Genomic DNA, 576,716 nt, shown 5'->3' with positions numbered 1-576,716 from the left:
GTGGACACAGGAAATGTCGCGTTTTGCATCGACATTGTCCGATCAGCTCGAAACTTCACATGTGTGATGAGGTCACGACCCCGTACGCAACGGCCCACATCCCGTTACCGCCCCCTGGTGGACGAACCGTAAACCTGCCGTAACTCCATCGTACGTTGTCCGTTTTGCTCGAAACGTCACGTGTTCGACGAGGGGACCGCCCTCGACGCAGCCGCCCACGTCCGGTTGTGCGCGGGGGTTTTCGAAGAGCGGCCCGGGAGTAGCGGGGACGCCGAGTGGCGTGGAGCGAGGGCCCGTCATAGCCGCTTGCGGCTTTAATTATTAGGCCCGAGCGGCGAGTAGCACTCGCCCGGCGAAGGCCTATTGAAATCGCGCTGTTTTTTATTCTTATTATTCCGTCACCTAAATGCCCCAATTTGGCCCCTTTCCCGACTTCGAAAATGCGTGAACTTTTGCCCGGACGTCCGGCCTGATCCGAAATTCGATATATGTGGTGGTCGCACATGTCCGACGCGACATGGCGAAATAGCGCCCCCTACAAATTTTGAAAAGTCCCATAGACAATTTTGCTTACTTTGGCGTAGACCTACAAAATTCGGTACACATATGTACCATACCCAGATATACAAAAAAGCCTCTTAATGTCATGGTGAAATGTCAACAGGAAGTCGGCCATTTTGAATTGGTCGTTTTTGGCGCCAAATTAACTCGTCCGAAACGGTTCGCACGACACGCTCCAAATTTGATAGACAACATCTTCAGACCTAGCTGAGTACAGCTTGTGCTCCGTAGGTCAATACGTCAAAGGGCGTGGCTTCCAATGGGCGCCAAACATAGGCTCGATCGCCACCAACATTCGGTTGGCTGTCACGCCCACATGCTTTATCCTATCAACTTCAAACTTGAAGGAAATTATGGGGGTGAGTCACTGATTCGCCCGATATATCAATATCTCACTTTACTCAAAGCGCCCCCCGGTGGTAACAGGAAGTGACCATTTTTTACATTAAAATCTTTAACTCCTCCCACTAATTTCGCCCGATCTACTTCAAATTGCCTACAGGTTATCGAGATGCCATGCTGATCCAACCTTGTGCTCCATAGGTCTCTACGTCAAAGGGCGTGGCTTCTGCGGCCTTGGCAATTTTTGGCGACTTCATGTTTCCTCGCCATTTCACCTTCTAACAGCTCTAACGCCCACATACTTCATCCTATCAGCTTCAAACTTGCTGAAGATGATGATGGCTCCACCCTGAACGTTCCGCTGAATGGCACGCCCACTTTACTCAATGCGCCCCCCGGTGGTAACAGGAAGTGACCTGGTTTACACTTAACTTGTCCGATCGACTTCAAATTTTACATATTTGATGAGCCACTGCCCCTAAACACACCTACCCACATCTGGGTTCATACAAATGCGCCCCCTGGTGGTAACAGGAAGTGACCTGTTTTACATTTACATTGTCTGATTAACTTCAAACCTGACATGTGTGATCCTGGTCAGCCCCTGATCACACCTACCCACATCTGGATTCATACAAATGCGCCCCCTGGTGGTAACAGGAAGTGACCTGTTTTACATTTACATTGTCCGATTCACATCAAACGTCAGGGGCTTGATCCCGGTCAGCTCCTAAACGCACGTTGCGTTTTTCCGCTCCCGCAGCGCTTTTTCGCCATTCTCGCTTCGCGCCACGGCCCCCGCACGCCTCAGGCCCCCGCGGTCGCATGAGTCGAGCGAGGGCCGATCATCGCCGCTTGCGGCTTTAATTATTATTATTATTATTATTATTATGCCACTTCGAACGCCATTTCGACCCCTTTCCCAAGCCGGGAAACGGACGAAATTTTGCACGCACGTGGGGCCTGTGGCAACTTAGCGTTGAGTGGTGGTCTCGCATGTGGGCGTGGCCAAATGGCAAAATAGCGCCCCCTACAAACTTTTCAAAAACCCATAGGGAAAAAAATGACGTTAACGAAAGCGGACCAAAGTCGGCAGACATATTTATCAATGCGAGATGAACAAAAAATCCTCTTATGGCGAAGCCCAAAACCCAACAGGAAGTCGGCCATTTTGGTTCAAATTTCGTTTACGCAAAACGAACTCCTCCGAGGGGTTACGCCCGATCAACTCCAAATTGGGTCCAGAACATCGTCAGACCTAGCTGAGCTTATCTTGTGCTCCGCAGGTCTGTAGCTCAAAGGGGTTGGCCTCTGGCGTGCCCCGAAGTTTGGCGACTGTTTCGGTGCTCGCCATGTAAATACGAACGGCTCTCATGCCCACATACTTGATCGTAGACGCTTCAAACTTGGTGCAAAAATCTATGGCGAGACCCTGAACGATCCGACATATTATTTGCCTACGTCGCTCATAGCGCCCCCCGGTGGTAACAGGAAACGTACAAAAATTCGTTAAAAATACGTAGTTGACCAAATCGACTTCGTTACACTTCTAGTACATGCAGACCCGGATGGTGAAGCTACATCATGAACGCTTTGACCCTACGAGCAACGGCGTCTGTGTGCCGCCGCGGCGACTGGCGATTTTTTGTCGTAAAATTACGTTTGCCAATTACACGCACATACTTCGTCGTAGCCACTTGAAATTCAAAGGACATGACGTTGGCTCCACCCTGAACGTTTTGATGTATCGACTTCCTGCCTGGCTCATAGCGCCCCCCGGTGGTAACAGGAAGTACGCAAAAATTCATTAAAAATCCATACTTCACCCGATCAACTTCATTCCACTTCTAATACATGCAGAACCAGTTGCTGAAGCTACATTATGAACGCTGTGAAGATACGACGAACAGCGTCCGTGTGCCGCCGCGGCGACTGACGATTTTTTATCGTACAATTACGTTTGCCTTTTTCGCGGCTTTAACGAAGTCGTGTCCTCACGAAATTTCATCCACGGGTCAAGAATGGCGAGCTCTTTCAGCGGATAGAGTCGTTTCCCATGGGCGTGGCTAAATGCCTCAATAGCGCCCCCTAGAAGTTTTTCCGAATTTCTCCATAGACAAATTTCGCTTACTTTGTCGTACACATACGAAACTCGACACACACGTGTATCATACCCAAACATACCAAAAATTGAATTGGAGCCACGCCCTAAACCCAACAGGAAGTCGGCCATTTTGGTTAGCATTTCTTTGACGCAAAACGAACTCCTCCGAGGGAGTTCGCCCGATTGACTTCAAATTGGGCACGGAACATCTCCAGACTGAGCTGATTACGGCTTGTGCTCCGCAGGTGTGTAGGTCAAAGGGCGTGGCTACTAGGGCACGGCCAATTTCCCGAATTCAGCTAAGAAGGTTTAAATGCTATCACGCCCACGGATTTGATCGCAGCGGCTTCAAACTTGGTGCACATGATGAGGGCCTGACCCTGAACGATCCGACATATTATTTTCCAACGTCACTCATAGCGCCCCCCGGTGGTAACAGGAAGTGCGCTAAAATTCATTAAAAATACATAGTTGCCCCCATCAACTTCATTCCACTTCTAAAACATGCCGAACAAGTTGGTGAAGGTATTTCGTGAACGCTATGACGCTACGGCTAATGGCCCCCTTGTGGCGGCGACAGGAATAGCGCTCCATCGTGATCTGCCACCTCCCACGGATTTTGCCCGATTGACGTCATATTCGCTACAGATCATCAGGAGACCGAGCTGGTCAAACACTATTAAAAGCTTTTCTCTACGTGAAACGGCGTGGCCGCTAGGGGGCGACAAAGTTGGTCAACTGCTCGTTTAGTCGCCATGCTATTACGTTTGCCTTCCACGCCCACATACTTGATCGTAGTCACTTCAAAATTTCAGTACATGATCAGAGGCCGGCCCTCTACGCCTCCATTTGATCGTACGCTAGCTCGCTCAAGACGCCCCCTTGTGGACACAGGAAATGTCGCGTTTTGCATCGACATTGTCCGATCGGCTCGAAACTTCACATGTGTGATGAGGTCACGACCCCGAACGCAACGGCCCACATCCCGTTACCGCCCCCTGGTGGACGAACCGTAAACCTGCCGCAACTCCATCGTACGTCGTCCGATTTGCTCGAAACTTCACGTGTTCGACGAGGGGACCGCCCTCGACGCAGCCGCCCGCGTCCGGTTGCGCGCGGGGGTTTTCGAAGAGCGGCCCGGGGGTAGCGGGGACGCCGAGTGGCGTGGAGCGAGGGCCCGTCATAGCCGCTTGCGGCTTTAATTAGGCCCGAGCGGCGAGTAGCACTCGCCCAGCGAAGGCCTATTGAAATCGCGCTGTTTATTATTATTATTATTCTTCCGCGACAACATGCCCCAATTTCGCCCCTTTCCCCAACTCGAAAATGCGTGGACTTTTGCCCGGACATTCGTCCGGATCCGACATTCGATATTTTGTGCTGCTCGCCCATGTCCGACACGAAATGGCGAAATAGCGCCCCCTACAAAGTTCAAAAAAGCCCATAGGGAATTTGGGTCACTTTGGCGTAGACGGACGAAATTCGGTACACTTATCTACCATACCCAGATATACAAAAAAGCCTCTTAACGTCTTTGTGAAATGTCAACAGGAAGTCGGCCATTTTGAATTGATCGTTTTTGGCGCCAAATTAACTCGTCCATAACGATTCGCCCGACCGGCTCCAAATTGGGTAGAGAACATCGTCAGACCTAGCTGAGCTTATCTTGTGCTCCGCAGGTCTGTAGCTCAAAGGGCTTGGCCTCTGGCGTGCCCCGAAGTTTGGCGACTGTTTCGGTGCTCGCCATGAAAATACGAACGGCTCTCATGCCCACATACTTGATCGTAGACGCGTCAAACTTGGTGCAAAAATCTATGGTGAGACCCTGAACGATCCGACATATTATTTGCCTACGTCGCTCATAGCGCCCCCCGGTGGTAACAGGAAACGTACAAAAATTCGTTAAAAATACGTAGTTGACCAAATCCACTTCGTTCCACGTCTAGTACATGCTGAACCAGTTGCTGAAGCTACATTATGAACTCTGTGAAGATACGACGAACGGCGTCCGTGTGCCGCCGCGGCGACTGACGATTTTTTGTCGTAAAATTACGTTTGCCAATTACGCGCACATACTTCGCCGTAGCCACTTGAAATTCAAAGGACATGACGTTGGCTCCGCCCTGAACGTTTTGATGTATCGACTTCCTGCCTGGCTCATAGCGCCCCCCGGTGGTAACAGGAAGTACGCAAAAATTCATTAAAAATCTATACTTCACCCGATCAACTTCATTCCACTTCTAATACATGCAGAACCAGTTGCTGAAGCTACATTATGAACGCTGTGAAGATACGACGAACGGCGTCCGTGTGCCGCCGCGGCGACTGACGATTTTTTATCGTACAATTACGTTTGCCTTTTTCGTGGCTTTAACGAAGTCGTGTCCTCACGAAATTTCATACACGGGTCAAGAATGGCGAGCTCTTTCAGCGGATAGAGTCGTTTCCCATGGGCGTGGCTAAATGCCTCAATAGCGCCCCCTTGACGTTTTTCCAAAAATTCTCCATAGACAAATTTCGCTTACTTTGTCGTACACATACAAAACTCGACACACACGTGTATCATACCCAAACATACAAAAAATTGAATTGGAGCCACGCCCTAAACTCAACAGGAAGTCGGCCATTTTGGTGTAGATTTTTCCCGCCTAAAATTAACTCCTCCCAGAGCGTTCGCCCGATCAAGTTCAAATTAGGTATACCACATCTCCAGACCTAGCTGAGCTTATCTTGTGCTCCGTGAGTCCGTAGGTCAAAGGGCGTGGCTGCCAGCGCTCATCAGTCTTCGGCGTTCTCGCCATGTCCATACGTGTGGCTCTCACGCCCACATACTTCATCCAATCAACTTCAAACTTGCTGGACATGACGATGGCTCCGCCCTGAACGTCCCGATATATTAACTTCCCACGTAACTCATAGCGCCCCCCGGTGGTAACAGGAAGTGTACTAAAATTTGGAAAATGTACATACTTTGCCCCATCAACTTCATTCCACTTCTACAACATGCAGAACCAGTTGGTGAAGTTACATTATGAACGCTGTGAAGCTACGCGTAATGGCGTCCCTGTGGGGGCGTGGCTAACATTCCTCGCCATGACAATACGTTTGCCCTTTGGATGGCTTTATTGAACTCCTATCAACATGAAAATTGGTACACAGGTCCAGGGTCACGACCTCAACGTTTCTATGTACTCATAGGCGATCTAACTCATTCGCCCCCTAGTGGAAACAGGAAGTACCATATTTTACATCAACATTGTCCGATTTCCACGAAACTTCACATGTGTGATGAGGGACTGACTCTGAACACGGCTGCACGCATCCCATTACTGCCCCCTGGTGGACGAACCATTAACTGCTCATAACTCCCTCATGCTTTGTCCGATTCACTCCAAACTTCACACGAGTGATGAGGGGCCGCCCCTGAACGCACCACACCACATGCGGTGACTGCCCCCTGGTGGATGAACGAAACATTGCAATTTTGGCCTCCTTCCGGGTTTTTTCTCCATTTCTGCTCCGCGCCACAGCCCCGGCGTGCCTCAGGCCCCGCGGTGGCATGGGCGAGCGAGGGCCGATCATCGCCGCTTGCGGCTTTAATTAGGGCCCGAGCCTGTGTCAACGACCCAGGGAGGTCCCTATTGTTATTCGACATCCACATTAGTCGACGTGCCAGCCGACGAGTAACAACAAGTAAGCAAGCAAGTAATCAAGTACTCCACTGACCTGGCGCAAAATTCCCCGAAATGCAAATGTTTATTCTTATTATTATTATTATTATTATTCCCCGAGTTCGAACGCGATTTCGACCCCTTTCCCAAGCCGGGAAACGGATGAAATTTTACACGCAGGGGGGGAAGCCCAAAAATTGCGATTCTGTGGTGGTCTCGCATGTGGGCGTGGCCAAATGGCACCACAGCGCCCCCTAGACCGCGCATAGGAAATGGCAGTCTGCGACACCGATTTGTCCGAAACTTGGTAAACATATTCATCAACCCAAGATCTTCAAAAAATCTCATTACGGACATACCCGACAACCAACAGGAAGTCGGCCATTTTGCTTCAAAGTTGGTTTATGCAAAACGAACTCCTCCGAGGGGTTACGCCCGATCGGCTCCAAATTGGGTCCAGAACATCGCCAGACCTAGCTGAGCTTATCTTGTGCTCCGCAGGTCTGTAGCTCAAAGCGCTTGGCCTCTGGCGTGCCCCGAAGTTTGGCGACTGTTTCGGTGCTCGCCATGTAAATACGAACGGCTCTCATGCCCTCATACTTGATCGTAGACGCTTCAAACTTGGTGCAAAAATCTATGGAGAGACCCTGAACGATCCGACATATTATTTGCGTACGTCGCTCATAGCGCCCCCCGGTGGTAACAGGAAACGTACAAAAATTCGTTAAAAATACGTAGTTGACCAAATCGACTTCGTTACACTTCTAGTACATGCAGACCCGGATGGTGAAGCTACATCATGAACGCTTTGACCCTACGAGCAACGGCGTCCGTGTGCCGCCGCGGCGACTGACGATTTTTTGTCGTAAAATTACGTTTCCCAATTACGCGCACATACTTCGTCGTAGCCACTTGAAATTCAAAGGACATGACGTTGGCTCCTCCCTGAACGTTTTGATGTATCGACTTCCTGCCTGGCTCATAGCGCCCCCCGGTGGTAACAGGAAGTACGCAAAAATTCATTAAAAATCCATACTTCACCCGATCAACTTCATTCCACTTCTAATACATGCAGAACCAGTTGCTGAAGCTACATTATGAACGCTGTGAAGATACGACGAACGGCGTCCGTGTGCCGCCGCGGCGACTGACGATTTTTTATCGTACAATTACGTTTGCCTTTTTCGTGGCTTTAACGAAGTCGTGTCCTCACGAAATTTCATACACGGGTCAAGAATGGCGAGCTCTTTCAGGGGATAGAGTCGTTTCCCATGGGCGTGGCTAAATGCCTCAATAGCGCCCCCTAGAAGTTTTTCCGAATTTCTCCATAGACAAATTTCGCTTACTTTGTCGTACACATACGAAACTCGACACACACGTGTATCATACCCAAACATACAAAAAATTGAATTGGAGCCACGCCCTAAACCTAACAGGAAGTCGGCCATTTTGGTTAGCATTTCTTTGACGCAAAACGAACTCCTCCGAGGGAGTTCGCCCGATTGACTTCAAATTGGGTACAGAACATCTCCAGACCAAGCTGATTACGGCTTGTGCTCCGCAGGTGTGTAGGTCAAAAGGGCGTGGCTGCTAGGGCACGGCCAAGTTGCCGAATTCAGCTAAGAAGTTTGCAATGCTATCACACCCACAGATTTGATCGCAGCGGCTTCAAACTTGGTGCACATGATGAGGGCTTGACCCTGAACGATCCGACATATTATTTTCATACGTCACTCATTGCGCCCCCCGGTGGTAACAGGAAGTGCGCTAAAATTCATTAAAAAATACATCGTTGACCCCATCAACTTCATTCCACTTCTAAAACATGCCGAACAAGTTGGTGAAGGTATTTCATGAACGCTATGACGCTACGGCTAATGGCCCCCTTGTGGCGGCGACAGGAATAGCGCTCCACCGCGAACTGCCACCTCCCACGGATTTTGCCCGATTGACTTCATATTCGCTACACATCATCAGGAGACCGAGCTGGTCAAACACTATTAAAAGCTTTTCTCTACGTGAAACGGCGTGGCTGCTAGGGGGCGACAAAGTTGGTCAACTGCTCGTTTAGTCGCCATGCTATTACGTTTGCCTTCCACGCCCACATACTTGGTCGTAGTCACTTCAAAATTTCAGTACATGATCAGGGGCCCACCCTCTACGCCTCCATTTGATCGTACGCTAGCTCGCTCAATACGCCCCCTTGTGGACACAGGAAATGTCGCGTTTTGCATCGACATTGTCCGATCGGCTCGAAACTTCACATGTGTGATGAGGTCACGACCCTGTACGCAACGGCCCACATCCCGTTACCGCCCCCTGGTGGACGAACCGTAAACCTGCCGTAACTCCATCGTACGTTGTCCGTTTTGCTCGAAACGTCACGTGTTCGACGAGGGGACCGCCCTGGACGCAGCCGCCCACGTCCGGTTGCGCGCGGGGGTTTTCGAAGAGCGGCCCGGGGGTAGCGGGGACGCCGAGTGGCGTGGAGCGAGGGCCCGTCATAGCCGCTTGCGGCTTTAATTAGGGCCCGAGCCTGTGTCAACGACCCAGGGAGGTCCCTATTGTTATTCGACATCCACATTAGTCGACGTGCCAGCCGACGAGTAACAACAAGTAAGCAAGCAAGTAATCAAGTACTCCACTGACCTGGCGCAAAATTCCCCGAAATGCAAGTGTTTATTTTTATTATTATTATTATTATTATTTTTCCGCGACTTTGAACCTCGATTTGACCCCTTTGCCAAGCCGAGAAACGGACGAAATTTGGGACACACGTCGGGACCTGAAAAAATTTCGATCTGATACTATCGCCGTTTGTGGGCGGGGCAAATTGGCACAACAGCGCCCCCTGAACTTTTGACCCCCGGCCATAGGGACCAAAATTTTTTTTCTCGCAGGCTGCCCAAACTTGGTACACATATGTATCATACCCAGACATGAAAAAAATTTGTTTCGTGCGAAGCCCAAAAACCAACAGGAAGTCGGCCATTTTGGTTAGCATTTATTTTACGCAAAACGAACTCCTCCGAGGGGTTACGCCCGATCGGCTCCAAATTGGGTCCAGAACATCGTCAGACCTAGCTGAGCTTATCTTGTGCTCCGCAGGTCTGTAGCTCAAAGGGGTTGGCCTCTGGCGTGCCCCGAAGTTTGGCGACTGTTTCGGTGCTCGCCATGTAAATACGAATGGCTCTCATGCCCACATACTTGATCGTAGACGCTTCAAACTTGGTGCAAAAATCTATGGCGAGACCCTGAACGATCCGACATATTATTTGCCGACGTCGCTCATAGCGCCCCCCGGTGGTAACAGGAAACGTACAAAAATTCGTTAAAAATACGTAGTTGACCAAATCGACTTCGTTACACTTCTAGTACATGCAGACCCGGATGGTGAAGCTACATCATGAACGCTTTGACCCTACGAGCAACGGCGTCCGTGTGCCGCCGCGGCGAATGTGTATCATCCCAATTTAAATTTCGTTTGCCTTTCACGCGCACATACTTCGTCGTAGCCACTTGAAATTCAAAGGACATGACGATGGCTCCTCCCTGAACGTTTTGATGTATCGACTTCCTGCCTGGCTCATAGCGCCCCCCGGTGGTAACAGGAAGTACGCAAAAATTCATTAAAAATCCATACTTCACCCAATCAACTTCATTCCACTTCTAATACATGCAGAACCAGTTGCTGAAGCTACATTATGAACGCTGTGAAGATACGACGAACGGCGTCCGTGTGCCGCCGCGGCGACTGACGATTTTTTATCGTCCAATTACGTTTGCCTTTTTCGTGGCTTTAACGAAGTCGTGTCCTCACGAAATTTCATACACAGGTCAAGAATGGCGAGCTCTTTCAGCGGATAGAGTCGTTTCCCATGGGCGTGGCTAAATGCCTCAATAGCGCCCCCTTGAAGTTTTTCCGAAATTCTCCATAGACAAATTTCGCTTACTTTGTCGTACACATACGAAACTCGACACACACGTGTATCATACCCAAACATACAAAAAATTGAATTGGAGCCACGCCCTAAACCCAACAGGAAGTCGGCCATTTTGGTTAGCATTTCTTTGACGCAAAACGAACTCCTCCGAGGGAGTTCGCCCGATTGACTTCAAATTGGGCACGGAACATCTCCAGACTGAGCTGATTACGGCTTGTGCTCCGCAGGTGTGTAGGTCAAAGGGCGTGGCTACTAGGGCACGGCCAAGTTCCCGAATTCAGCTAAAAAGGTTTAAATGCTATCACGCCCACAGATTTGATCGCAGCAGCTTCAAACTTGGTGCACATGATGATGGCGTGACCCTGAACGATCCGACATATTATTTTCCTACGTCACTCATAGCGCCCCCCGGTGGTAACAGGAAGTGCGCTAAAATTCATTAAAAATACATAGTTGCCCCCATCAACTTCATTCCACTTCTAAAACATGCCGAACAAGTTGGTGAAGGTATTTCGTGAACGCTATGACGCTACGGCTAATGGCCCCCTTGTGGCGGCGACAGGAATAGCGCTCCATCGTGAACTGCCACCTCCCACGGATTTTGCCCGATTGACTTCATATTCGCTACAGATCATCAGGAGACCGAGCTGGTCAAACACTATTAAAAGCTTTTCTCTACGTGAAACGGCGTGGCTGCTAGGGGGCGACAAAGTTGGTCAACTGCTCGTTTAGTCGCCATGCTATTACGTTTGCCTTCCACGCCCACATACTTGGTCGTAGTCACTTCAAAATTTCAGTACATGATCAGGGGCCCGCCCTCTACGCCTCCATTTGATCGTACGCTAGCTCGCTCAAGACGCCCCCTTGTGGACACAGGAAATGTCGCGTTTTGCATCGACATTGTCCGATCGGCTCGAAACTTCACATGTGAGATGAGGTCACCACCCCGTACGCAACGGCCCACATCCCGTTACCGCCCCCTGGTGGACGAACCGTAAACCTGCCGTAACTCCATCGTACGTTGTCCGATTTGCTCGAAACGTCACGTGTTCGACGAGGGGACCGCCCTCGACGCAGCCGCCCACGTCCGGTTGCGCGCGGGGGTTTTCGAAGAGCGGCCCGGGGGTAGCGGGGACGCCGAGTGGCGTGGAGCGAGGGCCCGTCATAGCCGCTTGCGGCTTTAATTAGGGCCCGAGCCTGTGTCAACGACCCAGGGAGGTCCCTATTGTTATTCGACATGCACATTAGTCAACGTGCCAGCCGACGAGTAACAACAAGTAACCAAGCTAGTACTCAAGTACTGCATAGACCTGGCAGCAAAAACTCCAGATATTGTAATGTTTATTATTATTATTATTATTCTTTTTTGCCCTCTTCGAACGCAATTTCGACCCCTTTGCCAAGCCGAGAAACGGATGAAAATTTACACGCACGTGGGGACTGTGGCAACTCGGCGTACTGTGGTGGTCTCGCATGTGGGCGTGGCCAAATGGCACCACAGCGCCCCCTAGACCGCGCATAGGGAACGAGGGTCTGCGACACCGATTTGTCCGAAACTTGGTAAACATATTCATCAACCCGAGATCTTCAAAAAATCTCAGTACGGACATACCCTGAAACTAACAGGAAGTCGGCCATTTTGCTTCAAAGTTGGTTTACGCAAAACGAACTCCTCCTAGGGGTTACGCCCGATCGGCTCCAAATTGGGTCCAGAACATCGCCAGACCTAGCTGAGCTTATCTTGTGCTCCGCAGGTCTGTAGCTCAAAGCGCTTGGCCTGTGGCGCGCCCCGAAGTTTGGCGACTGTTTCGGTGCTCGCCATGTAAATACGAACGGCTCTCATGCCCTCATACTTGATCGTAGACGCTTCAAACTTGGTGCAAAAATCTATGGAGAGACCCTGAACGATCCGACATATTATTTGCGTACGTCGCTCATAGCGCCCCCCGGTGGTAACAGGAAACGTACAAAAATTCGTTAAAAATACGTAGTTGACCAAATCGACTTCGTTACACTTCTAGTACATGCAGACCCGGATGGTGAAGCTACATCATGAACGCTTTGACCCTACGAGCAACGGCGTCCGTGTGCCGCCGCGGCGAAAGTGTATCATCCCAATTTAAATTTCGTTTGCCTTTCTCGCGCACATACTTCGTCGTAGCCACTTGAAATTCAAAGGACATGACGTTGGCTCCTCCCTGAACGTTTTGATGTATCGACTTCCTGCCTGGCTCATAGCGCCCCCCGGTGGTAACAGGAAGTACGCAAAAATTCATTAAAAATCCATACTTCACCCGATCAACTTCATTCCACTTCTAATACATGCAGAACCAGTTGCTGAAGCTACATTATGAACGCTGTGAAGATACGACGAACGGCGTCCGTGTGCCGCCGCGGCGACTGACGATTTTTTATCGTACAATTACGTTTGCCTTTTTCGTGGCTTTAACGAAGTCGTGTCCTCACGAAATTTCATCCACGGGTCAAGAATGCCGAGCTCTTTCAGGGGATAGAGTCGTTTCCCATGGGCGTGGCTAAATGCCTCAATAGCGCCCCCTAGAAGTTTTTCCGAATTTCTCCATAGACAAATTTCGCTTACTTTGTCGTACACATACGAAACTCGACACACACGTGTATCATACCCAAACATACAAAAAATTGAATTGGAGCCACGCCCTAAACCTAACAGGAAGTCGGCCATTTTGGTTAGCATTTCTTTGACGCAAAACGAACTCCTCCGAGGGAGTTCGCCCGATTGACTTCAAATTGGGCACGGAACATCTCCAGACTGAGCTGATTACGGCTTGTGCTCCGCAGGTGTGTAGGTCAAAGGGCGTGGCTGCTAGGGCATGGCCAATTTCCCGAATTCAGCAAAAAATGTTTAAATGCTATCACGCCCACAGATTTGATCGCAGCGACTCCAAACTTGGTGCACATGATGAGGGCGTGACCCTGAACGATCCGACATATTATTTTCCTACGTCACTCATTGCGCCCCCCGGTGGTAACAGGAAGTGCGCTAAAATTCATTAAAAAATACATCGTTGACCCCATCAACTTCATTCCACTTCTAAAACATGCCGAACAAGTTGGTGAAGGTATTTCATGAACGCTATGACGCTACGGCTAATGGCCCCCTTGTGGCGGCGACAGGAATAGCGCTCCACCGCGAACTGCCACCTCCCACGGATTTTGCCCGATTGACTTCATATTCGCTACAAGTCATCAGGAGACCGAGCTGGTCAAACACTATTAAAAGCTTTTCTCTACGTCAAACGGCGTGGCCGCTAGGGGGCGACAAAATTGGTCAACTGCTCGTTTAGTCGCCATGCTATTACGTTTGCCTTCCACGCCCACATACTTGATCGTAGTCACTTCAAAATTTCAGGACATGATCAGAGGCCGGCCCTCTACGCCTCCATTTGATCGTACGCTAGCTCGCTCAAGACGCCCCCTTGTGGACACAGGAAATGTCGCGTTTTGCATCGACATTGTCCGATCGGCTCGAAACTTCACATGTGTGATGAGGTCACGACCCCGAACGCAACGGCCCACATCCCGTTACCGCCCCCTGGTGGACGAACCGTAAACCTGCCGTAACTCCATCGTACGTCGTCCGATTTGCTCGAAACTTCACGTGTTCGACGAGGGGACCGCCCTCGACGCGGCTGCCCACGTCCGGTTGCGCGCGGGGGTTTCGAAGAGCGGCCCGGGGGTAGCGGGGACTCCGAGTGGCGTGGAGCGAGGGCCCGTCATAGCCGCTTGCGGCTTTAATTATTATTATTATTCTCCCACTTCGAACGCCGTTTCGACCCCTTTCCCATGCACGAAAACTCACCAAATTTTAGACGCACGTGGGACCTGTGGCAACTTAGCGTTGAGTGGTGGTCTCGCATGTGGGCGTGGCCAAATGGCAAAATAGCGCCCCCTACAAACTTTTCAAAAACCCATAGGGAAAAAAATGACGTTAACGAAAGCGGACCAAATTCGGCAGACATATTTATCAATGCGAGATGAACAAAAAATCCTCTTATGGCGAAGCCCAAAACCCAACAGGAAGTCGGCCATTTTGGTTCAAATTTCGTTTACGCAAAACGAACTCCTCCGAGGGATTACGCCCGATCGGCTCCAAATTGGGTTCAGAACATCGTCAGACCTAGCTGAGCTTATCTTGTGCTCCGCAGGTCTGTAGCTCAAAGGGGTTGGCCTCTGGCGTGCCCCGAAGTTTGGCGACTGTTTCGGTGCTCGCCATGTAAATACGAATGGCTCTCATGCCCACATACTTGATCGTAGACGCTTCAAACTTGGTGCAAAAATCTATGGCGAGACCCTGAACGATCCGACATATTATTTGCCGACGTCGCTCATAGCGCCCCCCGGTGGTAACAGGAAACGTACAAAAATTCGTTAAAAATACGTAGTTGACCAAATCGACTTCGTTACACTTCTAGTACATGCAGACCCGGATGGTGAAGCTACATCATGAAGGCTTTGACCCTACGAGCAACGGCGTCCGTGTGCCGCCGCGGCGAATGTGTATCATCCCAATTTAAATTACGTTTGCCTTTCACGCGCACATACTTCGTCGTAGCCACTTGAAATTCAAAGGACATGACGATGGCTCCTCCCTGAACGTTTTGATGTATCGACTTCCTGCCTGGCTCATAGCGCCCCCCGGTGGTAACAGGAAGTACGCAAAAATTCATTAAAAATCCATACTTCACCCGATCAACTTCATTCCACTTCTAATACATGCAGAACCAGTTGCTGAAGCTACATTATGAACGCTGTGAAGATACAACGAACGGCGTCCGTGTGCCGCCGCGGCGACTGACGATTTTTTATCGTACAATTACGTTTGCCTTTTTCGTGGCTTTAACGAAGTCGTGTCCTCACGAAATTTCATACACGGGTCAAGAATGGCGAGCTCTTTCAGGGGATAGAGTCGTTTCCCATGGGCGTGGCTAAATGCCTCAATAGCGCCCCCTAGAAGTTTTTCCGAATTTCTCCATAGACAAATTTCGCTTACTTTGTCGTACACATACGAAACTCGACACACACGTGTATCATACCCAAACATACAAAAAATTGAATTGGAGACACGCCCTAAACCTAACAGGAAGTCGGCCATTTTGGTTAGCATTTCTTTGACGCAAAACGAACTCCTCCGAGGGAGTTCGCCCGATTGACTTCAAATTGGGTACAGAACATCTCCAGACCAAGCTGATTACGGCTTGTGCTCCGCAGGTGTGTAGGTCAAAAGGGCGTGGCTACTAGGGCACGGCCAAGTTGCCGAATTCAGCTAAGAAGTTTGGAATGCTATCACACCCACAGATTTGATCGCAGCGGCTTCAAACTTGGTGCACATGATGAGGGCGTGACCCTGAACGATCCGACATATTATTTTCCTACGTCACTCATTGCGCCCCCCGGTGGTAACAGGAAGTGCGCTAAAATTCATTAAAAAATACATCGTTGACCCCATCAACTTCATTCCACTTCTAAAACATGCCGAACAAGTTGGTGAAGGTATTTCATGAACGCTATGACGCTACGGCTAATGGCCCCCTTGTGGCGGCGACAGGAATAGCGCTCCACCGCGAACTGCCACCTCCCACGGATTTTGCCCGATTGACTTCATATTCGCTACAAGTCATCAGGAGACCGAGCTGGTCAAACACTATTAAAAGCTTTTCTCTACGTGAAACGGCGTGGCCGCTAGGGGGCGACAAAGTTGGCCAACTGCTCGTTTAGTCGCCATGCTATTACGTTTGCCTTCCACGCCCACATACTTGGTCGTAGTCACTTCAAAATTTCAGTACATGATCAGGGGCCCGCCCTCTACGCCTCCATTTGATCATACGCTAGCTCGCTCAATACGCCCCCTTGTGGACACAGGAAATGTCGCGTTTTGCATCGACATTGTCCGATCAGCTCGAAACTTCACATGTGTGATGAGGTCACGACCCCGTACGCAACGGCCCACATCCCGTTACCGCCCCCTGGTGGACGGACCGTAAACCTGCCGTAACTCCATCGTACGTTGTCCGTTTTGCTCGAAACGTCACGTGTTCGACGAGGGGACCGCCCTCGACGCAGCCGCCCACGTCCGGTTGCGCGCGGGGGTTTTCGAAGAGCGGCCCGGGGGTAGCGGGGACGGCGAGTGGCGTGGAGCGAGGGCCCGTCATAGCCGCTTGCGGCTTTAATTATTATTATTATTATTATTATCCGACTTCGAACGCCATTTCGACCCCTTTCCCAAGCCGAGAAACGGACGAGATTTTGCACGCACGTGGGACCTGTGGCAACTCGGCGTCCTGTGGTGGTCTCGCATGTGGGCGTGGCCAAATGGCACCACAGCGCCCCCTAGACCGCGCATAGGGAATTACATTTTTCGTCTCGGATTTGGACGAAACTTGGTATACTTAACTATCAACCCGAGATCTTCAAAAAATTTCATAAAATGACATACTCTAAAACCAACAGGAAGTCCGCCATTTTGCTTCAAAGTTTGTAAACGCAAAACGAACTCCTCCGAGGGATTACGCCCGATCGGCTCCAAATTGGGTTCAGAACATCGTCAGACCTAGCTGAGCTTATCTTGTGCTCCGCAGGTCTGTAGCTCAAAGGGGTTGGCCTCTGGCGTGCCCCGAAGTTTGGCGACTGTTTCGGTGCTCGCCATGTAAATACGAACGGCTCTCATGCCCACATACTTGATCGTAGACGCTTCAAACTTGGTGCAAAAATCTATGGCGAGACCCTGAACGATCCGACATATTATTTGCCGACGTCGCTCATAGCGCCCCCCGGTGGTAACACGAAACGTACAAAAATTCGTTAAAAATACGTAGTTGACCAAATCGACTTCGTTACACTTCTAGTACATGCAGACCCGGATGGTGAAGCTACATCATGAACGCTTTGACCCTACGAGCAACGGCGTCCGTGTGCCGCCGTGGCGAAAGTGTATCATCCCAATTTAAATTTCGTTTGCCTTTCACGCGCACATACTTCGTCGTAGCCACTTGAAATTCAAAGGACATGACGTTGGCTCCTCCCTGAACGTTTTGATGTATCGACTTCCTGCCTGGCTCATAGCGCCCCCCGGTGGTAACAGGAAGTACGCAAAAATTCATTAAAAATCCATACTTCACCCGATCAACTTCATTCCACTTCTAATACATGCAGAACCAGTTGCTGAAGCTACATTATGAACGCTGTGAAGATACGACGAACGGCGTCCGTGTGCCGCCGCGGCGACTGACGATTTTTTATCGTACAATTACGTTTGCCTTTTTCGTGGCTTTAACGAAGTCGTGTCCTCACGAAATTTCATCCACGGGTCAAGAATGGCGAGCTCTTTCAGGGGATAGAGTCGTTTCCCATGGGCGTGGCTAAATGCCTCAATAGCGCCCCCTAGAAGTTTTTCCGAAATTCTCCATAGACAAATTTCGCTTACTTTGTCGTACACATACGAAACTCTACACACACGTGTATCATACCCAAACATACAAAAAATTGAATTGGAGCCACGCCCTAAACCTAACAGGAAGTCGGCCATTTTGGTTAGCATTTCTTTGACGCAAAACGAACTCCTCCGAGGGAGTTCGCCCGATTGACTTCAAATTGGGTACAGAACATCTCCAGACTGAGCTGATTACGGCTTGTGCTCCGCAGGTGTGTAGGTCAAAAGGGCGTGGCTACTAGGGCACGGCCAAGTTGCCGAATTCAGCTAAGAAGTTTGGAATGCTATCACACCCACATATTTGATCGCAGCGGCTTCAAACTTGGTGCACATGATGAGGGCGTGACCCTGAACGATCCGACATATTATTTTCCTACGTCACTCATAGCGCCCCCCGGTGGTAACAGGAAGTGCGCTAAAATTCATTAAAAAATACATCGTTGACCCCATCAACTTCATTCCACTTCTAAAACATGCCGAACAAGTTGGTGAAGGTATTTCATGAACGCTATGACGCTACGGCTAATGGCCCCCTTGTGGCGGCGACAGGAATAGCGCTCCACCGCGAACTGCCACCTCCCACGGATTTTGCCCGATTGACTTCATATTCGCTACAAGTCATCAGGAGACCGAGCTGGTCAAACACTATTAAAAGCTTTTCTCTACGTGAAACGGCGTGGCTGCTAGGGGGCGACAAAGTTGGTCAACTGCTCGTTTAGTCGCCATGCTATTACGTTTGCCTTCCACGCCCACATACTTGGTCGTAGTCACTTCAAAATTTCAGTACATGATCAGGGGCCCGCCCTCTACGCCTCCATTTGATCGTACGCTAGCTCGCTCAATACGCCCCCTTGTGGACACAGGAAATGTCGCGTTTTGCATCGACATTGTCCGATCAGCTCGAAACTTCACATGTGTGATGAGGTCACGACCCCGTACGCAACGGCCCACATCCCGTTACCGCCCCCTGGTGGACGGACCGTAAACCTGCCGTAACTCCATCGTACGTTGTCCGTTTTGCTCGAAACGTCACGTGTTCGACGAGGGGACCGCCCTCGACGCAGCCGCCCACGTCCGGTTGCGCGCGGGGGTTTTCGAAGAGCGGCCCGGGGGTAGCGGGGACGCCGAGTGGCGTGGAGCGAGGGCCCGTCATAGCCGCTTGCGGCTTTAATTATTATTATTATTATTATTGTCATCATTATCACTGGAATTGTTCTGCTGTGATTGGCTGCAGTGCTTCTGACGTGACCTGGGACCTAAAGTCTGAGTTTTCTGTTGGAGTGAGTTTAATATTTTTATCTGTGTGTGTGTTTGACTGAACTTTTCCGAACCAACCAAAACTTTATGTGAAACTTCCTGCTCAGCCTGTGGCCGGTTCAGCTGCTCACGACTTAATGGGGCTCAGTGGGTTTTCATATAAATATGAGATCAATTCACGGCGTCGGCTCTGAACCGACCGGAGAGTTAATAAATATTAGAAAACTCTATATCTTCCTGAAAGCAGCTGTGGAGGCTCCGTCTCCGTCTGAAACCTCAGTGAACGGACTCTAACGGCATCAAGTATTGACTCGTCTATTTTCCAGTCCAGGCTCAGTAAACAGCTGCCATCACCTTCATCACTTTTTCACATGTATAAAAGTCAAACCTCATGGTGGTAGTTTGGATTTTTAGGTAACCTTTTAATTTATAGGCCGCTAAGTATGTGATAATTACATGATAATGTCAAGAAATAGCCTAGAAATAACAGTCAATTTCATAGTAATGTCATGTTTTCCATGAAGGCAAAAGATTACACATGATTTTAATGCTTTGAATTTTTTGGGGAATGGCCAGAACTTTTCTCCACCAAGTCCTTGCAATTGACTGTTATTTCTGGGCTATTTCCAGGCAATCAATCGTATTTCTTGGCTATTTCTAGACATTATCGTGTAATTAGCGGCCTGTAAATTAAAGGGTTACTGATGTTTTCCGTCTGTAAGGAAAAAAAGGAATGAAGTCTGCTACGATGTTTTTCGAAGAAGTGAAGCTCCACCTGTGGAGCAGCGACTGGTCTTCACAGAGGCAGCAGCCCCGTCTGCAGAGCTGCTCGGCCGGCCAACCTGCGTCATCATCCCGGGGGAGAAGATGATCGCTACTTAAAGCAGAAGTAAGCGGAATATTTGTGTTAATATAAGTCTTAAATAGTTGTATCTTCCGACAGCAATCACTTCTATAGAGTGTTTGGTCTGAAACACGGGTCTGTCAGTCACTCTGCTCTGCTCTGAGCCCAGGAGAAAACTTTCCTTGTATCCTACAACCTTTATCCAATGAGGAGAGAGAACGGCATAAAGGGGCGGTCCTCTCTGTGTGTGCAGCCAAGGGATGCGCGTGAATGTGGTGACGTAGGGACGAGGGCGGGGACTGCTAACTTACTTCTGCTTTAACTTACACGCAGATCTTCTCCCAATAATGGCAAAACAATAACGAATGGAAATGGGCATCAATTCGCATTTTCTTTTTGCGCATTTTCACAAAATTTGCTAAAAAATTTCGATACATTTGGATGGAAACCTGACTCACTGTTGGAGACTCACTCTAGTGGTCAGGAGTGGAACTGCAGCTGCTGCTTCCTCTCTGTTTTAAACTGATACTGTTGAAGTCTCCTCCTCCTCACGGCAAAAACTCAACATCTCACCAAGAATATTTGTCTTATTTCTAGTCAAAACAACTCTCATTCTACTTCTAATTCTAAAATAAGACTCATCACATATAAGTAACTTGTTTTTAGACACTGTTTTACTTCTTTCAAGCAGATTTTCACTTGAAATAATCTGATAGTGGAACAAGTTTTTCTTTCTTGTTACAAGCACAACAAATTTCCTTTCACTGGCAGATTTTTCTACTTATTTCAAGTGAAAATTTGTTTGAAACAAGTGAAAATGATCTAAAAACAAGTTGATTTTTAGGGGATGAATCTTATTTAAAGTGGAAAGAGATTAGTTTTGACTAGAAATGAGACATTTTGACAAGAAATAAGACAAATATTCTTGGAAAGATTTTGAGTTTTTGCAGTGCTCTTCCTCCTCCTCCTCCTCCTCAGTGTTGTGGCGTCTGATAAACCTTCACACTCCCGTCCCTGATAGTGTTTCATCGTCTCGGTGAGATACGATCACACCCGGGGGTCGTCGGTCTCTGATAACCTGCTGCTGCTGCTTTAACGCCGTCTAATCTGCAGGAAACGCTGCCTCTGCTCTGCTCTGCACAGGAACAAAACCATCATCAATATTCATGAAGGATTCTCTCACAGACCAGTTGTGGTTAATTGTGGTTTTCGTTTGGGTTCGGAGCCAAACTGACATTTCCAGCCTGATTGTGATTCATAAACAGGCGGCGGCGGAGCGGAAAGAGAGATGGGTCATTCTACGAAACCGGTGCCATTTCAACCTTCAAATTTTCAAAGATTTCATGGCGAGATTTTATTTTTTTTTTTAAGCCATAACATGAAATATATGTTAATCCTCCCAAAAAAGATGTTTTCCCACCTCAGGCATAAAATCCTTATTAATATTATCATTTTTTTCAAGACGTGGGAGATATTCATTTACCACCCCGTCACGGACAATGTGTACACCATTTGAGTAAAAATGCATGAAATAAATTATAAAAGAAATATGTTTTCTAAACAGTTAAATGTCCTTAATCAGGAATCCATCTATGTAAAGTATGTTATTTAATCAGATTTTTTCATTTTTAGATGTTTGATATTGAATTCTGAATTTAACATGTCATCGATCACATTGTTTGTACAAAAAGTACTACTTCACTTGATTTAAAAAAAAAAAAGTTACATTAATTTCATTTGTCCACAAAATAAGAACATTAATAAACATTAATTTATGGAGAATTTCACTCCCTTCCCATATTTTTTTTGACAAAATGACTATGTGACGGGGTGGTAAGTGATGTGACGGGGTGGTGTACTGTGACGGGGTGGTAAAAACCTATATGATCTGTGGTATTTTAGCCTTCATGTTACATGAGAAACTTTTGTTGATTCTAGATATCACTTGGAAACACTTTTAAACACTTAAAATACTTGAACACATTGAAAACTGCACCTTGCTTCAATGACTTGAAAATCTGGATACTTGCACATTCATTAATTGGATATACAGTACTATGCCAGTACTATGCCTACCACCCATTACCACCCCGTCACACTAAAACGTGACGGGGTGGTATGTGACAGGGTGGTAAATTTCATGCCAAAATGATTGCAGTTCTCCATATGGTCAAGTTACAAGAACAAAAATACATGCATTCAATTTGAAATATCATTTTCTTTCTAATAATATTGAAAAAAACAGAATAAAAAACGGTTTTCCCTGTCTAATTTGCGTGACGGGGTGGTAGGGTCATGCTTGACCAACCCCATCTAACATGAAAAAACAACAAATAAACAATATAAAAGAATAGCAGAATTTGCTGGTTTTTAGTCCTGGCTGCTCCAAAGACCCAAATGATGTCACTTCCTTTTTGTGATGTAATTTAAAACAAAAGTACAGTATGGTAAGGTCCAAAACAAGTTAGTGTGACGGGGTGGTAGGTCAAACTGAGGGACGCACACAAATCATAACATTTTAACAAAAAATAATGTTATTATTTTGAATAAATATATGTGATGTAAACAGGGATACACATATAATCCTGAAGATAATAAAGTTTTGAGAAAAAATTCAATATTTTTGGGTGAAATTTTACATGCAAATGTCATGTTGGACAATACGGACACATGAAAATGGCCATGTACAAATGAAAAATGATTATAAATAGTATGTTTATGTTTAAAGAATAGTATTTTCTGATATATCATGTTAATGATAACACTTGATTTAATAGCTGTAAGCTTTGAAAACACAATTAGACAATTTTTTTTTGCTTTGTGCATCTCATCAAACATTGCGGACACAAATGGCACCCGTTTCGTAGAATGACCCAGATGGAGACTTGTCTCATCGTCCCAACACACGGTCCAACTGGTGGAGACAAATGAAGCAGCAGCTGGAATCACAGCTGGACGACGATCGCAGTCTGAACAATCACAGTCACATTGTCTTGTGTAGTTAAAACTTCTCTAATAAAGGGTTTTTTCTCTGTTTTCTGAACTTTTCTACGGGGGCTCAACTCACTGCAGCTTCAGAAAAAGTTAGAAGTTCAGAAACAACTTCATCAGTTTGACAAAAAGTCACAAAACAACAGATAGCTAGATTTCTGGAGGACACAACAGAGTGAGGGACAAGGCTAATGACTAATGCTAAGCTAACAGTCCATGTGATCGCTGTGGTCGCTTTAACGTGTCCCCGGACCGGTCCCTCACTTTATTGTGTCCCCATTGTGTAATTTATGTTTTTATTTTCAATTAATCATGTCAATCACAACTATATAGATATATATTTTTATAATTCAACGAACCATGTCAGCCACATCTGTATAGATATATATATATTTATATTTCAATGAATCATGTCAATCGCAACTGTATAGTTTTTATATTTCAATGAATCATGTTAATCGCAGCTATATAGATTATATATTTTTTTTACGATTCAAAGAATCATGTCCAACCCTGTAACTATGTAAATGTACTTTTTCTGTACATGTATCTACTGGTCCTCCGTCTTTATAGACTTTTTATGTTAATTGTTGTATTGTTTTGGGGACTACGGATGTAATTTAGCAGACCGGTCCCTCGCTTTAAAGGTGTTCAGAAATGGCCTTTTGTCCTATTTGTCGTGCCAAGTTTCCACAAGTTCCCGCACGAGTTTACCTGAGTAAGAAAAACGAATTTGATTGGTCGTTATCGAGCAGGCGGGATATTCAATGTTTGGGGCGAGACCAAGCTCGATATGTGTGTGTGTGTGTGTCTCAGACGTTTGAATGACGGATGACGGATGAATCGTTGCATGTTGTTGTCTAAGTGTTGTCCATTGTCAATCTGTATCTGTTTATGCCTCATCTTTGTATAATAGCTTGTATTCGGTGTATTTTACTACTTTTATGTTATGTGTAGGGACTACAGATGGAAATTAGCTGGGAGCTAAATCTGGTAATTGCACACTGTCCCTTATTAAACTAATACACTAAACTAAACTAAGCAGCGTGACGCATAATTTGTGCACCTGCATTATCCAATGAAAAAAAAAATACCACACTTTCATCCTGGATTTACTTGAAAATAGAATTCTGCACAAAGTTTGGTTTCTACATCGTCTGATAGATGAGTTATTACACTAATGTTAGGACCCACAGTGGGCTCAAATTCAATTTTATTTTCTGTGCAGCTTTAATGTGTCTTCCGACCGGTCCCTCGCTTTATTGTGTCCTCAGAAACACATTTGGATGTTGAATTTTTTAATGAATATAAAACATCCAAACTGCTACAGCAGAAACTAGTCGGGGTGCGCGCGCACACACACACACACACACACACACACACACACACACACATACAGTCAAAGAGCTCGTTGCCCTCAGGGACAAAAGGAAAAAAAAACTGCTGAGACAGCTATGAATTGTGGGTAATGTGGGTAAAAAGCCACTGTCTGTTAATCAGTGGGTCGTTAATTCGTTTTTCTAAGTGTGGATAATTGAATCTGTCGTGATGCTGGCTTTTATTTATTTATTTATTTATTTTAAGGCGGAATCTTTAATTAAAGCTGCTGCTGCTGCTGCTCTCGTTCTCCTACACATGTTATACACGACATACATTATTCATATACAAGATTAAACATAGTACATGAAAGACCCAAACCATGTCAGCGTTCATGTTTATCATAAAAGAATAGAATATTGAAATATATTTACATGTTTCTGCTGCTGCTCTCTCTTTTATGGACTCACCTGTGTGTGTTAACTCTTATCTCTGACCCGATAGCAGCTTTTTTTTTTTCCGACGGCAGCTGTTGACTCGCCGCTCTCCTTATCTGTGTTTGTTAATTAACCTGGCGAGAGGCACTAAGGTGGAATAACATGAAATTAAATAAAATAAATGATGGGGTGGTGGTGGGGGGGGGACTGGAGGAGTTCTCTAAATGACTTTTTTATCGCAGCGTGTTTGCGTTGTGGTTTTCCCGCCGTTGAAGCGACTCCGCGGCTCAGCACAGGAAGTTATCAGCTCTGAGCGCGACACATTATTATTTCCCCCCCTCTTCCCTCCTCCCTCCTCTCTCCTCTCGTCCACCTGCGTTCCTCCTCCTTCTTCACCGCACAGAAAATTAATTACAGCCCCCACCGACCCCCACTCACACACTAAAAAATGTTGGGTTATCTCTGTAACCCAATTTCTGAGTTATTGGTGTTGAGTTAAATTTTTGGGTTGTTTTTCCAGAGTTGAACCCATTTTCAGGGTTATAGGGCTATGAATTTAACCCAATTCCTAGGTTGTGCAAGTAATTGGGTTATTTTTCAGTGAGTAACCCATTTGTTGGGTTGGGTTGGGTAATTCTGTGACTTAACCGGCCGGTTCATTTGAAAAATGCTGTCCGCGCACTACAATATTGGGTTGTTTTTAACCCAACTATTGGGTCGAGCAAGTGCTTTATACACGACCCAATAGTTGGGTTAAAAATAACCCAACGTTGTAGTTAGCATAACCCAAGTCTTGGGTTGAATATTCAACCCAAAAGTTGGGTCAAAAAGATTAACCCAACCCGTTGGGTTAAAATAACCCAAAAAAGGGGTTCGTCCTTATTTGAACCAGCAGTTGGATTAAAATTGGGTTAATTTTTAACCCAACTGTTTTTAGTGTGCAGTTTTATGAAGAGTTCAGTTTGAGCTCAGTGAATCTTCTCCTTCCTCCTGTTTGTTTTGTCAAAATTACTTGTTTTATTTATACAATTTATTGCGGTATTAAACGCCACAATTAATAGATCGTAAAGTTTTCTAAGTACCGTCACTTTCCAAAAAAAAAGATTAGGCTATGTCTGAACTGTATCGCCAAAGTGAAGGTAAATGCACAGACACTGGTCCATTTATCTAACGTAACATTGAATTGGTAGGAATTTAAATGTTAGTGTCATTTGTAATTAAAAAAAAGAATATTAAAATTACCGTAACTTAAACATTTGGTATCGATGACAATTAATGATTTCAAACACTTCTCCTGGGTATAATTGGTCATATTTTAATAGATACTTAACATATTTTGTGTAAATAATTAGTAATTTATATTTTATCTATATATTTGATTTTACACATAATTAATAGTATTGTGAAATTAATTAATGCATAATAATCATGATAATCGTAATATCCTGATTATTTCTCTGACAATAATCGTACCAAGATAATCTATAATGGTGACATCCCAGCTGTTTGATCATCAGTGTAGTTTCTAGTTTGTCGGTGGGTGGGAGCAGCTCAGGTGGCTCCTCTTATCTTCTTATCGTCTCCTGTTCCTTATCATGTTTTATTTTTAGAAGCCTGGAGTTTCTTCACACAGCAGCAACAGGTGGAACAGGAACAAACTGATGAAACTCAGAGCTGCAGGTCGGAGCTGCTCTTATTTTTTTGTTTAAATATAAAAAATCTTAAAAAAAAAAAAATGAAACAAAACATTGTAATGGAAAATGTTTGATGTTAACCCATATTATGTTCTACAAGTGTTGTATAATCATGATTGTGATGTGTGGTACTTAGTTAATCCCTTTGAAGACAGACAGCAGAGAGTTTCACACAGTGCTGTTCAGTTGTACGTGTGTGACTCCATTCATGAATGTTTATTCAAACTCAAGAAAGACAGCCGACGTGTGAAGCTTTTCTTTTTTTTTTTTTTGTGATCAAATTTTTACTATTGAGATTTCGAGCACAACAATCATCATTCAACAGCACATAAAAAGTAATGTAATAAAGTAATTACCGTATAAACAAGTGCATACCCATGTACACTAACACACACACACACACACACACACACACACACACAGATACACACAAATATGCAGAGTAAAAATGATAATAAAATGAAAACATAAAAATAAAATGAAGATATAACTGAAAATAATTAAATAATAGAAATACAAAAGGCAAGTAAGTAAAATACATAAAATGTCACAAATGCAAAAGGAAAAAAGTGCCATTGAAGCATAACTTAGTTAGATCTATCAAATGGTTATATGCCATCCACAGTTTGCAGTAGATAGTAAAAACCCAAACAGGGAACATTGAAGCTTTTCTTTTTAATTCTTCATTGAACAAAGAGAACTAATTTTTGCCACCACAACATAAAAACATTGCTGGATCCTCTTGGCTTTTACCAATACGTCTTCTTCCTGGTGGCTCCCTTGTGGCTCAGCAGGAGGTTGCACCCCCACAGCTTGGGAATAACTTGTCCAGATTTTCAAAATAAAAGTCTCTAAAGCTGAACTCTCCAGGTGTGGTGTCTCTCCTCTGTTTCTCTAACCCTCCTCTCCTCCATGTGCATTAATTTCCAACAACGAAGAGAAATGAATCCATGGAGCGGTGGATAAGGTTATTTATCATCTACCATGTTACCATGGTGATATCTGTGTAGTCTTATCTGTCATCAACAAGAGGTTACGGGTTGGGGGGCGCTAGGTGGAAGGCAGTGAACCTCCATTCTCCCTCGAGTTACAAGTCATTGATTTAACCAGGAGCTGGAGCTAAGGGACACACGAAGCTGAGTTAAAGGGCAACTTCGGTTTTTTTCAACCTGGGCCCTGTTTTCATATGTTTTTCTGTATATGTGAGTGATGGATAATACTTTTATTGAGGTGGCTGCAGTATTGAGCCGGGCAGGCAGCCTGCAGCCCAGCTAACGCTCTTCCATGGGGCAAGTGGCTCCCGTCAAAGTTCGCCCTATAAACGGGCATTTTTTTCAAACTGAAAGGCTCAGATAATTACAATGAGTGTCTGACAACAAACTAGAAAGGAGAAATGAACGTATGTCTCTACCTTTAGCACGTCTCTTCTTCTTCTGACTGGCAGTAGTCATCCCCGGTCAAAGTGGTCACAGCAGACCCTGTGGTCGGCACGGCGACGGTGCAGTGCATTGACACGAGTGTTAGCATCCATTTGTAGCACAGCTAGCTGTTAGCCCTAACTTGTGAAAGCTCTGTGAAGGCTGCGCGAAGAAGAGCAGCCCAACATTTTGTTGTTACAATTTGTAAATTCTCCGGTCGTCTCTCTTCACCTCAGTCAGGTAACAGTATTCCCCACCGTTGTTTTGCCGCGAGTTATTGCGAGATTTCAGAACGAGATTTCAGAACGAGATTTCTGGCGTGGTGAGATTTGGACACAGATCACAGCAAACAGCGACCTCCAGCTAAAGGTAGAGACTATTACGTTCATTTCTCCTTTCTAGTATGTTGTTGGACACTATCTGAGCCTGTCAGTGTGAAAAAAATGCCCGTTTATAGGGCGAACTTTGACGGGAGCCACTTGCCCCGTGGAAGAGCGTTAGCTGGGCTGCAGTTGCCTTTTAAGGTTGAAATCCTAAAGAGCTCCATTTTAATGTAGTTAAGTTTAGCTCTTAATGATGAAGAAGGAAAATGAAGCGAAGGAGATTCTTTGCTGCTGCTGTTCGTCTCTTCCTCCTCTTCCTTAGAATAACTGAAGACACTGGGATTTCCAGTGGGAAAAAGGAGCCAGACTTCCTGTTCAGTTGCTTAGCAGCTAGCTTTCGCCAAGTATTTACACCATGCATGCGCTTTGCTCTGTGCCCGACCCCTCGGTGGTTGGGAACCCGATGAGAAAGCAGCTTAACTGTGGATTTAAGACTCTGGAATCGAACACCAACACCTTTCTGAACATTAATCAGATTTTACAGCTTCAGAATAAAAGAGAAACAAAGACAGAGACTTGAAGCTCCAGGACGTGTGACGTTCACTTCACTGGTTCTGTTTGATGATGTGAAGCTTCGATTCGCTTCGTAATGAGATAAACACGGAGCTGCGTTCAAGATTAACAATATTCAACATTCACGTAAACAGTATCTCTCCTCAGCTGAAAAATCTGGTTTTAAAGACCAGTATTTTCTTCTTCTTCTTCTTCTGTTTTATTTTGGAGTTTCAATCAATGTGAAGATCTAAAAACCATCTAGTTTTAGCCTTAGTTTTAGCTTTTCATGTGACCAATAAACTTATCTAACTTATCCTTTTTCCAAGTAATCCAATAAAAACAGAGCAGATTTCAGAATAAAACACTCAGAGAAACCAAATCCTGCAAGTTGTTGTTGGATGGTGGGTCCAGGTGGTGAGGGGGCGGGGCTTAGTTGTGACATCACAAAGTGACAGGAAGTCCTGACGGCTGGTTTTAAGGCTCAGTTTCTGAATACAGGCTGTGTGCATTTCTCTGTGGACTGAGGCTTTGATACTTTCACAGTATTAATATAGAACCTAGAGCTGCTTTATAATCACACTACACATGGACATCTACCTTTATACTGTATGGAGCTTTAATACAAACATCTACCTTTATACTGTATGGAGCTTTAACACAAACATCTACCTTTATACTGTATGGAGCTTTAACACAAACATCTACCTTTATACTGTATGGAGCTTTAACACAAACATCTACCTTTATACTGTATGGAGCTTTAACACAAACATCTACCTTTGGAGCTCTGATACTCTCTCAGGGTTTGCAGGTTAAGGATCAGACTTCCTGTTGAGTGACAGAGAGGGGGCTGCTGGGTAAATAATTAACACCTTTTAACAGGTTTGTGTGAAGTTTGACATTAATATGTAACTGAGCCGTTGGTACGACGTGTTCTCGTCTCCACTGCAGCTGCTGACCTGATGATAATTAGTCTGAATGATCGCTATTGGATTGATTACTGATCAATCAGACACCTGACGTCCTGGTCACCAGAGGATGAAGCATCAATGACGGACGTGAGGAGGAAAGTTCAGACAGCACTTCAAAACATTAATGAGTCTGTTAAACTCAGCTCTGATACAGACTGATGCTAATTAATGAGCTTCAGTCACATTCATCCAGAGCCACAGAAACACTGCTGTCGTTTTATTATCACAACATCCAGTGTCCTGCAAAGGTTTGTCCCTGCTGCTTTGTTTCCCTTGTTCACTCCAAAACTGTAGAAAACTAAAATAATACACGAGATTGATTAAAATATTGAAAAGTGTGAAGAGTGTTTAATGTTTAACTTTATGTCTTTTGGAGATCAGGGCATCTTCCACTTGATAACTGACACTGAAATTAATGAAAAAGAGTAGATAGTAAACTATAAATATGCAGGATTTCTACATTTTCCTCAAACTTTTTTAACATTTCTACTATTACTATGTTCCACTTTTACCCTTCAGATAATATGTAGTTATTTTTTACTTATTCTTCCCTTTAACTGATTGTAACTACTTCTATATTATTTGTCTTTTACTCTTCAGATATTGTTTCATTTCTTCAAGATTGCTTCAGCAGTTTCTTCACTTAATTCAGCATTGTTTTAACAATTTATTCAGCTCATTCAACTTCCAGCTTTCAGCATTCACCCGTATTTCCTTCAGGAAATTTATTCTCTGAACTTTATCAACATGGATTTTTGTGCTTCACATGAAGTAACAGTAAAACACAACAACATTTCTTAAAGTTTTCCAATGAAAGGAACTTTTCAGAAGAGTTTTAAAGATGTGGACAGAAAGATCGGCGCTGTGGTCAGAAATCAAAGAGAAGGAACAAACTTCAACACTTGTGTTTACATCCTCCGCCCTCAGGCTCAGGATCAAAGGCCGGGGGGGTCGAGGTGTTTTCATCATCACCTCGTCGTCGTGTCACCACGTTTTTGTGTGTGTGTGTGTGTGTGTGTGTGTGTGTGTGTCGCCTCCTACGGCTCCGAGGATCTGAGGACGGTGAAGAGCCGGATCAGACACTTTGAAGTCCACGACGTTCGGATCAGAGTCGTCTTCGCTTTGATTCGCTCTGCGACGCCGAGAGACGAGTTTGTGAAGGTCAACGAGACGTTAACGAGGCCGCCGCAGACTGAAGTGATGTAACAGATGGAGAGACGACACGAGGTGACACAGGGAACGAAAAGACCTTCAAATTAAAAGTCTGTCCTATCAGATAAAACTCACACTGAGTTTCAAAGTATTTCAAAGTATCGATCACATGTCAGCAAAAAACAGTAAAGTAAAGTAAAGTAAAGTATGCCTTTATTCATCCCATGACGGGGAAATTCGCAAGTTACAGCAGCAGTACATACAAAAAGGTTTAAAGCCTCTGGAAATATGACTTTAAAATGCAGTTTTGACTCCAAGGACATATAGAACCTTAAGTCATGAACTCTTCAAAGTAAAAACGTTTTTAAAAAGTTTAATTTAATTTAGTTTAGTTTGGTTAAGTTTAGTTTCTCCTGGACCGCGGCGCTGTGAGCGACAGGAAGTGAAGCGAACACGACTCTAATTTTCATCCCTCAGTTCTTTGAGGACAGTTTGTCCGTTTGAGAGACAGTTCCTGCAAATTAAATCTGTGAAGCAGAGAATTGTGGGAACATCGGCTTCCAGCATTTGCATGTCAATCACTCCTTCAAAATAAAGTTCACACTTTACCGATCAGTTTGGCTCTTGCACTTTGATAACTTTGACTTTGACTGAACTCGTACAGCTGAGATCTTTGTTATATAAAGTCCAACAAAATAAAGTGAATCAGTATTTTCAAAATAAAAGACGCTGCGTTGAACTGTTTGTGTCGGGGAACAGAAACCAGAACAGTTCTTCCACGAGAGAGAAGTGACGAGGTGAAATGACACGATGGAGTCGACATTCACTGTGATTCCTCTGAGCTTCATCTTCGTGTTTCCTGTTTCAGGTTTTAGTTTTAATCCCGTCAAATTTTCAGTTTGACGTTTTTACACTCTGAGGTTGTGTCACTTTGATGTGAAACGAATCAAACGACCTCTTCTCCCTTCACTGCATCAAAGGAGCAAAGTTCTTCAAACTCTGCTGCAACGTTAAATGAGTCACAGTGACACACACACAGACACGCACAAACTGTTAAAAGTGTGAAAGTTACTTTTTTAAGGTAAAACTGAAGATACAGTCATAACTAATGCTGTTGTGCAGGTGAGAGCAGCTTATTATATACACACAAAGCTTGAGACATATTTACATTTTAGAAAACATTTTTACATATCTAGTGTCCATTGTAGTCATCATGAACTCGATTGGTGACAGCAACAACAACTTGAACTGGCCGTCCCCGTTATCACTTCTGAGTCTTGTTAATTTATTTTCTGCAATGCAAATGTGTTTCAGGACTTGTAAATGTGTTATGGTGATGTAATTTTGTTTTTACGATTTGTGAAAATGTTTTCCAAAATGTAAATTGGTCTCAACCTTGTAAACGTGTTCCACCATACTTTGGTCCTTGTCGATATTTTAAACAGACAATGAGGAGTTTGTATTTGGTTATAAAAGAGTTTCATATTAATGTGGATGAATCTATGTTACCACTTGTTAACCTCTTCATGCAGAGGCCATTTTTGGCAATTTCCGCCTGTTTTTGTATCACTGCAATTAAAGCTTTATAACCACATAAGTACTAATCCCACAACTATGGTTTATGGGTTAAATGAAAGACAACCTTTGTCCCTTTACATCTATATCTATAAAATATTGAATTGAGTCATTCCATAAAAAAATGGGCTTCTGAAATTACAATTTTTTTTTGAAAAAAAAAAAAACGAGTTTGAAATTTTTGGTGAAAAGGTGATATATCAAAATCCTAATTATAAAACAGGTTGAATTTTACATATATGGTTCACACACTCCCTGTCCACATGTGTACCAAATTTTAGGTTGATATGTAAAACTACTGAGGCACTATAGAGTTTTTCCAAACAGTGTCCCATGGCGATGTACAGTGTGCAAAACCTGTCCAAAATTGTCCAATTTGGCTAAAATGATTTTTTGGTGGTGAAAGAAGAGGTGTACAGATGGTACATATATGTTTAAATCACCTTCGTTGTTGACGTGACGTCGCTTGTGGGCTGCCGTAGTCTGATATTGTTTGAGACATTTTCAGTGACTGTGAAAAAACCGTAGCACCTAGAAACTTCATTTTTTTTTCTACATGTTGCTGAAAGTGTCCTTAAAAGGTCTGTGGTGGAGTTTTCATTACAACATGCATACTTTTCGTTATATTAAGGACGCCGTTCATGTGTTATTGATTTGGGACGCCGGCGTCCCAACCACTAGGGGGCCTGCGTGAACAGGTTAATGGGTCCATTTCCGATAAATACTGTATATCATTTTGTCTTTATAGTTATTTAGTTATTATTATTTAGTGGTCAACTCGCCCAGCATTTCCTAGTTTCGGTTTCTTGGACGCTGCCCGGCGGGTCATGGGAATAATGCCGCCGGATCGCTAGTTGGCATCATTTATCGTCGGAACTACGACGGTATCTGATCGTCTTCCAACCTCCAACTTTCAGTCTTGATCAATGAAAACATTCTTGGCAAATGTTTTTGCTTTTGTCCGTCTTGTGCCGGTCCAAGAATTTCACCGTGCATGCAGAGTCTAATGGGAAATCTAGTGAGAAAACACTTAGCTTTCCAAAACTCCTCGTTGTCCCTTTAAAAAAGGAAATGAAACATGTTAATGACACATCATTGAGCTGTGAAATAGATTTAGTGACTTTTGACTAAACATGTTTCTGTCAGAGGTTCTTTATGGTTTTACTTTGACAGACTGAACACAGTTGTTTTCTGGATCTTCTACTGAAGTTTTCCTCAGAGGTCATGACTGATAGGGAGAAGTTCTGGGGTTGTGCCGAAAAAGGAGAAGTACCAGAGTCCTGGAAGTCTTAAAGGGATATTCTGTCGTAAGGTTAACCCATGGTCCAACACCGAGTTAGACCCCCCCTCGAGAGATGAAGTCTGCTAACCGCTAGCTTCTCTAGTTGTAACTTTAGCAATGACCGCACCATAACAAACAGCGCAGTATACGGATCCACTATCAAATGATCAAAAAGCCACTCATAGCCACAAATAATGCTCAGAACAGCACCAAACTTCATCAACAGTACAAACAGGGTCCCATCATACGCCCATAATACGAGACATCAAACATCTGTTAGCTTTGCCTGGTTTCTATTGAAATGAGACGAAAACAACTCACCCACTCTCCTCCAGTTATACGCTATGCAGCAACTTTCCATGTCCAGCACAGAGTCCAGCACTGACAACACACGTCTGAGTCCGACTGGCAGCACAAACATCTGGTTTCAGTGGCCACCGACAGACAGTGACCACACTGACCACTTGATTCCCCCAGGTCCAGCACATAGACTTCACCGGCTCTCTCCCTCTTTCACTTTTATCCTCCTTTTCCAGCACATAGACTCCACCAGCTCACACCCTCTTTCACTTTTCTCCTCCATTTCCTTCAGCTTGTCTTCAGTAAACTCGGCCTTACCTAACCCTAACCTCCTGTTTGCTGCTCCTCATCTGTTTTATTGACTTCTATTTACTGATGTGGCAAGGTGAAGAGGGCCCGGGCAGGGATTGAACCCACACCTCCCGGTCAAGAGTCATGTGCGCTTGCCAGTCACCCAAAGGGACATCCCCTTGTCCAAGTAGCCAGGCCGCATGATCAATTGGAGGCATAGTGACAGGAACCTCAACCGTCACATCTCTCCCCCTCTTTTCACAAGCACGTCCTCGTGCTTCCGCGCAGGCTGCCACACATTAGGAATCCATGGACCCACCCCTAGTGCTACATGGATCCTGCCAACAACAGGATGTGACAGTTGAGGTTCCTGTCACTATGCCTCCAATTGATCATGTGCCCTGGCTACTTGGCCAAAGCGATGTCCCTTTGGGTGACTGGCAAGCGTGGATGACTCTTACCCGGGAGGTGTGGGTTCAATCCCCGCCCGGGCCCTCTTCATCTTGCCACATTCTGGCGTTGTTGGCAGGATCCATGTAGCACTAGGGGTGGGTCCATGGATTCCTAATGTGTGGCAGCCTGCACGGAAGCACGAGGACGTGCTTGTGAAAAGAGGGGGAGAGATGTGACGGTTGAGGTTCCTGTCACATTGCCTCCAATTGATCATGTGCCCTGGCTACTTGGCCAAGGGGATGTCCCTTTGGGTGACTGGCAAGAGCGCATGACTATTACCCGGGAGGTGTGGGTTCAGTCCCCGCCCGGGCCCTCTTCACCTTGCCACACTGACATCACATGACTAAGCTCAGGCTTCATTAAAGACTTTGATTTTGAACTTTGACTTGGTTTCCTGTCTGATCCCTGAGTTTGAGTCAATCAGCAGCTACTTTATGACAGTTACATAGGCTCCATGTGTAGAGACGATATTCTGACTCGCCGCTCCTCTTTTTACTGTCACTTTATTGTGCTACTTTGACCGGAGTAACACATTATATTGTCTTCATATGAGTCAATAAATGAACCTTGAACCTCATAACTGGAGACAGGTGACGTGTCAGAGCTGGTGTGGCTCAGAGAACAACTTGGTAATCCAGAGTGAAACGTCTTGACTTTGACGACGGTTGTAGAGGAGAAATGGCGCAGCAAACAATTCAGCTGGATCAAGAAAAACTGAGCTGTTCCATCTGTCTGGATCTTCTAAAGGAGCCGGTGACTATTCCCTGTGGACACAGCTACTGTATGAGCTGTATTAAAAACTACTGGGGTGAAGATGATCAGAAGAACACATGCAGCTGCCCTCAGTGCAGACAGAGCTTCACACCGAGGCCAGCCCTGATGAAAATTTAACTCATTATCTACTCACCCTCATGTCAACTAAGGGTTGGGAGAAGTTTCAGAGTCCTCCGTGCCTTCTCTGAGTTACATGGGGGGTCCACGCAGCACCCCATTGCCGAAAAAAATTAAATAAGTCTATATTTTAAGCTTATTTGTAGCAGAAGCTCCCAGTGTCTCAGTTCTCGGTCTCGCGGTTTGCACTGACACCCAGTTCGAACTGGGTGCCAGTGCAAATCGCACAAGATTTGCACTGACACAGGCAGAGCAGTGAAATGAGACACTGGGAGCTTCTGCTACAAACAAGCTTAAATATTGTCAAGATGAGGAAAGCAGGTGGACCCAAACACAGGAACGAACACAGATAAGTACTTGAAAACTGATGTTTAAAGCAGATAACAGCGGCACGGCCGTTTCGGCTAATGCTGTGTTCAAGGCAGGCTTTTGAAACCGTAAGTTACAGCTTCAAGTCACAACTACGACTTGGTAGCGTTCCAGGTAACCCGTAGCTCGTGTTTTTACCGTCCTGTTGTCTGTGAAAGTTCCCTATAACGGCCACTCGTAACTTCCGACCCGTGAACTCGTACCAGATCGAACTGGTATGACTTCACAGGAAGGAAAAACACAAAGTACGAGTTTCCTTGAACGCACCATGAGTTAGCAGCCCCCGCCCTTGTCAGGCATCAATTGGTCCTCGTGCTACGTCACCACATTCACGCGCATCCCTTGGCTGCACACACAGCCCTTCATGCCGTTCTCTCCCCTCATTGGATAACACTTGTATCCCACAAGGAAAATTTTCTCCTTGGGTTACAGCAGAGCAGAGTGACGGAGAGACTCGTGTTTAGGCTGAAATACTTCATGTAAGTGATTGCTGACGGAAAATAGGACTATTTAGGACTTATATTAACAAAAACATTCCACTGATATCTGCTTTAATACTGAACAGGCAGGAACAGAACACCATGACAAACTAACAATAATCCGACAAGGAACTGAAAGACACACAAGACTAAATACAAAAGAACTTGTGACAGCCCAACAGCACCGACCAGGGTGGGCGGAGGGGGTCCGGAGGAGGGAACTAGAGGCAAGGCCAGGGGACATGACAGGTAGAGCAGGGGAACGAGGCTATGGAGGGGGACCCTGGGGGCTGAGCTGAGGGGTGTAGGGATTCTTGAGGGAGGCCCAAAGGCCGGGCAATGTCTAGAGGTCAGCCCGAAGGCCGGGCAGAAGCATTTTTTTTTTTTTTAATAGGCCCTAGCTCCGTGTAATTTATCAAAGCTTGGTCGCCGTGCTTAGACACCGGGTCGGTTCTGAGAGTAACTAGAGAGACACAACCCGAGACCGGACACCAGAGGGAGAAGCAGGTCGGATGTGCATGAAAAAACTAAGTGAAAGAGTAGAAGAGAGAAGAGAAAAGTGCCAGTGAAAGATGACTACAAAAACCCTGACCTTTTGGTTGTTTAACAAGGCTGAAAATCATCATCTATTAATGACTTTCCTGCTCCTGCCCGCTCCTGTTGATTTTTATTCCCGTCCCGTCCCAATCACGGGATCCATAAAATTTTGACTCCCATCCCGCGGGAATCCCGCGGGAATCCCACGGGAATCACGTGACCCGCGGGAATTCCCGACAAATGTCATCCTGTACTGGACACTGGCGACAGGAGTTGAGCATTCCAACAGCTCAACACTGGAGACAGGAGCTAGGCACTCAGCTGTCATGGTCTGTGTCTGGTCTTGGTGTCTGTTTCTTTGTGTTGAGTTGTTTCCTGTTTTATTTTGAAGTTCCTGTCTTGTCTTCCTGTGTTCTCCCTCCTGTTTGATTACCTCATGTGTCTCACCTGTGTCTAATTGCACCACCTGTGTCTCGTTTCCTCGTGTATATATAACCTCTGTGTTTCCCTTTGTCTCTTGTTGGTTCAGTCATCTCGTCTTCGTCACCATGCTGTCCTGTTTCATGTTCCCCATGAGTCATTGGTTTTCTGTTTTTGGGTTGTACTTTTTACCTTTGATACTTTGATACTGTCCAGGACTTAGGCCTGTTGACCTTTTACGTTTTTTCCTTCGTTTGAACTTTGGAGCTCTGTCTTGTTTTACGTTTGATTTTTGAAATAAATAGTTTTTGTTGTTCGCACATCTCTGTGTCTGCATTTGGGTCCTGTTTCCCCACTCACCTGACACACTCGCCCAGCATTTCCTAGTTTCAGTTTCCTGGACGCTGCCTGGCCGGTATCTGATCGTCTCCCAAACTCTGACTTTCAGTCTTGATCAATGAAAACAATCTTGGCAAATGTTTTCTCTTTCGTCCATCTTGCGCCGGTCCAAGAATTTCACCGTGCGCACAGTCTAAAGGGAAATGTAGTATGAAAACACTTTGCTTTCCAAAACTCCTTGTTGTCCCTTTAAAAAGCGAAATGAAACATGTTAATGACACATCATTGAGCTGTGAAATAGATTTAGTGACTTTTGACTAAACAAGTTTCTGTCAGAGGTTCTTTATGGTTTTACTTTGACAGACTGAACACAGTGTTTCTGGATTCTGGTTTTCCTCAGAGGTCATGACTGGAGATTAAGTTCTGGGGTTATGCCGAAAAAGGAGAAGTACCAGAGTCCTGGAAGTGTTAAAGGGATATTCCGTCGTAAGTTTAACCCATGGTCCAACAGCGAGTTAGACCCCCCCTCGAAAGATGAAGTCTGCTAACCGCTAGCTTCTCTAGTTGTAACTTTAGCAATGACCGCACCATAACAAACAGCACAGTCTATTGATCCACTATCAACCGATCAAAAAGCCACTCATAGCCACAAATAATGCTCAGAACAGCACCAAACGTCATCAACAGTACAAACAGGGTCCCAGCCCATAATACGAGGCATCAAACATCTGTTAGCTTTGCCTGGTTTCTATTGAAAAGAGCCGAAAACAACTCACCCAGTCTGCTCCAGTTATACGCTATGCAGCAACTTTCCTCGTCCAGCATAGAGTCCAGGCACTGACAACACACGTCCGAGTCCGACTGGCAGCACAAACATCTGGTTTCAGTGGCCACCGACAGATAGTGACCACCACACTGACCACTTGATTCCCCCAAGTCCAGCACATAGTCTCCACTGGCTCTCTCCCTCTTTCACTTTTATCCCCCTTTTCCAGCACATAGACTCCACCGGCTCTCTCCCTCTTTCACTTTTATCCTCCTTTTCCAGCACATAGACTCCACCGGCTCACTCCCTCTTTCACTTTTATCCTCCATTTCCTTCAGCTTGTCTTCAGTAAACTCGGCCTGATTTCCTGTTTGCTGCTCCCCACCTGTTTTATTCACTTTATTGTGCTACTTTGACCGGAGTAACATATTATATTGTTTTCATGTGAGCCAATAAACGAACCTTGAACCTCATAACTGGAGACAGGTGACGTGTCAGAGCTGGTGTGGCTCAGAGAACAACTTGGTAATCCAGAGTGAAACGTCTTGACTTTGACGACGGTTGTAGAGGAGAAATGGCGCAGCGAAAAATTCAGCTGGATCAAGAAAATCTGAGCTGTTCGATCTGTCTGGATCTTCTAAAGGAGCCGGTGACTATTCCCTGTGGACACAGCTACTGTATGAGCTGTATTAAAAACTACTGGGGTGAAGATGATCAGAAGAACACATGCAGCTGCCCTCAGTGCAGACAGAGCTTCACACCGAGGCCAGCCCTGGTGAAAAGCACCATATTATCAGAGTTAGTGGAGGAAGTGAAGAAGGTAGGACTGAAAGCTGCTTCAGCTGATCACTCCTACGCTGGACCTGGAGACGTGGCCTGTGACTTCTGCACTGGGAGGAAGCTGAAAGCCTTCAAGTCCTGTCTCATGTGTATGGCCTCTTACTGTGAGCAGCACCTTCAGCCTCACTACGACGTAGCTCCACTGAAGAAACACACGCTGGTCCAAGCCTCTTCTAAACTTCTGGAGAACATCTGCCCTCGCCATAATGAGGTGATGAAGATTTTCTGCCGCACTGATCAGCAGTGTATCTGTTCTCTCTGCTCTGTGGAAGTACACAAAGGCCACGACACAGTCTCAGCTGTAGCAGAAAGGGCTGAGAAACAGAAGGAGCTCGGGCTGAGTCGTCAAAAGATCCAACAGAGGATCCAGGACAGAGAGAAAGATGTGAAGGTGCTTCAACAGGAGGCGGAGGCCATCAACCTCTCTGCTGATGAAGCTGTTAGTAACAGTGAGAAGACCTTCACCCACTTGATCCGACTCATTGAGAAGAGAAGGTCTGAGGTGAAGCAGCAGATCAGATCTCAACAGGAAACTGAAGTGAGTCGAGTCAAAGAGCTGGAGGAGAAGCTGCAGCAGGAGATCACTGAGCTGAGGAGGAAAGACTCTGGTCTGGAGCAGCTGTCGATCACAGAGGACCACCTCCATTTTCTAAACAACTACTCCTCTCTGTCACATCTGGGTGAAGAAACAGATTCACTCAGCATCACTCAACAATCTCTGACGTATTTTAAGGAAGTGACAGCAGCAGTGACAGAGGTCAGAGATAAACTGCAGGCTGTTCTCAATGAGGAGGGGTCAAAGGTCTCAGTGAAAATTATAAGAGTGGAAGTTTTACCGCTGCAGAGAGAACCTCAGACCAGAGCTGAGTTCTTGAGATTTTCAAAACAAATCATTTTGGATTCAAACACAGCCCACAGACGTTTGTTATTGAGTGACAGGAACAGAAAAGTAACTTGGATGAGTGTGGACCAGTCATATCCAAGTCATCCAGAGAGATTCACTAGATGTTACCAGGTCCTGAGTACAGAGGGTCTGACAGGACGTTGTTACTGGGAGGTGAAGTGGAGTGGTGGAGTTTCTATAGCAGTTTCCTACAAGAACATCAAGAGAACAGGGTCTGAATGTGTATTTGGATACAATGACAAATCCTGGTCATTACAATGCTCCAGTGGTAGTTATACATTCAGACATAACAGTAAAGGTACCTTCATCTCAGGCCCTGAGTCCTCCAGAGTAGGACTGTACCTGGATCACAGGGCAGGTACTCTGTCTTTCTACAACGTCTCTAAAACCATGACTCTCCTCCACAGGGTCCAGACCACCTTCACTCAGCCTCTACATCCTGGACTCAGGTTATCTTGGTTGCATTCTGGACACACAGCTGAGTTGTGTGAGCTCAAGTAAACGGGATTGTTTAGTGTGATTCATCCATGATGCTGCAGTCGACTGTATGTGTAGGTTTGTCTGCACTGATAGAGACAAACCTACCTCGTTTTGTTTGTTTCAACAACACAATGAACTTGTGAAAAGATTTTTTTTCTTTCTTTCTTTGTTTTAGTTTTCTACTTTTGGATTAAATTATTTTGTTTGATGAAACTAAATCATTTAACATGTGGATCATATTATGGATTACGGAAATACCACCATGTACAAAGATGTCTATCAAAGATTATTGAACATATTCATTATCTGTAGGGTTGCAAAGGGGTGGACAATTTCCAGAAACTTTCCATGGGAAGTTAAGCTGGGGAATTTTGGAAATATTCCAAATGGAAACTTCCCATGGGAATTATTGAGAATTTATGGGAATTAATTGGAAATTGGGGGTAATTTAAACAAACTATATCATATCCAAACATAAATGTAAATATTTTTGTTTTGTCATAAACAGATATCCATGCATCCAAAATAATACAATTAAAAAACATTTCAGCAGATTTATTTGTGAGTAGAACTTTATCAAGTTTTAATTCTTGGATGAAAGTTCCCGGTTAAGGGCCAACCTTCAATTTTTTAAATTTTGGATTTATTCCTGTTTATTCCCATATATTCCCGTTAATTCCCATGGAAAGTTTCCAACATTGAAAATTCCCAGAATTTTGCAACCCTAATTATCTGCCAGATGTTTGTATCATTATGGATATAACTTGCATGATTTAATATCTACTCTGTTGTTTCACAGACTGTGCTGCTGTTGTTGTCATGTTATCAGAATCACTTTACTTTTATTCATGGGGAGAAAAACAACAACAACATAATAATATCATGATTATCCAAGTTGTCAATGAAAAAATATGAAATGTAAGATTTTCACATTTTAATATGTAATCTTTTAAAGTGTGTATTCGAGTGTTGTTACTTGGTCACAGTTTAAGGGACCAAGGTGTGAAAACTTATTGTACAACATTATATCAATAAATAAATCATCTCACAGTCACCATTTGAACAGCAAACGTCTCATTCTTCATAAAAATCACACACAAAAATGATTTGCTAGAAGTTTATGAGGCTCGATCGAAGAGAACAGAAGAGTCGCCAACACAACGTAAGTGCGTGACACCACCTCAATTTTGAGGGCCTCACAGCAAAGTTCAGATTCTTGTACTAGAAAAGTGGACAACGCCTGCAGGAGAGATGTGTTAAAGGGAAGTCTGCTAACGGCTAGCTTCTCAAGTTGTAGCAACTTTAGCAATGACCGCACCATAACAAACAGCGCAGTATACGGATCCACTATCAAATGATCAAAAAGCCACTCATAGCCACAAATAATGCTCAGAACAGCACCAACCATCATCAACAGTATAAACAGGGTCCCAGCCCATAATACAAGGCATCAAACATCTGTTAGCTTTGCCTGGTTTCTATTGAAAAGAGACGAAAACAACTCACCCACTCTCCTCCAGTTATACGTTATGCAGCAACTTTCCGTGTCCAGCATAGAGTCCAGGCACTGACAACACACGTCCAAGTCCGACTGGCAGCACAAACATCTGGTTTCAGCGGCCACCGACAGGCAGTGACCACCACACTGACCACTTGATTCCCCCAGGTCCAGCAAATAGACTCCACCGGCTCTCTCCCTCTTTCACTTTTATCCTCCATTTCCTTCAGCTTGTCTTCAGTAAACTCGGCCTGATTTCCGGTTTGCTGCTCCTCACCCTTCTATTTACTGACGTCACATGACTGAGCTCAGGCTTCATTAAAGACTTTGATTTTGAACTTTGACTTGGTTTCCTGTCTGATCCCTGAGTTTGAGTCAATCACCAGCTGCTTTATGACCGTTCCACAGGCTCCATGTGTAGAGACGATATTCTGACTCACTGCTCCTCTTTTTACTGTCACTTTATTGTGCTACTTTGACCGGAGTAACATATTATATTGTTTTCATGTGAGTCAATAAATGAACCTTGAACCTCATAACTGGAGACAGGTGACGTGTCAGAGCTGGTGTGGCTCAGAGAACAACTTGGTTATCCAGAGTGAAACATATTGACTTTGACGACGGTCGTAGAGGAGAAATGGCACAGCAAACAATTCAGCTGGATCAAGAAAAACTGAGCTGTTCCATCTGTCTGGATCTTCTAAAGGAGCCGGTGACTATTCCCTGTGGACACAGCTACTGTATGAGCTGTATTAAAAACCACTGGGGTGAAGATGATCGGAAGAAGACATGCAGCTGCCCTCAGTGCAGAAAGAGCTTCACACCGAGGCCAGCCCTGGTGAAAAACACCATGTTAGCAGAATTTGTGGAGGAACTGAAGAAGGTAGGACTGAAAGCTGCTTCAGCTGATCACTCCTACGTTGGACCTGGAGACGTGGCCTGTGACTTCTGCACTGGGAGGAAGCTGAAAGCCGTCAAGTCCTGTCTCACGTGTACGGCCTCTTACTGTGAGCAGCACCTTCAGCCTCACTACGACGTAGCTCCACTGAAGAAACACACGCTGGTCCAAGCCTCTTCTAAACTTCTGGAGAACATCTGCTCTCGCCATAATGAGGTGATGAAGATTTTCTGCCGCACCGATCAGCAGTGTATCTGTATTCTCTGCTCCATGGACGGACACAAAGGCCACGACACAGTCTCAGCTGTAGCAGAAAGGGCTGAGAAACAGAAGGAGCTCGGGCTGAGTCGTCAAAAGATCCAACAGAGAATCCAGGACAGAGAGAATGATGTGAAGGTGCTTCAACAGGAGGCGGAGGCCATCAACGTCTCTGCTGATGAAGCTGTTAGTAACAGTGAGAAGACCTTCACCCACTTGATCCAACTCATTGAGAAGAGAAGGTCTGAGGTGAAGCAGCAGATCAGATCTCAACAGGAAACTGAAGTGAGTCGAGTCAAAGAGCTGGAGGAGAAGCTGCAGCAGGAGATCACTGAGCTGAGGAGGAAAGACTCTGGTCTGGAGCAGCTGTCGATCACAGAGGACCACCTCCATTTCCTAAACAACTACCCCTCTCTGTCTCATCTGGGTGAGGAAACAGGTTTACTCAGCATCCCTCAACAATCTCAGACATATTTTAAGGAAGTGACAGCAGCAGTGTCAGAGGCCAGAGATAAACTGCAGGCTGTTCTCAATGAGGAGTGTGTTTACATATTGGAAGTTTTACAGCTGCAGAGAGAACCTCAGACCAGAGCTGAGTTCTTGAGATATTCAAAACAAATCATTTTGGATTCAAACACAGCACACACACGTTTGTTATTGAGTGACAGGAACAGAAAAGTAACTAAGATGAGTGAGGACCAGTCATATCCAAGTCATCCAGACAGATTCACTCAATATGAGCAGGTCCTGAGTCCAGAGGGTCTGACAGGACGTTGTTACTGGGAGGTGAAGTGGAGTGGTAACGTTTCTATAGCAGTTTCCTACAAGAACATCCAGAGAACAGGGTCGGGGTATGAATGTTTATTTGGATACAATGACAAATCCTGGGCATTACGATGCTACAGTGTTGGTTATAGATTCATACATAACAGAAATAAGACCTCCGTCTCAGGCCCTGAGTCCTCCAGAATAGGAGTGTACCTGAATCACAGGGCAGGTACTCTGTCTTTCTACAGCGTCACTGAAACCATGACTCTCCTCCACAGAGTCCAGACCACCTTCACTCAGCCTCTACATCCTGGACTCTGGGTTTGGTCTTCTGGAGCCACAGCTGAGTTGTGTGAGCTCAAGTAAACAGGAGTGTTTAGTGAGATTCATCCATGATGCTGCAGTCGACTGTAGGTTTGTCTGCACTGATACAGACAAACCTACCTCGTTTTCAACACAATGAACTGATTATTTAGTTTGATGAAACTAAATCATTTAACATGTGGATTATATTATGGATGTGGAAAATATCATCATGTACAAGGATGTCTATCAAAGATTATTGATCATATTAATTATCTGTAGGTTTCCAAAGGGGTGGACAATATCCAGTCAATTTCTAGTCAATTTCCAGAAACTTTGCATGGTAAGTTAAGCATCGGGAACTTTGGAAATATTCCAAATGGAAACTTTCCATGGGAATTATGGGAATGTATGGGAATAATGGGAATTATAATATCCATTCAAAAAAGTTGTAATTCTTGTATGAACAATCAATTCTTTTACTGAACAACAGAACATTCATTTTTTTGTTCCCGGTTAAGGGCCAACCTTCAATTTTGTAAATTTTGGATTTATTCCCTTTAATTCCCATATATTCCTGTTAATTCCCATGGAAAGTTTCCAACTTTGAAAATTCCCAAAATTTTGCAACCCTAAGTATCTGCCAGATGTTTGTATCATTATGAATATAACCTGGATGATTTAATATTTACTCTGTTGTTTCACAGACTGTGCTGCTGTTGTAATCATGTTATCAGAATCACTTTACTTTTATTCATGGGGAGAAAAACAACAACAACATAATAATATAATGATTATCCAAGTTGTCAATGAAAAAATATGAAATGTAAGATTTTCAAATTTTAAAATGTGATCTTTTAAAGTGTGTATTCAAGTGTTGTTACTTGGTCACAGTTTTAGGGACCAAGGTGTGAAAACTTATTGTACAACATTATACAAATAAATAAATCATCTCACAGTCACCATTTGAACAGCAAACGTCTCATTCTTCATAAAAATCACTCACAAAAATGATTTGCTAGAAGTTTATTAGGCTCGATCGAAGAGAACAGAAGAGTCGTCAACACAACGTAAGTGTGTGACACCACCTTGATTCTGAGGGCCTCACAGCAAAGTTCAGATTCTTATACTAGAAAGGTGGACAACGCATGCAGGAGAGATGTGTTAAAGGGATAGTTCACCCAAAATTCAAATTTCACTCATTATCTACTCCCCCTCATGTGGACTAAGGGCTGGGAGAAGTTTCAGAGCATCCAAATACCTCCATGCTGCTCGTCTGTAATGTCCCTCTTGTATTGAAGCCCCAACGTGAGAAATTGTTCCCAAAAAAATTAATAAGTCTATATTTTAAGCTTGTTTGTAGCGGAAGCTCCCAGTGTCTCAGTTAACTGCTCTTCCTGTGTCAGTGCAAATCACGACCGGTGGAACAATTTCTCATGTCGGGGCTTCAATACAAGAGGGACATTACAGACGAGCACTATGGAGGTATTTGGATGCTCTGAAACTTCTCCCAGCCCTTAGTCCACATGAGGGGGAGGAGATAATTTGAGAGTGAAATTTGAATTTTGGGTGAACTATCCTTTCAACATCCTATTGGCTATTGTGCATAAACATTTAGATAAAGATTCACACCTCCTGATGGGAGAGCAACAATGGTTTCTCTCCTCAGGCGTCGGTGCTGTTATCATCCAGCTGTGTCTGCAACCGCCAGAGAGTGAGATTTACAGTAAGACGCCAAAGTGAGATTCTTCTCTAAAAGAGATGAGGTGGCAGGAGTGGATATTCTTCCTCCTTCAGAGGTCGAGAGGTCAAACGGCCTCAGGCGGTTCGTTTGTGACGGTCGAAGCGTTCGCTGAGCTTCAGAGGAGGAGGTGACCTTTGACCTCCTGCAAAGATGGAGGGCTCTGCAGAGGATGAAGAGAGGGATTGTGGGATGTGAGGAGAATAGAAGTCGTGAGCGGCATCGAAAACCAACAACGTCAGTTCACTTGTGCCCCTGCCGGCTGTGTCCTGGTGAACAGCATCAGTAGACCAACACCGAATCATCTCCGTCAGCGCTCTGCTCGTCTGCTCTTCGTTAAACTGCAGAAGACTCAGGTTTTATTTTTCCATCAACTCACAACCTTTATTAAATGTTGTGCACCTTTATTAAATCTCTGCATTATATCGAGTGCTCCAGTTGTTTCTTTTGGGTTTAGTCCTCGTTGAAGTGACCCAATTGCACCTTCCTACTTACCGGTCCTCTCTGAGAGAACCGATTTACCGGCTGAAGCGCAAGAGCACCCCTCCTTTTGGTCACAACCAAATGCGTCAAAACGTTTCCCAGAATCCTCCTGGTTTTTAAGTTTCCTTCAGGGTTAAATTGATCCAGATTCCTCTCTACGTCCATGGAGATTCTGTAAACAGGAAGTGGTAACTACGGTGGCCCTGAGGGTTCAACTCAACTTGAGAAAAGACCAAAAATTCAGGAAACAACTTCATCAGTTTGACAAAAAGTTGCAACACAGCAGGAAGTGCAGTATTTCCTCCAGGATTTTTTTAAAGAGTGGCGGCGAGGGTGGTCTGATCGGGGGGGTGGGTGTCACGCCGTAACGCTGGGGCAATACCGGACGCGGAAGCTGCGTCTGGTCTTTTTTGTGCAGGAAGTTACACAAAGAAACACGAGACAATCCGGTCAATTTTCAAAATAAAACACCGGGAATGACAAATACGTGAGGCCAGTGTGTGTACGTTTGTAGCCTATTTGTGTTTATTAATCGAAACAGAGCGCGAGAGATGAACACACACACACAGCTGAGGGGCGAAGCGCTTGTCCCCCGGTCGCCACAGAGTCGTTAATTAATGGTAAAAGCTGGATGCGCTGGTTGATAAGTTTCGTTTTTAATGAGGAGGAAATATGAAGAACTCAGCTGTGATTGAAAAGCACCTAAACCGAGTCGAAAGTTGTAACTGTGTAGTGGGAAGGGGTGCAAAGTACCTAATGGTAACTGGTTGTGGAAATCCTGCTTTACATTGTTTTAACATAAACGAATAAAAAATAAAAAATCATCATTCTGAAGGTGTGGCGGCTTTTATTTTGCCGTGGCGGTGCGCCACAATCAATTACATGTAGAGGAAACCCTGAAGTGTTTCTGGGGACGCAATAAAGCGAGGGACGAGTGTGGAGAGTTCTTCTTCTTCTTGACTTTAGATGTATGTTATGTAGCTAACCCATTTTGGTTTTTTTGTGCTTGCTGTCTCTCGTTTTGTCCACCAGAGGGCAGCTTGTGTTAACATGCACATTGTGAAAAACAAATATTTAATTTAGATGTATTTTGACATGATTTTGGTGTATCAATTTCATGATTTGTGGTTATTCTCTTATAAGAAAATGTAATTTAAGCTACTTTTAGTATATTGCCCGTAATAAATGAGCTAACAGTAAAAAAGTTTAAGTAAACAAAGGAAGAGATCAAAAAAGCAGAAACGGCAACTTAATGATACAACGTTGAAGGCTGAATGTATTATAGCAACCCTCCAAGGAGGCACAAGGTCGGTGTACGTTGTGTTTATGGTCATTACTTAACGTTACCGTAATTGTTTGATGATTTGTGTTGGAAAATCTGCTAACTCTTTAGCTCGCCTGTTTGATTAATTTGCAGTGTATTTCTTATTTTAATTGTTGAGCTGTCTGAGAAAGTAGGAAAGGCAGTGATTATTTACCATTTATTATAGACAGAAGTGGAAACAGAGATGTGATTGCTGTGCTTTATTTTGTCAGTTCCCACGTTGGTTTATGGAGCTGGTTTATGGAACAGCAATAAATGTTAAAACCATCGGTCGAGTCTCTTACCATCTTTCGGAGGGTATGCTACATGTTATGTTTATTATAAAGTGATATTTACTCTATAAATAATAATCAACATATTATTGCTGATATGTACTGTTAGCTTAGCATTAGTCTTTACCATGGAGTCAACATTGGGGGGGACCAAATTTCTCTCTTTCTATATATGAAAACCTGCGGCTTATATTCAAGTGCGGCCTATATATGTATTTTCTTTTCAAATTTAGCTAATGTGGCTTAAATACTCAGGTGCGCTCTATAGTCCGGAAAGTACGGTAAATTCGCTAACACATGGGATACTTCTTTATTTTTTATTTTTGAAATCAGCTAGCTATATATTGGGGGGGACATTTTGAGCATATCTGAATATTGGGGGAAATATGTGGCCCCCCCCAATGTATATAGTAATTACGGCCTTGCCCCAGAAACTCTTCTGTTTTTGTATCGTTAGGTGTTTTCGAGAGTTACAGTGAAGTGAAGTTGAGCCCTCAGGGCCACCGTAGCTGAGACTTAAATTGAGACTAATTGTCAAAATTAAACTTGAAAACAAACACAGGGATCGGAAAGTGTCGTCTAATGCTAATGAAGTGTCTCCACGGTAACGGTGTAGGCTACTTCTTGTTTTCCCCCACAGCATCGGTGTCATTTAGCTCCTTTATCTTGTTAAAGCGTCTTCGACAAACTGTTGTGAGCGTCTGACAGCGGCGGCGGAGGAAACTGAGCCGTGTTATTACTGTAACTGTCCTGCAGACAGAAACCTGCCTTCATGACTCCATTCATCTCCGAGGGTTCGTGGTTATTTAGTTTTTTTTCCCCATCAGGACGATGAAAAGAGTCAAACAGAAAACGCTGTAAACACGGCGGCGCTGCAGCGGCTAAATTAAACTGTCAACTCTGATCACAGTCTTCCAGCTGATGTGTGTGTGTGTGTGTGTGTGTGTGTGTGTGTGTGTGTGTGTGTGTGTGTGTGTGTGTGTGTGTGTGTGTGTGTGTGTGTGTGTGTGTGTGTGTGTTTCACAGTGTTGAGGATCCATCATTTGAAACACACTCAGCCGAGGGTGGGTATTATCGTCAAAGTAACAACGCTTATCTCAGTTTTATGTGTTTCTTCAAAATAAAAGCCAGATAACGGACACTGTTATTTCCTCCTGCAGTGTCTAACAATCTGTGTGGTCCAGCTAAAAAATAAAATAGAACAAAACCAACGAGAAAAAGTTTAAAGGGATAGTTCACCCAAAATTCAAATTTCACTCATTATCTACTCACCCTCATGTGGACTAAGGGCTGGGAGAATTTTCAGAGTCCTTCGTCCCTTCCCTGAGTTACGGGGGGGTCCGTGCATCAGTATTTGTCCATATAATGCCTTGGTTGTCAATGGATACCAACTTTCTTTGTCCAAAAAGACACACCAAAAAAACATCCAAATACCTCCATGCTGCTCGTCTGTAATGTCCCTCTTGTATTGAAGCCCCGACATGAGAAATTGTTCCGAAAAAAATTAAATAAGTCTATATTTTAAGCTTGTTTGTAGCGGAAGCTCCCAGTGTCTCAGTTCACTGCTTTGTACTGACTGGCGGAACAATTTCTCATGTCGGGGCTTCAGTACAAGAGGGACATTACAGACGAGCACTATGGAGGTATTTGGATGTTTTTTGGCACCATCGAGGAAGCTTTAAAAGTATCCTCATGCCATCGTTGTAGTCCACATTTAGTCTCTGCATGTTTTGTTTTTTTTATGTAAAAGCTCCACAAGTGTGCAGTATACAGGGGAGTACAGTATGCTCTATATAACGCTACCTTGACATTCATCATCAGACATATCGTTTACAATATGATGACTTTATAATATATGACAACACAAACAAAAAAAGCACGTGCAATGTGTTAGTGTACTCACGAATCCTCACAGTCAGAGATGAAGATGGGGGGAAAAGGGGCAAAAGGCAAGGTGCAGTTTCAGCGTCAAGGGGACGGAGCGTGCAGCAACACGGTGCGGGGAAACCACGCTCAAGTCCAGCAGCTACAGTCTCTCTCCCGGTCCTCACTCTCTCCCTCTTATGGCAAATGTCTGGTCCTGAATCACACAATTCCTCTTAGTAAATAAGCTACAGGCCTATTCATGGCGAAAAACCCACAGAATGTATCACACAAATTAGCAATTGCTAACGACAATGCAGAATAAACAGTGTGAAGGCCTATGAGGAGGCTAAGCTAAAGGCTAGCGGCGATTAGCAACTCGGCTCGGTTTTCGAAACACATTACAAATAAACACCAGCACAGAGTAGCTACATTAAAACACATGAATTTACCTCTGGCAGCTTCACAGAGTTCACACACATCGACCACAGGACGACTCTCCGCCAGTCTTGGAAGTTAGGAGTGTTTTTACTGAACAGTTTACAGCTATCCAACTCGCTAAGTCCCTCCAACCTGAACAAGGTGAGGACAGGATTGGCTCTACAGACATACAAAGATGGGAGAATAAAAAATAAGATGCTTCACTACCCCACAACAATCGAGGTCTCCTTGTGCTGACATAACCTATGAATGATTTTTAAGATAACACCACTCTTTTATCTTCTCAGCGCATGTTTGAGTGTCCATCTGACGCTGTCTGTGGAATAAAGATTGCGGCTTTGAGGGATGTAAACTAGCCTCGTAAACCAGCCTCTCGTGGAAGTGCATTTCATTTCATTCCGAGGGAGAGTCTGGCCTCATCCCCATTCTAAGCGTTTGGACTGAAACCCTCAGAAGGCCGAGCCAATCAGCGTGATTGGCACAGCACGTTGGCCACTCAGGGACCGACTGGTGCAAAGCCCCGTCACTACACCAACTTGCTGATTGGCTGAATGGGGTTGTCTGTCAACGCTACTACCAAAGATATTAAACCGTCTTTGCTACTACTCTCGCCCAGCTCCCGCCCAGCCCAAACGGTTAGAGGGGGGATGAGGCCAGACTCTCTGAGAAATGAAATGAAATGCACTTCCGCGAGAGGCTGGTTTACGAGGCTAGATGTAAACAGCCTAAGCAGCGGAACTTGCATCCACTCCCATTCATTGCTGCCGTGGCGATGCGGGGACAGACACAACTACCGCAAAACAGAAGCAATTAAACTGAAAATCTTCAGATTCCTTCTTTTAGACCTAAAATGTTAGGAAAATACAGCCCCCAGTTGAATTCGCCTGGAAATGTCCTTTAACTAACCAACATTTATCTCCTAAAAATAATTTAACCAGCCGTTGATAAACCTCTAAAAGCCTGCGGGTAAGTTAAACGGCTCGCTTTCTCCCCCGGGGTGACGACGCAGGTTGACCGCCCCATCACCTCATGTCTGTACAACTCCTGTCGCTCCTGTCGCTGGGTTTTAATAGATGCAGCAGCAGCGGTGAAAAGGTCGTCGGTGTGATCGGAGCTCAGCGGCCTGAGGCCAAAGAGAGAGGGAGATGGATTTCACCTGAGGGGAAAGATTTAGGTGACGGAGCGTTTCCAGAAACAGGAAACAACAGTGGTTTATTGAAGCGCATCACATCCTCAGGACTCCTGGGAAATGTGAGAGGAGACGGAGGCTTATGGCTGCCAGCAATGTGTGTGTGTGTGTGTGTGTGTGTGTGTGTGTGTGCTGTCAGACGATGATTTATTCTCATCATAAATCAAACCCCAGTTTATTTGTGACGGGTATTTTAATAAATAATATTTATTTCTGTTCATGTGTCACGTTCAGTTTCAGTCTCAGCTCAGACGCTGAAACAAATGATTGGAAGCTTTGATCAATATCAACACAGTCCCTGTGATCAGAAACCATCCCATAATGATCAGCTGTCGTCGATCAATCACCACTCACCAGGTCTGATGGACAGCATGCAAGGCGTTCAAGGGACGTCTGTAAATTGCAGCGTGGAAGGAAGGGTTCCTTCAATAGACCGAATCTCCTTGTTGTTTATATTCTACTTCTGGGTAGAAAACCAGCACGTCATTTGAATTAGATCAATAGTAACGAACGAGAGTTTAGCTATATATCATATTTTTCAGGCCCTATCACCGTTTAGACAAATCTGAAATGATTGAAGAAACATTACTATTTCTGTGTGTGTGTGTTTTGTGTTGCTATGTGTTGTATTTATTCAGTTTGGGGGAATCACAGTGTCTAGAAAGCATCAGTGGCTCAGCTGACAGGGACAGCTAACGGTAGCTAAGCTAACGGCGGTAGCTAAGCTAATGGCGGTAGCCAAACTAACATCAGGACGTCAGCTGTTAAAACCCTCCCGTTGTGGGACACGACATGAAACTACTCCAGTTAGCTCAGTCATGTTGGAACTCAGATATCCGCTGGAGAAAATATTTTTTCATGGAGCGTTTATTGAGTCACTGAGTTATTAAAGTTAAACAGGTAGCTAACCGTTAGCCCTGCTAATCTATGATAACCATGACTAATTACAAAAATGTGCACACGTAAATAGTAATGTTTGTCCAATCATTGGTTTTATAGACTTTACAAACATCAGATTAGTCTAAACGGTGATATAGTGACATGAAAAAGTAGATATAGCGAAACTCTCGTCCGTCACTATTGTTCTCATGCTGGTTTTCTACCTGTAAACAACAAGGCGAGTCGGCCTATGATTGTTGATTTAATGAGATTAAAGTGTGTAGTTGGCAGCTGTTTCCAGTTGTTGCTTTAGTCCAGTGAGGATGTTTTTTTTTTTACCCATGATGCACTTGGTTTAGCAACATTTACATGAAGTGCCATGAAGTCGTGAGCGTCTCTGGTGTCACATCTGGAGCCACAGCTGTCGAGGCCTCCGAGGACCAATCACAGCTGAGCTCGGGTCAGGAGGCGTTCAGGTCAACCGGGTCAAACGCCGCTGCAACACAACAAGCACGTGAGGCGTTCAGGGGACGTCAGTTGACTGTAACGATTACTGACAGGCTGCCTGGGAACATCTGGATGATGTAGCCTGGACCGAAGAGGCGTTTAAGGGACATGTGTAAATTGTAGTGTCCCCTGACAGACTGTATGTGAGGCGTTTAAGGGACATCTATCTAACGAACCAAAGTGGAGGAGTAGTGTTGCTTTCGTCAATGAAAATTATGACAAAATATCATTGTTAACGAACATTTATCACGTGATGAAAACAAGCCGAGACGCCACGTAAAGGGTCATGTGACAATAACTGTAATGGAATATATATAACGCAATATTGTTGACAAATAAAAACAGGACTAAATGTGGTTTACAAAATAAAAACTCTGCTCCTTACAAAATAAAAAAAGCTCTTTCAGAATAAAAGTACCTGTTTCTATGATAGCTCCTTCAGAATAAAAACACTTGTTTCTTTAATAGCTCCTTCAGAATAAAAGTACCTGTTTCTATGATCGCTCCTTCAGAATAAAAGTACATGTTTGACCAAAATGAGACGAGAAGAAACGGGACGAAATAACGTTATAATGTTTAATTGCGTTGTTATTGTTATTTTGCAATATTTCTGTTTCCAGCGACGTCACTTCCTCAATCCGCGCTCGCCGCATTATTTAGAAGATCCAGCCGGAGAGACAAACGTGTGTGACTAGTGTGTGTGTAAAGTGGGTTTCTCCAAAGTATCTGCTAAATATCCTGTGAGGGAACTGAAAATAATAACGTTTGAATTATTAAAATCATTGACTAAAACTAGACTAAAATAGTCGTGGGTTATTCTGACTAAAATAAGACAATATGCTCAGAGTTTTAGTCGACTGAAACTTGACGAGACAAAAAAAAGTATATGGATGTGCCTAAAACCAGAGATGTTCTAATATTGAGAGCCTAGAAGGGCTTTGCTAAAACTAACAAAAACTAAAATGATAGTTTGACACAAAGACTAGACTAAAACTAAGCCAAAATAACGTTTGTTCAGTGACTAAAATATCCTTCAAAATAAAATTAAAAAGTAGGTGTTTTATTTTTTTAAACATCTTAACCTAATGATTAACTCACTGCAGCCGTTTGGGGGAACGACAAGTCTGAGCCTGAACTCATCACCTGTAGATGTTTATTAACATACATTCACTGAGGCGACTGCTCGACCTTTGACCTCACAGACTTTTACAGCCCTAAAGACACATTTTTTTCATAACCTGTCAGAGCTTCGTGGTCAGAGATCGTCTCCGTCCCGCTGAGAAAAACTCCCACAATGCATCTCTCTCGGCCTCGATCGGCCCGATGCAGGAACGAGGAGGACGAGACAGCGCTGGGAGTTTGGCTTCACATCGCTGCAAGAGATTAAGACACACACACACACACGCACACACACACACACACACACACACGCACACACACACACACACACACACCAGGCCACAGGAAGCAGAGCTGTGAAACACGTCTTAGTGAAACTCTCAGGTGTGTTGGTTAAATTCACCTCAGAAGACTTTCAAGAGCCCCACTGTCTGTCTCTCTGTGTGAAGGCTGACTATCCCATATTCCTCCAGTGGCAGTTTCCATAGCAACCAAGGTCTCAGGGATACAAGGATGATGATGATGATGATGATAATGGTGATGGACTGAGAGGACAGAGGACGGTGCTCGTGGTGGGAGGTCCGTCAGCTCAGGGACGAACAGACTTCACTTCACTTCAGACTCCTGAGGCGAACGAGTCATTAAGAAGAGATAGAGCTCCTTCAGAATAAAAGTACATGTTTCTATGATAGCTCCTTCAGAATAAAAGTACATGTTTCTATGATAGCTCCTTCAGAATAAAAGTACATGTTTCTATGATAGCTCCTCCAGTATAAAGGTAGATGTTTGTGTTAAAGCTCCATACAGTATAAAGGTAGATGTCCATGTGTAGTGTGATTATAAAGCAGCTCTAGGTTCTATATTAAAGCAGAAGTAAGCGATCCCGTCGTTTTGGCTAATGCTGCATTCGAGGCAGGCTTTTGAAATCGTAAATTACAGCTTCAAGTCACAACTTACGACTTTGTAGCGTTCCAGGCAACCCACTCGTGTTTCTCCGACCTGTTTTACCTGTGAAAGTCACTATAACGGCCACTCGTAACTTCTGACCCGTGAACTCGTACCAGATCGAACTGGTACGACTTCACAGGTCGGAAAAACACGAGTCTACGAGTTTCCTTGAACGCACCATAACAGTCCTCGTCCCTACGTCGCCACATTCACGGCGTCCCTTGGCTGCACACACAGCCCTGCATGCCGTTCTCTCTCCTCATTGGATAAAGGTTGTAGGATACAAGGAAAGTTTTCTCCTGGGCTCAGAGTAGAGCAGAGGGACTGACAGACCCGTGTTTCAGTCCAAACACTCTATAGAAGTGATTGCTGTCGGAAGATATAACTATTTAAGACTTAGATTAACACAAATATATCACTTACTTCTGCTTTAATACTGTGAAAGTATCAAAGCCTCAGTCCACAGAGAAACGCACACAGACTGTAGGACAGGACTTCCTGTCACTTTGTGATGTCACAACAAAGCCCCGCCCCCTCACCACCACCTGGACCCACCATCCAACAACTTTGCAGGATTTTAGTTTCTCTGAGTGTTTTATTATTAAATCTGCTGTCTTTTTATTGGATCACTTTAGAAAACAGTCAGCCAATCAGAAGAGAAGCTCAGAGCCTCCTCCTTTCTTCTGATTGGCTGACACCGACCTGTTATTACTAGAGCTAATAATAATAATAATAATAATAATAATACATTTAATTTGTAAAGCACTTTTCATAAAATAATCTCAAAGTGCAACAACAAAAAAATACTAAATTAACATTAATAAAGCTCTCATTGATTAGCCCTTCAAAATAAAAGACAGAGGGAGAAGAAACAGATCAGATCTTCTGTTCTCCAGCTCTTTATAACGTTATTTTTATGAGGTGAATGATGACATGATGTGAAGCAGAGACCTGAAACCTCCTGAGGGTGAAACAAACTGAGAATTGGGTTCAAGCTGCGCAGAAGAAGAGGAAGGAGAAGAGAGCGGCGCGGCTGGATAAACGACAGGAAGTGGACTTCCTCGTCTCCGGGGAGACCGGAGTGAAAATCAAACCAGACGAGTGTGAAAGTTTTACAGCTTCACACTCTCACTCTGAGTCCAGTGTTTCCTGTGTGACCCAGATTCACCAGCAGCTCCACCGCTGCAGCTTAATCCACTTTTCCACCGTCCGTCTGTGAGCTCATCCTCCTCTTCTCCTCCTCCTCCTTCACTTCCCTCCACTCCACTCCTTTCATCTCTTCCCTCTGCTTCAGAGCATCATTGTTGTTTTTCATTTCATTTTCGATTTATTCCATTCATGGTATGTACATTCTCACATAGTTGCATATACATAGTGTTCACATTTTCACCATGAATGAAAAGGAGCAGGATGAAGAAAACGTATAGTACCTGCCCCTCTCTGTTGTCATAGTTACATTGGCTTACTTCAACACCAATATTATACTGTGTTTCAAATTATTAAAGATGATGAAACAAAATAGCAGTAGACACCACTCGTCTATCTATCTTTTCTTTTTTCCCTTCTTTTTCTCTTTCTCCTTCTTCTTTTTTGTAAATACTTATCTTTTCTTTTTTAAACATTTTCTTAAACTGAGACATACTTGTACAACTTTTCAATTCCTTGCTTTGTGAATGCCATACTTTTACCCCTAACCTTGCAAATGAATGTTTAAAATCAAGCTTCAGTCTGTTTTATCCCCTTCCTCCAGTTTAAACAAGCTTTGTAAATGTTCTGTTAACGATCTGTTCTTTGCTTTAAACATTATTTTTAGGGTCTGTAATTCTATTATATCGGCCATTTTCAACAAACCTGCAGAAATAAAGAATCTATTTGAGGGATCTCTATTATTTCATCTCCAGGGCCTCGTTTTGTTTAGGTTTTATTGATTCTTCTTTTTCCCCCTTTAGCAAATCGTCGTTGTTGTCGTCGTCTCTGTCTGACTCTGAGTCTTTGTGAGTTTGTTTTTTGTTTTTTTTTGATCGAGCTGTGTCATAACTCTCCTGTGGGTAAAAAAAGAAAAAAGAAAAAGAAATCACACATCCGCCTCAACATCAATTTAAAAAAAAAAAAGTGCCGGCTGACGACATGTGATGTCACAGAACCTCTGATGGTTAGATGTTTAAATCCCCAGTCGGGCCGTGGAGAAGAAGAAAAAGAAGATGAAGACGTTTGGTGTTGAAGTTACATCATGATGTGTCACTAACGACGACGCTCTGCAGCGCTAATTGATCCTAACGAGCAGGAGGCGGAGTCACAGACAGGAAGCTGAGAGAGAACCAGCTGAACGACAACAACTGATCAACAACATGTCAATCATGTGATATTCAAATCAAATGAACTTTATTTGTCCCACAAGGGGAAATTTGTCTTGGACAAGGGAGTTGTAACAGCTGCCTAACCCTAACCCTATACATACATACACAGTACATAACATACACTAAAACAGTAACAAAGGCAAACACATCCAAGAGAAGAGAAAGAAAGAAAGTGCGGGGTGCAATAAATAGGTTAAAATACTTATAATACAAGTTCAAATAAAAAACACACTAAAAACTAAAAGAAATTGACGTTCTAACAAGCCAAACCAACTCATCTTATTGTCAACCTAACAGGAATCTGTCTGCACAACTTCTACAGTCAAGAAGAACAATTACTTCCAGGACCAGGACCAGGACCAGGACCAGGACCAAATTAGGGAGCAGAATTAGCCTGACAAGCCAGACTACATCATGAACATGTCTAGTCTGGCAACGACTGGTAGACCTCGGCTCAATCCAGGGGGCGGGATGAAGGCTGTCTTTCAAACTGCCTCTGCACCAATAGGGTAGCGCTACGACCAATCAGAGCAAAGAGCAGGATGACGTTAGCCTGACAAGCCAATTAAAATGTATGTCGTCATGGTGATAAGCCCACCCAACGACTCTCTAAACAGATGGAGCGCTGTGATTGGTCAACACAAACGGTGTTCCAGACTCAATAAGTTCCTATTGATAGCTTTCAGTGACGTGACTTCCCAGGGACCTGGCGGTCAAAAGCAACATTCCAAAATGGCCCCACAATGGACTTTCTATGGACAAACAACCGAGTAATGACTTAAATCATCTGCCAGCGGCCGAGAAAGAAAGATATAAAAACAACTTTGAAGTTTTGGGCACTTGTGGCCCATATTCAACACCAGCTGCTGTATACCAGCTGTTTAAAATGACCAGTTCCCTGCCGAAGCTCGAGTTGGGCGATGTTTACATTTACCTGGTGGAGAATCCATCATCCTCCACCGCTTGTAACCAATATTTCCGGTGTTATGGCTCAACTGGTGTCTGATTAAAAGCCCCATTTTGTAGTTTTTTTATCTTAAAATAATGTTTCTGAACTCGTTGAAGTGGTAGAAATGTACCTGTAACTTTCCTGTGTGTGAACACCGTCCTGGTACCGCAGCTCCACAGTCTGAGCTCCACAGTCTGAGCTCCAGCCCACTGAGCCCAGGCTCCCTGCTCCTCTCACCCACAAACCAGAGCCCTTAGCTGGGCTGCACGGTGACCAGCTGCCCCCCTCCTTCCCCCCGGAGCTTTGCTACGCACCGCTACCGACGGCAACGATGACGGCGGTCCGATAGCAGCGGGACCGGCGGCGGCGGCGGCGGCGGCGATGGTAACCCGGCAGGACCGCCCGCCACCGGACACGGCAACAGCACCGCCCGCGGCGGCAGCGACACGGTAACGGGGGTCGGGACCGACCGCGGCGAGGACGATGTTGTTATTGTATTTTCAGAGTGTTTTCCATTAGTTCGTAACTTTAACATGACAGGCTTTGTCATACTGTGCAGTGTTGTGCAGAGTGAGAGTAGTGTGGCGCTGACTGACTGTAGGTTGCCTGAACAGGTTCACTCACAGAAGCATATGGCTGCAGTAACATGTGAACTGCGGCTTGATTTGTGAATTTGTGACAAATCTGCGGACGGAAGTGCAGCACAGCTGTTGTTCGGTGCGGTAACCAGTTAAATCAGACACCAGTTGGGCCATAACACCGGTATTTTTGAAGCAGCAGGGAGCAGTGTGTGTTTTTCTGCCTTGTCCTAAGCCGCAGACAGCGGGGAAGTAGATTGTTTTGACCGCCAGGGGGGCGTTCCACACGGGCCGTGACGTCACATGAAAGCTATCAATTGCTCGTTTCTAGACCCACCTACGGAGCAAAGAGATTAATGCTGCTGCTAGGGGGCGGATAGATTTATAGGCTAGAGCAGAATCAGAACCGAGATTGAAATTGAAATTGAGATTGAGATCGGTTTCCCAGGGTCCCGGTCCCATCCTGGTTCTGGCTCAGATCCCGGTGGTTCCAGTTCCAGTTTCAGTACCGGCCCCAGTAGGCTACTGGTCCCAATCCCATTCCCGGTTTCGGTTCCGGCCTCAGTTCTGATCCCGTTTCTGGTCCTGTATTCTGTTCTGGACCCGGTCCCGGTCCTGGTCCTGGTCCTGGTACTGGTTCCGGTTCCAGAACTGGTGCTGGAACCGAAACCAGTACCAGGACCGGGACCAGAACCAGGATCGGGATCAGGATCTGGACTGAGAGCCGTAGGGCCACGATACGATCATGATCTCAAATGTCCCTTCAAAATAAAGCTCCGGTCTCAAAGGTCTCAGCTCTCGAGACTCCAAGACCTTCAAAATAAAAGACCCAGTGAGAGTTGATATCAGCTTGTTCCCTCTTATCAACAGTTTTGTGTTTCAGTCCCAGTGTTTTTGTGTTGATGTTGTTCATCTTTATCACAGACTGAACTCTGCTTCCCTCACCTCGCCGGTTTGATCGACTGCCTCCGTCTGAACCTCATCATCACAGACACACGGATCAACTCTAAACCCTCAGACCCGGTCCTGAAGGAGCAGCAGCCGGCGGTCGGACAGACGGACTCAAACTGAGCAGATCAACAGACAGTCAGCAGGAGGAGGAAGAAGCTGCAGAGACGTGTTCACTCTCTGGATCCAACAGGAAGGAGCTCGTTGTTACAGCTTCAAACATTTTGTGATTGGATTCATCTCGACAGTTGATTTCCATTATATTGTAATTGGATTGGAAAAGAAAAAAGAAAAACATCCCCAGGTGGCACCAGGAGCGTCTGCAAACACAGATCCTCACATATTAGTATGACTGAAGGACCATTAAACGCACCATTTTCTACTCTTTGCTGCTGCCTCTAAGAAATGTTCAGCTCTTTTACCAGTTTGCAGATGTTCCTTAAACACATCACAGGCCCAGTGTAGTTGGCACAATTTACAGATGTTCCCTCAACGCCTCACATCCTTAATTATCAGACAGGACAATTAACAGATGTTCCATAAATGCCTCACATATTCAATTATCAGACGGGACAATTTACAGATGTTCCCTGAATGCCTCACATCCTTAATTATCAGACAGGACAATTAACAGATGTTTCATAAATGCCTCACATGCCAAATATGTTAGTTGGAGCAATTTACAGATGTTTCCTAAACACCTCACATATTCAATTATCAGACAGAACAATTTACAAATGTTCCCTAAACGCCTCACATGATTAATTATCACACATGTTGCCTAAATGATTCACATGCTCAATGTCAGACGATGCAATTTACGGATGTTTCCCAAATGTCTCACATGGCTAAATACAGTATATAGCCTAATATATGCAATACAGTACTACAAATCAATGAATATAAATATGTCAGATGGAATCATTTACAGATATTTGCTGCTTGACATGCTCAATATGAAATATGAAATAATCCAGATGTGTTCAATTTCATATAATATAGGGTTAGGGTTATATGATAATAATAATATAATGTTATAATTGATTCATTTCTTTATTTCAGACCCAAAGGGATCCATATCGCCATAAAAGCACAATAAAATAATAAAAGACAGACAGAATAAGAGTAAAAAAAAAAGAAAAAGAAAAGAAAAAAAGAAAAAGAAAAGAAAAAGTGTTATAAATTGTTATAAATGATCAGAGTTTGTGTCTAGTTTGAACATGTGAGAGCTTTAAACTGACAGATCCAGTCTGGATGAACAGTTTCCTCCTCTCTCATCTATAACAACAGATGAAGACGGCGTCTCGGCTGCAGGACCGTTGCCGTCGGCAGCCGAGGGACGGAGACGACGGGTCGGGGCTGCCGGTTAAGAGGCAATTAGAGGAGGGGGCATCTAGTTGACCTCCTCTCTGGTCTGGTTCTGACCCTTTAAGAGGTTTTCCCACTTCCTGTGGATAACGATGCAATAATAACGCTCTGACCTTTAACCACACACACATTTACTCACTTCTGAGGTTTTCCCTCCGCTCACACGCCTCATGGTGCGTTATCACACCACAGACACACACACAACGTCTCTGGAGGGAACACACACACACAGTTCAGACGCCTGTGTTGTGGTTTGAAGTTTCATGTAACCTCTGTTCAGCATCAGTGAGCTGCGATCAAACGTCCGTTAACAGTTTTCATGTGGAGAACATGATGCAACGTCAGACAAACATCCAGGGATCAGAGCAGAGCCAGGAGGATGGAGCAGGTTGTAGTTAGTTTTACATGTGGCTCAGTGTTGCTTGTTGATCAGTGACAGAGTGTGAAGATGAATTTCCCTATGGGACAATAAAGGCATTCTATCTTCTATCTATCATAGCGTTAAGCAGCAGGTGAATGGTTTGCCAAGCTAACCGGCCGGGCCACAATAACAGTTCAAAGTAGGGATGTCCAATATATAAAGCCCGATAATAGCATAAAAATGTAATATCTGTCCATATCGTTATCGGTTTTTCTGCCAATAACCTGAACCTGATTAGATAATGCCTGGATTTCATTGCAAATTAAGTAGCGGTTCGACCATCATAATTAGCTTTTTGTTTATTATTAAACATTAATTGCCAGCTAGCGATGTACCCAAACCCGAACATATTATGCGGAAATACACAAATAATGCTTCGATCCAGAATAATTTTTCTGTCCTATAAGTTTCTCCTCATTACCTTTTTTCTAAAGGAAAAGAAACGTTTGGATGTGTGTTTTGAGCCAACTACAAGATATTAAAACAAAACAGAACAAAAAAACATGTTGGTGCGTGTTTTGAGCCAATCACATCCATGCATGAGACACTGCCACAGTTTAGTTTTGGTGAAGACCCGTACGTTATCGCAGTACTCCAACACAGTAGGTGGCGCTAATGCACCTTAACAGGAAAAGAAGTGGCTATAAAACGGTGGATATATTTTTTTGAGTGTCACAACGACTCGTTTCACTACCAGAATCTGATCCATTCAGTCCGATTATGTTGGGAAAGTCTAGAAGAGCTGCACGATTAAATTATTTTATTCCCGTTCTAGTTAGCCTAGAGCTAAAGCGGAAGTTAGCCGGCTCGCTCGGCGGAAGTCTCTAGTGCGCCCACTTATACGGCTCTGCTCCGCCGTTCTAAAAACAGCTTGCACCAACAATTAAAGGGAACAAACCTACTGCTATGACTATAGGGATTATGACAATGGGCCAATTTGCCAAGTTTTAGTTATAGCATTTGGTTATCACACACATTGAGCTTCCATTAGCTTCATGTTTATTATCTCCAGCTCTCGGTGATGAACCAACAGCTCTGAAACCTCGATCTGGTTTATCAGAGCAGCTCCGATCTGAAGGAGAACAGAGGACGAGTCTGAGAGAGAAATATGCTAATCCATCCCTGAGCTATACAGAACAAACTGGGCTTTAAGTTCACAGTGTCTGAGCAAACTGTTTGTTCAGGACTGTCAGAGGAAGAACTCCTCCAAGCCGCGTGAATATTAATAAAACACTGTTAATCTGAGGAGATGGAGGAGATTCACTGAGCGGGAAATGAGTGGAGAGGAGAGGAGCTCTGTCTGTCTGCGCTCTTGTTCTGAAGGTCAGCTGCCTCTGACAGAATAAAGGAGTTTAAAAAAATAAATAAATAACAGAGCATCCGAGCCGCTGCCTCTCAGTAATATTCATGAAGACAGAACGAGTTGCAGCTGACGGCTTTTACAGATGAATAACGGAGAAAATCACAGAGTTACAACCTCTTCATCAGTTTCTGGTTTTTACTTGGACATCCCTTAGCAAAAAGTAGTTTATACTACAACAAGTACACTCATTTAATACTACAACTGAGGCAGTATACTAGAAAGTGTACTTTTGAAAACGTAAAATGACCTATAAAGTATACTTTAATACCGTAAAACACCAAATAAAGGCCCGGGCGTTTATTTGCTTAAATCGCTCAAATCAAAAGGCGTTTATTTGGGACCTGCGTTTATTAATAGTGTTCAACCTGGACCTCCTTCTGGGGAAAGAGGCTTCACTCCGTGGCGGCAGGCGGCGGTGGAATGATACGTGCGTTTCTCAAGGCATTACTGTAAATACGGCCAGGGCGGACTCGTTCTCTGTCTCTCTGACCTCCGCGGTCCTGGACCGCACAGGTACCAGGAGACCGAGACCCCCCGTCATGTCGGTCCTCCGCCCTCTCTGATCCGCCGCAAGTTGCAAAAACCCCGCGGACGCCCAGTCTCTCCACTCCTCTCCCACACTTCAGCACCTGTGTTGGCTCTAGGGGTGCAACGGTACAATACGTACCTCGATTTTTGGCCACGGTTCTCGGTACGGTATCGGTATGTGTTTTGTGCAGAGAACTTTTTTTTTCTCCCAAAATAATGTTTATAATTTATAATATTTATAATATAGCTCTCCCCTCTATCTCTCTCACTCACACACACACACACACACACTCACACACACACACGCACACACACACACACACACACACACACACACACACACACACACACACACACACACACACCTGAACTGTCTGTGAACAGCCCCTAGCTCCTCCCTCTGCACACTCCTTTAGTCTTTCAGTAGGGGAGCGCCGGGTCGATTGATACACAGGACGATTGATACACAGCGATTTCCTCGAAAACCACACAAGCTTGAGCCGTCAGATTTTGTCACTATGTTCAGCACTCAACACCGACCAATCCTGGGAAAGCTTGTGAAATGACGTCACGCCATTCAAAAGTTATTAGCGCGAACCTGTTTTTGACTACGGAAAGTAAAATCTTACATGCGGTAGTTTTTTTGTGATCAAAAGTTGTATTGTGTGTTTCATGCTATAATAATATGACCTAACAACAGATGAATTCGTACATAAACAGGTCCTAAACTATGAAATGTCATAGTTTTGAAGTTTAGAGGCAAAACAGGTTGAAGTGTCAGTAGTCGCTGCAGGGACGATTGATACAGCTGTTTCAAATGTCCCTCACGCCACCGTGCGTAGTGATTGTGGTCACACTGCGCGATCAATATCTGTATATAAATCACCGTATTAATACCCTATTGTTCTGCAATGAACAACAACCGATTTGAATGAACAACATGTATTTTTAATAAACACCACATATTTTTAATGAACAAAACGTGTTTATGACATGAATCAACAGATATTCAGCAAAGTGAGGGGAAAATGCCGAGGGTAAAATGACAATATGTTCAACTGTGTCTCCATAAACATGACTTAGGACAGGGAAATAAGTAAATAAAATGAAAATGCAGTCGTCCAACAACTCGTACAAAAGAAGAAAGGCGAGTTTAATCGAAATGCGGATCTTGACAATTACGCACGGGACAAAAATATTTGTTTGACCTATTTATATTGTGAGAAATTATGTGACATTTTGGCAATAACGAGTACACTAGTATGTTGTCCGATATGCTGCATAAAAACGAGAGTAATGTCAGTAGTTTCTGTTTAAAACGCTGTTTCAACCGTCCCTCCTCTGTGTCTCAAACCACCCGCATAGGTGGGGCGTTTGAGACAAATGTCAACTTACGTTCAAAGTTAGAAAACAGCGCGATCATCCAACATATGTGTTAAATTACACTTGTAACTAAGAGAATACACATGTGAGTTGTTGATCACATGATAAAAATGTTTGTGTACATAACGTCATCTTTGAAAAAGACGTTTAAATGAAAAGTGTATCAATCGACCCGGCTCTCCCCTAGGTGAACACTCTGAAGCCACTTTCAAACAGAGATGGCGCTATATTGCCGTCACTATGCTGCAGCCACAGTCTCTCACTGGGAAAGAAGGAGTTAGTCTATTGTGTTTTTTTTAAACAGCCTTTCACCACCTCTCATCCCTGTCAGTCAACTCCTGCTCGACCTCGGTCTCTCTATCGCGCGCGGACACGCGGGCACGCGACCACACACATGCGGTGTGCATGGACAGAGTCCTGCTGGAACTCTAATAAAAGCTAAATGTGCTAAATCGCGCTAATAACTAATTAATTTCCCCCGCGATTGCGATCAGCGACCGCTCATGCCACCGCCTGTTTGTTTTTTGTTTTTTTTGTTTTTTTCCCCTCTTCTGTGTGTGAGCTGCACTTTCAGTGTGATGGGGGGGAGTCACTGTGAGTGTGTGGAGGCTCAACAGTGATTGGACATCGACTCGCGGGGGCGGGCTTTCGCCTTAAACGGCCAGGAACACACATACACGGCACAGCTGCCTGTAAAGCAGCAAGAGCTGATGGAAGCTGAATCTGAAATACCGCGGTCCAAGAGCGTATTGCACCGTGCAGGCCGTACCGAACGGTTCGGTATTTTACCGAGAACCGTTGCATCCCTAGTTGGCTCGCTCCACCATCCTTTTTTTTTTTTTGATTGAATGAAGTAGACCTATAACTAATAATAATGCAATGTATAGCCTAACTAAATACGCGTATGAGTAATCAGAGAACAGTAGGCTGTTTACGCTACTTTTAAAATGAGTAAAGTCATTTAAACGAGGAGCGAGCCGAGCCGAGCCGACACGGTGCAGCCCAGGACAGGTGCTGAAGTGCGGATGAGAGGAGGACAGACCGGGCCGGAGCAACCAGCCCAGAGGCGTCTCGTCGGTCCTCGGCCGTCTTTAACGTCTCTAGACCCCTTTCAATCTGTTTAAGGTTATTTGTTTGTATTTAGGGAGGCTATATTTGCATAGAATATTATTTGGCAACCAGAAAAGCAATGTTTGACCCGGCGTTTATTTGGGATGGGCGTTTAATACAAAAATTATTTTGCTACACCTGGCGGTTAATTGGGACTCGGCCATTATTTGAAGTTTTACTTTAGTTTTACTAGTTTTACTATACTTACAAGTATAGTATACTTGCTATACTTATACGTATACTCAAGCATACTTACAGTAATAAAATGAACGTCATGTATACTACTTTTTACTAAGGGATTTCACTGTTTCCAGCTTTGTCTGCTCAAAGCTCAAGTGGCTCATAGTTTCATTTTGCTGTCTGCTGTAGTTAGTTTTGTCTCTTGTCAAAAGAAAATGAGTTTCAGTTGTAACAGCCTCCTGATGATACACACAGCACCACCCACTTATTATTCTCTTCTTTTATTTCTATTATTGAAGACATCTTTCAGTCTTTTTGTGTTCTTTAAATCAGTCCCTGACGTCTGGACAGTGTGTTATGGTCTGCTCTGCTCTTGAGAGTAAAGTGCAGACATAAATGAAAGATTATTTTTCCGTCCACGTACAAACAAACGCATAAACCTCAAGGCAAGATAAATAAATACATTTCAGTCTAGTAGCGTTTGGCCCCATTTGAATTTTAACTGGGAGAAAAACTTTATTGATTCAGTGAAAAACTCAGACACACATTTTGGTCTGAACTACAAAATCTAGTTAAGACCTTCGCCGCCCTCCAAATAAACTCAACACCACAAACCCAATGGTTTCTAAAATCTATATGAAGTCAGAAAATGAAAATGATTTAATTATTAAAACTATCTGAGGGGTTATTTTTGTTTTTCTTTCATAAAACTATTGGCTTTGCATTGGAACTTTTAATTAACTAGGAAGCTTTACAGTTAATTGACTAAATATAGATTTATGTCATAGTTTACCTAATAGACTTAAAGTGAAATTCCGGCGTAAGTGTAAACCATGGTCAAACACACCGTAACACCGAGTTAGACCCCCCCCTCGAGAGATTGGTGAGGAAGCCCTGACGAGTCGATCACCGAGTGCACCGGAGTTCCGCAGCTCAATCAACAATTACCTCATGGAAATACAATCAGAGTTTTTTTTTTTTATATCTTGCATATCACTTTATAACTATTATTATCGAGTGCTGGCCACGATATAGGCGCAAATGAGCATTTTTAAGAGCTGCGGAACTCCGGTGCACTCGGTGATCGACTCGTCAGGGCTTCCTCACCAACGAGCGGCTCCCGGAGGAGAAGTAGGTGAGTTGAGTTGCATCTCCTTGCTAAAGAAAACAGGCAAAGCTAGCAGATGTTTGACAACTCGTACTACGTGCTGGGACCCTGTGTGTACTATTGATGACATTTGGTGCAGTTCTGAGCATTATTTGGGCAAATGGTGGCGTTTTGGTTGCGGTCAGACAGTGGATCCGGAGAGCGCCGTGTGTGGCGATATTGCGGTATTTGCTGAAGTTGGTGGATCTCGTGAATGTAGCGGTCGGGCAAATTGATCTCTCGAGGGGGGGGTCTAACTCGGTGTTACGGTGTGTTTGACCATGGTTTACACTTACGCCGGAATTTCACTTTAAAGGGATAGTTCAACATTTTGGCAAATTGGCCCATCACCATAATCCCTATAGTCATAGCAGTAGGTTTGTTACCTTTAATTGTCGGTGCAAGCTGTTTTTAGAACGGCGGAGCAGAGCCGTGAGCTGCTCAGAGCTACGCTACGGAGGCTCATTATGGGATTTCTTGGTTTCCCTCATTAAACTCATCAAATACACAATCCAACAACTCCACAACGCTCTGGTGGACAAGTTGTGACCTGCACATTCACCACGCTATGAGATAATAACACAACGTTACCACACAGAGTTGTTTTAGAGGGAAATACAGAGACTGTTGATGAAAAACTGTCCCTGAAGGCAACGCGCATCAGAGGTTTTGCATGAATTTCCCTCTAAAACAACTCTGTGTGGTAACGTTGTGTTATTATCTCATAGTGTGGTGAATGTGCAGCTCACAACTTGTCCACCAGAGCGTTGTGGAGTTGTTGGATTGTGTATTTGAAGAGTTTGATGACGAGGGAAACCAAGAAATCCCATAATGAGCCTCCGTAGCGTAGCTCTGAGCAGCTCACGGCTCTGCTCCGCCGTTCTAAAAACAGCTTGCACCGACAATTAAAGGTAACAAACCTACTGCTACGACTATAGGGATTATGGCAATGGGCCAATTTGCCAAAATGTTGAACTATCCCTTTAGCTTTTTAAAATAAGAACCCTGATAATAGTGATAATAATTCACACTAGCTGTTATTTAAATATTAAAGTCTTGATGCCGCTCTACAAATCTGCCATCAGGTTGAATCACAACACGCTTCAATACGTTTCTGAAGCTCTGGACAATTTTCAAATCTAATATTGATAGTGTTAAATATGTGGAGTTTAATTAGGTTTATTTTCCCCTCATTGAAAAACCCATTCATTATAAATCTGCTCTATGAGTTATTCATCTCAAATATGTAGGTGGAGACTCAAAACTTTGTGGACTCATGCATAAACATGTAGAGAGACAATAATAATGATGATGAGACGTGATCTCTCCGATACTGGTGGTGGTGCGTTCACTGACAAAAAGGCAGTGGGAAACAACAGAATCGACACGAGGTGCATTAGAATAGAAGTAGAGTAAAGAGAAGATAAAAGAGTGGGCGACATCACAGTTAATTGGACGGTCGATACGATGACATGAGGTTTAATTAAGCTGCATAATACTGTAAAAAAAATGTGTGTGTGTGTGTGTGTGTAATTTTTTTTATTTTCAGTTTCCAGCTGATCGATAAACCACAACTTCTTTCACACACGTTTTCTAGAAAATAAATGTATTTACAGAATAAAAATGAATTCAGCTTCAACAATAAATAAAAAGTATAGAGCCAGAGATTTAAAAAATAGATAAAAAAAAGAGGAGGAGGAGGAGAAAGAGGAGGCACGGGATGAAGAAGAGGAATAGGGGAAGGAGGAAGAGAAAGAGGAGGAGCGGGATGAAGAGGAGGAAGAGGGGGAGGAGGAGGAGATGGAGGGAAAGCAGGGGGAATGAGAGGAGAAGGAGAAAGAGAGGGAGGAAGAAGAATAGAGGAAGGAACAGGAAGGGGTGGAAGAAGAGGAGGGGAAGGAGAAGGGGGAAAGAAGAGGAGGAGGAGGAGGAGGAGGAGGAGAAAGTGAGGGAGGAAGAGGAGGAGGAGGAAGAAGAAGAGGAATAGGGTAAGGAGGAGGAGAAAGAGGAGGAGCGGGATGTTGAGGAGGAGAGGAAAAAGAAGAGGAGGAAGATGAAGAGGGGGAGAGGAGGAGGAGATGGAGGAAAAGGAGGGGGAAGGAGAGGAGGAGGGGGAGAGGAGGAGAAGAAAGAGGGGGAGGAAGAAGAATTGAGGAAGGAGGAGGAGAAATAGGAAGAGGGGGAGGAGAAGGGGGGAAGAAGAGGAGGAGGAGGAGGAGGAGAAAGTGAGGGAGGAAGAAGAAGAGGAATAGGGTTAGTAGGAGGAGAAAGAGGAGGAGTGGGATGAAGAGGAGGAGAGGAAAAAGAAGAGGAAGAGGAGAAAGAGGGGGAGAAATAGGAGGAGGGGAAGGAGAAAGGGGGAAAGAAGAGGAGGAGGAGAAAGAGGAGGAGGAAGAGGGGGAGAAAGAAGAGGAGGAGAAAGAGGAATAGGGTAAGTAGGAGGAGAAAGAGGAGGAGCGGGATGTAGAGGAGGAGAGGAAAAAGAAGAGGAGGAAGAGGAGGAGGAGGAGAAAGAGGGGGAGGAAGAAGAATAGAGGAAGGAACAGGAGGAGGAGGGGGACCAAAAGGAGGAGGAAAAGGAGGAGGGGAGGGAGAAGGAGGAGGAGAAAGAGGGAGAGGAGGAGAGGAAAAGATAATCTGTGGACTCAGACTGTCCTCGTTTGTCCTCATGTGACCCCCCTCCTCCTCCCTCCTTAACACTCTCACCTGGTGATTTCTCTTGTTCGTGTCTCTGTAAATGAGTTTGTGTCTGAACGTGAAAACAATGACACTGTGAGGAAGAGAGGGAAGAAGGGATGAAGGAGGAAGAGATGGGAGGGAGGGAGAGGAGGAGGAGATGGAGGAAAAGGAGGAGAATGAGGAGGAGAAAGAGGGAGAGGAAGAAGAATAGAGGAGGAGGGGTACCAAAAGGAGGAATGGGGAAAAGAAGAGGAGGAGGAGGAAGAGAAAGAGGAGAAGGAGGAAGAAGAGAAAGAGTAGGAAGAGAAAGAGGAGAAGGAGGAAGAGAAAGAGGAGGAGGAAGAAGAGAAAGAGGAGGAAGAGAAAGAGGAGAAGGAGGAAGAAGAGAAAGAGTAGGAAGAGAAAGAGGAGAAGGAGGAAGAAGAGAAAGAGGAGGAAGAGAAAGAGGAGAAGGGGGGAGGAAGAGGAGGAGGAGGAAGAAGAGAAAGAGGAGGAAGAGAAAGAGGAGAAGGAGGAAGAAGAGAAAGAGGAGGAAGAGAAAGAGGAGAAGGGGGGAGGAAGAGGAGGAGGAGGAAGAAGAGAAAGAGGAGGAAGAGAAAGAGGAGAAGGGGGAGGAAGAGGAGGAGGAGGAAGAAGAGAAAGAGGAGGAAGAGAAAGAGGAGAAGGGGGAGGAAGAGGAGGAGGAGGAAGAAGAGAAAGAGGAGGAAGAGAAAGAGGAGAAGGGGGAGGAAGAGGAGGAGGAGGAAGAAGAGAAAGAGGAGGAAGAGAAAGAGGAGAAGGGGGAGGAAGAGGAGGAGGAGGAAGAAGAGAAAGAGGAGAAGGGGGAGGAAGAGGAGGAGGAGGATAGACGAGGAGCTTAACGCCCCCTAAACTAATCAGTCTGATCGGTGTCAACGTGTTAATCTGTGATGTGATGACATCATCGTTGTTTCCTTCCTTCATCCTCCTCCTCCACTTGTTCTTCTTATCAATCTCCTCCATCTCCTTTCTTTCTTTCTTTCTTTCTTTCTTTCTTTCTTTCTTTCTTTCTTTCTTCCTGTATGCTCCCTCCTATCTCTTCTATTTATATCCTACCTTTTCCTCTTCCTTCCCGTTTGCATTAATTTCCATTAGCTACTTCTGTTTTTTCTTTCTTTCTCTTTTATTTTCTGTTTCCACTTTCCCTCCTTTTCATTTCTCAATCTTTCTCTCTCTGCCACTTTCATCCCTGTTCTCCCCTCCCCCTATTTTTCTCTTTTCCATTTGTCTTTTTGACTTTTGTCCTGCTCTGCATCAGTCTAATTGTCCCTCTTTTTCTTCTTCCTCCCTCCCTCATCCCTTCTTCCCTCTCTCTTCCTCACAGTGTCATTGTTTTCACGTTCAGACACAAACTCATTTACAGAGACACGAACATGAATAATCACCAGGTGAGTGTGTTGGGGGGAGGAGGGGGGGTCACATGAGGACAAACGTCTGAGTCTGAGTCTGAGTCTGGATCCACAGATGAGATTAACGCCTGAATCCACAAACAGGAATCACTTCAGAGCCTCGTTGGATTCTGGGAAAGAAGCCGGAGAAGAAGGAGTTTTAAAATTCACATAATGAGCTCAGAGAGGAAGAAACAAGAGGAGGAGGAGGAGGAGGAGGAGGAGAGGGGGATGAAGAGGAGAAGGGATGAAGAGGAGGGGGAGGAGGAGGAAGAGATTAAATTACTCGGTTAGAAAATTACTTGAAATGCCCATGATTGACATGATCAGGATCCAATCATGGAGAATGTTGCGTTCAAGATGATTGGATGGTGTTTTATCAGGCTGGGTTTTCATTTTTGTGAAAAAGCATTAAATTACTTGTGCCCAGAGATGGACAGAGTACTCGACCCCAGTACTTGAGTAAGAGTACAAATACTACTGGTCAAAATTTACTCAAAATGTCTTATTCTTCACATCAATGAATGACTCTAATAGTTTGTAAATGAATGTAAGGAGCTTTTAACTCTTGTTAGTGAGAATGAACTCTTTGCTGCTCAGCTGCACTGATGTGCTGCTTTTAGGGGTTAGGGTTTCCTTCACAGACAAACACAGCTTGTGTCCAATAGGATTTTAGAAAAAGACCTGAAAGTAACCAGTACTTTTCAGCCTTCCTACTAATTAACTCATATTTGTCTTGGAAATGTATTCAAGTAAGAGTAATAAGTACAAATCCTCTGGATATGTACTAAAGTACAGTACTCAAGTAAATTTGTAAGGGATAATGCCCGACGAGGTGTCCATTATCAGAAATTAATGGACGACGCGGAGGCGTGAACCGTCCGACGCGAAGCAGAGGACGGTTGCTTCCGTGAAGTCCATTAATCTCTGATAATCAGACACCTCGAAGGGCATTATCCCGTTTATACCATGGTCACTTACGAGATAAATACATATTAAATCAATTACTTATAATTTAATGTTGTTTTTACCGTTAAAATGTTGTTTTTACCGTTAAAATCACACGTCTTTAAGCGGCTGAGCCGAGCGGACTATTTAATAACTCTCGTCGGCGATAAAAGAAAAAAAAAGAGGGACCGGCTGTGACGGCAGCGTAACGTTACAGCCAGTGACTCTGCCACAGCCTGGTAGTTGATCAGTGAAGGGAGGTGAGGTGACGGCTCAAATGTTACGTGACACAAAGTATTATTTCAGACGGCCAGTGCACTTCTTACCGCTGGTGTGTTTACAGACTCCAGTGCCGTGATGCGCTGAAAAAAAGTTGTTAAGCGGCGTTCACACCGAACGCGATAGACGCGAATGGAGCGGCAACTCTACATTGAAAGTCAATGTAAATGGCGCGATGACACGCGATTCAGGCGGAGGCGGCGCGAATGGAGCGTCTGGTGCGATGAGACGCGGCGCGAATGAAGCGGCGCGTTTGAAGCGTCTAGAGCGGCGCGAATAAAGTTGAAAATATTGAACTTTTCAGGCGGCATCGCGCCGTGACATCCAATCAGCGACGAGTTCAAGCCGACGACGTCACTTCTCTGTACGGTTGTTTACACTCAGAACAACATGAAGGAGAAGCTGATTGTATTTGAGCTGTGTGTGGGCACCGCTGCCGTCTTCTACACACAGTGAACAAAAAAAAAAAAACACACACACACACACACACACACAGTGAACCCAGACACGACGGTGGGTGGTTTTCTGGTGTTTCTGAGACTTGTACAGCAGTAGTACAGTGCAGCAAAGGTGGTGATATCAGCCACGATTGACGTGGAAAGAGAGCAGGTTGAGATCACCGGTTTTCAAATGAACGGGCGGAGCGTCTAGCGCGAATGACGCGATGGACGCGAATGATCCAAAATGACCAAGCGGTGCGAATGAAGCGTCTGGCGCGATTATATTCGCGTCTATCGCGTCCGGTGTGAACGCCGCTTTATGGTCCGAGTGTCCGTTGCCGTGGTTACCAACAAGCGTTTGAGCCAGCGCAGTAATATTTAGAACGTAATCAGGCTATTTTACCGGAACATCTTTATGGGTGTCCATTATCACTTTTTAATGGACACCCAGCAGCCAATCAGAATCGAGGATTCACCCAGACCATGGTATAAACTCCGTTACTGTCCACCACTGCTTGTGCCAATGCCACAGAATAAGATCCCTAACTTTACCTTGAACATAATAAATTCTTATCACGTTAACTTATTTAAGCCCATAACACATCAATCTATATTGGAAATAATAATGAGCTTCATGCTAAAGGTTACATTGAAAATTCATCAAGGAGCTAGCTGGATTAGCATCAAAATGTTTTCATGTTTTAACTTCACATCTTTAGGGTTCAGTGGAGGAAAACGTCACACACACATTCTCTCTCATTATTTCTAATGTGGAAGTTTCTCCAGTCGTGTTCGTGTTGCTGACACATTTGACAGACTCTCTGACTTGAGGAGTTCCACTGTTGTTAGACGAAGAACAGAGGAACAAACTGAGCAGAGCAGAGATTCAGATTCAAGCTCCTGAACGCAACGTCATGCACGTTTATTTATAGGCTGTTTATATTGTTTTAGAAATGTGGGAAAATGTTGGTGTGTGAAGCTGCTGCTCAATCACACATTTAATCAGCTTCATCTTCTGTTAACAGTTATAATATTTCACCTTGGGTCAGATTTATGAATAAAATATATGAAAAACAATATGAAAATTTAATATCACCAACCAATGTGGCTGGTACGTTTCTGAAGTTACCAGCCATTCAGAATGTCCACTAGCCATTTTTTTTTTCCCATTGAAAAAAAAAGCAATTTTGAATTGAATTCTCATTTTCCCTCTGTCCTCGATATCCTCCTCTCCTGACCCCCTGTCTTTTCTCTTCTCTGGTTTGTCCTAATCATCGCTGCATGTTAAAGGAATAGTTCACCAAAAAATGAAATTCATTCATTATTGACTCACCCTCATGCTGATGAATACTCTACTGATATAATCCAGAGTTTACTGGAAACAACATCATTTAGGACATTTTTACAGCCTAAACAGTCCTGTATTGAATTTGTCTGGGGCGCGTGTGCAATCCAGGACTGTTTAGGCTGTAAAAATGTCCTAAATGAGGTAGTTTCCAGTAAACTCTGGACTATCTCCCTTCAGGACACTTGGATTGCAGTGGACGAGCAGTGTGGAGGAATATTAAATGGTTTTTGTGTAGTTTTATGGACGTTTTTGTGTCAGGCCCTATTACTCTCATATAAAGTTTTCATTAGACTACTATTAGATGCACTGAACTATTCCTTTTCTTTCTTTTCTTTTAAATTTGTTCCACTTGGCTTGTCTCTTCATCACAGTACTCCTCGTCTACCCACGCAAACGACACGCGCCACAGTGTGAAGTCATGCTGCGTTCAAGACGAGTCAGAACTCAGAATCTCCCAGCTGAGTACCTCTAATGTTCGACTTAAAAGCGTTTGAGACTCACCACGCCAGAGTAACCAAAAATATGGCGTGCAGGACAAAGTTCTAACAGGTGTGTTCTGTCCTGACATTTTGAGGACCGTTCTAATGCATTTCCTATGGGACAAAAAAAATCTGAAAAAGTTTAATATTTGAAAAAAAGTATAAAAAGTATTTTAGAAAAATGAATGTCCAGAAGAAGCTGCACAATTTGATCTTTTAATTGTTGAAGTAGCATAAAGTACACAGGACTGGTTGGGCTGCAAAAAATGCCGGAAGATGTGAGAATTCCTACGTAGAAAGAGCATTTCCATAAGGAAAATGCGTGTGAATGCTGAAAGCCATAGCTGAAGCCATGCTGAATTAGCAGAAGAAATTGACAAAGAGAGGAAATGTAGGAATGAGGGTCAGTGTCACAAGCTGTGGAGATGTTGTGGATACTCGTGGATGGAGTGAGTGAGGATCCTTGTAGCTAAGTCATAAAAACATTACAAAGCGCACAAAAAGAATTTTAAAAAGAACATTTTAATGTATTTTGGCATGTAAATGCATTTTAATCAATGTTTTACCGTTGACGGTGACGTGGTTCTGTACGGATGCAGACTGCAACTGATTTTTTTCTACAACTTTGCCGAGTGGGAGCTCCGACTTTAGGTGGCGTTCAATTGCACTTTTCCAAGGTGAAGGTTGGAAAGTTCTGGTTTGTCTCGAACGCAGCATAAGTCCGCAGCCAATGAGCTTGGTTAAAAATAACCCAACGTTGTAGTTAGCATAACCCAACTCTTGGGTTGAATATTCAACCCAAGAGTTGGGTCAAAAAGATTAACCCAACCCGTTGGGTTCAAATAACCCAAAAAAGGGGTTCGTCCTTATTTGAACCAGCAGTTGGGTTAAAATTGGGTTAATTTTTAACCCGACTGTTTTTAGTGTGCAGGCGATACTCATTCATCACCGGTAAAATCTTTATATCGATACCCACCCACGTGAATTTTTACCCGCATTTGATGTTTGTTATTTTAGAGCCCTGGATATAAACGTTTAGGACTGACTCAAACATTAAATGTGAACTATAAAATGATGCCATCACTCTTCAGTTCAACACCACGTCCATGAACTTTTGACCACATTTTATTTTATTTTATTTTGTCACCGCTGATTGGTTTTAAATCTGCTCCGAGGTCTGAGGAGCTGATGAGCTTCTAACGTTCCTCCATCAGTGGTTTTATTAAACCTATTCACAAACCTGCAGCCGTAGAAACTGTGACAGGAACGTTTTAATCTGAATCATCAGTCTGGATCTGGATGCACAGATGTTTTCTGCTCTGAGACACAGTTTCTCTCTCCACCTGCGGAGGTAAAGATGTCAGAATAAAAGCCTGTTATTTCCTGTTAACCGCCTGTCGGTTGTGTTCCTTCACACCTGCTCCTCCTCTCAGCCGTTAACGATGCCACGCTCTCGTTGTGTGTGACTCACCGCTAAATCACACCGACTCGCAATTAACCAGCTAATTGGCTCGGCGCCGCGGGGCGTGAACCCAGACGCCCGGATCGTACCTGTCAGCTTCCGAGACACTTCCTCTCTGTGCGCTCCGGCTCTGGGATGTTAATGAGGTCGATCAGAGACGAAGGAGACGAGGAAACGGAGATGGAGGAGAAGTGAAAGTGACGACTGCAGAGTTTGGTCCTTAATGTGTCCTGACAGCTCAGAGACAGAGTCAAGACTCCTCTGATCTCACTGGAGGGTCGCTGACTGACTCGCTGGTCTGAAACCTGAGGAAACACAAACATAGATCTGCAGACAGTGATGGAAACCACGGCTGTTTTCGAAACCGCATACTACTGTACTGCCTACTACATAGGCCTACTGGGTTAGTATATACTGTATACGATGTAGTATTACTCTCCTCCACCAAACAGCATATGCAAGAAAAATCATCAAGAATGGAAGAAGAAGCCAGGCGGGTTGGACTCAAGATCAACACAGGGAAAACAAAAACCATGAGAATGCATGCAAGAAACCAGGAGAAGATAAAGGTCAATGGAGAGCACATTGAAGATGTAGAAGAGTTCACTTACCTAGGAGCCACAGTAAGTAAGGATGGAGGAGGAATGAAGGACCTGAAAAATAGACTTTCAAAAGCAAGAAGTGCATTCATCAAAATAAAAAAGATCTGGAACTCCAAGAGCATCACAAGAAGAACGAAACTGAGGCTGTACAAAACACTAGTGGTGCCGGTGTTACTATATGGATGCGAAACATGGAAAATTAATAAAGGAGACAACAAAGCAATCGATGTGTTTCACAACAAATGTCTAAGAAGAATCCTCAAAATCCAATGGCAAGATCACATTAGTACAGAAGAACTATTAGAAAGAGCCGACATGAGGCCACTGAGCGAGGAAGTAAAGAGGAGAAGATGGAAGATGATTGGTCATATACTAAGGCAAGACCAAAATAATGACTGCAACATTGCAATGACCTGGGCACCTGAAGGGAAAAGAAGAAGAGGGAGACCAAAGACCACCTGGAGACGTACAGTGGAGAAAGAAAGAGAAGAGGCGGAGTGGAGCTCATGGGCCGAGGCAAGAACTGCTGTCGACCGGGAGAAGTGGAAGCGCTCTGTGGAGGCCCTATGTGCCACCAAGGTACGAAGTGGATAGAGAGAGAGCAGACTGAATGTGGGATTCAGTCTGCTACTTCAGCAGACCGACACCGTTCACACCGCAGTATGCAGTATACGAGTTTCCCAGAATGCATTTCACGGCAACCGGTAGCGGCAGCTGCAAAACAGGCAAAAAGCTGTTTTATTTCCCGCTCTAGCGCTGTAATTATGTAACTTTATTAAGTTTTAATATTTTTTCATGCAAGAAAGTAACTGCTAAGATCCCAAATATACGGCCAGTTTATCCAAACGACGGCTGTTTAGAAGTTTGCTCCGATGTTTTTCAGAGAAGTGAAGCTCTGCAGCGACCGGGACATCACAGAGACAGCAGCCGGTCTGCAGAGCTGCTCGGCCGGCCAACCTCCGTCGTCATCCCAGGGGAGAAAACGACCGCTAATTAACTTACCCGCAGGTTTTTAGAGGTTTACCACCGGCTGGTTAAATTATTCTTAGGAGATAAATGTTGGTCTCATTGATGAAATGTTGTGGCAGTAACATCAGTTTGTTTAAATGAAAAGTGAAGCTTCCTGTGTGTATTGGACAGAAGAGCAGCGCTGCCTCTGTATGTACAGAAATCACCATATTTACAAAAATAAATAAATATTTTACAATGAACGGATCAGTCTGCATTAAGTTTTATTTTATTAAACTATATAACATGGTTACGGTACACGGCAAAGATACTTCACTACTCTTTTTGTATGTCTTCTGTCTCTGTTTATTTGTGAATGAAAACAACTTCCTCTCACTGAGCTGTGATGGACGACTCAGCCTGAACTCAGACATCGATCCAATCAGCAGCAGCGAGTGGTGTCGCTGTTGTCGGATAAAACTGTATCTGATGGTCAGCTGGAGAGAAGAGACGGATCGATAACACAGACGGAGGTGGACAGTGTCATGATTCAATTTGGAATCGATTGGAGTCAAAACTGGTTGTTGATTCGATCAATGAAAAGGTCGCAGTGATTCAACAGGAAGTTCAACCAATGTCATCAATCAGAGGGAGGAAGTCCTTTCTATCGCCACATAGTTACACACATTTACACTCATATGCACTTAGACCTATTCATACATGCATACACTTACCTGCACTTACACACTTATTTGTACATTCGTTAACTTACTTACACTTGTGTAGACTTCTGACTTACACAGTTACACACTTTGTTGCACACTTTTACACTTACTTGCACCCATGTACACTGCAACAGTTAATATACACTTCCATGCTACTTGTGCACTAGTTACACACTACTACACTTACTGCACACTCATACACTGTACACTTAAATACACAACTCAAGTTGCACAATCGTAAACTGACCTTTTACACTCGCAAACACTTTTTTTTACACACTTGCACACTTGCATTCTTACTCAAGTGAATCTTTTCTAGCATACACACTTGTATACTGACTTACTGGCCTACTTGTACACTTACAAACACACTATTGTGTATTTATTGTGTCTTACTCATATAAATACATACTCAGTGTTGGGAAAGTTAACTTTCTACATGAACTAGTACAAAGTTCAGTTCACAAATTTGAAAATGAACAAGTTCATAGTTATTTTTTATTTTCTTTTTTTCTTTCAATATTGCTGCAAGCTATTATTTTTTTCAATTATTGCCTCAGCCCACATCGAACCACAGACAGCAAATATTTTAGCAGTTTTAATCAGTATTAGTTACAGTTACTACTTTACTTTCCCCAACTAAGTTACAACGTTATGAAAGTAATTAATTACCAGGAAAAGTAACTATTGCGTTACTATTTTATAAAATTCTCCAATATGTAAAATGACTTGGACTTCCCTCTCTAACCCCGTTTATCTGGTACTAACCAACTGGGTCAGTATCCCTCCACACAGACGGCTCCTACATATAAACACCTGTTTACCGTACAGTGTGTTTTAGCTAGGTTTTTGCCTGTAAGGCTCTAAAATCTGGTCTTGAACAAAGTCATACTATGAGAGAGCGCTGCTCACAAACACCAGAATGAACGTGTTCGCAATCACATTCATCAAGCGGAAATACAGTACGTTCCGCTCACGTTCGCCGAAAATATAATCGAGTTCATGAATGCGTTCACTCAAAACGCTGTGCATGTTTGTGCACTTACACACTAGTGCACCTTGAAGTGAGTTAGTAACGGTGTGTAAGTGTCATGGTTATAATGGTGAACATGATAAAAAGCTAAGTTTAACCAAGAGCTAGGCTTATGGCTGAGAATAATAATAATAGTTCATGGCAACATGTGGTTAAAAAGACTGTGTCATGGTTATAATACTGAATGATAAAATGTTGTTTAAAATAGGATATAAGCAACGAAAATAATAATAATTCATTCATTTTTCTTTATCAGGTCTGTGGTGAATGTGCTGCACAGTGATGGATTGTTGATGCCTGTTTTACGTGTTGTCAGAGAAGCAGTATGGCTGACTGAAGAGAATACACACTGGCTGCTAACGTGTCGTGCTCGTGTAGTTTTTCCACCTTTTTACTTGATCTTTTTCCCCGGCAACGGGGCGTAACAGAAGCAGCAGGTGCACTCACTCTTCCTCGGTCAGGAAGTGTGTACAGTAAATAAATGAGGAGGTGAGGAAGCAGCTTCACAGATGATGATGCAACATAACAACATAATAACATTATTCAGTCTGTTGCAGGAGTTTGTTTTTCAGAGCAGACGAACATCAACACGACGTCGGCTCAAACAACCAACCTGAGGGTGAAGAGGAGGAGGAGGAGGAGGAGGAAGAGGGGTGTACTTCATCACTCCTCTGTCAGCTCCTATCAGCTGTGTGAGTGTGAAGCAGCAGGTGAACATCGTGTTGTTGCTGCTCTGATCTCAGGTCTGACACGGTCTCTGTGGACAGGAAGTCTTCATTTCCTCTGCAGCTCAAACTCATTACCTGTCTCTGAGTGGCATGATGTCATTTCACTAATGCTGTTTTTTTCTTTCTTTTTTTTCTCAAGCTGATAATATTTTTATCTCACAGGGGGGCGGAGTTGAGGGAGTTCAACAATAGTTCAAAATTTTGTCAAATTGGTCCATTGCCATAATCCCTATAGTCATAGCAGTAGGTTCGTTACCTTTAATTGTCGGTGCAAGATGTTTTTAGAACGGCGGAGCAGAGCCGTGAGCTGATCAGAGCTACGCTACGGAGGCTCATTATGGGATTTCTTGGTTTCCCCCATCAAACTCATCAAATACACAATCCAACAACTCCACAACGCTCTGGTGGACAAGTTGTGAGCTGCACATTCACCACGCTATGAGATAATAACACAACGTTACCAGACAGAGTTGTTTTAGAGGGAAATTCATGCAAAACCACTGATGCACGTTGCCTTCAGGGACAGTTTTTCATCAAACAGTCTCTGTATTTCCCTCTAAAACAACTCTGTGTGGTAACGTTGTGTTATTATCTCATAGCGTGGTGAATGTGCAGGTCACAACTTGTCCACCAGAGCGTTGTGGAGTTGTTGGATTGTGTATTTGATGAGTTTGATGAGGGAAACCAAGAAATCCTCCCCTCGAGCTCCTCAGAGTTCAATCAGTTCCTGTTTCAGTGGAGAGGTGACTCCCCTCTGATTCCTCTGATTCCTCTGATTCCTCACTCTGAATTCCTGTATTTTCTCTTTTCACCTCATCATCTTCATCCTCCTCTTCCTCTTCGACAGAATAACCCCAGAGTGTCGGATCATCAGGTAAAGGCTCAGTTCGTCAAACTGAGTCCAACTAAACGTAATAATGTAGAAATAACAACAACAACAACACATCGGCCTCAACAGCTGCACGACGACAATTAATTAATGAGACGCTTCAGGCGCTAATCGGATATGACAGACATTAGGGGGAGGTGTGTAGCCGTCGCCATGGTTACTGTGTTTTTGTGGACGAGGATGCAATGATGAGACGTTCGGTCTGATGTCGAGGACGAAAACCCCTCAGGAGGAGGGGAAGATCTCATCTGTTTACTCACTCAAACACAACGTCTTCATCTTCATCATCAGTCAGAGTCCTCGGCGCTCGCTTTAAAGGGATAGTTCACCCAAAATTCAAATTTCCTCATATACTCCCCCTCATGTGGACTAAGAGCTGGGAGAAGTTTCAGAGTCCTCCGTGGCTTCTCTGAGTTACAGGGGGTCTCGGCGTAGCAGTGCATGTCCATATAACGGTTGCAAATGGATACCAACTGTCTTCGTAACAAAAAGACACACCAAAAAACATCCAGATACCTCCATGCTGCTCGTATGTAATGTCCGTCTTGTATTGAAGCCCTGACATGACAAATTGTTCCGAAAAAGATTAAATAAGTCTATATTTTAAGCTTGTTTATAGCGGAAGCTCCCAGCACTGCTCTTCCTCCTCCGTCCAAATCTCGCAAGATTTGCACCGGTGTCAATGCAAAATTAGAGGGACATTACAGACGAGCACTATGGAGGTATTTGGATGTTTTTTGGTGTGTCTTTTTGTTACGAAGAAAAGTGAGCTCCGTTCTCAACCATCATATGAACATGCAGTGCTGCACGGAGCCCCGCTGTAACTCAGAGAAGCCATGGAGGACTCTGAAACTTCCCCCAACCCTTAGTCCACATGAGGGGGAGGAGATAATGAGTGAAATTTGAATTTTGGGTGAACTATTCCTTTTAACAACAGCCGCCGTCTCTGGAGGCTGACTGAGGAGCGTTGGAGCATTAAAATCTAATGTTCCTTTTTTGAGACGGAGGTTGTTTTTCTTTAAGTGAACTTGGCTCAGAGATCAGTTTTCTGCTGCAGCTCAGTGAACTGGGTCTGATTCTGTCACTGAGCAGCAGATGAACACACACTCCTTACATCAGCCAGTTGGCTTTGGTTTTTTTGTTTTTTGTTTTTTTTCTCTCGGGCCAAATGAAATCAATGCACTGGACAATTCCCATGGATGCATTATTTCCAGGAGCTGTAGTAAACCAGATGAAGGGATAATGTGTCCTGTTTACATGCAGCTCAGTCGCTATAATGAGAAAGAATCACAGAGCAGCAGCAGCAGCTCTGCAACACGTCGAACTGCAGACACCAGCAATTGATTGATATCTTTATTGATTGATTGATATCTTTATTTCGATCATGTAAACAACAATGTAAAAAAATAAGATAAAATAATAATATAATAAGGAAAAACAGCAAAAATGTATACACAGAAAAAGTAACATCTCATAAGCAACGCAGTTTACATGAGCGAAAAGGAGTAGGAAGAAGTGTAAATTTGTCTAATCCTACCCCTATAATTTTAACTATATGTTCTAATTAAAATCAAAGACATTACATTTATTATTTCATCCCTCCATTACACTATGTACCATTTCCTGCCACATTTTAATCCAAATAGTAAAGCAAGCAAACATCTTGTGTGAATTATTCAATGATGTACCTCTGGAGAATCATTTCTTTATGTCTCTATTTAAACATGATTACACTCGAAATGTTTTTGATTTCAGTACTCCGGTGCATATTCTCATTTGCCCAGGTCATAGTATTTCAAAGGAGGTGCTTTCGATTTAACCTCCTTTGAAAAAGATTTCAGTACTCATATTATTCCACAGTTTTACTCCACAAATGGTGATACAGAAACTTTTCTTTGTTGTGCGAGCTCTGCAAAACTTTAGATTTGATTTCTTTCTTAAATCATAACCTTGCTCTATTGATAACCTTGCTCTCGCGATGAAGCTGCACCGAGCTCTTCATCGCTTCATACCGAACCAATCAGCTCCATTAATGAAAGATAAAGCGATCACATTGAATCATTTGTTATTCCATAGACAGCTCTGATAGAGATGAAATACCTTCAGTGTTTCTGTTGGACTAGTGGTCGCCAGAGGAACTGCAGGCAACGATCTGAACAATCTCACGAAAACATCTGAAAGTTAATTTTAGATGTGAATCAGCTGTGACTGAGTCGTGCATGTCATTTTTGGAGAGCAGACACAGATCTGTGAACATTTGTCCTGTTTATCCAGAGATAAAAGTTCAGTTCAACAATCTGCAAACGTCTTCTGGCGCTGGACGCTGGTTGTCATGACAGTTTATCTCTCAGACGAATCTCTGATCGGCCGTTTGTCTCCACAGTTTGTAACTAGGTCACAGCTGAAACCTCCCAGAGAGTCGATCAAATCACTGTGAAGAGAGAAAACCATCTTGCCTTTAAAGGGATAGTTCAACATTTTGGCAAATTGGCTCATCCCTATAGGTTTGTTACCTTTAATTGTCGGTGCAAGCTATTTTTAGAACGGCGGAGCAGAGCTGTGAGCTGCTCAGAGCTATGCTAGGGAGGCTCATGGGATTTCTTGGTTTCCCTCATCAAACTCACCAAATACACAATCCAACAACTCCACAACGCTCTGGTGGACAAGTTGTGAGCTGCACATTCACCACGCTATGAGATAATAACACAACGTTACCACACAGAGGGAAATTCATGCAAAACCACTGATGCACGTTGCCTTCAGGGACAGTTTTTCATCAACAGTCTCTGTATTTCCCTCTAAAACAACTCTGTGTGGTAACATTGTGTTATTATCTCATAGCGTGGTGAATGTGCAGCTCACAACTTGTCCACCAGAGCGTTGTGGAGTTGTTGGATTGTGTATTTGATGAGTTTGATGAGGGAAACCAAGAAATCCCATGAGCCTCCGTAGCGTAGCTCTGAGCAGCTCACGGCTCTGCTCCGCCGTTCTAAAAACAGCTTGCACCAACAATTTTTTTTTTTGTGATCAAATGTTTTTTATTTATATTTTATATTTTCTTTTTCATTTGCAGTAGTGACATCAACAGTTATGTCAAATAAGCATTTGCACCGACAATTAAAGGTAACGAACCTACTGCTACGACTATAGGGATTATGGCAATGGGCCAATTTGACAAAATGTTCAACTATCCTTAAAGACTTTCCAGCAGATCACCAGTGAAGATAAAGACTGTGTTTATTTTATTGAGTAGTTTAAACGTTTTTATTTTCTTGTGTTTATCTTGGAGCTCCAGACTCAGTCTCGGTCCTCTGAGATGTTTTTCTCTTCATAATTACAGACCTGCAGCTGCTGTTGACCGTTCACAACAATAAAAGGCTGCAGTCCGCCGCCGTGTTCTCTTTACATCACACAAACGCACAGCGAGAGAGATTCACCTGCGATAAAGACGTGTTTTCATTTTCATTTTCAGCTGCAGTCTCAAACTCAGACAGCTCAGAGAATAAACAGAACAAACCACGGATTCTGATCCAGAGCTGAACTCAGAGCCGAGGACAGAGACGGCATCCAACAACTTCAACTCAACTTCAAACTTCGCAGATACACTGGTTCTTTCCATCCATCCTCTTCCTTTAAAGGGACAACGAGGAGTTTTAGAAAAGCAAAGTGTTTCCACACTACATTTATGAGCCTCCACGCGCACGGTGAAATTCTTTGACCGGCGCAAGACAGACTCATGTTTTCATTCATCAAGAATTAAAGTCAGAGGTTGGAAGACGATCACATACCGTCGTAGTTCCCACCATAAACGGAGATTCGGCGGCGTTATTCTCATGACTCGCCACGAAACCGAAAGTAAAGAAACGCTGGTCGGCTCGCCCAGCATTTCCACCACCACTAATAATAACAAAATAACCATAGAGACAAAACCATAGATTTATCTAAAATGGACCATTAACAAGTGGTAACGGAGATTCATCCACATTAATATGAGACTTTTTTATAACCAAATAGAAACTCCTCGTTGCCCCTTTAATTTTCTATCAAATGTCCCGTCATTCCGACAATTTTTGCCTCCTATGGTCGGAATATATAGTATTTTTTTCTTTTTTTTAAACATCCTGTCTTTCCGACAATTCCTTTAGTAGCGTATTTTTTTCCCCAAAAGATTTTGCACTGGTTGGGTTTAGGCGATGAAGAAAGGATTGGTTAAGTTTAGTAAAAAGACCTAGAGGCTAGACAGGCAGACTAGTCCCTGTCTGCGCTCTGCTGAGTAATTACACACAACCATGTGGGTATTCCTCTATCAGCATGTCTTAAAGAAGGGAGTCAACTGTTGAGTAACGCACATTTCCTTATATTGAAAGCCTTGTTGGAATGGTGGGACGTTCGCATGTCGGAATAGCGGTATGTCCAAATGGTGGTATGTCTAAATGGTGGGATGTCGGAATGACAGCATGTAACCGTTCCCTCCATCCTCTTCCTTTTATAGGTCAGAGCAAGTCAAGACTTCTCTCTCCTTTCCAGAATCAGAATCAGAATCAGAAAACCTTTATTGTCCCCTGCACATAGCAGTGGAAATTTTACTTAGACGTGTGCATACATGCGCAAAAGAAACATAAAAACACAGTTTAGCATAACATAAAAACAGGCAACTGACACAAGCAAGGTACAGAATGACACAAGTAAAAACAGAATAAAAACCTTAAAAAGAACATTAAAAGACGTCACAGTGAATTATTGATGATGTTGATGGCGGATGTGATGAATGATTTTTTCCCTAAGCATGTCCTTGCTAAAGGGACCCTGTAGCGACGGCCTGAGGGAAGAAGTTGGAAAGAGTTGTGGTCTGATAGGTCCGTCCCAGTTGGACCAGTCCAGAAGACGTCCACAGGAAGTTGTTGAGGAGGAAACGTCCTGATCAAACTGTGACCTGTGTTTTCAGACAGGAGGATAAATGGAGGTATTTTGTTAACGGGATGTCACACGAGGTCGAGTGTTTGAGACTCATTTAACAAATGAATTTTTCTCATTTCACTGCAGCTTTGTATTTAAATTAATAAGACTGCAGGTGAAACCCAGGGAGAGAGCTGCTGAGTTCATTTGGACTTGAAGGTCTAATCACTACTTCAAATAAATTGTTTTTAATTCCCTGGAGTATAAACACGATCCACCAGCCTGTGACCCAGACAGAAACATTGACGACATGAGGACAGCGTCTCCAGCTGTAAGGTCAAATCACGTTTCTGATGATGATGAACAGTGTTTGGTGATTGTTGCATAGATACGTCCTCTGGGACAGATCGGAGGCCAACCGCGACTCGCTATGGGAAAATGACCGGGTGTGGCTAGCCAGTTAGCATGCTAACTTAATGTGGCAAGGTGAAGAGGGCCCGGGCGGGCTTCGAACCCCAGACTCCCGGGTAAGAGTCATGCGCGCTTTCCAGTCACCCAAAGGGACATCCCCTTGGCCAAGTAGCCAGGGCACATGATCAATTGGAGGCTTAGTGACATGACCCTCAACTGTCACATTAAGTTGCCACAGCGACTCGCTATCGGAAAATGACCGGGTGTGGCTAGTCAGTTAGCATGCTAACTTTAGTAGAAGTATAGGGGAGGTAGAGACGTCTGTGTTTCTACTTCTGGACAAAAGTGCTGATGCTGATAAAAACAAGTTTTAACAATCGCTAACTTTTATTATTGATCGTGTCCTTCGAGCAGCTCTGCAGTAAACTGAATCGAAACAGGTGAAAAACCTCGAATGAATAATTGTCCACTGTGTTTTCCTACGGTGTTGTGTGGATCGTGAATGTAGCCGATGTTAATCTGGCCCTCTGCGTTGTGTTTCGGTATGGACTGCCCCAGGTGGGGTTCAAACTCTAGTGACCCGCACGGCCGGCAACGATGCGAAGAGATTTGCCAAGAGATCAATGATCGCTTGGCAGTCAGGTCTGCACATCCTTTATGGGTGAGTGAGTGCACCCAGACCCTCTGTTACATGAACACAACACTAATACGATTATTTTTTCTCTAGTGGATCAATAACTAATGACAGGACGTCACAGTTTTTAGTTCACCTGCACAAAAATGGGTTTTACCATCGGCTCTTATCACCGAGGAAACTCCTCACCTAACACTCTCTCTCTGTCTCTCTTTTCCTTTGCCCCAAAGAAACTTTAATTCGTTTTCACTTCACCTCCTTCGCTGCTTTTACAAAAGCTCTTTCCTAAATGAATAAATGTAAAAAAGCTTCGGAGCCTTCAGTCATTTTCTTCCACTCAGCAGCAGCTTTATTTTATTTCATCTCAGTCTGGAGCCAAACGCTGCTCTGAGGACGAGGGGGCGTATCCCAGCATGCACTGGGTAATAAGCAGGCTGAACCAAACCGTATAAAAGGACTAACACTCATTTAGCACAAACACACTCAGTATTCAACTTCCATTCATTCATTAGGCACATTTCCACTGCAAGAACTTTAAGGGGTCATTTTACGGTGAAAAATGCTCAGCTATGGCGACTTCACTGCTGAAATGCTTTGTAGCAGAACCCAAACACTACATTAATCATTTAAAAAAAATCAATTTTTGGTTTAGGGGGTCTTTAATGTTAAATGAGAGGCCCCACAGAGCCCAGATTCATACACAAACATTTATTCTACAGCAGACCAAACTCTAATAATTAACTGACACACAGTAATTAGCTAAACGGAGAAGTCGTTAGTGCTCAGAGATTAACACCTGCCAGCATCAGGATTCATTAACAGCTGGTTTGACGTTTCCTTTATCACTCTGTCAGGATTCAGCTTCTCTGTTTGTTGCTGTTTGTCGACGCAAATTAAAAAAGAAAAAAAAACACTGCTGCTGAGGCGTTAATTAAATAAAGCAGGAGGTGATGGACTCAACATTACTACCTGACTTGCTTTAGGTTGCATCATTATCCTGTTAAATGTGTTTATATTTCACACAAGCAGCCGCGGCCGGAGGTCACGACAAACAAAAACCTCATTAAACCGAATATTTAACAGAGTGAGACATCGAGCGCACTCTGCAAGTTAAGTTCATTTAAGTTTTAAATCGTTTTAATAACCGATCAGATCAGTTCAGTTCAGCTGCATCAAAACAAAACAGATGCTGCATTAAATTGTTTTTATTAAGATTAGATCAGAAACCGATGCAACAGAGCAGAAGAAATCCTCTAGATCTTTTATTTATATTACCCACAATGCAACGCTCATTGCAACAGATGGGTGGGGAATTCTAGTTCACTGTTAATGCTATAGCTAATGTGTCTGATATGATAGGATCGTCTTTTTTTGTTTTCAGACTTTTTGTGCTCATTATACTGTACCCACAATGCAACTGGTCACCAACAGTCAGGTCCAGCTCCTCAGGGACTGAACTGATGAAAGCTGGAAGTGACTGAGTGTTAGAGTCTGACAGGGTCGAGATGCTGTGACAGGACCAGGACCGGGATTGGGATTGGGACCAGAACTAGGACCAGTACTGGAACAAGAACTGGAACCAGATCCAGCACCAGGAAATGGGAATAGGACTAGGATCGGACAACCAGAACTGGTACCAGTACCTGAACAGGGACTAGAATCGGGACCGCACTGGGACTGGAACCAGAAGCGGGACTAACAACGGTGCATTCCAGGCAACCCCTAAAGGTGCGTTCACACCGGACCTTTTATTTTTGTCGCTGTCGCTCGTATCGCCCTGAAAAAAACGCTCGTCAGACGTCATGCCCACTGCCATGTGTCTCTGTTTACACCGGCACCACCGGGATTACGGCAGCCAATCAGAGCTGAGCGACGAGCGACTGACGGCCGGAGAGTTGGGATTTCTCATCTCGAGCGACGGAGCGTCTTGAGCGAAAAAACGCTCCGTCGCTGTCGCTCCGAGCCCCAGCGTTTTTTCGCCTGAGTGATTAAACGCTCAAACGCTCGTTTGCATTGACTTAACATGTAAACTCGTTGCCAGCGAGAAAAACAAAAGGTCTGGGGCCTCATTTACAGAGGTGGCAAGTAACGAAGTACTCATTTATCATTGTGGATACACCTTTTTTTACACCCTTTTTCCCCCGTTTTGTGCATACGCACTTTTCTCCGCCAAATTTGGGATCTATCAAGCCAAAACCTGACGGGGAAAAGTGCGGACATTTACACCCATTTTGACCCTGGCGTACCGTGATTTACACCTGTTTTGAGGAACAGGAGGAATTGGCGACACCGTTGCTGAGTCAGAGAACTGCAGTGTGATTTAGAAGAGCACAGTAGGATTTTTTTTTGAAGTAATTGTGGTAGTGGTGGACCGTTGATGCTGGCAATCCAACCCGCTCTATAATAACACTAGGCTTTATGTTAATTAATAAACAGAGCGGATTGAGGATTTTGCTTTTTTGATTAGGCTATGTGACGTCTGACAAGGATCAAACCATCCAAGTTCAAAAACACACCGGCAGCAGCGCACACTGATCTGCAGCCTAGACTGTTATTAATCTGTCACCTGAGTTAACGAGGTGCACGTGTGTTTGTAGCTGACGAGAGGAGAGAATAAAGAGTGAGACAACGCGGCCCTGAGGAGGAACTGTGAATGGAAAATGACCTAAACCGAGTCCAGTAGAGCTGTAACTGTGTAGTGGAAAGGCCTGCAAAGTAATGGTAACTATCGTCCTGCTTCGTACATTGTTTTAACATCTAGGTAAAAAAAAAAAAAAGATTTTCTGGGATAAACGGGCAGATTAGGAAGATTCTTCTTCTTTCTGCTCCCTTTTGTTGAGATTTGGGAGGTTTTTGTTTTTATTGTAGCTTATTAAAATGCAAGATCATTTTTCTGACTGAGTTATTGCCCGTGTATCTGCTTTCGGAGAAGCGGAGAAGTTCCGCTTCTTTCCCCCGTCCTCCGCCCGTTGTCTCCGTTGTCACTTTGTTGTCACAAAAGTTGCTGCGCCACAGAGCCACATGGCTAATTAAATATGCACGTGCTGACCATATATAGTTGTATATAGGCGTTCCGGGGGCGGAGTAAGAGGTGTGTTCACGTGTGCACCATTCTTGGGTCCGGTGTGATTTATTGCGGAGAGTTGTGCGTACGCACAGTTTGATTGATCTGAAAAAGGTGTAAATATTTAGGGTGTACGCCATTTTCGTCTTTTCGCCGTACGCAAATATTTAGTAGCAGTTTTACACCCTCTTTGATAAATGAGGCCCCTGGTGTGAACGCAGCTTAACTCGTGTTTTTCCGACCCGTGAACTCGTTCCAGTTCGATCTGGTACGAGTTCCCAGGTGGAGTCGTACTTCACTTGTCCACAGTGAAGATGAAGATGATGATGAGGTCACAGAGACTCTTGTTCCACAGGAGGAGGAAGAAAACTGTGTCTGGAAACGACCTCCTGTCTCAGTTAAAGAGACTTCCCCTCCTCTGATTGGATGTTCACCTGACAGCTGACAGTCAAGCACTTTAAATGACTTCAGTCAACTATTATTTTTGCTTTTCTTTGTCTTTCTCCGTCTTCTTTCTCCTTCTTCTCCTTTTTTTAGACATCTGGAGGTTTTGCTCCAAAACTTATTCCGTTGTAAACTGCACAATGACGAAGAAATAAACATCTATCTATCTGTCAGGAATCTCCTCTGGGTCTCCCTCCTCCTGAACCTCCACCTGCTCCTTGTTCACCTGCTGCAGCGTCTCCGTCTCGTCCTCTCTCTCTCTCATCAGTCTTGACATCTGCATGCGGCCTCCTGCTGCGCCTTCATCTCCATCATAAATGTTTAATGTGCTCTGATTTTTTTTGTGCACTAAAGTTTCCCAGGATTCATCTTTGATATTTAAATCTCAGTTCATTCCTCTGTCAGCGATTGACTCTGTTGTTTGTCGTCTGTGTTTCTGACGTCGACTCGACTCTTCACCTCAGGAGGAACAAGCTTTACTTTGTTTTTAAAGAACCAGAACTGCTGAGAAGTAAAAAATAAAATAAAATAAAAAGTCGTCTGACCCTGCAGAGCTCAGTGTGAACTCAGATCAGCAGCAGGTGGAGCCGAGTACAACCTGGTCACTCAGGTCCTGAACTAACCAGCAGCAGGAACCTGAGGTCAAGAAAAGCAGAAAGAGTTTGACCAGAGAGAAGGAAACTCAGCAGAACTGATCTCAGAACAGTAACTAACAGGAAGTTACTGGTATTTCTTTCTTTTTTTTAACCTTTCAGGTCCAAGATCTTGTTTTTCAAATAATACAAGACAAGAAACAGACACAACAACAAACAAGTGAGTTAGAAGTAAAGCAACAGGAGGTGCAGATGTTCGGTTAATAATTTAAAATGACAGTGTTGGAGCAGGTGAAACTGAACCAGGAACAGCTTCATAAACAAACCTCGGCAGATGAGTTCACCTGAGTCCACTGCCCAACTCCAAATCTAATTTTCATCCCTACCCCTAGCCCTTAACCCTTGCCCCTTGAAATGGAGCAATTAGTAACTAATTGGTACTGATTGGGACACCCCTTCAACAATCACATACGTCATCAGTCATCTGTGCTGGCTTTCACATAAGCAGACGTCACAAGCTTTTGCCACAAATCCTGTATTCAAAACCATGTTGACTTAATAAAATAAAATAAAATGTAATGCAGACTGATCGCTTCATTGTAAAACATTTATTTATTGATGTAAATGTGGTGGTTTCTGTACGTAGGCTCCAGAGCCCCGAGGCAGCGCTGCTCTTCTGTCCAATACACACATGAACCTTCACTTTTAATTCAAACAAATTAATGCTACTGCCACAATTGTTACATTTCATCAATGAGACCAACATTTATCTCCTAAAAAGAATGTAACTACCCGGTAGTAAACCTTTAAAAACCTGCGGGTAAGTTAAAGCAGAAGTAAGTGATATATTTGTGTTAATATAAGTCTTAAATAGTTGTATCTTCCGACAGCAATCACTTACATAGAGTGTTTGGTCTGAAACACGGGTCTGTCAGTCCCTCTGCTCTGCTCTGAGCCGAAGAGAAAACATTTATCGTATCCTACAGTTTTTATCCAATGAGGAGAGAGAACGGCATGCAGGGCTGTGTGTGCAGCCAAGGAACGCCGTGAATGTGGCGACGTAGGGACGAGGACTGTTATGGTGCGTTCAAGGAAACTCGTATTTTTCCGACCGTGAAGTGGTACCAGTTCGATCTGGTACGAGTTCACGGGTTGGAAGTTACGAGTGGCCGTTATAGTGACTTTCACCGGTAAAACAGGTCGGAGAAACACGAGTGGGTTGCCTGGAACGCTACAAAGTCGTAAGTTGTGACTTGAAGCTGTAATTTACGATTTCAAAAGCCTGCCTGGAACGCAGCATTAGCGAAAACGACCGGACCACTTACTTCTGCTTTAATTAGCAATCGTCTTTTCTCCCGGGATGACGACGGAGGTTGGCCGGCTGACAAGCTCTCCAGACGGGTGGTGTCTCTGAAAACATCGGAGCAAACGTCTAAACAGCCTCATGTGGATAAACCGACCGCACATCGGGGATCTAAACAGTTACAGTCAAAAAATATTAAAACTTAACCACAGTGACGTAACAACAGCACTATAGCGAGAAATAAAACAGCTGCCGGTTGCCGCAAGATGCATTCTGAACCAGAACCGTGTCAGTCTGAAGCCTTCACCGACAGTTTCTCTTCTTCACTTATTCCGGTTTTAATTTTCCTCTTAATCTCGTCCCTGAGCATCTGTGGGTTTGAGAGACGTCTGCATGCTGCTGTCTGTCTCCTTCAGTCTTCAGTCTGTCCTCAGGGAGGAGGAGGAGGACGTCACGTGTCCTCCTCCTCCTCCTCGGCTGCTTCTGTGTTTGTGTGTTTGTGTTGCTACAGGAGAAACACATCAGCAGATGAAGAGATGAAGAGAAAAGCTCAGACGGGTGTTTAGGAAGAGACGAGTCTCTGAGGACGAGCGGAGACGTCCTCCGACTCTCCGACTCTGGACATGAAGGAGAAAACACAGCGTCAGAGTTTGGCAGAGAAAACATTTAGAGAGAAGAAGCAGCTGCAGCTTTGATCGACATGGATGTGTTGGCCCCTTCAAAATAAGAGCACGACTATAAATGACTCATAGATCTGGTTTACACTTTATTATAAACAAGTTATAACAGCTCACGTTCCCTGAGCAGGTGCAGACATTCAGATACAGGTAGGTCGGTAGTTTTTAAATGAAAGCGTCTTCCTTCAGGCTGTGATGAGTTCAGGGCTCCAGATGTTGTAGGAACATCTGTCTCTGTCTGTGTGCAGCAGATAAAACTCATCAGCTGCTGCTTCGCTGCGTCGCCTCCGATGGAGACGTTCAGCTGCACAACGAGTCTGTGATGAGTGTTTCTGTAGGAGACGCTGACACACACACACACACACACACACACAGACAGACGTTTGTTGCTATCTTTGTGAGGACTCATTGACATAATGTATTCCCTTTAGCCCCTTACCCTATAACCTTAACCATCACTCTTAAACCTAATTATAAAAACCTAGTTATTATAAAGTCTTAACCCTCAAACAGACCTGGGAAAGAGTCTGAGAATGTGAGGACCGGCCAAAATATCCTCACTTTCCCAAAACGTCCTCACTCTGATGGTTTAAAACTCAAACTGGTCCTCACATGTACAGCTGTACAAGTACACACACACACACAGCTGCAGGTTTCCACTGAGCTGCAGTGAAGTCGTGTTCATCACCGACTCCTCCGCTGCAGAAACAACACAACACATAAAAACGCGTTATTGGAACTGGTTCTGGTTCGAGTCCCGGTGATGAACCAGTACTGGGACCCAGGACGTTACTGGAACCGGGATCGGGACTGGAACCTGGACCAGAATTGGAACCAGTAGCAGGACTGAGACCGGGATCGGGATCGGGACTGGAACCAGAACCAGCACCGGGAACAGAATCAGAACCGGGATTCGAAATGAAACCTGGATTTGGGACCAGTACCAGACCCAGAACCGGAACCGGAACCAAGACCAGAACCAGAACCAGTACCGGGATCGGAACCAGAAGCGGGACTGGAACCAAGTCCGCTACTAGGACCAGAATCAGAACAAAAACTAAACAAAACCGAACTGGGCCACCACCAGCCGCTAAAGGGAAACACCAAACACATCATTGTTAAACAATAATAATAACAACTTGTATTTATATTTTATTGAATCAGATCCTCAAGCCGTCGTAGTTGGACGGAATGTGAAGTAGAAAAACTTCATGAAAACAAAACTAACGTAGATTGAGCGGCTGAGAAGAGACGCCAGCGTCCTCTCACACCGGAGGGTCAAAGGTTTGTCAGACCGACCCTGAACTCAACATGAAGCAGATGTTCCTGTTCCTCGTTGACCCAGAGACTAGAGCAGAAACTGACCTGTGATCAGCTGATTGACTCTGATTGGAGCTAACGAGGCGTTGGACGATGCTGAGTCGCTCCAACAGCTGCAGCTTCTTTTTCTTTTTCTTGTTTTTATTTCCTGCAGCGTTTTAAAAATTGATTTCCTGCTTCTCCAGACTTCACCGTCGACCTCTGACTCGTCTGTTCATGACAAAGTCCATAGTCTTGTTGTGTAAATCACTTTACCGCACCGCTACAAGTCCTTCACAATAAAAGCCAAGACAAGTTGTGACCTGCACATTCACCACGCTATGAGATAATAACACAACGTTACCACACAGAGTTGTTTTAGAGGGAAATACAGAGACTGTTGATGAAAAACTGTCCCTGAAGGCAACGTGTATCAGCGGTTTTGCATGAATTTCCCTCTAAAACAACTCTGTGTGGTAACGTTGTGTTATTATCTCATAGCGTGGTGAATGTGCAGCTCACAACTTGTCCACCAGAGCGTTGTGGAGTTGTTGGATTGTGTATTTGATGAGTTTGATGAGGGAAACCAAGAAATCCCATAATGAGCCTCCGTAGCGTAGCTCTGAGCAGCTCACGGCTCTGCTCCGCCGTTCTAAAAAATAGCTTGCACCGACAATTAAAGGTAACGAACCTACTGCTATGACTATAGGGATTATGGCAATGGGCCAATTTGCCAAAATGTTGAACTATCCCTTTAACGGTTCAGGTTGTGATTTCCACTGTAACTGTGTTGTGTTCAGGGTCAGTCGGTTCATGTTCTTCACAGAGAGAGAAAGCAGCAGCAGTGTTTTCACAGCAGCTTCTTCATTGTGGTTGAATCAAAGAGCCAGACAGGAAGTGACACGTCAGTCTGGACTTTTTCTCTTCTTCTTGTTCTTCTGTCACGTACATGTCCGTCACCTGTGTTATTAAAGTTTACCTTGCTCTTTTCCAGTTGTTGATTCACTGCAGCTTCTTCTCCATTGTGTCTCCTCAGGGTCAAAAATGACCCGGTCACCAAGTTTAACGGCAGAAATGAAAGAAAAAAAATCTCAAAATGACATTTTTTTTTTAAAAACTTGAACTTGGATTTCAGGTTGAAGCAGGAAGAACTTTGTCTTTCCATGTATCATAGCCTGTGAGCTATGAGTGGGAGAAAAATATGGATTCACATAAATATCGCAATATTTTCTTGACGATGTTTATATCGTTTTTTTTTTTTTATATGTCCATTTGTTCGCCTTTTTTACATACAGAGTCCAGGTTTTGTAAAGGGTTAAAGTTCACTTTATAATGGAGTATGTTAGTTTATAGGCTCGTACAGTATTTGTGTGCAGATAAATGTTAAAACGTAGCAGTTTACCTCAGTCTATATCTCATTTTGTCAGAAAGGTTTCAGAAGCCTGTTTTTTTTCATACTCTTTTATTTTTGCCTCTTTTATGCAGTCCAGACTTTTGAAAAGAGAGTAAACATATACTATATTGCTGCTGAATAAATCTTAAAAACTGACTTACATGTGATGTGTATTTTTTGAGGGGGGAAATATGGTTCTTGGAATAGTCTGTAGACAATCGTGTTACAGGGACAACGAGGAGTTTCTATTTGGTTATAAAAATGTCTCACGTTAATGAGGATGAATCTCCGTTACCACTTGTTAATGGCTCCATTTTAGATAAATCTATGGTTTTGTCTCTATGGTTATTTTGTTATTATTAGTGGTGGTGGAAATGCTGGGCGAGCCGACCAGCGTTTCTTTACTTTCGGTTTCGCGGCGAGTCATGAGAATAACGCCGCCGTATTGCCGTTTATGGTGGGAACTACGACGGTAACTGAACCTCTTTGAACCTCTGACTTTAATTCTTGATGAATGAAAACATGAGTCTGTCTTGCGCCGGTCAAAGAATTTCACGGCGCGGAGGCTCATAAATGTAGTGTGGAAACACTTCGCTTTTCCAAAACTCCTCATTGTCCCTTTAAAAATGCAAACTAAAAATCGAGAAAATCGGCAATAACGTAGAATCGCAATTTAAATCGAATCAGTATCCGAAGAATCGTAGAAGAGTCAAATCGGGAGAAAAGCGTATCGACCCAGCCCTACTGTGAGCTGGTCTTGTGTCTGCAGCAGGAGTGATAGGAGCTCGATTATTGAGCTTCATAAAGTGACAATAAATATGGATATATAATAATTCTCTGTCTCTTCAGCTGAGCCTCCATTAGTGGAGCTAATTGGCAGCTCAGACTTGGCAGCCAGCTCGTTGGATCCAAACAGCTGAACTCCAGCAGCTCCGGCGCTGCCAGAGTTCTTCCTCCTCACGGTAAACGCTGCTTTCAAGTTACTAACACCAGTTTAATATTTCAAAGCAGCGTTTGAAGTTGTAGATATGTGTAAAAAGGAGAGCATGGCGAGCACCACGCTGAGCGTCACGGAGCTCCACCTCCTCCGGAGACGGAGAAGATGCTGCTGAGAGACGACTCCTTCCTGCAGGTGAAATATCAACCCCCCCACAAGGAGCAGGAGGAACTAGAGCTTTAATTAGGGTTTAATTCCTGAAGATAGAAATGTTCAATAGGAGACGCAGGAAATTACAGTTTTTCTTCTTCACCTTCAGATCATCCTGATCTACAAACTCACTTTTTAATCCTAAATCTGGAGAAGAAGTTTCTGTTTTATTTATGAAAGTTTCTCACAGCAGAGTTTAATCCCAGACACAAGGGTCAGGCTCATGTTTACGTCAAAGATAACATATTTTTTAAATATTTTAAGGCCATAAATTGATGGATCAATGGGTCTCTGGATTATAAAACACAAAAAACAATAGAAATCTTAATATAATAAATGATGGGTTGCTATTGAGGAGTAGATGACAACCAATCCCCATTGATCAGAATCACATTTTCATTGCATTCAAAACAAATAAAAATTGCAATTAACCTATTTTTTTGTTGTTAATATAATAATAATTCTGACAATTTTAACCAAACCAATACAAAAATCTGAAAAAACTATGAATTATTTATGAAATAGCAATATTTTTTTAATGTTCAACCCCGTGACAACATAGTTCCACCCCGTAACTTTCAACCCTGTAACAAAGGTTGTTGTTGTTGTTGCTGCTGTTGTCGTCAGAGACTCAGAAGACAGGTGATGGACATGTGGAGCTCTGAGACTCACCTCAGTCAAGTCTCCTCTTGTTTGTGCCTCGTTAAAGCAGAACAGAAGTGATAAGGTGTCCAGCACCAGACTGACCTTTCTGATCGTAGCCTGAGGAGTCAACTAGCTACTGTTAGCCTGTTAGCTTTACCCAGGGAGCATACATCAGTCCGACTCATACCTGTCAAGTTTTGGATTTGAAAATAAGGGAAATTTTCCGGCACCCGCCGCGAACAGTGCTGCCACCCCAACCAAGCTCCAGTATCCCTTACATTTTAAGACAAGAAAGCTAAAATCACTGGCTTTATGCACAGCTGCACTACTCCCTGATCTTCAGCCAGCCCGTCTGCCATTATTGGACAAACTGATTAATCCAGGTGTGCCTGACCTCACTTGTCACAACAATAATAAGGTTTTTGGGTTTTTTTTTTCCTAACACATAAATGAGGCATTCTGGTGTACTCTGAGGAGAAACAGAGGGAAAAGACAACATTGCTTCAGTTTTTTTTTTCTTTTAAAGCAGATTCAGTACTGACTGAGGTTCCTATCATTGTAACTGCAAGAATGGCTTAAGTGTATTAAAGTGAACTCAGAACTGGTTTAGTGTGGAGCTGTGGCTGGTGGGCAAAAACAAAACTCATTTTTTAAAATCTTTTGGCCTGGACCGGCCTTTCAAGGCCCCTTTTACTCTGCTTCACCATGAAGTTCTTTCAGGCCACACTGTCTTCTTCCACAACTTCTGCCCTATTCTCATCTGTATTTTGATAGCTGGAGCTACTGTCAGATATCTATATGACAGAAGGCCCACACATGCTTTAGCTTTATACTGCTGAATAACTGGAGCAGATATGTCCAGGGATTTTCAGCCTTCTATGATTATAGAATTACCCTATCTTTTACAGCAGGTAGGCTACAGACACAGACACACACACCTGTTACTCTGCTGTCCCTCTCTGTTGCTCTCTGGACTGGGCTGCCTAGCTGTTCTTTTGGGTTAAGTGAGCATGGACGACACAACTCGGCCGGTGTGGACGCGCTGGTTCGAGCCGCGCGTGTTCGCGCGGAAAATACGAGTCTTTTTTTTTTTTTTTTTTCAACAACCGCGGGTCGACCCGTTACAAGCTTGATGAGCAGGACCTCAGTCAGTGCCGCGGTGATGTAGGCTTTGGGCTGTGTGCTCGCACATAGTGACGACGAGCACGCTCATCGTCGCTAACCAAGATAGGATTAATAGAGAGTTGGCCACTCCGAGGTAAAAACCAAAACCCAAATGAAATAGCAGCGTCCAGTCCGGGGTGCCGCCGGGACTGGCCCGGGGTATTATTATTTTTTAATAACGCGGGTTAAAATACGGGAGATTTACGGGAAAATACTAATACGGGAGGACGGCGGGAAAGAGGGGTAAAATACGGGACTTTCCCGGCCAAAACGGGATACTTGACAGGTATGGTCCGACTGCCCATAAGTCCGACGGCTCATTTCTCCGACTACCCATTCTACAGTGTTGAGGTTAGGTTTAGGGTAAGGTTAAGGGTTAGGGCTACTTAAGTCGGAGAAATGGGAGGTCGGACTAATGGACGCAAAAATAAAGAAATGTATGGTCGGAGAAATGGGTAGTCGGACAGACGTAATGCGCCCGCTTTACCCGACGTAGCAAATGCCCTAATGTTAGAGTTTAACTAAGTTTCTATTACCATACGTTACAGCTGGGAAACTAGTTACCTTTATAAAGACCTCTGTTTCTATTAGTTACAGCGGGGAAACAAATGCATTGTTAAACTTTAGCCTTTGTTACACTAAAACTTGTGTTATGTAGTTTCTAATGTTACTCGATGTTACACATTGCAAGTTAATGTGAGCGATTCTTTAGCTCTAAGTTATGTAGTTAAGTTGTTAGCACATTTGTGACTGTTAGCTAGTTTCAAACATATAACCAATGTTGGCTAGTTCACTAAAGATTTAGTTTAGCATAGCTAGTTTTTCAAATTGACCTGAAATGTAGTCGTCGTTAGTTAGTTTAGCTACGTAATGTTCACTAGCTGATAGCAACCCCTTAAAATCCATTTGATTTTTGAGGAATTATTTACTCTTCTTTAGTCAACTAAAGGTGCTGTTGTATAATTAGCAGTCAGACACTCACTTTACTTTCAGTGTGTTACTTTCAGAGCTCTAATTTGTGTATTTAGCACCTGTGTTCAGTGTTTCCATCTTTAAACCGTGTCCTCATTGATTTTCCTGCTGCTCTCACTCCGACTGAAGGGAAATGTGGTGATTCAGAGAGATTTTAACATTCAGAGCCATGAGAGAAGATGTTTTCAGTTGCCTTCGATTCAGTTTGTTGCCCAGAGATAACTATGACCTGGATGAATGAGAATATCCATAGACATGTCTCAGAGAGGATGATGAATAATATCAGAGCCTGTTAGTTCAGATGGATAATAACCTCCCATTCATAATGCAGCACTGGCTCTGTGTCTGACCTGCACATCTCTGGATCATGGTATCTTATTATATCTAAATTATGTTTTTAATAGAATTCTTTTTTTCTGCTTTAACTTCACTCATTTTGTCAGCTGTTGTTTTAGGCCGGGACTTTGACTCCATCCTCGGCACACACTCATGGTTTGACCTGACTGGATGGTTGATTTCCTGTTTTATTCTGTCATTCTGTCCTTTAGGCGTCTTGGGGTTATTTTACTTTGCCCAGTTTTCCTCCTTTGTGACCGTCTGTTCCACAAACATCTGTTCAATTACCCCTGCCTCTGTTGTGTCTGGAATCCTTTAAATGTTTTGCCTCCATTTTAGATTTTAACCTTATACACCAACTACGTTTGGTCCAGACCAAAGACCTGAAGTTTGGGTACGGACCAAACTAAACCACGGTTTGGACTTTTGCAGTGTGAAAGCTTTTTTTTGGTCCAGACTTTTGTAACTTAAACAAGAAGTAGCATTGGTTGGTGTAGTGTATTATCCACCTGAACTTTTTTGTTTTAATATCTTGAATTGTCTTATGTTCTTCTTTGTGTGTGTGCTTTCTCTGAACTGAAGGAATGTGTGAACTGATGCTCTGCTTCATGGGTTCCATATCCCTCCTAGAAGCAATTTGGTCTGTTGGAAAGTTGATGATTGTTTTGTTTGGCCTAAAGGCTGAAACCTTAGGTCAAGGGCATCTTCTTCCGTTGACCTATATGGTTATGGTATAGCCTAAAAGCTATCGATTTGGTCAAGAGGTTAAATGCCAGAAAGTAAATGATCCAGATCAAGGGTGTCTTTGTTGTTTAGTTGCATTCCTTAGTTTGAAGAAGGTGAAGTTTTTGGAGTTAGAAACATATATAAGGTCAGAGCTTTGGGCCAGTAGAGAGAGATCTCACATTGGCACCAGAGATGCTCCAGGATTCTGCATTTTTTGAACAAGTGAAGACGTGTCGGCGGTGATCCCTTCTTTTCATCAACACATCGATATACCATATTGGCCTATGCATGTATCACAGGTTTACTTCTTTTTCTCTGGCACACAGATGAACAGACAGAGACAGGTAAGTTCCAGATAAAGGAAGTTTATTTTTAACAGGGAAAATTGTTCAAACTTCCTAAAATAATGGACGCTGGTGGCAAGGGGGATAGGGAGTATAAAGTCTTTAAAAGAGTCTTTAAACGTTTACTTCACCTCAATGATTGATGAAGGGGAGGGGGTGAGAGGACGTGCAGTGAGGAAGGCGGCGTGGTCCTGGTCCCGACACACAGCGTGGCTGCAGTATTTCTCTGGTTCCATGGGAGGCAGCGTGTCCCTGACAATCCTCCTTTACCTCCAACGAGCCGTCGCTTTTTGTCTCTCGTTCACAGTCCTTCCATCAGCTCGATCGACGAAGCTCTCTGCCGTCGATCAGCGTCTGTTTCCTCAGCTCCACTAGCCAGCCAGCTCGCACACAGTTCTGCCTTGAATGCTTTTCAGCCTGCTGCCTGATTCACTGCATGGCACAGTAATTGGCAACTCGCTGCAGGTGTGATGGGGAGGTCCTTCTGAGCAGTGAAGAGAAACTCATAACAAAGTGAAATCACACAAAAAAAGTGCAAAACAACACACTAGTGAATAATACACACACAAAAAGAGTCTCTTCTTGGCTTTGTGACACATGCTCCACCTCCTGAGTCTCTCCAGGACTCTCAGCAAAGCTTCAGTCGTCTTCTCCTTTCCTGCTGGTGACGATAAATCCTCCACATGACGACACAGACGTTCATCTGAATCCCAACTAGGCTCCACATTGGGCCTGATTGTGTTGATGCTGCTGGTAGCGATGACATCACAGGATATTTATCGTTGTTAATTTATTTTTACTAGGTCGCTTCTTTGCTAACGAGCTGATTTGAGGAGAGCTTTGGTGACGCCTGTTTACAAACCAATCAGTCAAGTGTAAGGAGACGCAGTAAACATGATGAGGACAGGACGACAATTTGTCATAAACAGTTCTTTGGTGTGAAACCAGAACCAACCGGATCAAATGTAGACGACGGAGCAGAAACACGGACCTTGATTCAGACTTTGGTTCAGACTCTTTTTGTTATAAAAGCACATTTCTACCAGTTCCCTTGGATTCTCTGCACTTGTGTCCTAAACTTTATAAAAACTTGATGGAATTTGTTGATAACAAAAAACACAAAAGTCTGGTCTGAATGTTGGGCCATCACAACAGTCATCACAACACACTGAAACTCACAAAACACTTTAGTTTGTTAAAGATGAACTTCTTTTACCTCAAAACTTTCAGTCGAGGATGAGTCATCACAAAGTCTGAGCTTCACTTCCTGTCCACGGAGCTCACGGTGTGTGACTGCTGAACATGTTGTTTTGCAACATTTTCTCTTTTCATTCTTCCTCTCCACCGTTCCCCAACTTCTCACCATGACAATCAATTAAGTCTCAGGTGACTTGTTTACAGTGTCGCCGGGGGAGAAGCTGCTGTGTCGCTATTTTTTTTTTTTAACTTGAAATGAATGAGCTGAGTTCTTGTTCGAAACGTGAGGACACAAACACCTGAATGTCACGTTTCCCAAAAATAAATGAAATAATCTAACAAACAAACAAAAGTGAATGAAATGAAGGTATCAAGTTTGGTATTAAACATTAGTTATACTCAATTCATTACTTTTAAATCAGTATTTTGTCAGTCATAAACCAGATGTCAGTGGTTCATTAGATCATTAATGACCTTAATGATGAACGTTGATGCTGCACTGATACACAGTGCATTCACAGATGTTTAATAATAGATTATTGAACATCTATAACTTAAGTAGTTTCAACGTAGTAGCCTATGAAACATTTATAAATGATGAATTCAGTATTTACTAATTCCTAATACTTCATGTTGTTCTGAAGAGGGAAGCTTTGATAGACAATCTAACAGGAAGTGGGCAGAAAATAAACAACAAATAAAATCTATATGGGGTGGCCATCTTGCAAAAAAGTACAACAATCAGATGGACAAAAACTATAGGCTGTAAAAAGAATGGACGTAGCGCCCATGACGTCACCCATTGGTTTGGGGGAGTCTGTTTTGTGCCTCTACTACAGGGATTTGAACTGTGCCATCTTGGATTTTAGGTGGAGTCTACTTGCCATATTTGGAGAGGTGCGGCAGTTTGCCGGCCGAGAACCCGCCCACTGAACTCGATGCAACCAATTAACGGCTGGTAACTGTCTGTGAATCACCCCCCCATTTATGTACGAATTTGAAGTCTAACCAATGTCGCGAAACACTCAGGATCTAGATCCCCCAAATCACACAGACAGTAGGCGAGGTCAGGTACAAAAAAATATAACAACTTTATTAGTATTTCAATGCATTAAAATAGTTACACAATCCCACCTGCCCAGCCACCTCCCCCCCCCCCCCGGCTCTCGACCAATAACACGACAGGTAAGTTACTAAAACCACTCTAACATTGTATCCCCACTCTCCCCTTCCTTCCTGGCTAAGGATGCTAGAGGAGTAGCACCGGAAACTGACACTACAAGAAATGAACCCACACTTTTCCACTACACACACTCATTGAAGAGAGGACATTTCACAGCAAACACTTCGTTGGAATAAATCACTGCACCCGATCGTCAATTTTATAAACCCACACAAGGGGTGGGACACCCCCTTTTTCACAGCACACTATACCCAGTGAAACACCCTTATGGCACCCCCTGGCCACTAGAGGGGAGTATAGACAGTCACAAACGAGGGTGGAATTTAGCAAGCGGTGGCACTAATTACCTATCATATAAACATTGTCATGACGAGGTGCCAGGATAGCGGCCGCTGGCTGCACAGCGGGATAAGAAAAATAAATGTCCGCTCTCGGTCGGGAGCCACGACCGAGAGAATCTAAACAATAGCCTACTGTCTCTCACTTCGCCCCGGGGCACCACCGGCGAGGTCCCGAACAGCAGGGCGACAGCACGGCTGTCCGTGATGGCGCAGCGTCTCCACGCTCCACAAGCAGGCGGTCCAGCGATGCTCTTCCAGGGCGTCCCGAGGCCGACGGCTGCCGGGGACAAACAAAACGGAGAATCAGCAATGATCCCTTTTCTACAGGGCTTCACTCACACACACGCCACGGGGGTTGACGTTTCGACTTCCCTTCACCATGCAATAGCGAGCGTTGTAAAGGGGTCTTTCGGGCCTCGCCGCGAACGCTTCCGGCTGGTTGCAGTCCGCCCTCGGCCCTATTCTCCTCCAAACAGGCAAACAGCGGTCCCTCACCCGCTGCACCGATCCGTCCAGGGCTTCCTTCGGGCTCCCGACTCGTCCCCGTCGTCTCTGCTGGCCTGCACCAAAAGCCGAATCCCCCCGTGTCCCACGCTGTTGCCTTTTCTCCTCAGGTGAGCCCACCGGCACACCCCCCGCTCCGCCAATCACCACGGCCCCCTGGAAGGCTGGTCCTGCGGCCGACCAATCAGCAACCAGTCCTAATCTTTAGGCTCATCCAGATCAGCTGTGAACAAAAAAAAGAGTACACACCACCCCCCCCACAGTCTCAACAGTCCCACTACTTCCTCCATGAATTCAAGTCCCAATCAGCATCTGTCCATGTACCAAGTTATTCCAACGATCAGTCCACAACACATCAGCCCACAAAACAGCCACCTTTTCATTTTAATACAAAACCTCAGTCTACCGGCGACACCAACACTAAAACAGTTGTGGTACAAAAAACAATGGAGAGTTGCTCACTTCTGGTCCCACCCCCAGAGGCCGGACGGGAACTGCAGCTTTTTGAACGCGGAAGTGGTCTTCACTTGGAGAACTCACAACTCCTCCCTTGATGAAAACCAAACATCAACCTCCAGGTCTGAGACCAAACAGCTGCAGTTCCTCTGCTGGACACTAGAGTGAGTCTCCAACAGTGAGTCAGTCTCCATAGACTCAATATGGTTACATCCTGGTCTGTACTTATCACTACCTGTTTACACTTTATTAACCACTAAAGGTGTAGAGGACTGAGGGGGCGGGGCGTAAAGTATTTTTGTTGTCCAGACAACTGTATTGAACTTAGGATTCTGAAAATTGGTCAAATCCTTGCTTTTGCAAGTAGTAGTCTAGCTGTGTAAAATTATTTAACTCAAACTTAATATTTTACCCTTATTTCAGAGTTACCTCTGTCTCCGGGACAGTGTTTAGCTCAGTTGGTAGAGCACCCGCCTCATGTGTTGAGGCACTTCAGGCGCCCCCGGTTCGAATCCCGTGTCCGACGGCCCTATTCTGCGTGTCATTCCCCCTCTCTGCCTCCCATTTCCTGTCACACTCTCAACTGTCCTATCTAATAAAGGCATGAAAAGCCAAAATATATATAAAAAATAAAAAAGAAAGAAAGGGGAACTCCCATTGGTCCATAAAATGGTAGGGCGTGTCGTGCTTTCTATACACAGACAGAATAAGGAAAATCGTGTTATGGTGTTCTCTTGTTGTTTCACTGCAGTTTTTGGAGTTACTGTGAAAACCACCCACAAATATATCCCAAATAAGATAACACTGAGCCAAGATATTTATCCACATGATGTGGCAGACCTTTAATGTCCCAAAAATGACAAAATCTCATTTTTTACAAAAAATGAGTTACCCCCTTCTTGCGGTGTGTCGTGCTTCAGGTGTGATCCAGGATACAGGAGTTTGGAAACAGTGAAGGTCGAGGGGGGCATCTGGAGTCGAGATGCTCTGCAGGGAGGCAGAACGTCCAGCCAAAAGACAATCAGAGACATAATGTAGTTAATTATTAGCTCAGCGTGTCGTAGATGTTAATCACGGCGGACTTCGGCTTCTCGACAAGAGCTCGTTACCCCGAGTTGTTCTGTTGGTGTAATTATGTCTCTGAAGTGTTGGAGGGCTGTGAAATTGGACGAGGCGTCTTTGAATGGGAATCACACAGAGGAACGAGGAGCTCCAGCTGTGAGGAGCTGCAGAAACACATCCGCTCTGAAATAACAGGAAACAACAAACAGCTCTGAGGAAAACCGAGGTCGGAGCCTCAGACGGTTTATGTCGATGTTTGAAGGTGTTGCTGCTGATTCTGGTTCAGGTGAATCTGAATCTCTTGTTTTTACCCGATTTTAAAGTGGTTTCATTTCGTTGGCTGCACATTATTGAAGTTTATTACAAGAACTCCAGTTAAATATGAACATTTATGGAAGAAAGAGAGATGAAAGTAGAGTATGAGAAGGTAGAAAGGTAGATAACACTATAAAAGAGGCAAAAACACTATAAACTATAAGAGGAGGTATTTTTTATTTTATTTTAATGTGTTGTTGTCAAATTAGTGATAATAAAAAGTGGTTTTCCTGGTTAGGGTTAGGGGTGCCTCAGCTCACTTAATTAATTACATACTTCATTAACTCCCTTTGGTCTAATGTTCCTTTGTCATTTGCCTGCATCAATTTTCATCTAGAGACGATAATTAATTGTTGCAGGGAAATGAAAACACAACGCCCACTTCTGGTTTAAATCTGAAAACTGACCCCCATGAATTCTGTGTTTAAGAGAACGAGTCTGCACAACTCTGCTCTCTGAACGGCTCACGGAAGACGAGGAAAACATTATGATGGATGGATGCATGGATGGATGGATGGATGGATGGATGGATGGAAATATGATGGATGGATGGATGGATGGATGGATGGATGGGTGGGTGGGTGGATGGATAAATTGATGGATGGAAAGATGATGGATGGATGGATGGATGGATGGATGGATGGATGGATGGATGGATGGATGGATGGATGGAAATATGATGGATGGATGGATGGATGGATGGATGGATGGATGGATGGGTGGGTGGGTGGATGGATAAATTGATGGATGGAAAGATGATGGATGGATGGATGGATGGATGGATGGATGGATGGATGGATGGATGGATGGATGGTGGATAGATGGATGGATGAATGGATGGATGGAAATATGATGGATGGATGGATGGATGGATGGATGGATGGATGGATGGATGGATGGATGGATGGATGGATGGATGGGTGGGTGGGTGGATGGATAAATTGATGGATGGAAAGATGATGGATGGATGGATGGATGGATGGATGGATGGATGGATGGATGGTGGATAGATGGATGGATGGATGGATGGTGGATAGATGGATGGACGTTTGGATGGATGGATGGATGGCTGGATGGATGGATGGATGGATGGACGGACGGACAGATTGATGAATGGATGGATGAATGATAGATGGATGGATGGATGGATGGATGGACAGATGGATGGATGGATGGATGGATGGATGGACAGATGGATGGATGGATGGATGGATGGACAGATGGACACATGAATGATGGATGGATGGATGGATGATGGATGGATGGATGGATGGACGGATGGAAAGATGATGGATGGATGGATGGATGATGGACGGATGGTGGACAAATGGATGATGGACAGACAGGCAGTAGGGTGGAGGATGGATGGATGGATGGATGGATGGATGGATGGATGGATGGATGGATGATGGATGGATGGATGGATGGATGGATGGATGGATGGATGGATGGATGGATGGATGGATGGACAGATGGACACATGATGGATGGATGGATGATGGATGGATGGACGGACGGATGGAAAGATGATGGATGGATGGATGGATGGATGGATGGATGGATGGAAAGATGATGGATGGATGATGGCTGGACGGACGGACCGATGGATGATGGATGGATGGATGATAGATGGATGATAGATGGATTGATGGATGGATGGATGGATGGATGGATGGTGGATAGATGGATGGACGTTTGGATGGATGGATGGATGGATGGATGGATGGATGGATGGATGGACGGACGGACAGATTGATGAATGGATGGATGAATGATAGATGGATGGATGGATGGATGGATGGACAGATGGATGGATGGATGGATGGATGGATGGACAGATGGATGGATGGATGGATGGATGGACAGATGGACACATGAATGATGGATGGATGGATGGATGATGGATGGATGGATGGATGGACGGATGGAAAGATGATGGATGGATGGATGGATGATGGACGGATGGTGGACAAATGGATGATGGACAGACAGGCAGTAGGGTGGAGGATGGATGGATGGATGGATGGATGGATGGATGATGGATGGATGGATGGATGGATGGATGGATGGACAGATGGACACATGATGGATGGATGGATGATGGATGGATGGACGGACGGATGGAAAGATGATGGATGGATGGATGGACAGATGGACACGTGATGGATGGATGGATGGATGGATGGAAAGATGATGGATGGATGGATGGCTGGACGGACGGACCGATGGATGATGGATGGATGGATGATAGATGGATGATAGATGGATTGATGGATGGATGGATGGATGGATGGACGGATGGAAAGATGATGTATGGATGGATGTTCCTCTTCCTCTTCGCCTCCTGCAGAGAGGAAGTCGGCCATGTTGGGGCTCAGTGATGAGACGCAGTCGCACATCAAAGGCTGAAGTGTAATTACGTTACAACAGAAATATTATCTTTGACACAGAAGAAACACGTTTTAATTACTGTTCAACACTGGAGCACTTTGACGACGACTGATGACACCCCCATCCCAACCCACCCTCCACCCTCCACCCCATCCGACCCTTCACTGAGTCCCCTGCCTCCACTGACACCCCCCATCCCCCAACCCCCCAACCACCCACCAGCTCTTGTAGGAGAATAAAAGTGCAAATCACATCACCTCATGTTTGGTAGGGCGCCATTAGGATTGCGAAACCCAGAACACCTGAGATTTGAGCCAGGTCACCATGACCCGTACAAGTGCAGAATAAGCTGACAAAAACATTAGGAGAGCCAGGAAATATTGGGAAATGTATGCCAAGCCATTTTAACATTTAAAAGCCAGACTGGATATGTGTTGTAGATATCTGTAATTCAGTTTTGCCGAGTCAAAAAGAACAGTTCAGATATCTGCAACTACATTCTTCCTATCCACAATTGTCATTTCAGATATCCACAACTACGTTCTTCCTAGGACAAATGACGTCACTTTAACCATTCATGTGTATGGGGTTTGTCATTACAGATATCTACAATTCAGTTGCAGATATCAGCTATGTGAATTACAGATATCTGTAACTGAATTACTACTGGTACTAATTCCAGTTTGAGATATCTACAATTTGATTCTGACTAGTCATAATTCCAGTTCAAGATGTCTTTAATTCACCTCAATTACAGATATCTACATGTCCCTTTTCAGATATCTGTAATTAAGTTTTGACTATAGGCGAAATGACGTTGTAGATAACTGTAACTGGAATTATGACTAGTCAAAATGACGTTGTAGATATCTCAAACTGGAATTAGTACTAGTCATAACTCAGTTACAGATATCCGTAATTCACATAGCGGATATCTGCAACTGAACTGTAGATATCTGTAATGACAAACCCCATACACATGAATGGTTAAAGTGACCTCATTTGTCCTAGGAAGAACGTAGTTGTGGATATCTGAAATGTTCTTTTTGACGAGACAAAACTGAATTACAGATATCTTGAATAAAAAATCCAACTATTCAAAATGTAGTTACGACAAGTCAGAAAGATATCGTTGATATCTACAATGTTAATTCCGGAAAGTCAAACTTGGCTTTTAAATGTTAAATCCGCTTGCCATAGAAATGCACCACACACACACACACACACACATAGTGATAAGAACCAAAGTCCAAGATAAATGATACTAAGCTGTTCCCCCTCTTTTTTATTTTGGGCTAAGATTGCCACAACTTCTGGTGTACAGGATGAGGTCATATACTCCCAACACACACACATAGTATCTTGGGTTTGGTATAAAAAGTCATGTCACTCTTTGTAATGTTGGAATTTGTCTCAACCCTACGCTGGTTACGGAGCCGTGTTGGAATAAAGAGATCCTCATCTGATGCCTCATGTGTCTCGACCATCTGATTCCTCAGTTGTTTCACCTCTTTCTGCCACAACACTCTTATCTCTTCTCCTCTCATATCCACCCCCCCCTCCCTCCCTCCCTCCCTTCCTCTCTCCCTGCACATTCAGCTCCGTGGGATAAAGAGGAAGAGTCGTGTTGTTCCTGTGACAACCTGAAAAAATATTAAAAATAAAAATCAGACTCAGGGGGTTTGTTGTTTGAGGGGGCGGGAGAGGGAGGAGAGGGGCTGGTGTTTGATTATTACATGAACTGTGAAATGATGAGTCACAATCATTGAGCAGAAGCCTCAAGGGGGCTCATCATCATCATCATCATCATCATCATCATCATCATCATCATCATCCACTGAAAACGAGGTTTCACAGCGAGGAGACAACACAGGAATTAGACTTTTCTGACTGGTATAAAAAAAATTTAATAAAAAATCACTGTCACTGTTCAGCCACTGTAGCAAGAGTCTGTCCACTTCTAATTAAAGCCACTGAACCGAGACGAACCAACCGATGGACGGACGGACGGTCTGTAAACGCACCACGCCGGCCTCGGGCTGTGGAGAGAATAAAGTTCAAGTTCAAGTTCAAGTTTATTTGTCATACACATTAAAAAGTATGATGTACAGTCAATGCATTGAAATGTGGTCTGCCCTGGCTCACTCTCAACCCTTAAAAAGTAAACAAAAAAATAAATAAATAAATAAAAACTAATAATGACAGTAGCATCTGTCGTGGAAATTCTTAGCCGTTTGCTGTTGGTGAATAATGAAATAGAGACCTCGCCGGCGGACATGATTTTATATCCTTGCAAGGAAAGGCCAGTTCCAATCCAAGTGGGTGATGGATAAGAAAAGACCAAGACAATGGGAAAACCTAAACATTTATAGCTGAGGGAAGGTCCACTTCTGGGGTGTGTTTGTGTCCTTTGGTCGGCCCCTTCCCTGATTGAGGTACGGAGTTAAGAGATACAATTTAAAATACAAAGGGGTTTGAGTGTGAATTAGGAAGTGGGGAGTTGGGCAACACAGATGGTTAAGTGTAAAGGAACTTGAATTTACAATTGCAGAAGGAAGTCTGGGAAAGTTTGGGTGTAGGAACGTCTCAAGTGATTAAGACAAAGGAATATTAAGATTTACCATTACACATCATATAAACAATGACAAGTAAAAATCAAGCATGTACCATAAGAAGCATCAATAAATAAGTAAATCAATCAATGATCTACAACCTACACCTTCATTCATTCCTACATTCACAATCATTCACACTCACACTCATATAAACAAACATTATACAATATCAAGCACCAGTAAATACATCAGTCAATCAATCAATCAATCAATCAATCAATCAATCAATCAATCAATCAATCAATCAATCAATCAAAGGAAGAACAAAGTTGGACGAGTCGAGAAGAAACGAGTGTGAGCCTCTGAACCTGGACCTGGACCTGGTTTAAATGAGCGTGTAACCCAGAACTCAGAGTCTGAGAGGAAGTGGTTTTTCATTGAAGCTGGATCAGACTTTGTTACTATGACACCAGGAAACAGAGCGAGAGTCTCAACACATAAGAAGAAGGGATGAAGCTTCTCCACAGGAGGACGAGAGGAGGATAAAAGACAACTAGAGAGGAGGAGGAGAAGGAGTACAGAAGTAGGAGCAAGGTGAAGGGAACATAAGAGGAGGAAGTCGTGAGAAAAACGCCAGAGGTCAGAAGGATGAGAGGAGAGAAAAGAAGAAGCGAAGGACAAGATACAGAGGCTTAGGGAAGGTTTAGAGGAAAAAAAAGAGAAACAGAAAGAGAGGAAACAAGGAACAGTGATGAGGAGAGGATGAAAAGGAAACAAGGAGAGGAGATGACAGAAGAGAAGAGGAGGAGATACTGAAGATGAAAGTTTAGAGGGAAAAGTGATGAGGAGGTGGGAAAAGAGAGGAAAGGATGAAGGAGAGGAGATGACAAGGAAACAAGGGTAGAAGAGGAGGACGAGGAAATGAGGCGGTGAGAGAGGACGAAAAGGAAACGAAGAAAAGGGATGAAAAGGAAACGAGGGTAGAAGACGAAGACGAGGAAATGAGGGGTTGAGAGAAGGAAAGAAAAAGGAGATAAGGAGATAAGAGGACATCAAGGAAACAAGTGGAGGAGAGGAGGACAAGGAAATGAACAGAGGAGATGACAGAAGAGAAGAGGAGATAGTGAAGATTAAAGTTTAAAGGGAAAAGTGATGAGGAGGTGGGAAAAGAGAGGAGAGGATGAAAAGGAAACAAGGCTAAAAGAGGAGGACTAGGAAATAAGGAAGACATCGGGAAAAGGAGGATGAGGAAATGAATAAAGCATGGGTGAAGAAGATAAAAAGGAAACAAGGAGATCAGTTGACAAGGAAATGAGGAGGTGAGAGAGGACGAAAAGGAAACGAGGAGGACGAGGAAATGAACAGAGGAGATGTTTACAGAAGAAGAGACAGACAGACGGAGGAGAGGATGGATGGATGACGATTAGTGTTTCTAATCTTTTCCTACCACTTTCCCTCCGTCTCTGTCGATATGATTCATGACTTTAAAGCTTCGCCGCCGGCTTCACTTCGCTTCGTTTCCTCACGTCGTGAAGTCAAACAGGAAATGAAGCCAATTCCACACAACACTCACTTCCTGTTGGACTGGAGGAATCTGTTTGAGGACTGTGTGAATAAAACAGACTCAGCGTGGAAACAGTGAGAAGGTACGACAGAACAGAGTGCATGCTGCTACTAATCTCTACACACACACACTGAGACAAAGACATTTAAATGGAAATGCTTTTCTAGCGTCATTAATCACACACACTGCACCGACAGAAGCTCCAACGCTCTCCTGATGTGACCGGCTTCATCTTTTAGTTTGAAACCTTTTGGCTTTTCCTTTATTTCATTAAATCGTCTTTTATTCTTTTAGTCTTTCATGACTTTTGCAATTTTTTAAATGATTTTGTTTTGTTTTAGTTTTCTTTTTGTGCCTGTAGTGATTTTTTCCCCTTACATTCAAATAGAGCTTTATAATAAACCACTCGGGTCGTTGGCTGCCTTCAAATGAAACTTGTAAAAAACATTCTTCAATCCACAAAAATCGATAAAATGTCCTTTTGTTTATACCTCAGGGTTCAGTTCAGACAGGTGTCGCTGGATGTTTGGTGGCAAGGTGTGACTATAAATTAAAATAATAAACTTATAGTAAAAAAAAAAAAAAAATCCTCCATCATCATGACGGAGCAGCAGTGCTTGTTCACGTTTGATGACTGGTATTTTATATTAATAATAAAAGATAAGGCGACACTGGAAACAAAAGCACATTTAGATCAAACCTTTAGCTGACTAATGAGCTAAACTTCAGACAATGGTTAGCAAAGATTTGTTGCAAAATAACTGTTGATGTCACTTTATTTTCATCTAAAACAACCAGTAACATTTAAAAACCTCAAAACTTCACTTAAAATTTGACCCCTATGTGTTGTTTTTGCATTTAAATAAAGGTTAAACAATTTACCGCAGCACTTCACCTGTTTATTATGCACATTTTAAATGAGTGCGGGGAACACTTCACTCTGTTCTGAAGTGTTTGTGGATAAAAGCCAGAGTGAAAACAGGCTGAGTGAATAAACGCTGACATGATGCATGAGGGGAAGATGAAGAGTGATGGAGGAGAAGCTGAAGGCTTCGACGTGAAACAAACAGAGTTTCTTTTTGTGTTTTTAGAGGGTTAGAAAAGAAAAATAAAGCACAAGGTTTGATCAGAACTATATCAGAAACGATTTAAGGTAGAATCAAGCTGGATCTCAAAGCTGTTGTGTGTTTGCAGAGCAGGGCCGTTGTATAGGGGAGAAAGGTGATGATAACTCTAGGGGCCCAGCGCCCAGTCGGGCCCATAAAAAACCCCAGTAGTCTAATCTTTGTATGACTGATTTATTCTGTGTAAGACCCTGACTAATACTCATAGTACACTGTAAAAACTCAACATCTTTCCAAGAATATTTGTCTTATTTCTTGTCCAAATGTCTCATTTCTAGTCAAAACTAATCTTTTTCCACTTAAAATAAGACTCATTACCTAAAAAATAACTTGTTTTTAGATAATTTTCACTTAAATTCACAATAAATAGAAAAATCTGCCAGTGAAGTAAGTTTTTTGTGCTTGTAAAAAGGAAGAAAAACTTGCTCCACTATCAGATTTTTTCTACTTATTCCAAGTGAAAATCTGCTTGAAAGAAGTAAAAAGTGTCTAAAAACAAGCTACTTTTGATATGATGAGTCTTATTTTAAGTAGAATGAGATTTGATTTGACTAGAAATAAGACAAATATTCTTGCTAAGATACTTGAGTTTTTGCAGTGTAATGCTGCATTAGCATCAAAACAAAGAAGGCTGAATAATAAATGATAATACATACGTAGTCTAAGAAAAAAAAAGGAAAAAGTTAGGGGGAGGGGCCCACTTTAGTATTCTTTAAAGGGGCCCAGAATTCCTAGCAACGGCCCTGTTGCAGAGAGCCAGAGAGGCTGCAGCTCCACTACATCTTAATCAGTAATGTGTTTACTTCAGTTCCCCTCCACCTACAGCTGCCGTATCTCTACATGCGTGTGCACTTGAGCTTTTAATGAAGTGAGAAACCAGAATGAGCTTATCAGCACCTGCACACTCGGGCTGCGTTCCCTCCACCGCCGCTCCGGCCGAAACACGTGTGTGATCAAGGGAAATTTATTCATAAAGCGCATAATTTCATAAACAGGGGGTAAGAATGTAAGAGCTTTACACAGCCAGGATTTAACAAAGGATGTGTTAATTAGAACCAAAGGTGGTCTCGTCTCGCGCTTGGGCGTGAAAGTAGCCTCCGCTCCAGTCTGAGCTTCTCAAGCAATGGAAATACTAAAACTGAAAATCAAATACTGATGTTAAAGCACTTCTCTACAACGTTTTGGCCAAACGTTGTCAAATAAATTTCTTGCACTTGGCGTTTCTCTTTTCTTTCCTAACTTAATTCATCGCCAGCACCTCTACAAAAACTACGGTGTGCGTTTGTTTCTCATCTCAACAAAGCACTTCTCTACAACAACCAATGCTCCATAAATTAAATCAAAAGAGCGGTGAAGTACCAGATTATTGTATTGTTGTTTCTGTTTGGGACCTAATCTCTTGTTTTATCTATTTTATTGTGTTTTTTCTCTTCAATGTTGTAGTCTATGTGCCTTAGTGTCTCTCTTCCATGTTTTTAGTCCATGTGTTGTGTGTTTGTCTTCCTTGTTTTAAATCCATGTGTACCGTCTACCATCAAATAGGACCACAATGGAAACAAGCCTTTGGGCTTTATTGTGTTTTTAATCCTTTTGAACACTTGTCTAATGTTGTTCAATAAAGTTTTCAATCAATCAATTTTTCCATCAGTTTCATTGCTCATGATTGTGCACCAACAGTAGATCATACGTCTTTTAATATTGGTAATGAAGTAAACAATGCCATGAATGAAAGAGGCTAGACAGGCCAGGGAGTCACCTGTTGAGTAACATACATTTCCTTATATTGAAAGCTTTGTTGGAATGATGGGACGTTGGCATGTAGGAATAGCGGTATTTCGGAAATGGTGGGATGTCAGAATGACAGCATGTAACCTAGACCCTGACCACCAAGACAAGGCATGAAAGAGACAAGCAAGAGGCAACTGCAACATAGTGTATGAGGGCGATTCCACCAAAAGAGTGCCATTTCTGTCCCCAGCATATTAAATGTATAAAAACATGTAATAATATAATATGAATTGCATTTAATTAATAAACAAAGCACCATACACATGAATCACTGTAGAAATTAAAGATATATCATTTTTAATTACTATAAAAAGGCTTTCAAAGCACTGAAACATAGCCTTTGTTGCATGTCCCCAGAGCCAAACGCTATAGTTTACCACAATGCATAATGACTAAAATCCTTCTAAAATCTAATTTTTTTTGCATATTAGTGTGACTTTATATTATATCTACACTTATATAACATTTTTTAAATTAAAACCTAATTATATTTTGGTTAAAATTCACATTTTAGTCCCGTCCCCAGGTTTTCACTCAGTGCTGTTACCCGAACACATTCTACACTCTAAAAGTTTTGGAACATTCCACCAGTGACATGTTCTGCTGGAAGTGACATCATTTAGGTCTTCTGAAAGTCATGGGAAGACCAACATTAAATTCTGTAATTTATTTTTCCTGAAATTGAATGATATTGTAGCTATGTCAGGGTCCGTCACTCTTAAAACTCATTCCTGTTACCTAAATTATCTCTAGACAGTGTTTGTTGATATCAAAAGTAAAATATTCAGTTAAATCCTAAGAATGTGCTCTGTGTGCTCAAGCTATTAGTATAGATGCTATTTTGCTAGATTTCACACAATTGCTGATTTTATGCTAAAAACTCATTGCTGTTACCCTCATTGCTGTTACTTTTTCTTCAAAAATGCAATGATAAAAGCAGCAATAAATTAAATAAAGTAGCCTGAGATTGACCAGTACTCATTTTGAATGAGTAAATGTGTATATTAAAAAATTCTATACTGAAATGGAATGAAAAATGAAGTTTAATTTTTAAGAGTTACAATGAGCAAATGGCACTCTTTTGGCGGAATGACCCATGAAAGAAAACGTCCTTTTCAGGCAAAACCACACAAGTAAAATGTATTAGTGCATTCAACCACCAAACACAAAAGAAAAAAAAAACTTGAGAAAAAACTCTTTCATCCGCCATTTTTCTGTGAAAGTGACATCAACATCAAGCCAAGTCGGGAGTTGCCAAGTTGTTTTTCCAACATGAGGGGTGTTCCTGTGAATTTTCCCAGTTGGAAAGTCATGAATGCAGCATTAACGGAAGCGGGACTCTAAAAACATGTTGAACCGGGACAAACTTTGCATTCAAAGCGCTTCACGTAGCTAAAACATTACAAAGGGCACAGAAACAATTAAAAAGAAGCATTGTAGATTTTTTTCTCCAACTTTCCTGAGTCGGAGCTCCCACATGAGGCGGCGTTCCATTGCACGTTTTCAACTAGGAGGCCGAAAAAACCTGAGTTCCGAGTTGTCTTGAATGTTGCATCAACTTAAAAATTGACTTAAAGTTGGTTAAACTGAAGGCACGATTCAGCTAACTTTCACTTAAAGTTTAAATGAGAAGTCAGCTAATATCAGCTAAGCTACGGTGTCTTTGCTCTGTGTAATCTCACAGGTTGAGGTGGATCGGCTCCAGTGTACGATGTCGGCGCAGGAGGGAGTGGGAGTGTGGATGTGAGCCAATCTCCTTCAACCATGCACGGAAAAGGGGAATGATAGAAAAGGTTTTTGTAATTTATTGAGAAACAATGCCCAGATCAGCAATGCATGACAAAAACATGTGGTTCATTTGTCCCCTCAAGTTACATGAACCAACACAGCGTGGACACACACAACTCCGCTGACGCCGGTGACGTGTAGAAAAGTGAAAAAAGTGTTTTTGCGATACACGTTTGTATCACCCCCATGCGCAAATACATTAAAATAGCCTAATTTTACACATGATCCATTATATTGACAATACAAAAAAACAAAATAAAAAGGAAATATATGGGAAAAGACAGCATTTTGCCAATATTTTAGAGACCCCCCCCCCCCCAAATTTCACAAATCATGTTTTCAGGGGAGCTCATGTCTCATCAAGGGGGGCTGAGACCCCCCTGGCTCCCCCGTAGTTCGCACCCTGATCGGCTCCATGGTGAAGAGTTGGAGAGATGATGAGGAAACTTTACTCATTATTCTTCAATAACAGAATCTGAGTGTGTGTGAGTCCATCACTCTGAGCTCCCATTACTCATCAGTGAGTTTCTCTGGTGATTGATGACACTAATCCAGCAGCTGTGTGGCAGTCGGGGGGGGGGGGGGGGGGGGCTCTGTTTCCTGGACTCGACACCTGGACGTGACGGATGTGTGTGTTTTTCCCGCTGACCGTTGTGATTAATAACCACGGAGCGAACGTAGGGACATGATCGACCGTCGCTCCGTGTCGGCCGCTGCTGCTGCGGCCGCATGGCAGCTGAGTTTCTGCATTTAAACACGACGCCGCGCTGCCAAGAGACAAAACGACGGCATCAGTCATTCCAGCAGGGAGGCCCGGGATGACGGATCGCCACGGTGACCAGCGGACGCCACGGTGATTTTGATGGGAGCAAAGCAGGAAGTCAGGTGACGTTACTACAGGAGAAACAAGTCCAAACCAGGCTGGATGCATGGATGGGATGGGATAGTACTAACTTTAACTTAAAGGGATAGTTCAACATTTTGGCAAATTGGCCCATTGCCATAATCCCTATAGTCATAGCAGTAGGTTCGTTACCTTTAATTGTCGGTGCAAGCTGTTTTTAGAACAGCTCAGAGCTACGCTACGGAGGCTCATTATGGGATTTCTTGGTTTCAAACTCATCAAACTCATCAAATACACAATCCAACAACTCCACAACGCTCTGGTGGACAAGTTGTGAGCTGCACATTCACCACGCTATGAGATAATAACACAACGTTACCACACAGAGTTGTTTTAGAGGGAAATTCATGCAAAACCGCTGATGCACGTTGCCTTCAGGGACAGTTTTTCATCAAGCAGTCTCTGTATTTCCCGCCGTTCTAAAAAACAGCTTGCACCGACAATTAAACGTAACGAACCTACTGCTATGACTATAGGGATTATGGCAATGGGCCAGTTTGCCAAAATGTTGAACTATCCCTTTAAATGACAAAACCTGAAGACTCGAAGATCCTCAAATGGGTTCAAGTACCTTCATCAAGATCAAACAATTGTGCATTAGGTACATCTAGAATCATGAAAGAATTGATATAATGATATATAATTAATAATGATTTATCAATGATTATTAAATGTGGGACACTTAAAAAAACAAACAAATGGCAAATCAATTTAACCTTTTCCCCAAACTTTGACTGTGTTTACTGATCAAAACTTTGATCTCTTATTAACTTCTATAGCAAAGATGATTTCAGGTCAAACTTTGTTCGTAATGATCAAAGAAATCTAGTTCCTTTTCAAACGTCTCATCCATTATTCTTCATTTTGACTCACATGTAGCAGACGTTATTATGTTTTATTAGGTCCATGGTCAGACCACAGTGGATGTAAAATGCGGTTTCATTATTAACAGACATAACATAGACGAAAACAGCTGTTTTATTGTCCTGCATGTTCTTTATGTTTTTTATGTTCGTTATTAGACATGTGGAGAATAAGCCTGGATTAGCTCCAACTGCTGCTGCTGCACTGGTTTAGTGTTTGTGCTCTTTAAGCCATAATTAGCCTCTTTGTTGGGTTTTTAAAGCCCCGACCGCTCTCTGATTATTTTTATCTTCATTCTGTGGGGAAAAAGAAAGAAAGAAAATGAACAGACGCCAGGTCAGGGGCACGTGTGAGGCCGGGGATGATCCATGAGAAGATATAAAACAAAAAACATCTCAGTGGAGTTTTCCATCTCCTCTCTCGGCTTTAACACAAACATCTACCTTTATTTTGAAGGAGCTTTAATACAAACATCTACCTTTATACTGTATGGAGCTTTAATACAAACATCTACCTTTATACTGTATGGAGCTTTAACACAAACATCTACCTTTATTTTGAAGGAGCTTTAATACAAACATCTACCTTTATTTTGAAGGAGCTTTAATACAAACATCTACCTTTATTTTGAAGGAGCTTTAATACAAACATCTACCTTTATTTTGAAGGAGCTTTAACACAAACATCTACCTTTATTTTGAAGGAGCTTTAATACAAACATCTACCTTTATTTTGAAGGAGCCATAATACAAACATCTACCTTTATTTTGAAGGAGCTTTAACACAAACATCTATACTGTATGGAGCTTTAACACAAACATCTACCTTTATACTGTATGGAGCTTTAACACAAACATCTACCTTTATACTGTATGGAGCTTTAATACGATGTATAATAATAATATCCAGTTCTTCAGGTTCTAGTCTGGGACTCTGAGCTGCAGCCTTATTTCAATAATCTCATTAAAAGTTGCAGAAACTCTGAACATGTTTTTTTGTCACATTCTGTGAATTCCACTCTGGACCGTGATTGGCTCCAAACAAGCTGCGATGACGTCATAAACGCTGCGGGTGTTCGACTGAGATTTATGAAGGCAGAGAAACTTTGCTCCTGCAGCAGAGACGATGATGATGATGATGAATGTGCTCATTCATTATTCTGCACAGTGAAGCTCAAACATCAGACTGCACAGGAAGGAGCCTCCTCATTTCTCTGGCCACATTATACAAAAAAAAAACACAACAACAATTATTCATGTCCTGCAGCTGCAGAGACAAACAGCTGCACACCCTCTTTAATCTGCATATGCTCAGGTGTGGTGTCAATCAGGAGGAGCATGTGTCATGGTTATAATAGTGATCATGATAAAAAGCTAAGTTTAACCAAGAGCTAATGGCTGAGAAGAATAATAATAGCTCATGGCAAAATGTGGTTGTGTCATGATTATAATACTGAATGATAAAATGTTGTTTAAAACAGGATATAATGAATGAAAATAATAATAATTCACGGAAAGACCTGATTAATAAGATAGTTCATGATTTTCATATGTTAATATAGCAATTCATTTCAAAGAGTGAGTTAAAAGGGAATAATAATTCATTGTTTTCATGTGTCTTGAGCAAGGGGGCAGTTGTCGGTCTGAGAAGTGAAGTCACTTCCGCGTTCAAAAAACTGCAATCCCCTCGAATTCCTCTGGGGGCTGGTGTCAGAAAGCAGCATTACATCCTCAGTAAACATGTTAAAAGCCTGGTGTCAGAACGTTTTTTCGTCTCAATCGATAGTTTCTACCCCCGCACACACTCTGAGGGGGGTGAATTTTTTTTTAACTCTACCGTTTTACTGTTATTAGGTTAAAACTCTGGCCAATTAGGGCGCGGAAACGTTGAGTGACAGGTCCGAGCAGCTCCGTGGACAGCTGCTTCGAGGCCAGTGGGCGGGTTCTCGGCTGGCCAATCCAACATGGCGCTGTTCAGGCCGCCATATTGGAGTCACAAAAACGACTCCCCAAAACCAACGGGTGACGTCACGGACGCTACGTCCATTCTTTTTACAGTCTATGGACTTGAGTCAAAAAGGTTAAAATGATGATTGATCAACTATTCTGTGTTCAACTGCTTTTGCCTGGCAGGTATAGAAGACGACAACAGAGACAGTAACAGCACTTATAGATAAAAAATAGTTTATTTTATATCACTTTCTGTTTACAACATTTTACTTACCTTTTATCGAAATTCACTTGCATAAGTTATATTTTTGGAACTTCAATTGTTTTTATTTTCTTTATCAAGTCTGTGGCGAGTGTGTGCTGCACAGCGATCGATTGTTGATGCCTGTTTCCGTGTTGAGAAAGAAGCAGTATAGGACGAATCTTCTTGTTGTTTACAACTACTTCCGGGTAGAAAACCAGCATGAGAACAATAGTGACGGACGAGAGTTTCGCTATATCTAATTTTTCATGTCACTATATCACCGTTTAGACTAATCTGATGTTTGTAAAGTCTATAAAACCAATGATTGGACAAACATTACTAATTACGTGTGCATATTTTTGTAATGAGTCATGGTTATCATAGATTAGCCGGGCTAACGGTTAGCTACCTGTTTAACTTTAATAACTCAGTGACATCAATAAACGCTCCATGAAAAAATATTTTCTCCAGCGGATATCTGAGTTCCAACATGACTGAGCTAACTGGAGTAGTTTCATGTCGTGTCCCACAACGGGAGGGTTTTAACAGCTGACGTCCTGCTGTTAGCTTAGCTACCGTTAGCTTAGCTACCGTTAGCTGTCCCTGTCAGCTGCAGCCACTGATGCTTTCTAGACACTGTGATTCCCCCAAACTGAATAAATACAACACATAGCAACACAAAACACACACACAAAAATAGTAATGTTTCTTCAATCATTTCAGATTGCGTGAAAAATATGATATATAGCTAAACTCTCGTTCGTTACTATTGATCTCATTCAAATTACGTGCTGGTTTTCTACCCGGAAGTAGAATGTAAACAACAAGGAGATCTGTCCTATGGCTGACTGATGAGAATACACACTGGCTGCTAACGTGTCGTGCTCGTGTAGTTTTTCCACCTTTTTACTTTATCTTTTTCCCCGGCAACGGGGCGTTAACACATCCACCTGTATTTCCATCTCACTGTGAAGTTAAAGCTATTTCAGAATGAAGGTCAAAGATTTGAGTTGATTGGGTGGTCACGGCACAATAATAATAAAGAGCTGCAGCAGCTAATTAAGTGTCACACTTCACCTTTAATAAGAGTTCATTAGAACAGACTGAAAAAGGAAGGAGCTCTTATTTTGAAGGACTCTGACGTGCTGCTGTTCGTATGGCATTAATTATCCTGTTATTAGCGGTGAACGCACGCCGACGAGTCGCCGACTGTCACGTTCATTAGTCGCCTGAGCTGCCGTTAGATGAAGGAGTCGGATTAATTAGAGGCTGTGATGATGTTTTTATACGTAAACAACAGACTCTGGTGATTAGAGCTGATTGACAGGAGGAGAAGAGATGAAGCCGTGTTTGTAAACATGTCACACACAAAGCTGCTCAAGGTTCAGATAGAAACAGAAAGAAGAAAAGACAAAACGGCAGCAGAGCAAGAAAAGATTTAAATGTCATTAAAAAAAAATCACGAAGGAAAAGAATTAAAAAGATCAAAGACAAAGAAGAAGCTTTATTTAGTCTAAGACCTTCAAAATAAGAGCGGGGGAGGTGTCTTGGTTTGTTTTAGGAAAAGCTTGATGCATAATGTTCAACAGAGAGAGAGGCATGTTGAAACAACAACAATAAACAAACTGTAATTTCCCAGTTTGGGATTAATAAAGTATCGAAGTATATCTATCTAAACTGGCCACAAGAAGACGGGAGCAACAGGAAGTAGAGGAGTCTGTGGGCGGAGCTCCCCTATATAGACTGTGACTCCGCCCACATGTTTCTGAAGCTCAGAGTGGGCTAATTTAACTTAACTTAACTTACTTAACTTAACGTAACTTAACTTAACTTAAGTTATCGTAACGTAATGTGTCTTATTTCATGTCATCTTATTTTATATAATCTTTATCTTGCCTAATATAATCTAAACATTGACGTAACTTATTTTCAGCTCATTTTATCCTAAATTAACATACATATATATAACGATTTAAGGCAGAAGTAAGCGATCCGGTCGTTTTGGCTAATGCTGCGTTCCAGGCAGGCTTTTGAAACCGTAAATTACAGCTTCAAGTCACGACTTACGACTTTGTAGCGTTTCAGGCAACCCACTCGTGTTTTTCCGACCTGTTTTACCGGTGAAAGTCACTATAACGGCCACTCGTAACTTCTGACCTGTGAACTCGTACCAGATCGAACTGGTACCACTTCACAGGTCGGAAAAACAGGAGTTACGAGTTTCCTTGAACGCACCATAACAGTCCGCGTCCCTACGTCGCCACATTCACGGCGTCCCTTGGCTGCACACACAGCCCTGCATGCCGTTCTCTCTCCTCATTGGATAAAAACTGTAGGATACGATAAATGTTTTCTCCTGGGCTCAGAGCAGAGCAGAGGGACTGACAGACCCGTGTTTCAGACCAAACACTCTATAGAAGTGATTGCTGTCGGAAGATATAACTATTTAAGACTTATATTAACACAAATATATCACTTACTTCTGCTTTAATTTAACTTAACTTAACCTCGGTAAAACTAAGTTATCTCAACGTAATGTGTCTTATTTTATGTCATCTCATCTTATCATATTCATCATAATCTAAACTTAAACTGAACTTATTTTCTGCTCATTTTATCCGAAGTTAACTTAGCCTACATGTAATATAATGATTTAACTGAGGGAATCCTGACTTAATTTACCTTCTTTTACCTTAACTTAACTTAACTCACCCAATTATCATCTGATAAGATAAACTGATTTTATCTTCTCTTTATGTGTTTTATCATACTTTTGTTAACTTAACTTAACTTAACTCACCCAATTATCGTCTTAACTGATTTTATCCTCTCTTTATGTGTCTTATCTTACTTTTGTTAACTTAACTTAACTTAACCAATGGATTTTATCTGATCCTAATATGTCTAATCTTACTTTTTATCTTAACTTAAAACTTAACTTCCCCTTGAGACAAACTGTTTGTAAAAATGGGCTATACAAATAAAATGCCTTTACTTTACTTTAATTTAGCAATCGTCATCTTAACTGATTTTATCTTACCTTAATGTTGTCTTAACTTATTTTTGTTAAAACTTAACCTAAATGTTTACAGTCATTTGGGAACTTGGCGACATCACTACGAAGGAAAGTGATGATCCAGTTTTCCCGTCTGACACCAGGTGAGTGAATCTGAACGTGTGAAGACGGTTCCTCTGCTCTGATCTAGTTTCCTTCACACAGAATCAGTTTTTTTCCCTCCCTGAGAGTCCATTTCCTCTCTTCACCGTGTGATCTTCTCTCCTGGTGGTCGGCTCTGATCCTCACGTCGCTCGTGGCAGAATGAGATATGGCTCGTTTAAAGGCTTTTTTACTCTCAGCAGGTCCAAAGAGGTGAGATGCCTCCTGCTGGAGCTGGATATTAAAGGGGTCTTACTGGCTTTTTGCAGGACATTACTGCAGGGCCACATGGGTGCAGGTGTGTGTGTGTGTGTGTGTGTGTGTGCGTGTGTGCGTGCGTGCGTGCGTGCGTGTGTGTGTGTGTGCAGCAGAAACACTGAAATCACATTTGACTCAATCACCGGTTCATTTTTTTTCAGTGACTTGGTTTTGCTGGTGAATAAAAACAGAAACTGCAGCTTTTTTTTTGGTTGTTGAACCTGAACATTGTCGAGCTGCAGCTGAAAACCTGTTTGTTTTACTTCCTGTTATTGTTTCTTATTCATTTAAAGGGATAGTTCAACATTTTGGCAAATTGCCACCATTGCCATAATCCCTATAGTCTTAGCAGTAGGTTCGTTACCTTTAATTGTAATTGGTGCAAGCTGTTTTTAGAACGGCAGAGCAGAGCCGTGAGCTGCTCAGAGCTATACGCTACGGAGGCTCATTATGGGATTTCTTGGTTTCCCTCATCAAACTCATCAAATACACAATCCAACAACTCCACAACGCTCTGGTGGACAAGTTGTGAGCTGCACATTCACCACGCTATGAGATAATAACACAACGTTACCACACAGAGTTGTTTTAGAGGGAAATTCATGCAAAACCGTTGATGCACGTTGCCTTCAGGGACAGTTTTTCATCAAGCAGTCTCTCATAGCGTGGTGAATGTGCAGCTCACAACTTGTCCACCAGAGCGTTGTGGAGTTGTTGGATTGTGTATTTGATGAGTTTGATGAGGTGAAACCAAGAAATCCCATAATGAGCCTCCGTAGCGTAGCTCTGAGCAGCTCACGGCTCTGCTCCGCCGTTCTAAAAATAGCTTGCACCGACAATTAAAGGTAACGAACCTACTGCTATGACTATAGGGATTATGGCAATGGGCCAATTTGACAAAATGTTGAACTATCCCTTTAAAGTTCTGGGTTCAGGTTCTGCTGATCTGCCACTGATCAATTATAGAAATGCAAAAATGTGTTGACATCAAGAAGAGGAGGTGTGTGTGTCCTCTGAGTCATAAACACTGTTTTCATGTGTGATGTGTTTAGGAGCTTCAGGACAGCGGACGCCTGCTGAGTGTGTTTACAGTTTGCTCGATACATTATTGAATATTGATCGATTTGCATTTCATTTGTGTTGTTGTGGATCACAGTTTTCACTCGGAGCTGTTTTTTTGTTTTTTGTTGTTTTTGTTATTTCAGTGAATCTTCCATTTCCAGAGGCGAAATCCAAAAGATCCAACAGTGAGGCTGCAGCCGGAGGAGATCGACCACACAGCGGGGGCGCTGAAGTTTAACGTCCAGCTGGATGGAGACGAGGCCTCAGAGTCTGTGTCCATATCGCTCAGCGAGACACCGGTGTCCTCGGGAAAACGTCGTTATCACCCCCTGATTGAAGCGCACGCCTCCGAGGACAGAGGACATCTGCTGCTGCGACGCAGGCAGAGCCAGACGCAGCGATTTATAAGACGGGAAAGTTTCTCTCCACTTCGTCTGACTTCTCTCTGCACTTTGCAGCACTTCCTCTGAGACGCCGTGGCGAGTAAGAGTAAAAAAGTACTTGCATTAAATTTACTTTGAAGCAGAAATAAGCGATCCGGTGGTTTTGGCTGCACACACAGAGAGGACTGCCCCTTTATGCCGTTCTCTCTCCTCATTGGATAAAGGTTGTAGGATACAAGGAAAGTTTTCTCCTGGGCTCAGAGCAGAGCAGAGTGACTGACAGACCCGTGTTTCAGACCAAACACTCTATAGAAGTGATTGCTGTCGGAAGATAGAACTCGTTCTGCACAACCACACGGGTTCGTTTTGTTCAGCCCGCACCAACCGTTGTCATGGTTACGGCGATAAACAGACGCCGCAGTGTAGTGTCCCCGACCTCGGTGAGGTGAGGTGAGGCTTCAGGAAAAGATGGTGAGCATAGCTACCTCCCCAACGTTGTATCGTCTTTGTACAACATAAACTTCTTAACCCTCCTGTTGTCCTCCTGGGTCAAGGAAGAAAGGAAGGAAGGAAGGAAGGAAGGAAGGACGAAGGGAAAGATTGGAGGAAAGAAGGAAGGGAAAAAGTAAGGAAAGATAGAAGGAGGGAGGGGACAGACTGGGTCAATTGGGTCAAAAAGGAAGGACGAAGGGAAGGAAGGAAGGAAGAGAGGGGAAAAGGATTGTGGAGAGAAGGAAGGGAAAGGGAAAGAAAGATGGAGGGAGGGAACAGATTGGTTCAAGGAAGGAAGAAGAAGGAAGAAAGGAAGGGAGGGAGGGGAAAGGGAAGGAAAGAAAGATGGAGGGATAGGGAACAGATCGGTCAATTGGTTCAAAAGAGGAAGGAAGAAGGAAGGATGAAGGGAAGGAAGGAAGGAAGGAAGGAAGGAAGGATGGAGGAAGGGAACAGATAACAGGAGGGTTAATACATCACTTTGCTCCTGTAATTATCACAATGACCACTAGATGTCGCCTAGCAACAGATGTTAAATAGTGGGCTATAATTGATACGCAGCACCACCATCATGGCCAATGATCATCCTCTCTCTCCCTCTCTCTCCCTCTCTGCTTCACACACTCAGACACACACACTCACCTTCTATTTTTCTCTCTTTGCTCTCTGAAACTCTCTGGGACCATTTTTCTTCATCGACTGTGTGAGATTAAAGTGTCGCCTCCACATCGTCCTCCACCCTCAGCTCATCCATCTGTGACCCGCTGCTCTGTGTGTTGCTAAGCGTTTCTGTAGTGACAGTGATATGGGTCATGGTATTTTCAGTGCAAAAATTAATAAATAAAATAAATCTTCGTCCCGACTGATGTTTATTACAGGAATAGTTCACCCAAAAATGAAATTCGGAGTAGTTTTTTATTCCTCAAAGTGCATCTGGAGACCCGGGAGGCCGGTTCGTAGTCCAACGAAAACTTTATATATGAGAGTAATAATAGGGCCCGACACAAAAACGTCCATAAAACTACAACAAAACCATTTACGTAATATTCCTCCACACTGCTCGTCCACTGCAATCCAAGTGTCCTGAAGGGAGATAGTCCAGAGTTTACTCGAGGCAAGTCCGGTCATATCCGCGTGCATTGTGTGAACGTGAGAGTGCGTGCTAGGCAAATTCAATCCAGGACTGTTCAGGCTGTAAAAATGTCCTAAATGAGGTAGTTTCCAGTAAACTCTGGACTATCTCCCTTCAGGACACTTGGATTGCAGTGGACGAGCAGAGGGTGAGTCAATAATGACTGGATTTAACTTTTTGGTGAACTATTCCTTTAATTATCATCCCAAATACATATTTTTACGACCCCGGGTGGACAGGAAGGTCTTGAGCCCTGCCACGCGCGCTGTCTCCACATCAGCAGAAACCAGAGACTTTTATATCTCTTCTATATCAGTTAAAAGTTTGGTAACACTTTACTTGACGCCTATCTCTCTATATCATATGTTATAATTGTTAGTAACTCGTTAACAATGCCCACATTGATAATGCATTTTAAGTATAGTTATAATGTGTTATAAATTGTCTTATAAACGTGTATAACTATCATTATAAACACTCATAAATTACCATAAGGCTTTATAACAATAAGCATAACACATCATAGAGCATTTTATAATGTCTTATAAGATCAAGTATTATAATAGAGTTATAAGTGCTCTGTGATGCGTTAGGTTTATGTTTATTGTCATAAATCCTTGTATCTTAATTTCTTATCTTAATTTAACTGAGCTAGCTTGATAAATCTGTACAAATGAACCTAAACCCAATTCAGCATTACTATCTGACTTTATTCTATTGTAATCTTAACTTATCCTAACGTAACGTAATATAACGCAACTTCTTCCTTGCATTTTAAACTTTACATCTTTCAAACTATAGTTTGCAAATAGTGTAAATTATAATGATAAATAATAATAATTACATAATTCTACAGGGATACAAATCCTATCTTTAAATGTTTCATCTGTTTACCGTAACTAATCACTAACTAACTAATAAATGAAAGACATATATTTACGTATTTGGAGTTTGTGTACAAATCATTTCTGCTTTAAAATGTTTATCAATGATTATTTCATTGTTTATGGTGAAGAGAACAGTTAATGAGGCTGCTCAAAATTAATTGCCCCATGTGGGATTAATAAAGTTGTTTTGAATTTGAATTTGAGGATCCAAACAGACGATTTCAGCTTCGACTCTGACACGTTATCTGTGAATGTGTGTGTTGTTTGTGTCGGTGCAGAGAGATTATAGCTACCTGACCTTCACACACTGATCACTGTTATTATACAGCTGTGACAGGAGAGTCAAACACAAACAGCAGCAGACGCATCGCATCCATGTTTTCAAAATGTGTGAATGTGTGAAACTGAATCACACACACACACATACACACACACACACACGCACACACGGAGCTGAGGGAAAATACCAGTTTACCTCCTGACAGAACCAAAGCAGCATCTTTACTTTCATTACCAGATTCACAAAATGTTGTTTTGACACCAAATGCAGATGACATCACCTTCATCATCTTCCTCTTTGATCACAGGCTTTCCCACGGGGCTGTAGCCCCTCCCACCCCATCCCCCACCATCCCATAATGCAACAGTGTCAGGGTCACAGGTATAGCTACTTAGTGTTGTTCTGTGTTTGGACTCTGACTTTGATCACAGACGAGTTAAAGCTGAAGCGGCTCTGGATCGTTGTGTAATTCTCCTTAACCACAGAGCTGAGGGGAGTTACATTTAATAAATCCAGATTATAAAACTTTAAACATGCAACGTTTGGGTCTGAGGTATAGAATGAATCGCCTTCTACTACTTCCGGGTAGAAAACCAGCAGGAGAACAATAGTGCTATATATATCGCTATATATATCTAATTTTTCACGTCACTATATCACCGTTTAGACTAATCTGATGTTTGTAAAGTTTATAAAACCAATGATTGGACAAACATTACTATTTTTGTGTGCATGTTTTTGTAATTAGTCATGGTTATCGTACATTGACAGGGCTAACCGTTAGCTGTTTAACTTTAATAACTCAGTGACTCTATAAACGGTCCATGAAAAAATATTTTTTCCAACCGATATCTTAGTTAGCCTACAACATGACTGAGCTATCTGGAGTAGTTTCATGTCGTGTCCCACAACGGGAGGGTTTTAACAGCTGACGTCCTGCTGTTAGCTTAGCTACCGCCGTTAGCTGTCCCTGTCAGCTGTAAATACCACACATATAAACACAAAACACACACAGAAATAGTAATGTTTCTTCAATCATTTCGGGTTTGTCTAAACGGTGATAGTGGCGTGAAAAACATGATATAGGCCTATCCTATAGCTAAACTCTTGTTCATTACTATTGTTCTCATTCAAATTACGTGCACGTTTTCTACCCGAAGTAGTTGTAGCAACAAGGAGATTCGAACTTCCTGTTTCATGGTGAAATGTCAAAGTGTTCTGCAACACTGTTCAACAAAGAGTCCAAGTTTTTACATTCGGGCATTATCGAGATCTTGAAACACATAAAATTAGGAGTTACAACAACAACTTCCTGTTTGATGGTGAAACAGTGAAATTCATGTTCTTTACAGTCTTCACAGTGTGACATCACAAAGGTTCAGGGATCAAACTGACCAATGGGGCGTCAGTCAGATTCATTCTGCAGGAGGAGTTCCTCAAAGTACGACCGTCGTCTATGAAATGGAGGCGCTGAGCTCTGATTGGCTGGTCTGGGGTCAGTTCTGGGTCTTTTCTCTGCATGGTGCCTTTTTTTTATTTATTGAAACAGTGAATTTTGTTTCTCTCTGAAGAATAAAAGCTGGGAGCGATGAGTCATGATCTGCTGCGGCTCATGCATCATGCAGCAGTGACAGAACGCATCATGTCCAATAACAACAGAGAAGTTTCACATTCAGCCGCAGCACAGACGCTCGGCTGGTGTCGAACCGAACTGTACCGTCGAACATCCATCTAGTTGTTGTTTTTTTTTGTGTCAATAAATTTATTTCTGTGAGAACAAAGAAATTAAAGAAAATATAAAAATATGAAATTGAACACGCCAACAAATAAAAAGAGACAAGAGAAGAATGAAATAATTAGTAAGTCATGAATAAATCATGAATGTCACAAAAGACAAAAGAAATGAAGCTGCTCACCTCTGATTCATTTGTTTGTCCTGAATAAAGAGAATATTTTTAGCTGTTTTATAATCAATAGATTCATTTTTTTTTCATTTCAACTCATTCTTCATGTTCGTGCTGCATGTTCACTGTCTAATATGATTTATATCAATTATTATGTATGACTATTTATGCCATTGTAGTACCTAAATATTTGCATTTACATCATTTCACCAGCAAAATGACCCAAGAAAGGTTTTTTTTTTGGCCCCTGTAGCTTTCCAGCAGCTAGTTGACCGGGTTGTCCACCCAGGTTTTAATCCTTGAAGTTCCTAGAGATCATTTCTGGTGTCAAACCTTTTACAACGCTCCGTGTCCGTTTTTCAAAGAACTGGGATTTTGCCCCCTGGGTATACACTGGCTACATAACTGTTATGTTTTAAACTGGTTGTTTTTCTCTTATTGTTTGTACGGTGACCATGTGTGCCTTGAAAGATGTTTACGAATAAAATATATTGTTATTATGATTATTATTATTATGTAGAAATAATTTAGTTAATAACAGTAAAATGTTGAGAACTATATCTGATAAACAGCCTCACATAATAAATCCTCCTCCTCCTCTTGAACAAATGGAACAAAAAACATTAAAATGTCAAATCTGTGGGAATCACAGGCTGTGGTTCAGTTTCCTTAGAGAACATGTTGGTGTGTTTTTCCTCCACATTGATGTCTTTTGGTTGTTTTTTTTGCCTGATGAATAAAAATCAAAATGACTCAGTGACGACGGGTTCAGGAGAGTCTGTAAATCGCAGCGTTCTGTGAAGCTGCTGTGTCCAGAAACTTTACTACGAGTGTTTTATTCTGTCTGTGGCTCTGAAGAAGACGTGGATCAGTCTGACCGGTGTTTGTTCAGCTCCTCCACACACACACACACACACACACACACACACACACACACACACACACACACCACACACACCACAGACAGAGAGACAGACAGACCAACAGCGCCCCCAACAGGTGAACTCCGGTCACTACAACTCTGCTGTAAATCAAGTTTGTCACTGTTGAAACATGTGCAAAACATCATCATCTTCATCTTCAGACTTGTGTCTTGTGTTTTATCTCTGGCTGCTGGACTAATGACATCACTGTCCACACACGCAGCTTCTGTATGTTATGAATCTATTCTTGACCTCTTGCAGGGTTCCTACAGCTTAAGCCAACTTAAATTTAAGACTTTTTAATACGTTTTTAATGCGGCTTGAAATGAAATTTAAGACCGACTTCACAATAAACACAAATGCAAAAAAAACAAAACAAAAAAAAAACATCACCACATCAATTACATAGGGTTAGGGACAATTTTACCCACTTTCCTATGTGGTCCAAGGTAAAGTGACTGCTACATGAATGATTGGGGGGGAAATTTAGCGTTGACAGCCGCCACCAACTTCTCTATGTCGGAATGTTACCAATTATTTTGAGATTTGAGACTAATTATAATCATAAAATACCACTTACCATGTGTTAACATTTTTAAGACTTTTGAAAAATTGATTTAAGACATTTTAATGCCAATTAAGGCCTTGTTTTTAGATTAATGAATTCAATGCCTTTTAAGACTTTTTAAGGATCCGTAAGAACCCTGTCTTGTCTGTCCACTTACTTACTTATTTATTTTTATCTTTTTAATCTTTTACTGGGTGTGTCATCAGTGTGTGTGTACATGTACGTCTCAAACTGTCATATGTACGTATTTTAGGTATATTTATTGTCTAAGGCAGCCTTTACCATGCACTCGAGTCCACAACAAATTTCCCCTGCGGGACAATAAAGTTTATTCTATTCTATTCACACACATGAACAGAAACCAGAGATCAATACGTCCTGAAAGAAGCTTTTAATTCTGCTGCTGCTTTAATATAGAAGGTTTATATATTTTTTTATATATATATATTTGTCTCTTAGTATTACTCTATTCTATTCTATAAGTGTATGTGTGTATAATATAAGTATATACAGGTATAAATAAACCTTTTATCTGTTGCTGTGTATTGTATTCATTATGATCTTTTATACTTATGGTTGGACTTCAGTGGCAGCAAAGTGAAAAGTGTTAATTAATATGAGACATGAATTAATCTGTAATTACAGGTTTGATAATGTTGTTTTTTAATCAATAATGAAAAACTCAGTGTGAAGAGCAACAGGTCGGTGAAACATGGACTGAAACTAAACCGTGAACATTTAGGAAGAGGACATTTAAATATATTAGAATTTAAAGAAAGATCAGATATAGATTTATTACAAAACTCCTTTTAGTTATCAAATATGAAGAATTTATTTGAAACGTTTTCTTTTGGTGACAGTATTTCTGACCATATACATTTTTTTCTTGTTAATATTTGTGATGGTGTTTTACAATGACATGACTTTAATAAAGGATGTGTATTTCTGTGTTTCCTCCAGGTGCGTAAACTTCCATCATCGTTGACAGAAAAAACAACAACTACATTATAAAAACAAAACAAATCCACTGCCGTTCAAAAGAACACTGAGAAACAAACAACATGCATCTTCATCATCAGACTGTGTATGGCAAGCGGATTTAACATTTAAAAGCTAAGTTTGACTATATCCAGATTTAACATTGTAGATATCAACAACGTCTTTCTGACTCGTCGTAATTACATTTTGAATAGTTGGATTTTTCATTCAAGATATCTGTAATTCAGTTTTGCCTCGTCAAAAAGAACATTTCAGATATCCACAACTACGTTCTTCCTAGGACAAATGACGTCACTTTAACCATTCATGTGTATGGGGTTTGTCATTACAGATATCTGCTATGTGAATTACAGATATCTGCAGCTGAATTACGACTATTACGAATTCCAGTTTGAGATATCTACAACGTCATTTTGACTAGTCATAATTCCAGTTACAGATATCTACAACTTCATTTCGCCTATAGTCAAAACTTAATTACAGATATCTGAAAAGGGACATGTAGATATCTTTAATTGAGGTGAATTAAAGATATCTTGAACTGGAATTATGACTAGTCAGAATCAAATTGTAGATATCTCAAACTGGAGTTAGTACTAGTCGTAATTCAGTTACAGATATCTGTAATTCACATTACATTGTATTATATTGTAGATATCTGTAATGACAAACCCCATACACATGAATGGTAAAAGTGACATAATTTGTCCTAGGAAGAACGTAGTTGTGGATCTGAAATGACTATTGTGGATAGGAAGAATGTAGTTGCGGATATCGGAAATATTCTTTTTGACTCGGCAAAACTGAATTACAGATATCTACAACACATATCCAGTCTGGCTTTTAAATGTTAAAATGTCTCGCCATAGACTGTGAAGTCACACAGGCGACTCTCTAACACCTGTCGAGACGTTTTTTTAAAGGCACTTCATGACGTCAAAGAGAAACTCCCGACGTGTCACACACACGTTTTGTTCGTTCATAATTCCCGACGTCTTCGAACATCTTTGTCACATATTTGATCGTTTAAAAAAAAATAAAAAAAATAATCACATCTACAGATTCAAACTTCCAGTTCACCTGAGAACTTTTACACAAAAAGGGACTAGAAAAACCCAAATGTCTCCATCCATGTCTTCCTGTGTGAGAGGGAGGGGAGGGGGGCGTAGCCATGGCAACAGCGTCCAGATAGACTCCGCCCCCTAGAGTCGGTCAGGGTGAGGACGGAGGAGCGAACAGGAAGTGGGACAAGACAACTTCCTGTTTCCTCTGCAGACGGCAACACAGTTCTGCTGCTGCTGCTGCTGAGCAACGTACGCCGTCGTGCAGCAAGGAATGATGGGAAATCTGACGCATACGCTGCAAAAACTCAAAATCTTACCAAGAATATTTGTCTTATTTCTAGTCAAAACAAATCTCATTCTACTTAAAATAAGACTCATCACATTAAAAAGCAGCTTGTTTTTAGACACTTTTTACTTCTTTCAAGCAGATTTTGTATGTTTGTAAATGTTACTTTTTATATGTATACGACTATATAGAGAGATAAAGATTAGTAATAATATATTAGAATAAATCCAGTTTAATAAGTCATAAATTAATGTATTGTATAGACTATAATGACTAGATAACTTGATAGATAATTTATGAATAAGGGGTGGGAGTAAATAAGTTTTACTTCTTCCCACTCCTTTTTGGATATGAAAAAACAAAAAAACAAATTATCTTTATTTTCAATTATTTTATTTTATTTCGTTCATATGTTGTCTTTGCAAAGTTTTTATTTGTTATGTCTGTCCATTTCTGTATTATGTTTTATTTCTTTTAACATGTCCGAAATAAACTAAAACTAACTAACTAAAAATATTTTCACTTGAAATAAGTAGAAAAATCTGACAGTGGAGCAAGATTTTCTCTCTTATTACAAGGCCAAAAAACTGGCAGATTTTTCTATTTATTTCAAGTGAAAATTTGTTTGAAACAAGTGAAAATGATCTAAAAACAAGTAGATTTTTAGGTGATGAGTCTTATTTTAAGTGGAAAGAGATTAGTTTTGACTAGAAATGAGACATTTTGACAAGAAATGAGACAAAAATTCTTGGAAAAGTTTTGTGTTTTTGCAGTGCGTTCACAGTGATCAGACAAACTAAGTCCCAGAGCGACCGCCGCCGTCGTCACAGTCCTATACACACACACACACAGTGACTTTGGGGCATGGCCTAATGGAGATATGGGCATGGCTTCATGGGGACGTGGGCGGGGCTTCCTCCGGCTCAGTCGTCCGGCTCGGTGACGCACTGCTCCACGATCTCTCTCAGGTTGGGGTTCTCCATGGCGGCGGCCACTCGCTCCTTATCGTTGATCTGTTTGTTGACTGGACACACAAACAAACATGTCGTTAGTTACAGTTACTAGTTACTTCAACCAAAAAGTAACTGAATTACAACTTAATTAAAGATGAGTAGAACAAAACTTTTTCTGCTCGTGAGTCATTGAAAAGTTTGTTAATATCTGGATTGAAACAGACATCTGATTTATGATTTGTGTGTATACTCCATTATATTTGTTGCTCTTTTCCTGCCCCTATTTTATTTTACTTTTTTAATATATGATTATTTTAGTTATTTATTGTAGGCTATTAACCTTGCATAAAATTATTTTTCTGTGTCTATTAATTCATCTTTACTTTTTTAAATTTAATTTACTTTTTTAATTGTTTCATTTATTTATTTTATCTTCAATTGATACAGCTCGTGTAGCTAAAGTTCCTAGAGAGAGGTCTGATTGTTTAGTTGGAAAAACTGATGAATTTCTATAAAAATGCAAAGATCAAAGTTTATTTTTCAATGAACGCTCCCACACGTTCACGTTTCTTTCTTCTTCTATTTAAATCATATAACTACAGTATATTGTGTTCAGAATATGGCTAATGCTGATAGTTTATATAAAGAACTGAACGATCTTTGTGCAGCTGTTTGTTTAAAGGGATAGTTCAACATTTTGTCAAACTGGCCCATCACCATAACCCCTATAGTCATAGCAGTAGGTTCGTTACCTTTAGTTGTCGGTGCAAGCTGTTTTTAGAACGGCGGAGCAGAGCCGTGAGCTGCTCAGAGCTACACTACGGAGGCTCATTATGGGATTTCTTGGTTTCCCTCATCAAACTCATCAAATACACAATCCAACAACTCCACAACGCTCTGGTGGACAAGTTGTGAGCTGCACATTCACCACGCTATGAGATAATAACACAACGTTACCACACAGAGTTGTTTTAGAGGGAAATACAGAGACTGTTGATGAAAAGCTGTCCCTGAAGGCAACGTGCAACAGAGGTTTTGCATGAATTTCCCTCTAAAACAACAACGTTGTGGAGTTGTTGGATTGTGTATTTGATGAGGGAAACCAAGAAATCCCATGAGCCTCCGTAGCGTAGCGCTGAGCAGCTCACGGCTCTGCTCCGCCGTTCTAAAAACACCTTGCACCGACAATTAAAGGTAATGAACCTACTGCTGTGACTATAGGGATTATGGCAATGGGCCAATTTGACTAAATGTTGAACTATCCCTTTAAACGTGGACTCGTCTCATGACTCAAGGTGACGACAGAACGTTTATGACTGAGATGAGCAGATACTCACTGTCCTCCTCTGTGGAGTGGGTTCCTTCTGAAATGTAAATGTCCAGCTGAGGAGAGACAAAATAAGAAAAACCAAAGACGTTAAAAAGCAGAAACGACACGAGAGAAGTAGAAACAGGAGAAAGAGAGAGAGAAGAGTGTAAATGTGTGATCTACAAAGTGCAGTGAACTCACCTTGTGTTTAAATGGCAAACACCTTTGCAGCTTCACCTGTAAGCACAGACCTGCACACACACACACACACACACACACAACATAATGTCGTTAAAGGCGTCAAACTGTTCGTTATTAAACCGTCTGGATCAATGCGTCGTTAAGGGGAGACACTGCAGGTGAATAGGGGAAAAAACATTTATAACAGATATCACCATGAAACTTCCCAAGTTTATCACTCACATTAAGACAAATATTTTTTCTATTACAAGTTTTGTCAAATTTTAGGTTTAAATATGTTAATGAGGCCACATCTAATTCAATATGCGCTAATTTGCATATATTTCCAGAACAGAAATCTGAACAATGGATAAAGCTGCTTTGTTTTATGTTGTTGACATATTAGAGTCTTTAGTTTTTCCAGAGGAGGATTGTGGATATCTCTTTTTATCACTCTGTAAATGAGAAAATACTGTCACCAGCCCTGAAACATCTAATGTCTCCATGTTTTTAGTAATAAAATGTTGTATAAATGAGGCTGTGAATGATATATCAACAATCCCCTCTGTAAAAACCTTCAGAATATAGAAAGGGATCAAAGTGGAAGGTTTGGTGTCTGGAAGTGCTGCTGAAGTGGAGATTTCTAGAGAGGAGTCTGAGTCTGAAAAACTCTTTCTGAGAAAACGGCCTTTAAAGACTGTAGAATTACAGAGATTGTTATTGTAAATCCTACTTTTACGATTGGTTACAGGTACAAAGGCAATAACAATTTTTGTAGCCTACATCATTGTTCATGAGAGAAAGAGCTTTACAACGACACCTGACATGACACGGGTCAGACTAACTTCTGGTGAATTTAGTATAAATCTACTGACGAAAGAGACAAAATTAAGTAAAATAAATAAAAACCTTAAAGTGGATTTTCTACCGTTTCTTTCGAATTTTCTGAAAGAATACATGTTAAGGAAGAAAAATAGCCCAAAATCTCTAAATTGATCAGTGCATGAAAAAACAGTGTTTTCGCCTGTTAGTGTCTCGCCTTAATGTGACGTCAACAGTTAAACCACAGAGGAAAATATCACACACACACACAGGCTTTACTTTTAATTCCTCTACTTTAGTTCATTTTCTTTTCTTTGTGTTTGTTTTGTTTCCCAGAGGAAAAACTGTTCTCCTGCCAAAAGTTTCTGCAGTGTAAACACACACACACACACACACACGGCTGCAGACGACAGATTACACCGCTCCCCAACCACCAACAGCAGCTCTGAGGTCGAAGGTCGAACTTTCAGTTATAGTCTGTGGAGATAATGATCAACTCCGGCTCCTTCTTTTTCTACTTTAATCAGGTCACAGAGTTTGTTGGTGTAAAGAAAAGACTCACTAAACTTTTTAATCTCAGCGTCTCTGAAGCTGTCAAACTTTAAAGAGGAACTCAGCTTAACTAGGCTACATTTTTACCTTAATTAAACCGCTTTGCAGTATTAGTGATGGTTTAATGAATGGAGAATGGAGCGTCTCTTGGCTGAAAACCAACCTCAGAGCCTCCGACCCGGTGTCCCAGCTCTCGTCTCCATGGCGACACCCCCACACAAACATAACGCGCTAACCCCATAACCCGTAATCTCTTGTTGATGACAGATAAGACTACACAGATATACACATGGTAACATGGTAGATGATAAATAACCTTATTACACGGCTCTATTGAATGCTGCCCTCTGATTGGCCCATCGCTGCGTTCTGCGGTCTGTTCAGTAAAGTTAATCTCTTGTTTATGACAGAAAAGACTACACAAAATACACACATCCTAACACGTGTATGGCAGAGCGATAGATATAACAGAGTGGCGACTACCGGGTCATGGTTATGGTTATTTTCTCTCTCAGCAAAACAGCGGATGTGACCAGTCATGCAGATTCGCTCCATGATGCAATTTTAAATCAATGAAAGTCGTATTTTGATCAGCATTATGTTTCAAATTAATTATTTCACTCGTAAACTGTGTAATAAGCGGGATAATGCGGGATACTATTACATCCGTATCTGCCATGAATGAACTAATTTTACTGGGTGATTTTAATAGAAATTGGCTAGATAAGTCATCCGACACAATTAAAAGAAAATTCATTGGCATAAATCTTACCCAGCTAATAAATGAACCAACATGGGTCACCGAAAAAAACAAACTCTCTACTGGACTGGATATTGGTCTCACATCCTGACAGGATTATTAAATCTGGAGTTATGTCGGACTGCTTTAGCGATCACTCGATCATTTACTGTATATGGAAAATTAAGCTCCCCAAATCACCACCAAAGCTGATCAAGATCAGGCAACACTGGAAAATGGATCCAGAATTATTGTATTGTCTTGTTTCCTTTCATTGTATTGTGCTGAGTTGTGTTATGTTATGTCTTGATGTTTTTTGTGTAGGACCCCCTCGTAAATGAGTTGTTACAACTCAAGGGGCTTATCCTACTATAAATAAACAACTTCAACAACAATGTATAGTTGGTCGGTTGTTATGGAGAAATAAATGGTTTATTTCTCCATAACAACCTCCTAACTATACATCACCCCTTACTTATCCACCGCTCCATGGATTGATTTCTCACCGGCTTTGTTGGAAACAAATGCACATGGAGAAGAGGAGGGTTAGAGACACAGCGGACAAGCAACCAGATTTGCATAATAATAATAATATTTGCATTTGTCTTTAAATCTATAAAACTTGTGTTTAGTTCAGCAGCAGAGCATCAGTCAGAGCAGGTAAAGGGTTAAATTCACTCTGCTTATCAAGTCGTACTCGAACGTCTCACTGTGACTAAATGAGGTCGGTGGTGGACGACCTCTGAACCCAGATGAACAAACATCTAAACCCTTTTTAATTGGCAAAAAAAACAAAAACAATCAGCTTTAACAATGTTTAAAAATGAGGATTATGGACTTTAAACTGAGCTCAGTGTGTGTGTGTGTGTGTGTGTGTGTGTGTGTGTGTGTATGAGACTGACCGATCAGCGTGGCCAGCGAGCAGTGAGGGACGGTGGGAGAGAACTTGATGATGATGAGGTACTCGTCCTCCCCCAGCTCCTGGACCTCCACACACTTCTCCGTCACCACCTCCAGCTCCTCCAGGGTGTTCGGCTTCTCCGGGTCCCGGATCGACCGGATCACATCTGATGGCGGAGAGGAGAGGAGAGGAGAGGAGAGGTGAGGAGAGGAGAGGAGAGGAGAGGAGAGGAGAGGAGAGGAGAGGAGAGGAGAGGAGAGGAGAGGAGAGGAGGGGAGAGGAGAGGAGAGGAGAGGAGAGAGGAGAGAGAGGGCAGGACGACAAGTTAGACAACACAACACCACTGATGTGTCACATGAGGCGGTCGTCATGATGCCGCTGTCAAACTGTGATCAGTCAGGACTAGGGTTGCAAAATTCTGGGAATTTTCAAAGTTGGAAACTTTCCATGGGAATTAACGGGAATACGTATATGGGAATTAATGGGAATATATGGGAATAAACGGGAATAAATACAAAATTTACAAAATTGAAGGCTGGCCCTTAACAGGGAACCATAGAAAGTTTCCAATTTGGAATATTTCCAAAATTCCCCAGCTTAAAGCAGAAGTAAGTGATCCGGTGGTTTTGGCTAATGCTGCGTTCCAGGCAGGCTTTTGAAATCGTAAATTACAGCTTCAAGTCACAACTTACGACTTTGTAGCGTTCCAGGCAACCCACTCGTGTTTTTCCGACCTGTTTTACCGGTGAAAGTCACTATAACGGCCACTCGTAACTTCCGACCCGTGAACTCGTACCAGATCGAACTGGTATGTTCCTTGAACGCACCATAACAGTCCTCGTCCCTACGTCGCCACATTCACGGCGTCCCTTGGCTGCACACACAGCCCTGCATGCCGTTCTCTCTCCTCATTGGATAAAAACTGTAGGATACGATAAATGTTTTCTCCTCGACTCAGAGCAGAGCAGAGGGACTGACAGACCCGTGTTTCAGACCAAACACTCTATGTAAGTGATTGCTGTCGGAAGATAGAACTATTTAAGACTTATATTAACACAAATATATCACTTACTTCTGCTTTAACTTCCCATGGAAAGTTTCTGGAAAATTACCAGAAATTTTCCGCCCCTTTGCCACCCTAGATATGATACAGTTTGTTTAAATTACCCCCAATTTCCAGTTAATTCCTATAAATTCTCAATAATTCCCATAAATTCCCATAGGAAGTTTCCAATTTGGAATATTTCCAAAATTCCCCAGTTTAACTTCCCATGGAAAGTTTCTGGAAATTTACTGGAATTTTTCCACCCCTTTGCAACCCTAGTCAGGACTAATGCTGCGTTCAAAACAACTTGGAAGTAACCGAGAAGTCGGAACTCCAACTGGGAAATTTCCAACCTTCCAACATCATAGTGTTCAACCTATTAGCTTGGAGGAGAAAAAACATGGATGCCCAAAAGAAGTTCAAAATACTGTGGCTGATTGTTGATGTATAATGAGTGCTTATTTTGGAAGCGGATGAAACTACATGAAAACCATTAACAATGAGTACCGCCATGATTCGTTGCCGTCACCGAATTTCCGACCTGTAATTTCCGACTTTGACGCCGAACTGAACGACCTTTGATTCATTTTTCACAACACAGAACTTGTTATTTTCTGAAGTTGTCGATGTCACTGAAATCAAATCATTTATAATGCTGTGTTTGAAATAAACTTGGAACTCAAGATTTTCCAATCTCCTACCAAGAAAAAGTGCAATGGAACGCCAGAGCTCCCACTCAGTAAAGCCAGAGAAAAAAAATCTACCCTGACTTCTCTGAGAATCGGTTGTCTGGATGTCACGCATCTTGAACTCCACTCATCTCCAAACTCCATCTGTGTTAAATGTATAGTCTGTATGTAAATGTCTGGTCTACTGTTGATGTCTGCTCATGTATGTTAAATGTATAACTGATGTCTGTTGCCACACAGTACTATGTGCTGGCACTATGCTGTGCCGAAAAATCAAGTTTTTCAACTTGGGAAAGTCCGAACTCCGAGTCGTCTTGAACGCAGCATCATGCCACGGGAAGCCAGCCAATCAAATTGCAGCATGTTATCGACGTCACTGAAATCAAACGGTCTGAGCGGGAGATAGATAACAACAACAACAACAACAACAAAAAAGAGATAGATAACATAAACAAAAAGTATGGACGGTAGAGATTTGGAGTTATTAGTAGATGTATTTTACTAAACTCCCGCTACAGCAGCAACTTGGAATTAAACCTGACGGCAGCCGACACCAAAACTACAGCTGAGAAAAAAATAACAAGAAGAGATTCGGACTTTCAACGAGGAGAATTAACGTTATGTCGGAGTGGCTAGCTGCTAGCTGCTAGCTGCTAACTGCTAGCGCTAACCGCCAACGGCTGTTTAACAGACAGGAGACCGACCGTCCTCCTCTTCAAACATGGTGAGTGAGATACACATCTCCTTCTCTCTGTGTTACTTTACTGTTGACTCAACAGCCCAGATAACTAACTATAAGTATATTTTTAATGTGGTTATATTGCTAATGGAGCTCTGCTGCTCTGGATTTAGCCGTTAGTCATAGTGTATTACGTTAACATTCAATCTATTTTACGTTAAACACACACAGAAAGTCAAGCTAAATTAATACAAGACAGTGTACAAAGTTTGTACACTGTCTACATTTGATAAATGTAAGCGACCAATGTGAAACCGTGATGGTGTTTATGAATGAAAGCTTCTTTTATTCATTGTCAAATCACGGTAAATCGGTCGTGCATTTGAGGAGCTGGGCAGCAAACGTTAGTACGGTAAGTTGTTTAGGAGGACCGTGTGTGTATCCGTAAAAAAAAAAAAAAGTTTCACAAACACCTTGATTCAGACGTGGTTTAAATCCCAGTATGATGCGTTCATGTGACTATATGACGAGATGTGACGTTCATGACGACCCCACCAAACTCAATGGAGGAGGTCACGTATGACCTACAGCAATAACTAGCTATAATGTACAACAACAGTTACACCATATTAAAAATAAAAAATAATAATAATAACTGCACGGCCTCTTCAGCCCGTTGAGAACAACATGTATTTAACCTGTGTTCAGTAAGTTTCACTACAGTCAAACCAAACTCCGTTCACTAAATCACATATTTCTGTTTCATTTCACTTGCGCCAACTTGTAGTTTAAACTATATGGACTTGTTAATGTTGTATGACACTATTATTATATGTTTAACACTTCGGCTCTGTATTTATTCACCGACACGGACTTATATTGTTTTATTTGAGGCCGTTTGTGAACAGATATTTAACCGGTCTTCACATAGTTTTAGCTTCACAATAAACACGGAACTTTGCTAACTAAGTGTTTACTGTTATTTGATCCACTATCTCCTATAAACCGGATCGGTGACCCGTTGGTTTGTGTCGGTAATTCTCTCATTAATTAAGTTAACACCGGAGTGGTTCCGTGACTCGGCCGACAGCAGCTCGGCGGCACCGCGGGCCTGTGCTGCGTCCTGCCCGGGACTCACCGTACACTTCCAGCGCTTTCTCCTCCATCTTCCTGCTCCTCAGCTCATTCCTGTTGTTGTTCCCAAGTCCGGACAGCTGTAAGATCTTAGAGATGAGGCTGAACGCTAGCGCCATTTTTGAGAAAACGCCATATTATTATTAGACGGAGCCAACGAGACAAAACGAGTGACTTTGACAGGAAAACAACACGGAACTGTGCGGCTGCCACCGGCGCGGCTTCCGTAGATCTCGATCTGTACGTCAACGACTACCTGACGTCATCACGCAGCCAATCAGCGCCGTCTGGGTTGCTTTTACTTCCTGTTGTAGTTTCAGGGAAAATAAGTCGATGACCTATCTGACACTATATAGTGCAGGGGTGTCAAAGTCATTATAGTTCAGGGGCCGCATTCGGCCTAATTTGATCTCAAGAGGGCCGGAACAGTAAAATGATCGCATTTGCATAACCTGTAAATAACAAGAACTCCACATTTTTCCCTTTGTACTTTGTGCAAAGTAGCCTACATTATTAAGATGTGTACAGTTTATGAGCTATCCTTTTTACAAAAAAATATGAACATTCTGAAATTTAGGGCTGGGCAATATGAACCAAAAGTAATATTGTAATATTTTTTTTAACTGAATGGCAATATAGGATATACATAGGCCTATAGCCTATTTATACTATTTCCATGATGTAATTATGAGTTTCCACCAATTAGCAGCCAGTAGCGGCTTAATATTTTTGTCAGAGGCAAATCCTTAAAAAGGCTGTCAGTTCTAGGTCAAAACCACATGCAAATGACACAGACAATTGTAGGTATTGGGCTGATATTAAATTGTAGCTATAGGAAAAATACATCTCCCTCTCTCTCTCTCGCTCTCTCTCTCTCACACACACACACACACACACGCACGCACACGCACACACACACCTGTAGCTGCGCTGTCCCTCTCTCTCTGTTCCCCTCCTCTGTTGCTTTGAGCTCCCAGCTGTGCGTGGATACGTAACTACAGGTTATATCTGGCTTATCACCGGGCCAGTTCTGCCCCCAGGCCGGTTCTGCCCCACCAACCCGACCGGACACGCCGGTTCGGATCGAGAATTTGCGCTAATGAGTCCGGCCACGTCGCGCCGGGGCTTCATCAGCAGGTCGGACCGTGTTGGGTTTTAACTTTCAGGCCCAGTGAGAACTCGAGCCGAGCTGGACCAAGAGCAGGACTTTAGCGGTGAATGTCGGTGCTGTCCTTACACTACGCAACGAGCCGCTGTTGTTGTGTTGTAGTAGTCAATACGTGAGAGTCGGCGGCTCTGTGTCTCTGTTGTCCGCTGCAACTTGAGGGAGGGAGGGAGGGGCGGGGGGGAGAGGAGAAGTGGCGCTCACTCAATCTGTGAGGGAGGGGCGGGGGAGTGAGCTCAGCAGACTGCTGAGAGAGGGCCGAAAGAAACGGAACTCCAACATTTGTCCCGCGGGCCGGATTGGACCGCCTGGCGGGCCGGTCCCGGCCCGCGGGCCTTGACTTTGACACCTATGATATAGTGCGATCAAGCTGATTTTTTAATTAAAATATATTTTATATTTTTTCACGTTTAAAAAAATAAATGTTATTAATTTTACAGACAAAAAAAAGCACCAATAGACATATATGGTAAGTGCTTATAGACTTATAATAGACTTATCTAATTGCTTAACTAATAGACTTATCTGTCCTGTTCCTGTGTAACACGCACAGTACTTTCTATATTTTATTGCTTATAAGGAGACTCTGCCAAGAAATTACAACTCCATCAGCTAAACCATTTAGGAACTCAAGATTTATAAACATAAAATGAAACTCAGTGTGGACATCATCAGTATACTGTGTCACATACAAAATAAAGGAGTTTCAGTTAAGATTGTACATTTAATTTAGCCTGTTAATCAGGCAGTCTCCAAATTTAAAGATATTTAGGTGAACTGTACTTTCTGTGAGCAGGAAGTGTACAATGTTTGTCACCCTTTTTATGAATTTTGTTATGTTAACTTGTTCTGTGTAGAAGTTGGACTTTTGTTTAAAACTTTAACTGGTATAAAGCTTAAACTTAGAAAAAGAAGACAATTCTCCTTTATGATGAGAAAAGGCTGAAGGGCAAGGACATTTTTTTGTTCAATCTTTTAATTTTGTACGGGAAATACCACATTCACAAATGTAAAATGGTCCGCAAAAAGACCAAGGATTCAGGAATTTAAAATAGAAATCTGCCAACACTACATGGTATGAAAGACAGAAAAGCTTAAATACATTAGACATTTAATAATCACTAAAAACCTCTGTATGATTATTTGAAAACATAACCCCCTATTTTCAATTCAATTGTGAGATCAGCGTGGTTCATCTCAGCCAATCAGCGTCAGAGTTGGAAGTTCCAGCTATCACGTGATCGTGATAACACATCCCCCTTGAAGTCACAGGACAATTAAGATGGTGAGTGTTAAACTTTATTCCCATATTAAATTTAAAGGCTCATTTACATCCCATACAATTTCTGTTGCATTATATTGTTGTTTTTATATTACTTTAGTGGGTTTAGGTGGTAACATTATGTGACATTAGATACTGGTAATTAAAGTTAACTAACTTTAGCAAAGCTGACTCTCTGTAGTAATGGTGATTTATGAGCTAAAGTTGCTGCCGTGATTCCTGTTCATCTCTCATTTACATTTCTCTACAACATCTGTGAGGTTGGTTTGGTGAAGCTTAAAAAATTAGCAATTTTTTCCTAATGCACCACAACCCATGAGGCAGTGGCGCTTTAGCTCAACCCTACTCTCAGACAGCGAGTTTGTCAAATTTATTGAACAAAAAATTAGCTTCTTTTTTGAAACTAACATCACTCCAGAGGTGTCTGCTCTCGTGATCTGGGATACACTTAAGGCTTACTTAAGAGGGGAAATCATAGCATTCACCGCAAATAAGAAAAGACTTTCTCAGAAAGACCAACTAGACTTGATATCCAAAATTAGAGAGATTGATCAACAATATGCGCATACTCAAACCCCCGAACTATACAACAAACGTCTGGAACTAAAAACTAGGTTTGACCTTCTTACCACCTACCAAACACAGAACATTCTGTTAAAAAACAAGAGTAACTACTATGAACACGGCGAGAAATGCGGAAAGCTCTTGGCTAGCCAACTAAAAGGGCAAAGGGCTAAACAACTCATAAAAAATATCAACACTAAAAGTGGAGAGGTCACTGTAGATCACACTAAAATAAATGACACCTTTAAGGATTTCTACTCTGAACTGTACACCTCCCAATGCGATGATGATGCTGCATCAATTAAGGCATTTCTTGACCCACTGTTCATTCCAACAATTTCCCCTGAGGTGGCAGGGGGATTGGAGGCACCTCTTACCCAGACAGAAATAGCCCAAGCAATATCGTCAATGCAATCTGGGAAATCGCCAGGCCCGGACGGCCTTCCGGCCGAATTTTTCAAGAAGTTCTCAACGCTTCTATCTCCATTCTTGACAACGGTCTTAACTGAATCCCTTAAGCAGGGATCACTTCCCCCATCAATGAACGAGGCCCGTATAGTTCTTATAGCAAAGAAAGGAAAAGACCCTGCTCACTGCGCCTCATATAGGCCGATTTCTCTGCTGAACACGGACGCGAAAATCTTCGCTAAGACGTTAGCACATAGACTGGACGATGTGGCCCCTTCAATAATAACACAAGACCAGACGGGTTTTATTAAGAACCGCCACTCATTCTTTAATGTCCGACGTTTATTTAACATTCTGTACCCCACCTCAAACAACACACCCGAGTGTGTTGTATCCTTAGATGCCGAAAAGGCTTTCGATCGGGTGGAGTGGGTGTACCTTTTCAAGGTCTTGGAGAAGTTTGGATTTGGACCATCATTTATAGCTTATATCAAGTTACTTTATACCTCTCCCATTGCAAAAGTTCAAACAAACAGTATAATATCTCAATCTTTCACCCTAAGCCGTGGAACCCGTCAGGGATGCCCACTGAGCCCGATCCTTTTCGACCTAGCAATCGAACCGCTTGCAGTGGCCCTCCGAAATAATTTAAACATCCCGGCATCTTGAGAGCAGACACCGAACATAAAGTCTCGCTATATGCAGACGATCTCTTATTATATTTGTCAGATCCGATTGCATCCCTACCCACAGTGCTCGCCTTGCTCAAACAGTTTGGATCGATATCTGGGTACAAGGTTAACATGCATAAGAGTCAGCTATTTCCAATCAACAATGAGGCACTTGGCCTTGATTATAGCAATATACCATTTCAAATTGAAAGGAAACAATTTACCTATCTGGGAGTAGCAGTCACAAGACAATTCAAAAATCTTCTGAGAGAAAATTTTCTCGCCTTGCTAAATCAGGTAAAGACTTTGCTCACACAGTGGTCCCCCCTCAAGCTATCACTTGCCGGACGAATAAACTCCATAAAAATGAATGTCCTCCCGAAATTCACATATCTATTCCAGTGCATCCCAATATTTATTCCCAATTCATTTTTTCTGTCACTCAATTCAATCATTTCTTCGTATATATGGCAGGGTAAGAGGCCTAGGCTTAACAAAACTTTGCTTCAGAGGCCAAGAAAAGATGGAGGTATGGGGCTCCCTGACTTCCGCCACTACTATTGGGCCGCTAACATTCGCTGCATGGCCTTCTGGACCCACTCTTATCTGCGGTCTAAGGGCCCAGACTGGACCCTTTTGGAGCTCAATTCATGCAAAGATGTCTCTCTCGAGGCACTCTTAGGTTCACCCCTTGATGGCTCCTCCCCAAAACCTCTAGACAATCCTGTGGTGCGTCACACCTTTAAGATATGGGTACAGTTTCGGAAGGTCTTTGGCTTAAAACGCCTTTCCCTCCTGAGCCCAATTGCCTCTAACCACCTCTTCATTCCCTCGTGCTCCGACCCAACTTTTAAGACATGGCACAGGAATGGTATCAAACGTTTTGCAGACCTGTTTGTGGACGGATATTTTGCCTCCTTCAACCAATTGTCTGTGAAACACAACCTACCAAAAACCGACTTTTTTCGATATTTACAGGTTAGACAGTACATTCGTTCTCACCTACCAAGCTTTCCCTCAAAACCAATCTGTGACAAATGCAAAGCCAACGACGGTACCCTCTTCCACATGTATTGGATGTGCCCCAAATTACAGATATTCTGGAGCAATGTTTTTAATACGTTATCTAAAATTTTGGGCAAGAACTTTGCCCCTAGCCCCACTCTAGCTTTATTTGGCATTGCCACTGGTGGCAACCCACAATTGACACTTAGCGAACAACATATGGTCGGTTTTGCCCTGCTTCTGGCCAGGCGCGCAATTCTGCTTAGATGGAGGGATGCTGCCTCGCCCACGCTGAGCCAATGGCTTCAAGACATAATGTCCTGTCTCAAGTTGGAGATGCTGCGCTTCTCTATCGGCGGCTCAGAGAAAAAGTTCTATAAAACATGGGATCCTTTTTTATTATATTTTCATAATACCCAAACAACATGACGGTGCTCAGATTTAGCCCTTGACATAAGCATTTGCAGCCTGACCCCGTGAGGGGGATACACCATAAGCTTTTGAACTGTGCCTTAAAAATGCTCTCAGTACTGTAAAGGGAGGGGGGTTGTTACGTGCAGGATTGTTAATTGTACTTGTTAAACCCTGCACTTATTGTTTGTTGAAATAAGGATCTACTGTCTACTTTGTGATCAACATGAACCAATGTCTGAAAAATCCAAATAAAAATATTTGAAATTAAAAATTAGCAATTTTGGGGAAATGTTGGCACAATGGTTTTCTAAGTACATTGAAATATGTAATAGTCTGTAATTCCTGGTGAATGTCTTTGTGTTGTGTGTGTGTATGTGTACGTGATGTTTTTGTTATATGTTGTAAAATTAAAATGTGAATAATAAAAATAAAAAAAAGAAATTAGCAATTTGCCCAATTGCTAATCACACACGAGCTTCTTACACAATGTATTCTACTTGATAAATATAAATATAACTAATATACCGGTAAGTGCATGGTGGTATGGTTTGAATACGATGGGTAACAAAATAAACATTATTAACATAAAACTATCTAGTCTCCCTTTCCCTCTACCCATTAACCTGTTGCCATTCCGACGGCCCGCCGGCGGGCCGTCGGGGGGGTTTTAATCAGGGAGGTGTCACAGAGGATGTCACCAGTCACTTGAAATAGTCATGCCACATATCGTTGGAAAGCTAAAACTCTTGTGATTAAAGATATGCCGACCATTCCTAAATATAATCATCACAGCAACACTCGAATCAGACTATAAACATGCTAACAAAGTTCGTAAAAAGCCGATATAACTCACGATTTGTGTCAGGGCAGGCTCAGGATCACAGGGTTTCCCCACAAACTTGGTGTCGTTACATTCAGAAAAGTCCAGTAAATCCAATCCAGTAAAGTATTTAGTCCAAAACACACGGTTGTACCGGTAGATAACCTCATCCCGCTGCTGCATCTTATGAAATTACGCATTGTATATCCAGTAAATCCGTTTATTTCTCCTCATAAGTCCGGCGTTTACATGAAAACAATGTTTATTTCACTTTACAAAATGGCGCTGCCCTCTGACCTTTCGATTGACAGCTCACTCGACCAATCACAAGCTCCCTCTCTCCGGCTGCCGCCTGCAATAGCGAATGAGTGGCTGTGTCTCATGAGGAACATCCCCTCCGACAGCGCTGAATGGCTTCAGCCAATAGAAACGGATCCCGATGACAACTGTAGCATTGAATAGCCAATGAAATTACGAAACGAACGATGTGCTGCATTCACGGTCCCTGGGAAAAGGCAGCACCGCCATTTTCATGCGTAACTTTGCAAAAGCTGCACTTTGGTGCATGTATTGTTTGTCAATGGCAACTTTAGGAAAACGCCTAGATATACACTTAGAAAAACATGTGTAAAATACTCATTTTTAGCAGGATTGTTATCAAATTTGAACTGGGGCCAGGTAAGGCTTCATGCTGTAGTCCCATTGTGTTTTCCAGCTAAAATTCTCAGCTACACTCATCTTCAGGCATCTGATTGCAACAAAAAAATTCAGGCGAGAATAAAAACATTCTAATTCAGTGTGCTCCCACTTAGATTACTCAATGATAGTAGCACTTATAGTGATTATTTCAGTTTGGGGAAAAACTTCAGAGTGATACCTTTCAAAAGAGACCAAGCCCATCCATATTCTCCAAACAGTTCAAGAACAGCATTCAATTTACTTTGGGTACGCCTTGGATAGGCGAATATTACAGAATTTATAGGAGTGACAAGGTTAAGCATGTATTTCTCTGTGTGCAGCGGCAGCATCAATCACAATGTGAGCAACTGACACCATCATCCTAGCGCAGAGGAAATCACCCTGGCCAGGAAGGAGGGATGGTCGGGAATTACTCACGTGAAGTGATGCTCTTTGTACTTACAGGTAAGAAACGCACACAAGTGCTATATATGTGTGACAGGTCACCCTTATCTGTGAAATGCAGCTCTACACTACTGTTGCTTTTACAGACCACAGGTGGCGGCCAGGTGGAATATGAGGGTTTTATTACACAGCTCTCTTCTGTAATACAGCATACAACTCAGTAATGGCATGAGAAAGTTAGCATCAGTCCCAGGACAGTCACACTGAGATCCTCAATAAAATACCCAAATCTGTTCATATGAAATAGATAAAGAAATAACATCCAAGTGTAGTGTATATTGATATTGTACAAAACATAAGTGAACACCCCCACATAATCCATTATATGACATGAAATGGCTCTTAAAGCAGAAGTAAGTGGTCCGGTCGTTTTCGCTAATGCTGCGTTCCAGGCAGGCTTTTGAAATCGTAAATTACAGCTTCAAGTCACAACTTACAACTTTGTAGCGTTTCAGGCAACCCACTCGTGTTTTTCCGACCTGTTTTACCGGTGAAAGTCACTATAACGGCCACTCGTAACTTCCGACCGGTGAACTCGTACCAGATAAAACTGGTACGACTTCACGGTCGGAAAAATACGAGTTTCCTTGAACGCACCATAACAGTCCTCGTCCCTACGTCGCCACATTCACGGCGTCCCTTGGCTGCACACACAGCCCTGCATGCCGTTCTCTCTCCTCATTGGATAAAAACTGTAGGATACGATAAATGTTTTCTCCTCGGCTCAGAGCAGAGCAGAGTGACTGACAGACCCGTGTTTCGGTCCAAACACTCTATGTAAGTGATTGCTGTCGGAAGATATAACTATTTAAGACTTATATTAACACAAATATATCACTTACTTCTGCTTTAAGAACACATTCAAGATTTACCATGAGATAAAAATTCAAAGCTAAATTCAGAGCTAGAAAAACAAATGTGAGCCATTTAACTGAACAGGTAAAAAGGTCAGCTCACACAAGCAAAATATGCAATAAAAAAGTGATGAAGTAATATAAAAATCAACAATATATTACCCTATAACACAACATACAATACAGCAATCACATGGGAAAGTCACCATCAGTCTCCCAAATCTGTTCTTATGAAATAGGAAAAAAAATTGCATCATATACTGTATTGTTACTGTACAAAACGTGAAAACCCCCACATAATCCATTATATGACATGAAATTGATCTTAAGAACACATTCAACATTAAACATGAGGTAAGTATAACAAATCAAGCTAAATTCATTAGATAAATAAATGTGAGCCATCTAACTGAACGGGTAAAAAGGTCAGCTCACACAGGCAAAATATGCGATAAAAACATGATGAAGCAATATAAAAATGCACAATATATTACCTGTGACACAACATACAACACAGCAATTACATTGGGAAAGTTAGCGTCAGTCTCAGGACAATCTGAACAACACATGAAACATTTAAGCCAGGTTAGCTTTATTAACAAGTCTCTAAACTTTGCTTTACAGACTACAAATCATGGTAAGTGCTCAACCCTGTTAGAGCAAATCACAATGAGAACCTCACACAACAAATTATAAATCATGAACATCTGAAACATTAAGAAAAATCATTAATATACTTAATTATAATCAGTAATTATCCTGGACCATTGTGAGAGAACATTTTACCACTGCTCTGCGCTGTTTTCACACCAGCCAATATGTCAATAGAGGGCATTATTAAACAAGCACAAATCTACTGCTGTTGCCAAGCAGTCAATTTGATGTATTAATGTTTAGCGTTTTGTTTGACTGTTTAAATTGTGTTATAAACTGGAATTAAAGAGATACAATTTTGGTTTTGTTAGCAAGTGAACTGCACATTTTGTGTCACACATTAAGCATTTATTTGGTCAGGAAAGAACAGCGGTCGGGAATTACTCACATGAAATGCTCACCGGTTATTCTCTTTTCTTTGTACTAAAAGGTAAGAAAAGCACACAAGCACCATATATGTTTACGACAGGTTTATTGCTAATTTGTGGTATTACATTTGTTATGCATATATTAATGTGAGAGGATTGACTCAGCTAACCGCAGCTAGCGTATGATGCTGGAGGCATGCTGTTGCCAAGCAGTCAAGTTTATGTGTTAATGTTCTGTTGTTATGTATTTAAACATGTCAAGCGGTTTGTTCAACTTATGTAAACTGCGGTATAAATTGGCATTAGAAGAGATACAATTTCGTTTTTGTTAGTAAGTGAACTGCACATTTTGTGTCGCACATTAAGCATTTATTTGGTCAGGAAAGAGGAATGGTTGGGACTTACTCACGTGAAATGCTGCTTACCCGTTATTCTTTTCTTTGTACTAACAGGTAGGAAAATCATATAAGCAGCGTACATGTTTACAACGAGTCTATTGCTAATTTGTGGCACTATATTTGTTCATTATATTAATGTGAGGGAATCGAGTCAGCAAACTGCAGCTTGCGTATGATAATAATGGAGGCATGCTGTCGCCGAACGGTCAAATTGATGTATCAATGTTATGTTGCTATGTATTTAAACATGTCAAGCGGTTTATTTGACAATATAAACTGTGTTATAAACAGGCATTAAAAGAATACAATTTCAGTTTCGTAAGTAAGTGAACTGCACATTTTGTGTCGCACATTAAGCATTTATTTGGTCAGGAAAGAGGAACGTCGGGAATTACTGATGTGAAATAATGCTCACCCGGGATTCTCTTTTCTTTGTACTGACAGGTAAGAAAAGCACACAAGCACCATACAACGAGTTTATCGCTAATTTGTGGTGTTAAATTTGTTCTGCATGTTAACATCATGTTGTTCTGTTGTCCGTAGATGGAAACACACACGATTCGAATTTCTTTTAATGCGCATTTCCCAGTAATTCGAATCACTTTGGATGGAAACATGGCTACTGTCATCCTGGTGCAGAGGAAGTTAGTCAGGTCGGGGAAAGAGGCGCGGTCAGGAATTTCTCACGTGGAATGAAGCTCACCTGTTATTATTTTCTTTGTACTAAAAGCACACAAGCACCGTATACATTTGTGACAAGTCTATCGCTTGTCTGTTGTGTTATATTTGTCCAGTATACGTATATTAATTAATTAATTAATTAATTAACAAGCACCATGTATGTTTGTGATGAATTTAACAGTCATTGCCTTGCCTTGTGGAAGCAGAAGGATACATGTGACATCAAGCGCTAAGGTTTAAAAATGCCTGGGGAAATGTAGCTTCTGTGGATGCTACTGCGTTAATGATCAGTAAAATAGCTTCACTATTGAGAAGCTATTTGATGTAGAAAACAGCGACGTTACGACCAAGCTACTGAGAAATAATAAATTAGTGAGGCCGGAACTGCAAATAAACGTTCACCTCCTGTGGTGAAGTAAATCCATATCTTGGCTTCGTGTAGGGTCAGTTTAAGAGTCTGCACTTCTGACACATGCATGCACACACCTCTCTCTCTTTCATGGTGTCCTGTAGATAAGAAGAAGGTAACGTTTCAGGGAGGTGATGAGTCAGTGATGCTGTGTGTATGTGTGTATTTTGATGGTTGATTAATCTATCGATTTTTGAAACATTTGATCAAATAATTGGATTATTAAAGGGATAGTTCAACATTTTGGCAAATTGGCCCATTGCCATAATCGCTATAGTCATAGCAGTAGGTTCGTTACCTTTATTTGTCGGTGGAAGCTATTTTTAGAACGGCGGAGCAGGGCGACGAGCTGCTCAGAGCTACGCTATGGAGGCTAAAGGAATTTCTTGGTTTCCCTCATCAAACTCATCAAATACACAATCCCAAAACTCCAAAACGCTTTCGTGGACAAGTTGTGAGCTGCACATTCACCACGCTATGAGATAATAACGGAACGTTACAAAACAGAGCCGTTTTCGAGGTAGGGTAAATACAGAGTCTGCTTGCTGAAAAACTGTCCCTGAACGCAACGCGCATCAGCGGTTTTGCATGAATTTACCTCTAAAACAACTCTGTCTGGTAACGTTCTGTTATTATCTCATGGCGTGGTGAATGTGCAGGTCACAACTTGTCCACCAGAGCGTTGTGGAGTTGTTGGATTGTGTATTTGATGAGTTTGATGAGGGAAACCAAGAAATTCCCTTAGCCTCCATAGCATAGCCCTGAGCAGCTCACAGCTCTGCCCCGCTGTTCTAAAAACAGCTTGCACCGACAATTAAAGGTAACGAACCTACTGCTATGACTATAGGGATTATGGCAATGGGCCAATTTGCCAAAATGTTGAACTACCCCTTTAAGCATACAATTACTCAATGGATCTTATTCAGCCATCAGCTTTTATATTCAGCTTGTGGTTGTTTAGGGATGTGTGCATCCAGACAACGAAGAATACTGCCAGATATTGTCCTCTTGAGGCTGAAAATCACAGGACATGTCTGTTTTGATAATACAAGTCAGTGGTCCTGAAATGTGTGTTTCTCTTCTAATACACATTCTACATCTTGCAGGCGATGTCTTTTCACACACGGGCTTTCTTCTCCTTTCTAACGGTAGGAGGGACACAGACCGAGGGGGAATTGGAAGCTGACACAGCACTGGCCAGAGAAGCAGGTCTGTGGAGCTGTTCGCCTTGGACATGCGCATGTAGGTTGCAAGTGCGAAAGTAATGGGTTTGTGTGCACAAAAGACGCTACATCTGAGTACTGCTTTTATGTATGAAAAGTGCCAGGCAAATAAAATTTGATTTGATTTGATTGATTACAGGTGAACATGGTGTTTTCTAGAGACTCTCAGGTGACAGGAGAGTGACAGGTGAACCTCATTGTTCCTGTTTGACTCAACACCTTTACTTTTGGATCACTGATTGACACATTGAAGTTGCTGCAGCATTTTCTGTCATATCCTGACAGGTTCACCTACTGCACTTTACATTTTATTTATAGGGCTGTCAGGCGATTAAAAAAATTAATCTAATTAATTATAAAATTTGTAATTAATTAATCTAATTAATCGCATTTTAATCTTATATCTGCTAAAGGTACCCAAATAAAGAATTCAAATTCTAGGACGTTACAAAATTGTATTGCATGACTAATCAATTGAATACACTTAGAAGAGAAGATTTGAAATCCACATTTTTATTGGTGAAGTGCGTTTCAGATCGGCGCCTATGTTAACCGGTCTGCCTGGTCGCACATCTCGGGTTGTGGGGCGCCACTGCAGCGCTTCAGTTCTACAGTATTTTTCACACGGGCGCCATTGTCAAGCTGGATAGACCAGATCGTACCAGACAGGAAGTCAGGCTCAGAAAAGACGAGAGAATCCGGTCAATTTTCAAAATAAAATAATTAAATGATGATTAATTAAGTTGTTGCTTGTCCGTCTATTTGTCAGTTGCGTCTGCACGCGAGACACACACATCCATTCATACAGAGCTAGAGACAGACCTGTGTGTGTGGAAAACCGAATACAGACGGGTATAGATGCGAGTGGAGTCGATGTTTGACCAGGCGCAGAGAGAGCAGGAAAAGCAGCTCCCTGTGCAGCCAGCCAAGCGCCTGTGAGGACGCTAGGGGTGTCAGCGTTTACAATTTTTTCTGCGCTTGAATCTTGATAGAAAATCAATCAACGTAGAAGCTCAGTGGCGCTATTTTCAACTCGGTTCAAGGGGTGCGTTGACGCGCTGCTTGTGTGCCTGCGGGGCTCATCGGGGCTCCGCTCCGTTCATACGTTGTGCTGAGCGTGAACGCACCTCACCGGCTCAGAGCGTGAAGAGAGAGAGGAGACGGAGGGTGAAGCCAGTTTAGTGGGTTAGACGTATGTTGAGTCTAAAGCCAGGCTCTCCTGTACTACAAAGGTGGCTCTCTTTTAACCCGGCTAGATCACCACGGTAACTTATGCTTAGCTCATAGCCGTTCAGAGTTTAATAATAAAAGCGCTGCTGTTAACTATTTTACTCATTTACAGCTGCGTCACCTTTACTTTGACAGTGGATCTGGATCAGAACACAGCGTTTGTACGGAGGGAGAGATCACACTTATCCGCTGCTGTTGACTTTCTCTCTGAAGGAGGAAATGAATGAAGGAAATGAAGGAGGAGGAGGGAAAAAAGGCGTGTAAACCAGGGGTGTCAAAGTCATTATAGTTCAGGGGCCGCATTCGGCCTAATTTGATCTCAAGAGGGCCGGAACAGTAAAATGATCGCATTTGCATATTAACCTGTAAATAACAAGAACTCCACATTTTTCCCTTTGTACTTTGTGCAAAGTACATTATTAAGATGTGTACAGTTTATGAGCTATCCTTTTTACAAAAAAATATGAACATTCTGAAATTTAGGGCTGGGCAATATGAACCAAAAGTAATATTGTAATATTTTTTTTAACTGAATGGCAATATAGGATATACATAGGTCTATAGCCTATTTATACTATTTCCATGATGTAATTATGAGTTTCCACCAATTAGCAGCCAGTAGTGGCTTAATATTTTTGTCAGAGGCAAATCCTTAAAAAGGCTGTCAGTTCTAGGTCAAAACCACATGTGGCAAATGACACAGACAATTGTAGGTATTGGGCTGATATTAAATTGTAGCTATAGGAAAAATACATCTCCCTCTCTCTCTCTCACACACACACACACGCACGCACGCACACACACACACACACCTGTAGCTGCGCTGTCCCTCTCGTCTCTCTCTGTTCCCCTCCTCTGTTGCTTTGAGCTCCCAGCTGTGCGTGGATACGTAACTACAGGTTATATCTGGCTTATCACCGGGCCAGTTCTGCCCCCAGGCCGGTTCTGCCCCACCAACCCGACCGGACACGCCGGTTCGGATCGAGAATTTGCGCTAATGAGTCCGGCCACATCGCGCCGGGGCTTCATCAGCAGGTCGGACCGTGTTGGGTTTTAACTTTCAGGCCCAGTGAGAACTCGAGCCGAGCTGGACCAAGAGCAGGACTTTAGCGGTGAATGTCGGTGCTGTCCTTACACTACGCAACGAGCCGCTGTTGTTGTGTTGTAGTAGTCAATACGTGAGAGTCGGCGGCTCTGTGTCTCTGTTGTCCGCTGCAACTTGAGGGAGGGGCGGGGGGGAGAGGAGAAGTGGCGCTCACTCAATCTGTGAGGGAGGGGCGGGGGAGTGAGCTCAGCAGACTGCTGAGAGAGGGCCGAAAGAAACGGAACTCCAACATTTGTCCCGCGGGCCGGATTGGACCGCCTGGCGGGCCGGTCCCGGCCCGCGGGCCTTGACTTTGACACCTATGGTGTAAACGATTATTGATTTTTCTAAACGGTTATGATTTGTTATCCGTGTACATGTATTGCCACTCAGAATTAATTGCGTTCATTTTTCTAACGCGCTAATTTGCAGTGTAATTAATTAATCTAATTAACGCGTTAAACTGACAGCCCTATTTATTTAATTCCCACAGTCATCAGATGTAGAAACAGCTACAGATCAGACTCGCCTCAGATTCTCCAGTCGAAAGTCTGGACTCTCCACAAGATCATGAAGCTGCTGCAGAGCTGAAGAGCTCAGCTTGTTGTTTCTCAGGTCCAGTTCTCTCAGGTGGGAGGGGTTGGACTTCAGAGCTGAGACCAGAGAAGAACAGCTGATCTCTGACAAACTGCAGTTCACCAATCTGAATAAAGAATAAAAGAAGAAGATGAAATGAAGATCACTCAGACACGCACACACGCACACACACACACACACACACACACACAAAGATTAATCAGGTTCAGTTCTGGATCAAAGATCTAAGATCTACAACAGTAACAGTCAGTGAACTGACCTCAGAGTCTTCAGTCTACAGTCTGGACTCTCCAGAAAACCACTCAGATCCTTCACTACTGAATCCTGCAGCTTGTTGGAGTTCAGCTCCAGTTCTCTCAGGTAGGAGGGGTTGGACTTCAGAGCTGAGACCAGAGAAGAACAGCAGGTCTCTGACAAACTGCAGCCCCCCAATCTGAATGAAGAATAAAAACAGTGAGTTGAGGACAAAGCTCCTTGTTGACAGCATTCAGTGTCTCATCATCTGTTCAGAGCTGAAGAAGCTTCAGAAAGAACAAGTTTAGAAAATCAAAGTCCAACAGCTGAAGCAACAGGAAGCAGGTTACACAGTCACATAGAGAGAAAACAGCTAATTAAAGCGATGGTCTACGATTTGAAGGACGAGGAGAAAAATTTGAAAAAAGCACCCCCGACACACACACTACCCCTCCCCTCCGAGCTTGTATGGCCCTCCCCTCGGAGCCTCCTCACGACACACCCCCCTTCTGCAGAGCAGAGCGGAGCAACAGCAACAAGCCTGCCAGCAGAAACCAAACACAGCTTTGAATGTGGAGTAAAATGTTGGACTCAAAGTCATAATTTCCACAATAAAACCAAAGTTTACCTGTTCAACATAACATCCGCTGTATCAGCACCGCCGCTGCAGCCTGAACGGGGTCGCCGCTCTGTACACTGTGGCTCCGCGGCTCCAGAGACCTCATGTCTTCCTGCTTCTCTCCCCTAGACAGAGTGCTCTGAGCCCGCCCGCCCGGCGCGACCAGTCTCCCTGTGGCGGCGGCTCCAGTACCTGTGGTCCCGTTGCTGCCACTGTGCACCAGCTGCCGGTAATGACGGGACCGCGGCGACCGCCGGTACGGGCACCACCGCCTTTAGCTGCAGCTTCTCCAGGGAGGCTGCTCGCCGCGCGTTCCAATATAAGGTGCTGTCTCTGGGGGAGATGAACAGGAAGACACGGGGTCTGTAACTCCGCAGGGCCGCGGTCTGTGGCTGTGCAGCTAGACCATGCTGCAGCTGCAGCTGGAAGCGGCTGTGTGTTGGAGAGAGGATCAGGGAGACTCCGGGTCTAGCGCCCTGGAGCCGCGGTCTGTGGCTGTGCAGTGTGCAGCAACCAGGCTGCAGCTGCGGCTGGAAGCGGTTGTGTGTCGGGGAGAGGATCAGGGAGACTCGATGTGGCCGTGACGGATGGCTCCCATTGGTCAATTTCTATGCAGGCTGATAGACCATACCTGTCAAGTTTTGGATTTGAAAATAAGGGAAATTTTCCGGCACCCGCCGCGAACAGTGCTGCCACCCCAACCAAGCTCCAGTATCCCTTACTGTACATTTTAAGACAAGAAAGCTAAAATCACTGGCTTTATGCACAGCTGCACTACTCCCTGATCTTCAGCCAGCCCGTCTGCCATTATTGGACAAACTGATTAATCCAGGTGTGCCTGACCCCAATAGTCACTCACAACAACAATAATGTTTTTTTGGGGGTTTTTTCTAACACATAAATGAGGCATTCTGGTGTACTCTGATGAGAAACAGAGGGAAAAGACAACATTGCTTCAGTTTTTTTTTTTTTCTTTTAAAGCAGATTCAGTACTGACTGAGGTTCCTATCATTGTAACTGCAAGAATGGCTTAAGTGTATTAAAGTGAACTCAGAACTGGTTTAGTGTGGAGCTGTGGCTGGTGGGCAAAAACAAAACTCATTTTTTTTTAAATCTTTTGGCCTGGACTGGCCTTTCAAGGCCCCCTTTCCTCTGCTTCACCATGAAGCTCTTTCAGGCCACACTGTCTTCTTCCACAACTTCTGCCCTATTCTCATCTGTATTTTGATAGCTGGAGCTACTGTCAGATATCTATATGACAGAAGGCCCACACATGCTTTAGCTTTATACTGCTGAATAATTTGAGCAGACATGTCCAGGGATTTTCAGCCTTCTAAGATTATAGAATTACCCTGTCTTTTACAGCAGGTACACAGACACAGACACACACACCTGTTACTCTGCTGTCCCTCTCTGTTGCTCTCTGGACTGGGCTGCCTAGCTGTTCTTTTGGGTTAAGTGAGCATGGACGACGCAACTCGACCGGTGTGGACGCGCTGGTTCGAGCCGCGCGTGTTCGCGCGGAAAATACGAGTCTTTTTTGTTTTTTTTTCAACAACCGCGGGTCGGCCCCTAATCATGCCCCTAATACATCCATAGTCGGCCCGTTACAAGCTTGATGAGCAGGACCTCAGTCAGTGCCGCGGTGATGTAGGCTTTGGGCTGTGTGCTCGCACATAGTGACGACGAGCACGCGCATCGTCGCTAACCAAGATAGGATTAATAGAGAGTTGGCCACTCCGAGGTAAAAACCAAAACCCAAATGAAATAGCAGCGTCCAGTCCGGGGTGCCGCCGGGACTGGCCCGGGGTATTATTATTTTTTAATAACGCGGGTTAAAATACGGGAGATTTACGGGAAAATACTAATACGGGAGGACGGCGGGAAAGAGGGGTAAAATACGGGACTTTCCCGGCCAAAACGGGATACTTGACAGGTATGTGATAGACTGAATGGATTTTTTTGGTTCTTTTTGCTATTTATATTGGGTAGATCGGACTACAGGTCCATAATCACCATATAAACAATGTTAATAATAATTACCAATCTTCCAAATGGTAGACATAGCTTTAATATTCATGAGAAGCTGCTGCTGCTTCAACACAGAGGCAGTGACTCCATCTCTTCACCTGTCAGCTCCACCTGTGGCTCCATCCAGACAAACTCATGTTGTGCAGCCACATTGATCAGAGATTTACTGACCATGCTCAACACAACAAACGTGAGGCTGAACACTGTTACCATGACAACTAACGTGTAGAAACACATGTTGTATGAAGCTCAGAGACAGAAAAACCTGAAACCAGCACACACACACCTGCTTATTATGGGGTGTTGGCTTTGGATGTTTCACTATGAACATCACAGAGCCTCAGGAAAGAGGTGGAGCCAGCAGCTATTGTTTATAAATCAGTTATTGTCTGATACATCACATGTGTTTCTGTAGTGGAGGTGAAACATGAAGAGAAACAGAGACTGGACTAAAAACCAGTGACGTGCAGTCAGGGCTTTGATTTATTCACTTCATCTAAAGTTGGATTCTTTTTGACTTTCAGATAACTTTACTACAAGTTCAATGTGTCAGAATGTGGTGATTTTCATGGTCTAATAAAAGCCAGTAAACAGAGCTAGCTTCTGTCCAGGCAGCAGCTGCACAAACCACTCAGCCATGTGTAGTATTACAGAGCAAAGGCCCAGAGCTGCTCTGCCTCTTCTGTCAGTACGGTGTGTATGTGGCTGTTTGCACATGTGCAGTAAGTTCCCACAGAGAGTTCACATGTAAGTGAAAAGGCACAACACTACGCTGCCTCTTAAAGGAATAGTTCATCCAAAATTCAAATTTCACTTGCGTGATATTTGGACGGGCACAGGAAGAGTAGTGGTGGGAGCTTCCACTATAAACAAGCTTAAAATATAGACTTCTTTAATTTTTTTCTGAACAATTTCTCATGTCGGGGCTTCAATACAAGAGGGACATTACAGACGAGCAGTATGGAGGTATTTGGATGTTTTTTGGTGTGTCTTTTTGGAAGAAGAAAAGTGAGCCCCGTTTGCAACCGTCATATGGACATGCACTGCTGCACAGAGCCCCCCTGTAACTCCGAGAAGGCACGGATGACTCTGAAACGTCTCCCAACCCTTAGTCGACATGAGGGTGAGTAGACAGTGTTTCCCCTACCGTTCTATTGGCGGGGCGGCCCGCCCCGCCTGCACGGGCCCCCGCCCCCCTTGAAAAACCGGACATCAAGGAGCCAATCGCGGTCAAAGCGGACCTGTTGGTCTGATCAAACTGTAGAGCGCTCCACCTGAAGCACCCAAGCTGCCCAAGCAACCAAACGGCACTATTCTCCCTCTGCCATCTGATTTTTAAATACCAGCGCTCACGCCGGGTACACACCGGGCGAGGAAGCGCCGCGAATCAGATTCACCGCGGCGTGCACCTCCGCGGCCGGCTCGCGCCCTGCAGCAGTCGTTTTGGCGTCTGGTCTATTTTGTTTAATCATAAAACTGGCGATAAAAGCACCGCTGTTTCACTATTTAACTCATTATCAGCTGCGTCAGCTTTACTTTGAAAGTCCAGTGGATCAGAACGGAGCGTTTGTACGGAGGGAGAGATCAGCTGATCCGCTGTTGACTTTCTCTCTGAGCGTCTCCGCCTACAGTTGTTCTCCTCACCTGCTGAGCGTCAGGAGTTCATTATAGGGATGCACATTTTGAATTTTTTTTCTGACCGATAACCGACGCTTGTTAACCGATTATTAACCGTTAACCGATAAGATTAAGAATCTTGCGGCGCACGGCCAAAAAAAGAAAAAAAAAAAAAAAAATTTTGTTTCAATTTTTTTTTTTTTTTTTTCTTTTTGCCGCTAAATACACACGTGCGCCGCGACAGCTGATCAGTGCGCTCTGTCTCAGCTGATCAGTGCGCTCTGGAGGTTAGATCGTCCAATGTAGAACTGTTTTTATACAAAGTGCAGCCAAACACCAGGCTGAAGGAGCAGCAGAGCTCCTCTGACAGCTCCTCTGTGGAGCTGCAGGAGAGCTGCAGGTGAACAGGCTGGAGAGCAGCGACGTCCTCTTTTTTTTTTTTTTTTTTTCCAGCGCCGTTGTTACAGGTGATTCACATCTATGTCCGTAGGCTACATTTATTGTCTGACCTTCCTTCACTGGGGCTGCTGCTGCACATACTGTCAGTCCTCCTGTGTAACTTTTTGCTGCGAAATATGACTGAAGGCAGTGAACTCGTGCCAACACGCCCCCATGAGTTGACGACATAAGGAGCTAATAAAATAAATAAATAACCGATAGTATTAATCGGTCAAAGTTCTTGTTATCGGTTAACGGTTAAACATGTGCATCCCTAGTTCATTATATATTAGACTACAGCCTATATCTTATTTTTTATACAGTCAGTCACCACTGAAAGAAGTTGTCCACTCACAGCAGGACAGATGGATAATCGGTCAAGTTAATAATTTCACTTAATGTGGCCATGAATAAATCAATTTCGATGTTTTGCCTGTTATATTTCAGTGTTGCCCAAACGCAAATCTTGAATAAGTCTTTGTACAGAGACAATATGAAATTTGCTTGTAGCCACAGCACCTAAAAAACCCACTATTTTCATACGCACACTCAATAAAACACACACTCATAGGCCTATTCTATAATTTCGATCAGTAAAATATATGAAAACAATATAAAATACTAGAGGCCAATGTGTGTGTTTGTAGCCTATTTGTGTTTATTTAATCCAAACAGAGTGCGCGAGAGATGAACACACACACCTTCACATACACCCCCCCCCCCCCCCCCCCCCGGACTCATCGACCCCCACCCCCCCAAGACAAAACGGCTAGGGGAAACACTGGTAGATAATGAGTGAAATTTAAATTTTGGGTGAATTATCCCTTTAACTGCACCATGTCTGAGCTACACATATGTTCACATTGCCTTGGTGAATGGTCAACACACAGACGTGTCCCCTGGCTTTTTAGCGTCCTACTCCCTCTCTGACACTTAGACACTTTTACACACACACACACACACACACACACACACACACACACACAGCCCATGTTGTGTGTCTTATCTGTTGTAAACCTTGTTATAACAGCTTGTTGTGTACAGTTAACATCCTTGTTGCTCAGGTTTGAGTGTGGATTTTGTTAAAGGTTTGTTGTGTGATGTGAGTGGTGCTCCAATATGTGATCCTGTTATTGATCTGAGTTGTGTGTTAATAACAGCTGATGTCAGGACGGCATGGATTGTGGGGAAGAAGGGTTGCACATGTTTAAGACTTGGATCTGTGTAAACCATTGTGCATAAATCTGCTTGTTGTGAGGTTGTTGTGTGATGAGCTGTCTGAGGTGCCGACCCCCCCACAGCCCTGGTCTTGGTCTGTGAGCACCTGCCTACCCTGTCCTATAGCCTCAGTGTGGATCAGTAGAATATCAGCCTCATGTCTGCAGCTCAGTATCAACACAACTTTCACATCACATTCATCTGAGCACAGAAATAAAACAGAGTCTGACCTCAGAGTCTCCAGTCTACAGTCTGGACTCTCCAGAAAACCACTCAGACCCTTCTCTTCTGAATCCTGCAGCTTGTAGTTTCTGCTCAGGTCCAGGTGTCTCAGGTGGGAGGGGTTGGACTTCAGAGCTGAGACCAGAGAAGAACAGCTGATCTTTGACAACCTGCAGCCCTCCAATCTGAATAAAGAATAAAAGAATAAGATGAAATGATTGATGATTGATCAGATGTGTCCTGATCAATGATCAGTGTGTAAATGAGTAGAGGGACTTTGTCCTTGTGTTGTTGTGGATCATCATCATGTGGCCTTCTACACACATCATCCACGTCAGCACAGATTCATCAGCTGCTGCTGACCTCACATCAGTCTGTCAATATACAATCAATATCTGATCAATACCTGTTGGACTAAACACTGACTACAACTCTGATTCAGGACTGAACTGGATCAAAGGTCACCTGATCCAGGACCACCCACACATGCACAACTAGAGACAGTTTCATCTGAGAGCCAGCTCATCATCATCATCACCACCACACTGACCTCTGACCCTTCACCTTCTACCAGCTGCAGTACATGGAGTCACAATCAGTCACTGCTTCAAACTGAACTTCACACATTTGAACTGAACACAGACAAAAGTCCAACAGGTCCAGTCAGTGAACTCACCTCAGAGTCTCCAGTCTACAGTTTGGACTCTCCAGTCCAGCACACAGAACCTTCACTGATAAATCACTCAGTCTGTTGTCACTCAGGTCCAGTTGTGTCAGGTGGGAGGAGTTGGACTTCAGAGCTGAGGCCACAACTTCACAGTGAATCCCTGAGAGTTCACAACGAACAAGTCTGTGATGAGAGAACATGTGTCAAATGTGTGTCAGAATCCAATCAGATGAGAGCTGCAGTAAAAACACAGTTGATGCATCTGATGACAGGACGTGATGATGTGAAGAACATCTGAGCTTCAGCTCATCTTCTCTGACTGAGTTTGACAGGAAACAATGATCACTGTGTGTATGGTACTGGACCACGACATCATTGTTTCAAAAAAAAGTTACTTTGGTTGTCACTGGGTTTTGAGATTTATTCACTGTGGGACCCATTTTTAAAAAATACTGTTTCGGGGCCCGAAACTTCAGCTCTACGTGGAGGAAACAGTAAAACAATAAAAATCTTATGAGGATTCTCCTAAAGCGTCACTGGCTGATGATGCACTGAGAACTTGCTCTCTTTACATCACTTTATAGTTGAGTCTCTGGACTTCAGTCTCTGGATACAGACGACGGCTTCACTTATTTCTAACTCCTCATGTTTTTCTAACTTGTCACCTGAGTCATTGTGGGCGAAGTCTGAAGTTGACATCACCTTAGAACACTCATCAGACTGCACACAGCAGCCACTGGAGACACTTTAAACTATGGTTCATATAGATAGATAGATAGATAGATAGATAGATAGATAGATAGATAGATAGATAGATAGATAGATAGATAGATAGATAGATAGATAGATAGATAGATATACTTTATTGATCCCAATCTGGGAAATTATAGTGCAGCAGCAGCATTATACAAACACACAGACACACAGTGACGATAACAACATATAGTATAAGAGTATAAAGAATAAGAATATAAACTATACATAATAAAATAGTAAAATATAAAGAACAAACTATACATAATAAAATAGCAATAGCAAATAAAACTAGAAAATTTCCTCTCGGGAAATTTTGAATGGGCCACGGCTACTGCCGATTTTGCCAACTCTGTTAACATGGGAATCAAACCCACGATCTTAAGGTCAAGACAGAGCTGATCAGACAGACACATGATCATCTTTCTATAAGCACTGATATGGAGGAGCTGTAATCACATTAGGTTAACTGTGTGTGTGTGTGTGTGTGTTTATCTTGTGTAATAGGGCCAGGACTCAATTAAAACAATTAATCTAATTAATTAGAGGCTTTGTAATTAATTAATCGCAATTAATTGCATTTTAATCGCATATAAATATTTGACCTGAGAACAGTGAGAAGCATTTTTTTCACATGGATTTTAGTATACCATTGAATGACTGAATAGCTTAAAGGGACAACGAGGAGTTTCTATTCGGTTATAAAAAAGTCTCACGTTAATGTGGATGAATCTCCGCTACCCACACTTGTTAATGGGCCCATTTTCGATAAATATTTCGATCTATCTCTATCGTTATTTTGTTATTATTAGTGGTGGCGGAAATGCTGGTCGAGCCGCAGAATCGCCGTTTACGACGGTATGTGAACCTCTTTGAACCTCTGACTTTAATTATTGATGAATGAAAACATGAGTCTGTCTTGCGCCGGTCAAAGAAATGTACGGTGCGCGCGGAGGCTCATAAATGTAGTGTGAAAACGCTTCGCTTTTCCAAAACTCCTCGTTGTCCCTTTAAGCAACAAAACATTGTTTTTTTTTTCAAGGTGGTACTTAACCAAGACCAACATGTAAATTATCGATTAATTCATTAATCGATATTTGATACAGATTTAAATGGTCTTTCCTGCCAATACACTATGATGATTACTGTAGTATTTAACTAGGCTACATAAATCACAGTAGCATAAACGGATTTGTTGAACGGACCAGGTGATGGGCTGACTGGTCCTGTCTAACTTCTGTGTACTGGGTGCCATTGTGCAGGGTGTTAAGGCAGCCTTCCTCCACTGCAGTCCCTATGGTCCTGGACCCTCTGGCTGGTGGGGTGGGCTGCTTTCAGCTGGGGGGGACTCTATCAGCTGCTCCCACGAGAGGCATTTGACGCATTTGACACCAACAAGGTTTAACTTTAAAACCAGATTAAATCATGGTTTAAGTTTAAATTCTGTTGCACATTAACTGTGTTTTAATCACATGAAGGTGTGTGTGTGTTTGTGTGTGTGTGTGTGTGTGTGACTGTAATCACATGAAGCTGGCTCTAGAGCAGAGTCCTGCATCGGGTCGGATCCCCGCGGGTATCCGACGGGTACCCCGCAAAAACGGTGTTCAACGGGTGGATAAGCTGTCTTGTGAAAATTCACGGGTCGGGCACGGGCAGAACTCAAATGAACGCGGGTGGGTACGCGGGTGTATGTGTAGGCCTACAGAGGAAAACTCACGCGCAGCTGCATGAACCAGCTCAAAAAATTGACAACACGTAAGGCCAAGTGGCCCTGCCCCTAAAATGACGAAATTCCAGGCCTGGTTGTAATACACACTAACAACAAAATCTCAAGACCACATCTCCAAGGTCTTGGTCTTGTCTCGGTCTCCGTCGAGCTGGACTCTGGATTTTTTCTCAAGACCACAGCTGCAGTGACTTCTGTTTTAACCACAAATTTCTCTCTGTCACTCGCTCAGTTTGGTTTATGTGATGTAAATTAATACTTTTAAGATAATGAAAATTGTTCTATTAAAGTACATATTTGTGTAACCATCTGAAAAACCTGTCCAGTGTCAACAGTGGGAGGAGACTTCAGCAGGTTCTGTGCTGTGTTCTTCTGTTCAATACAAACTTTGTTTACATTAAATATGGTTTAGATTTTAGATCAAATCATCTTTTCTTTGTAGCTGAGGAAGAATAAATATCAAGACACATGATTATTATGACGACTGGTACTGAATACAGTGATGGTCTTGGAAATGGTCTCACATTGGTTTGGTCTCGGACTTGGACTTGGTCTGGACCCCCTTGAAGTCTTGGGGCCCTAGTTTCTTAGACCGGGTGAAGTCTAACCTCAGCGCAGCTTCGCCACGTCAACGGGGTGTGGCCCAGGTCCATTTCGCAAGTTTGGTGGGCCACGCAGTCAGACTTAGACCAGCGCAAGCCCTCCCCTCGTCCCTCCCACCGGGGCAAACGGCAAAGAGGGAGGAGAGAGGGCGGGAGGGAGACAGGAGGAGGAGAAGTGGGATTAACACAGCCGATTCGGATCTTCACCAATCAAAGGAGCTCCTCTCCTCACCTTTAACTGCGCCGTGGGTGATGCGCACTGCAAGTTTGTCATTTTATACTTTGACATGGACGGAGGAGACAGCGACGCCAGAGGCCAAACCTCTCCCAGGAGGAAACAGCTGTTTTGGTCCGGAGGTCCGGGCTCAGAGTGACCAATAATGAGTTTACTAATATACTTAATCAGGTTTGATCTGATACACTGAGAACCGGTGCTCAGTGTAAGAAACAACAACTAATAAACTAATGAAGAAACTCACATTTATTCATTTCAATTTATTATTCCCTGTGTAAGACAGATGAGAGGTGTAGCCTACACTAATCACAACATAAACAAACACCATGCGGGATGAAATCAGCGTAAAGGACGCGCTCTCTCTCTCTCTCTCTCTCTGTCCTCCTCTCTTTTTTTTCTGTGATAGAGATGCTGAGTATAGGCTATACTGACTATCTGATACCGAGGCTGTTGTGGTGGACTAAGAGAGATGATGATTTGTGTTTTGTTTTTCAATACGGCTGCGTGACGCGGTCGCTCGCGCTAATGAATTAATAAGTAAATAAATAAATAAAGCGATCATCACAACGGCAGTGCGTAGTCTCAACATGGCAGCGACATGCAGTCATCATCCACCCTCAGTCCTGCTTTTGGGACATCCACAGCTGCTTTTCAGTGCCAGTTCGTCCCTGCTGTGTTAATTCAGGTGGAGTTTCCATTACGCTGCCGACAGCCTTTGATCTCTGCTTTGATCTGACGTCAGATGTGACGGGACAATCTATATAGATATAAATCCACGTGTTGATTCCGTTAGTTGCATTAAATAGTGGTTATTGTGGATATTTATTGCATTAAAATGTGCCTGGAACTGTGGAGATCTGCTTGTGAGGTCTTGGTGACGTGTCTGCACTGCAGGTCAGTCAGCCAAATTTCCACTGCACCTGCTGCACTCCGCCCTGCGCTGAGAGTAGACCTGGTTGGAGGTGGCGAGCTTTCAGCGCAACCTCGGCGGGACATTTTCGCACAAAACTTCCACTGCACCAAGCTGAATCTGTGACGCCTCCCCCTGCTGCGTGGCCACGCCTATCTCAGCGCAGCGCGATCTACCAATCTGACTTTGCACTAGGCTGCGCTGGTCGAAACTTGCATTAGACCAGCTGCGCTACCTTGCGCCACCTGCGCTGCGCCAACAAACTAGGGCCCATAGTCTTGTCTTGGTTTTGGTATTAACTTGGTCTCGGGTTAAGTGGTCTTGACTACAACACTAGCAGTTACCTGGATAAACTGAGGTGTAGGATTTGAATAAAACCAAAAAGTCAACATAAAAGAACAAAATAACTTGTTCCTAATTAACTCATTGAGTGCCAACCACGTAATTTCTCGTTTTTCGTTTCCATGCGTTGAGTGCCAAAAACGTGATTTTAAGTTTTTTGCTTTTTTTTTTATTATGAAAATAGACACTTTAACATACCTTACGTGTAAATTTGGGGACTCTACAACGAGCAGAACTGAAATAGATGACGGCTCGGCTTTTGCAAACAGAGTTCTGCATGTGGATGCAGTGCAGCTGCTCTGCTCTCACCCGCGAGGCTCCAGCAGCTTGGAGCCGAAACAGGAAGCTCTCAGCCGACAGTCCCGCCCGGTCTTCATCTCGAGCAACACCGTGTCCTCCCGCGGTAAAATGTGATGGTCCCTGGGCCAAAGCAGGCCGCCGGCACCGACCCGTACCACAGAAGGACCGCGACCACCGGTGGGGCCGGTGTTCCCGACCTGCTGTGGCCGAGAGACCATCACATTCTGCAGCGAGAGGCTGTGACACGGCACGATGCGTCTGTGTTATTGTTGATTAGTGGCACCCCCCCCCCCCCGCCCCCGATGGTGGTTTTGTGAATAGAACAGCAATTGTTGTATATTTATCTTACACAAGTCCTTTGATCCAGAAATGCGAGTGTCAGAAGAGCGACAGGCACAAACAGAGCACCTTTCATAAAAGAGTTTTCTCAGGAACGGAGGCACGTAGAAACAAACGGTTTGTGGCCATTTGAAGAATAAAGTTTCACCTTGCAAATGAGCCACAGTATGTGTTGGTGGCAATAATATAGAATACACTGTGGCTCTACAAAAATGGTCTAAATTGCCGGTACACTTGACTAAAACTTTGGAAAGGAGCGCGGCACTCAATGAGTTAAACAGCAACGATCACAACGAGCTGAAGATCAACATGTTGGAGCTCACAGCTTTTACTACACCTCCAGAGAAAACAAAACTGACCTGTAATGAAGTCAAACTAAGAATTATGAGAATAAATTAAACAGTGTTTATCTGAACTACTGATCGAAACTACTAATAAATAATTATATTGATCATGTCTGGACTCACCGAGCCTTCCTGCAGTTCCTCACAGCTGGGATCAGTCTCTGTCGTCCCTCCTCAGATGTGTTGTACTTCTGCAGGTCCAACTGGTCCAGAACCTGCTCTGACATCAGCAGCATGTAGGCCAGAGCTGAACACTGGATCTCAGAGAGTTCCTCTGATCTGTTCTCTGACTTGAGGAACTGTTGGATCTGCTGATGAACTGACTGGTCCTTCATCTCCGTCAGACAGTGGAAGATGTTGATGCTTTTGTCAGGAGAGGTTCCGTAACAGTTCATCTTCTTCAGGTTGTTGATGGTTCTCTGGATGGTTTCTGGATTGTTGTCTGTCTGACCCAGCAGACCTCCTAACAGCCTCTGGATGGACTCCAGAGAGAGGCCATGAAGGAAGCGAACAAACAGGTCAAGGTGACCATTTCTACTGCTGAGGGATTTCTGCATGGCTCTCTTCAGGAAGACATCCACGGTTAAATCATCATGTTGTTCTCCCAGAAACTTCTTGAGGACCTCTATGTTCCTGTTGGTGAAACAGTGGAACATGTAGACTGCAGCCAGAAACTCCTGAACACTCAGATGAACAAAGCAGTAGACTGTTTTCTGGAAGATCACACTCTCTCTTTTGAAGATCTCCGTACAGAGTCCTGAGTTCACCAAGGCCTCTGTGACATCCAGACCACACTGCTCCAGGTCCTCTTGGTAGAACATGATGTTTCCTTCCTCCAGCTGTTCATACGCCAGCCTCCCCAGCTTCAGAAGAACTTCCCTGTCGGCCTCCGTCAGCTCCTGTGGACTTGTCTCATGTCCTTTAACGTACTTGTTCTTCTTCCTCTTTGTCTGGACCAGCAGGAAGTGTGAGAACAGGTCAGTCGTGGTCTTGGGCAGCTCTCCTCTCTGGTCTGTGGTCAACATGTGCTCCAGAACTGTAGCACCGATCCAGCAGAAGACTGGGACTTGACACATGATGTGGAGGGTCCTGGACGTCTTGATGTGTGAGATGATTCTTCTGGACAGATCTTCATCAATGGACCTCCTCCTGAAATACTCCTCCACCTGGGCATCAGTGAAGCCTCGGACCTCTGTTACCCTGTCAACACATGTAGGAGGGATCTGATTGGCTGCTGCAGGTCTGGAGGTGATCCAGACCAGAGCCGAGGGAAGCAGATTCCCCTGGATGAGGTTTGTCAGCAGCACGTTGACTGATGACGTCTGTGTGACATCAGACACAACCTCCCTGTTGCTGAAGTCCAGTGACAGTCGGCTTTCATCCAGGCCGTCGAAGATGAAGAGAAGTTTACAGACAGCCAGCTGCTCTGCTGTGACCTTCTGTAATGTTGGATGGAAAACATGGAGCAGCCTGAGAAGACTCAACCGCTGATCTCTGATCAGGTTCAGCTCCCTGAACGAAAGCAGAACCAGCAGACTGACATCTTGGTTCTCTAAGCCCTCGGCCCAGTCCAGAGTGAACTTCTGCACCGAGAAGGTTTTTCCAACGCCAGCGACGCCGTTGGTCAGAACCACTCTGATGGGTCCCTGTTGCACAGGTGAGACTGTGGAGACATCCTCTCTCTGTTGGACAGGTGAGACAGTAGAGACGTCCTCTCTCTGTTGGACAGGTAAGTCTTTAAAGATGTCGTTGCACTTGATTGGAGTGTCATGGAGGGTCTTCTTCTTGGATGTTGTCTCCAGCTGTCTTACCTCATGTTGGGTATTAACCTCTTCACTCTGTCCCTCTGTGATGTAGAGCTCAGTGTAGATCCTGTTGAGGAGGGTTCCACTTCCTGTTCCCTCAATTCCTTCAGTCACTCGTTCACATCTGCTCCTCAGACTGATTTTATGTTGATCTAAAACCTCCTGCAGATCACGATCTGCTGAGAGAGCAGAGACAGAGTCAGACTGAAGACAGAGAGTCTGACAATCTGATCAGATTATTTCATTAGCTAAAGAAAAACTACAGACAACAAAGAGAAGGTTTGAATCATAATCTTAAATGTCAGTGCTGTGTGATGGACCAATGACTCTGGAGAAAGCAATAGGTCCTGGTTTCACAAATGACCACATCAGCAGACAGATGTTCAGTCTCACTTTGTACACAGCTGCTCTGATTGGCTGTCTGCAACCCACCTCTGATTCTGGGTCTTTGTCCACAGGAGAGGGGTCCTGAAGAACAAGACTGGTCCCAGTCTGAGGTGAAGAACTGTCTGCAGAACCAGTGTCCACAGCTGGTGGAGACTGGATCCTTCAGGACGTCCTGACAGAGACCACAGCAGGACAGCTGCTGGTCCACAGAGACACCACTCCTCTTCCTCCTGTCAAGACATTTCTGTATCAACAATATGTCACAGCTCCACATACTTTAATAGCTATTCAAACATACACCGAGGGGTTTGTTTACTTCAAGAAAGCTGACATGTTTGACTCGCGCAAGAGTCAAGTTGACGTCTCAGTATGTTTACAGGCAGTCTGGAGTGCTCAATATATAATATCAACTCGGAGGCACAACGTTTTCATAGCAGTGAGAGTAAGTCTGGATATTGTTCATTCTACCTGTAAACATACTAAGTGTGTCAACTTGACAAGACATTGTGTTACTGCTCAGTTTACACACATGTCCTCTTTCTTTAAGTAAACAAACCCCTCAGTGTATGCTTGAATAGCTATCTGACGTTGTCTATGAAAAAATAAGTGGTTTTGTGAGATGTAAACAGCCTAAGATCCGTCACTGCTGTGGCGATGCGGGACAGACAGAACTACTGCATAAGATTCAGATTCATTCATTTCAACCTAAAATGTTAGAAAACTCGAGCTCCAGGTGGAATTAGCCAGGAATTGTCCCTTAAATCTGGACTCTAAGACCAAACTCTGTTAGTTTGAGTTTTCTCAGTTCTGCATTGTTTCATCTGGTTTTTACTCTAAATTTGTGAAATGATTCAGAAGTTGTCAGTGGTGTTTTCCTCTGAACTTCTCTGTGACTCTTTCAGACACTGATCATGTGTTTGATGTTGGTTCTGGACTCAGTCCTATCAGCTCTTTAACTAATGAGCTCCTCATCCAGACGCTGCTGTGTGACTCTAATGAACCTGTGTTGGAGCTCTGATCCAGTGTGAGTAGACTGAAGCTGACAACAGAAGCTTCAGCAGCTCCACCTGAGCTTCACTATGTGTTGTGGAAAAGCTCAGACATTCACAGACAGGAAAAAAGAAAAACTGATCACTCCTGTCTGGTTCCTGACTTTTCAAAATAAAAGTCTCTGTGTATCAGCTGCTTTAATCTCTATTCTGGCTTCAGTTTAAAGGCCCAGACGTGTGGGTCATTAAAGTGTCTCCTCCAACATGGAGACACTTTGTCTCTTCTCTGTTCTTCTGTCCACTGACAGCTCTACAGACAGGTGGAGCTCACACAGGTGTTGACATCAGATAAGCTGATTGTGGGTGTGTTTGAATCCATCTATGGAAACTGTGGTGATGGAGATGGGGCTGGTGTTGGTGCACCAACGTTCACACTGACTGAGGCCGATGACACAGTAACATGAAGACGCTGTGCTTCATCAGTCTGATGGACAGTGTGTGTGTGCATGTTTCTGTCTCTGAAGTTTGTTGTGAACCTTCAGAGTCTGATGGATCTGGTTCCTGGTTTCTCTCTGTTTCCTTCACATGAGTCTAATGACTGAATCATCTTCAGCTCAGTTTACAGTAGAAACCTCCTCTTACCATGACTCTGAAGGTCCAGGTCCCAAACTGAATTCTGGATTAAGCTCTTTGGACCAGTCACTCCTCATGGACAGACAGATGGATCCTGGAGACTCTCCTCTCAGTCTGTGGTTCTGACCTCTGCAAACACAAACATGTTTTTGTTCACATCACATCAATCACTGATCAGTTCTCTGATCAAAGAGGCATTGTGGGAAGTCAGTCAGTCATTAACTGTGTCCAGTGTCCAACTTCTGAACATCTATCTCATATCAGCTCTCCAGAGGATCCTACACTGATCCTGGTCAGTATCTGGATGCACTGGGTCAACATCTGGATCTACCTTGACTTCAGTCGTCTCCCTACAGCCCAGGGAAAAGACGCATATAGACAAAACAACAAAGTGACACAGAGGAGACACAGAAGACACACACACACACAGATATAACTGTTGTCTGCGTTGTGTGTAACAAGGGCTGACACTCTCATCATTTGACCGGACTTTTATTTCCTGTGTAACAATATGGAAACCCACTGTTCAGTCATGTTCAAGCACAGTAATCTCTCAGCACAGCTTCATGGGGCTCAGAAACCGTCTCTTACTGTGACTCTGAAGATCCAGGTCGAGGTCCAGAACTGAATTCTGGATTAAGCTCTTTGGACCAGTCACTCCTCATGGACAGACAGATGGATCCTGGAGACTCTCCTCTCAGTCTGTGGTTCTGACCTCTGCAAACACAAACACATTTTTGTTCACATCACATTGATCACTGACCAGTTCTCTGATCACAGAGGCATTGTTGGAATTTAGTCAATCATCAACTGTGTCCAGTGTCCAGCTGCTGAACATCCGTCTCACATCAGCTCGACAAAGGATTATACACTGACACTGGTCAGCATCTGGATGCACTGGTTCAACATCTGCATCTACCTTGACTTAAAGCTCCAGTTGGTAAGTTGACGAAAGTGAAAGTAAACTCCGCGACTTGGTCGGAAATTTCAAGACAATACTCCGTCAGGTCCCTTTATGAACTAAATTACTCATTTAATGTCTGACCATCAGAATATAGTGACAGTTCCAGCAAATATGACTGAATAATTGTTACCAACTGAAGCTTTAAGTCGTCCCCCCACAGCCCAGGGAAGAGACACATCAAGACAAAACAATAGAAGGACACACTTGGACGCAGAAGACAGACACATGCAGATATAACCGTTGTCTGCGTTGTGTGTGTGCGTGTGTGTTACAAAGGCCAACACTCTCTCATCATTTGACTGAACTTTTATTGCCTGTGTAACAATATGGAAACCAACTGGTCAGTCATGTTCAAGCACAGTAATCTCTCAGCACAGCTTCATGGGGCTCAGAAAATGTCTCTTACTGTGACTCTGAAGGTCCAGGTCCCAAACTGAATTCTGGATTAAGCTCTTTGGACCAGTCACTCCTCATGGACAGACAGATGGATCCTGGAGACTCTGCTCTCAGTCTGTGGTTCTGACCTCTGAAGACACAAACATGTTTTAGTCACATCACATCCATCACTGACCAGTTCTCTGATCGCAGTGGCATTGTCAGTCATTCATTAATGTGCTCAGTGTCCAGCTGCTGAACATCAGTCTCACATCAGCTCTACAAAGGATTATACACTGACACTGGTCAGCATCTGGATGCACAGGGTTAACATCTGGATCTACCTGGACATCAGTCGTCCCCCTACAGCCCAGGGAAGAGACAAATCAAGCTTCATGGGACTCAGAAACCATCTCTTACTGTGTCTCTGAAGGTCCAGGTCCAGAACTGAATTCTGGATTAAGCTCTTTGGACCAGTCACTCCTCATGGACAGACAGACGGATCCTGGAGACTCTGCTCTCAGTCTGTGGTTCTGACCTCTGCAAACACAAACATGTTTTTATTAGGGCTGTCAAAGTGAACTTGTTTTTATTGCTTTTAACACATTATTTCATTATTGCCAATAATTATTGTAACGTGCGTTAACGCAGACGACAGACACACAGATGTGACCGTTATTTGCGTTGCGTGTGTATAACAAGTGCCAACATTCTCTTAGTGTTTGACCAGACTTTTATGGCCTGTGTAACAATATGAAACCCCACTGGTCAGTCACGTTCAAGCACAGCAATCTCTCAGCACAGCTTCATGGGGCTCAGAAACCATCTCTTACTGTGTCTCTGAAGGTCCAGGTCCAGGTCCAGAACTGAATTCTGGATTAAGCTCTTTGGACCAGTCACTTTTCATGGACAGACAGACGGATCCTGGAGACTCTGCTCTCAGTCTGTGGTTCTGACCTCTGCAAACAAACATGTTTTTATTAGGGCTGTCAAAGTTAACGTGCTTTTTTTGCATTAACACATTATTTCGTTAACGCTGATAATTATTTTAACATGCCTTAACGCAGACATAAAGGACAGACACACTGATGTAACCATTATTTGCGTTGTGGGTGTGTGTGTGTAACAGGTGCCTACGTAACAATACAAAACCCCACTGGTCAGTCACGTTTAAGCACAGCAATCTCTCTTGACACAGCTTCTACAGGGTTAGCAAATGTTAGGTTAGCCTTCAAGCTAAGGTAGCTAACTATAAAGATTTAAAATCGAGGATTCACCCAGACCATGGTATAAAAACAAAATAAATCCAATTAGGCAAAGTCAGGTAAGTTGTTAAGTCCAGGTTAAGGCATGTTAGGAGAGATCATGACATGGACACATATACACACACACAGTGGACATGGACACACAGAGTACACACAAACACATGTTCTTACTGTGAGTCTAAAGGTCCAGGTCCAGGACTGAAGTCTGGAGGTTCAGGTTTGTACTGGTCACTCTTCAGAGACCGACAGATGGATCCTGGAGACTTTGATCTGTCCTCCTGTTTCTCCACATTAACACTCATCTTCAGGACTTCAGTCAGTCTGAGAGGGAAACCAGTAACACACAAACACACATTGTCATTGAGTTCAAGTCAATGTTTGTTATGAGTTTGAAGTTGTGTCAATAAATGTGCTGACCTATGGACTATGTCTAGGGGCGGATATTGATAAGAATTTTGTGATTCTGATTCCATTATCGATATTGCTTATTGATCTGATTCCTTGTCATTTCTCTTATAAATTCTTTAAGAGATTGGGTGAGGGAAAAAAAGACCTGTCTGGAGAGGTTAACACTATACCACTGTGGACTGTGGGGCCCGCTGTGGTTATTCCAGTGTTTCCATTTTGTGGTTTTCACGCATCTGTATTTTTCTCAATAGCTTTTGTTTTCATACGCGGATCACAAGTGAGCGAGCCAAAGAGAGCAAAAAGAAAAGAGAAGACACAGGGTGCGCACCAGATTTCATGTGAGTATTGGCGAAACATGAATCAAGTTGGACAGACAGACAGACGTCCCGGAAACAGTGACATGTGGATACAAACACTAAGCACTCTCATTTATAATGATGATTGAATTATAACGTAACATCATTAATCTCTCCGGTAACAGGTCACTGTGGGTGTGTAGCCACATCACCTCCAGGTAGAACAACTGTAAGCTAAACTAAAGACTAAAGCAAAACTAACAACACAGTAAACGGCGACATGGTCTCTTGATGTGAGAGCAGCCCACGTGTCCACATGTGACGGATTACACACCATAGGTGTGTGTGTGCCGTAGGTGCAACAGGCGATGTTATGGTATGATGTCCGATCACTCGATCTACCCCCCACACTTTAGAAGGATTCTGCCTCAAGGCCATGTTTGCTTCATTCAGAACTGAACACAGTGTGTGTTGTTTGGTTCAGAAACATGCAAATTAAAAAGCAAACAAACAAACAAACAGAATCAATAAGCAAACACACACAATCTCAAAGAATTGATCAAGTGGGAACCAGGTCTGAAGAGTAGTTCTTGATTCCCACCCCTAACTACTTCTGACTCTTCTTCCCTCCACAGTCCACAGAGACAGACTGACTCTCACACTCTGACACTTAAAAGCAACAATAATACAATTAATAATAATGTTGTGTTGACACTCACTCGTCTTAGACTTCAGTTTCTCTCCTCCTTCGCTATTCACTCTAACATGGAATCAGAACAGTTTTACCTCCTCCCTCTGCTCTGTGTTTACAGGAAGTCACTGTTCAGTTTGAAGTTCATTGTGACAGATGGAGGGGAAGTCACTTTGTACAGTACAATGGCGCCACCTGCTGGGTAACTCCTGGTATTACACCTGTATGGACCGGTGAACTCTGACACCATGAATAAACAGTGAGCTGAGATCCAGCTGTGGTAGAAGAGCTGCTGAGAGATTTAAAGATGCTCCACTACAAGTTACAGCTCAGTCTGTTCTCTTTCCTATTCATCACACATGTTGTCATCAACTTTGACGTGAGGATTTTAAGGGTAACAGACAGCTCCTTTGTTACCTTTGTATGAGGGGAGGATATAAGACACAATGAATCATGGGATATGTCAGTTTGGTCTTATTAAATGATTTTTTTTTTTATTCATTTATATCTCGTTAAATTTAAAAGACAGGGTTACAGTTTATATATTTTATTGTCAGGTCGTATCAGAGCAGCAATAACATTAATGAGACGTCTCTGATGAGCTGAGGTGGTGTTAGTTTTAAATTTTTTCTCTCAGTCTCTCATTTTAGTTTTTATTCTGCATGAAGAGTCGACCCAGCTCAGACTGTGTTCACTTGGTTCACTGGTTTTACTGGTTTTGTTTTTGCACGTCGGCCCCTTCAGAGCTGAAGCCCCGTCTTGGACATGAAAACTTTTACATCCGACATTTCAAAGATGACTGGACTGAAGTTGTATACAGAAATATTTAAATAAATATGAAGATTGTTTTGTGAATAAGGAAAAAAACTGAACACTGTCAGACAGTTTGATTTTCGAGCTTGTGTCAATAAAGTTATGATCAGAGATGTTTGTTTTTCTTTCTTTCTGGTGAAAGGTTTTAAAGTCGTGAAGGAAAGTTAGTGATATTTTTATTTCACAGTACTATAGTAAAAGTACTTATTGTAATTGCAATAGTATAAACACTTGTATTAATAGTACCAAAGTAAAAAGTTCTTCACTGTAGTTACAGTAACACAGTGAATAATAATGTAATAATATAACAATAAAAGTACTTCCTGTAGATAAGTAACAGAATAAAAGTACTTCATATAAGGTATCCTTTGGTTACAGTACCAAAGTAAAAGTATTCCCTGTACTTACAGTAGGGTAAGTGTACCTATTAAGCCCACCAAATCTGCTTTTCAGCCATTTTTAATATATACCACCCCAATTTAAAGCAGAAGTAAGTGATATATTTGTGTTAATATAAGTCTTAAATAGTTATATCTTCCGACAGCAATCACTTACATAGAGTGTTTGGTCTGAAACACGGGTCTGTCAGTCACTCTGCTCTGCTCTGAGTCGAGGAGAAAACATTTATCGTATCCTACAGTTTTTATCCAATGAGGAGAGAGAACGGCATGCAGGGCTGTGTGTGCAGCCAAGGAACGCCGTGAATGTGGCGACGTAGGGACGAGGACTGTTATGGTGCGTTCAAGGAAACTCGTATTTTTCCGACCGTGAAGTGGTACCAGTTCGATCTGGTACGAGTTCACCGGTCGGAAGTTACGAGTGGCCGTTATAGTGACTTTCACCGGTAAAACAGGTCGGAAAAACACGAGTAGGTTGCCTGGAACGCTACAAAGTCGTAAGTTGTGACTTGAAGCTGTAATTTACAATTTCAAAAGCCTGCCTGGAACGCAGCATTAGCGAAAACGACCGGACCACTTACTTCTGCTTTAAGTGAAAACATTTTAGTTCAAATGATAGTCTAATGTCTAATTTGAAGTGTCAATCATTCATTTATACCAATTTTTAATGTTTTTATTGTTTAATTTGTCAAAATATACCAAAAATCTGGCATGGGCTTAATGGGTACTTAATGTACCCTTTAAGCCCATGGGTGTTCCAAATAAGCCCACTTCATGATTTGTTGATAAATACATATATATATTTAAAAATCTTAAAAATCCAAAGTTATTCTATTAAAATATGTAATCTCTTAGCTCTCAATAGCTATTTTCATTTTGTCTCCACTCCTCTCCTTGGCCCTGTAAATGGCATTTGAAATAGGCATGATCGGCCTATTTGCTGTGTTGTCAACACAAAAAAAGCTAAACTTACAACATGTCTTCTTTGGAATGTAGCCAAAAAACTATTCATGAACAAAATAAAAATTAGATTGGAAATTACTCTTCAGTACTTAAGCTTTCAATATCTGTCTATCCTACATTATACAATTGGCATTTACATTTGGCCAAACTTTCTGGTCCAGCCAGCTGGTTGAAAGTGTTTTTATCTAGATTTCTGAAGACCCAATGACTGAGAGAAAGACAGTTTCCTGGTTCAATACTATTTTAAGGATAATAAATGAATCAATTTCAGTATTTACAACTAAACAAATAACTTTTTAAACATAAAAACACAGCTTAAATAGAAACAATTAATAAAATGAATGAATTGGCCGATGCAATATCACTAATATTTAAATTTGGGTATTTAATTATCTGAATTATGAAGCTGATTGATTAGGTGAGGTCAAACTTAGGCAGGAAAATGGTTCAAAAGTCGAAAGGAAGAAACTCTCCATTGAAACAGAGCCAGTGGGCTTAAGGGGAGCAGGTGGGCTTAAAGGGAACATCAGTGAATTATTGGTTAAAAATCAGAATCTTTCTATTCTACACACATGACATTTAAAAACAACTACATGACATGAATGTATATAAGCTGTACTAACATAACATGAAAAGTATTAATTGATCATGTATTTAAGTAATTAGCTATACTCATTTACATCTGCCCTAAATGGTGTGATTTTTTTGCTACTGTCCCCTTTAAGCCCACTTGGTAAAAATGTTAATTAAAAAATAAATAAAGATAAATATTCATATGTATTATCAATTTAACAATACAATCGGATATTCTGCATACAAAAATGTAAACTATTCATGTTTATCATGCTTTATGTCATGGCAATGAACAATGCTATGCAGTGGCTGCATAGATGCAGCATGTGGGCTGTTTGCTAGCATGCTAAAATGCATATTTTGAATTCAAAAGAAAAACTATTTCTAATTCTAGTAAAATTCTAACACATGTTTTATTTAAAGCACTAATCTCTTAAATGTTGGTAACAAATGAGTACTTAGCTAAAGTCGGAGTAGAAATATGGAATAAATATTGTTTTTTCAGGGCATCAAAATCACTGAAGTTTTTTTGCAACTTCTTCGGGAGCAGCAGGCACATGTCACACATATGCTTCGATAACTCAAGATTGACCAATCTGATTTGCTTAGAATAAAAAGTATAATTTATGTAACAAGCTGCTTCATTGGAAGAACCATGAACCAGCAAAAATGGTGATGTAGTTTTTTTTAAAATTTGACTCAGAAGTCACAAGTGGGCTTATATGGTATATGGGCTTAATAGGTACACTTACCCTAACAGTACAGTAAAATAACTCATAAATAAATAACTCATGTATTTACAGTACAACAATAAGAGTAGTTTCTGTAGATACAGCATCACAGTAAAAGTACTTCTTACAAGGTATCACAGTGAATACTATAATATAGGAGCTGAGTAAAAGTTTCTATAATGACAGTATCACAGTAAAATAATTTGGTTTGGAGTTAGTGGAGTAAAAGTACTTCCTGTACTTGAGTGACAGGTGAAGCTCATTGTTCCTGTTTGACTCAACACCTTTACCTGTGACTGGATCACTGATGATTGACACATTGAAGCACAGCGTTTTCTGAGTCTGTGATGTCATAGATGATGTCATGTATGATGTCACATCCTGACAGGTTCACCTGCTGCACTTTACACTTTATTTCACTCCCACAGTCTCATCAGCTGTGGAAACAGCTACAGATCAGACTCACTCCAGAGTCTCCAGTCGAAAGTCTGGACTCTCAACAAGATCATGAAGCTGCTGCAGAGCTGAAGAGCTCAACTTGCTGTTTCCTCCTTTCAGGTCCAGGCGTCTCAGGTGGTAGGGGTTGGACTTCAGAGCTGAGCCCAGAGAAGAACAGCTGATCTCTGACAAACTGCAGCCCTGCAATCTAAATAAAGAATAAAAGAAGAAGATGAAAAGAAGATCACTCACACACATTTGAAATATTTATTTATCCCCACATACAAAGAAAGTACAAGGGTTCTTGCACAAGGGACATAAATACTGCCAGTGCAGTTGACAACAGGAGTCGGTCAGATACAAAGTACCTAGGTGGCTGAACACTGTTACATATATGATGACCTACAGGTCAGATAGAAAGCAGACATCATTCAAGGATACAAAAAACATAGTCTCCTCCAGACTGAGTGGCTTCCAATAATAGCCGATACTGAGCAGTACCTAACTGTTTAGCTCTTATTTTAGGGAGGCCAGCCATCTGAAGGCCCCTCACAACCAACTTGTGTACATGTCCCAGACTACCACACAACACACACACACGAGACAACAACTATTTCAAACGTCCTTCATTCATGACATCAAAGTCAGTGATTCAAGTTCTGAGTGAAGATCAATCAGGTTCAGTTGTGGATCAAAGATCTAAGATCTACAACAGTAACAGTCAGTGAACTGACCTCAGAGTCTCCAGTCTACAGTCTGGACTCTCCAGAAAACCACTCAGATCCTTCACTCCTGAATCCTGCAGCTCATTGTATCTCAGGTCTAGGTGTCTCAGGTGGGAGGGGTTGGACTTCAGAGCTGAGCTCAGAGAAGAACAGCTGATCTCTGACAAACTGCAGTTCACCAATCTGAATAAAGAATAAAAGCAGTTAGTTGAGGACAAAGCTCCTGTTCAGAGCTGAAGAAGTTTCAGAAAGAAGAAGTTTAGAAAATCCAAGTCCAACAGCTGAAGCAACAGGAAGCAGGTTAAACAGTCACATAGAGAGAAAACAGCTCATTAATATTCATGAGAAGCTGCTGCTGCTTCAACACAGACGCAGTGACTCCGCCTCTTCATCTGTCAGCTCCACCTGTGGCTTCATCCATATAAACTCATGTTGAGCAGCCACATTGACCAGAGATTTACTGACCATGCTCAAGACAACAAACATGTGAGGCTGAAATCTGTTACCATGACAACTAACGCGTAGAAACACACGTCGAATGAAGCTCAGAGACAGAAAAACCTGAAACCAGCACACACACACACGCTTATTATGGGATGTTGGCTTTGAATGATTCACTATAAACATCACAGAGCCTCAGGAAAGAGGTGGAGCCAGCAGCTATTGATTATAGATCAGTTATTGTCTGATACATCACATGTGTTTCTGTAGTTCAGTCAGACAACTCTGAAATTAGAACAAATAATTTATTGAGTATAAGCATTGCAAGCTGAAGCACAGCATAGGTATCCTTGAGCATGGCTGCAGCAGGTTTGGTGTCAGGCTCTGTCTCAGTTATTCGTTCCCTGAATGATCTGGTTTGCCAGACATTACAGGGAATGAAGCAGACCCCGTGCAGGGGATCATAGAGACAGCGCCCACAGGTGGATGCTGGGGAGAAGGTGTGTTTGCAAAACCTAATGGGCAGCAGCAGCAGCGAGATCTATGCAGAAGCAGCAGCAAGGCAGCAGAGCAGGAAATAGCAGCAGCAGCATAGACCGTAAAAAATATGGACGTAGCATCCGTGACATCACCCATTGGTTTTGGGTAGTCATTTTTGTGACTCAAATATGGCGGCCTGAACAGCGCCATGTTGGATTGGCCGGCCGAGAACCCGCCCACTACCCTCAAAGCAACTGTCCACGGACCGCTCCGGACCTGTCACTCAACGTTTCCACACCCTAATTGGCCAGAGTTTTAACCTAATAACAGTAAAACGGTAGAGTTAAAAAACATTCACCCCCCTCAGAGTGTGTGCGGGGGTAGAAACTATCGATTGAGACCAAAAAACGTGCTGACACCAGGCTTTGATCATGTTTATTGAGGATGTAAAGTCGGCGATTTTAACATGGGGGTCTATGGAGAATGCTGCTTTCTGACCATAGCCAGGGACGAGCAGGTAAGTTGGGGGGTTTAAATAGCCCACCCTATTTGGAAGAGGAGGGCATGTGACTGATCAGCCGATCAGGATTTTATTTATTTATTTCATTTATTTGTTTATGGAGGACAATGTACAACATGACTTTCAGATAACTTTACTACAAGTTCAATGTGTCAGAATTTTGTGATTTTCATGGTCTAATAAAAGCCAATAAACAGAGCTAGCTTCTGTCCAGGCAGCAGCTGCACAAACCACTCAGCCATGTGTAGAATTACAGAGCAAAGGCCCAGAGCTGCTCTGCCTCTTCTGTCAGTACGGTGTGTATGTGGCTGTTTGCACATGTGCAGTAAGTTCCCACAGAGAGTTTATAATAACAGCTGATGTCAGGACGGCATAGATTGTGGGGAAAATGTGTTGCACATGTTTAAGACTTGGATCTGTGTAAACCATTTGTTGAATGATGCTCTCAATTATTGTTTGTTTATTTGATGGGGGGGACATATAATTTGTTACTTCATTTTTGCTCTAATTTATAATGGTCAAGCCACCTGTCGGGTAGGCGTGTTTAATAAAAAGCCCCCCCTGCATGCAGCTGAATCCAGTTGCCGTGTGAGTGCCGTGAGCAGCAGCAAACGTCTCCCGTCCTTTTTCCTCTTTTTCCTCCAAATACAGTGCTTGTATCTCGGGTTCAAAACGGGTAGCCGCTGTAGCATACCGCTCGGCCAACACCATTGTGTATAAATGTGTTCGTTGTGAGGATTTTGTATGATGAGCTGTCTGAGGTGCCGACCCCCCCACAGCCCTGGTCTTGGTCTGTGAGCGCCTGCCTACCCTGTCCTACAGCCTCAGTGTGGATCAGTAGAATATCAGCCTCATGTCTGCAGCTCAGTATCAACACAACTTTCACATCACATTCATCTGAGCACAGAAATAAAACAGAGTCTGACCTCAGAGTCTCCAGTCTACAGTCTGGACTCTCCAGAAAACCACTCAGATCCTTCACTCCTGACCCCTGCAGGTTGTTGTCGAAGCTCAGGTCCAGGAGTCTCAGGTGGGAGGGGTTGGACTTCAGAGCTGAGCCCAGATAAGAACAGCTGATCTCTGACAAACTGCAGCTGATCAATCTGAATAAAGAATAAAAGAAGAAGATGAAATGATTGATGATTGATCAGATGTGTCCTGATCAATGATCAGTATGTAAATGAGTAGAGGGACTTGTATTGTTGTGGATAGAACGGGCCGATTACCAGTTTCAAGGTAAGTTTCAAAACCTTACGTCCCGCGGTGTGGCTCAGGTTACAGAGACGTGGGTCTGTGACAACACTGTTTTTCCGGACGTGTTAAAAGTCAACAAACCTTCATTTATTACAGTTATTGTTGTCCGTAACCACGACGACAACAACAACAACAACAACGACAAATTGATCAGCTCAAACTAACACACACACACACACAGACGCTGTTTTCCTCACTCTCACTCCACCCCCTGCTCTCACACACCCGCTGCACCAGACACATTCACAGAAATCACAGAACTCTTCAGCATTATAACCAGAACATTACTGCAGGTCGCTACAATACGTTTTGAGGCCTGTTTCCAAAAAACAGCCCCATATATAGGACTGTATAGGAGTTAGGGTAAGGGTTAGAATGAATGCAGTTAGTTTAATTTGACTCAGTATTTTATTATTTATTTGAACTTGATCCACCTTTACTAATGATCCAAATGTTCTATATGTTGTTGTGTTGTGAAAAATGAAATTAAAGTTTTTTTTTATTTCAAAACAACACATTTCTAGAGCTGTACTGCAACACCGTAATACCGTGAAACCTATAGACTGTAAAAAAATATGGACGTAGCATCCGTGACGTCACCCATTGGTTTTGGGGAGTCGTTTTTGTGACTCAAATATGGCGGCCTGAACAGCGCCATGTTGGATTGGCTGGCCGAGAACCCGCCCACTGGCCTCGAAGCAGCTGTCCACGGACCACTCTGGACCTGTCACTCAATGTTTCCACGCCCAAATTGGCCAGAATTTTAACCTAATAACAGTAAAACGGTAGAGTTAAAAAAAAAAATCACCCCCCTCAGCGGGGGTAGAAACTATCGATTGAGACCAAAAAACATGCTGATACCAGGCTTTGATCATGTTTATTGAGGATGTAAAGTCGGCGATTATAACATGTGGTTTCTATGGAGAATGCTGCTTTCTGACACCACACACACACACACACACACACACACACACACACAAAGACAGCTTAAGTGATCAGATCATTAGTTATTGATCAGACTGAGTGAAATGAGCTGAAAGTGAAGAGTCGTTGTCAGTGTGAGACAAGAACAACTGGAAACATGAGACAACTATTTCAAACGTCCTTCATTCATGACATCAAAGTCATTGATTCAAGTTCTGAGTGAAGATCAATCAGGTTCAGTTGTGGATCAGATATCTAAGATCTACAACAGTAACAGTCAGTGAACTGACCTCAGAGTCTCCAGTCTACAGTCTGGACTCTCCAGAAAACCACTCAGATCCTTCACTCCTGAATCCTGCGGGTTGTTATAGCTCAGGTCCAGGTGTCTCAGGTGGGAGGGGTTGGACTTCAGAGCTGAGCCCAGAGAAGAACAGCTGATCTCTGACAACCTGCAGTTGTCCAATCTGTATAAAGAATAAAAGAAAGAAAGAATTACTCTGAAAGCGAGATACATGGCAATATCGGGTCGGTAGCCAACTTGACTCGGACTTGGTCTCGCTCTCTTTTTTCTCTCCTCTCGTCAGCTCCAAACACACTCGTCCACCTCGTTAACTCAGGTGACAGAGTAACAAGTCTCAGTAGATCAGTGTACGCTGCTGCCAGTGTGTTTTTAAACTTAGCGGGTTTGATTCTTGTTGGACATCACACTAGAGTGTGTAAAAGCAAAAAGCAAAAAAAAAAGAAGAAATTAAAACCGAGCAGAACCGTGTCCAGCCTTGTCGCACTAGTGGGAAAAGACCATAATCACCCCAACAACCCCCAAACAGGCAGTAATGATCGTAATAAGTGTTTACATGGACACAGTTCGGAATAACGATCGGCAGCCGAATCTGATCAGAATCTTCCAATTGACGTGTTTACATAACACATTTTTATTCGGATTAGCCCTTTATTCCGAATTTGTGTCCATTTAAACGTACCTAGTGTCTCATCTTCTGTTCAGAGCTGAAGAAGCTTCAGGTCCTTAACCACTGTGGACACAGTCACAGTGCCTCAGGAGAAACTACAGTCGCTGATCCAGCTGTTCTGTTAGCAGCTTCATCTGAGAGTCAGCTCATCATCATCATCATCATCCTCGTCATCGTCATTGTTTAGCTTTGTCATGGCGCCGTGACAGCGGCTGCCTGTCCCTAGCAGCAATTGATTGCTGATTGTGTGCTGTTGTTTTTAACCTGTGCGCGTGATCGAGTGATTTATGGACTTTTAAACCTGTCTGCACTATTTGGAGCTATGAAGATGGCTGGGTGGATTGTAGGGGTGGTGAAAAAAATCGATAATCGATTAATCGCGATTATTAAATGACTGATTATGAATCGATTATTAATTTTCCAAAAATCGATTATTTATATTTTTCACAAAAAAAAAATTTTCAATTTTTTTTTTTTTTTTTTTTTCAATTTTTCAAATTGTAATACAAAGGCGAGTCCTCCTGTTACTGGATGTCATACAGGATTTAACCACAAGGTGGAGCGGTCTGTCTGTCATAACAAGACGCCGTGTAACTGAGCCAGCGAGCAAGTGTGTCTGCACTAACAAGGTGCTAACAAGGTGCTAACGGTGCCGGAGCGAGACAAAGATCGATACAATTGAGTGGCGACAGCTTTTGATGTCGCCGCCAGCGCGGTCACGTGGTTCATGTTCCAAACTAGGCTGCCGCTGTCATGTTTTTCTATGGGACAGACAGCAGTGAGCTTGCTTTTGAAGCATAAAGTCCGCTAGCTTAATGCTAACGTTGTATAATGTAAAACACCATAGACGGGCTAACAGAAATTAGCATCGCTACAACCATAGCAGTAAAGCTGCTAAAAACTGTTTTAATTCTGGCTTTAGCGCTGTTAACACGTCACAACATGTGGACCAGCTGGTCTTCCTCCATAAGAATCTGGTTGCTCCAGAGCAATGATTTGATCACTGAAGTTGAAGTTACACAGCGTGCTCTGTTTTTATAACAGTAGGCTAAAGTAAAATGTGTGCAAGCTGGTTGTTCCAGAGCAATATTATTTGATCACTAGTTACGTGTGTTGTGTTCTGTTTTTATAACTGTGTACATTATCTAAAGGCTACAGTAAAATATGTGTTGCATCTGTCTTTCAAAAAAATAGACTTACTAATTTAAATCTCCTTTGTGACACTTCCAAAAATACAAAGGGTCCATGATCAGTTAAAGTAACTTATTGTAACAAAAAATCCAAGAATCAAAAAATGAGCCAACAAGCAATCAACGCACAAAGAGAAAATTAATCTGTGGTTTTCAATAAATAAAAATAGGCTAATAATAATTCAGCAACTGACTGATAATAATCATAACAATAATCATTAATAATCGAAAATCGAATCGATAATCGTTAATAATCGAAAATCGGTCTGTAATCGAATCGAGACTTCAATAATCGTAATCGAATCGAATCGGGAAATTGGGCCAATTAACCACCCCTTTATCTTACTGAGCTTTGTGCTGGGACTCCTCACCACGAGCAGCCATGCCTGTTGCACTCCTGGCATTGTGTACTTGCGTGATTAGCTGATCGCATTGAGGAATGTAAACCTGCATGGAATAAAGTTTGACAGACTGACTGTCCTGGTGAACTCCAGCTGGTGCAATACGGGGCACATCCACGTTAAAAAGCGTCTATGCAACCCCAATATCGAGCTCATTTCCATCGGAATGCACCCTTACTATCTTCCAAGGGAATTTACAAATGTTATTGTCATCGCTGTTTACATCCCTCCTTCCGGGAAAGCTGACGCTGCCTGTGACGTCATCCACTCCGTCACAGCAGACCTTCTCACAAAACATCCCAAAGGTTTTATCCTTTAACCACAACCTGGTCCTACTTACACCTGAATATAAACCTGTGGTTAAACAACAACAAGCTACAGTAAAGATAGGGAGGGAGTGGTCCCCCAAGGGTGTAGAGACACTCAGTGGTGCATTGGAAGCCACCGATTGGGAAACTTTCTATATAGCTCATGTGGAGGATATAGACAGTCTTACGGTCTCTATCTCTGACTTTATTGGCTTCTGTGTGGACAGCTCCATCCCCACTCAGATGCTACCCAAATAACAAACCGTGGGTCACAAGTGGGCTTAAGACTTTACTTAGGCTGGATTGCACCAACAAGGTTTAATTTAATCTAAGATTAGCTCTAATCAGAGATTAGTAAAACTCAGTTTAAAATGAGTTAATCCATGTTTAAAATTAAGCAGAGCTCTGTTGCACCATTTAAAATTAATCTCAGTTTAGTAAAACTCAGTTTAACTGAATTTAAACTGATTTAAATCAGTAGGGACATAAGTGTGTATAAAGGAAACTAATTAAATATGCAAAATGGAGTTTTGTTCGTTGCAGTTTGTAAACAAAACATTCAAGCTGGGCTGGCTCAACTGTGTAGACTAGCCTCCTGCCCCTGACAGCAGCAGTCAAGACCGCAGAGGAAACGAAATAGTCTGGGCCGATACCTGCCGTCACCAACAGGAGCCTCTGGTGTCACATGTTTTGTTTTGTTTTTTAAACAGGAGAGCCGAGCTGGGAAGACGGTGTTAGCGGTGGATGCTAACCACTACCACTAGCCGGATTTAGCATCGAGCTAGCTCCCCACAACGGTCCTCATACTTGTTACCAGTCGAGGCTTTAGTTGTCAGTGACGGTCAGGAATCGGTCTGCAGCTCCAGCGCTTCACTCAGACTGTATTTCTTTCTTTTGTCCTCCTGACTGCTGCTGCTGAGAGAGAGAGAGACGTGCTAGCACTCAGCAGCATCAGAGACAGCTAGTGCAGCTAGCAGCCCTGAGCCTTCTACTCTGCTGCAGTAGCTTCACCTGAGCTTTGTCAGAGAAAACACCGTCTCTCTCCACCCAGAAACGTCTCTGAATAAACTGAGAAACTGAATAATAACAATGTAAAGGCTGTTTGGAGTGGGATTAGAGAAATCACCAGCCTGGACAGGAAAGACAACAACTCAGTTGGGGGGAACCTTAAGTGGGCTAATGAATTAAATCACTTTTTAATAGGTTTGATTCCCCCTCCCCCAGTAGCAGTAGTAGTAGCTCTGCCATCTCTCTGCAATCCCATCTACCACTCCCCAGCAGCAGCCTGCAGTCCCTGGGGCAGACCTCTCCTCCTCACTCACCTTCAGACTGTACAACCAGCTTTAACATCTCCTTGGACCAGGTGAGAAAAGAGTTGGAGAGGCTTCACCCTGGGAAGTCCCAGATAACATCAGCCCAAGAGTGTTGAAGGCCTGCGCCAGCCAGCTGTGTGGAGTTCTGCAGCACCTTTTCACCATGACCCTGCAGCACCGAAGAGTCCCAGAGCTGTGGAAAACATCATGCCTGGTCCTAGTGCCTAAGACAGTACACCCCACTGCACTGAACGACTACAGGCCCATAGCTCTGATCTCCCACACCATGAAGGTCATGGAGAGGTTGGTTTTGACACACCTGAGGACACAAGTATGTGCAGCCCAAGACCCTCTGCAGTTCGCTTACCAGCCCAGGAACTGTTCTCTCTCCATTCCTCTTCACCACCTACACTGTGGACTTTAAGTACTGTTCCAAGTCGTGTCACCTGCAAAAGTATTCAGATGACACGGCTATAGTGGGGTGTGGGGAGAAGGGACAGGAGGAGGAGTACAGGAACCTGGTGGCTGACTTTGTGAGCTGGTGTGGGGAGAACCATCTACAGCTGATCAACAAAACCAAGCAGATGGTGGTCAACTTCAGCCGCACAAACACATCACCACTGCCGATTTCCATCTCGGGAACAGATGTGGAGCAGGTAACATCGTACAAGTACCTCGGTGTGAACCTTGACTGCAAGTTGCAGTGGTCCCTAAACACCGAGGTACTGTACAAAAAAGGCTTGAGCAGGCTTTACTTCCTCCGTAAACTCAGGTCCTTTAACATCTGCAGTAAGATGCTCCAAATGTTCTATCAGTCGGTAGTGGCAAGCACCATCTTCTTCGCATCAGTGTACTGGGGTGTGGGAATAAAGGCGAAGGACTCCAATTAAATTAACAAACTCATAAAAAAGGCTGGATCAGTTGTGGGGACCAGGCTGGCTCCACTGGAGGAGGTGGTGAGACACAGAATGCTTGGGAAAATCAAATCCATCATGGACAATGTCTCCCACCCCCTCCACAGCACCCTGGACGGCCTGAGGAGCTGCCACAGCCAAAGACTCCGGCAGCCAAGATGCGCATGGGAGCGCTACAGTACGTAATTTCTGCCTGAGGCCATCAGACTTTATAACACATATGTAGCCTCCAGACCCGGGCATTCTAGCTGACCATATTTTTAATGAATGATTGTTGTGTGTGTGCCTGGAGTATTTATCTGTCTATTTTTATATTGTGTATTTGCTTTTTATTGTTGTGTGATGCTGGGACAAACTCATTTCCCTCCTTCTAGGATTAATAAAGTTAATTCAATTCAATTACACTGACCTCTGAGTGACCTCCGACCCTTCACCTTCTACCAGCTGCAGTAACATGGAGTCACAATCAGTCGCTGGCTCGCTGCTTCAAACTGAACTTCACACATTTGAACTGAACAAAGACAAAAGTCCAACAGGTCCAGAACTCACCTCAGAGTCTCCAGTCTACAGTTTGGACTCTCCAGTCCAGCACACAGAACCTTCGCTGATGAATCACTCAGTTTGTTTTCACTCAGGTCCAGTTCTGTCAGGTGGGAGGGGTTGGACTTCAGAGCTGAGGCCACGACTTCACAGTGACTCTCTGAGAGTTCACAACGAACAAGTCTGTGAAGAGAGAAAATATCAAATGTGTCAGAATCAAACCAGATGAAAGTTGCAGTAAAAACACAGTTGATGCATCTGATGACAGAGCATGATGATGTGATAAACATCTGAGCTTCAGCTCATCTTCTCTGACTGAGTTTGAGAGGAAACAATGATCCTCATCACTGTCACAGGACGGGACCCTGAAGCAAAGTCTGCTCACTCTATTTTATCCCTTCTGGAATGTTTTCAAACTCTGTTTATGTGAACTACTGATCAAAACTACTAAACAATAATTATGGCCCGGTTTCGCAAACAAGGCTTATAGTCAGGAGTAGGCCTAAGTCAGACTAGTAAAGCTAGGTCATTTAAGTGGCTTGCATGAGCATGGCTTACATTTGTCTTAAGCTGGGGACACACTACACGATTTTCTGCCTGATTTTACCCATGATTCTCAGTCAGGTCTATCTGCACCAGTCAGCACTAGTTGGGGACAGTTGGCCTGGCGAGTCGGAGTGGAAATTTGTTAGTGTGTAATGGGGAACAGACTCAAATCGGCAAGTGTGTGAGGAGAACAGATGCCGCCCGACTTCAGTCGCAGCAATTCAAACATGTTTGATTTCTTTGAGCTGATTCTGGACGCAGTCGGGTCGTGTGTACTGGTTACCGACCCAACTGCAAACACGTCGCCCACAGCCAATGAAGAAGAGGAGGTGGGACAAATGAAACAGCGTCTGAACTCAATGTCGACTCCTCCGCAACTTGATCCAGACCCGTTTTTTTCTCTTTAATGGATTTCTCACAGCAGATAGTGTACCCTATTCACCTGTAGTGTCTCCACTTAAGCACACTATTTATATATGTTGTACTATTTTAAGATAAGTCTGTGCAAGTAATTTATTTTATTTATTTGTTTATTTCGGGGAAGTCAAATTAGATCATCAACATCACACATCATCACAGGACACATTATCTATCTTTATCATACTTTTTTTTTTTTTTTTTTTAAGTTAAGCAAGGTCAAACAGCATTTCAGTCTGGAACTTGACTTAAGCCTTGTCTGCAAAACCGGGCCTACATTAATTATGTCTGGACTCACTGAGCCTTCCTGCATTTCCTCACAGCTGGGATCAGTCTTCGTCGTCCCTCCACTGATGTGTTGTACTTCTCCAGGTCCAACTCATCCAGAACCTGCTCTGACATCTGCAGCATGTAGGCCAGAGCTGAACACTGGATCTCAGAGAGTTTCTTTGATCTGTTCTCTGACTTGAGGAACTGTTGGATCTGCTGATGAACTGACTGGTCCTTTATCTCCGTCAGACAGTGGAAGATGTTGATGCTTCTGTCAGGAGAGATTTCATCAGTCTTCATCTCCTTCAGGTTGTTGATGGTTCTCTGGATGGTTTCTGGACTGTTGTCTGTCTGACCCAGCAGACCTCCTAACAGCCTCTGGTTTGACTCCAGAGAGAGGCCATGAAGGAAGCGAACAAACAGGTCCAGGTGACCATTTCTACTGCGGAGGGATTTCTGCATGGCTCCCTGCAGGAAGACATCCAGGGTTAGAGGACTGTTATTGATCAATGGATGACTCTTATTGATCTGTGGAGGACTGCTTGCATTGGATCTATGAAAGAAAGGCATTGTGCTCTTCTCTCTCTCTTCGAAGTCTTTTCCCAGGAACTTCTTGAGGACCTGTGTGTTCTTGTTGGTGAAACAGTGGAACATGTAGACTGCAGCCAGAAACTCCTGAACACTCAGATGAACAAAGCAGTAGACTGTTTTCTGGAAGATCACACTCTCTCTTTTGAAGATCTCAGTACAGAGTCCTGAGTTCACCAAGGCCTCTGTGACATCCAGACCACACTGCTCCAGGTCTTCTTGGTAGAACATGATGTTTCCTTCCTCCAGCTGTTCAAACGCCAGCCTCCCCAGCTTCAGAAGAACTTCCCTGTCGGCCTCCGTCAGCTCCTGTGGACTCGTCTCATGTCCTTCAGCGTACTTGTTCTTCTTCCTCTTTGTCTGGACCAGCAGGAAGTGTGAGAACAGGTCAGTCGTGGTCTTGGGCAGCTCTCCTCTCTGGTCTGTGGTCAACATGTGCTCCAGAACTGTAGCACTGATCCAGCAGAAGACTGGGACTTGACACATGATGTGGAGGGTCCTGGACATCTTGATGTGTGAGATGATTCTTCTGGACAGATCTTCATCACTGGACCTCCTCCTGAAGTACTCCTCCATCTGGGCGTCAGTGAAGCCTCGGACCTCTGTTACCCTGTCAACACATGTAGAAGGGATCTGATTGGCTGCTGCAGGCCTGGAGGTGATCCAGACCAGAGCCGAGGGAAGCAGATTCCCCTGGATGAGGTTTGTCAGCAGCACGTTGACTGATGACGTCTGTGTGACATCAGACACAACTTCCCTGTTGTTGAAGTCCAGTGACAGTCGGCTTTCATCCAGGCCGTCAAAGATGAAGAGAAGTTTACAGACAGCCAGCTGCTCTGCTGTGACCTTCTGTAATGTTGGATGGAAAACATGGAGCAGCCTGAGAAGACTCAACCGCTGATCTCTGATCAGGTTCAGCTCCCTGAACGAAAGAGGAACCAGCAGACTGACATCTTGGTTCTCCAAGCCCTCGGCCCAGTCCAGAGTGAACTTCTGCACCCAGAAGGTTTTTCCAACGCCAGCGACGCCGTTGGTCAGAACCACTCTGATGGGTCTCTGTTGGACAGGTGAGACCGTAGAGACGTCCACTCTCTGTTGGACAGGTGAGACTGTCGTTGTCTCCAGCTGTCTCACCTCATGTTGGGTATTAACCTCTTCACTCTGTCCCTCTGTGATGTAGAGCTCAGTGTAGATCCTGTTGAGGAGGGTTCCACTTCCTGTTCTACTTCCTGTTCCCTCAATTCCTTCAGTCACTCGTTCACATCTGCTCCTCAGACTGATCTTATGTTGATCTAAAACCTCCTGCAGACCACAATCTGCTGAGAGAGAAGAGAGAGTCAGACTGAAGACAGAGAGTCTGACAATCTGATCAGATTATTTTCATCAGCTACAGAAAAACTACAGACAACAAAGAGAAGGTTTGAATTAGGGCTGCAGCTATCGAATATTTTAGTAATCGAGTACTCTACTGAAAATTACATCGATTAATCGAGTAATCGGATAAAACATATTTTTGCTTGGTTAAAGAGCAATTATGAATACACAAGAGAAAATAACATATTTCCCATAAAGCAGAAGTAAGCGATCCGGTCGTTTTGGCTAATGCTGCGTTCCAGGCAGGCTTTTGAAACCGTAAATTACAGCTTCAAGTCACAACTTACGACTTTGTAGCGTTCCAGGCAACCCACTCATGTTTTTCCGACCTGTTTTACCTGTGAAAGTCACTATAACGGCCACTCGTAACTTCCGACCCATGAACTCGTACCAGATCGAACTGGTACGACTTCACAGGTCAGAAAAACACACGAGTTACGAGTTGCCTTGAACGCACCATAACAGTCCTCGTCCCTACGTCACCACATTCAGGCGCATCCCTTGGCTGCACACACAGCCCTGCATGCCGTTCTCTCTCCTCATTGGATAAAAATTGTAGGATACGAGAAAAGTTTTCTCCTCGGCTCAGAGCAGAGCAGAGTGACTGACAGACCCGTGTTTCGGTCCAAACACTCTATGTAAGTGATTGCTGTCGGAAGATATAACTATTTAAGACTTATATTAACACAAAAATATTGCTTACTTCTGCTTTAATAATGAATGACCAGTTGGTTTCCTTTTATAGAATCAACTGTTTTTATTTCTTAAATTCACAAGCAAGTATTTTCTGGTCTTGAAACATTACCAAAGAGGCGACTGCTAACATAAATAAGAATAAATAAAACACAAATAAAAATAAATAAAATTAAATTACTTTCAAGATATCAAAAATAAATTAAATTAAATTACTTTCAAGATATCAAAAATGTTTTCTGCGGAGATGCTGCAACATGGAAGACGTGCTGTTGTGGTATGCAAGGGCCGCGTTACAACGAATACACGTCACAGTGTTCTCCTTTCTGTTCAGTCAGAAATGCTCCCACACTTTCGACATCTTCTGTCTTTTTATCGCCTTTTTCTCCCTCAGTCAAACACCCGTATGTCCGCTCCCCCCCCCCCGGTCTTTTCCTCTGACCATTTTTTGTAATCGAGGTACTCGAATTACTCGAGGAATCGTTTCAGCCCTAGTTCATCATCTTAACTCATTGAGTGCCAACCACGTAATTTCTCATTTTTCGTTCCCATGCGTTGAGTGCCAAAAACGTAATTTCTCGTTTTTTGCTTTTTTTTAAATTATGAAAATAGACACTTTAACACACCTTTATGTGTAAATTTGGGGACTCTACGACGAGCAGAACTGAAATAGATGACGATCAAAAACTCATGACAGCTCATGATCTGGAAGTTTTCATCATAACTCGGCTTCTGCAAACGGAGTTCTGCATGTGGATGCAGCAGCTGCTCCGCTCTCACCCGCGAGGCTCCAGCAGCTCGGAGCAGAAACAGGAAGCTCTCAGCCGACAGTCCCGCCCGGTCTTCATCTGGAGCAACACCGTGTCCTCCCCAAGGTCCTCCCGCGGTAAAATGTGATGGTCTCTGGGCTAAAGCAGGCCGCCGGCACGACCCGTACCACAGAAGGACCGCGACCACCGTTGGGGCCGGTGTTCCCGACCTGCTGTGGCCGAGAGACCATCACATTCCGCGGCGAGAGGCTGTGACACGGCACGGTGCGTCTGTGTTATTGTTGTTTAGTGGCGCACCCCCCGCCCCCGATGGTGGTTTTGTGAATAGAACAACAATTGTTGTATATATTTATCTTACACAAGCCCTTTGATCCAGAAATGCGAGTGTCAGAAGAGCGACAGACACAAACAGAGCACCTTTCATAAAAGACGCTCTATCTCCTTTTCTAGAAAAAAAGGAGGGATTTTGGTGAAACCCAGCCATGTTTAGCTTGACTTTTCTCAGGAACGGAGGCACGTAGCAACAAACGGTTTGTGGCCATTTGAAGCATAAAGTTTCACCTTTTAAATGAGCCACAGTATGTGTTGGTGACAATAATATAGAATACACTGTGGCTCTACAAAAATCGTCAAAAATGGTCTAAATTGCCAGTACACTTGACTAAAACTTTGGAAAGGAGCGCGGCACTCAATGAGTTAAATGTAAGTGCCGTGTGATGGAACAATGACTCTGGAGAAAACAACAGGTCCTGGTTTCACAAATGACCACATCAGCAGACAGATCTCACTTTGTGCACAGCTGCTCTGATTGGCTGTCTGTAGCTCACCTCTGGTTCTGGGTCCTGAAGAACCAGACTGGTCCCAGTCTGAGGTGAAGCACTGTCTGCAGAAACAGTGTCCACAGCTGGTGGAGACTGGATCCTTCAGGACGTCCTGACAGAGACCACAGCAGGACAGCTGCTGGTTCACAGAGACACCTCTCCTCTTCCTCCTGTCAAGACATTTCTGGATCAACAATATGCCCACATCTGAGCTCTGATTGGTTAACCTCCTCAAGGGGGCGGGGCTTCAGTAAGCAGAGGAGCAGAGAGAGAGAAAGTAGAGGAAGACGAGTGTAGAGAGATGAGCTGAATGAAGACCTGGTCTTGAACTGGTCCGGTTTCTGTCTCTGTTTATCTTTTACCTTAAAGGGGAACCATGCAACATCCTCTGAACTTAGACCAGGAGTGTCAAACGTGCACAGGGCAAAAAAAGCGGGATGAATTTTACATGTGTGAAAATTATATAGTAGACAGAAGAGGCATCATATTGTTGAAATTGCAGGTATTTTATCAAGAAACTTCAGGTCTTTCGTAACATGTTTTATAAAAGCATAGTTCATTTAAGGTAAACATCTTAATAATGTACTTATCTCTGTTTCCGTCTAATGACTGAATCATCTTCAGCTTAGTTTACAGAGGACACCGTCTCTTACCGTGACTCTAAAGGTCCAGGTCCAGGTCCAGAACTGAAGTAAATAGGTTCATGTTTGGACCAGTCACTCTTCAGAGACAGACAGATGGATTCTGGAGACTTTGATCTGTTCTCCTGTTTCTCCACATTAACACTCATCTTCAGGACTTCAGTCAGTCTGAGAGGGAAACCAGTAACACACACACAGAATGAAGACACACCCAAATCCACGAGGACAAACTATAATCACTTCCTTGTTTGATCCAGTTGTTGACCTCCATCACTCATAGTACTTTGACATTAAATCCATGTTTATCCAGTCACCGTGACCTTTGACCTTTGATGTTTGTTCTGAGTTTGAAGAAGTTGTGTGGAGGTGAATCTAAGACAATGTGCTGACGTATGTACGGACTACGTCTGACTCTTCTTCCCTCCACAGTCCACACAGACACACTGACTCTCACACTCTGACACAACAACAACATAAACAATGTTGTGTTGACACTCACTTGTCTCAGACTTCAGTTTCTCACCTTCTGCTCCGTTCACTCTAGAATGGCGTCTGAACAGTTTCACTTTCATCTCCTCCCTCTGCTCTTTGTTTACAGGAAATCACACAAGTTCATGGCGACAGAGGGAGGGGAAGTCTCTTTCTACAGTAGAGTGGCGCCACCTGCTGGGTAGCTCTTGGTATTACACCTGTATGGACAGGTGAACTCTGACACCATGAATAAACAGTGAGCTGAGATCCAGCTGTGGTAGAAGAGCTGCTGAGAGATTTAAAGACACTCCACTACAAGTTACAGCTCAGTCTGTTCTCTGTCTTATTCATCACACATGTTGTCATCAACTTTGTGTCTAAGTGTTGTAATTTAAACGTATAATGTAATGGTACATTTTTGCAAATAAAATAAAAAATATGTTTTGCTACAGCAAATAAACCTATAATGGAATTAAGACAGTGCAGAGAAAACAAGTAAATAGAACATATCTACAAAATAAAATAAAATAAAATCTGTTAAAGATACAATTTCTTTACCACTGTAACAAATGGAAAAAAGAAAAAAAAGGAAAGACTTATAAACTAATAAAAAACATAAAAATAAACACGAGAAATGTCTTTTTTAAGTATTTTTTTTTTGGCTTTTCATGCCTTTACTGGTAGTATAGTTGAGAGAGACAGGAAACAGGGAGACAGAGAGAGGGGGAATGACATGCAGGAAAGAGTGCCCAATGCGGGATTCGAACCGGGGCCACCTGCATTGAGGACTGTAGCCTCTCCATGGGGCGCCTGCTTAACCTCCTGCGCCACTCGACGCCCCGGGAAACTTCATTTTAAGTTTAAAATTGAATTAAAGGGACTAGGAGGAGTTTTGGAAAGAAGTTTTTCACACTACATTTCCCATGAGCCTCCGTGCGCACGGTGAAATTCTTGGACCAGCGCAAGATGAACTAAAGCGAAAACATTTGCCAAGAATGTTTTCATTAATCAAGAATGAACGTCGGAGGTCCGAAGACGATCAGATACCGTCGTAGTTCCGACCATGAACAGCGATCCAGCGGCGTTATTCCCATGACCCACCGGGCAGCGTCCGGGAAACCGAAAGTAGGAAACTATAAAGACATAACGATATATTTATCTAAAATGAACCCATTAACAAGTGTGGGTAATGTAGATTCATCCACATTAATATGAGACTCTTTTATAACCAAAAGCAAACTCCACGGGGTCTCTTTATACGTCAACTGAGAAATGAACTGAAATTTGATTTGATTTGATTTAAACTTTGCACAAAAAGTAAGGAAATTTGTGTTTGGTAGATTATTTCTTTGTTGTAACAATTCTTTTAGGAAATAAATCTTATAGTGGTGGAAAGCCTGTTTATTACCCTTTTAAATGGTGCCACACTTGTAAGGAACATGCATTTGTGGGGTGAGCAGCAGAGCTAAGTATCTTGGGTTGCGCCCATGAAAAATGTGGCAAATCTGTGTTATTTCACTGAGTGTGTAAACCTTTTGAAGTGTGCAAAAGAGTGGTTTGTGATACGTAATCCTTGCCTTGCTAGTGATATTGATGACGTAAACCGAGGAGATGAAAGTGGGCCTGTATTGTAACCTGTCAAGCAGAACCTTTGTAATAAAACCGTTTAACTTTATTCCCTGGACTGTCATCATTTAATTGCCTGCAGTGCGAAAGGGAAAGCGGGAAAAGCAAAAGCTTATCTAGTCCCGCCCCCGTTACCCACAGAATACATTATCTTCATCATACTTTTTTTCCAGTGACATTTTGACACAACATATTACAACAGCAGGTAGTAATACAGAGCTGCAGTCTAGCTCCTGACAGTCACAACAGATTACGTGTGTGTCTGCATATGTGTCCATATTTGTCCGTCATGAGTGAACAACAGTCTCATCTTGTTGCATGGCATGTCACAAAGTCACACGTCTCCTCTCTTTTCCTTCTCTCCTCTCCTTGTCTTCTTGTTTTCCTCCTCCACTCTTCTGCTCGTCTCCTCTTCTTCTCCCCTCTCTTCCTCCCATCTTCTCCTCCTCGTCTCCTCTTCTTTTCCTCCCCTCTCTTTGCTTTTTCTCTTCTCGTTGTCTCCCATCTTCACTTCACCTCATCTCTTCTTCTCCCTTTCTCCTCTCTTAGACCTCTCTCTTCTCCTCCCCTCTCCTTCTCCTCTCTCTTCCTTCCATCTTCTCCTTCTCGTCTCCTCTTCTTTTCCTCCCCTCTCCTCTCTTTTCCTGTTCTCTTCGCCTCCTTGTCTCCTCTTCTTCTCCTCCTCCGCTCTCCATCTCTCGTTGCCTTTTCCTAGATTATGTGTACTAAAAAAAAGAGAGATTTTTGTTTGTTGTTTGTTGTTAGAACAACCATAACACCTGAACCATGGTTGGACTGCTGATATGTACAGTATTTATTATCATTACCTATTGGATATTATGTAATTCCCAGCAACAATACACAACATATTGGATTGAACTTCTTTTTTTTTTCTTTAAAGACCCACTCCCGTGAAAATCGTGTTTTTTGAGCTTTTCACATGTTCCTGTGGCATTTTTCTTGTGTTAGAGCACATATCAGCAGAAAAGGAAGTGCAAAATTGCATTTCAGAGTTTTTCTGCCTTCAAACTGCTGTGAACCAATGGCAGACGCAAACTGGCAGTTTCAGGGAGACTGGAGTTGAGGGTGTCACAGCTCCAGGGGAGGGCACTAGTGCTACAAGCTCCCGCCCTGCTTGCATCTGGCTCAGAGGTGAAAGGCTTGACAGCTCAGTGTAGCTGTCAAGGTATAACAGGTATAGCTCACCTGGTAGAGCAGCTGGCATTGTGAGCAAGGACTATGCTCCAGTCTGGGATCGAATCCCAGTGTGGAGTTTTATGCTAAACGCGCTGAATCTGTAATTGTACAATGTCCAGCTGTCAGCAAGCGGGGGGTGGGGTGCGAGGAGGTGGCTGGGCGGGTGCAGAGCAGCGCAGTCTCCGCCCACCCTCCAGAGGTGCATTGCTAATGTGCATGGCTAATGAGCTGGTTTTAAAATGGCCGAAAAGGGTCGCGGGAGTGGGACTTTAAGTAAGAAGGGCTTAGTTGATTATACAAGTTCAAAGGAATAGTTTGACATGTTGGGAAATCTTATCTTTCTTGTTTACAATCAGATGATTGACAAGATGTCCCCCAAAGTCCAAAATCTGTATATCAAACTTCAAAGCTCCCAGTAACGACACACAACGATGACCAACAAATGGCCTTGTGCCATATTGTGGAGGAACAATGGCACAAAACATATAGCATGTAAAAAATGTCTCTTTCGAATGTTGGGCGTTTTTTATGCTCCAAGAGACAATTACTGTACTAGACTCAACAAATATTCCTCAAAACACAATTCAGAGTGTTTTTAAAAATACTTTGTAATGGGTATGGTTTTTCTTTTTTTCCAGACATATTTCCCTCCGTTTGTAGGGAAAGGTTGCATTTCAGTTTTGATGTGATGAGTTATACAACAAACTGTTTTGACAGTGCGTTAACAGTGTGATTTAAAACTCTAAAAGAAGTGTTCATATTTTTTCATCCCAATTGGTCGGCTACACTGTTCAGATGCATAATATTCATTGGCTATAGCTGAAGAGAACTTTTTCATAGTTGTGATAACACTGTATGTGTTGAGATTGTTATTTGTGTAATACTGTTTCACTATTTTACACTTTGCTGACAACTTTGTGGTCCTACTTACAGTTACTTGTACAATTTGTGCAAATGTGTTAGTAGTAGAAACCGTCTCTTACCGTGACTTTGAAGGTCCAGGTCCAGAACTGAATTCTGGATTAAGCTCTTTGGACCAGTCACTCTTCATGGACAGACAGATGGATCCTGGAGACTCTACTCTCAGTCTGTGGTTCTGACCTCTGCAAACACAAACATGTTGTATTCACATCACATTGATCGTGTGGACACACACACACACAAACCAGGAAGTCCTTTTCAGTAATGTCACACACATACACACACGCTTGTAATGCTATCTTTGTGAGGACACTCATTGACATAATGTGTTCCCTAGCTCCTAACCCTAAAACCTTAAAGCCCCAGTACGTAGGAATTGCCCCCATCTAGCGGTGCGGTTGCATATCTGAACGTATTCTTGATGTTGCATTCACGTGAAATCGGGCAGACGTCAGACAGACAACAGACGCTGCATGTAACAGGATAAACAAGCGTCTATGTAAACAAGTGGTCCGCCAGCACGAGGCAAAACAATACAGGCCTGACAATATGTTGTCATGGTGATGTCGTATTGTTTACCTGACCCACATTTTATTTTTATTTTTTACCGTCTTTCTCTCGTCAAGTAAAATGACATCCGGTTGGTTTGCCGACAGCGTCATTCAGGTGTCTGACTGCACCTGAATGCAACATCAGTGCCTCTGTCCTTCCTCACACTACACAGTGGTGACATGACAGTGACCGCAGCTGTCCGTGGTGCTGAACCATGTGACGTTGTTTACACTCTGTGTTGTGGCCTGTCTGTGAAACACGCGCTGCTCAGGGACTGGACAGTTCTGTCCCACTTGCTTTCTCTCCCACTCCGTTGTGGGAGATCTCCACAGAGTAAAATAAATACTCCCATCCCCCCCGATCCGCTCGAGGGCGGCTGAACTCCCTGCTGCAGCTGTCGCTCCTGCTGACAGCAGACTGGGGGAGAAAAAATAAATACATTTCGCTTTGGATGGGTTTAAGCAATGAAGAAAGGAGTTGGTTAAGTTTAGTAAAAAGACCCTGAGGCTAGACAGGCTAGAAGTATAATGAACATTATATGTCATTAATATGAAGTATTTGCTTGTTTTGCAGTTAATTATGCACATGATCCGTTTGACCCCAAAAAGGAAAAAAGGATCAATATGCTACGCAACCTCCGTTTCCTTTCTGACTGTCCGTCCGGAGTGGGGGGGTTTCGGAATGGAGGGGTTTCCCCAATAGCGGGGTCTTTAGAAAAAAAGGAAACCCCGCTATTACGATGAATGGAAGTCTATTTTCGGAAAGGTGGGATGTAACCACTCAGTTTCAGGTTTTTATCAGGTTTCTTACCGTGACTCTGAAGGTCCCCATCCATATCTGAACCACCAAGGTTGTTTGGACCAGTCACTCCTCATGGACAGACAGATGGATCCTGGAGACTCTGCTCTCAGTCTGTGGTTCTGACCTCTGAAGACACAAACATGTTTTTATTCACATCACATTTATCACTGATCAGTGGACACACACACACACACACACACTATAACCACTTCCTTGTCTGATCCAGTTGTTGACCTCCACCACTCATAGTACTTTGACATTAAATCCATGTTTATCCAGTCACCGTGACCTTTGACCTTTGATGTTTGTTCTGAGTTTGAAGAAGTTGTGTCGAGGTGAATGACTCTCACACTCTGACACTACAGCAACAACATTATAGCTGCTGCACAGCGTTGGGTCGGGTCCGGGCTATTTTTTGGCAAATTTGGGCAACTTCAGGCAAATTCAGAGCAACAAACAGTAGAATGGAAAGACAAGACCTTTGACTTTATTATGTTCATTTTGCACCAGTTGGGGAATGAACCCACGACTGCTGTGACCAATGACCGTCATCTACCGCACTGACCTAATTGGAAAGTAGAAATTAAACAGTGGCTTCACAGATTAAGTAAGCTATTCACTGTTGTGCAGGTAGATATGAAACCACTGTGAAAAAAGTTCAGCTTTGGGTCAGGTCCGGGCAATTTTAGGCAGAATGCCTCCAAGACTTTATGGCAGGCCTCCCCAACAACCACAGGCCATCTATCTATAAGTATCCTTAATTAGAAAATACATTGCAATGATTTAGACCTGACCATCGGCTAATTGAAGCTTATATACACCTGTATCAGATAAATTACTTATAAATTACTTGAGGGTTTATTAGGCTCTATGTCTGGCCAATAGTTCAAACACACCCAAAGAAGAGGATATGATGAAAGAAAGATGATTTCCAGGGAAGGCACTTTTTTCGTTTTTGAACAGCAACAGTCTATTACTTTAAGAGGTGATAAATACTATAAAGCTGCAAGTCAGCAAGGTCTATCATATCAAAACTTAATCTAGGGGTGTATAGGAATAAAAAAAATCGCAACTAGAATTTGCCCTCCCAGGTGATACCGATATGTGAAATTTTGGGTCTTGGCTCAAGGACTAGGATGTTTCTGTAGAGTTTGGTTAGTTTTCGCCCATGGGAAGTACGACTTCCTCGGAAGAAGAAGAAAGAAAGAAAGAATTCCTAGGAACAGGAATAACAACAACAACAACAACAACAATAATAATAATATTGTGTTGACACTCACTTGTCTCAGACTCCAGTTTCTCTCCTTCTGCTCTGTTCACTCTGGACCCCAGGAAGAATAGTCCTTACCAAGGTGAGGACTAATGGGGATCCATAATAAAAACTAAAACTAAACTCTAACATGGCGTCTGAACAGTTTCACTCTCCCCTCCTCCCTCTGCTCTGTATTTACTGGAAATCACACACGTTCATGGCATGGATCTATTAATATACAGTAATAAATCCATGGTTTATGATGACAGAGGGAGGGGAAGTGACTTTCTACAGTAGAGTGGCGCCACCTGCTGGGTAACTCCTGGTATTACACCTGTATGGACAGGTGAACTCTGACACCATGAATAAACAGTGAGCTGAGATCCAGCTGTGGTAGAAGAGCTGCTGAGAGATTTAAAGACACTCCACTACAAGTTACAGCTCAGTCTGTTCTCTGTTTTATTCATCACACATGTTGTCATCAACTTTGTGTCTAAGTGTTGTAACTTAAATTTATAATTTTTGCAAATACTGTAAAAAAAAAATATATATATATATATATTTTTATATATATATTTTTTTAAATATATATATATATATATATTTTTTACAACAACAAATAAAACCTATAATGGAATTAGGACAGTGCAGAGAACACAAATAGAACATATATATAAAATAAAATCTGTTAAAGATACAGTTTCCTTACCACTGTAACAAATGAAAACAACAGTGCAGAAAGTACACAGGAAAATAAACAAAAAGGAAAGACTTATAAAAACATACAAATAACCTGAGAAATTTCATATTAAGTTTAAAATTGAACTAAATGTCAAATGAAAAATGAACTGATATTGAATTTAATTGAATTAAATTGACCTCTGGTTAGTGCTCAGTAAATCTTTTTTTTAATTCATATTACAAATCTTACAAGCAGATTATTAAAAAAAATATATATATACAGTATATATATATACAATACAATAATATACAAACATAGAAAATTTAAATCATATATATATATATACCATACGTCACATTTAGTTTTCTGGGGTCTGATGAAGGGAAATATATAATAAATGTTGATATAAATGTTGTGCATTTTTGGTCTTAATATTTTTAAGTGAGTCAAAAAATAGAGAGCTCTTTTAAGAAAACAGAAAGCAATGGGGTTACATTTAGAAATGTTTATTAATGAAATATTTTGCCATGGTTATTTAAGAGAAATTCAAAATGCTGTTTACATGACAGGAAGAGAAGTCTGGACTGGTCTGGTCTGGTGGTCCTATGTCGCAGTCAGTCAGATCCAGATCCAGATCCAGTTGTAGTAGCTCCAGCACCTTACCCCCCCCCCCCCCCGGTGTGAAGATGCTGGAGGCGGCTGAGCGGCTGGAGATACTGTCAATCACTGACTGTTTGACTGTTCACCAACTGTTCGCTAACTTTTCACCAACTGCTTACCGACTGTTAACTCTTTGCAGACTGTTTGAGTTTTTGCCGAGTTTTTGCCGACTGTTCTCTGACTGTTCACTCTTCACAGACTGACTTTTTACCAACTTTTTGTTGGCTGTTCACTGACTGTTCAACGACTACTCTCTGACTGTTTACCGACTGTTCACTTTTCACCAACTCTTTGACTGTTTACCGACCGTTTGCTGACCTTTCACCAACTATTCACCGATTGTTCATTGTCTTTGACTGTTCACCGCCTCTTAACTGTTTACCAACTTTTCGCCGACTGTATGTCTGTTCACCGACTTTTCCCCGACTGTTTGTCTGTTCAGTAACTATTCACTGACTGGTCACTAAATGAGTGTACAAAAGTAATTTATATAAAAAAAAGGTACAAAAATCTTCTGTGGAGATTAATAACCAATAAATAATGATTGATCCATCAGACTGTGATGTCGCTCCCACTGAATCAGTTTGAATTGATAAATTAAAGACTAACTGTATGAAAATTTAGACTCAATCGTATTCTTTATGCTGCATTCACGTGGAATCAGGCAGACGGACGACAGCCACTGCACGTAACGGGATAAACAACTGGTACGTCAGCTCGAGGCAAAACGATGCACACGTCACAATATGTTGTCATGGCGACCTTTCTCTTGTCAACTTAAGTGACATCCGGTTTGTTTGCCGTCTGCCGTCTGCCTGACTCCACCTGAATGCATCATCAGTGTGACCCTCCATGGGGGTAATTACAAATTAATGAAACAGACTAACAAACAAAATAATCGATTTTCGTGAACAACAAGAGAAGTTAAACAGTGGGGCTTCAAGCTGTAGATTAAATTTCACAGTCACCACGTGACCTGCTGCACTGATCAACAACATCAACGTCTCTGGTATAAAAACTCTGATGATCTGAAGCTGCAGAAACGTCTCCGATCTCAGTTTCTTCTATTTTCAGCTGCACTGTTTGCTGCTGTGTCACGGTTTTAGTGTTTGTTTTTAGAGGAGATTTTTCAAAATAATCATAAATCAAAGCATGAAAAGCATATGTAATATTTTGCCTTTAAGAAAAACATGGCATTGCTATGAAATTGACCGTTATTTCTAGGCTATTGCATTACATTACTATGCAATTGATTGTTATTTCTTGACATTATCATGTAATTAACGGCCTGTAAATTAAAGGTTTACCAAAAGGAAAAATAAAACAAAACAAACACAAGTATTACAACACTATAACGGACCTTACATGGATAGTTCTGAAAAAATAACTTGTGTATTTAGTACAACAATAAGTTTCTGTAGATACAGCATCACAGTAAAAGTACTTCTTACAAGTGAGTGAATGATAAAAAAATTATGAATGATGAATAGTGAATATAGGAGCAGAGTAAAAGTTTCTATAATTACAGTATCACAGTAAAAGTATTTAGTTTGGAGTTACTGGAGTAAAAGTACTTCCTGTACTTGAGTGACAGGTGAAGCTCATTGTTCCTGTTTGACTCAACACCTTTACCTGTGACTGGATCACTGATGATTGACACATTGAAGCTGTTGGAGCGTTTTCTGAGTCTGTGATGTCATAGATGATGTCATGTGTGATGTCACATCCTGACAGGTTCACCTGCTGCACTTTACACTTTATTTCACTCCCACAGTCTCATCAGCTGTGGAAACAGCTACAGATCAGACTCACTGCAGAATCTCCAGTCGAAAGTCTGGACTCTTCACAAGATCATGAAGCTGCTGCAGAGATGAAGAGCTCAGGTTGTTTCCTCTCAGGTCCAGGAGTCTCAGGTGGGAGGGGTTGGACTTCAGAGCTGAGACCAGAGAAGAACAGCTGATCTCTGACAAACTGCAGCCCCACAATCTGAATAAAGAATGAAAGAAGAAGATGAAATGAAGATCTCTCTCTCTCTCTCTCTCTCTCTCTCTCTCTCTCACACACACACACACACACACACACACACACATACACATACACATACACACACACACACACACACACACACACACACACACACACACACACACACACACAGCTGAAGTGATCAGATAATTGATTATTGATCAGAATGAAACGAGCTGAAAGTGAAGAGTCATTGTCAGTGTGAGAGAAGAACAACTGGAAACATGAGACAACTATTTCAAACGTCCTTCATTCATGACATCAAAGTCAATGATTCAAGTTCTGAGTGAAGATCAATCAGGTTCAGTTGTGGATCAAAGATCTAAGATCTACAACAGTAACAGTCAGTGAACTGACCTCAGAGTCTCCAGTCTACAGTCTGGACTCTCCAGAAAACCACTCAGACCCTTCACTCCTGAACCCTGCAGCTTGTTCCAGCACAGGTCCAGTTCTTTCAGGTGGGAGGGGTTGGACTTCAGAGCTGAGCCCAGAGAAGAACAGCTGATCTCTGACAAACTGCAGCTCTCCAATCTGAATAAAGAATAAAAGCAGTGAGTTGAGGACAAAGCTCCTTGTTGACAGCATTCAGTGTCTCATCATCTGTTCAGAGCTGAAGAAGCTTCAGAAAGAACAAGTTTAGAAAATCAAAGTCCAGCTGAAACAACAGGAAGCAGGTTAAACAGTCACATAGAGAGAAAACAGCTCATTAATATTCATGAGAAGCTGCTGCTGCTTCAACACAGACGCAGTGACTCCGCCTCTTCACCTGTCAGCTCCACCTGTGGCTCCATCCAGACAAACTCATGTTGTGCAGCCACATTGATCAGAGATTTACTGACCATGCTCAAGACAACAAACATGAGGCTGAACTCTGTTACCATGACAACTAACGTGCAGAAACACACGGGAATGAAGCTCAGAGACAGAAAAACCTGAAACCAGCACACACACACACACACACACACACACAAACACACACACACACACACACACCACAGGTTGTGTGTCTTATCTGTTGTAAACCTTGTAATAACAGCTTGTTGTGTACAGTTAACATCTTTGTTGCTCAGGTTTGAGTGTGGATGTTGTTAAAGGTTTGCTGTGTGATGTGAGCGGTGCTCCAATATGCATGGATTGTGGGGAAAAGGTGTTGCACATGTTTAAGACTTGGATCTGTGTCAACCATTGTGCATGAATCTGTTTGTTGTGAGGTTGTTGTGTGATGAGCTGTCTGAGGTGCCGACCCCCCACAGCCCTGGTCTTGGTCTGTGAGCGCCAGCCTACCCTGTCCTACAGCCTCAGTGTGGATCAGTAGAATATCAGTCTCATGTCTGCAGCTCAGTATCAACACAACTTTCACATCACATTCATCTGAGCACAGAAATAAAACAGAGTCTGACCTCAGAGTCTCCAGTCTACAGTCTGGACTCTCCAGAAAACCACTCAGATCCTTCACTCCTGAATCCTGCAGCTTGTTGTTGTAGCTCAGGTCCAGGTGTCTCAGGTGGGAGGGGTTGGACTTCAAAGCTGAGCCCAGAGAAGAACAGCTGATCTCTGACAAACTGCAGTTGTACAATCTGAATAAAGAATAAAATCAGTGAGTTGAGGACAAAGCTCCTTGTTGACAGCGTTCAGTGTCTCATCATCTGTTCAGAGCTGAAGAAGCTTCAGAAAGAACAAGTTTAGAAAATCAAAGTCCAACAGCTGAAGCAACAGGAGTTAAAACCTGTTCTTCCCTGAGCCTACTTTCCAGGCCTTTGCTCGAAAATGGCATATCAATAATAAAATGAGTATATCTCTGCAACCACAAGGTCTATTTTAATAATTTTGGTGTCATTGAATAGGGGACACTTTGAGGATTGTTGAGAGGTGTAATTATCAGTATATCTGTTACTGGTGAAGAGTAAATGAACATGGCACATAGCAAAAATTAAATTAATTCAATGCTCGCTTAAAAAAAAATCATATTTTGTCCTTTAGAATAATGCTAACATAGCTAAAACTCTCTATAAAATCATTGTACAACATATGACCATTGTCTCTGCAGTGGCTGAATATGATTAATTGAAGCAGAATACAATTATTGAGATTTTAGTACAAAATATTCAGGCGAGCTTTCCGAAATGTCCATTTTTGGCACAGCTTGGAACCACCTGCCACTATTGACCATTGTTTAATCTTTATTTTCACACTATTTGCATAAACTAACTGAAAAAGAATCAATCGGGATTTATTAATATGATATAAATAGGTGTTTTCTGGATGCATGCGTATCGATGCAGGGAAAGCCTGTCTGCCTGTCTCATGACGCAGCAGCTGTAGCGCTGCAGCGGATCGACCAATCCGGGTCATTCACCTATCGTTGTAACCATTAGAGCCAGTAGAATGAAGCTAGCCCCACGTTGGTTTCATTGACAGCACTGGCAGCCAATGAGAACCAGCATAAGCCAGGCTGTTGTTGCGCGTCAGAGCCCACAGCCTGTGGCTGCCGTGCACCCGGAGCCGGAAATACGCCACACAGACACGGGAGGAAGTAGAGTTGCATGCTGGGAGTTGTAGTCCTTCAAACTAAATGCCGTTTATAGTTGTGGATTACACTTCTCGTTGCAATATTTGGTAAGTAATACTGCATTTCTGGTTTTGTTTCCCAAATGCGCTTGTTGTTGTTTATCGTATTGTGCTGCTGGATCAGTGAAACTTGGTCGTAGAGGGATAAAAATTGTATTCTTGGAATCTGTGCAGTGTCTGCTATCGTGTGGCTACAATTAGCTCCTGGTCAGATCAAAGAAGCCTGTTTGCTGGCTCAGTTTCTCTGTCTAGCGCGTTTTTCGGTGTTAGTTCGTGTTTTCACGACAAATTGTTTGATCGCTCGGCGTTGTAACTGTGTTGGTTGGTCCTGCGAATGGTTTATATGAGCGTTTAGCGGAGATTCTCAGCTTTCTGTTGATATGCAGCAAAATGGCTTTCGTAAGAAAAGGGCATGTATTGATCACATATATTCTTTATCTACTATAGTACATGCCAGAATGCAGGAAGGGAGACCTGTTTTCTGTTGTTTTATTGATTTTCGTAAAGCTTTTGATTGTATTATCATAGACTTCTTAGCTTCAAACTATTGAATGTTGGAATAGATGGTAAATTCTACAAGGCACTAAAAGCCCTAATCAGGCCCCAGTGGCTTGTGTGCAGGTAAATCAGTATAGTTGGTTCCCAGCCCCATCTGGTGTCAAACAGGGGGATGTACTTTCCCCCACCCTTTTCTCTGTACATACATACATTTTCTTGTACTAGAAATCAAGCACACAGCCATTGGGGTTAGATTGGGCGACCTTATAGTTGGCTCTCTTCTGTACGCAGATGATTTAGTTCTCCTTACAGAGTCTGAAAATGAACTTCAAATGTTATTAGAGATTGTGTATAACTGGTGTGGAAGACGGAGGTTGAGGATAAACGAAGACAAAACCCAGGTCATGCACTTTAGGAAGAAGGGACAGTCGCAATCTGATTTTGTTTTCTCCTGTGGCTCAGTATCTTTATCTTATACTAAATCATATAAATACCTGGGGTTTACCCTAGATGATCATCTTACATTTATTAAAGGGGTGAATGTTCTGTCAGACTCTGCGGGTAGGGCTTTGGGAGCGGTTCTCAACAAAGTAAAATTCTGCAGGGATCTTGGTTACAAAACATATACCCAGCTGTTTAAGTCTTGTGTTTGTCCCATTTTGGACTATGGAGCAGGGGTCTGGGGCTATGGTAAACATACTAAATGTGAAGCAGTACAGAATAGAGCTATGCGTTGTTTTTTGGGTGTACACAAATTGGCCCCACTAGTTGCAATATGTGGTGATATGGGCTGGGAGCCATGTGAGGTACGGCATGGTGGTGACATGGTGCGTCTGTGGAATAGATTGATTAATACTGTATGTCCGACAACAGGCTTACTAAACAATTTTTTCAATGGGATCTTCTAAACAATTATTCTTGGGCAAGGCAGCTTGAAAAAATATTTAGTATGGTTGACCTTCAATATGTATATAGAAATAAATTACCGTGTTCTGTTAACCAAATTAAAGAATTATTATTTGAAAATTACAAAAAAAATGGTTAGAAGAAGTTCAACACAAACCAAAATTAAGAACATATAGGTTAATTAAGGATAATTATGGCCCAGAGAACTATGTCACGCTCAACCTACCTAGAGCTCAGCGGTCAATTTCTGCTCAATTGAGGTGTGGCATCTGGCCTCTGGCTCTAGAAACTGGGCGTTTTCACTCGATCCCAGAAGAGGAACGAAAATGCTGTATTTGTGATCTTGATGTGATTGAAAGTGAATTTCATTTCTTATTCTATTGTCCATTGTATCACGACTACAGACAAAGGCTTTTTTGTAGGATTTCTGTTGAAGATAGCCCAGATTTGTTCTCGATGTCTGATGAATGTATACTTAAGTATTTATTTGTAAAAAAGGTGTTCCCATTGGCGAAATTTTGGAGTCTTTTAAGCAGCGCAAAGATGTGTTGTATGTCTGAAGTCTTTCAGTCCCGGCAATTGTTTTGTTTTTGTTTTTGTTTTTTTTGCTCTGTGTGCGTATGTATGAGTGGATGTGGGCATGCATGCGTGTGTGTGTGTGTATGTGGGCGCATGTGTGGGTATGTACTGTACTGTAGAAATATATGTACACGAGCATGTATTCCTTATCCTCCTGTGTGTGCCGGTGTTTTGTGTTTTGTCTTGTTTTTAGTGTGTCTTATAAGCCCATGAGGGCTGGGCACCTATGGTGCAAGACACCAAGTTTAAAATAAAAAACTACTACTACCTGCTTCAACACAGACGCAGTGACTCCGCCTCTTTACCTGTCAGCTCCACCTGTGGCTCCATCCAGACAAACTCATGTTGTGCAACCACATTGATCAGAGACACCTGCTTATTATGGGGTGTTGGCTTTGAATGTTTCACTATAAACCAGGCAGCAGCTGCACAAACCACTCAGCCATGTGTAGTATTACAGAGCAAAGGCCCAGAGCTGCTCTGCCTCTTCTGTCAGTACAACTCCCATTGAAAACGATCGATTAACTGCAGTTAATTTAATTTAATCAATTACATTTTTCAGTAACGCTTTATATTAAGGTCCTTGTAATAAGCATTAGTTAATAGATAATAAGGCCCTTATAAGTGATTACAAGATGCTTATTAACATTATTATGCATTTATAAGACTATATATGTATTAATAGACTCATTATAATATAGTTAATAGCAGACTATAAGAGATTTATAATAACTTATAATAAACTTAGTTAACTGTTTGTTGATGCTTATGAACATTAATAAAATCCTTATGAGTATCTTATAATTGTTCATAATAACATTACAAACACATATACTGACTCAACTAGCCCAATCATTATGTCTTTGTTATGCCTTTATTAATCTTAAGGTCTGTGTAATAAGCGTTAGTTAATAGGTAATAAGGCTCTTATAAGTGCTAACAAGTATTAATAGTCTCATTATAACATAGTTAATAGCAGACTATAAGAGATTTATAATAACTTGTAAGAAACGTGTTAACTGTTTGTTGATGCTTAAGAACATTAATAAAATCTTCATGAGTATCAATCTAGCCCAACCATGATGTCTTTGTCATGCCTTTATTAATCTTTTTTTTGTTTGATTTATTAACATTATACTTTATTGCTCATCTATTATAAGTTTACATGTTTACAGTAAACTGTGCTTTTTGCAGGTACTGGATCTGAAGCGAGAACAATGTCTTAAGGCTGATAAATCTTTTATTATGCATTTGATTTTGGTTTTCAGAAAGGTGCGTCAGAGGAGAAGAGCAGACTTGTAGAGTTTCTTCTCACTTGAAACATTTATTAAGCGATTGTTTCGTTCAGACCTTTCCCAAGGCATTGTCTCTGACCCTCTTCTTTGTCATCTTCACCTGGTGACAGATTTGACTTTTTTCAGGTTTTTTTTTTTTTCCCTGAAGGTAGGCTATTTAATTAGGATTTAAAGTTTTTTTTGGTCGAACTACCTTCAAAAATCAGTTTTCTGAGTTTGTTTTGTGTGCCTGGCAAAGTCACTTTTTTTTTCTTCCTCCTCCTTCCAGTGTTTTTGAGGGACCGCTTCTTTTCTGCTTTTTCTCAGTCTGTACAGTCTATGCTGTTGAGTGATTCTTTACCCTTGCTTTTATTTTGAAGGCAAACAGCAAAACCGGAAGTTCCGGTTTAAGCTAGCAGCTGATAGCTTAACACATGCCCATGTGTAAAATGGAGGTAGTTGCCCAACATTTCTGCCCCCGAGTAGAATTCAAACCCATTCTGGGCCTCGAAAAGAAGCAGCTGACAAGAGGAAGCGTTGTGAGACGGAGGATGACTCTTCTGGTAAGTTTAACTGCTGCTAACTAGTTAGTACAAACTCAAACATGCATAGCTCGTTAGCCGAAGCTGTAGACCTAGCTGCCTCATGACTGTTGCTGCCCTACGGAAGCGCTCCTCTGTGTATCAGTGAGAAAGTTTTTATATTAAAATGTAGTTTATTTTGTCTCCAGCTAGGCTTATATACATACAGTGTACATTGTCAAAATATATAACTTCTCTCGGTAACACTTTACACTAAGGTACACAAAATTACAGTAGTTAATGAGGAACTAATGAAGGACTAATGATGAACTAATGAGTAGTTACTGAGGAACTGAGGGACACAAACTTAGAGTAGTTACTGAGGAACTAAGGTACACAAAATTACAGTAGTTACTGAGGAACTAATAATTAACTAACTATTAGTTATTGGTGAGTTCTTCAGTAACCCCTGATCAAAAATCAGAGTAGTAGTTAGTAAGGGACTAATGAGTGGTTACTGAGGAACTGAGGTAAACCCAATTAAAGTAGTTACTGAGGAACTATTGATGAACTAACTATTAGTTAATGGTCAGTTCTTCAGGAACTCCTGACCAAATTTTAGAGTAGTTGCTGAGGAACTAATGAGATGATGAACTATTAATGGTCAGTTCTTCATTAACTCATGATCAAATGTAATATATAATTAATAGATAGTAGTGAAATAGTTAATTCATCAGTATAGAATCATTACTCAATAACCTGTCCATTAACCTTTTTATTTTCCAAAGAAAAGTGACGCCTAATGAGAGGTCATTTCATCATTATTTTTACAATTAGTTCCTTTAAGAAAAAAACACAGACAGCAGGATTCTTGAGATGAGTTAATTCATTTATTTCAGACCACATACACATTGATATGACCATCCATGTTATTCTGTAGGCTATATTAATCAAAGCATTGTTCACAGTATAGTTGTTTGAGGTGCGCACAATTACCTTCTGAGTAGCTATGAAATAAATTTGGAATGAATGAGGAACTCACTATTAGTTAATGTTCAGTTCTTCGGTAACTCCTAATCAAATTACTGAGGAACTAACTATTACTTAATCATTAGTTACCCTTTTTGTGTACTTAGAGTAAAGTGAGATATAAAAAAGAGTAGGTAATGAGTACTGAATCATTACTTAATCATTAGTTACCCTTTTTGTGTACCTTAGAGTAAAGTGAGACATAAAAAAGAGTAGGTAATGAATACTGAATCATTACTTAATCATTAGTTACCCTTTTTGTGTACCTTAGAGTAAAGTGAGACATAAAAAAGAGTAGGTAATGAGTACTGAATCATTACTTAATCATTAGTTACCCTTTTTGTGTACCTTAGAGTAAAGTGAGACATAAAAAAGAGTAGGTAATGAGTACTGAATCATTACGTAATCGTTAGTTACCCTTTTTGTGTACCTTAGAGTAAAGTGAGAAGTATTCTTATTGTTATCATTATCATTACCTGACCATTAATTACCATTTTATGTACAATACATCGTTATGACTACACACAGTCAAACTACAAACTTTATTGTTAACAATATGTCCAAACAAAACAAGTTCAAAAAAGTACAACAGGAAATCAATGTTAATCAGAACTAACAATCAATATCTTTACTTTGTAAACATTTCAATAATTTTACTTTGTAAACATTTAAAGTTAGCAAATCAGCCCACAGGTAAGTGGTAATGAATGAATAATCGAGCCTCAAGCTTTCGGAAATATTAATGAAGCTGATGGACGACGGCACAAAGTTGGTCCTGGATGTGAGTGACTTGTATCAGACGGCCCAAAAAGTAGACGAATGCGTTGGATGTGTAGTGTGTGTGTGTGTGTGTGTGTGTGTGTGTGTGTGTGTGTTTGTGTGTATCAAAGGCTATTTGTAGTTTTTGTCATTGATGCTTCTAAACATTTCCTGTTGATGTTTTGTCTGGATCAGGAGTGTCCAACATGAGGGCCAAAACCGGCCTGCAACATGATGCCAAGTTTGAAAATCACATAGAAGACAGAAGAGGTACAATATTGTTCAAACTGAACATAGATTTCTCAAAAAACTTCAGGTTGTTTATAGTGTTCTAACCCCTCATTAACTGTAAACATCTTAAAGGGATAGTTAAACATTTGGGCAAATTGACCCATTGCCATAACCCCTGTAGCCATGGCAGTAGATTTGTTACCTTTAATTGTCGGTGCAAGGTATGTTTAGAACGGCGGAGCAGAGCCGCGAGCTGCTAAGAGCTACACTACGGAGGCTCATGGGATTTCTTGGTTTCCCTCATCAAACTCATCAAATACACAATCCAACAACTCCACAACGCTCTGGTGGACAAGTTGTGACCTGCACTTTCACCACGCTATGAGATAATAACACAACGTTACCACACAGAGTTGTTGTAGAGGGAAATACAGAGACTGTTGATGAAAAACTGTCCCTGAAGGCAACGCGCATCAGCGGTTTTGCATGAATTCGTTGTCCGGTCAACCCCCAGCTTCTGGTATGCTGCTGTTTTGGATCTTCCCGCTCTAACAGCCTGCAGCACTTTGTTATACCGGTCCATGGCCTCCTCAGCAGTTAAGACTGAAACAACAAATTTTAGAGATATGATGTTAAACATGTGAATTATGCTTACCGTATAAAGATTGTGACTGTGCAATAGACATTGGTTCAAACCCATGACCCTCTTGCTGTGAGGTGACAGTGCTAACCATTCCACCACCGTGCCACCAAGGATTTTACAAAATAAATAAAATATTGGGAAACGCACACCTGAATTGTGTAGAAACGCGAGTGACCTGAGTGAGAGGAGGTGGTGGCATATGTGTACAGCAGCAGTGTGTGTGAGATAGGGCTGTCTTTTTTATTACCTGACTGTGTTCAAATGCAATTGAAATTGCTCATTGACTGTGCATGTGAGCTGCTATTTGATTTTACTTTAGCTGTTTCCCGACACATACAGTAAGCAGATCAGAGTGGGATTCAGACGCGATTCATCATTCTCACTGTTACCCTTATTATTATTATTATTAAAATTATTAAGAAGTTGCATGATCACATTTTTTTTTAATCACACAATGTTTTGTTTTGACCCTCAATGACCACACTGTACACATCAAGTACCTGTTCATCATTAATCCCAGCATCCATTTGACAGTAATGGCTGCAGAAGCCAGGGTGCAGACACTCTGAATACATGCCTCGGATGTTACCTCGCTGGCCATTTCCTACATAACCTGAATAAGAAAATAACTGTCAACAACTGAAGCTTATTCTTCTTTTGTAATAACATACTCTTCCTCAGATACAACTGTACACCAACCTGAACATTCTTTGTACTGTCTCTGGCATGAGCAGCAGATTGAAATTTTGTACATGTCCCACATTTCCCTCTGGTAGGACATGGAACGTTTGTCCCATTTCTTGTCCACACCTGCATTTAAAAACGCATAATGACTAACAAGGCTTTAGTTCCGTTTTGTGTATTAGCTGAATTTTTGAATGTTAAGTAGAAAGCCAACATTTTTTCTCACTTTTGATCCACAAACTGTGAGCCTTCTGCCTGAAAGCATTGCTGCTCATTATATCTCTGAACTGCCTGCACACTAGTGACAGTGTCAGATACGCTGTGTCTCCTGTGTGAAGAACCACCTCCAATAAGATCAATTCCTGTATCTCTGGTGGTAGCTGTTGACATACAGTATAAAGCAACAGCCAAATATTAACCAACAGTATTTACTTATGTTATATATTTAGTGCTTGACCCTGTTACATAACCAAACAATCAAGAGATTGCTGTAGAAGGTTACCTCTAAAATCCCAGAAGTTGTGTTTTTCTTTTTTTTTTTTCCTGTGGAATTCTTCTGCGTACACCCAGCTAATGAAAAACAAACCAACAAGGTAACTGTCATAATCTGCTCCTTAATACCTTTCTAAAGCAACACAGTCCACAGTCCAGAGACCCATCTGCCTCAAGCTGTCCAATAGATGCCCTCAGACTTTTTCACTGTTCACCCAAACTTTTTTGTCTTGCGTACCCCCTGAGCCTTTTTGCCATACCACAAGTACCCCCTCCCTCATACGTGTTGATGATTCTCCAAAAGTGGTCATATAGAACGTAACACAACTGATTATGAAATGAAAATCATTTCAATTTCTCTCTTCAATTTGTACAAAGACATTTTACACATATTCTCCTGCATTTTAGTTGTTTCTGGCTGTTGTGGTGTTTGTTGTGGTCAAATGTGTCTTCACAGAGTTGTAGGACTGTCACAAACTAAAATTTCAAACTCAATAGCAATACCCAGGAAAATATTGAATATGACATCATATTCAATACAGCAGCAGTGCCTCCCAGCTTATTATTGTTACATTATTTTATTTTTATTATAATCAAAAGGACTTATAACAGATGTTTTTTTGTTTTTTTAAATGAAAAGCTAACTAAGAGTTGTGCAATTCCAGCGTGTTGCTATTGTTTCATTACATTCATTACAATGCCTCTCCTTTCCTCTGACGGGCGGGGCTCCCCCTCCCCCATCCCTCACAACACACACACGTGCATGCAGACAGCGGAGAAAAAGAGAGGAGACGACAGAGGAGTGTTGCCGTTAATTTCGCCGTTTTAAACTCTTAGGGCTAAATTCACCCTACGTGTGTCTAGTTCTGTGTTAACTACTCACTCAGGTCCAAACGCTCTGGACGCTGCCCGCTCTGCTCTGCTCTGCTCTGCTCTGCTCTGCTCTGCCTGTCGAGTGCGCGCGTCGGGCGCTGTGGGGGCGTGCTGTTAGTATCGATACTTTTAGAAATCAGTCATGTATCCAGATGCGCCGTTTTGCATCGATACTTTTGACAACTATACAAAGCTGTGCTACAGGTTGTTGTCTTCTGGGGGGAACTAGTTGTGGCGCACGTATCATTTCAGTATGGGCTTCTGAAGTGACTCGGAATATCTACTTATCATCTTAGTAATAAATTAATTAATGTTTCTACGCACCCCCTGCAATGTGCTCACGTACCCCTAGGGGTACGCGTACCACACTTTGGGAACCACTGCTCTACCTGAAACTCTGCCTCTACCTGACTGGTGGAGAGCTTCCGGTCGCGTTGGATTTTGTCAAGTACGATTGCAGGCTGTAGGTGGAGTCATAGGAGTTGGATTTTGTCCTAAATTACCCATTTACTGTCCTACTATCAAAATACAGTGACAGTTCCAGCAAATATGACTGAATAATTGTTACCAACTGAAGCTGAAGTGTACCTCCATTATTCTAAGGCTGATTCAAGAATTGAAAAAACACAATCTTTCTTATATGTACCTCTCTTTGCTCTCTTGCTCTTCTTCTTCTTCTTCTTCTTCTTCTTTGCACTCTTCCCTTTCTTCTTCCTGTCTTTTTTGTTCTTCTTCCTCCTCTTCCTGTCAGGCTCACTTGATGAGGAGGAGGAGGAGGAGGAGGGGGAAGAGGAAGAACTGTCAGACAGTTCTTCCTGGCGTGGAACTGCCGTGCTTGGGGTGGTGGGCCCTCTTTTTTTTGCAATTTCCAAAGCTGAAAGAAACAAACAAGGCAATGTTCATGTCACTACTATGATTACAGGATGCATTGTGTTGTGCAACAATCCCTTTATTCTATGGAAATCATCAAAGATGGCCAAACATTTCCTAACCAACACAGAAGTTGAATATTTTTTCTCCAAGACAGGTAAGATGCATTAATAATTACTTTTTTTTTCTTCTTACACAAGTAACAGTAAGGTTAATTTCTTACATGTACAGTACAGTATATTAACTTACTGTCGGACAGCTGTTGTCTTAGGTAGTCTCTTTCCTCCTGAAGACTTTTTATTTTCTCCTTCGCAGCATCCAATTTAATTTTAAGAGCATTGTTTTCTAATCTGGTCTTCTTCACTGAAGACACGAAAGTCGGAGCTGCATTTGAATGACAAGTCATCAAAACTTTTAGCATTCAACTTATTGTAGTTATTGTACAAATACATTTTAAAAATAATACTGTTTCTATGTCTTGATGTTTTGTTTTTAACTCTTTGGGAGGCAATGGCACTACTGTGTGAGAAGCAAACAGGACAATGAGTCAACAGAAGACACCTACATCTAAGTTAGAGGAGGAGCTGAGTCAACTGGTTAAAGCAGAAGTAAGTGATATATTTGTGTTAATATAAGTCTTAAATAGTTGTATCTTCCGACAGCAATCACTTACATAGAGTGTTTGGACTGAAACACGGGTCTGTCAGTCACTCTGCTCTGCTCTGAGCCCAGGAGAAAACATTTATCGTATCCTCCAGTTTTTATCCAATGAGGAGAGAGAACGGCATGCAGGGCTGTGTGTGCAGCCAAGGGACGCCGTGAATGTGGCGACGTAGGGACGAGGACAGTTATGGTGCGTTCAAGGAAACTCGTATTTTTCCGACCGCAAAGTGTACCAGTCCGGTACGAGTTCACCGGTCAGAAGTTACGAGTGGCCGTTATAGTGACTTTCACAGGTAAAACAGGTCGGAAAAACACGAGTGGGTTGCCTGGAACGCTACAAAGTCGTAAGTTGTGACTTGAAGCTGTAATTTACGATTTCAAAAGCCTGCCTGGAACGCAGCATTAGCGAAAACGACCGGACCACTTACTTCTGCTTTAAGTGCTGAATAATTATAAGGATAGGGTAGGACCCTGACAATCTGCAAGGTGCAAAAACTAGAAATACCAGCTGCCAATTGTATGCGTCCGCGATGTGTGCCTTACGATCACTTTGTGTTGCGGTTCTTTGAACAAAGTGACTAAGCTCATCCAAGAGCAAGTGCATTTGAAATATCCCTTCTCTGATTTTATTCTATTGAACATTTGTTTGAAACTGTGTCATAATAAAACATTTCTTCAGTTATGTGTAAAAATGTGTTGTTAGGTCAGGTCACCTTCACCTTGGCTTTGCCAAAAAAAACAAAAAACAAAAAACCTTTCATTCTTGACTCGAAAATGACATATTTGAAGAAATCCCTTCGAGGGGTTACTGAGACATTTGGACACATAAGGTCTGAAAATCTGATAACATAATGTAATATATCTGGACACAATTCATGCTGAGGCATACAAAAGAGCAGGTTATTATACAGAGTAATATTACTTTAAAGAAGACCTGACTTTTACATTTTTACACTAAGCTTACTCTGAAAAATTCAGGGTGTGAGGCTCTTTCCAAATAGTATGTTGGAATCAGGGAAACATAGACATCAACAACAAGAAAAGGGAAAAAAAAATCCACCTTTACTAGGTCCAGGTTCTGTTGCGTCACCATCCGAGTCCTCAATGTGGTGCACAGCTTTAAGAAGGGAAAGGAGTTCATGGTTTTATTGGAGATAACACAACATGATATCTACAGTGCAACCTGTTCATCGAAACATTACATTAATGGCATGCACATGGTTACAAAGCTGTAACAATTTCAAAAGCGTCTAGCATGTCAAAATACACGACAGTTATCTCATCTCATGCTCTCCACTCATTCTGTCACAGTTTGAGCCTTATTAGGCAACACTGTGCATCATGTTTTTTTTTATTATTATTATTTGTTCAAACCTTTATTTATTCATTTTTAAAGCTATAAAGGTGAGGCAATCAAAGCTCTTGTCATTGATCAAACACTGTCAACACCACAATGAAAAGACAGCTCTAATGTAACGTGTTCCTTTAGCAGGTCTCCTTAATGCTGCTGCAAAAGAAGAGTTTGGGAAACACTCTTAAATCTCTGTTCTTCCTTAGGAAGGTATACTTCACAAACTGCTGTAGGACGTTAGGGCTGTCAACAGATATTCTAAATTCTAATAGGCTATATATTCAAATATTTAAGAAAAAATAATCCAGATTCTCATGTGTGGACATGAGAGTCAAAATGGGAAAAAATATAGGAAATCTGAATGGATCTGGATCTTATCATGAAAAAACACTGCAGAATGGTCACACTTTGTGCTATCATCTTCAAATTTGAACTAGGTGTTCATTGATAGTGTGCTTATAGACTCATACTTTCATTTACCTTTATGGATAAAGTCACAAAGCCTGATTTTTATTTTTTTAATAATTGATGAATTTTTAGGTGGACAAAAAATGTTAATTTTTTGCACACTTACTAGACCACTGCTCTGTTCCAGTTGGCTAATAGCCTAGGCTACCTTAAGTGTTTCTGACACTTTCACAAGAAACTCTACAGTGTCCCCTTCCTGGCAAGCTCTCATTTATGGATATAGTCAAAGTGGTTCAGAAGCTACAGCTATAATAATTTGAGCACAGAATTTTATTCGTTTTTGCTTCAAAGTAGGGTGGGAGTGGAAGAGGTTAAGGTGCATTTTATTAATTAGGCTATATTATATAATTTTGGAAACGATAAATACTGTAGATTAATAAACAATAACAAAAATATTGTGAGTATTAATGTATATGATTGTGTGAAGAATTCAGTAGCCTCATGGCCCACAAAACTGACAGCAGCCATTTTGGCAGTATTGGCAGATTTTCGTTGAGTAGATGGAGGGGAGAGCTGGGTGCGAACACATGTGTAGTCTACAGTAAATGTATTAGCATGTAGCTCGACCTAACAGAACTGCAAAACATATGGATACGTCTGACTTTTCATTTTCCCCTATTTAATATTAAGTAATGCAAAAAAGCTAACAGCAACAGTAAAAAGTTAGCTTAGAAGTCGGGAAATTAAGCTAGCTAAATTTACTTTGGAGAAAGTTGGCATAGTCAAATTTGCGGAGCCCGAATTTGTACTTAAAAAAGACAGATACCATTAAAATATACTTACACTGTGTGGTCTCGTCCTCATCGTCGAAATGCAGTCGAGATTTTCTCTTTCTTTTGCTCCTCCTTGGTTCGTCCATTCCTTCCATCTGCACGGCTGCGCCTCACAGTTTAGGTGCACCGTTAAGTCCCCGGAAATGAACATCCCGTTTTCAAAATAAAAGAATAATTACAGTTTTGTCTTTATTATGTAAAAAAGGATTCCACAAAGATTTTTGACAGTCTATGGGTGCAAATGATGCCGTTTCTCTACTGAGAAATACTTTTGGTAGGGTAGTAAGTTAGGCCTAAGGCTATTGTGTTTGTTAATTTAATGCGAAAGTACGCACTTGGTTCGACTTCCTGTTTTAGTGCTTCATAACGCAAGCAACTTGACAACTGTATAGCGCGTAGTAAAATGTCCCTGCAAAAGAGGATACTCCGACATATTGCGCGAAAAGAGACATCGAAGGGGAAAAGGAAATTGATTACATGGCTGCAGAAACAGAAGCTGTTAAAAGCTAAAGTGAAATGCAAATTATGCAGAAAAAAAATGAAAATGAAAAAACATGCTAATGTTGATGGACAACAGTGGTAAGTACGTCAGCCTAGCTAGCTGCCATTATTATAGGCTACTGGCATGGTTTGCAAGTTTAGGGGGATTTTGCAGTGGGTGTTTCTCAGAGGTAGTAGCCAAAAAATTGTAGGCTACTCAAGTAATACCTTTGAACAGTATTAGGCTAACTTACTCTCAATAAAAGTTAAAAGTAGGCTAGTCATCAACATAATTACTTGAGTAACGTTAAGAGCAGGGGTGGAAAGTAACGAGTTACATTTACCCTCGTGTATTAGTAGCCTAGTAGTATTTTTTTGAGTAATTTTTAAAAGCAGTACTTTAACTTTTACTAAAGTGCATAGGCTATTGTTGGAAGAAATTTACTTCGCTACATTTCAAATAGATTCCGTTACAAAGTAAAAAGAAAAAAGATGAAGTTGCACTGCGTCTGCCTGGTTTGCCTCACACGTCAGCAGCAGGCAGTAGGCTACACACTCTCCCCCTCACCGCTACGTGAGGTAGTGCAGAACAGGGCTAGTTGCTACAATGTTGTCGTCTTATTATTATCCATTAGCCGCTCTGGCCGCAGCTAGCGGTTAAAAGCTGACGTTAATGATTAAAGAGACAACGTTATGAGGCATGCCCATCTCGGCTAGGTTTACGGTGACCAAACGTCTTCTTTTGCCCGGACATGTCCACTTTTCACGTCCTGTCCGGGGCGCCCGTTTTTTTTTTTTAAACGGACCGCTGACACTGACAGATTAAATTACCAGATACACCGGGGCTGAAGCCCGGACCGGCGCGAACTGACTTCATTCTCGGTACCGTCCCATTGAGTTAAGTAGGAGCCTATACAGATCCACGGTCTAGGAGCTCAGAGGAACAGACAAGCAGCCCACTGCTTCAGTTACAGTAGGCAGGTGTGTGTGTGTGTGAGAGAGAGAGACTACAGTAAAATACCCATACCCTCCTCCTTGAGAGCAGACAGGAAAGACAGTAAAGAAGCAGGTGAGGGAGGGAGAGAGAGATTTTTCTTTTCTTTCTTTTAAAAAAAATCCTTATTCAGAGCTGGACTCTGACTCTGAGGCTCAGACCCGTAGTTTCCAGGGTATCTTGTGACAGACCATTCAATAAAACATCTGGCGGATGGGTGGTATTTGATAGACATCTGAAATCAATCAATCAATCAATCAATCAATCAATTTGTTTAAATCATCATCATCAAATTTGATGAGGGTGGGGGTGGGGGTTGGATTTTGTCTATAATTTAAAATCTAATTTCACACACTAAATATTTTTTTCTAGCATTCAAATTTGGCAGGAAGGTTAATAAGCCCTATGTCCTGATATCACTAACTAACAAGCACAGGAAACATGTTAGGCTACTTGTAATGTTACAAGTTCAGTTTCATTTCTATAGGATCCGTGTCTCGAGGGATACAGTGATAAATAATGACCTTAAATTTGCCATTTTAGCCCATTTCCCATTTTTTAACTCTTATGAAAGAAAGGAATAGTTCAACATTTTGGCAAATAGGCCCATTATCATAACCCCTATATCTTTTTTTTTTTTCAGGCAGTGTCGGAGAAAAACTCACAGAGGGAAAACGGTGAAGACATCAGTGAGATCGGGGTCACTGTTTCATAGGAGCAGAGCATCCTTATTCAGTTGGATTGAATATATTTACAGGTAACTTTACAAGCACCATCTTGCAAAAATTGCAGAATTAACATTATTACTGTTACCTCCTAAACCAAACCTTAAAGCAGAAGTAAGCGATCCGGTCGTTTTGGCTAATGCTGCGTTCCAGGCAGGCTTTTGAAACCGTAATTTACAGCTTCAAGTCACAATTCGCCTGGAATTGTCCTTTAAATCAATTGTGTTGTCCTCCAAAATGAGTCCATACATACCATTTTTTATTTTTTTTTCCAACTCTGTTAAAAACAACTAATTTAACAAGTAATGTCATTGTGAGAAATGAGGTCCATGATGTGCGCACCTTATACATTCTTTAGACCATGTTCTCAAACACTTGCAGATAACAGAACCATGCATATGCACAGCTTTAGAAATTTGCTGGAAGTAATGCATATGAGTACATTTTACATTGCGAGTACAGTTTTTTTCATGAATCTACAAAGAATCTCTTTCCTGGCCTGTGAACGGCTTCATCCTGTCTGAATGCCAATGTCCATACTTTTCTGCCTTTTGTTTTTACATTTCCTGATCTCTGCCTACTAAGATTAGAAGAGTATTAGCGTGTTACAGGTTGTAAGATTTTTTTTTTTTTTTTTAAATCTGTAGCCTATGAAAAACCAAGATTAAACTAAAACTATGATTTCTCCTCGCAGGTTTTCCCAGGGGCTACGACTACGGCAGATTGACATGATACAGGATGGCGTGGCAGGGAGTAGCAGGACACTATCCAAAATGAGTGAGAAGTTGAGGAAGGTCTGCAATGATGCAGTAAAAAGAAGAAAAACAAGAGGGAAGCAGACATTGGGAGGGACAACAGAGTTTGTCATGATAGATGAGAGTAACTTCTACCACAAACGAAAGGTGTGTATAAAACATTGGAGTCTTACCTGAGTCACTTGGATCCCTGCCCCCACATAAGCAGAATAATGACATAACATTTCAAGAGCCATGCTCTTCATCGAAACATGACTTATGCTGCGTTCACATGGAGTCCGGTAAACGGCAGACGGCATGCCGGACTCCATGTTAGTGGACGAGAGAACGAAGGTAAAACTTGGGGGAGCACGGCAAAACGGCAATGCTGCCGCGACGGTAAACTCAACCGAACGTGACGTGTGAGTACTAGTCTGTTGACGTTGCCATAGCAACATGGTGACGCTTCTTGTCGTTGTGCCGTGCTGTCCGACAGTTTGTGTGTTTTTACCGTTCCGTCCAGCGGCATTTGCCGTTTACCGGACTCCATGTGAACGCAGCATTACTTAATAAGTTCTATGGAATCCTGCAGTGTACGAACCATTTCATTTTATGTTCCAAGTAAACAATGTGCTTCATACATTAATTGCTAAAAAAAATTTGGACCTGTACAAGTTATGTTTTGTGCTTTCCTGCTCTGCAGCACTGAAAATCAATTGGCATTTTTGACTTTTTTACTTAAATAGTGAAGTAGGACTAGGCTACATGCAATAGAAACATCTTCATCTTAAACTGCAGTCTTGTCAACCATTGCTGAAATAATGTCATGAGCTCATTGCCTAACAGTAATAAAATACAATGTAATTGTAAATACATCAACACATTAAATTCAATTAATTTGTTCATTGTAAAAATACTGAACAGATAAAGAAAAAATTAACAAACATTTACTATATCAGTGACCCCTGAACCTACAGTATATGTCGAAACTTAATTCCAACTGGACAGTATGTTGAGCATGTGTAGCTCAGCATGATAATTCCGTACTGAAAATTCAGAGTAAAAACAATTAATTGATTATTTCATCTTTTCATGTAAAGCTGCCTATTGTTTTGTCTATAATTGTTTTTGTCCGGTAGCAATATTTTATTTTTTTAGTTTGAACTATATTCAGCTGGGGGACTTTACTAGCTAATATTAATGAATTTGATTGTTGTTTTTCTTTCTTACAGTACGGTAGAGGGAGATTTGGAGGGACCTGGAGGAGGAAGAAATGGGTGTTTGGGATGCTCGGGATAAAAGGCAAAAGGAGAAGACCCATCCTGAGGCTTGTCAAAAAGCGTTCCCGGCGTCACCTAATTCCCATCATCACACAGCACGTTCGCCGGGGCTCAACTATCATAACAGATCAGTGGAGGGTCTACATGCGTGCACTGGCAGATAATGGATATATCCATTTTTCTGTAAATCACAGCCGGGCCTTTGTTGACCCTCTAACAGGAGCCCACACCCAAAATATTGAACGTGCATGGTCACTCTATAAGTCCCAGGTGTGGAGATTGCGTGGGAACAGATCTGAGACAAAGCTGAAGGAGCACCTCGCTTTGATTGAATGGACACATTGGCTGGCAAATGAACATGAGGACGGTCCACTTGGAAGATTGCTGCATGACATTCAGTGCCAGTACAAAGTATAATACGGTACTTTTGTTTGAAAAAAAAAGTTTTCTTTTGAACATATTAATTTGTTATTTTGGTGCCTGTGGAGGCAAAATCTTATTTTGGTGCCTGTGAAAAGACTTTTTTTTTTTTATGCACTTGGAGACAAAAAAACGAACGTATTTTGCTGCGCATGGAGGCAAATTATTTTTATTTTGGTTCCTCATTAGGTAATCAGTAACTACTGTAATTTTTGTTTAGTTTTTGTGTATTGATTCAGTACTTATTGCCTACATTTTGATGTCTCACTTTACTTTAAAGCTCCAGTTGGTAAGTTGACGAAAGTGAAAGTAAACTCCGCGACTTGGTCGGAAATTTCAAGACAATACTCCGTCAGGTCCCTTTATGAACCTCTGCCAAGCGCCCCACACACACACAGACACACACAAAGTAGCCATGAACGCACCCACAGAGAAAAAAAAAAAAAAAAAAAAGATGTACCGTATCCATAGCACGACGTGTAGGAGCGGCGATTGGCTGCTCCTCCTGCTCCCTCTACCTGACTGGTGGAGAATCGTCGGGCGCGGTGGATTTTGGCAAATACGATTACAGGCTGTAGGTGGAGCCAGAGGAGTTGGATTTTGTCCTAAATTACTCATTTAATGTCTGACCATCAGAATATAGTGACAATTCCAGCAAATATGACTGAATAATTGTTACCAACTGAAGCTTTAAAGGTACACTGTGTAAGTTCTCCTGTTATCTATTCACGAAAATCGATTATTTCGTTCAAAAGTACGTTTTTCATTAATCAGTAATCCCCCCCATCAACAAACTGAAGTGTTCCTTTCAGCTCTGAATGAGCCGTTCATATCATTCATATCTCCATGGAGCGGGTAAGCTCGGTGCTGCTGCCATGTGGTGTCTCCATGTTTTTACGTTCAGTGGCAGCGTGACGGTAGGAAACCACGGAAACTCAGCGGAGACACCGGAGCTGTCGACTCAGGTCGAGGTGGCGTCTGTGAAAAGTCACCGTGGTAACGCAGTGAGGAGGAATGGAGCGTTACACTGATGCTGCATTCACCTGCAGTCGGGCAGACGGCCGTCGGTAACAAACCAGATGTCATTTTAGTCACAGAAGTCCAGAGAAAGCCGGTGAAATGTGGGTCAGGTCAATAATACGACATCGCCATGACAACATATTTGCCTCGTGCTGAGGGACCACTTGTTTACATAAAGGCTTGTTTACGCTGTTACCTGCAGCGGCTGTCGTCTGTCATCTAACCGATTTCACGGGAATGCAGCATGAAAAATACGACTGAGTTGCTTGCGATCTACAACCGCACCGCTAGATGGGAGTAGTTCTTACACAATATACCTATAAGGTACACAAAAAGGGTAACTAGTGATTAAGTAATAATTCAGTACTCATTACCTACTCACTTTTATGTCTCACTTTACTCTAAGGTACACAAAAAGGGTAACTAATGATTAAGTAATGATTCAGTACTCATTACCTACTCTTTTTTATGTCTCACTTTACTCTAAGGTACACAAAAAGGGTAACTAATGATTAAGTAATGATTCAGTACTCATTACCTACTCTTTTTTATGTCTCACTTTACTCTAAGGTACACAAAAAGGGGTAATTAATGATTAAGTAATGATTCAGTACTCATTACCTACTCTTTTTTATATCTCACTTTACTCTAAGTACACAAAAAGGGTAACTAATGATTAAGTAATAGTTAGTTCCTCAGTAATTTGATTAGGAGTTACCGAAGAACTGAACATTAACTAATAGTGAGTTCCTCATTCATTCCAAATTTATTTCATAGCTACTCAGAAGGTAATTGTGCGCACCTCAAACAACTATACTGTGAACAATGCTTTGATTAATATAGCCTACAGAATAACATGGATGGTCATATCAATGTGTATGTGGTCTGAAATAAATGAATTAACTCATCTCAAGAATCCTGCTGTCTGTGTTTTTTTCTTAAAGGAACTAATTGTAAAAATAATGATGAAATGACCTCTCATTAGGCGTCACTTTTCTTTGGAAAATAAAAAGGTTAATGGACAGGTTATTGAGTAATGATTCTATACTGATGAATTAACTATTTCACTACTATCTATTATATATTAAATTTGATCATGAGTTAATGAAGAACTGACCATTAATAGTTCATCATCTCATTAGTTCCTCAGCAACTACTCTAAAATTTGGTCAGGAGTTCCTGAAGAACTGACCATTAACTAATAGTTAGTTCATCAATAGTTCCTCAGTAACTACTTTAATTGGGTTTACCTCAGTTCCTCAGTAACCACTCATTAGTCCCTTACTAACTACTACTCTGATTTTTGATCAGGGGTTACTGAAGAACTCACCAATAACTAATAGTTAGTTAATTATTAGTTCCTCAGTAACTACTGTAATTTTGTGTACCTTAGTTCCTCAGTAACTACTCTAAGTTTGTGTCCCTCAGTTCCTCAGTAACTACTCATTAGTTCATCATTAGTCCTTCATTAGTTCCTCATTAACTACTGTAATTTTGTGTACCTTAGTGTAAAGTGTTACCCTTCTCTCTTTCGTTGTGCACCGTCTGATATGTTCTTGACACTTTTCTGTACATGATAGCCTACTTACTGCTGTGTACATTCAGCACAGTCATTTGAGTTTGAGTTTAATGAAATGTGCTACATTAAGAATCTATTTAAAATGCTTGAAAATTCAACTGTAAAGTGTTATTGCAGGATATATTGAGACTTTTTACATTTTAAAAAAATGTCATTATGAAAACTCAGATGTAAATTTCCTCTATCCTCATTCTCTACCGACCCCTCCTCAGACTCTCCTCAAGCTCCTCAACCTCAGATGATGGCAAGAAGAGGAAGAGGGAATTGCTTTTGATGCAAACAAGAGTGCAAAAGAGCAGCTGCGTTAAATGTTCAATGGAATTAAAAAAATTAAAAAATACTCCTGGGGCCTCATTTATCAAAGAGCGTGTAAAAGTCCTCTTAAATTTTCAGTACGACGGAAAGGCAAAATGTGCGTACGACCAAAAAATATACACTCTTTTCAGATCTATCAAACTCCGCGTACACACGGCTGCACGGTATTTCCCTTGATAGATCACACCGGACCTGAGAAAAGCGTGGATGAGAACACGCCTCATACCCAGCCCCCTAAACGGCCCCACGCAACCATATGTGGTCAATGCAAATCAGTTACGTGCATATTAAGTAGCCATGTGCACTCTGGAAACCTGTGGAATGACGTCAGTGGAAGACGGTGAAGACAACAGACGGACGGAGAGCGGAGGAAGAAGCGGAATTTCTCTGAAAGCGAGATACACGGTAACACGGCAATATCAGTCAGAAACATCATCTTGCATTGAAAGGCTACAATAAAAACAAAAAACTCCCAAATCTAAATGAAACAGAACAGAAAGAAGAAGAATCATATTTATTCTGCCCCTTATTTTAGATTATGTCATAATAATTTAAAGCAGGGTTTCCACTGCCAGTCAGTACTTTGCACCCCTTTCCACTAACCCCCAACTTCCGTTCACTGGAAGACTTTGATTTTCATTTGTGCATAGCTATATATTTAAAAAAAAAAAAAAAAAAAAACATTGAAGTCCACCAGTCTGTGACTTTTCCTAAAATGATGTTGGGCAGCACCCAGTTTTGTTAAATACAATAAATATTATTCACACAAAAAATATCGATCATGTTTTCTCATTTGCTTTGATTTGCGCCGACATTATTGTGCTTGCTGCTTGCTTTGTGTGTGTCCAGTCTGGCTACGTAACACACGCACGTCGCAGAAATTATTTTCCAGACTGGACAGACGGGTTGTGGAAGAGGTGTAGCCTACATGCAGGGGGAAATATCAATATGATATCAAAAGAAAACGAAATTCGTTTTATAAAGCCAGTATTTAGGAGCAAACTAGTGTAAATGCACAGGGGAAAAATCTGAGTCGCTGTGCTTTTCATGTAAAGTGCCGACGTCAACACGTGTGCGGTGGTGGTGGTGGTGGGGGGGGGGGGTCATCATCACCACCACTACTTGCTACTTCAAACAGTGTCCGCGCTCCTCTCTCCCTCGCATACTGCAGTTCTCTGACTCTGCAGCGGTGTCGCCAATTCCTCTTGTTCTTCAAAAAGCGTGTAAATGCCGGTACGCCATGGTCGGACTGGTCGTAAATTTTTGCTCTTACTCCCGACAAGTTTTGGTTTGATAGATCCCAAATTAGGCGGAGAAAAGTGCGTACGCACAAAATGGGGGAAAGAGCGTGTAAAAAAGCGTGTATCCACAATGATAAATGAGGCCCCTGAGCTGTGGAACTCCGGTGCACTCGGTGATCGACTCGTCAGGGCTTCCTCACCAACGAGCGGCTCCCGGAGGAGAAGTAGGTGAGTTGTGTTGCATCTCCTTGCTAAAGAAAACAGGCAAAGCTAGCAGATGTTTGACAACTCGTACTACGTGCTGGGACCCTGTGTGTACTATTGATGACATTTGGTGCAGTTCTGAGCATTATTTTGGGCAAATGGTGGCGTTTTGGTTGCGGTCAGACAGTGGATCCGGAGAGCGCCGTGTGTGGCGATATTGCGGTATTTGCTGAAGTTGGTGGATCTCGTGAATGTAGCGGTCGGGCAAATTGATCTCTCGAGGGGGGGTCTAACTCGGTGTTACGGTGTGTTTGACCATGGTTTACACTTACGCCGGAATTTCACTTTAACTGCACCATGTCTGAGCTGCACTTCTGTTCACATTGCCTTGGTGAATGGTCAACACACAGACGTGTCCCCTGGCTCTTTAGCGTCCAGCAGTTTAGCAGCTAATTCAACTGCAGTGATGCTCCACTGGAGAGGTGAACACTTTAATGAGCTTTCATCTGAAGAACAACAGCAGCTTTTATCTGACGGGAGACCAACACCTAAGCTGGGCGCATGACCTCCGTCCGACTACCCATTTCTCCGACCATACATTTCTTTATGTTTGCGTCCATTAGTCCGACCTCCCATTTCTCCGACTTAAGTAGCCCTAACCCTTAACCTTACCCTAAACCTAACCTTAACACTGTAGAATGGGTAGTCGGAGAAATGAGCTGTCAGACTTATGGGCAGTCGGACTGATGTATGATGTACATATTTAACCTACTCTCTCTCTGACACTTAGACACTTTTACACACACACACACACACACACACAGCCCAGGTTGTGTGTTTTCTCTGTTGTAAACCTTGTAATAACAGCTTGTACATCTTTGTTGCTCAGGTTTGAGTGTGGATTTTGTTAAAGGTTTGTTGTGTGATGTGAGCGGTGCTCCAATATGTGATCCTGTTATTGATCTGAGTTGTGTGTTCATAACAGCTGATGTCAGGACGGCATGGATTGTGGGGAAAAGGTGTTGCACATGTTTAAGACTTGGATCTGTGTAAACCATTGTGCATGAATGTGTTTGTTGTGAGGTTGTTGTGTGATGAGCTGTCTGAGGTGCCGACCCCCCCACAGCCCTGGTCTTGGTCTGTGAGCGCCTGCCTACCCTGTCCTACAGCCTCAGTGTGGATCAGTAGAATATCAGCCTCATGTCTGCAGCTCAGTATCAACACAACTTTCACATCACATTCATCTGAGCACAGAAATAAAACAGAGTCTGACCTCAGAGTCTCCAGTCTACAGTCTGGACTCTCCAGAAAACCACTCAGACCCTTCACTTCTGAATCCTGCAGCTTGTTGTTGTTACTCAGGTCCAGGTGTCTCAGGTGGGAGGGGTTGGACTTCAGAGCTGAGCCCAGAGAAGAACAGCTGATCTCTGACAAACTGCACTCCTTCAATCTGAATAAAGAACAAAAGAAGAAGATGAAATGATTGATGATTGATCAGATGTGTCCTGATCAATGATCAGTGTGTAAATGAGTAGAGGGACTTTGTCCTTGTGTTGTTGTGGATCATCATCATGTGGCCTTCTACACACATCATCCACATGTCAGCACAGATTCATCAGCTGCTGCTGACCTCAGATCAGTCTGTCAATATACAATCAATATCTGATCAATACCTGTTGGACTAAACACTGACTACAACTCTCTGATTCAGGACTGAACTGGATCAAAGGTTAAAGGTCCAGACCTGATCCAGGACCACACACACACACACACACACACACACACACACACACACACACACACACACACACACACACACACACACACACACACACACATCTGAAGTGATCAGATCATTGATTATTGATCAGACTGAGTGAAATGAGCTGAAAGTGAAGAGTCATTGTCAGTGTGAGAGAAGAACAAGTGGAAACATGAGACAACAATTATTTCAAACGTCTTTCATTCATGACATCAAAGTCAATGATTCAAGTTCTGAGTGAAGATCAATCAGGTTCAGTTGTGGATCAAAGATCTAAGATCTACAACAGTAACAACAGTGTCAACACAACTTTCACATCACATTCATCTGAGCACAGAAATAAAACAGAGTCTGACCCCAGTGTCTCCAGTCTACAGTCTGGACTCTCCAGAAAACCACTCAGATCCTTCACTCCTGAATCCTGCAGGTCGTTGTCACCCAGGTCCAGGTGTCTCAGGTGGGAGGGGTTGGACTTCAGAGCTGAGACCAGAGAAGAACAGCTGATCTCTGACATCCTGCAGTTCCACAATCTGAATAAAGAATAAAAGCAGTGAGTTGAGGACAAAGCTCCTTGTTGACAGCGTTCAGTGTCTCATCATCTGTTCAGAGCTGAAGAAGCTTCAGAAAGAACAAGTTTAGAAAATCAAAGTCCAACAGCTGAAGCAACAGGAAGCAGGTTAAACAGTCACATACAGTAGAGAGAAAACAGCTCATTAATATTCATGAGAAGCTGCTGCTGCTTCAACACAGACGCAGTGACTCCGCCTCTTCACCTGTCAGCTCCACCTGTGGCTCCATCCAGACAAACTCATGTTGTGCAGCCACATTGATCAGAGATTTACTGAGGCTCTGTTACCATGGCAACTAACGTGTAGAAACACAGAGGAATGAAGCTCAGAGACAGAAAAACCTGAAACCAGCACACACACACACACAGCCCAGGTTGTGTGTCTTATCTCTTGTAAACCTTGTAATAACAGCTTGTTGTGTACAGTTAACATCCTCGTTGCTCAGGTTTGAGTGTGGATTGTGTTAAAGGTTTGTTGTGTGATGTGAGCGGTGCTTCATTATGTGATCCTGTTATTGATTTGAGTTGTGTGTTAATAACAGCTGATGTCAGGACAGCGTGGATTGTGGGGAAAGGTATTGCACATGTTTAAGACTTGGATCTGTGTAAACCATTGTGCATGAACGTGTTTGTTGTGAGGTTTTTGCGTGATGAGCTGTCTGAGGTGCCGACCCCCCCACAGCCCTGGTCTTGGTCTGTGAGCGCCTGCCTACCCTGTCCTACAGCCTCAGTGTGGATCAGTAGAATATCAGCCTCATGTCTGCAGCTCAGTATCAACACAACTTTCACATCACATTCATCTGAGCACAGAAATAAAACAGAGTCTGACCTCAGAGTCTCCAGTCTGCAGTCTGGACTCTCCAGAAAACCACTCAGATCCTTCACTCCTGAATCCTGCAGCTTGTTGTAGCTCAGGTTCAGGTGTCTCAGGTGGGAGGGGTTGGACTTCAGAGCTGAGCCCAGAGAAGAACAGCTGATCTCTGACAAACTGCAGTTGTACAATCTGAATAAAGAATAAAATCAGTGAGTTGAGGACAAAGCTCCTTGTTGACAGCGTTCAGTGTCTCATCATCTGTTCAGAGCTGAAGAAGCTTCAGAAAGAACAAGTTTAGAAAATCAAAGTCCGACAGCTGAAGCAACAGGAAGCAGGTTAAAAAGTCACATAGAGAGAAAACAGCTCATTAATATTCATGAGAAGCTGCTGCTGCTTCAACACAGACACAGTGACTCCGCCTCTTCACCTGTCAGCTCCACCTGTGGCTCCATCCAGACAAACTCATGTTGTGCAGCCACATCGATCAGAGGTTTACCGACCATGCTCAAGACAACAAACATGTGAGGCTGAACTCTGTTACCATGACAACTGACATGTAGAAACACATGTTGAATGAAGCTCAAAGTCAGAAAAACCTGAAACCAGCACACACACACACACACACACACACACACACACCTGCTTATTATGGGATGTTGGCTTTGAATGTTTCACTATAAACATGACAGAGCCTCAGGAAAGAGGTGGAGCCAGCAGCTATTGATTATAGATCAGTTATTGTCTGATACATCACATGTGTTTCTGTAGTGGAGGTGAAACATGAAGAGAAACAGAGACTGGACTAAAAACCAGTGACATGCAGTCAGGGCTTTGATTTATTCACTTCATCTAAAGTTGGATTCTTTTTGACTTTACTACAAGTTCAAAACTAACAACACTGTGTGTCTACAACAAGTGTCTTTAAGAAAAAGTATGTAAATTCAACCATTGACCGGTAAAAAATGATACATGAGGGTTGATAAAGGTCAGAGACGCGAATCAGCAGACACTGTGTTGAGACGGCATGGGAGAATAACAAAAAACATTCTGTACCCAAACAATCAGTTGAACCAGAGAAACTTGTATGGTCAGAGGCCAATGTCAGTTTGTGCATAGCAGGATGTTGTTATAATGTGTATCAACATGGTGGAGATTAATTAGGGTACTAATGCAACTGTGACACTATTGTGAGAGATCAGAAGTTCAAAGAAGTCAAGAATTCAACTGAGGCCTGTAAATCGACACACTAAGGTCAATCAATTGGTCCACGATGGATTTGCTGAGCTGGTCACTGAATGCTATTGACAGAGTGTTCTCAACAAGGCGTGCAGGTTCTGGTGAACCTACATGCCCGGACGGGACCTTCATGTCCGGCTACATCCTGGATGGGTGGGAAAAGTGGAGAGTCCTCTGCCTTGCCGCAATGGATGTGGAGGATGTGGAGGACGTGTACATATTCACATTCATGACAATTGGAATGATTGCCTTGGGATGCGGGATTCTGAACTGCGTGCGTGTGCGTGTCCGTGTCGTTTCATGTGAGGGTTGTTGAGATAAACTGACGGTTCAGAACAACGGGAACGATCAAACAAATCCTCATGGAGAATAAAACATCAAGTTGAGGTCTAATAATCCTCCTGACGATGTTTACATGTCCTGTCAGCCACTGCTTTCAGTCTGCAGCTTCAGATAAAACGGAGAAACCCAGGGTTAGTTGGAGAAAACCTGCTCCGGACCAGGTTAGGTTCACGGAGTGTGTTGCCATAGTAACTGACTCCGAGCTTCAGTTACCTCTATTTGTGAAACGGGATGGAGTTACTCCTCTTTCCCTGGTTTGAGTTACCTCCCTTTCTGAAACGGAAAACCCAGAGTTTGCCTCATTTCAGGGTTAACAGACTCAGAGTTTTCACTAAACCTGCTTTGTGAAACGGACCCCTGGACTTTAACTTGACCTCCCACACTGGGAAGCTGCTTTGACCTTTGACCCTGAACCAAGCAAAGAGGGAAAACTCCATCACATCTGCTCAGCTTCAGCTACAGTGGCTGATCCAGCTGTTCTGTTAGCAGCTTAATCTGAGAGCCAGCTCATCATCATCATCATCATCATCATCATCATCATCATCATCATCATCATCATCATCATCATCATCATCACCACACTGACCTCAGAGTGACCTCTGACCCTTCACCTTCTACCAGCTGCAGTAAAGGTAAAGGTACTTTATTTGTCACATATACAGCTAGTACAGTGAAATTCTTTCTCTGCATTTAACCCATCCCTGAGGAGCAGTGAGCAGCCACGGTGCAGCGCCCGGGGACCAACTCCAGATTATGAGCCAGTGCCTTTGGTCAGGGGCGCTGACTGGAGGATTAACTTAGCCGACATGTTTTTAGTGGTGGGGGAAACCGGAGCACCCGGAGGAAACCCACGCAGACACGGGGAGAACATGCAAACTCCACACAGAAAGGACCTGGGGATTCGAACCCAGGACCTTCTTGCTGTGAGGCAACAGTGCTAACCACTGTGCCACCGTGCCGTTAACATGGAGTCACAATCAGTCGCTGCTTCAAACTGAACTTCACACATTTGAACTGAACACAGACAAAAGTCCAACAGGTCCAGTCAGTGAACTCACCTCAGAGTCTCCAGTCGACAGTATGGACTCTCCAGTCCAGCACACAGAACCTTCACTGATGAATCTCTCAGGTTGTTGTAGCTCAGGTCCAGTTCTGTCAGGTGGGAGGGATTGGACTTCAGAGCTGAGGCCACGACTTCACACTGACTCTCTGAGAGTTCACAACCAACAAGTCTGTGAAGAGAGGAAATATCAAATGTGTCAGAATCAAATCAGATGAAAGCTGCAGTAAAAACACAGTTGATGCATCTGATGACAGGACGTGATGATGTGATGAACATCTGAGCTTCAGCTCATCTTCTCTGACTGAGTTTGACAGGAAACAATGATCCTCATCACTCTCACAGGATGGACGGGACCTGAAGCAAAGCCTGCTCACTCTATGTCATCCCTTATGTAATGTTTTCAACGTCAAACAAAAAATAATGAGAAAAAAATAAAAACTGTGTTTATTTCAACTCAATTAAATTATTGATCAATAATTATATTGATCATGTCTGGACTCACCGAGCCTTCCTGCAGTTCCTCACAGCTGGGATCAGTCTCTGTCGTCCCTGAGTTGATGTGATGTACTTCCTCAGGTCCAACTGGTCCAGAACCTGCTCTGACATCTGCAGCATGTAGGCCAGAGCTGAACACTGGATCTCAGAGAGTTCCTCCTTGTATCTGCTCTCTGACTTGAGGAACTGTTGGATCTGCTGATGAACTGACTGGTCCTTCATCTCCGTCAGACAGTGGAAGATGTTGATGCTTCTGTCAGGAGAGATGTAAACAGTCTTCATCTTCTTCAGGTTGTTGATGGTTCTCTGGATGGTTTCTGGACTGTTGTCTGTCTGACCCAGCAGACCTCCTAACAGCCTCTGGTTGGACTCCAGAGAGAGGCCATGAAGGAAGCAAACAAACAGGTCGAAGTGACCATTTCTACTTAAGAGGCATTTCAGCATGGCTCTCTTCAGGAAGTAATCCAGGGTTAAATCAACATGTTGTTTACCAAGGAACTCTTTGAGGACCTGTGTGTTCCTGTTGGTGAAACAGTGGAACATGTAGACTGCAGCCAGAAACTCCTGAACACTCAGATGAACAAAGCAGTAGACTGTTTTCTGGAAGATCACACTCTCTCTTTTGAAGATCTCAGTACAGAGTCCTGAGTTCACCAAGGCCTCTGTGACATCCAGACCACACTGCTCCAGGTCTTCTTGGTAGAACATGATGTTTCCTTCCTCCAGCTGTTCAAACGCCAGCCTCCCCAGCTTCAGAAGAACTTCCCTGTCGGCCTTCGTCAGCTCCTGTGGACTCGTCTCATGTCCTTCACCGTACTTGTTCTTCTTCCTCTTTGTCTGGACCAGCAGGAAGTGTGAGAACAGGTCAGTCGTGGTCTTGGGCAGCTCTCCTCTCTGGTCTGTGGTCAACATGTGCTCCAGAACTGTAGCACTGATCCAGCAGAAGACTGGGACTTGACACATGATGTGGAGGCTCCTGGACGCCTTGATGTGTGAGATGATTCTTCTGGACAGATCTTCATCACTGGACCTCTTCCTGAAGTACTCCTCCATCTGGGCGTCAGTGAAGCCTCGGACCTCTGTTACCCTGTCAACACATGTAGGAGGAATCTGATTGGCTGCTGCAGGTCTGGAGGTGATCCAGACCAGAGCCGAGGGAAGCAGATTCCCCTGGATGAGGTTTGTCAGCAGCACGTTGACTGATGACGTCTGTGTGACATCAGACACAACCTCCCTGTTGTTGAAGTCCAGTGACAGTCGGCTTTCATCCAGGCCATCAAAGATGAATAGAAGTTTACAGACAGCCAGCTGCTCTGCTGTGACCTTCTGTAATGTTGGATGGAAAACATGGAGCAGCCTGAGAAGACTCAACCGCTGATCTCTGATCAGGTTCAGCTCCCTGAACGAAAGCAGAACCAGCAGACTGACATCTTGGTTCTCCAAGCCCTCGGCCCAGTCCAGAGTGAACTTCTGCACAGAGAAGGTTTTTCCAACGCCAGCGACGCCGTTGGTCAGAACCACTCTGATGGGTCTCTGTTGGATAGGTGAGACCGTAGAGACGTCCTCTCTCTGTTGGACAGGTGAGACCATGGAGACGTCCTCTCTCTGTTGGACAGGTGAGACTGTGGAGACGTCTCTCTGTTGGACAGGTGAGACCGTAGAGATGTCCTCTCTCTGATGGACAGGTGAGACTGTAGAGACGTCTCTCTGTTGGACAGGTGAGACCGTAGAGACGTCCTCTCTCTGTTGGACAGGTGAGACCGTAGAGACGTCCTCTCTCTGTTGGACAGGTGAGACGGTAGAGATGTCCTCTCCCTTTTGGACAAGTAACTTTTTAAAGATGTCGTTGCACTTGATTGGAGTGTCATGGAGGGTCTTCTTCTTGGACGTTGTCTCCAGCTGTCTCACCTCATGTTGGGTATTAACCTCTTCACTCTGTCCCTCTGTGATGTAGAGCTCAGTGTAGATCCTGTTGAGGAGGGTTTCACTTCCTGTTCCACTTCCTGTAGCCTCAGTTCCTTCAGTCACTCGTTCACATCTGCTCCTCAGACTGATCTTATGTTGATCTAAAACCTCCTGCAGACCACGATCTGCTGAGAGAGAAGAGACAGAGTCAGACTGAAGACAGAGAGTCTGACAATCTGATCAGATTATTTTCATCAGCTACAGAAAAACTACAGACAACAAAGAGAAGGTTTGAATCATCATCTTAAATGTCAGTGCTGTGTGATGGAACAATGACTCTGGAGAAAACAACAGGTCCTGGTTTCACAAAAGACCACATCAGCAGACAGATGTTCAGTCTCACTTTGTACACAGCTGCTTTGATTGGCTGTCTGCAGTCCACCTCTGGTTCTGGATCTTTTTCCACACTGGGGACAGGAGGGGGGTCCTGAAGAACCAGACTGGTCCCAGTCTGAGGTGAAGCACTGTCTGCAGAACCAGTGTCCACAGCTGGTGGAGACGGGATCCTTCAGGACGTCCTGACAGAGACCACAGCAGGACAGCTGCTGGTCCACAGAGACACCACTCCTCTTCCTCCTGTCAAGACATTTCTGGATCAACAACATGTCACAGCTCCACATCTGAGCTCTGATTGGTTGACCACCTCAAGACGGTATGACATGAGATCAGCTGATTGTGGGCATGTCTGAATCTATCTATGGAAACTGTGGAGGTGGCACTGACTGAGGCTGATGACACAGTAACATGAGGACGCTGTGCTTCATCAGTCTGATTGACTTTAAATGGCTTTAAGTCAGATAAAGAATTTGCAAATGCTCTCATTTGTTTTATACCTGCTTTGACACCTTTGATTTTAGTCAGGAAATACAGGAAATGAGTCAAAGTGATTAGTGACAATCAAAACTTTTTCATCACCCAAAAGGATGTTGAAAAATCCTTCTGTTCCCTCAAAACATAAAAGAATTATCATCCTGATAACATCCATGGCCACCTGCTGAAATCCTGTACAAAATAGTCTCTGAAGATGCAGCATGTGCCAAGGAAGTATGCTGTTGTTATCCCTGTCCCTTTCGCATTGACATCGATTGTTATGAAAACTTTTGAGAAACTGGTGAAATCTGAAATCCTTAAGAACACTGAGCATGACCCTGATCCTATGCTATTAGTCTGTAGTCTAAACAGAGGTGTAGAGGATGCCACAGTCGCTTTACTTAATGTGCTCAACAGGACATAAAAAGTAAGAGTGAATGGAGTCCTCTCTGATCAGGTTTCTTTCTCTACTGGCTCCCCGCAATGATGTGTGCCTTCTCCTCTTTTATTCATCCTCTACCAACATATAGCAACGGAGAGGACAGGCAGTATGCAGACAACACTGTTATTGTCGAGCCATGGCCCTCTTGTCATTGATTTCCTTGACTGGTGTGAAAAGTCTTTCCTCCAGATGAACATCTCACAAACTTAAGACATGATCATTGACTTTTGCAAGTGGGCCGATGACGATGAAGAGGTAACAACTTTGAAAGGTCAGACGGTGGAGTGTGTCAACACATATAAATATCTTGGAGCTGCCATTGACAACAAAGTGATCTCTGAGGCAAACTGTGAAGCTCTTTGTAAAAAAGGGACACCAGCGCCAGTACTGTTTGAGGAAACCGTACGTCTTTCCACATTGACACAACCATGTTGACCTTGTTTTATCAGGCTTTTATTGAATCTATTTTATCCTTTTGTCTTGTCTTTTGGTTTGGAAACTTGTAACTTAAAAACAAAAACTGCCTGAACCAAATTGTGAAATGGCTGAGTAGGCTGATTGGAGAGGCACAGTTTTATCCACTGTCTCTGTGCACAAAACAGTTACAGAGGCTGGCTGCCTCTGTTTTAAACGACAATCCCACCCTCTCAACACTGATATTCAGTTGCTCCAATCAGGAAGGAGGCTCAAGGTACCAGCCTGCAAAACTAAGCGGTACAAAAAAAGTTTTATTCCAGCAGCCATCTGTCGATTAAACATGGGGAAGAAACTTTGAGCGCTATTGGTTTGATTTGTTTAATTTTAATCTTTTGCCCCTGAGCACTGTTGACTGTTGTCATATGTCCTGTTACATGTCCTGTGCTGTATGTAAATGTCATTAATGTGAATGTGTGTGTGTGTGTGTGTGTGTGTGTGTGTGTGTGTGTGTGTGTGTGTGTGTGTGTGTGTGTGTGTGTGTGTGTGTGTGTGTATGTTTCTGTCTCTGAGGTTTACAGTAGAAACCGTCTCTTACCGTGACTCTGGAGGTCCAGGTCCAGGTCCAGAACTGAAGTATGGAGGAGTAGCTCTGTACCAGTCGCTCTTCACAGACCAGCAGGTGGGTCCGGGTCCAGAACTGAAGTATGGAGGAGTAGCTCTGGACCAGTCGCTCTTCACAGACCAGCAGGAGGGTTCAGGTCCAGGTCCAGGACTCAAGTCTGGAGGTGTAGCTCTGGACCAGTCGCTCCTCATGGACATACAGATGGATCCTGGAGACTCTGCTCTCAGTCTGTGTTCAGAGGAAGAATTCCAGTGTAAAACAGGAAGTGATCGAACACTGATGTGGCTTCTCTTCAATGGAGAAGAAAGAACATGGATGTGGCCTCACTGATCTTAGACCCTTTGATGTGTTAAAGGGACAACGAGGAGTTTCTCCAGCGGCAGAATGAAAAATTCTGCGACAATAAAAAAGTCTCATATTAAAGCAGAAGTGAGTGGTCCAGTCGTTTTCGCTAATGCTGCGTTCCAGGCAGGCTTTTGAAATCGTAAATTACAGCTTCAAGTCACAACTTACGACTTTGTAGCGTTTCAGGCAACCCACTCGTGTTTTTCCGACCTGTTTTACCGGTGAAAGTCACTATAACGGCCACTCGTAACTTCCGACCCGTGAACTCGTACCAGATCGAACTGGTACAACTTCACGGTCGGAAAAATACGAGTTTCCTTGAACGCACCATAACAGTCCTCGTCCCTACGTCGCCACATTCGCGGCGTCCCTTGGCTGCACACACAGCCCTGCATGCCGTTCTCTCTCCTCATTGGATAAAAACTGTAGGATACGATAAATGTTTTCTCCTTGGCTCAGAGCAGAGCAGAGTGACTGACAGACCCGTGTTTCGGTCCAAACACTCTATGTAAGTGATTGCTGTCGGAAGATATAACTATTTAAGACTTATATTAACACAAATATATCACTTACTTCTGCTTTAATATGGATGAATCTCCGCTACCCACACTTGTTAATGGGTCCATTTTCGATAAATATATCGTTTTGTCTCTATCGTTATTTTGTTATTATTAGTGGTGGTGGAAATGCTGGGCGAGCCGACCAGCGTTTCTTTACTTTCGGTTTCGTGGCGAGTCATGAGAATAATGCCGCCGAATCTCCGTTTATGGTCGGAACTACGACGGTATCTGATCGTCTTCAAACCTCTGACTTTAATTCTTGATGAATGAAAACATGAGTCTGTCTTGCGCCGGTCAAAGAATTTCACGGTGCGCGGAGGCTCATAAATGTAGTGTGAAGACACTTCGCTTTTCCAAAACTCCTCATTGTCCCTTTAACATAGAGTAATATGTTCATTCTACTTCAGCTGGGACTCATTTTGGAGCTGTGGCAGGGCAAGTTCATTTGTACATCCTGTTTTAACAAACTTTTACAATGTCCTCTGAACTTAGAGCCTCACATCGACTGAGGGAAAACTCCAAAGAAAAAAAAAAACTGAACAGGGGGAAATACGTTTTTTCTGTTTTCTCTAGTGTTTGTGTTTCACTGCAGGAGACTAGTTGTGAACCTTCAGAGTCTGATGGATCTGGTTCCTGGTTTCTCTCTGTTTCCTTCACATGAGTCTAATGACTAAATCTTCTTCAGCTCAGTTTACAGTAGAAACTGTCTCTTACCGTGACTCTGGAGGTCCAGGTCCAGGTCCAGGTCCAGAACTGAAGTCTGGAGGATTCCAATCTTTGGACCAGTCACTCATCTTCAGGATTTCAGTCAGTCTGAGAGGGAAACCAGTAACACACACACACACACGCACACACACAGACACACACACACACACACACACACAGAATCAAGACACACCCAAATCCACCGAGGACAAACTATAATCACGTAATTGTTTGATCCAGTCGTCGACCTCCACCACTCATAGGACTTTGACATTAAATCCATGTTTATCCAGTCACCGTGACCTTTGACCTTTGATGTTTGTTCTGAGTTTGAAGAAGTTGTGTGGAGGTGAATCTGAGACAATGTGCTGACGTATGTACGGACTACGTCTGACTCTTCTTCCCTCCACAGTCCACACAGACACACTGACTCTCACACTCTGACACAACAACAACAACAACAACAACAACAACAACAATAATACTAATAATGATAATAATGTTGTGTTGACACTCACTCGTCTCAGACTTCAGTTTCTCTCCTTCTGCTCTGTTCACTCTAAAATGGCGTCTGAACATCTTCACCTTCACTTCCTGACTCTGCTCTGCAGTTACAATCATTTATTGTTCAGTTTAAAGTCCATAGTGACAGAGCCTCCCTCTGTCACCATGAACTTTAAACTGGACAATAAATTATAATGAGGAAGTCTCTTTCTACCGTAGAGTAGCGCCATCTGCTGGGTAACTCCTGGTATTACACCTGTATGGACAGGTGAACTCTGACACCATGAATAAACAGTGAGCTGAGATCCAGCTGTGGTAGAAGAGCTGCTGAGAGATTTAAAGACACTCCACTACAAGTTACAGCTCAGTCTGTTCTCTGTCTTATTCATCACAAACGTTGTCATCAACTTTGTGTCTAAGTGTTGTAACTTAAACTTATAATGAAATTGTACATTTTTGCAAATAAAATAAAAAATATACTGTATATGTTTGGCAACAGCAAAAAAAACCTATAATGAAATTAGGACAGTGCAGAGAACAGAAGTAAATAGAACATATCTACAAAATAAAATCTGTTAAAGTTTTTTTTACCACTGTAACAAATGAAAACAACAGTTCAGAAAGTACACAGGAAAATAAACCTAAACATAAAAAGGAAAGACTTATAAACTAATTAAAAAATTAAAATAAACAAGAGAAATTTCTTTTCTTTTTTAAGTAGATTTTTTGGCTTTTCATGCCTTTACTGGTAGTTTAGTTGAGAGAGACAGGAGACAGGAAACAGGGAGACAGAGAGAGGGGGAATGACATGCAGGAAATGCGGGAAGTGCCCAATGCGGGATTCGAACCAGGGCCACCTGCATTGAGGACTGTAGCCTTTACATGGGGACCTCCTGCGCCACTCGACGCCCCGAGAAACTTCATTTTAAGTTTAAAATTGAATTAAAGGGACTAGGAGGAGTTTTGGAAAGAAGTTTTTCACACTACATTTCCCATGAGCCTCCGTGCGCATGGTGAAATTCTTGGATCAGCGCAAGATGAACTAAAGCGAAAACATTTGCCAAGAATGTTTTCATTAATCAAGAATGAAAGTCGGAGGTCCGAAGACGATCAGATACCATCGTAGTTCCGACCATGAATGGCGATCTGGCTGCGTTATTCCCATGACCCACCGGGCAGCGTCCGGGAAACCGAAAGTAGGAAACTATAAAGACAAAACGATATATTTATCTAAAATGAACCCATTAACAAGTGTGGGTAACGTATATTCATCCACAATAATATGAGACTCTTTTATAACCAAAAGCAAACTCCACGGGGTCTCTTTATACGTCAACTGAGAAATGAACTGAAATTTAATTTGATTTGATTTAAACTTTGTACAAAAAGTAAGGAAATTTGTGTTTGGTAGATTATTTCTTTGTTGTAACAATTCTTTTAGGAAATAAATCTTATAGTGGTGGAAAGCCTGTTTATTACCCTTTTAAATGGTTCCACACTTGTAAGGAACATGCATTTGTGGGGTGAGCAGCAGAGCTAAGTATTGGGTTGCGCCCATGAAAAATGTGCCAAATCTTCTCTAGTGTGTAAACCTTTTGAAGTGTGCAAGAAAGTGGTTTGTGATACGTAATCCTTGCCTTGCTAGTGATATTGACGACGTAAACCGAGGAGATGAAAGTGGGCCTTTGTAACCTGTCAAGCAGAACCTTTGTAATAAAACTGTTTAACTTTATTCCCTGGACTGTCATCATTTAATTGCCTGTAGTGCGAAAGGGAAAGCGGGAAAAGCAAAAGCTTATCTAGTCCCGCCCCCGTTACCCACAGAATACATTATCTTCATCATACCTTTTTTCCAGTGACATTTTGACACAACATATTACAACAGGTAGTAATACAGAGCTGCAGTCTAGCTCCTGACAGTCACAACAGATTATGTGTGTGTCTGCATATGTGTCCATATTTGTCCGTCATGAGTGAACAACAGTCTCATCTTGTTGCATGGCATGTCACAAAGTCACACGTCTCCTCTCTTTTCCTTCTCTCCTCTCCTTGTCTTCTTCTTTTCCTCCTCCACCACTCCTTCTCTCTTCTGCTCGTCTCCTCTTCTTCTCCTCTCTCTTCCTTCCATCTTCTCCTCCTCGTCTCCTCTTCTTTTCCTCCCCTCTCTTTGCTTTTTCTCTTCTCGTTGTCTCCCATCTTCACTTCACCTCATCTCTTCTTCTCCCTTTCTCCTCTCTTAGACCTCTCTCTTCTCCTCCCCTCTCCTTCTCCTCTCTCTTCCTTCCATCTTCTCCTTCTCATCTCCTCTTCTTTTCCTCCCCTCTCCTCTCTTTTCCTTCTCCCTTCGCCTCCTTGTCTCCTCTTCTTCTCCTCCTCCGCTCTCCATCTCTCGTTGCCCTTTCCTAGATTTTGTGTACTAAAAAAAAAGAGAGATTTTTGTTTGTTGTTTGTTGTTAGAACAACCATAACACCTGAACCATGGTTGGATTGCTGACATGTATTTGTTATCATTACCTATTGGATATTATGTAATTCCCAGCAACAATACACAACATATTGGATTGAACTTCTTTTTTTTTACAGTAAGTAAAAGGACTTAGTTGATTATACAAGTTCAAAGGAATAGTTTGACATGTTGGGAAATCTTATCTTTCTTGTTTACAATCAGATGATTGACAAGATGTCCCCCAAAGTCCAAAATCTGTATATCAAACTTCAAAGCTCCCAGTAACGACACACAACGATGACCAACAAATGGCCTTGTGCCATATTGTGGAGGAACAATGGCACAAAACATATAGCATGTAAAAAATGTCTCTTTCGAATGTTGGGCGTTTTTTATGCTCCAAGAGACAATTACTGTAATAGACTCAACAAATATTCCTCAAAACACAATTCAGAGTGCTTTTATACATACTTTGTAATGGGTATGGTTTTTCTTTTTTTCCAGACATAATTCCCTCCGTTTGTAGGGAAAGGTTGCATTTCAGTTTTGATGTGATCAGTTATACAACGAACTGTTTTGACAATGCGTTAACAGTGTGGTTTAAAACTCTAAAAGAAGTGTTCATATTTTTTCATCCCAATTGGTCGGCTACACTGTTCAGATGCATAATATTCATTGGCTATAGCTGAAGAGAAGTTACTGTATACTCTTTGGGCACTTTTTCATAGTTGTGATAACACTGTATGTGTTGAGATTGTTATTTGTGTATATACTGTTTCACTATTTTACACTTTGCTGACAACTTTGTGGTCCTACTTACAGTTACTTGTACATTTTGTGCAAATGTGTTAGTAGTAGAAACCGTCTCTTACCGTGACTTTGAAGGTCCAGGTCCAGAACTGAATTCTGGATTACTGTAAGCTCTTTGGACCAGTCACTCTTCATGGACAGACAGATGGATCCTGGAGACTCTACTCTCAGTCTGTGGTTCTGACCTCTGCAAACACAAACATGTTTTATTCACATCACATTGATCGTGTGGACACACACACACACAAACCAGGAAGTCCTTTTCAGTAATGTCACACACATACACACACGCTTGTAATGCTATCTTTGTGAGGACACTCATTGACATAATGTGTTCCCTAGCTCCTAACCCTATAACCTTAAAGCCCCAGTACGTAGGAATTCCCCCATCTAGCGGTGCGGTTGCATATCTGAACGTATTCTTGATGTTGCATTCACGTGAAATCGGGCAGACGTCAGACAGACAACAGACGCTGCATGTAACAGGATAAACAAGCGTCTATGTAAACAAGTGGTCCGCCAGCACGAGGCAAAACAATACAGGCCTGACAATATGTTGTCATGGTGATGTCGTATTGTTTACCTGACCCACATTTTATTTTTATTTTTTACCGTCTTTCTCTCGTCAAGTAAAATGACATCCGGTTGGTTTGCCGACAGCGTCATTCAGGTGTCTGACTGCACCTGAATGCAACATCAGTGCCTCCGTCCTTCCTCACACTACACAGTGGTGACATGACAGTGACCGCAGCTGTCCATGGTGCTGAACCGCGTGACGTTGTTTACACTCTGTGTTGTGGCCTGTCTGTGAAAAGTGCGCTGCTCAGGGACTGGACAGATCTGTCCCACTTACTTTCTCTCCCACTCCCTTGTGGGAGATCTCCACAGAGTAAAATAAATACCCCCCCCCCGATCCGCTCGAGCGCGGCTGAACTCCCTGCTGCAGCTGTCGCTCCTGCTGACAGCAGACTGGGGGAGAAAAAATAAATACATTTCGCTTTGGATGGGTTTAAGCAATGAAGAAAGGAGTTGGCTAAGTTTAGTAAAAAGACCCTGAGGCTAGACAGGCTAGAAACATAATGAACGTTATATGTCATTAATATGAAGTGTTTGCTTGTTTTGCAGTTAATTATGCACATGATCCGTTTGACCCCAAAAAGGAAAAAAGGATCAATAGGCTACGCAGCCTCCGTTTCCTTTCTGACTGTCCGTCCAGAGTGGGGGGGTTTCGGAATGGAGGGGTTTCCCTAATAGCCTTTTCGGAATAGCGGGGTCTTTAGAAAAAAAGGAAACCCGCTGTTACGATGAATGGAAGTCTATTTTCGGAAAGGTGGGATGTAACCACTCAGTTTCATGTTTTTATCAGGTTTCTTACCGTGACTCTGAAGGTCCCCATCCATATCTGAACCACCAAGGTTGTTTGGACCAGTCACTCTTCATGGACAGACAGATGGATCCTGGAGACTCTGCTCTCAGTCTGTGGTTCTGACCTCTGAAGACACAAACATGTTTTTATTCACATAACATTTATCACTGATCAGTGGACACACACACACACACACTATAATCACTTCCTTGTTTGATCCAGTTGTTGACCTCCACCACTCATAGTACTTTGACATTAAATCCATGTTTATCCAGTCACCGTGACCTTTGACCTTTGACCTTTGATGTTTGTTCTGAGTTTGAAGAAGTTGTGTCGAGATGAATGACTCTCACACTCTGACACTACAGCAACAACATTATAGCTGCTGCACAGCGTTGGGTCGGGTCCGGGCTATTTTTTGGCAAATTTGGGCAACTTCAGGCAAATTCAGAGCAACAAACAGTAGAATGGAAAGACAAGACCATTGACTTTATAATGTTCATTTTGCACCAGTTGGGGAATGAACCCACGACTGCTGTGACCAAAGACCGTCATCTACCGCACTGACCTAATTGGAAAGTAGAAATTAATCAGTGGCTTCACAGATTAAGTAAGCTATTCACTGTCGTGCAGGTAGATATGAAACCACTGTGAAAAAAGTTCAGCTTTGGGTCAGGTCCGGGCAATTTTAGGCAGAATGCCTCCAAGACTTTATGGCAGGCCTCCCCAACAACCACAGGCCATCTATCTATAAGTATCCTTAATTAGAAAATACATTGCAATGATTTAGACCTGACAATCGGCTAATTGAAGCTTATATACACCTGTATCAGATAAATTACTTATAAATTACTTGAGGGTTTATTAGGCTCTATGTCTGGCCAATAGTTCAAACACACCCAAAGAAGAGGATATGATGAAAGAAAGATGATTTCCAGGGAAGGCACTTTTTTCGTTTTTGAACAGCAACAGTCTATTACTTTAAGAGGTGATAAATACTATAAAGCTGCAAGTCAGCAAGGTCTATCATATCAAAACTTAATCTAGGGGTGTATAGGAATAAAAAAAATCGCAACTAGAATTTGCCCTCCCAGGTGATACCGATATGTGAAATTTTGGGTCTTGGCTCAAGGACTAGGATGTTTCTGTAGAGTTTGGTTAGTTTTCGCCCATGGGAAGTACGACTTCCTCGGAAGAAGAAGAAAGAAAGAAAGAATTCCTAGGAACAGGAATAACAACAACAACAACAACAACAATAATAATAATATTGTGTTGACACTCACTTGTCTCAGACTCCAGTTTCTCTCCTTCTGCTCTGTTCACTCTGGACCCCAGGAAGAATAGTCCTTACCAAGGTGAGGACTAATGGGGATCCATAATAAAAACTAAAACTAAACTCTAACATGGCGTCTGAACAGTTTCACTCTCACCTCCTCCCTCTGCTCTGTGTTTACTGGAAATCACACACGTTCATGGCATGGATCTATTAATATACAGTAATAAATCCATGGTTCATGATGACAGAGGGAGGGGAAGTCTCTTTCTACAGTAGAGTGGCGCCACCTGCTGGGTAACTCCTGGTATTACACCTGTATGGACAGGTGAACTCTGACACCATGAATAAACAGTGAGCTGAGATCCAGCTGTGGTAGAAGAGCTGCTGAGAGATTTAAAGACACTCCACTACAAGTTACAGCTCAGTCTGTTCTCTGTTTTATTCATCACAAACGTTGTCATCAACTTTGTGTCTTAGTGTTATAACTTAAATTCATAATTTTTGCAAATACTGTAAAAAAATATATATATTTTTTTTTTTACAACAACAAATAAAACCTATAATGGAATTAGGACAGTGCAGAGAACACAAATAGAACATATCTATAAAATAAAATCTGTTAAAGATACAGTTTCCTTACCACTGTAACAAATGAAAACAACAGTGCAGAAAGTACACAGGAAAATAAACAAAAAGGAAAGACTTATAAAAACATACAAATAACCTGAGAAATTTCATATTAAGTTTAAAATTGAACTAAATGTCAAAGGAAAAATGAACTGATATTGAATTTAATTGAATTAAATTGACCTCTGGTTAGTGCTCAGTAAATCTTTTTTTTTATTCATATTACAAATCTTACAAGCAGATTATTAAAAAATATATATATATACAGTATATATATATATATATATATATATATATATATATATATATATATATATATATATATATAGTAGTTAATACAAAGAAGGTAAATAAAATATACAAACATAGAAAATTTAAATCATATATACGTCACATGTAGTTTTCTGGGGTCTGATGAAGGGAAATATATAATAAATGTTGATATAAATGTTGTGCATATTTGGTCTTAATATTTTTAAGTGAGTCAAAAAATAGAGAGCTCTTTTAAGAAAACAGAAAGCAATGGGGTTACATTTAGAAATGTTTATTAATGAAATATTTTGCCATGGTTATTTAAGAGAAATTCAAAATGCTGTTTACATGACAGGAAGAGAAGTCTGGACTGGTCTGGTCTGGTGGTCCTATGTCGCAGTCAGTCAGATCCAGGTCCAGATCCAGTTGTAGTAGCTCCAGCAGGTGAACACACCTTACCCCCCCCCCCCCCCGGTGTGAAGATGCTGGAGGCGGCTGAGCGGCTGGAGATACTGTCAATCACTGACTGTTTGACTGTTCACCAACTGTTCGCTAACTTTTCACCAACTGCTTACCGACTCTCTTTGCAGACTGTTTGAGTTTTTGCAGAGTTTTTGCCGACTGTTCTCTGACTGTTCACTCTTCACAGACTGACTTTTTACCAACTTTTTGTTGGCTGTTCACTGACTGTTCAACGACTACTCTCTGTTTACCGACCGTTTGCTGACCTTTCACCAACTATTCACCGATTGTTCATTGTCTTTGACTGTTCACCGCCTCTTAACTGTTTACCGACTTCTCGCCGACTGTATGTCTGTTCACCGACTCTTTGCCGACTGTTCACCGACTTTTCCCCCACTGTTTGACTGTTCAGTAACTATTCACTGACTGGTCACTAAATGAGTGTACAAAAGTAACTTATATAAAAAAAAAGGTACAAAAATCTTCTGTGGAGATTAATAATCAATAAATAATGATTGATCCATCAGACTGTGATGTCGCTCTCACTGAATCAGTTTGAATTGATAAATTAAAGACTAACTGTATGAAAATTTAGACTCAATCGTATTCTTTATGCTGCATTCACGTGGAATCAGGCAGACGGACGACAGCCACTGCACGTAACGGGATAAACAACTGGTACGTCAGCTCGAGGCAAAACGATGCACACGTCACAATATGTTGTCATGGCGACCTTTCTCTTGTCAACTTAAGTGACATCCGGTTTGTTTGCCGTCTGCCGTCTGCCTGACTCCACCTGAATGCATCATCAGTGTGACCCTCCATGGGGGTAATTACAAATTAATGAAACAGACTAACAAACAAAATAATCGATTTTCGTGAACAACAAGAGAAGTTACACAGTGGGGATTCAAGCTGTAGATTAAATTTCACAGTCACCACGTGACCTGCTGCACTGATCAACAACATCAACGTCTCTGGTATAAAAACTCTGATGATCTGAAGCTGCAGAAACGTCTCCGATCTCAGTTTCTTCTATTTTCAGCTGCACTGTTTGCTGCTGTGTCACGGTTTTAGTGTTTGTTTTTAGAGGAGATTTTTCAAAATAATCATAAATCAAAGCATGAAAAGCATATGTAATATTTTGCCTTTAAGAAAAACATGGCATTGCTATGAAATTGACCGTTATTTCTAGGCTATTGCATTACATTACTATGCAATTGATTGTTATTTCTTGACATTATCATGTAATTAACGGCCTGTAAATTAAAGGTTTACCAAAAGGAAAAATAAAACAAAACAAACACAAGTATTACAACACTATAACGGACCTTACATGGATAGTTCTGAAAAAATAACTTGTGTATTTAGTACAACAATAAGTTTCTGTAGATACAGCATCACAGTAAAAGTACTTCTTACAAGTGAGTGAATGATAAAAAAATTATGAATGATGAATAGTGAATATAGGAGCAGAGTAAAAGTTTCTATAATTACAGTATCACAGTAAAAGTATTTAGTTAGGAGTTAGTGGAGTAAAAGTACTTCCTGTACTTGAGTGACAGGTGAAGCTCATTGTTCCTGTTTGACTCAACACCTTTACCTGTGACTGGATCACTGATGATTGACACATTGAAGCTGTTGGAGCGTTTTCTGAGTCTGTGATGTCATAGATGATGTCATGTGTGATGTCACATCCTGACAGGTTCACCTGCTGCACTTTACACTTTATTTCACTCCCACAGTCTCATCAGCTGTGGAAACAGCTACAGATCAGACTCACTGCAGAGTCTCCAGTCGAAAGTCTGGACTCTTCACAAGATCATGAAGCTGCTGCAGAGATGAAGAGCTCAGGTCGTTGTATCTCAGGTCCAGTTCCCTCAGGTGGGAGGGGTTGGACTTCAGAGCTGAGACCAGAGAAGAACAGCTGATCTCTGACAAACTGCAGTTGTTCAATCTGAATAAAGAATAAAAGAAGAAGATGAAATGAAGAGCGCGCGCACACACACACACACACACACACACACACACACACACACACAGCTGAAGTGATCAGATCATTGATTATTGATCAGACTGAGTGAAATGAGCTGAAAGTGAAGAGTCATTGTCAGTGTTCATTCATGACATCAAAGTCAATGATTCAAGTTCTGAGTGAAGATCAATCAGGTTCAGTTGTGGATCAAAGATCTAAGATCTACAACAGTAACAGTCAGTGAACTGACCTCAGAGTCTCCAGTCTCCAGTCTGGACTCTCCAGAAAACCACTCAGATGCTTCACTCCTGAATCATGAAGGTCGTTGAAGCTCAGGTCCAGTTCTCTCAGGTGGGAGGGGTTGGACTTCAGAGCTGAGACCAGAGAAGAACAGCTGATCTCTGACAACCTGCACCACTCCAATCTGAATAAAGAATAAAAGCAGTGAGTTGAGGACAAACCTCCTTGTTGACAGCGTTCAGTGTCTCATCATCTGTTCAGAGCTGAAGAAGCTTCAGAAAGAACAAGTTTAGAAAATCAAAGTCCAACAGCTGAAGCAACAGGAAGCAGGTTAAACAGTCACATAGAGAGAAAACAGCTCATTAATATTCATGAGAAGCTGCTGCTGCTTCAACACAGACGCAGTGACTCCGCCTCTTCACCTGTCAGCTCCACCTGTGGCTCCATCCAGACAAACTCATGTTGTGCAGCCACATTGATCAGAGATTTACTGACCATGCTCAAGACAACAAACGTGAGGCTGAACTCTGTTACCATGACAACTAACGTGTAGAAACACATGTTGAATGAAGCTCAGAGACAGAAAAACCTGAAACACACCTTATTATGGGATGTTGGCTTTGAATGTGTCACTATAAACATCACAGAGCCTCAGGAAAGAGGTGGAGCCAGCAGCTATTGATTATAGATCAGTTATTGTCTGATACATCACATGTGTTTCTGTAGTGGAGGTGAAACATGAAGAGAAACAGAGACTGGACTAAAAACCAGTGAGGTGCAGTCAGGGCTTTGATTTATTCACTTCATCTAAAGTTGGATTCTTTTGGACTTTCAGATAACTTTACTACAAGTTCAATGTGTCAGAATGTGGTGATTTTCATGGTCTAATAAAAGCCAGTAAACAGAGCTAGCTTCTGTCCAGGCAGCAGCTGCACAAACCACTCAGCCATGTGTAGTATTACAGAGCAAAGGCCCAGAGCTGCTCTGCCTCTTCTGTCAGTACGGTGTGTATGTGGCTGTTTGCACATGTGCAGTAAGTTCCCACAGAGAGTTCACATGGAGGTGAAAAGGCACAACGCTACGCTGCCTCTTAACTTAACTGCACCATGTCTGAGCTGCACTTCTGTTCACGTTGCCTTGGTGAATGGTCAACACACAGACGTGTCCCCTGGCTTTTTAGCCTCCAGCAGTTTAGCAGCTAATTCAACTGCAGTGATGCTCCACTGGAGAGGTGAACACCTTAATGAGCTTTCATCTGAAGAACAACAGCAGCTTTTATCTGACGGGAGACCAACGCCTGAGCTACGGTGGCTAACAGTTAGCAAGTTGTAACCTACTCTCTCTCTAAAACTTAGACACTTTTACACACACACACACACACACACAGCCCAGGTTGTGTGTCTTCTCTGTTGTAAACCTTGTAATAACAGCTTGTTGTGTACAGTTAACATCCTTGTTGCTCAGGTTTGAGTGTGGATGTTGTTAAAGGTTTGTTGTGTGATGTGAGCGGTGCTCCAACATGTGATCCTGTTATTGATCTGAGTTGTGTGTTAATAACAGCTGATGTCAGGACGGCATGGATTGTGGGGAAAAGGTGTTGCACATGTTTAAGACTTGGATCTGTGTAAGCCATTGTGCATCAATCTGTTTGTTGTGAGGTTTTTGTGTGATGAGCTGTCTGAGGTGCCGACCCCCCACAGCCCTGGTCTTGGTCTGTGAGCGCCTGCCTACCCTGTCCTACAGCCTCAGTGTGGATCAGTAGAATATCAGCCTCATGTCTGCAGCTCAGTATCAACACAACTTTCACATCACATTCATCTGAGCACAGAAATAAAACAGAGTCTGACCTCAGAGTCTCCAGTCTACAGTCTGGACTCTCCAGAAAACCACTCAGACCCTTCACTCCTGAATCCTGCAGCTTGTTGTGGCCCAGGTCCAGGAGTCTCAGGTGGGAGGGGTTGGACTTCAGAGCTGAGACCAGAGAAGAACAGCTGATCTCTGACAAACTGCAGAACTCCAATCTGAATAAAGAATAAAAGAAGAAGATGAAATGATTGATGATTGATCAGATGTGTCCTGATCAATGATCAGTGTGTAAATGAGTAGAGGGACTTTGTCCTTGTGTTGTTGTGGATCATCATCATGTGGCCTTCTACACACATCATCCACATGTCAGCAAAGATTCATCAGCTGCTGCTGACCTCAGATCAGTCTGTCAATATACAATCAATATCTGATCAATACCTGTTGGACTAAACACTGACTACAACTCTCTGATTCAGGACTGAACTGGATCAAAGGTTAAAGACACACACACAGCTGAAGTGATCAGATCATTGATTATTGATCAGACTGAGTGAAATGAGCTGAAAGTGAAGAGTCATTGTCAGTGTGAGAGAAGAACAAGTGGAAACATGAGACAACAACTATTTCAAACGTCCTTCATTCATGACATCAAAGTCAATGATTCAAGTTCTGAGTGAAGATCAATCAGGTTCAGTTGTGGATCAAAGATCTAAGATCTACAACAGTAACAGTCAGTGAACTGACCTCAGAGTCTCCAGTCTACAGTCTGGACTCTCCAGAAAACCACTCAGATGTTTCACTCCCGAATCCTGCAGCCTGTTTCCAGTCAGGTCCAGGTGTCTCAGGTGGGAGGGGTTGGACTTCAGAGCTGAGCCCAGAGAAGAACAGCTGATCTCTGACAAACTGCACCACTCCAATCTGAATAAAGAATAAAAGCAGTGAGTTGAGGACAAAGCTCCTTGTTGACAGCGTTCAGTGTCTCATCATCTGTTCAGAGCTGAAGAAGCTTCAGGTCCAGAGGCTGTGGACACAGTCACAGTGGCTCAGGAGAAACTGTCCACTGTGTGAAGCTGACCTCTGACCCCTCACTGACAGTGGAGTCATGTGACCAGAGGCTGCTTCACAGACACTGTGGACAGGAAGTAAACTCCTTTAATGTCATGTGACCATGAGCTGAAGCTTCCTTCCTGTGGAGCCCAGTGTTGATGTTCATGAGCCTCAGTGTCTCCACAGTGGGATCATCAAACCAACACTGTTCTCTGAGCTACAGGACTTTAACCTGACCTCTCACACTGGGAAGCTGCTTTGACCTTTGACCCTGAACCAAGCAAAGAGGGAAAACTCAGATCTACATCACATCTGCTCAGCTTCAGCTACAGTGGCTGATCCAGCTGTTCTGTTAGCAGCTTCACCTGAGAGCAGCTCATCATCATCATCATCATCATCATCATCATCATCATCATCATCATCATCATCATCATCATCATCATCATCATCACCACCACACTGACCTCTGAGTGACCTCTGACCCTTCACCTTCTACCAGCTGCAGTAACATGGAGTCACAATCAGTTGCTGCTTCAAACTGAACTTCACACATTTGAACTGAACACAGACAAAAGTCCAACAGGTCCAGTCAGTGAACTCACCTCAGAGTCTCCAGTCTACAGTTTGGACTCTCCAGTCCAGCACACAGATCCTTCACTGATGAATCACTCAGGTTGTTGTCACTCAGGTCCAGTTCTGTCAGGTGGGAGGGGTTGGACTTCAGAGCTGAGGCTACGACTTCACAGTGACTCTCTGAGAGCCAACAACGAACAAGTCTGTGAAGAGAGAAAATATCAAATGTGTCAGAATCAAATCAGATGAAAGCTGCAGTAAAATCACAGTTGATGCATCTGATGACAGGACGTGATGATGTGATGAACATCTGAGCTTCAGCTCATCTTCTCTGACTGAGTTTGTGTGTGTGTGTGTGTGTGTGTGTGTGTGTGTGTGTGTGTGTGTGTGTGTGCGCGCGCGCACGACATGAGTTTTGATGAGGTGTCCAGCAGCAGTGCAGTGAAGCAGGTGGAGGCGGAGCTACACTACAGCTGATCAATGAGGAGCATTGATGATGATCTACCAGGTTACTGATGTTCTGCTGCTTCACCTCTTCACTGTTATTGATGAAACAAGTGCAGAGAAAACACTAAACACAGGTTCTGCTTTTCTCTTGTTACGGTCCACTACTACAGCTTCCTCCACTGTGGGATCGATACATATACCAATACCAATCAATACAAATACCAATAAAGGAAAAGCATTGGTACCCCATTATCTATTCATTTGACTTTTTATTTACTGTGTTGTGTGTGTGATTTTATGTGCTACTCTTTTAATTTCCCCTCGGGAATGAATAAAGACATTAATTGATTGAATGACTGATTGATTGACCTTCAACAGCAGGGCACTGTATAACATGACAACATTTACAACATAACATTTGGCTGTGGTTCTCTTTAAACACCATGGTGTTTATCTTAAGTATTATCTAAACTACGGATCAATAATTATATTGATCATGTCTGGACTCACCGAGCCTTCCTGCAGTTCCTCACAGCTGGGATCAGTCTCCGTCGTCCCTCCACTGATGTCTTGTACTTCTTCAGGTCCAACTCATCCAGAACCTGCTCTGACATCTGCAGCATGTAGGCCAGAGCTGAACACTGGATCTCAGAGAGTTTCTCTGATCTGTTCTCTGACTTGAGGAACTGTTGGATCTGCTGATGAACTGACTGGTCCTTCATCTCCATCAGACAGTGGAAAATGTTGATGCTTCTGTCAGGAGAGATTTCATCAGTCTTCATCTCCTTCAGGTTGTTGATGGTTCTCTGGATGGTTTCTGGACTGTTGTCTGTCTGACCCAGCAGACCTCCTAACAGCCTCTGGTTGGACTCCAGAGAGAGGCCATGAAGGAAGCGAACAAACAGGTCCAGGTGACCGTTTCTACTTTTGAGGGATTTCTGCATGGCTCCCTGCAGGAAGTCATCCAGGGTTAAACCATCATGTTGTTCTCCCAGGAAGTTCTCCAGGACCTGTGTGTTCCTGCTGGTGAAACAGTGGAACATGTAGACTGCAGCCAGAAACTCCTGAACACTCAGATGAACGAAGCAGTAGACTGTTTTCTGGAAGATCACACTCTCTCTTTTGAAGATCTCAGTACAGAGTCCTGAGTTCACCAAGGCCTCTGTGACATCCAGACCACACTGCTCCAGGTCTTCTTGGTAGAACATGATGTTTCCTTCCTCCAGCTGTTCAAACGCCAGCCTCCCCAGCTTCAGAAGAACTTCCCTGTCGGCCTCCGTCACCTCCTCTGGACTCCTGTGTAATGGCTGAAAGACTGACCGTATTTTGGAGAGGACAGAGGAGGATGGGCGATTACCTACAAAGAAAAAATGAGATTTGTTTTACAGTAAGACTCAAACATTGGGAAAATTGATTATGTATGCACTCCACCTAGAACTGTATGTAAAAACAATACCATGATGTATCAAGAAAGATTCTACACTTTTAACATCCATGATCTTACTCTTTTTACTGTAATATGTGGACCACTTTGGAAAAAGATGCATATTATAAGCCTAAAAAAGAAAGATAGATAGATAGATAGATAGATAGATAGATAGATAGATAGATAGATAGATAGATAGATAGATAGATAGATAGATAGTTAGATAGATAGATAGATAGATAGATAGATAGATTTGGGAATATTTAATCTGCTGTCTTGAGCATTTTCAGGAAGTGTCACCAAGACCTGACCTTTTCACATTAGAAAACAGACAGTGTTCAAAATGAACATGTCCAAAAGTTGGAGATTTCTTTTTATTTTGGCAGCTGATGAAAACAAAACTTACAACTTTATCACAAACTCTACATATTGTTTCCCCATGTGTTAATGTCTAAAGATACTACTGTATAACACAGCCAAGAACCTCATCATGCTATAGTTTGTGGGTGAAGTGGTCTCAGTAACAGGTGTTATCCTGGCCTTACCTCTTTGTGCAGATCCGCTGCAGTGACCTGACGCAGCTGACTGTGACTGGAGGAGACTGCACAGCCATTGACCACTAACAACAGTTTATGAAATGCCCTGTCCAACTCTATCACTCACCGTACTTGTTCTTCTTCCTCTTTGTCTGGACCAGCAGGAAGTGTGAGAACAGGTCCGTCGTGGTCTTGGGCAGCTCTCCTCTCTGGTCTGTGGTCAACATGTGCTCCAGAACTGTAGCACTGATCCAGCAGAAGACTGGGACTTGACACATGATGTGGAGGGTCCTGGACGTCTTGATGTGTGAGATGATTCTTCTGGACAGATCTTCATCACTGGACCTCTTCCTGAAGTACTCCTCCATCTGGGCGTCAGTGAAGCCTCGGACCTCTGTTACCCTGTCAACACATATAGGAGGGATCTGATTGGCTGCTGCAGGTCTGGAGGTGATCCAGACCAGAGCCGAGGGAAGCAGATTCCCCTGGATGAGGTTTGTCAGCAGCACGTTGACTGATGACGTCTGTGTGACATCAGACACAACCTCCCTGTTGTTGAAGTCCAGTGACAGTCGGCTTTCATCCAGGCCGTCAAAGATGAAGAGAAGTTTACAGACAGCCAGCTGCTCTGCTGTGACCTTCTGTAATGTTGGATGGAAAACATGGAGCAGCCTGAGAAGACTCAACCGCTGATCTCTGATCAGGTTCAGTTCCCTGAAAGAAAGCAGAACCAGCAGACTGACATCTTGGTTCTCCAAGCCCTCGGCCCAGTCCAGAGTGAACTTCTGCACCAAGAAGGTTTTTCCAACGCCAGCGACGCCGTTGGTCAGAACCACTCTGATGGGTCTCTGTTGGACAGGTGAGACCGTAGAGACGTCCTCTCTCTGTTGGACAGGTGAGACCGTAGAGACATCCTCTCTCTGTTGGACAGGTGAGGCTGTAGAGACGTCCTCTCTCTGTTGGACAGGTAAGTCTTTAAAGATGTCGTTGCACTTGATTGGAGTGTCATGGAGGGTCTTCTTTTTGGACGTTGTCTCCAGCTGTCTCACCTCATGTTGGGTATTAACCTCTTCACTCTGTCCCTCTGTGATGTAGAGCTCAGTGTAGATCCTGTTGAGGAGGGTTCCACTTCCTGTTCCCTCAGTTCCTTCAGTCACTCGTTCACATCTGCTCCTCAGACTGATCTTATGTTGATCTAAAACCTCCTGCAGACCAGGATCTGCTGAGAGAGAAGAGACAGAGTCAGACTGAAGACAGAGAGTCTGACAATCTGATCAGATTATTTTCATCAGCTACAGAAAAACTACAGACAACAAAGAGAAGGTTTGAATCATCATCTTAAATGTCAGTGCTGTGTGATGGAACAATGACTCTGGAGAAAACAACAGGTCCTGGTTTCACAAATGACCACATCAGCAGACAGATGTTCAGTCTCACTTTGTACACAGCTGCTCTGATTGGCTGTCTGCAGTCCACCTCTGGTTCTGGGTCTTTGTCCACACTGGGGACAGGAGGGGGGTCCTGAAGAACCAGACTGGTCCCAGTCTGAGGTGAAGCACTGTCTGCAGAACCAGTGTCCACAGCTGGTGGAGACTGGATCCTTCAGGACGTCCTGACAGAGACCACAGCAGGACAGCTGCTGGTCCACAGAGACACCACTCCTCTTCCTCCTGTCAAGACATTTCTGCATCAACAACATGTCACAGCTCCACATCTGAGCTCTGATTGGTTAACCACCTTTTAGTTTAGTATGTTTATTTCGGTCTCATAAAAACAAATACAGTAGACAAATATAAAGGTATAAATACAAAACAAAATAAATCAGAACAAAAAACACAACAAGCAAATCAATTTACTTTGACCGAAAAGGTGTAGGCTGAAGCATCAGCTTATTTTGCCTACCCTTCTTAAATTAACATTTTTCGTTCACTCAATTTAAAACATTCCTCCCCTCAAGGGGGCGGGGCTTCAGTAAGCAGAGGAGCAGAGAGAGAGAAAGTAGAGGAAGAGAGAGACGAGCTGAATGAACTGGTCTGGTTTCTGTCTCTGTTTATCTGTTGACCTTAAATCTGGTTAGCTAGTTAGTTTGAGTCTCTTCAGTTCTGCGTCGTCTCATCTGGTTTTTACTCCAAATGTGTGACATGATTGAGAAGCTGTTGGTGGTGTTTTCCTCTTTCAGACACTGATCATGTGTTTGATGTTGGTTCTGGACTGAGTCCTATCAGCTCTTTAACTAATGAGCTCCTCATCCAGACGCTGCTGTGTGGCTCTAATCAACCTGTGTTGGAGCTCTGATCCAGTGTGAGGAGACTGAAGCTGACAACAGAAGCTTCAGCAGCTCCACCTGAGCTTCACTACATGTTGTGGAGAAGCTCAGACAGTCACAGACAGGAAACAGGAAACACTGATCACTCCTGTCTGGTTCCTGACTTTTCAAAATAAAAGTCTGTGTGTATCAGCTGCTTTAATCTCTACTGTGACTTCAGTTTAAAGGCTCAGACGTGTGGATCATTAAAGTGTTGGTGCAGCAACGTTCACACTGACTGAGGCTGATGACACAGGAACATGAGGACGCTGTGCTTCATCAGTCTGATGGACAGAGTGTGTGTGCATGTTTCTGTCTCTGAGGTTTGTTGTGAACCTTCAGAGTCTGATGGATCTGGTTCCTGGTTTCTCTCTGTTTCCTTCACATGAGTCTAATGACTGAACCATCTTCAGCTCAGTTTACAGTAGAAACCGTCTCTTACCGTGACTCTGAAGGTCCAGGTCCAGTACTGAAGTCTGGAGGATGACGGTTGGACCAGTCACTCTTCATGGACAGACAAGTGGATCCTGGAGACTTTGATCTGTCCTCCTGTTTCTCCACATTAACACTCATCTTCAGGACTTCAGTCAGTCTGAGAGGGAAACCAGTAACACACACACACACACACACACACACACACACACACACACACACACACACACACACACACACACACACAGAATCAAGACACAAGTCCGTGGAGGACAAACTATAACCACTTCCTTGTCTGATCCGGTTGTCGACCTCCACCACTCATAGTACTTTGACATTAAATCCATGTTCATCCAGTCACCGTGACCTTTGACCTTTGATGTTTGTTCTGAGTTTGAAGAAGTTGTGTGGAGGTGAATCTGAGACAATGTGCTGACGTATGTACGGACTACGTCTGACTCTTCTTCCCTCCACAGTCCACACAGACACACTGACTCTCACACTCTGACACATTTGCATGGATATGGGAGACGTTCCTGAGAAAGTCCCATATCCATACTGCCCCAGTGTGTCAGGATGGGAGACCGCACTTCCTCTACACTCATCCTGAACACTGGAACACCGCAGGGGTGTGTCCTCAGCCCCCTCCTCTTCTCCCTTTTTACCCATGACTGATCCGTCCCACAAACACCATCGTTAAGTTTGCCGGACTGATTAAGAACAACAATGAGTCAGCCTACAGGGAGGAGGTCAAACACCTGACTGACTGGTGCTCTCAGAACAACCTGGACCTCAACACAACCAAAACCAAGGAACTAATAGTGGATTTTAGGAAATCTAAAAAGACTGTGCCTCCCACCCTCTCTATTAAAGGAGAGGAGGTGGAGAGGGTGGAGAGCTTCAAGTTCCTTGGGGTACACATTTCAGCCAACCTCGTCCATCCACACCTTGAATCAGGTGAAGAAGGCTCATCAGAGACTTTACTTCTTCAGGAAGTTGAAGCAGACCCATCTCCCCTGCCCCCTGCTGGTTAACTTCTACAGAGCATCCATTGAGTCCATCCTGAACTACTGCTGCACAGTGTGGTTCACCAGCTGCACTGCCATGGACAGGAAGGACCTACAGCGGGTGGTGAGGACGGTAGAGAGGATCATTGGGACCACTCTACCCTCCCTCAGAGATATCTACTCTGGCGGACTGCACAAGAAGACCAGAAACATCAGCACTGATCTCAGACACCCCGGACATGCCCTGTCCTCCCCACTCCCCTCTGGAAAGAGGTACCGCTCTCTCAAATCCAGAACCACAAGACTGAGTAACAGCTTTTTCCACCAGGCTGCCAGAACTATCACCCCACTCCTACCCATCTCACGCAAGGACTGACACTGAATACACACATACACACACTACCAAGTGCAATACACCCCCCTTGAGCCCACTACTGTTTGCACTTTTGCACCACCTTGCACTTTAATGCACATGTCCATACTTATGAAGACTTGTTTATACTGTTTATCTGTGTGTGTTTATCTGTGTATATTTTATATATATTGTTTTTATTTTTCTACTGTCGTACTGCCATGTGGAGCTGCCAGGGTTCAAAATTAGCGGTCGCCAGTCGCCAGTGGTGACTAACTTTGATGCTTTGGCGAGTAAAGGAAGCCGGCTGACTGGCCACTCTGGCGAGTGAAAAAAATCCAACTACTTCGTTGTTGTTACTGTTCCTCCCGACCCAGCTGTGACACTTGGGTTGTGAGCCGGTGTCGTGCAGATCTTAAAGCTCACAACATGACAACATGCCGTAGAGCAATGATTTGTACTACAACGCTCGCGGCACACGTGTGTATTTATTTATTTTTTGCCGTTAAATACACATGTGCGCTGCGATATCTGATCAATGCCACATCCATTGTGCTCTGTCTCAGCTGATCATGCTCATATGGAACTTTTCTTATTGAAAGTGCAGCCAAACACCAGACTGAAGAGAGAGGAGCAGCAGAGCTCCTCTGACAGCTCCTCTGTGGAGCTGCAGGAGATCAGTGATGTCCTTTTCTTTTTTTTTTGCAGCGCCGTTATTACAGGTGATTCACATCTATGTCCGTGTAGCTACATTTATTGTCTGATCTTCCTTCATGGTGCAAAGTGTCAGTCCTCCTGTGAAACTTTTATGACTGAAGGCAGTGGAAGTTTGCACGTGTCTACACGCCCCCATGAGTTGACGACATAAGGAGCTAATAAAAAAAAAATATAAATAACTGATAGTATTATTCGGTCAAGTTCTTGTTATAGGTTAATGGTTAAACGGTTAACCATGTGCATCCCTAAAATAAACCTTTTAGGAAAAAAAAGGCAAACTTGACTCCTTTATTCCACACAAAAATATGCTAATAGCTGTGATATGTGTTAAAAATGCTTATGAGTGTATTATAACAGTTCAACACAATGAAAAATATACATAACAGCTATACATAATTTTTGGCCAGTAAAAAAATCTTTCTGGCCAGTAGATTTTTAAAGCTCACTAGCCAGTTGGCCAGTGAGCAAAAAAGTTAAGTTTGAATCCTGGGAGCTGCTAAACGTATTTTCACAGTAAATGTTGGTGACAATGTTGACAGTGACAATAAAGGATTCTGATTCAGATTCTGGTTCCTGGTTTCTCTCTGTTTCCTTCACATGAGTCTCATGACTGAATCATCTTCAGCTCAGTTTACAGTAGAAACCGTCTCTTACCGTGACTCTGAAGGTCCAGGTCCAGGTCCAGGTCCAGGTCCAGGTCCAGGTCCAGGGCTGAAGTCTGGAGGATGACGGTTGGACCAGTCACTCTTCATGGACAGACAGATGGATCCTGGAGACTTTGATCTGTTCTCCTGTTTCTCCACATTAACACTCATCTTCAGGACTTCAGTCAGTCTGAGAGGGAAACCAGTAACACACACACACACACACAGAATCAAGACACTCCCAAATCCACAGTCACCGTGACCTTTGACCTTTGATGTTTGTTCTGAGTTTGAAGAAGTTGTGTGGAGGTGAATCTAAGACAATGTGCTGACGTATGTACGGACTACGTCTGACTCTTCTTCCCTCCACAGTCCACACAGACACACTGACTCTCACACTCTGACACAACAACAACAACAATGACAACAACAACATAAATAATAATAATAATAATGATAATAATATTGTTGTGTTGACACTCACTCATCTCAGACTTCAGTTTCTCTCCTTCTGCTCCGTTCACTCTAAAATGGCGTCTGAACATCTTTACTTTCACTTCTTCAATTTGTGTTTACTGGAAATCACACAAGTTCATGGTGACAGAGGGAGGAGAAGTCTCTTTCTACAGTAGAGTGGCGCCACCTGCTGGGTAGCTCCTGGTATTACACCTGTATGGACAGGTGAACTCTGACACCATGAATAAACAGTGAGCTGAGATCCAGCTGTGGTAGAAGAGCTGCTGAGAGATTTAAAGACACTCCACTACAAGTTACAGCTCAGCCTGTTCTCTGTCTTATTCATCACACATGTTGTCATCAACTTTGTGTCTCAGTAAACTTATTGTACATTTTTGACAACAGCAAATAAAACCTATAATGGAATTAGGACAGTGCAGAGAACACAAATAGAACATATAAAATAAAATAATATCTGTTAAAGATACAGTTTCCTTACCAATGTAACAAATGAAAACAACAGCGCAGAAGGAAAATAAACCTAAACATAAAAAGGAAATATAAAAACATACAAATAACCCGAGAAATTTCATATTAAGTTTAAAATTGAATTAAACATCAAATGAAAAATGAACTGAATTTGAATTGAATTGAATTGACCTCTAGTTAGTGCTTATTACGTCACATTTAGTTTTCTGGGGTCTGATGAAGGGAAATATCAAATAAATGTTGATATAAACGTTGTGCATTTTTGGTCTTTAATAATATTTTAAAGTGAGTCACAAAAAATAGAGAGCTCTTTTAAGAAAACAGAGAACAATTGGGTTACATTTAGAAATTTACATTTATGAATGAAGTATTTTGCCAAGGTTATTTAATCTAAATTCCAACAAAAGGACACCAAACCTTATGTTACTGCACGTTCATTTTGACAAAGACAGGTTGTTATTCAGAAGACAATGACAACATGCATCCCAAAATAAAACAGAAACATTACAAGAGAAGAGCTGCTCAGTAACTCGTCACTCGGTTGCATTGCCTGGTTAGTTCCACTATTTATCTCGCGGCTTCCTATTGGTCCGCTGGAGTCAGCTGACCGGAGGAAACAAGTCATGTGACACGTGACCGAGCTGCTGTTTACATGACAGGAAGAGAAGTCTGGACTGGTCTGGTCTGGTGGTCCTACGGTGCAGTCAGTCAGGTCCAGGTCCAGGTCCAGGTCCAGGTCCAGGTCCAGGTCCAGGTCCAGGTGTAGTAGCTCCAGCAGGTGAACACACCTAACCCCCCCGGTGTGAAGATGCTGCAGGCGGCTGAGCGGCTGGAGAGAGCCGCCTCCAGCTCCATCCAGGTGGCTGTGATCCCGGAGAACCAGCGCTGTGGGCCGGTAGCGGAGCTCCGCAGGGCTCAGCTCGGCCCAGGAGGCTCCCTGCTCGGCTGCCTGGGGCCCCGCGGCCGCCTGGAGGTCTGGGACCCGGCCGACAGAGACGCTGCTCCGGCTGCGGTGGACGGCAGCTGCTCCGAGTGAGTCCCACACTTCTCTGACTTTAACCCTAAATAACAGTTTATATTTCATCCTATCCTGGCATGTTTTTATTCATATATGAATCTGAAATTACACCAAATTCATCTAAAAGTGCAGCCTGGGGTTAAGTTACGCTTAATATAGCTAATATAATAGTGGGATACTGAATGTCATCTAGGCCTACAACTAAAACTAACAAAATAAACTAATAGACAATGCATGGATTAACTTCCTGTTTGGGTCCAGGGGAAAGAAAGGGGACTCAGTATACTTTTATTTTTACTTAATGTAAAACACAATTTTTTATGGTCCTTTTGTTAAAATTTAAGACCCCAAAACAAAAATATCCACAAAGTTCAACATTTCATTTCGGCAGCTGCTCCGAGTGAGTCCCACACTTCTCTGACTTTAACCCTAAATAACACAACACTTTATATTTCTGCTATTTCACTCATTTGGAGTCATTAACCCTCTATGGTACCATGTTACCACTTTCTGGCCTGTCACATCTCCACAATTCATCCCATTTAATGCTGTAATACTTTAAAAAAGAGAGGAGACCTTAGAGAACCAATAACAACGCTTTAATTTATCACATGACTTTCAAGAAGCCACTGAAACCTTTTTTTTGCAGACTTTTTCAAAGGAAACAGGTTTGCCATTTTGCTCCACTAAAACGGTCTGAAAACATACAGTAACTTCCTGGCCCTTTTTCATCTGGAAAAAAATATATTTACACTAATAGATTAGTAAAGTTTAATTTGTAATAGTTCCATGCAATTTATTTACTTATTAAATAATGGAAACTTGTTAAAATGCACCTGTTGCCCGAAAGCAACAACGTACCATTATAGAAAATTGCAGTGTTGCCTTGAGGCGACAGTGGACCATTATGGAATCAAAATTGCATTATGAGACTATGGTAGTGTGTGTTTAGGTGTGAATATAATGTTCAAAAACATATAATTCATCATAATTTTGTTTTTTATCCTTAATAAATTAGATTTTGGATGCAGTAAAGTAAACATCAGGCTATTATGATGATGATGAGGAAGATGAGAGTGAGAATGTGGATGAGGATGAGGCCAGTGAAGGTGAAAGTCTACAGAGACTGGTGTTTCTAATACAGTAGATGATGAACCGTAATGGTACAATGTTGCCTACAGGCAACAAATCCCTAAAACTTCCAAAAATGATTTTTTTAAAAGATTTCTTTAGATTATGTTTATTTTGTCCATTTTGAGACATAAAAACACTCCAAACATTTTTTTCCCCACTGGCATCATAATGCAGCGTACCAACATGTCCAGGGCCGGCCCAAGTCTCCATGGGGTCCTAAGCTAAATTTGATATCGGGGCCTTCTATTACTGCCAATAATACTCATTATTAATCATATTGATTTACACACCTACTACAACTTATTTCCTTCTTCTATCTAATCCGTCAATATGAATCATCCTCCTATCTTGGCATGTTTTTACTCATATATGGGTTTTTTAATCTGAAATGGAACCAAATTGATCTGAAAGGTTGATTTGCACTTCATATTCAAAGTGATAGTGGGATACTGAATGTCATCTAGGCCTACTAAAACTAAAACTAACAAGATAAACTAGCCTAAACAGACAGTGCATTTTCTGTAGCACGTCTTCTGCTTTTAAATGGATTCACTTCTTGTTTGGGCCCAGGGTTTCCTCTGGCCCTCTGTGCTTATGGTTCAGTTCATATGATCAACAGATCAGCTACATGAGTTGGTGGTTTCTCTCGGACTAGAACCATCTGCACCCCTATTTATGAAATATTCAATATTGCCATAAACTCATAAACTTAATGTCTTCCATTCATGCTTGTTTGTGCATAAGTTTATCAACGCTAAACAAAATCTTCCTGACACTTTTCAACATTTTTTTTATTTTTTCATCTGACCTCCATTCATATTCAACTAGTGGCAATCTTCATTTACCCTTCTGTCGAACATTTGGGCATCAATCTAATATTACTTTTAAAGTCCAAAACTCTGGAATGGTTTAGAGGTGGTTCTGAGGTCAACAACATCTTATACATCCTTTAGAAAGTTACTGAAAAAACACCTAATGTCATAATCTTCAGTGTTATTTTTCTGTTAATGTTAATTATGCATCCTTCTTCCTTTCTTTTGTTGTTTGTGTTTCATAGTCTTTCTATGTTGCACTGTACATTTTATTGTTCATTTCTAATTTTATTTTCCTGTATTTCTCATTTAGTTGGGCGGATTAGCTGAACAATCGTTCACTTTGTGATAAAACCATGAAATTTGGTAGATGTGTTGGTGAATATGTTTCAGACAAATCTGGATATTGGGCCACCTCAAAAGCGCCCCCTAGTGGCCGTGGCAGCCTTTTGTTATGCGAATAAATGAATGATGAATAAAAACTGCCCTTTTAATAATACCAACTATGTATTATAGTGTCATAATTATTGGAAAAAGTGTGTTCATTTGTCTTTGTATGATGTCTGGTTTAGGAGTTATGAAAATTGGTGTTTTCGCCATTCGCGCGGACATAAATTCAAAATGGCCACCGAAAAAACCCCAATGGGACATTAGTTGACCCGGGCAACAAGCAAAAATCTTAAGTAGACATCTTAAGGGTCCTTAAAAACCATGTTTCAAAAATGTATCCACCAACACCTCCACCAAATGTTGTGCTTCTGTCACAAAATAAACAATTCTTGTGATTTATTGAGCTAATCCGCCCCACAGGGGATGCACATTGTTGGGGGGTGCTACCTACACGTTTAGCCCCGTTGCTCATTCCATGAATGCACGATCCTTACAAGCTGTACCTCGTTGTAAAGGTGACTAATCAGGCTTTCCAACAATATACAATATATCACCAGTTGGTATTATTAAAAGGGCAGTTATATTCATCATTCATTTATTTGCATAACAAATGGCTGCCACGGCCACTAGGGGGCGCTTTTGAGGTGGCCCAATATCCAGATTTGCTTGAGACATATTAACCAACACATCTACCAAATTTCATGGTTTTATCACAAAGTGAACGATTGGTGTAAAATATTGAGCTAATCCGCCCCACTAATTGTTTATCTTGAGTTCATGTAATTCTTTGATGATGGGAGAGGAACTTTGTACAAGCCTCCTAGGCTTCGTTCCCTCCTTGCACTGTTTTAAAATTGTGCTAAATAAATAAATCAAATCAAATCAAATCAAATCAAGTAGGACTAACTGAACCACAAGCAGAAGTTTTTGTGTCCTAATGGCAAAAAACTGTAACATCAGTGAGTCGATCAACAGAAATCTGCATGAATAACTTATTAAAACAGTTGCTCGTCAAACAAAGTAGTTTATCTTTGTGTTGCTTTGTGTGTTGTGTAGTTTTTGGTGGGAGGAAGTCCCGGCCCAGCGTGCGGCCGGCGGCGGCTTGCGGCTCCTGGCCGTTGGATCTCAGTTCGACCTGAAGCTGCTGCAGGTGGAGGCCCAGCGCTCGCTCTCCGTCTCTCTGCTGTGTGTGTGTGAGTGTCCTGCAGAGCGGCTGCTGCAGGCCGTCAGAGACCAGGACCACGGTGAGTCCCGTCCGCCAGCAGGGCCGTTGCTAGGAAGTCTGGGCCCCCTTAAAGAATACTAAAGTGGGCCCCTCCCTCTAACCTTTCCAGTTTTTTTTTTGTTAGACTACGTATGTATTATCATTTATTATTTAGCCTACCTTGTTTTGATGCTAATGCAGCATTACACAAAATGTCATTTCTAGTCAAAACAAATCTCATTATACTTAAAATAAGTCACATCATATTAAAAGTAGCTTGTTTTTAGACACTTTTTTACTTCTTTCAAGCAGATTTTCACTTGGAATAAGTAGAAAAAATCTGATAATGGAACAAGTTTTTCTTCCTTATTACAAGGACAAAAACATGCTTTCACTGGCAGATTTTTCTACTTATTTCAAGTGAAATTTTTTTTGAAACAAGTGAAAATTATTTAAAAATAAGTTAATTTTTAGGTGATGAGTCTTATTTTAAGTGGAAAGAGATTAGCTTTGACTAGAAATGAAACATTTGGACAAGAAAGAAGACAAATATTCTTGGAAAGATGTTGAGTTTTTACAGTGTACTATGAGTATTAGTCAGGGTCTTACACAGAATAAATCAGTCATACAAAGATTAGACTACTGGGGTTTTTTATGGGCCCCACTGGGCGCTGGGCCCCTAGAGTTATCATCACCTTTCTCCCCTATCCACCACTTTCCGGAGAATGACGCTGGGTGTCGCCATGACACTCCATTCCACGGTTAGGGTTGCCACCTTTGAGTTTTGAAAATAAGGGACACTCGACCAAATGTCGACCGGGGGGGGGGGGGGGGTGACACGGGTCAAAACGCCACACTTTTCATCTAGGCCTATGTATTTTGTACATGTTCAATTTCTTATATTAACACATATTTTAAACTGGAATGGGGGCAGGTACAGTGCACCTTATTGAGGTTATCACTTGACGTAGCTAAGGCCGACGGGCTAGCCTACTTGTTTGATCCAAAACATAAAGTTGCAATATCCCACTTAAATATAATAGTCATACATATTAATGCCTATTTTTTGACTAATCTAACGATTAATTTTTGGTTGACGATTAGTCATTTACAAAAAAAACACCTCTGAACACTTCTCTTATTTAAATTCTTCAGATACTCTTTCTGGTGTACATTCCTCTAAATCAGTGGTTCCCAACCTTTTTTCCTCAAAGCCCCCCCCCCCCTTGCTTTTGTCAAAGACAAGCCTTTTTATTCTATTTTGTGCCATCTTTATTTTGTCTTTATGTCAATTTTCCTTTGTTGTGTCATAATTGTTATCACGTCCCTATAAGCAGGTAGGTTGTATGTAGGTTTTTGTTCCTATTGATTTTGATGATTTTGATTATTGGATGTGTTATTGGAATTTTAAAATAACAATATGCACAAATCTAATTTTGATAACCTCACAACCTCAGAACAGACAAAGCTCTGTGGACCCCCTGACATCTCTGACGCCCCCCTGAGGGGGGCCCGGACCCAAGGTTGGGAACCGCTCTAAATAATCTTTTTTTTTGGAGGGGAAAAACTGTGCCACATCAGTTTGCTTTAACCTGGAAAATAGACAGATGGGTGCACACTGAAATATTAACACAGTGATTTTGAATAGGCACATTTATTTAGTATAGTCATGGAGCAGAGCAGTGTTTCCTCTAGGATGTTTTTTTTAAGCCGGGGGTGCAGGACATCACCCTCACTTACGATCTGCTGCTGTGCTGCGTCCGGGTGCAGAGAGCAGCAGTGGATTAAAAAAAAAACAACAACAACAAAAGATAACACGAGGACGTGTTTACATCTATGGATACATAAAGCAAGGAGACTGTGGCGGGTGGTCCGATTGTCCGACGAGGGAGGGGGGCGCGCGGGGGGTCCGCGTTCGGACCGTATGAGTTCGCTTTTACCGCGCACTGTGTGTGTGTGTGTGTGTGTGTGTGTGTGTGTGTGTGTGTGTGTGTGTGTGTGTGTGTGTGTTGTGTGTGTGTGTGTGTGTGTGTGTGTGTGTGTGTGTGTGTGTGTGTGTGTGTGTGTGTGTGTGTGTGTGTGTGTGTGTGTGTGTGTGTGGTGTGTGTGTGTGTGTGTGTGTGTGTGTGTGTGTGTGGTGTGTGTGTGTGTGTGTGTGTGTGTGTGTGTGTGTGTGTGTGTGTGTGTGTGTGTGTGTGTGAGAGAGAGAGAGAGTCAATAACGGTGAAAGAGCGATGGATAGAAAGTGTCCTACAGAGAGATCTCTGCTTTGTTGTAGTTGACAAATGCTTACAGAACACGTGCGAAGTGATGCTGCATTCATGACAACTCGGAAATACGGGACAAAGCCCATCCCGTATTGATTCAAAACGGGACGCACTATTTTATTTCAAAATACGGAACGATTCCGTATTTTAAGGGACGGGTGGCAACCCTATCCACGGTTACTGTATTGTTGATAGCATAGACTGGTTGATAGACATCGGCCGTGATGACTTTATTTATAATCATCACCTAATTTTAATGAGAACAACACGGACGAGGTTTTAGCTTTATGTCACATTTTCACGTCACTATATCACTATATCACTACTCTGATGTTTATGAAGTCTATAAAACAAATTGTTGAACAAACATTTCAGATTAGCTGGGCTAACCGTTAGCTGTTAGCCGTTAGCAGTGTCAATAAACAATAACTCAATAAACGGCCCATGAAAAAAATAAAAAAAAATTCCAGCGGATATCCTAGTTCCAACATGACTGAGCTAACTGGAGTAGTTTCATGTCGTGTCCCACAACGGGAGGGTTTTAACAGCTGACGTCCTGATGTTAGCTTAGCTACCGCCGTTAGCTGTCAGCAGCAGCAAAGCTAACAACTACGATAACCATGACTAATTACAAAAACGTGCACACAGAAATAGTAATTTGTAGTAGTAGTTTGTTCAATAATTCGTTTTAAAGACTTAACAAACATCAGATTTAGTCAAAACGGTTTTGGCAGCCCGGAGCCCCCACATTTGGTACCTACACCGGTGGCTAACGCTACCAGTTAGCCGCTAACGCTACCAGTTAGCCGCTCGCTAGAACGCTACTAAAACCCACTTCCGTTGTGGTGTGACGCAATGGATCATGGGAAAATAAAGTGGTGGATTAATGTTCTTTATGTTTGCAGGTGTGAGCGAGCTGCGGGCGCTGCGCGTGCTGTCGTTCGCCGCCGGCCGCTGCTGCGTGCTGCTGAACCGTGATTGGCTGCTGCAGCTGCAGTGGCAGCAGGTGCAGGCGGAGCTTCAGATATTAACCTGCTGCAACATCCAGATGTTTGACAGCAGCACGACCACAGCTGTTCACCACTGTCTGTGCAGAGAAACTCTGTTCACGCTGAGCAGCAGCGGACTCGTCTGTATCCTGCCTACTACTACTATACTAATACTACTACTAATACTAATACTACTAATACTACTGCTAACACCGGACTCGTCTGTATCCTGCCTACTACTACTAATACTACTACTAATGTACTACTCACACTACTACTACTACTACTAACACCGGACTCGTCTGTATCCTGCCTACTACACGTTACTACTACTAATACTACTAATACTAATACTACTACTACACCGGACTCGTCTGTATCGTGCCCTCACCTGTCTAAAGACACATTACTACTACTAATACTACTACTACTACTGCTACTACTAACTCTGTACTAAAATTATTGTTTGTACTTCCTCCACTACTTCTATTAAATTCGATTATTAGCTAAAAGTTGAACAACTTAAGTTGAATAAGCTAGGTGATGCTAAACAAAACTAAACAACAAATGAAACAAAGATTTGAAGTAAATGAAACTAAAGTTAAAGAAAACTAAATGAACACACTAAGATGTTACTTAGATTAACCTAAATTTACATTGATGGAACTCAAACATTTAAATTGACATAAATTGAATTTAACTAACTGAAACTCCTGTCAAATGAAAGTCAGCTAAATGCTACATTGATTAGCTATACCTGTGTATCATTTCAGTTTAGCTAAATTACATTTAACTATGTTTAACTAAAAGTAAGTAAGTTAAATAAATAAAGATAAAGTAAGCTAACTAACCTGACTGAGATCAAGTTAAATTGCACAACTAAAGTAAGGTGAACAACTCAGTATCTTGTAGTTTATCATTTCTAATTGATCTAATCCAGCACAGTTGCTAGTATATTTGATAGTATAAAGCTGACCCTAGATCTGCTGTGAAATGATTCATCTTTATATTTCTATGTAACGTGTGTGTCCCTTCAGTCTTTTCTTTAACTGGGTCCTCCAGCCGTCAACAACATCACAGACGGTCGGCTGTTGGCCACCGTCGACCTCCCTGTTTACCTGAGCTCCGGCCCCAAGGAGGACGACGTCACCTCCTCCTCTTCATCGCCCACCTTCCCCTCCTCCTCTTCCTCCTTCTTCCTCCTCCAGGTGTCGGCCGATCTCAGCACGGTCGTAGCCGTCACCGAGTCGCACGCCGCCGTGGCCGTCGACCTCAACCACTACTTCAGGTATCAGCTCTTCATCAGTCTGAGGTGTTTCTGTCTCCGTTAGCGACGGCTTCTCTCTCTGCTCAGTGTTTTATTTGTCTTTCCTTTGGTTTTTCCTCTGTAGTAATAATGACTGAGAATGTAGTAGAGAGGCTCAGTGTACAGGAAGTACTCCTCTCCTTCACTACCGTCCCATATTCCCACCGTTTACCAGGGGCCGTATTTATCAAGTGTCTCTTAGAGCGCCATCTTAGTCTCAAGTGCTGAGAATTTGTTGAATTTATTTAGTCCTACTCTCAAACTACAGATGTAATATTAGATATAGTAATATTTAAAAGACCTTGAGAGTCCTAAGTGGTTCAGAGTTACCTGTAGCGGATGCCACTGAGCAGAAGGACGTTTTGGCTTTCTGGATCAAACAATATCACTTGGACAGAGCAGGTATCATCCTCATCATGGATTTAATTAGGGACATCGTCTTACCGATAACCTCACGGCAGAATTAAAGCTCATCACAATGCTTCGATTTCTCGCCGAAGGAAAAATCAACAATGCAACGTTGAATTAATGAATTGGAAAGATCAGGAAACATTTATTTTAGATTCATGTACTGTATATATTTTGTATTATTTTGCAAATTATTGTCAAATTACGGTTGAATATACACTCCCATTGGCCATTTAACTATTCACTGAGATATTTCGGTAACACTTTATAATAAGTACGTGCTATTAAGCATTAAATTCAGAATTCAAAATTTATACCACATGAATACTCATTAGTATGTAGTTTATAAACACAGTTAAAAATGATTTACACATCATTGATAAGCACTAACTGTGTTTATAAACTACATACTAATGACTGTTCATGCGTTATAAATGAAGAATTAAGTATTTATTAATGCTTAACTAATGATTAATAGTGTGTACTTATTATAAAGTGTTACCAATATTTCTAAAATCTGGAATCTGGAAGTCACTGATCATTCCTGTTCCTCTTCGCCTTGTTGTTAGGAGTAATTCTTAAAGGGATAGTTCAACATTTTGGCAAATTGACTCATTGCCACAATCGTCATACAATAGTCATAGCAGTAGTTTTGTTACCTTTATTTGTCAGCTGTTTTTAGAACGGCGGAGCAGAGCCGTGAGCTGCTCAGAGCTACGCTACAGAGGCTCATTATGGGATTTCTTGGTTTCCCTCATCAAACTCATCAAATACACAATCCAACAACTCCACAACGCTCTGGTGGACAAGTTGTGAGCTGCACATTCACCACGCTATGAGATAATAACACAACGTTACCACACAGAGTTGTTTTAGAGGGAAATTCATGCAAAACCGCCGATGCGCGTTGCCTTCAGGGACAGTTTTTCATCAACAGTCTCTAAAACAACTCTGTGTGGTAACGTTGTGTTATTATCTCATAGCGTGGTGAATGTGCAGGTCACAACTTGTCCACCAGAGCGTTGTGGAGTTGTTGGATTGTGTATTTGATGAGTTTGATGAGGGAAACCAAGAAATCCCATAATGAGCCTCCGTAGCGTAGCTCTGAGCAGCTCACGGCTCTGCTCCACCGTTCTAAAAACAGCTTGCACCGACAATTAAAGGTAACAGACCTACTGTTATGACTATAGGGATTATGGCAATGGACCAGTTTGCCAAAATGTTGAACTATCCCTTTAAGAAGTTTGATAAATACAGCCCCAGGTTTATACCCGGTCTTGTTTGGAGAAAGTCCAATGCTACGGTAGCAACTCTGCAGGTGGTGAACGCTCCCTGTCTGTGCCGCTTCATTTTGGAAGAGCCAATGGGAGAGCTCCAACTCAGTCATGTTATGTGGCATTGAGGCGACCAATAGTGGAACTGTGATCACTCACTCAGTCAGTCACGTTGTTGATCTGATGTTTGTGTTCTCCAGGTTGTATCCAGCTCACCTGCTGTGTGCTGCCCCCCCGGCCCGGCCCCCCCTCCGGCCTCAGCTCCTCAGAGACCAGGACAGCGTGTCGAGCTCCGGCTGCAGCGCCGCCGCCCTCGGGGCCACCTTCAGCGTCGACCGGTAAAACACAAACACTTCGCTGTTCGCTGGCAAATAAAATACACCAATGTTACTTCTCTGCATCATCCAACTTAAAGGGATAGTTCAACATTTTGGCAAATTGGCCCCATTTGCCATAATCGCTATAGTCATAGCAGTAGGTTCGTTACCTTTAATTGTCGGTGCAAGCTAATTTTAGAGAGAGATAATAACACAACGTTACCACACAGAGTTGTTTTAGAGGTAAATTCATGCAAAACCGCTGATGCGCGTTGCCTTCAGGGACAGTTTTTCATCAACAGTCTCTGTATTTCCCTCTAAAACAACTCTGTGTGGTAACGTTGTGTTATTATCTCATAGCGTGGTGAATGTGCAGCTCACAACTTGTCCACCAGAGCGTTGTGGAGTTGTTGGATTGTGTATTTGATGAGTTTGATGAGGGAAACCAATTAAGAAATCCCATAATGAGCCTTCGTAGCGTAGCTCTGAGCAGCTCACGGCTCTGCTCCGCCGTTCTAAAAATAGCTTGCACCGACAATTAAAGGTAACGAACCTACTGCTATGACTATAGGGATTATGGCAATGGGCCAATTTGCCAAAATATTGAACTATCCCTTTAAACTAAAGACGTTGACCTGATGGTGACGCTGTATGAGTCTGGTGTCATTCATGTTCAGCTTTGACCTTTAACCTTTGACCTTTAACCTCTCCTCTCTGACTTCACCTGCAGCTCGTGGGAGGCTCGTCTGGCCTCCATGTACAGCAGAGCCCAGCAGGCTCCTCCCACCTCCTCCTCCTCCTCTTCCTCCTCCTCCTCCTCCTCCTCTTCCTCCTCCTCCTCCTCCTCCTGGTCCTCCTCCCTCCCCCACCTGGAGCAGCTCCACCAGCCTCCCCCCTCCCACAGCAGAGTCCCTCGCGGCGGAGCGACCGTCACCTTCTCCGTCCCCGAGTCGTCGGCTCCGTCTCTGCTCACGGTCTCCGAGTTCTCCGCCCTGCTCACCTTCGTCTCCCCCGGCAACCGGCAGACCACAGTGGCATCATGGGACTTGGAGTCGGGGAGCGTGAGCTACCACCGGGAGGAGGAGGAGGAGGAGGAGGAGGAGGCGGCTCCGCTTCAGCTGTGTGGAGAGCAACAGCACCGACTGCTGCTGAAGAGTGAGTAGTAAACTGACAGACAGGATGTAAACCTGCAGAGATGACAGTTATAATTAAGCAATATATCACTCCAGTCCGTGGTATATGCTCATTATACCACTGTAAGGGCCGTTGTCCCCCCTTAGAGTGGTAGAATGAGCAGAGACCACGGCCTGTCGTGATATTGCTTTTATAAAACGGTTACCAATAATGACAATATGAAAGAGGGATACGCAATCAATTTCATGTAGTTTTATTCAACCAGAAATACATATTATCCAATAAAAAGCTGTTCCCAGCTGTCCAGACGTTAGCTCCAAGTAGCTCTGTCACTGCTCAGTCCCCTCTACCATTGTTAACCCTCTGGAGGTCAAAGTTCACCTTCAACATGTCAATTACACTACTTTACTACATTTTTTAACATCGTAAAAACATCGACTGTCTTTTGCTACGGACTGCAACAGTCCGTTGTCATGGATACATGACAACAACTTCCATTCATACCAGTCATACGTGCCTGAGGCGGAGTGATAGCCTACGCTGTGATAAGGCTTTAGAATAGTAGCCGTGGTATATGCTCATTATACCACGGTTAACAACCAATCAGATCGCCGGATTTCACCTTTCCGTTTTATAATCAATTTATAATCAATTCACCAAAGGAAAACAAAACAATCAGCCTCTGTTGTCTCCTATAAACTCATTGTCTGTGTCTGTGTGCGTCCAGGCAGCGGCGTCTTCCAGGTCTTGTTCTCAGTGTCCCAGCAGGACTTGCTGGGCAGGTTGATGCTGTTTGGCAGCGCCGCCACAGTGGACGCAGTGTGTCACCTGAACAGCTGGGGGCGCTGCTCCATCCCCATCCACGCCCTGAAGGTACAACAACAACACACCACAACCACAACCACAACATCACACCTCACAAAACACTCATCACACCGAGGCCACGACACAAACGTAACTAACCCGTAACCCGTAATCTCTTGTTGATGACAGATAAAACTACACAGATATCACCATGGTAACATGGTGGATGATAAATAACCTTATCCACCGCTCCATGGATTGATTTCTCATTGAAAACAAACCCACATAGAGGAGAGGAGGGTTAGAGACATGTTAGAGCTTTATTCATCCTGAAGTAGGCATGTCACAATTATAAATGTTCTTGGTACGATTATTGTCAGAGAAATAATCACGGTATTACGATTATCACGATTATTATGCACTAATTAATTAATTTCACAACACTATGAATGTGTAAAATCAAATATAGTCAAAATATAATTACATTACTCACTGTTTACACAAAATATTTCAAGTATCTATTAATATATGACCAATTCTTAATCCCCAGGGGAAACGTTTGAAATATTCAGGTCATAAATTGTCATCTATACCAAATGTTTGCGTTTATTTTAATCGTTTTTTGTTTTGTTTTGCTTTATGTTTTTATTATAAATGACACGCTAACATTTAAATTCCTACCGATTCAATGTTATGTTAGTTAAATGGACCAGTATCGGTGCATTTACCTTTATTTTTGCGCATATCTGCCAATAAGGTTCCAACATCAAATTTTTGTGAAAGTGACGGTATTTAGGAATCTTTACGATCAATTAATTGTGACGTTTAATACCGCGATTAATTGTGACACAACCAGAGAAACAACGTGGAGCTGAACATAAGAGAAATATCAAATAAAAGTGATCAAACTGAAGTTTAGTGCTGCAACTAACCATTATTTTCATCATCGATTCATCTGTCGATTATTTAAACGATTAATCTATTAGTTGTTTGGTCGATAAAATGTTGAAAATGTTGAAAAACGTCAATCAGTGTTTCTCAAACCACCAGACAACATCGTCCTCAAATGTCTTGTTTTGTCCACAAACCAAAGAGAGACTCAGTTTATTGTCATAAAGGAACAAAGAAACCAGACATATTCACATTGAAAAAGCTGGAATCAGAGAATTTGGACTTTTTTTCTTTAAAAAACGACTCAAACTGATTATTAGATTATCAGAATAGTTGAGGATGAATTTAATAATTGATTATTGATGAAGTTTCATATGATGCAGTAGATGCTTAAAGAGGCGATGAGAGTGATGATGTGGTTTGTTTCAGGCCGGACTGAAGAACCGTCAGCTGGACACGGTCGACTTTTACCTGAAGAGCAAAGAAAACGTCCTGAACCTGTCGACAGGTTAATAACTACGAGGCTATCTATCCCTTGTGTTGTTTTAATTGTTTGTTGTAGTGTTTGTGATTAACTTTGTGTTGTGCTTTTGCAATTGTACAGCACTGAGGTGGTTTTAAATGTGCTTTATAAATAAATTGTGACTTGACTTGACAGGGTTCGGTGCTGCAGACCAGCCGCCGGCCTCCACTCACAGTCTCACCGAGAGTAAGAGCTCACACTGCCACTGTTTATGTGTGTGTGTGTGTGTGTCTGTGTGGTGATTGTTTCTGACCCGTGTGTGTCTGTGTGTGTGTTTCTGACCCGTGTGTGTGCAGGTGTGCAGCAGCTGTGTCCGGCGTTGGACCTCCTGTGTTCGGCCGTCAGAGACTCTCACAGCGAAGCTCAGAGTCGACAGTTCTCAGAACAGCTGCTCAACGTCACCGTCAACTTCGTCAACACACAGATCCGCTCTGTGCTGACCAACGCACAACGTACGAACACACACACACACACACACACACACACACACACACACACACACACACACACACACACACACACACACTCCACAGCTGTGTGTATCTCAATCTGAAGCAGGGTTGTTATAATAAACTAAAACTATCAGTGAAAAAATAATCTAGTAAACTGAAAATAAAAATGACAGTTTTTCCAAAAACGAGAACTAAATAAAAACTAGAAAAAGCATTTCCAAGAATGGAAATGGTGTGACTGCTGAAAGCAGCTGAACGCTGTTGCAGAATTAGCAAATAGTGCAAGCAGTGATCACCATACAAATGTTTGACCGAGGTAGGAATCGAACACACAACCTCATGGTCAGTAGACTTTCACTCTGCCTCAAAGCCACAGTGAACACACAGTTGCAGAGACTGTTGTCTGTTAATGATCTGCACTCTGTCTCACTCTGAAGTTAACGAGCCCAAAGCTGCACCTGTTGGAAACACACTGTGTCAACACCAAGAAAGCTTGAGAGTCAAGCTTGAATGACTTACAATGAAAATTTCTTGAATTTCAGGCTGAGAGCAGCAGTTTCAACATGAAGCAAGTTATCAGAAGTCAACAGAGGACGACTGGGAAAATAATTCACTATAATTGTTGTTGAGGCAAGATTTGAACCAGGAATCGAACCCACATCCTCATGATCACTAAACCTTTACTCTGTCGCTTTGCCACAGAGAGCAGAGACATAAGCATGTTGCCATTGTAATGTGATGATGTGCTGCCACTCTAGCTCTGCTCGTTAGACGCAACACACACCCATTATAAAGCTGAAAAAAATCAGAAAAAGTTACATATTTGAAAAAGTATAAAAAGTATGAAAAATTTGAATACATCCGATAAAGTCCAGAAAAACCTGCACGTTTTGATATATGAATTGTTGAAATAGCACAAAGTATGAAGGACTAGAAGAAGACCGTAAAAAGGCGGAAGAAAATGGCTTTCAGCATTCACACTAACTACAACTAGAAAAAGCATTTCCAAGAATGGAAATGGTGTGACTGCTGATAGCAACTGAACGCTGTTGCAGAATTAGCAAATAGTGCAAGCTGTGATCACCATACAAATGTTTGACCAAGGTCAGAATCGAACCCACATCCTCATGGTCATTAGACTTCCACTATGCCTCTAGGCCACAGTGCACACACAGTTGCAGAGACTGTTGTCTGTTAATGATCTGCACACTGTCAACATCAAGAAAGCTTGAGAGTCAAGCTTGAATGACTTAGAATGAAAATGTCTGTGAATTTCAGGCTGAGCACTAACCATATGGCCACAGAGAACCTGAGTTACAATGAGCTTTATACTATGAGGAATCAAAGACTGTCCAATGACAGCTGAATAATTGGAATCAAAAGTCAAGCAATGAAGTGAAAAGACTGAGGCAGGAATCGAACCCATGACCATATGATCACTAAACCTTTACTCTGCCACTCGGCTACAGAGAGCACACTGCTTTCAAAACTGTTGTCATTCATTGTAATGTGATGATGTGCTGCAAACTGGTATGAGTAATCAAGGAGATAACAAACACCTGTAACCAATTGAAGGCGGGGGAGGAGAGCAGAATTCAACATAACATAACAAGAGTTCTTCCCTTGGATTCGAACCAGTGACCTTAGGGTTGGCAAGCAGCCACCCTAACCCCTACACTACAGTGGAGTTGTGAAGAAGAGAGGTTGAGACTTTGATGAATGTGAGATTTTTTGTGAAAAAGTTAAATATTTGAAAAAGTATAAATAGTTAAAAAGAGAAAAGTAATGCCGATAAAGTTCAAAAAAAGCTGCACGTTTTGATATATGAATTGTTGAAATAGCACAAAGTATGAAGGACTAGAAGAAGACCGTAAAAAGGCGGAAGAAAATGGCCAAACAGAAGAACAATAGTGTGACTGCTTCAGCAGTCACACTAATGAAACTAAAACTAAACTGAATTGAATTCAGTGTGGTGAATGTGCAGGTCACAACTCAACGTTGTTGAACTCACTAAATTTAAACTGAAAATTTAAAAAAGCAAACTGAAAAACTAAATAAAACTAGAAAAAGCATTTCCAAGAATGGAAATGGTGTGACTGCTGACAGCAACTGAACGCTGTTGCAGAATTAGCAAATAGTGCAAGCAGTGATCACCATACAAATGTTTGACCAAGGTTGGAATCGAACCCACAACCTCATGGTCATTAGACTTCCACTCTGCCTCTAGGCCACAGTGCACACACAGTTGCAGAGACTGTTGTCTGTTAATGATCTGCACACTGTCAACATCAAGAAAGCTTGAGAGTCAAGCTTGAATGACTTAGAATGAAAATTTCTGTGAATTTCAGGCTGAGAGCAGCAGTTTCAACATGAAGCAAGTTATCAGAAGTCAACAGAGGACAACTGGGAAAATATTTCACTATAATTGTTGTTGAGGCAAGATTTGAACCAGCAACCTTCAGGTCTCCAGACCAGCAAACTAACCACTAGGCTACAGACAGAGACAGTATGTGGGGTAAAGAAAACCTTTGATAAGAGGATCACTGGCTTCTGCTTAAAAAAAAAAGTAAGGAATCGAACCCATGACCTCATGATCAATAAACCTTTACTCTGCCACTTCGCCACAGAGAGCACAGACATAAGCATGTTTCAGACAGAGTTGTGGAGAATTCTCAGCATTGGGCTGAATGAGAGCAGAGAGCTCCCTGGCTGCATTTAAAAAATATTTAAAATTATTATCTAAGTCTCTTTGCATTTTTGACCAGAATTTTAGCCAGAAGACAAGTGTGGCTACAAAACTGGAGAAAATAATTTGTCTAGAGTTTAATTTGCAGAAAAAGTTAAATATTTGAAAAAGTATAAATAGTTAAAAAGAGAAAAGTTATGCCGATAAAGTTCAAAAAAAGCTGCACGTTTTGATATATGAATTGTTGAAATAGCACAACACCTAACACACTAACCATATGGCCACAGAGAACCTGAGTTACAATGAGCTTTATACTATGAGGAATCAAAGACTGTCCAATGACAGCTGAATAATTGGAATCAAAAGTCAAGCAATGAAGTGAAAAGACTGAGGCAGGAATCGAACCCATGACCATATGATCACTAAACCTTTACTCTGCCACTCGGCTACAGAGAGCACACTGCTTTCAAAACTGTTGTCATTCATTGTAATGTGATGATGTGCTGCAAACTGGTATGAGTAATCAAGGAGATAACAAACACCTGTAACCAATTGAAGGTGGTGGAGGAGAGCAGAATTCAACCTAACATAACAAGAGTTCTTCCCTTGGATTCGAACCAGTGACCTTAGGGTTGGCAAGCAGTTACCCTAACCCCTACACTACAGTGGAGTTGTGAAGAAGAGAGGTTGAGACTTTGATGAATGTGAGATTTTTTGTGAAAAAGTTAAATATTTGAAAAAGTATAAATAGTTAAAAAGAGAAAAGTAATGCCGATAAAGTTCAAAAAAAGCTGCACGTTTTGATATATGAATTGTTGAAATAGCACAAAGTATGAAGGACTAGAAGAAGACCGTAAAAAGGCGGAAGAAAATGGCCAAACAGAAGAACAATAGTGTGACTGCTTCAGCAGTCACACTAACTACTGAAAATTTAAAACCTATGGTCTGAAGTCCTGCTCTCTCTCTGCAGACGAGGACTCTGGCGTGCGGCGCTGCGTCGACGTCCTCGACCGCTACGTCACCGACCTGAGGAGCTACATGAAGAAGTTCCCGTGGCCTGAAGGGGGCGACACCTCCAGCACCGACTCCAACGTCGCCGCCGCTGCTCAGGGGGAGGAGCTAGAGGACGAGTGGGCGGAGCTTCCCACAGAGGTGACGGACAGACGCAGAGATGATTGACCGCCGTCCACGGGAACATGTTCATGTTTCTGAACTCTGTCTGTGTGTGTGTGTGTGTGTGTGTTTCAGGAAGTGATCCGCCTCTCCGTCCTGACCAATCAGATTCCCCGGGCTCAGGCCGTCCTGAGGGGGCGTGGCCTCCCGGAGCGGCGTCTGTCGGCTCTGAGGATGGAGGGTCTCCGCCAGGTGTTGACCTGCCTGCAGCACAGAGACCTGCAGACGGCCGACACCCTGCTCACCAACATGGTCCGTTCAAGTTCAAACATTTACAGAAAAATGTGGTAAAAATTCTCAAAAAAAAGAAAATTATAGCAAAAAGTAGTAAAAATTCCCCCAAAAACGTTTTTTAAAAAATTCTAGAAAAAAGTAGTAAAAATTCCCCCCAAAAAAGTAAAAAAAAAAGAATCTAGAAAAAAGTGGTAAAATATTCTCAAAAAAAAGTTTTGAAAAATTTCTAGAAAAAAGTGGTAAAAATTCTCAAAAAAAGGTAAAAACATTTTTTAGAAAAAAGTGGTAAAATAAAAAAAAATAAAAAATAAAGAATCTAGGAAAAAGTGATAAAAATTCTCCAAAAAATGTTTAAAAAATTTCTAGAAAAAAGTGGTAACATTTCTAAAAAAAAATAGGAAAAAGAAATTGCTTGATGGAAGGAAGGAAGGAAGGAAGGAAGGAAGGAAGGAAGGAAGGAAGGAGGGGAAGTCAGTGACTGAACCATCTCTCTGTTTGTTTCCAGGGCTTCAGCGTGAAGAAGCAGCTCCACAGTTTCTGTCTCTACACCGACGACAAAGAGCTGAGGGAGTTTGTGGTGAGTCAGACATCGTTAACGACATCACTTCCTGTTTATCTGGAGTTTAATATTTTATAAAGTAATGTTGTACACACTGCAGCTAAGAACTGAACGTTTTTTTTTTATTTTGTTTTGGTTTATAAAGTTTAATCTCTTTCTATTAAAGCTCCATACAGTATAAAGGTAGATGTTTGTGTTAAAGCTCCACACAGTTTAAAAGAGATTTTCCCATGGTTCAGACTTTCAAAATAAAAGCACAGAATAATAATAAGAAGATAACTTAGATTTAGATCCAAGTCTTTCCTGGCCTCTGATTGGTTCCCTGTTCAGGTGGAGGAGCTGTCGAGGAGGAGTTACTTCCCAGAGGAGGAGAAGAAGAGTGTGGCCTTCATCAGGGAGATGGAGAAGTTGGGATCTCTGCCTCCATCCCGTTGCCAAGGAAACCCCACAGCTCACAGGTAACGACCCTGAACACACCTGTGTGAACATCTGTGTGAACACCTGGACACTCCTATTCTTCCTCTGCTCCTCCTCTGCTCCTCCTCTGCTCCTCCTCTCAGGGTCCAGATGTCTCCCAGGGAGACGGGAGCAGGCGAGGAGGTTCTGGAGGAGCTGGCAGCTCAGAGGAGGAGGAGGTCCGGGGAGGAGCAGCAGCTGTGGAGGAACCTGAGGCTGGACTGGGTCAGGAACTGGGACCAGAGCTGCCAGACGGCCGTGCTGCTGTCCAGGCTGCAGCACACAGGTAGGACCAGCAGGACCAGAACCAGAAATAAACGTTCAAATTAGGCGTGAATTTTTGGAATAATTTGAGAAATTTCTTGAAAAAAGTGGTACAGTTTCTCCCAAGAAGTTGAAACATTTATAGAAAAAAGTGTTAAAAATGAATAAATAAATAAAAGTTTTTTAAAAATATTGAAAAAAGTGGTAAACATTATAAAAAACTAGAAAAAGCATTTCCAAGAATGGAAATGGTGTGACTGCTGAAAGCAGCTGAACGCTGTTGCAGAATTAGCAAATACTGCATGCAGTGGTCACCATACAAATGTTTGACCAAGGTCGGAATTGAACCCACAACCTCATGGTCAGTAGACTTCCACTCTGCCTCTAGGCTACAGTGCACACAGTTGCAGAGACTGTTGTCTGTTAATGATCTGCACACTGTCTCACTCTGACATCAAGAAAGCTTGAGAGTCAAGCTTGAATGACTTAGAATGAAAATGTCTGTGAATTTCAGGCTGAGAGCAGCAGTTTCAACATGAAGCAAGTTATCAGAAGTCAACAGAGGACGACTGGGAAAATAATTCACTATAATTGTTGTTGAGGCAAGATTTGAACCAGCAACCTTCAGGTCTCCAGACCAGCAAGCTAACCACTAGGCTACAGACAGAGACAGTATGTGAGGGTCAAAGAAAACCTTTGATAAGAGGATCACCGGCTTCTGCTTTAAAAAAAAAAGTAAGGAAAGTGCAGAAATTAACCACAACAAGTAAGTAGAGGACACTTTTGTGAAAATAGTGCAAGCAGTGATGACCATACAAATGGTTGACCAAGGTAGGAATTGAACCCACAATCTCATGGTCAGAAGACTTTGACTTTGCCTCTAGGCCACAGTGTACACACTGTCGCAAAGACTGTTGTCTGTTGATGAGCTGCACTCTGTCTCACTCTGAAGTTAACGAGCTGCACCTTTTGGAAACACACTGTGTCAACACCAAGAAAGCTTGAGAGTCAAGCTTGAATGACTTAGAATGAAAATGTCTGTGAATTTCAGGCTGAGAGCAGCAGTTTCAACATGAAGCAAGTTATCAGAAGTTAACAGAGGACGACTGGGAAAATAATTCACTATAATTGTTATTGAGGCAAGATTTGAACCAGTAACCTTCAAGTCTCCAGCTCAGCAAGCTAACCACTAGGCTACAGGCAGAGACAGTATGTAAGGGGCAAAGAAAACCTTTAATAAGAGGATCACTGGCTCCTGCTTAAAAAAAAAGGTAAGGAAAGTGCAGAAATTAGCCACACCAAGAAAGAAGAGGACTTTTTTGTGACCTGTGACTATTTTTTGGTGAATTAAAATGATTTAAAAAGCACTTAACAGCAAGTTACAAACTGTGGCACTAGCAATTAATGCGTCTCTTAACGACCACCTGTAACCAATTGAGGGTGATGGAGGGGAGCAGAATTCATAACAAGAGTGCTCAACCTGGATTTGACCCAGTGACCTTGGGGTTGGCAAGCAGCCACCCTAACCACTACACTAGAGTAGAGTTGTGGAAAGGTCAAACACACACACATTATAAAGCTGAAAAAAATCAGAAAAAGTTAAATATTTTAAAAAGTATAAATAGTTAAAAAGAGAAAAGTAATGCCGATAAAGTTCAAAAAAAGCTGCACGTTTTGATATATGAATTGTTGAAATAGCACAAAGTATGAAGGACTAGAAGAAGACCGTAAAAAGGCGGAAGAAAATGGCCAAACAGAAGAACAATAGTGTGACTGCTTCAGCAGTCACACTAATAAAAAAAAACGTTTTTAAGTGGTAAAGATTCTCAAAAAAAATTCTAGAAAAAAGTGGTAAAATTCTCAGCACAACCAGAACCAGAAGATCATGAAGGATGAGAACGTGTTGACGATCTGACAAAGCAGCATCGTTTATAACAGTGAATCTTCAACTTTTTTACATCAAGGACATGAAATTGACACAAATTAGGCCACGGACCCCCATTGGACAAAATTTTGAAGCAAACACCAGAAATAAACGTTCAAATTACGGCAGGCGTGAATTTTTGGAAAAATTAGAGAAATTTCTTGAAAAAAGTGGTACAGTTTCTCCCAAGAAGTTGAAACATTTCTAGAAAAAAGTGTTAAAAATTAGTTTTTAAAAAAGTTTTTAAAAAATACTGAAAAAAGTGTTAAAATGGTAAAATGTTCTTTTTTTTTGTTGAAAAAAGTGTTAAAAATTCTCAAAAAAACATTCTAGAAAAAAGTGGTAAAAATTATCCAAAAAAAGTAAAAAAAAAAAAAAAAAATCTAGAAAAAAGTGGTAAAATTCTCTCTCTTTTTTGAAAAAAGTGTTAAAAATTCTCAAAAAAACATTCTAGAAAAAAGTGGTAAAAATTCGCCATTTTTTTTTCTTTAAAAAGTGGTAAAATTCTTAATTTTTTTTTTTTGGGGGGGGGGGGGGTGGGTAAAAATTATCCAAAAAAAATTCTAGAAAAAAGTGGTAAAAAATTATCCAAAAAAAGTTTTTTAAAAAATTCTAGAAAAAAGTGGTAAAAAATTATCAAAAAAAATGTTTTAAAAAAAATTCTAGAAAAAAGTGGTAAAAAATTATCAAAAAAAAGTTTTAAAAAAGATTCTAGAAAAAAGTGGTAAAATTCTCGGAAAAAAATGTGTTTTTTAAAAATGTTTTTAATATTTTATCAATAGTTGATAATCAATGTTCAAAATGTTGCTCTGATTGGCCGTATCTCCTGTTCTCCTCCTGTCAGAGTTGAGCTGCTGTGACTCAGCGGTTCTGTGGCGTTACCTCACCTCGCTCCACGACCAGCGCCGGCTTGTCAGCTGGATCCAGAACCAGGACGCCTCTTCCTCTTCCTCCTCCTCCTCCTCCTCTTCTTCCTCCTCCTCCTCCTCCTCTTCCTCCTCCTCCTCCTCCTCCTCCTCCTCCTCCCTGTGGCCGGAGCTGCTACCGGAGGTGGTGGACGCCAACACGCTGTGCAGCAGCTTCCTGAGGGAGAACATCCTGGACCTGCTGGCCCGGTACACACACACACACACACACACACACACATCTGACCCTATTCTAGGAGAAACTGGTAAAATTTCTCACAAAATGTAAAAAAAATCAAAAAAAGTGTTAAAATTTCAACAACAATAAATCTTTATCGGCGTTGCCTACATGATTAATAGGCACAAAAAAAAAAGTTTGGCTAGTGGTCGGAGAGCGGTGTTTGCTAAGCCCTGCTAACATTGGGCTAGTGCTAACACGGAGCTAATGCTAACGCTAATACGGCCACACACAGACACAGACATACACACACATGAATAAAGGTTCCAAAACGCGAAGGTGTGTGTGTCATGATGTATTACATTATCTTATAAAAGACCCATGGTGTGTGTGTCCGTGTTAGCATTAGCTCCTCGTTAGCCACAAGCCGAACTTCATCAGTACAAACATTTCATGTTTCCATGGTTTCCTCCGACTTTCCGAACTCAAACCAATCACGATTCGTGACATGCATGACGTCATATGCGTTCTTATCTCGTACGGTTTCTCGCGATACTTCTATCCATTGACGAGATTTGTGACACTGAGACGGACGACTGATCTTGCAAGTGCGGTTTTCAGCCAGTGGGGGGGGGGGGTATTGGCCTAGACCCCATTCACTTCATAACAGGTCACTCAACCATCACAGTGACTCTGAGCCACAATAATTACAGCCCAAATCCTGCATAGTTCTGCTTTTAATAGTTTGTTTTTTTTATGAATAATATTATTTTATGTTTTATCATTTTATCATTATATGAAAAAAGTGGTAAAATGTACTAAAAATAGTGGTACATTTTTTTTTTTTAAAAGGGCTAAAATTTTCTAAAAATAGTGGTCAAATTTTCCAAAAAAAAAGTGGTAACATTTTCTTCTGTTTTATCATTTTATCATTATATGACGGTGAGTGTGTTACAACAGGGGCAGAACTGTCTTTGGGACATTCTTTGAAGAGAGTCCTGCCCTCACTAAAGACGTGGACATTTAGGTTTCTAGGAGTTTCTTCTTGTTTTGGGTTTTGTGGGTCTGTTGTGCTCTGACCGGGCCGTGTCTCTGCAGGAGAGGCCTGCTGGTCCCAGCCGAGCTGTCGGACCTGCAGCAGCTGCTGTGGCGTCTGGCTCAGGGGGGCGGCGCCATGGCAACGCCGCCGCCCGGCCTCGGCCTCACGCTCCACGGCCGCTTCATCTCCTTCTGTCTGGACCGCGGCCTGCAGTTCCTGCTCTACTCCTACCTCGACCACTACAGGTATCTCTCTCTGTGTGTGTGTGTGTGTGTTTCAGGGTTCCTAGGCAAGGCATCTTTATTTATATAGCGCATTTCATACCAAGGCAACTCAATGTGCTTTACATAAAGACAAAACATTTAAAAAAAAGAAGCATAAGACAGAATAAAAACAAACACTAAAAACAGAGTTAAAGGCAAGAGCAAATAAAAGTAAAAGAAAAGAAAATAGATAAAGTTTAAAGTTCTTAAAAGAAGCTCAGCTATAAGTACGTGAAAAGAGAAATGTGTTTAACCTGGATTTAAAAGTGCTGACAGTTGGGGCTGATCTCAGTTCTTCTGGTAGTTTTGTCCTACACGTCCTTGAAAATCTGGAAAATCTGGAAAATGGTTGAACAATTTTCCAGTCATGGAAACACATGGAAAATTGGATTGGAAATGATTTTGTTTAGAAAAAAAACATGTTTGTGCTGTTCTATGATAAATTTGTCATAATTTCTTAGCATTTAAGAGATTATTTCATCAGTTAGAGCCGTAGACTGCACATCTTTAAATCAGACTTCTGGGAGAGAGGAATAAACACAGAAACAAAGTGATTAAATTTACAAAATAAGGACGAACCATTGACGAAAAGAAGACTTCTCTAAAGCATGAATGGTGTTTGTGTTTGTTCTGTGTGTGTGTGTGTGTGTGTTTCTCTTCACGCTGCATCTCGTCTCCACAGACTGACGCCCAGGAACTGCCCCCTCCTGACCAATCAGAGCCTCCCTCAGACTCCGCCCTGGTTCGAGATGCTGGTGAAGATCCAGGAGATCACCAGAGACCTGTCAGGTACCGGACCGAGCCGGACCGAGCCGGACCGAGCCGGCCCGAGCCGGCCGCCGTCAAAACGCCGCTCAGAGCCACAAATAAAGTTCAGAACAGAACCAAAAAGGGTTGTTCAGTATACCGGTACTAGAGTGGTACAGGGGTACTGAGGCATTTAAAACGGTATCATACTGCTTAGATGGGACCGGTACTTTCATTTTGCGCTGTCACATTGTAGTTTGAGCCGAGACGAGCGAATGAGCAGCCACAAACGAACGAAAAGAATCAATGCAAAGAAAACAAGTTGATATTCATTTTTAAACAGACCACTAATGTTTTCATTTAGGAAGAGTTTAATATTGATGGAAATTTAATCCTGCAGCAGCAGTAACTTTTTACTGATTTACTGATTATTTACTGATGCATATGTTATAGTTCTAAGATTTTCTATTAAAATAAAGCCAATAATGACAGTTTTTGTGTTCTCTTTGTGTATAACTACATCAACAGATGATCTGAGTGAAGTTTTATTGATTTTCTCTCTCTTTCGTTCTGGTCCTGGTCCTGGTCCTGGTCCTGGTTCTGGTCTAGACCCTGGTCTGGTCTTCCAGGCCAGTCTGACCAGTGCTCAGGTGCTGTTGCCGGGCAGCCAGGCGTCTCTCAGCAGTCTGCTGCTGGAGGGTCACAGTCTGCTGGCTCTGGCTGCCGTCATGTTCTCACCTGGAGGGATCGACCAGGTCAGCACACACACGCACACGCACACACAAAAGCTGTTTTATTTCTTGCTGTAGCGCTGTTATTACGTCACTTTATTAAGTTTAATATTTTTTTATGCGATAAAGTAACTGTTTAGGTCCCAAATGTGCGGTTAGTTTATCCAAATGACGGCTGGTTAGAAGTTTGTGAAGGAGGAGCAGCAGCCGGTCTGCAGAGCTGCTCGGCCGGCCAACCTCCGTCGTCATCCCGGGGGGAGAAAACGATCGCTAATTAACTTACCTGCAGGTTTTTAGAGTGCATGTTAAATTCTTTTTAGGAGATAAATGTTGGTCTCATTGATGAAATCTGACAATTGTGGCAGTCACATTAGTTTATTTGAATGAAAAGTGAAGCTTTATCAGACACAGGAGCAGTGCTGCCTCGGGGCTCTGTAGCCTACGTACATTAATCACCACATTTACATCAATAAATAAATGTTTTTACAATGAACCGATCAGTCTGCATTAAGTTCTATCTTATTTTATTAAGTTATATAGTACACGGCTATTTGATTTCTGGCAAAAGCTCGCCGCATCAGCTTACGTAAAAGCCAGTGGAGACTACGTGATGACGTATGTGATTGTTGAAGTGGTGTCCCAATTCGTAGAGGTTGACTTTCTACCCCCCTACCCCTTGTAGCTCCGTTTCAAGGGGCGAGGGGCAAGGGGCAAGGGGTAGGGGTAAAAAAGAGAAACGTCCTTCATTCATTCTTTCAATAAAAATAAAAGCATCTTATAGTTGTCTTTATGATCAGACATGGTCTCCGTCTCCTCTCGGTCCAGGTTCTGTCTCAGGGTTCGGGCCGGGCCGAGCCGACCGTCGACCCTCAGCTCCTCAAGATGGCGCTGGCTCCTCACTCCAAGCTGAAGGCGGCGCTGTTCCCCGCTGGGCCCCGGGGAGCCGGCCCCTCCTCTGACGTCTCCGTGTACCAGCTGCTGCAGGTCAGTGAGCTCTCTCTGTTGCCGTGGTGACGCTGAATGTGTTGCTCCCTGAGACTCTTTTTTTTTTAAGGAATCTCAGAAAACAGTGGGTCAGTTTAAAACCAGGAAGGAAAAATAGATTCCCAGGATTTGTTGTTGTTGTTGTTTTGGGTGGGGGTATTTCTTAATGATGTCTCCTTAAAGGGATAGTTCAACATTTTCTCAAATTGGCCCATTGCCATAATCCTTATAGTCGTTACCTTTAATTGTCGGTGCAAGCTATTTTTAGAACGGCGGAGCAGAGCCGTGAGCTGCTCAGAGCTGTTTTGTTGTTTTTAGAGGGAAATTCATGCAAAACCACTGACGCACGTTGCCTTCAGGGACAGTTTTTCATCGTCAGTCTCTGTATTTCCCTCTACAACAACTCTGTGTGGTAACGTTGTGTTATTATCTCATAGCGTGGTGAATGTGCAGCTCACAACTTGTCCACCAGAGCGTTGTGGAGTTGTTGGATTGTGTATTTGATGAGTTTGATGAGGGAAACCAAGAAATCCCATAATGAGCCTCCGTAGCGTAGCTCTGAGCAGCTCACGGCTCTGCTCCGCCGTTCTAAAAACAGCTTGCACCGACAATTAAAGGTAACGAACCTACTGCTAAGACCATAGGGATTATGGCAATGGGCCAGTTTGCCAAAAATGTTGAAGTGTCCCTTTAAAGATGGATTCAAGTGTCTCCTGTAGTTTTCTCTGTGATTTCGTCCTGCTGTGTCTCTGTCTCCTCAGTCTCTCGTCCCTCTGGACCCGTCCCGGCTGTTCGGCTGGCAGGTGGCCAACGCCCTCAACGCCACAGGTGAGCACCGGCTGTCTCCTCCTCCACTGATGATCCAGTTCAATCCAACTTTATTTGTTGAGGTTCTCAAACTTTTTTACATCAAGAACCCTAAATTGATACAAATTAGACCACGGAAAAAATTTTGACGCAAACACCAGAAATAGACAAATATTTGTCTATATAAATACAAATAAATAAGTAAATACAGTATGAACATATAAATTTGTTTGTTTTTAGACTGACGAATGTTACTCTTTTAGGCAATGTATACGCTCAAATTAGGGCCAATGGTGTGAATTTTTGTTAATACTGGAGAGAAATTGCTGGTAAAAACTGGTACAATTTCTTCAAAAATGTTTAAACATTTCTAGAAAAAAGTGGTAAAAATTCTCCAAAAAAAGTTGTAAGATTTCTTCTTTTTTTAAGTAAAAGAATTTCTAGAAAGAAGTGGTAAAATTTCTCAAAAAATGGTCAAATTTTCTAAAAGAAAAAGACTTAAAAATTCTAGAAAAAAATGGTAAAACTTTCTATTAAAAAGGGGTAAAATTTTCTAAAAAACAGTGGTAAAGTTTTTATATAAAAAAGTGGTAAAATTTGTATATAAAAAAAGTGGTAAAATTTTTATATAAAAAAAGTGGTACAATTTTTATATAAAAAAAGTGGTACAATTTTCAAATAAAATGTGGTAAAGTTTTCTAAAAATAGTGGTAACATTTTCAAAATAAAAAGTGCTAAAAGTGGTAAAATAAAAATAAAAAGTGGTATAATTGTCTAAAAAATAGTGGTAAAATTTTAAAAAAAAAGTGGTAATTTTTTTTTTTAAACTGGTAAAATTTAATAAAAATAGTGGTAACATTTTTTTTTAAAAAGTGCTAAAAGTGGTAAAATTTACTAAAAACAGTGGTTAAAAAAAAAGTGGTAAAATTTTCAGAAAAATGTGGTAAAATTTTCAAAAAAATTGAAAATGTGGTAAAAAAAAGAACAAAGTTGAACAAAACTTGAACCCTCTCAAGGACCCCTGGGGGTCCCCGGACCCTATGTTGAGAACCATTGGTTTAAAACATCCACAGTGGACCAAAGTGCTGTACAGAATAAAGAAATAAAAGCATAACTCTTTACATAAGGAATAAAATGACATATAAGAACAAATAAAATATATTAAAATGTGGGTAAAGTTAGCAGCCGTACTATAGAAACAATAAAATAAGATAAAAACTAAAATAAGATCGGACGCTGACGACGAGGGCGTGCGTGTCTGTGTTTGTCCGCAGAGTCGTGGGAGCCGCCTCACTTCTCCAGCCCTCACCTGATTGGCCGCTTCGCTCTGGTGGAGAAGCTGGACTTCCTGTTTTACCTGCGCCACGGCCGCCCGTCCTTCGCCTTCGCCACGTTTCTGCTGCAGCAGCTGAGCAGCGGCGGAGACGTGCAGCTGCTGTGAGTCACACGGACACTAGGGGTTGCATGACTTCAGATTTTTTAAAGTTATGAATTCATTAAAGGGACAATGAGGAGTTTCTCCAGCGGCAGAACGAAAAATTCTGCGACAATAAAAAAGTAATATTAATGTGGATGAATCTACGTTACCACTTGTTAATGGTCCATTTTAGATAAATCTATGGTTTTGTCTCTATGGTTATTTTGTTATTATTAGTGGTGGTGGAAATGCTGGGCGAGCCGACCAGCGTTTCTTTACTTTCGGTTTCGTGGCGAGTCATGAGAATAACACCGCTGAATCTCCGTTTATGGTGGGAACTACGACGGTATGTGATCGTCTTCCAACCTCTGACTTTAATTCTTGATGAATGAAAACATGAGTCTGTCTTGTGCCGGTCAAAGAATTTCACGGTGTGGAGGCTCATAAATGTAGTGAGGAAACACTTCACTTTTCCAAAACTCCTCATTGTCCCTTTAAAGTAAATTTAAAAGCATGTACTTTTGGATACTTAAAGGGAAAAGACTTTTTTATAACCAAATACAAACTCCTCGTTCACTGCGAAAACTCAAAATCTTTCCAAGAATATTTGTCTTATTTCTTGTCCAAATGTCTCATTTCTGCTCAAAACTAAACTCTTTCCACTTAAAATAAGACTCATCACCTAAAAATTAACTTGTTTTTAGATCATTTTCACTTGTTTCAAACTAATTTTCACTTGAAATAAGTAGAAAAATCTGCCAGTGAAAGCAAGTTTTTTGTGCTTGTAATAAGAAAGAAAAACTTGCTCCACTATCAGATTTTTTTTCAAGTGAAAATCAGCTTGAAAGAAGTAAAAAGTGTCTAAAAACAAGCTGCTTTTTAAATGTGATGAGTCTTATTTTAAGTAGAATGAGATTGTTTTGACTAGAAATAAGACAAATATTCTTGGTAAGATTTTGAGTTTTTGCACTGTTGTCCCTTTAAAGAAAATTTAAAAACATGTTACTTTTGGATACTTAAGTACCTTTAAAAGCAACTAAAGTACTTTTTTACTCTTACTTGAGTAACATGTCGACTGAGCTGAGCTACTTTTACTTGTAAATTTTGACCAGTAGTATTTGTACTGTACTCTTACTGAAGTACTGGGGTTGAGTACTCTGTGTATCTCTGGTTGTAACGTGTGTGTGTGTGTGTGTGTGTGTCAGCGTGCAGCGGGCCCTGCAGCAGATCTCCAGACTGGCTCTGCAGCTCTTCAACGTGGCGTCGGTGGCGTCGGCCGCCGTGTGTCTGTGTGAGCTGCTGGGAGCGAGTAGCCTGAGGCTGAGGGTCGACCTCCGAGCCCTGAACCTCATACACACACACACCGCCGCTACACAACCACTACACACTCTGGGTAAACAACACACACACACTGCTGCTACACAACCACTACACACTCTGGGTAAACAACACACACACACTGCTGCTACACAACCACTACACACTCCGAGTAAACAACACACACTGCAAAAACTCAAAATCTTTCCAATAATATTTGTCTTCTTTCTTGTCAAAATGTCTCATTTCAAGTCAAAACTAATCTCTTTCTACTTAAAACAAGACTTGTCACCTAAAAATCAACTTGTTTTTAGATCACACACTAAAAAATGTTGGGTTATCTCTGTAACCCAATTTCTGAGTTATTGGTGTTGAGTTAAATTTTTGGGTTGTTTTTCCAGAGTTTAACCCATTTTCAGGGTTAAAGGGCTATGAATTTAACCCAATTCCTGGGTTGTGCAAGTAATTGGGTTATTTTTCAGTGAGTAACCCATTTGTTGTGTTGGGTAATTCTGTGACTCTGTGACCGGCCGGTTCATTTGAAAAATGCTGTCTGCGCACTACAACGTTGGGTTATTTTTAACCCAACTATTGGGTCGAGCAAGTGCTTTATACACGACCCAATAGTCGGGTTAAAAATAACCCAACGTTGTAGTTAGGATAACTGAATATTCAACCCAAAAGTTGGATCAAAAAGAGTAAAATAACCCAAAAAAGGGCTTTGTCCTTATTTGAACCAGCAGTTGGGTTAAAATTGGGTTCATTTTTAACCCAACTGTTTTTAGTGTGCAATTTCACTTGTTTCAAACTAATTTTCACTTGAAATAAGTAGAAAAATCTGCCAGTGAAAGCAAGTTTTTTGTGTTTGTAATAAGGAAGAAAAACTTGCTCCACTATCAGATTATTTTAAGTGAAAATCTGCTTGAAAGAAGTAAAAAGTGTCTAAAAACAAGCTGCTTTTTGTGTATAACTATGTATCTATATGTATAAATATACTTATTTTAGGTAGAATGAGATAGCTCCTCTCCACTCTGCTGTGTCTTGTCTCAGTGTCTCAGGCGGTGAAGCTGGCGGAGGCGGAGCCCGGAGCAGCGGAGCAGCTGATTGGCTGCCTGGAGGCGGCGGTGACCGACAGTCTGGAGCAGAGAGGCATCGGCAGGTAGCTCCGCCCCCCTCGCCGCTCACACCGATGATGTCATAGAACTTCACTTCCTGTTGCTGCACAACAAGATTCAGCTGCAGCGTCACTACCCGACTTGTGACAAAACGGCCGCCATCTTGGACAGCTGTCTACGGCAACTCCACTTGGACAAACTTCAGTTGGGCGCTGCCCGAAGTCTGCTTAAAGTTCTGTACATTTAAAATACGGTGCTGTGAAAATTATTTAAAAAATGTTAAAAAACGCAGACGTCCATCATAAGACAGCCTCGTTTATTCAGTGAGTGTTGTGGTTAGTTGTGATTGTTTGTGGTGATGAGGCCGGCGAGAAAAGGCAAGAGTAAACACTAAAAGTCAATTCAACTAAGTTTGTCCAAGTGGAGTTGCCGTACGTCACAAATCAGGTAGCGACATGCACAACAAGATTCATGTGTTTCCTCCTCCCCTCTCCTCCTCCTCCTCCTCCTCTCCTCTCCTCCTCCTCCCTTCTCTCTCTCCCCCCCCCCCCCCCAGGTCGTCCTACCAGGCGTCTCATGATTGGTCGTTACCGGTCCAGTTCTGTCAGCTTCACTCTCTGAGGCTCAGCTCCGTGTTTCCCGCCCACTGCGCCGCCGACGGACAGTTCATCCACTTCCTGTTGTTCGTCCAACTGCACAACTTCCCGCCGCAGCAGGTGAACACACACACACACACACACAAAGTCTGTGCTTGGGGAGCTGTAGCCGACCTTCAATGGAAATGTGAGAGCCGACGGTTGCATGACGCCCCTGCACCTCTACATCCTCAGACCAGAGCGCTGGAAAAGAGAGTAAGGACAGCATCGGTCCAATGGCAGCGCCTCCTGGTGGAGGAATATGGGTTTTAATAAAGAACTGACATCTCTGCATTGTTGGTGAATGAGCAGTGTGGTGTTTTCAATAATTTAAAGGGACAACGAGGAGTTTTGGAAAAGTGAAGTGTTTTCTCACTACATTTATGAGCCTCCGCACCGTAAAATTCTTTTGACCGGCGCAAGACAGACTCATGTTTTCATTCATCAAGAATTAAAGTCAGAGGTTCAAAGAGGATCACATACCGTCGTAGTTCCGACCATAAACGGCGATTCAGCGGTGTTATTCTCATGACTCGTTGCGAAACTGAAAGTAAAGAAACGCTGGTCGGCTCGCCCAGCATCTCCGCCACCACTAATAATAACAAAATAACCATGGAGACAGATCGATATATTTATCGAAAATGGGCCCATTAACAAGTGTGGGTAGCGGAGATTCATCCACATTAACGTGAGACTTTTTTATAACCGATTAGAAACTCCTCGTTGTCCCTTTAAGGACATTTATAGATCACCCACGTTATTAGCATCATTGAGGATCCTTTACAGATAAACATTAACACATAGGCCAGTAAAAAAACAACAAAAAAGAAATAGTTGTCTACATTAAAGGTGCCATATGTAAGAATGTGGCCAAAAACGGTTACTGCAGTCAAATTCAAAACACAGCGATCTTGTTTTTTCTCCCAACCGTAGCGGCAGCTCAGTGGAAGCAGACCGGAGGCTGAATGCCACTGACTGGGAGAGAGCGCTAGGTGGCGCAACATGCCAACACGTAAATTCAAAACATAAACATGATTTGCAGTCTGCAAAAAAAATGTTTTAATGCGAATACTCTGGCTGTACTATTGTTGTTGGTGAGTTCATCATGTTATATGAACATTATTCCTGAGTCTCTGTGACATATTAAGAGGATTTTACGGCCAGTTGCTTTAGATTTCTTACATACTGTACCTTTAATGTTTCAATCTACATTTTATAATGAACAAATTATAAGTATAATTTGATATGACCAAGACACCTAAAAACAAAAACACGGCCGTTTTCATCAATTTAGCAGCAAGTGGGCAACACACATACATTGGAGTGAATGGGTTTTCTGGGCGCTTTTGCAATACCCATATCCTGCCACTAGGGGCGCAAAACCTTAAACCCTTAAACCCTTAAACCCTTAAACCCTTAAACCCTTACCACGGGAGTCATTGGTGGTGTCGTTACTCTCTTTTCCACTCTCCATACAAATGAACGGGACTCCAAGTTTTATTTCGTGATCCGTTTGAATTGTGCCATGAGAAAAAACTCTGTAAAACTACTGTGGAATAAAATTCAGAAGAGTAACCAGAAACCAGAAAGACTCCAGGTGGCGTAGGTGACGTCACCACATGGCGTCCTTCCTTTCCCGTGTCAGTTGGTGACGTATTTTTTGTGGGACACAGATCTGTAGTCCTAGAGCGTCTTTACACTAAATACATTCTTTCGTTGCCGTTTTACGATAAACTGCTGATTTCTCTGGATGAAACGTGATGTTTTAAACAGGTGGAGGACAGAGTTTTTTCTCATGCCGCAATTCAATCGGATCACGAAATAAAACTTTGACTCCCGTTCACTTGCATGGAGAGTTTTTCGGAGTTGAGTTCCCATGGCGACGTTACTTCCTGCTTCCGCTTCGACTCTCTATTACCGACTGACAGATGATGCGTGACCATATTTGGTTCTTCCTCCAGGTGAGGTCGCTGGCGGCTCAGTTTGGCCCCGCCCTCCAGGCTCACCTGAGTCTGGCCTTCCAGGACCTGCAGGTGTTGAGTCAGAGGAGGAGGCGCGGCCCCGAGGAGGAGGAGGAGGAGGAGCAGCAGCAGGTGGCCCCCCCCCCGGGCTCGGCCGCGGCCCCCGGGGGCCCCGAGCTGTTCCAGCTGCTGCTGCGGAGCCAGGAGGAGGCGCGGCCCTGCAGCTTCCTGCTGCAGGAGGCGCAGCTGCAGCGCTGCCCCACGCTGGCCGTGCTCGCCGCCTGTCACCAGGTGATGATGTCATCATGTTGACTTACACTCCTCCTCTTCTTCTTTTCCTCCTCTTCCTCTTGCTCTTCTTCCTCTTTTTCATTCCTCATCTTCCTCTTTTTGTCTTCTTTTCCTCCTCCTGCTCTTCCTCCTCTTCTTCTTCTTCCTCTTTCTCCTACTCTTCCTGTTTTTCTTCCTCTTTCTCCTCCCGCTCCTCTTCTTCTTCCTCTTCCTCTTTTTCTTCCCCTTCTTCCTCCTCTTGCTCCTCATCCTCCTTTTCTTCCTCCTCTTCCCTTTCTTCCACCTCCTCTTCTTCTTCTCCTCCTCTTGCTCCTCTTCCTCTTCCCTCTGCTCCTCATCTTCCTCCTCCTCCTACTCTTCCTCTTTTTCTTCCTCTTCTTCCACCTCCTCCTCTTCTTCTCCCTCCTCTTCCTCTTTTTCTTCCCCCTCTTCTCCTTCCTCTTCCTCCTCCTCTTCCTCCTCCTCCTCTTCCTCCTCCTCCTCCTCTTCTTCCTCTTCTTCCTCCTCCTCCTTCTCTTCTTCTTCTCCCCCCCCCCTCTTCCCCCTCCTCTTCCTCCTCCTCCTCCTCCTCCTCTTCTTCCTCCTCCTCCTCCTCCCCCTCCTCTTCTTCCTCCTCCTCCTCCTCCCCCTCCTCTTCCTCCTCCTCCCCCTCCTCCTCCTCCTCCCCCTCCTCCTCCTCTTCCTCCTCCTCCTCCTCTTCCCCCTCCTCCTCCTCCTCCTCTCTCCCCCCCCCCCCCCCCCCTCCTGATCTGATTGGCTGGTTGTGATTGACTCCCCCTCCTCCTCCTGCTCTGATTGGCTGGTTGTGATTGCCAGGGGGCGGGGCTTGTGTCCTGCCTGTGCGTGTGGGTGTTGACGTCGGTCGATGATGTCACGGCGAGCGCGGCCGCCTCCCACCTGGCCGACGCCCCCGAGCACCACGAGTGGACGCTGCACGACCTGTCGATCATCTGGAGGACGCTGCTGGGGCGGGGCCGCGTCCGGCCGCTGCTCCGGGGCTTCCAGCTCTTCCAGAGGGTAAGAACACCCCATCGTCATTAAAGGGACAGTTCGACATTTTAGTCAGATCCTCCTCTCACCATAACCCCTATAGTCACAGCAGTAGGTTCATCACCTTTTATTATACCATGGTCTGGATGAATCCTCGATTCTGATTGGCTGCTGGGTGTCCATTAAAAAGTGATAATGGACACCCATAAAGATGTTCCGGTAAAATAGCCTGATTACGTTCTAAATATTACTGCGCTGGCTCAAACGCTTGTTGGTAACCACGGCAACGGACACTCGGACCAAAACAACTTTTTTTCAGCGCATCACGGCACTGGAGTCTGTAAACACACCAGCGGTGAGAAGCACTGGACCTCTGAAAAACTTTGTGTCACCGTAACGTTTAAGCCGTCACATCACCTCCCTTCACTGATCAACTATCAGGCTGTGGCAGAGTCACCATGGCAACACGCTGCGGTCACAGCAGGTCCCTCTTTTTTTTTCTTTTATCGCCGACGAGAGTTATTAAATAGTCCGCTCGGCTCAGCCGCTTATTGTTACAGACGATACGACGTATGATTTTAACCATAAAAACAACATTAAATCATGACTGAATTATTTAATATGTATTTTTCTCGTAAGTGACCATGGTATAAACGGGATAATGCCCTTCGAGGTGTCCGATTATCAGAAATTAATGGACTTCGCGGAAGCAACCGTCCTCCGCTTCACGTCGGACGGTTCACGCCTCCGCGTCGTCCATTAATTTCTGATAATGGACACCTCGTCGGGCATTATCCCTTACTTATCGGTGCATAGGGGTGGAAAGGGGTGGAAAATTTCCAGTAAATTTCCAGAAACTTTCCATGTGAAGTTAAACTGGGGAATTTTTGAAATATTCCAAATTGGAAACTTTCCAACTTTCCTTCCCACTCGAACCCTCCGTTCCTCCACTACCTCTTCCCTCACCATACCACAATCCAAGCTAAAAACATACGGCGATCGTGCCTTCTCCCGGACTGCACCCCGCCTCCGGAACTTTCCTTTTCACCGAAGCATTCAACCTCCCCTACCCTTAAGGTTTTTTTTTGTTTTTTTTCCCCCTGTGTGCCTTATGTATTTTACTTTATCTGTAAAGCGTCTTTGGGTCACTGTAAAAGCGCTATACAAAATAAATAAATGAATTATTATTAATTATGGGAATGCATGTGAATAATAGGAATTTATGGGAAATAACTGGAAATTGGGGGTAATTTAAACAAACTGTATCATATCCAAGGATAAATGTAAATATTTTGTTTTGTCATAAACAGACATCCATGCAAAATAATACAATTAAAAAACACTTCCACAGATTTATTTGTGAGTAGAACTTTATCAAGTTTTAATTCTTGTATGAACAATCAGTTCTTTTGACTTTATTCCCATTTATTCCCATATATTCCCGTTAATCCCCACGGAAAGTGTCCAATTTTGAACATTTCCAGAATTTTGCAACCCTATCAGTGCATGTTGTTTTGAGATCGGCGGGGTGTGAGGCGTGAGCTGCTCAGTGAAACTCAAACTCAAACTCATCAAATACACAATCCAACAACTCCACAACGCTCTGGTGGACAAGTTGTGAGCTGCACATTCACCACGCTATGAGATAATAACACAACGTTACCACACAGAGTTGTTTTAGAGGGAAATTCATGCAAAACCTCTGATGCGCGTTGCCTTCAGGGACAGTTTTTCATCAAGCAGTCTCTGTATTTCCCTCTAAAACAACTCTGTGTGGTAACGTTAATCATGTAACATTACTCCCCCCCCCCGTGTCTCAGGACTGCCCCCTGGTGTTGCTGCTCCAGATGTTCGAGCTCTGCTGCGACCACAGGAACTTCACCGAGGCCAAGTCCCGACTGTTGGACTTCCAGAGGACGCTCATCACCGTGAGTCATGTCCCCGCATCCGTCACCACGGAGACGGGTGTCCCTCAGGCTGGCCTCAGACCTAGCTTAGCACTAGCAAAGTAAAGAAAGAAAGAAAAAAGAAAGAAAGAAATGTAAAGAAAGAAAGAAAAGTAGAGAAATAAAGAAAAGTAAAGAAAGAAAAAAGAAGGAACGAAAAGCAAAGAAAGAAAAAGGAAAGACAGAAAGAAAAGCAAAGAAAGAAAGAAAAGTAAAGAGAGAAAAGAAAGAAAAGTAAAGAAAGAAAAAAGAAAGAAAAGTAAAGATAGAGAGAAAGAAAAGTAAAAAGAAAGAAAAGTAAAGAAAGAAAGAAGGAAAGACAAGTGAAGAAAGAGAGACAGAAAAGTAAAGAAAGAAAAAGATAGAAAGAAAGAAAGAAAAGTAGAGAAAGAAAGAAAAAAGAAGGATGTAAAGAAAGAAAAGTAAAGAAAAAAGAAAAGCAAAGAAAGAAATAGGAAAGACAGAAAGAAAAGTAAAGAGAGAAAAGTAAAGACATAGAGGAAGAAAAGTAAAGAAAAAAGAAAAGCAAAGAAAGAAATAGGAAAGACAGAAAGAAAAGTAAAGAGAGAAAAGTAAAGACATAGAGGAAGAAAAGTAAAATAGAAAGAAAAGTAAAGAAAGAAAAAAAAGAAAAGTTAAGAAAGAAAGAAAAGAAAGACAGAAAGAAAAGCAAAGAAAGAGAAAATGAAAAAAGTAAAGACAGAAAAGTAAAGAAAGAACTAAAAAAGCGGCTGACTCTTGTCCTCTGTCCTCTGCAGCTGAGGGCCGGGGGCCCGTCCCCCCCCGGCGCCCCCCCCGGGTGTCCGCCCCTGCAGTGGGTGGAGAGCCAGGCGTCGGTGCTGCTCCTCACGCTGCTGCAGCGCTGCTCCTCCCAGTTCCACCTGCACCGGCTGCTGCTGCTGCTCGCCGACGTCCAGCTGCTCAAGTCCAACGGTGAGGTCAGAGGGCCCGTCGTCATGGAAACTAGGGATATTATAGTTCACTGAAACTAAAACTAGCAGTGGAAATCCAGCTCCAAGCTCCAGGTGTGGATGCTAAACTGCAGTAAAGTCTAGTCAGATAACATCAGCTTAGTTTTAGTTTAGACCCACGGGTAGATAAGTGTGAATGGAATCTGATGAGGACTGATGGGAACATTATGGGATGGATGCATTATGGGATGGATGCAACTAAAAGGGAACAAGTTCATCTTCAGAGGTCTGACAGAGGCTTTCTCCAAAAACCTGGAAAACTACAACTAAGACTAAGAATAAATAAAAACGACAACCAAGACTAAGAATAAAAACTAAACTAAAACTGATTCATGACTTGTTGAACTCACTGAAATAAAAAATCAAACTGAAAAACTAAATAAAAATAAAAACTAATTAACATTTAAAAACTGCTAACCTTGATGGAAACAGACGATGATGAAGAAGTGGTAAACTGTTTACTTGTGTGTGTGCAGGTCCAGACTTCAGGAAGCTCAGTCAGCTCAGCCAGCTGCTGCAGGGGTCAGAGGTCGTCCTGTCTCCTCGGCTGCTGCAGTGCAGTTCTCCCTCCGTCCAGCAGGAGGAGTTCCAGGCGGCGGTGGACGCTCTGCAGGCCGCGGGCCGATACACTCAGGCCAGACAGGTGGCGCTGCTGGCCGGGCTGCCGGCCCACCGCCTGCTGCTCAGCCAGGTCCCACAACCACACACGACACCACGTCTCCTATTTAATATGAATAATATTAACCACGACGTCTCATTTAATAGCAGTGAAAGTTATCAATGAAATGTGGTATTGATAAGACCTAGCTTATGTAGCACTAGCAAAGGAAAGAAAGAAAAAAGAAAGAAATGTAAAGAAAGAAAAGTAAAGATAGAAAGAAAAAAGAAAGAAAGAAATATAAAGAAAGAAAAGTAAAGATCGAAAGAAAAGAAAGAACGAAAGAAAAGTAAAGAAGTGAGAAGGAAAGAAAAGTAAAGAAAGAAAGACAGAAAAGTAAAGAAGTGAGAAAGAAAGAAAAGTAAAGAAAGAAAGACAGAAAAGTAAAGAAAGAAAGAAAAGTGAAGAAAGAGTAAAGAAAGCAAGAAAAAGGTAAAGAAAGAAAAAAGAAAGAACTAAAGAAAAGTAAAGAAATAAGTGAGAAAGAAAGAAAAGTAAAGAAAGAAAGAAAGACAGAAAAGTAAAGAAAGTAAAAAAGAAAGAAAGAAAAGTAAAGACAGAGAGACAGAAAAATAAAGAAAGAAAAGTAAAGAAAGAAAAAAGAAAGTAAAAAAAAAGAAAATTGAAAGAACGAAAGAAAAGTAAAGAAAGAAAGACAGAAAAGTAAATAAAGTAAAAAACAAAGAAAGAAAAGTGAAGAAATAAAGAAGAGTAAAGAAAATAAGCAAAGAAAGAAAAGTAAAGACAGAGACAGAAAAATAAAGAAAGAAAAGTAAAGAAAGAAAGAAAGAAAAAAGAAAGAAAAGCAAAGGAAAAAAGAAAGAAAAGTAATGAAAGAAAGAAAGAAAAGTAAAGTCCTCAAACTTACCTTTTGCTCCCGAATGTAACAGTCCATTCATCCTTGCCTGGTGAGGAGTGATGCCTGTGCTGCTGATGAGGTTTTAGAATAGTAGCTCTGGTAAACGCTCATTACATCACAGTTAACAGCCAATCAGATCGCTGGATTTCACCTTTCTGTTTTATAATTTGTGCAGAACATTTTAGAAAACTTTATTTATTATTTATTTATTAACAACCAGTCTGATGTGTTGACAATGGTTGAGTGCTGCTTCACCTCCGTGTTCCTCCTGCAGCTCCTCCAGGAGGTGAACTCCCAGAGGTCCAAGCCCCAGTGGAGGAGGCTGGAGACCCGCGTCGGCTTCTGGAGGAGGAGTCAGGAGCAGCTGAAGGCCGACGGCACCGATCCCGAGTCGGCCTCCAGCTTCTTCCTATCTCAGGCCGAGGGCGGAGCGGCGGTCCCGGTCTCGGGAGCGTCGGGAGCGGCGGGAGCGGCGGGAGCGGCGGGAGCGGCGGGAGCGTCGGCCTCGGAGCTGCTGGACGTCTCGGAGCGCTGCGTGCTGCTGAGCCTCGCCGGCCACTGGCTGTCGCTGCTCCGCCCGGCTGCTCCGCTGGACCGGCTGGAGAGTCTGGAGAAGAAGCTGTGGCTCGGCCGGGTCCGACGACACGTCCTCGCCGTCGCCATGGAGACGGAGAGCGTCTTCAAACTGCCGCCGTCAGCCGCCGTTGCCCCGGAGATGAACTCGTACGAGACGCTGATGAAGGAGTTCTCCTTCTCCAACATCTCAGCGCTCAACTCAGAGACGTGTCTGAGTCTGGACGGGCTGAAGCCGCCGTCTGAAGCCCCGCCCACTTTGCACCAGGCCCCGCCCACTCCTCCTGAGGCTCCGCCCCCTTCGTTTGAGGCCCCGCCCACTCCTCCCGGTCTGAGTGCGGAGGAGAGGAGCGTCCTGAGCGCTCTGATTGGCCGGCTGCTGGACGACGGCGGCGTCCACGAAGCCGCTCGTGTCTGCCGGTACTTCGGGCTCCATCACGCCGACCTGTGGGTGGCGCTGCGCTGCCGAGGCCTCGCCGCCGGTCACCTGAGCCCCGAATCACCACGGCAACAGGAGGAGGAGGAGGAGGAGGAGGAGGAGACGGGCGCTGCGCCGCAGAAGAAGACGATGAGCAGCTGTAAGCTCCGCCCCCTTTACAACTAACACCAACTAGAGTCAAATATCACCAGAGCAGAGTTGTGAGTTTAGATTGAAAGTTGTTAGACGGAGAAAATATCAGAACAGAAGCTCAAGTTTCACTGATGAGGAGAAAAAAAAGTTATTTTCTCTTAAAATTGAACATTTTTTAATCTTTATTATTTATTTATTTTATTCATAAAAGAACTCAACATAGCTATAAATATAAATTAAAGATTATAACTGTAAAAAAAATAACACATAAAACAATAATATTAGAACGTTTTTCTCCTCATAATATTCATTCATAATATAATTTCCTTTTTACTCCTCTGATCTTCTTCTTCCTTTCTGCTGGAAACTATTAGGAGGAGAAAATATCAGAACAGAAGCTCAAGTTTCACTGATGAGGAGAAAAAAAGTTATTTTCTCTTAAAATTTAACATATTTTAATTCTTATTATTTATTTATTTTATTTATAAAAGGACCAAGTTCAATATAAAACATAAGCAGAGTTAGTTTAGAGCTAATACTCCTTTGTTAGGTCACATGTAAAACACAACATGGTTATAAATTAAAGATTATAACTGTAAAACCTGAAATAACACATAAAACAATAATATAATGACTCATGAAGCAACATTAGAACATTTTTCATATTAATATTCATTCATAATATAATTTCCTTCTTCTTTTCTGCTGGAAACTAAACAAACGTTAGTGTTTCTCTTCTTTAAGTGTTTTGTTTTTGTTGTAGCTACTTTATTTAAATGTTTTATTACTTTAAGTAACTTTATCAGTGTGAAGGAAAAAGTTTTTTAAAAAGTTTCAGCATCAAAACAACTCACTGACTTTATCTGTTCATATGTTGAATGTGTGATTATAGTATAAGTATAAGTATAAGTAAACAAGTACTTGACTACTGGAGTAAAAGTACTCAGTTACTTTCCCGTAGAGGAACAGTTTGACCTTTGACCTGTCTGTGCTGCAGCCGCCTCCTTCAGCAGTCTGTCCTTCGTCATGCTGCCGCCGCCCGACGACGACGACGCCGTCGCCGTGCAGCTGCGGCGGCTGGTGGACCGCTGTCGCCACGGCAACAACTACTGTAAACAGGTGCTGGGCCTGTACCAGCTCTCCAAGGTAGGACCCGTCTGGCCCGTCGCCTCGACTAGAGCGCTGGAGAAGAGAGGAACGACAGCATCGGTCCAATGGCAGCGCCTCCTGGTGGAGGAATATGGGTTTTGCTAAAGCGCCCAAGAACTGACATCTCTGCATTGTTGGTGAATGAGCAGTGTGGTGTTTTCAATAATTTAAAGACATTTATAGACCGAATCTCCTTGTTGTTTACATTCTACTTCTGGGTAGAAAACCAGCACGTAATTTGAATGAGATCAATAGTAACAAACGAGAGTTTAGCTATATGTATCATATTTTTCACGCCCTATCACCGTTTAGAAAAATCTGAAATGATTGAAGAAACATTACTATTTCTGTGTGTGTTTGTGTTGCTAAGTGTTGTATTTATTCAGTTTGGGGGAATCACAGTGTCTAGAAAGCATCAGTGGCTGCAGCTGACAGGGACAGCTAACGGTAGCTAAGCTAACGGTAGCTAAGCTAACAGCGGTAGCTAAGCTAACAGCAGGACGTCAGCTGTTAAAACCCTCCCGTTGTGGGACACGACATGAAACTACTCCAGTTAGCTCAGTCATGTTGGAACTCAGATATCCGCTGGAGAAAATATTTTTTCATGGACTGTTTATTGAGTCACTGAGTTATTAAAGTTAGACAGGTAGCTAACCGTTAGCCCGGCTAATCTATGATAACCATGACTAATTACAAAAATGTTCACACATAAATAGTAATGTTTGTTCAATCATTGGTTTTTATAGACTTTACAAACATCAGATTAGTCTAAACGGCGATATAGTAACATGAAAAATTATATATATATAGCGAAACTCTCGTCCGTCACTATTGTTCGAATGCTGGTTTTCTACCCGGAAGTAGTTGTAAACAACAAGGAGATTCGTCCTATAGATCACCCACGTTAATAGCATCATTGAGGATCCTTTACAGATAAACATTAACACATAGGTGAGTAAAAAAAAAAAAAAAAACAGTTGTCTACATTAATGTTTCAATCTACATTTTGTAATAAACAAATTATAAGTATAATTTGATATGACCAAGACACCTAAAAACAAAAACACGGCCGTTTTCATCAATTTACAAGCCAGTGGGCAACACACATGGGGCCTGTCCCAATATGCACACTCGATCACACTTACACACTTGGGCACTTGGCGTGCGCATTCACGGGCTTAGTGTCAGTGCGCAAGTGTGTCCCGTTTCTCCAACGACTGAAAGTGCAGCGCGCTTGATTTGCACTTCACCCACACTTATGGTAAGACCGCATCCGAGCGGTATTTGGCCAAGTATAAATCCCACAATGCATCACGGTGAAGTCCGCCGTCACCGGCTGCCACAAGTCACGTTTAGGAAATGTGATTGAATTAATCTCAATAACATGAAATGAACTTTCTATCTCATAATTATGACTTTTAATGTCATATTTTATATTCATCATGCTCTGGTCATGTTTTTATATTTCCGTTTTTCTTGTTTATTTTATTTACTTACAGAGTTGGGCTTACACATTTATGATTTGAATCTTGCGCATAGAGACACTTTAGGAGTAGATGAGACTGTGATCCAGCAGCACTGTTTATTAAAACTGTTGCTGTGCTGTGTGTCGTAGTTGTGCTAGTGTGCTGTGCGCAACGGCACAGGCTGCACTTGTCAAGTTTGTCCCGATTGCTTTTAAATATCTCCCCACGCTCTTGGCCACTTAATCCATGCTTGCACACTATATGCAAATATACGTTCCGCCGGCAAAACGTCACCAAAGTGTGTGCGTAACCAAGCGCACTGAGCCAAGTGTGGAGGAATGGGACAGGCCCATACATTGGAGTGAATGGGTTTTCTGGGCGCTTTTGCAATACCCATATCCTGCCACTAGGGGCCTAAAACCCTTAAACCCTTACCACGGGAGTCCATGGTGGTGTCGTTACTCTCTTTTCCAGTGCTCTAGTCTCGCCCGTCTCTGGTCTGCGTCCTGTGACTGTCCGGTTGCCACGGTAACCGCTCCTCCTCCCCCCTCCTCTGCCTCTGTAGGAGCTGCAGACGTCGTTCAGCGAGATCTGCAGGAAGGAGCCGCTCTCGCTGCTGGAGATGCTGCTGACCTCGGATCAGCCCGAGCGCTTCAGGAAGTCTCAGGCCTTCATCAGAGCTCAGGGCCTCCACGCCCACGCCGTCGCCGACCTGCTGTCGGCCGCCATCGTCCGGGCGCTGCTCGGCTCCGGCCAGGAGACAGGTGAGAACCGGGAAGGTCGTACAGGACAGGTGCAGCTCAACACATTAGAATATCATGGAAAAGTTATGAACAATATCAGAAGCTCAAGTCTTTTTCTCTTAAAATGTAACATTTTTTCATCTTTGTTATTTATTCATTCATTTTTCCTCAAACTTTTTTTTTTTAACATTTCTACTGTTAAATGTTCTACTTTAACCCTTCAGATATGATGCAGTTATTCTTACGTATTCTTCCCTTGAGCAGATTTTAACTACTTCTATATTATTCTACTTCAGTTATTGGTTCATCTACATTAGTAATGGTTCAAAAATGTTTTCAAGCTGTCAGTTTTAAGTAAATCTGAGTAGACTTCAGCCATTCAACTTCTTCATACCAATCTTCAACAATTTCGTACAGCCTCCTTCTTACATGTTTTACTTTAACTCTTCAGAAATTGTTTTATCTTGTCAAGATTTCTTCAGCACTTTCTTCACTTAATTCAGCATTGTTTCAACAATTTACTCAGCTTTCAGCATTCACCCGTATTTCCTTCAGGTAAATGCATTCTCTGGTTATTTATTCATGTCATTTATAAAAGGTTTAGTTTAGAGCTCATTTACATCCACACTATTAGGTCACATGTCGAACGCAACATAGTTGTTATGAATTATAAGTTATAATTGCTTTACATCAAAATGACAACAACAAGAACAAGACAGACATAGAGACATTAAGACATTGAACAATAAAAAAACAAAACATGTAAAGAAGAGAGAAGTCTCAGCATCATTCAGTGTTAAAAGCCGTTCTGAATAAAAACCCTTGAAGACGTTATGGCTTCACATTTAATAAAGATTTGAATATTACAAAAGACCAATTTCAAAAAGTTTTTTTAATATGGAAATGTTGGCAATCTGAAAAGTATGGCCATATATATGAACTGGACTTGACTTTTCTATGATATTCTGATTGATTGAGATGCACCTGTATTATATTATGAAGGTTTAATGAATGAATGAATGAATAGATGAATGAGTTAATGAATTGAACGTGTGTTGGAGCAGAGAAGCAGGTGTTCAGACTGAGCGAGGGCCGCGACGCTCTGATCCAACTCGTCAAACTGTGTGACGACCCGAACCTGGTGGGACTGAAGCTGCTGGAGAGTATCAACACCATCCCACTGAGAGAACTGAGCTGCAGTACGACACACACACACACACAACAGAGACAACAGTGTAACATTTTTACTCAGTTTACCTTTTGGTGAAATGTTCCTTTAATACGTTTAATTGCTATCTTTAGTAAGAAATGAAATAAGTAAAAGACAGTTACAGTAAAAGGTGATTAGGTCATCAGAGAACATAAAAAAGAGAAGAGCCGGGAACACAGTAGCCACACAAATAATCTGAATAAAATAGGAATAAATGCCGTTCGATTGGAAAATTTTAATATGAACAGGCTCATTCAGAAAGACCCTTTGATTTACAGGCCGTTAATGACGCGATCATGTCAAGAAACAGCCAAGGAATAAGAATTAATTGCGTAGTAATGTCTAGAAATGGCCTGGAAATAACGGTCAATCTCATAGTAATGTCATGTTTTTCATAAAGGCAAAAGATTACACATGATCTTCATGATTTGAATTTTTTTTTATCACGTAATTATCCATCCATCCATCCATCCATTTTCTTCCGCTTCGTGGGGGCAGCAGTCGGAGCAGGGATCCCCAGACTTCCCTCTCCCCGGACACTTCCTCCAGCTCTTCCGGGGGGATCCCAAGGTGTTCCCAGGCCAGCCGAGTGACGTAATCACTCCAGCGTGTCCTGGGTCTTCCTCGGGGCCTCCTCCCGGTGGGACATTCCCGGAACACCTCCCGAGGGAGGCGTCCAGGGGGCATCCTATACAGATGCCCGAGCCACCTCAGCTGGCTCCTCTCGATGTGGAGGAGCAGCGGCTCTACTCCGAGCTCCTCCCGGGTGACAGAGCTCCTCACCCTATCTCTAAGGGAGCGCCCCGCCACCCTGCGGAGGAAGCTCATTTCGGCCGCTTGTATCCGGGATCCCGTTCTTTCGGTCATGACCCAGAGTTCATGACCATAGGTGAGGGTGGGAACGTAGATCGACCGGTAAATCGAGAGCTTTGCCTTTCGGCTCAGCTCCTTCTTCACCATGACGGACCGATACAATCCGCCTGTCGATCTAGCGCTCCATCTTTCCCTCACTCGTGAACAAGACCCCAAGACACTTAAACTCCTCCATCTGAGGCAGGAACTCTGCCCCGACCTGGAGGGGACAAGCCACCTTTTTCCGGTCGAGAACCATGGCCTCGGACTTAGAGGTGCTTATTCTTATTCCAGCTGCTTCACACTCGGCTGCAAACCGCCCTAGTGCATGCTGAAGGTCCTGGCTCGAGGGAGCCAACAAGACAACATCATCTGCAAAAAGCAGAGATGAAATCAACTAGCCCTTTTTAAAGAGAGGGACCACCACCCCGGTCTGCCAGTCCAGAGGCACTGTCCCCGACTGCCACGCGATGCTGCAGAGGCGTGTCAGCCACGACAGCCCCACAACATCCGCGACCGCCCATGCTGCTGTCCCTTGGCCTGCCGGTACCTGTCAGCTGCCTCGGGGGTCCCCCGAGCTAGCCAGGCTCGGTAGGACTCCTTCTTCAGCTTGACGGCATCCCTTACTTCCCGTGTCCACCACCGGGTTTGGGGATTGCCACCGCGACAGGCGCCGGAGACCTTACGACCACCGCTTCGGACGGCCGCTTCAACAATGGAAGTGGAGAACATGGTCCATTCAGACTCAATGTCTCCAGCCTCCCTCGGAATCCCGTCAAAGCTCTCCTGGAGGTGGGAGTTGAAGACCTCCCTGACAGGGGATTCTGCCAGACGTTCCCAGCAGACCCTCACGATACGCTTGGGTCTGCCGAGTCTGACCAGCTTCCTCCCCTGCCAACGGATCCTACTCGGCCCCCTCATCTGATGACTACAACTACTCGGATGTCCTGGTGCCACGTGCACTGGTGGACACCCTTATGCTTTAACATGGTGTTCGTTATGGACAAACTGTGGCTAGCACAGAAGTCCAATAACAAAACACCACTCGGGTTCAGATCGGGGAGGCCGTTCCTCCCAATCACACCTCTCCAGGTAACACGGTCGCTGCCCACGTGGGCGTTGACGTTCCCCAACAGAACGATGGAGACCCCGGTTGGAGCACCTTCTATTACTCCTCCCAGGGCCTCCAGGAAGGCCGGGTGCTCTGCACTGCTGTTCGGCCCGTAGGACGAGACAACAATGAGAGACTTATCCCCGACCCGAAGGTGCAGGGAAGCGAACCTCTCGTTCAGCGGGGAGAAACTCCAGAGCAACTCCAGAGCGGAAGAGAGTCCAGCCTCTCTCAAGGAGTTGGGTTCCAGAGCCCAGACTGTGCGAGGAGGTGAGCCCGACTATCTCTAGCCGGTACCGCTCAACCTCCCGCACGAGCTCAGACTCTTTCCCCCCCAGCGAGGTGACATTCCGTGTCCCTAAAGTCAAAGTCGTTGTCCGGGGATTGGGTCACCGGGGCCCCACGCCCACAGCTGCCACCCAGAACACAACCCACAGGCCCCTTATGGTCCTTCCTGCGGGTGGCGCTGCTCTTTCGGGCTGGACCAGATGCTCGCCTGCGAGCCCCAACCCTAGGTCTCGCTCTCATTAAGCCCCCGGGTGCTCAAACTCCTCCACCATGATAAGGTGGCGGTTCACGTAAATAATGGCCTGTAAATTAAAGGCTGACCAGATTTCTCTGGGTGCTTTATGCAGGTGGATGTTGGGATCCAGATCCATGTTGAGAGAAAGTGTATGAGAAGGAGAAACTGCTGTGGCTGCAGCTTCATCACAGAGAAAACCAGAAACAAAACCATACAGGTCCATTTAGATCAGAGGATTAGGGAAGGAAAAGCTTCTCCTTCTGCTGTTTTCAACATATTTGACTGGATATGTCACAGTGAGTTTATTCAGATGAGCAGCTGGATGCATGAACACAGGTTTCAATGGGATGACTTAGTTTCACCTCCATGTGAACAGATCAGACTGGAGACAGAGAGCTCATGTCACCGTGGCTGCTGTTGAGTTTCTTTTGTGTCTGAACCTTGAACTTTCCTCCTGACTGTGTGTGTTTGTGTGAAGTGGTGGAGCTGCTGGTCATCGCTCACGACTGCTTCAGTCTGACCTGTAACATGGAGGGAATCGTCAGGGTGCTGCAGGCCGCCCGTCACCTGAGCCACGCCTACCTGGCCCCCGGGGAGCACTACAGCCTGCTGGTAGGCCCCGCCCACTCCTCAGCCGCTCTCACACACGGAGGCTGGCTCAGGACTGGTTCATATGACTGTGTGTGTGTGTGTGTGTGTGTGTGCAGGTGCGTCTCCTGACAGGAATCGGCCGCTACAACGAGATGACGTACGTCTTGGACCTGCTGCATCAGAACCATCGGTTTGAGATGCTGCTGAGGAAGAAGACGGACACGGACAGACGCCAGGTGGACACACACACACACACACACACATACATACATGTTTGTCTGACAACCGTGACCCCTCGTGACCCCCCGCCTCATCATCACCCTGTCTCTGTGGCGACACACAGAGCTCCAGTCTGAAGACGGCGCTGCTGGACTACATCAAGCGCTGCCTCCCGGCCGACAGTGAGAAACACAACATGGTGGCTCTGTGCTTCAGCATGAGGAGGGAGATCGGAGAGAACCACGAGATGGCGGCGAGGACGCAGCTCAAGATCATCCAGTCTCAGGCCTGGGGTGAGAGCAGGATTTTTTCAGAAATCTTGTCACCTTAGCGAACAGCAGCTAACAGATGCTAACACTTTATGTTTCTGTTCCTGTTTCTCATGAACAGTTGTGACTCCTGAGCTGAAGAGTTCTCTGGTCAAAGTGTTGGGTCTGCTGAAGGACGCTGCAGAGAGTTTCTCCAAGGTACCTGAGCTCCGCCCCTTTTCTGTTTATACCTTAGGTCCGCCCCCTTTCCTGTTTCTACCTGAACTCCGCCCCTTTTCTGCTTCTACCTAAACTCCGCCCCTTTTCTGTTTCTGCCTGAACTCCGCCCTCTTTTCTGTTTTTTACCTGTGACACCATGAGATTATTTTAGACCGGAACCTCCACAACCTCTCTGAGTCATCCAGAGTGAGGAGGAGGATTATGACTACTAACTTTTTTACAACTTTATTTATAGGCTCTTTCATTTCAGATTCAGATTCAGACAGAAATACTTTATTTATCCCCGCAGTAAAGTTTTTCTTTGTTACAAACCCCTGAATTAATTAAGATTGGGTTAGGATTTTTAACTAAGATTAATTTAAAGACAAGACAGTCACAGATCTCAAAGTATCGATACGTTCAAGAACACACACAGATGGAACAATAAATGAAAAGGACAATCACAAAAGAGCAAGACATGAAAACGGTCAAATCTGTGATTTTGGGGGCCAGTACTGCTGGTACTGCTGCCTAGATATGGTTCAAAAACCATCTACAATCTACCTGTGTGTGTGTGTGTGTGTGTGTGTTTTTCAAGGACTCGTGTGTGCGCCAGGCGACTCGCTGCGTCCGCACAGCGAAGCTCGTTTCTCTTCAGCTCCACTTCCTGAACCAGGGCTCGGACCTGCGTGTCATCAACCTGCGCCCGGCGGAGCTGCTGAGCACGGTGGCCGAGCTGCCGCGCTGCTTCCAGGTGTTGGTGGTGGCGGAGGCGTACGGCTACAGCCCCGACTGGGCCCACATCCTGCACCGGCGCGTCATCCTGAAGGGAGACTTCCTGTACCTGGACGAGTTCAAACGCCACCGACCGCTGACCGCCGGCCTGTTGGAGGACGTCTTCAAGAAGTGAGACTCTCTCTCGGAGCAGGTTGCAGACGGCACAGCTGTGTCTCGGCCGCCGGCTCCGCCTCCTCTCACCTGCAGTGTTGTGCAAGTTACTGAAAAATAGTAACTAGTTACAGTTACTAGTTACTTCATTTAAAAAGTAACTCAGTAACTGAGTTACTTAAACCAAAAATAATGCGTTACTGAGAAAGTAACTTTTTCGTTACTTTAAAACGTTTTTTTTTTCCAATGCTCCCACTAGGTTGATTGAATAGGCTTTATGCACAGCTCCACTACTTCCTGAACTTAAACCAGCTCCTTTATTTCCTGTCTTACATTATTGGACAAACTGATTAATCCAGGTGTGTCTGTGACTGTGACCTCAGTAATGGTCAGACACACATGGATTCAGGAGCAGTGGAGCAGTGGAGCTGTGCATAAAGCCTTTTCCCCTCTATCCGTCATTTCTGCGATGAAAAAACATGTGTTTTTATCTGTAAATTTTACCATCATCATCATCATGCTGCATGATGTCAGCAAGTACAGCAGCATGACCTAACAGAACTGCAAAAAACATCTTGAGGATACGTCTTAACCAAGTTACATTCAAGAACCTGTTTTCAGTGACAGAAAGTAAATTCATTTTTTTCCGATCGATCAGCTGTGTTAGTAACGCCGTTATACTCTAACGCCGTTATTACCAACACTGCTCACCTGTGTGTGTGTGTGTGTGTGTGTGTGTGTGTGTGTGTGTGTGTGTGTGTGTGGTTTCAGGCTCGACGGCGCCCCCAGCAGCGCCACCGCCAACGTGAAGCGGCTGCTGACGCACTGTGACGACGCGTACAGCCGCTACAGACTGGCCTATCAGCAGAACCTGTATGATGTCACCAAGACGCTGCTGCAGGACGCCAACACCTCCAACTACCTGAACGACAGACTGGCCAGCTGATCCATGACTGTTCCCTCTTCACTGACTGTTGGACTGTTCACCAACTGTTCTCCGACTATTCACTGACTGTTTACTGTTTACCGACTGTTTGCTGACTCTTCACCGACTGTTCATTCTTCGCCGACTGTTAATGACTCCTTACCGACTCTTCACTGACTCTTCACTTTTCGCCGACTGTTCGCTGACTCTTCACCGACTGTTTGACTTTTTGGCCGACTATTCACCGACTGTCCACTGACTGTTTACCGACTTTTTGCCGACTGTCCATTGACTATTCCCTGACTGTTCGCCAATTGTTCTCTGACTGTTTAGCGACTGTTCACTTTTCACCGACTGTTTTCCGACTGTTCACTCTTCGCAGATTGACTTCTTACCGTCTGTTCACTGACTGTTTACGGACTGTTCCGCGACTACTCTCCGACTGTTTACCAACTGTTTGCCAACCATTTGCTGACTGTTCACCAACTATTCACCGATTGTTCACTGTCTTTGACTGTTCACCAGCTCTTCACTGACTGTTCATTGACTTTCAGTAACTCTTTACCGACTTTTCGCCAACTGTTCACTGACTGTTTGACTGTTCACCAACTCTTTGCCGACTGTTTACCAACTTTTCCCCGACTGTTTGACTGTTCAGTAACTATTCACTGACTGGTCACTAAATGAGTGTACAAAAGTAATTTATATAAAAAAGGTACAAAAATCTTCTGTGGAGATTAATAATCAATAAATAATGATTGATCCATCAGACTGTGATGTCGCTCTCACTGAATCAGTTTTTTATTGATAAATTAAAGACTGTTAACTGTGTGAAAATTTAGACTCAGTCGTATTCTTTATGCTGCATTCACGTGGAATCAGGCAGACAGACGTCAGCCGCTGCACGTAACGGGATAAACAACTGGTCCGTCGGCTCGAGGCAAAACGATGCACATGTGACAATATGTTGTCATGGCGATGTCGTATTGATAACCTCACCCATGTTTTACCGGCTTTCTCTCATCGACTAAAGTGACATCTGGTTTGTTTGCCGACTGCCTGATTCCACCTGAATGCAGCATCAGCGTGACCCTCCATGGGGGTAATTACTAATTAATGAAACACACTTTTGAACAAAATGATCGATTTTTGTGACTAGACAACAAGAGAAGTTACACAGTGGGGATTCAAACTGTAGATTAAATTTCACAGTCACCACGTGACCTGCTGCACTGATCAACAACAACAACAACGTGGTCTCTGGTATAAAAACTCTGATGATCTGAAGCTGCAGAAACCTCTCTGATCTCAGTTTCTTCTATTTTCAGCTGCTCTGTTTGCTGCTGTGTCATGGTTTAAGTTTTAGTTTTTATAGGAGCTTTTTCTGACAGGAGGAAACTTGTTTAGTCTCGGTGGATGTGAGGGTCTAAGGACAGAGGATGTTGTTACGATGCCATGTAAAGCCCTTTGAGACAAACTGTTTGAAAAAACAAATACAGAGAATAAAATAAAATTGCCTTGCCTTGCCCTTGTTTACACAAGTCTGGTGGAAGGGCCCATATTATGCAAAATCCACTTTATACTGGTTTTGTAGCGGTTATATTCCCGTGGCCTTTCTATGACGCCTGGAGGTGAAAAAAGTCTGTTCACTACCTTAATTGATTGCTTCACTTTTTTGAAACCGTGTCTCAAAACAGGCAAATTGGAAGTGCCGTCCTACTTGACATAATGAGGCAGCGAACTCAGAGTGACTCCTTATACTCCCTGTGGGCCAGTCTAGAAAAACGTGAGCTCCACCCGCTGACACTTTTCCTAAACAGCGACAGTCAAGCAACGCAAGAGTGTATCGGCTGCAACAAGCAGCATGAATATTTATTTTTTGCTCCCTTCATCTCCCTTTACTTACAGTAACACAGTAAAAATACTTAAATGTATTTACAGCACAACAATAAAAGTAGACAGTATCAGAGTAAAAGTACTTCTTTCAAGGTATCACAGTGAATACTTCTCATATTTACAGTACCAGAGTAAAAGTATTTTCAGAATCACAATAATTGCACTTCAAGGTATCCTTTATTTACAGTAGCAGAGTAAAAGTACTCCCTGTACTTACAGTAACATAGTAAAAATAACTCATGTATTTGTACAGTGTCCGTATGTCTATGTATGTGCGTGAGTGTGTATGTAAATGTGTATCTGTGTGTATATTTGTGGGGGTGGGAGGTTTGGGGTTTTCATGGTGTTTTGTATTGTTTTAGAGTAGTTTCTGTAGATACACCATCACTGTAAAAGTACTTCTTACAAGGTATCACAGTGAATACTATAATATAGGAGCAGAGTAAAAGTTTCTATAATGACAGTATCACAGTAAAAGTATTTAGTTAGGAGTTAGTGGAGTAAAAGTACTTCCTGTACTTGAGTGACAGGTGAAGCTCATTGTTCCTGTTTGACTCAACACCTTTACCTGTGACTGGATCACTGATGATTGACACATTGAAGCTGCTGCAGCGTTTTCTGAGTCTGTGATGTCATAGATGATGTCATGTGTGATGTCACATCCTGACAGGTTCACCTGCTGCACTTTACACTTTATTTCACTCCCACAGTCTCATCAGCTGTGGAAACAGCTACAGATCAGACTCACTGCAGAGTCTCCAGTCGAAAGTCTGGACTCTTCACAAGATCATGAAGCTGCTGCCAAGATGAAGAGCTCAGGTGGTTGAGGTAGCCCAGCTCCAGTTGTCTCAGGTGGGAGGGGTTGGACTTCAGAGCTGAGACCAGAGAAGAACAGCTGATCTCTGACAAACTGCAGCTCCTCAATCTGAATAAAGAATAAAAGAAGAAGATGAAATGAAGAGCGCGCGCGCACACACACACACACACACACACACACACACACACACACACACACCTGCAGTGATTATTGATCAGACTGAGTGAAATGAGCTGAAAGTGAAGAGTCCTGTCAGCACCTGTCAGCTCCACCTGTGGCTCCAGCTACGCTGCCTCTTAACTTAACTGCACCATGTCTGAGCTGCACTTCTGTTCACGTTGCCTTGGTGAATGGTCAACACACAGACGTGTCCCCTGGCTTTTTAGCCTCCAGCAGTTTAGCAGCTAATTCAACTGCAGTGATGCTCCACTGGAGAGCTGAACACCTTAATGAGCTTTCATCTGAAGAACAACAGCAGCTTTTATCTGACGGGAGACCAACGCCTGAGCTAAAGGTGTTGCACATGTTTAAGACTTGGATCTGTGTAAACCATTGTGCATGAATGTGTTTGTTGTGAGGTTGTTGTGTGATGAGCTGCCTGAGGTGCCGACCCCCCACAGCCCTGGTCTTGGTCTGTGAGCGCCTGCCTACCCTGTCCTACAGCCTCAGTGTGGATCAGTAGAATATCAGCCTCATGTCTGCAGCTCAGTATCAACACAACTTTCACATCACATTCATCTGAGCACAGAAATAAAACAGAGTCTGACCTCAGAGTCTCCAGTCTACAGTCTGGACTCTCCAGAAAACCACTCAGATGCTTCACTCCTGAATCCTGCAGCTTGTCGTTGGAGTTCAGGTCCAGTTCTCTCAGGTGGGAGGGGTTGGACTTCAGAGCTGAGACCAGAGAAGAACAGCTGATCTCTGACAAACTGCAGTACTTCAATCTGAATAAAGAATAAAAGCAGTGAGTTGAGGACAAAGCTCCTTGTTGACAGCGTTCAGTGTCTCATCATCTGTTCAGAGCTGAAGAAGCTTCAGAAAGAACAAGTTTAGAAAATCAAAGTCCAACAGCTGAAGCAACAGGAAGCAGGTTAAACAGTCACATAGAGAGAAAACAGCTCATTAATATTCATGAGAAGCTGCTGCTGCTTCAACACAGACGCAGTGACTCCGCCTCTTCACCTGTCAGCTCCACCTGTGGCTCCATCCAGACAAACTCATGTTGTGCAGCCACATTGATCAGAGATTTACTGACCATGCTCAAGACAACAAACATGTGAGGCTGAACTCTGTTACCATGACAACTAACGTGTAGAAACACATGTTGAATGAAGCTCAGAGACAGAAAAACCTGAAATCTGCTTATTATGGGATGTTGTCTTTGAACGTGTCACTATAAACATCACAGAGCCTCAGGAAAGAGGTGGAGCCAGCAGCTATTGATTATAGATCAGTTATTGTCTGATACATCACATGTGTTTCTGTAGTGGAGGTGAAACATGAAGAGAAACAGAGACTGGACTAAAAACCAGTGAGGTGCAGTCAGAGCTTTGATTTATTCACTTCATCTAAAGTTGGATTCTTTTGGACTTTCAGATAACTTTACTACAAGTTCAATGTGTCAGAATGTGGTGATTTTCATGGTCTAATAAAAGCCAGTAAACAGAGCTAGCTTCTGTCCAGGCAGCAGCTGCACAAACCACTCAGCCATGTGTAACCCAGGTTACAGGCAGGGGACACGTCACATCAGAAGTCCAGTTATCAGTTAATTGATTAGATCAACAAATTAATGAATTCATATTTTTTGTGACAGATAAATAAACAAATAGAGTTTGATTTAAAATAATCTTACATAAAATAAATAAATAGGATTTATGATAAAATCATAAATATGTCAATAAACAGATTAAAAAGATTAATATACACAAGTTTATTTACATTTGTCTAAAAAGACTGTTTTGTTTATTTCAAGTGTGGCGAATGTGCCTTTCTGAAGTGTAAAAGATTCGGGTGATGTGAGGAGTTCACGTGATGTGAAGTAGAGTAACCAATCAGACGCCGTCAGGGTGTACGTGCAGACGTGTTGTTGTTTTTCTCTCTCTCTGCATGCTAAGCTTCGGCTGCAGATATTACTGTTTTTTGTGAAAGAAAGCCAGATATTCCAAAGTCTGAGTTAACTTTTTATTGTCGGCGCAGAGAGCGAAGCCTGTTTTTTGCCGTGGGTTGGAAGTGGACGGTGTGTTGTGTGACGGAGATGGAGGAGAACCGGTATGGAGTTATTTTTGTCTCATAAATATCTGTAAACGCACAGAGGGTGATGTACAAATGTTCCTTGGTTTGCACACGTGTTTTGCTATCCACAAATACAAATGTCTAATTTGTAACTTGTATTTTGGTTTTTACAAATAAATGTGTATTTGTAAATATATTGTGTATTTGTAAATGTATAATTTTCCATTTGTAAAAACAAAAAAGCCATTTGTAAAACCGAAAATTCTGGTTGTGAAGTGTGACTCTGCATTTGTGGATCACCAATCACACACACGCATCTCTTTCCTCAATGACGTATTTCTGAGACATTCCTGCCGAGATCCACACAGATCCACAAACTCACAGCTGCTGATTCACAAAGGGCCACTCTCCTCACCTAAAACTAACGAAGAAGACTGCTACTGGATTATCTGTAATTCCCATGCGTCACTTTATTAAGTTTTAATATTTTTTCATGCGATAAAGTAACTGTTAAAATCCCCAATATGCGGTTAGTTTATCCGAATGACGCCTGTGTGGAAGTTTGCTCCGCCGTTCGCGGTGGTAGCCTAGTTAGCTGCTCCACAGATGGAGCAGCTAAATTCCCACAGAGAGTTCACATGGAGGTGAAGAGGCACAACGCTACGCTGCCTCTTAACTTAACTGCACCATGTCTGAGCTGCACTTCTGTTCACGTTGCCTTGGTGAATGGTCAACACACAGACGTGTCCCCTGGCTTTTTAGCCTCCAGCAGTTTAGCAGCTAATTCAACTGCAGTGATGCTCCACTGGAGAGGTGAACACCTTAATGAGCTTTCATCTGAAGAACAACAGCAGCTTTTATCTGACGGGAGACCAACGCCTGAGCTAAAGGTGTTGCACATGTTTAAGACTTGGATCTGTATTCTGTCTCTCAGTCTTGTTTTGTTAGTTATTCTGTACTTGAGGTTTTATTTTGTGACACACTCTAGCTATTTTGCTCTTGTTTTGATCTGGTAACTGTCCCTTTAAGAGAAGTGGATTTTGAGTTTGTTGACACACACTGCCATCTAGTAGCGTAAAACGGGAGCAGGAAGTGAGTTTGTATCGGCAGAGTATAGCCGAGTCTTCCTAACATGTCGTTCCTGTGTGAAGTCTGCTGTTTTCCTCACCTGTTGCGCTTGAGAAGGTCATAATCTGTAAGTTATGATTACGGACGTGTATTCGTGCTTTCATTTCATGTTATTACAGCCGATACGCTATTCTAATCAGTCAAAGCTACGTGTTATGAGTTAGCCTTTTGGTTGCTATTCAATACAGGATCTGTTGCTAACGTTAAGTACGTGAATTGGTTATTTTGCATATTGCAATAGTTTTGAATGTGAAATGTATATTTTTACACTGGAACTGAATGCTCTTTATTCTGTTTCTGTTGTCACAGTTTTACAAGGAAAATGGTACACCAGTAAAGCTCAGAAGAATGCAAGTGACTCACGAGTGGTTACTGAAGCCATTTATGTTTAACTCGCTGCATAAGCTAAAGCACTCAGTTTAGCCGAGGGCAGAAGAGTAAAAAGATTATCTACGCATCGAGTGCATCGTCGGGGCCGGAGACTTTCCACGCCAGTGAAAGCAGACATGTCTACCCACGGAAACACCCCTCCGCTCTCCCAAATGGAAGTCAGGTCAAAGTGCAGCTCAGCTTCATCACGCCGGTCCACAGCTAGCCTAGCTGCAGCAAAGGCACGAGCCGAGGCTGAAGCCGCCAGCACCAGAGCAGAGTACGCCAAACGCCAAATAGACATGGAGGTCGAAAAGGCACGCATCGAGATGGAGAAGACTCGGTTGGTGGCTACTATGAACGCCCTGAAGCAAGAGGGAGAGGCAAAGGCAGCGCTCGCAGCAGCTAAGGTCTTGGAGGCTGCCTTTCTGGACCAAACAGAGTTTGTGGAGCCGCCAGAGGTTCCTGCTACAATAGACATGGCTGCCAGCCGCACTCAAGAATATGTAAACACTCACTTCCATAACGACACAACTATGGATGAGGACACAAAGCCTGATAAAAAGTGGGACATAAACAACACCAACAACGTCGGGCCAAGCACGCCAGCAGCAATGGCACATGCATGTGAGTACTCCCCCAGCTCTCCATGTATCAGACACCCCAAGCATCCACCATCCCATTCGTTCAGCCATATCAGAGCAGATTACACCCCAGCTCCATCTTCGCGTCAACAAACTGATGTATCAGACCTTGCTGTGCTCCTCTCACGTCGTGACCTCCTGACAGCGGGACTCACAGTGTTTGATAACAGGCCAGAAACCTACATAGCATGGAGATCTATGTTTCGCAACGCTACTGGAGATTTGAACTTGAAATGCTGCGAAGAGCTTGATTTACTTACCAAATGGCTGAGCGGTGAGTCTCTCCAGCATGCCCTGAGAATTAGAGCCGTCCGCGTGAGCAATCCAGAAGCAGGTCTTCAACGTTTATGGCAAAGACTCGACAGAAATTATGGCTCACCAGAAGCCATCGAAGCTTCTCTGTTCAATCGCCTGGAAAGCTTTCCCAAAGCTGCTCATAAAGACAGTCACCTCCTGCAGGAGCTTGCAGATCTTCTCCAAGAGCTCGAAGCAGCAAAAAATGAAGGGTATCTACCAGGCCTCAGCTTTCTCGACACTTCAAGAGGAATAAACCCAATTGTGGAAAAGCTCCCAAGTGGCCTGCAGGAGGCGTGGGTCAGAGAAGGTTCGAGATATAAGAAAGATCATAAAGCTCACTACCCGCCTTTCTCCTATTTTGTACAGTTTGTGAACAACCATGCTGAAATGAGGACAGACCCCAGCTTTATTCTGCAAAACTGCGGCACTGCACACATGAAAACAGAAAGGCTGCTGGTGAGACAAACACGCTTCAAAGTTCCCGTCACAACGAACAAAACACAGGTCGGTGCAACTAACAAAGAACCTCCCTCTCTTGACCCTAATAAACAGTGTCCAGTACACAAGAAGCCACATTCACTCACCAAATGTAGAGGGTTTAGAATGAAGACACTAGATGAGAGGAGGGGCCTACTAAAGGAGCTGTCAATCTGCTACAAGTGTCTCTCATCAACAGAACACAGGGCAAAAAACTGTAGAGCTGTTATTCACTGTGTAGAGTGCAACAGTGATTCACACATTTCCGCCATGCATGCTGGGCCACCCCCGTGGGCAGATGCAGGCCCTGACAACCTACCAGGGGCTCATGGCGGGGAGCCGGATACCCTAAGCCCCACAGTGACCACATCCAGCTGTACTGAGGTGTGTGGACAAGGACTACAGGGGAAGTCTTGTTCAAAAATTTGCCTGGTAAATGTGTACCCCTGCTCAGCCCCCCATGAGAAAAGAAAAGTGTACGCAATCTTAGATGATCAGAGTAACGCGTCATTGGCCCGCTCCACCTTTTTTGATATGTTCAACCTACACAGTGAAGCCCTCCCATACACAATGAAAACATGCTCTGGAACAGTGAACACACTAGGGCGCAGAGCTCACGGCTTTGCCATCGAGGGCATAAACAGAAAAGTGTCAATGTCACTACCCATACTTACAGAATGTAATCAGATCCCAGACAACAGGAGTGAGATACCCACTCCTGAAGCTGCAGCTGCGCATCCTCACCTATCTCATGTAGCCACACAAATACCACCCCTTGATCCATCAGCCGACATCCTTCTCCTGCTGGGCCGAGATGTGATTCAGGCTCACAAGGTTCGCCGCCAGATAAACGGCCCAAACGAAGCACCTTACGCCCAACAGCTCGATCTCGGCTGGGTAATTATCGGAGATGTCTGCCTTTCAGGAGCACACAGACCCACAGTAAATTCCTACAAGACAAACATACTTGACAATGGCCGCCCCAGTTTTCTAGTTCCCTGTGAAAGCAGAATCTACACCAAGGGAAGGTTCACAGAAGACAAGCCTTTTTGTGACAGCACGCAACCCCAAGATGAGCTGAGCAAATACATCTTTGAACAAACAGCAAATGATGACAAACTGGCACTCTCTGCAGAAGATGAGTCGTTTCTGAATGTTATGCACAATGGGTTTGCTAAAGATGATGCAAATAACTGGGTGGCTCCCCTGCCGTTTCGTCATCCACGACAACGCTTACCTAACAACAGAGAGCAGGCTCTCAACCGCCTCATGTCACTACGCAAGACATTAAAGAGAAAGCCAGAGATGAAAGGGCACTACGTGGAGTTTATGAAAAAAACATTCAACAAAGGACATGCAGAAAGGGCTCCTCCGCTCAAACCCCACCAAGAATGTTGGTATCTCCCAAGCTTCGGGATTTACCATCCACAAAAACCAGGTAAAATCAGAATTGTCTTCGATTCAAGTGCTCAGTGTGGAAATGTGTCTCTCAATCAAGTGCTACTTAAAGGCCCAGATCTTAACAACAGTCTTGTAGGTGTGCTTGTCCGTTTCAGAGGCGAACCATATGCGGTGATGGCTGACGTGGAGCAGATGTTTCACAACTTTATGGTCAGGGAAGACCATCGTGATTATCTGCGCTTTTTGTGGTTCCGCGATCACGACCTGGATGGAGAAGTGGACGAGTTTCGAATGACAGTTCATGTGTTTGGAAACTGTCCATCCCCCTCAGTTGCCATTTATGGACTCAAGAGAACTGCTGTGGAGGGAGAGAGGGAGTACGGCAGCGAGGTGAGGGAGTTTATTGAGCGCCATTTTTACGTAGATGATGGGCTAAAGTCGTTCGCCTCTGAGCATGAGGCAATCGACGTCCTGTGCAGAGCACAAAAAATGCTGGCTCAGTCTAACATCCGTCTCCACAAGATCTCGTCTAACAGTCCTGTAGTCACTAGTGCGTTCCCAGGTGAAGATCTAGCTACAGGTCTGCAGGGACTCGAGCTTGGACAGCATGCCCCTCCCATGCAACGCAGCCTCGGACTGGGCTGGAACTTGTCCACAGACCAGTTTTCATTTCAAGTGGAAATAAGTGACAAGCCCTTCACTAAACGTGGCGTACTATCGGTCATCAACAGTTTGTATGACCCACTTGGGTTCGCTGTGCCAGTCAGCATTGAGGGACGCTCCATTTTGAGAGAGATCTCCAAGGATATCAGTGAGTGGGATACTCCGCTACCAAAGGAGAAACAGGACAAGTGGCAACAGTGGAAAGACTCTCTAAAGCACCTAGAACAGCTCAAGGTCTCCCGTATGTATACATCCATCTCACTGTCCAAAGCAAAAAGAAAAGAAATGCATGTTTTTTGTGATGCATCCACAAAGGCAGTCGGGGCAGTTGCCTATCTGAAACTTACAGCTGCTGATGGACACAGGGACGGGGGCTTTCTCATGGGCAAAGCTAGACTGGCTCCGAAACCAGACATTACCATTCCCAGGTTAGAGCTCTGTGCTGCCGTGCTGGCTGTAGAAGTTGCAGACATAGTCCAAGCAGAGCTTGATGCTACATTTGATGAAGTAAACTTCTACACAGACTCCAAAGTAGTGCTGGGCTACATTTTCAACGAAAAGAGACGCTTTTATGTGTATGTACACAACCGTGTGGAACGCATCAGGCGCTCCACTCAGACCCACCAATGGCATTATGTGCCCACACATTTAAACCCAGCCGACCACGCCACACGTGGACTGCCTGCTGACCGTCTTTCCAGCTCTACATGGCTCAGCGGGCCTCCCTTCCTTACTGACTCAGGCCAAGGTAAAATACTGGAAGCGCCCTTTGAGCTCATCAGCCCCGAACAAGACACTGAACTGCGTCCAGAGGTTGTGTCTTGTGCTACCGCCCTGTCAAAAGGAACGCTCGGAGCTGCAAGGTTTGAAAGATTCTCTAGCTGGAGTCGTCTGTTAAAGGCCATCGCCAGGCTACTCCACATAGTCACATCCTTTAAAGCTGCACCCGAGAGCGCATGCCATGGATGGCACAAGTGTGACAAGAACATCACTGAAGAACAACTCCAGCAGGCCAAAGCCATCATCATTCGTGCAGTTCAAAGTGAGGTGTATGCAGATGACATCAGGCACATAGAACGTGGTGAGTCTGTTCCCAAACAAAGCCCACTTAGCAAACTGAATCCAATCATGGACACTAACATGATTCTCCGGGTGGGAGGTCGGCTAACAAAAGCTAAACTCACAGCACATGAAACACACCCCATACTCATCCCCAGTAAACACCACGTAACTCAGCTCATAATCACGCACTTTCATTCTCAAGTACGCCACCAGGGCAGACACTTTTCTGAAGGCGCAATCAGAGCTGCAGGTTTCTGGATAGTGGGTGGGAAAAGAGCCATCAGCAGTGTTATCTTTAACTGCGTTACATGTCGCAGATTAAGAGGCAAACGACAAGAACAGATCATGTCAGATCTGCCAGAGGACAGAATGTGCACAGACCCTCCTTTCACATGTGTAGGCCTTGATGTTTTTGGCCCATGGCCCGTCACAGTCAGAAAAACACGTGGAAGTCAAGCAGAAGCTAAGAGGTGGGCTGTAATCTTCACATGTATGAGTATTCGTGCCATACACATTGAAGTAATAGAGTCAATGGACACTTCGTCGTTTATTAATGCACTGCGACGTTTCTTTGCCATCAGGGGTGCTGCCAAGCTGCTCAGATCAGACTGTGGTACAAATTTTGTGAGCGCTTGCAGAGAACTTCAAATTGACAAGAGGGGCTGTCACAATGACAAAATCAATACCTACCTCGGAGATAGTGGTTGTGAGTGGCATTTTAATCCTCCACATGCCTCCCACATGGCTGGATCATGGGAGCGCATGATCGGCGTCAGTCGGCGGATTCTAGATGCAATGCTGCTACAACATGGAAAGGCCAAGCTCACACATGAGGTGTTAGTGACATTCATGTCGGAAGTCTCTGCTATAGTTAATGCAAGGCCACTCACAACAGTTTCCACTGATTCAGAACACCCTGAGATTCTCACTCCTGCCATGCTGCTCACGCAGAAAGTTGCCATGCCTGTAGTCCCCCCAGGTCACTTTGACGACCGTGACCTGTTTAGAGCACAATGGAGACGTGTACAGTACCTGGCCAATGTCTTCTGGGGACGATGGAAGAGGGAATACCTCAGTGGACTACAACCTCGTCGCAAGTGGAGAACACCCAAACCCAACCTACAAATAGGAGATGTCGTCCTACTTAAAGATGGGCAAGAGAATAGGAACGACTGGCCTCTTGGCGTTGTTGCAAAGACCTTTCCTAGCCAGGATGGAAGAGTGAGGAAGATCCAAGTCAAGATAGTCCGCAACGGCGAACAGAGACTGTACTTGAGACCTATCAGTGAAGTCATCCTGCTGGTAGCGAAGGACCACACCTGAAAGACATGTCCTTTGAAAACAGTGGGTGTGGGTTAGATGTGACATCCTACTGATGTCAGACGGGGAGTATTCTGTCTCTCAGTCTTGTTTTGTTAGTTATTCTGTACTTGAGGTTTTATTTTGTGACACACTCTAGCTATTTTGCTCTTGTTTTGATCTGGTAACTGTCCCTTTAAGAGAAGTGGATTTTGAGTTTGTTGACACACACTGCCATCTAGTAGCGTAAAACGGGAGCAGGAAGTGAGTTTGTATCGGCAGAGTATAGCCGAGTCTTCCTAACATGTCGTTCCTGTGTGAAGTCTGCTGTTTTCCTCACCTGTTGCGCTTGAGAAGGTCATAATCTGTAAGTTATGATTACGGACGTGTATTCGTGCTTTCATTTCATGTTATTACAGCCGATACGCTATTCTAATCAGTCAAAGCTACGTGTTATGAGTTAGCCTTTTGGTTGCTATTCAATACAGGATCTGTTGCTAACGTTAAGTACGTGAATTGGTTATTTTGCATATTGCAATAGTTTTGAATGTGAAATGTATATTTTTACACTGGAACTGAATGCTCTTTATTCTGTTTCTGTTGTCACAGTTTTACAAGGAAAATGGTACACCAGTAAAGCTCAGAAGAATGCAAGTGACTCACGAGTGGTTACTGAAGCCATTTATGTTTAACTCGCTGCATAAGCTAAAGCACTCAGTTTAGCCGAGGGCAGAAGAATCTGTGTAAACCATTGTGCATCAATGTGTTTGTTGTGAGGTTGTTGTGTGATGAGCTGTCTGAGGTGCCGACCCCCCACAGCCCTGGGGCCTCATTTATCAAAGAGGGTGTAAAACTGCTACTAAATATTTGCGTACGGCGAAAAGACGAAAATGGCGTACACCCTAAATATTTACACCTTTTTCAGATCAATCAAACTGTGCGTACGCACAACTCTCCGCAATAAATCACACCGGACCCAAGAATGGTGCACACGTGAACACACCTCTTACTCCACCCCCGGAACGCCTATATACAACTATATATGGTCAGCACGTGCATATTTAATTAGCCATGTGCTCTGTGGAGCGGCAACAAAGTGACAACAAAGTGACAACGTTGACAACGGGCGGAGGGCGGGGGAAAGAAGCGGAACTTCTCCGCTTCTCCGAAAGCAGATACACGGGCAATAAATCAGTCAGAAAAATGATCTTGCATTTTAATAAGCTACAATAAAAACCAAAACCTCCCAAATCTCAACAAACAGGAGCAGAAAGAAGAATAATCTAATGTAATCTGCCCCTTTATCACAGAAAATCTTTTTTTTTTTTTTTACACCTAGATGTTAAAACAATAAGCAGGGTTTCCACGATAGTTACCATTACTTTGAACGGTTACGTTGTCTCACTCTTTATTCTCTCGTCAGCTCCAAACTCACGTGCACCTCGTTAACTCAGGTGACAGATTAATAACAGTCTCAGTAGCTGCAGATCAGTGTGAGCTGCTGCCGGTGTGTTTTTAAACTTGGCGAGTTTGATCCTTGTCGGACGTCACACTAGAGTGTGTAAAAGCAAAAAAGCAAAATCCTCAATCCGCTCTGTTTATCAATTAACATAGAGCCTAGTGTTATTATAGAGCGGGTTGGATTGCCAGCATCAACGGTCCACCACTACCACAATTACTTCAAAGAAATCCTACTGTCTCTTCTAAATGTACTCCGCTCCTCTCTCCCTCTCACACTGCAGTTCTCTGACTCAGCAACGGTGTCGCCAATTCCTCCTGTTCCTCAAAAAAGGCATAAATCACGGTACGCCAGGGTCAAAATGGGTGTAAATGTCCGCACTTTTCCCCGTCAGGTTTTGGCTTGATAGATCCCAAATTTGGCGGAGAAAAGTGCGTACACACAAAACGGGGGAAAAAGGGTGTAAAAAAAGGTGAATCCACAATGATAAATGAGGCCCCTGGTCTTGGTCTGTGAGTGCCTGCCTACCCTGTCCTACAGCCTCAGTGTGGATCAGTAGAATATCAGCCTCATGTCTGCAGCTCAGTATCAACACAACTTTCACATCACATTCATCTGAGCACAGAAATAAAACAGAGTCTGACCTCAGAGTCTCCAGTCTACAGTCTGGACTCTCCAGAAAACCACTCAGATGCTTCACTCCTGAATCCTGCAGCTTGTTGTAGCCCAGGTCCAGGTGTCTCAGGTGGGAGGGGTTGGACTTCAGAGCTGAGACCAGAGAAGAACAGCTGATCTCTGACAACCTGCAGCTCCACAATCTGAATAAAGAATAAAAGAAGAAGATGAAATGATTGATGATTGATCAGATGTGTCCTGATCAATGATCAGTGTGTAAATGAGTAGAGGGACTTTGTCCTTGTGTTGTTGTGGATCATCATCATGTGGCCTTCTACACACATCATCCACATGTCAGCACAGATTCACCAGCTGCTGCTGACCTCAGATCAGTCTGTCAATATACAATCAATATCTGATCAATACCTGTTGGACTAAACACTGACTACAACACACACACACACACACACACACACACACACACACGCAGCTGCAGTGATCAGATCATTGATTATTGATCAGACTGAGTGAAATGAGCTGAAAGTGAAGAGTCATTGTCAGTGTGAGAGAAGAACAAGTGGAAACATGAGACAACAACTATTTCAAACGTCCTTCATTCATGACATCAAAGTCAATGATTCAAGTTCTGAGTGAAGATCAATCAGGTTCAGTTGTGGATCAAAGATCTAAGATCTACAACAGTAACAGTCAGTGAACTGACCTCAGAGTCTCCAGTCTACAGTCTGGACTCTCCAGAAAACCACTCAGATCCTTCACTCCTGAATCCTGCAGGTTGTAGTTCTGACTCAGGTCCAGTTCTCTCAGGTGGGAGGGGTTGGACTTCAGAGCTGAGCCCAGAGAAGAACAGCTGATCTCTGACAAACTGCAGAGCTCCAATCTGAATAAAGAATAAAAGCAGTGAGTTGAGGACAAAGCTCCTTGTTGACAGCGTTCAGTGTCTCATCATCTGTTCAGAGCTGAAGAAGCTTCAGAAAGAACAAGTTTAGAAAATCAAAGTCCAACAGCTGAAGCAACAGGAAGCAGGTTAAACAGTCACATAGAGAGAAAACAGCTCATTAATATTCATGAGAAGCTGCTGCTGCTTCAACACAGACGCAGTGACTCCGCCTCTTCACCTGTCAGCTCCACCTGTGGCTCCATCCAGACAAACTCATGTTGTGCAGCCACATTGATCAGAGATTTACTGAGGCTGAACTCTGTTACCATGACAACTAACGTGTAGAAACACATGTTGAATGAAGCTCAGAGACAGAAAAACCTGAAATCTGCTTATTATGGGATGTTGTCTTTGAACGTGTCACTATAAACATCACAGAGCCTCAGGAAAGAGGTGGAGCCAGCAGCTATTGATTATAGATCAGTTATTGTCTGATACATCACATGTGTTTCTGTAGTGGAGGTGAAACATGAAGAGAAACAGAGACTGGACTAAAAACCAGTGACGTGCAGTCAGGGCTTTGATTTATTCACTTCATCTAAAGTTGGATTCTTTTGGACTTTCAGATAACTTTACTACAAGTTCAATGTGTCAGAATGTGGTGATTTTCATGGTCTAATAAAAGCCAGTAAACAGAGCTAGCTTCTGTCCAGGCAGCAGCTGCACAAACCACTCAGCCATGTGTAACCCAGGTTACAGGCAGGGGACACGTCACATCAGAAGTCCAGTTATCAGTTCATTGGTTAGATCAATAAATTAATGAATTCATATTTTTTGTGACAGATAAATAAACAAATAGAGTTTGATTTAAAATAATCTTACATAAAATAAATAAATAGGATTTATGATTAAATCATAAATATGTCAATAAATAGATAAAAAAGATAAATATACACAAGTTTATTTACATTTGTCTAAAAAGACTGTTTTGTTTATTTCAAGTGTGGCGAATGTGCCTTTCTGAAGTGTAAAAGATTCGGGTGATGTGAGGAGTTCACGTGATGTGAAGTAGAGTAACCAATCAGACGCCGTCAGGGCGTACGTGCAGACGTGTTGTTGTTTTTCTCTCTCTCTCTCTGCCGGGCCACCATCGAGGTGGCTACATGCTAAGCTTCGGCTGCAGATATTACTGTTTTTTGTGAAAGAAAGCCAGATATTCCAAAGTCTGAGTTAACTTTTTATTGTCGGCACAGAGAGCGAAGCCTTTTTTTTGCCGTGGGTTGAAAGTGGACCGTGTGTTGTGTGACGGAGACGGAGGAGAACCGGAACCTGGACAGACGAGCCGTGTATTCTTCCTTGTGCCCGGAGTGTGTGTGTGTATGTGAAGTTTGAGCCTCTGGCCGGGTCTTTTTCTTGTGTATGGATTCCTGGGGTTGAGATCTGCACAAAGACTACTTCTTCTGCTGGGGATTCCTCCCGTTCTGTAAAGGTAGAAGGGACCTCAGTGGTGGGGCGAGCTACCCAAAACAGATGTGATTTATACAGAGACTAAATTTATTGAAAATTGTGGTTGATATCTCATGTGAGTGTTGACTAGGTAAAACTTTATTTTTTTTAAATTATTTAATTTTATGTTATTTCTTTAATCAAAACAGTATAACACACTTAAAACGTACCTGTTGGTTGTATGAATTATTTACCCTGTCACTCAATGCATATTGCTAATACCCCTTTCTCCTATAGCGATCTAGACTTCAGATTTTTCTGGTCCACAAGGTAATTAATGCACTGATAAAATATCTGTATCTCCTAGTTTTAAAAAATCAACAATTAGAGCTGAGGCAGGTTACACATGTGTAGTATTACAGAGCAAAGGCCCAGAGCTGCTCTGCCTCTTCTGTCAGTACGGTGTGTATGTGGCTGTTTGCACATGTGCAGTAAGTTCCCACAGAGAGTTCACATGGAGGTGAAAAGGCACAACGCTACGCTGCCTCTTAACTTAACTGCACCATGTCTGAGCTGCACTTCTGTTCACGTTGCCTTGGTGAATGGTCAACACACAGACGTGTCCCCTGGCTTTTTAGCCTCCAGCAGTTTAGCAGCTAATTCAACTGCAGTGATGCTCCACTGGAGAGGTGAACACCTTAATGAGCTTTCATCTGAAGAACAACAGCAGCTTTTATCTGACGGGAGACCAACGCCTGAGCTAAAGGTGTTGCACATGTTTAAGACTTGGATCTGTGTGAACCATTGTGCATGAATCTGTTTGTTGTGAGGTTGTTGTGTGATGAGCTGTCTGAGGTGCCGACCCCCCACAGCCCTGGTCTTGGTCTGTGAGCGCCTGCCTACCCTGTCCTACAGCCTCAGTGTGGATCAGTAGAATATCAGCCTCATGTCTGCAGCTCAGTATCAACACAACTTTCACATCACATTCATCTGAGCACAGAAATAAAACAGAGTCTGACCTCAGAGTCTCCAGTCTACAGTCTGGACTCTCCAGAAAACCACTCAGACCCTTCACTCCTATATCATGCAGCTCGTTCCAGGTCAGGTTCAGGTGTCTCAGGTGGGAGGGGTTGGACTTCAGAGCTGAGCCCAGAGAAGAACAGCTGATCTCTGACAAACTGCAGTTCCACAATCTGAATAAAGAATAAAAGCAGTGAGTTGAGGACAAAGCTCCTTGTTGACAGCGTTCAGTGTCTCATCATCTGTTCAGAGCTGAAGAAGCTTCAGAAAGAACAAGTTTAGAAAATCAAAGTCCAACAGCTGAAGCAACAGGAAGCAGGTTAAACAGTCACATAGAGAGAAAACAGCTCATTAATATTCATGAGAAGCTGCTGCTGCTTCAACACAGACGCAGTGACTCCATCTCTTCACCTGTCAGCTCCACCTGTGGCTCCATCCAGACAAACTCATGTTGTGCAGCCACATTGATCAGAGATTTACTGACCATGCTCAAGACAACAAACATGTGAGGCTGAACTCTGTTACCATGACAACTAACGTGTAGAAACACATGTTGAATGAAGCTCAGAGACAGAAAAAGCTGAAACACACCTGCTTATTATGGGATGTTGGCTTTGAATGTTTCACTATAAACATCCCAGAGCCTCAGGAAAGAGGTGGAGCCAGCAGCTATTGATTATAGATCAGTTATTGTCTGATACATCACATGTGTTTCTGTAGTGGAGGTGAAACATGAAGAGAAACAGAGACTGGACTAAAAACCAGTGAGGTGCAGTCAGAGCTTTGATTTATTCACTTCATCTAAAGTTGGATTCTTTTGGACTTTCAGATAACTTTACTACAAGTTCAATGTGTCAGAATGTGGTGATTTTCATGGTCTAATAAAAGCCAGTAAACAGAGCTAGCTTCTGTCCAGGCAGCAGCTGCACAAACCACTCAGCCATGTGTAACCCAGGTTACAGGCAGGGGACACGTCACATCAGAAGTCCAGTTATCAGTTAATTGATTAGATCAATAAATTAATGAATTCATATTTTTTTTGACAGATAAATAAACAAATAGAGTTTGATTTAAAATAATCTTACATAAAATAAATAAATAGGATTTATGATAAAATCATAAATATGTCAATAAATAGATAAAAAAGATAAATATACACAAGTTTATTTACATTTGTCTAAAAAGACTGTTTTGTTTATTTCAAGTGTGGCGAATGTGCCTTTCTGAAGTGTAAAAGATTCGGGTGATGTGAGGAGTTCACGTGATGTGAAGTAGAGTAACCAATCAGACGCCGTCAGGGTGTACGTGCAGACGTGTTGTTGTTTTTCTCTCTCTCTCTCTGCCGGGCCACCATCGAGGTGGCTACATGCTAAGCTTCGGCTGCAGATATTACTGTTTTTTGTGAAAGAAAGCCAGATATTCCAAAGTCTGAGTTAACTTTTTATTGTCGGCGCAGAGAGCGAAGCCTTTTCCTTTTGCCGTGGGTTGAAAGTGGACCGTGTGTTGTGTGACGGAGACGGAGGAGAACCGGAACCTGGACAGACGAGCCGTGTATTCTTCCTTGTGCCCGGAGTGTGTGTGTGTATGTGAAGTTTGAGCCTCTGGCCGGGTCTTTTTCTTGTGTATGGATTCCTGGGGTTGAGATCTGCACAAAGACTACTTCTTCTGCTGGGGATTCCTCCCGTTCTGTAAAGTTAGAAGGGACCTCAGTGGTGGGGCGAGCTACCCAAAACAGATGTGATTTATACAGAGACTGAATTTATTGAAAATTGTGGTTGATATCTCATGTGAGTGTTGACACTGTAAAACATTTTTTTTTTAATTATTTAATTGTATGTTATTTTTTTAATCAAAACAGTATAACACACTTAAAACGTACCTGTTGGTTGTATGAATTATTTACCCTGCACTCAATGCATATTGCTAATACCCCTTTCTCCTATAGCGATCTAGACTTCAGATTTTTCTGATCCACAAGGTAATTAATGCACTGATACAATATCTGTATCTCCTAGTTTTAAAAAATCAACAATTAGAGCTGAGGCAGGTTACACATGTGTAGTATTTAGGGCTGTTTTCGACTAAGGATTCTCATAGTCGAATCTGATTCGTCAGATTTTGCCGTAGTCGACTGATCGTCGAACCTTTTTTTTTATTTTTTTTTTTTTAGACAGCAGCAAATTTGCGACTTTTTCCCTTTCAAACAAAACAGCTAAAACACCCAAAAAAATATGGTAGGTGTAAAACAAATACCTTTATTTATTTTCCACACTTTGGATGATTTTTTGTACCCATTGTGACCCAGGGTATGCGTTTATGTTACGTTGCCCTGGACAACGCTCCTTTTGCTCGGACTGTGAGTCATCCCTCATCCCTCAACGTGATGAAGGATAGCGGTGGTCGTGGACACAGAGAAACCGGGTAAAACATGTAGTATCAAAACAAACGGAGGTCAGGGGGCGGAGTTTAGCTCAGTTGGTAGAGCACCCGCCCCATGTGTTGAGGCTATAGTCCTTGCTGCAGGCGGCCCCGGTTCGAGTCCCGCGTCGGACGGCCCTATCCTGCATGTCATTCCCCCCATCTCTGCCTCCCATTTCCTGTCACACTCTCAACTGTCCTATCAAATAAAGGCATGAAAAGCCAAAAAAATATACTTTAAAAAAAAAAAAAAAAACGGAGGTCAGAAGGACTCGACAATCCGTACATTACGTTAATCAATCCTGTAACACACACAGTGTGACCGCGGCACCGGCAGAGAGACAGACAGGCTGCAGAGGGACGAGATTACAGCTGTGACTCCCGACACTTATGGTTCATGACAACTCGGAAGTCGGAAAAAAAACAAGTTCCTCTTCTGAAAAACTCTGACATGTCAAACTTTAGGATGTGTTAGGGACTAATTCATCTGTCTAACCATCAGAACTATTGACACTTGAAACGGTAAACACAGCTGATCCATCGAAAAAAAAAATCACCACTGGAGTTAATTTATTTTCCGTGATTGAAAGCAGGTTCTTGAATGTAACTCGGTCAAAGTCAGATGTATCCTCACAATGTTTTGCTGTTCTGTCAGGTCATGCATGATAAATGCTGACAAAGTTAGACTGTCAGACTTCCTTGATTTTAAACTTTGGCGGCTCTGCCTCTCGTCTTTCTGCAGTGACTTCTGAGTACCGTGACTTTGACGGTCCTACTGCTCACCTCCACTCATTTGAAAAAAAAAAAAAAACCTCCGCTCATTTGATTGTGCAACTGCAGTGGGTGATTTATTAATACGTAGTAAGAAGCTAAGACTACCGTTTAAACACACACATAATTTTGAAGTCTTTATTAACAGAAAGTAGGCAGATTTTGTATCAAAATAGTCTTTTTATAACGAAAAGAGACATTCTATGTAACAATTTATGCTCAGCAGCCGTAGGCACCCCCATATAGTCAGAATGGTAGGGTCTTAGTTAGATTCGACTACGAGGTTCATAGTCGAATCAGACCCCTCCGAATCGAATCGTCGAATAGTCGACTTTTGGAGGTCAGCCCTAGTAGTATTACAGAGCAAAGGCCCAGAGCTGCTCTGCCTCTTCTGTCAGTACGGTGTGTATGTGGCTGTTTGCACATGTGCAGTAAGTTCCCACAAAGAGTTCACATGGAGGTGAAAAGGCACAACGCTACGCTGCCTCTTAACTTAACTGCACCATGTCTGAGCTGCACTTCTGTTCACGTTGCCTTGGTGAATGGTCAACACACAGATGTGTCCCCTGGCTTTTTAGCCTCCAGCAGTTTAGCAGCTAATTCAACTGCAGTGATGCTCCACTGGAGAGGTGAACACCTTAATGAGCTTTCATCTGAAGAACAACAGCAGCTTTTATCTGACGGGAGACCAACGCCTGAGCTACGGTGGCTAACAGTTAGCAAGTTTTAACCTACTCTCTCTCTGACACACACACACACACACACACACACACACACACACACACACACCCCAGGTTGTGTGTCTTCTCTGTTGTAAACCTTGTAATAACAGCTTGTTGTGTACAGTTAACATCCTTGTTGCTCATATTTGAGTGTGGATTGTAGGGAAAAGGTGTTGCACATGTTTAAGACTTGGATCTGTGTGAACCATTGTGCATGAATCTGTTTGTTGTGAGGTTGTTGTGTGATGAGCTGTCTGAGGTGCCGACCCCCCACAGCCCTGGTCTTGGTCTGTGAGCGCCTGCCTACCCTGTCCTACAGCCTCAGTGTGGATCAGTAGAATATCAGCCTCATGTCTGCAGCTCAGTATCAACACAACTTTCACATCACATTCATCTGAGCACAGAAATAAAACAGAGTCTGACCTCAGAGTCTCCAGTCTACAGTCTGGACTCTCCAGAAAACCACTCAGACCCTTCACTCCTGAATCCTGCAGCTCGTTGTAGCTCAGGTCCAGGTGTCTCAGGTGGGAGGGGTTGGACTTCAGAGCTGAGCCCAGAGAAGAACAGCTGATCTCTGACAAACTGCAGCCCCTCAATCTGAATAAAGAATAAAGAATAAAAGAAGAAGATGAAATGATTGATGATTGATCAGATGTGTCCTGATCAATGATCAGTGTGTAAATGAGTAGAGGGACTTTGTCCTTGTGTTGTTGTGGATCATCATCATGTGGCCTTCTACACACATCATCCACATGTCAGCACAGATTCACCAGCTGCTGCTGACCTCAGATCAGTCTGTCAATATACAATCAATATCTGATCAATACCTGTTGGACTAAACACTGACTACAACTCTCTGATTCAGGACTGAACTGGATCAAAGGTTGAAGGTCCAGCCCTGATCCAGGACCACACACACACACACACACACACACACACACACACACACACACACACACACACACACACACACACACACAGTGATCAGATCATTGATTCAGTGTGAGAGAAGAACAAGTGGAAACATGAGACAACAACTATTTCAAACATCCTTCATTCATGACATCAAAGTCAATGATTCAAGTTCTGAGTGAAGATCAATCAGGTTCAGTTGTGGATCAAAGATCTAAGATCTACAACAGTAACAGTCAGTGAACTGACCTCAGAGTCTCCAGTCTACAGTCTGGACTCTCCAGAAAACCGCTCAGATCCTTCACTCCTGAATCCTGCAGCTTGTTTCCACCCAGGTCCAGTTCTCTCAGGTGGGAGGGGTTGGACTTCAGAGCTGAGCCCAGAGAAGAACAGCTGATCTCTGACAAACTGCAGCCCCACAATCTGAATAAAGAATAAAAGCAGTGAGTTGAGGACAAAGCTCCTTGTTGACAGCGTTCAGTGTCTCGTCATCTGTTCACAGCTGAAGAAGCTTCAGGTCCAGAGGCTGTGGACACAGTCACAGTGGCTCAGAAGAAACTGTCCACTGTCTGAAGCTGACCTCTGACCCCTCACTGACAGTGGAGTCATGTTACCAGAGGCTGCTTCACAGACACTGTGGACAGGAAGCAGGGGCGGGGTGGCCACAGGGAGGTTCGGGAGGATTCCCGAACGGCCGGTCTGTTCTGGGCCGAACCGGCCGGTGGTCAGGTTTTTTTTTTTTTTTTTTTTTTTTAATGTAAAACGGGGCCGCGGCCCGCGATTAAACAGGCAGCCTGCCCTTACAGCCCTTGTAGGTGGCAGATTGGAACGCCAGACTGGGTCACTCTAATATCTTGCATTTTAAGGGGGGATACGAGCGGCCCCCCCTCTCAATTTGAGCTGATCCTTGTTCCTATTGACATGTGATTGGCTCAGCCGCTCAGTCAGAAGAACGGCTGTTTTCCTGTTAAAAAAACAAAAAAGGAAGGAAGGAAGAGGGGCAGGATCGCGATGATGAAAAGAAAGAAGCCAGAGAAAGAGATGGGTGGAGCAGAGAAAGTGAGGATGAAAAAGAAAAGAGAGTTGATAGAAGACGCAGCAAAATGCGCGGAATTAACTGATATGTTCCGTCGTGGTGGGACCAAGGTCGGCCAGGCCGGTGATGACGACACGGCCACAGCAGGTTAACAAGCACCGTCTACACCGCGCCATCATCCCAGACAAGATAGTGTTTGTGTTTCAGGACACAGACAGAGCTATCAGTAAAGTTACACAATAAATAAATCATTAATTTGCTTTGTCAATTAAAAATAAAATCCATAGGCTACCAACTGACCATAAAACACTAAAATTCATTGCAATAATAAATAAATAAATAAATAAATAACATTCTGTTTTAAAGATATAATTTAAAATTATAAATATATATATAATATAATACGGCTATATTTCCTGTTATGTTTCTGCATTAGTGTGTGTGTGTGTGTGTGTGTGTGTGTGTGTGTGCGCGCGCGGCACTTTTCTTAAATTGAATTTTAGATTTTGTTTGTGTTCTAACACTGAATTATTTGCAAAAGTACTATAAATGTTATCATTGTTGCTGTTAATGTTAGACACAGATAATGCCAGTCATGAGAGTGAGGAGGAGAGAGGGACAGATGAGGAGGGACAGGAGAAGGAGGAGGAGGAGAAAGAAGAGGAGGGGGAGAAAGAGGATGATTTAACAGGGAGAGGAGAAAGAAGATGAAGAGGAGGAGAAAGAAGAGGGGGAGGAGAAAGAAGAGGAGGAAGAGGAGTAGAAAAAGGAGGATTAAACAGGGAGAGGAGAAAGAAGAGGAGGAGAAGAGGGAGGGAGGGAGAGAGAGAGAGAAAGGAGGAGCAGCAGTTTGTACAGTATATTGAACAGGTATTTTTTCACACACACACACAGTAGTTTTGTTGGTTGAAAATAAAGTATTTGTGTTTAAATTAAATTACGGTTCTACTTGTGCCCTTCGTGCGATCGGATAAAAGGCCTCTCCAAACCAAGCTCCCGGGCTGAATTTCAACCCCAGCCCGCCCCTGACGGAAGTAAACTCCTTTAATGTCATGTGACCATGAGCTGAAGCTTCCTTCCTGTGGAGCCCAGTGTTGATGTTCATGAGCCTCAGTGCACGTCTGCCTTGCCTTGCCTTGCCTTGCCTCAGTGTCTTCACAGTGATATCATCAAACCAACACTGTTCTCTGAGCTACAGGACTTCATCATCATCATCATCAGCTCCCACATAAATCATGTGACTATAGGACCGCTTTCCTCCATCTGCGCTACTGCTACTGCGATTAGGAATATCCTCTCCCAGAGTGATGCTGAGAAACTGGTGCATGCATTTATCACTTCTAGGCTGGACTACTGCAACTCTCTCCTGTCAGGATGTCCAAAAAACTCTCTAAAGAGTCTCCAGGTGGTCCAGAATGCCGCAGCGAGAGTTTTGACAGGAGTTAGGAAGAGAGAGCACATCTCTCCCACCTTAGCTTCTCTCCACTGGCTTCCTGTAGGATTTAGAATAGACTTCAAAATCCTTCTGCTGACTTATAAGGCTCTTAATGATAAAGCTCCATCCTATCTGAAAGAACTAATCATTCCTTACTGTCCTACCAGAGCACTCCGCTCCCAGAATGCAGGTCTGTTAGTGACTCCCAGTATCTCTAAAAACAGACTGGGAGGTAGAGCCTTCAGTTACCGGGCTCCTTTACTGTGGAACCAGCTCTCTCCATGGGTCAGAGAGGCAGACACTCTAACTACATTTAAGTCTAGACTTAAAGCAGAAGTAAGTGATATATTTGTGTTAATATAAGTCTTAAATAGTTATATCTTCAGACAGCAATCACTTACATAGAGTGTTTGGACTGAAACACGGGTCTGTCAGTCACTCTGCTCTGCTCTGAGCCGAAGAGAAAACTTTTCTCGTATCCTACAGTTTTTATCCAATGAGGAGAGAGAACGGCATGCAGGGCTGTGTGTGCAGCCAAGGGATGCCGTGATTATAGGGATGTTCCGATACCACTTTTTCACTTCCGATACGATACCGATATTGCAGCCTTCAATGTCGGCCCGACACCGATATTGATCCGATATTAGGGGTGGTGAAAAAAAAACGATTATTGATATTTTTCAAATTCTAATACAAAGGAGATCCTCCTGTTGCTGACTGACAGGCTGCCGCTGTCATGTTCTTCTATGGGACAGACAGTAGTGAGATTACTTTTGAACTGTAAAATATAAAAAAATAAACCTTATTTACAACTGTTATTGAATTACTGTATGTACTATGTCAAACAAAAGGCAAAATCTTCTTGCTTCAAGGTTTTATTTGTCACTCCAAATTGAAGATTAGCCTAAAACCTGCCCAACAGTAAAAATGTCATACATAAAATAAAAAGAAGAGTAAAGCAATATATTAAGCAGCAATATTTAAGCATCAAAGATGTTTAATCAAACCCACATAGTTTGAAACAACGTTCAAAACACACAGCCAGTGTCACAACTAAGCATAAAGCCTGCTAGCTTAATGCTAACCTATAATGTAAAACGCCATAGACGGGCTAACAGAAATTAGCATCGTTAATTTAATTCTGGCTTTAGCACTGTTGTGAGCAACCACATGTTGTGTGCCCGGTGTGAACGAACCGTAACACGGCACAACATGTGGACCAGCTGGTCTTTGACCACCGACCCCGTCGGTAGTTAATTTGAACTGTACATTTAGAGCAATATAGCGCATTTACCGTTTATTAGCGGGCAAGCCCGACCTGTCCATGCACCCGTGTCTGTGTGTGTGTGTACACGTACGTGTGTGTAGCCTACGTGCCACACAGCCGACTTCACTTCTCCTTGCTACAATCACACACACGCTGTTGTTGTTGTGATCATGTGATCTCTGCATGCTGGAGCCGGCCGCTCTTCTTCTCTGGCAGGCGGCCACCAACATTAAGGTGCATTACGCCACCTACTGTGTTGTAGTGTGAACGAGAGTCACCTATTCATATGGGACAGAAGTGCTGGAGCGGAATAATGGACTGCTTTTATCGGAGCGTTTATAGACCTTTTCAGAGAGAATAAACAAAGACAGGTGTGGCTCGTTAGAAAACGCTCTGGTACACTAAATGGAATGGAGCCTTAATTAGTATCCTTGGTAACACCTGTATTTGTTTATACTCTCTGAAAAGGTCTATATCGGAGATTTTAGATGCAGTCCGATATAATCCGATATTCGTTTTTTTGGCTGATATCGGACATAAATCCGATATCAATATCGGATCAGGACATCCCTAGCCGTGAATGTGGTGACGTAGGGACGAGGACTGTTATGGTGCGTTCAAGGCAGCCTGTAACTCTTGTTTTTCCGACCTGTGAAGTCGTACCAGTTTGATCTGGTACGAGTTCACGGGTCAGAAGTTACGAGTGGTCGTTATAGTGACTTTCACAGGTAAAACAGGTCGGAAAAACACGAGTGTGTTGCCTGGAACACTACAAAGTCGTAAGTTGTGACTTGAAGCTGTAATTTACGGTTTCAAAAGCCTGCCTGGAACGCAGCATTAGCCAAAACGACCGGATCGCTTACTTCTGCTTTAAGACCTTCCTTTATGACAGGGCTTTTAGTTAGGGCTGGTTCAGGTAGCTCTGAACCATTTTATAGCTACGCTGCTATAGGCTTAGACTGCTGGGGGACACATCTGGTTACACAGAGCCCTCTCCTCTCCTCTCCTCTCCTCTCCTCTCCTCTCCTCTCCCCTTTGAACTGAACACAGACAAAAGTCCAACAGGTCCAGTCAGTGAACTCACCTCAGAGTCTCCAGTCTACAGTTTGGACTCTCCAGTCCAGCACAAAGAACCTTCGCTGATGAATCACTCAGGTTGTTTTTACTCAGGTCCAGTTCTGTCAGGTGGGAGGGGTTGGACTTCAGAGCTGAGGCCACGACTTCACAGTGACTCTCTGAGAGTTGACAACCACCAAGTCTGTGAAGAGAGAAAATATCAAATGTGTCAGAATCAAATCAGATGAAAGCTGCAGTAAAAACACAGTCTGATTTTCATCTTCTCTGACTGAATTTGTCAGGACACAATGATCCTCATCACTCTCACAGGATGGACGGGACCCTGAAGCAAAGCCTGCTCACTCTATATTATCCCTGACATAATGTCAAACAAAAAATAATGAGGAAAAAAAGAAAAACTCTGTTTATGTGAACTACTGATCTAAACTACTGATCAATAATTATATTGATCATGTCTGGACTCACCGAGCCTTCCTGCAGTTCCTCACAGCTGGGATCAGTCTCTGTCGTCCCTGAGTTGATGTGTTGTACTTCTCCAGGTCCAACTCGTCCAGAACCTGCTCTGACATCTGCAGCATGTAGGCCAGAGCTGAACACTGGATCTCAGAGAGTTTCTCCTCTGATCTGTTCTCTGACTTGAGGAACTGTTGGATCTGCTGATGAACTGACTGGTCCTTCATCTCCGTCAGACAGTGGAAGATGTTGATGCTTCTGTCAGGAGAGATTTCATCACTCTTCATCTCCTTCAGGTTGTTGATGGTTCTCTGGATGGTTTCTGGACTGTTGTCTGTCTGACCCAGCAGACCTCCTAACAGCCTCTGGTTGGACTCCAGAGAGAGGCCATGAAGGAAGCGAACAAACAGGTCCAGGTGACCGTTTCTACTGCTGAGGGATTTCTGTATGGCTCCCTGCAGGAAGACATCCAGGGTTAGAGGACTGTTATTGATCTGTGGAAGACTTTTATTGATCTGTGGAGGACTGTTTTTGATCTGTGGAGGACTGCTTGCATTGAATCCAAAAAAATTCTGAACCTTCTTAAACAAAGACTTCTGTTTTGGTTTCTCTCTCTGTTTGTAGTTTTCTTCTTTTTCTTCTTTGCTGCCGCTGCCACTGCTGCCACCGTCTTTTTCTGCTAAGGAGAAGTCACTGAAATAATGTTCCCTGACTTGTTCTCCCAGGAACTTCTTGAGGACCTGTGTGTTCCTGTTGGTGAAACACTGGAACATGTAGACTGCAGCCAGAAACTCCTGAACACTCAGATGAACAAAGCAGTAGACTGTTTTCTGGAAGATCACACTCTCTCTTTTGAAGATCTCAGTACAGAGTCCTGAGTTCACCAAGGCCTCTGTGACATCCAGACCACACTGCTCCAGGTCTTCTTGGTAGAACATGATGTTTCCTTCCTCCAGCTGTTCAAACGCCAGCCTCCCCAGCTTCAGAAGAACTTCCCTGTCGGCCTCCGTCAGCTCCTGTGGACTCGTCTTATGTCCTTCACTGTACTTGTTCTTCTTCCTCTCTGTCTGGACCAGCAGGAAGTGTGAGAACAGGTCAGTGGTGGTCTTGGGCAGCTCTCCTCTCTGGTCTGTGGTCAACATGTGCTCCAGAACTGTAGCACTGATCCAGCAGAAGACTGGGACTTGACACATGATGTGGAGGGTCCTGGACGTCTTGATGTGTGAGATGATTCTTCTGGACAGATCTTCATCACTGGACCTCCTCCTGAAGTACTCCTCCATCTGGGCGTCAGTGAAGCCTCGGACCTCTGTTACCCTGTCGACACATGTAGGAGGGATCTGATTGGCTGCTGCAGGTCTGGAGGTGATCCAGACCAGAGCCGAGGGAAGCAGATTCCCCTGGATGAGGTTTGTCAGCAGCACGTTGACTGATGACGTCTGTGTGACATCAGACACAACCTCCCTGTTGTTGAAGTCCAGTGACAGTCGGCTTTCATCCAGGCCGTCAAAGATGAAGAGAAGTTTACAGACAGCCAGCTGCTCTGCTGTGACCTTCTGTAATGTTGGATGGAAAACATGGAGCAGCCTGAGAAGACTCAGCCGCTGATCTCTGATCAGGTTCAGCTCCCTGAACGAAAGCAGAACCAACAGACTGACATCTTGGTTCTCCAAGCCCTCGGCCCAGTCCAGAGTGAACTTCTGCACCGAGAAGGTTTTTCCAACGCCAGCGACGCCGTTGGTCAGAACCACTCTGATGAGTCTCTGTTGGACAGGTGACACGGTAGAGACGTCCTCTCTCTGTTGGACAGGTGAGACCGTATAGACGTCCTCTCTCTGTTGGACAGGTGAGACTGTAGAGACGTCCTCTCTCTGTTGGACAGGTGAGACCGTAGAGACGTCCTCTCTCTGTTGGACAGGTGAGACCGTAGAGACGTCCTCTCTCTGTTGGACAGATGAGACCGTAGAGACGTCCTCTCTCTGTTGGACAGGTGAGACCGTAGAGACGTCCTCTCTCTGTTGGACAGGTGAGACCGTATAGACGTCCTCTCTCTGTTGGACAGGTGAGACCGTAGAGACGTCCTCTCTCTGTTGGACAGGTGAGACCGTATAGACGTCCTCTCTCTGTTGGACAGGTGAGACCGTAGATACGTCCTCTCTCTGTTGGACAGGTGAGACGTCCTCTCTCTGTGTGACAGGTGAGACATCCTCTCTCTGTTGGAGATGCAAATATTTAGAGAAATTGTGTTTCATTTTGACGAAAAAGTTGGCAAAGAGGGATACAGGTGAGACCGTAGAGACGTCCTCTCTCTGTTGGACAGGTGAGACCGTAGAGACGTCGTCTCTCTGTTGGACAGGTGAGACCATAGAGACGTCCTCTCTCCGTTGGACAGGTGAGACTGTAGAGACGTCCTCTCTCTGTTGGACAGGTGAGACCATAGAGACGTCCTCTCTCCGTTGGACAGGTGAGACTGTAGAGACGTCCTCTCTCTGTTGGACAGGTGAGACCGTAGAGACGTCCTCTCTCTGTTGGACAGGTGAGACCATAGAGACGTCCTCTCTCCGTTGGACAGGTGAGACTGTAGAGACGTCCTCTCTCTGTTGGACAGGTGAGACCGTAGAGACGTCCTCTCTCTGTTGGACAGGTGAGTCTTTAAAGATGTCGTTGCACTTGATTGTAGTGTCATGGAGGGTCTTCTTCTTGGACGTTGTCTCCAGCTGTCTCACCTCATGTTGGGTATTAACCTCTTCACTCTGTCCCTCTGTGATGTAGAGCTCAGTGTAGATCCTGTTGAGGAGGGTTCCACTTCCTGTTCCACTTCCTGTTGCCTCAGTTCCTTCAGTCACTCGTTCACATCTGCTCCTCAGACTGATCTTGTGTTGATCTAAAACCTCCTGCAGACCACGATCTGCTGAGAGAGAAGAGACAGAGTCAGACTGAAGACAGAGAGTCTGACAATCTGATCAGATTATTTTCATCAACTACAGAAAAACTACAGACAACAAAGAGAAGGTTTGAATCATCATCTTAAATGTCAGTGTTGTGTGATGGAACAATGACTCTGGAGAAAACAACAGGTCCTGGTTTGACTAATGACCACATCAGCAGACAGATGTTCAGTCTCACTTTGTCCACAGCTGCTCTGATTGGCTGTCTGCAGCTCACCTCTGGTTCTGGGTCTTTGTCCACACTGGGGACAGGAGGGGGGTCCTGAAGAACCAGACTGGTCCCAGTCTGAGGTGAAGCACTGTCTGCAGAACCAGTGTCCACAGCTGGTGGAGACTGGATCCTTCAGGACCTCCTGACAGAGACCACAGCAGGACAGCTGCTGGTCCACAGAGACACCACTCCTCTTCCTCCTGTCAAGACATTTCTGGATCAACAACATGTCACAGCTCCACATCTGAGCTCTGACTAGATCAGCCACCAAGGGGTACTGTGAGGTATACAGTTTAGGAGAACAGCATTTGCACAGAAGGTTTTATTAATCTATGGTTGCTAAACATGGAATACTGGTCACAAGGGAAAATTAAACGTATTTAGCATTTAAAGGTGTTCAGAAATGGCCGTTTGTCCTGTTTGTCGCTCCTTCTTGTACAATTTTCTACGAGTTGTCACACAAGTTTACCCGAGTAAGGAAAACAAAGTTATCAAGCTAAATCTGGTATATTTACATGTTGTATGTTCATGAATATGCAGAGTCCCGTTATAAATAAACAAATGAATGAAAATGAATAAAATGATTGGTTAACCACCTGAAGGGGGCGGGGCTTCAGTAAGCAGAGGAGCAGAGAGAGAGAAAGTAGAGGAAGACGAGTGTAGAGAGACGAGCTGAATGAAGACCTGGTCCTGAACTGGTCTGGTTTCTGTCTCTGTTTATCTGTTGACCTTAAATCTGGACTCTAAAACAAACTCCCTGTTAGTTTGAGTCTCTTCAGTTCTGCGTCGTCTCGTCTGGTTTTTACTCCAAATGTGTGAAATGATTGAGAAGCTGTTGGTGGTGTTTTCCTCTTTCAGACACTGATCATGTGTTTGATGTTGGTTCTGGACTGAGTCCTATCAGCTCTTTAACTAATGAGCTCCTCATCCAGACGCTGCTGTGTGGCTCTAATCAACCTGTGTTGGAGCTCTGATCCAGTGTGAGGAGACTGAAGCTGACAACAGAAGCTTCAGCAGCTCCACCTGAGCTTCACTACATGTTGTGGAGAAGCTCAGACAGTCACAGACAGGAAACAGGAAACACTGATCACTCCTGTCTGGTTCCTGACTTTTCAAAATAAAAGTCTGTGTGTATCAGCTGCTTTAATCTCTACTGTGACTTCAGTTTAAAGGCTCAGACGTGTGGGTCATTAAAGTGTTGGTGCAGCAACGTTCACACTGACTGAGGCTGATGACACAGGAACATGAGGACGCTGTGCTTCATCAGTCTGATGGACAGAGTGTGTGTGCATGTTTCTGTCTCTGAGGTTTGTTGTGAACCTTCAGAGTCTGATGGATCTGGTTCCTGGTTTCTCTCTGTTTCCTTCACATGAGTCTAATGACTGAATCATCTTCAGCTCAGTTTACAGTAGAAACCGTCTCTTACCGTGACTTTGAAGGTCCAGGTCCAGGTCCAGGTCCAGGTCCAGGTCCAGGTCCAGGTCCAGGTCCAGGTCCAGGTCCAGGTCCAGGTCCAGGTCCAGGGCTGAAGTCTAGTGGTAGATCATTGGACCGGTCACTCAGACAGATGGATCCTGGAGACTCTGCTCTCAGTCTGTGGTTCTGACCTCTGCAAACACAAACATGTTTTTATTCACATCACATTGACCACTGGTCAGTTCTCTGATCACAGATGCATTGTGGGAAGTCTCCAGTGACGTCAGCGTCCAGCACCACACACTGTAGTGAAGGATGGAAGCAACACAGCAGCATCATAGACAACAGTGTAGAGTCAGTCAGTCAGTAACTGTCCAGTGTCCAGCTGCTGAACATCTGTCTCACATCAGCTCTACACAGGGTCACACACTGACACTAACACACACACACACACACACACACACACACACACACACACAATTAATGGTGTTAAAGAAAAGATAAGGAATCTGGAATCTGTTACAGTAGAAAAAACATGTCATCAGATTGCTGGTCTAGTTGATAAAATGAGGATTACTTCTTGTCAGGCAGAGCCAGCCAAGCCTCCTTGGGGCCCTAAGCAAAATTTGATTTTGGGCCCCTCTATTTCCAATGATATTGGTTGTTGATTATTCACACACCTACTATCGAGTGTATCGCGTGAGCAAAATCAAAACTAATGTTTTCAAACCTTTTGGCCTTGACCAGCCTTTCAAAGGGTTCAGTTCCTTCCTCTGCTTCACCATGAGCCTCTTTCAGGACACACTTTCTTCTTCTGCTACTTCTGCCCTATTCTCATCTGTATCTTGATAGTTGTACTTTCAGATATTAATAGGAGGCTCCGACATGCTTTAGCTTTACACTGCTCAATAATCAGAACAGACATGTCCTGAATGCTAAATCCTCTTCAAGTAAAACATTGCTTACTGTCTAGGCCAGGGGTATCAAACGTACGGCCTGCGGACCGGAACCGGCCCACCAGAGGGTCCAATCCGGCCCGCGGGACAAATGTTCATCAAATGTTAAACTGTCAATATGTATTTTTGGAGTTCTGCTTCTCTCTGCCCACTTAGCAGTCTGTTGAGGCTCACTCCCCCTCGCCACTTCTCCTCTTCCCCTGCCCCTCCCTCCCTCCCTCCCTCCCTCACAAAGTTGCAGCAGACAACACAGACACAGAGCCGCCGACTCTCACGTATTGACCAAAAAAACAACTACGGCGGCTCGGTGCAAAGTTTAAACACAGCACCGTCTTTCACCGCTAAAGTTCTGCTGTTGGCCCAGCCCGGCTGGAGTTCTCACTGGGCCCAGTGGCGTGCACAAAGATTCTGGGGGGCAGGTGCTCAGTGAAAAATAAGGGCACTTTGTGTGGCAGCTTGAGATTTTAAATAAGACAAACATTATAGGCACATGTTGCACATAATTCAACAGACGTGTGGATCATTAAAGTGTTGGTGCAGCAACGTTCACACTGACTGAGGCTGATGACACAGGAACATGAGGACGCTGTGCTTCATCAGTCTGATGGACAGAGTGTGTGTGCATGTTTCTGTCTCTGAGGTTTGTTGTGAACCTTCAGAGTCTGATGGATCTGGTTCCTGGTTTCTCTCTGTTTCCTTCACATGAGTCTAATGACTGAATCATCTTCAGCTCAGTTTACAGGAGAAACCGTCTCTTACCGTGACTCTGAAGGTCCAGGTCCAGGTCCAGGTCCAGGTCCAGGTCCAGGTCCAGGTCCAGGTCCAGGTCCAGGTCCAGGTCCAGGTCCAGGTCCAGGTCCAGGTCCAAGTCCAGGTCCAGGTCCAGGTCCAGGTGCAGGACTGAAGAATGGAGGTTCTTCTCTGGACCAGTCACTCTTCATGGACAGACAGATGGATCCTGGAGACTCTGCTCTCAGTTTGTGGTTCTGACCTCTGCAAACACAAACATGTTTTTATTCACATCACATTGATCACTCAGTACGTTTACATGCAGAGCTTAATCGAGCTATGCTCAAAATTCGATTTTGGCATCAAGTCGGACTTCTGTCCTTGTCTCAATATACATGCAACTGAAAAAACCGAATAACTGACGGGGTCCGCCCCCTCATGCGGCGTCACCCGTTGCTTCAGCGGGTTAATACGCCCCCCTGTCCTGTTGACTTCTCTGTCACCTCGTAAAAAACGGAATATAAACAATTTAGTAAGCTTAATAATAGGCCTACATTCTCAACTGCAGTTCCTGACCAGACGGTTGTGGAGCATGCGCACATGCATTGTCCAGTTATACTCCGACTAAGTTGTTTACATGACGGAGAAAATCGAATTCCAATCGCATTATCTGGGTGTCTTAATCGGAGTTCTCAACTCCGATTTCAGTCGGACTAAGGTGTTTACATGCACTTCAGTTGTCCAGTTATAGTCGGATTAGGGCAATAATTCGGTTTTTTCAAGTGTCATGTAAACGTACTGACTGATCAGTTCTCTGATCACAGATGCATTGTGGGAAGTCTCCAGTGACGTCAGCATCCAGCACCACACACTGTAGTGAAGGATGGAAGCAACACAGCAGCATCATAGACAACAGTGTAGAGTCAGTCAGTCAGTAACTGTGTCCAATGTCCAGATGCTGAACATATGTCTCACATCAGCTCTACACAGGATCACACACACACACACACACACACACACACACACACACACACACAGAATCAAGACACACCCAAATCCACAGAGGACAAACTCTAATCATGTCCTTGTTTGATCCAGTCGTTGACCTCCACCACTCATAGTACTTTGACATTAAATCCATGTTCATCCAGTCACCGTGACCTTTGACCTTTGATGTTTGTTCTGAGTTTGAAGAAGTTGTGTGGAGGTGAATCTGAGACAATGTGCTGACGTATGTACGGACTACGTCTGACTCTTCTTCCCTCCACAGTCCACACAGACACACTGACTCTCACACTCTGACACAACAACAACCCAATAATAATAATAATAATAATAATAATAATAATGATAATGATAATAATGTTGGGTTGACACTCACTCGTCTCAGACTTCAGTTTCTCTCCTTCTGCTCCGTTCACTCTAAAATGGCGTCTGAACACCTTCACCTCCTCTCTCTGCTCTGCAGTTACAATCATTTATTGTTCAGTTTAAAGTTCATCTAATGGACTTTAAACTGAACAATAAATTATAATGGTATTACACCTGTATGGACAGGTGAACTCTGACACCATGAATAAACAGTGAGCTGAGATCCAGCTGTGGTAGAAGAGCTGCTGAGAGATTTAAAGACACTCCACTACAAGTTACAGCTCAGTCTGTTCTCTGTCTTATTCATCACAAACGTTGTCATCAACTTTGTGTCTAAGTGTTGTAACTTAAACTTATAATGAAATTGTACATTTTTGCAAATAAAATTAAAAAAAAATGTTTTGCTACAGCAAATAAAACCTATAATGGAATTAGGACAGTGCAGAGAAAACAAGTAAATAGAACATATCTACAAATTAAAATAAAATCTGTTAAAGATACAGTTTCCCTACCACTGTAACGAATGAAAACAGTTGAACTACTGCTGCACAGTGTGGTTCACCAGCTGCACTGCCAAGGACAGGAAGGACCTACAGCGGGTGGTGAGGACGGCAGAGAGGATCATTGGGACCACTCTACCCTCCCTCAGAGATATCTACTCTGGCCGACTGCACAAGAAGGCCAGAAACATCAGCACTGATCTCAGACACGTCCCGGACATGCCCTGTTCTCCCCACTCCCCTCTGGAAAGAGGTACCGCTCTCTCAAATCCAGAACCACAAGACTGAGTAACAGCTTTTTCCACCAGGCTGCCAGAACTATCACCCCACTCCTACCCATCTCACACAAGGACTGACATTGAATACACACATACACACACTACCAAGTGCAATACACCCCCCTTGAGCCCACTACTGTTTGCACTTTTGCACCACCTTGCACTTTAATGCACATGTCCATACTTATGGAGACTTGTTTATACTGTTTATCTGTGTATCTTTTATATACATTGTTTTTATGTCGTACTGCCATGTGGAGCTGCTAAGTGTATTTTCACAGTAAATGTTGGTGACAATGTTGACAGTGACAATAAAGGATTCTGATTCAGATTCTGGTTCCTGGTTTCTCTCTGTTTCCTTCACATGAGTCTAATGACTGAATCATCTTCAGCTCAGTTTACAGTAGAAACCGTCTCTTACCGTGACTCTGGAGGTCCAGGTCCAGGTCCAGGTCCAGGTCCAGGTCCAGGACTGAAGTCTGGAGGATGACGGTTGGACCAGTCACTCTTCATGGACAGACAGATGGATCCTGGAGACTTTGATCTGTTTTCCTGTTCCTCCTCATTAACACTCATCTTCAGGACTTCAGTCAGTCTGAGAGGGAAACCAGTAACACACACACACACACACACACACAGCATCAAGACACACCCAAATCACTTCCTCTAATAATCACGCCTCTGATGCTGCTGTTCATTGGAACAATGCGTCAACGCGTCCGCCATCTTGGGCAGGGGGAAGCTGTGTCTACTTACTGCATTAGTCTACAGAGGCAGAGGTCTATCCACCATTAAAATCACCATAACTCACTGAATATTTAACTGATTTTCAAGACATTTGGTTTATTATCAGTGTCAGACATAAATTTGATTGTTTTTTTTAATATCTATAAACATTTTTTAAATCACACATACACTTACATACTCTGACATACACTGAAATTTTTTCTACAAGTGTCTGGCTACTTGTCAGACTTATTATGTCTATGGTCAGAAACCCCTGACCAAGATGGTGGCCATGTTGACAAGCCTGAATGCAGCATCTACGTGTATATATCTATGACTTTGACATTAAATCCATGTTCATCCAGTCACCGTGACCTTTGACCTTTGATGTTTGTTCTGAGTTTGAAGAAGTTGTGTGGAGGTGAATCTGAGACAATGTGCTGACGTATGTACGGACTACGTCTGACTCTTCTTCCCTCCACAGTCCACACAGACACACTGACTCTCACACTCTGACACAACAACAACAACAACAACAACAACAACAACAATAATAATAATAATAATAATAATCATAATGTTGTTGACACTCACTCGTCTCAGACTTCAGTTTCTCTCCTTCTGCTCCGTTCACTCTAAAATGGCGTCTGAACACCTTTACCTTCACCTCCTCCCTCTGCTCTGCGGTTACAATCATTTATTGTTCAGTTTAAAGTTCATCTCATGGACTTTAAACAATAAATTATAATGAGGAAGTGACTTTCTACAGTAGAGTGGCGCCACCTGCTGGGTAACTCCTGGTATTACACCTGTATGGACAGGTGAACTCTGACACCATGAATAAACAGTGAGCTGAGATCCAGCTGTGGTAGAAGAGCTGCTGAGAGATTTAAAGACACTCCACTACAAGTTACAGCTCAGTCTGTTCTCTGTCTTATTCATCACACATGTTGTCATCAACTTTGTGTCTCAGTGTTGTAACTTAAAGGGACAACGAGGAGTTTTGGAAAAGCGAAGTGTTTTCACACTACATTTATGAGCCTCCGCACCGTAAAATTCTTTTGACCGGCGCAAGACAGACTCATGTTTTCATTCATCAAGAATTAAAGTCAGAGGTTGGAAGACGATCACATACCGTCGTAGTTCCCACCATAAACGGCGATTCAGCTACGTTATTCTCATGACTCGTTGCGAAACCGAAAGTAAAAAACGCTGGTCGGCTCGACCAGCATTTCCACCACCACTAATAATAACAAAATAACCATAGAGACAAAACCATAGATTTATCTAAAATGGGCCCATTAACAAGTGTGGGTCGCGGAGATTCATCCACATTAACGTGAGACTTTTTTATAACCGAATAGAAACTCCTCGTTGTCCCTTTAAATTTATAATGGAATTGTACATTTTTGCAAAAAAAATAAAATAAATGCAACAGCAAAAACCTATAATGGAATTAGGACAGTGCAGAGAACACAATTAAATAGAACATATCTACTAAATAAAATAAAATAAAATCTGTTAAAAATACAGTTTCCTTACCACTGTAACAATGAAAACAACAGTGCAGAAAGAAAGAAAGAACACAGGAAAATAAACCTAAACATCAAAAGGAAATGAAACTTTTTCTGTTTTCTACCTGTGACACTATGAAACAATTTTTTTCCAGCTTTATTTATAGGCTCTTTCATTTCAGCTTCAGATTCAGACAGAATTACTTTATTTATCCCCGGAGGAAAGTTTTTCTTTGTTACAAACCCCTGAATTGTAAGAGAGATCAACACAAAATGAGATATACATAGATCAATTAAAAAAACAACAACAAAAAAAGATCAATTTAAAGACAAGACAGTCATCGATCTCAAAGTATCGATACATTCAAAAACACACACAGATGGAACAATAAATGAAAACGATCAAAACACTTGCAGCTTCAACATTTTAACCGTTTGACAATCAATCAGTAACTTTGATTATTGATCACGTGTTCAGTGCAGCTCTGCAGTAAACTCTGAATAAACTCAGTGTGAATCAGTAGAAACACTGTGTTTCCTGCAGCGTTGTGTGGATCAGACCTGTAGAAACGACGTCAAAACACAAACAAAAATATCATAAACTCAGTCTGACACAATCTACCTGTGTGTGTGTGTGTGTGTGTGTGTGTGTGTGTGTGTGTGTGTGTGTGTGTGTGTGTGTGTGTGTGTCTCCAGGACTCGTGTGTGCGCCAGGCGACTCGCTGCGTCCGCACAGCGAAGCTCGTTTCTCTTCAGCTCCACTTCCTGAACCAGGGCTCGGACCTGCGTGTCATCAACCTGCGCCCGGCGGAGCTGCTGAGCACGGTGGCCGAGCTGCCGCGCTGCTTCCAGGTGTTGGTGGTGGCGGAGGCGTACGGCTACAGCCCCGACTGGGCCCACATCCTGCACCGGCGCGTCATCCTGAAGGGAGACTTCCTGTACCTGGACGAGTTCAAACGCCACCGACCGCTGACCGCCGGCCTGTTGGAGGACGTCTTCAAGAAGTGAGACTCTCTCTCGGAGCAGGTTGCAGACGGCACAGCGGGTCCATGCCTATGTTCCCACAGCCTTATGTTCCCACAGCCCTATGTTCCCACAGCCCTATGTCCCCATAGTTCTAAGATTTTTCTCAAAATTAGGCCTTATGTTCCCTCTGGACTCTATCTACCTATCTGGACTCTCTCTATCTATCTGGACTCTCTCTATCTATCTGGACTCTATCTACCTATCTGGACTCTCTCTACCTATCTGGACTCTATCTACCTATCTGGACTCTATCTACCTATCTGGACTCTCTCTATCTATCTGGACTCTCTCTATCTATCTGGACTCTATCTACCTATCTGGACTCTCTCTACCTATCTGGACTCTATCTACCTATCTGGACTCTCTCTACCTATCTGGACTCTATCTACCTATCTGGACTCTCTCTACCTATCTGGACTCTATCTACCTATCTGGACTCTATCTACCTATCTGGACTCTCTCTACCTATCTGGACTCTATCTACCTATCTGGACTCTCTCTACCTATCTGGACTCTCTCTACCTATCTGGACTCTATCTACCTATCTGGACTCTCTCTACCTATCTGGACTCTCTCTACCTATCTGGACTCTATCTACCTATCTGGACTCTCTCTACCTATCTGGACTCTCTCTATCTCTCTGGCCTGTCTAGCCTCTACCTGGGCTTTTTACTAAACTTAACCAACTCTTTTCTTCATTGCCTAAACAACCAATGGTGGGACCAAAGGGCTGTGGGAACATAGGGCCTAATTTTCAGTGACAACAAAAGTTAGAAATGTGGGAACATAGGGCTGTGGGAACATAGGAATGACCCCGTCACAGCTGTGTCTCGGCCGCCGGCTCCGCCTCCTCTCACCTGCAGTGTTGTGCAAGTTACTGAAAAATAGTAACTAGTTACAGTTACTAGTTACTATACCAAAAAGTAATGCGTTACTGAGAAAGTAACTTTTTCGTTACTTTAAAACGTTTATTTTTTATTTTTCCAATGCTCCCACGAGGTTGATTGAATAGGCTTTATGCACAGCTACTTCAGGTTCAGGTTACTTTATTGATACCCGAGGGTAAACTAGTTTTGCAGTCGAGAGTTAAACAAGCAACAGAAAACGAACAATCAAATCAGAAACAGGACATTTAAAGAGAACACATACACATAAAACAAGAGACAGCTTGGGCTCGACAGAAAGCGCTGCAGTTCATGAAATAAATATAAAAAGTAAAAAACATGAAACTAAAAACACATAATTAAAATAGGCTAGTTTTAAAAAAAAGAAGACTTTAAAAACACCAAGAACTAATTTTCCTACAACTTAAACCTGCTCCTTTATTTCCTGTCTTACATTATTGGACAAACTGATTAATCCAGGTGTGTCTGTGACTCTGACCTCAGTAATGGTCAGACACACATGGATTCAGGAGCAGTGGAGCAGTGGAGCTGTGCATAAAGCCTTTTCCCCTCTATCCGTCATTTCTGCGATGAAAAAACGCGTGTTTTTATCTGTAAATTTTACCATCATCATCATCATGCTGCATGATGTCAGCAAGTACAGCAGCATGACCTGACAGAACTGCAAAAAAATCTTGAGGATACGTCTTAACCAAGTTACATTCAAGAACTTGTTTTCAGTGACAGAAAGTAAATTCATTTTTTTCCGATCGATCAGCTGTGTTAGTAACGCCGTTATACTCTAACGCCGTTATTACCAACACTGCTCACCTGTGTGTGTGTGTGTGTGTGTGTGTGTGTGTGTGGTTTCAGGCTCGACGGCGCCCCCAGCAGCGCCACCACCAACGTGAAGCGGCTGCTGACGCACTGTGAGGACGCGTACAGCCGCTACAGACTGGCCTATCAGCAGAACCTGTATGATGTCACCAAGACGCTGCTGCAGGACGCCAACACCTCCAACTACCTGAACGACAGACTGGCCAGCTGATCCATGACTGTTCCCTCTTCACTGACTGTTGGACTGTTCACCGACTGTTCTCCGACTATTCACTGACTGTTTAGGCTACTGACTGTTTACTGACTTCTTACCAACTGTCCACTGCCTGTTTACCGATTATTCACCGACTGTTTGCCGACTGTTTGCTGACTCTTCACCAACTGTTTGCTGACTCTTTGTGGACTCTTTGACTGTTTACCGGCTGTTTGCCAACCATTTGCTGACTGTTGTGACTATACACCGATTTTTCACTGTCTTTGACTGTTCATCACCTCTTAACTGACTGTTCATTGACTTTTCAGTAACTGTTTACCGACTGTTCACCGACTTTTCCCAGACTGTTTGACTGTTCAGTAACTATTCACTGACTGATCACTAAATGAGTGTACAAAAGTAATTTATATAAAAAAGGTACAAAAATCTTCTGTGGAGATTAATAATCAATAAATAATTATAAATCCATCAGACTGTGATGTCGCTCTCACTGAATCAGTTTAAATTGATAAATTAAAGACTGTTAACTGTGTGAAAATTTAGACTCAATCTTATTCTTTATGCTGCATTCAGGTGGAATCAGGCAGACGGACGACAGCTGCTGCACGTAACGGGATAAACAACTGGTCCATCAGCTCAAGGCAAAACAATGCACACGTGCCAATATGTTGTCATGGCGATGTCGTATTGATAACCTCACCCATGTTTTACCGGCTTTCTCTCGTCGACTAAAGTGACATCCGGTTTGTTTGCCGACTGCCTGACTGCACCTGAAGGCAGCATCAGTGTACTTCCTGTAGATGCAGTATTAGAGTAAAAGTACTTCATATAAGGTATCCTTTAGTTACGGTACCAAAGTAAAAGTACTCCTTGTACTTACAGCAACACAGTAAATCTACTACATGTATTTACAGCACAACAATAAAAGTAGTTTCTGTGGACAGTATGTTAGTTAGTTTTATAGTTTTTAGTTTTATTTGTCCACGATGTGGAAATTTGTTTTTGGTCTCATAAAAAACAACAGGTAGGACAATAACAACAACAACACTTACACACAGACATCTTCATGGCAAAAAGCAGGACAGCAGTGGCAGTTACATTACAACACATCAACGCATCAACGGGGCATGGTGTTCAGTGCCCCAACTGCATTAGGAATAAAGGAATTTTTAAAAATATTACGATTTGCCCTTGGCACTTTGTAACGTCTACCAGAGGGAAGAAGTTCAAACTCCCTGTTGAGTGGATGAGAGGGATCATTTGCTATTTTGACAGCTTTTTTCCTACGCAAAAAGCTGTCAAAATAGCAAATGATCAGAGTAAAAGTACTTCTTCCAAGGTCTCACAGTGAATACTTCTCATATTTACAGTACCAGAGTAAAAGTATTTTCAGAATCACAGTAATTGTACTTAAGGTATCCTTTATTTACAGTAGCAGAGTAAAATGACTCCCTGTGCTTAGAGTAACACAGTAAAAATAACTCATGTATTTACAGTACAACAATAAGAGTAGTTTCTGTTGATACAGCATCACAGTAAAAGTACTTCTTACAATTTAGCACAGTGAATACTATAATATAGGAGCCTGTGCATATTCTCATTTGTCCAGGTCATAGTATCTCAAAGGAATTTTAAATCGAAAGCAACTGGACTTAGTTATTTGTCCAAAGTAAACAGTTCTTCACTGTAGTTACTGTAACACAGTAAAACTACTTAATAAGCCATATGTAATAATATAAAAATAAAGGTATTTCCTGTAGAGACAGTATCAGAGTTCAAGTACTTTATATAAGGTATCCTTTAGTTACAGTACCAAAGTAAAAGTACTTGATGTATTTACAGCACAACAATAAAAGTAGTTACTGTAAACAGCATAAGAGTAAAAGTACTTCTTTCATCACAGTGGATACTTATCACATTTACAGTACCAGAGTAAAAGTATTTTCAGAAACAGAGTAATTGTACTTCATAATGTATCCTTTATTTACAGTACTAAAGTAAAAGTACTCCCTGTACTTACAGTAACACAGTAAAAATAACTCATGTATTTACAGTACAACAATAAGAGTAGTTTCTGTACATACAGCATCAGAGTAAAAGTACTTCTTACAAGGTATCACAGTGAATACTATAATATAGGAGCAGAGTAAAAGTTTCTATAGTATCACAGTAAAAGTATTTAGTTAGGAGTTAGTGGAGTAAAAGTACTTCCTGTACTTGAGTGACAGGTGAAGCTCATTGTTCCTGTTTGACTCAACACCTTTACCTGTGACTGGATCACTGATGATTGACACATTGAAGCTGCTGCAGCGTTTTCTGAGTCTGTGATGTCATAGATGATGTCATGTGTGATGTCACATCCTGACAGGTTCACCTGCTGCACTTTACACTTTATTTCACTCCCACAGTCTCATCAGCTGTGGAAACAGCTACAGATCAGTAACACGCAGAGTCTCCAGTCGAAAGTCTGGACTCTTCACAAGATCATGAAGATGCTGCAGAGCTGAAGAACTCAGGTTGTTGAAGTTGTAGAGTCCTCCTCTCAGGTCCAGGTGTCTCAGGTGGGAGGGGTTAGACTTCAGAGCTGAGACCAGAGAAGAACAGCTGATGTCTGACAACCTGCAGCCCCACAATCTGAATAAAGAATAAAAGAAGAAGATGAAATGAAGAGCGCGCGCACACACACACACACACACACACACACACACACACACACACACACACACACACACACACACACACACACCTGCAGTGATCAGATCATTGATTATTGATCAGACTGAGTGAAATGAGCTGAAAGTGAAGAGTCATTGTCAGTGTGAGAGAAGAACAAGTGGAAACATGAGACAACAACTATTTCAAACGTCCTTCATTCATGACATCAAAGTCAATGATTCAAGTTCTGAGTGAAGATCAATCAGGTTCAGTTGTGGATCAAAGATCTAAGATCTACAACAGTAACAGTCAGTGAACTGACCTCAGAGTCTCCAGTCTACAGTCTGGACTCTCCAGAAAACCACTCAGATGCTTCACTCCTGAATCCTGCAGGTTGTTCCCACTCAGGTTCAGTTCTCTCAGGTGGGAGGGGTTGGACTTCAGAGCTGAGCTCAGAGAAGAACAGCTGATCTCTGACAAACTGCAGCTCCACAATCTGAATAAAGAATAAAAGCAGTGAGTTGAGGACAAAGCTCCTTGTTGACAGCGTTCAGTGTCTCATCATCTGTTCAGAGCTGAAGAAGCTTCAGAAAGAACAAGTTTAGAAAATCAAAGTCCAACAGCTGAAGCAACAGGAAGCAGGTTAAACAGTCACATAGAGAGAAAACAGCTCATTAATATTCATGAGAAGCTGCTGCTGCTTCAACACAGACGCAGTGACTCCGCCTCTTCACCTGTCAGCTCCACCTGTGGCTCCATCCAGACAAACTCATGTTGTGCAGCCACATTGATCAGAGATTTACTGACCATGCTCAAGACAACAAACATGTGAGGCTGAACTCTGTTACCATGACAACTAACGTGTAGAAACACGTTGAATGAAGCTCAGAGAGACAGAATAACCTGAAACCAGCACACACACACACACACACACACACCTGCTTATTATGGGATGTTGGCTTTGAATGTTTCACTATAAACATCACAGAGCCTCAGGAAAGAGGTGGAGCCAGCAGCTATTGATTATAGATCAGTTATTTAAGCAATATTACCCGAGAGGGTGTGCTTTAACGTCATTTGAGCACGACGGTGATGCGGTCAGGACCGAGGCGCTTGCGCCGAGGTCCGCAAGCATCACCGAAGTGCTCAAATTACGTTTAAGCACACCCTCGAGGGTAATATTGCGATTATACAACAATTACCAACAAAATAAAGCGTATAATTAAATAAATATTCATGTTGATGGACGTTTTGCTCTCAAAATTTAAAATTTTTTGCGAGTGTGCTTCCCGTTTCCATGGAAATAAATGGGGTCTGACTAATAACTGAAACACAATCAGTCACGTCAGTAGTAGTCTCGCTCGCCAGACCCTCCTCCAGAAAAGAAGGAGAGTCTGGCTGGTCCGCCTATGATTCTGCGATCAGAGAAAAAAACGCTCCGGCCGTTTGGAATTTTTTCAACCAGTCACAATCGTTGTGGTCGGCACCGTAGCAACGCCGTAGCAACGGTGCGCTTGCAAAATATTGCCGGTTGGAAACTGGATTTCGGTCCGCGGTGTAACGACGGTCGGCAATCGTTGACGGATATTTATTCTTTTGTTCGGTTTAATGGCGGTTGGTAACCACTGACAGATATGTATTCTTCTGTTCAGTTCAAGACACGGATGTTTAATATATCCATGGTTCGGTTCCTGTTGTTGTTTGTTGATGTTTCCCTTTACCGGGCGGACTGGGAAAGCTGCAGCACGGAGGCGGGACTTCCGCCGGGTGGCTCGTTCCGACCAATCAGAGGCTAATCGCAGCAACGCACTTCCGGCAGGCCAGACTACGTCAGTAGACTCCTATGTGTAATGGAACCTAGTTCACCTCTACAGCAAATAGTCCGAACCTTAGTAACGACCTAGCAACAGAAATGATTTTCTAGTCCCAGATGAGTGAACTCTGAGCTGACGTTCATGTTTTAACGCGGTCTCGGACTTTCCCGAACTAAATCAACACCGCACAAACTCGCACAAGTTATAACAAAGATGCCGTTTTTTTCCGTTCACAGATGTAGCTTCTACAACCGCAAACTCTGCATGTAAATGAAGTTATAGCGCCGTGTCGCCGACACAGCTGATAGAGAAAGACAAACGATTACTCCAGATTATTTAAAAGCCCCAAAGGCGCAAGCAAGAGAGAGGGAGAGAGAGAAACATACAGGTAATCACCTCCGTTTTATCCAATGAAATATTCAGCTCCAGGCCATATTTTAAAAAACATATTCACCGCGATCACAACTCGTGTCTCTCCGACTTTGTAACGTTACACACATGGGAGGGAGACAATCCTCTCGGCTGTAACGGGGAAGTTTACAATATATTAACAAAAAATAAAATAACATAATTGTTCTATAAATGTGACTTTGGCAGCTGTCAGGAACAACCTACAGGAGGTTAGTGTAGTTTGTGATTTATTTTCACGAGTAATAAATGACGTTTTTCAAAATAAAAGGGGGAAAAATCCATGTTGCCATGGAGATGTGTAAACAACATGACATGGCGAAGTAATATTTTCAGTGATGAGTCAGCCTGCTGTAATGCTGATTTGAGCACGTTCTAAATGTCTTATTGACCAATCAGATTGCTTGGTCGGAACTACTTGTTGTATAATGTCTGATACATCACATGTGTTTCTGTAGTGGAGGTGAAACATGAAGAGAAACAGAGACTGGACTAAAAACCAGTGAGGTGCAGTCAGGGCTTTGATTTATTCACTTCATCTAAAGTTGGATTCTTTTGGACTTTCAGATAACTTTACTACAAGTTCAATGTGTCAGAATGTGGTGATTTTCATGGTCTAATAAAAGCCAGTAAACAGAGCTAGCTTCTGTCCAGGCAGCAGCTGCACAAACCACTCAGCCATGTGTAACCCAGGTTACAGGCAGGGGACACGTCACATCAGAAGTCCAGTTATCAGTTCATTGATTAGATCAATAAATTAATGAATTCATATTTTTTGTGACAGATAAATAAAGTTTGATTTAAAATAATCTTACATAAAATAAATAAATAGGATTTATGATAAAATCATAAATATGTCAATAAACAGATTAAAAAGATTAATATACACAAGTTTATTTACATTTGTCTAAAAAGACTGTTTTGTTTATTTCAAGTGTGGCGAATGTGCCTTTCTGAAGTGTAAAAGATTCGGGTGATGTGAGGAGTTCACGTGATGTGAAGCGGAGTAACCAATCAGACGCCGTCAGGGTGTACGTGCAGACGTGTTGTTGTTTCTCTCTCTCTCTCTCTGCCGGGCCATCATCGAGGTGGCTGCATGCTAAGCTTCGGCTGCAGATATTACTGTTTTTGTGAACGAAAGCCAGATATTCCAAAGTCTGAGTTAACTTTTTATTGTCGGCGCAGACAGCGAAGCCTTTTTTTTGCCGTGGGTTGAAAGTGAACCGTGTGTTGTGTGACGGAGACGGAGGAGAACCGGAACCTGGACAGACGAGCCGTGTATTCTTCCTTGTGCCCGGAGTGTGTGTGTGTATGTGAAGTTTGAGCCTCTGGCCGGGTCTTTTTCTTGTGTATGGATTCCTGGGGTTGAGATCTGCACAAAAACTACTTCTTCTGCTGGGGATTCCTCCCGTTCTGTAAAGTTAGAAGGGACCTCAGTGGTGGGGCGAGCTACCCAAAACAGATGTGATTTATACAGAGACTGAATTTATTGAAAATTGTGGTTGATATCTCATGTGAGTGTTGACTAGGTAAAACTTTTGTTTTTTAAATTATTTAACTTTATGTTATTTCTTTAATCAAAACAGTATAACACACTTAAAACTTACCTGTTGGTTGTGTGAATTCTTTACCCTGTCACTCAATGCATATTGCTAATACCCCTTTCTCCTATAGCGATCTAGACTTCAGATTTTTCTGGTCCACAAGGTAATTAATGCACTGATAAAATATCTGTATCTCCTAGTTTTAAAAAATCAACAATTAGAGCTGAGGCAGGTTACACATGTGTAGTATTACAGAGCAAAGGCCCAGAGCTGCTCTGACTCTTCTGTCAGTACGGTGTGTATGTGGCTGTTTGCACATGTGCAGTAAGTTCCCACAGAGAGTTCACATGGAGGTGAAAAGGCACAACGCTACGCTGCCTCTTAACTTAACTGCACCATGTCTGAGCTGCACTTCTGTTCACGTTGCCTTGGTGAATGGTCAACACACAGACGTGTCCCCTGGCTTTTTAGCCTCCAGCAGTTTAGCAGCTAATTCAACTGCAGTGATGCTCCACTGGAGAGGTGAACACCTTAATGAGCTTTCATCTGAAGAACAACAGCAGCTTTTATCTGACGGGAGACCAACGCCTGAGCTACGGTGGCTAACAGTTAGCAAGTTTTAACCTACTCTCTCTCTGACACACACACACACACACACACACACACACACACACACACACACACACACACATACACACACACACACACACCCCAGGTTGTGTGTCTTCTCTGTTGTAAACCTTGTAATAACAGCTTGTTGTGTACAGTTAACATCCTTGTTGCTCAGGTCTGAGTGTGGATTGTGTTAAAGGTTTGTCGTGTGATGTGATCGGTGCTCCAATATGTGATCCTGTTATTGATCTGAGTTGTGTGTTAATAACAGCTGATGTCAGGACGGCATGGATTGTGGGGAAAAGGTGTTGCACATGTTTAAGACTTGGATCTGTGTAAACCATTGTGCATGAATGTGTTTGTTGTGAGGTTGTTGTGTGATGAGCTGCCTGAGGTGCCGACCCCCCACAGCCCTGGTCTTGGTCTGTGAGCGCCTGCCTACCCTGTCCTACAGCCTCAGTGTGGATCAGTAGAATATCAGCCTCATGTCTGCAGCTCAGTATCAACACAACTTTCACATCACATTCATCTGAGCACAGAAATAAAACAGAGTCTGACCTCAGAGTCTCCAGTCTACAGTCTGGACTCTCCAGAAAACCACTCAGATGCTTCACTCCTGAATCCTGCAGGTTGTTGAAGCTCAGGTCAAGTTCTCTCAGGTGGGAGGGGTTGGACTTCAGAGCTGAGCCCAGAGAAGAACAGCTGATCTCTGACAAACTGCATTGCTCCAATCTGAATAAAGAATAAAAGAAGAAGATGAAATGATTGATGATTGATCAGATGTGTCATGATCAATGATCAGTGTGTAAATGAGTAGAGGGACTTTGTATGGGAGGACGTTTAGGGAGAAAACAGTGAAATGAGTGCACACACACTGAAAATGTGCACACACACACACACACACACACACACACACACACACACACACACACACATGGACAATGTGCAGACACACACTTCCACACAGCGCGATGGAGGACACGTGTGTGTGGGAGGGGTCTGTGTGTCTGTGTGTGTGTGTGTGTAAACTAATGTCAGTGCGTCTGGAAGTTGTTTCAGTGTACCCTGAAGGCACCGCCATCTTGTTAAAATACCTTTGGGTTGGAGTCTTGAAAGTGCAGAAGTTGATTGTTTTGTACATTAACGTGAAAGAGCAAAAAGCACATTTACATTTCTCTCTCTCCATTGGTCGGGCGACATTGGACTAAATGTTATTCTTAGAACTGTGATCACGTAATTAATTATGAATAAATCAATGTTTGATCTGATTCGCCTTGATTTTATTTTGAAATGTAAAAGAGGAAGTACTGAAATCCAAAGGGACGTTCAGAGCGCAACCTGGACCATGAAGACACCGTTATGACCCAACAAACATCCTCTGACCCTTCACCTTCTACCAGCTGCAGTAACATGGAGTCACAATCAGTCGCTGCTTCAAACTGAACTTCACACATTTGAACTGAACACAGACAAAAGTCCAACAGGTCCAGTCAGTGAACTCACCTCAGAGTCTCCAGTCGACAGTTTGGACTCTCCAGTCCAGCACACAGATCCTCCACTGATGAATCACTCAGGTTCCTGTTGTAGCTCAGGTCCAGTTCTGTCAGGTGGGAGGGGTTGGACTTCAGAGCTGAGGCCACGACTTCACAGTGACTCTCTGAGAGTTCACAACCACCAAGTCTGTGAAGAGAGAAAATATCAAAAGTGTCAGAATCAAATCAGATGAAAGCTGCAGTAAAAACACAGTTGATGCATCTGATGACAGGACGTGATGATGTGATGAACATCTGAGCTTCAGCTCATCTTCTCTGACTGAGTTTGTGTGTGTGTGTGTGTGTGTGTGACATGAGTTTTGATGAGTTGTCCAGCACCAGTGCAGTGAAGCAGGTGGAGGCGGAGCTACACTACAGCTGATCAATGAGGAGCATTGATGATGATCTACCAGGTCACTGATGTTCTGCTGCTTCACCTCTTCACTGTTATTGATTAAACAAGTGCAGAGAAAACACTAAACACAGGTTCTGCTCTTCTCTTGTTACGGTCCACTACTACAGCTTCCTCCACTGTGGGATCGATACATATACCAATACCAATCAATACAAATACCAATAAAGGAAAAGCATTGGTACCCCATTATCTATTCATTTGATTTTTTATTTACTGTGTTGTGTGTGTGTGATTTTATGTGCTACTCTTTTAATTTCCCCTCGGGAATGAATAAAGACATTAATTGATTGACTGACTGATTCAACCTTCAACAGCAGGGTACTGTATAACGTTATGTTTACAACATAACATTTGGCTGTGGTTCTCTTTAAACACCATAGTTTTTATCCTACCCTGGTGAAAAATTAATGTACTAAGTGTACTAAAATTTAGCATACTTTTGTGTACTTCAAGCCGCACTAATCATCATTATATTTCAAGTGTGTTTAAGATTAGTTAACTTGAAGAGTGCTAAATTGGAACAACTAATTTTGTGTTAAGTATATTTAAATTGTAATTAAGTTGTAGAAAAGCTCAACTTAAAGTGTATTTAGTGTACTTTTGTGTACTAAAGTGGAACAACTTAAAGTATATTTAGTGCACTTTAAGTACATGACATTTCATGTACTAATACATGCCTAATTAGTTAAATTAAAGTGTACTTTGTTTGTATTATAAGTACATTAAAAATTAGATGTTAGTGTATTAAAATATATACTTAATTATACTTTTGGTATACTACTTTCTACCTTCATACAAATGTGTTACAAGTATACTAAAGGCTGAAAGACTTGTGGGACTACTTCCAGGTAAAAAAACATACTTTAATGTATTTAAACCACATCCAAATTATAATAATACATTGCAAATAATACAGAAACTTGTACTATCTCTAAATGTATAAACATTTACATATGGCTTTTAAACATTTTCAAAGGAAAACTTTAATAACACATTTTCAAATATTGCTTCTTTCGTACATAGGAAATAGAAAATAGAAATAGGTTTATTTCAGGCAGCAGACCTAAACATTACAAATAAACCTTTAAGGACAATTCCAGGTGAATTCAACTTGGGGGTGTATGTTCCTATCATTTTGGGTCTAAAAGAAGGAATGTGAAGATTTTCAGTTTAATGTCTCCTGTTTTGCGGTAGCTTGGTCTGTCCCCGCATCGCTACGGCAGCAATGAATGGGAGTGGATGCAAGTTCCGCTGGTTAGCCTGTTTACATCCCTCAAAGCCGCATTTTTTTCCACAGACAGCGTCAGATGGCGACTCAAACATGTACCGAGAAGTTTATTTACTTCAAGCAAGCCGACATGCTTGTAAAACTAGATCTAATTCAAAGTCTTGTGCGAGACCCTGCTGCCGTGCTCGGTGCATTCAGGTGCAGTAGGAGCTACCTTTTGTGTCATAAACACAGGAATATCGACTCTTTACTTGCTTCAAGTGTACATTTTTTTCCACAGACAGCGTCAGGTGGCGACTCAAACATGCGCCGATACGTTTTTTTTTTACTTGAAGCAAGTCAAGAGTCGATATTCCTGTGTTTATGACACAAACGGTAGCTTTCTGACTACCCCTGAATGCACCGAGCACGGCAGCAGGGTCTCGCGTGAGACTTTGAATTTAGATCTAGTGTTACAAGCATGTCGGCTTGCTTGAAGTAAAGAAACTTCTCAGTGCATGTTTGAGTAACCATCTGACGCTGTCTGTGGAAAAAAATTGCGACTTTGAGGGATGTAAACAGCCTAACCAGCGGAACTTGCATCCACTCCCATTCATTGCTGCCGTAGCGATGCGGGGACAGACGCAGCTACCGCAAAACAGGAGACGTTAAACTGAAAATCTTCACATTCCTTCTTTTAGACTTAAAATGATAAGAACATACACCCTCAAGTTGAATTTGCCTGGAATTGTCCTTTAAAGAAGGATAAGCAAAACACATGTACATACACAGTGTAACACAATTCTTACCCAGGTAAGTAGGAACATAAAAAAAAAAAAATTGCAGCTATGTTTGAAAGTTCAAGTCACCTCTTTTTTCAGTCACTCCCAGTATGAAATGTTCAGTCCACTGAGGAAGTGAAGAGGATCTATCCTACCGCATGGTTGAATGTGTTGGATATGTGTATGTGTGTGTGTGTGTGTGTGTGTAATGAAGTGATGAAAGGACCCAGGTTCTTGATTCTTTGCGGGCACCATATCTCTAGTTGTCCTCCAGGCTGTGGTTCGCCATCAAACGTCTGGATCCAGGCTCCAACATCCGGGTAGGTCCAAGGTTCAAAGGATCCAACAGGAAAACCTGACCTATGATGAGTAATGTCAGAACATTCTCTTAATTCTCTCAACTCTCAATCATGAAATACAATATATAAATCATGTTAAATCCACTCAATTCACAGAGAATATTTCTAACTGAATAAACATTGTAATATGACACCACACCCAATAATATCATAGCAACATTCTCAAAATATCAGAGATTAAGTTATTAAAATAACTTCTCCACATCAATAATATAAAAATAACGTCTTCACATAGTAATAAGCATGCAAATATAACATTAATACCAGTAAGAAGACGTACAGTGTGCACCTTCTGCCATGTCTTAGCATAAAATAGTGACTCGGCGTGCTAAAAACGCAGATACTGTGCTAAATCATCAGATTTTACAGTTCAGTGTGCAACAAATTCTCAAAACGTCTCATATTGCACCTTCAAAATGAAGCTAGTGCTAGCTTTAACGCTAGTGATTCACACGAGTGGGTAAGCTCTCTGGTATTAGCACTGATTAGCACTGGCGGTTAGCATTTAGCATGGAAAAAACGATTTCTCACCGATGCGTTTTCTTCTTGGTGGAGATGTCGGGTCCCTCAGCTTCACTCTCACAGGTCCAGGGCGTCACCGGAGTTATCCCGTAGTTTTTAATCACTTTTATCAACTTTTACTAGTGTCTCCTCTTCACAAGCTAAGTGTCGTGCTCGATGCGGGGCTGCTCGCTCTCCTGACAACGGCTCCGGAGGAAGTGAACCTTGTTCTGAGCAGGTCAAGGGGCGGGAGCTTCTTCCCGATTGGCTGACAGCTCATCTCTCTAATCTCCAGCCAATCTCTTTCAAAATAAACGTATAAAAAAATATTTTATCACTGTTCAATTTCTTTTTATAGGTAAGTATCTGTTTTTAATTATTAACATGACTTAGTATTTATTAATTAACTTTTTAAATATGAATTCAGCTGTTTTAATATGCAATCAACTAATTTTTAATACAGACTTTTAACCTTGGTTACAACAGACATTATAACATTAAAACAATGTGCTTAAAGGGATATTTCAACATTTTGGCAGATTTGCCCGTTAATCCCTAGTGTTAGGGATAGGGTTCGTTACTTTTACTGTAATTGACGGTAGGGCCCGACCGATATGGATTTTTTGGGGCCGATGCCGATGCCGATTATTAGGGGGAAAAAAATCCGATAACCGATTAATCGGCCGATTATTTTTTTTTTTAATAAAGTTTTACAATTTTATTAATTTAAGTAATATATCTACATATATTATATAATATATAAATTAGGGCTGCCAAATTTTCATTGGTCAATTGGTTGCAGGAAAAAACAACAACATTTGGAGTACTGTCATGTCAAAATCAATGACTGAACTGTGAAAGGCTATAGGGCTTTTATTTTGAAGGGCCAGATACAGGAAGTCATGACACGTGACACTTTATTGTTGTTGTTGTTGTTTTTACACGGCACGGCGGTCTCTCTCTCTCTCTCTCTCTCTCGCTCTCTTTTTTTTTTTTTTTGAAAAGCGACTTTTTCCAGTGTTGTTCCAGACGTTTCTGGTTTGTTGACTCCGACGTGGAAGCACGTATCACCGCTGTTTTCAATGTTTAGCGGGTGCTGCCGCGAGCCCCGGTCCCACAGCGCTCAGTGTGTCACGGAGCAGAGACATGATTGTCCCGCTGCAGTCAGAGACCCGCACCGCCGCCCCCCCCCGCCCCCCACACAGCCTGAGCTCAGTCACTCACCCTCCTCATCCACTGTGTTTATTGATAAACGGGCGTAGCTACTGCCGGTAATAACTGTAAAACCCGACCGGCTTGTTGTTGAATCTCGGACCCAACACGGCCGGAGTCACGAGCATTAATTAATTAATTCACAACCCGACCGCGGTGTAAAAAAAAAAGAAGAAAAAAAAAGAAAGCCAGCAGCAACACTGGTTTTGAGACAGTTAACAGTTAATCAAGTTGTTAATAAGCTGTGTGATGTGTGTGAGTGACAAGGCTATGGCGGAGCGTGTCCTGCTGCAGATCAGTCACTCTGCTGTCCTGTGAGGTGGTTAGTGGATAGTGGAGGCAGTTGGATGCGCCCTCTACAGGATAAATAACCTAATGTCGGGGGATCTTTTCAAATGGGGGAACATTTTCAAAGTAAAACCAAGTCTTATTCCCTGCATTTTATTTCTGAAAATATCGGCGACAATCGGCGAGTTTTGGCCGATTAGGCTACCGATTATTCTCAAACGGGCTATAATCGGCCGATTTAATCGGCTCGCCGATAAATCGGTCGGGCCCTAATTGACGGTAACCTACAAGCTGTTTTTAGATCGGCGGGGCAGAGACATGAGCTGCTCAGCTACCGCTACGGAGACTATCAAACACACAATCCAACAACTCTACAACGCTCTTGTGGATGATTGTTAAGTGTTAATTAAGTGTATTGTTTCATGTGATTTCATGCGTGTAAGGTTGTAGCCTATCTTTTTTTTTTTTTGCCAAACACACAGCACAAAATTTAATAAACGGGTTTAGGTGCATAGGCTAATACCACTTTCCAAAATGTCCTGAAGTAGGCTACAAGCATAAATAACTTCACTTTATAATTAAACTCAAATGTAACTTAAAATACACTCAAACTTAATATTACAGTGTTGATATTAAAATGTATACTTTCAAAATATGTTATCATTGTATTCTACAATGACAATTTTAGCATACATTTTAAAATATATCAAAAGTATGTGTGAAAACAAATTTCAAATAAGTACACTTTAGAAATTACACATAAATTTCACTTTAAGTATATTTTATTTTAATATATTTCTATAAAGTGTAATATAGTATAATTATTTTCAAGTGTGTTAAAAGTGTTAGCGTGAAAGTGTGATGTTAGTGTAATTTTTATATATTTATATAAAGTACAATTTGTATAATTACATTTTCAATATACTATTCAAAAATACAAATATACTTGAAATACAATAAAGTACACTTTTTTTTCACCAGGGTAAGTATTATCTAAACTACAGATCAATAAGTATATTGATCATGTCTGGACTCACCGAGCCTTTCTGCAGTTCCTCACAGCTGGGATCAGTCTCTGTCGTCCCTCCACTGATGTCTTGTACTTCTCCAGGTCCAACTCATCCAGAACCTGCTCTGACATCTGCAGCATGTAGGCCAGAGCTGAACACTGGATCTCAGAGAGTTTCTCCTCTGATCTGTTCTCTGACTCCAGGAACTGTTGGATCTCATCATGAACTGACTGGTCCTTCATCTCCGTCAGACAGTGGAAGATGTTGATGCTTCTGTCAGGAGAGATTTCATCAGTCCTCATCCCCTTCAGGTTGTAGATGGTTCTCTGGATGGTTTCTGGACTGTTGTCTGTCTGACCCAGCAGACCTCCTAACAGCCTCTGGTTGGACTCCAGAGAGAGGCCATGAAGGAAGCGAACAAACAGGTCCAGGTGACCATTTCTACTGCGGAGGGATTTTTGCATGGCATTCTGCAGGCAGACATCCAGGGTTAAATCTCTGCCATTATCAGGAAATTGTCCTCCTCCTTCTTCTTCTTCTTCTTCTTCTTCTTCTTCTTCTTCTTCTGAAGACAAGCCACAGTTGATGAAAGAGTTTAAAACATAGAATGCAGCCAGAAACTCCTGAACACTCAGATGAACAAAGCAGTAGACTGTTTTCTGGAAGATCACACTCTCTCTTTTGAAGATCTCAGTACAGAGTCCTGAGTTCACCGAGGCCTCTGTGACATCCAGACCACACTGCTCCAGGTCTTCTTGGTAGAACATGATATTTCCTTCTACCAGCTGTTCAAACGCCAGCTTCCCCAGCTTCAGGAGATCTTCCCTGTCGGCCTCCGTCAGCTCCTGTGGACTCGTCTCATGTCCTTCACCGTACTTGTTCTTCTTCCTCTTTGTCTGGACCAGCAGGAAGTGTGAGAACAGGTCAGTCGTGGTCTTGGGCAGCTCTCCTCTCTGGTCTGTGGTCAACATGTGCTCCAGAACTGTAGCGCTGATCCAGCAGAAGACTGGGACTTGACACATGATGTGGAGGGTCCTGGACGTCTTGATGTGTGAGATGATTCTTCTGGACAGATCTTCATCACTGGACCTCCTCCTGAAGTACTCCTCCATCTGGGTGTCAGTGAAGCCTCGGACCTCTGTTACCCTGTCAACACATGTAGGAGGGATCTGATTGGCTGCTGCAGGTCTGGAGGTGATCCAGACCAGAGCCGAGGGAAGCAGATTCCCCTGGATGAGGTTTGTCAGCAGCACGTTGACTGATGACGTCTGTGTGACATCAGACACAACCTCCCTGTTGTTGAAGTCCAGTGACAGTCGGCTTTCATCCAGGCCGTCAAAGATGAAGAGAAGTTTACAGACAGCCAGCTGCTCTGCTGTGACCTTCTGTAATGTTGGATGGAAAACATGGAGCAGCCTGAGAAGACTCAACCGCTGATCTCTGATCAGGTTCAGCTCCCTGAATGAAAGCAGAACCAGCAGACTGACATCTTGGTTCTCCAAGCCCTCGGCCCAGTCCAGAGTGAACTTCTGCACCGAGAAGGTTTTTCCAACGCCAGCGACGCCGTTGGTCAGAACCACTCTGATGGGTCTCTGTTGGACAGGTGAGATTGTAGAGACGTCCTCTCTCTGTTGGACAGGTGAGACTGTAGAGACGTCCTCTCTCTGTTGGACAGGTGAGACTGTAGAGACGTCCTCTCTCTGTTGGACAGGTGAGACCGTAGAGACATCATGCATAGATTTAGAGAACTTGTGTCTCATTTTGACAAAAAAGTTGTCAAAGACGTTGTCCCTCTGTTGGACTGGTGAGACTGGTGAGACTGTAGTGACGTCCTCTTTCTGTTGGAGATGCAAATATTTAGAGAACTTGTGTCTCATTTCGACAAAAAAGTTGTCAAAGACTTTGTCCCTCTGTTGGACAGGTGAGACCATAGAGACGTCCTCTCTCTGTTGGACAGGTAAGTCTTTAAAGATGTCATTGCACTTGATTGTAGTGTCATGGAGGGTCTTCTTCTTGGACGTTGTCTCCAGCTGTCTCACCTCATGTTGGGTATTAACCTCTTCACTCTGTCCCTCTGTGATGTAGAGCTCAGTGTAGATCCTGTTGAGGAGGGTTCCACTTCCTGTTCCACTTCCTGTTCCCTCAGTTCCTTCAGTCACTCGTTCACATCTGCTCCTCAGACTGATCTTATGTTGATCTAAAACCTCCTGCAGACCACGATCTGCTGAGAGAGAAGAGACAGAGTCAGACTGAAGACAGAGAGTCTGACAATCTGATCAGATTATTTTCATCAGCTACAGAAAAACTACAGACAACAAAGAGAAGGTTTGAATCATCATCTTAAATGTCAGTGCTGTGTGATGGAACAATGACTCTGGAGAAAACAACAGGTCCTGGTTTCACAAATGACCACATCAGCAGACAGATGTTCAGTCTCACTTTGTCCACAGCTGCTCTGATTGGCTGTCTGCAGCTCACCTCTGGTTCTGGGTCTTTGTCCACACTGGGGACAGGAGGGGGGTCCTGAAGAACCAGACTGGTCCCAGTCTGAGGTGAAGCACTGTCTGCAGAACCAGTGTCCACAGCTGGTGGAGACTGGATCCTTCAGGACGTCCTGACAGAGACCACAGCAGGACAGCTGCTGGTCCACAGAGACACCACTCCTCTTCCTCCTGTCAAGACATTTGTGGATCAACAACATGTCACAGCTCCACATCTGTGCTCTGATTGGTTAAACTCCTCAAGGGGGCGGGGCTTCAGTAACCAGAGGAGCAGAGAGAGAGAAAGTAGAGGAAGACGAGTGTAGAGAGACAAGCTGAATGAAGACCTGGTCCTGAACTCGTCTGGTTTCTGTCTCTTTTTATCTGTTGACCTCAAATCTGGACTCGGCCGGGGCCAACCTCCGTCATCATCACGGGGGAGAAAATGAGCCAAGTAATTTATCGGCACACTTTTAGAGGTGTACCGCTGGCTGGTTAAATTATTTGGTAACACTTTACTTGAGGGGTTAGTGCATAACTCATTCACCGTTTATAAGGTGTTCGCAATACATACATGACAACAGCATCTTCATATGGCATTCATACATCGGGTTACATTGTTATGCCATTCGGGTTTATAGGGTTAGGGTAATCTGAATGACACTTAATAACAACGTTATGACATTGACATAATGTTTATGACACATTCATGACTGTGACATCTTAAGGCCCATTTATGCTCAACGTTAAATACGCATACGGACGAAGTCTTTCGTCCGTACTCTGCGTTCATTTCGTCCGTTTTTCGTCCATTTCCACAAAGCTTACAGATACGCAGCAAACGGAGCATTAACACCGGAAACCGTGGGGGCAGTGTTAACATCATTACCCAATACGTAGCCTGGATCCAGTGTGAGCCAGAAGAAGAAGAACACACGATGGCTGAACTTTTCGAGGAGAAACTGTGCGAGTTGGTGAGGAACTACCACCGCCTCTTACAACGAAATTTTATTCTTTTATTCATGATGTACATTATCAAGATCTCCTCCATAGTCGCCATGTTTGTTGTCATAAGCTTTTAACTCTGAGCTGCCCCCTGGTGGAAGTATTGGTTAACATCCATGCCAACGTAAAGGACGCATGAAAGTATGTGGGAAGTGACGGTAACAACGTTTGAAATGGATGCATACAATTTCGACCGTATGTGGAGCATAAATGAGCCTTTAGGGTTTAGGGTTAGGTGAAGTCAGAATCAACACAAGATCTCCCCCTAGCTGACCAATGTCAGCCTAGGTTTGGGGAAGACCAGGGCAAGGTACGGGCCAATGGAGGTTAGTCCCATGCCCCCTCCCACGCGCTATCATGACCATGTAAGATGTAAAAGAGATAAGAAAAAGAGACAGCAGAGAGGGGGAGGTGGGAAGGGAGACGGGAGAAGGTGCCCGGTCCAGCGTGGCATCGTCCAGCCGCTGTCCATCCAGTGGTTGCCCCCCAGAGGTGGTTAGGGTTAGGGTTGGGGTTAGGGTTAGTCACTCTATGTCACTCTAAGAGTGACATGACACTCTTATGACAGTGTCATGTCACTCTTATGATGATACCTTCAAGTAAAGTGTTACTAATTCTTTTTAGGAGATTGATGTTGGTCTCATTGATGAAATTTAACAACTGTGGCAGTCGCATTAGTTTGTTTGAATGAAAAGTGAGGAGGACTGCCTCTGGGCTACATACTAAAATCACCACATTTAAGTAGCCTAAATAAATAAATGTTTTACAATGAACCGATCAGTCTACAATAAATTTTATGTTGTTAATAGCATGGTTACTGTACACGGAAAAGATTATTACCACTTTATGACTTAAAATTGGTCGGTATTTCATCAACTTAGCTCAGGAGTTTTTTGCTTTGTTTTTTGGGAGCCGTCCTCACTCCCATCGTTACGTCACCACAGGCATTGAGTCTGAAGAGCCTCTATGAGCGCCGTTTTACCAGTGGGTCAGCTGCAGAGTCGATGCAGGACCCGTTTGCTTTCCTCATTCTTGGTAGGCTCAGGGAGGACCAGTTTATATATGTAGAGACCAGAAAAAACGTGTTTTTCATAATGTGGGACCTTAAACCAATGAGCTCCTCATCCAGACGGTGCTGTGTGGCTCTAATCAACCTGTGTTGGAGCTCTGATCCAGTGTGAGGAGACTGAAGCTGACAACAGAAGCTTCAGCAGCTCCACCTGAGCTTCACTACATGTTGTGGAGAAGCTCAGACAGTCACAGACAGGAAACAGGAAACACTGATCACTCCTGTCTGGTTCCTGGCTTTTCAAAATAAAAGTCTGTGTGTATCAGCTGCTTTAATCTCTACTGTGACTTCAGTTTAAAGGCTCAGACGTGTGGATCATTAAAGTGTTGGTGCAGCAACGTTCACACTGACTGAGGCTGATGACACAGGAGCATGAGGACGCTGTGCTTCATCAGTCTGATGGACAGAGTGTGTGTGCATGTGTCTGTCTCTGAGGTTTGTTGTGAACCTTCAGAGTCCTTCAGAGTGATGGATCTGGTTCCTGGTTTCTCTCTGTTTCCTTCACATGAGTCTAATGACTGAATCATCTTCAGCTCAGTTTACAGTAGAAACCGTCTCTTACCGTGACTCTGAAGGTCCAGGTCCAGGTTCAGGACTGAAGTATGGAGGAGTAACTCTGGACCAGTCACTCTTCATGGACAGACAGATGGATCCTGGAGACTCTGCTCTCAGTCTGTGGTTCTGACCTCTGCAAACACAAACATGTTTTTATTCACATGACATTGATCACTGATCAGTTCTCTGATCACAGATGCATTGTTAATGGTAAGTTTGGATGTTACCCAATACATTTGGGAATCAATCAGTCCACCTTAAATGTCAGTATGAACATTTGTTTTTGAGCTCTCTACACTTCAGACACTTTAGTGATGATCAGATCTTCAAGTGCTTCAGTCCGTCTCTATGTTTCAGTGAGTTATGTGAACTGTGAATATTTGATTTCATCACTTCCTGAATAAAAGTTTCAGAGTGTCGATCGATGGCTGCAGCTGATCCATATCTACCACTGTCACTGACATGACAGCAATAAAGTTCACAGTTTAGAACAAACAACTGAATAATGAAGTTCAGGAGAGACGGTCCTAGTTCTCAGGGTTTATCACAGCAGCTTTCTGATATTTGGTCAAGACTAAATATTTGCTCTGTCCTGCTCTTCCTCCACAACGTCTGTCTTTTTCTGGACTCCACTGATTCCTCCTGAAGAAGCTTTTCTTTAGAAACACAGCAGCACAGAGACGTAGAGTTACATTTACAAGGGGGTTCAGTGATTACCATCCAACAGCTGCTCACTATAAAACCAGTTCCTCTCTGTCCAACACAGACCTTTAATCAGAGACATCTGGACATCACTGTCAGGTTCATCAGCTGATAAGAAGTTCTGTCTCTACAGGAAGTGACCTCAACTGCAACAGTTCAATCAGTTCACAGCTTGGTACCAGGTATCTTACTTTGTGTCTGATGGTCCGGGTCCAGGTCCAGGATTGAATAGTGGAGGTTGTCCCATGGACCAGTCACTCCTCACAGACCAGCAGGGGGGTCCAGGTCCAGATTCAGGACTGAATCCTGGACGATGTCCCATGGACCGGTCACTCCACACAGACCAGCAGGGGGGTTCAGGTCCAGGTCCAGGTCCAGGACTGAATAGTGGAGGTTGTCCCATGGACCAGTCACTCCTCACAGACCAGCAGGGGGGTCCAGGTCCAGATTCAGGACTGAATCCTGGACGATGTCCCATGGACCGGTCACTCCACACAGACCAGCAGGGGGGTTCAGGTCCAGGTCCAGGTCCAGGTTCAGGACTGAATAGTGGAGGATGTCCAATTGACCGGTCACTTCTCACAGACCAGCATGTGGGTCCAGGTTCAGGACTGAATAGTGGAGGATGTCCAATTGACCGGTCACTTCTCACAGACCAGCATGTGGGTCCAGGTCCAGGTTCAGGACTGAATCCTGGACGATGTCCCATGGACCGGTCACTCCTCACAGACCAGCAGGGGGGTCCAGGTCCAGATTCAGGACTGAATCCTGGACGATGTCCCATGGACCGGTCACTCCTCACAGACCAGCAGGGGGGTCCAGGTCCAGATTCAGGACTGAATCCTGGACGATGTCCCATGGACCGGTCACTCCTCACAGACCAGCAGGGGGGTCCAGGTCCAGATTCAGGACTGAATCCTGGACGATGTCCCATGGACCGGTCACTCCTCACAGACCAGCAGGGGGGTCCAGGTCCAGATTCAGGACTGAATCCTGGACGATGTCCCATGGACCGGTCACTCCTCACAGACCAGCAGGGAGGTTCAGGTCCAGGTTCAGGACTGAAGTCAATAAGGTCATCTTTGGACCGGTCACGCTTAGACTCTGCTTTCAGTCTGTGGTTCTGACCTCTGCAAACACAAACATGTTTTTAGTCCCATCACATTGATCACTGATCAGTTCTCTGATCACAGATGCATTGTGGGAAGTCTCCAGTGACGTCAGCGTCCAGCACCACACACTGTAGTGAAGGATGGAAGCAACACAGCAGCATCATAGACAACAGTGTAGAGTCAGTCAGTCAGTAACTGTGTCCAGTGTCCAGCTGCTGAACATCTGTGTCACATCAGCTCTACACAGGATCACACACTAACACGAAGCACACACACACACACACACACACACACACACACACACACACACACACACACACACACACACACACACACACACACACACACACACACACACACACACACACACACACACACACACACACACACATATAAGAACCAGGAAGTAATTTCCTGCTCAGTGACATCACACACAGGTTCAGGTTTTTATCAGGTCTCTTACTGTGAGTCTGAAGGTCCAGGTCCAGAACTGAAGTCAATAAGGTCATCTTTGGACCAGTCACTCTTCATGGACAGACAGATGGATCCTGGAGACTTTGATCTGTCCTCCTGTTTCTCCACATTAACACTCATCTTCAGGACTTCAGTCAGTCTGAGAGGGAAACCAGTAACACACACATGCACGTGCACACACACACACACACACACACACACACACACACACACACACACACACACAATAGTACTTTGACATTAAATCCATGTTCATCCAGTCACCGTGACCTTTGACCTTTGATGTTTGTTCTGAGTTTGAAGAAGTTGTGTGGAGGTGAATCTGAGACAATGTGCTGACGTATGTACGGACTACGTCTGACTCTTCTTCCCTCCACAGTCCACACAGACACACTGACTCTCACACTCTGACACAACAACTACAACAATAACAACAACAACAATAATAATAATAATAATAATAATAATAATAATAATAATAATAATAATGTTGTGTTGACACTCACTCGTCTCAGACTTCAGTTTCTCTCCTTCTGCTCCGTTCACTCTAAAATGGCGTCTGAACATCTTTACCTTCACTTCCTGACTCTACCTTTACAGGAAACCACAAAAGCCTCCCTCTGTCGCCATGAACTTTAAACTGAACACGAGTCTGACACCATGAATAAACAGTGAGCTGAGATCCAGCTGTGGTAGAAGAGCTGCTGAGAGATTTAAAGACACTCCACTACAAGTTACAGCTCAGTCTGTTCTGTCTTATTCATCACACATGTTGTCATCAATTTTATATGAACTAAGTGTTGTAACTTAAACTTATAATGGAATAGTACATTTATTTAAAAAATAAATAAATAAAATATATATATATATATGTTATGTATATATATATTGCAACAGCAAATAAAGTAATTGCAACAGCAAATAAAGTAACAAATAGATACGTTTCTTTACCAGGCAAGGCAAGGCAAGGAAATTATTTGTATAGCCCGTTTTTACAAACAGTTTGTCTCAAAGGGCTTTACATGGCATCATAACAACATCCTCTGTCCTTAGACCCTCACATCGACTGAGGAAAAACTCCATGGAAACCCTTTTAACAGGGAAAAATCGGAGAAACCTCAGGGTGAGCAACAGAGGAGGGATCCCTCACCCAGGACGGACAGACGTGCAATAGATGTTGTTACAGACAAGAAAACAGTTTACAGTTTGTCACAAAATGTGCGAAATATGGAAATGTTAGCAGGAGTTGATGAAGGCAGTCTCTGGTGAGGGGAAGGGGGGGGGGGGGCAGGGAGAGCCGGTCAGCTCGATGGGAGGGCTGGGTGGCATACTGGTCCATGGGAAGGAAGGGGAGGCCGGTCTAACAGCAGGGGAAGGGGAGGGAGGGGGGGGGGCGATGCAGGCGGCGGCTGGTGCAGAGAGATGGAGCTCCGGTGGATCTGTGGAAACACAGAGAGAGTGCGAGACACCAAGGCCAAACTACAAAGTACAGCAGAAAAAGACAGTTCAAAAATATACTGAGGAACGGAGAGGAGGGGAGAGGAGGGGAGAGGAGAGGAGAGGGGAGGGGAGGGGAGGAGAGGAGAGGAAGGGAGAGGAGGGGAGAGGAGAGGAGAGGAGAGGAGAGGAGAGGAGAGGAGATGAGAGGAGAGGAGAGGAGAGGAGAGGAGAGGAGAGGAGAGGAGAGGAGAGGAGAGGGCTCTGTGTGACCAGATGTGTCCCCAGCAGTCTAAGCCTATAGCAGCGTAGCTATAAAATGGTTCAGAGCTACCTGAACCAGCCCTAACTAAAAGCTCTGTCTTAAAGGAAGGTCTTAAGTCTAGAGTTTGAAGACTGTTTCAATTAATTTCCTATGGGTAAAAAAAATAAGAAAAAGTTAAATAATTTAAAAAGTACAAATAGTTGAAAAGAGAAAAGTCATAGCAATAATGTCCTGGAAAAAAACACGAGTTTTGATATATGAATTGTTGAAATAGCACAAAGTATGAAGGACTAGAGGACAATAAAGAAAATGGCCGAACAGAATAACAAACTAATGATTTTTGCCCACCCCGCTGAAAATGTCCCCGATTTTCATTTCAGAAATCTGGTCACCTTAGCGAACAGCAGCTAACAGATGCTAACACTTTATGTTTCTGTTCCTGTTTCTCATGATATAAGATTAATTATGGGAAATCCCTAGCACTGCCACTGGGAAATTTAAGAAGTACTGATATATCAGCATATAGCCCTTTTCAGTTATCTCCTAATGGTTTCAAGTATCTTGGCATCTATGTGTCCTATAATTTTGATGATATGATTAAAATGAATTTATTCCCAGTGGTGAATGAAATCAAAAAAGATCTTCAAAGATGGAACCCCCTGTCAATTTCACTTCTTGGAAGGGTTGCTATCATAAAAACAAATGTCATGCCAAGATTATTATATCCAATGCAGATGGTGCCGAATTATATCCAAGTAAAATTTTTCAAAACATTACACAGTATGATTGGCAAATTTGTTTGGAAATATAAGCGTCCCAGATTTAAGTTAGAGAAATTGCAGTTACCTGTTGCTAAAGGAGGACTAGCACTTCCCAATATAATGTACTATCACTGGGCCTCTCAGATAAGATACATTGCAGAATGGATAAAAAATGACCCCAACTCAACATATCTGGATTTAGAAATTACTGGTTGTGTGACAGGTATCTCAGATTTACCATTTATACGTAATGCAATCACACAGAAGGGAATGAAGGAAAATGAGATTATTAGAAATACCCTTAAAACCTGGCATCAGATACGTAAACACTTTAGAATAATAGATCAGTACTCTATACTTGCACCCATTGTATGCAATCCTGACTTTGCACCCTCGTGTTCAGATGTAGGATATAAGACCTGGAATAATGTTGGAATTAATAAATTACAGGACTTGTTTCTGGATGGAACTCTCAAATCCTTCTCACAACTTATGTCTGAATTTGATCTTCCTCGAGCACAATTCTTTCGCTATTTACAACTTCGGAGTTATCTTCAGTCTATACCAACATATAAGAATGACTTGCATATTAACCCGTTGGAAAGAATATTGCTGAAGGCATCTTCTTTACAGAAAAAGGTTATAAGCTATGTTTATGATCAGCTATTTGTCAACATTCCTTTTATATATAGTAAAACTTCTTGGGGGGAAGAATTTGGATCCCATATTGACGATGACATGTGGCGGAATATCTTATTGAATGCAAAAAAAATTACATGTTCTAATAAGTCTTATGAAACTCAATATAAGATTATTCATAGATTACATGTCACCCCAAATATTAGATGTAAATACGATGCTACGTGTTCCCCATTATGTTTGAAATGCAAAAATAGTTGTGGTACATATAGTCACCTAATGTGGTCATGCCCCAAAATTGAAAGCTTTTGGAGAGCTATTCAAAACGAGATAAATAAAATTTTTGGGATAGCTATACCCTTAAATCCACACAATTTTGTATTGGGATTAGATTTTAATTATGGCTGTGGACACAAGTATATTCTTAGAGTTGCTCTTTATGCAGCACGCCTCACAATATTACAGAAATGGCTGGACGAAGATCCTCCGGATATAAAAACTTGGTACGAGAAACTAATGCACATTTTACCATTGGAGAGATTATCACATGTACTAAGAGGCTCTCTTGAGCAATTTGTAAGAGACTGGTCCCCACTGTCCATATTTTTGAAAGAAGAATGGTCAGAGGTTATTAGCATGGGAATTACAAATGTATCCCCCTAGGTGCGGAATTATTATAGTTTATTTAAAATAATATCGTCATTGATTTTGTCCGATTTTCATTTCAGAAATCTGGTCACCTTAGCGAACAGCAGCTAACAGATGCTAACACTTTATGTTTCTGTTCCTGTTTCTCATGAACAGTTGTGACTCCTGAGCTGAAGAGTTCTCTGGTCAAAGTGTTGGGTCTGCTGAAGGACGCTGCAGAGAGCTTCTCCAAGGTACCTGAGCCCCGCCCCTTTTCATGTTTCTACATGAGTCCCGCCCCTTTTCTGTTTCTACCTGAACTCCGCCCCCTTTTCATGTTTCTACATGAGCTCTGCCCCTTTTCTGTTTCTACACGAGCTCTGCCCCTTTTCATGTTTCTACATGAGCTCTGCCCCTTTTCTGTTTCTACACGAGCTCTGCCCCTTTTCATGTTTCTACACGAGCTCTGCCCCTTTTCTGTTTCTACACGAGCTCTGCCCCTTTTCATGTTTCTACACGAGCTCTGCCCCTTTTCATGTTTCTACACGAGCTCTGCCCCTTTTCTGTTTCTACACGAGCTCTGCCCCTTTTCATGTTTCTACATGAGCTCTGCCCCTTTTCTGTTTCTACACGAGCTCTGCCCCTTTTCTGTTTCTACACGAGCTCTGCCCCTTTTCTGAGCTGCGTCCCCTTTTCATGTTTCTATATGAGCACTGCCCCCTTTATTGTTTTTACCTGTGAGATGATTTTAGACCTGAACCTCCACAACCTCTCGAGTCATCCAGAGTGAGGAGGATTATAACTACAAACTCTATTCCAACTTTATTTATAGGCTCTTTCATTTCAGATTCAGACAGAATTACTTTATTTATCCCCGGAGGAAAGTTTTTCTTTGTTACAAACCCCTGAATTAATTAAGATTGGGTTAGGATTTTTAACTAAGATTAATTTAAAGACAAGACAGTCACAGATCTCAAAGTATCGATACGTTCAAGAACACACACAGATGGAACAATAAATGAAAAAGACAATCACAAAAGAGCAAGACATGAAAACGATCAAATCTGTGATTTTGGGGGCCAGTACTACTGGTACTCCTGCTTCGATATGGTTCAAAAACCATCTACAATCTACCTGTGTGTGTGTGTGTGTGTGTGTGTGTCTCCAGGACTCGTGTGTGCGCCAGGCGACTCGCTGCGTCCGCACAGCGAAGCTCGTTTCTCTTCAGCTCCACTTCCTGAACCAGGGCTCGGACCTGCGTGTCATCAACCTGCGCCCGGCGGAGCTGCTGAGCACGGTGGCCGAGCTGCCGCGCTGCTTCCAGGTGTTGGTGGTGGCGGAGGCGTACGGCTACAGCCCCGACTGGGCCCACATCCTGCACCGGCGCGTCATCCTGAAGGGAGACTTCCTGTACCTGGACGAGTTCAAACGCCACCGACCGCTGACCGCCGGCCTGTTGGAGGACGTCTTCAAGAAGTGAGACTCTCTCTCGGAGCAGGTTGCAGACGGCACAGCGGGTCCATGCCTATGTTCCCACAGCCTTATGTTCCCACAGCCTTATGTTCCCACAGCCCTATGTTCCCACAGTTCTAAGATTTTTCTCAAAATTAGGCCCTATGTTCCCTCTGGACTCTCTCTACCTATCTGGACTCTCTCTATCTGGCCTGTCTAGCCTCTACCGGGTCTTTTTACTAAACTTAACCAACTCTTTTCTTCATTGCCTAAACCCAACCAATGGTGGGAACATAGGGCTGTGGGAACATAGGGCCTAATTTTCAGTGACAACAAAAGTTAGAAATGTGGGAAATGTGGGAACATAGGGCTGTGGGAACATAGGAATGACCCCGTCACAGCTGTGTCTCGGACGCCGGCTCCGCCCCCTATCACCTGCAGTGTTGTCCAAGTTACTGAAAAATAGTAACTAGTTACAGTTACTAGTTACTATACCAAAAAGTAATGCGTTACAGAGAAAGTAACTTTTTCGTTACTTTCTCTGTAACTGTCTGTTTCTCTGTCTCTTTTTTCTTTTTTTTCTCCAATGCTCCCACTAGGTTGATTGAATAGGCTTTATGCACAGCTACTTCAGGTTCAGGTTACTTTATTGATACCCGAGGGTAAACTAGTTTTGCAGTCGAGAGTTAAACAAGCAACAGAGAACGAACAATCAAATCAGAAACAGGACATTTAAAAAGAACACATAGCCTACACATAAAACAAGAGACAGCTTGGGCTCGACAGAAAGCGCTGCAGTTCATGAAATAAATATAAAAAGTAAAAAACATGAAACTAAAAACACATAATTAAAATAGTTTTAAAAAAAGAAGAATTAAAAACACCAAGAACAAAGTTTCCTACAACTTAAACCAGCTCCTTTATTTCCTGTCTTACATTATTGGACAAACTGATCAATCCAGGTGTGTCTGTGACTCTGACCTCAGTAATGGTCAGACACACCTGGATTCAGGAGCAGTGGAGCTGTGGAGCTGTGCATAAAGCCTTTTCCCCTCTATCCGTCATTTCTGCGATGAAAAAACGCGTGTTTTTATCTGTACATTTTACCATCATCATTATCATGCTGCATGATGTCAGCAAGTACAGCAGCATGACCTGACAGACCTGCAAAAACATCTTGAGGATACGTCTTAACCAAGTTACATTCAAGAACCTGTTTTCAGTGACGGAAAGTAAATTCATTTTTTTCCGATCGATCAGCTGTGTTAGTAACGCCGTTATACTCTAACGCCGTTATTACCAACACTGCTCACCTGTGTGTGTGTGTGTGTGTGTGTGTGTGTGTGGTTTCAGGCTCGACGGCGCCCCCAGCAGCGCCACCGCCAACGTGAAGCGGCTGCTGACGCACTGTGAGGACGCGTACAGCCGCTACAGACTGGCCTATCAGCAGAACCTGTATGATGTCACCAAGACGCTGCTGCAGGACGCCAACACCTCCAACTACCTGAACGACAGACTGGCCAGCTGATCCATGACTGTTCCCTCTTCACTGACTGTTTACCGACTGTTCACTATTCACCAACTGTTCACTCTTCGCAGACTGTTCGCTGACTCTTCACCGACTGTTTGACTTTTTGGCCGACTATTCACCGACTGTCCATTGACTGTTCCCTGACTGTTCGCCAATTGTTCTCTGACTGTTTAGCGACTGTTCACTTTTCACCGACTGTTTTCCGACTGTTAACTGTTCGCAGATTGACTTCTTGCCGTCTGTTCACTCTCTTTACCAACTGTTTGCCAACCATTTGCTGACTGTTCACCAACTATTCACCGATTGTTCACTGTCTTTGACTGTTCACCGCCTCTTAACTGACTGTTCATTGACTTTTCAGTAACTCTTTACCGACTCTTTGCCGACTGTTCAACGACTTTTCCCCGACTGTTTGACTGTTCAGTAACTATTCACTGACTGGTCACTAAATGAGTGTACCAAAGTAATTTATATAAAAAAGGTACCAAACATCTTCTGTGGAGATTAATAATCAATAATGATTGATCCATCAGACTGTGATGTCGCTCTCACTGAATCAGTTTAAACTAATAAATTAAAGACTGTTAACTGTGTGAAAATTTAGACTCAATCATATATTTTATGCTGCAAGTAACGGGATAAACTGGTCCGTCGACTCGAGGCAAAACGATGCACACGTGACAATATGTTGTCATGGTGATTGATTACCTCACCCACGTTTTACCGGCTTTCTCACAACGACTAAAATGACATCCGGTTTGTGTGCCGACTGCCTGACTGCACCTGAAAGCAGCATCAGTGTACTTCCTGTAGATGCAGTATTAGAGTAAAAGTACTTCATATAAGGTATCCTATCCGGTACCAAAGGAAAAGTACTCATTGTACTTACAGATACACAGTAAATATACTTAATGTAGTTACAGCACAATAATAAAAGTAGTTACAGTATCAGAGTAAAAGTACTTCTTTCAAGAAATCACCGTGAATACTTCTCATATTTACAGTACCAGAGTAAAAGTATTTTCAGAATCACAGTAATTGTACTTCATAAGGTATCCTTTATTTACAGTAGCAGAGTAAAATGACTCCCTGTGCTTACAGTAACACAGTAAAAATAACTCATGTATTTACAGTACAACAATAATAGTAGTTTCTGTAGATACAGCATCACAGTAAAATTACTTCTTACAAGGTATCACAGTGAGTACTATAATATAGGAGCCTGTGCATATTCTCATTTGTCCAGGTCATAGTATCTCAAAGGAATTTTAAATCGAAAGCAACTGAACTTGGTTATTTGTCTCAGAAAATAATATAGGAGCAGAGTAAAAGTTTCTATAATTACAGTATCACAGTGAAAGTATTTAGTTAGGAGTTAGTGGAGTAAAAGTACTTCCTGTACTTGAGTGACAGGTGAAGCTCATTGTTCCTGTTTGACTCAACACCTTTACCTGTGACTGGATCACTGATGATTGACACATTGAAGCTGCTGCAGCGTTTTCTGAGTCTGTGATGTCATAGATGATGTCATGTGTGATGTCACATCCTGACAGGTTCACCTGCTGCACTTTACACTTTATTTCACTCCCACAGTCTCATCAGCTGTGGAAACAGCTACAGATCAGACTCACTCCAGAGTCTCCAGTCGAAAGTCTGGACTCTCAACAAGATCATGAAGCTGCTGCAGAGCTGAAGAGCTCAGGAAGTTGTTTCCTCTCAGGTCCAGGTGTCTCAGGTGGGAGGGGTTGGACTTCAGAGCTGAGACCAGAGAAGAACAGCTGATCTCTGACAACCTGCAGTTCCACAATCTGAATAAAGAATAAAAGAAGAAGATGAAATGAAGATCTCTCTCTCTCTCTCTCTCTCTCTCTCTCTCTCTGTCACACACACACACACACACACACACACACACACACACACACACACACACACACACACACACACACACACAGCTGCAGTGATCAGATCATTGATTATTGATCAGACTGAGTGAAATGAGCTGAAAGTGAAGAGTCATTGTCAGTGTGAGAGAAGAACAAGTGGAAACATGAGACAACAACTATTTCAAACGTCCTTCATTCATGACATCAAAGTCAATGATTCAAGTTCTGAGTGAAGATCAATCAGGTTCAGTTGTGGATCAAAGATCTCAGATCTACAACAGTAACAGTCAGTGAACTGACCTCAGAGTCTCCAGTCTACAGTCTGGACTCTCCAGAAAACCACTCAGATGCTTCACTCCTGAATCATGAAGGTCGTTCCAGTTCAGGTCCAGTTCTCTCAGGTGGGAGGGGTTGGACTTCAGAGCTGAGACCAGAGAAGAACAGCTGATCTCTGACAAACTGCAGCTCCACAATCTGAATAAAGAATAAAATCAGTGAGTTGAGGACAAACCTCCTTGTTGACAGCGTTCAGTGTCTCATCATCTGTTCAGAGCTGAAGAAGCTTCAGAAAGAACAAGTTTAGAAAATCAAAGTCCAACAGCTGAAGCAACAGGAAGCAGGTTAAACAGTCACATAGAGAGAAAACAGCTCATTAATATTCATGAGAAGCTGCTGCTGCTTCAACACAGACGCAGTGACTCCGCCTCTTCACCTGTCAGCTCCACCTGTGGCTCCATCCAGACAAACTCATGTTGTGCAGCCACATTGATCAGAGATTTACTGACCATGCTCAAGACAACAAACATGTGAGGCTGAACTCTGTTACCATGACAACTAACGTGTAGAAACACATGTTGAATGAAGCTCAGAGACAGAAAAACCTGAAACCATCTTATTATGGGATGTTGGCTTTGAATGTTTCACTATAAACATCACAGAGCCTCAGGAAAGAGGTGGAGCCAGCAGCTATTGATTATAGATCAGTTATTGTCTGATACATCACATGTGTTTCTGTAGTGGAGGTGAAACATGAAGAGAAACAGAGACTGGACTAAAAACCAGTGAGGTGCAGTCAGGGCTTTGATTTATTCACTTCATCTAAAGTTGGATTCTTTTGGACTTTCAGATAACTTTACTACAAGTTCAATGTGTCAGAATGTGGTGATTTTCATGGTCTAATAAAAGCCAGTAAACAGAGCTAGCTTCTGTCCAGGCAGCAGCTGCACAAACCACTCAGCCATGTGTAACCCAGGTTACAGGCAGGGGACACGTCTCATCAGAAGTCCAGTTATCAGTTAATTGATTAGATCAATAAATTAATGAATTCATATTTTTTTTGACAGATAAATAAACAAATAGAGTTTGATTTTAAAATAATCTTACATAAAATAAATAAATAGGAATTGTAGCAACCAAAAACGTAATAACAGCCAATAATGTAATCATTTTGGCCATTTTAAATGTAATAAAGCCAATAATGTAATAACGTGCCGATAATGTAATAACATTTTTGAGCCAATAATGTAATAAGTTATTACATTATTGACTGGTAATAACTGGTGCTGATAATGTGATAATACATAAATATGACTGCAGTTCCTGGAAATAAAAGGCTTTTTTGCAGTTTTGTGCAGTTTGCTAATCAAAAATAGGTATAGTGGATGACATAGTCGTCATATTTATTCATCCAAGATCTTTCACCTCTCTCCCTCTCTCTCTCTCTCTCTCTCTAACTCACTCTCACTTGCTTAATGATATGTTTGCAAACGGAAAAAGTATGCATTGTAGGCTATCAACAACCTCCGAAACATAACCAAACTTGTGTATTGAATGGTGTCTGCAGCCAGTTTATGTTTCAGTTCATGTACAACTTCCTCCCTCAGACAAACCATCCCACCGAGCATTTTCTGGTCTAATAGACGTCTAAATGGTCCCTAGACGTCTAGGCTAAAATCGGTCTACCACTGGTAGAAAAGTGAAAGTTTTTTAGACGTCTAAGTTTATACTAGCCGTCTAATAGACGTCTAAAAGACGACTATGTCTATATCTTGTCTAATCATAGACGTTTAAATAACCGCTAATATACGTCTATTTATAGACGTCTAAATTTAGACGTTTGCCAGACGTCTATTTTTATACCACATGTATACGTCTCGTCTAATCTTAGACGTTTAAATAACCGCTAATATACGTCTATTTATAGACATCTAAATTTAGACGTGCCCATTACAAAATCTAGACGTCAATTGACCCTTTGTCAAGGCCCCGCCCCCCACGGTTACTGTTGCTAGGTTGGACAAACAATGGTCACGGAAGGGTTAACTCCCATTGGAAACCATTGAAAATTAGGCAGATTTAAATTGCTTGTAAAGAAAATTTTAATTAACTTATACATCAGAAAAATAGTGTCCATGATAGAGGACAGACGTGGCTCAATAGCGATTGAACGGGCATTACCTGACTTTTCCGAAAAATGGGGGAAAATCATTGTTTTGGTCACTCACTAGCTAGTAGCTAACGACGCTAGCTAGCGGGGAACTGCCCATTGGTCCGACCTCCCATTGGTTCGACCTCCCGTTACTCCGACAAAATCAACCACAAGTCGGACCAATAGGAGGTCGAACCAATGGGTGGTCCCGTTAGTTCGAACTGTCATCGCTACTTTGTGACAAGCTCTTCCATTGATAGGAGCATGCAGCTTTCTCTCTCTCTCTCTCTCTCTCTCTCTCTCTCTCTCTCTCTACGCATATCACACACATACACGCGCGGCCCAGAATATCACCATATTCAGTCAGAGAGCCAGATCATGTCAGATCGCGCACAACCATCATAAATGCTGATCAAGATGTGTAAACTGATAATCAAAGCCCCCCCTCCCAGAGTACAGAGTAAAAGAAATACACTTTTTTTTCTCTCCCCCCCTCCGCTCGAGCACGGCTGAACCCGGCGGCTTGAGCTCACTTCACGGGCGCGAGGCTGCTGCAGCCGCTGCTGCTGCTGGCAGCAGACTGAGAGAGAGAGAGAAAAAAAAGTAAATTTGGCTTTGGTTAGGTTCAGGCAATGAAGAAAGGAGTTGGTTAAGTTTAGTAAAAACAGCAGGTAGAGGCTAGACAGGCTGGAGGCATCATGAGCCTTATATGTTATTGATATGAAGTGCTTGTTTTGCAGTTAATTATGCACATGATCCGTTTGATCCCAGAAAGGAAAAAAGGATCAATGCGCATCCTCCGTTTCCTTTCTGATTGCGTCCGTCTGTCTGTTCGGAGTGGGAGAGAGAGACAGAGAACCCAATCCACCTGTCTGTATACCTGTCTGTAATGTAAGTTTGATTTGATGAGTGTCAAGGTTTAATTACGGACACTAATGAGCGCGCAGCAGTGCGTAAAAGTCGTGCGTAATGACAGCTCCTCGTTGGTGAAACACAATAAACTGCACCTCTTCTTCCACGTGTGTCTTATTGACAGGTGGAGCCTATATGAATAATGATATAAATGCATAGTGAACGGTAAGAATGGAGAGTTTGACTAATAACTAGTCCAGTTCGAACTAATGAGGACCTCCCATTAGTTCGAACTCTCATTACTCCGATTGTCGGACCAATGGGAGTTCGAACCAATGGGAGGTCGAACTAATGGGAGGTCGGACTAATGGGAGGTCGGACTAATGGGAGGTCGGACCAGTGCCATGGACCCACTAGCGTTAGCTACAAGCTAACGCCTAATCTCCGCCGATCTCCCGTTTCTCCTCGTAAAACTTCACAAAGTTCAAAAGACATTAGCAGCGGTAATGTTACGTTTGCTAGATAACTTTGAAGGTATTAGATCTTCTCTGTCTAAGAACACAACCAGAGAGTGGACTGGAGGTTGAATGAGCTTCAATAGCACTTCAGTACAGCCAGGGAAAACGGCTCACTTCTCATGAGGACTGCACAACAACAACAAACAAACCTATGCAGTTAACCCCTGACCTATGCCTAGAGCTCCCCCTAGTGGACCACCCCCAAACCCTATTATTAAGCTCAACTAACAGAAGGTTAAAGTAATATGTTATACAGTACACATGGGCCAAGTAGCCTATGTTTATTGATGTCTTAGGTTTGGGGAATGGGATAAAAATGACTCCAGGAATACGTTACAGATATCATGAGTTGCTATTGCAGGAACCCCAGGCACATTTTAACCATATTGAAAAATTATTAAGTAGTTTTTGCCAAAAAAATTGCTGTCTACCTATCTCGTTTCATAGGGTTTCATTCCAGGGTTGTCCAACCTTAGAATGTTGTGCAACATGTGACATGGGGAGAAGCGCTCTGATTGGTGGATCAGCAGACCAATCAGAAGGCCAACAAAGGGTCAATTAAACATACTATTATGGATATTCTAATAAATCTAGATATTTAAGTTATGTAATTACAATCTATCAAATTATTAACAAGAACCCTATATAAAAAAGGACATTGAAGTTGTCAGAACAACTGGAAACATGAGACAACAACTATTTCAAACGTCCTTCATTCATGACATCAAAGTCAATGATTCAAGTTCTGAGTGAAGATCAATCAGGTTCAGTTGTGGATCAAAGATCTAAGATCTACAACAGTAACAGTCAGTGAACTGACCTCAGAGTCTCCAGTCTACAGTCTGGACTCTCCAGAAAACCACTCAGATGCTTCACTCCTGAATCATGAAGGTCGTTCCAGCCCAGGTTCAGTTCTCTCAGGTGGGAGGGGTTGGACTTCAGAGCTAAGACCAGAGAAGAACAGCTGATCTCTGACAACCTGCAGCCCCTCAATCTGAATAAAGAATAAAAGCAGTGAGTTGAGGACAAAGCTCCTTGTTGACAGCGTTCAGTGTCTCATCATCTGTTCAGAGCTGAAGAAGCTTCAGAAAGAACAAGTTTAGAAAATCAAAGTCCAACAGCTGAAGCAACAGGAAGCAGGTTAAACAGTCACATAGAGAGAAAACAGCTCATTAATATTCATGAGAAGCTGCTGCTGCTTCAACACAGACGCAGTGACTCCGCCTCTTCACCTGTCAGCTCCACCTGTGGCTCCATCCAGACAAACTCATGTTGTGCAGCCACATTGATCAGAGATTTACTGACCATGCTCAAGACAACAAACATGTGAGGCTGAACTCTGTTACCATGACAACTAACGTGTAGAAAAACACATGTTGAATGAAGCTCAGAGACAGAAAAACCTGAAACCATCTTATTATGGGATGTTGGCTTTGAATGTTTCACTATAAACATGACAGAGCCTCAGGAAAGAGGTGGAGCCAGCAGCTATTGATTATAGATCAGTTATTGTCTGATACATCACATGTGTTTCTGTAGTGGAGGTGAAACATGAAGAGAAACAGAGACTGGACTAAAAACCAGTGAGGTGCAGTCAGGGCTTTGATTTATTCACTTCATCTAAAGTTGGATTCTTTTGGACTTTCAGATAACTTTACTACAAGTTCAATGTGTCAGAATGTGGTGATTTTCATGGTCTAATAAAAGCCAGTAAACAGAGCTAGCTTCTGTCCAGGCAGCAGCTGCACAAACCACTCAGCCATGTGTAACCCAGGTAACAGGCAGGGGACACGTCACATCAGAAGTCCAGTTATCAGTTAATTGATTAGATCAATAAATTAATGAATTCATATTTTTTTTGACAGATAAATAAACAAATAGAGTTTGATTTTAAAATAATCTTACATAAAATAAATAAATAGGATTTATGATAAAATCATAAATATGTCAATAAATAGATAAAAAAGATAAATATACACAAGTTTATTTACATTTGTCTAAAAAGATTGTTTTGTTTATTTCAAGTGTGGCGAATGTGCCTTTCTGAAGTGTAAAAGATTCGGGTGATGTGAGGAGTTCACGTGATTTAGAGTAACCAATCAGACGCCGTCAGGGCGTACGTGCAGACGTGTTGTTGTTTCTCTCTCTCTCTCTGCCGGGCCACCATCGAGGTGGCTACATGCTAAGCTTCGGCTGCAGATATTACTGTTTTTTGTGAAAGAAAGCCAGATATTCCAAAGTCTGAGTTAACTTTTTATTGTCGGCGCAGAGAGCGAAGCCTTTTCCTTTTGCCGTGGGTTGAAAGTGGACCGTGTGTTGTGTGACGGAGACGGGGGAGAACCAGAACCTGGACAGACGAGCCGTGTATTCTTCCTTGTGCCCGGGGTGTGTGTGTGTATGTGAAGTTTGAGCCTCTGGCCGGGTCTTTTTCTTGTGTATGGATTCCTGGGGTTGAGATCTGCACAAAAACTACTTCTTCTGCTGGGGATTCCTCCTGTTCTGTAAAGGTAGAAGGGACCTCAGTGGTCGTGGCGAGCCACCCAAAACAGATGTGATTTATACAGAGACTAAATTTATTGAAAATTGTGGTTGATATCTCATGTGAGTGTTGACTAGGTAAAACTTTTGTTTTTTAAATTATTTAATTTTATGTTATTTCTTTAATCAAAACAATATAACACACTTAAAACGTACCTGTTGGTTGTATGAATTATTTACCCTGCACTCAATGCATATTGCTAATACCCTTCTCCTATAGCGATCTAGACTTCAGATTTTTCTGATCCACAAGGTAATTAATGCACTGATACAATATCTGTATCTCCTAGTTTTAAAAAATCAACAATTAGAGCTGAGGCAGGTTACACATGTGTAGTATTTAGGGCTGTTTTCGACTAAGGATTTTCATAGTCGAATCTGATTCGTCAGATTTTGCCGTAGTCGACTGATCGTCGAACCTTTTTTTTTTTTTTTTTTTTAGATAGCAGCAAATTTGCGACTTTTTCCCTTTCAAACAAAAGAGCTAAAACACCCAAAAAAATATGGTAGGTGTAAAACAAATACCTTTATTTATTTTCCACACTTTGGATGATTTTTAGTAGCCATTGTGAGCCAGGGTATGCGTTTATGTTACGTTGCCCTGGACAACGCTCCTTTTGCTCGGACTGTGAGTCATCCCTCATCCCTCAACGTGATGAAGGATAGCGGTGGTCGTGGACACAGAGAAACCGGGTAAAACATGTAGTATCAAAACAAACGGAGGTCAGAAGGACTCAACAATCCGTACATTACGTTAATCAATCCTGTAACACACACAGTGTGACCGCGGCACCGGCAGAGAGACAGACAGGCTGCAGAGGGACGAGATTACAGCTGTGACTCCCGACACTGATGGTGCGTTCATGACAACTCGGAAGTCGGAAAAAAAAAACAAGTTCCTCTTCTGAAAAACCCTGACATGTCAAACTTTAGGATGTAATTCCTCTGTCTAACCATCAGAACTATTAACACGTTGAAACGGTAAACACAGCTGATGCATCGAAAAAAAAAATCACCACTGGAGTTAATTTATTTTCCGTGATTGAAAGCAGGTTCTTGAATGTAACTGGGTCAAAGTCAGATGTATCCTCACAATGTTTTGCTGTTCTGTCAGGTCATGCATGATAAATGTTGACAAAGTTAGACTGTCAGACTTCCTTGATTTTAAACTTTGGCGGCTCTGCCCCTCGTCTTTTTGCTACTCAGTGAGTGTTCTGCAGTGACTTCTGAGTACCGTGACTTTGACGGTCCTACTGCTCACCTCCGCTCATTTGAAAGAAAAAAAAAAACCTCCGCTCATTTGATTGTGCAACTGCAGTGGGTGATTTATTAATACGTAGTAAGAAGCTAAGACTACCGTTTAAACACACACATAATTTTGAAGTCTTTATTAAAGCAGATATCATCGGCACGGCCGTTTCGGCTAATGCTGTGTTCAAGGCAGGCTTTTGAAACCGTAAGTTACAGCTTCAAGTCACAACTACGACTTGGTAGCGTTCCAGGTAACCCGTAGCTCGTGTTTTTACCGTCCTGTTGTCTGTGAAAGTTCCCTATAACGGCCACTCGTAACTTCCGACCCGTGAACTCGTACCAGATCGAACTGGTATGACTTCACAGGAAGGAAAAACACAAAGTACGAGTTTCCTTGAACGCACCATGAGTTAGCAGCCCCCGCCCTTGTCAGGCATCAATTGGTCCTCGTGCTACGTCACCACATTCACGCGCATCCCTTGGCTGCACACACAGCCCTTCATGCCGTTCTCTCCCCTCATTGGATAACACTTGTATCCCACAAGGAAAATTTTCTCCTCGGGTTACAGCAGAGCAGAGTGACGGAGAGACTCGTGTTTAGGCTGAAATACTTCATGTAAGTGATTGCTGACGGAAAATAGGACTATTTAGGACTTATATTAACAAAAACATTCCACTGATATCTGCTCTAACAGAAAGTAGGCAGATTTTGTATCAAAATAGTCTTTTTATAACGAAAAAAGACATTCTATGTAACAATTTATGCTCAGCAGCCGTAGGCACCCCCATATAGTCAGAATGGTACGGTCTTAGTTAGATTCGACTACGAGGTTTATAGTCGAATCAGACCCCTCCGAATCGAATCGTCGAATAGTCGACTTTTGGAGGTCAGCCCTAGTAATATTACAGAGCAAAGGCCCAGAGCTGCTCTGCCTCTTCTGTCAGTACGGTGTGTATGTGGCTGTTTGCACATGTGCAGTAAGTTCCCACAGAGAGTTCACATGGAGGTGAAAAGGCACAACGCTACGCTGCCTCTTAACTTAACTGCACCATGTCTGAGCTGCACTTCTGTTCACGTTGCCTTGGTGAATGGTCAACACACAGACGTGTCCCCTGGCTTTTTAGCCTCCAGCAGTTTAGCAGCTAATTCAACTGCAGTGATGCTCCACTGGAGAGGTGAACACCTTAATGAGCTTTCATCTGAAGAACAACAGCAGCTTTTATCTGACGGGAGACCAACGCCTGAGCTACGGTGGCTAACAGTTAGCAAGTTTTAACCTGCTCTCTCTCTGACACACACACACACACACACACACACACACACCCCAGGTTGTGTGTCTTCTCTGTTGTAAACCTTGTAATAACAGCTTGTTGTGTACAGTTAACATCCTTGTTGCTCAGGTGTGAGTGTGGATTGTGGGGAAAAGGTGTTGCACATGTTTAAGACTTGGATCTGTGTGAACCATTGTACATGAATCTGTTTGTTGTGAGGTTTTTGTGTGATGAGCTGTCTGAGGTGCCGACCCCCCCACAGCCCTGGTCTTGGTCTGTGAGCGCCTGCCTACCCTGTCCTACAGCCTCAGTGTGGATCAGTAGAATATCAGCCTCATGTCTGCAGCTCAGTATCAACACAACTTTCACATCACATTCATCTGAGCACAGAAATAAAACTGAGTCTGACCTCAGAGTCTCCAGTCTACAGTCTGGACTCTCCAGAAAACCACTCAGATCCTTCACTCCTGAATCCTGCAGCTTGTTTCCTCTCAGCTCCAGTTCTCTCAGGTGGGAGGGGTTAGACTTCAGAGCTGAGACCAGAGAAGAACAGCTGATGTCTGACAAACTGCAGCCCCTCAATCTGAATAAAGAATAAAAGAAGAAGATGAAATGATTGATGATTGATCAGGTGTGTCCTGATCAATGATCAGTGTGTAAATGAGTAGAGGGACTTGTGTTGTTGTGGATCATCATCATGTGGCCTTCTACACACATCATCCACATGTCAGCACAGATTCATCAGCTGCTGCTGACCTCAGATCAGTCTGTCAATACACAATCAATATCTGATCAATACCTGTTGGACTAAACACTGACTACAACTCTCTGATTCAGGACTGAACTGGATCAAAGACACACACACACACACACACACACACACACACACACACACACACACACACACACACACACACACACACACACACACACACACACACAGTGAAATGAGCTGAAAGTGAAGAGTCATTGTCAGTGTGAAGAAGAGAAGAACAAGTGGAAACATGAGACAACTATTTCAAACGTCCTTCATTCATGACATCAAAGTCAATGATTCAAGTTCTGAGTGAAGATCAATCAGGTTCAGTTGTGGATCAAAGATCTAAGATCTACAACAGTAACAGTCAGTGAACTGACCTCAGAGTCTCCAGTCTACAGTCTGGACTCTCCAGAAAACCACTCAGACCCTTCACTCCTGAATCCTGCAGCTCGTTTCCACCCAGGTCCAGTTCTCTCAGGTGGGAGGGGTTGGACTTCAGAGCTGAGCCCAGAGAAGAACAGCTGATCTCTGACAAACTGCAGTCCTCCAATCTGAATAAAGAATAAAAGCAGTGAGTTGAGGACAAAGCTCCTTGTTGACAGCGTCCAGTGTCTCATCATCTGTTCAGAGCTGAAGAAGCTTCAGGTCCAGAGGCTGTGGACACAGTCACAGTGGCTCAGGAGAAACTGTCCACTGTCTGAAGCTGACCTCTGACCCCTCACTGACAGTGGAGTCATGTGACCAGAGGCTGCTTCACAGACACTTTTTTTCTTTTTCCCTCCTTCAGCCTCACATTCTCACTGCTGCAGAATCTGCAGTGACTACACAGCTGTTTGCCTGTCACTCATAGCATCCAGGAATGTTTCAATGTTACACATTCTTTGACTTTTGAATATAAAATATCAAATTAATATCTAACTACTTGGTATGAGTGCAGGCTGAGAATGGTGTTGTCATGATAGAATATAGCTAAAAGATTTTCTATTCTATTTTATTGATGTAGTAGGAGTTAAACTTTTGTGATCAGATCAGGTATGAAGAGGCTCATTAATGCATTATAAGACATGATAAGACATAATAGATGTTCTATTCTATTCTATTCTATTCTAATATATTGTCTTCACTTTATTTAGATTAGATTCTGCAGGTGAAATTGCAATAATAAGGTGACTTGACTTGGACTTGACTTGACCTATGCAGGACTTGACTTGGACACACACACACACACACACACACACACACACACACACACACACACACACACACACACACACACACACACACACACACACACACACACACACACACACACACAGCTGCAGTGATCAGATCATTGATTATTGATCAGAGTGAAATGAGCTGAGATCTACAACAGTAACAGTCAGTGAACTGACCTCAGAGTCTCCAGTCTACAGTCTGGACTCTCCAGAAAACCACTCAGATCCTTCACTCCTGAATCCTGCAGCTTGTAGTTTCCACCCAGGTCCAGTTCTGTCAGGTGGGAGGGGTTGGACTTCAGAGCTGAGCCCAGAGAAGAACAGCTGATCTCTGACAAACTGCAGTTGTACAATCTGAATAAAGAATAAAAGCAGTGAGTTGAGGACAAAGCTCCTTGTTGACAGCGTTCAGTGTCTCATCATCTGTTCAGAGCTGAAGAAGCTTCAGGTCCAGAGGCTGTGGACACAGTCACAGTGGCTCAGAAGAAACTGTCCACTGTCTGAAGCTGACCTCTGACCCCTCACTGACACTGGAGTCATGTTACCAGAGGCTGCTTCACAGACACTGTGGACAGGAAGCAGGGGCGGGGTGGCCACAGGGAGGTTCGGGAGGATTCCCGAACGGCCGGTGGTCAGATTTTTTTTTATTTTTTTTTTTTATGTAAAACGGGGCCGCGGCCCGCGATTAAACAGGCAGCCTGCCCTTACAGCCCTTGTAGGTGGCAGATTGGAACGCCAGACTGGGTCACTCTAATATCTTGCATTTTAAGGGGGGATACGAGCGGCCCCCCCTCTCAATTTGAGCTGATCCTTGTTCCTATTGACATGTGATTGGCTCAGCCGCTCAGTCAGAAGAACGGCTGTTTTCCTGTTAAAAAAACAAAAAAGGAAGGAAGGAAGAGCGGCAGGATCGCGATGATGAAAAGAAAGAAGCCAGAGAAAGAGATGGGTGGAGCAGAGAAAGTGAGGATGAAAAAGAAAAGAGAGTTGATAGAAGACGCAGCAAAATGCGCGGAATTAACTGATATGTTCCGTCGTGGTGGGACCAAGGTCGGCCAGGCCGGTGATGACGACACGGCCACAGCAGGTTAACAAGCACCGTCTACACCGCGCCATCATCCCAGACAAGATAGTGTTTGTGTTTCAGGACACAGACAGAGCTATCAGTAAAGTTACACAATAAATAAATCATTAATTTGCTTTGTCAATTAAAAATAAAATCCATAGGCTACCAACTGACCATAAAACACTAAAATTCATTGCAATAATAAATAAATAAATAACATTCTGTTTTAAAGATATAATTTAAAATTATAAATATATATATAATATAATACGGCTATATTTAGGGTGAATGCTGAAAGCATTCACACTATTGTTATTCAAATCTTTATTATTATTATTATTATTATTCTGTACACTTCTTCCGTTTTTCGGTCTTTAACTACTTCTTCATACTTTCTACTATTCAAACAATTCATATATCAAAACGTGCAGCTTCTTCAGGAGATCATTGGATCCATTCAACTTTTTCATTATCATTCATACTTTTCAAAATATTCAAACTTTATTGAAATTTTTTTCCCATAGGAATACATTGAAACTGTCTTCAAACTCTTAAAATCTTCTCCTTCTTTGAACTTCAACTGCTTCAACATACTTTCACCTACAGACTTCATTCAACTTTTAAAACGTTCACAAAACTTTCAAGTATTCACGGTACATTCAACTTTTTCATATCTTCTACCATTATTGATCAGTACCCTTCAACTGTTCATGATAATTTTTTGACAAAATTCAAATTTAACATGCAAGTCAATGGCACGGAATGTTCAGAGCTAGACTGGTGATGACATCAGCTAGAGTGACAGAGGTTCAAAAAATCCTCTGACACTTTGCTCTCTAACCTGTCACCACGGCCACAAATTTCACTCTGGACACATAATTTTCCCCCACTTTGGTAGACAAACTTGTCCTGTGTCTCACAGTGTGCTCGAAAACGCAGAGAGGCTAACAGAATTTAAACTCGGAGCCTCTAAGTGCAGCCAGTTCCCTCTCTTCCTCTCATTGACTCCCATTGTAAAGTAGGAGCAGATTTTCTGAGAAAAGCAGAAATGACCTCCTTATCTTTCCTGCGACGGTGAGAAAAGTTTTTGCCCTACAAACATTTAATGCACATTGGCTCGCTCAGGAAGGTCTCCTTGCCCCGATAGTCATGACCACATTCTGGTAAGAGGTACGGTTCTCTTTTCAGAGGCTGTTGTTCGGAGCTGCACAGAGCTCAAATCTCACTGCTCTGCTCTGTGTGGTGCAGACACAGAGAGAGAGACACACAGACACACAGACACACACACACACACACACACACACACACACACACACACACACACACACACACACACACGCACACACACACACACACACACACACACACACACAGACAGAGAGACACACAACCACAGAGACACACTGGCTTACAGCTCATAATCAGCCTCTAAATGAGTTCATATCTTTGAGGGGAATTTTTAAACATCTCTAATAATTTATTTCTCTTACATACATTTCAGTTTATTCTTGTAATGGAGATTTCAGGATTTGGAGCTTCTTCATGTCCTGACTTTCCTCTTTAACCCTTTACTTTGAAGGACTTGAACTTTTTCTCATTAATTCCAACAATTCAGACCATTTAAGGACTTTCACATTTTTCATTTATGAATGTATATCTTCACACTCTTTTTTTAAACGTATCTTAAACAATTCTGGCATCATTCAGTCTCTTTCTTTCTTTCTTTCTTTCTACTCCCTTTCTCTTTACTTCATTCCTTGTTTCCTTGTTTCTACCCCATTTCTATATATACCCCAGTTCTCATAATGGATATTTCAGGATTTGGAGCTTCTTCATGTCCTGACTTTAGACTTTTCCACCTTCAATCCTTACATTTTACTTTGAAGGACTTGGACTTTTTCCTCATTAATTCCAACAATTCAGGCCATTTCTCAACCATGTAAGGAGTTTCATATTTTTCATTTATAAATTTATATTTTCACACTATTTTTTACACTTAAACAATTCTGGGATTTGCATCCATTCCCTATCATTCAGTCTCTTGCTTACAAGTTATACACTTCAGGTATTGCTTCGTTTTTATACATATTTGTTCAACAAATACTTTCAAGCTCTTAATATATTTATTCATTTGAGTAGACCTATTTTTTCCACACCAATCTTCAAAAATTCAAGCAATTTTCCAACATCCTTCTTATAAGTTCTTCTTTTTAATTTTTTTCTCACCTATTTCAGATTTCAACCATTCAACTGTTAAACTATAAAGATGCAGGATTTCTACATTTTCCTCAAACTTTTTATTAACATGTTTAACTTTTACCCTTCAGATATGTTGTAGTTATTTTTAGTTATTCTGCCCTTTAACGGATTGTAACTACTTCTATATTATTCTACTTTTACACTTCAGATATTGTTTCATCTATATTAGTAATGGTTCAAAAAAAAAATTCTAACTGTTTTAAATAACAACAAATGCATCCATTCCATATCATTCAGCCTCCTGCTTACAAGTAATTTTCCAAACATTTCTTACAAATTCAACGTCCTTCTTATAAGTTTTACTTTTTAATCTTTTCTCACGTATTTCAGATTTCAACCCTTCTACTCTTACATGCTCGACTTTTAGCCTTCAGATATGATGTAGTTATTCTAACTTATCCTTCCCTTTAAAGGATTGTAACAACTTCTATGTTATTTTACTTTTATTCCTCAGATATTCTTTCATAAATTAGTAATGGTTCAACAATGTTTTCAAGCCACCAGTTTTAAACTTCTTTGAGTAGACTCAAGCTTTTCAATTCATTCATACTATTCTTCATTAATTCAAGTAATTACCACCCATTTCATACATCCTCCATCTTTCATCTTCTACTTTTACTATTCAGATATTGTTTAATCTACATTAGTAATGGTTCAAAAATGTTTTCAAACTGTCAGTTTTAAGTAAATCTGAGTAGACTTCAGACTTTCAATTTCTTCATACTGATCTTCAACAATTCAAGTAATTTCAAACCATTTCATACTCTTCATATATTATTTCATCTCTTCAAGATTTCTTCAGCAGTTTCTTAACTTAATTCAGCATAGTTTCAACAATCTATTCAGCTCATTCAGCTTCCAGCTTTCAGCATTCACCCGTATTTCCTTCAGGAAATGCATTCTCTAGTTATTAGGGTGAATGCTGAAAGCATTCACACTATTGTTATTCAAATCTTTATTATTATTATTATTATTATTATTATTAGGGTGAATGCTGAAAGCATTCACACTATTGTTATTCAAATCTTTATTATTATTATTATTATTATTCTGTACACTTCTTCCGTTTTTCGGTCTTTAACTACTTCTTCATACTTTCTACTATTCAAACAATTCATATATCAAAACGTGCAGCTTCTTCAGGAGATCATTGGATCCATTCAACTTTTTCATTATCATTCATACTTTTCAAAATATTCAAACTTTATTGAAAATTTTTTCCCATAGGAATACATTGAAACTGTCTTCAAACTCTTAAAATCTTCTCCTTCTTTGAACTTCAACTGCTTCAACATACTTTCACCTACAGACTTCATTCAACTTTTAAAACGTTCACAAAACTTTCAAGTATTCACGGTACATTCAACTTTTTCATATCTTCTACCATTATTGATCAGTACCCTTCAACTGTTCATGATAATTTTTTGACAAAATTCAAATTTAACATGCAAGTCAATGGCACGGAATGTTCAGAGCTAGAGTGGTGATGACATCAGCTAGAGTGACAGAGGTTCAAAAAATCCTCTGACACTTTGCTCTCTAACCTGTCACCACGGCCACAAATTTCACTCTGGACACATAATTTTCCCCCACTTTGGTAGACAAACTTGTCCTGTGTCTCACAGTGTGCTCGAAAACGCAGAGAGGCTAACAGAATTTAAACTGGGAGCCTCTAAGTGCAGCCAGTTCCCTCTCTTCCTCTCATTGACTCCCATTGTAAAGTAGGAGCAGATTTTCTGAGAAAAGCAGAAATGACCTCCTTATCTTTCCTGCGACGGTGAGAAAAGTTTTTGCCCTACAAACATTTAATGCACATTGGCTCGCTCAGGAAGGTCTCCTTGCCCCGATAGTCATGACCACATTCTGGTAAGAGGTACGGTTCTCTTTTCAGAGGCTGTTGTTCGGAGCTGCACAGAGCTCAAATCTCACTGCTCTGCTCTGTGTGGTGCAGACAGAGAGAGAGAGACACACACACACACACACACACACACACACACACACACACACACACACACACACACACACACACACACACACACACACACACACACACACACACACACAGACAGAGAGACACACAACCACAGAGACACACTGGCTTACAGCTCATAATCAGCCTCTAAATGAGTTCATATCTTTGAGGGGAATTTTTAAACATCTCTAATAATTTATTTCTCTTACATACATTTCAGTTTATTCTTGTAATGGAGATTTCAGGATTTGGAGCTTCTTCATGTCCTGACTTTCCTCTTTAACCCTTTACTTTGAAGGACTTGAACTTTTTCTCATTAATTCCAACAATTCAGACCATTTAAGGACTTTCACATTTTTCATTTATGAATGTATATCTTCACACTCTTTTTTTAAACGTATCTTAAACAATTCTGGCATCATTCAGTCTCTTTCTTTCTTTCTTTCTTTCTACTCCCTTTCTCTTTCTTTTTACTTCATTCCTTGTTTCCTTGTTTCTACCCCATTTCTATATATACCCCAGTTCTCATAATGGATATTTCAGGATTTGGAGCTTCTTCATGTCCTGACTTTAGACTTTTCCACCTTCAATCCTTACATTTTACTTTGAAGGACTTGGACTTTTTCCTCATTAATTCCAACAATTCAGGCCATTTCTCAACCATGTAAGGAGTTTCATATTTTTCATTTATAAATTTATATTTTCACACTATTTTTTACACTTAAACAATTCTGGGATTTGCATCCATTCCCTATCATTCAGTCTCTTGCTTACAAGTTATACACTTCAGGTATTGCTTCGTTTTTATACATATTTGTTCAACAAATACTTTCAAGCTCTTAATATATTTATTCATTTGAGTAGACCTATTTTTTCCACACCAATCTTCAAAAATTCAAGCAATTTTCCAACATCCTTCTTATAAGTTCTTCTTTTTAATTTTTTTCTCACCTATTTCAGATTTCAACCATTCAACTGTTAAACTATAAAGATGCAGGATTTCTACATTTTCCTCAAACTTTTTATTAACATGTTTAACTTTTACCCTTCAGATATGTTGTAGTTATTTTTAGTTATTCTGCCCTTTAACGGATTGTAACTACTTCTATATTATTCTACTTTTACACTTCAGATATTGTTTCATCTATATTAGTAATGGTTCAACAAAAAAATTCTAACTGTTTTAAATAACAACAAATGCATCCATTCCATATCATTCAGCCTCCTGCTTACAAGTAATTTTCCAAACATTTCTTACAAATTCAACGTCCTTCTTATAAGTTTTACTTTTTAATCTTTTCTCACGTATTTCAGATTTCAACCCTTCTACTCTTACATGCTCGACTTTTAGCCTTCAGATATGATGTAGTTATTAGGGCCACGGGCAATCGCACCGGGCACTGGTCCCAACAGCTATGAAATAGCTGCAGGGACCAGTGCCCGGGCGAAGCCCGGGCACTACTGTTATTGTGTGGATTTTTTCCTAGTTAGTGTGAATGCTGGAAGCATTCACACTATTGTTATTCAAATCTTTATACTTATTAGTGTGAATGCTGGAAGCATTCACAGTATTGTTATTCTGTTCGGCCATTTTGTTTCTTTAAACTTATTAGTGTGAATGCTGGAAGCATTCACAGTATTGTTATTCTGTTCGGCCATTTTGTTTCTTTAAACTTATTATTATTATTAGTGTGAATGCTGGAAGCATTCACACTATTGTTATTCAAATCTTTATACTTATTATTATTCTTACTTCTTTCACCCTTTTTCAGCAGTTTTCTGCTCCTTCATACTTTGTGCTATTTCAACAATTCATATATCAAAACGTGCAGCTTTTTCAGGACAATATTGCTATTATTTTTCTCTTTCATACTATTTATACTTTTTAAAATATTTAACTTTTTCTGCAATTTTTTTCTCATAGGAAATACATTGAAACAGTCTTCAAACTCTTCAAATCTTCTGCTTCATTCAGCCTCTAATAGCTTCAGCATACTTTCAGCTACAGACTTCATTCAACTTTTAAACTGTTCACAAACCTTTCAACTATTCAGCTATATCTCAGCTTATTGATATCTTCAACAGTTTCAGATATATGTATAGTTTTAAAATCATTAAAATTTCTGACAAAATTCAGATTTAACATGAAAGTCAATGGGACGGAATGTTCGGACGTTGGCAGTTGGCAGAGTGACAGAGGGTCTAAAAATCCTCTCACATTTTTCTCTCTATCCTGTCAGTATGGCCACAGATTACACTTTACACACATAATTTCGGGCATGCTTGTAGACAAGCTCATCCTTGATCTCTTCATGTGCTCAAAAAACCAGAGAGACGAACACAATTTAAACTGGGAGCCTCCGAGTGCAGCCATTTCCCTCTCTCCTCTCATTGACTCCCATTCAAAAGTAGGCGCTGATTTTCTAAACGTCCCAAAGTTTCCAACCTGCGACACAATCAACAATTTTTACTCTAGAAACACCAAAGTGACACGGACGCGTTCAGCAAGGTCTTATGGTTCGGAAAATGTAAACCTTTTGCTCGTACTAAGTACAGATTTGTCGTACATTAGATCTGTTTGAGGGTGTCACAGAGCAGTTAAAGCCTATGGTTAAAGCTGCCACCATGCCTTAAAGCCACCAGCCAACAGTTACATGGTAACCTCAACATGGCAACCTCACCATGGTAACCTCACCATGGCAACGTCACCATGGCAACGCACACACATTCTCTCTGTCTGACTGTCTGTCGGTCATACACACACACACACATCCAACACACACACAAATGGACACACACACACAAATGGACACACACTCACCATACACACACATCCAACACACACACACACACACACACAAATGGACACACACTCACCATGCATACACATCCAACACACACACACACAAATGGACACACACTAACTACTACACACACACACACACACACACCATACACACACATCCAACACACACACACACACACACACACACACACACACACACACACACAAATGGACACACACTAACTACCACACACACACACACACACAAATGGACACACACACACACACACACACAAATGGACACACACTCACCATACACACACATCCAACACACACACACACACACAAATGGACACACACTAACTACTACAAACACACACACACACACACACACACACACCATACACACACACACACACACAAATGGAGACACACACACAAATGGACACACACTCACCATACACACACATCCAACACACACACAAATGGACACACACTAACTACCACACACACACAAACACACACACCTACACACACACACACACACACACACACACACACACACACACACACACACACACACACACACCCAACAAACATACAACCACTTACCAAACACATACACAATTTACACAATTACACACAAACAGACACACATGCACACACAACAAACACACACACAAATGGACACACACTAACCATACACAAACAGACACACACGTCCAACACACACACATTTCATACAGTTGTCAGGTCAGAACTTTATGTATATCTTCCTCACTCACTCACACACACACACACACACACACACACACACACACACACACACACACACACACACACACACACACACACACACACACACACACACACACACACACACACACACACACACACACACACACACACACACACACACACACACACACACACACACACACACACACACACGCACACACTTTTCCTACAGTTGTCTGACTGTTTTGTGTGTACCTCTCTATCTTCCTGTTGTAGTTAATGGACTCGTTGCTGTTAATTTTGTTCTTTAGCTATTTAAACTGAAAATACACATTTCCCCATTTTGGTCATGTTGAACACATTGTTTTACACGTATCCTAAACTACTGAGGCTCTTCTCAACCATTTCACACCATTAAACCCGCTGTTTACATGTTCTACTCCTCAGCTAATGCTCCATCTATATTCTTCAACAATGTTCTTCTGCTGTCAGTTTACAATGTATTTCAGTAGGCATTAACTTTTTTCCTAATTCAGGAATTTTTCAAACTCTTCTTTGACAATTCAAGTAATTTCCAGCCATTTCATACAAAGTCTCACATCTTCTACTTTTAAATATATTCTCAGCCATTGCTTCGGCTATGTTAGTGCTGGTCATAGACTGTAAAAAGAATGGACGTAGCGTCCGTGACGTCACCCATTGGTTTTGGGGAGTCGTTTTTGTGACTCAAATATGGCGGCCTGAACAGCGCCATGTTGGATTGGCCGGCCGAGTTCCCGCCCACTGGCCTCGAAGCAGCTGTCCACGGAGCTGCTCGGACCTGTCACTCAACGTTTCCGCGCCCTAATTGGCCAGAATTTTAACCTAATAACAGTAAAACGGTAGAGTTAAAAAAAAATTCACCCCCCTCAGAGTGTGTGCGGGGGTAGAAACTATCGATTGAGACGAAAAAACGTTCTGACACCAGGCTTTTAACATGTTTACTGAGGATGTAAAGTCGGCGATTTTAACATGGGGCTCTATGGGGAATGCTCCCTTCTGACACCAGCCCCCAGAGGAATCCGAGGGGATTGCAGTTTTTTGAACGCGGAAGTGAGCTTCACTTCTCAGACCAACAACTGCCCCCTTGGTGCTGGTTCATCAGTTGTCCTTCCTGTTAGGTTAGCTACAGATTTAACTATTTAACCATTACATTTAAACATGCAGAATTTCAATGTTTTCTTCTCCCTTTAGCATTTCTACTGCTTTTTACCTTTAAAAAGGCATTCATCTCACACTACAAGTTACATGTTTCAGCTTTTTCCCTCCTAGGGATGAATAAAGTATTCCTCTACTCTCTACTCTACTCTACTCTACTATACTCTACTCTACTCTACTCTACTCTACTCTACTCTACTCTACTCTACTCTAGCATTAGTCTTTTCAACATTGCTTTAGCAGTTTCGTCAACTAATTTAGCGTTGATTCAACAATTTTTTCAGCTCATTCAGCATTGCTTCAGCAACAGCGTTCAGCTGCTTTCAGCATTCACACGCATTTTCTGCAGGAAATGCTATCTTTTTCTAGTTATTATTATTATTATTATTCTGAGTCTTCTTCCCTTTTTCTGTGTTTAACTACTTCTTCATACTTTGTGCTATTTCAACAATTCATATATCAAAACGTGCAGCTTTTTCAGGACATTTATGCTATTATTTTTCTCTTTCATACTATTTATACTTTTTAAAATATTTAACTTTTTGTGCAATTTTTCTCTCATAGGAAATACATTGAAACAGTCTTCAAACTCTTCAAATCTTCTGCTTCATTCAGCCTCTAATAGCTTCAGCATACTTTCAGCTACAGACTTCATTCAACTTTTAAACTGTTCACAAACCTTTCAACTATTCAGCTGTATCTCAGCTTATTGATATCTTCAACAGTTTCAGATATATGTATAGTTTTAAAATCATTAAAATTTCTGACAAAATTCAGATTTAACATGAAAGTCAATGGGACGGAATGTTCGGACGTTGGCAGTTGGCAGAGTGACAGAGGGTCTAAAAATCCTCTCACATTTTTCTCTCTATCCTGTCAGTACGGCCACAGATTACACTTTACACACATAATTTCGGGCATGCTTGTAGACAAGCTCATCCTTGATCTCTTCATGTGCTCAAAAAACCAGAGAGACGAACACAATTTAAACTGGGAGCCTCTGAGTGCAGCCATTTCCCTCTCTCCTCTCATTGACTCCCATTCAAAAGTAGGCGCTGATTTTCTAAACGTCCCAAAGTTTCCAACCTGCGACACAATCAACAATTTTTACTCTAGAAACACCAAAGTGACACGGACGCGTTCAGCAAGGTCTTATGGTTCGGAAAATGTAAACCTTTTGCTCGTACTAAGTACAGATTTGTCGTACATTAGATCTGTTTGAGGGTGTCACAGAGCAGTTAAAGCCTATGGTTAAAGCTGCCACCATACCTTAAAGCCACCAGCCAACAGTTACATGGTAACCTCAACATGGCAACCTCACCATGGTAACCTCACCATGGCAACGTCACCATGGCAACGCACACACATTCTCTCTGTCTGACTGTCTGTCGGTCATACACACACACACACACACACACACAAATGGACACACACTAACTACCACACACACACACACACACACACACACACACACATCCAACACACACACACACACACACACACACACACACACACACACACACACACACACACACACACAAATGGACACACACACACACACACACTCACCATACACACACATCCAACACACACACACACACACACAAATGGACACACACTCACCATGCATACACATCCAACACACACACACAAATGGACACACACTAACTACTACAAACACACACACACACACACACACACACACACACACCATACACACACACACACACACACAAATGGAGACACACACACAAATGGACACACACTCACCATACACACACATCCAACACACACACAAATGGACACACACTAACTACCACACACACACAAACACACACACCTACACACACACACACACACACACACCCAACAAACATACAACCACTTACCAAACACATACACAATTTACACAATTACACACAAACAGACACACATGCACACACAACAAACACACACACAAATGGACACACACTAACCATACACAAACAGACACACACGTCCAACACACACACATTTCATACAGTTGTCAGGTCAGAACTTTATGTATATCTTCCTCACTCACTCACACACACACACACACACACACACACACACTCACACACACACACAGCCTTGTCTATATGCCATTGTAGGGACACAAGACGTGGACGTGCAATCTGGGGACCACCCTTTCTGAAGGTTCTACAGCACTGAAAAAAATCAAGCAATATACTGGAACAGCCAGAAACACAGATGTCACTTCAAATTGTCAATCAGAAGAAGTAGAGTCCCTCACCTGACCAGGAACAACTTCCTGGGGACTTGTCATGTTTTTGTGATTGGTGGGGTCCACATATACACACTGTCTGATTTTTCTGTCTTCCTGTGGACCACTTAACACACATTCAGGTTCAACTTACTTTGTAGAGACCTTACACACCACTGACTCCGTTAACCAGTCAGTTCAACTTGTGAACCAGCTGAGAACCAATTTTATTTGTTACTTTATATGTCAGTTACGTAGCTGCGCTAATGTTTTTATGCAGCTGTTGCTCCTGGCTCTACTGGCATCTAAACACGCCTGATCAAATGTATTTGTGCTGCTTGGCAGCATGTTTTCTTAACCCTTATGCCTCACTCAAGACATTTTTGGCTTGTCTGTTAATTTTCTGGCTTTGGCTGGATTTTGGTGTTCATACATATGGCACCAATAGAACAAAATATGTTACACTTCAAATATGCTGTACATTCACTTATACAGTAAATGTACAGCACATTCACATACTGTGATGCAGATCTGCACATACACACATTTATGTACAGATACTCACACGTGCCAGAGATCACCTGTTGTCTGGACGAACAGTTCATGCAAAATGTGTGTCAGTGCCCATAATGCCTGTGTTTAAGCATTTATATCACTTAATGACAAACACAGTGGATGTGGGCCAAAGGCTACAGTTTTTAATAGCTTGACAGTCCACGGTACACAAATAATTGTAACTTTACAATTATGGTGGTATCACTAACTATTGGTATACCTAACTATACCCATATCAATACACATCAACTCTAACACATCTAACTCTAACTCTATCATTTAAGGGTTAACCCTTAAACAGGCAACGTGCACCAGGAGATACAGACTCTTTAACCTTCCTGTTGTCCTCCCGGGTCCTTCCTTCCTCCCTCAGATCTAAGTTCAGCTGTTAGGGTAAATGTTCCCTCCTTCTATCCTTTCTTCCTTCCTTCATCTGTCCTTCCTTCCTTCCTTCATCTGTCCTTTCTTCCTTCCTTCATCTGTCCTTTCTTCCTTCCTTCATCTGTCCTTCCTTCCTTCATCTGTCCTTTCTTCCTTCCTTCCATCTGTCCTTCCTTCCTTCATCTGTCCTTTCTTCCTTCCTTCATCTGTCCTTCCTTCCTTCATCTGTCCTTTCTTCCTTCCTTCCATCTGTCCTTTCTTCCATCCTTTCATCTGTCCTTTCTTCCTTCCTTCCATCTGTCCTTTCTTCCGTCCTTTCATCTGTCCTTTCTTCCTTCCTTCCATCTGTCATTCCTTCCTTCATCTGTCCTTCCTTCCTTCATCTGTCCTTCCTTCCTTCCTTCCATCTGTCCTTTCTTCCATCCTTTCATCTGTCCTTTCTTCCATCCTTTCATCTGTCCTTCCTTCCTTCCTTCCTTCATCTGTCCTTTCTTCCTTCCTTCCATCTGTCCTTCCTTCCTTCATCTGTCCTTTCTTCCTTCCTTCATCTGTCCTTCCTTCCTTCATCTGTCCTTTCTTCCTTCCTTCCATCTGTCCTTTCTTCCATCCTTTCATCTGTCCTTTCTTCCTTCCTTCATCTGTCCTTCCTTCCTTCATCTGTCCTTTCTTCCTTCCTTCCATCTGTCCTTCCTTCCTTCATCTGTCCTTTCTTCCTTCCTTCATCTGTCCTTCCTTCCTTCATCTGTCCTTTCTTCCTTCCGTCCATCTGTCCTTTCTTCCATCCTTTCATCTGTCCTTTCTTCCTTCCTTCCATCTGTCCTTTCTTCCTTCCTTCCATCTGTCCTTTCTTCCATCCTTTCATCTGTCCTTTCTTCCTTCCTTCATCTGTCCTTCCTTCCTTCATCTGTTCTTCTTCCTCCCTCCTTCCCTCCCTCCCTCCTTCCCTCCTTCTTCCTCCCTCCTTCCCTTCCTTTTTAAGGGTTAAACTCTACTTTTTTTTTTTCAGTGCTGTGATGCGATTTTTAACGTAAAACTTAAGACTTAGCCAGTTTCTATTTCGAAGGGCTTTTCTTTCACTGTCAAGGCACTTGTCACAGTCCCTTTTTCCAGGAACCCGACATGACTCTATGAAGGACATCATGTGCCTTTCCACGGCAGCGACCTCATCCTTCTCCCACATCCTTTTTTTGTTAGGTTGTCGCCCTATACACCAACACACAACACAAACAAAGTAGCTCTCGTTAATTTACTTATTTTTTGGCAGCCAATCTTGAAATTCAAATTTTAAAAACTTTACCTTTCAACCTCGTCAGAGGTTTGTGAGGATCCTGTTGTGATACTATTTTTCTGTGGCTCACATCTGACCCTGCTGTCTCACTTTCCTCTGTTGTGACAGAAGTTTCTAAAAACGAAAGACAAAAAAAACAACAACAAATTACTGACATGCAAGTAGGAGGGAACCAGATGTGGCAGGTGTCAAACATGCGGCCCGTGGGCCAGAAACGGCCCACCAAGGGGTGCAATCCGGCCCACTTTCTTCTTTCCATCTGTCCTTCCTCCCTTTCTTCCTTCTGTCCTTCCTACTTCCTTTTATCATTTCTTTGGTCCTTCCTTCCTTCCTCCCTTTCTTTCTTCAGTCCTTTCTTCCTTCCATCTGTCCTTTTATCCTTTCTTTCTTCTGTCCTTTCCTTCCTTCCATCTGTCCTTTTATCCTTTCTTTCTTCTGTCCTTTCCTTCCTTCCATCTATCCTTCCTCCCTGTCTTCCTTCTGTCCTTCCTCCCTGTCTTCCTTCTGTCCTTCTTCCCTTCCATCTGTCCTTCTTCCCTTCTGTCCTTCCTCCCTGACCTGACTTCCTTCTGCCCTTTTAACCTCTTTCTTCCTTTTAACCGCTCTTTCTTCCTCCTGCCCTTCCTCCCCTTCTTCCTCATGCCCTTCCATCTGTCCTTCCTACTCCCTTTTATCCTTTATTTGTTCCTTCCTTCCCTTCTTCCTACCATCTGTTCTTCTTCCCTTTCTTCCATCTGTCCTTCCTACCTTTCTTCCCTCCATATTTCCTTCCTTCTTTCCCTCCATATTTCCTGGTTGACTGGTTGGTCCCAACTGAATCAGCTACGATGGTCCCCCCAAATAAAGAAACACCAGACAAGTGTGTAACATAGTAGTCATAGTAATGACTGGTTGGTCCCAACTGAATCAGGAAACCAGACTGTGCTTGCAGCATGTGTAAAACCAATGTTGCACTGATCTAAACTCAACCAAACAGTGTGCACAAGAGCAAAGTTGTACATATTTGACTAAAAATGAAACACAAAACACAATAAAGTGAGTCCTGCCTGCATGATGGAGGATGATGGACTCTGTCTGGAGAGTTCAGTGTCAGCGGACTCAGCATCACATGGCTGTTCTTCTGCCTGAAATGATAAATCATCATTATTAAGCAACTAATCAACAAAACCAAAATCATTAGACCAAATAATAAGCAACCGTTAAAGGAGAACATCAATAATTTACATAAATATCAACATCTGTGAGTATCTGGCTCCAAATCACATTTTTTCCACATAAATTGAACTTGGTTCTAGTTATAATACTGCAGTGATTGTTACAGCTGAAAACAAATGAATATCAAGTGTTACAGGGTTTGATTGACCTGTGATAGAAGAAGTGATGTGAACTATAGAAAGCAAAAGTAGCCCAGTGTTATAAGCTCTATGTAATATATGGTGTGTTGTTGACATTGTGAATCAAAGAGTAATATCAGTATCAGTAAATGTGGAGATTATCTCTCAGCTACGGTGGTCCCCACAAATGAAGAAACACCAGACAAGTGTGTAAGATAGCAGTCACAGTAATGACTGGTTGGTCCCTACTGAATCAGCTACGATGGTCCCCCCAAATAAAGAAACACCAGACAAGTGTGTAACATAGTAGTCGTAGTAATGACTGATTGGTCCCAACTGAATCAGCTACGGTGGTCCCCCCAAATAAAGAAACACCAGACAAGTGTGTAACATAGTAATGACTGGTTGGTCCCAACTGAATCAGGAAACCAGACTGTGCTTGCAGCATGTGTAAAACCAATGTTGCACTGATCTAAACTCAACCAAACAGTGTGCACAAGAGCAAAGTTGTACATATTTGACTAAAAATGAAACACAAAACACAATAAAGTGAGTCCTACCTGCATGATGGAGGATGATGGACTCTGTCTGGAGAGTTCAGTGTCAGCGGACTCAGCATCACATGGCTGTTCTTCTGCCTGAAATGATAAATCATCATTATTAAGCAACTAATCAACAAAACCAAAATCATTAGACCAAATAATAAGCAACCGTTAAAGGAGAACATCAATAATTTACATAAATATCAACATCTGTGAGTATCTGGCTCCAAATCATATTTTTTCCACATAAGTTGAACTTGGTTCTAGTTATAATACTGCAGTGATTGTTACAGCTGAAAACAAATGAATATCAAGTGTTACAGGGTTTGATTGACCTGTGATAGAAGAAGTGATGTGAACTATAGAAAGCAAAAGTAGCCCAGTGTTATAAGCTCTATGTAATATATGGTGTGTTGTTGACATTGTGAATGAAAGAGTAATGTCAGTATCAGTAAATGTGGAGATTATCTCTCAGCTACGGTGGTCCCCAGAAATGAAGAAACACCAGACAAGTGTGTAAGATAGCAGTCACAGTAATGACTGGTTGGTCCCTACTGAATCAGCTACGATGGTCCCCCCAAATAAAGAAACACCAGACAAGTGTGTAACATAGTAGTCATAGTAATGACTGGTTGGTCCCAACTGAATCAGCTACGGTGGTCCCCCAAATAAAGAAACACCAGACAAGTGTGTAACATAGTAGTCATAGTAATGACTGGTTGGTCCCTACTGAATCAGCTACGGTGGTCCCCCAAATAAAGAAACACCAGACAAGTGTGTAACATAGTAGTCATAGTAATGACTGGTTGGTCCCAACATAAATATCAACATCTGTGAGTATCTGGCTCCAAATCATATTTTCTCCACATAAATTGAACTTGGTTCTAGTCAATGTGACGTTTGTGTAGCCTGTTATAATACTGCAGTGATTGTTACAGCTGAAAACAAGTGAATATCAAGTATTACAAGGTTGGATTGACCTGTGATAGAAGTGATGTGAACTATAGAAAGCAAACGTAGCCCAGTGTTATAGGCTCTATGTAATATATGGTGTGTTGTTGACATTGTGAATGAAAGAGTAATATCAGTATCAGTAAATGTGGAGATTATCTCTCAGCTACGGTGGTCCCCCCAAATAAAGAAACACCAGACAAGTGTGTAACATAGTATTCATAGTAATGACTGGTTGGTCCCAACTGAATCAGGAAACCAGACTGTGCTTAGCAGCATGTGTAAAACCAATGTTGCACTGATCTAAACTCAACCAAACAGTGTGCACAGGAGCAAAGTTGTACATATTTGACTAAAAATGAAACACAAAACACAATAAAATGAGTCCTACCTGCATGATGGAGGATGATGGACTCTGTCTGGAGAGTTCAGTGTCAGCGGACTCAGCATCACATGGCTGTTCTGCCTGAAATGATAAATCATCATTATTAAGCAACTAATCAACAAAACCAAAATCATTAGACCAAATAATAAGCAACCGTTAAAGGAGAACATCAATAATTTACATAAATATCAACATCTGTGAGTATCTGGCTCCAAATCATAATTTTTCCAAATAAATTGAACTTGGTTCTAGTCAATGTGACGTAGCCTGTTATAATACTGCAGTTATTGTTACAGCTGAAAACAAATGAATATCAAGTGTTACAGGGTTGGATTGACCTGTGATGGAAGAAGTGATGTGAACTATTTGTTAACTTTTCATGTGAAATCTGATGATTTTAGCCCTAATTTCTGGAATAACTCACCAACACTTTGAGCTGGGAAGCTGAGCTTTTAGGTTCTAGTCCAGACTGGGGAATAGATTGTTTGTGCCAAAAATCAGAGCTCTGTTCCATTCAGAAGGGTCCAAAATGGCCAAAAACCAATGGTAATGTTTAAAGCCTCCTATTGCGGGAGACATATTTCAACAGCAATTATTTAATAGCTTCCACACGCTTTGAGTTATAAGCCTGAAACTTTCACACCTTTATCAGGAGCCTAGAGCCATCCAGTGTTTGCAATTACAGACTCGTCCACCCTTCACAGGGGTCAAAGGTCAACTTTTCATGTGAAATCTGATGATTTTAGCCCTAATTTCTGGAATAACTCACCAATATTTTAAGCTGGGAAGCTGAGCTTTTAGGTTCTAGTCCAGACTGGGGAATAGATTGTTTGTGCCAAAAATCAGAACTCTGTTCCATTCAGAAAGGTCCAAAATGGCCAAAAAGCAATGGTCATGTTTAAAGCCTCCTGTTGCGGGAGACATATTTCAACAGCAATTATTTAATAGCGTCTATGCGCTTTGAGTTATCAGCCTTAAACTTTCAGATCTTTATCAGGAGCCTAGGGCCATCCAGTGGTTGCAGTTACAGACTCATCCACCCTTCACAGGGGGCAAACGTAGCCCAGTGTTATAGGCTCTATGTAATATATGGTGTGTTGTTGACATTGTGAATGAAAGAGTAATACCAGTATCAGTAATTGTGGAGATTATCTCTCAGCTAGGGATGTCCCGATCCGATATTGATATCGGATTTATGTCCGATATCAGCCAAAAAAACGAATATCGGATTATATCGGACTGCATCTAAAATCTCCGATATAAACGCTCCGATAAAAGCAGTCCATTATTCCGCTCCAGCACTTCTGTCCCATATGAATAGGTGACTCTCGTTCACGCTTTAACACAGTAGGTGGCGCTAATGCACCTTAATGTTGGTGCGCCGCCTGCCAGAGAAGAAGAGCGGCCGGCTGCAGCATGCAGAGATCACATGATCACAATAACAACAGCGTGTCACACACAGACACAGGTGCATGGACAGGTCGCGCTTGCCCGCTAATCAACGGTAAATGCGCTATATTGCTCTAAAGGTCAGTGGTCAGATTCTTCTGGAGGAAGACCAGCTGGTCCACATGTTGTGCCGTGTTACGGTCAGGTTACGGTGCGTTCACACCGGGCGCGAGTAACAGTGCTAAAAAGCCAGCATTAAATTAACGATGCTAATTTCTGTTAGCCTGTCTATGGCGTTTTACATTATACGTTAGCATTAAGCTAGCGGGCTTTATGCTTAGTTGTGACGCTGGCTGTGTGTTTTGAACGTTGTTTCAAACTATGTGGGTTTGATTAAACATCTTTGATGCTTAAATATTGCTGCTTAATATATTGCTTTACTCCTCTTTTTATTTGATGTATGCCATTTTTACTGTAAGGCAGGCTATAATCTTCAATTTGGAGTGACAAATAAAACCTTGAAGCAAGAAGATTTTGCCTTTTGTTTGACATTGATGTACCTACAGTAATTCAATAACAGTTGTAAATAAGGTTTATTTTTTAATATTTCACAGTTCAAAAGTAAGCTCACTACTGTTTGTCCCATAGAAGAACATGACAGCAGCAGCCTGTCAGTCAGCAACAGGAGGACTCTCCTTTGTATTAGAATTTGAAACATATAAATAATTATATATAAATATATATATATATATATATATATAATAATTAGTTTTTTTTTCACCACCCCTAATATCGGATCAATATCGGTATCGGGCCGATATTGAAGGCTGCAATATCGGTATCGTATCGGAAGTGAAAAAGTGGTATCGGGACATCCCTACTCTCAGCTACGGTGGTCCCCACAAATGAAGAAACACCAGACAAGTGTGTAACATTGTAGTCATAGTAATGACTGGTTGGTCCCAACAGAATCAGGAAACCAGACTTTGCTTAGCAGCATGTGTAAAACCAATGTTGCACTGATCTAAACTCAACCAAACAGTGTGCACAAGAGAGTCCTACCTGCATGATGGAGGATGATGGACTCTGTCTGGAGAGTTCAGTGTCAGCGGACTCAGCATCACATGGCTGTTCTGCCTGAAATGATAAATCATCATAATTAAGCAACTAATCAACAAAACCAAAATCATTAGACCAAATAATAAGCAACAGTTAAAGGAGAACATAAATATCAACATCTGTGAGTATCTGGCTCCAAGTCATATTTTATACACATAAGTTGAACTTGGTTCTAGCCAATGTGTCGTTTGTGTGTAGCCTGTTATAATACTGCAGTGATTGTTACAGCTGAAAACAAGTCAATATCAAGTGTTACTAGGTTGGATTGACCTGTGATAGAAGTGATGTGAACTATAGAAAGCAAACGTAGCCCAGTGTTATAGGCTCTATGTAATATATGGTGTGTTGTTGACATTGTGAATGAAAGAGTAATATCAGTATCAGTAAATGTGGAGATTATCTCTCAGCTACGGTGGTCCCCACAAATGAAGAAACACCAGACAAGTGTGTAACATAGTATTCATAGTAATGACTGGTTGGTCCCAACTGAATCAGGAAACTAGACTGTGCTTAGCAGCATGTGTAAAACCAATGTTGCACTGATCTAAACTCAACCAAACAGTGTGCACAAGAGCAAAGTTGTACATATTTGACTAAAAATGAAACACAAAACACAATAAAGGGAGTCCTACCTGCATGATGGAGGATGATGGACTCTGTCTGGAGAGTTCAGTGTCAGCGGACTCAGCATCACATGGCTGTTCTTCTGCCTGAAATGATAAATCATCATTATTAAGCAACTAATCAACAAAACCAAAATCATTAGACCAAATAATAACCAACAGTTAAAGGAGAACATCAATAATTTACATAAATATCAACATCTGTGAGTATCTGGCTCCAAATCATATTTTTTTCCACATAAGTTGAACTTGGTTCTAGTCAATGTGATGTTTATATAGCCAGGGTTGTCCAAACTATTCCACAAAGGGCCATGTGGCTACAGGTTTTCATTCCAACCAAGCAGGAGCACACCAGACTTGATTCATTTAATCAGCTGATCTCAGTCTTCAGACAGCTGATTGGTCAAATGGTGTGCTCTTGATTGGTTGGACCTAAAACCTGCAGCCACATGGCCCTTTGTGGAATAGTTTAGACACGCCTGGTGTAGCCTGTTATTATACTGCAGTGGTTGTTACAGCTGAAAACAAATGAATATCAAGTGTTACAGGGTTGGATTGACATGTGATAGAAGAAGTGATGTGAACTGTAGAAAGCAAACGTAGCCCAGTGTTATAAGCTCTATGTAATATATGGTGTGTTGTTGACATTGTGAATCAAAGAGTAATATCAGTATCAGTAAATGTGGAGATTATCCCTCAGCTACGGTGGTCCCCACAAATGAAGAAACACCAGACAAGTGTATAAGATAGCAGTCACAGTAATGACTGGTTGGTCCCAACTGAATCAGCTACGATGGTCCCCCCAAATAAAGAAACACCAGACAAGTGTGTAACATAGTAGTCACAGTAATGACTGGTTGGTCCCAACTGAATCAGGAAACCAGACTGTGCTTAGCAGCATGTGTAAAACCAATGTTGCACTGATCTAAACTCAACCAAACAGTGTGCACAAGAGCAAAGTTGTACATATTTGACTAAAAATGAAACACAAAACACAATAAAGCGAGTCCTACCTGCATGATGGAGGATGATGGACTCTGTCTGGAGAGTTCAGTGTCAGCGGACTCAGCATCACATGGCTGTTCTTCTGCCTGAAATGATAAATCATCATTATTAAGCAACTAATCAACAAAACCAAAATCATTAGACCAAATAATAAGCAACCGTTAAAGGAGAACATCAATAATTTACATAAATATCAACATCTGTGAGTATCTGGCTCCAAATCATATTTTTTCCACATAGGTTGAACTTGGTTCTAGTTATAATACTGCAGTGATTGTTACAGCTGAAAACAAATGAATATCAAGTGTTACAGGGTTTGATTGACCTGTGATAGAAGAAGTGATGTGAACTATAGAAAGCAAAAGTAGCCCAGTGTTATAAGCTCTATGTAATATATGGTGTGTTGTTGACATTGTGAATCAAAGAGTAATATCAGTATCAGTAAATGTGGAGATTATCTCTCAGCTACGGTGGTCCCCACAAATGAAGAAACACCAGACAAGTGTATAAGATAGCAGTCACAGTAATGACTGGTTGGTCCCAACTGAATCAGCTACGATGGTCCCCCCAAATAAAGAAACACCAAACAAGTGTGTAACATAGTAGTCATAGTAATGACTGGTTGGTCCCAACTGAATCAGCTACGGTGGTCCCCCCAAATAAAGAAACACCAGACAAGTGTGTAACATAGTAGTCACAGTAATGACTGGTTGGTCCCAACTGAATCAGGAAACCAGACTGTGCTTAACAGCATGTGTAAAACCAATGTTGCACTGATCTAAACTCAACCAAACAGTGTGCACAAGAGCAAAGTTGTACATATTTGACTAAAAATGAAACACAAAACACAATAAAGTGAGTCCTACCTGCATGATGGAGGATGATGGACTCTGTCTGGAGAGTTCAGTGTCAGCGGACTCAGCATCACATGACTGTTCTGCCTGAAATGATAAATCATCATTGCAACTAATCAACAAAACCAAAATCATTAGACCAAATAATAAGCAACCTTTAAAGGAGAACATAAATAATTTACATAAATATCAACATCTGTGAGTATCTGGCTCCAAGTCATATTTTTTCCACATAAGTTGAACTTGGTTCTAGTCAATGTGTCGTTTGTGTGTAGCCTGTTATAATACTGCAGTGATTGTTACAGCTGAAAACAAGTGAATATCAAGTGTTACAGGGTTGGATTGACCTGTGATAGAAGTGATGTGAACTATAGAAAGCAAACGTAGCCCAGTGTTATAGGCTCTATGTAATATATGGTGTGTTGTTGACATTGTGAATGAAAGAGTAATATCAGTATCAGTAAATGTGGAGATTATCTCTCAGCTACGGTGGTCCCCACAAATGAAGAAACACCAGACAAGTGTATAAGATAGCAGTCACAGTAATGACTGGTTGGTCCCAACTGAATCAGCTACAATGGTCCCCCCAAATAAAGAAACACCAGACAAGTGTGTAACATAGTAGTCATAGTAATGACTGGTTGGTCCCAACTGAATCAGCTACGGTGGTCCCCCCAAATAAAGAAACACCAGACAAGTGTGTAACATAGTAGTCATAGTAATGACTGGTTGGTCCCAACTGAATCAGGAAACCAGACTGTGCTTGCAGCATGTGTAAAACCAATGTTGCACTGATCTAAACTCAACCAAACAGTGTGCACAAGAGCAAAGTTGTACATATTTGACTAAAAATGAAAAACAAAACACAATAAAGTGAGTCCTGCCTGCATGATGGAGGATGATGGACTCTGTCTGGAGAGTTCAGTGTCAGCGGACTCAGCATCACATGGCTGTTCTTCTGCCTGAAATGATAAATCATCATTATTAAGCAACTAATCAACAAAACCAAAATCATTAGACCAAATAATAAGCAACAGTTAAAGGAGAACATAAATAATTTACATAAATATCAACATCTGTGAGTATCTTGCTCCAAGTCATATTTTTTCCACATAAGTTGAACTTGGTTCTAGTCAATGTGTCGTTTGTGTGTAGCCTGTTATAATACTGCAGTGATTGTTACAGCTGAAAACAAGTGAATATCAAGTATTACAAGGTTGGATTGACCTGTGATAGAAGTGATGTGAACTATAGAAAGCAAACGTAGCCCAGTGTTATAGGCTCTATGTAATATATGGTGTGTTGTTGACATTGTGAATGAAAGAGTAATATCAGTATCAGTAAATGTGGAGATTATCTCTCAGCTACGGTGGTCCCCCCAAATGAAGAAACACCAGACAAGTGTGTAACATAGTAGTCATAGTAATGACTGGTTGGTCCCAACTGAATCAGCTACGGTGGTCCCCCAAAATAAAGAAACACCAGACAAGTGTGTAACATAGTATTCATAGTAATGACTGGTTGGTCCCAACTGAATCAGGAAACCAGACTGTGCTTAGCAGCAAGGGCGTAGAATTGGGTAGGGACGCTAGGGACACGTCCCTACCAATACTCAGCCGCTGTGTCCGCTGTCCGTGGTGTTTAGTCAAATGATTATGGCAGAAAAAGGGTTAACAGCCGGTCTCTGCTAGAAGTCCCACCTCTAACCTAAATATCTACCTATTGGTCCGGCCGTTTCTCGCTAACGTACATGTGATTGGCCGTCCCCGCTGTCACTCGCGAATGTAAGTTGTCAACATGTTCGGCATTTGTTCTGTAACTGTAGAGCCTCAACAATAGGCTACAGATAATGAATAAAAGCCAATATTTAATGGCAAACAGATAAGGTTTTTTTTTTTACTACTAGCTTATTATTTCCATGTATCGTCCTTTGTGAAAGGGAGCAACTGCTTAAAAAAACAAAAATAAAGAACATTGGTCGGGAAAATAGGCCTACAAAAAAAACCTCAGATGCTCATGTAATTTTATACATCCATATTTTCGGGGAATAAATTACACATTGTGTGAAAGTAAAAGCCTTTTTTCCTCATGCAATAACTGTACCATCAAGCTCTATGATCATTGTATCCCTCATGTATCTGTTCATATGTCCTGCATCAACATATTCAGTCAGGTGACAGAGACAGACAGTAGAGAGGCTGGAGGAGATGGAGAGACCAGAGGAGGTAGAGGAGAGGCTAGAACAGATGAAGGAGGAGAGGCAGGAAGAGGTAGAGAAGGAGGAGATGGAGAGACCAGAGGAGGTAGAGGAGGAGAGGCTAGAACAGATGAAGGAGGAGAGGCAGGAAGAGGTAGAGAAGGAGGAGATGGAGAGACCAGAGGAGGTAGAGGAGGAGAGGCTAGAACAGATGAAGGAGGAGAGGCAGGAAGAGGTAGAGAAGGAGGAGATGGAGAGACCAGAGGAGGTAGAGGAGGAGAGGCTAGAACAGAGGGAGGAGAGGCAGGAAGAGGTAGAGAAGGAGGAGATGGAGAAGGAGAGACCAGAGGAGGTAGAGGAGGAGAGGCTAGAACAGAAGGCGGAGAGGCAGGAAGAGGTAGAGAAGGAGGAGATGGAGAGACCAGAGGAGGTAGAGGAGGAGAGGCTAGAACAGAGGGAGGAGAGGCAGGAAGAGGTAGAGAAGGAGGAGATGGAGAGACCAGAGGAGGTAGAGGAGGAGAGGCTAGAACAGAAGGCGGAGAGGCAGGAAGAGGTAGAGAAGGAGGAGATGGAGAGACCAGAGGAGGTAGAGGAGGAGAGGCTAGAACAGATGAAGGAGGAGAGGCAGGAAGAGGTAGAGAAGGAGGAGATGGAGAGACCAGAGGAGGTAGAGGAGGAGAGGCTAGAACAGAGGGAGGAGAGGCAGAAAGAGGTAGAGAAGGAGGAGATGGAGAGACCAGAGGAGGTAGAGGAGGAGAGGCTAGAACAGATGAAGGAGGAGAGGCAGGAAGAGGTAGAGAAGGAGGAGATGGAGAGACCAGAGGAGGTAGAGGAGGAGAGGCTAGAACAGAGGGAGGAGAGGCAGAAAGAGGTAGAGAAGGAGGAGATGGAGAGACCAGAGGAGGTAGAGGAGGAGAGGCTAGAACAGATGAAGGAGGAGAGGCAGGAAGAGGTAGAGAAGGAGGAGATGGAGAGACCAGAGGAGGTAGAGGAGGAGAGGCTAGAACAGAGGGAGGAGGAGAGGCAGGAAGAGGTAGAGAAGGAGGAGATGGAGAGACCAGAGCAGGTAGAGGAGGAGAGGCTAGAACAGAGGGAGGAGAGGCAGGAAGAGGTAGAGAAGGAGGAGATGGAGAGACCAGAGCAGGTAGAGGAGGAGAGGCTAGAACAGATGAAGGAGGAGAGGCAGGAAGAGGTGGAGAAGGAGGAGATGGAGAGACCAGAGGAGGTAGAGGAGGAGAGGCTAGAACAGAGGGAGGAGAGGCAGGAAGAGGTAGAGAAGGAGGAGATGGAGAGACCAGAGGAGGTAGAGGAGGAGAGGCTAGAACAGATGAAGGAGGAGAGGCCGGAAGAGGTAGAGAAGGAGGAGATGGAGAGACCAGAGGAGGTAGAGGAGGAGAGGCTAGAACAGATGAAGGAGGAGAGGCAGGAAGAGGTAGAGAAGGAGGAGATGGAGAAGGAGAGACCAGAGGAGGTAGAGGAGGAGAGGCTAGAACAGAGGGAGGAGAGGCAGGAAGAGGTAGAGAAGGAGGAGATGGAGAGACCAGAGGAGGTAGAGGAGGAGAGGCTAGAACAGAGGGAGGAGAGGCAGGAAGAGGTAGAGAAGGAGGAGATGGAGAGACCAGAGGAGGTAGAGGAGGAGAGGCTAGAACAGAGGGAGGAGAGGCAGGAAGAGGTAGAGAAGGAGGAGATGGAGAAGGAGAGACCAGAGGAGGTAGAGGAGGAGAGGCTAGAACAGATGAAGGAGGAGAGGCAGGAAGAGGTAGAGAAGGAGGAGATGGAGAGACCAGAGGGGGTAGAGGAGGAGAGGCTAGAACAGAGGGAGGGGGAGAGGCAGGAAGAGGTAGAGAAGGAGGAGATGGAGAGACCAGAGGAGGTAGAGGAGGAGAGGCTAGAACAGATGAAGGAGGAGAGGCCGGAAGAGGTAGAGAAGGAGGAGATGGAGAGACCAGAGGAGGTAGAGGAGGAGAGGCTAGAACAGATGAAGGAGGAGAGGCCGGAAGAGGTAGAGAAGGAGGAGATGGAGAGACCAGAGGAGGTAGAGGAGGAGAGGCTAGAACAGAAGGAGGAGAGGCAGGAAGAGGTAGAGAAGGAGGAGATGGAGAGACCAGAGGAGGTAGAGGAGGAGAGGCTAGAACAGAGGGAGGAGAGGCAGGAAGAGGTAGAGAAGGAGGAGATGGAGAGACCAGAGGAGGTAGAGGAGGAGAGGCTAGAACAGATGAGGGAGGAGAGGCAGGAAGAGGTAGAGAAGGAGGAGATGGAGAGACCAGAGGAGGTAGAGGAGGAGAGGCTAGAACAGAGGGAGGGGGAGAGGCAGGAAGAGGTAGAGAAGCAGGAGATGGAGAGACCAGAGGAGGTAGAGGAGGAGAGGCTAGAACAGAGGGAGGAGAGGCAGGAAGAGGTAGAGAAGGAGGAGATGGAGAAGGAGAGACCAGAGGAGGTAGAGAAGGAGAGGCTAGAACAGAGGGAGGAGAGGCAGGAAGAGGTAGAGAAGGAGGAGATGGAGAAGGAGAGACCAGAGGAGGTAGAGGAGGAGAGGCTAGAACAGAGGGAGGAGAGGCAGGAAGAGGTAGAGAAGGAGGAGATGGAGAGACCAGAGGAGGTAGAGGAGGAGAGGCTAGAACAGAGGAGGAGAGGCAGGAAGAGGTAGAGAAGGAGGAGATGGAGAAGGAGAGACCAGAGGAGGTAGAGGAGGAGAGGCTAGAACAGAGGGAGGAGAGGCAGGAAGAGGTAGAGAAGGAGGAGATGGAGAAGGAGAGACCAGAGGAGGTAGAGGAGGAGAGGCTAGAACAGAGGGAGGAGAGGCAGGAAGAGGTAGAGAAGGAGGAGATGGAGAGACCAGAGGAGGTAGAGGAGGAGAGGCTAGAACAGAGGGAGGAGAGGCAGGAAGAGGTAGAGAAGGAGGAGATGGAGAAGGAGAGACCAGAGGAGGTAGAGGAGGAGAGGCTAGAACAGATGAAGGAGGAGAGGCAGGAAGAGGTAGAGAAGGAGGAGATGGAGAGACCAGAGGAGGTAGAGGAGGAGAGGCTAGAACAGATGAAGGAGGAGAGGCCGGAAGAGGTAGAGAAGGAGGAGATGGAGAGACCAGAGGAGGTAGAGGAGGAGAGGCTAGAACAGAAGGAGGAGAGGCAGGAAGAGGTGGAGAAGGAGGAGATGGAGAGACCAGAGGAGGTAGAGGAGGAGAGGCTAGAACAGATGAAGGAGGAGAGGCCGGAAGAGGTAGAGAAGGAGGAGATGGAGAGACCAGAGGAGGTAGAGGAGGAGAGGCTAGAACAGAAGGAGGAGAGGCAGGAAGAGGTAGAGAAGGAGGAGATGGAGAGACCAGAGGAGGTAGAGGAGGAGAGGCTAGAACAGATGAAGGAGGAGAGGCAGGAAGAGGTAGAGAAGGAGGAGATGGAGAGACCAGAGGAGGTAGAGGAGGAGAGGCTAGAACAGAGGGAGGAGAGGCAGGAAGAGGTAGAGAAGGAGGAGATGGAGAGACCAGAGGAGGTAGAGGAGGAGAGGCTAGAACAGAAGGAGGAGAGGCAGGAAGAGGTAGAGAAGGAGGAGATGGAGAGACCAGAGGAGGTAGAGGAGGAGAGGCTAGAACAGATGAAGGAGGAGAGGAAGAGGTAGAGAAGGAGGAGATGGAGAAGGAGAGACCAGAGGAGGTAGAGGAGGAGAGGCTAGAACAGAGGGAGGAGAGGCAGGAAGAGGTAGAGAAGGAGGAGATGGAAGAGGTAGAGAAGGAGGAGATGGAGAAGGAGAGACCAGAGGAGGTAGAGGAGGAGAGGCTAGAACAGAGGGAGGAGAGGCAGGAAGAGGTAGAGAAGGAGGAGATGGAGAGACCAGAGGAGGTAGAGGAGGAGAGGCTAGAACAGAGGGAGGAGAGGCAGGAAGAGGTAGAGAAGGAGGAGATGGAGAGACCAGAGGAGGTAGAGGAGGAGAGGCTAGAACAGATGAAGGAGGAGAGTCAGGAAGAGGTAGAGAAGGAGGAGATGGAGAGACCAGAGGAGGTAGAGGAGGAGAGGCTAGAACAGAGGGAGGAGAGGCAGGAAGAGGTAGAGAAGGAGGAGATGGAGAGACCAGAGGAGGTAGAGGAGGAGAGGCTAGAACAGAGGGAGGAGAGGCAGGAAGAGGTAGAGAAGGAGGAGATGGAGAGACCAGAGGAGGTAGAGGAGGAGAGGCTAGAACAGATGAAGGAGGAGAGTCAGGAAGAGGTAGAGAAGGAGGAGATGGAGAGACCAGAGGAGGTAGAGGAGGAGAGGCTAGAACAGATGAAGGAGGAGAGTCAGGAAGAGGTAGAGAAGGAGGAGATGGAGAGACCAGAGGAGGTAGAGGAGGAGAGGCTAGAACAGAGGGAGGAGAGGCAGGAAGAGGTAGAGAAGGAGGAGATGGAGAGACCAGAGGAGGTAGAGGAGGAGAGGCTAGAACAGATGAAGGAGGAGAGGCAGGAAGAGGTAGAGAAGGAGGAGATGGAGAAGGAGAGACCAGAGGAGGTAGAGGAGGAGAGGCTAGAACAGAGGGAGGAGAGGCAGGAAGAGGTAGAGAAGGAGGAGATGGAGGAGGTAGAGAAGGAGGAGATGGAGGAGAGGCAGGAAGAGGTAGAGAAGGAGAAGCTGGAGGAGGTAGAGAAGGAGGAGATGGAGGAGAGGCAGGAAGAGGTAGAGAAGGAGAAGCTGGAGGAGGTAGAGAAGGAGGAGATGGAGGAGAGGCTGGAAATTCACAGGTGAGGTTAAATAATGATGGATGTGTTAGTCATGATGATGCACAGTTGACTTCAGCCAGAGCAACTGAGAACTCTTCTAAGTTGCCTTCTTGTCTTTCATTAGTTGCTCATTAGTTACCCCTACATAACATGAAATTATGATTGCAAATGCAAAAAACATCAACTTTCAGGAGCGATGCCTCGGAGCACTTTTGTGTCCCCACCAATGTCAAAATCAAACCTACTCCCTTGCTTAGCAGCATGTGTAAAACCAATGTTGCACTGATCTAAACTCAACCAAACAGTGTGCACAAGAGCAAAGTTGTACATATTTGACTAAAAATGAAACACAAAACACAATAAAGGGAGTCCTACCTGCATGATGGAGGATGATGGACTCTGTCTGGAGAGTTCAGTGTCAGCGGACTCAGCATCACATGGCTGTTCTTCTGCCTGAAATGATAAATCATCATTATTAAGCAACTAATCAACAAAACCAAAATCATTAGACCAAATAATAAGAAACCGTTAAAGGAGAACATCAATAATTTACATAAATATCAACATCTGTGAGTATCTGGCTCCAAGTCATATTTTTTCCACATAAGTTGAACTTGGTTCTAGCCAATGTGACGTTTGTGTAGCCTGTTATAATACTGCAGTGATTGTTACAGCTGAAAACAAATGAATATCAAGTGTTACAGGGTTGGATTGACCTGTGATAGAAGTGATGTGAACTATAGAAAGCAAAAGTAGCCCAGTGTTATAAGCTCTATGTAATATATGGTGTGTTGGGACACACTGAAGGGGGGACATGAAACACGCGTGAGTCAGGTCAAACAGCTGTGGAGCCTCCTGCTTACACTAGCTGTGGATGCACAGTTGAACACAATTTTCAGTCTTTAAACAGCTGCATGTGTAGACTCTCTCTCTTCCTCTCTATCCTTCCCCCGATAGTCTGAACGAGAGGAAACTGAAGTCAAACTCAAAGTGTGAACAGAGGAGACTTGCAGTTCAAGTTCTGCGTGCACTGTGCCCCAGGCTGCATGTTAGTCAATTAACTTAGCTAGCGCGAGCTGCTCTGCTAACGTTAGGTAGCTCTCCTTCATGTAAACATTTAGTCAATTAGCTAGCAGCTGCTCTGCTAACGTTAGGTAGCTCCCCCTTCATGTAAACATTTAGTCAATTAGCTAGCAGCTGCTCTGCTAACGTTAGGTAGCTCTCCTTCATGTAAACATTTAGTCAATTAGCTAGCAGCTGCTCTGCTAACGTTAGGTAGCTCTCCTTCATGTAAACATTTAGTCAATTAGCTAGCAGCTGCTCTGCTAACGTTAGGTAGCTCCCCCTTCATGTAAACATTTAGTCAATTAGCTAGCAGCTGCTCTGCTAACGTTAGGTAGCTCTCCTTCATGTAAACATTTAGTCAATTAGCTAGCAGCTGCTCTGCTAACGTTAGGTAGCTCTCCTTCATGTAAACATTTAGTCAATTAGCTAGCAGCTGCTCTGCTAACGTTAGGTAGCTCCCCCTTCATGTAAACATTTAGTCAAGCTAGCGCGAGCTGCTCTGCTAACCTTCGGTAGCCCCCCTTCATGTAAACATTTCACTCCATGACCGAATGCAACGCGGTGAAGTTGCTTTTTTGTTTCTTTAACACACCTACCTGCTATTTGTGAGAAATTACAACTAACCTTTTCGTTGGGGCCAAGCTGCCACTTGACCGCTTCTCTGTGCCGTTCTCTCCCTCCTGTCGAGCCAAGGAGCGCTCACCTCACAGCGACCAAGCTTTGATAAACAAACCGGATCCGCCCTGTGTGTCGCTACCTGAGCTTATGGTGCGTTCGAGGCAACCCGTAACTCGTATTTTTCCGACCTGTTTCTATGGTTACCCGTTAGAACGTACAGTCAAACTCGTAACTTCCCACCTGTGAACTCGTACTAGATCGATCTGCTCCCAGTTCCCAGTTCGTAACTCGTAACTTGCCTGGAACGCTACAAACTCATAACTGGTGACTTGAAGTCGTGACTTACGGGTTAAAAAGCCTGCCTGGAACGCACCATATAATTAAAAAAAAAAAAAAGCGCTCGTTGAGGTGGAGCTGAGAACAGCGGAGTTTCCTCTGCTGCAGCTGATCAGCTGACATGTGGTCAAGGCGTGGCATCAGTGTTTCCCACAGGATTTCAGGACACCATGGCACAACAAACTGAATTTCAGAAACATTATCTTGGCTAACAATGTGGAACAACAAGGTGGATGCACAAAAAAACTTATTTCACCGCTCCATGTATTGATTTTTCGGCAGCTGTCAACAAATGCACATGGCCATGTATTGATTTTTCGGCAGCTGTCAACAAATGCACATGGCCATGTATTGATTTTTCGCTGCGTCTTTGTAAACAGATCCACGTGGCCATGTATTGATTTTTTGCCTTTATTGTAAAGAGCGACATGATGCTGCTGTGTGTAGGAGTCACAAGCCAAAAACCACTGGGTTACCATCAGCCTGGTTACATCAGGCTGAGTTCCACAAATCAGTTTATGCTTCTGTGATTTAAGTAGTTAAATATTAATGAATTAATCATAATTTGCATCCCTAGTCTGTTGGTCTTGGTTAAAGGGATAGTTCACCCAAAATTCAAATTTCACTCATTATCTACTCATGTTGACTAAGAGCTGTGAGAATTTTCAGAGTCCTCCGTTCCTTCTCTGAGTTACGGGGGGGTCCTCGCAGCAGTATTTGTCCATATAGAGAGCCTAAGCGGAAGCAGGAAGCAAGGGAGTAGGTTTGATTTTGACATTGGTGGGGACACAAAAGTGCTCCGAGGCATCGCTCCTGAAAGTTGATGTTTTTTGCATTTGCAATCATAATTTCATGTTACGTAGGGGTAACTAATGAGCAACTAATGAAAGACAAGAAGGCAATTTAGAAGAGTTCTCAGTTGCTCTGGCTGAAGTCAACTGTGCATCATCATGACTAACACATCCATCATTATTTAACCTCACCTGTGAATTTCCAGCCTCTCCTCCATCTCCTCCTTCTCTACCTCCTCCAGCTTCTCCTTCTCTACCTCTTCCTGCCTCTCCTCCATCTCCTCCTTCTCTACCTCCTCCAGCTTCTCCTTCTCTACCTCTTCCTGCCTCTCCTCCTTCATCTGTTCTAGCCTCTCCTCCTCTACCTCCTCTGGTCTCTCCATCTCCTCCTTCTCTACCTCTTCCTGCCTCTCCTCCTTCATCTGTTCTAGCCTCTCCTCCTCTACCCCCTCTGGTCTCTCCATCTCCTCCTTCTCCACCTCTTCCTGCCTCTCCTCCTTCATCTGTTCTAGCCTCTCCTCCTCTACCTCCTCTGGTCTCTCCATCTCCTCCTTCTCTACCTCTTCCTGCCTCTCCTCCCTCTGTTCTAGCCTCTCCTCCTCTACCTCCTCTGGTCTCTCCATCTCCTCCTTCTCTACCTCTTCCTGCCTCTCCGCCTTCTGTTCTAGCCTCTCCTCCTCTACCTCCTCTGGTCTCTCCTTCTCCATCTCCTCCTTCTCTACCTCTTCCTGCCTCTCCTCCCTCTGTTCTAGCCTCTCCTCCTCTACCTCCTCTGGTCTCTCCATCTCCTCCTTCTCTACCTCTTCCTGCCTCTCCTCCTTCATCTGTTCTAGCCTCTCCTCCTCTACCTCCTCTGGTCTCTCCATCTCCTCCTTCTCTACCTCTTCCTGCCTCTCCTCCTTCATCTGTTCTAGCCTCTCCTCTACCTCCTCTGGTCTCTCCATCTCCTCCAGCCTCTCTACTGTCTGTCTCTGTCACCTGACTGAATATGTTGATGCAGGACATATGAACAGATACATGAGGGATACAATGATCATAGAGCTTGATGGTACAGTTATTGCATGAGGAAAAAAGGCTTTTACTTTCACACAATGTGTAATTTATTCCCCGAAAATATGGATGTATAAAATTACATGAGCATCTGAGGTTTTTTTTGTAGGCCTATTTTCCCGACCAATGTTCTTTATTTTTGTTTTTTTAAGCAGTTGCTCCCTTTCACAAAGGACGATACATGGAAATAATAAGCTAGTAGTAAAAAAAAAAACCTTATCTGTTTGCCATTAAATATTGGCTTTTATTCATTATCTGTAGCCTATTGTTGAGGCTCTACAGTTACAGAACAAATGCCGAACATGTTGACAACTTACATTCGCGAGTGACAGCGGGGACGGCCAATCACATGTACGTTAGCGAGAAACGGCCGGACCAATAGGTAGATATTTAGGTTAGAGGTGGGACTTCTAGCAGAGACCGGCTGTTAACCCTTTTTCTGCCATAATCATTTGACTAAACACCACGGACAGCGGACACAGCGGCTGAGTATTGGTAGGGACGTGTCCCTAGCGTCCCTACCCAATTCTACGCCCTTGGCAGGAAGTAACGTCGCCATGGGACCTCAACTCTGAAAAACTTGCCATTCACTTGCATTGGACTGACAATTTTATTTCGCGATCCGATTGAATTGCGCCATGAGAAAAAAATATGACCTCTACCCAGTGTGCGAAATACCCATCAATATTCGGGGGGGTCCCTAACTCGCGATTGTTGCGCAATACCGTTTTTTTTTTCTTTTTATAAAGTAGGACTATAACATTACAATAAGCCAAGAAAATTAGCCTATAGCCTAAAAAGGAGAGGCAAAGTTGTGCATTACAATGCAGAAAGTAATTGATAATAAATAGACGATAATTCAATAAATAAAAGACAATAATTGGCACCACACTGGCGCACTTGAACAATGAATAAATGCCAGGTATAGGAGACTGGCGCGATCAGGGCAATGCAGAAACGAATAGACAATAAATAAAATACAATAATTAAAATGAATGAAAGACACCAAACTCGTGCACTCAAATAACAACTGTATAAATCTGGAGATTAGAGACTGGCGTGCAATTATGTGCACAAGATCCTCAGCCTGCAACTATGACCGATCATGTAGCCTTATCTAACCATCCATCTGGCAAATACGTTTAAACACAGCATTGAACACATCCACAAATCACATTCGTATAACGGGCCATCATGAAAATTGAAAAAGCACAGACAAATAGCTCGCAACAGGCGCCTGGCCAAACAACACCACTGGGGGTTCAGGCCATAGTATGCTGAAGCAGGCTAGCCTCTTACCTCAAGTTATTTTCCTGCCTTAATGTCAAGCCAAGGGTTGCGGTATTTCCATTACCCCACCTGCTTAGGTGTAAAAAAAAAAAAAAAGCAGAGCTCTCGGCCTCAACTTCACTTTCTTCGGCAGAGGGTGGAGAGGAACGGGATCCTCTGTTCTGATAGCGAGTGGGCTCGACTCTTGCGCTGGGCTGGCGCACATGGCTAATTTGCATAATGCGCAGGTGACACGGTTCAGCTTAATGTTAAACGAATAAATGTTTTGAATTATGAATACTGGACATGGTGATCTTAAACACATTTAATTGACCACAATAAAATTATTATATTATATTATATTATTTATTTTTTGACAAGATTGAGACCCCCCTCAGATTTTGCTTTTGAGTCTTTCAGGGGGTCTCAAGGGGTTAATCGGGGGGGTCCGACCCCCCCAAACCCCCCCGTATTTCGCACTATGCCTCTACCTGTTTAAAACATCACGTTTCGACCGAAAAAAGCAGCAGTTTATTGTAAAATGACAACAGGAGAATGTATTTTGTGTGAAGACTGCTCTACGGACTACAGATCTGCTGTCCCACAGAAAATACGTCACCAACTGACACGGGAAAGGGCGGCATGTGGTCGCCATGGTGACGTCACTACGGGACTTGTAGTCTTTCTGGTTACGGATTCTTCCGAATTTTATTCTACAATAGTTTTACGATAACCTGCTGATTTCTCTTCATGAAACGTGATGTTTTAAACAGGTAGAGGTCATATTTTTTTCTCATGACGCAATTCAATCGGATCGCGAAATAAAATTGTCAGTCCAATGCAAGTGAATGGCAAGTTTTTCAGAGTTGAGGTCCCATGGTGACCGTTACTTCCTGCTTCCGCTTAGGCTCTCTATAATGGTTGTCTATGGACACCAACTTTCTTGGTCCAAAAAGACACACCAAAAAACATTCAAATACCTCCATGCTGCTCGTCTGTAATGTCCCTCTTGTATTGAAGCCCCGACATGAGAAATTGTTCTGAAAAAAGTTAAATAAGTCTATATTTTAAGCTTGTTTGTAGCGGAAGCTCCCAGTGTGTCGGTTCACTGCTCTTCCTGTTCCTTTAAGTACCACTTTGAAAAAAAAAAGTTTTGTTGCTTAAGCTTATGTATTCAATCATTATTCAATGATAGCTATACTAAAATTCATGTGACAAAAAAATGCTTCTCACTGTTCTCAGGTCAAATATTTATATGCGATTAAAATGCGATTAATTGCTATTAATTAATTACACAGCCTCTAATTAATTAGATTAATTTTTTTAATCGAGTCCCGGCCCTAAAATTAATACTATTTTTTAACAGAGAATTACGGAATTAATTAAGAATAAATGCCAGTTTTCTTTGTCTATGTACTTAATAAAAGATATTATATCCGTTACTTTTTGATAAGATGTTATTTGATAATAAATCAAAAGCTTGTCGTTTCCACTGGTACTTACATACAGGAAAATACATTCAATAGTTATAACATTATCTAATAACCTTTATAATTAATAACCCTCACTAAGTCAGTCAGTGTAGTATCTGTCTTTGCAGTAAACCAATTGCTTGCACATGCGCAGATGACCAAGTGTGTGTGAAGTGTGTGTGTCTGCCTTACCAGGTCTGACCAGTAGGGGGCGATACTGAGTAAATTTCACTCAAGCACACTTAAGCACACTTGTCAGGTTTTCGTGACTGGTGGGGTAACCCCTGAAAATTTGACAGGGCATCCCTGTGACCTTTTTTACATCAATGCAATGCTTTTCTTGGTGGGAACCAGCATTTTGGTCCCCACCAAAATTTTGGTGCCCACACTGTGAGTGTGCTGTCCGACGGTGGTTCCCACCAAGTAACATAGACAAACACACACACACACACACACACACACACACACACACACACACACACACACACACACACACACTTTTCCTACAGTTGTCTGACTGTTTTGTGTACCTCTCTATCTTCCTGTTGTAGTTAATGGACTCGTTGCTGTTAATTTTGTTCTTTAGCTATTTAAACTGAAAATACACATTTCCCCATTTTGGTCATGTTGAACACATTGTTTTACACGTATCCTAAACTACTGAGGCTCTTCTCAACCATTTCACACCATTAAACCCGCTGTTTACATGTTCTACTCCTCAGCTAATGCTCGATCTATATTCTTCAACAATGTTCTTCTGCTGTCAGTTTACAATGTATTTCAGTAGGCATTAACTTTTTTCCTAATTCAGGAATTTTTCAAACTCTTCTTTGACAATTCAAGTAATTTCCAGCCATTTCATACAAAGTCTCACATCTTCTACTTTTAAATATATTCTCAGCCATTGCTTCGGCTATGTTAGTGCTGGTTCATCAGTTGTCCTTCCTGTCAGGTTAGCTGCAGATTTCAACTATTTAACCATTACATTTAAACATGCAGAATTTCAATGTTTTCTTCTCCCTTTAGCATTTCTACTGCTTTTTACCTTTAAAAAGGCATTCATCTCACACTACAAGTTATATGTTTCAGCTTTTTCCCTCCTAGGGATGAATAAAGTATTCCTCTACTCTCTACTCTACTCTAGCATTAGTCTTTTCAACATTGCTTTAGCAGTTTCGTCAACTAATTTAGCATTAATTCAACAATTTCTTCAGCTCATTCAGCATTGCTTCAGCAACAGCGTTCAGCTGCTTTCAGCATTCACACGCATTTTCTGCAGGAAATGCTATCTTTTTCTAGTTATTATTATTCTGAGTCTTCTTCCCTTTTTCTGTGTTTAACTACTTCTTCATACTTTGTGCTATTTCAACAATTCATATATCAAAACGTGCAGCTTTTTCAGGACATTTATGCTATTATTTTTCTCTTTCATACTATTTATACTTTTTAAAATATTTAACTTTTTCTGCAATTTTTTTCCCATAGGAATACATTGAAACAGTCGTCAAACTCTTCAAATCTTCTGCTTCATTCAGCCTCTAATAGCTTCAGCATACTTTCAGCTACAGACTTCATTCAACTTTTAAACTGTTCACAAACCTTTCAACTATTCAGCTATATCTCAGCTTATTGATATCTTCAACAGTTTCAGATATATGTATAGTTTTAAAATCATTAAAATTTCTGACAAAATTCAGATTTAACATGAAAGTCAATGGGACGGAATGTTCGGACGTTGGCAGTTGGTAGAGTGACAGAGGGTCTAAAAATCCTCTCACATTTTTCTCTCTATCCTGCCAGCACGGCCACAGATTACACTCTACACACATAATTTCGGGCATGCTTGTAGACAAGCTCATCCTTGATCTCTTCATGTGCTCAAAAAACCAGAGAGACGAACACAATTTAAACTGGGAGCCTCCGAGTGCAGCCAGTTCCCTCTCTCCTCCCATTGACTCCCATTCAAAAGTAGGCGCTGATTTTCTAAACGTCCCAAAGTTTCCAACCTGCGACCCAATCAACAATTTTTACTCTAGAAACACCAAAGTGACATGGACGCGTTCAGCAAGGTCTTATGGTTCGGAAAATGTAAACCTTTTGCTCGTACTAAGTACAGATTTGTCGTACATTAGATCTGTTTGAGGGTGTCACAGAGAAGTTAAAGCCTATGGTTAAAGCTGCCACCATACCTTAAAGCCACCAGCCAACAGTTACATGGTAACCTCAACATGGCAACCTCACCATGGTAACCTCACCATGGCAACGTCACCATGGCAACGCACACACATTCTCTCTATTTGACTGTCTGTCGGTCACACACACAAATGGACACACACTGACCATACACACATATCCAACACACACACACACACACACACACACACACACGGACACACACTGACCATACACACATATCCAACACACACACACACACACACACACACACACACACACGCGGACACACACTGACCATACACACATATCCAACTAAAATGTTAATTTTTCTTTCACCACAATCTTCAACAATTCAAATAATTTCCAACCACCTAGATATTGTTTAATCTATATTAGTAATAGTCCAACAATGTATTCATGCTGTCATGTTTAAATATATTTGAGTAGACTTCAGCTTTTCAATTTCTTTATGCTAATCTTCAACAATTTAAATAATTTCCAATCATTTCATACAAAATAAACCTCCTTCTTACAGGTTCCATTTGTTAATCTATTTTCACTTATTACTTTAGCCATGTTAGCACTTGTTTATCTGTTTTCTGTAGCAGTGCTTTTTGCAGCTGACTGCAGACTCCTCAACTGTTAGACTTAATAATGCAGGATTTTCCAACACATTCCTCTGCCTTTTCAACATTTCTACTGCTTTTAGACTAAACACACATTTATTACACTTAAACCTAAACAATTCAGGATTTTTTCCATCACGTCATGTCAATCAGCTTCCTGCTTACATGTTCCTTCTTTTTAATCTATTCTCACTTGTTGCTTCAGCTATGTTACTGCTGGTTCATCAGTTTTCCTTGCTGTGGCTAGCTGCAGATTTCAACTCTTCAACTGTTAAACATCTTCAACATGCAGGATTTTAACATTTTCTTCTCCTTTTTTTTTTTTTTTTTTACATTTCTACTGCTTTTTGTCCTTAAAAAGGCATTAATCTTCAAGTTATATGTTTCAGCTTCAACGTTAGACTTTTTCAACAGTTCTTCAGCTAATTCAACTTTGTTTCAATGATTTCTTCAGCTTATTCAGCATTGCTTCAGCAATAGCGTTCAGCTGCTTACAGCATTCACACGCATTTTCTGCAGGAAATGCTTTCTTTTTCTAGTTATTATTATTATTATTATTATTCTGAGTCTTCTTCCCTTTTTCTGTGTTTAACTACTTCTTCATACTTTGTGCTATTTCAACAATTCATATATCAAAACGTGCAGCTTATTCAGGACATTTATGCTATTATTTTTCTCTTTCATACTATTTATACTTTTAAAATATTTAACTTTTTCTGCAATTTTTTTCCCATAGGAATACATTGAAACAGTCGTCAAACTCTTCAAATCTTCTGCTTCATTCAGCCTCTAATAGCTTCAGCATACTTTCAGCTACAGACTTCATTCAACTTTTAAACTGTTCACAAACCTTTCAACTATTCAGCTATATGTCAGCTTATTGATATCTTCAACAGTTTCAGATATATGTATAGTTTTAAAATCATTAAAATTTCTGACAAAATTCAGATTTAACATGAAAGTCAATGGGACGGAATGTTCGGACGTTGGCAGTTGGTAGAGTGACAGAGGGTCTAAAAATCCTCTCACATTTTTCTCTCTATCCTGTCAGCACGGCCACAGATTACACTCTACACACATAATTTCGGGCATGCTTGTAGACAAGCTCATCCTCGATCTCTTCATGTGCTCAAAAAACCAGAGAGACAAACACAATTTAAACTGGGAGCCTCTGAGTGCGGCCATTTCCCTCCCTTCCTCTCATTGACTCCCATTCAAAAGTAGGCGCTGATTTTCTAAACGTCCCAAAGTTTCCAACCTGCGACACAATCAACAATTTTTACTCTAGAAACACCAAAGTGGCACGGACGCGTTCAGCAAGGTCTTATGGTTCGGAAAATGTAAACCTTTTGCTCGTACTAAGTACAGATTTGTCGTACATTAGATCTGTTTGAGGGTGTCACAGAGCAGTTAAAGCCTATGGTTAAAGCTGCCACCATGCCTTAAAGCCACCAGCCACCAGTTACATGGTAACCTCAACATGGCAACCTCACCATGGTAACCTCACCATGGCAACGTCACCATGGCAACGCACACACATTCTCTCTGTCTGACTGTCTGTCGGTCATATACACACACACACACACACACACACACACAAATGGACACACACTAACTACCACACACACACACACAAATGGACACACACAAATGGACACACACACACACACACACACACACACACACACACACACACTCACCATACACACACATCCAACACACACACACACACACACACACACACACAAATGGACACACACTCACCATGCATACACATCCAACACACACACACAAATGGACACACACTAACTACTACACACACACACACACACACACACACACACACACACACGCACGCACACACACACACACACACAAATGGACACACACACACACACAAATGGACACACACTCACCATACACACACATCCAACACACACACACACACAAATGGACACACACTAACTACCACACACACACACAAACACACACACACACACACACCCAACAAACATACAACCACTTACCAAACACATACACAATTTACACAATTACACACAAACAGACACACGTGCACACACAACAAACACACACACAAATGGACACACACTAACCATACACAAACAGACACACACGTCCAACACACACACATTTCATACAGTTGTCAGGTCAGAACTATTTGTATATCTTCCTCACTCACACACACACACACACACACACACACACACACACACACACACACACACACACTTTTGTATATCTTCCTCACTCTCTCACACACACACACACACACACTTTTCCTACAGTTGTCTGACTGTTTTGTATGTACCTCTCTATCCTCCTGTTGTAGTTAATGGACTCGTTGCTGTTAATTTTGTTGGCTCTTCTCAACCATTTCACACCATTAAACCCGCTGTTTACATGTTCTACTCCTCAGCTAATGCTCGATCTATATTCTTCAACAATGTTCTTCTGCTGTCAGTTTACAATGTATTTCAGTAGGCATGAACTTTTTTTCCTAATTCAGGAATTTTTCAAACTCTTCTTTGACAATTCAAGTAATTTCCAGCCATTTCATACAAAGTCTCACATCTTCTACTTTTAAATATATTCTCAGCCATTGCTTCGGCTATGTTAGTGCTGGTTCATCAGTTGTCCTTCCTGTCAGGTTAGCTACAGATTTCAACTATTTAACCATTACATTTAAACATGCAGAATTTCAATGTTTTCTTCTCCCTTTAGCATTTCTACTGCTTTTTACCTTTAAAAAGGCATTCATCTCACACTACAAGTTATATGTTTCAGCTTTTTCCCTCCTAGGGATGAATAAAGTATTCCTCTACTCTCTACTCTGCTCTACTCTAGCATTAGTCTTTTCAACATTGCTTTAGCAGTTTCGTCAACTAATTTAGCATTGATTCAACAATTTCTTCAGCTCATTCAGCATTGCTTCAGCAACAGCGTTCAGCTGCTTTCAGCATTCACACGCATTTTCTGCAGGAAATGCTATCTTTTTCTAGTTAGGGTGAATGCTGAAAGCATTCACACTATTGTTATTCAAATCTTTATTATTATTATTATTATTATTATTCTGTACACTTCTTCCGTTTTTCGGTCTTTAACTACTTCTTCATACTTTCTACTATTCAAACAATTCATATATCAAAACGTGCAGCTTCTTCAGGAGATCATTGGATCCATTCAACTTTTTCATTATCATTCATACTTTTCAAAATATTCAAACTTTATTGAAAATTTTTTCCCATAGGAATACATTGAAACTGTCTTCAAACTCTTAAAATCTTCTCCTTCTTTGAACTTCAACTGCTTCAACATACTTTCACCTACAGACTTCATTCAACTTTTAAAACGTTCGCAAAACTTTCAAGTATTCACGGTACATTCAACTTTTTCATATCTTCTACCATTATTGATCAGTACCCTTCAACTGTTTATGATCATTTTTTGACAAAATTCAAATTTAACATGCAAGTCAATGGCACGGAATGTTCAGAGCTAGAGTGGTGATGACATCAGCTAGAGTGACAGAGGTTCAAAAAATCCTCTGACACTTTGCTCTCTAACCTGTCACCACGGCCACAAATTTCACTCTGGACACATAATTTTCCCCCACTTTGGTAGACAAACTTGTCCTGTGTCTCACAGTGTGCTCGAAAACGCAGAGAGGCTAACAGAATTTAAACTCGGAGCCTCTAAGTGCAGCCAGTTCCCTCTCTTCCTCTCATTGACTCCCATTGTAAAGTAGGAGCAGATTTTCTGAGAAAAGCAGAAATGACCTCCTTATCTTTCCTGCGACGGTGAGAAAAGTTTTTGCCCTACAAACATTTAATGCACATTGGCTCGCTCAGGAAGGTCTCCTTGCCCCGATAGTCATGACCACATTCTGGTAAGAGGTACGGTTCTCTTTTCAGAGGCTGTTGTTCGGAGCTGCACAGAGCTCAAATCTCACTGCTCTGCTCTGTGTGGTGCAGACAGAGAGAGAGAGACACACACACACACACACACACACACACACACACACACAGACAGAGAGACACACAACCACAGAGACACACAACCACAGAGACACACTGGCTTACAGCTCATAATCAGCCTCTAAATGAGTTCATATCTTTGAGGGGAATTTTTAAACATCTCTAATAATTTATTTCTCTTACATACATTTCAGTTTATTCTTGTAATGGAGATTTCAGGATTTGGAGCTTCTTCATGTCCTGACTTTCCTCTTTAACCCTTTACTTTGAAGGACTTGAACTTTTTCTCATTAATTCCAACAATTCAGACCATTTAAGGACTTTCACATTTTTCATTTATGAATGTATATCTTCACACTCTTTTTTTAAACGTATCTTAAACAATTCTGGCATCATTCAGTCTCTTTCTTTCTTTCTTTCTTTCTTTCTTTCTACTCCCTTTCTCTTTCTTTTTACTTCATTCCTTGTTTCCTTGTTTCTACCCCATTTCTATATATACCCCAGTTCTCATAATGGATATTTCAGGATTTGGAGCTTCTTCATGTCCTGACTTTAGACTTTTCCACCTTCAATCCTTACATTTTACTTTGAAGGACTTGGACTTTTTCCTCATTAATTCCAACAATTCAGGCCATTTCTCAACCATGTAAGGAGTTTCATATTTTTCATTTATAAATTTATATTTTCACACTATTTTTTACACTTAAACAATTCTGGGATTTGCATCCATTCCCTATCATTCAGTCTCTTGCTTACAAGTTATACACTTCAGGTATTGCTTCGTTTTTATACATATTTGTTCAACAAATACTTTCAAGCTCTTAATATATTTATTCATTTGAGTAGACCTATTTTTTCCACACCAATCTTCAAAAATTCAAGCAATTTTCCAACATCCTTCTTATAAGTTCTTCTTTTTATTTTTTTTCTCACCTATTTCAGATTTCAACCATTCAACTGTTAAACTATAAAGATGCAGGATTTCTACATTTTCCTCAAACTTTTTATTAACATGTTTAACTTTTACCCTTCAGATATGTTGTAGTTATTTTTAGTTATTCTGCCCTTTAACGGATTGTAACTACTTCTATATTATTCTACTTTTACACTTCAGATATTGTTTCATCTATATTAGTAATGGTTCAAAAAAAAAATTCTAACTGTTTTAAATAACAACAAATGCATCCATTCCATATCATTCAGCCTCCTGCTTACAAGTAATTTTCCAAACATTTCTTACAAATTCAACTTCCTTCTTATAAGTTTTACTTTTTAATCTTTTCTCACGTATTTCAGATTTCAACCCTTCTACTCTTACATGCTCGACTTTTAGCCTTCAGATATGATGTAGTTATTCTAACTTATCCTTCCCTTTAAAGGATTGTAACAACTTCTATGTTATTTTACTTTTATTCCTCAGATATTCTTTCATAAATTAGTAATGGTTCAACAATGTTTTCAAGCCACCAGTTTTAAACTTCTTTGAGTAGACTCAAGCTTTTCAATTCATTCATACTATTCTTCATTAATTCAAGTAATTACCACCCATTTCATACATCCTCCATCTTTCATCTTCTACTTTTACTATTCAGATATTGTTTAATCTACATTAGTAATGGTTCAAAAAATGTTTTCAAACTGTTTAAAATAAATCTGAGTGCACTTTAACCTTTCAATTCATTCATACTATTCTTCACTAATTCAAGTAATTAGCACCCATTTCATACATCCTCCATCTTTCATCTTCTACTTTTACCATTCAGATATTGTTTAATCTACATTAGTAATGGTTCAAAAATGTTTTCAAACTGTCAGTTTTAAGTAAATCTGAGTAGACTTCAGACTTTTAATTTCTTCATACTGATCTTCAACAATTCAAGTAATTTCAAACCATTTCATACTCTTCATATATTATTTCATCTCTTCAAGATTTCTTCAGCAGTTTCTTAACTTAATTCAGCATAGTTTCAACAATCTATTCAGCTCATTCAGCTTCTAGCTTTCAGCATTCACCCGTATTTCCTTCAGGAAATGCATTCTCTAGTTCTTACTTCTTCTTCCCTTTTTCGGTCTTCAACTACTTCTTCATACTTCATAACATTCATACAATTCATATATCAAAACGTGCGTCTTCTTCAGGAGATTATAGGATGTATTCAACTTTTTCATATCATTCATACTTTTCAAAATATTCAAACTTTATTGAAATTTTTTTCCCATAGGAATACATTGAAACGGTCTTCAAACTCATCAAATCTCCTCCTTCTTTGAACTTCAACTGCTTCAACATACTTTCACCTACATACTTCATTCAACTTTTAAAATGTTCACAAAACTTTCAAGTATTCACGGTATATTCAACTTTTTCATATCTTCTACCGTTATTGATCAGTACACTTCAACTGTTCATGATCATTTTTTGACAAAATTCAAATTTAACATGCAAGTCAATGGCACGGAATGTTCAGGGGTAGAGTGGTGATGACATCAGCTAGAGTGACAGAGGTTCAAAAAATCCTCTGACACTTTGCTCTCTATCCTGTCACCACGGCCACAAATTTCTTTCTAGACACATAATTTTCCCCCACTTTGGTAGACAAACTTGTGCTGTGTCTCACAGTGTGCTCGAAAACGCAGAGAGGCTAACAGAATTTAAACTGGGAGCCTCTAAGTGCAGCCAGTTCCCTCTCTTCCTCTCATTGACTCACATTGTAAAGTAGGAGCAGATTTTCTGAGAAAAGCAGAAATGACCTCCTTATATTTCTTGCGACGGTGAGAAAAGTTTTTGCCCTACAAACATTTAATGCACATTGGCTCGCTCAGGAAGGTCTCCTTGCCCCGATAGTCATGACCACATTCTGGTAAGAGGTACGGTTCTCTTTTCAGAGGCTGTTGTTCGGAGCTGCACAGAGCTCAAATCTCACTGCTCTGCTCTGTGTGGTGCAGACAGAGAGAGAGAGACACACACACACACACACACACACACACACACACACACACACACACACACACACACACACACACACACACACAGACAGATAGACACACAGACACAGAGACACACTGGCTTACAGCTCATAATCAGCCTCTAAATGAGTTCATATCTTTGAGGGGAATTTTTAAACATCTCTAATAATTTATTTCTCTTACATACATTTCAGTTTATTCTTGTAATGGAGATTTCAGGATTTGGAGCTTCTTCATGTCCTGACTTTCCTCTTTAACCCTTTACTTTGAAGGACTTGAACTTTTTCTCATTAATTCCAACAATTCAGACCATTTCTCAACCATTTAAGGACTTTCACATTTTTCATTTATGAATGTATATCTTCACACTCTTTTTTTACACGTATCTTAAACAATTCTGGCATTTGCATCCATTCCACATCATTCAGTCTCTTTCTTTCTTTCTACTCCCTTTCTCTTTCTTTTTACTTCATTCCTTGTTTCCTTGTTTCTACCCCATTTCTTCAACAGACTCTTCAACTGTTACATTTAATAACGCAGGATTTTCCAACATGTTCCTCTTTCATTTCAACATTTTTACTGGTTGTAGACCTTTGACACATTTTTTCTTTTCTTTCTATTATCTAAATCAGTTCAGGTATTTTTCCACCATGTCATGTGATTCAGCCTCCTGCTGTCATGTTATACGTTTCTACTTGAGATATTGTTTAATCTATATTAGTAAGAGTTCAAAAATGTTTCCAAGCTGTCAGTTAAACTTATTTGAGTAGACTCAAGCTTTTCAATACATTCATACTATTCTTCAACAATTCAAGTAATTTGCACCCATTTCATACATCCTCCATCTTCAATCTTATACTTTTATTCTTACGATATTGTTTCATCTATATTAGTAATGGTTCAACAATGTTTTCAAGCTGTCAGTTTTATATACGAGTAGACTTCAGCCTTTCAATTTATTCATACTAATCTTCAACAATTCAAGTTGAAATCACCTATTACCTATTACAAAGCCATGGATTTTTACATTTCCCCTTAAATGACTTAAATGTTAATTTTTTCATACTAATCTTCAAAAATTCAAGTAATTTTCCAAACATTTCATACAAATTCGACATCCTTCTTATAAGTTTTTACTTTTTAATATTTTCTCACCTATTTCAGATTTCAACCATTCAACTATTAAACTATAAATTTGCCGGATTTCTACATTTTTCTCAAACTTTTTATTAAGATGTTTAACTTTTACCCTTCAGATATGTTGTAGTTATTTTTAGTTATTCTGCCCTTTAACGGATTGTAACTATTCTACTTTTACACTTCAGATATTGTTTCATCTATACTAGTAATGGTTCAAAAAATGTTTTCAAACTGTTTCAAATAAATTGTGCACTTTAACCTTTCAATTCATTCATACTATTCTTCACTAATTCAAGTAATTAGCACCCATTTCATACATCCTTCATCTTTCATCTTCTACTTTTACTATTCAGATATTGTTTAATCTACATTAGTAATGGTTCAAAAATGTTTTCAAACTGTCAGTTTTAAGTAAATCTGAGTAGACTTCAGACTTTCAATTTCTTCATACTGATCTTCAACAATTCAAGTAATTTCAAACCATTTCATACTCTTCATATATTGTTTCATCTCTTCAAGATTTCTTCAGCAGTTTCTTAACTTAATTCAGCATAGTTTCAACAATTTATTCAGCTCATTCAGTTTACAGCTTTCAGCATTCACCCGTATTTCCTTCAGGAAATGCATTTTCTAGTTCCTGTTATGTTTCTGCATTAGTGTGTGTGTGTGTGTGTGTGTGTGTGTGTGTGCGCGCGCGCGCGGCACTTTTCTTAAATTTAATTTTAGATTTTGTTTGTGTTCTAACACTGAATTATTTGCAAAAGTACTATAAATGTTATCATTGTTGCTGTTAATGTTAGACACAGATAATGCCAGTCATGAGAGTGAGGAGGAGAGAGGGACAGATGAGGAGGGACAGGAGAAGGAGGAGGAGGAGAAAGAAGAGGAGGGGGAGAAAGAGGATGATTTAACAGGGAGAGGAGAAAGAAGATGAAGAGGAGGAGAAAGAAGAGGGGGAGGAGAAAGAAGAGGAGGAAGAGGAGTAGAAAAAGGAGGATTAAACAGGGAGAGGAGAAAGAAGAGGGGGAGAAGAGGGAGGGAGGGAGAGAGAGAGAGAAAGGAGGAGCAGCAGTTTGTACAGTATATTGAACAGGTATTTTTTCACACACACACACAGTAGTTTTGTTGGTTGAAAATAAAGTATTTGTGTTTAAATTAAATTACGGTTCTACTTGTGCCCTTCGTGCGATCGGATAAAAGGCCTCTCCAAACCAAGCTCCCGGGCTGAATTTCAACCCCAGCCCGCCCCTGACGGAAGTAAACTCCTTTAATGTCATGTGACCATGAGCTGAAGCTTCCTTCCTGTGGAGCCCAGTGTTGATGTTCATGAGCCTCAGTGCACGTCTGTCTTGCCTTGCCTCAGTGTCTTCACAGTGATATCATCAAACCAACACTGTTCTCTGAGCTACAGGACTTCATCATCATCATCATCAGCTCCCACATAAATCATGTGACTATAGGACCGCTTTCCTCCATCTGCGCTACTGCTACTGCGATTAGGAATATCCTCTCCCAGAGTGATGCTGAGAAACTGGTGCATGCATTTATCACTTCTAGGCTAGACTACTGCAACTCTCTCCTGTCAGGATGTCCAAAAAACTCTCTAAAGAGTCTCCAGCTGGTCCAGAATGCCGCAGCGAGGGTTTTGACAGGAGTTAGGAAGAGAGAGCACATCTCTCCCACTTTAGCTTCTCTCCACTGGCTTCCTGTAGGATTTAGAATAGACTTCAAAATCCTTCTGCTGACTTATAAGGCTCTTAATGATAAAGCTCCATCCTATCTGAAAGAACTAATCATTCCCTACTGTCCTACCAGAGCACTCCGCTCCCAGAATGCAGGTCTATTAGTGACTCCCAGTATCTCTAAAAACAGACTGGGAGGTAGAGCCTTCAGTTACCGGGCTCCTTTACTGTGGAACCAGCTCTCTCCATGGGTCAAAGAGGCAGACACTCTAACTACATTTAAGTCTAGACTTAAAGCAGAAGTAAGCGATATATTTGTGTTACTATAAGTCTTAAATAGTTATATCTTCAGACAGCAATCACTTCTATAGAGTGTTTGGACTGAAACACGGGTCTGTCAGTCACTCTGCTCTGCTCTGAGCCGAAGAGAAAACTTTTCTCGTATCCTACAGTTTTTATCCAATGAGGAGAGAGAACGGCATGCAGGGCTGTGTGTGCAGCCAAGGGATGCCGTGATTATAGGGATGTTCCGATACCACTTTTTCACTTCCGATACGATACCGATATTGCAGCCTTCAATGTCGGCCCGACACCGATATTGATCCGATATTAGGGGTGGTGAAAAAAAAACGATTATTGATATTTTTCAAATTCTAATACAAAGGAGATCCTCCTGTTGCTGACTGACAGGCTGCCGCTGTCATGTTCTTCTATGGGACAGACAGTAGTGAGATTACTTTTGAACTGTAAAATATAAAAAAATAAACCTTATTTACAACTGTTATTGAATTACTGTATGTACATCAATGTCAAACAAAAGGCAAAATCTTCTTGCTTCAAGGTTTTATTTGTCACTCCAAATTGAAGATTAGCCTAAAACCTGCCCAACAGTAAAAATGTCATACATAAAATAAAAAGAAGAGTAAAGCAATATATTAAGCAGCAATATTTAAGCATCAAAGATGTTTAATCAAACCCACATAGTTTGAAACAACGTTCAAAACACACAGCCAGTGTCACAACTAAGCATAAAGCCTGCTAGCTTAATGCTAACCTATAATGTAAAACGCCATAGACGGGCTAACAGAAATTAGCATCGTTAATTTAATTCTGGCTTTAGCACTGTTGTGAGCAACCACATGTTGTGTGCCCGGTGTGAACGAACCGTAACACGGCACAACATGTGGACCAGCTGGTCTTTGACCACCGACCCCGTCGGTAGTTAATTTGAACTGTACATTTAGAGCAATATAGCGCATTTACCGTTTATTAGCGGGCAAGCCCGACCTGTCCATGCACCCGTGTCTGTGTGTGTGTGTACACGTACGTGTTTGTAGCCTACGTGCCACACAGCCGACTTCACTTCTCCTTGCTACAATCACACACACGCTGTTGTTGTTGTGATCATGTGATCTCTGCATGCTGGAGCCGGCCGCTCTTCTTCTCTGGCGGGCGGCGCACCAACATTAAGGTGCATTACGCCACCTACTGTGTTGGAGTGTGAACGAGAGTCACCTATTCATATGGGACAGAAGTGCTGGAGCGGAATAATGGACTGCTTTTATCGGAGCGTTTATATCGGAGATTTTAGATGCAGTCCGATATAATCCGATATTCGTTTTTTTGGCTGATATCGGACATAAATCCGATATCAATATCGGATCAGGACATCCCTAGCTGTGAATGTGGTGACGTAGGCAGGGACGAGGACTGTTATGGTGCGTTCAAGGCAGCCTGTAACTCTTGTTTTTCCGACCTGTGAAGTCGTACCAGTTTGATCTGGTACGAGTTCACGGGTCAGAAGTTACGAGTGGCCGTTATAGTGACTTTCACAGGTAAAACAGGTCGGAGAAACACGAGTGGGTTGCCTGGAACGCTACAAAGTCGTAAGTTGTGACTTGAAGCTGTAATTTACGGTTTCAAAAGCCTGCCTGGAACGCAGCATTAGCCAAAACGACCGGATCGCTTACTTCTGCTTTAAGACCTTCCTTTATGACAGGGCTTTTAGTTAGGGCTGGTTCAGGTAGCTCTGAACCATTTTATAGCTACGCTGCTATAGGCTTAGACTGCTGGGGACACATCTGGTTACACAGAGCCCTCTCCTCTCCTCTCCTCTCCTCTCCTCTCCTCTCCTCTCCTCTCCTCTCCTCTCCTCTCCTCTCCTCTCCTCTCCCCTTTGAACTGAACACAGACAAAAGTCCAACAGGTCCAGTCAGTGAACTCACCTCAGAGTCTCCAGTCTACAGTTTGGACTCTCCAGTCCAGCACAAAGAACCTTCGCTGATGAATCACTCAGGTTGTTTTTACTCAGGTCCAGTTCTGTCAGGTGGGAGGGGTTGGACTTCAGAGCTGAGGCCACGACTTCACAGTGACTCTCTGAGAGTTGACAACCAACAAGTCTGTGAAGAGAGAAAATATCAAATGTGTCAGAATCAAATCAGATGAAAGCTGCAGTAAAAACACAGTCTGATTTTCATCTTCTCTGACTGAATTTGTCAGGACACAATGATCCTCATCACTCTCACAGGATGGACGGGACCCTGAAGCAAAGCCTGCTCACTCTATATTATCCCTGACATAATGTCAAACAAAAAATAATGAGAAAAAAAAGAAAAACTCTGTTTATGTGAACTACTGATCTAAACTACGGATCAATAATTATATTGATCATGTCTGGACTCACCGAGCCTTCCTGCAGTTCCTCACAGCTGGGATCAGTCTCTGTCGTCCCTGAGCTGATGTCTTGTACTTCTCCAGGTCCAACTCGTCCAGAACCTGCTCTGACATCTGCAGCATGTAGGCCAGAGCTGAACACTGGATCTCAGAGAGTTTCTTCTCTGATCTGTTCTCTGACTTGAGGAACTGTTGGATCTGCTGATGAACTGACTGGTCCTTCATCTCCGTCAGACAGTGGAAGATGTTGATGCTTCTGTCAGGAGAGATTTCATCTCTGTCAAGCCTGTAATAACTGTCCCCAGTCTTCATCTTCTTCAGGTTGTTGATGGTTCTCTGGATGGTTTCTGGACTGTTGTCTGTCTGGCCCAGCAGACCTCCTAACAGCCTCTGGTTGGACTCCAGAGAGAGGCCATGAAGGAAGCGAACAAACAGGTCCAGGTGACCGTTTCTACTGCTGAGGGATTTCTGCATGGCTCCCTGCAGGAAGACATCCAGGGTTAGAGGACTGTTTTTGATCTGTGGAGGACTGCTTGCATTGAATCCAAAAAAATTCTGAACATTCTTAAACAAAGACTTCTGTTTTGGTTTCTCTCTCTGTTTGTAGTTTTCTTCTTTTTCTTCTTTGCTGCCGCTGCCACTGCTGCCACCGTCTTTTTCTGCTAAGGAGAAGTCACTGAAATAATGTTCCCTGACTTGTTCTCCCAAGACGTTCTTGAGGACCTGTGTGTTCCTGTTGGTGAAACAGTGGAACATGTAGACTGCAGCCAGAAACTCCTGAACACTCAGATGAACAAAGCAGTAGACTGTTTTCTGGAAGATCACACTCTCTCTTTTGAAGATCTCAGTACAGAGTCCTGAGTTCACCGAGGCCTCTGTGACATCCAGACCACACTGCTCCAGGTCTTCTTGGTAGAACATGATGTTTCCTTCCTCCAGCTGTTCAAACGCCAGCCTCCCCAGCTTCAGAAGAACTTCCCTGTCGGCCTCCATCAGCTCCTGTGGACTCGTCTCATGTCCTTCACCGTACTTGTTCTTCTTCCTCTTTGTCTGGACCAGCAGGAAGTGTGAGAACAGGTCAGTGGTGGTCTTGGGCAGCTCTCCTCTCTGGTCTGTGGTCAACATGTGCTCCAGAACTGTAGCACTGATCCAGCAGAAGACTGGGACTTGACACATGATGTGGAGGGTCCTGGACGTCTTGATGTGTGAGATGATTCTTCTGGACAGATCTTCATCACTGGACCTCCTCCTGAAGTACTCCTCCATCTGGGCGTCAGTGAAGCCTCGGACCTCTGTCACCCTGTCAACACATGTAGGAGGGATCTGATTGGCTGCTGCAGGTCTGGAGGTGATCCAGACCAGAGCCGAGGGAAGCAGATTCCCCTGGATGAGGTTTGTCAGCAGCACGTTGACTGATGACGTCTGTGTGACATCAGACACAACCTCCCTGTTGTTGAAGTCCAGTGACAGTCGGCTTTCATCCAGGCCGTCAAAGATGAAGAGAAGTTTACAGACAGCCAGCTGCTCTGCTGTGACCTTCTGTAATGTTGGATGGAAAACATGGAGCAGCCCGAGAAGACTCAACCGCTGATCTCTGATCAGGTTCAGCTCCCTGAACGAAAGCAGAACCAGCAGACTGACATCTTGGTTCTCCAAGCCCTCGGCCCAGTCCAGAGTGAACTTCTGCACCGAGAAGGTTTTTCCAACGCCAGCGACGCCGTTGGTCAGAACCACTCTGATGGGTCTCTGTTTCTTTCTGACTCTCTTTTGGTGATGCAAACATTTTGGGAGCTTACGTTTCATTTTGTCAGAAACATCGTAAAAGACGTCACCTTTAAAGATGTCATTGCACTTGATTGTAGCGTCATGGAGGGTCATCTTCTTGGACGTTGTCTCCAGCTGTCTCACCTCATGTTGGGTATTAACCTCTTCACTCTGTCCCTCTGTGATGTAGAGCTCAGTGTAGATCCTGTTGAGGAGGGTTCCACTTCCTGTTCCACTTCCTGTTCCCTCAGTTCCCTCAGTCACTCGTTCACATCTGCTCCTCAGACTGATCTTATGTTGATCTAAAACCTCCTGCAGACCACAATCTGCTGAGAGAGAAGAGACAGAGTCAGAGTGAAGACAGAGAGTCTGACAATCTGATCAGATTATTTTCATCAGCTACAGAAAAACTACAGACAAGAAAGAGAAGGTTTGAATCATCATCTTAAATGTCAGTGCTGTGTGATGGAACAATGACTCTGGAGAAAACAACAGGTCCTGGTTTCACAAATGACCACATCAGCAGACAGATGTTTAGTCTCACTTTGTCCACAGCTGCTCTGATTGGCTGTCTGCAGCTCACCTCTGGTTCTGGGTCTTTGTCCACACTGGGGACAGGAGGGGGGTCCTGAAGAACCAGACTGGTCCCAGTCTGAGGTGAAGCACTGTCTGCAGAACCAGTGTCCACAGCTGGTGGAGACTGGATCCTTCAGGACGTCCTGACAGAGACCACAGCAGGACAGCTGCTGGTCCACAGAGACACCACTCCTCTTCCTCCTGTCAAGACATTTCTGGATCAACAACATGTCACAGCTCCACACCTGAGCTCTGATTGGTTAACCACCTCAAGGGGGCGGGGCTTCAGTAACCAGAGGACTTTTTCTCCTTTTAAACACCAAAAAAACTGTATGTATGATGTTCTCCAAACAACCAGTAAAGGTCACACAATCAAATGTATTTCTGAGAGGGGAGGAACTTGAGCTGGTAAAAGAATTCAAGTACCGTGGAGTCATTCTCGACTCATCTCTTACTTTCAAAAATCATGTTAAAAAGATCTCCAAAACAATCAAAAAACAGATCAGGCCATCGCTGACAGTAGATGCAGCTAGAATGTTTTTGCATGCGATGATTTTTTCCCATATTGAATATTGTTTTACTAACTGGTCCCTCACTGGGGTAACCATAATCAAACCAATAGAATCATTATATAAAAGGGCACTAAAATTTTTTGACAGAAAACCAATCTCCTTTCACCATTGTCATATCCTCGAGAAACACAACCTCTTAAAGGGACAACGAGGAGTTTCTAATCGGTTATAAAAAAGTCTCACGTTAATGTGGATGAATCTCCGCTACACTTGTTAATGGGCCCATTTTCGATAAATATATCATTCTGTCTCTATCGTTATTTTGTTATTATTAGTGGTGACGGAGATGCTGGTCGAGCCGACCAGCGTTTCTTTACTTTCAGTTTCGCAACGAGTCATGAGAATAACGTAGCTGAATCGCCGTTTATGGTGGGAACTACGACGGTATGTGAACCTCTTTGAACCTCTGCCTTTAATTATTGATGAATGAAAACATGAGTCTGTCTTGCGCCGGTCAAAAGAATTTTACGGTGCACACGGAGGCTCATAAATGTAGTGTGAAAACGCTTCGCTTTTCCAAAACTCCTCGTTGTCCCTTTAAGTTTCGAAAATTTTAAAGTTTTTAAGTATGCTTGTGCTGTTTATAAAACGCTCAATGGACTTGCACCTCCCTCGTTGAAAAAATATAAAATGTAAAGTTACCAGTTGCAGAACCACCAGAGCCACCGCCAGAGGAGACTGTGACGTACCTCTTAGACGCACAACTTTTGGTCAATCTGTTCTATCGGTTAAGGGTTGTAATATTTGGAATAATGTACCGTGCACAATAAGGGAAAGCACCACTTATAACACTTTCAAGGTCCACCTCAAAAACTGTCTTAAAACAAACCAAGTCTGTAATTATGACTAGGCGGGACCTTCACGGAGCGCGACACATGTGTCGTGCTCTGTGTCCGTCTGCCTTACTCTATACTTTTGGATGTCATGATTTTTGTTTTGTTGTGCAGTGCGCACCTACATATACATATGTATGCGTGCACTGCACTTGCCTTGTTTTTTTGTGTGGTCATTCGTCTGGTTTTCTTGTTATTGTGCAGTGTGCATTTGTTTTATTTTTCTATATTGCAATTTATCTCTGTAAGTACAGTTGTGTTTCAAAATAATAGCAGTCCGACATCACTTGCAAGATAAATCACTGATTTTGTCAGAATTTCAACTTTTTTTTTTTCAACTTTTTCTAGAAGGTTTAGTAAAGGTATAGAAAACCAACAGACCCAACAGGCATGACGTGCATGCTGCTGATTCTGTGAAACTGAATCATTTACTGAAAGGGGCGTGTTCAAAAAAATAGCAGTGCCAAGTTCAATTATTGAGGTAATTGATTATGTGAAAAAAAATAGGTGTTAAACAGGCGACCCTTATTCAAGGATCAAGGCAACTGATGCTGCATATGCTGGCTGTGCATTTGTCCTTGAAAAACAGAGTAAAATGGGTTGTTCAAGACACTGTTAAGAAGAAGAGCATTCTTTGATTAAGAAATTAATAAAAGAGGGGAAAACCTATAAAGAAGTGCAGAAAATGATAGGCTGTTCAGCTAAAATGATATCAAATGCTTTAAAATAAAAAATAAATAAAAAATAAAAAAATAAAAACCAGAAAGGCGAGGAAAAAAAAGAAAAACGACTATTCGAAGGGATCGGAGAATAACCAAAATGGCAAAGGCTCAGCCAATGATCAGCTCCAGGAGGATCAAAGAAAATCTAAGATTGCCTGTGAGTACTGTAACAATCAGACAACGTCTATGTGAAGCCAAGCTATCAGCAAGAAGCCCCCGCAAAGTCCCATTGTTAAAAATAATACATGTAATGAAGCGGTTACAATTTGCCAAATAACACATTGACTGGCCTAAAAAGAAATGGCGTAATATTTTGTGGACTGACAGTAAGATTGTTCTTTTTGGGTCTAAGGGCCAGTGTTTGCAGGTCAGACGTCCTGCAAACACTGAATTCAAGCCACAGTACACAGTGAGGACGGTGAAGCATGGTGGTGCAAGCATCATGATATGGGGATGTTTCTCGTACTATGGTGTTGGTCCTATTTATCGCATACCAGGGATCATGGATCAGTTTGAGTACACCAGAATACTGGAAGTAGTCATGTTGCCGTATACTGAAGAGGAAATGACCCCAAACAAGACAATGACCCCAAACACACCAGCAAGCGTGTAAAGGAAGATGTCAACACTGCTATTTTTTTGAACATTATATTTCTTGACTTTCTGTAAAATATTATCAAATTAAATTACTTTTTCCAATTTTCTTGGTTTGAAATAGAATGTGCAGTGTCCCCAATGCAGTTGTGTTCCTTAAAATACAATTTATTTGAAGAATTTTGAGGTTTACTCACCTTTTTAAACACACTGCTATTATTATGAACATAACTGTATGCGTGTGAATGGCACTTATATAACTGCTGCTACCGTAGTCTCCAATGTCTTGGTCCATCCCCGGGGGGTGGGTGCGGGCCATCACATTCTGGATCCATCCATTTAAACTTGCACTTTATGTATTTAAACTTGCACTTTCACTTTAGAAACTGGCACTTTATACCAGGCACTTTACAGATCACATGCACTTTATGTATAGGTATGAATGTGTATATGATTGTGAACCACTGTATAATTCTTGTGCATTTCTGTCTGTTTGTGTGTTACCTGCCAAGGGACTACGGATGCAAATTAGCAAGTTGCTAACTCTGACGCATTTACATTTGTGCACACATACGAATGTTCATTAATGTGTATTGTCCCTTTTAAATAAATAAAATTAAAAAAGAGAGAGAGAAAGTAGAGGAAGATGAGTGTAGAGAGACGAGCTGAATGAAGACCTGGTCCTGACCTGGTCTGGTTTCTGTCTCTGTTTATCTGTTGACCTTGAATCTGGACTCTAAAACAAGCTGACAACAGAAGCTTCAGCAGCTCCACCTGAGCTTCACTACATGTTGTGGAGAAGCTCAGACAGTCACAGACAGGAAACAGGAAACACTCATCACTCCTGTCTGGTCCCTGACTTTTCAAAATAAAAGTCTGTGTGTATCAGCTGCTTTAATCTCTACTGTGACTTCAGTTTAAAGGCTCAGACGTGTGGATCATTAAAGTGTTGGTGCAGCAACGTTCACACTGACTGAGGCTGATGACACAGGAACATGAGGACGCTGTGCTTCATCAGTCTGATGGACAGAGTGTGTGTGCATGTTTCTGTCTCTGAGGTTTGTTGTGAACCTTCAGAGTCTGATGGATCTGGTTCCTGGTTTCTCTCTGTTTCCTTCACATGAGTCTAATGACTGAATCATCTTCAGCTCAGTTTACAGTAGAAACCGTCTCTTACCGTGACTCTGAAGGTCCAGGTCCAGGTCCAGGTCCAGGTCCAGGTCTAGGTCCAGGTCCAGGTCTGAAGTCAATAGGTTTACCCATGGACCAGTCACTCTTCATGGACAGACAGATGGATCCTGGAGACTCTGCTCTCAGTCTGTGGTTCTGACCTCTGCAAACACAAACATGTTTTTATTCACATCACATTGATCACTGATAAAATGGGGATTACTTCTAGTCAGGATTACATTTTTAACATCAAACACATAGTACAATGCAGCAGACATGTGCACAGTGCGCACACATAGTGACACTGTAGGACACAACACCACAACAGACCAACACATGAAACGACCTCCTGTGTAGCCTCCATCTGTGTGGAGCCCAAAGCCACACACTGTCTCCATTTGGGTGGAGGTTTAGCTCCGACTGTGGGATCAAACCACGGCCCACTGCAGATCCCAGAGCAGCTGGAGACCAGATCACAAGATCACAGAGAACTACCAGCTGGCCTGATCAGAGTCAGAGTCAGAGTATCTTTATTGTCATTATTCTGGATAATGAAATTGTCTTCGGACCCACGGCTTAAAACACAACATACAATACAGTAATAAATAGAATAGAAAAATAAAAATAAAGAATACAATTTAATACAATTTAATTGAAAAAGGAAAGAGAGAGAGATGCGACAGAGATGATGACAGCCGTGTAGAAAGTGAGACTGAAATTAGGGATGTCCCGATCACATTTTTTTGCCCCCGAGTCCGAGTCCGAGTCATTTGATTTTGAGTATCTGCCGATACCGAGTCCCGATCCGATACTTTGGCAATGCAGTAAAGTTTTTAATGTAGATCAACTGTATCATCCCACTATTTTTCTGTTCTTTGTGCTCTACTAGGGATGTAACAATATCACAATCTCACAATAATACTCTACCTCAATAACAAGCCCATGACATTTATTGCAGTATTGTAAGACATGCCATGATATCAAACTCTCAATGTATATTAGCACAGTAGCTCCACAGTATAATATTAATGCTGTTATCCATAAGTCAACAACAAGAACATTTGGTCAAAAATAAAATAGCTAATCATGTCTTTCTCAATCACCAGCCTCTCTCCCCTGATCCCACCCTCTCCTGCCTGTCTGCCCCCCCCCCCCCCCCCCTCCCTCACTCACTCCGCTCCTTCTCCCTCCCTCCCTCCCTCCCTCCCTCCCTCCCTCACCCAGCTCACCTTGCTCCTTCTCCCTCTCTAACTTTAAATAAATACCTGGTTCTGTATCTGCCATCACGCAACACAACAGTAGTTTTTTTCCGTGTGTCGGTCTCACGTGCGTTACGTCGGACTCGCTCTCAGTAGAAGCTGTAGTGACTGTTGTTGCTGCAGGTGTGTGTAGCGCTCAAACATCAACAACAAGCTGCTTGGAAGTCAGCAGTGAAACAACGCAGCCACACACACACAAACAAACAAACAGTGAGCTGACACAGTGACACGATCGTCTCTCACACTCTCGCAAGCGCCGTCATTTCATATCGTTACTTGTCCGCGACGACGCAGCCACACACACACACCGTGGAGCTGTGCGCCACAGACCATGCACAAAACACAAGCACGCTGCACCGAATGCGCGTCGCTTTGGGTAATGAGCGCACATGACGAACGTCTACAGTAAAAGTAATACATCTGAACGCCCCCCATGCGGCCCGTCTTCGCTTTAGACAGATAGGAAAACTCTGACATGTAGATATGTAATATATCCGATTCCTGATCGGGATGTAACGTCCGATTCCGATCGAGTCTGAAACCACGTGATCGACCCCGATTTCCGATCACGTGATCGGATCGGGACATCCCTAACTGAAATGTAAACAACAGGTCACTTTAACTTTCTGAGGTTGATCTGCTGTTGTTGTTCTTGTGGAGCAGATGTGTTTGGTCATAAAATGTTGCCGTTTTCCACCTCCACTATTATTTTATCGTCCGCGTCGGCACTTTACATGAAAAGCACAGCGACTCTGTTTTTTCCCCGATGCACTTACACTAGTTTGCTCCTAAATACTGGCTTTATGAAACGGATTTTGTTTTCTTTTGATATCATATTGATATTTTCCCCCTGCATGTAGGCTATACACCTCTTCCACAACCACTCTGTCCAGTCTGGAAAATAATTTCTGCGACGTGCGTGTGTGAAGTAGCCAGACTGGACGTGAGTGTGCATGCACACGTGTACACACAGAGACACACATATACACACACACACGCATGCGCACACACAGAGAGAGAGAGAGAGAGAGAGAGAGAGCACATAAGCCCAATAATGTCGGCGCAAATCGGTGAATTCTCTGGTCGTCCAATGAACGAACGTGGCGGTTACAAGCTGGATAGACCAGATCGTACCAGACAGGAAGTCGGGCACAGAAAAGGCGAGAGAATCCGGTCAATTTTCAAAATAAAATAATTAAATGATGATTAATTAAGTTGTTGCTTGTCTGTCTATAAATACTTGTCAGTTGCGTCTGCACACAAGACACACACACACACACACACACACACACACACACACACACACACACACACACATCCATACATACAGAGCTAGAGACAGACCTGTGGAGTCGTGTTTGACCGGAGCAGAGAGAGCAGGAGAAGCTGCTCCCTGTGCGACCATGAGCGCCTGCCAGGACGCGCTGCTCCCGCTCCGCTTCCGCGGGCAGTGTGTCCTCGCGCGACACACATTCGGTTCATTTTTATTTTTTGTCTATATTCTTAATATTCAGGAAAAAGAAACAAATAACACAACCAAACTTTTGAAGCAAATTAAATTTAAAAAATATAGGCTATTACTAAAAAAAAAAAAGTTTTTTTTTTTTTTTTCAAAAAAAAAAAGTTTTTTGTTTTTTTTGGATGAATCTCAGTGGGTGGGCAATCAGTCAATCTGGATGGGCCTGTGCCCAGAGCGATAGCCTGTGCCCATCCAGGCCCACCCGTAGCTCCGCCCCTACTGCTGACTCATGGTCTGTGCTGGCGGGTCTGACTAATGTTGACAAAATGCTGATTTTACAATCTGGAGTTTGTCCATTGCTGTATTTTGACATTTATGGGATACTCAGTGCTTTTGACTTGAGTGATCTAATCGATGAGGACTGATGCATGCTGGCTGCCTGATATTCTAAATGTGCATGTTTGGTATTGAAGTAATCCAAAAGTAACTAAACATAATCCAGTATGTTACTTTAATTATGTGATTACATTATTTTAACATGTGATTTGTATTTGTACTGGATTACATTTTTAAGGTAACTCTCCCAACCCTGCACACAGGTCTGTATCTGGTTTCTTACTGTGACTCTGGATGTCCAGGTCCAGGTCCAGGTCCAGGTCCAGGTCCAGGTCCAGGTCCAGGTCCAGGTCCAGGTCCAGGTCTGAAGTCAATAGGTTTACCCATGGACCAGTCACTCTTCATGGACAGACAGATGGATCCTGGAGACTCTGCTTTCAGTCTGTGGTTCTGACCTCTGCAAACACAAACATGTTTTTATTCACATCACATTGATCACTGATAAAATGGGGATTACTTCTAGTCAGGATTACATTTTTAACATCAAACACATAGTACAATGCAGCAGACATGTGCACAGTGCACACATAGTGACACTGTAGGACACAACACCACAACAGACCAAGACGTGACACCACCTCCTGTGTAGCCTCCATCTGTGTGGAGCCCAAAGCCACACACTGTCTCCATTTGGGTGGAGGTTTAGCTCAGACTGTGGGATCAAACCACGGCCCACTGCAGATCCCAGAGCAGCTGGAGACCAGATCACAAGATCACAGAGAACTACCAGCTGGCCTGATGACAGCCGTGTAGAAAGTGAGACTGAAATGTAAACAACAGGTCACTTTGCCTTTCTGAGGTCGATCTGCTGTTGTTGTTCTTGTGGAGCAGATGTGTTTGGTCATAAAATGTTGCAGTTTTCCACCTCCACTATTATTTAATTCTTCCTCCATGACGTCCTGTCAGCTTCAGGACTCTGACTGACTGCTGACTCATGGTCTGTGCTGGCGGGTCTGACTAATGTTGACAAAATGCTGATTTGAAAGTCTAGATTTTGTCCATTGTTCTATTTTGACATTTATGGGATACTCAGTGCTTTAGACTTTGAGTGATCTAATCAATGAGGATTGATGCATGCTGACTGCCTGATATTCTTTGGTATTGAAGTAATTCAAAAGTACTAAACATTATCCAGTATGTTACTTTAATGATGTGATTACATTATTTTAACATGTCATTTGTACTTGTATTGGATTACATTAAAGTAACTCTCCCAACCCTGCTAACAGGTCTGTATCTGGATTCTTACCTTGACACTGGAGGTCCAGGTCCAGGTCCAGGTCCAGGTCCAGGTCCAGGTCCAGGTCCAGGTCCAGGTCCAGGTCCAGGTCCAGGTCCAGGTCCAGGTCCAGGTCCAGGACTGAAGAGTGAAGGTTTTCCTTTGGACCAGTCACTCTTCAGAGACTTTGATCTGTCCTCCTGTTCCTCCACATTACCACTCATCTTCAGGACTTCAGTCAGTCTGAGAGGGAAACCAGTAACACACACACACACACACACACACACACACACACACACACACACACAGACACACAGACACAGACACACACACACACACACACACACACACACACACACACACACACACACACACACACACACACACACACAGAATCAAGACACATCAAAATCCACCGAGGACAAACTATAATCACTTCCTTGTCTGATCCAGTCGTCGACCTCCACCACTCATAGACTTTGACCGTAGATATAAACACGTAGACGCTCCTCTGATGCTGCCGCCCAAGACACAGACTTGTAATTCACTGTCTGTAGGTTTAGACCAGCGCTCTTAGCGACGCCTGCAGCTTGTGCAGAACGCTGCAGCTCGTCTTTTGACAGACACAAAGAAACAGGAGCACATAACTCCAGTTCTGGTCTCTCTGCACTGGCTTCCTGTCCGGTTCAGAATTGATTTTAAGATCCTGACGTGTGTTTTGAAAATCTTGACCGGTATGGCCGCTGTGTACTTAGCAGAACTCATACATGTTCACAGACCAATCAGAGCTCTGAGATATGCAAATGAAATAAATCTGGATGTGTCTCAAAGCAGGCTGAAAACTAGAGGCGATGGAGCGTTGGCAGTGGTTGAACCTGAGCTGTGGAACAGTTTACCACAGCATATCCAGTCGTCAGAGACTCAGAGATTTTTAAGTCCTCTCTCAAAACCCATTTTTTCTCCCAGACTTTCAGACCTGTGTGAGATGAAGTTGTTTGGTTTGTTGAATGTATGTGTCATTGCCTAAATGCGCTATATAAATAAAGATGCCTTGCCTTGCCTTGCCTGATACACTGACGCACATTTTTAATTTGACTGTGATCACTGAGAGTATTCCAACTGTATGGAAGACTGCCTTGGTATCTCCTTTACACAAAGGGGGTCCTGCAGATGATTTAAATAATTATCGGCCAATCTCTAAACTGCCTTGCCTGGCTAAAGTATTAGAGCGACTAGTTAATAGTCAATTAAAAATATTTTTGTCTACTGTTAACATTTTAAATCCCTTTCAGTCTGGTTATAGATCTGCTCACAGTACTCTCTCAGCAACAGTCAAAGTTACTAACGACATTGTCAAGGCTTTAGATAACAAGCTGGTCTGTGCTACTCTTTTTATTGACCTTTCAAAGGCCTTTGACACAGTAGACCACTCGTTGCTTTTAAATCGCCTGGAAACTATTGGTTTTGATAAAAAAAAACTGGTAATTGGTTTAATAATTATTTAAATGACAGATTTCAGGCAGTATTGGCTGATGGCTATCAATCAGATTTTGTGCGTGTAACTAAAGGGGTTCCTCAAGGATCCATATTAGGCCCTATCTTATTCACCCTTTATATAAACAATTTAGGCATCGGCATAGCTAATAGCTCTATTCACCTGTATGCTGATGACACAATTCTTTATTCTGTTCCTCCAACTGCTGACTTAGCTCTTAAAGGACTACAGTCTGATTTTAGTACAACAGAGCAAGCTCTAATTAATCTTAAATTAACACTTAACCCAAAAAAGACAAAATACATGATATTCACAAGATTGCACTCTTCCTTGCCATTACATGGTGGTATCTCAACAGCTGACGGGACTCAAATTGAGAGAGTTTCAAGTTACAAATATCTGGGCATTTGGTTGGATGACAAACTGTCTTTTAAAACTCATATCTCTGATCTTACCAAAAAACTTAAGGGAAAATTATCATTCTTGTATCGTAATAGATCTTGTCTGTCAATGGAATGTAGAGAATAACTTGTTCAGGCCATTTTCTTATCTGCACTTGATTACGGTGATGTAATTTACATGCATGCTGCTCTCTCTACATTGAAACCCCTTAATGCACTTTATCACTCCTCTCTTCGTTTTATTACTGGAGAACCCATCACTGTGTTCTTAAGGTTGGCTGGCCATCCTTAAGTGTAAGGAGGGAACAACATTGCATGGTTTTTATTTACAAAGCTTGACTTGAAATTTTACCTGTTTATCTTACCAGCTTAATCTCACTTAGAATCTATAACTTACACACTCGTTCACAGGACACCTTGGTTTTACAAATTCCCAGTATCAGGACAGAATTGGGGAAGACTGCCTTTCAGTTTTATGCCCCCCAAAAGTGGAATAACCTACAAAACTGTCTGAAACTGGATCATCTTATTTCCTTAGATAGTTTTAAAAACTTATTATTGAATGTTTTACAACCTGTATGTAATTGTGAATCATGACCTTGTATACTGTATAATTGTGTTTTTGTAATCAGGGCGTCATTGAAAAAGAGAGCTCGCTCTCAATTGACCTTCCCTAAATAAATAAAGGAGAAATGAAATGAAAAAAAATGTGTCTACTTACTGCATTAGTCTACAGAGGCAGAGGTCTATCAACCATTAAAATCACCACAACTCACTGAATATTCAACCGATTCTCAAGCCGTTTGGTTTATTATAAATGTCAGACATTTATTTATGATACACAATAGATTGATATTTTTTATATGACGTATGTACGGACTACGTCTGACTCTTCTTCCCTCCACAGTCCACACAGACAAACTGACTCTCACTCTCTGACACAACAACAACAACAATAATAATAATAATAATAATAATAATAAAGTTGTGTTGACACTCACTCGTCTCAGACTTCAGTTTCTCTCCTTCTGCTCCGTTCACTCTAAAATGGCGTCTGAACACCTTTACCTCCTCCCTCTGCTCTGCAGTCACAATCATTTATTGTTCAGTTTAAAGTTCATCTCATGGACTTTAAACTAATAGAGTTGTTGACCTCCACTCATTGTACTTTGACTTTAGATATAAACATGTAGACGCCACCTCTGATGCTGCTGTCCATTGGAACGATGCTGCAACGCAGCCGCCATCTTGGGCAGGGGGAAGCCTGTCTACTTACTGCATTAGTCTACAGAGGCAGAGGTCTATCAACCATTAAAATCACCATAACTCACTGAATATTCAACTGATTTTCAAGACGTTTGGTTTATTATAAATGTCAGACATAAATTTGTGATACAACATGGAATGTTTTTTTTTATATCTCTATATTTTTTTATATATCATACATACACTTACGTACTCTGACATCCACTGTAATTTGTTCTCCAAGGGTCTGGCTGCTTGTCAGACGTATACGTCTATGGTCAGAAACCCCTGCCTGAATGCGGCATCTACGTGTATACATCTATGACTTTGACATTAAATCCATGTTCATCCAGTCACCGTGACCTTTGACCTTTGATGTTTGTTGTGAGTTTGAAGAAGTTGTGTGGAGGTGAATCTGAGACAATGTGCTGACGTATGTACGGACTACGTCTGACTCTTCTTCCCTCCCCAGTCCACACAGACACACTGACTCTCACACTCTGACACAACAACAACCCAATAATAATAATAATAATAATAATAATAATAATGTTGTGTTGAAACTCACTCGTCTCTTCAGACTTCAGTTTCTCTCCTTCTGCTCCGTTCACTCTAAAATGGCGTCTGAACACCTTTACCTCCTCCCTCTGCTCTGCAGTTACAATCATTTATTGTTCAGTTTAAAGTTCATGGTGACGGAGCCTCCCTCTGTCAACATGAACTTTAAACTGAACAATAAATTATAATGAGGAAGTGACTTTCTACAGTAGAGTGGCGCCACCTGCTGGGTAACTCCTGGTATTACACCTGTATGGACAGGTGAACTCTGACACCATGAATAAACAGTGAGCTGAGATCCAGCTGTGGTAGAAGAGCTGCTGAGAGATTTAAAGACACTCCACTACAAGTTACAGCTCAGTCTGTTCTCTGTCTTATTCATCACACATGTTGTCATCAACTAATTTGTGTCTTAGTGTTGTAACTTAAACTTATAATGGAATTGTACATTTTTGCAAAAAAAAAAAAAAATTGCAACAGCAAAAACCTATAATGGAATTAGAACAGTGCAGAGAACACAATTACATAGAACATATCTACTAAATAAATGAAAATAAAATCCGTTAAAGATACAGTTTCTTTACCACTGTAACAAATGAAAACAACAGTACAGAAAGAACACAGGAAAATAAACCTAAACATCAAAAGGAAATGAAACTTTTTCTGTTTTCTACCTGTGACACTATGAAACATTTTTTTTCCAGCTTTATTTATAGGCTCTTTCATTTCAGCTTCAGATTCAGACAGAAATACTTTATTTATCCCCGGAGGAAAGTTTTTCTTTGTTACAAACCTCTGAATTGTAAGAGAAATCAACACAAAGTGAGATATACATAGATCAATTAAAAAAAACAACAACAAAAAAAGATCAATTTAAAGACAAGACAGTCATAGATCTCAAAGTATCGTTATGTTCAAGAACACACACAGATGCAACAATAAATGAAAAAGACGATCACAAAAGAGCAAGACATGAAAACGATCAAATCTGTGATTTTGGGGCCCGTACTGCTGTTACTGTTGCTTAGATATGGTTCAAACACATGTTTTAACTGTTCTAATCAATCAGTAACTTTGATTATTGATCACGTGCTCAGTGCAGCTCTGCAGTAAACTCTGAATAAACTCAGTGTGAATCAGTAGAAACACTGTGTTTCCTGCAGCGTTGTGTGGATCAGACCTGTAGAAACGACGTCAAAACACAAACAGAAACAAGTTCACATCATAAACTCCTGTGTCTCTTCAGTCTGACACAATCTACCTGTGTGTGTGTGTGTGTGTGTGTGTGTGTGTGTGTGTGTGTGTGTGTGTGTGTGTGTGTGTGTGTGTGTGTGTGTGTGTGTGTGTGTGTTTTTCAAGGACTCGTGTGTGCGCCAGGCGACTCGCTGCGTCCGCACAGCGAAGCTCGTTTCTCTTCAGCTCCACTTCCTGAACCAGGGCTCGGACCTGCGTGTCATCAACCTGCGCCCGGCGGAGCTGCTGAGCACGGTGGCCGAGCTGCCGCGCTGCTTCCAGGTGTTGGTGGTGGCGGAGGCGTACGGCTACAGCCCCGACTGGGCCCACATCCTGCACCGGCGCGTCATCCTGAAGGGAGACTTCCTGTACCTGGACGAGTTCAAACGCCACCGACCGCTGACCGCCGGCCTGTTGGAGGACGTCTTCAAGAAGTGAGACTCTCTCTCGGAGCAGGTTGCAGACGGCACAGCGGGTCCATGCCTATGTTCCCACAGCCTTATGTTCCCACAGCCCTATGTTCCCACAGCCCTATGTTCCCACAGCCCTATGTTCCCACAGTTCTAAGATTTTTCTCAAAATTAGGCCTTATGTTCCCACTGGACTCTCTCTATCTATCTGGCCTGTCTAGCCTCTACCTGGTCTTTTTACTAAACTTAACCAACTCTTTTCTTCATTGCCTAAACCCAACCAATGGTGGGACCAAAGGGCTGTGGGAACATAGGGCCTAATTTTCAGTGACAACAAAAGTTAGAAATGTGGGAACATAGGGCTGTGGGAACATAGGAATGACCCCGTCACAGCTGTGTCTCGGCCGCCGGCTCCGCCCCCTCTCACCTGCAGTGTTGTGCAAGTTACTGAAAAATAGTAACTAGTTACAGTTACTAGTTCCTATACCAAAAAGTAATGCGTTACTGAGAAAGTAACTTTTTCGTTACTTTAAAACGTTTATTTTTACAATGCTCCTACTAGGTTGATTGAATAGGCTTTATGCACAGCTACTTCAGGTTCAGGTTACTTTATTGATACCCAGGGGTAAACTAGTTTTGCAGTCGAGAGTTAAACAAGCAACAGAAAACGAACAATCAAATCAGAAACAGGACATTTAAAGAGAACACATACACATAAAACAAGAGACAGCTTGGGCTCGACAGAAAGCGCTGCAGTTCATGAAATAAATATAAAAAGTAAAAAACATGAAACTAAAAACACATAATTAAAATAGTTTTAAAGAAAGAAGAATTAAAAACACCAAGAGCAAAATTTCCTACAACTTAAACCAGCTCCTTTATTTCCTGTCTTACATTTCCTGTGGAGCTGTGGAGCTGTGCTTAAAGCCTTTTCCCCTCTATCCATCATTTCTGCGATGAAAAAACGCGTGTTTTTATCCGTGAATTTGACCATCATCATCATCATCATGCTGCATGATGTCAGCAAGTACAGCAGCATGAACTTACAGAACTGCAAAAAACATCTTGAGGATACGTCTTGACCAAGTTACATTCAAGAACTTGTTTTCAGTGACAGAAAGTAAATTCATTTTTTTCCGATCGATCAGCTGTGTTAGTAACGCCGTTATACTCTAACGCCGTTATTACCAACACTGCTCACCTGTGTGTGTGTGTGTGTGTGGTTTCAGGCTCGACGGCGCCCCCAACAGCGCCACCGCCAACGTGAAGCGGCTGCTGACGCACTGTGACGACGCGTACAGCCGCTACAGACTGGCCTATCAGCAGAACCTGTATGATGTCACCAAGACGCTGCTGCAGGACGCCAACACCTCCAACTACCTGAACGACAGACTGGCCAGCTGATCCATGACTGTTCCCTCTTCACTGACTGTTCTCCGACTATTCACTGACTCTTCAATGACTGTTCACCGACTGTTCACTAACTGTTCACTGACTGTTTACCCGACTGTTTGCTGACTCTTTGCCGACTGTTTTCCAACTGTTCACTCTTCACAGACTGTTTGACTGTTCACCAACTGTTCGCTAACTGTGCACTGACTCTTTAACAACTGTTTGCCAACTGTTCGCTGACTCCTCGTCGACTCTTTGACTATTTGCCGACTGTTCACTCTTCGCAGACTGACTTTTTGCCAACTTTTTGCTGTCTGTTTACTGACTGTTCGACGACTACTCTCTGACCGTTTGCTGACCTTTCACCAACTATTCACCGATTGTTCATTGTCCTTGAATGTTCACCGCCTCTTAACTGTTTACCGACTTTTCACCGACTGTTTGACTGTTCAGTAACTATTCACTGACTGGTCACTAAATGAGTGTACAAAAGTAATTTATATAAAAAAAAAGGTACAAAAATCTTCTGTGGAGATTAATAATCAATAAATAATGATTGATCCATCAGACTGTGATGTCGCTCTCACTGAATCAGTTTGAATTGATGAATTAAAGACTGTTAACTGTGTGAAAATTTAGACTCAATCGTATTCTTTATGCTGCATTCACGTGGAATCAGGCAGACAGACGTCAGCCGCTGCACGTAACGGGATAAACAACTGGTCCGTCGGCTCGAGGCAAAACGATGCACATGTGACAATATGTTGTCATGGCGATGTCGTATTGATAACCTCACCCATGTTTTACCGGCTTTCTCTCATCGACTAAAGTGACATCTGGTTTGTTTGCCGACTGCCTGATTCCACCTGAATGCAGCATCAGCGTGACCCTCCATGGGGGTAATTACTAATTAATGAAACACACTTTTGAACAAAATGATCGATTTTTGTGACTAGACAACAAGAGAAGTTACACGGTGGGGATTCAAACTGTAGATTAAATTTCACAGTCACCACGTGACCTGCTGCACTGATCAACAACAACAACGTCTCTGGTATAAAAACTCTGATGATCTGAAGCTGCAGAAACGTCTCTGATCTCAGTTTCTTCTACTTTCAGCTGCTCTGTTTGCTGCTGTGTCATGGTTTAAGTTTTAGTTTTTATAGGAGCTTTTTCTGACAGGAGGAAACTTGTTTAGTCTCGGTGGATGTGAGGGTCTAAGGACAGAGGATGTTGTTACGATGCCATGTAAAGCCCTTTGAGACAAACTGTTTGAAAAAACAAATACAGAGAATAAAATAAAATTGCCTTGCCTTGCCTTGCCCTTGTTTACACAAGTCTGGTGGAAGGGCCCATATTATGCAAAATCCACTTTATACTGGTTTTGTAGCGGTTATATTCCCGTGGCCTTTCTATGACGCCTGGAGGTGAAAAAAGTCTGTTCACTACCTTAATTGATTGCTTCACTTTTTTGAAACCGTGTCTCAAAACAGGCAAATTGGAAGTGCCGTCCTACTTGACATAATGAGGCAGCGAACTCAGAGTGACTCCTTATACTCCCTGTGGGCCAGTCTAGAAAAACGTGAGCTCCACCCGCTGACACTTTTCCTAAACAGCGACAGTCAAGCAACCAAGGGTGAAGTTATCGGCTGCAACAAGCAGCATGAATATTTATTTTTTGCTCCCTTCATCTCCCTTTACTTACAGTAACACAGTAAAAATACTTAAATGTATTTACAGCACAACAATAAAAGTAGTTTCTGTAGACAGTATCAGAGTAAAAGTACTTCTTTCAAGGTATCACAGTGAATACTTCTCATATTTACAGTACCAGAGTAAAAGTATTTTCAGAATCACAATAATTGCACTTCAAGGTATCCTTTATTTACAGTACCACAGTAAAAGTACTCCCTGTACTTACAGTAACATAGTAAAAATAACTCATGTATTTGTACAGTGTCCGTATGTCTATGTATGTGCGTGAGTGTGTATGTAAATGTGTATCTGTGTGTATATTTGTGGGGGTGGGAGGTTTGGGGTTTTCATGGTGTTTTGTATTGTTTTAGAGTAGTTTCTGTAGATACAGCATCAGAGTAAAAGTACTTCTTACAAGGTGTCACAGTGAATACTATAATATAGGAGCAGAGTAAAGGTTTCTATAATTACAGTATCAGAGTAAAAGTATTTAGTTAGGAGTTAGTGGAGTAAAAGTACTTCCTGTACTTGAGTGACAGGTGAAGCTCATTGTTCCTGTTTGACTCAACACCTTTACCTGTGACTGGATCACTGATGATTGACACATTGAAGCTGCTGCAGCGTTTTCTGAGTCTGTGATGTCATAGATGATGTCATGTGTGATGTCACATCCTGACAGGTTCACCTGCTGCACTTTACACTTTATTTCACTCCCACAGTCTCATCAGCTGTGGAAACAGCTACAGATCAGACTAACACTTCAGAGTCTCCAGTCGAAAGTCTGGACTCTTCACAAGATCATGAAGTTGCTGCAGAGATGAAGAGCTCAGCTTGTTGTAGTATCCACTCAGGTCCAGGTGTCTCAGGTGGGAGGGGTTGGACTTCAGAGCTGAGACCAGAGAAGAACAGCTGATCTCTGACAAACTGCAGTTCCACAATCTGAATAAAGAATAAAAGAAGAAGATGAAATGAAGATCTCTCTCTCTCTCTCTCTCTCTCTCTCTCTCACACACACACACACACACACACACACACACACACACAGCTGCAGTGATCAGATCATTGATTATTGATCAGACTGAGTGAAATGAGCTGAAAGTGAAGAGTCATTGTCAGTGTGAGAGAAGAACAAGTGGAAACATGAGACAACAACTATTTCAAACGTCCTTCATTCATGACATCAAAGTCAATGATTCAAGTTCTGAGTGAAGATCAATCAGGTTCAGTTGTGGATCAAAGATCTAAGATCTACAACAGTAACAGTCAGTGAACTGACCTCAGAGTCTCCAGTCTACAGTCTGGACTCTCCAGAAAACCACTCAGATCCTTCACTCCTGAATCCTGCAGCTTGTTCCAGCCCAGGTTCAGTTGTCTCAGGTGGGAGGGGTTGGACTTCAGAGCTGAGCCCAGAGAAGAACAGCTGATCTCTGACAAACTGCAGAGCTCCAATCTGAATAAAGAATAAAAGCAGTGAGTTGAGGACAAAGCTCCTTGTTGACAGCGTTCAGTGTCTCATCATCTGCTCAGAGCTGAAGAAGCTTCAGAAAGAAGTTTAGAAAATCAAAGTCCAACAGCTGAAGCAACAGGAAGCAGGTTAAACAGTCACATAGAGAGAAAACAGCTCATTAATATTCATGAGAAGCTGCTGCTGCTTCAACACAGACGCAGTGACTCCGCCTCTTCACCTGTCAGCTCCACCTGTGGCTCCATCCAGACAAACTCATGTTGTGCAGCCACATTGATCAGAGATTTACTGACCATGCTCAAGACAACAAACATGTGAGGCTGAACTCTGTTACCATGACAACTAACGTGTAGAAACACGTTGAATGAAGCTCAGAGACAGAAAAACCTGAAACACACCTGCTTATTATGGGATGTTGGCTTTGAATGTTTCACTATAAACATCACAGAGCCTCAGGAAAGAGGTGGAGCCAGCAGCTATTGATTATAGATCAGTTATTGTCTGATACATCACATGTGTTTCTGTAGTGGAGGTGAAACATGAAGAGAAACAGAGACTGGACTAAAAACCAGTGAGGTGCAGTCAGGGCTTTGATTTATTCACTTCATCTAAAGTTGGATTCTTTTTGACTTTCAGATAACTTTACTACAAGTTCAATGTGTCAGAATGTGGTGATTTTCATGGTCTAATAAAAGCCAGTAAACAGAGCTAGCTTCTGTCCAGGCAGCAGCTGCACAAACCACTCAGCCATGTGTAGTATTACAGAGCAAAGGCCCAGAGCTGCTCTGCCTCTTCTGTCAGTACGGTGTGTATGTGGCTGTTTGCACATGTGCAGTAAGTTCCCACAGAGAGTTCACATGGAGGTGAAAAGGCACAACGCTACGCTGCCTCTTAACTTAACTGCACCATGTCTGAGCTGCACTTCTGTTCACGTTGCCTTGGTGAATGGTCAACACACAGACGTGTCCCCTGGCTTTTTAGCATCCAGCAGTTTAGCAGCTAATTCAACTGCAGTGATGCTCCACTGGAGAGGTGAACACCTTAATGAGCTTTCATCTGAAGAACAACAGCAGCTTTTATCTGACGGGAGACCAACGCCTGAGCTAAAGGTGTTGCACATGTTTAAGACTTGGATCTGTGTGAACCATTGTGCATCAATGTGTTTGTTGTGAGGTTGTTGTGTGATGAGCTGTCTGAGGTGCCGACCCCCCACAGCCCTGGGGCCTCATTTATCAAAGAGGGTGTAAAACTGCTACTAAAGTTTTGCGTACGGCGAAAAGACGAAAATGGCGTACACCCGAAATATTTACACCTTTTTCAGATCAATCAAACTGTGCGTACGCACAACTCTCCGCAATAAATCACACAGGACTCAAGAATGGTGCACACGTGAACACACCTCTTACTCCGCCCCCGGAACGCCTATATACAACTATATATGGTCAGCACGTGCATATTTAATTAGACATGTGGCTCTGTGGAGCGGCAACAAAGTGACAACAAAGTGACAACGGAGACAACGGGCGGAGGGCGGGGGAAAGAAGCGGAACTTCTCCGCTTCTCCGAAAGCAGATACACGGGCAATAAATCAGTCAGAAAAATGATCTTGCATTTTAATAAGCTACAATAAAAACCAAAACCTCCCAAATCTCAACAAACAGGAGCAGAAAGAAGAATAATCTTATGTAATCTGCCCCTTTATCACAGAAAATCTTTTTTTTTTTTTTTACACCTAGATGTTAAAACAATAAGCAGGGTTTCCACGATAGTTACCATTACTTTGAACGGTTACGTTGTCTCAGTCTTTATTCTCTCGTCAGCTCCAAACTCACGTGCACCTCGTTAACTCAGGTGACAGATTAATAACAGTCTCAGTAGCTGCAGATCAGTGTGAGCTGCTGCCGGTGTGTTTTTAAACTTGGCGGGTTTGATCCTTGTCGGACGTCACACTAGAGTGTGTAAAAGCAAAAAAGCAAAATCCTCAATCCGCTCTGTTTATCAATTAACATAAAGCCTAGTGTTATTATAGAGCGGGTTGGATTGCCAGCATCAGCGGTCCACCACTACCACAATTCCTTCAAAGAAATCCTACTGTGCTCTTCTAAATGTACTCCGCTCCTCTCTCCCTCTCACACTGCAGTTCTCTGACTCAGCAACGGTGTCGCCAATTCCTCCTGTTCCTCAAAAAAGGCGTAAATCACGGTACGCCAGGGTCAAAATGGGTGTAAATGTCCGCACTTTTCCCCGTCAGGTTTTGGCTTGATAGATCCCAAATTTGGCGGAGAAAAGTGCGTACGCACAAAACGAGGGAAAAAGGGTATAAAAAAGGTGAATCCACAATGATAAATGAGGCCCCTGGTCTTGGTTTGTGAGCGCCTGCCTACCCTGTCCTACAGCCTCAGTGTGGATCAGTAGAATATCAGCCTCATGTCTGCAGCTCAGTATCAACACAACTTTCACATCACATTCATCTGAGCACAGAAATAAAACAGAGTCTGACCTCAGAATCTCCAGTCTACAGTCTGGACTCTCCAGAAAACCACTCAGATCCTTCACTCCTGAATCCTGCAGCTCGTTGTCGGTCAGGTCCAGTTCTCTCAGGTGGGAGGGGTTGGACTTCAGAGCTGAGACCAGAGAAGAACAGCTGATCTCTGACAACCTGCAGCCCTGCAATCTGAATAAAGAATAAAAGAAGAAGATGAAATGATTGATGATTGATCAGATGTGTCCTGATCAATGATCAGTGTGTAAATGAGTAGAGGGACTTTGTCCTTGTGTTGTTGTGGATCATCATCATGTGGCCTTCTACACACATCATCCACACGTCAGCACAGATTCATCAGCTGCTGCTGACCTCAGATCAGTCTGTCAATATACAATCAATATCTGATCAATACCTGTTGGACTAAACACTGACTACAACACACACACACACACACACACACACACACACACACACACACACACACACACACACACACACACACACACACACACACAGCTGCAGTGATCAGATCATTGATTATTGATCAGACTGAGTGAAATGAGCTGAAAGTGAAGAGTCATTGTCAGTGTGAGAGAAGAACAAGTGGAAACATGAGACAACAACTATTTCAAACGTCCTTCATTCATGACATCAAAGTCAACGATTCAAGTTCTGAGTGAAGATCAATCAGGTTCAGTTGTGGATCAAAGATCTAAGATCTACAACAGTAACAGTCAGTGAACTGACCTCAGAGTCTCCAGTCTACAGTCTGGACTCTCCAGAAAACCACTCAGATCCTTCACTCCTGAATCCTGCAGCTTGTTTCCACCCAGGTTCAGTTCTCTCAGGTGGGAGGGGTTGGACTTCAGAGCTGAGACCAGAGAAGAACAGCTGATCTCTGACAAACTGCAGTTCCACAATCTGAATAAAGAATAAAATCAGTGAGTTGAGGACAAAGCTCCTTGTTGACAGCGTTCAGTGTCTCATCATCTGTTCAGAGCTGAAGAAGCTTCAGAAAGAACAAGTTTAGAAAATCAAAGTCCGACAGCTGAAGCAGCAGGAAGCAGGTTAAACAGTCACATAGAGAGAAAACAGCTCATTAATATTCATGAGAAGCTGCTGCTGCTTCAACACAGACGCAGTGACTCCGCCTCTTCACCTGTCAGCTCCACCTGTGGCTCCATCCAGACAAACTCATGTTGTGCAGCCACATTGATCAGAGATTTACTGACCATGCTCAAGACAACACACATGTGAGGCTGAACTCTGTTACCATGACAACTAACGTGTAGAAACACATGTTGAATGAAGCTCAGAGACAGAAAAACCTGAAACCAGCTTATTATGGGATGTTGGCTTTGAATGTTTCACTATAAACATCACAGAGCCTCAGGAAAGAGGTGGAGCCAGCAGCTATTGATTATAGATCAGTTATTGTCTGATACATCACATGTGTTTCTGTAGTGGAGGTGAAACATGAAGAGAAACAGAGACTGGACTAAAAACCAGTGAGGTGCAGTCAGGGCTTTGATTTATTCACTTCATCTAAAGTTGGATTCTTTTGGACTTTCAGATAACTTTACTACAAGTTCAATGTGTCAGAATGTGGTGATTTTCATGGTCTAATAAAAGCCAGTAAACAGAGCTAGCTTCTGTCCAGGCAGCAGCTGCACAAACCACTCAGCCATGTGTAGTATTACAGAGCAAAGGCCCAGAGCTGCTCTGCCTCTTCTGTCAGTACGGTGTGTATGTGGCTGTTTGCACATGTGCAGTAAGTTCCCACAGAGAGTTCACATGGAGGTGAAAAGACACAACGCTACGCTGCCTCTTAACTTAAAGGGGACCTATTATGCTCCTTTTTGCACCAACTAAAATAGTTCCTGGGTGTCTTAAAGACATGTCTGTGACGTGCTTCGGTCAAAATACCCCAAAGATCAAACATCACAGCATTCTCAAAAACAGGGCTCTGCAAAACGGTCTGTTTCAGTGGCCCCTCCCTTTAAATGCAAATGAACCACTCCCTCAGCATTGCGTTACCATGACGATGTCTACTACTAGTACCTATACTGATTTGGCCAAAATGTAGTATGCAAACAAAAGCTAAATCTGCAGTAGGCAAATTGCCAGATCTCCAGTTTGCATCTGACCAGTCTACATTGTGTAATGAAATGTGCCCATGACCTAGTCTCACCCTAACCAAAGATGGTATAGAGTAGTCTTTGCCATGTAGGCTACTGTAACCATGTAACATGTAATATAAAAATGCAAAAATAAATATTATAAAATAAATAAAAAATATATGCAGACTGGTCAGTTCATTGTAAAACAGTTATTTATTGATGTAAATGTGGTGATTTGTGCACATAGACTACAGAGCTCCGCAGCACTGCTCCTCTCCTCCTTCTCACAGCTTCACTTTTCATTCAAACTGATTCAACTGCCACAATTGTAAGATTTCATCACTGAGATCAACATTTATCTCATAAAAACAATAACCACACGGTGTTAAACATCTAAAAAACCTGCGGGTATGTTTATTAGCGATGGTTTTCTCTACCGCGATGAGCACGGACGTCTGCCCGGCCAAGGAGGCCTGCAGACGGGCTCTGCCTGTGTGAGGAGCCGCTGCAGCTCCGGAGCTCCGGTGCTCCGGCGGTCCAGCGTTACGTCGGTCCGGCGAACAACGTCGCCCCGGCGGTACGTCGCTCCTCACACAGGTACAGCTTCACTTACATGAAACGTCGGCGTAAACTTCTAAATAAAACTTAGTAAAGTGACGCTACGGCGCTAAAACGTGCAGGGAAAAAGCAGGAAGTAGACCGCTCCGCTCTCCGCTGGACGGCATGGATTGTGGGGAAAAGGTGTTACACATGTTTAAGACTTGGATCTGTGTAAACCATTGTGCATGAATCTGTTTGTTGTGAGGTTGTTGTGTGATGAGCTGTCTGAGGTGCCGACCCCCCCACAGCCCTGGGGCCTCATTTATCAAAGAGCGTGTAAAAGTCCTCTTAAATGTTCAGTACGACGGAAAGGCAAAATGTGCGTACGACCAAAAAATATACACTCTTTTCAGATCTATCAAACTCCGCGTACACACGGCTGCACGGTATTTCCCTTGATAGATCACACCGGACTTGAGAAAAGCGTGGATGAGAACACGCCTCATACCCAGCCCCCTAAACGGCCCCATACAACCATATGTGGTCAATGCAAATCAGTTACGTGCATATTAAGTAGCCATGTGCACTCTGGAAACGTGTGGAATGACGTCAGTGGAAGACGGTGAAGACAACAGACAGACGGAGAGCGGAGGAAGAAGCGGAATTTCTCTGAAAGCGAGATACACGGTAACACGGCAATATCAGTCAGAAACATCATCTTGCATTGAAAGGCTACAATAAAAACAAAAAACTCCCAAATCTAAATGAAACAGAACAGAAAGAAGAAGAATCATATTTATTCTGCCCCTTATTTTAGATTATGTCATAATAATTTAAAGCAGGGTTTCCACTGCCAGTCAGTACTTTGCACCCCTTTCCACTAACCCCCAACTTCCGTTCACTGGACGACTTTGATTTTCATTTGTGCATAGCTATAAAAAAAAAAAAAAAACATTGAAGTCCACCAGTCTGTGACTTTTCCTAAAATGATGTTGGGCAGCTAGCACCCATTTTTGTTAAATACAATAAATATTATTCACACAAAAAAATATCGATCATGTTTTCTCATTTGCTTTGATTTGCGCCGACATTATTGGGCTTGCTGCTTGCTTGTGTGTGTCCAGTCTGGCTACATAACACACGCACGTCGCAAAAATTATTTTCCAGACTGGACAGACTGGTTGTAGAAGAGGTGTAGCCTACATGCAGGGGAAAAATATCAATATGATATCAAAAGAAAACGAAATTTGTTTTATAAAGCCAGTATTTAGGAGCAAACTAGTGTAAAAGCACAGGGGAAAAATCAGAGTCGCTGAGCTTTTCATGTAAAGTGCCGACGTCAACACGTGTGCGGTGGTGGTGGTGGTGGTGGTGGTGGTGGGGGGGGGGGTCATCATCACCACCACTTGCTACTTCAAACAGTGTCCGCGCTCCTCTCTCCCTCGCATACTGCAGTTCTCTGACTCAGCAGCGGCGTCGCCAATTCCTCCCGTTCTTCAAAAAGCGTGTACATGCCGGTACGCCATGGTCGGACTGGTCGTAAATTTCGGCACTTTCTCCCAACAGGTTTTGGTTTGATAGATCCCAAATTAGGCGGAGAAAAGTGCGTACGCACAAAACGGGGGAAAGAGCGTGTAAAAAAACGTGTATCCACAATGATAAATGAGGCCCCTGGTCTTGGTTTGTGAGCGCCTGCCTACCCTGTCCTACAGCCTCAGTGTGGATCAGTAGAATATCAGCCTCATGTCTGCAGCTCAGTATCAACACAACTTTCACATCACATTCATCTGAGCACAGAAATAAAACAGAGTCTGACCTCAGAGTCTCCAGTCTACAGTCTGGACTCTCCAGAAAACCACTCAGACCCTTCACTCCTGAATCCTGCAGCTTGTTCTCACTCAGGTCCAGGTGTCTCAGGTGGGAGGGGTTGGACTTCAGAGCTGAGACCAGAGAAGAACAGCTGATCTCTGACATCCAGCAGCCCCTCAATCTGAATAAAGAATAAAAGCAGTGAGTTGAGGACAAAGCTCCTTGTTGACAGCGTTCAGTGTCTCATCATCTGTTCAGAGCTGAAGAAGCTTCAGGTCCAGAGGCTGTGGACACAGTCACAGTGGCTCAGGAGAAACTGTCCACTGTCTGAAGCTGACCTCTGACCCCTCACTGACAGTGGAGTCATGTGACCAGAGGCTGCTTCACAGACACTTTTTTTCTTTTTCCCCCTCACAATTTTTATCTGTAAACATGAGGTTTAACAAACACATGACAGAAATTCATTGAACACTGAACAGACCAGGGGACACTGCAGTTCATTGTCAGTCCTTTCAAGAGTCAAATTAAATGCATAGTTTTTAACAGGTTGAGAGTCTTCTCAGCTTTGTTGTTGTTAAGCAGTCCAAGTACGGTGCCATATTGCTGGAGTTCAACAATGAAACGAAGAAAGCAGGGTTTCGATCCAGACCATTTTGATTTGTGAATATGAAACTTTCCAAGAATAATTAGAAGTTGTATTATGGCAGTGTTGCTCTCCATCCCACCGAAAACAAAATACAGCTTCACAGACACTGTGGACAGGAAGTAAACTCCTTTAATGTCATGTGACCATGAGCTGAAGCTTCCTTACTGTGGAGCCCAGTGTTGATGTTCATGAGCCTCAGTGTCTCCACAGTGGGATCATCAAACCAACACTGTTCTCTGAGCTACAGGACTTTAACCTGACCTCTCACACTGGGAAGCTGCTTTGACCTTTGACCCTGAACCAAGCAAAGAGGGAAAACTCAGATCTACATCACATCTGCTCAGCTTCAGCTACAGTGGCTGTTCTGTAAGCAGCTTCATCTGAGAGCCATCATCATCATCATCATCATCATCACCACCACCACACTGACCTCTGAGTGACCTCTGACCCTTCACCTTCTACCAGCTGCAGTAACATGGAGTCACAATCAGTCGCTGCTTCAAACTGAACTTCACACATTTGAACTGAACACAGACAAAAGTCCAACAGGTCCAGTCAGTGAACTCACCTCAGAGTCTCCAGTCTACAGTTTGGACTCTCCAGTCCAGCACACAGAACCTTCACTGATGAACCACTCAGGGTGTTGTCACTCAGGTCCAGTTCTGTCAGGTGGGAGGGGTTGGACTTCAGAGCTGAGGCCACGACTTCACAATGACTCTCTGAGAGCCAACAACCACCAACTCTGTGAAGAGAGAAAATATCAAAAGTGTCAGAATCAAATCAGATGAAAGCTGCAGTAAAAACACAGTTGATGCATCTGATGACAGGACGTGATGATGTGATGAACATCTGAGCTTCAGCTCATCTTCTCTGACTGAGTTTGTGTGTGTGTGTGTGTGTGTGTGTGTGCGCGCGCGCACGACATGAGTTTTGATGAGGTGTCCAGCACCAGTGCAGTGAAGCAGGTGGAGGCGGAGCTACACTACAGCTGATCAATGAGGAGCATTGATGCTGATCTACCAGGTCACTGATGTTCTGCTGCTTCACCTCTTCACTGTTATTGATTAAACAAGTGCAGAGAAAACACTAAACACAGGTTCTGCTCTTCTCTTGTTACGGTCCACTACTACAGCTTCCTCCACTGTGGGATCGATACATATGTTAAGTTACAATTGACTATGTCATGTTCTGTTGGGTACTCTTATTGTGAAAAGCCCGAAAGAGGATGTAAGGGGGGGACTAAGCGGATGTATGTAAAGCTTTACGGAAGTTGTTGTTGTGGAGTTTTTTTGGCGGCGGTGAAGTAAAGTGGTCGCTATCAAACAGAAGAAGTCGTTTCGTTCTTGTTTATCATGGTAGCAGAGGATGGTTAGCAACTACAGAGTCCCGCCGAGCTTCGACGAAGGGAAGTCGTTTGAAAGCTGGAAGAATGAAGTCGCCATTTGGACTAGAGTTACGGATCTGGAAAAGAGCAAGCAAGCGCTTGCTGTGGTTTTGGCGCTGTCCGGGAGAGCGCGAGAGACGGCGATGGAAATACCGGTAGATGACCTAGATAAAGACTCCGGTATGGAAACGCTACTTGCAAAGCTTGACAACTTGTTTCTTAAGGAAGAAAAAGACCTAATCTACGAAGCGTATTCAAACTTTGACAAGGTTACGAGAGACAGTAGTGTGTCAATGTCGGACTATATAATTGATTTTGAGCAACGGTACTCCAGGATGCGCAAATACAAGATGGAGCTTCCCGACGCAGTGCTAGCTTTTAAACTGCTGGATACTGCATGTCTAGAAATGAAAGATCGACAGCTAGCTCTGACAGCATGCACAGATCTGACATTTGCATCAATGAAGTCAGCATTAAAGAGGATATTTGGAGGAAAAGTCTCTACATCCTGCATGGGAATAAACCAAGAAACTGCATACATTACTGAACAGAGACGACAAAGGGGCAAGTCAGGCCCACAAAAGGATCACAGCAAAACACCATTGCCTGGCACAAATCCACTGGACAGGTATGGTCGCAGATCAAAATGTGCTGTCTGTCAATCCACATTTCACTGGGCCAAGGACTGTCCACACCGAGGTGAGCAGGTCAAACTCACAGAAGAGAGTAGCACAAATGAAGTTGAGGAATGTAACATTACTCTATACACAGAAGAGTCACCCACTGAAGCAGAAATCTTTATGACAGAGTGTTTTGGTTCAGCAATTATTGACACAGCATGCACTCGAACTGTATGTGGACAGGAGTGGCTGGATAACTATGCCACTGGGTTAAGCAAGAATAAACTAGATGACTTGACAAAAACAGAAGAACCAAGTTGTAGGCCATTCAGATTTGGTGATGGAAAAGTAGTGTATTCCACTAAAAAGTTAAAAATTCCTGCAAAAATTGGACAGACCAATTGCCACATTGAAACAGATGTAGTCCCAGCCAACATACCACTGCTTCTGAGCAAAGCTTCCATGAAAAGAGCAGGGACAGTTCTGGACATGGAAAACTACAAAGCAGTGATGTTCAACAAACCTGTAAAACTGGACTTTACAAGCTCTGGTCATTACTGCGTGAACATAATGGACAACAAAACCAAGGGACATGAAGAAAATCAGTGTGAGAATGAAATACTGATCATCTCGGAGGAAATGAACACATCTGAAAAAAAGAAGATTTTGCTGAAGCTTCACAAGCAATTTGGTCATGCTTCTGCAGAGAGACTTCAGAGACTCCTAAAAAGCTCAGGTAACAAAGATACAGAATGCAACAATCTTCTGGAAAAAATTGTGAGTGAATGTGAACTGTGTCAAAGGTACAGTAAAACTACACCAAGGCCTGCTGTTGGTCTACCACTCGCATCTCAGTACAATGAGACTGTAGCAGTAGATCTCCACGAACTTAAACCAGGTGTGTGGTATTTACACATTATTGACCAGTTTACACGGTTCAGTGCGGGCAGCGTTCTGACTACAAAGAAATCCTCTGAGATAGTGAAACATTTTGTCCATGATTGGATAAGTGTGCATGGTCCACCTCAGAAATTATTCAGTGATAATGGAGGGGAGTTTAATAATGAGGAAGTGAGAGACATGGCGGAAAATTTTAACATAGAAATAAAGACAACAGCTGCTTACAGTCCATGGAGTAATGGACTTTTGGAGCGACATAACCAAACACTCTCAGAGATCATAATGAAGGTGAAGTCGAGCAATGGCTGTGACTGGAGCACAGCTATGGACTGGGCTCTAATGGCTAAAAACACCATGCAAAGTGTCCATGGCTACAGTCCTCATCAGTTAGTCTTTGGACAAAATCCCAACCTGCCGTCTATACTAACTGATAAACCCCCAGCTCTAGAGGGCACAACTAAAAGTGAGTGGGTGGCAAAACACATCTCTGCCTTACATGCATCGAGAAAGGCATTTACAGAAGCAGAATGTTCGGAGAGAATACGGAGAGCACTGCGAAAACAAATCCGGCATACAGATGAAAAATATGAAACCGGAGACAAAGTTTATTACAAGCGAGTGGACTGTCAAGAATGGAAAGGACCAGGAGTTGTAATTGGTCAGGATGGCGCAGTGGTCTTTGTCAGACATGGTGGAACCTGCGTTAGGGTACATCGTCTCAGACTAAAAAAAGAGAACACAGAAAATGTGGATCAACATGTCACAAGAGTTGATTATGAAGATGATACAAACTTTGAGCGAGTACAGAACACTGTTGACAATAACACAACAGACACTGATGACACTGTACCTGAAATGCAACAAAGTACGAGTCAAATGGAGCCTACAGCAATGTCCACTAGGGTGCAGGAAGAACCAGAACACCACACGCGTGACACTACAGCGGCACAGACTGCTGTAGAGAAGGAAAAAGATACTAACCTGAAAATGGGACAAATTGTGACATACAGGGACAAAGATGGAGGGACTTTACACACAGCTAAGGTCTTAGGCCGAGCAGGAAAAGCTAAAGGTAAATACAGAAACTGGTTTAATTTACAATTTATTGAACCAACTGTTGATGCAGGCACCACAGGAGCGGTTGATATGTCAGATGTGGAGGATCTTCAGGTGGAAATGAACATTACTGACGCAAACGCTACAGACGACCATGATGATGTTTTTGTAACAAAAGATGTATCATTTAACTTGGCAAAACATGAAGAGATAAAGAACTGGACTAACAACAATGTGTTTGAGGAAGTCAAAGATGAGGGACAAAAGTGTATTTCCACCAGATGGGTGTGCACTCTCAAAGACACAAGCAAAGGACAAATACCCAAAGCACGACTTGTTGCTCGAGGCTTTGAGGAGTTAGAAGTATCAGAGCTGCAAAAGGACTCACCCACATGTGCTTCTGAGTCTCTTCGGCTCCTTCTCGCAGTTATTTGTCAAAGACAGTGGACACTTCATTCTATGGACATAAAGTCTGCTTTCCTACAAGGTATGGCACTATCACGAGACATTTACATTAAACCACCTCCTGAGGCTAAGAGTGAAGGAACATTGTGGAAGCTAAAGAAATGTGTGTATGGTCTTGCAGATGCTTCCTTATACTGGTACAACAGAGTTAAAGAAATAGTGCTAACAGCAGGAGGTAAAATGTCAAAAGTTGATCCAGCTGTTTTCTACTGGCTGGATCAGGACTGTGCTGTAACTGGTGTTCTTGCCTGTCACGTTGATGACTTCATATGGGGGGGCACACAAAGTTTTTCCACAACTGTGATACCTCAGCTCAGATCTGCATTCTTGGTTGGTCGAGAGGAACATGAAAAATTCTGCTATGTGGGAATAGACTTTGTAACAGTCGGCAGAAAAGTGCATATACACCAAGAGAACTATATCAAGCATATGCAGCCTATACACATGGATCCCTCAAGAGCTGTAGAACAAGACTCATCTCTCAGTGAACAAGAAAAAGCCCAACTCAGGTCCAAAATAGGCCAAATTCTATGGGTAGCAAGACAGAGCAGACCAGATGTGATGTTTGATGCCAGCAACCTTGCATCAGGCCTAAAAGGTGCAACTGTTCAGACTATTCATGAAGCAAACAGAATAATATGCAAGCTTAAGTCGAAGAAGGTGGTTCTGAACTTTCAACACCTAGGAAGTGACAACGGCTTGAAGATGATTGTGTACAGTGATGCTTCATTCGGAAATCTCTCTGATGGAGGCACACAAGGAGGACACCTTATTCTCCTGATGGGGAAGCATGGGGACTTCTCACCTCTCTCTTGGCAGTCGAGGAGAGTCAAGAGGATTGTGCGTAGTACACTTGCGGGTGAAACATTGGCAATGTCAGATGGGATTGATAATGCCATCTTTCTGTCGACACTCTTCTCAGAACTTACTACTGGAGATGCTAAAAACACTGTACCAGTAATCTGCATCACAGACAATCACTCACTGGCTGATGCACTGAAGTCAACAAAGTCAGTCACCGAGAAAAGACTTCGACTAGAAATGAGCAGCATCAAAGAACTCATACAAGCCCAAAAGGTTCAGCGGATCCTTTGGTGCAACACGGAAGAGCAGCTTGCAGACTGTCTCACAAAGAAGGGAGCTTCAGCTCTGAAGTTACTCAAAGTACTAAGTGATGGACAGTATAAATTGTGTTAAAGAACAAAACTTGTGAGTTGTTATTAGTTCACACATATGATATGTATATATACTGTATGTGTACATAAATATGTTATTGGTTGTTAATACTGCTATATTCATATACAGGTTTTGTGGAAAAAAAAAAAGAGAACAGTGAGTTTGTTAAGTTACAATTGACTATGTCATGTTCTGTTGGGTACTCTTATTGTGAAAAGCCCGAAAGAGGATGTAAGGGGGGGACTAAGCGGATGTATGTAAAGCTTTACGGAAGTTGTTGTTGTGGAGTTTTTTTGGCGGCGGTGAAGTAAAGTGGTCGCTATCAAACAGAAGAAGTCGTTTCGTTCTTGTTTATCACATATACCAATACCAATCAATACAAATACCAATAAAGGAAAAGCATTGGTACCCCATTATCTATTCATTTGATTTTTTATTTACTGTGTTGTGTGTGTGTGATTTTATGTGCTACTCTTTTAATTTCCCCTCGGGAATGAATAAAGACATTTGATTGATTGAATGACTGATTCAACCTTCAACAGCAGGGTACTGTATAACGTTATGTTTACAACATAACATTTGGCTGTGGTTCTCTTTAAACACCATAGTTTTTATCCTACCCTGGTGAAAAATTAATGTACTAAGTGTACTAAAATTTAGCATACTTTTGTGTACTTCAAGCCGCACTAATCATCATTATATTTCAAGTGTGTTTAAGATTAGTTAACTTGAAGAGTGCTAAATTGGAACAACTAATTTTGTGTTAAGTATATTTAAATTGTAATTAAGTTGTAGAAAAGCTCAACTTAAAGTGTATTTAGTGTACTTTTGTGTACTAAAGTGGAACAACTTAAAGTATATTTAGTGCACTTTAAGTACATGACATTTCATGTACTAATACATGCCTAATTAGTTAAATTAAAGTGTACTTTGTTTGTATTATAAGTACATTAAAAATTAGATGTTAGTGTATTAAAATATATACTTAATTATACTTTTGGTATACTACTTTCTACCTTCATACAAATGTGTTACAAGTATACTAAAGGCTGAAAGACTTGTGGGACTACTTCCAGGTAAAAAAACATACTTTAATGTATTTAAACCACATCCAAATTATAATAATACATTGCAAATAATACAGAAACTTGTACTATCTCTAAATGTATAAACATTTACATATGGCTTTTAAACATTTTCAAAGGAAAACTTTAATAACACATTTTCAAATATTGCTTCTTTCGTACATAGGAAATAGAAAATAGAAATAGGTTTATTTCAGGCAGCAGACCTAAACATTACAAATAAACCTTTAAGGACAATTCCAGGTGAATTCAACTTGGGGGTGTATGTTCCTATCATTTTGGGTCTAAAAGAAGGAATGTGAAGATTTTCAGTTTAATGTCTCCTGTTTTGCGGTAGCTTGGTCTGTCCCCGCATCGCTACGGCAGCAATGAATGGGAGTGGATGCAAGTTCCGCTGGTTAGCCTGTTTACATCCCTCAAAGCCGCATTTTTTTCCACAGACAGCGTCAGATGGAGACTCAAACATGTACCGAGAAGTTTATTTACTTCAAGCAAGCCGACATGCTTGTAAAACTAGATCTAATTCAAAGTCTTGTGCGAGACCCTGCTGCCGTGCTCGGTGCATTCAGGTGCAGTAGGAGCTACCTTTTGTGTCATAAACACAGGAATATCGACTCTTTACTTGCTTCAAGTGTACATTTTTTTCAACAGACAGCGTCAGGTGGCGACTCAAACATGCGCCGATACGTTTTTTTTTACTTGAAGCAAGTCAAGAGTCGATATTCCTGTGTTTATGACACAAACGGTAGCTTTCTGACTACCCCTGAATGCACCGAGCACGGCAGCAGGGTCTCGCGTGAGACTTTGAATTTAGATCTAGTGTTACAAGCATGTCGGCTTGCTTGAAGTAAAGAAACTTCTCAGTGCATGTTTGAGTCGCCATCTGATGCTGTCTGTGGAAAAAAATTGCGACTTTGAGGGATGTAAACAGCCTAACCAGCGGAACTTGCATCCACTCCCATTCATTGCTGCCGTAGCGATGCGGGGACAGACGCAGCTACCGCAAAACAGGAGACGTTAAACTGAAAATCTTCACATTCCTTCTTTTAGACTTAAAGCAGATATCAGTGGAATGTTTTTGTTAATATAAGTCCTAAATAGTCCTATTTTCCGTCAGCAATCACTTACATGAAGTATTTCAGCCTAAACACGAGTCTCTCCGTCACTCTGCTCTGCTGTAACCCGAGGAGAAAATTTTCCTTGTGGGATACAAGTGTTATCCAATGAGGGGAGAGAACGGCATGAAGGGCTGTGTGTGCAGCCAAGGGATGCGCGTGAATGTGGTGACGTAGCACGAGGACCAATTGATGCCTGACAAGGGCGGGGGCTGCTAACTCATGGTGCGTTCAAGGAAACTCGTACTTTGTGTTTTTCCTTCCTGTGAAGTCATACCAGTTCGATCTGGTGCGAGTTCACGGGTCGGAAGTTACGAGTGGCCGTTATAGGGAACTTTCACAGACAACAGGACGGTAAAAACACGAGCTACGGGTTACCTGGAACGCTACCAAGTCGTAGTTGTGACTTGAAGCTGTAACTTACGGTTTCAAAAGCCTGCCTTGAACACAGCATTAGCCGAAACGGCCGTGCCGCTGTTATCTGCTTTAAAATGATAAGAACATACACCCTCAAGTTGAATTTGCCTGGAATTGTCCTTTAAAGAAGGATAAGCAAAACACATGTACATACACAGTGTAACACAATTCTTACCCAGGTAAGTAGGAACATAAAAAAAAAAAAATTGCAGCTATGTTTGAAAGTTCAAGTCACCTCTTTTTTCAGTCACTCCCAGTATGAAATGTTCAGTCCACTGAGGAAGTGAAGAGGATCTATCCTACCGCATGGTTGAATGTGTTGGATATGTGTATGTGTGTGTGTGTGTAATGAAGTGATGAAAGGATCCAGGTTCTTGATTCTTTGCGGGCACCATATCTCTAGTTGTCCTCCAGGCTGTGGTTCGCCATCAAACGTCTCGATCCAGGCTCCAACATCCGGGTAGGTCCAAGGTTCAAAGGATCCAACAGGAAAACCTGACCTATGATGAGTAATGTCAGAACATTCTCTTAATTCTCTCAACTCTCAATCATGAAATACAATATATAAATCATGTTAAATCCACTCAATTCACAGAGAATATTTCTAACTGAATAAACATTGTAATATGACACCACACCCAATAATATCATAGCAACATTCTCAAAATATCAGAGATTAAGTTATTAAAATAACTTCTCCACATCAATAATATAAAAATAACGTCTTCACATAGTAATAAGCATGCAAATATAACATTAATACCAGTAGGAAGACGTACAGTGTGCACCTTCTGCCATGTCTTAGCATAAAATAGTGACTCGGCGTGCTAAAAACGCAGATACTGTGCTAAATCATCAGATTTTACAGTTCAGTGTGCAACAAATTCTCAAAACGTCTCATATTGCACCTTCAAAATGAAGCTAGTGCTAGCTTTAACGCTAGTGATTCACACGAGTGGGTAAGGTCTCTGGTATTAGCACTGATTAGCACTGGCGGTTAGCATTTAGCATGGAAAAAACGATTTCTCACCGATGCGTTTTCTTCTTGGTGGAGATGTCGGGTCCCTCTAGCTTCACTCTCACAGGTCCAGGGCGTCACCAGAGTTATCCCGTAGTTTTTAATCACTTTTATCAACTTTTACTAGTGTCTCCTCTTCACAAGCTAAGTGTCGTGCTCGATGCGGGGCTGCTCGCTCTCCTGACAACGGCTCCGGAGGAAGTGAACCTTGTTCTGAGCAGGTCAAGGGGCGGGAGCTTCTTCCCGATTGGCTGACAGCTCATCTCCAGCCAATCTCTTTCAAAATAAACGTATAAAAAAATATTTTATCACTGTTCAATTTCTTTTTATAGGTAAGTATCTGTTTTTAATTATTAACATGACTTAGTATTTATTAATTAACTTTTTAAATATGAATTCAGCTGTTTTAATATGCAATCAACTAATTTTTAATACAGACTTTTAACCTTAGTTACAACAGACATTATAACATTAAAACAATGTGCTTAAAGGGATATTTCAACATTTTGGCAGATTTGCCCGTTAATCCCTAGTGTTAGGGATAGGGTTCGTTACTTTTACTGTAATTGACGGTAGGGCCCGACCGATATGGATTTTTTGGGGCCGATGCCGATGCCGATTATTAGGGGGGAAAAAATCCGATAACCGATTAATCGGCCGATTATTTTTTTTTTAAATAAAGTTTTACAATTTTATTAATTTAAGTAATATATCTACATATATTATATAATATATAAATTAGGGCTGCCAAATTTTCATTGGTCAATTGGTTGCAGGAAAAAACAACAACATTTGGAGTACTGTCATGTCAAAATCAATGACTGAACTGTGAAAGGCTATAGGGCTTTTATTTTGAAGGGCCAGATACAGGAAGTCATGACACGTGACACTTTATTGTTGTTGTTGTTGTTTTTACACGGCACGGCGGTCTCTCTCTCTCTCTCTCTCTCTCTCTCTCGCTCTCTCTTTTTTTTTTTTTGAAAAGCGACTTTTTCCAGTGTTGTTCCAGACGTTTCTGGTTTGTTGATCTCGACGTGGAAGCGCGTATCACCGCTGTTTTCAATGTTTAGCGGGTGCTGCCGCGAGCCCCGGTCCCACAGCGCTCAGTGTGTCACGGAGCAGAGACATGATTGTCCCGCTGCAGTCAGAGACCCGCACCGCTGCCGCCCCCCAGTCTACACAGCCTGAGCTCAGTCACTCACCCTCCTCATCCACTGTGTTTATTGATAAACGGGCGTAGCTACTGCCGGTAATAACTGTAAAACCCGACCGGCTTGTTGAATCTCGGACCCAACACGGCCGGAGTCACGAGCATTAATTAATTAATTCACAACCCGACCGCGGTGTAAAAAAAAAAAGAAGAAAAAAAAAGAAAGCCAGCAGCAACACTGGTTTTGAGACAGTTAACAGTTAATCAAGTTGTTAATAAGCTGTGTGATGTGTGTGAGTGACTGACTATGGCGGAGCGTGTCCTGCTGCAGATCAGTCACTCTGCTGTGCTGTGAGGTGGTTAGTGGAGGCAGTTGGATCCGCCCTCTACAGGATAAATAACCTAATGTCGGGGGATCTTTTCAAATGGGGGAACATTTTCAAAGTAAAACCAAGTCTTATTCCCTGCATTTTATTTCTGAAAATATCGGCGACAATCGGCGAGTTTTGGCCGATTAGGCTACCGATATTCTCAAACGGGCTATAATCGGCCGATTTAATCGGCTCGCCGATAAATCGGTCGGGCCCTAATTGACGGTAACCTACAAGCTGTTTTTAGATCGGCGGGGCAGAGACATGAGCTGCTCAGCTACCGCTACGGAGACTATCAAACACACAATCCAACAACTCTACAACGCTCTTGTGGATGATTGTTAAGTGTTAATTAAGTGTATTGTTTCATGTGATTTCATGCGTGTAAGGTTGTAGCCTATCTTTTTTTTTTTTGCCAAACACACAGCACAAAATTTAATAAACGGGTTTAGGTGCATAGGCTAATACCACTTTCCAAAATGTCCTGAAGTAGGCTACAAGCATAAATAACTTCACTTTATAATTAAACTCAAATGTAACTTAAAATACACTCAAACTTAATATTACAGTGTTGATATTAAAATGTATACTTTCAAAATATGTTATCATTGTATTTTACAATGACAATTTTAGCATACATTTTAAAATATATCAAAAGTATGTGTGAAAACAAATTTCAAATAAGTACACTTTAGAAATTACACATAAATTTCACTTTAAGTATATTTTATTTTAATATATTTCTATAAAGTGTAATATAGTATAATTATTTTCAAGTGTGTTAAAAGTGTTAGCGTGAAAGTGTGATGTTAGTGTAATTTTTATATATTTATATAAAGTACAATTTGTATAATTACATTTTCAATATACTATTCAAAAATACAAATATACTTGAAATACAATAAAGTACACTTTTTTTTCACCAGGGTAAGTATTATCTAAACTACAGATCAATAAGTATATTGATCATGTCTGGACTCACCGAGCCTTTCTGCAGTTCCTCACAGCTGGGATCAGTCTCCATCGTCCCTGAGTTGATGTGTTGTACTTCTCCAGGTCGAACTCGTCCAGAACCTGCTCTGACATCTGCAGCATGTAGCCCAGAGCTGAACACTGGATCTCAGAGAGTTTCTCCTCTGATCTGTTCTCTGACTTGAGGAACTGTTGGATCTGCTGATGAACTGACTGGTCCTTCATCTCCGTCAGACAGTGGAAGATGTTGATGCTTCTGTCAGGAGAGATTTTATTAGTCTTCATCCACTTCAGGTTGTCGATGATTCTCTGGATGGTTCCTGGACTGTTGTCTGTCTGGCCCAGCAGACCTCCTAACAGCCTCTGGTTGGACTCCAGAGAGAGGCCATGAAGGAAGCGAACAAACAGGTCCAGGTGACCGTTTTTACTGCTGAGGGATTTCTGCATGGCTCCCTGCAGGAAGTTAACCAGGGTTAAAATAAAATGTTGTTTTTCCAGGAACTTCTTGAGGACCTTTGTGTCCCTGTTGGTAAAACAGTGGGACATGTAGACTGCAGCCAGAAACTCCTGAACACTCAGATGAACAAAGCAGTAGACTGTTTTCTGGAAGATCACACTCTCTCTTTTGAAGATCTCAGTACAGAGTCCTGAGTTCACCAAGGCCTCTGTGACATCCAGACCACACTGCTCCAGGTCTTCTTGGTAGAACATGATGTTTCCTTCCTCCAGCTGTTCAAACGCCAGCCTCCCCAGCTTCAGAAGAACTTCCCTGTCGGCCTTCGTCAGCTCCTGTGGACTCGTCTCATGTCCTTCACCGTACTTGTTCTTCTTCCTCTTTGTCTGGACCAGCAGGAAGTGTGAGAACAGGTCAGTGGTGGTCTTGGGCAGCTCTCCTCTCTGGTCTGTGGTCAACATGTGCTCCAGAACTGTAGCACTGATCCAGCAGAAGACTGGGACTTGACACATGATGTGGAGGGTCCTGGACGTCTTGATGTGTGAGATGATTCTTCTGGACAGATCTTCATCACTGGACCTCCTCCTGAAGTACTCCTCCATCTGGGCGTCAGTGAAGCCTCGGACCTCTGTTACCCTGTCAACACATGTAGGAGGGATCTGATTGGCTGCTGCAGGTCTGGAGGTGATCCAGACCAGAGCTGAGGGAAGCAGATTCCCCTGGATGAGGTTTGTCAGCAGCACGTTGACTGATGACGTCTGTGTGACATCAGACACAACCTCCCTGTTGTTGAAGTCCAGTGACAGTCGGCTTTCATCCAGGCCGTCAAAGATGAAGAGAAGTTTACAGACAGCCAGCTGCTCTGCTGTGACCTTCTGTAATGTTGGATGGAAAACATGGAGCAGCCTGAGAAGACTCAACCGCTGATCTCTGATCAGGTTCAGCTCCCTGAACGAAAGCAGAACCAGCAGACTGACATCTTGGTTCTCCAAGCCCTCGGCCCAGTCCAGAGTGAACTTCTGCACCGAGAAGGTTTTTCCAACGCCAGCGACACCGTTGGTCAGAACCACTCTGATGGGTCTCTGTTTCATTTTGTCTCTCTGTTGGAGATGCAAATATTTTGGGAGCTTACGTCTCATTTTGTCAGAAACATCGTAAAAGACGTGACCTTTAAAGATGTCATTGCACTTGATTGTAGTGTCATGGAGGGTCTTCTTCTTGGACGTTGTCTCCAGCTGTCTCACCTCATGTTGGGTATTAACCTCTTCACTCTGTCCCTCTGTGATGTAGAGCTCAGTGTAGATCCTGTTGAGGAGGATTCCACTTCCTGTTCCACTTCCTGTTCCCTCAGTTCCTTCAGTCACTCGTTCACATCTGCTCCTCAGACTGATCTTATGTTGATCTAAAACCTCCTGCAGACCACGATCTGCTGAGAGAGAAGAGACAGAGACAGACTGAAGACAGAGAGTCTGACAATCTGATCAGATTATTTTCATCAGCTACAGAAAAACTACAGACAACAAAGAGAATGTTTGAATCATCATCTTAAATGTCAGTGCTGTGTGATGGAACAATGACTCTGGAGAAAACAACAGGTCCTGGTTTCACAAATGACCACATCAGCAGACAGATGTTCAGTCTCACTTTGTACACAGCTGCTCTGATTGGCTGTCTGCAGCTCACCTCTGGTTCTGGGTCTTTGTCCACACTGGGGACAGGAGGGGGGTCCTGAAGAACCAGACTGGTCCCAGTCTGAGGTGAAGCACTGTCTGCAGAACCAGTGTCCACAGCTGGTGGAGACTGGATCCTTCAGGACGTCCTGACAGAGACCACAGCAGGACAGCTGCTGGTCCACAGAGACACCACTCCTCTTCCTCCTGTCAAGACATTTCTGGATCAACAACATGTCACAGCTCCACATCTGAGCTCTGATTGGTTAACCACCTCAAGGGGGCGGGGCTTCAGTAACCAGAGGACTTTTTCTCCTTTTAAACACCAAAAAAACTGTATGTATGATGTTCTCCAAACAACCAGTAAAGGTCACACAATCAAATGTATTTCTGAGAGGGGAGGAACTTGAGCTGGTAAAAGAATTCAAGTATCTTGGAGTCATTCTCGACTCATCTCTTACTTTCAAAAATCATGTTAAAAAGATCTCCAAAACAATTAAATTCAATTTATTTAACTTTAAACAGATCAGGCCATCGCTGACAGTAGATGCAGCTAGAATGTTTTTGCATGCGATGATTTTTTCCCATATTGAATATTGTTTTACTAACTGGTCCCTCACTGGGGTAACCATAATCAAACCAATAGAATCATTATATAAAAGGGCACTACATTTTTTTGACAGAAAACCAATCCCCTTTCACCATTGTCATATCCTCGAGAAACACAACCTCTTAAGCTTCGAAAATTTTTAAGTTTTTAAGTATGCTTGTGCTGTTTGTAAAACGCTCAATGGACTTGCACCTCCCTCGTCGAAAGAATATATAAAATGTAAAGTTACCAGTTGCAGAACCACCAGATCGGTTAAGGGTTGTAATATTTGGAATAATCTACCGTGCACAATAAGGGAAAGCACCACTTATAACACTTTCAAGGTCCACTTCAAAAACTGGCTTAAAACAAACCAAGTCTGTAATCATGACTAGGCGGGACCTTCACGGAGCGCGACACGTGTCGTGCTCTGTGTCCGTCCGCCTTACTCTATACTTTTGGATGTCATGATTTTTGTTTTGTTGTGCAGTGCGCACCTACATATACGTATGTATGCGTGCACTGCACTTGCCTTGTTTTTTTGTGTGGTCATTCGTCTGGTTTTCTTGTTATTGTGCAGTGCATGCCTACATATACGTATGTATGCATGCACTGCATTTGTTTTATTTTTCTATATTGCAATATATCTCTGTAAGTACAGTTGTGTTCAAAATAATAGCAGTCCGACATCACTTGCAAGATAAATCACTGATTTTGTCAGAATTTCAACTTTTTTTTTTTCAACTTTTTCTCGAAGGTTTAGTAAAGGTATAGAAAACCAACAGACCCAACAGGCATGACGTGCATGCTGCTGATTCTGTGAAACTGAATCATTTACTGAAAGGGGCGTTTTAAAAAAAAATAGCAGTGCCAGGTTCAATTATTGAGGTCATTGATTATGTGAAAAAAAATAGGTGTTAAACAGGTGGCCCTTATTCAAGGATCAAGGCAACTGATGCTGCATATGCTGGCTGTGCATTTGTCCTTGGAAAACAGAGTAAAATGGGTTGTTCAAGACACTGTTAAGAAGAAGAGCATTCTTTGATTAAGAAATTAATAAAAGAGGGGAAAACCTATAAAGAAGTGCAGAAAATGATAGGCTGTTCAGCTAAAATGATATCAAACGCTTTAAAATGGCAGCCAAAACCAGAAAGGCGAGGAAAAAAAAGAAAAACGACTATTCGAAGGGATCGGAGAATAACCAAAATGGCAAAGGCTCAGCCAATGATCAGCTCCAGGAGGATCAAAGAAAATCTAAGATTGCCTGTGAGTACTGTAACAATCAGACAACGTCTATGTGAAGCCAAGCTATCAGCAAGAAGCCCCCGCAAAGTCCCATTGTTAAAAATAATACATGTAATGAAGCGGTTACAATTTGCCAAATAACACATTGACTGGCCTAAAAAGAAATGGCGTAATATTTTGTGGACTGACAGTAAGATTGTTCTTTTTGGGTCTAAGGGCCAGTGTTTGCAGGTCAGACGTCCTGCAAACACTGAATTCAAGCCACAGTACACAGTGAAGACGGTGAAGCATGGTGGTGCAAGCATCATGATATGGGGATGTTTCTCGTACTATGGTGTTGGTCCTATTTATCGCATACCAGGGATCATGGATCAGTTTGAGTACACCAGAATACTGGAAGTAGTCATGTTGCCGTATACTGAAGAGGAAATGACCCCAAACAAGACAATGACCCCAAACACACCAGCAAGCGTGTAAAGGAAGATGTCAACACTGCTATTTTTTTGAACATTATATTTCTTGACTTTCTGTAAAATATTATCAAATTAAATTACTTTTTCCAATTTTCTTGGTTTGAAATAGAATGTGCAGTGTCCCCAATGCAGTTGTGTTCCTTAAAATACAATTTATTTGAAGAATTTTGAGGTTTACTCACCTTTTTAAACACACTGCTATTATTATGAACATAACTGTATGCGTGTGAATGGCACTTATATAACTGCTGCTACCGTAGTCTCCAATGTCTTGGTCCATCCCCGGGGGTGGGTGCGGGCCATCACATTCTGGATCCATCCATTTAAACTTGCACTTTATGTATTTAAACTTGCACTTTCACTTTAGAAACTGGCACTTTATACCAGGCACTTTACAGATCACATGCACTTTATGTATAGGTATGAATGTGTATATGATTGTGAACCACTGTATAATTCTTGTGCATTTCTGTCTGTTTGTGTGTTACCTGCCAAGGGACTACGGATGCAAATTAGCAAGTTGCTAACTCTGACGCATTTACATTTGTGCACACATACGAATGTTCATTAATGTGTATTGTCCCTTTTAAATAAATAAAATTAAAAAAGAGAGAGAGAAAGTAGAGGAAGATGAGTGTAGAGAGACGAGCTGAATGAAGACCTGGTCCTGACCTGGTCTGGTTTCTGTCTCTGTTTATCTGTTGACCTTGAATCTGGACTCTAAAACAAGCTGACAACAGAAGCTTCAACAGCTCCACCTGAGCTTCACTACATGTTGTGGAGAAGCTCAGACAGTCACAGACAGGAAACAGGAAACACTGATCACTCCTGTCTGGTTCCTGGCTTTTCAAAATAAAAGTCTGTGTGTATCAGCTGCTTTAATCTCTACTGTGACTTCAGTTTAAAGGCTCAGACGTGTGGATCATTAAAGTGTTGGTGCAGCAACGTTCACACTGACTGAGGCTGATGACACAGGAACATGAGGACGCTGTGCTTCATCAGTCTGATGGACAGAGTGTGTGTGCATGTTTCTGTCTCTGAGGTTTGTTGTGAACCTTCAGAGTCTGATGGATCTGGTTCCTGGTTTCTCTCTGTTTCCTTCACATGAGTCTAATGACTGAATCATCTTCAGCTCAGTTTACAGTAGAAACCGTCTCTTACTGTGACTCTGAAGGTCCAGGTCCAGGTCCAGGTCCAGGTCCAGGTCCAGGTCCAGGTCCAGGTCCAGGTCCAGGTCCAGGTCCAGGTCTGAAGTCAATAGGTTTACCCATGGACCAGTCACTCTTCATGGACAGACAGATGGATCCTGGAGACTCTGCTCTCAGTCTGTGGTTCTGACCTCTGCAAACACAAACATGTTTTTATTCACATCCCATTGATCACTGATAAAATGGGGATTACTTCTAGTCAGGATTACATTTTTGACATCAAACACATAGTACAATGCAGCAGACATGTGCACAGTGCACACGCATAGTGACACTGTAGGACACAACACCACAACAGACCAAGACGTGACACCACCTCCTGTGTAGCCTCCATCTGTGTGGAGCCCAAAGCCACACACTGTCTCCATTTGGGTGGAGGTTTAGCTCCGACTGTGGGATCAAACCACGGCCCACTGCAGATCCCAGAGCAGCTGGAGACCAGATCACAAGATCACAGAGGACTACCAGCTGACCTGATCAGAGTCAGAGTCAGAGTATCTTTATTGTCATTATTCTGGATAATGAAATTGTCTTCGGACCCACGGCTTAAAACACAACATACAATACAGTAATAAATAGAATAGAAAAATAAAAATAAAGAATACAATTTAATACAATTTAATTGAAAAAGGAAAGAGAGAGAGATGCGACAGAGATGATGACAGCCGTGTAGAAAGTGAGACTGAAATGTAAACAACAGGTCACTTTAACTTTCTGAGGTTGATCTGCTGTTGTTGTTCTTGTGGAGCAGATGTGTTTGGTCATAAAATGTTGCTGTTTTCCACCTCCACTATTATTTTATCGTCCGCGTCGGCACTTTACATGAAAAGCACAGCGACTCTGTTTTTTCCCCGATGCACTTACACTAGTTTGCTCCTAAATACTGGCTTTATGAAACGGATTTTGTTTTCTTTTGATATCATATTGATATTTTCCCCCTGCATGTAGGCTATACACCTCTTCCACAACCACTCTGTCCAGTCTGGAAAATAATTTCTGCGCCGTGCGTGTGTGAAGTAGCCAGACTGGACGTGAGTGTGCATGCACACGTGTACACACAGAGACACACATATACACACACACACGCATGCGCACACACAGAGAGAGAGAGAGAGAGAGAGAGAGAGCGCATAAGCCCAATAATGTCGGCGCAAATCGGTGAATTCTCTGGTCGTCCAATGAACGAACGTGGCGGTTACAAGCTGGATAGACCAGATCGTACCAGACAGGAAGTCGGGCACAGAAAAGGCGAGAGAATCCGGTCAATTTTCAAAATAAAATAATTAAATGATGATTAATTAAGTTGTTGCTTGTCTGTCTATAAATACTTGTCAGTTGCGTCTGCACACAAGACACACACACACACACACACACACACACACACACACACACACACACACACACACACACACACACACACACACACACACATCCATACATACAGAGCTAGAGACAGACCTGTGGAGTCGTGTTTGACCGGAGCAGAGAGAGCAGGAGAAGCTGCTCCCTGTGCGACCATGAGCGCCTGCCAGGACGCGCTGCTCCCGCTCCGCTTCCGCGGGCAGTGTGTCCTCGCGCGACACACATTCGGTTCATTTTTATTTTTTGTCTATATTCTTAATATTCAGGAAAAAGAAACAAATAACACAACCAAACTTTTGAAGCAAATTAAATTTAAAAAATATAGGCTATTACTAAAAAAAAAAAAAGTTTTTTTTTTTTTTTTTTGAAAAAAAAAAAAATTTTTTGTTTTTTTTGGATGAATCTCAGTGGGTGGGCAATCAGTCAATCTGGATGGGCCTGTGTCCAGAGCGATAGCCTGTGCCCATCCAGGCAACTAGCCCCTCTGGCTGCGTGACTGCGTGACTTACGGTGAGCGTGTTACGTCATTTCCTGCCTGTACCTGCTGCACTGTTGCTGTGTTGTGTTAGACTTTCTCAATCCTCCGTCTAGTGTTCTGCTAATTTAATCACTTTAAGCACCATTGTGCACCACGTTTTGCTACATTAACACAACTTTCTGTCACTTAAGTCCTTAACAGGACTCTCTTTGTATTTCTCCATTCAACTTGTTGTATTTGCCACAGGTCCGCTAGTTAGCTTAACATACTAGCTATGGCTTCCCCTCCCTCCTCTGTCTCCTTCTCCTGCTCTGAGTGTCAGATGTTTAGCTACTCCTCTGCCTCCTTTAGTGGTAATGGTATGTGTAATAAGTGTAGCTTGTTTGTAGCTCTGGAGGCGAGGCTCAGCGAGTTAGAGTCCCGGCTCCGCACCATGGAGGCTAGTCCAGCTATAGTAGCTTCACAGTCCAGCTTAGCCGGTGCAGAGCCACCTAGCCTAGCCGCCGCTAGCAGTTCCCTCCCAGCCCCCGTGCAGCCGGGAACTAGTCAGTCCGGCTGGGTGACAACAAACCGAGGGAAACATAGACGCAATAAGCGCGTGTTGGCCCACCAACCCCTTCACGTCTCCAACAGCTTTTCCCCACTCAGCGACACACCCGCTGAGAACGTAACTCAACATGTCGACTCTGTTGCTCACAGCCCCGCTGTGAAGTCGGCATTAGTCATTGGCAGCTCCATTTTACGGTACGTGAAGGTAGAGAAACCAGCGAGCATAAAGTGCATCCCAGGGGCCAGAGCGGGCGACGTTGAGGCTAATCTGAAGCTGCTGGCATGTAAACGTAAGGTTAAATACAGTAAGATTGTAATCCATGTCGGCGGTAATGACACCCGGCTTCGCCAGTCGGAGTTAACTAAGGTTAATATGGCTTCGGTGTGCAACTTTGCAAAGACAATGTCGGACTCCGTAATTTTCTCTGGCCCGCTGCCCAACCTAGTGAGTGACGATATGTTTAGTCGCATGCGTTCATTCCATCGCTGGATGTCTAGGTGGTGCTTAGATAACGACGTGGCTTACATAGATAACTGGACCTCCTTCTGGGGAAAGACTGGTCTGATTGGGAGAGATGGCGTCCATCCTACTCTGGATGGCGCATCCCTCCTATCTAGGAATATAGGGAACTTTATTAGCCGTGCTAATCCCTGACAAGCACCCAGAGTTCAGACCAGCAGGCAGAGCCGCAGTTTAACACGCCCCTCTGCTGGGTCCCTCTTGTTGTCACCCACCCAGCCTATAGAAACTGTGTCTGCCTCGAGGCTGTCTAAGCCTAAACCCCAATCTAGAGGAGTTGTTTATAGCAACTTAGTTAAAATCAAAACCACTGCTCCAGCAAGCCAAACTAATAGAACTATTAAATGTGGTTTGCTCAACATTCGTTCTCTCCCATCCAAGTCTCTCCTAGTGAATGACTTAATTACAAGTCACCATATTGACATATTAACACTCACTGAGACCTGGTTGCAGCAAGATGAATATGTTAGTTTGAATGAATCTACCCCTCCTAGTTACATTAACTGTCATGTGCCTCGTAACACAGGCCGAGGAGGAGGAGTGGCTGCTATTTATCAGTCAAATCTGATTATCAACCCTAGACATAATAGTTCATATAATACATTTGAAAGCCTTACTGTCAGCCTCTCTCACCCAGACTGGAAAGCAGAAAAACCACTCTTACTTGCTGTAGTGTATCGTCCTCCTGCACCTTATTCTGAGTTTCTAGAAGAATTCCCTGACTTTCTGTCAAATTTAGCAATGAGCTCAGACAAAGTCATTATAGTAGGTGACTTTAACATTCATGTGGACGTCGATGATGATTGTCTGGCTACTGCATTCAAGTCACTTTTGGATTCAGTCGGCTTCTCTCAGAGGGTAAACAAACCCACTCACACTTTTAATCATATCCTTGACTTAGTACTTACTTATGGAATAGAAGCTGACCATGTCACAGTTCTTCCTCAGAACCCCGTCTTGTCTGACCATTCTTTAATAACATTTGAATTTACTTTAACAAATTATATCCTACCTGGGAAAAAATCCCGCTACAGTAGATGTCTATCTGACACTGCTGTTTCTAGATTTAAAGAGCTTATTCCAGCAGAGCTTGCTGCCACATCCTGTAACCATATTATGGGCAGTGATGCTTACTTCACCACATTCTGTAACCATACTATGGGCAGTTATGCTGGTTTCACCCCCACACAGGTGGACTATCTTGTGGATAGCACTACTAGAAAAGAATAAGAACAACCCCAGGTTCCTTTTCAACACTGTGGCCAGGCTGACCAAGAACCATAGTGTTGTTGAGCCATCCATCCCTCCAACTCTCAGCAGCAACGACTTCCTAACTTTCTTTACCGAAAAGATAGTTAATATTAGAACAAAAATTGCTAGTAATGGCCCACAGATTACGATACCCATAGAAGCACCTCCCAGACTTGGTACACACTTGGACAGCTTCTCTCCCATCGACCTATCAGACTTAACTTCTGCAATTACTTCTTCCAAGTCAGCCACATGTCTGCTGGATCCAGTTCCGACAAGACTACTTAAGGATGTCTTCCCCTTAATTAACATTTCTTTTCTGAACCAAATCAATCTTTCCTTAGCCACAGGCTACGTGCCACAGGCCTTCAAGGTGGCTGTCATTAACCCTTTACTTAAAAAACCTTCTCTTGACCCAGATGTCCTTGCCAACTATCGGCCTATATCCAACCTTCCTTACATCTCTAAGATCCTTGAGAAGATTGTCCTGGAGCAGCTACATGAACATCTGCACAGCAACGTGCTCTTTGAAGCTTTCCAATCTGGATTCAGAGAACACCATAGCACTGAAACAGCACTTGTCAAAGTCTCTAATGATCTTCTTATAGCTTCAGACAGAGGTCTCGTCTCTGTTCTTGTACTTTTGGACCTCAGTGCTGCATTCGACACCATCGACCACAGCATCCTGCTGCAGAGACTAGATCATGAAATAGGGATTAAAGGAACTGCCCTAAAATGGTTTAAGTCATACTTATCTGACAGGTTTCAATTTGTTAATGTTAATAACGACCACTCAGAGTATAGCAGAGTTACGTATGGTGTACCGCAGGGTTCAGTCTTAGGGCCAATCCTCTTCATTCTTTACATGCTCCCATTAGGTGGCATCATCCGGAAGCACTCAATCAATTTTCACTGTTATGCGGATGATACGCAACTCTACTTGTCCATGGAGCCAGATGACAGAAGCCGCCTCATCAATCTGCAAGACTGTCTGAAAGACATTAGATCCTGGATGTCCTCTAACTTCTTGCTACTGAATTCAGATCAAACTGAGGTCATCGTGTTTGGACCTAAACATCTCAGGGACACGTTCTCCAATCAGATCGCTACTCTAGATGGCATCACCCTGACCCCGAGTACAACCGCGAGGAACCTTGGAGTCATTTTTGACCAGGACCTTTCCTTTAACTCCCACATAAAGCACGTGACTAGGACCGCCTTCTTCCATCTGCGCAGTATCACTAAGATTAGGAATATCCTCTCCCAGAGTGATGCTGAGAAACTAGTACATGCATTTATCACTTCTAGGCTAGACTACTGCAACTCTCTCCTGTCAGGATGTCCGAAAAACTCTCTAAAGAGTCTCCAGCTGGTCCAGAATGCCGCAGCGAGGGTTTTGACAGGAGTTAGGAAGAGAGAGCACATCTCTCCCACCTTAGCTTCTCTCCACTGGCTTCCTGTAGGATTTAGAATAGACTTCAAAATCCTTCTGCTGACTTATAAGGCTCTTAATGATAAAGCTCCAACCTATCTGAAAGAACTAATCATTCCTTACTGTCCTACCAGAGCACTCCGCTCCCAGAATGCAGGTCTGTTAGTGACTCCCAGTATCTCTAAAAACAGACTGGGAGGTAGAGCCTTCAGTTACCGGGCTCCTTTACTGTGGAACCAGCTCTCTCCATGGGTCAAAGAGGCAGACACTCTAACTACATTTAAGTCTAGACTTAAGACCTTCCTTTATGACAGAGCTTTTAGTTAGGGCTGGTTCAGGTAGCTCTGAACCATTTTATAGCTACGCTGCTATAGGCTTAGACTGCTGGGGACACATCTGGTTACACAGAGCCCTCTCCTCCTCTTCTCTTCTCTCCTCTCCTCTCCTCTCCTCTCCTCTCCTCTCCTCTCCTCTCCTCTCCTCAGTATATTTTTGAACTGTCATTTTCTGCTGTACTTTGTAGTTTGGCCTTGGTGTCTCGCACTCTCTCTGTGTTTCCGCAGATCCACCGGAGCTCCATCTCTCTGCACCAGCCGCCGCCTGCATCGCCCCCCCTCCCTCCCCTTCCCCTGCTGTTAGACCGGCCTCCCCTTCCTTCCCATGGACCAATCTGCCACCCAGCCCTCCCATCGCCCCCCCCCCCTGCCCCCCCCCCCCGCCCCCCTCCCCTCACCAGAGACTGCCTTCATCAACTCCTGCTAACATTTCCATATTTCGCACATTCTGTGACAAACTGTAAACTGTTTTCTTGTCTGTAACAACATCTATTGCACGTCTGTCCGTCCTGGGTGAGGGATCCCTCCTCTGTTGCTCACCCTGAGGTTTCTCCGACTTTTCCCTGTTAAAAGGGTTTCCATGGAGTTTTTCCTCAGTCGATGTGAGGGTCTAAGGACAGAGGATGTTGTTACGATGCCATGTAAAGCCCTTTGAGACAAACTGTTTGTAAAAACGGGCTATACAAATAAAATTGCCTTGCCTTGCCTTGCCTTGCCTTGCCTTGCCCACCCGTAGCTCCGCCCCTACTGCTGACTCATGGTCTGTGCTGGCGGGTCTGACTAATGTTGACAAAATGCTGATTTTACAATCTGGAGTTTGTCCATTGCTGTATTTTGACATTTATGGGATACTCAGTGCTTTTGACTTGAGTGATCTAATCGATGAGGACTGATGCATGCTGGCTGCCTGATATTCTAAATGTGCATGTTTGGTATTGAAGTAATCCAAAAGTAACTAAACATAATCCAGTATGTTACTTTAATTATGTGATTACATTATTTTAACATGTGATTTGTATTTGTACTGGATTACATTTTTAAGGTAACTCTCCCAACCCTGCACACAGGTCTGTATCTGGTTTCTTACTGTGACTCTGGATGTCCAGGTCCAGGTCCAGGTCCAGGTCCAGGTCCAGGTCCAGGTCCAGGTCTGAAGTCAATAGGTTTACCCATGGACCAGTCACTCTTCATGGACAGACAGATGGATCCTGGAGACTCTGCTCTCAGTCTGTGGTTCTGACCTCTGCAAACACAAACATGTTTTTATTCACATCACATTGATCACTGATAAAATGGGGATTACTTCTAGTCAGGATTACATTTTTAACATCAAACACATAGTACAATGCAGCAGACACGTGCACAGTGCACACATAGTGACACTGTAGGACACAACACCACAACAGACCAAGACGTGACACAACCTCCTGTGTAGCCTCCATCTGTGTGGAGCCCAAAGCCACACACTGTCTCCATTTGGGTGGAGGTTTAGCTCCGACTGTGGGATCAAACCACGGCCCACTGCAGATCCCAGAGCAGCTGGAGACCAGATCACAAGATCACAGAGAACTACCAGCTGACCTGATGACAGCCGTGTAGAAAGTGAGACTGAAATGTAAACAACAGGTCACTTTGCCTTTCTGAGGTCGATCTGCTGTTGTTGTTCTTGTGGAGCAGATGTGTTTGGTCATAAAATGTTGCAGTTTTCCACCTCCACTATTATTTTATTCTTCCTCCATGACGTCCTGTCAGCTTCAGGACTCTGACTGACTGCTGACTCATGGTCTGTGCTGGCGGGTCTGACTAATGTTGACAAAATGCTGATTTGAAAGTCTAGATTTTGTCCATTGTTCTATTTTGACATTTATGGGATACTCAGTGCTTTTTGACTTTGAGTGATCTAATCAATGAGGATTGATGCATGCTGGCTGCCTGATATTCTTAATTTGCATGTTTGGTATTGAAGTAATTCAAAAGAAACTAAACATAATCCAGTATGTTACTTTAATTATGTGATTACATTATTTTAACATGTAATTTGTAATTATACTGGATTACATTTTTATGGTAACTCTCTCAACCCTGCACACAGGTCTGTATCTGGTTTCTTACCGTGACACTGGAGGTCCAGGTCCAGGTCCAGGTCCAGGTCCAGGTCCAGGTCCAGGTCCAGGTCCAGGTCCAGGTCCAGGTCCAGGTCCAGGACTGAAGAGTGGAGGTTTTCCTTTGGACCAGTCATTCTTCAGAGACTTTGATCTGTCCTCCTGTTTCTCTACATTACCACTCATCTTCAGGACTTCAGTCAGTCTGAGAGGGAAACCAGAAACACACACACACACACACACACACACACACACAGAATAAAGACACACCCAAATCCACAGAGGACAAACTATAATCACTTCCTTGTTTGATCCAGTCATTAACCTCCACCACTCATAGTACTTTGACCGTAGATATAAACACGTAGAAGCCTCTGATGTTGCCGCCCAGGACACAGACTTGTAATTCCTTGTCTGTAGGTTTAGACCAGCGCTCTTAGCGACGCCTGCAGCTTGTGCAGAACGCTGCTGCTCATCTTTTGACAGACACAAAGAAACAGGAGCACATAAGCCCACACTGTTAGACTTTTCACTGTAAATTTACAGTATTATACTGGCAGCAGCTTCACCAGCATAATACTGTAAAATTACAGCAATTTGCTGTATCTTATAATTACAGCAAAATACTGTAATTCAAATACTGTAAATTTACAGTATTATACTGGCGAAGCTGCTGCCAGTATAATACTGTAAATTTACAGTATTTGAATATACAGTGATATCCTGTATTTAATGATGATTACAGAATATTACTGTAATAGGCTACTACTACTACTACTACTACTACTACTACTACTAATGATAATAATAATAATAATAATAATAATAATAATAATAATAATAATAATAATAATAAAGAAATGACAGCAAGACAGTATTCATTTTTCAATTCAAATATTTATTGCAATAAAAATGTATTTCAGTTACAGTGCATAATGACATTTGGTAACTCACTGACAATTTGTATTTGTGAGGCAGGAACATCAAATTGTTTTAATAATCCCGTAATATAGGAAATGCAGAAAACAGCCAGGACAAATGCCTGGACTAAACGTACATTTTTTCTGGCCACTCGAACTCACGGACACGGCGAGGAGATGACGAGGAACTGCTTGAAAGCGGACGTCTGCCTTGCAGAATGGACACAGGCTCTAGAATGAGAAAAATGTTGCATCAGTACATGGATTATCCGTTACTCTTAACAACGTTTTTTCTCATCACGGCGATTTCACCAACATAAACAGATATATTTTTAAACGGCTAAAAAAGTGGAGTAATAATAATACCGTAATAATTAAAAAGAAAAATCCTGTTCAGTGTAGCACCGTTCTATTGTTAGGTCAGCTGCAACTTGTGGCAGAAGCCAGAGGACCCACGTGCAGAAACCGGTGGAGAAAAAAAAAGTCAAAGTCAATGACTAAATAAAAAAAATGTCACTGTCTCTCTCACGAGCAGTGCTGTCATTCAAATTTCAGCACTGACACAGCGGACAGCGCGCCTGCATGAAATGCATGCTCCGGAGGCGATCTTTTTTCAGTTAGTTTTGCCTCTTCACAGAGATTTTTCTGTGGAGATTTTTTCTATTTTTTAAACGAGTACGAAAAATACCTGCAGGCTATTCGTGCTAACGTTAGCTACTCCAGGCATAAGTTAGACCAGTTCTGCCAGTAAAATCGTGTTGTTTAAACAGGGTTACACAATGCTATGCTCTATAATTTCAGCTAAGCTTGAATGAAAATTGAGCTAGCTAACTGAAAATGAAAAGATTCAACAACTTTGTCCAAACACGGTTCTAAATGACAGAAAATTCAACTGGAAAAAAAATCCAAACCTTCTCCTAAGTCCGGAAAAAAAGATAAATTTATGTGAACTTACTCAGTGGACAGCTCCAGACATCAGAGGTGAGCAGGTAGCCTTCCTGTGACTGCTCACACACAAGCTGCAAAAAAACTGTCAACTGTTGATTTTCAAATTTATTTTTCCCACACTTTTCACCTTCCCACAATGCTCTGCTGTTTACAGTAATCCTGTAAAAAAAAGGGCCTTCTCTTAAAGTGCTGTAATCACATTTTTTTCTCCCAGATTGCATTGCAGTTTACAGTATGATACTGTATAACAGTTTTACAGTAAAATACTGCTCAGATTTTACTGTAAATTTACAGAAAAGGGTTACAGTGCAGTTCTGGCCTCTCTGCACGGCTTCCTGTCCGATTTGAACGGTATGACCCCTGTGTACTTAGCAGAACTCATACATGTTCACAGACCAATCAGAGATCTGATCAAAAATGAAATAAATCTGGATGTGCCTCAAAGCAGGCTGAAAACTAGAGGCGATGGAGCGTTGGCAGTGGTTGAACCTGAGCTGTGGAACAGTTTACCACAGCATATCCAGTCGTCAGAGACTCTGGAGATTTTTAAGTTCTCTCTCAAAACTCATTTTTTCTCCCAGACTTTCAGACCTGTGTGAGACGAAGTTGTTTGGTTTGCTGAATGTATGTGTCATTGCCTAAATGGTCTTTTGAAATGTACCATTGTACCCAGGGGGCAAAGCAAAAAAACGGACACGGAGCGTTGTAAAAGGTTTGACACCAGAAATGATATCTAGGAACTTCAAGGATTAAAACCTGGGTGGACAACCCGGTCAACTAGCTGCTGGAAAGCTACAGGGGGCCAAAACCCCTTTCTGGGGTCATTTTGCTGGCGAAATGATGTAAATGCAAATATTTAGGTACTACAATGGCATAAATAGTCATACAACTATAAAATTTGGCAGAGAGTATCTTGACACATAGGGGGAGGCATGAAAAAAACATTCTGGGGTTTGTTGCAACTCAATTTTAAGATATCACCCTCAACATCCCAAAAAAGACCAAAAAAAGTACTGTTCGCCTGACAAATTCTCATGAAAATTATTATTTTTCAGCACTTTATGGAGAATATCTATGCTTAGCATGTATATAGAAAAATTCCTTAATTCATAAGCTTCCATTTGAGTCCAAGATAGCCTTTCTACTAGCTACTGGAAAGCTACAGGCTGTCTCCAAACAATGCAACACCTATTGTGAAAAACTACATGTTAACTGGCCTGATCAGAAACCATTCTATTTCTGGTCTCCCCAAAGTGAACAGATAGATAGAGAAGACCGTTGGCCACAGCAAGTGGAGCTTTTGAGATAGAAAGGCTATCTTGGACTCAAATGGAAGCTTATGAATTAAGGAATTTTTCTATATACATGCTAAGCATAGATATTCTCCATAAAGTGCTGAAAAATAATAATTTTCATGAGAATTTGTCAGGCGAACAGTACTTTTTTTGGTCTTTTTTGGGATGTTGAGGGTGATATCTTAAAATTGAGTTGCAACAAACCCCAGAATGTTTTTTTCATGCCTCCCCCTATGTGTCAAGATACTCTCTGCCAAATTTTATAGTTGTATGACTATTTATGCCATTGTAGTACCTAAATATTTGCATTTACATCATTTCGCCAGCAAAATGACCCCAGAAAGGGGTTTTGGCCCCCTGTAGCTTTCCAGCAGCTAGTTGACTGGGTTGTCCACCCAGGTTTTAATCCTTGAAGTTCCTAGATATCATTTCTGGTGTCAAACCTTTTACAACGCTCCGTGTCCGTTTTTCAAAAAACTGGGATTTTGCCCCCTGGGTATTGTATTTTATTGTTATTTATTTTATGTAAAGCACCTTGGTCAACCTAGGTTGTCTATACGGTGCTCTATTAATAAACGTGACCTTGACGTTGAGGGGGAAGCTGTGTCTACTTACTGCATTAGTCTACAGAGGCAGAGGTATCTACCATTAAAATCACCATCACTCACTGAATATTCAACCAATTTTCAAGCTGTTTGGTTTATTATAAATGTGGGACATAAATTTATGATACAACATAGATTGATATTTTTTATATGACGTACGTACGGACTAAGTCTGACTCTTCTTCCCTCCACAGTCCACACAGACAAACTGACTCTCACACTGTGACACAACAATAACAACAAAAACAATAGCAATAATAATAATAATGTTGTTATGACACTCACTCGTCTCAGACTTCAGATTCTCTCCTTCTGCTCCGTTCACTCTAAAATGGCGTCTGAACACCTTCACCTCCTCCCTCTGCTCTGCAGTTACAATCATTTATTGTTCAGTTTAAAGTTCATGTCATGGACTTTAAACTGATAGAGTTGTTGACCTCCACCACTCATTGTACTTTGACCATAGATATAAACACGTAGACGCCACCTCTGACGCTGCTGTCCATTGGAACGATGCTGCAACATCCGCCATCTTGGGCAGGGGGAAGCCGTGTCTACTTACTGCATTAGTCTACAGAGGCAGAGGTCTATCAACCATTAAAATCACCATAACTCACTGAATATTCAACCAATTTCAAGCAGTTTGGTTTATTATAAATGTCAGACACATATTCATGATACAACATAGATTGTTATTTTTTTTATATATATTTTTTCATATTTAACATACCTACACTTACATACTCAGACACACACACACATGCATACATACACTGTAATTTGTTCTACAAGGGTCTGACCGGGTCTGGCTACTTGTCAGACTTATTATGTGTATGGTCAGAAATCCCTGACCAAGATGGCGGCCGTGTTGACGCGCCTGACAAGCCTGAATGCGTGTATATATCTATGACTTTGACATTAAATCCATGTTTATCCAGTCACCGTGACCTTTGACCTTTGATGTTTGTTCTGAGTTTGAAGAAGTTGTGTGGAGGTGAATCTGAGACAATGTGCTGACGTATGTACGGACTACGTCTGACTCTTCTTCCCTCCACAGTCCACACAGACACACTGACTCTCACACTCTGACACAACAACAACAACAACAATAATAATAATAATAATAATAATGTTGTGTTGACACTCACTCGTCTCAGACTTCAGTTTCTCTCCTTCTGCTCCGTTCACTCTAAAATGGCGTCTGAACACCTTTACCTCCTCCCTCTGCTCTGCAGTTACAATCATTTATTGTTCAGTTTAAAGTTCATCTCATGGACTTTAAACAAAATTGAACAATAAATTATAATGAGGAAGTGACTTTCTACAGTAGAGTGGTGCCACCTGCTGGGTAACTCCTGGTATTACACCTGTATGGACAGGTGAATTCTGACACCATGAATAAACAGTGAGCTGAGATCCAGCTGTGGTAGAAGAGCTGCTGAGAGATTTAAAGACACTCCACTACAAGTTACAGCTCAGTCTGTTCTCTGTCTTATTCATCACACATGTTGTCATCAACTAATTTGTGTCTCAGTGTTGTAACTTAACTCGCCCCGGTCTGGCAACACGACCATATATGGAAAACACAACCACAACTAAATGTAAGTCCACACAGAAACCAGGAGGATACAAGGAGAATCATGATGAACTCCTTTTAGAAATGCACTCATTGACATAATGTGTTCCCTAGCTCCTTACCCTAACCTTAACCATTACTCTTAACCTAATATAAACCTAATTATAACTTAAAGTCTTAACCCTCAAACAGCTCTTGGAAAAAGTGAGGACCGGCCAAAATGTCCTCACTTCATGAAAACGTCCTCACTCTGTTGGTTAAAAACTCTCAACGGTCCTCACAACGTAGTAAATACAAGAACACACACACACACACACACACACACACACACACACACACACACACACACACACACACACACACACACACACACACACACACACACACACACACACACACACACATCTTACAGGTGTTTTTCTGTGGGGAACAGAAGCTGATTGTGCTGTGTTCATCTCTGACTCTGGGATTAGAAATAATAAATTATCATGTGTAACAAGTGGGCGTGTCACTGGTGGCCAATCACATTATCAGCATTATTTTCATCCCTCTCTCTGATTGGTTCAGGACGGCTACTTGCTACAGTGGATCTGATGTGTTCAGAGGAGGAGGAGGAGGAGGAGGAGGAGGAGGAAGGAGGAGGAGGAGGATGTTCATGTTGCTGCTGTTGATCTGTATGTGGCTGGTTTGATGCTTCTGCTTTTATGGAAGTGAAGTGTTTGATGAATTAAAGGGAAAGTTAAAGGTCAAAGGTCTCTCTTCTCTCCTCCCCCTCTCTCTTCCTCCCTCCCCCCTTCTCTCTCTCTCTCCCCTTCCCTCCTCCTCTCTCTCTCCTGTCTCTTTCTCTTCCTCCCTCCCTCTAAGTCTCTCCCTGTCTCCCCCTCTCTCTACGCTCTCTTTCTCCCCCTTCTCTCCCTCTCCTCCCCCACTTCCTCTATCCTCTCCCTCTTTCTCTCTGCCCCCTCCCTAAGTCTCTCCCCCTCCCTCCCTCTTCTCTCTCCCTCTCTTCCCTTGCCTCCCCCTCTCTCTCTCCTCTCCCTCTTTCTCTCTGCCCTTCCTCCCTCCCCCTCTCTTCTCTCTCCCCCTCTATCTTCCTCCCTCCCTCTAAGTCTCTCCCTGTCTCCCCCTCTCTCTCTTTCCCCCCTTCTCTCTCTCCTCCCCCCTCTTCCTCTCTCTTCTCTCTCTCTATCCTCTCCTTCTTTCTCTCTGCCTCCATCCCTCTGTCTCTCCTTTTCTCCCCTCTCTCTACGCTCTCTTTCTCCCCCCTCCTCTCTCTCTCCTCCCTCTCTTCCTCTCTCTCCTCTCTCCTTCCTTTACTGTAGTGAAGTTGTGTTTTGATGATGTTTTATTGTCCAATCACGTCCCATCGTTTGTAACTCATTAACAGCGTCACATGTAAACGACACTAATAACCATTAAACATTAATTATCTAGATCTAATAACTCTGAGACCAGATTGACACAGTGAAGTCAGTGATGTGTAAAAAGCTGCTGTAACTCTGATCGACCACCAGGTGTCGCTGTGTTCACATGTCTGAAGCTTCGTCAGGTTTTGTGAATGAGTTTGTCTCCTGGTTTAATAACTCGTGACTCTTCAGGCTGCGTTCAAGGAAACCGGTTTTTCTCAGACTCCAGTGAAGTGGATCTTCTCCTCCGTCTGTTTCAGTGCACGTTGGTGACGGTGAGGACGACTCACGTCACGTTCAGGTGAGTCAGGTGATCTGACGCTGCTCGTCTCCTGACGTCGGATCAGACCGAGGCTCCATGTGTGTGTGTGTGTGTGTGTGTGTGTGTGTGTGTTCTTGTTCTTACTACGTTGTGAGGACCGGAGAGAGTTTTTCACCAGAGTGACGACATTTATTTCTACCTCCACCTGGACCTGGGTTTCCTCCTTCACTGCAGCTCCTCCTCCTCCTCCTCCTCCTGCTCCTCCTGCTCCTCCTCTTCCTCCTTTTCCTCCTCTTCCTCCTCCTCCTCCTCCTGCTCCACTTCCTCCTTCTCCTCCTCCTCTTCCTCCTTTTCCTCCTCCTCCTCTTCTTCCTCCTCCTGCTCCTGCTCCTCCTCTTACTCCTCCTCCTCCACCTCCTCCTCTTCCTCCTCATCCTCCACTTCCTCCTCTTTTTCTTCCTCCTCCCCCTCTTCATCCTCCTTCTCCTCCTCATCTTTCTCCTCCTCCCTCCTCCTCCTCCTCCTCCTACACCTCCTCCCTCCTCCACTTCCTCCTCCTCCCTCATCTTCTCCCTCCTCCTCCTACTCCTCCCTCCTCCACTTCCTCCTCCTCCCTCATCTTCTCCCTCCTCCTCCTCCACCTCCACCGTCCTCTTCTCCCTCCTTTTTCTCCTCTTCCTCCTCCTCCTTCTCCCTCTCCCTTCTCCCTCCTCTTTCTCCTCTTCCTCCTCGCCCTCCTCCCTCGTCTTCCTCCACCTCCTCCCTCGTCTTCTCCCTCCTCTTCCTCCTCCTCTTCTCCCTCCTCCTCGCCCTCCTCTTTCTCCTCTTCCTCCTCCTCCACCTCCTCCCTCCTCTTCTCCCTCCTCTTTCTCCCCTTCCTCCACCTCCTCCCTCCGCTTCTCCCTCCTCCTCCTCTTTCTCCTTTTCCTCCTCCTCCTTCTCCCCCTCCTCTTCCCCCTCCTCTTCCTCCTCCTCCTTCTCCCCCTCCTCCTCCGCTTCCTCCTCCTCCTTCTCCCCCTCCTCCCTCCTTTTCTCCCTCCTCCTCCGCTTCCTCTTTCTCCTCATCCTCCTACTCCTCGCCCTCCTCCCTCATCTTTCTCCGCTTCCTCCTCCTCCTTCTCCCCCTCATCCTCTACCTCCTCCCTCCTTTTCTCCTCCTCCTACTCCTCCACCTCCTCCCTCCTCTTCTCCCTCCTCTTTCTCCTCCTCCTTCTCCCCCTCCTCCCTCCTCTTCTCCCTCTTCCTCGCCCTCCTCTTTCTCCTCTTCCTCCTCCTCCTCCCTCCTTTTCTCCCTCCTCCTCCGCTTCCTCCTCCTCCTTCTCCCCCTCCTCCTCTACCTCCTCCCTCCTTTTCTACCTCCTCCTCCTCTTCCTACTCCTTCTCCACCTCCTCCCTCCTCCGTTTCCTCCTCCCTCCTCCTCCTCTTCATCCACCTCCTCCTCTTCTCCTCCTCCACCTCCTCCCTCCTCTTTCTCCTCCTCCTTCTCCTCCTCCACCTCCTCCCTCCTCTTCTCCCTCCTCCTCATCTTTGTCCTTCTCTTCCTCCTCCACCTCCTCTTCCTCCTCCCACCTCCTCCTCCTCCAGTTCCTCCTCCTTCCTACAGTACCAGAGTAAAGTATTTTCAGAAACAGAGTAATTGTACTTCATCAGGTATCCTTTATTTACAGTACTAAAGTAAAAGTACTCCCTGTACTAACAGTAACACAGTAAAAATAACTCATGTACTTACAGTAGAACAATAAGGCTGGATTGCACCAACAAGGTTTAACTTTAAAACCAGATTAAATCATGGTTTAAATTTAAATTCTGTTGCACTAAACTTTAAACCTAGTTCAAAATTAAGACAGATTAGATTTAAACCTCCCTTTAAACCTCAGTTTAATTTTTACTCTAAACTAAGTTTAATTTTAATCCTGTTGCACCAGAACTTTAAACTCCAGTTTAAACTGTGATCTAGGGTTAATTTTAAACTGACAGTGGAGGAGGTTTAATTTTTTCAATGGCTGCATTTTTGAGCTGGAGTGAGCAAAATTATGAAGTTCCTTGAGGAAAATTGAGAGACAAGCAGCTCTGTCTCTCAATTTTCTCTCTTTTGCTTTGTTTTGTTGCGCACAGAGATGTTTCTGGGCGGAGAGAGACAGTGTTTTCTCTGACAGAGCTCAGGTGAAGCTACTGCAGCCGAGTAGAAGGCTCAGGGCTGCTAGCTGCACTAGCTGTCTCTGATGCTAACGAGTGCTAGCACGTCTCTCTCTCTCTCAGCAGCAGTCAGGAGGACAAAAGAAAGAAGTACAGTCTGAGTGAAGCGCTGGAGCTGCAGACCGATTCCTGACCGTCACTGACAACTAAAGCCTTGACTGGTAACAAGTATGAGGACCGTTGTGGGGAGCTAGCTCGATGCTAAATCCGGCTAGTGGTAGTGGTTAGCATCCACCGCTAACACCATCTTCCCAGCTCGGCTCTCCTGTTTAAAAAACAAAACAAAACCAGAGACTCCGTGTTGGTGATGGCGGGTATCGGCCCAGACTGTATTTCGTTTCCTCTGCGGTCTTGACTGCTGCTGTCAGTGGCAGGAGGCTAGTCTACACAGTTGAGCCCGCCCAGCTTGAATGTTTTGTTTACAAACTGCAACGAACAAAACTCCATTTCGCATATTTAATTAGTTTCCTTTATACACACTTGTCCCTACTGATTTAAATCAGTTTAAATTCAGTTAAACTGAGTTTTACTAAACTGAGATTAATTTTAAATGGTGCAACAGAGCTCTGCTTAATTTTAAACATGGATTAACTCATTTTAAACTGAGTTTTACTAATCTCTGATTAGAGCTAATCTTAGATTAAATTAAACCTTGTTGGTGCAATCCAGCCTAGAGTAGTTACAGCATCAGAGTAAAAGTACTTCTTACAAGGTATCACAGTGAATACTATAATATAGGAGGAGTAAAAGTTTCTATAATGACAGTATCACAGTAAAAGTATTTAGTTAGTAGTCACTGGAGTAAAAGTACTTCCTGTACTTGAGTGACAGGTGAAGCTCATTGTTCCTGTTTGACTCAACACCTTTACCTGTGACTGGATCACTGATGATTGACACATTGAAGCTGCTGCAGCGTTTTCTGAGTCTATGATGTCATAGATGATGTCATGTGTGATGTCACATCCTGACAGGTTCACCTGCTGCACTTTACACTTTATTTCACTCCCACAGTCTCATCAGCTGTGGAAACAGCTACAGATCAGACTAACACTTCAGAGTCTCCAGTCGAAAGTCTGGACTCTTCACAAGATCACGAAGCTGCTGCAGAGATGAAGAGCTCAGGTGGTTGTTTCTCAGCTCCAGTTCTCTCAGGTGGGAGGGGTTGGACTTCAGAGCTGAGACCAGAGAAGAACAGCTGATCTCTGACAACCTGCAGTAACTCAATCTGAATAAAGAATAAAAGAAGAAGATGAAATGAAGATCACACACACACACACACACACACACACACACACACACACACACACACACAAACACAGCTGCAGTGATCAGATCATTGATTATTGATCAGACTGAGTGAAATGAGCTGAAAGTGAAGAGTCATGTCAGTGTGAGAGAAGAACAACTGGAAACATGAGACAACAACCCTAATAGCAAAGTTCCTTTGGCTTGGATGTGGCCCAAATAAACAGCAAAGATCTGGCCCACTTACGGAAGTGAATGACGGCCCATATCTGGCCCAAGTATATGAAAGCTATGCTTAACCATAACATAACCAGACCTCTACCAGAACTGTACCAACTACATATGGCTTATAGCTGGGCTTCATAGGGCCTGCCTGTATGGCTGTGTTCAGGTAAAGCCTACTGGCTCTTATGTGGCCCCCATGTGGCTGACAGACCAAAATCCAGATTTTACCCAGAACCTAAACTAATATACACCAAACCTTTCATCTGGCCCACTTTTGGAAGTGAATGATGGGCCACATCTGGCCCTAAGGTATATAAGCCCAAACTGAACCATAACAAAACCAGACTTCTACCAGGAGTAAACTAAATTCAAATAATTATATGGCTCATGGGTCACATACAGAATACGTGTGGCTCAGTTCTGTTGAATCATTGTGGCCCACATGTGGTTGACAGAATAAAACTGGTACTTTTTTTTCATCAGATCTATAACACACCTTCCATCTGCCCCACATTATGAAGAGAATGACAGGTCAATTCTGGCACCAAAATTAAAAAATGATAATTTTTAGTGCAATAGCAGTACTGATTAAGTTGTTCGATAGGCCTACCTATATAGATCACTTAAATCACACAAAATCAATATAAGAAATTAAGAAACACACAAGTTTCCCTTTAAAATTGTATTTTTTCATACTTCAAAATTGCCTTCAATGAACTGTACAGAACATGTAGAAATTACATTCTTATAAAAACAGAATCAGAAAAAAACTGATCAAATAGGTTACAGTAATACTGTACAAAAATACAAGAACAGTGTAGAAATATTAGAAATGATGAAAGTTTAATTTGTGCATCAAAACTGTCTGTCTTAACTGTCAGTTTCAGCTTGTATTTTTTGTCTCTCTTCATGTGTTCTTGAGAACACAGGACATTTTGAAAGAGTAGTGTTAAGGCTGTCAAACAATTAAAATTTTAAATTGCGATTAATCTCAAAATTTCCTAAGTTAATCGTGATTAATCGCATCGTTTTCTTTTTTGCTTGAAATCACAGCAATATGAATGGATAAGAAACAAAAGAAACATCTGGATGTTTCTTATGCTTTCCATTCATGGTATTTAAAAATCAGCTGTCAGAGAGAGAGAGCAGCCTTGTTTGGTGATAAGAAGAACAAGTTCTCTAGTGTAGTCAACATGCAGCTTTTCTGTAACATTACAAGACGGCAACGGCTGAGGTTCCAATGTCACAGCGTTAACTTAATCGTGCGTTTTCTTTTTTCGTGTTATTTAAAAAAAAAAAAAAAAAAAAAAAAATTTAAATTTAAAATTAAAAAAAAAAATAGTGCCGTTAAAATCATTTTTGCGTTAACGCGTTTATAAAAAACATTGTGTGAAGTTCCGGTGAATCAAAATAAAATAAATCAGACACTGGAGTAACTTAAATCAAGCTTTTTCATCCCAGGAGCAGTAGGGTTAGCAAAGCTGCTAAAGCTGCTAACACAGTCATAGCCTGTCTCTTTCCACCATGGGCTTCAAACACACGCTTTATTAAATTAAAACCGAGTTCTGTTCGGCTAACTTGTAGCTTTCTCCTCTAAAGATGTAGGTCTAGTGTGTGCCATTAATTATCAGTAGTTCAACAAAAATGTAAAAGGTTTAAAATTCACTTACCCAAAGCAGCAGCCAGTCCAGAAACTGAGTGAGAGAAAATGAAAATGTCCGGAGGGTGTCGCAGAATAAACTCCACCCATGGCCACTTGTGCCAGTTGCATGCCAACTGTAGCCCAAAAGCTAACATCTATCATCTGGGAGAGTGCCTTATTTCAGAACTGTGCCAGAAGAAAAATTCCCTCCAATTTTGAAGGTATGGCAAAACCAACGTGGTTATGATGTGGACCTCATGTGTTTTGCCATTTTGTCAGTTACATAGGGCCAGGTGCTTCTATTACAGAACTGCCCCAGAAGAGATATTCCCTCCAATTTTACCAGTCACATACCACATGCGGCCCAGAAGAATATTCTATTATCTGGGCCAAGTGCCTCAGTTAAATAAGTGTACCAGAAGAATAATTCCCTCCAAATTTGAATATATGGCAATGCGTATGTGGGTATGATTTGGTCCTCATACATTTTGCCATACCACATTTCAACCAGAGGTGCCAGCTAAATGCCACATGTGGCCCAAAAGTCAATGCTATTGGGGAACTATTTCAAACGTTCTTCATTCATGACATCAAAGTCAGTGATTCAAGTTCTGAGTGAAGATCAATCAGGTTCAGTTGTGGATCAAAGATCTAAGATCTACAACAGTAACAGTCAGTGAACTGACCTCAGAGTCTCCAGTCTACAGTCTGGACTCTCCAGAAAACCACTCAGATGCTTCACTCCTGAATCCTGAAGGTAGTTTCCAGTCAGGTTCAGTTCTCTCAGGTGGGAGGGGTTGGACTTCAGAGCTGAGACCAGAGAAGAACAGCTGATTTTTGACAAACTGCAGCCCGTCAATCTGAATAAAGAATAAAAGTGTCTCATCATCTGTTCAGAGCTGAAGAAGCTCCAGAAAGAACAAGTTTAGATTATAGCTGCTGCGCAGCGATGGGTCGGGTCCGGGCTACTTTTGGGCAAATTTAGGCAATTCTGATTTGGTCAAAATGTCAGAAATTCAGTTATCTAAACAAAAATCTGATAATACATGGGATCTGGCATGGGGTTGGACATTTCTGTAAGGTTTGGTGAGTTTTCACCCATGGGAAGTATGATTTCCTTGGAAGTACAAAGAAGAAGATGACACTGGACCTTTGTGCAAAATTTAGTGAGCTTTCGCCCATGGTCCGGTCCAAGCTATTTGTTTTTTTGATTTAGAGGCTTGCTGTGATGTCACCATGAGGATTCTGGCATTTTGATGTGTCATTATCATCATCACCCTTGCTGGGTCTTGAACCCACATCCCCTCGCACGACAAACCAGTGCTTAAAGCAGAAGTAAGTGATATATTTGTGTTAATATAAGTCTTAAATAGTTATATCTTCCGACAGCAATCACTTACATAGAGTGTTTGGACTGAAACACGGGTCTGTCAGTCCCTCTGCTCTGCTCTGAGCCGAAGAGAAAACATTTATCGTATCCTACAGTTTTTATCCAATGAGGAGAGAGAACGGCATGCAGGGCTGTGTGTGCAGCCAAGGAACGCCGTGAATGTGGTGACGTAGCGACGAGGACTGTTATGGTGCGTTCAAGGAAACTCGTATTTTTCCGACCGTGAAGTGGTACCAGTTCGATCTGGTACGAGTTCACCGGTCGGAAGTTACGAGTGGCCGTTATAGTGACTTTCACCGGTAAAACAGGTCGGAAAAACACGAGTGGGTTGCCTGAAACGCTACAAAGTCGTAAGTTGTGACTTGAAGCTGTAATTTACGATTTCAAAAGCCTGCCTGGAACGCAGCATTAGCGAAAACGACCGGACCACTTACTTCTGCTTTAACTCAGTGAGCTAATTATCTGGAAGTGAGACATGGTGTGTGTCCTCTCAAATAGACTCAGGGAGTCAGTGTCCGGGAAGCTGTTGTAAAGGCAGATTTCAAAAATGGTCAAAATGTCAGAAATTCTGTTATCTAAACAAAAATCTGTTAATACATAAATTGCATCTAGACAGCAAGACAGCTTGAGGACATCTGACATTTTGATCTGTCATCATTATCATCATCATCACCCTTGCTGGGTCTCGAACTCACAATCTCTGACACCAAGAACCAGGTCCTAACTTGCTGAGCTAATTAGCTGGTAGTAAGACCTGCTGTGTAGCTTCATTTATCCACTCAGGTGAGCCAGTGCCCGGGCAGCTGTTGTGATGAAATGGTCAAAATGTCAGAAATTCAGTTATCTAAACAAAAATCTGATAATACATCAATTGCATCTTGACAGCATGGAAATGTTGGTGATTTTTTTTTAATGATACGTGTTTTGCTTCATAAGAGAAAATATGATGTTTAAAAATTCCACTCTCACATAGACTGCAGTTGTTCCCATGAGAGCAGAATTCAAAATCTTCTCAAAAATCAGTTTTTGAATTAAAATTTTGATATTTGCTAAACTTCATCAACCATGACTCCAAAATATTGTCATTTTTTTTCAGGAAGATTGAAAATGTATTTAGCAAGAATTTGATGGTATATGTTTACAGTAGTGTTTACAGTCAAACGTTTTCATGCACTGTAGGCTCAATTTTTGCTTAATCAAAAATCCGAGAAAGTTTTGTGGAGGACAGTCAGGAGATGCTCTGTAGCAAGTTTGGTGTCAAGGAGCCTAGGAGGGGGGGGGCACATGTCCTTGGAGTTGAGTTAATCTGGCATGGGGTTGGATGTTTCTGTGAAGTTTGGTGAGTTTTCGCCCATGGGAAGTATGACTTCCTTGGAAGAAGAAGAAGAAAGAAGAAGAAGAATTCCTAGGAATACAATAGTGTCCTGGCAGCTGCGCTGCCCGGACCCTAAAAAGTGCAACAGCTGAAGCAACAGGAAGCAGGTTAAACAGTCACATAGAGAGAAAACAGCTCATTAATATTCATGAGAAGCTGCTGCTGCTTCAACACAGACGCAGTGACTCCGCCTCTTCACCTGTCAGCTCCACCTGTGGCTCCATCCAGACAAACTCATGTTGTGCAGCCACATTGATCAGAGATTTACTGACCATGCTCAAGACAACACACATGTGAGGCTGAACTCTGTTACCATGACAACTAACGTGTAGAAACACATGTTGAATGAAGCTCAGAGACAGAAAAACCTGAAACATACCTGCTTATTATGGGATGTTGGCTTTGAATGTGTCACTATAAACATCACAGAGCCTCAGGAAAGAGGTGGAGCCAGCAGCTATTGATTATAGATCAGTTATTGTCTGATACATCACATGTGTTTCTGTAGTGGAGGTGAAACATGAAGAGAAACAGAGACTGGACTAAAAACCAGTGAGGTGCAGTCAGGGCTTTGATTTATTCACTTCATCTAAAGTTGGATTCTTTTGGACTTTCAGATAACTTTACTACAAGTTCAATGTGTCAGAATGTGGTGATTTTCATGGTCTAATAAAAGCCAGTAAACAGAGCTAGCTTCTGTCCAGGCAGCAGCTGCACAAACCACTCAGCCATGTGTAGTATTACAGAGCAAAGGCCCAGAGCTGCTCTGCCTCTTCTGTCAGTACGGTGTGTATGTGGCTGTTTGCACATGTGCAGTAAGTTCCCACAGAAAGTTCACATGGAGGTGGAAAAGGTGTTGCACATGTTTAAGACTTGGATCTGTGTAAACCATTGTGCATAAATGTGTTTGTTGTGAGGTTTTTGTGTGATGAGCTGTCTGAGGTGCCGACCCCCCACAGCCCTGGTCTTGGTCTGTGAGCGCCTGCCTACTAGGGTTGTATATCTCCACCACTGAGGCCGATTCGATACGCATCTCGATACGCTGCCACCGATACGATACATTAATGATACACTGAAGCTCCTGTCGATATGATGTGATACGATTCACTCCTGTTCACGATATGATGCGATTCAAAAGTTATTTGATAACGATATGACTTCATTACAAAGAGATTTGGTTCAATATGATGTATCCAGTTGGATACAGTTGTGATACGAGAGTTTCTTAACCCACATCAGGTTTCTTACCTCAATACCACTATTCTGCCTTACTCTCTGTATCAATTTGAGGGATGTAGCAGTAGCCTATTTGGCAAATTTTTATGGGGCAAACAACTCATATTTGAAAGGTATAGTCTAGAGCAGGGGTTGGCAACAGGCGGCCCACGGGCCGAATGTGGCCCGCCGGACCTTCCAATGTGGCCCGCGACTGAGTTCTAAGTTTAAGTACTGTATTTCTCGGTCTCTGTGCCTACGGCGCCTGTAAGTCAATGCGCTGGGACACAGAAACATGTGTCCCAGCCTATGGTCCCTGCGCATTGTTTGTGTGTGCCTGTGAGCCCCAGCACTGGGCTAAGGAAACGCCTTGCAGCCGGCCGCAGCCGTTGGGGAGCCGGCTGGACTGCAGGGTTTTCCCTGCCTGTTGCAGACACGAAGGTGTGAGCTTCGTGTGTGCATCATCAGGGGTTAATTTGAGCCGGATCCTGCCGGAACAAGATCCGGCACCTCTTAATTTTGGCCTCCCTGTGTTCCAGTACTTATTTGGGCAGATCCGGTACCTCTCATAAAAAAAAATGTTTTAAAAATGTTTTTAAAAATATATAATATGTATATATTAATTTACAGAACAAATCCCCATAAATCCATGCTGTTTATTAAGATTTAAAGTCATTTGAAAGAGTCGGAGATCTGTTGAAGTTGACGCACTGACCGGGCCGTATATAGTTTCGCTTTCACCGCGCTGTGTGTGTGTGCGTGCCAAAAACGGCGAAAGAGCGTTATGCGGAGATGAATGAACGGAACGATATTGCCGAAAAATTTATTCGTGGCGGATGTAATTTATTTGAAACTGTGGGAAACAGTGGCCGGAGCAACAGCCTAGGCGGGGACCCTGGCATCAGCTGCTTACAGCAGGGAGATTCAGAAGAATAGGAGATTCAGAAGAAGAGGAGAGGCAGTGAGCGGAGAGTAGTGTGTGACGTCCAGCGACAGGTCAGGGATGAGATGCATAATGGTACAGACACACCAACTCCGTCAACCGACGTTCAGTCAACGGATTCCATTCATGTCTATGTGGAGCAGGAGCTCCGGCCGGGCGGGGCAGATGGATACAGCAGGAGGAGTTGACGGCCCCGTCGCCGTATGTGAATTTGCATAAAGTTCGATAGATTGAACTTTATGCAAATGAGGTCCGTCCAACGCAATGCGGCCGGCTCCAGAAACTTCGTTCAAACTATCAAACTAGGCGGTGTTGATCAAATATAAATCCAGATTCTGTTACTGCACTACACATTTCCCGCCTCAAATGTTTTCAGAAACATACTTTAGTGTGTTGTTTAACTGTAAAATGAGATCGTTTGTGACCCGGCCGCCATGTTGGAAACGGCAGAGCGAAACTCAAGCTCGGCACTACGTCACATAAACGTCACATAGTCCTGCCCACTCGCTGCAGCGCTCGCCGGTCCGTTGTGGCCGGATCCGTCGCCGCCGGAGTTGGTGTGTCTGTACCATAAGTGTTTGGACAGCAGCTCAGTTCAAGGTGAAGCAGACTCATTACCTCTGGCTTCTTATGGAAAATTGAGGTTTTGCTGCACAACTGAGCTGAGCATACTGTCTACTGATAGGCCGCCGTGCCAGTCTTTGCCAGTCTTTGAATAATAGGACGTGCGCCGCATACGTTCCGGGACCTCTGCCCGTGTAGTCATCCCCGAGCTGTCATGTATACTTTGCTTTCCGGCACCTTATGATTTACAAATTAAGCACTGTGCATCATGCATGGGGGGCCGTTCAGATGGAGATGCGCGTCATGTGCGCTCCCAACTCAAAAGCTGTAGCGGCGCGCATTTGATGCAACGCGGTTGTTTTTCCGTGCACGTCCGCGGCGCACAGCTGCATGGCGGGTGCACGGACCTGCTTCTCCCCCAGTGTTGTGTCCCGGTGCCTTCGGCCTGTGTCTCTCCTAAAGTTTCCCACTGAGCTCTGCCTCGTTTGAAAGGTGAAGGAAGCCCGTGAAAGACGTCGCCTCTGAGATGTAGAATGTGTGTTATAGAAGAGAAACACACGTGTCAGGACCAATGACTTGTATCATGAGAACAGACCTGATGGTCAGCCTCCTTTCATATTTAAACTGAAAATCACAGGGCATGTCTCAGGAAACAAGCCAGCAGTGTAAAGTTCCAGCAGCATGATATGTAAATGATGATATGATGGGCTATGTCAAGATTTTTAATTTTATATCATACAAAACAAAACACCAAAGATGTGTATAAATAAAGAATGATGTGTACAAGAGAAATAAAAATATAAAATATAAACAACCAAATTATTAAGCAAAAAGGTTAATTTAATTTCAATCTAGGCCTATTTGAATGTCCGGCCCTCGGGGTGTCTGTTGAGAAAAATTCTGGCCCTTCGACAAATATAGTTGCCTACCCCTGGTCTAGAGGTTTTTGCTCAAAAATAAATGCTAGACTTAAATGAAATCCAGCTTAATCATCACCTATGGGCTTCTAGTCCTGTGTGGTGGTAAGTCTGCATTTTGGTCTTTTGCTATGTTTTAATAATAATAACTTTATTTATATAGCACCTTTAAACCACAAGTTTAAAAAGTACTTCACAACACAACATAAAAGAGACAAGTCACAGATGTTTTGTTGTGCATGGGACATTTCTGGGTGGAGCGTCTGTGTTTTCTCTCCAGCCAGTGACAGAGCTCAGGTGAAGCTCCGTGCAGCAGAGTATCAGAGCTACTAGCCCTGCTAGCTGTCCTGGATGCTAACCTCTACCGCTAACTAGCGGTTAGCATCCGCGGCTACCACCGCTTCCCAGCTCACTACAACCAGAGCCACTACCACAGCCCTGCTCCTAGTTACAGCTGCTGACGGCCGAGTATTGCCCCGCGCTCCAGTGCTTCAGGTCGGACTGTTTCCTTTTCTTGGTGGCTCTGACCACAGCTGCTGCTGCTGCTGCTGCTGCTGCCTGTCAAGGGCAGGAGGCTGCGCACGGCTTCCGCGGTGGTGCATTCAGGTTGCCTCGGAAAATGAAACGATCGATTTAACCATGGAATTTACCGATGTACACAGGCTAGAGAGATGCATCGCAAATTCAACCATGAATTTTATCCGATGCACCCTGAATCCACTGGTGCAGTCGCATCGCAAATGTTTGTATCGGACCACCGATATGAATTGGTGAATCTCCACATCCCTACTGCCTACCCTGTCCTACAGCCTCAGTGTGGATCAGTAGAATATCAGCCTCATGTCTGCAGCTCAGTATCAACACAACTTTCACATCACATTCATCTGAGAACAGAAATAAAACAGAGTCTGACCTCAGAGTCTCCAGTCTACAGTCTGGACTCTCCAGAAAACCACTCAGATCCTTCACTCCTGAATCCTGCAGCTCGTTGTAGCTCAGGTCCAGGTATCTCAGGTGGGAGGGGTTGGACTTCAGAGCTGATGTCTGACAACCAGCAGCTCTCCAATCTGAATAAAGAATAAAGGAAGAACATTAAATGATTGATGATTGATCAGATGGTATTGACCCCCCCCTCACACACACACACACACACAGCTGAAGTGATCAGATCATTGATTATTGATCAGACTGAGTGAAATGAGCTGAAAGTGAAGAGTCATTGTCAGTGTGAGAGAAGAACAACTGGAAACATGAGACAACAACTATTTCAAACGTCCTTCATTCAATCAAAGTCAATGATTCAAGTTCTGAGTGAAGATCAATCAGGTTCAGTTGTGGATCAAAGATCTAATGGCGCTTTTCCACTGGCGTGGCACGGCCCGCTTTTTTTGCTTTTCCACTAGCCCTAGTACTAGATGCTGTGTGTAAAACCACACTGTGGTCTGTTACCAAGGTGCAGACGAGTGAGTTTGGAGCTGACGTGCGGATCGAAAAAAGAGAGACGGACAATGAGGCCCCGCGATTGCCCCGCGATCACCCCGCCCCTGCTGAGGAGGTACTAGAAGAACTCACCTGTAGTGGAAAAGCACTTTTACCGAGCCGTGCCGTGCTGTTCCGTGCTGTTAAAGTGTAGTGGAAAAGCGCCATAGATCTACACCAGTAACAGTCAGTGAACCGACCTCAGAGTCTCCAGTCTACAGTCTGGACTCAGAAAACCACTCAGATCCATCACTCCTGAATCCTGCAGCTTGTTTCCACCCAGGTCCAGGTGTCTCAGGTGGGAGGGGTTGGACTTCAGAGCTGAGACCAGAGAAGAACAGCTGATCTCTGACAAACTGCAGTTCTCTAATCTGAATAAAGAATAAAAGCAGTGAGTTGAGGACAAAGCTCCTTGTTGACAGCGTTCAGTGCCTCCTCATCTGTTCAGAGCTGAAGAAGCTTCAGGTCCAGAGGCTGTGGACACAGTCACAGTGGCTCATGAGAAACTTTCAACTGTCTGAAGCTGACCTCTGACCCCTCACTGACAGTGGAGTCATGTGACCAGAGGCTGCTTCACAGACACTGTGGACAGGAAGTAAACTCCTTTAATGTCATGTGACCATGAGCTGAAGCTTCCTTCCTGTGGAGCCCAGTGTTGATGTTCATGAGCCTCAGTGTCTCCACAGTGGGATTATCAAACCAACACTGTTCTCTGAGCTACAGGACTTTAACCTGACCTCTCACACTGGGAAGCTGCTTTGACCTTTGACCCTGAACCAAGCAAAGAGGGAAAACTCAGATCTACATCACATCTGCTCAGCTTCAGCTATAGTGGCTGATCCAGCTGTTCTGTTAGCAGCTTCATCTGAGAGCAGCTCATCATCATCATCATCATCATCATCATCATCATCATCATCATCATCATCATCATCATCATCATCATCCTGACCTCTGAGTGACCTCTGACCCTTCACATTCTACCAGCTGCAGTAACATGGAGTCACAATCAGTCGCTGCTTCAAACTGAACTTCACACATTTGAACTGAACATAGACAAAAGTCCAACAGGTCCAGTCAGTGAACTCACCTCAGAGTCTCCAGTCTACAGTTTGGACTTTCCAGTCCAGCACACAGAACCTTCACTGATGAATCACTCAGCTCGTTGTGACTCAGGTCCAGTTCTGTCAGGTGGGAGGGGTTGGACTTCAGAGCTGAGGCCACAACTTCACAGTGACTCTCTGAGAGTTGACAACCACCAAGTCTGTGAAGAGAGAAAATATCAAATGTGTCAGAATCAAATCAGATGAAAGCTGCAGTAAAAACACAGTTGATGCATCTGATGACAGTGATGATGTGATGAACATCTGAGCTTCAGCTCATCTTCTCTGACTGAGTTTGACAGGAAACAATGATCCTCATCACTCTAACAGGATGGACGGGACCCTGAAGCAAAGCCTACTGGGAAGCTGCTTTGACCTTTGACCCTGAACCAAGCAAAGAGGGAAAACTCAGATCTACATCACATCTGCTCAGCTTCAGCTACAGTGGCTGATCCAGCTGTTCTGTTAGCAGCTTCATCTGAGAGCAGCTCATCATCATCATCATCATCATCATCATCATCATCATCACCATCGCCATCACCATCATCATCATCATCATCATCACCATCGCCATCATCATCATCATCATCATCATCATCATCATCATCATCATCATCATCACCACACTGACCTCTGAGTGACCTCTGACCCTTCACCTTCTACCAGCTGCAGTAACTTGGAGTCACAATCAGTCGCTGCTTCAAACTGAACTTCACGCATTTGAACTGAACACAGACAAAAGTCCAACAGGTCCAGTCAGTGAACTCACCTCAGAGTCTCCAGTCTACAGTTTGGACTCTCCAGTCCAGCACACAGAACCTTCACTGATGAATCGCTCAGGTTGTTGTAGCTCAGGTCCAGTTCTGTCAGGTGGGAGGGGTTGGACTTCAGAGCTGAGGCCACAACTTCATAGTGACTCTCTGAGAGTCCACAACCAACAAGTCTGTGAAGAGAGAAAATATAAAATGTGTCAGAATCAAATCAGATGAAAGCTGCAGTAAAAACACAGTTGATGCATCTGATGACAGGACGTGATGATGTGATGAACATCTGAGCTTCAGCTCATCTTCTCTGACTGAGTTTGACAGGAAACAATGATCCTCATCACTCTCACAGGATGGACGGGACCCTGAAGCAAAGCCTGCTCACTCTATATTATCCCTTACATAATGTTTTCAAAGTCAAACTAAAAATAATGAGAAAAAAAGAAAAACTCTGTTTATGTGAACTACTGATCAATAATTATATTGATCATGTCTGGACTCACTGAGCCTTCCTGCAGTTCCTCACAGCTGGGATCAGTCTCTGTCGTCCCTGAGTTGATGTGTTGTACTTCATCAGGTCCAACTCATCCAGAACCTGCTCTGACATCTGCAGCATGTAGGCCAGAGCTGAACACTGGATCTCAGAGAGTTTCTCTGATCTGTTCTCTGACTTGAGGAACTGTTGGATCTGCTGATGAACTGACTGGTCCTTCATCTCCGTCAGACAGTGGAAGATGTTGATGCTTCTGTCAGGAGAGATTTTATTAGTCTTCATCTCCTTCAGGTAGTTGATGGTTCTCTGGATGGTTCCTGGACTGTTGTCTGTCTGACCCAGCAGACCTCCTAACAGCCTCTGGTTGGACTCCAGAGAGAGGCCATGAAGGAAGCGAACAAACAGGTCCAGGTGACCATTTCCACTGCTGAGGGATTTCTGCATGGCTCTCTGCAGGAAGTTAACCAGGGTCAAAGCACGATGTTGTTTACCAAGGAACTTCTTGAGGACCTCTGTGTTCCTGTTAGTGAAACAGTGGAACATGTAGACTGCAGCCAGAAACTCCTGAACACTCAGATGAACAAAGCAGTAGACTGTTTTCTGGAAGATCACACTCTCTCTTTTGAAGATCTCAGTACAGAGTCCTGAGTTCACCAAGGCCTCTGTGACATCCAGACCACACTGCTCCAGGTCTTCTTGGTAGAACATGATGTTTCCTTCCTCCAGCTGTTCAAACGCCAGCCTCCCCAGCTTCAGAAGAACTTCCCTGTCGGCCTCCGTCAGCTCCTGTGGACTCTCATGTCCTTCACCGTACTTGTTCTTCTTCCTCTTTGTCTGGACAAGCAGGAAGTGTGAGAACAGGTCAGTCGTGGTCTTGGGCAGCTCTCCTCTCTGGTCTGTGGTCAACATGTGCTCCAGAACTGTAGCACTGATCCAGCAGAAGACTGGGACTTGACACATGATGTGGAGGCTCCTGGACGTCTTGATGTGTGAGATGATTCTTCTGGACAGATCTTCATCACTGGACCTCCTCCTGAAGTACTCCTCCATCTGGGCGTCAGTGAAGCCTCGGACCTCTGTTACCCTGTCAACACATGTAGGAGGGATCTGATTGGCTGCTGCAGGTCTGGAGGTGATCCAGACCAGAGCCGAGGGAAGCAGATTCCCCTGGATGAGGTTTGTCAGCAGCACGTTGACTGATGTCGTCTGTGTGACATCAGACACAACCTCCCTGTTGTTGAAGTCCAGTGACAGTCGGCTTTCATCCAGGCCGTCAAAGATGAAGAGAAGTTTACAGACAGCCAGCTGCTCTGCTGTGACCTTCTGTAATGTTGGATGGAAAACATGGAGCAGCCTGAGAAGACTCAACCGCTGATCTCTGATCAGGTTCAGCTCCCTGAACGAAAGAGGAACCAGCAGACTGACATCTTGGTTCTCCAAGCCCTCGGCCCAGTCCAGAGTGAACTTCTGCACCGAGAAGGTTTTTCCAACGCCAGCGACGCCGTTGGTCAGAACCACTCTGATGGGTCTCTGTTGGACACGTGAGACCGTAGAGACGTCCTCTCTCTGTTGGACAGGTGAGACTGTAGAGACGTCCTCTCTCTGTTGGACAGGTGAGACCGTGGAGACGTCCTCTCTCTGTTGGACAGGTGAGACCGTGGAGACGTCCTCTCTCTGTTGGACAGGTGAGACCGTGGAGACGTCCTCTCTCTGTTGGACAGGTGAGACCGTGGAGACGTCCTCTCTCTGTTGGACAGGTGAGACCGTGGAGACGTCCTCTCTCTGTTGGACAGGTGAGACCGTAGAGACGTCCTCTCTCTGTTGGACAGGTGAGACCGTAGAGACGTCCTCTCTCTGTTGGACAGGTAAGTCTTTAAAGATGTCACTGCACTTGATTGGAGTGTCATGGAGGGTCTTCTTCTTGGACATTGTCTCCAGCTGTCTCACCTCATGTTGGGTATTAACCTCTTCACTCTGTCCCTCTGTGATGTAGAGCTCAGTGTAGATCCTGTTGAGGAGGGTTACACTTCCTGTTCCACTTCCTGTTCTCTCAGTTCCTTCAGTCACTCGTTCACATCTGTTCCTCAGACTGATCTTATGTTGATCTAAAACCTCCTGCAGACCACGATCTGCTGAGAGAGAAGAGACAGAGTCAGACTGAAGACAGAGAGTCTGACAATCTGATCAGATTATTTTCATCAGCTACAGAAAAACTACAGACAACAAAGAGAAGGTTTGAATCATCATCTTAAATGTCAGTGCTGTGTGATGGAACAATGACTCTGGAGAAAACAACAAGTCCTGGTTTCACAAATGACCACATCAGCAGACAGATGTTCAGTCTCACTTTGTACACAGCTGCTCTGATTGGCTGTCTGCAGTCCACCTCTGGTTCTGGGTCTTTGTCCACACTGGGGACAGGAGGGGGGTCCTGAAGAACCAGACTGGTCCCAGTCTGAGGTGAAGCACTGTCTGCAGAACCAGTGTCCACAGCTGGTGGAGACTGGATCCTTCAGGACGTCCTGACAGAGACCACAGCAGGACAGCTGCTGGTCCACAGAGACACCACTCCTCTTCCTCCTGTCAAGACATTTCTGGATCAACAACATGTCACAGCTCCACATCTGAGCTCCGATTGGTTAACCTCCTCAAGGGGGCGGGGCTTCAGTAGCCAGAGGAGCAGAGAGAGAGAAAGTAGAGGAAGACGAGTGTAGAGAGACGAGCTGAATGAAGACCTGGTCCTGAACTGGTCTGGTTTCTGTCTCTGTTTATCTGTTGACCTTAAATCTGGACTCTAAAACAAACTCCCTGTTAGTTTGAGTCTCTTCAGTTCTGCGTCGTCTCGTCTGGTTTTTACTCCAAATGTGTGAAATGATTGAGAAGCTGTTGGTGGTGTTTTCCTCTTTCAGACACTGATCATGTGTTTGATGTTGGTTCTGGACTGAGTCCTATCAGCTCTTTAACTAATGAGCTCCTCATCCAGACGCTGCTGTGTGGCTCTAATGAACCTGTGTTGGAGCTCTGATCCAGTGTGAGGAGACTGAAGCTGACAACAGAAGCTTCAGCAGCTCCACCTGAGCTTCACTACATGTTGTGGAGAAGCTCATTGCATAGTGACATTTTAGGACACAAAAACCACAACATTGCTCCATGATTTTTTTTACTTTCAGTTTGTGTTCTTGTGGAGTGGATGTTTTGTGTCATAAAATGTTGCAGTTTTTCGACCTCCATTATTATTTTATTTCCTCCGTGTCCTGTCAGCTTCAGGACTCTGACTGACCGGTGACTTGTGGTTTGTGCCGGCGGGTCTGACTAATGTTTACAAAGTGATGATTTTACAATCAGGAGTTTACCCATTGTGTTTTATTTTGAAATTTGTTGAATTCTTTTGTGTTGTTTAACTGTAACTTAAGTTTTTCGAGTGATCTGACTGACGTGGACTGACACGTGCTGGCAGTATGATATTCTTAATTTGCATGATTTGTACTGAAGTAATCCAAAAGTACATAAAAGTAATCTGGTACATTACTTCAATTGTGGTGTACTTCGAGTAAGCAGCCAAAATAAAGTGTTCCAGGAAGTGGCTGCATAGTGGTTGAAATGAGGATTCTTCTTGACATCCGTATGAGACTAAATTAGGAGTTTTTGGAGCTGGAAATTACACAGAACTACTCTGTAGTAAAGTATGCAGCATATGTCCCCTTGAAAGTAATTATCCAGGTCCAGGTCCAGGACTGAATTGTGGAGGTTCAGGTTTGGACCAGTGACAGTCATGTCATCAGCTGATAAGAAGTTCTGTCTCTACAGGAAGTGACCTCAACTGCAACAGTTCAGTTAGTTCAGCACTTTGAAGGTTCACAGCTTGGTAACAGGTCTCTTACTCTGTGTCTGATGATCCAGGTCCAGGTTCAGAACTGAGGTCTGGAGGATTATCTTTGGACCAGTCACTCTTCATGGACAGACAGATGGATCCTGGAGACTCTGCTCTCAGTCTGTGGTTCTGACCTCTGCAAACACAAACATGTTTTTATTCACATCACATCTCTGATCTCTGATCACAGATGCATTGTGGGAAGTCTCCAATAACGTCAGCGTCCAGCACCACACACTGTAGTGAAGGATGGAAGCAACACAGCAGCATCATAGACAACAGTGTAGAGTCAGTCAGTCATTAACTGTGTCGACTGTCCAGCTGCTGAACATCTGTCTCACATTAGCTCTACATAGGATCACACACTGAAACTTAGACACACACACACACACACACACACACACACACACACACACACACACACACACACACACACACACACAGCAGGCTTGGAGAGTAACAGATAACATATTGACCCCTTGCACGTGACGTCACGTTCCACTCGCGGTAGCTGCGGACGCCATGATGGACGGCAAAAGAACAGTGGACGTCAATGTAATTGAATGGGTGCGTTATAGTTTTGTGACATTCCGTGGTTGTAGGGTTTCCCCTCCTTTTCCACTGAGCTGGTTCGAGTGCTGGTTCGGAGCCAGAGCCTGACTAGCACCGGTTCTTTGCTTTTCCACCGCTTAAAAACCGGTTATTGGTCCTTAAAACTGGTCCCAAGCACCAACTCCTTGCTGGTCTAGAGCTAAGAACCGGGGGCTGGCCACTGGCAGCGGGGTTACATGAGCAACAGGACCAGTGCGAGGACGTTATCGATGCCATTATAAGTTATCTACAGTGTATAGTCGATGTAAACACAGTTGAAGCTAACTAGCTGAGCTACATGCTGTGGCTAACAACAGCTAACGCTCGTATTAAACATAGCACCGTCACAATGTAGTTGCCGCCGTCGGATCGCGGCGATTACAACGAAGACGGCTTCCTGATTTCTTTTATTTTTCAGCCGGCTTTAATCAGAGAATGATCACTAATTAGACAGGTCTTCAACACCCACGGGTCGGACTTCCAGGTCCGTTAACTGTAGTTAGCAGCAGCAAAGACAGGAGCAGCTGCTGTATGGGGAGTGTGGCACTGACTGACGGTAGCTCCTTAGCAGTGGAAAAAGCACAGAAAACTGAGATATTCTACAGTGAATAACAAAAAACAAACAGAATATTGCAACGGATGAGTAGATATTCTATTTTAAATAAGTGATAATGCTGTGAGGTTGTAGTGTGAAGTGATCGAGCCACATTGTTGGACGGCACCCATACACAGTACATTATCACTGAGCACTTTCTGCCGTCCGTCATGGCGTCGCCTCTCGCGTCACGTTCTAATTGTGACGTAGCTGCAAGGGGTCAATAGCAGCGTTATGTTATTCGGATACAAAAAAAGGTAACTGTAATCTGTTACAGTACAGGAAACTATTGTGTTCAGATGACCAGTATAGTTGATAAAATGGGGATTACTTCTTGTTAGGATTACATTTTTAAAATCAAACATAGCACAATGCAGCAGACATGGTTACAGTGCAATGCATAGTGACATTTTAGGACACAAAAACCACAACATTGCTCCATGATTTTTTTTAACTTTCAGTTTGTGTTCTTGTGGAGTGGATGTTTTGTGTCATAAAATGTTGCAGTTTTTCGACCTCCATTATTATTTTATTTCCTCCGTGTCCTGTCAGCTTCAGGACTCTGACTGACCGGTGACTTGTGGTTTGTGCCGGCGGGTCTGACTAATGTTGACAAGCAGAGGTGGCAAGTAACGAAGTACAAATACTTCGTTACTGTACTTAAGTAGATTTTTCAGGTATCTGTACTTTACTTGAGTATTTATTTTTCTGACGACTTTTTACTTTTACTCCCTACATTTATACGCAAAAATATGTACTTTCTACTCCTTACATTGTAAAAACAGGCTCGTTACTTTTTTTTTTGACACGACGTAAAAGCACCGGTAAAAGACGAACTAGAGAGGGAAAGAGGGAGAAGAAGAGGGAGAGGGGAGGGAGAGAGAGAAACTTTAACTGCCATAAATATTATTATTGTATGCTGTAATTTTATGTTTGCATAATATTTTATTTAAAGACTTTTATTTTATGCATATTTAATTTCTTTATAATACCTCAGCCTAAGAGGAAACTATTTATTTGTTTGTTTAATAACGGACTTGGTTTAATGTGGCACTTCAGTCCACGGAACTATTTTGTTGTAACACTCAAAGAAAGACGAAGAAGAAAAGCAGAAGTTTGGCCTCATGGTGGACTGAACTCATTCCCTCAGGGGTGCAGTCAGCGAGGTATTTAATTGTCTTACTGTGTTATGCGTCCGTATACAGTATGTGAAACATGTTAATTGTGTGTTATGTGTGTTCTTAGTTCGACGGTGGTGGTCGAATAAAAAGCATCTGTAAAAACCAAGAGCTGCGTGGTCCGTGCCTTCCTGACGGGAGTGATAGTCGAACTCGGGTCTGCTTCGATGGACCTGCTCGTGCCCAGCAAGGAGGCGCAGACGGCTCGTCACGATCGGAAGAGCAGATAAGCCGCTGTTTAAAGTTGAAGACGCACGTTCAACAGTTTTCCATGAACGTCCACAAGTCAGACACGGAAGTTTGTGCTATGAAAAGGGACATAAGATCTGGAAAACTACAAGGGACTGTGTTGCCTAATTAACAGTGGTCACAAGATTAACGAGCAATTGATGTCACTCACCCTTTGATGTTTGTGTGCGCTCGTCATTCAGTAAAGGGGCAATTCGTATATTTTGAAGAGTTTGAAATAAGTTTTATGTGCATTAAGCAAGCTGGAAAATAAGCTATTATCTGAAGTGATATTTTTTGTTTGAGGTTTAATATTTTCTATGCAAGTCCACTCAAGTTATGTCAAGAGGACATTATGCTTGCTTTCCTTAAGGGTTAATTTTGAAGCAAAGTAATCTAACAGTTTAGTTTATTAACCTGAGTGTCTTGAGAACATGTTTGATACTAAACTGCTTATGTCAGACAAGCTAATGACATATAGTTAATTTCTGAATAATTCATTTGTCAGAAGTAAAAACTGTCACTCTGAAGCAGCATTCAAATGGCAGAGCCAGAGCAGATAGATGAGCTTGATAGTGCACAACAAGTCCAGTCTGAAGAACCTCGTAGAAGTGAAAGAGCCCGCACATTAACAGAAAAAGGAAAGGAATTTCAAAAGGAAAAGACTAAAGGGCTACTCCTACGTTTCGACAGCATTTATGACCGCTGGAAAGCTCTTACCAAGGTTGCTAAAAAATCTGTAATAAAACAGGATCCCAGCAACATTCTAGAAGAACACATCAGCACTATTGAAAAGGAGTTGTCTGAGCTGGATATTGTTTATGATGAATATAGGAGGATTGACAGCCCAGATCATGAGATGCGCTGCAAGATGGATAAGTGTGTATCTGTCACAGGGATTGTGGTAAAGAACGCTCAATCTCAAATTCAAGGAACAGAGGAGGAGATTGTTTGGCCTGATGCTGGTTCTGTATTTGCATCCTCTGCTTCCAGTGTCTCACTAGCAGCTTCTAAATACTCTAAGGCTAATTCTATTCTCTCTAATGTATCCTCAGTCAAAAGACAAGAAGCTGCAGCAGAATATGCCGGCACACAAGCTGTATTGAAGATTATGGCTGAGCAAGAGCTTCACCGAGAGAAACTGCAAAGACTTGAGACCGAGGACAAGGTGATAGCTGCAGACCAGGAAGCAGCTGCAGTATCTCGTCGTCTACAAGCAGAAAAGGAAGAGACTGAACGCAAGATAGAAAGAGAGAGAAAAGAGGCTGCGCTTTTAAAGCAACAGCAAGAAGAAAGTGCAGCAAGAAAAAGGTCAGTAAAAGACTTACAAAGAGAACTTGAGCGTTTGGAGGAACTGAAAAGACTGAATTCAGCCAGAGCAAAGCTTCAAGTTTATGATGGTGAGTTTCCACAGAACACAGAATTGTCTACTACAGCCATGCAAGCAACCAAACAGATAAACCCTGTGTATCAAAAAACACAGACGTTTGAACCTCCAAGACATGTTGTTCAAGATGATTCAGGAGAGCTTGTCAAAGTTTTGGCTGAAGCTATATCAGCAAATAGGCTACCTATTCCAGAGCCTACCATCTTTTGTGGTGATCCACTCAAGTTTAACCACTGGAAGTCATCTTTTCATACACTGATTGAGAACAAAAACATTCCAGCAACAGAAAAAATCTTTTTCCTTCAGAAATATGTAGGAGGAGCCGCTAAAGAGGCTTTAGAAGGATATTTTCTGACTGATTCGGAGGATTCATATTACGCAGCATGGGACTTGCTTAATGAACGATATGGTGAGCCCTTTGTAATTGCCAAAGCCTTCCGAGACAAACTACATGCTTGGCCAAAAATAGGTTCAAGAGAGAGTGCTGACCTGAGAAAGTTTGTGGACTTTTTACGTAGCTGTAAATCTGCCATGGCTTATAATGAGAGTCTAAATGTTCTTAATGATGGAATTGAGAATCAGAAACTCACTGCTAAGCTACCTGACTGGCTAAGTACCAGATGGAACCGGAAAGCCACTCAGTATCAGCTGGAACACAGAAGATTCCCAAGCTTTGATTATTTTGTGACTTTCTTAAACATGGAAGCTAGTATTGCATGTAACCCTATAACCTCTTACCATGCTTTACAGCAAAGTGAATCTGACAGACCAAAGGTTAAGAACCAAACCACAGGGGTTTTCAAGAATAGAACTGTAGGTGCAAAGATCCTCACAACTAACACTAGTGAGAGGAGCATAGTCACATGTGTGTTTTGTCAGAAAGTAGGACACAGCTTATACAAATGTAGAAGATTCATTGAAAAACCAGTTGCTGACAGAGTAAAGTTTATTCAAGTCGAGAAACTGTGCTTTGGTTGCTTAAGTCCTGGTCATCAATCCAAAGGCTGCAATAAGCGAATGGTGTGTGACACCTGTTCAAAACGTCACCCCACATGTCTTCATGAAGATCGCCTAAAACAAGAAACAAAGAGAGAGCATTTTGAAGACATAAGTAACACTAAGGAAAGAAAACCACAGTTAACACAATCACAAAGTGTAACTAAAGAAATCACATCAAACAGAGTTGTACAAGACAGTAATAACACCCAGACTTCAACAATTATGCCTGTTTATGTATCCACACCAAGTGATTCAAGCAAGGAAGTTCTTGTCTATGCTCTGCTCGATTCGCAGAGTGACTCGTCCTTCATTCTTGAGGACGTAGCAGACGTTTTAGATATGGATACAGAGCAAGTGAAACTAAGACTCTCTACTATGACATCAAAGAAAACTGTTGTAACCTGTAAAAGACTGAAAGACCTACAGATAAGAGGAGTATTCTCACCTAAGAAAATCACAGTGCCAAAAACGTACACTCGTGAATTCATTCCTGCTAATCGCACACACATTCCAACGCCAGAAACTGCCAAGGCATGGCCTCATCTGAAGCATTTAGCAGAGCACATCGCTCCACAAATGGAATGTGAGATTGGTTTACTTATCGGTTACAACTGCCCACAAGCTCTAATGCCCAGAGAAGTTGTAATTGGGGAAGAGAACCAACCCTTTGCTCAGAAAACTGATTTAGGTTGGAGCATAGTGAGTTATGGTGAACCAAATGAGAACGAAGGTGATGCAATTGGTGTAAGTCACCGCATCATTGTAAGGCAGGTAACACCAGTACACAAGCCAACAGTTAAACTCAAGAGTGAAGTTCACTATGTCTGTAACACTCACATCAAAGAAGTGGTTACTCCAGATGATGTAATCAAAGTGCTGGAATCAGACTTCAGTGAACGAGTTGGAGGAGAAGCAGCTATCTCTCAGGAAGATCTTCAGTTCTTGAACAAGCTGAAATGTGGAATCAAACACAAACAAGATGGTCATTATGAAATGCCCTTACCCTTTAAACAAGACAAGCCAGACTTACCCAACAACATGTCATGTGCTGTCCAGCGTTTAAAGTGTCTGGAACGAAAGCTCTAGAGAGACAAGCAATACTGCACAGATTACATTAACTTCATGCAAGACATCATCACACGTGGTGATGCAGAGAAGGTCTCAGAAGAGGAACTCAACAATCACCCAGCCTGGTATATCCCCCACCACGGGGTATATCACCCTCAAAAGCCTGGGAAAATACGTGTAGTCTTTGATTGCTCAGCGAGGTTCCAAGACACATCGTTAAATGATCACCTTCTTACTGGACCAGATCTCACAAACAGCCTGGTGGGTGTTCTTTGCAGATTCCGTAAAGGCCCTGTCGCTGTTATATGCGATGTGGAACGAATGTTTCATCAGTTCCATGTAAGGCCTGAGGATCAAGACTACTTGAGGTTCTTATGGTGGGAGAATGGTGATTTTGAGTCTCCGCCATCAATTTTTAGGATGAGAGTTCATCTCTTCGGCGCAGCCTCCTCACCTGGTTGTGCCAATTTTGGTCTCAAACACATAGCTGTCGAAGGTCAAGATCAGGTTAGCCAAGACACTGTGAAGTTTGTACAGCAGAATTTTTATGTAGATGATGGGCTTGTTAGTGTAATGTCTGACTCTGAAGCAATTCAGCTTGTCGAAGAAGCCAGAAAGCTCTGTAGTGTAGGCAAGTTGAGGCTACACAAGTTCATCTCCAACAGCAACAAAGTATTGAAAGCAATACCCAAGGAAGAGTGTGCACAAAGTGTGAAAGACCTGGATATGGCTTTGGGAGAGCCACTGATGGAACGTGCACTCGGCGTTCAGTGGTGCGTCTTCTCTGATGACTTTCAGTTCAGAGTTACTGTCAAGGAACGCCCACTAACCAGAAGAGGAGTGTTATCCACTGTAGCCTCTATCTATGACCCACTGGGGTTTGTCGCACCATTCATCCTCCGGGGAAAACTGCTTTTACAACAGATGTGTCGTGACAAACTTGGCTGGGACGAGCCACTCCCTGAAGAGCTCAAAACACAGTGGGAGTTATGGCTACAAGATCTTCAGAACTTATCTAATGTAAAGATTAAGAGATGCTATATTCCAGAAAAGTTCACAGATGTTAAGAAATACGAACTACATCACTTTTCAGACGCCAGCGTCACTGGTTATGGTGAGTGTAGTTATCTCAGAGCAATCAGTGCTAGTGGAGAGGTACATTGCTCGTTAGTGATGGGAAAAGCACGTGTTTCGCCGAGCAAGGTAACTACAATACCTCGCCTTGAGCTGTCTGCAGCAGTGGTAGCAGCAAGAACTAGTGTCATGCTCAGAAAAGAACTTGAAATAGATGGTCTGCAAGAATATTTTTGGACAGACTCTAAGGTCGTTCTTGGATATATAAACAATGATGCCAAACGGTTTCATGTGTTTGTAGCAAACAGAATCCAAAGAATTAAGTCCACAACAGATCCTAACCAGTGGCAGCATGTGAAATCTGAAGATAACCCTGCAGATCACGCTTCCAGGGGCCTGATGGCACATCAGCTCATCAGTTCAAACTGGTTCACTGGCCCAGATTTTTTATGGGAACAGGACCTACCTGCAGGAAACATCAAGGTGGGAGAAGTCAGTGATGATGATCCAGAACTACGGAAAGCTCAGGTTCTTAACACCAAAGCAAAGGAAGAGAGGACTTTGCTCGATCGCCTGTCTAAGTTTTCTGACTGGAAAAGAGCTGTCAAAGCCATTGCTTTTCTTAAGCGCCATGTAAAGCAAAGAAAGGATTTTAAACCTAAAACAAGTGAAACCACAAGTGTGGAGGAAAGACAAGAAGCAGAGCTTTTCATCATCAAACTGGTTCAAGAGGAAGCATTCAGCTGTGAGATCAAGATGTTAAAGCAATGCAAAGAAATGAAACATAAAGATAAAACAAACAAGCTACACAAGCTAAATCCTTTCATCGATAAATGTGATGTGCTCAGGGTTGGAGGACGTTTGACAAGATCTAGTCTTCACCCTCATGTTAAACATCCTGTCATTCTGCCCAAGACAAGTCATGTGTCTTCTTTAATCATCAAGTATTACCACCAGAAGGTGCATCATCAAGGAAGAGGCATAACTGTAAATGAAATAAGGGCCAATGGAATATGGATCATAGGTTGCAGCAGTGCAGTTGCCTCACACATCTACAAGTGCATGATGTGCAGAAAGTACAGAAGAAGTACACAGGATCCAAAGATGGCAGACTTGCCAGAGGACAGGATGGAAAGTACGCCTCCGTTTACATATTGTGGCATAGATTGCTTCGGACCATTCTATGTGAAGGAAGCAAGAAAGGAACTTAAGAAGTATGGTCTTCTTTTTACATGTATGTGTTCAAGAGCCGTACATATAGAAATGTTAGATGATCTCACCACAGATGCTTTCATAAATGCATTGCGCACATTCATTGCAATCCGTGGGAATGTGAGACAGCTGAGATGTGATCAAGGTACCAACTTTGTCGGTGCAAAAAGAGAGTTCATGAATGCAATGAAGGATTTGGACCATGAACAAATGAAAAAATTTGGATGTGAGTTCAAAATGAATACCCCATCATCGAGCCATATGGGAGGTGTGTGGGAAAGACAAATAAAAACAATCAGAAGTGTTCTCACTGCAATCCTGGATCAGTCTGCTAAAAGACTTGACACTGCTTCACTTCGAACGTTTCTGTATGAGGTGATGGCTATTATAAACAGTAGACCTCTGACAATCGAACACTTAAATGATCCCACAAGTTTGGAACCTTTGACTCCTAACCACATTCTCATGATGAAGTCCAGTATAATATCACCCCCTCCTGGTCAGTTTGTGAAGCAGGACCTGTATTTGCGCAAGAGGTGGCGACAGGTTCAGTTTCTGTCAAATGACTTCTGGGCTAGGTGGAAGAAGGAATATCTCCTTAATCTTCAACAGAGACAAATCTGGCAAACAGATAGGAGAGATACAAAAGTTAACGACATAGTTATCATTTGTGAGGACAGTTCTCCACGAAATCAGTGGAAATTGGCAAGAGTGACAGAAGTGTATCCCAGTGCTGATGAAAGGGTCAGAAAAGTGAAACTCTTAGTTAGTGACTCAACCTTAGACAAACAAGGGAAACGTACTACTAAGCCAGTGTATCTTGATCGGCCTGTGCAAAAGGTTGTGGTACTGCTTGAAGCAGAATAAGTGCAATAGTTCACTTCATTAATGTGAAGTTCAGTATGTAAGGTTGAAACAAAGATGTAAATGAAAGTGTGAATTGAAATCACAACAACTGTGATTTGGTGGGAGTTTAACTGCCATAAATATTATTATTGTATGCTGTAATTTTATGTTTGCATAATATTTTATTTAAAGACTTTTATTTTATGCATATTTAATTTCTTTATAATACCTCAGCCTAAGAGGAAACTATTTATTTGTTTGTTTAATAACGGACTTGGTTTAATGTGGCACTTCAGTCCACGGAACTATTTTGTTGTAACACTCAAAGAAAGACGAAGAAGAAAAGCAGAAGTTTGGCCTCATGGTGGACTGAACTCATTCCCTCAGGGGTGCAGCCAGCGAGGTATTTAATTGTCTTACTGTGTTATGCGTCCGTATACAGTATGTGAAACATGTTAATTGTGTGTTATGTGTGTTCTTAGTTCGACGGTGGTGGTCGAATAAAAAGCATCTGTAAAAACCAAGAGCTGCGTGGTCCGTGCCTTCCTGACGGGAGTGATAGAAACGAGTTACCAACTTGTACTGTAGCAGCGACATGGAGGCAGCAGCATGGAGGAAGGAGGCGGTGGTGGTCGGACCATCCGACGGGGGGGTTGAACACTGTACAATCTGCGCAATATAGCGCATTTATCGTTTACGAGCGGCAAAGCGCAACCTGTCCATGCGCCCGTGTCTGTGTGTACGTGTATGTGTGGTGCGAGAGAGACGGCAGGTGGACTGACTGGCAGAGATGAGAGGTGCTGAAACGCTGTTTAAAAATTCTTATTGTTATTATTTAGTGAGAGTCTGTGGCGGCCCAAACGTTGGGAAACACTGCCTCTGGTCAGTTCAATCTTGATAATTCTGTCTGAACTTTTTTTGTTTAACAAAATTATCAAATGATGTAGGTTTCATTAACGGCCTGTACTTTCTTACTTTTACTTAAAGCAGAAGTAAGCGATATTTTTGTGTTAATATAAGTCTTAAATAGTTGTATCTTCCGACAGCAATCACTTACATAGAGTGTTTGGACTGAAACACGGGTCTGTCAGTCACTCTGCTCTGCTCTGAGCCGAGGAGAAAACTTTTCTCGTATCCTACAAGTTTTATCCAATGAGGAGAGAGAACGGCATAAAGGGGCAGTCCTCTCTGTGTGTGCAGCCAAGGGATGCACCTGAATGTGGTGACGTAGGGACGAGGACCAATAGATCCATGACGAGGGCGGGGGCTGCTAACTCCATCTGCTGACAAGACGTTATGGTGCGTTCAAGGCAACTCGTAACTCGTGTTTTTCCGACCTGTGAAGTCGTACCAGTTCGATCTGGTACGAGTTCACGGGTCAGAAGTTGAGTGGCCGTTATAGTGACTTTCACAGGTAAAACAGGTCGGAAAAACACGAGTGGGTTGTCTGGAACGCTACAAAGTCGTAAGTGTTGTTTCAAAAGCCTGCCTGGAACGCAGCATTAGCCAAAACGACCGGATCGCTTACTTCTGCTTTAAGTACAGAATATGAGTACTTTTGCCACCTCTGTGTACAATACAAATGCCTACGATTCACCATAGTGAAGTACATTAGGATACATTTTGTGTCCGGCAGGTAAACTTAGGCTATGTGAACAATAAGTCACCAGTCCTCATGCAACTTCACTGGCTCCCTGTTCATCAACGTATACATTACAAGCTCCTTCTGCTAACATTCAAAGCTCTCCATAACCAGGCCCCCCCATATCTCTCTAATTTGCTTCATCCTTATATCCCACCCCGTTCACTCCACTCCTCATCCGCCGCCCTGCTTTCCACCCCCTCTTTCTCACTTACCACACTTGGTGCTCGGGCTTTTAGCTGTTCTGCACCTAGACTCTGGAATTCACTCCCACTACACATACGCACTCTGGACTCCATCGACACCTTCAAATCCCACCTCAAGACACACCTTTTTAAATTATCCTACTCCCTATAACACTCTGTCCCCTAACCATTTTATCCACCTTATCTGTGTTTCTAGCCACACTGTATTTTCTTTGTATTCATGTATGTGCTATTGTATTTATACCTGTTTTTGTCTCATTTCTTACATGTATGTTACATATATGTAAGGTGACCTTGGGTTCTTGAAAGGCGCCAACAAATAAAATTTATTATTATTATTATTATTAATAACATTGATGAAATTGATTCAAGATGAATTATCGTGTGGTTATTTGCTTTGCAGTGAATCGTGCAATGGAAATACTTTTTACTTTTAATAATACTTTTGAGTAAATTTCAGAGCCTGTACTTTTTACTTTTACTTGAGTAGATATTTGGATCAGTACTTTTACTTAAGTCGTTTTTTACACAGGTACTTTTACTTCTACTCGAGTAAAGAATCTGGGTACTTTTGCCATCTCTGTTGACAAGGTGATGATACAATTGGGAGTATGTCCATTGTGTTTTATTTTGAAATTTACTGAGTTTGTGTTGTTTAACTGTAACTTAAGTTTTTCGAGTGATCTGACTGACGTGGACTGACGCATGCTGGCAGCATGGTATTCTAAATTTGCATGATTTGTACTGAAGTAATCTAAAAGTAAATAAAAGTAATCTGGTACATTACTTCAATTGTGTGATACTTCGAGTAAGCAGCCAAAATAAAGTGTTTCAGACAACTAAAGAGTTTTTGGAGCTGACAATTACTCATAACTCCTCTGTACAGTAGGTGTTGGTAAACAAAAAGCAGTAAAATATGCAGCATATGTCCCCTTGAAAGTAATTATCCAGGTCCAGGTCCAGGACTGAATTGTGGAGGTTCAGGTTTGGACCAGTGACAGTCATGTCATCAGCTGATAAGAAGTTCTGTCTCTACAGGAAGTGACCTCAACTGCAACAGTTCAGTTAGTTCAGCACTTTGAAGGTTCACAGCTTGGTAACAGGTCTCTTACTCTGTGTCTGATGATCCAGGTCCAGGTCCAGAACTGAGGTCTGGGGGTTCTCCTTTGGACCAGTCACTCTTCATGGACAGACAGATGGATCCTGGAGACTTTGATCTGTCCTCCTGTTCCTCCACATTAACACTCATCTTCAGGACTTCAGTCAGTCTGAGAGGGAAACCAGTAACACACACACACACACACACACACACACACACACAGAATCAAGACACACCCAAATCCACCGAGGACAAACTATAACCACTTCCTTGTTTGATCCAGTTGTTGACCTCCACCCCTCATAGTACTTTGACATTAAATCCATGTTCATCCAGTCACCGTGACCTTTGACCTTTGATGTTTGTTCTGAGTTTGAAGAAGTTGTGTGGAGGTGAATCTGAGACAATGTGCTGACGTATGTACGGACTACGTCTGACTCTTCTTCCCTCCACAGTCCACACAGACACACTGACTCTCACACTCTGACACAACAACAACAACAATAACAATAATAATAATAATAATAATAATAATGTTGTGTTGACACTCACTCGTCTCAGACTTCAGTTTCTCTCCTTCTGCTCCGTTCACTCTAAAATGGCGTCTGAACACCTTTACCTCCTCCCTCTGCTCTATAGTTACAATCATTTATTGTTCAGTTTAAAGTCCATAGTGACAGAGCCTCTCTCTGTCACCATGGACTTTAAACTGAACAATAAATTATAATGAGGAAGTGACTTTCTACAGTAGGGTGGCGCCACCTGCTGGGTAACTCCTGGTATTACACCTGTATGGACAGGTGAACTCTGACACCATGAATAAACAGTGAGCTGAGATCCAGCTGTGGTAGAAGAGCTGCTGAGAGATTTAAAGACACTCCACTACAAGTTACAGCTCAGTCTGTTCTCTGTCTTATTCATCACACATGTTGTCATCAACTAATTTGTGTCTTAGTGTTGTAACTTAAATTTATAATGGAATTGTACATTTTTGCAAAAAAAAAAAAAATTGCAACAGCAAAAACCTATAATGGAATTAGAACAGTGCAGAGAACACAATTACATAGAACATATCTACAAAATAAAATAAAATAAAATCCGTTAAAGATACAGTTTCTTTACCACTGTAACAAATGAAAACAACAGTACAGAAAGAACACAGGAAAATAAACCTAAACATCAAGAGGAAATGAAACTTTTTCTGTTTTCTACCTGTGACACTATGAAACATTTTTTTTCCAGCTTTATTTATAGGCTCTTTCATTTCAGCTTCAGATTCAGACAGAAATACTTTATTTATCCCCGGAGGAAAGTTTTTCTTTGTTACAAACCTCTGAATTGTAAGAGAAATCAACACAAAGTGAGATATACATAGATAAAAAAAAAAACAACAACAAAAAAAGATCAATTTAAAGACAAGACAGTCATAGATCTCAAAGTATCGTTATGTTCAAGAACACACACAGATGCAACAATAAATGAAAAAGACAATCACAAAAGAGCAAGACATGAAAACGATCAAATCTGTGATTTTGGGGCCCGTACTGCTGTTACTGTTGCTTAGATATGGTTCAAACACATGTTTTAACTGTTCTAATCAATCAGTAACTTTGATTATTGATCACGTGCTCAGTGCAGCTCTGCAGTAAACTCTGAATAAACTCAGTGTGAATCAGTAGAAACACTGTGTTTCCTGCAGCGTTGTGTGGATCAGACCTGTAGAAACGACGTCAAAACACAAACAGAAACAAGTTCACATCATAAACTCCTGTGTCTCTTCAGTCTGACACAATCTACCTGTGTGTGTGTGTGTGTGTGTGTGTGTGTGTGTGTGTGTGTGTGTGTGTGTGTGTGTGTGTGTGTGTGTGTGTGTGTCTCCAGGACTCGTGTGTGCGCCAGGCGACTCGCTGCGTCCGCACAGCGAAGCTCGTTTCTCTTCAGCTCCACTTCCTGAACCAGGGCTCGGACCTGCGTGTCATCAACCTGCGCCCGGCGGAGCTGCTGAGCACGGTGGCCGAGCTGCCGCGCTGATTCCAGGTGTTGGTGGTGGCGGAGGCGTACGGCTACAGCCCCGACTGGGCCCACATCCTGCACCGGCGCGTCATCCTGAAGGGAGACTTCCTGTACCTGGACGAGTTCAAACGCCACCGACCGCTGACCGCCGGCCTGTTGGAGGACGTCTTCAAGAAGTGAGACTCTCTCTCGGAGCAGGTTGCAGACGGCACAGCGGGTCCATGCCTATGTTCCCACAGCCCTATGTTCCCACAGCCCTATGTTCCCACAGCCCTATGTTCCCACAGCCCTATGTTCCCACAGCCCTATGTTCCCACAGTTCTAAGATTTTTCTCAAAATTAGGCCTTATGTTCCCTCTGGACTCTCTCTACCTATCTGGACTCCATCTCTCTGGCCTGTCTAGCCTCTACCTGGTCTTTTTACTAAACTTAACCAACTCTTTTCTTCATTGCCTAAACCCAACCAATGGTGGGACCAAAGGGCTGTGGGAACATAGGGCCTAATTTTCAGTGACAACAAAAGTTAGAAATGTGGGAACATAGGGCTGTGGGAACATAGGAATGACCCCGTCACAGCTGTGTCTCGGACGCCGGCTCCGCCTCCTCTCACCTGCAGTGTTGTGCAAGTTACTGAAAAATAGTAACTAGTTACAGTTACTAGTTACTATACCAAAAAGTAATGCGTTACTGAGAAAGTAACTTTTTCGTTACTTTAAAACGTTTATTTTTTATTTTTCCAATGCTCCCACTAGGTTGGTTGAATAGGCTTTATGCACAGCTACTTCCTCAATTTAGGTTCAGGTTCAGGTTCAGGTTACTTTATTGATACCCGAGGGTAAACTAGTTTTGCAGTCGAGAGTTAAACAAGCAACAGAAAACGAACAATCAAATCAGAAACAGGACATTTAAAGAGAACACATACACATAAAACAAGAGACAGCTTGGGCTCGAAAGAAAGCGCTGCAGTTCATGAAATAAATATAAAAAGTAAAAAACATGGAACTAAAAACACATAATTAAAATAGTTTTAAAAAAAGAAGAATTAAAAACACCAAGAGCAAAATTTCCTTTATTTCCTGTCTTACATTATTGGACAAACTGATTAAAGCAGAACTTTGCAAGTCGGCCGGAAATAGCTCGCTCCTTCGTTGGTTTCTCTTTTTTTCCCCCTCCGGAGCTCCCCCACAGTTCTGGGAGGCACATGTCACTGTCGTAAAACCTCGCCGCCGCCACCTCCTCCACCCCCCCTACACGTGCTTGTGTTTACTGCTGTTTGCTAAGCCCTGCTAACACCGAGCTAACGCTAACACCGAGCTAACGGAGCTAATGCTAACACGGAGCTAACGCTAGCACAGAGCTAACGCTAATACAGCCACACACAGGCACAAAGACACAGACATACACACACAGGAATAAAGGTTCCAAAACGCGAAGGTGTGTGTGTCATGATGTATTAGTACATTATCTTATAAAAGACCCATGGTGTGTGTATCTGTGTTAGCATTAGCTCCCCGTTAGCCACAAGCTGAACTTCATCAGTACAAACATTTCATGTTTCCATGGTTTCCTCCGACTTTCCGAACTCAAACCCATAGACATATATACATAGACGCCGCATTGACTGCTGCCTCCCACTAGAGCGACGTGCCTACAGGGCGGCCATCTTGGAACAGGACTACTCACTCCTACAGTGCATTACTTCCATAGAGGTATGATAGAAAAGTATCATAATTCGCTCAACTGTCAAGCTATTTTCACGGGGTTTGTTTGTAACAAATGCCTGACATGATAAATATGTAGATCCCGGTCTTTATTTAAGGAGTTTTTTTTAAGGGTATATATTATATTATAGGCTATTATTATTAACTTAGTGCCTCGTGCTGGGCAGCCAGCAGCCTCCCCTCCAGAGCTCTGACGACACACAAAACACACTTTGCTCTGCACCAGCAACGATGATTGTACCGGTACCGATACTGACGACGGCAACAAATTCACGTGGGCTGCTCTCAGGACACAACCACAACACAGGCAGCAGACAGACAGCTGTCCCTCATCAACCGCAGCACCAGCACCACGTAACCGGGCCGTTGCTAGGGACGCCGCTTGTTAAACTGTGCCGGTAGTTTTCTTTTTCAGAGGTAATTTATAGATTAATAACGTCGCATTTTAACCAACATTTTGTCTCAAATGAGTTATTTCACCAGTAAGCAGCTGTGTAATAGGCGGGATGATAATAGTGAGCTGATTATATTATGAATGGAACCTGGACTCAGAGCTGATGGGGTTCTGTCCATCCTGGGTTTATTTCACTAGGCTATATAACAACCTGCTCACAATATAGTATCCTTAACTTACATCTGACCTGTGTAAAGTGATTCTACAAGATCTGTTTTTTATGTTCCCCTTATTAACACATCCACATGCTGCACCGAAGTCTGGTATATTTTCCGAAGCTTGTCTGCAGTGCTGATAACATAGAATTTGTAAAACCAGCATTTTCAAAATATCCAAGCATCCTGTATCATACCTACATGTCTGACGTTTTTAACAAATCAAACCGTTTGGAAATCGGTCCAAAATTCAGCGAATTAGAGGTTGAGGAGTTCCTCTTTTCCCCATAGCTGCATGCACTGCTGCCGCTGTTAGTCCTGTTCCAATATGGCGGCGCGTAGGCACGTCGCTCCACAGCCAATGCGGCGTCTATGTATATATGTCTATGCTCAAACCAATCACGATTCGTGACATGCATGACGTCATGCGTTCTTATCTCGTACTGCCGTAAGGCAGTTTCTCGCGATACTTCTATCCATTGACGAGATTTGTAACACCGAGACGGACGACTGATCTTGCAAGTGCGGTTTTCAGCCAGTGGGGGGGGGTGAGCGCATTGGCCTAGACCCCATTCACTTCATAACAGGTCACTCAACCATCACAGTGACTCTGAGCCACAATAATTACAGCCCAATTCCTGCATAGTTCTGCTTTAATCCAGGTGTGTCTGTGACTCTGACCTCAGTAATGGTCAGACACACCTGGATTCAGGAGCAGTGGAGCAGTGGAGCTGTGCATAAAGCCTTTTCCCCTCTATTCGTCATTTCTGCGATGAAAAAACGCGTGTTTTTATCTGTAAATTTTACCATCATCATCATCATGCTGCATGATGTCAGCAAGTACAGCAGCATGACCTGACAGAACTGCAAAAAACATCTTGAGGATACGTCTTAACCAAGTTACATTCAAGAACCTGTTTTCAGTGACGGAAAGTAAATTCATTTTTTTTCCTATCGATCAGCTGTGTTAGTAACGCCGTTATACTCTAACACCGTTATTACCAACACTGCTCACCTGTGTGTGTGTGTGTGTGTGTGTGTGTGTGGTTTCAGGCTCGACGGCGCCCCCAGCAGCGCCACCGCCAACGTGAAGCGGCTGCTGACGCACTGTGACGACGCGTACAGCCGCTACAGACTGGCCTATCAGCAGAACCTGTATGATGTCACCAAGACGCTGCTGCAGGACGCCAACACCTCCAACTACCTGAACGACAGACTGGCCAGCTGATCCATGACTGTTCCCTCTTCACTGACTGTTGGACTGTTCACCGACTGTTCACTTTTCGCCGACTGTTTAACGACTGTTTACCGATTGTTCTCCGACTATTCACTGACTCTTCAATGACTGTTCACCAACTGTTCACTGACTGTTTGCTGACTCTTCACCGACTGTTCACTCTTCGCAGACTGTTTGAGTTTTTGCCGACTGTTCACTGACTCTTCACTTTTCGCCGACTGTTCGCTGACTCTTCACCGACTGTTTGTATTTTTGGCCGACTATTCACTGACTGTCCACTGACTGTTTACCGACTGTCCATTGACTGTTCTCTGACTGTTCGCCAATTGTTCTCTGACTGTTTAGCGACTGTTCACTTTTCACCGACTGTTTTCCGACTGTTCACTGACTGTTTACGGACTGTTCGCGACTACTCTCTGACTGTTTACCAGCTGTTTCCCAATTGTTCACTGTCTTTGACTGTTCACCAGCTCTTAACTGACTGTTCATTGACTGTTCAGTAACTGTTTACCGACTTTTCGCCAACTGTTCACTGAGTGTTTGACTGTTCACCGACTCTTTGCCGACTGTTCAACGACTGTTCCCCGACTGTTCCCCGACTGTTTGACTGTTCAGTAACTGTTCACTGACTGGTCTCTAACTGAGTGACATCATGTACAAAAGTAATTTATATAAAAAAGGTACAAAAGTCTTCTGTGGAGATTAATAATCAATAAATAATGATTGATCCATCAGACTGTGATGTCGCTCTCACTGAATCAGTTTGAATTGATAAATTAAAGACTGTTAACTGTGTGAAAATTTAGACTCAATCGTATTCTTTATGCTGCATTCACGTGGAATCAGGCAGACGGACGTCAGCCGCTGCACGTAACGGGATAAACAACTGGTCCGTCGGCTCGAGGCAAAACGATGCACATGTGACAATATGTTGTCATGGCGATGTCGTATTGATAACCTCACCCATGTTTTACCGGCTTTCTCTCATCGACTAAAGTGACATCTGGTTTGTTTGCCGACTGCCTGATTCCACCTGAATGCAGCATCAGCGTGACCCTCCATGGGGGTAATTACTAATTAATGAAACACACTTTTGAACAAAATGATCGATTTTTGTGACTAGACAACAAGAGAAGTTACACAGTGGGGATTCAAACTGTAGATTAAATTTCACAGTCACCACGTGACCTGCTGCACTGATCAACAACAACAACAACGTGGTCTCTGGTATAAAAACTCTGATGATCTGAAGCTGCAGAAACCTCTCTGATCTCAGTTTCTTCTATTTTCAGCTGCTCTGTTTGCTGCTGTGTCATGGTTTAAGTTTTAGTTTTTATAGGAGCTTTTTCTGACAGGAGGAAACTTGTTTAGTCTCGGTGGATGTGAGGGTCTAAGGACAGAGGATGTTGTTACGATGCCATGTAAAGCCCTTTGAGACAAACTGTTTGAAAAAACAAATACAGAGAATAAAATAAAATTGCCTTCCCTTGCCCTTGTTTACACAAGTCTGGTGGAAGGGCCCATATTATGCAAAATCCACTTTATACTGGTTTTGTAGCGGTTATATTCCCGTGGCCTTTCTATGACGCCTGGAGGTGAAAAAAGTCTGTTCACTACCTTAATTGATTGCTTCACTTTTTTGAAACCGTGTCTCAAAACAGGCAAATTGGAAGTGCCGTCCTACTTGACATAATGAGGCAGCGAACTCAGAGTGACTCCTTGTACTCCCTGTGGGCCAGTCTAGAAAAACGTGAGCTCCACCCGCTGACACTTTTCCTAAACAGCGACAGTCAAGCAACGCAAGGGTGAAGTTATCGGCTGCAACAAGCAGCATGAATATTTATTTTTTGCTCCCTTCATCTCCCTTTACTTACAGTAACACAGTAAAAATACTTAAATGTATTTACAGCACAACAATAAAAGTAGTTTCTGTAGACAGTATCAGAGTAAAAGTACTTCTTTCAAGGTATCACAGTGAATACTTCTCATATTTACAGTACCAGAGTAAAAGTATTTTCAGAATCACAATAATTGCACTTCAAGGTATCCTTTATTTACAGTAGCAGAGTAAAAGTACTCCCTGTACTTACAGTAACATAGTAAAAATAACTCATGTATTTGTACAGTGTCCGTATGTCTATGTATGTGCGTGAGTGTGTATGTAAATGTGTATCTGTGTGTATATTTGTGGGGGTGGGAGGTTTGGGGTTTTCATGGTGTTTTGTATTGTTTTAGAGTAGTTTCTGTAGATACACCATCACTGTAAAAGTACTTCTTACAAGGTATCACAGTGAATACTATAATATAGGAGCAGAGTAAAAGTTTCTATAATTACAGTATCACAGTAAAAGTATTTAGTTAGGAGTTAGTGGAGTAAAAGTACTTCCTGTACTTGAGTGACAGGTGAAGCTCATTGTTCCTGTTTGACTCAACACCTTTACCTGTGACTGGATCACTGATGATTGACACATTGAAGCTGCTGCAGCGTTTTCTGAGTCTGTGATGTCATAGATGATGTCATGTGTGATGTCACATCCTGACAGGTTCACCTGCTGCACTTTACACTTTATTTCACTCCCACAGTCTCATCAGCTGTGGAAACAGCTACAGATCAGACTAACACTGCAGAGTCTCCAGTCGAAAGTCTGGACTCTTCACAAGATCATGAAGCTGCTGCAGAGCTGAAGAGCTCAGCTTGTTGTAGTAACCACTCAGCTCCAGGTATCTCAGGTGGGAGGGGTTGGACTTCAGAGCTGAGACCAGAGAAGAACAGCTGATGTCTGACAAACTGCAGCCCCACAATCTGAATAAAGAATAAAAGAAGATGAAATGAAGAGCGCGCACGCACACACACACACACACACACACACACACACACACACACACACACACACACACACTCACACTCACTCACTCACTCACTCATACACACACACACACACACACACACACACACACAGTGATCAGATCATTGATTATTGATCAGACTGAGTGAAATGAGCTGAAAGTGAAGAGTCATTGTCAGTGTGAGAGAAGAACAAGTGGAAACATGAGACAACAACTATTTCAAACGTCCTTCATTCATGACATCAAAGTCAATGATTCAAGTTCTGAGTGAAGATCAATCAGGTTCAGTTGTGGATCAAAGATCTAAGATCTACAACAGTAACAGTCAGTGAACTGACCTCAGAGTCTCCAGTCTACAGTCTGGACTCTCCAGAAAACCACTCAGATCCTTCACTCCTGAATCATGAAGGTTGTTGGAGTTCAGGTTCAGTTCTCTCAGGTGGGAGGGGTTGGACTTCAGAGCTGAGCCCAGAGAAGAACAGCTGATCTCTGACAAACTGCAGAGCTCCAATCTGAATAAAGAATAAAAGCAGTGAGTTGAGGACAAAGCTCCTTGTTGACAGCGTTCAGTGTCTCATCATCTGTTCAGAGCTGAAGAAGCTTCAGAAAGAACAAGTTTAGAAAATCAAAGTCCAACAGCTGAAGCAACAGGAAGCAGGTTAAACAGTCACATAGAGAGAAAACAGCTCATTAATATTCATGAGAAGCTGCTGCTGCTTCAACACAGACGCAGTGACTCCGCCTCTTCACCTGTCAGCTCCACCTGTGGCTCCATCCAGACAAACTCATGTTGTGCAGCCACATTGATCAGAGATTTACTGACCATGCTCAAGACGACAAACATGTGAGGCTGAACTCTGTTACCATGACAACTAACATGTAGAAACACATGTTGAATGAAGCTCAGAGACAGAAAAACCTGAAACCAGCTTATTATGGGATGTTGGCTTTGAATGTTTCACTATAAACATGACAGAGCCTCAGGAAAGAGGTGGAGCCAGCAGCTATTGATTATAGATCAGTTATTGTCTGATACATCACATGTGTTTCTGTAGTGGAGGTGAAACATGAAGAGAAACAGAGACTGGACTAAAAACCAGTGAGGTGCAGTCAGGGCTTTGATTTATTCTCTTCATCTAAAGTTGGATTCTTTTGGACTTTCAGATAACTTTACTACAAGTTCAATGTGTCAGAATGTGGTGATTTTCATGGTCTAATAAAAGCCAGTAAACAGAGCTAGCTTCTGTCCAGGCAGCAGCTGCACAAACCACTCAGCCATGTGTAGTATTACAGAGCAAAGGCCCAGAGCTGCTCTGCCTCTTCTGTCAGTACGGTGTGTATGTGGCTGTTTGCACATGTGCAGTAAGTTCCCACAGAGAGTTCACATGGAGGTGAAGAGGCACAACGCTACGCTGCCTCTTCACTTAACTGCACCACGTCTGAGCTGCACTTCTGTTCACGTTGCCTTGGTGAATGGTCAACACACAGACGTGTCCCCTGGCTTTTTAGCCTCCAGCAGTTTAGCAGCTAATTCAACTGCAGTGATGCTCCACTGGAGAGGTGAACACCTTAATGAGCTTTCATCTGAAGAACAACAGCAGCTTTTATCTGACGGGAGACCAACGCCTGAGCTACGGTGGCTAACAGTTAGCAAGTTTTAACCTACTCTCTCTCTGACTCTCTTAGATACACACACACACACACACACACACACACACACACACACACACACACACACACACACACACACACACAGCTGCAGTGATCAGATCATTGATTATTGATCAGACTGAGTGAAATGAGCTGAAAGTGAAGAGTCATTGTCAGTGTGAGAGAAGAACAAGTGGAAACATGAGACAACAACTATTTCAAACGTCCTTCATTCATGACATCAAAGTCAATGATTCAAGTTCTGAGTGAAGATCAATCAGGTTCAGTTGTGGATCAAAGATCTAAGATCTACAACAGTAACAGTCAGTGAACTGACCTCAGAGTCTCCAGTCTACAGTCTGGACTCTCCAGAAAACCACTCAGATCCTTCACTCCTGAATCATGAAGGTCGTTTCCACTCAGCTCCAGTTCTCTCAGGTGGGAGGGGTTGGACTTCAGAGCTGAGCCCAGAGAAGAACAGCTGATCTCTGACAACCTGCAGCTCCTCAATCTGAATAAAGAATAAAAGCAGTGAGTTGAGGACAAAACTCCTTGTTGACAGCGTCCAGTGTCTCATCATCTGTTCAGAGCTGAAGAAGCTTCAGAAAGAACAAGTTTAGAAAATCAAAGTCCAACAGCTGAAGCAACAGGAAGCAGGTTAAACAGTCACATAGAGAGAAAACAGCTCATTAATATTCATGAGAAGCTGCTGCTGCTTCAACACAGACGCAGTGACTCCGCCTCTTCACCTGTCAGCTCCACCTGTGGCTCCATCCAGACAAACTCATGTTGTGCAGCCACATTGATCAGAGATTTACTGACCATGCTCAAGACAACAAACATGTGAGGCTGAACTCTGTTACCATGACAACTAACATGTAGAAAAACACATGTGGAATGAAGCTCAGAGACAGAAAAACCTGAACCCTGCTTATTATGGGATGTTGGCTTTGAATGTTTCACTATAAACATCACAGAGCCTCAGGAAAGAGGTGGAGCCAGCAGCTATTGATTATAGATCAGTTATTGTCTGATACATCACATGTGTTTCTGTAGTGGAGGTGAAACATGAAGAGAAACAGAGACTGGACTAAAAACCAGTGGGGTGCAGTCAGGGCTTTGATTTATTCACTTCATCTAAAGTTGGATTCTTTTGGACTTTATTGGATTCTTTTTAACACACAGACGTGTCCCCTGGCTTTTTAGCGTCCAGCAGTTTAGCAGCTAATTCAACTGCAGTGATGCTCCACTGGAGAGGTGAACACCTTAATGAGCTTTCATCTGAAGAACAACAGCAGCTTTTATCTGACGGGAGACCAACGCCTGAGCTACAGTGGCTAACAGTTAGCAAGTTTTAACCTACTCTCTCTCTGACACTTAGATACACACACACACACACACACACACACACACACACACACACACACACACACACACACACCCCAGGTTTTGTGTCTTATCTGTTGTAAACCTTGTAATAACAGTGTTGTGTACAGTTAACATCCTTGTTGCTCAGGTCTGAGTGTGGATTGTGTTAAAGGTTTGTTGTGTGATGTGAGCGGTGCTCCAACATGTGATCCTGTTATTGATCTGAGTTGTGTGTTAATAACAGCTGATGTCAGGACGGCATGGATTGTGAGGAAAAGGTGTTGCACATGTTTAAGACTTGGATCTGTGTGAACCATTGTGCATAAATGTGTTTGTTGTGAGGTTTTTGTGTGATGAGCTGCCTGAGGTGCCGACCCCCCACAGCCCTGGTCTTGGTCTGTGAGCGCCTGCCTACCCTGTCCTACAGCCTCAGTGTGGATCAGTAGAATATCAGCCTCATGTCTGCAGCTCAGTATCAACACAACTTTCACATCACATTCATCTGAGCACAGAAATAAAACAGAGTCTGACCTCAGAGTCTCCAGTCTACAGTCTGGACTCTCCAGAAAACCACTCAGACCCTTCACTCCTGAATCCTGCAGGTTGTAGTTCTGACTCAGGTCCAGTTCTCTCAGGTGGAAGGGGTTGGACTTCAGAGCTGAGCCCAGAGAAGAACAGCTGATCTCTGACAAACTGCAGCCCTTCAATCTGAATAAAGAATAAAAGAAGAAGATGAAATGATTGATGATTGATCAGATGTGTCCTGATCAATGATCAGTGTGTAAATGAGTAGAGGGACTTTGTATGGGAGGACGTTTAGGGAGAAAACAGTGAAATGAGTGCACACACACTGAAAATGTGCACACACACACACACACACACACACACACACACACACACTGAAATACTTGCACACACATGGACAATGTGCAGACACACACTTCCACACAGCGCGATGGAGGACACGTGTGTGTGGGAGGGGTCTGTGTGTGTGTGGGAGGGGTCTGTGTGTGTGTGTGTGTGTGTGTGTAAACTAATGTCAGTGCGTCTGGAAGTTGTTTCAGTGTAACCTGAAGGCACCGCCATCTTGTTAAAATACCTTTGGGTTGAAGTCTCGAAAGTGGAGAAGTTGATTGTTTTGTACATTAAAGTGAAAGAGCAAAAAGCACATTTACATTTCTCTCTCTCCATTGGTCGGGTGACGTTGGACTAAATGTTATTCTTAGAACTGTGATCACGTAATTAATTATGAATAAATCAATGTTTGATCTCATTCGTCTTGATTTTATTTTGAAATGTAAAAGAGGAAGTACTGAAACCCAAAGGGACGTTCAGAGTGCAACCTGGACCATGAAGACACCGTTATGACCCAACAAACATCCTCTGACCCTTCACCTTCTACCAGCTGCAGTAACATGGAGTCACAATCAGTCGCTGCTTCAAACTGAACTTCACATTTGAACTGAACACAGACAAAAGTCCAACAGGTCCAGTCAGTGAACTCACCTCAGAGTCTCCAGTCTACAGTTTGGACTCTCCAGTCCAGCACACAGAACCTTCACTGATGAACCACTGAGGTTGTTTTCACTCAGGTCCAGTTCTGTCAGGTGGGAGGGGTTGGACTTCAGAGCTGAGGCCACGACTTCACAGTGACTCTCTGAGAGTTTACAACGAACAAGTCTGTGAAGAGAGAAAATATCAAATCAGATGAGAGCTGCAGTAAAAACACAGTTGATGCATCTGATGACAGGACGTGATGATGTGATGAACATCTGAGCTTCATCTCATCTTCTCTAATGAGTTTGACAGGTGTTGGCGTATGCTCTCTAATTGAGTAGCGCTCTTATTTTGAAGGACACCGGAAGTCACTATTGTTGTTGAAGCGGATGTATTTAATAAACCCAGGTGTCCTGAATCTGATGATTGGCAAACGCAACTTACCTGTGTGGTCGCTTTCTTCTCCGTCTCCCTGGTCTGCTGAATTATTTAGGAATTGAAACAACTCTGCTAACAGGTTATGGGCCCAGTTTATGAGGTGACGGCCTGCAGAGCGAAAGACATTGTGGCGAGGCAATGTGTGTGAGAGTGAGTGTTGGCGTGCGAGCATGACCACGCGAGCTGAGTCGAGCCGCCGCTGGTCCCGGCTGGTTTTCGACGGCGACGAGAAAAATTATGAACTATGGGAGACGAAATTCTTGGGACACCTGTTGCTGCAGGGATTGAAAGAAACTATCCTCCACGATGAGGGGGAAGAAGACGATGAGACTAAAAACGCCAAGGCTTATGCGGAGCTGATCCAGTTCCTGGATGACAAAAGTTTGTCCCTCGTTATGCGGGAGGCGGCTGATGATGGCCGCCGGGCGCTGCAGATTTTGCGGGACTATTATGCAGGCAAAGGTAAGCCTCGTATCATTTGCCTGTACACTGAGCTGACATCATTACAGAAGGCCAGCGGAGAAAGTGTGACAGAATACGTCATACGTGCAGAAACTGCAATTACAGCTTTGAGAAATGCTGGAGAGACACTGAGCGATGGCCTGTTAGTGGCGATGGTTTTAAAAGGACTACCAGAAACATTCAGACCATTCGCAATTCATATCTCACAGAGTGAGGATCAAGTGACTTTTGCAGACTTTAAAACCAAGCTCAGGAGTTTCGAGGACACCGAGAGGATGCGCGGGGCAACGGCCTCGGAGGACAACGTCATGCGGGCACAAGTGCGGCCGACAGTGAGGCGCGCTCCAGCAGGTGCCGGTGACCGACGGGGGAACGAGAGCAACGCGGACGTGGTGTGTTACAGATGCGGTGTGAGGGGGCACGTAGCCAGAATGTGCCACCACAAGCAGTGGTGCAATCACTGCCAAAGTTCTTCACATCGTTTTACATACTGCAGAAGGAGACCGCAACGGCGGGACGACGTGAGGAGAGCGTCGGAGGCGCACTGCAGCAACGAGTTCACGTTCGGGGTGAGTGACTGCGACTCAGAGGTCCAGCAAAGACCCCACGTCAGGCAGACGGGCCTGATGGTCGACACAGGCGCGACTTCTCACATCATCACGGACATCACGAGGTTCAAGAGGTTCGACGACGGATTCCGGCCAGAGACTCACTTCATGGAGCTGGCTGATGGGACGAAATGCAGCGGGGTTGCAGAGCGCAGGGGAGATGCGGAGGTGGTGCTGATTGACAGCAGGGGGCAACGCCACAAAACTACCTTGACACAGGCGTTGTACATCCCCACCTACCCACAGGACATCTTTTCCGTGCAGGCTGCGACCACCGGAGGAGCCACGGTCATCTTCAGGAGAGGTAAAAACCTTCTCAAGTGCAAAGACGGTACAAACTTTAACATATATGTGTACAACAGACTTTATTACTTGAACACTGTAGATGATTGTGTGGATGACCAGTGCAATGTGTGTTACGATATAAAAACATGGCATGAAATCCTTGGCCACTGCAATTATGATGATATTCTAAGATTACAAAATGTGGTTGAAGGAATGAAAATCAAAGGGAAAACTGACCGATCTGTCATGCACTGTGATGTATGTACTGAAGGTAAATTTGTTCAAACCAGAAACAGGGAGCCAGATACTAGAGCCAGATCAGCCTTAGAATTGGTTCATACAGATCTAGCAGGGCCAATAGACCCAGAGTCCATAAATGGTCATAAGTATGCTGTATCTTTCACTGATGATTATACCAGTGCTGTTTTTGTGTATTTTCTGAAACACAAGAGTGATGTTGTACAAGCTACTGAGAAATTCCTTGCAGATACAGCCCATTATGGGAAGGTTAAACGAATTAGATCTGACAATGCCTTAGAGTTCATGGGTAAGAACTATCAGGCATTGCTCAGCAAAAATAGCATCAAACATGAAAGGTCTGCTCCATACTCACCACATCAGAACGGCACCGCAGAGCGTAACTGGCGCACTTTATTTGACATGGCGAGATGCATGATAATAGAAAGCCACTTACCAAAAGAGCTGTGGACCTATGCCGTGCAGACTGCATTTATGGTGAGAAACAGGTGTTTTAACAACCGCACAAAGCAGACACCTTATTTCATGCTAACAGGAAAGCAACCAAACCTGGCGAAGATGCAGAAGTTTGGGTCGGTGTGTTACGCCTACAGACAAGACAAACGAAAACTTGACCCGAGATGTGACAAGGGGATTTTTGTTGGGTATGACAAGAATAGCCCAGCCTATTTAGTATACTATCCTAGCAGTGGTAAAGTTCAAAAACACAGGCTAGTGAAGTGTGTGACCCCAACCGTTGCAGAGCACCAGACACAGACAGAAATGCCTGCCGATGATGATTTTGAGGTACTGAGGCGGGTTGATAGGGCCAGACGAACTCTCCCTCTCTTACCAACAGGACAGACACAGGAGCAGAAGCTGGTCCCTACAATTGGGCCTCAGGAGAGCCAGGTACAACCAATCAAACAGGAGACCGGGCGTTACCCCTCTAGAGTGAGGAGGAGACCAGATTACTATGGTGATAATGTAGCTGAGGCAAGTGATGACCAGGTACAGATCACCATAGATTACTGTTACAGGTTGGTGTCTAATGTGCCCCTCTCATTTAGTGAAGCTGTGACCTCACCTAACTCAAAAGAATGGTCCAGTGCAATGGATGAGGAGATGGAATCACTTAATGACAACAACACATTTACCTTGACCACGCTCCCAGAGGGTAAGAAAGCAGTGGGGGGTAGATGGGTATATGCTCTCAAAACCAATGCTGATGGGTCCACCAAATACAAGGCACGTTATGTAGCCAAAGGGTACAGTCAGAAGCAGGGAGTGGATTATGATGAGACTTTTTCACCCACTGCTAACCTGACAAGTGTACGAGTGTTAATGCAAAAAGCGGCACAAGAGAACCTGATTTTACATCAGATGGATGTCAAAACCGCTTATCTGCATGCTCCAATAGATTTTGAGATATATATGACACAACCAGAAGGTTATGAGGTAACATCTGACAAAGGTGAAATGTTGGTGTGTAAATTGGAAAAGTCACTGTATGGTTTAAAACAATCAGGTAGAAACTGGAACAAAATGTTGCATGATTACTTGAGTGACAATCTCTTTACTCAGAATCCTGCTGATCACTGTGTATACACCAAAGAAGCAGAAGATCAGAAAGTGATCATTGTGATATGGGTTGATGACCTGGTTATTGCAGCCAGTGATGATAATGTGATGATGAATGTCAAAGAAATGCTTACTGCTAAGTTTAAAATGAAAGACTTGGGTAAATTAAACAACTTTCTGGGTATTGATTTTCAGCAAAGTGATCACTGTGTAAAAATGTCACAGAAGAGATATGTGGAGAAAATACTTGACAGATTTGATATGCAAGATTGTAAGCCACGAGCAACACCTTGTGAGCCAAAGCTTAACTATACTGACAGTGCAGAGGTAATGAGTGATGTCAGAAAGTACAGAGAGGCTGTGGGCAGCTTGATCTACTTGTCAACATGTACCAGACCAGATCTGAGCTATGTAGTAAGTAAACTTTCACAGTACCTTTCTAAGCCAACTGTACAACAATGGGTTACTGTAAAACATGTACTCAGATACTTAAAGGGCACAAAGGAAAAATTGTTGTGTTATAAAAGGAGTGACAGTGTGTTACTTGGGTTGGAAGCATTCAGTGATGCAAATTGGGCTGAACATGAAACTGACAGACGTAGTACCACAGGTTATTGTATCAGCTTAAGCCAATTTGGCCCTTTGATTTCATGGAAAACCAAAAGACAAGCTACTGTAGCTCTTTCAACTTGTGAAGCTGAATACATGGCGTTAGCTGCAACTATACAAGAATGTATGTATTTGCTTCAACTGCTACAAGGTATTGACAGCTCTCAGTACAGACAGCCAAGGGTCTATGAGGACAACCAAGGTGCCATAGCCCTAGCTAAAAATCCTGTACAAAGGCAAAGATGCAAACATGTTGACATAAAATATCATTTTGTAAGGTCAACTGTAAGTAATGGTAAAGTCATGCTTGACTATTGCCCAACAGAGCAAATGGTGGCAGACATCCTGACAAAACCACCAACAAAATCTAAGTTAAAGAAGTTTATGACTTTTATGTTTGGAGAGTAATATGTTTGTTTATGTAATGTATGCAAAGAGCAACATGAAGGGAAAAAAATTCTGTTTAGCAGCATGAAAAGAAATGTTTATGTTTCATGAAGATCTGTAATATTGTATAGATTGTATTTCTGTTTATGTTTTGAATATACCAACTACCAACATTTGAGAGCAAGTGGGGGTGTTGGCGTATGCTCTCTAATTGAGTAGCGCTCTTATTTTGAAGGACACCGGAAGTCACTATTGTTGTTGAAGCGGATGTATTTAATAAACCCAGGTGTCCTGAATCTGATGATTGGCAAACGCAACTTACCTGTGTGGTCGCTTTCTTCTCCGTCTCCCTGGTCTGCTGAATTATTTAGGAATTGAAACAACTCTGCTAACAACATAAACATGATCCTCATCACTCTCACAGGATGGACGGTACGGATGGCAATATGGACTAGGCAACGTGAAACAAATGGCCGCGAACTCCCGTGAAAGTTATTCAAATAATTTTCGTCATGCTAAATATGACTGTTAGTAGTGTAAATATTTAATGTTACCATAAGAAAATATAAATATATCACTTTCATCTACCTACAAATTTTTATAAATCCACACACGTTCACAGACGAGGTGGGGTGACAGTTGGCCACGCCCATTTAGGAGACAGGAAGTGTATACAATTGGAGCAGCCTCTCATGGGGTATCTTGGTAAATAGAGTGTCTTTGTTCACAGACACTGTGGACAGGAAGTAAACTCCATTAATGTCATGTGACCATGAGCTGAAGCTTCCTTCCTGTGGAGTCCAGTGTTGATGTTCATGAGCCTCAGTGCCTCCACAGTGGGATCATCAAACCAACACTGTTCTCTGAGCTACAGGACTTTAACCTGACCTCTCACACTGGGAAGCTGCTTTGACCTTTGACCCTGAACCAAGCAAAGAGGGAAAACTCAGATCTACATCACATCTGCTCAGCTTCAGCTACAGTGGCTGATCCAGCTGTTCTGTTAGCAGCTTCATCTGAGAGCCATCATCATCATCATCATCATCATCATCATCATCATCATCATCATCATCATCATCATCATCATCATCATCATCATCACCACACTGACCTCTGAGTGACCTCTGACCCTTCACCTTCTACCAGCTGCAGTAACATGGAGTCACAATCAGTCGCTGCTTCAAACTGAACTTCACACATTTGAACTGAACACAGACAAAAGTCCAACAGGTCCAGTCAGTGAACTCACCTCAGAGTCTCCAGTCTACAGTTTGGACTCTCCAGTCCAGCACACAGAACCTTCACTGATGAATCACTCAGTCTGTTGTCATGCAGGTCCAGTTCTGTCAGGTGGGAGGGGTTGGACTTCAGAGCTGAGGCCACGACTTCACAGAGACTCTCTGAGAATTTACAACCACCAAGTCTGTGAAGAGAGAAAATATCAAATGTGTCAGAATCCAATCAGATGAAAGCTGCAGTAAAAACACAGTTGATGCATCTGATGACAGGACGTGATGATGTGATGAACATCTGAGCTTCAGCTCATCTTCTCTGACTGAGTTTGACAGGAAACAATGATCCTCATCACTCTCACAGGATGGACGGGACCTCGGGACCCTGAAGCAAAGCCTGTTCACTCTATATCAGCCAAGAGCGGCCCAGAGCCAAATGCTTAGGCTATATTTTATTATACAACAGTTAGTTCCGACCGGTTCCCACTGAGTAATTTGATTAGACAAGAGACATTCCATGAGTGCTGATATTCAGTATAACAGCACTGGGCATTTTTACAGACATTATCACTCCGCTGTTCAGCTGGACAGGAGCTAAGTCAGAGCCAGGCTCCCCGTACAGGAGCTGCCCCATCTCTCTGCTGCTACTACAGTTAGAAACGGACCTAAACATTAAAACCTGGACCTGACATGTTCCGTCTAATTGGCGATAATTCTCAGCCTAAACCCGGTTTGACGGCGATGTGTTTTGATATGAGCGTTAGCTGTTGTTAGCCACGTAGCTCAGCTACTTAGCTTCAGCTGTGTTTATATTGATAGCAGATAAAGAAATGTATTACGGTATCTATAACGTCTCTGTGTGTCTTCATGCTGGTCCTGTTGCTCCGCTGCTAATCAGACACGGGCTCCGAACCAGAACCAGCACTGGAAGCAGCTCGGTGGAAAAGCTTGTAGTAGCTAGTAGCCAGCTAGTAGGAAATGTTTATGTGTTGCCTGGCAACAGCCTTGTCTCCCTTCCAGTTGTGGAACTATTTGTGTTGGTGGAGCCAAATTAATGATTAAAGGTGTAGAATTGACCCTTTGTCAAGGCCCCGCCCCCCACGGTTACTGTTGCTAGGTTGGACAAACAATGGTCACGGAAGGGTTAACTCGCATTGGAAACCATTGAAAATTAGGCAGATTTAAATTGCTTGTAAGGAAAATTTGAATTAACTTATAGATCAGAAAAATAGTGTCCATGATAGAGGACAGACGTGGCTCAATAGCGATTGAACGGGCATTACCTGACTTTTCCGAAAAATGGGGAAAAATCATTGTTTTGGTCACTCACTAGCTAGTAGCTAACGACGCTAGCTAACGTTAGCTACAAGCTAACGCTTAATCTCCGCCGATCTCCCGTTTCTCCTCGTAAAACTTCACAAAGTTCAAAAGACATTAGCAGCGGTAATGTTACGTTTGCTAGATAATTTTGAAGGTATTAGATCTTCTCTGTTCATGAACACAACCAGAGAGTGGACTGGAGAATGAATGAGCTTCAATAGCACTTCAGTACAGCCAGGGAAAACGGCTCACTTCTCATGAGGACTGCACAACAACAACAAACAAACCTATGCAATTAACCCCTGACCTATGCCTACAGCTCCCCCTAGTGGACCACCCCCAAACCCTATTATTAAGCTCAACTAAATACATAACAGAGGGTTAAAGTAATATGTATGCAGTAGCCTACATAGGGTTTATTGATGTCTTGGGTTTAGGGAATGGGATAAAAATAACTCAGGGAATATGTTCCAGATATTGGCCGCGTTTCCCAGATTCGATCTTTCTTAAGGACTTAAGAAGGCTCTTAACTCATTGAGTGCCGCGCTCCTTTCCAAAGTTTTAGTCAAGTGTACCGGCAAATTAGACCATATTTGACTTTTTATTTTAGAGCCATAGTGTATTCTATATTATTGCCACCAACACATACTGTAGCTCATTTGAAAGGTTTAACTTTATCCTTCAAATGGCCACAAACCGTTTGTTTCTACGTGCCTCCGTTCCTGAGAAAAGTCAAGCTAAACATGGCTGGGTTTCACCAAAATCCCTCCTTTTTTTCTAGAAAAGGAGATAGAGCGTCTTTTATGAAAGGTGCGCTGTTTGTGTCTGTCGCTCTTCTCACACTCGCATTTCTGGATCAAAGGGCTCGTATAAGATAAATATACACAACAATTGTTGTTCTATTCACAAAACCACCATCGGGGGCGGGGGGGGGCGCCACTAAACAGCAATAACACAGACGCACCGTGCCGTGTCACAGCCTCTCGCCGCGGAACGTGAGGCTCTGCCGGCCACAGCGGCTCGCGAACACCGGTCCCGCCGGTGGTCGCGGTCCGTCTGTGGTACGGGTCGGTGGTGCCGGTCTGCTTTGGTCCAGAGACCATCAGATTTTACCGCGGGAGGACTTTGGGGAGGACACGGTGTTGCTCCAGATGAAGACCGGGCGGGACAGTGGGCTGAGAGCTTCCTGGTTCAGCTCCCAGCTGCTGCAGCCTCGCGGGTGAGAGCAGAGCAGCAGCGGAGCAGCTGCGCTGCATCTGCATGCAGAACTCCGTTTGCAGAAGCTGAGTTATGATAAAAACTTCCAGATCATGAGCTGTCATGTGACTTTGATCGTCATCTATTTCAGTTCTCCTCGTCGTAGAGTCCCCAAATTTACATATAATGTGTATTAAAGTGTCTATTTTCATAATTTTAAAAAAAAGCAAAAAACGAAAAATTTCGTTTTTGGCACTCAACGCATGGGAACGAAAAACGAGAAATTACGTGGTTGGCACTCAATGAGTTAAGAAGGGTTCGGCTAAGAAGGAGCGCTAAGATACGGGTGTTTCCCAGATGCGTTCTTAACTGCCTTCTTAAGATCACGCCAAAGAAGCTTCTTAAGAAGCTCTTAACGGGAGCTGTCCACCACCACAGTACTGAAACTGAATCAATCGATGCCAGGCAAATCGATTATTATATCACACGCCACCTATTACGCGCATAAATCACACACAGTGACAAGCGCAGCTGCACCGACGGGCGATGAATAAACCGAAAACGGGATTTCCACTTGTCAAACATGGGGTTAACATAGGTCCCGGTGTCAGCTGGCCTGATTAGAAACTTCTCCGCTGTTGTTGCCGCGTTGGTCACGGGCAGCGACAGACTGGCCGTAGGTGACACGGCACAGCCGCGTAAAGATGCGGCCGAGACGGCTGCGTGACCATGTGATTGATGTGTGTGAAAATAAAAATAAAAATGTGCGCAGGGGCTGGCTGGTTTACAGCCAGACAACTCTGGAAAGGATGAAAACACAAGGTAGCAAATAGCTCACTTGATAGAGTATCCCCACTGCAAGTTGAAGCATTGCTGTGGTCTGGGTTCAAATCCACCCAATAGAAAATGATTTTGGTGGTCAACACGTTTTTCTTTTCTCATCATCACTGAATGATCAATGCTATACATATGTATAGGCTACATATATATTTAGGCAGTGGAGTGTTAATGCGTGACAGTCTTTTTAGTGCCAGTATAAAATGGCGCGGGAGGATCGGTGTCACGGCTGCCACACTCCGTGACACTGACCCTTGCTTGCGATGCCCCCACCACACCAAGAAGCTGCCCACTGCATAAAAACACGATGCAACAGCGACACTAGGGGTTGATTTAAGAACGGTTGTGTTTTTGATGTTCATGCAGATATGGGACGTGGATGTGTGCGTAAAAATTATGATAAATGATAGTCATGATGATTAATTTTATTTGTGTGCCTGATGTGCAGAGCACACGTTATTCCTCATATTTAGGTTATTTATTGTTCTTATTTTATTTTTTATCTCTATTTTTTATTTCGGCACATATTTAATATGTTTTAATCATACGATGTGCACTGTTTAAATCTTGCTTAGTGTGATATTGATTTGCCTTGAAAAAGTGCTAAAAAGTTGCTAAGAAGACTCGAAAGAGTGGGTCAGCTCGATCTTACATAATCTTACTTAAGATCTTCTTAAGCTAAGAGCGACTCTGGGAAACACGTTCTTCTTTCACAGCGTTCTTAAGAGCGCTCCAAAGAAGATCTTAGCGCTAAGAGCTTCTTAACAAATCTGGGAAACGCGGCCATTGTGAGTTGCTATTGCAGGAACCCCAGGCACATTTTAATAACCATATTGAAAAATTATAAAGTAGTTTTTGCCGAAAAACTTGCTGTCTACCTATCTCGTTTCATAGGGTTTCATGCCAGAGTTGTCCAACCTTAGAATGTTGCACAACACGTGACATGAGGAGAAGCGCTCTGATTGGTGGAACAGCAGACCAATCAGAAGGCCAACAAAGGGTCAATTACAAGAACAACTACAGAAAAAGAATTCCAGCAGTCGATTGCCAGACCGTTGCTAGGTAAAACGGGCCGTTGCTAGGGACTCCGCTCTGATCAGAGGACAGACAGGAGGAGAACTAAGCAGGATATTTACCTTATGTTTCATTTTTACCGTCATTAACAGCATAATAAATGACTTGTAGCTTGTTACAGGGACAGTGGAGGCTCTCTGCCTTCCACACCGCTGCTGCTCAGAGCCTCAGAGCCTCCGCTGTGCTGCTCTCGTCAAGTTGGAAAAAAAAAAAAAAAAAAGGAGCTCCGTGGCACCGAAAGTCCGCGACGATAAACGTGTTTATGACAGATAAGACTACACAAATACACCCATCCTAACAAGTATATGATAATCCATTGATCCACCGATTGATTATTAAAAAGGCTTGGTTGGAAACAAACGCATACGACCGGGAGGAGGCAGGAAAACAGCGGAGAACTGAGCCACATGTCGCTACAGGCAGGTAGGAATGTAAACAGAACGTTGACAGAAAGTCAGTTGTCGAGCCCGTCAAAAAAATTAAAAATAATAATTCAGACTAAAAAAATGTTTTTAATGGAAAAGCAATACTTTCATTCTGTACCCCTCTAAAGGCCCCATGGATGTATTATTTTTGAAAAAATATAGCTTTTAATAAATATTCTACATATTCAACCTTTAAATAAACAAACAAATCATAATCTCTTGTAGTTTATTACTGTTAACTAATAAAATGCGCTCGTAGTACTGTTGTATTTAAAAGCAATATCACACTTGAGGTTGTAGTGTGACTATCTACGACCGAATCACACCCGTGCTGAGTACAACAGCACTCCCTCTCGTGTGATATTGCTTAATTATTTTCTTTAGTGTTGGCGTAAGATCATTTAAATAACTAAATGGTTGGCTTTTGACTTATTTTGTTTCAAGAGTGCATTTTTTCTTGTTTGACCCTTTGAGTACCCCATGCCTAAATTATTACTTATACTACAAATAGCCTAGTAATATAATGATAGCAGCAGCAGCAACATTATCTGTACATGAATCAAAAAAAAAGAAAAACTCTGTTTATGTGAACGACTGATCTAAACTACTGATCAATAATTATATTGATCATGTCTGGACTCACCGGGCCTTCCTGCAGTTCCTCACAGCTGGGATCAGTCTCCGTCGTCCATCCTCTGATGTGTTGTACTTCTCCAGGTCCAACTCATCCAGAACCTGCTCTGACATCTGCAGCATGTAGGCCAGAGCTGAACACTGGATCTCAGAGAGTTCCTCTGATCTGTTCTCTGACTTGAGGAAATGTTGGATCTCCTGATGAACTGACTGGTCCTTCATCTCCGTGAGACAGTGGAGGATGTTGATGCTTCTGTCAGGAGAGATGTAATCGGTCTTAATCTTCTTCAGGTTGTTGATGGTTCTCTGGATGGTTTCTGGACTGTTGTCTGTCTGACCCAGCAGACCTCCTAACAGCCTCTGGTTGGACTCCAGAGAGAGGCCATGAAGGAAGCGAACAAACAGGTCCAGGTGGCCATTTCTACTGCAGAGGGAGTTTTGCATGGCTCTCTTCAGGAAGTCATCCAGTGGTGGAGGACTGTTATTGATCTGTGGAGGACTGTTATTGATTGGAGGATGACTGTTCACAAGCAATGGATGACTGTTATTGGTCCATGGATGATTGCTATTGATCGGAGGATGGCTGTTATTGGTCCATGGATGATTGCTATTGATTGGAGGATGACTGTTATTGGTCCATGGATGATTGCTATTGAACGGAGGATGACTGTTATTGATCCATGGATGACTGTAATTGATCCATGGATGACTGTTATTGATTGGAGGATGACTGTTCACGAGCAATGGATGACTGTCATTGATCGGAGGATGACTGTTATTGATCCATGGATGACTGTAATTGATCCATGGATGACTGTTATTGATTGGAGGATGACTGTTCACGAGCAATGGATGACTGTCATTGATCGGAGGATGACTGTTATTGATCCATGGATGACTGTAAGTGATCCATGGATCACTGTTATTGATCCATGGGTGACTGTCATTGATCAGAGGATGACTGTCATTGATCGGAGGATGACTGTTATTGATCGGTGGATGACTGCTCAGATTAAATCCAGCAGAGGAAGGCATTGTGCTCTTCTTCCTCTCTTTGTAGTCTTTTCCCAGGAACTTCTTGAGGACCTGTGAGTTCCTGTTGGTGAAACAGTGGAACATGTAGACTGCAGCCAGAAACTCCTGAACACTCAGATGAACAAAGCAGTAGACTGTTTTCTGGAAGATCACACTCTCTCTTTTGAAGATCTCAGTACAGAGTCCTGAGTTCACCAAGGCCTCTGTGACATCCAGACCACACTGCTCCAGGTCTTCTTGGTAGAACATGATGTTTCCTTCCTCCAGCTGTTCAAACGCCAGCCTCCCCAGCTTCAGAAGAACTTCCCTGTCGGCCTCCGTCAGGTCCTGTGGACTCTCATGTCCTTCACCGTACTTGTTCTTCTTCCTCTTTGTCTGGACCAGCAGGAAGTGTGAGAACAGGTCAGTCGTGGTCTTGGGCAGCTCTCCTCTCTGGTCTGTGGTCAACATGTGCTCCAGAACTGTAGCACTGATCCAGCAGAAGACTGGGACTTGACACATGATGTGGAGGGTCCTGGACGTCTGGATGTGTGAGATGATTCTTCTGGACAGATCTTCATCACTGGACCTCCTCCTGAAGTACTCCTCCATCTGGGCGTCAGTGAAGCCTCGGACCTCTGTCACCCTGTCAACACATGTAGGAGGAATCTGATTGGCTGCTGCAGGTCTGGAGGTGATCCAGACCAGAGCCGAGGGAAGCAGATTCCCCTGGATGAGGTTTGTCAGCAGCACATTGACTGATGACGTCTGTGTGACGTCAGACACAACCTCCCTGTTGTTGAAGTCCAGTGACAGTCGGCTTTCATCCAGGCCGTCAAAGATGAAGAGAAGTTTACAGACAGCCAGCTGCTCTGCTGTGACCTTCTGTAATGTTGGATGGAAAACATGGAGCAGCCTTAGAAGACTCAACCGCTGATCTCTGATCAGGTTCAGCTCCCTGAACGAAAGCAGAACCAGCAGACTGACATCTTGGTTCTCCGAGCCCTCGGCCCAGTCCAGAGTGAACTTCTGCACCGAGAAGGTTTTTCCAACGCCAGCGACGCCGTTGGTCAGAACCACTCTGATGGGTCTCTGTTGGACAGGTGAGAACGTAGAGACGTCCTCTCTCTGTTGGACAGGTGAGACCGTAGAGACGTCCTCTCTCTGTTGGACAGGTGAGACCGTAGAGACGTCCTCTCTCTGTTGGACAGGTGAGACCGTAGAGACGTCCTCTGTCTGTTGGACAGGTAAGTCTTTAAAGATGTCGTTGCACTTGATTGGAGTGTCATGGAGGCTCTTCTTCTTGGACGTTGTCTCCAGCTGTCTCACCTCATGTTGGGTATTAACCTCTTCACTCTGTCCCTCTGTGATGTAGAGCTCAGTGTAGATCCTGTTGAGGAGGGTTCCACTTCCTGTTCCACTTCCTGTTGCCTCAGTTCCTTCAGTCACTCGTTCACATCTGCTCCTCAGACTGATCTTATGTTGATCTAAAACCTCCTGCAGACCACGATCTGCTGAGAGAGAAGAGGCAGAGTCAGACTGAAGACAGAGAGTCTGACAATCTGATCAGATTATTTTCATCAGCTACAGAAAAACTACAGACAACAAAGAGAAGGTTTGAATCATCATCTTAAATGTCAGTGCTGTGTGATGGAACAATGACTCAGGAGAAAACAACAGGTCCTGGTTTCACAAATGACCACATCAGCAGAAAGATGTTCAGTCTCACTTTGTCCACAGCTGCTCTGATTGGCTGTCTGCAGCTCACCTCTGGTTCTGGGTCTTTGTCCACACTGGGGACAGGAGGGGGGTCCTGAGGAACCAGACTGGTCCCAGTCTGAGGTGAAGCACTGTCTGCAGAACCAGTGTCCACAGCTGGTGGAGACTGGATCCTTCAGGACGTCCTGACAGAGACCACAGCAGGACAGCTGCTGGTCCACAGAGACACCACTCCTCTTCCTCCTGTCAAGACATTTCTGGATCAACAACATGTCACAGCTCAACATCAGTGCTCTGATTGGTTAACCTCCTCAAGGGGGCGGGGGGGTTTCATGCAGCAGAGGAGCAGAGAGAGAGAAAGTAGAGGAAGACGAGTGTAGAGAGACGAGCTGAATGAAGACCTGGTCCTGAACTGGTCTGGTTTCTGTCTCTGTTTATCTGTTGACCTTAAATCTGGACTCTAAAACAAACTCCCTGTTAGTTTGAGTCTCTTCAGTTCTGCGTCGTCTCGTCTGGTTTTTACTCCAAATGTGTGAAATGATTCTGCCTCGATGGGATCATCACCTGATCGTGGTGGGGCAGTTTGCATGTCTCCATGACCTCTAGAGCTATGTCGGCAGGAGTTTTCCACTCCTGGCAGGGTTAGAGACCAGACGAAGAATGATCCCACTGGCAGGTTGGGGGTTGGGCTGAGGGCTGATAACCCACTCCCAGAAAAACAAATTATTACAGAAACCAGAAGCAGAGCAAACTCACTGAACCCACGGAACATAATAGCCAGTACTTCTAATAAGAGGAACAACATGACGCCCAGAGGTCAAAGCCGAGAGGACGCCTCTGGGCCGATTCGGCCATTAATGCACCCCAAAGTAACTATGAAGATTGGAAATTGGAATGTAAGAACACCGAACAGAACTGAAAATATCAACATTGTAGCAAGATAAATGACCAGCAAAAACATCCACATCTTGGGTGTCAGTGAAACACACTGGACGGGACAAAGAAAAATGGATCTCGCAGAAGGACAAACCATCATTTACTCTGGAAGAGATGATGACGACCACCGACAAGGAGTAGGCATACTGATGTCAAAAAGGGCAGCAAGAGCCTTGATTGATTGGACGCCAGTCAGCGAAAGGATCATTCAGGCCAGATATCATTCACAACACATAAAGCTAACAGTTGTGCATATCTACGTACCTACCGAAGATGCAGAGGAGCAAGTAAAAAATTTGTTCTACCAGAGACTGCAAGACGTACTAGACAAGAGGAACACACATGACATGCTGATTGTCACTGGAGACATGAACGCCAAAGTAGGAGATGAGAATGAAGGCTAAGAGAGAGTGATGGGCAGGCACTGGCTTTGGAAGAGAAACAACAACGGAGAAAGGCTGTGTGATTTGTGTGACTTGAATGAGCTAGTCATCACAGGAACACTGTTCCCACACAAGGGTATACACAAAGCCACATGGACATCCCCAGATGGAAGGACCAAGAACCAAATAGACCATGTGATAATCAACAAAAGATTCAGGAACTCAGTGGAAGATACAAGAGCATACAGGTCTGCTGATGTTGGGAGTGACCACTACCTTGTGTGCACAAAAATCAAGCTAAAACTAATGACGCATCCAAAAGAAAAGAAAAACCCCAGAGTCATGTAAGACACATCAAAGCTAAAGAATGAAGACATATTAAGGACCTTTACCATCAGCCTAAGAAACAAGTACCAAGTACTGGAAAATGAAGAGTCAGAAGCGGAAGAAGGCGAGGAGGTGGAGCATGACTCTCGGATAATGGAGAAAGCCTATAAAGAGGTGGCTGAAGCAGTCCTAGGCAGACCACGAAAGAAGAAAAAACCATGGATCAGTGAAAAATTATGGAGTCTTGTAGACCAACGAGAAGAAATAAATAGGAAGATTCTGAGGATGCAATCAGAGAGAATCAAGAAGCAGTTAAAATTACAGTATGCAGAGAAGAACAGAGAGACCAAGACAAGTATAAAAGCAGACAAAAAGAAATGGATGGAAAACATTGCAAACGAAGCAGAAGATGCCGCAAGAAAACAACACATGAAGAAACTATACGGACTCACTAAGATACTATGCAATGAAAGGCCTAGGCACAGTTCAGCAGTTCTTGACAAGAAAGGTATCCTCATCAGTGGAAAAAAGGAAGTACAGGCAAGGTGGACGGAGCACTTCAAGCTATTGAAGTACTCAATAGAGAAGAACCAGAAGACCCAATAACTGAGGATGAAGAATGTGAACTCACTGAAATAATTGAAGAGATTGCTGTACATGAACCAACACTAAGAGAGGTAAAAGAAGTGATAAAAGGATTACGGAATGGAAAAGCACCAGGAATAGACTCCATCACAGCAGACATACTAAAAGCAGACATAGACTTCTCAACAACGAAGATACACCAGCTATTGGAGAAAAGATGGAGACATGAAAAGATTCCCAACAACTGGAAGAGAGGGCTTATCATAAAACTTGCCAAAAAAGGAAATCTCAAAGAATGCAAGAACTTCAGAGGCATCACCCTGCTCTCCGTGGTGGGAAAGGTATTGGTAGGATCATCATAGATCAGATCAGAGGTGGAATCAACTCCAGGTTAAGGAAGGAGCAAGCAGGGTACAGGAGGGGCAGAGGAACAACAGAGCAAGTCTTCATATTGAGGAACATCATCGAACAGGTCAACGAATGGCAAGCAACGCTATACCTGAACTTTGGAGACTTTGAGAAGGCTTTTGACTCGGTCCATTATGAAAGCCTATGGCTTATCATGAAGAAGTATGGGATCCCAGAGAAAATAGTGAGAATTGTGAGAACCTTTTATGAAGACTTCCAGTGTGCAGTTATAGACCAAGGAGAGATATGTGAGTGGTTTAACAAAGAGTGGTGTTAAACAGGGATGCAATATGTCAGGATTTTTGTTCTTGATTAGCATGGACTGGATAATGAAAAAAATGGTTGGACACGGTGAGAATGGAATCAGGTGGAAGCTTACATCGAAGCTTGATGACCTGGATTTTGCAGACGATGTAGTATTACTCTCCTCCACCAAACAGCATATAAGAAAAATCATCAAGAATGGAAGAAGAAGCCAGGCGGGTTGGACTCAAGATCAACACAGGGAAAACAAAAACCATGAGAATGCACGCAAGAAACCAGGAGAAGATAAAGGTCAATGGAGAGCACATTGAAGATGTAGAAGAGTTCACTTACCTAGGAGCCACAGTAAGTAAGGATGGAGGAGGAATGAAGGACCTGAAAAATAGACTTTCAAAAGCAAGAAGTGCATTCATCAAAATAAAAAAGATCTGGAACTCCAGGAGCATCACAAGAAGAACGAAACTGAGGCTGTACAAAACACTAGTGGTGCCGGTGTTACTATATGGATGCGAAACATGGAAAATTAATAAAGGAGACAACAAAGCAATCGATGTGTTTCACAACAAATGTCTAAGAAGAATCCTCAAAATCCAATGGCAAGATCACATTAGTACAGAAGAACTATTAGAAAGAGCCGACATGAGGCCACTGAGCGAGGAAGTAAAGAGGAGAAGATGGAAGATGATTGGTCATATACTAAGGCAAGACCAAAATAATGACTGCAACATTGCAATGACCTGGGCACCTGAAGGGAAAAGAAGAAGAGGGAGACCAAAGACCACCTGGAGACGTACAGTGGAGAAAGAAAGAGAAGAGGCAGGGTGAAGCTCATGGGCCGAGGCAAGAACAACTGCTGTCGACCGGGAGAAGTGGAAGCGCTCTGTGGAGGCCCTATGTGCCACCAAGGCACGAAGTGGATAGAGAGAGAGAGA

The 576,716-nt window shown here is 42.9% G+C and overlaps 16 protein-coding genes and 6 long non-coding RNA genes across 23 annotated transcripts; 7 read left to right on the top strand and 15 right to left on the bottom strand.

Moving 5' to 3' along the window:
• Positions 1-39,297: 39,297 nt before the first annotated feature.
• LOC146986605 (tripartite motif-containing protein 16-like) lies at positions 39,298-40,990 on the top strand. Its single transcript, XM_085780295.1, has one exon. The coding sequence runs from the start codon at positions 39,320-39,322 to the stop codon at positions 40,988-40,990; it is 1,671 nt and encodes a 556-aa protein (XP_085636421.1). The 5' UTR covers positions 39,298-39,319.
• A 2,114-nt stretch (positions 40,991-43,104) lies between these two features.
• On the top strand, positions 43,105-44,806 carry LOC146986604 (E3 ubiquitin/ISG15 ligase TRIM25-like). Its single transcript, XM_085780296.1, has one exon. The coding sequence runs from the start codon at positions 43,105-43,107 to the stop codon at positions 44,755-44,757; it is 1,653 nt and encodes a 550-aa protein (XP_085636422.1). The 3' UTR covers positions 44,758-44,806.
• A 91,467-nt stretch (positions 44,807-136,273) lies between these two features.
• On the bottom strand, positions 136,274-144,653 carry ciao2a (cytosolic iron-sulfur assembly component 2A). The gene is made up of 5 exons (XM_085780640.1): positions 144,438-144,653; positions 140,888-141,052; positions 137,894-137,943; positions 137,721-137,766; positions 136,274-136,454 (listed from the first exon to the last, which is right to left on the bottom strand). Exons 1-5 carry the CDS (start codon positions 144,550-144,552, stop codon positions 136,354-136,356), a joined length of 477 nt encoding a protein of 158 aa, XP_085636766.1. The 5' UTR covers positions 144,553-144,653; the 3' UTR covers positions 136,274-136,353.
• A 9,848-nt stretch (positions 144,654-154,501) lies between these two features.
• On the bottom strand, positions 154,502-160,854 carry LOC146986602 (uncharacterized). Its single transcript, XM_085780509.1, has 5 exons — positions 160,826-160,854; positions 160,449-160,589; positions 159,663-159,836; positions 159,317-159,509; positions 154,502-155,350 (listed from the first exon to the last, which is right to left on the bottom strand). The coding sequence occupies exons 1-4, from the start codon at positions 160,852-160,854 to the stop codon at positions 159,326-159,328; spliced, it is 528 nt and encodes a 175-aa protein (XP_085636635.1). The 3' UTR covers positions 154,502-155,350; positions 159,317-159,325.
• An 11,265-nt stretch (positions 160,855-172,119) lies between these two features.
• Positions 172,120-180,102, bottom strand: LOC146986601 (protein NLRC3-like). The gene is made up of 9 exons (XM_085780292.1): positions 179,842-180,102; positions 178,590-178,739; positions 177,987-178,112; positions 177,574-177,693; positions 177,185-177,304; positions 176,406-176,531; positions 175,824-175,943; positions 174,199-174,422; positions 172,120-173,984 (listed from the first exon to the last, which is right to left on the bottom strand). Exons 2-9 carry the CDS (start codon positions 178,718-178,720, stop codon positions 172,120-172,122), a joined length of 2,832 nt encoding a protein of 943 aa, XP_085636418.1. The 5' UTR covers positions 178,721-178,739; positions 179,842-180,102.
• A 3,467-nt stretch (positions 180,103-183,569) lies between these two features.
• LOC146986584 (uncharacterized) lies at positions 183,570-570,644 on the bottom strand. Its single transcript, XM_085780291.1, has 27 exons — positions 570,159-570,644; positions 558,833-559,006; positions 557,858-558,034; positions 477,560-477,733; positions 476,828-477,001; positions 474,139-474,312; positions 402,619-402,795; positions 401,602-401,775; positions 400,874-401,047; positions 396,224-396,397; positions 391,906-392,079; positions 391,354-391,530; positions 364,252-364,425; positions 342,646-342,819; positions 341,908-342,081; positions 337,573-337,746; positions 334,931-335,107; positions 334,239-334,412; positions 323,331-323,507; positions 258,140-258,313; positions 237,348-237,521; positions 211,415-211,591; positions 210,372-210,545; positions 188,364-188,537; positions 186,822-186,998; positions 184,464-184,637; positions 183,570-183,937 (listed from the first exon to the last, which is right to left on the bottom strand). The coding sequence occupies exons 1-27, from the start codon at positions 570,590-570,592 to the stop codon at positions 183,754-183,756; spliced, it is 4,989 nt and encodes a 1,662-aa protein (XP_085636417.1). The 5' UTR covers positions 570,593-570,644; the 3' UTR covers positions 183,570-183,753.
• LOC146986600 (uncharacterized) lies at positions 199,214-200,679 on the bottom strand. Its single transcript, XR_015036047.1, has 3 exons — positions 200,327-200,679; positions 199,846-199,995; positions 199,214-199,356 (listed from the first exon to the last, which is right to left on the bottom strand). It is a non-coding gene; the product is annotated as an uncharacterized LOC146986600 (long non-coding RNA).
• LOC146986599 (uncharacterized) lies at positions 200,691-206,831 on the bottom strand. Its single transcript, XR_015036044.1, has 4 exons — positions 206,676-206,831; positions 205,405-205,521; positions 204,105-204,224; positions 200,691-202,649 (listed from the first exon to the last, which is right to left on the bottom strand). It is a non-coding gene; the product is annotated as an uncharacterized LOC146986599 (long non-coding RNA).
• On the top strand, positions 225,603-228,239 carry LOC146986598 (uncharacterized). Its single transcript, XR_015036078.1, has 3 exons — positions 225,603-225,775; positions 227,314-227,427; positions 228,090-228,239. It is a non-coding gene; the product is annotated as an uncharacterized LOC146986598 (long non-coding RNA).
• LOC146986597 (uncharacterized) lies at positions 248,869-252,926 on the bottom strand. Its single transcript, XR_015036043.1, has 4 exons — positions 252,744-252,926; positions 251,470-251,586; positions 250,157-250,281; positions 248,869-249,254 (listed from the first exon to the last, which is right to left on the bottom strand). It is a non-coding gene; the product is annotated as an uncharacterized LOC146986597 (long non-coding RNA).
• On the top strand, positions 269,156-320,567 carry spg11 (SPG11 vesicle trafficking associated, spatacsin). Of its 2 annotated transcripts, none has more exons than XM_085780289.1 (40): positions 269,156-269,561; positions 272,940-273,127; positions 276,260-276,487; positions 277,406-277,631; positions 279,532-279,669; positions 280,379-280,803; positions 281,510-281,655; positions 282,907-282,985; positions 283,136-283,186; positions 283,297-283,452; positions 287,109-287,290; positions 287,387-287,563; positions 288,051-288,122; positions 288,435-288,562; positions 288,665-288,846; positions 291,593-291,863; positions 292,930-293,115; positions 293,816-293,922; positions 294,490-294,635; positions 295,437-295,595; positions 296,357-296,423; positions 297,677-297,839; positions 299,025-299,260; positions 300,187-300,295; positions 300,808-300,967; positions 302,848-303,138; positions 303,955-304,155; positions 305,949-306,056; positions 306,833-307,007; positions 307,522-307,736; positions 308,837-309,713; positions 310,704-310,852; positions 312,887-313,085; positions 314,129-314,263; positions 317,239-317,372; positions 317,468-317,587; positions 317,695-317,863; positions 317,961-318,037; positions 318,636-318,943; positions 319,697-320,567. In XM_085780289.1, the coding sequence occupies exons 1-40, from the start codon at positions 269,338-269,340 to the stop codon at positions 319,869-319,871; spliced, it is 7,539 nt and encodes a 2,512-aa protein (XP_085636415.1). In that variant the 5' UTR covers positions 269,156-269,337; the 3' UTR covers positions 319,872-320,567. The 2 variants fall into 2 exon arrangements, with proteins under 2 accessions (XP_085636415.1, XP_085636416.1); XM_085780290.1 differs by having other exon boundaries at positions 269,157-269,561; positions 299,025-299,212; positions 319,697-320,566.
• Positions 347,357-353,024, bottom strand: LOC146986595 (uncharacterized). The gene is made up of 5 exons (XM_085780414.1): positions 352,970-353,024; positions 352,250-352,355; positions 350,791-351,023; positions 349,992-350,575; positions 347,357-347,392 (listed from the first exon to the last, which is right to left on the bottom strand). Exons 1-5 carry the CDS (start codon positions 353,022-353,024, stop codon positions 347,357-347,359), a joined length of 1,014 nt encoding a protein of 337 aa, XP_085636540.1.
• LOC146986594 (uncharacterized) lies at positions 374,639-383,165 on the bottom strand. Its single transcript, XM_085780413.1, has 6 exons — positions 383,000-383,165; positions 380,730-380,855; positions 378,053-378,285; positions 377,332-377,837; positions 375,664-375,744; positions 374,639-374,671 (listed from the first exon to the last, which is right to left on the bottom strand). The coding sequence occupies exons 1-6, from the start codon at positions 383,128-383,130 to the stop codon at positions 374,639-374,641; spliced, it is 1,110 nt and encodes a 369-aa protein (XP_085636539.1). The 5' UTR covers positions 383,131-383,165.
• Positions 382,132-389,919, top strand: LOC146986593 (spatacsin-like). Its single transcript, XM_085780412.1, has 4 exons — positions 382,132-382,477; positions 386,917-386,993; positions 387,908-388,215; positions 389,545-389,919. The coding sequence occupies exons 1-4, from the start codon at positions 382,132-382,134 to the stop codon at positions 389,717-389,719; spliced, it is 906 nt and encodes a 301-aa protein (XP_085636538.1). The 3' UTR covers positions 389,720-389,919.
• LOC146986592 (uncharacterized) lies at positions 417,970-420,218 on the bottom strand. Its single transcript, XR_015036045.1, has 3 exons — positions 420,146-420,218; positions 418,822-418,899; positions 417,970-418,051 (listed from the first exon to the last, which is right to left on the bottom strand). It is a non-coding gene; the product is annotated as an uncharacterized LOC146986592 (long non-coding RNA).
• On the bottom strand, positions 423,282-425,203 carry LOC146986591 (uncharacterized). The gene is made up of 3 exons (XR_015036046.1): positions 425,142-425,203; positions 424,284-424,361; positions 423,282-423,357 (listed from the first exon to the last, which is right to left on the bottom strand). It is a non-coding gene; the product is annotated as an uncharacterized LOC146986591 (long non-coding RNA).
• LOC146986590 (NLR family CARD domain-containing protein 3-like) lies at positions 453,876-455,672 on the bottom strand. The gene has a single exon (XM_085780411.1). The coding sequence runs from the start codon at positions 455,670-455,672 to the stop codon at positions 453,876-453,878; it is 1,797 nt and encodes a 598-aa protein (XP_085636537.1).
• On the bottom strand, positions 455,734-467,576 carry LOC146986589 (uncharacterized). The gene is made up of 5 exons (XM_085780410.1): positions 467,530-467,576; positions 463,444-463,611; positions 460,108-460,263; positions 456,178-456,410; positions 455,734-455,768 (listed from the first exon to the last, which is right to left on the bottom strand). Exons 1-5 carry the CDS (start codon positions 467,574-467,576, stop codon positions 455,734-455,736), a joined length of 639 nt encoding a protein of 212 aa, XP_085636536.1.
• LOC146986587 (protein NLRC3-like) lies at positions 493,663-545,968 on the bottom strand. The gene is made up of 5 exons (XM_085780409.1): positions 545,895-545,968; positions 506,316-506,465; positions 499,249-499,428; positions 495,755-495,987; positions 493,663-495,536 (listed from the first exon to the last, which is right to left on the bottom strand). The coding sequence occupies exons 1-5, from the start codon at positions 545,966-545,968 to the stop codon at positions 493,663-493,665; spliced, it is 2,511 nt and encodes an 836-aa protein (XP_085636535.1).
• LOC146986588 (uncharacterized) lies at positions 501,410-503,327 on the top strand. The gene is made up of 2 exons (XM_085780293.1): positions 501,410-501,802; positions 501,848-503,327. The coding sequence occupies exons 1-2, from the start codon at positions 501,410-501,412 to the stop codon at positions 502,337-502,339; spliced, it is 885 nt and encodes a 294-aa protein (XP_085636419.1). The 3' UTR covers positions 502,340-503,327.
• On the bottom strand, positions 517,308-546,471 carry LOC146986586 (NACHT, LRR and PYD domains-containing protein 12-like). Its single transcript, XM_085780408.1, has 9 exons — positions 546,434-546,471; positions 545,895-546,050; positions 533,767-533,892; positions 532,233-532,462; positions 529,896-532,017; positions 529,398-529,571; positions 527,748-527,899; positions 526,963-527,116; positions 517,308-517,758 (listed from the first exon to the last, which is right to left on the bottom strand). Exons 2-9 carry the CDS (start codon positions 546,029-546,031, stop codon positions 517,578-517,580), a joined length of 3,276 nt encoding a protein of 1,091 aa, XP_085636534.1. The 5' UTR covers positions 546,032-546,050; positions 546,434-546,471; the 3' UTR covers positions 517,308-517,577.
• On the top strand, positions 559,432-562,489 carry LOC146986585 (uncharacterized). The gene is made up of 3 exons (XM_085780407.1): positions 559,432-560,887; positions 561,713-561,893; positions 562,438-562,489. Exons 1-3 carry the CDS (start codon positions 559,432-559,434, stop codon positions 562,487-562,489), a joined length of 1,689 nt encoding a protein of 562 aa, XP_085636533.1.
• Positions 570,645-576,716: the final 6,072 nt, after the last annotated feature.

The sequence above is a fragment of the Trachurus japonicus genome, chromosome 6, assembly GCF_045865225.1.
Source record: "Trachurus japonicus isolate A0001 chromosome 6, Traja_1.0".
NCBI lineage: Eukaryota > Metazoa > Chordata > Actinopteri > Carangiformes > Carangidae > Trachurus > Trachurus japonicus.
Note: the sequence above shows the minus strand (reverse complement) of the source record. Positions and strands in the feature narration are given on the sequence as shown.

Bases quoted from the DNA above. Each gene is read 5' to 3' on its own strand.
- LOC146986594 (XM_085780413.1), bottom strand. From the start codon at position 383,130: ATGAGTGTTAATGTGGAGAAACAGGAGGACAGATCAAAGTCTCCAGGA. The intron at 380,856-382,999 runs GTAAGAGACCTG...TTGTGTTTGCAG, and splicing joins CCTGGACCTTCAGACTCACA to AGGTCAGAACCACAGACTGA. The intron at 377,838-378,052 runs GTGAGACTGAAC...CTTCTCTCTCAG, and splicing joins TCAGAGCAGCTGTGGACAAA to CAGATCGTGGTCTGCAGGAG.
- LOC146986602 (XM_085780509.1), bottom strand. From the start codon at position 160,854: ATGGGAGCCATCCGTCACGGCCACATCGA. The intron at 160,590-160,825 runs GTCTCCCTGATC...CATCTCCCCCAG, and splicing joins ATCCGTCACGGCCACATCGA to AGACAGCACCTTATATTGGA. The intron at 159,510-159,662 runs GTCAGTTCACTG...TTCTTTATTCAG, and splicing joins TGTAGACTGAAGACTCTGAG to ATTGGTGAACTGCAGTTTGT.
- LOC146986589 (XM_085780410.1), bottom strand. From the start codon at position 467,576: ATGGCGGCTGCGTTGCAGCATCGTTCCAATGGACAGCAGCATCAGAG. The intron at 456,411-460,107 runs GTAAGAGACGGT...ATGTCTTGACAG, and splicing joins CCTGGACCTTCAGAGTCACG to GAGGAAGAGGAGTGGTGTCT. The intron at 455,769-456,177 runs GTGAGACTAAAC...GAGGTGAGACAG, and splicing joins TCAGAGCAGCTGTGGACAAA to CTGGAGACAACGTCCAAGAA.
- LOC146986605 (XM_085780295.1), top strand. From the start codon at position 39,320: ATGGCGCAGCGAAAAATTCAGCTGGATCAAGAAAATCTGAGCTGTTCG.
- LOC146986595 (XM_085780414.1), bottom strand. From the start codon at position 353,024: ATGGTGAAGCAGAGGAAGGAACTGAACCCTTTGAAAGGCTGGTCAAGG. The intron at 352,356-352,969 runs GTTTGAAAACAT...ATCTACCACTAG, and splicing joins AGGCTGGTCAAGGCCAAAAG to ACTTCAGCCCTGGACCTGGA. The intron at 351,024-352,249 runs GTAAGAGACGGT...ATGTCTTGACAG, and splicing joins CCTGGACCTTCAAAGTCACG to GAGGAAGAGGAGTGGTGTCT.
- LOC146986587 (XM_085780409.1), bottom strand. From the start codon at position 545,968: ATGAAGAGTGACTGGTCCAAAGGAGAACCCCCAGACCTCAGTTCTGGA. The intron at 506,466-545,894 runs GTAAGAGACCTG...TTGTGTTTGCAG, and splicing joins CCTGGATCATCAGACACAGA to AGGTCAGAACCACAGACTGA. The intron at 495,537-495,754 runs GTGAGACTGAAC...CTCTCTCAGCAG, and splicing joins TCAGAGCAGCTGTGTACAAA to ATCGTGGTCTGCAGGAGGTT.
- LOC146986586 (XM_085780408.1), bottom strand. From the start codon at position 546,031: ATGAGTGTTAATGTGGAGGAACAGGAGGACAGATCAAAGTCTCCAGGA. The intron at 532,463-533,766 runs GTAAGAGACCTG...TCTTGACAGGAG, and splicing joins CCTGGATCATCAGACACAGA to GAAGAGGAGTGGTGTCTCTG. The intron at 517,759-526,962 runs GTCAGACTCTGT...TTCTTTATTCAG, and splicing joins TGTAGACTGGAGACTCTGAG to ATTGAGTTACTGCAGGTTGT.
- spg11 (XM_085780289.1), top strand. From the start codon at position 269,338: ATGCTGCAGGCGGCTGAGCGGCTGGAGAGAGCCGCCTCCAGCTCCATC. The intron at 294,636-295,436 runs GTCAGCACACAC...CTCTCGGTCCAG, and splicing joins CACCTGGAGGGATCGACCAG to GTTCTGTCTCAGGGTTCGGG. The intron at 318,038-318,635 runs GTACCTGAGCTC...GTGTTTTTCAAG, and splicing joins CTGCAGAGAGTTTCTCCAAG to GACTCGTGTGTGCGCCAGGC.
- ciao2a (XM_085780640.1), bottom strand. From the start codon at position 144,552: ATGGCGCTAGCGTTCAGCCTCATCTCTAAGATCTTACAGCTGTCCGGA. The intron at 141,053-144,437 runs GTGAGTCCCGGG...CTCCGCCATCAG, and splicing joins GAAAGCGCTGGAAGTGTACG to ATGTGATCCGGTCGATCCGG. The intron at 137,944-140,887 runs GTCAGTCTCATA...GTGTGTGTGCAG, and splicing joins CTCGCTGGCCACGCTGATCG to GTCTGTGCTTACAGGTGAAG.
- LOC146986593 (XM_085780412.1), top strand. From the start codon at position 382,132: ATGGACCGGTCACTCCTCACAGACCAGCAGGGGGGTCCAGGTCCAGAT. The intron at 382,478-386,916 runs GTTCAGGACTGA...TCTCATGAACAG, and splicing joins GCAGGGAGGTTCAGGTCCAG to TTGTGACTCCTGAGCTGAAG. The intron at 388,216-389,544 runs GTGAGACTCTCT...GTGTGGTTTCAG, and splicing joins TTGGAGGACGTCTTCAAGAA to GCTCGACGGCGCCCCCAGCA.
- LOC146986590 (XM_085780411.1), bottom strand. From the start codon at position 455,672: ATGAAACGTAAGCTCCCAAAATGTTTGCATCACCAAAAGAGAGTCAGA.
- LOC146986601 (XM_085780292.1), bottom strand. From the start codon at position 178,720: ATGAGTGTTAATGTGGAGAAACAGGAGGACAGATCAAAGTCTCCAGGA. The intron at 176,532-177,184 runs GTAAGAGACATT...TTGTGTTTGCAG, and splicing joins CCTGGACCTTCAGAGTCACA to AGGTCAGAACCACAGACTGA. The intron at 174,423-175,823 runs GTAAGAGGAGGT...ATGTCTTGACAG, and splicing joins CCTGGACCTTCAGAGTCATG to GAGGAAGAGGAGTGGTGTCT.
- LOC146986588 (XM_085780293.1), top strand. From the start codon at position 501,410: ATGGCTTCCCCTCCCTCCTCTGTCTCCTTCTCCTGCTCTGAGTGTCAG. The intron at 501,803-501,847 runs GTAACTCAACAT...CCCGCTGTGAAG, and splicing joins GCGACACACCCGCTGAGAAC to TCGGCATTAGTCATTGGCAG.
- LOC146986604 (XM_085780296.1), top strand. From the start codon at position 43,105: ATGGCACAGCAAACAATTCAGCTGGATCAAGAAAAACTGAGCTGTTCC.
- LOC146986584 (XM_085780291.1), bottom strand. From the start codon at position 570,592: ATGCAAAACTCCCTCTGCAGTAGAAATGGCCACCTGGACCTGTTTGTT. The intron at 364,426-391,353 runs GTGAGTCTGATC...TTCTTTATTCAG, and splicing joins TTTCGACTGGAGACTCTGGA to ATTGTGGAGCTGCAGTTTGT. The intron at 323,508-334,238 runs GTCAGACTCTGT...TTCTTTATTCAG, and splicing joins TGTAGACTGGAGACTCTGAG to ATTGAAGTACTGCAGTTTGT.
- LOC146986585 (XM_085780407.1), top strand. From the start codon at position 559,432: ATGACCACGCGAGCTGAGTCGAGCCGCCGCTGGTCCCGGCTGGTTTTC. The intron at 560,888-561,712 runs GTAAATTTGTTC...TCTTACCAACAG, and splicing joins CTGTGATGTATGTACTGAAG to GACAGACACAGGAGCAGAAG. The intron at 561,894-562,437 runs GTTGGTGTCTAA...CTCTTTACTCAG, and splicing joins ACCATAGATTACTGTTACAG to AATCCTGCTGATCACTGTGT.